This window comes from Fusarium solani (genome assembly GCF_023522795.1).
Source record: "Fusarium solani strain SB1 chromosome Unknown bctg00000004, whole genome shotgun sequence".
Taxonomy (NCBI): Eukaryota; Fungi; Ascomycota; class Sordariomycetes; order Hypocreales; family Nectriaceae; genus Fusarium; species Fusarium solani.
In genome coordinates this window covers 3610676-4092500 of record NW_027072152.1, presented here as the reverse complement: position 1 = coordinate 4092500, position 481825 = coordinate 3610676, and the positions used below count along the sequence as shown (strand labels likewise).

At 51.0% G+C, this 481825-nt stretch overlaps 188 protein-coding genes across 188 annotated transcripts; 87 read left to right on the top strand and 101 right to left on the bottom strand.

Annotated features, from left to right (window-relative positions):
- Positions 1-1471: 1471 nt before the first annotated feature.
- MRS44_008417 (uncharacterized protein) lies at positions 1472-4783 on the bottom strand (the record flags this gene model as incomplete). Its single annotated transcript, XM_046269038.2, has 1 exon — positions 1472-4783. The coding sequence occupies one exon, from the start codon at positions 4781-4783 to the stop codon at positions 1472-1474; it is 3312 nt and encodes a 1103-aa protein (XP_046133551.2).
- A 5902-nt stretch (positions 4784-10685) lies between these two features.
- Positions 10686-12191, bottom strand: MRS44_008416 (uncharacterized protein; the record flags this gene model as incomplete). Its single annotated transcript, XM_065620905.1, has 1 exon — positions 10686-12191. One exon carries the CDS (start codon positions 12189-12191, stop codon positions 10686-10688), a length of 1506 nt encoding a protein of 501 aa, XP_065476977.1.
- Positions 12192-12290: 99 nt separating this feature from the next.
- MRS44_008415 (uncharacterized protein) lies at positions 12291-12895 on the top strand (the record flags this gene model as incomplete). The annotated part of the gene is made up of 2 exons (XM_065620904.1): positions 12291-12623; positions 12710-12895. The coding sequence occupies 2 exons, from the start codon at positions 12291-12293 to the stop codon at positions 12893-12895; spliced, it is 519 nt and encodes a 172-aa protein (XP_065476976.1).
- Positions 12896-25500: 12605 nt separating this feature from the next.
- On the bottom strand, positions 25501-26268 carry MRS44_008414 (uncharacterized protein; the record flags this gene model as incomplete). The annotated part of the gene is made up of 1 exon (XM_046273727.2): positions 25501-26268. One exon carries the CDS (start codon positions 26266-26268, stop codon positions 25501-25503), a length of 768 nt encoding a protein of 255 aa, XP_046133555.2.
- Positions 26269-28172: 1904 nt separating this feature from the next.
- MRS44_008413 (uncharacterized protein) lies at positions 28173-31159 on the top strand (the record flags this gene model as incomplete). Its single annotated transcript, XM_046283481.2, has 7 exons — positions 28173-28824; positions 28887-28958; positions 29667-29728; positions 29847-30344; positions 30409-30725; positions 30780-31053; positions 31115-31159. The coding sequence occupies 7 exons, from the start codon at positions 28173-28175 to the stop codon at positions 31157-31159; spliced, it is 1920 nt and encodes a 639-aa protein (XP_046133557.2).
- Positions 31160-31605: 446 nt separating this feature from the next.
- MRS44_008412 (uncharacterized protein) lies at positions 31606-34260 on the bottom strand (the record flags this gene model as incomplete). The annotated part of the gene is made up of 4 exons (XM_065620903.1): positions 31606-32397; positions 32452-32627; positions 32666-32838; positions 33383-34260. The coding sequence occupies 4 exons, from the start codon at positions 34258-34260 to the stop codon at positions 31606-31608; spliced, it is 2019 nt and encodes a 672-aa protein (XP_065476975.1).
- Positions 34261-34774: 514 nt separating this feature from the next.
- MRS44_008411 (uncharacterized protein) lies at positions 34775-35221 on the top strand (the record flags this gene model as incomplete). The annotated part of the gene is made up of 1 exon (XM_046275840.2): positions 34775-35221. One exon carries the CDS (start codon positions 34775-34777, stop codon positions 35219-35221), a length of 447 nt encoding a protein of 148 aa, XP_046133560.1.
- A 211-nt stretch (positions 35222-35432) lies between these two features.
- On the bottom strand, positions 35433-37809 carry MRS44_008410 (uncharacterized protein; the record flags this gene model as incomplete). The annotated part of the gene is made up of 5 exons (XM_065620902.1): positions 35433-35651; positions 35727-36333; positions 36402-36469; positions 36866-37423; positions 37483-37809. 5 exons carry the CDS (start codon positions 37807-37809, stop codon positions 35433-35435), a joined length of 1779 nt encoding a protein of 592 aa, XP_065476974.1.
- Positions 37810-37884: 75 nt separating this feature from the next.
- MRS44_008409 (uncharacterized protein) lies at positions 37885-40868 on the top strand (the record flags this gene model as incomplete). Its single annotated transcript, XM_065620901.1, has 6 exons — positions 37885-37996; positions 38069-38328; positions 38387-39074; positions 39531-39854; positions 39907-40223; positions 40278-40868. The coding sequence occupies 6 exons, from the start codon at positions 37885-37887 to the stop codon at positions 40866-40868; spliced, it is 2292 nt and encodes a 763-aa protein (XP_065476973.1).
- Positions 40869-40980: 112 nt separating this feature from the next.
- MRS44_008408 (uncharacterized protein) lies at positions 40981-42105 on the bottom strand (the record flags this gene model as incomplete). The annotated part of the gene is made up of 1 exon (XM_046283482.1): positions 40981-42105. One exon carries the CDS (start codon positions 42103-42105, stop codon positions 40981-40983), a length of 1125 nt encoding a protein of 374 aa, XP_046133564.1.
- Positions 42106-42430: 325 nt separating this feature from the next.
- MRS44_008407 (uncharacterized protein) lies at positions 42431-47998 on the top strand (the record flags this gene model as incomplete). Its single annotated transcript, XM_065620900.1, has 12 exons — positions 42431-42448; positions 42513-42811; positions 42879-42971; positions 43043-43154; positions 43280-44306; positions 44360-44424; positions 44480-44538; positions 44957-45225; positions 45462-46453; positions 46522-46671; positions 46729-47820; positions 47942-47998. The coding sequence occupies 12 exons, from the start codon at positions 42431-42433 to the stop codon at positions 47996-47998; spliced, it is 4233 nt and encodes a 1410-aa protein (XP_065476972.1).
- Positions 47999-48249: 251 nt separating this feature from the next.
- Positions 48250-49375, top strand: MRS44_008406 (uncharacterized protein; the record flags this gene model as incomplete). The annotated part of the gene is made up of 2 exons (XM_046269040.2): positions 48250-48775; positions 48828-49375. 2 exons carry the CDS (start codon positions 48250-48252, stop codon positions 49373-49375), a joined length of 1074 nt encoding a protein of 357 aa, XP_046133568.1.
- Positions 49376-49946: 571 nt separating this feature from the next.
- Positions 49947-53927, top strand: MRS44_008405 (uncharacterized protein; the record flags this gene model as incomplete). The annotated part of the gene is made up of 9 exons (XM_065620899.1): positions 49947-50119; positions 50175-50456; positions 50521-50696; positions 50752-51731; positions 52247-52534; positions 52589-52655; positions 52719-52903; positions 52960-53301; positions 53349-53927. 9 exons carry the CDS (start codon positions 49947-49949, stop codon positions 53925-53927), a joined length of 3072 nt encoding a protein of 1023 aa, XP_065476971.1.
- Positions 53928-54396: 469 nt separating this feature from the next.
- MRS44_008404 (uncharacterized protein) lies at positions 54397-56329 on the top strand (the record flags this gene model as incomplete). Its single annotated transcript, XM_065620898.1, has 7 exons — positions 54397-54610; positions 54695-54786; positions 54864-55127; positions 55181-55504; positions 55645-55842; positions 55901-56038; positions 56099-56329. The coding sequence occupies 7 exons, from the start codon at positions 54397-54399 to the stop codon at positions 56327-56329; spliced, it is 1461 nt and encodes a 486-aa protein (XP_065476970.1).
- Positions 56330-56922: 593 nt separating this feature from the next.
- Positions 56923-59276, top strand: MRS44_008403 (uncharacterized protein; the record flags this gene model as incomplete). The annotated part of the gene is made up of 5 exons (XM_046283483.2): positions 56923-57125; positions 57180-57642; positions 57692-57781; positions 57837-58498; positions 58550-59276. 5 exons carry the CDS (start codon positions 56923-56925, stop codon positions 59274-59276), a joined length of 2145 nt encoding a protein of 714 aa, XP_046133571.2.
- Positions 59277-59745: 469 nt separating this feature from the next.
- MRS44_008402 (uncharacterized protein) lies at positions 59746-61389 on the bottom strand (the record flags this gene model as incomplete). Its single annotated transcript, XM_046283484.1, has 1 exon — positions 59746-61389. One exon carries the CDS (start codon positions 61387-61389, stop codon positions 59746-59748), a length of 1644 nt encoding a protein of 547 aa, XP_046133572.1.
- Positions 61390-62013: 624 nt separating this feature from the next.
- On the top strand, positions 62014-63624 carry MRS44_008401 (uncharacterized protein; the record flags this gene model as incomplete). The annotated part of the gene is made up of 4 exons (XM_046283485.2): positions 62014-62310; positions 62373-62987; positions 63045-63100; positions 63156-63624. The coding sequence occupies 4 exons, from the start codon at positions 62014-62016 to the stop codon at positions 63622-63624; spliced, it is 1437 nt and encodes a 478-aa protein (XP_046133573.1).
- Positions 63625-63811: 187 nt separating this feature from the next.
- Positions 63812-65306, bottom strand: MRS44_008400 (uncharacterized protein; the record flags this gene model as incomplete). The annotated part of the gene is made up of 2 exons (XM_046280021.2): positions 63812-65064; positions 65120-65306. The coding sequence occupies 2 exons, from the start codon at positions 65304-65306 to the stop codon at positions 63812-63814; spliced, it is 1440 nt and encodes a 479-aa protein (XP_046133574.1).
- An 896-nt stretch (positions 65307-66202) lies between these two features.
- MRS44_008399 (uncharacterized protein) lies at positions 66203-70946 on the top strand (the record flags this gene model as incomplete). The annotated part of the gene is made up of 11 exons (XM_065620897.1): positions 66203-66263; positions 66336-66400; positions 66453-66523; positions 66575-67745; positions 67807-68015; positions 68799-68851; positions 68898-69491; positions 69541-69591; positions 69645-69756; positions 69821-70019; positions 70071-70946. 11 exons carry the CDS (start codon positions 66203-66205, stop codon positions 70944-70946), a joined length of 3462 nt encoding a protein of 1153 aa, XP_065476969.1.
- A 183-nt stretch (positions 70947-71129) lies between these two features.
- Positions 71130-72235, bottom strand: MRS44_008398 (uncharacterized protein; the record flags this gene model as incomplete). Its single annotated transcript, XM_046283486.2, has 2 exons — positions 71130-72003; positions 72057-72235. 2 exons carry the CDS (start codon positions 72233-72235, stop codon positions 71130-71132), a joined length of 1053 nt encoding a protein of 350 aa, XP_046133577.2.
- A 1719-nt stretch (positions 72236-73954) lies between these two features.
- On the top strand, positions 73955-74728 carry MRS44_008397 (uncharacterized protein; the record flags this gene model as incomplete). Its single annotated transcript, XM_046281023.1, has 1 exon — positions 73955-74728. The coding sequence occupies one exon, from the start codon at positions 73955-73957 to the stop codon at positions 74726-74728; it is 774 nt and encodes a 257-aa protein (XP_046133578.1).
- A 1126-nt stretch (positions 74729-75854) lies between these two features.
- Positions 75855-77537, top strand: MRS44_008396 (uncharacterized protein; the record flags this gene model as incomplete). The annotated part of the gene is made up of 1 exon (XM_046275843.2): positions 75855-77537. The coding sequence occupies one exon, from the start codon at positions 75855-75857 to the stop codon at positions 77535-77537; it is 1683 nt and encodes a 560-aa protein (XP_046133579.1).
- Positions 77538-77585: 48 nt separating this feature from the next.
- Positions 77586-79113, bottom strand: MRS44_008395 (uncharacterized protein; the record flags this gene model as incomplete). Its single annotated transcript, XM_065620896.1, has 4 exons — positions 77586-77902; positions 78257-78426; positions 78491-78703; positions 78758-79113. 4 exons carry the CDS (start codon positions 79111-79113, stop codon positions 77586-77588), a joined length of 1056 nt encoding a protein of 351 aa, XP_065476968.1.
- Positions 79114-79462: 349 nt separating this feature from the next.
- On the bottom strand, positions 79463-80419 carry MRS44_008394 (uncharacterized protein; the record flags this gene model as incomplete). Its single annotated transcript, XM_046284005.2, has 1 exon — positions 79463-80419. The coding sequence occupies one exon, from the start codon at positions 80417-80419 to the stop codon at positions 79463-79465; it is 957 nt and encodes a 318-aa protein (XP_046133581.2).
- A 1496-nt stretch (positions 80420-81915) lies between these two features.
- Positions 81916-82528, bottom strand: MRS44_008393 (uncharacterized protein; the record flags this gene model as incomplete). Its single annotated transcript, XM_046270832.2, has 2 exons — positions 81916-81929; positions 81976-82528. The coding sequence occupies 2 exons, from the start codon at positions 82526-82528 to the stop codon at positions 81916-81918; spliced, it is 567 nt and encodes a 188-aa protein (XP_046133582.2).
- Positions 82529-84843: 2315 nt separating this feature from the next.
- MRS44_008392 (uncharacterized protein) lies at positions 84844-85904 on the top strand (the record flags this gene model as incomplete). The annotated part of the gene is made up of 2 exons (XM_046283487.2): positions 84844-85374; positions 85431-85904. The coding sequence occupies 2 exons, from the start codon at positions 84844-84846 to the stop codon at positions 85902-85904; spliced, it is 1005 nt and encodes a 334-aa protein (XP_046133583.2).
- A 54-nt stretch (positions 85905-85958) lies between these two features.
- On the bottom strand, positions 85959-87039 carry MRS44_008391 (uncharacterized protein; the record flags this gene model as incomplete). Its single annotated transcript, XM_065620895.1, has 2 exons — positions 85959-86591; positions 86968-87039. 2 exons carry the CDS (start codon positions 87037-87039, stop codon positions 85959-85961), a joined length of 705 nt encoding a protein of 234 aa, XP_065476967.1.
- Positions 87040-87205: 166 nt separating this feature from the next.
- On the top strand, positions 87206-88498 carry MRS44_008390 (uncharacterized protein; the record flags this gene model as incomplete). The annotated part of the gene is made up of 3 exons (XM_065620894.1): positions 87206-87267; positions 87329-87921; positions 88008-88498. 3 exons carry the CDS (start codon positions 87206-87208, stop codon positions 88496-88498), a joined length of 1146 nt encoding a protein of 381 aa, XP_065476966.1.
- Positions 88499-88698: 200 nt separating this feature from the next.
- MRS44_008389 (uncharacterized protein) lies at positions 88699-89574 on the bottom strand (the record flags this gene model as incomplete). The annotated part of the gene is made up of 1 exon (XM_065620893.1): positions 88699-89574. The coding sequence occupies one exon, from the start codon at positions 89572-89574 to the stop codon at positions 88699-88701; it is 876 nt and encodes a 291-aa protein (XP_065476965.1).
- Positions 89575-89681: 107 nt separating this feature from the next.
- MRS44_008388 (uncharacterized protein) lies at positions 89682-91287 on the bottom strand (the record flags this gene model as incomplete). Its single annotated transcript, XM_065620892.1, has 3 exons — positions 89682-90455; positions 90501-90929; positions 90979-91287. The coding sequence occupies 3 exons, from the start codon at positions 91285-91287 to the stop codon at positions 89682-89684; spliced, it is 1512 nt and encodes a 503-aa protein (XP_065476964.1).
- Positions 91288-92699: 1412 nt separating this feature from the next.
- MRS44_008387 (uncharacterized protein) lies at positions 92700-93896 on the bottom strand (the record flags this gene model as incomplete). Its single annotated transcript, XM_046275846.2, has 1 exon — positions 92700-93896. The coding sequence occupies one exon, from the start codon at positions 93894-93896 to the stop codon at positions 92700-92702; it is 1197 nt and encodes a 398-aa protein (XP_046133586.1).
- Positions 93897-94275: 379 nt separating this feature from the next.
- Positions 94276-95634, top strand: MRS44_008386 (uncharacterized protein; the record flags this gene model as incomplete). The annotated part of the gene is made up of 1 exon (XM_046275847.2): positions 94276-95634. The coding sequence occupies one exon, from the start codon at positions 94276-94278 to the stop codon at positions 95632-95634; it is 1359 nt and encodes a 452-aa protein (XP_046133587.1).
- Positions 95635-95894: 260 nt separating this feature from the next.
- On the bottom strand, positions 95895-97442 carry MRS44_008385 (uncharacterized protein; the record flags this gene model as incomplete). The annotated part of the gene is made up of 1 exon (XM_046284007.2): positions 95895-97442. One exon carries the CDS (start codon positions 97440-97442, stop codon positions 95895-95897), a length of 1548 nt encoding a protein of 515 aa, XP_046133588.1.
- Positions 97443-98548: 1106 nt separating this feature from the next.
- On the bottom strand, positions 98549-100055 carry MRS44_008384 (uncharacterized protein; the record flags this gene model as incomplete). The annotated part of the gene is made up of 4 exons (XM_065620891.1): positions 98549-99224; positions 99277-99391; positions 99447-99595; positions 99856-100055. 4 exons carry the CDS (start codon positions 100053-100055, stop codon positions 98549-98551), a joined length of 1140 nt encoding a protein of 379 aa, XP_065476963.1.
- A 720-nt stretch (positions 100056-100775) lies between these two features.
- MRS44_008383 (uncharacterized protein) lies at positions 100776-104771 on the top strand (the record flags this gene model as incomplete). The annotated part of the gene is made up of 2 exons (XM_046283489.2): positions 100776-102515; positions 102564-104771. 2 exons carry the CDS (start codon positions 100776-100778, stop codon positions 104769-104771), a joined length of 3948 nt encoding a protein of 1315 aa, XP_046133590.2.
- A 140-nt stretch (positions 104772-104911) lies between these two features.
- Positions 104912-106956, bottom strand: MRS44_008382 (uncharacterized protein; the record flags this gene model as incomplete). Its single annotated transcript, XM_065620890.1, has 3 exons — positions 104912-105284; positions 105341-106568; positions 106629-106956. The coding sequence occupies 3 exons, from the start codon at positions 106954-106956 to the stop codon at positions 104912-104914; spliced, it is 1929 nt and encodes a 642-aa protein (XP_065476962.1).
- Positions 106957-107640: 684 nt separating this feature from the next.
- Positions 107641-109055, bottom strand: MRS44_008381 (uncharacterized protein; the record flags this gene model as incomplete). Its single annotated transcript, XM_046275848.2, has 5 exons — positions 107641-107712; positions 107763-108575; positions 108630-108673; positions 108732-108915; positions 108993-109055. 5 exons carry the CDS (start codon positions 109053-109055, stop codon positions 107641-107643), a joined length of 1176 nt encoding a protein of 391 aa, XP_046133592.1.
- Positions 109056-110563: 1508 nt separating this feature from the next.
- Positions 110564-111496, bottom strand: MRS44_008380 (uncharacterized protein; the record flags this gene model as incomplete). The annotated part of the gene is made up of 1 exon (XM_046275849.2): positions 110564-111496. One exon carries the CDS (start codon positions 111494-111496, stop codon positions 110564-110566), a length of 933 nt encoding a protein of 310 aa, XP_046133593.2.
- Positions 111497-112355: 859 nt separating this feature from the next.
- MRS44_008379 (uncharacterized protein) lies at positions 112356-114104 on the bottom strand (the record flags this gene model as incomplete). Its single annotated transcript, XM_046273728.2, has 1 exon — positions 112356-114104. The coding sequence occupies one exon, from the start codon at positions 114102-114104 to the stop codon at positions 112356-112358; it is 1749 nt and encodes a 582-aa protein (XP_046133594.2).
- Positions 114105-117972: 3868 nt separating this feature from the next.
- Positions 117973-119418, top strand: MRS44_008378 (uncharacterized protein; the record flags this gene model as incomplete). The annotated part of the gene is made up of 1 exon (XM_046269042.2): positions 117973-119418. One exon carries the CDS (start codon positions 117973-117975, stop codon positions 119416-119418), a length of 1446 nt encoding a protein of 481 aa, XP_046133595.1.
- A 6784-nt stretch (positions 119419-126202) lies between these two features.
- On the top strand, positions 126203-126640 carry MRS44_008377 (uncharacterized protein; the record flags this gene model as incomplete). Its single annotated transcript, XM_065620889.1, has 1 exon — positions 126203-126640. The coding sequence occupies one exon, from the start codon at positions 126203-126205 to the stop codon at positions 126638-126640; it is 438 nt and encodes a 145-aa protein (XP_065476961.1).
- A 54-nt stretch (positions 126641-126694) lies between these two features.
- On the top strand, positions 126695-129841 carry MRS44_008376 (uncharacterized protein; the record flags this gene model as incomplete). Its single annotated transcript, XM_046275850.2, has 1 exon — positions 126695-129841. The coding sequence occupies one exon, from the start codon at positions 126695-126697 to the stop codon at positions 129839-129841; it is 3147 nt and encodes a 1048-aa protein (XP_046133597.2).
- A 334-nt stretch (positions 129842-130175) lies between these two features.
- MRS44_008375 (uncharacterized protein) lies at positions 130176-131738 on the bottom strand (the record flags this gene model as incomplete). Its single annotated transcript, XM_046269045.2, has 2 exons — positions 130176-131556; positions 131611-131738. 2 exons carry the CDS (start codon positions 131736-131738, stop codon positions 130176-130178), a joined length of 1509 nt encoding a protein of 502 aa, XP_046133598.1.
- Positions 131739-132174: 436 nt separating this feature from the next.
- MRS44_008374 (uncharacterized protein) lies at positions 132175-133362 on the bottom strand (the record flags this gene model as incomplete). The annotated part of the gene is made up of 4 exons (XM_046269044.2): positions 132175-132438; positions 132492-133033; positions 133084-133289; positions 133346-133362. The coding sequence occupies 4 exons, from the start codon at positions 133360-133362 to the stop codon at positions 132175-132177; spliced, it is 1029 nt and encodes a 342-aa protein (XP_046133599.1).
- A 693-nt stretch (positions 133363-134055) lies between these two features.
- MRS44_008373 (uncharacterized protein) lies at positions 134056-135646 on the bottom strand (the record flags this gene model as incomplete). The annotated part of the gene is made up of 9 exons (XM_065620888.1): positions 134056-134086; positions 134144-134315; positions 134374-134621; positions 134692-134995; positions 135052-135174; positions 135226-135244; positions 135306-135328; positions 135397-135532; positions 135596-135646. The coding sequence occupies 9 exons, from the start codon at positions 135644-135646 to the stop codon at positions 134056-134058; spliced, it is 1107 nt and encodes a 368-aa protein (XP_065476960.1).
- A 752-nt stretch (positions 135647-136398) lies between these two features.
- MRS44_008372 (uncharacterized protein) lies at positions 136399-137508 on the bottom strand (the record flags this gene model as incomplete). The annotated part of the gene is made up of 1 exon (XM_046283490.2): positions 136399-137508. The coding sequence occupies one exon, from the start codon at positions 137506-137508 to the stop codon at positions 136399-136401; it is 1110 nt and encodes a 369-aa protein (XP_046133601.2).
- Positions 137509-138238: 730 nt separating this feature from the next.
- On the top strand, positions 138239-139426 carry MRS44_008371 (uncharacterized protein; the record flags this gene model as incomplete). The annotated part of the gene is made up of 1 exon (XM_046284008.1): positions 138239-139426. The coding sequence occupies one exon, from the start codon at positions 138239-138241 to the stop codon at positions 139424-139426; it is 1188 nt and encodes a 395-aa protein (XP_046133602.1).
- A 684-nt stretch (positions 139427-140110) lies between these two features.
- Positions 140111-142717, top strand: MRS44_008370 (uncharacterized protein; the record flags this gene model as incomplete). The annotated part of the gene is made up of 1 exon (XM_046270844.1): positions 140111-142717. The coding sequence occupies one exon, from the start codon at positions 140111-140113 to the stop codon at positions 142715-142717; it is 2607 nt and encodes an 868-aa protein (XP_046133603.1).
- An 11-nt stretch (positions 142718-142728) lies between these two features.
- On the bottom strand, positions 142729-144832 carry MRS44_008369 (uncharacterized protein; the record flags this gene model as incomplete). The annotated part of the gene is made up of 5 exons (XM_065620887.1): positions 142729-142918; positions 143246-143509; positions 143560-143646; positions 143701-144510; positions 144777-144832. The coding sequence occupies 5 exons, from the start codon at positions 144830-144832 to the stop codon at positions 142729-142731; spliced, it is 1407 nt and encodes a 468-aa protein (XP_065476959.1).
- A 557-nt stretch (positions 144833-145389) lies between these two features.
- MRS44_008368 (uncharacterized protein) lies at positions 145390-146995 on the top strand (the record flags this gene model as incomplete). The annotated part of the gene is made up of 3 exons (XM_046283491.2): positions 145390-145896; positions 145957-146315; positions 146368-146995. 3 exons carry the CDS (start codon positions 145390-145392, stop codon positions 146993-146995), a joined length of 1494 nt encoding a protein of 497 aa, XP_046133605.2.
- A 664-nt stretch (positions 146996-147659) lies between these two features.
- On the top strand, positions 147660-148349 carry MRS44_008367 (uncharacterized protein; the record flags this gene model as incomplete). Its single annotated transcript, XM_046279431.2, has 1 exon — positions 147660-148349. One exon carries the CDS (start codon positions 147660-147662, stop codon positions 148347-148349), a length of 690 nt encoding a protein of 229 aa, XP_046133606.2.
- A 1037-nt stretch (positions 148350-149386) lies between these two features.
- Positions 149387-151648, top strand: MRS44_008366 (uncharacterized protein; the record flags this gene model as incomplete). The annotated part of the gene is made up of 4 exons (XM_065620886.1): positions 149387-149404; positions 149461-149607; positions 149666-150643; positions 150695-151648. 4 exons carry the CDS (start codon positions 149387-149389, stop codon positions 151646-151648), a joined length of 2097 nt encoding a protein of 698 aa, XP_065476958.1.
- A 162-nt stretch (positions 151649-151810) lies between these two features.
- MRS44_008365 (uncharacterized protein) lies at positions 151811-152707 on the bottom strand (the record flags this gene model as incomplete). The annotated part of the gene is made up of 1 exon (XM_046283492.2): positions 151811-152707. One exon carries the CDS (start codon positions 152705-152707, stop codon positions 151811-151813), a length of 897 nt encoding a protein of 298 aa, XP_046133608.1.
- A 1031-nt stretch (positions 152708-153738) lies between these two features.
- Positions 153739-155161, bottom strand: MRS44_008364 (uncharacterized protein; the record flags this gene model as incomplete). The annotated part of the gene is made up of 6 exons (XM_065620885.1): positions 153739-153814; positions 153870-153946; positions 153997-154505; positions 154564-154901; positions 154966-154999; positions 155068-155161. 6 exons carry the CDS (start codon positions 155159-155161, stop codon positions 153739-153741), a joined length of 1128 nt encoding a protein of 375 aa, XP_065476957.1.
- Positions 155162-155822: 661 nt separating this feature from the next.
- On the top strand, positions 155823-157509 carry MRS44_008363 (uncharacterized protein; the record flags this gene model as incomplete). Its single annotated transcript, XM_046283493.2, has 2 exons — positions 155823-156387; positions 156452-157509. The coding sequence occupies 2 exons, from the start codon at positions 155823-155825 to the stop codon at positions 157507-157509; spliced, it is 1623 nt and encodes a 540-aa protein (XP_046133610.1).
- Positions 157510-158627: 1118 nt separating this feature from the next.
- MRS44_008362 (uncharacterized protein) lies at positions 158628-160195 on the top strand (the record flags this gene model as incomplete). The annotated part of the gene is made up of 4 exons (XM_046278463.2): positions 158628-158783; positions 158832-159093; positions 159142-159333; positions 159381-160195. 4 exons carry the CDS (start codon positions 158628-158630, stop codon positions 160193-160195), a joined length of 1425 nt encoding a protein of 474 aa, XP_046133611.2.
- Positions 160196-162318: 2123 nt separating this feature from the next.
- On the bottom strand, positions 162319-164238 carry MRS44_008361 (uncharacterized protein; the record flags this gene model as incomplete). The annotated part of the gene is made up of 4 exons (XM_046273729.1): positions 162319-162710; positions 162761-163059; positions 163110-163590; positions 163644-164238. The coding sequence occupies 4 exons, from the start codon at positions 164236-164238 to the stop codon at positions 162319-162321; spliced, it is 1767 nt and encodes a 588-aa protein (XP_046133612.1).
- A 1580-nt stretch (positions 164239-165818) lies between these two features.
- Positions 165819-166909, bottom strand: MRS44_008360 (uncharacterized protein; the record flags this gene model as incomplete). The annotated part of the gene is made up of 2 exons (XM_046275851.2): positions 165819-166094; positions 166145-166909. 2 exons carry the CDS (start codon positions 166907-166909, stop codon positions 165819-165821), a joined length of 1041 nt encoding a protein of 346 aa, XP_046133613.1.
- Positions 166910-168225: 1316 nt separating this feature from the next.
- On the bottom strand, positions 168226-170327 carry MRS44_008359 (uncharacterized protein; the record flags this gene model as incomplete). Its single annotated transcript, XM_065620884.1, has 2 exons — positions 168226-169157; positions 169220-170327. 2 exons carry the CDS (start codon positions 170325-170327, stop codon positions 168226-168228), a joined length of 2040 nt encoding a protein of 679 aa, XP_065476956.1.
- Positions 170328-171377: 1050 nt separating this feature from the next.
- On the bottom strand, positions 171378-171958 carry MRS44_008358 (uncharacterized protein; the record flags this gene model as incomplete). The annotated part of the gene is made up of 2 exons (XM_046281024.1): positions 171378-171869; positions 171917-171958. 2 exons carry the CDS (start codon positions 171956-171958, stop codon positions 171378-171380), a joined length of 534 nt encoding a protein of 177 aa, XP_046133614.1.
- A 4819-nt stretch (positions 171959-176777) lies between these two features.
- On the top strand, positions 176778-178241 carry MRS44_008357 (uncharacterized protein; the record flags this gene model as incomplete). The annotated part of the gene is made up of 1 exon (XM_065620883.1): positions 176778-178241. The coding sequence occupies one exon, from the start codon at positions 176778-176780 to the stop codon at positions 178239-178241; it is 1464 nt and encodes a 487-aa protein (XP_065476955.1).
- Positions 178242-178795: 554 nt separating this feature from the next.
- On the bottom strand, positions 178796-180575 carry MRS44_008356 (uncharacterized protein; the record flags this gene model as incomplete). The annotated part of the gene is made up of 2 exons (XM_046275852.2): positions 178796-179074; positions 179127-180575. 2 exons carry the CDS (start codon positions 180573-180575, stop codon positions 178796-178798), a joined length of 1728 nt encoding a protein of 575 aa, XP_046133616.1.
- Positions 180576-180632: 57 nt separating this feature from the next.
- Positions 180633-181159, bottom strand: MRS44_008355 (uncharacterized protein; the record flags this gene model as incomplete). Its single annotated transcript, XM_065620882.1, has 2 exons — positions 180633-180819; positions 180948-181159. 2 exons carry the CDS (start codon positions 181157-181159, stop codon positions 180633-180635), a joined length of 399 nt encoding a protein of 132 aa, XP_065476954.1.
- Positions 181160-181925: 766 nt separating this feature from the next.
- Positions 181926-183520, bottom strand: MRS44_008354 (uncharacterized protein; the record flags this gene model as incomplete). Its single annotated transcript, XM_065620881.1, has 4 exons — positions 181926-182282; positions 182694-182727; positions 182778-183390; positions 183445-183520. 4 exons carry the CDS (start codon positions 183518-183520, stop codon positions 181926-181928), a joined length of 1080 nt encoding a protein of 359 aa, XP_065476953.1.
- An 808-nt stretch (positions 183521-184328) lies between these two features.
- MRS44_008353 (uncharacterized protein) lies at positions 184329-185533 on the top strand (the record flags this gene model as incomplete). The annotated part of the gene is made up of 2 exons (XM_065620880.1): positions 184329-184529; positions 184907-185533. The coding sequence occupies 2 exons, from the start codon at positions 184329-184331 to the stop codon at positions 185531-185533; spliced, it is 828 nt and encodes a 275-aa protein (XP_065476952.1).
- A 340-nt stretch (positions 185534-185873) lies between these two features.
- MRS44_008352 (uncharacterized protein) lies at positions 185874-186398 on the bottom strand (the record flags this gene model as incomplete). Its single annotated transcript, XM_046273730.1, has 2 exons — positions 185874-185887; positions 185942-186398. 2 exons carry the CDS (start codon positions 186396-186398, stop codon positions 185874-185876), a joined length of 471 nt encoding a protein of 156 aa, XP_046133619.1.
- Positions 186399-187839: 1441 nt separating this feature from the next.
- MRS44_008351 (uncharacterized protein) lies at positions 187840-188682 on the bottom strand (the record flags this gene model as incomplete). Its single annotated transcript, XM_065620879.1, has 4 exons — positions 187840-188207; positions 188264-188353; positions 188412-188447; positions 188646-188682. The coding sequence occupies 4 exons, from the start codon at positions 188680-188682 to the stop codon at positions 187840-187842; spliced, it is 531 nt and encodes a 176-aa protein (XP_065476951.1).
- Positions 188683-190162: 1480 nt separating this feature from the next.
- MRS44_008350 (uncharacterized protein) lies at positions 190163-191296 on the bottom strand (the record flags this gene model as incomplete). Its single annotated transcript, XM_046275853.2, has 1 exon — positions 190163-191296. The coding sequence occupies one exon, from the start codon at positions 191294-191296 to the stop codon at positions 190163-190165; it is 1134 nt and encodes a 377-aa protein (XP_046133621.1).
- Positions 191297-192128: 832 nt separating this feature from the next.
- On the bottom strand, positions 192129-192642 carry MRS44_008349 (uncharacterized protein; the record flags this gene model as incomplete). Its single annotated transcript, XM_065620878.1, has 3 exons — positions 192129-192191; positions 192244-192421; positions 192536-192642. The coding sequence occupies 3 exons, from the start codon at positions 192640-192642 to the stop codon at positions 192129-192131; spliced, it is 348 nt and encodes a 115-aa protein (XP_065476950.1).
- Positions 192643-193646: 1004 nt separating this feature from the next.
- Positions 193647-196499, top strand: MRS44_008348 (uncharacterized protein; the record flags this gene model as incomplete). Its single annotated transcript, XM_046275855.2, has 1 exon — positions 193647-196499. One exon carries the CDS (start codon positions 193647-193649, stop codon positions 196497-196499), a length of 2853 nt encoding a protein of 950 aa, XP_046133623.1.
- Positions 196500-196772: 273 nt separating this feature from the next.
- On the bottom strand, positions 196773-197447 carry MRS44_008347 (uncharacterized protein; the record flags this gene model as incomplete). Its single annotated transcript, XM_046270850.1, has 1 exon — positions 196773-197447. One exon carries the CDS (start codon positions 197445-197447, stop codon positions 196773-196775), a length of 675 nt encoding a protein of 224 aa, XP_046133624.1.
- Positions 197448-197763: 316 nt separating this feature from the next.
- MRS44_008346 (uncharacterized protein) lies at positions 197764-199187 on the top strand (the record flags this gene model as incomplete). Its single annotated transcript, XM_065620877.1, has 3 exons — positions 197764-198061; positions 198119-198701; positions 198761-199187. The coding sequence occupies 3 exons, from the start codon at positions 197764-197766 to the stop codon at positions 199185-199187; spliced, it is 1308 nt and encodes a 435-aa protein (XP_065476949.1).
- Positions 199188-200680: 1493 nt separating this feature from the next.
- On the bottom strand, positions 200681-202388 carry MRS44_008345 (uncharacterized protein; the record flags this gene model as incomplete). The annotated part of the gene is made up of 4 exons (XM_046283497.2): positions 200681-201134; positions 201183-201698; positions 201750-202027; positions 202083-202388. 4 exons carry the CDS (start codon positions 202386-202388, stop codon positions 200681-200683), a joined length of 1554 nt encoding a protein of 517 aa, XP_046133626.1.
- A 1637-nt stretch (positions 202389-204025) lies between these two features.
- MRS44_008344 (uncharacterized protein) lies at positions 204026-207210 on the top strand (the record flags this gene model as incomplete). The annotated part of the gene is made up of 3 exons (XM_065620876.1): positions 204026-205140; positions 206033-206555; positions 206626-207210. The coding sequence occupies 3 exons, from the start codon at positions 204026-204028 to the stop codon at positions 207208-207210; spliced, it is 2223 nt and encodes a 740-aa protein (XP_065476948.1).
- A 684-nt stretch (positions 207211-207894) lies between these two features.
- Positions 207895-208365, bottom strand: MRS44_008343 (uncharacterized protein; the record flags this gene model as incomplete). The annotated part of the gene is made up of 1 exon (XM_046279432.2): positions 207895-208365. One exon carries the CDS (start codon positions 208363-208365, stop codon positions 207895-207897), a length of 471 nt encoding a protein of 156 aa, XP_046133629.2.
- A 2735-nt stretch (positions 208366-211100) lies between these two features.
- Positions 211101-213071, bottom strand: MRS44_008342 (uncharacterized protein; the record flags this gene model as incomplete). Its single annotated transcript, XM_065620875.1, has 5 exons — positions 211101-211496; positions 211548-211661; positions 211716-211823; positions 211887-211959; positions 212983-213071. 5 exons carry the CDS (start codon positions 213069-213071, stop codon positions 211101-211103), a joined length of 780 nt encoding a protein of 259 aa, XP_065476947.1.
- Positions 213072-213507: 436 nt separating this feature from the next.
- MRS44_008341 (uncharacterized protein) lies at positions 213508-215051 on the bottom strand (the record flags this gene model as incomplete). Its single annotated transcript, XM_046275858.2, has 2 exons — positions 213508-213631; positions 213682-215051. 2 exons carry the CDS (start codon positions 215049-215051, stop codon positions 213508-213510), a joined length of 1494 nt encoding a protein of 497 aa, XP_046133631.1.
- Positions 215052-217275: 2224 nt separating this feature from the next.
- On the top strand, positions 217276-218669 carry MRS44_008340 (uncharacterized protein; the record flags this gene model as incomplete). Its single annotated transcript, XM_065620874.1, has 5 exons — positions 217276-217315; positions 217763-217789; positions 217837-218118; positions 218172-218256; positions 218312-218669. The coding sequence occupies 5 exons, from the start codon at positions 217276-217278 to the stop codon at positions 218667-218669; spliced, it is 792 nt and encodes a 263-aa protein (XP_065476946.1).
- A 511-nt stretch (positions 218670-219180) lies between these two features.
- MRS44_008339 (uncharacterized protein) lies at positions 219181-220669 on the bottom strand (the record flags this gene model as incomplete). Its single annotated transcript, XM_046280022.2, has 3 exons — positions 219181-219941; positions 219996-220296; positions 220346-220669. The coding sequence occupies 3 exons, from the start codon at positions 220667-220669 to the stop codon at positions 219181-219183; spliced, it is 1386 nt and encodes a 461-aa protein (XP_046133633.1).
- An 884-nt stretch (positions 220670-221553) lies between these two features.
- MRS44_008338 (uncharacterized protein) lies at positions 221554-222390 on the top strand (the record flags this gene model as incomplete). The annotated part of the gene is made up of 2 exons (XM_046270878.1): positions 221554-222032; positions 222084-222390. The coding sequence occupies 2 exons, from the start codon at positions 221554-221556 to the stop codon at positions 222388-222390; spliced, it is 786 nt and encodes a 261-aa protein (XP_046133634.1).
- A 4170-nt stretch (positions 222391-226560) lies between these two features.
- On the bottom strand, positions 226561-227632 carry MRS44_008337 (uncharacterized protein; the record flags this gene model as incomplete). The annotated part of the gene is made up of 5 exons (XM_046283499.2): positions 226561-226820; positions 226875-227142; positions 227193-227218; positions 227322-227414; positions 227479-227632. The coding sequence occupies 5 exons, from the start codon at positions 227630-227632 to the stop codon at positions 226561-226563; spliced, it is 801 nt and encodes a 266-aa protein (XP_046133636.1).
- Positions 227633-228362: 730 nt separating this feature from the next.
- Positions 228363-228629, bottom strand: MRS44_008336 (uncharacterized protein; the record flags this gene model as incomplete). Its single annotated transcript, XM_065620873.1, has 1 exon — positions 228363-228629. The coding sequence occupies one exon, from the start codon at positions 228627-228629 to the stop codon at positions 228363-228365; it is 267 nt and encodes an 88-aa protein (XP_065476945.1).
- An 877-nt stretch (positions 228630-229506) lies between these two features.
- MRS44_008335 (uncharacterized protein) lies at positions 229507-230622 on the top strand (the record flags this gene model as incomplete). The annotated part of the gene is made up of 2 exons (XM_046280023.2): positions 229507-229880; positions 229938-230622. The coding sequence occupies 2 exons, from the start codon at positions 229507-229509 to the stop codon at positions 230620-230622; spliced, it is 1059 nt and encodes a 352-aa protein (XP_046133637.2).
- A 566-nt stretch (positions 230623-231188) lies between these two features.
- MRS44_008334 (uncharacterized protein) lies at positions 231189-232651 on the top strand (the record flags this gene model as incomplete). Its single annotated transcript, XM_046278465.2, has 2 exons — positions 231189-232460; positions 232514-232651. The coding sequence occupies 2 exons, from the start codon at positions 231189-231191 to the stop codon at positions 232649-232651; spliced, it is 1410 nt and encodes a 469-aa protein (XP_046133638.2).
- Positions 232652-233250: 599 nt separating this feature from the next.
- On the bottom strand, positions 233251-235260 carry MRS44_008333 (uncharacterized protein; the record flags this gene model as incomplete). The annotated part of the gene is made up of 9 exons (XM_046272692.1): positions 233251-233378; positions 233435-233568; positions 233620-233827; positions 233884-234041; positions 234103-234323; positions 234377-234457; positions 234516-234802; positions 234874-235036; positions 235093-235260. The coding sequence occupies 9 exons, from the start codon at positions 235258-235260 to the stop codon at positions 233251-233253; spliced, it is 1548 nt and encodes a 515-aa protein (XP_046133639.1).
- A 474-nt stretch (positions 235261-235734) lies between these two features.
- MRS44_008332 (uncharacterized protein) lies at positions 235735-236702 on the top strand (the record flags this gene model as incomplete). Its single annotated transcript, XM_065620872.1, has 4 exons — positions 235735-236014; positions 236058-236357; positions 236415-236582; positions 236638-236702. 4 exons carry the CDS (start codon positions 235735-235737, stop codon positions 236700-236702), a joined length of 813 nt encoding a protein of 270 aa, XP_065476944.1.
- A 795-nt stretch (positions 236703-237497) lies between these two features.
- On the top strand, positions 237498-238652 carry MRS44_008331 (uncharacterized protein; the record flags this gene model as incomplete). Its single annotated transcript, XM_046272693.2, has 6 exons — positions 237498-237570; positions 237643-237873; positions 237937-238104; positions 238158-238391; positions 238450-238517; positions 238575-238652. The coding sequence occupies 6 exons, from the start codon at positions 237498-237500 to the stop codon at positions 238650-238652; spliced, it is 852 nt and encodes a 283-aa protein (XP_046133640.2).
- A 227-nt stretch (positions 238653-238879) lies between these two features.
- On the bottom strand, positions 238880-241011 carry MRS44_008330 (uncharacterized protein; the record flags this gene model as incomplete). Its single annotated transcript, XM_065620871.1, has 6 exons — positions 238880-239426; positions 239489-239807; positions 239861-239928; positions 239988-240354; positions 240413-240815; positions 240865-241011. 6 exons carry the CDS (start codon positions 241009-241011, stop codon positions 238880-238882), a joined length of 1851 nt encoding a protein of 616 aa, XP_065476943.1.
- A 693-nt stretch (positions 241012-241704) lies between these two features.
- On the top strand, positions 241705-242457 carry MRS44_008329 (uncharacterized protein; the record flags this gene model as incomplete). The annotated part of the gene is made up of 2 exons (XM_065620870.1): positions 241705-242193; positions 242413-242457. The coding sequence occupies 2 exons, from the start codon at positions 241705-241707 to the stop codon at positions 242455-242457; spliced, it is 534 nt and encodes a 177-aa protein (XP_065476942.1).
- Positions 242458-243117: 660 nt separating this feature from the next.
- On the bottom strand, positions 243118-244852 carry MRS44_008328 (uncharacterized protein; the record flags this gene model as incomplete). The annotated part of the gene is made up of 4 exons (XM_046278467.2): positions 243118-243413; positions 243456-243542; positions 243667-243730; positions 243794-244852. The coding sequence occupies 4 exons, from the start codon at positions 244850-244852 to the stop codon at positions 243118-243120; spliced, it is 1506 nt and encodes a 501-aa protein (XP_046133643.2).
- Positions 244853-245440: 588 nt separating this feature from the next.
- MRS44_008327 (uncharacterized protein) lies at positions 245441-246382 on the bottom strand (the record flags this gene model as incomplete). The annotated part of the gene is made up of 1 exon (XM_046278468.1): positions 245441-246382. The coding sequence occupies one exon, from the start codon at positions 246380-246382 to the stop codon at positions 245441-245443; it is 942 nt and encodes a 313-aa protein (XP_046133644.1).
- Positions 246383-246912: 530 nt separating this feature from the next.
- MRS44_008326 (uncharacterized protein) lies at positions 246913-249057 on the bottom strand (the record flags this gene model as incomplete). The annotated part of the gene is made up of 6 exons (XM_065620869.1): positions 246913-247092; positions 247153-247687; positions 247747-248116; positions 248179-248265; positions 248328-248390; positions 248445-249057. The coding sequence occupies 6 exons, from the start codon at positions 249055-249057 to the stop codon at positions 246913-246915; spliced, it is 1848 nt and encodes a 615-aa protein (XP_065476941.1).
- A 538-nt stretch (positions 249058-249595) lies between these two features.
- MRS44_008325 (uncharacterized protein) lies at positions 249596-250727 on the top strand (the record flags this gene model as incomplete). Its single annotated transcript, XM_046281025.1, has 2 exons — positions 249596-249925; positions 250005-250727. 2 exons carry the CDS (start codon positions 249596-249598, stop codon positions 250725-250727), a joined length of 1053 nt encoding a protein of 350 aa, XP_046133646.1.
- Positions 250728-250774: 47 nt separating this feature from the next.
- MRS44_008324 (uncharacterized protein) lies at positions 250775-253420 on the bottom strand (the record flags this gene model as incomplete). The annotated part of the gene is made up of 4 exons (XM_046269050.2): positions 250775-251410; positions 251990-252137; positions 252192-252301; positions 252353-253420. 4 exons carry the CDS (start codon positions 253418-253420, stop codon positions 250775-250777), a joined length of 1962 nt encoding a protein of 653 aa, XP_046133648.2.
- A 490-nt stretch (positions 253421-253910) lies between these two features.
- On the bottom strand, positions 253911-255074 carry MRS44_008323 (uncharacterized protein; the record flags this gene model as incomplete). Its single annotated transcript, XM_046272694.2, has 1 exon — positions 253911-255074. The coding sequence occupies one exon, from the start codon at positions 255072-255074 to the stop codon at positions 253911-253913; it is 1164 nt and encodes a 387-aa protein (XP_046133649.1).
- Positions 255075-255393: 319 nt separating this feature from the next.
- On the top strand, positions 255394-255819 carry MRS44_008322 (uncharacterized protein; the record flags this gene model as incomplete). Its single annotated transcript, XM_046284009.2, has 1 exon — positions 255394-255819. One exon carries the CDS (start codon positions 255394-255396, stop codon positions 255817-255819), a length of 426 nt encoding a protein of 141 aa, XP_046133650.1.
- A 296-nt stretch (positions 255820-256115) lies between these two features.
- Positions 256116-256976, top strand: MRS44_008321 (uncharacterized protein; the record flags this gene model as incomplete). Its single annotated transcript, XM_046270860.2, has 1 exon — positions 256116-256976. The coding sequence occupies one exon, from the start codon at positions 256116-256118 to the stop codon at positions 256974-256976; it is 861 nt and encodes a 286-aa protein (XP_046133651.2).
- Positions 256977-257379: 403 nt separating this feature from the next.
- Positions 257380-259407, bottom strand: MRS44_008320 (uncharacterized protein; the record flags this gene model as incomplete). Its single annotated transcript, XM_065620868.1, has 9 exons — positions 257380-257548; positions 257618-257855; positions 257926-258067; positions 258174-258402; positions 258459-258555; positions 258608-258691; positions 258742-258901; positions 258952-259191; positions 259258-259407. 9 exons carry the CDS (start codon positions 259405-259407, stop codon positions 257380-257382), a joined length of 1509 nt encoding a protein of 502 aa, XP_065476940.1.
- A 304-nt stretch (positions 259408-259711) lies between these two features.
- On the bottom strand, positions 259712-261183 carry MRS44_008319 (uncharacterized protein; the record flags this gene model as incomplete). The annotated part of the gene is made up of 7 exons (XM_065620867.1): positions 259712-259853; positions 259996-260011; positions 260082-260168; positions 260224-260358; positions 260411-260498; positions 260548-260909; positions 261159-261183. The coding sequence occupies 7 exons, from the start codon at positions 261181-261183 to the stop codon at positions 259712-259714; spliced, it is 855 nt and encodes a 284-aa protein (XP_065476939.1).
- A 256-nt stretch (positions 261184-261439) lies between these two features.
- MRS44_008318 (uncharacterized protein) lies at positions 261440-262322 on the bottom strand (the record flags this gene model as incomplete). Its single annotated transcript, XM_046281027.2, has 2 exons — positions 261440-261863; positions 261922-262322. The coding sequence occupies 2 exons, from the start codon at positions 262320-262322 to the stop codon at positions 261440-261442; spliced, it is 825 nt and encodes a 274-aa protein (XP_046133654.2).
- Positions 262323-263119: 797 nt separating this feature from the next.
- Positions 263120-263776, bottom strand: MRS44_008317 (uncharacterized protein; the record flags this gene model as incomplete). The annotated part of the gene is made up of 2 exons (XM_065620866.1): positions 263120-263318; positions 263373-263776. 2 exons carry the CDS (start codon positions 263774-263776, stop codon positions 263120-263122), a joined length of 603 nt encoding a protein of 200 aa, XP_065476938.1.
- A 968-nt stretch (positions 263777-264744) lies between these two features.
- On the bottom strand, positions 264745-266244 carry MRS44_008316 (uncharacterized protein; the record flags this gene model as incomplete). The annotated part of the gene is made up of 1 exon (XM_046272086.2): positions 264745-266244. The coding sequence occupies one exon, from the start codon at positions 266242-266244 to the stop codon at positions 264745-264747; it is 1500 nt and encodes a 499-aa protein (XP_046133656.2).
- A 720-nt stretch (positions 266245-266964) lies between these two features.
- MRS44_008315 (uncharacterized protein) lies at positions 266965-267755 on the top strand (the record flags this gene model as incomplete). Its single annotated transcript, XM_046284010.2, has 3 exons — positions 266965-267010; positions 267057-267493; positions 267540-267755. The coding sequence occupies 3 exons, from the start codon at positions 266965-266967 to the stop codon at positions 267753-267755; spliced, it is 699 nt and encodes a 232-aa protein (XP_046133657.1).
- Positions 267756-269084: 1329 nt separating this feature from the next.
- On the top strand, positions 269085-271549 carry MRS44_008314 (uncharacterized protein; the record flags this gene model as incomplete). The annotated part of the gene is made up of 4 exons (XM_046269051.2): positions 269085-269757; positions 269808-269934; positions 269986-270264; positions 270856-271549. The coding sequence occupies 4 exons, from the start codon at positions 269085-269087 to the stop codon at positions 271547-271549; spliced, it is 1773 nt and encodes a 590-aa protein (XP_046133658.2).
- Positions 271550-271809: 260 nt separating this feature from the next.
- On the bottom strand, positions 271810-273340 carry MRS44_008313 (uncharacterized protein; the record flags this gene model as incomplete). Its single annotated transcript, XM_065620865.1, has 3 exons — positions 271810-272305; positions 272355-273229; positions 273293-273340. 3 exons carry the CDS (start codon positions 273338-273340, stop codon positions 271810-271812), a joined length of 1419 nt encoding a protein of 472 aa, XP_065476937.1.
- A 1241-nt stretch (positions 273341-274581) lies between these two features.
- MRS44_008312 (uncharacterized protein) lies at positions 274582-276429 on the top strand (the record flags this gene model as incomplete). The annotated part of the gene is made up of 2 exons (XM_046269052.2): positions 274582-274987; positions 275036-276429. 2 exons carry the CDS (start codon positions 274582-274584, stop codon positions 276427-276429), a joined length of 1800 nt encoding a protein of 599 aa, XP_046133661.1.
- A 232-nt stretch (positions 276430-276661) lies between these two features.
- MRS44_008311 (uncharacterized protein) lies at positions 276662-277621 on the bottom strand (the record flags this gene model as incomplete). Its single annotated transcript, XM_046270890.2, has 3 exons — positions 276662-277312; positions 277358-277499; positions 277548-277621. 3 exons carry the CDS (start codon positions 277619-277621, stop codon positions 276662-276664), a joined length of 867 nt encoding a protein of 288 aa, XP_046133662.1.
- A 1702-nt stretch (positions 277622-279323) lies between these two features.
- On the top strand, positions 279324-280879 carry MRS44_008310 (uncharacterized protein; the record flags this gene model as incomplete). Its single annotated transcript, XM_065620864.1, has 3 exons — positions 279324-279759; positions 279810-280791; positions 280849-280879. 3 exons carry the CDS (start codon positions 279324-279326, stop codon positions 280877-280879), a joined length of 1449 nt encoding a protein of 482 aa, XP_065476936.1.
- A 633-nt stretch (positions 280880-281512) lies between these two features.
- On the bottom strand, positions 281513-283310 carry MRS44_008309 (uncharacterized protein; the record flags this gene model as incomplete). Its single annotated transcript, XM_046275861.2, has 4 exons — positions 281513-281561; positions 281610-281733; positions 281785-282975; positions 283277-283310. 4 exons carry the CDS (start codon positions 283308-283310, stop codon positions 281513-281515), a joined length of 1398 nt encoding a protein of 465 aa, XP_046133664.2.
- A 3563-nt stretch (positions 283311-286873) lies between these two features.
- Positions 286874-288253, bottom strand: MRS44_008308 (uncharacterized protein; the record flags this gene model as incomplete). The annotated part of the gene is made up of 1 exon (XM_046269054.2): positions 286874-288253. One exon carries the CDS (start codon positions 288251-288253, stop codon positions 286874-286876), a length of 1380 nt encoding a protein of 459 aa, XP_046133665.2.
- Positions 288254-288521: 268 nt separating this feature from the next.
- On the bottom strand, positions 288522-289079 carry MRS44_008307 (uncharacterized protein; the record flags this gene model as incomplete). Its single annotated transcript, XM_065620863.1, has 1 exon — positions 288522-289079. One exon carries the CDS (start codon positions 289077-289079, stop codon positions 288522-288524), a length of 558 nt encoding a protein of 185 aa, XP_065476935.1.
- A 6267-nt stretch (positions 289080-295346) lies between these two features.
- MRS44_008306 (uncharacterized protein) lies at positions 295347-299017 on the bottom strand (the record flags this gene model as incomplete). Its single annotated transcript, XM_046272695.2, has 6 exons — positions 295347-296561; positions 296610-296829; positions 297355-297788; positions 297840-298426; positions 298479-298592; positions 298639-299017. The coding sequence occupies 6 exons, from the start codon at positions 299015-299017 to the stop codon at positions 295347-295349; spliced, it is 2949 nt and encodes a 982-aa protein (XP_046133667.2).
- A 4589-nt stretch (positions 299018-303606) lies between these two features.
- Positions 303607-304578, top strand: MRS44_008305 (uncharacterized protein; the record flags this gene model as incomplete). The annotated part of the gene is made up of 1 exon (XM_065620862.1): positions 303607-304578. The coding sequence occupies one exon, from the start codon at positions 303607-303609 to the stop codon at positions 304576-304578; it is 972 nt and encodes a 323-aa protein (XP_065476934.1).
- Positions 304579-304949: 371 nt separating this feature from the next.
- MRS44_008304 (uncharacterized protein) lies at positions 304950-305660 on the top strand (the record flags this gene model as incomplete). The annotated part of the gene is made up of 2 exons (XM_065620861.1): positions 304950-304991; positions 305043-305660. 2 exons carry the CDS (start codon positions 304950-304952, stop codon positions 305658-305660), a joined length of 660 nt encoding a protein of 219 aa, XP_065476933.1.
- Positions 305661-305703: 43 nt separating this feature from the next.
- Positions 305704-306563, bottom strand: MRS44_008303 (uncharacterized protein; the record flags this gene model as incomplete). Its single annotated transcript, XM_046270883.2, has 2 exons — positions 305704-306423; positions 306474-306563. The coding sequence occupies 2 exons, from the start codon at positions 306561-306563 to the stop codon at positions 305704-305706; spliced, it is 810 nt and encodes a 269-aa protein (XP_046133670.2).
- A 361-nt stretch (positions 306564-306924) lies between these two features.
- MRS44_008302 (uncharacterized protein) lies at positions 306925-308048 on the bottom strand (the record flags this gene model as incomplete). The annotated part of the gene is made up of 3 exons (XM_046275862.2): positions 306925-307352; positions 307397-307697; positions 307743-308048. 3 exons carry the CDS (start codon positions 308046-308048, stop codon positions 306925-306927), a joined length of 1035 nt encoding a protein of 344 aa, XP_046133671.2.
- Positions 308049-308540: 492 nt separating this feature from the next.
- MRS44_008301 (uncharacterized protein) lies at positions 308541-310076 on the top strand (the record flags this gene model as incomplete). The annotated part of the gene is made up of 1 exon (XM_046275863.2): positions 308541-310076. One exon carries the CDS (start codon positions 308541-308543, stop codon positions 310074-310076), a length of 1536 nt encoding a protein of 511 aa, XP_046133672.2.
- Positions 310077-311038: 962 nt separating this feature from the next.
- MRS44_008300 (uncharacterized protein) lies at positions 311039-311459 on the top strand (the record flags this gene model as incomplete). The annotated part of the gene is made up of 2 exons (XM_046284011.2): positions 311039-311294; positions 311347-311459. The coding sequence occupies 2 exons, from the start codon at positions 311039-311041 to the stop codon at positions 311457-311459; spliced, it is 369 nt and encodes a 122-aa protein (XP_046133673.1).
- A 732-nt stretch (positions 311460-312191) lies between these two features.
- On the bottom strand, positions 312192-314935 carry MRS44_008299 (uncharacterized protein; the record flags this gene model as incomplete). Its single annotated transcript, XM_065620860.1, has 3 exons — positions 312192-312468; positions 312543-314834; positions 314886-314935. 3 exons carry the CDS (start codon positions 314933-314935, stop codon positions 312192-312194), a joined length of 2619 nt encoding a protein of 872 aa, XP_065476932.1.
- A 1934-nt stretch (positions 314936-316869) lies between these two features.
- Positions 316870-317654, bottom strand: MRS44_008298 (uncharacterized protein; the record flags this gene model as incomplete). Its single annotated transcript, XM_046275864.2, has 2 exons — positions 316870-317601; positions 317652-317654. 2 exons carry the CDS (start codon positions 317652-317654, stop codon positions 316870-316872), a joined length of 735 nt encoding a protein of 244 aa, XP_046133675.1.
- Positions 317655-319102: 1448 nt separating this feature from the next.
- Positions 319103-320636, bottom strand: MRS44_008297 (uncharacterized protein; the record flags this gene model as incomplete). The annotated part of the gene is made up of 4 exons (XM_046269057.2): positions 319103-319528; positions 319581-320278; positions 320334-320444; positions 320495-320636. 4 exons carry the CDS (start codon positions 320634-320636, stop codon positions 319103-319105), a joined length of 1377 nt encoding a protein of 458 aa, XP_046133676.1.
- Positions 320637-321262: 626 nt separating this feature from the next.
- Positions 321263-321556, top strand: MRS44_008296 (uncharacterized protein; the record flags this gene model as incomplete). The annotated part of the gene is made up of 1 exon (XM_065620859.1): positions 321263-321556. One exon carries the CDS (start codon positions 321263-321265, stop codon positions 321554-321556), a length of 294 nt encoding a protein of 97 aa, XP_065476931.1.
- Positions 321557-321958: 402 nt separating this feature from the next.
- On the bottom strand, positions 321959-330034 carry MRS44_008295 (uncharacterized protein; the record flags this gene model as incomplete). The annotated part of the gene is made up of 6 exons (XM_046270891.2): positions 321959-321991; positions 322040-322935; positions 322985-326428; positions 326476-326956; positions 327003-327403; positions 327451-330034. 6 exons carry the CDS (start codon positions 330032-330034, stop codon positions 321959-321961), a joined length of 7839 nt encoding a protein of 2612 aa, XP_046133678.2.
- Positions 330035-332424: 2390 nt separating this feature from the next.
- On the top strand, positions 332425-334070 carry MRS44_008294 (uncharacterized protein; the record flags this gene model as incomplete). The annotated part of the gene is made up of 2 exons (XM_046269059.2): positions 332425-332790; positions 332847-334070. The coding sequence occupies 2 exons, from the start codon at positions 332425-332427 to the stop codon at positions 334068-334070; spliced, it is 1590 nt and encodes a 529-aa protein (XP_046133679.2).
- A 694-nt stretch (positions 334071-334764) lies between these two features.
- Positions 334765-336935, top strand: MRS44_008293 (uncharacterized protein; the record flags this gene model as incomplete). The annotated part of the gene is made up of 3 exons (XM_065620858.1): positions 334765-335557; positions 335619-336250; positions 336477-336935. The coding sequence occupies 3 exons, from the start codon at positions 334765-334767 to the stop codon at positions 336933-336935; spliced, it is 1884 nt and encodes a 627-aa protein (XP_065476930.1).
- A 367-nt stretch (positions 336936-337302) lies between these two features.
- MRS44_008292 (uncharacterized protein) lies at positions 337303-339297 on the top strand (the record flags this gene model as incomplete). Its single annotated transcript, XM_065620857.1, has 1 exon — positions 337303-339297. One exon carries the CDS (start codon positions 337303-337305, stop codon positions 339295-339297), a length of 1995 nt encoding a protein of 664 aa, XP_065476929.1.
- A 102-nt stretch (positions 339298-339399) lies between these two features.
- On the bottom strand, positions 339400-341061 carry MRS44_008291 (uncharacterized protein; the record flags this gene model as incomplete). Its single annotated transcript, XM_046278472.2, has 1 exon — positions 339400-341061. The coding sequence occupies one exon, from the start codon at positions 341059-341061 to the stop codon at positions 339400-339402; it is 1662 nt and encodes a 553-aa protein (XP_046133682.2).
- A 1703-nt stretch (positions 341062-342764) lies between these two features.
- On the top strand, positions 342765-344100 carry MRS44_008290 (uncharacterized protein; the record flags this gene model as incomplete). The annotated part of the gene is made up of 5 exons (XM_046279433.2): positions 342765-342938; positions 342994-343098; positions 343148-343527; positions 343582-343649; positions 343715-344100. 5 exons carry the CDS (start codon positions 342765-342767, stop codon positions 344098-344100), a joined length of 1113 nt encoding a protein of 370 aa, XP_046133683.2.
- Positions 344101-344726: 626 nt separating this feature from the next.
- Positions 344727-345056, top strand: MRS44_008289 (uncharacterized protein; the record flags this gene model as incomplete). The annotated part of the gene is made up of 3 exons (XM_046283502.2): positions 344727-344764; positions 344819-344903; positions 344952-345056. 3 exons carry the CDS (start codon positions 344727-344729, stop codon positions 345054-345056), a joined length of 228 nt encoding a protein of 75 aa, XP_046133684.1.
- Positions 345057-345677: 621 nt separating this feature from the next.
- On the top strand, positions 345678-346870 carry MRS44_008288 (uncharacterized protein; the record flags this gene model as incomplete). The annotated part of the gene is made up of 5 exons (XM_046281030.2): positions 345678-346153; positions 346202-346313; positions 346365-346455; positions 346507-346591; positions 346642-346870. The coding sequence occupies 5 exons, from the start codon at positions 345678-345680 to the stop codon at positions 346868-346870; spliced, it is 993 nt and encodes a 330-aa protein (XP_046133685.1).
- A 261-nt stretch (positions 346871-347131) lies between these two features.
- Positions 347132-348498, bottom strand: MRS44_008287 (uncharacterized protein; the record flags this gene model as incomplete). Its single annotated transcript, XM_046275865.2, has 3 exons — positions 347132-347624; positions 347677-348085; positions 348132-348498. The coding sequence occupies 3 exons, from the start codon at positions 348496-348498 to the stop codon at positions 347132-347134; spliced, it is 1269 nt and encodes a 422-aa protein (XP_046133686.2).
- Positions 348499-349846: 1348 nt separating this feature from the next.
- Positions 349847-351148, bottom strand: MRS44_008286 (uncharacterized protein; the record flags this gene model as incomplete). The annotated part of the gene is made up of 3 exons (XM_065620856.1): positions 349847-350968; positions 351008-351026; positions 351102-351148. The coding sequence occupies 3 exons, from the start codon at positions 351146-351148 to the stop codon at positions 349847-349849; spliced, it is 1188 nt and encodes a 395-aa protein (XP_065476928.1).
- A 638-nt stretch (positions 351149-351786) lies between these two features.
- On the top strand, positions 351787-352682 carry MRS44_008285 (uncharacterized protein; the record flags this gene model as incomplete). The annotated part of the gene is made up of 3 exons (XM_065620855.1): positions 351787-351958; positions 352010-352211; positions 352250-352682. The coding sequence occupies 3 exons, from the start codon at positions 351787-351789 to the stop codon at positions 352680-352682; spliced, it is 807 nt and encodes a 268-aa protein (XP_065476927.1).
- Positions 352683-353345: 663 nt separating this feature from the next.
- MRS44_008284 (uncharacterized protein) lies at positions 353346-355016 on the bottom strand (the record flags this gene model as incomplete). The annotated part of the gene is made up of 4 exons (XM_065620854.1): positions 353346-353544; positions 353593-353636; positions 353682-354485; positions 354534-355016. The coding sequence occupies 4 exons, from the start codon at positions 355014-355016 to the stop codon at positions 353346-353348; spliced, it is 1530 nt and encodes a 509-aa protein (XP_065476926.1).
- Positions 355017-355640: 624 nt separating this feature from the next.
- MRS44_008283 (uncharacterized protein) lies at positions 355641-357595 on the top strand (the record flags this gene model as incomplete). The annotated part of the gene is made up of 9 exons (XM_046280026.2): positions 355641-355735; positions 355785-355989; positions 356038-356107; positions 356157-356312; positions 356359-356620; positions 356674-357211; positions 357259-357304; positions 357355-357437; positions 357494-357595. 9 exons carry the CDS (start codon positions 355641-355643, stop codon positions 357593-357595), a joined length of 1557 nt encoding a protein of 518 aa, XP_046133690.2.
- Positions 357596-358892: 1297 nt separating this feature from the next.
- MRS44_008282 (uncharacterized protein) lies at positions 358893-360544 on the top strand (the record flags this gene model as incomplete). Its single annotated transcript, XM_065620853.1, has 4 exons — positions 358893-359273; positions 359365-360197; positions 360278-360428; positions 360482-360544. The coding sequence occupies 4 exons, from the start codon at positions 358893-358895 to the stop codon at positions 360542-360544; spliced, it is 1428 nt and encodes a 475-aa protein (XP_065476925.1).
- Positions 360545-361260: 716 nt separating this feature from the next.
- On the bottom strand, positions 361261-362560 carry MRS44_008281 (uncharacterized protein; the record flags this gene model as incomplete). Its single annotated transcript, XM_065620852.1, has 3 exons — positions 361261-361931; positions 361998-362384; positions 362440-362560. The coding sequence occupies 3 exons, from the start codon at positions 362558-362560 to the stop codon at positions 361261-361263; spliced, it is 1179 nt and encodes a 392-aa protein (XP_065476924.1).
- A 673-nt stretch (positions 362561-363233) lies between these two features.
- Positions 363234-363776, bottom strand: MRS44_008280 (uncharacterized protein; the record flags this gene model as incomplete). Its single annotated transcript, XM_065620851.1, has 1 exon — positions 363234-363776. The coding sequence occupies one exon, from the start codon at positions 363774-363776 to the stop codon at positions 363234-363236; it is 543 nt and encodes a 180-aa protein (XP_065476923.1).
- Positions 363777-364122: 346 nt separating this feature from the next.
- Positions 364123-366873, top strand: MRS44_008279 (uncharacterized protein; the record flags this gene model as incomplete). The annotated part of the gene is made up of 6 exons (XM_065620850.1): positions 364123-364359; positions 364419-365276; positions 365327-365469; positions 365974-366060; positions 366111-366282; positions 366346-366873. The coding sequence occupies 6 exons, from the start codon at positions 364123-364125 to the stop codon at positions 366871-366873; spliced, it is 2025 nt and encodes a 674-aa protein (XP_065476922.1).
- Positions 366874-367662: 789 nt separating this feature from the next.
- MRS44_008278 (uncharacterized protein) lies at positions 367663-369451 on the top strand (the record flags this gene model as incomplete). The annotated part of the gene is made up of 6 exons (XM_065620849.1): positions 367663-367873; positions 367926-368097; positions 368153-368222; positions 368280-368953; positions 369145-369218; positions 369270-369451. 6 exons carry the CDS (start codon positions 367663-367665, stop codon positions 369449-369451), a joined length of 1383 nt encoding a protein of 460 aa, XP_065476921.1.
- Positions 369452-370097: 646 nt separating this feature from the next.
- On the bottom strand, positions 370098-371813 carry MRS44_008277 (uncharacterized protein; the record flags this gene model as incomplete). The annotated part of the gene is made up of 2 exons (XM_046283505.2): positions 370098-371108; positions 371160-371813. The coding sequence occupies 2 exons, from the start codon at positions 371811-371813 to the stop codon at positions 370098-370100; spliced, it is 1665 nt and encodes a 554-aa protein (XP_046133698.2).
- Positions 371814-372993: 1180 nt separating this feature from the next.
- On the top strand, positions 372994-376107 carry MRS44_008276 (uncharacterized protein; the record flags this gene model as incomplete). The annotated part of the gene is made up of 8 exons (XM_065620848.1): positions 372994-373298; positions 374035-374149; positions 374205-374957; positions 375003-375114; positions 375179-375505; positions 375550-375641; positions 375696-375754; positions 375810-376107. 8 exons carry the CDS (start codon positions 372994-372996, stop codon positions 376105-376107), a joined length of 2061 nt encoding a protein of 686 aa, XP_065476920.1.
- A 103-nt stretch (positions 376108-376210) lies between these two features.
- On the bottom strand, positions 376211-377502 carry MRS44_008275 (uncharacterized protein; the record flags this gene model as incomplete). The annotated part of the gene is made up of 5 exons (XM_046284014.2): positions 376211-376396; positions 376451-376821; positions 376905-377114; positions 377163-377297; positions 377355-377502. 5 exons carry the CDS (start codon positions 377500-377502, stop codon positions 376211-376213), a joined length of 1050 nt encoding a protein of 349 aa, XP_046133701.2.
- Positions 377503-378320: 818 nt separating this feature from the next.
- MRS44_008274 (uncharacterized protein) lies at positions 378321-380496 on the top strand (the record flags this gene model as incomplete). The annotated part of the gene is made up of 5 exons (XM_046275868.2): positions 378321-378352; positions 378406-379052; positions 379101-379689; positions 379741-380107; positions 380158-380496. The coding sequence occupies 5 exons, from the start codon at positions 378321-378323 to the stop codon at positions 380494-380496; spliced, it is 1974 nt and encodes a 657-aa protein (XP_046133702.2).
- Positions 380497-380552: 56 nt separating this feature from the next.
- Positions 380553-381962, bottom strand: MRS44_008273 (uncharacterized protein; the record flags this gene model as incomplete). The annotated part of the gene is made up of 1 exon (XM_046275869.2): positions 380553-381962. One exon carries the CDS (start codon positions 381960-381962, stop codon positions 380553-380555), a length of 1410 nt encoding a protein of 469 aa, XP_046133703.1.
- Positions 381963-382432: 470 nt separating this feature from the next.
- On the top strand, positions 382433-383925 carry MRS44_008272 (uncharacterized protein; the record flags this gene model as incomplete). Its single annotated transcript, XM_046269066.2, has 4 exons — positions 382433-382921; positions 382970-383214; positions 383263-383704; positions 383755-383925. 4 exons carry the CDS (start codon positions 382433-382435, stop codon positions 383923-383925), a joined length of 1347 nt encoding a protein of 448 aa, XP_046133704.1.
- Positions 383926-384127: 202 nt separating this feature from the next.
- On the bottom strand, positions 384128-385563 carry MRS44_008271 (uncharacterized protein; the record flags this gene model as incomplete). The annotated part of the gene is made up of 5 exons (XM_065620847.1): positions 384128-384592; positions 384659-384772; positions 384820-385054; positions 385104-385330; positions 385432-385563. The coding sequence occupies 5 exons, from the start codon at positions 385561-385563 to the stop codon at positions 384128-384130; spliced, it is 1173 nt and encodes a 390-aa protein (XP_065476919.1).
- Positions 385564-386788: 1225 nt separating this feature from the next.
- Positions 386789-388696, top strand: MRS44_008270 (uncharacterized protein; the record flags this gene model as incomplete). The annotated part of the gene is made up of 3 exons (XM_046275870.2): positions 386789-386825; positions 386929-387642; positions 387750-388696. 3 exons carry the CDS (start codon positions 386789-386791, stop codon positions 388694-388696), a joined length of 1698 nt encoding a protein of 565 aa, XP_046133706.2.
- Positions 388697-388821: 125 nt separating this feature from the next.
- On the bottom strand, positions 388822-389793 carry MRS44_008269 (uncharacterized protein; the record flags this gene model as incomplete). The annotated part of the gene is made up of 1 exon (XM_065620846.1): positions 388822-389793. The coding sequence occupies one exon, from the start codon at positions 389791-389793 to the stop codon at positions 388822-388824; it is 972 nt and encodes a 323-aa protein (XP_065476918.1).
- A 266-nt stretch (positions 389794-390059) lies between these two features.
- Positions 390060-391134, bottom strand: MRS44_008268 (uncharacterized protein; the record flags this gene model as incomplete). Its single annotated transcript, XM_065620845.1, has 4 exons — positions 390060-390253; positions 390299-390442; positions 390493-390596; positions 390890-391134. The coding sequence occupies 4 exons, from the start codon at positions 391132-391134 to the stop codon at positions 390060-390062; spliced, it is 687 nt and encodes a 228-aa protein (XP_065476917.1).
- Positions 391135-392295: 1161 nt separating this feature from the next.
- On the top strand, positions 392296-394221 carry MRS44_008267 (uncharacterized protein; the record flags this gene model as incomplete). The annotated part of the gene is made up of 8 exons (XM_046275871.2): positions 392296-392312; positions 392372-392441; positions 392501-392581; positions 392630-392986; positions 393046-393295; positions 393345-393520; positions 393591-394027; positions 394086-394221. The coding sequence occupies 8 exons, from the start codon at positions 392296-392298 to the stop codon at positions 394219-394221; spliced, it is 1524 nt and encodes a 507-aa protein (XP_046133708.2).
- A 1265-nt stretch (positions 394222-395486) lies between these two features.
- On the top strand, positions 395487-397208 carry MRS44_008266 (uncharacterized protein; the record flags this gene model as incomplete). The annotated part of the gene is made up of 1 exon (XM_046275872.2): positions 395487-397208. The coding sequence occupies one exon, from the start codon at positions 395487-395489 to the stop codon at positions 397206-397208; it is 1722 nt and encodes a 573-aa protein (XP_046133709.2).
- Positions 397209-397322: 114 nt separating this feature from the next.
- MRS44_008265 (uncharacterized protein) lies at positions 397323-399046 on the bottom strand (the record flags this gene model as incomplete). The annotated part of the gene is made up of 6 exons (XM_046281031.2): positions 397323-397642; positions 397700-397987; positions 398036-398192; positions 398256-398406; positions 398452-398723; positions 398843-399046. The coding sequence occupies 6 exons, from the start codon at positions 399044-399046 to the stop codon at positions 397323-397325; spliced, it is 1392 nt and encodes a 463-aa protein (XP_046133710.2).
- A 596-nt stretch (positions 399047-399642) lies between these two features.
- On the top strand, positions 399643-400478 carry MRS44_008264 (uncharacterized protein; the record flags this gene model as incomplete). Its single annotated transcript, XM_065620844.1, has 2 exons — positions 399643-400157; positions 400208-400478. 2 exons carry the CDS (start codon positions 399643-399645, stop codon positions 400476-400478), a joined length of 786 nt encoding a protein of 261 aa, XP_065476916.1.
- A 541-nt stretch (positions 400479-401019) lies between these two features.
- On the bottom strand, positions 401020-402705 carry MRS44_008263 (uncharacterized protein; the record flags this gene model as incomplete). Its single annotated transcript, XM_065620843.1, has 7 exons — positions 401020-401360; positions 401423-401441; positions 401490-401734; positions 401796-401916; positions 401970-402084; positions 402141-402412; positions 402526-402705. 7 exons carry the CDS (start codon positions 402703-402705, stop codon positions 401020-401022), a joined length of 1293 nt encoding a protein of 430 aa, XP_065476915.1.
- Positions 402706-403340: 635 nt separating this feature from the next.
- MRS44_008262 (uncharacterized protein) lies at positions 403341-407249 on the top strand (the record flags this gene model as incomplete). Its single annotated transcript, XM_046275873.2, has 6 exons — positions 403341-403810; positions 403864-404110; positions 404990-405402; positions 405461-405488; positions 405536-405994; positions 406041-407249. The coding sequence occupies 6 exons, from the start codon at positions 403341-403343 to the stop codon at positions 407247-407249; spliced, it is 2826 nt and encodes a 941-aa protein (XP_046133714.2).
- A 701-nt stretch (positions 407250-407950) lies between these two features.
- On the top strand, positions 407951-408924 carry MRS44_008261 (uncharacterized protein; the record flags this gene model as incomplete). The annotated part of the gene is made up of 2 exons (XM_046281033.1): positions 407951-407975; positions 408023-408924. The coding sequence occupies 2 exons, from the start codon at positions 407951-407953 to the stop codon at positions 408922-408924; spliced, it is 927 nt and encodes a 308-aa protein (XP_046133715.1).
- A 198-nt stretch (positions 408925-409122) lies between these two features.
- MRS44_008260 (uncharacterized protein) lies at positions 409123-411224 on the bottom strand (the record flags this gene model as incomplete). The annotated part of the gene is made up of 3 exons (XM_065620842.1): positions 409123-410721; positions 410771-410903; positions 411082-411224. 3 exons carry the CDS (start codon positions 411222-411224, stop codon positions 409123-409125), a joined length of 1875 nt encoding a protein of 624 aa, XP_065476914.1.
- Positions 411225-412178: 954 nt separating this feature from the next.
- Positions 412179-414618, top strand: MRS44_008259 (uncharacterized protein; the record flags this gene model as incomplete). Its single annotated transcript, XM_065620841.1, has 5 exons — positions 412179-412853; positions 413251-413763; positions 413859-414158; positions 414203-414310; positions 414385-414618. The coding sequence occupies 5 exons, from the start codon at positions 412179-412181 to the stop codon at positions 414616-414618; spliced, it is 1830 nt and encodes a 609-aa protein (XP_065476913.1).
- Positions 414619-417277: 2659 nt separating this feature from the next.
- On the bottom strand, positions 417278-421546 carry MRS44_008258 (uncharacterized protein; the record flags this gene model as incomplete). Its single annotated transcript, XM_065620840.1, has 10 exons — positions 417278-417462; positions 417515-417739; positions 417823-417926; positions 417981-418374; positions 418430-419556; positions 419675-420444; positions 420538-420753; positions 420804-420849; positions 420897-420992; positions 421080-421546. 10 exons carry the CDS (start codon positions 421544-421546, stop codon positions 417278-417280), a joined length of 3630 nt encoding a protein of 1209 aa, XP_065476912.1.
- Positions 421547-421609: 63 nt separating this feature from the next.
- Positions 421610-422137, bottom strand: MRS44_008257 (uncharacterized protein; the record flags this gene model as incomplete). Its single annotated transcript, XM_065620839.1, has 1 exon — positions 421610-422137. One exon carries the CDS (start codon positions 422135-422137, stop codon positions 421610-421612), a length of 528 nt encoding a protein of 175 aa, XP_065476911.1.
- A 365-nt stretch (positions 422138-422502) lies between these two features.
- Positions 422503-424392, top strand: MRS44_008256 (uncharacterized protein; the record flags this gene model as incomplete). The annotated part of the gene is made up of 1 exon (XM_065620838.1): positions 422503-424392. One exon carries the CDS (start codon positions 422503-422505, stop codon positions 424390-424392), a length of 1890 nt encoding a protein of 629 aa, XP_065476910.1.
- A 1371-nt stretch (positions 424393-425763) lies between these two features.
- On the top strand, positions 425764-426120 carry MRS44_008255 (uncharacterized protein; the record flags this gene model as incomplete). The annotated part of the gene is made up of 1 exon (XM_046284015.2): positions 425764-426120. One exon carries the CDS (start codon positions 425764-425766, stop codon positions 426118-426120), a length of 357 nt encoding a protein of 118 aa, XP_046133720.2.
- A 148-nt stretch (positions 426121-426268) lies between these two features.
- Positions 426269-426646, bottom strand: MRS44_008254 (uncharacterized protein; the record flags this gene model as incomplete). Its single annotated transcript, XM_046283509.2, has 1 exon — positions 426269-426646. The coding sequence occupies one exon, from the start codon at positions 426644-426646 to the stop codon at positions 426269-426271; it is 378 nt and encodes a 125-aa protein (XP_046133721.2).
- Positions 426647-427897: 1251 nt separating this feature from the next.
- Positions 427898-428929, top strand: MRS44_008253 (uncharacterized protein; the record flags this gene model as incomplete). The annotated part of the gene is made up of 3 exons (XM_046279434.2): positions 427898-427942; positions 427996-428083; positions 428145-428929. 3 exons carry the CDS (start codon positions 427898-427900, stop codon positions 428927-428929), a joined length of 918 nt encoding a protein of 305 aa, XP_046133722.2.
- A 360-nt stretch (positions 428930-429289) lies between these two features.
- On the top strand, positions 429290-430284 carry MRS44_008252 (uncharacterized protein; the record flags this gene model as incomplete). Its single annotated transcript, XM_065620837.1, has 2 exons — positions 429290-429811; positions 429904-430284. 2 exons carry the CDS (start codon positions 429290-429292, stop codon positions 430282-430284), a joined length of 903 nt encoding a protein of 300 aa, XP_065476909.1.
- A 356-nt stretch (positions 430285-430640) lies between these two features.
- Positions 430641-431682, bottom strand: MRS44_008251 (uncharacterized protein; the record flags this gene model as incomplete). Its single annotated transcript, XM_065620836.1, has 3 exons — positions 430641-430837; positions 430898-431146; positions 431217-431682. 3 exons carry the CDS (start codon positions 431680-431682, stop codon positions 430641-430643), a joined length of 912 nt encoding a protein of 303 aa, XP_065476908.1.
- A 2695-nt stretch (positions 431683-434377) lies between these two features.
- On the bottom strand, positions 434378-435230 carry MRS44_008250 (uncharacterized protein; the record flags this gene model as incomplete). The annotated part of the gene is made up of 3 exons (XM_046269070.2): positions 434378-434684; positions 434734-434933; positions 434985-435230. 3 exons carry the CDS (start codon positions 435228-435230, stop codon positions 434378-434380), a joined length of 753 nt encoding a protein of 250 aa, XP_046133726.1.
- Positions 435231-438852: 3622 nt separating this feature from the next.
- On the top strand, positions 438853-439779 carry MRS44_008249 (uncharacterized protein; the record flags this gene model as incomplete). Its single annotated transcript, XM_065620835.1, has 1 exon — positions 438853-439779. The coding sequence occupies one exon, from the start codon at positions 438853-438855 to the stop codon at positions 439777-439779; it is 927 nt and encodes a 308-aa protein (XP_065476907.1).
- Positions 439780-440418: 639 nt separating this feature from the next.
- Positions 440419-441648, top strand: MRS44_008248 (uncharacterized protein; the record flags this gene model as incomplete). The annotated part of the gene is made up of 7 exons (XM_065620834.1): positions 440419-440577; positions 440625-440703; positions 440755-440895; positions 440947-441060; positions 441108-441208; positions 441270-441315; positions 441353-441648. 7 exons carry the CDS (start codon positions 440419-440421, stop codon positions 441646-441648), a joined length of 936 nt encoding a protein of 311 aa, XP_065476906.1.
- Positions 441649-443975: 2327 nt separating this feature from the next.
- On the top strand, positions 443976-445529 carry MRS44_008247 (uncharacterized protein; the record flags this gene model as incomplete). Its single annotated transcript, XM_065620833.1, has 1 exon — positions 443976-445529. One exon carries the CDS (start codon positions 443976-443978, stop codon positions 445527-445529), a length of 1554 nt encoding a protein of 517 aa, XP_065476905.1.
- Positions 445530-445616: 87 nt separating this feature from the next.
- MRS44_008246 (uncharacterized protein) lies at positions 445617-446434 on the bottom strand (the record flags this gene model as incomplete). The annotated part of the gene is made up of 3 exons (XM_065620832.1): positions 445617-446124; positions 446176-446241; positions 446295-446434. The coding sequence occupies 3 exons, from the start codon at positions 446432-446434 to the stop codon at positions 445617-445619; spliced, it is 714 nt and encodes a 237-aa protein (XP_065476904.1).
- Positions 446435-446968: 534 nt separating this feature from the next.
- MRS44_008245 (uncharacterized protein) lies at positions 446969-447784 on the bottom strand (the record flags this gene model as incomplete). The annotated part of the gene is made up of 2 exons (XM_046278478.2): positions 446969-447065; positions 447117-447784. The coding sequence occupies 2 exons, from the start codon at positions 447782-447784 to the stop codon at positions 446969-446971; spliced, it is 765 nt and encodes a 254-aa protein (XP_046133732.2).
- Positions 447785-451068: 3284 nt separating this feature from the next.
- On the top strand, positions 451069-452942 carry MRS44_008244 (uncharacterized protein; the record flags this gene model as incomplete). The annotated part of the gene is made up of 5 exons (XM_046269071.2): positions 451069-451406; positions 451456-452487; positions 452550-452586; positions 452652-452721; positions 452776-452942. The coding sequence occupies 5 exons, from the start codon at positions 451069-451071 to the stop codon at positions 452940-452942; spliced, it is 1644 nt and encodes a 547-aa protein (XP_046133734.2).
- Positions 452943-453284: 342 nt separating this feature from the next.
- MRS44_008243 (uncharacterized protein) lies at positions 453285-455694 on the bottom strand (the record flags this gene model as incomplete). Its single annotated transcript, XM_065620831.1, has 7 exons — positions 453285-453642; positions 453865-454023; positions 454072-454255; positions 454307-454493; positions 454543-454609; positions 454656-455471; positions 455528-455694. The coding sequence occupies 7 exons, from the start codon at positions 455692-455694 to the stop codon at positions 453285-453287; spliced, it is 1938 nt and encodes a 645-aa protein (XP_065476903.1).
- A 579-nt stretch (positions 455695-456273) lies between these two features.
- Positions 456274-457750, top strand: MRS44_008242 (uncharacterized protein; the record flags this gene model as incomplete). The annotated part of the gene is made up of 3 exons (XM_046283511.2): positions 456274-456463; positions 456516-456613; positions 456662-457750. The coding sequence occupies 3 exons, from the start codon at positions 456274-456276 to the stop codon at positions 457748-457750; spliced, it is 1377 nt and encodes a 458-aa protein (XP_046133736.1).
- Positions 457751-457885: 135 nt separating this feature from the next.
- Positions 457886-459229, bottom strand: MRS44_008241 (uncharacterized protein; the record flags this gene model as incomplete). The annotated part of the gene is made up of 2 exons (XM_065620830.1): positions 457886-458621; positions 458850-459229. 2 exons carry the CDS (start codon positions 459227-459229, stop codon positions 457886-457888), a joined length of 1116 nt encoding a protein of 371 aa, XP_065476902.1.
- Positions 459230-459310: 81 nt separating this feature from the next.
- MRS44_008240 (uncharacterized protein) lies at positions 459311-460018 on the bottom strand (the record flags this gene model as incomplete). Its single annotated transcript, XM_046278479.2, has 2 exons — positions 459311-459544; positions 459599-460018. The coding sequence occupies 2 exons, from the start codon at positions 460016-460018 to the stop codon at positions 459311-459313; spliced, it is 654 nt and encodes a 217-aa protein (XP_046133737.2).
- Positions 460019-460316: 298 nt separating this feature from the next.
- Positions 460317-461369, top strand: MRS44_008239 (uncharacterized protein; the record flags this gene model as incomplete). Its single annotated transcript, XM_046283512.2, has 1 exon — positions 460317-461369. The coding sequence occupies one exon, from the start codon at positions 460317-460319 to the stop codon at positions 461367-461369; it is 1053 nt and encodes a 350-aa protein (XP_046133739.2).
- Positions 461370-461503: 134 nt separating this feature from the next.
- Positions 461504-464091, bottom strand: MRS44_008238 (uncharacterized protein; the record flags this gene model as incomplete). The annotated part of the gene is made up of 4 exons (XM_065620829.1): positions 461504-462890; positions 462951-463227; positions 463370-463888; positions 463959-464091. The coding sequence occupies 4 exons, from the start codon at positions 464089-464091 to the stop codon at positions 461504-461506; spliced, it is 2316 nt and encodes a 771-aa protein (XP_065476901.1).
- A 737-nt stretch (positions 464092-464828) lies between these two features.
- MRS44_008237 (uncharacterized protein) lies at positions 464829-466071 on the bottom strand (the record flags this gene model as incomplete). The annotated part of the gene is made up of 5 exons (XM_046275877.2): positions 464829-465090; positions 465238-465299; positions 465351-465495; positions 465547-465764; positions 465883-466071. The coding sequence occupies 5 exons, from the start codon at positions 466069-466071 to the stop codon at positions 464829-464831; spliced, it is 876 nt and encodes a 291-aa protein (XP_046133741.2).
- Positions 466072-466829: 758 nt separating this feature from the next.
- Positions 466830-468505, bottom strand: MRS44_008236 (uncharacterized protein; the record flags this gene model as incomplete). Its single annotated transcript, XM_046284016.2, has 3 exons — positions 466830-467833; positions 467886-468267; positions 468320-468505. 3 exons carry the CDS (start codon positions 468503-468505, stop codon positions 466830-466832), a joined length of 1572 nt encoding a protein of 523 aa, XP_046133742.2.
- A 1108-nt stretch (positions 468506-469613) lies between these two features.
- On the bottom strand, positions 469614-471028 carry MRS44_008235 (uncharacterized protein; the record flags this gene model as incomplete). The annotated part of the gene is made up of 3 exons (XM_046269073.2): positions 469614-469944; positions 469994-470168; positions 470218-471028. The coding sequence occupies 3 exons, from the start codon at positions 471026-471028 to the stop codon at positions 469614-469616; spliced, it is 1317 nt and encodes a 438-aa protein (XP_046133743.2).
- Positions 471029-472482: 1454 nt separating this feature from the next.
- Positions 472483-474097, top strand: MRS44_008234 (uncharacterized protein; the record flags this gene model as incomplete). The annotated part of the gene is made up of 7 exons (XM_046269074.2): positions 472483-472575; positions 472630-472765; positions 472813-472997; positions 473045-473149; positions 473200-473582; positions 473632-473699; positions 473751-474097. 7 exons carry the CDS (start codon positions 472483-472485, stop codon positions 474095-474097), a joined length of 1317 nt encoding a protein of 438 aa, XP_046133744.2.
- A 1315-nt stretch (positions 474098-475412) lies between these two features.
- MRS44_008233 (uncharacterized protein) lies at positions 475413-476728 on the top strand (the record flags this gene model as incomplete). Its single annotated transcript, XM_046280029.2, has 3 exons — positions 475413-475471; positions 475522-476425; positions 476477-476728. 3 exons carry the CDS (start codon positions 475413-475415, stop codon positions 476726-476728), a joined length of 1215 nt encoding a protein of 404 aa, XP_046133745.2.
- A 22-nt stretch (positions 476729-476750) lies between these two features.
- On the top strand, positions 476751-477548 carry MRS44_008232 (uncharacterized protein; the record flags this gene model as incomplete). The annotated part of the gene is made up of 1 exon (XM_065620828.1): positions 476751-477548. The coding sequence occupies one exon, from the start codon at positions 476751-476753 to the stop codon at positions 477546-477548; it is 798 nt and encodes a 265-aa protein (XP_065476900.1).
- Positions 477549-478981: 1433 nt separating this feature from the next.
- On the top strand, positions 478982-480292 carry MRS44_008231 (uncharacterized protein; the record flags this gene model as incomplete). Its single annotated transcript, XM_046284017.2, has 1 exon — positions 478982-480292. One exon carries the CDS (start codon positions 478982-478984, stop codon positions 480290-480292), a length of 1311 nt encoding a protein of 436 aa, XP_046133747.2.
- Positions 480293-480808: 516 nt separating this feature from the next.
- Positions 480809-481540, top strand: MRS44_008230 (uncharacterized protein; the record flags this gene model as incomplete). Its single annotated transcript, XM_046275879.2, has 1 exon — positions 480809-481540. The coding sequence occupies one exon, from the start codon at positions 480809-480811 to the stop codon at positions 481538-481540; it is 732 nt and encodes a 243-aa protein (XP_046133748.2).
- Between the last annotated feature and the right edge of the window lie 285 nt (positions 481541-481825).

Sequence of the window (481825 nt, the reverse complement as noted above, 5' to 3'; positions counted from 1 at the left end):
TTGCATCGGTGATGAGCGGCTCTCTCGTGAAGAGCGCACCTTTACATACTGCCGCCCGACTGTCATGAACGACCATTTCGATGACCAACATCTGGTCAGACGCGAGCAAGCTGAGCGGAGTGGTGAGAAGATATGTTGCGAGCATCCCAAGTGTCGAGATCTCAAATTCCAACATCTCAACCACTTCCGGCACCACGTTCAGGAAGTCCATGGTGTTATGCTACGGACGTCAGAGCAAGTGAAGCAGAGGCGACAGCGCAAGGTAAGGCGCCGCCAGATGGCCAGGGGAAAGCGCCCACAGTAGGATAGAACCTAGAGATAGAACGGCCAGAGCCAAAGTCTCTTCCTCCATGCCATAGATTCAGTAGAAGCAGCCTGTGCCGGAATAGAATGCATCAAGGAAAGGAGTCAAGGTGTTTTCCATGAGTTTGACCCAAGGTGACAATGGTCGGTATAGGAAGTGAAGTAGTTCACGACAGAGGCCATTGAATTCTGCCAGCCCGTTCTAAAATACCCATTCTCTCTTTGAGCCAACGCCCTGGACACTGGAACGAGAACCTGGATGTCCACGTCGATACTCTACTATCCCAAATCTCCCATGCGCCTATCCCCGGCTTCACGAGGGTGTATCTCCCGCCATCTTTTTTCCAGTAACTCTTCTTGGTAGGCCGGTACCATAAACAATCGCAGCAGAGCGCTGATATTCGCTGCGGCCGCCCGCGCGCATCTAAAGGGGCCAGCCTTCTCAGCAACGAGAGCATTCGATGGCAGAGCGGCGGGGGTAGATATCTGTGCTTCGCCACGGAGGGAATCTTCACGACTAGGAATGAAGAAATCTGGAGGAGACGTCTGCAGGTGAGTGCTAAGCAGAGTTGGTCTATGGGATCGGTGACGTTGGAGAAGAGGTTGAGGGGCGACTCGGATGGAAGACGGACGAGAGGCGGTGATTCGGGGTACTGCGATTAAAAGCTGTTCATCTATTCATTAGATAAGTCGATCTGAGTATGGGAAGCGTGTGCTTACCTCTTGTGGAATGATGAAGTGGACCGGGTCATGCGACGTCATCACTGGCTCTGAGATCGCGGTCGGCACGTTGCGCAGTCAGTCCCTGATGAGTCTGCACTCCAGACCATGGTCCTCAGCGTGAAAATGACGGCGACGGTCTTTACGGAAGAAAGAATCGTCACCGACGCGATTGACTTGCGTGGCTTTGTATGGAGCTGCGTAGTTATTACATACCTCGCATCGGCGCATTGGCGTTCTCCCTATCCAGTGGCCATGGTCGTACCGAGAGCACCCGCCCCCAGGAATGGGTGCTAAAACCACGCAATAAATTTATTGCAAGGCACCCACGCGAAGGCGAAATTGATGGAATTGAATTGATCGCCAGCCTGACACGAACAGACCGACGGCTGACAACCAATTCAAAACGTTTCGTGGTTGTGGGAAACAGAGCAAGTTAATGCTAAGATTAGGAAAAACGTTCAAGCGTATTAGACCCGTTCCGAGCTGCCGCCACGATAATTGCTTCGGTGATCTTGATGTCGTCGCCGCGCCTATCGAGCAGCAGCTCGAGCGTATCAGACCCGTTCCAAGCTGCCGCCACGATAATTGCTTCGCTGATCTTGATGTCGCCGCCGCGCCTATCGAGTAGCAGCTGAAGTGTGCCAGACCCCTTCCGAGCCGCCGCCACGATAATTGCTTCAGTGATCTTGATGTCGTCGCCGCGCCTATCGAGCAGCAGCTGAAGCCTATCAACCCCCTCCCGAACCGCCGCCACGACAATTGCTTCAGTGATCTCGATGTCGTCTCGGCCTCGTTCCACCACTAACTCTATAAGGTTAATGCCACTTTCATGCGCAGTCTCGATAATCCCCTCGGTGATCTTGACTTCCTCTCCTCGTCTATCGATCAGCAGCTCGAGCTTATCACACCCATTCTGAGCTGCCGCCACGACAATTGCTTCAGTGATCTTAATGTCGTCTCGGCCTCGTTCCACCACTAACTCCACAAGGTTGACGCCGCTCCGATTCGCAGTGTCGATAATCTCCTTAGTGATCTTTACTTCCTTTCCTCGTCTATCGAGCAGCAGCCGAAGCGTATCAACCCCGCTCCAAACCGCATCATTGACAATTGCTTCGGTGATCCTTACTTCGCTCCCGCGCCTATCGAGCAGCAGCCGAAGCGTGCTAGACCCATTCCGAGCTGCCGCCATAACAATTGCTTCGGTGATCTCGATATCATCGCCGCGCCTATCGAGCAGCAGCTCGAGCGTATCAGACCCCTTCCGAGTCGCTGCCACGATAATTGCTTCAGTGATCTTAATATCGCCGCCGCGCCTATCGAGCAGCAGCTGAAGCGTGCTAGACCCCTTCTGAGCCGCCGCCATGATAATTGCCTCAGTGATCTCGATATCGTCTCGGCCTCGTTCCACCACCAACTCCACAAGGTTGATGCCACTTTCATGCGCAGTCTTAATAATCCCCTCGGTGATCTTAACTTCCTTTCCTCGTCTATCGAGCAGCAGCCGAAGCGTGTTAACTCCCTTCCCAGCTGCCGCCACGATAATTGCTTCGCTGATCTCGATGTCGTCGCCGCGCCTGTCGAGCAGGAGCCCGAGCCAGTCAGAGCCCTTTCGAACCGCCTCAATGATGAGTGGTTCGGTGATCTCGAGGTCGTCTCGGTTCTGTTCCACCACCGACGCCACAAGGTCGATGCTGTTCTCATGCGAAGCCTCAATGATATCCCGAGTAATTTTCACCTTCTTTCTTCTTTCCATGAAGGATTTCACGGTGACTGTTCTTGGCGAGTTAGTTATATCAAGAACGGGGCCTATAGCAACGTGTTCCAAGGCGGCTTCGTTCATCAAGTAGTCCATCAACGCTGGACTCACGCAGCGGGTGTAAGTAGCGGCAGCTTCTGATAGCCAAACTGTCGTGTTTTGCCGTTGAAGAAACTCTTTAATGCCTTCGATCCGTGTTCCACTCAGTATCATTCGTTCCAAAGCTATACAGGAAAGATTGGGAATTTTTCTTTGCAGGTGTGCAATGTCTCGAACAATGAAGCCATTGTCGGATTGGTCGTCGTTGAATAGGTAAGTTAAAACCTCTCTCACGACGGCCTCTTCGTTTTTTGTGTAATCCGCCGTGATCTTTTCCCTAATCTTCCCGTCTGAGGCTAGGTTCAAGAGCGCATAGAGCCTGTCTCGAGGGTCGCTAGCTTGTCTTCCTCTGAATCTCCACAACAAAGTACAGATATTTTGTTTTTGTGACCACCAAGAAGATCTTCTCGATGGTCCAGGCATAATGTCGATGATCGCTTGACATTGCGCATCTGGCACCACCCCCAAAAGTCTGGGTGCTAGAGCAAAGGTCCCTGCGTTGATCCACCCTTGGGTGCATCCAATCCTGGCCCTCTTGGCTTTGGCTACCTCTTGCAAGATCCACACTCGATCGAACCAGGGCTGGCTCATCAACAACTTGAGTCTAGATTGTTGACTGATGCCATCGCTGTTATGTCCTCCGGGAAGGTACGTTTGCCATCGAGGGTCGTCATATTCCCAATTGCTCCATGCGACCCTGGGAACGCTCTTCTCAAACTGATTGAGTGCCGATATGAGATGACTCAGCTCATACTTGACGTATCCAAGCCAGATGAGAACCCGATTAGCGCGACTGTAAATGCGACCCATGCATCCAACCTGATGTCCACGTTCTCGTATATTGCTCTGATCAATGCAAATGGCATCAATCCAAAGTATCCGATCCTCATTCTTGTACCTTAAATGTTGAAGCGCTTCGGATAGATTCTCAGTGATGAAAAGAACCTGCTCATTCGCTATGACTGTGTCGGTCAAGCGATTATTTCCCCAGCAATATGAGAGGGCTTCGTATTCGATGAGACTATCTTCGTCTAAGTATGCTTGGAAGACGTGACACTTGATTGGACCATCTCCTGCTTCGAGCCTCAGCAAGCGAAAGCCTGGCCGATCCAGGTCGAAAGTTTCGTACTCAAAGTAGCTCGCGATCTTAACTTCAGCAGCCAGTTTTGTAGGGTCAATGAGATGTACCAAGCAGGTAACATATGAGGCGACAATTTTGCAACCCTCATGTGAGGGTAGCTCTTGTTCATCGCCGCAACAACTTGCGATACCAGAAACGACGAGGAACGGGCGAGACTTTATATTCGCTGCAGCAGTATCGAAGCAGAGGATGCCGTCGCCAGCTGCAATACTATCGATGAGTGCTGGATCTTTCAACCTTTTTTCTGAAGACGCAATCATACCGCCGAAAGCCTTGGGTTGGCGTTGAGAAGGGAACTCAGGGAACTCTCTCTGAAACTGATAGTTCAAAGCGGGATTCCCGATAGTGTCCTGGGTTTTGTCGATTGCTTTAGGAGCCGACGACCGGATGTCGTACAGGTCTTCGTTTCCACATTCAGTGGGACATGGAATCCTGGTCGGCCCATCTTGTTGAAGGCGTCGTAGCCAGTCCTTGCGACCATTGTGGCTCCTGAGTTCATTGATAGCCGCCAAAACAGCCTCAGGAAGACGCCGCGATTGCCCGGTCATGAAGAGGCGCTTTTTTTTGGTCGTCTCCTCATCATCGAAAAATACGACACCGGCTTTCATGCCTGATCCAAGTCCAACGACGACATCACCAACTCGGACATTCCCATTTCGCGGCACGGTGGCATCGGCGCTGACCAAGAAGCCTGCTCGTATGCAAGGAAATTCCTGCAGTAGACTATCGATAATGTCTCCGGTAGTGTTTTGTGAAGTCATGTTGTGAGCTATGCTCGCTGCTACAACATTGTGAAGTCCGACCTGGCCAAGTGTGTAGAAAATGTTTGAAGACGCAGAGGTGTAACGATGAAAAATTTCGTCGAAAAAGTGAGTGACTATCATATGATGATCAATTGAGGATAGAATCCAGGCAATGTGATACCGCTGATCGCGGTTCAACTCCATCGTGCAGCGATATTGCAGACTCAGTTCTTCGGTGATCCTAGAAAATGATGGGGAACTCATTCGCGCAAAAGCATGCTTGGTGTTTGGAAATGGTGGTTTTTAAAATGCCGTGAACGGTAAAGCGACAGTAGTAGGAAACTGCCTTGCCGTTAGGCAGAAGTGCAAATTGGGCAGGTATGCATGGCAGCATCAGGGCGTTGGCTGATAACATGCAGTCTGCATAGCCACAAGAATGGAACTGTATAAAGCCGGGGAAGTAGGTAGCTCCACACCTCGCTATTTTAGGGCAATGAGAACGGACGCGAGACAGAATGTGCCTCTGTTGCCTTGTAGGCTTGGGCGGGAGGAGGAGTGTGCATTTTGACAGATTAAGCTTAAAAAAGAAAGAGAGGGAAAAAAGGTTACCGGTTGGCTCATGTGGGCCAAGGCCCAGGCGAGCCAACCTAGCAAGCTAGGTTGGCCACAAAATTGTGATACAGCCACAAAATTATGATACAGGACCCACAGGCCAAATTAGGTATAAAAACGGGAAAAACAGCAAAAACTAAGGCTTTTTAAACCTTAATAATAAGCTAATTAAAAGGTAAAAACTATTATATAAAATATTGTATATGTAGCTTTTTAAATAGAGTTTTTAAAAATAAGGTTTTTACTTTAATATCTTTTTAAGAATTCTTAATATATTTTTAAACTTAATATAAGATTTTATTTTTTTAATATATTTTTTCTTAAAAATAATTAATATAAATATTATTTATAAAATAGCTAATAAAGCTATATTAATAAAGGGACCTTTAAAATATAATTTATAAAATATATTATTATATTATAAATTTAATTTATTTTTATAATATTTTCTTAATTTTAATATTAAGTATTTTATATATTTATATTAAAAGTCTCTTTTTATTTATATATAATTTAATAAATAAAATATCTAAAATTATAAAAAAAGCTTATTATTATATAGTACTAAGTAAAGTACTTAATAGAAATTTTTTAAATAAAAATTAAGCTTTTTATATTTAATTAAAAATATTAATAATAAAAATATTTATAGATTATACTTTTAAATCTATATAATAGCTTATATAATAAGAATAATATAAAATTAAATAATATATATATACTTATAACTATAATCTAATTATTAAAAATATTTTATAATTTTATTTTTATTTTTTATAATTTTTAAAAAATATAATAAATATGTATCTTAATTAAAAACTATTTTAAAAATAATTTATAAAATAATTAATATAGCTTTTTTTATAAAAGATCTTTATTAAGTAGCTTATATTTTAAAATTACTAATTATATTTTTTTATATTTCTATTAATTTTATTTTATATAGAAAATCTTTATTATATACCTTTTTTAATAAAATCTCACTTTTCACATATAAATTTGTATATGTGGGGCCTGTATCACAATTCTGTGGCTATATCACAATTTTGTGGCCAACCTAGCTTGCTAGGTTGGCTCGCCTGGGGCGATAGCCCCACATGAGCCAACGGGTAGTATTTACCTCCGTTCGTGTAATCCAAGTTTGCACCTTAAGCTAGCCGCAACAGGCACATATCCCCATCTCTAGGCTGACCGACATGCGCATCTATCCTTTTGAGCCAGAATACAGTCTCCGCAGGTCTTAGTGGGTAGCCTGTTCTGCACTTGGACCAGCTCTGACGTGCAGCCATCGACAGAGTCCACCAATTTTCGCGACGTTGCAAGCGATTGATTATTCGGGTCATTGAGAAGACGCCGAGCTCCTTGGAGGCATTCGCCTAGGCTGCCCAGCTGACTCTGGAGGCGTGTGATATCGGCCCTAGCGTTTCCGACGGCGGTGGAGTAGTCGGAATAGAGCTTCGCGACCTTCACGGATAGGTCGATGATAGCGATGACGCTTGCGGCGAGGTCTACCGCCTCGGCCATGGTAAGCGATGATATTCTGACGGTAGAGAAGTGCTTTTTGAAGGAGTCGAGCTTTTGAATTAATAGCCCGGGGCGAAAGTGTTAAGGAGGGAGGGGACCTGTCGACAGGTACCATAGCAGATGCCTAACGAGGCTATGGCGGGGTAGAGTCACGCCTGGATTCCTGCCAAGGAGGTAAATGCGCTTTGTGCATTTCGTAATGATCGGTCCGTCATAGCACCTCACTGTACCCGGGAGATAGGTAATAGCTATTAGTAACGAAGGACGAGTATAAGATTAATCTCCACGAGGGCGCTTCGCTTGCTCCTATCTATGTTCGTGGTCAAAGCCCCTTAGCGCTACTAAGGCCTATCCCCAGATTAGTAGGCAAGGAATAGGCTGTTAGCCCTAGCGGACCCTAGCGACTAATTGACCACGAAATCGATAATAGGTGTATCAGCAGGATTAATTGTCTCTTATATTAAGGACTCTTAATACTAGGAGAGCTTAAATAAATGAGACGTATGAGTAAACTATGAAGCGAGGCCGCGATTATCCCCGATGAATGATAACTTGCATAATATAAGACCGGATTCCTAATCCTCGCCTACCCCCTTAATTAAGCTACCCTATTGCCTACCGATATTAGGACCTCCTTATGGACGAGGGTAGTTGCTACTAAGATATTATGCGCAGGATAGGACTATCGGCTTAAGTGGGTATGGTCTGAGTATTAAATATGTTAGCTAGTCGAGTAGTGCTTAAGGGCTGAAGGCACGGAGATAGGAAGGGTCATGAATAGAGCTACTTAGATCTAGGCTTCTTATAGATAATTTAGTTACTTAGGACTAATATATATAGATCTTAGTAATATATCTCGTCTCACTTAGTTAGATATTTCTTAGACTAGGTTTTATTGATAATTTTGATTTATCGCTTTTCTAATACCTAATTTAGGTCCCTGAGGTCGGGCAAGGCCTTAATGAGGTTATTAACCTCTAGCTCCTAAATTAGACCACTAAGTCTAATTTTAGGTTGCTTTCTATTTTTAAAGATATATTTTAATTAGGCTTATTAACTAAGCCACTATGAGGCGAAGGACTAGAAAGTGGTCCTAATAGTTATATCATGGCTAAATACTAGGCTAGCACGTAATAATATCGCTGTAGAAGTGAGCAGGACCTCTATGTCACGACCTATGCGGTAATTACTAGAAAAGATAGGTAGTAGTATATAGCAGAATAATCTCATCACGGAGTAATATACCTCTGATAGAGCGATAGGAGCGATAAGAGCAATGCGACTTATACGCGATGCTCTTAACGCTCCTAATGCTTCTTAGATAGACTACTAGTATATAAGGCCCTGCAACGCCTTAGATAAAACTACTATACTCCTTAGCTTTTAATATAACTTAATTACTTAAGAATACTTCTTAATATTATTAGATATAATTCGCTACCTTATACTTAGTATGCTATACCTTATTATAACTACTAATATAAACTAAATTAGGTTATGGTTTACTACGTTGGGAACTTTAACCGTTATACTATATAGGGTCTGCTAATGCCTTTTTAGAATGAGCTAAGAACTTAAGAAGTCTATTTACTAAAATGTTTAGAAAAATAATTAAGTACTTAATATTAATTTACTAATTATTCTTAATATTCTTCTTAAATATAATATTATAATTTTCTTAGAGTATTTTATGCTTACTATTACTACTATTAAGATAGTCTAAGTAATAACCTTAAAGATATCTTTAATTTATTTATTAATTATATTTATTTGCCTTATTTTAGTTTATTTTCTATCTAATAGGATAATTCCTATGTGCTTACCTTCCTTTACTTGTTTGGAGTCCCTTTCCTATATAATTGCAACTATAGGGATTCTATATAGGCATAAGAAGGATCTGCTGATATGCTAGGCCGCCTTATCTAGGATCTATAGGTCTAAGGCGCTAATAAGCTAGCTTACTTTATATAACTAAGCGTTGCCTAGTAGCCATGTATTAATAATAAAGAGAATCTAGTTATCCTCCTAAGTATCTCATAGGGTTTTACGCTAAGGCTCTTTTAGGGCCTAGTTCTCGGTATATTCTCGATCAGAGAATAGGCTAATCAATAGCGAAGTCTCTCGAGAATTCTAAGTGAATTGATTTATTATCGCCTGCCCTAAACTAACCTCGTTATTATAAATCTTAGCTATATTGGTGGTAGCGAGGCCTTTATGCGGGGAAAAGGTTATTTAGCTTCTTATATAGTAAATGCGATAGAGCTCTATAGGTAAGAGATTATTTTAGAAATAATAGATATTTATTTTTATTAATTATTAAGTATAGCACTATTAAATTTAGACTAAGAGGAGCTATTGTTTTTGTTAGTGTTATAGGTGAGGGCGTGGGATATGAGAAGGTGATATAATTAGTTGACTGCGGGGTAATTAGATGACTAAGGCAAATGGTTATAAATCTTGCTGATGTCTGAAATGATAGCTTTACTCCTTTTTCTTATTGAACCTAGTAGATCTTATGAGGTATATCTGTCTTTAAGAGTAGGAATTGAACCTAGAGGTAAATCTGAGGAGACCTATGCTTTCATTATCCGAAATGGGATTAAATGAGGGCTAAAAGCTATATAATGCACTTATGGGAAGCATAGTCTTAGTTGGGATTTATTATCTTTCTTAAGCGAATTTTATTAATAAAATATCTGAGATAATAATTATTTAATGATTTTAGCTAGCCGCTAGATTAGCTGCCTAGTTTAGTCTAATAATAGCTTTATGATTTGATAATAGCTATATCTTACCGTAATCTAATTAGCTACCTATAGGATAATAGGCCTAGCAATGGCCTTATTACCTAGTAAGTAAACCTTATTTATTATCCTCTGGTTACTTATAGCCTGGGGTAAGGCTAACTTTAGAGGTCTCTGTGTAAGCTATGAGTAGCCCTTGTTTAGGTCATTAAGTCATTAACCCCCTACTAGTAGCCCAGGCCACTGGATGATCCCATTATAGGCTACTAGGTAGCTGCAAGTAGGCTACCGGGCTTACCACCTAGTAAGCAAGCCTTACCTGTCATCCTCTGGCTACTTGTAGCCTGGGGTAAGGCTGACGCCTGAGGTCTCCATGCAAGCTACGAGTAGCCCATAGTCAGATCATTAAATTATCAACTCCCCTATTAGTACAGTGCCGGCCACCTCCAGAGGCCGCCCAGCTTTCTGCGTAAAGTCTTTGAGCACGGACCTTGTCGTGGCTAATGTGGCTTTTGACAGTGCAGAGCGTCACATGTCGGAACTGTGATCATCAACCCCACCTCCTCAAAATGACTGTCGCTGTCACGTGCTGTCATCGGCTGCTTGTGGACGTGGAAAAGCACCGACGGCTGTCATCTTCCCTCCAACACCAGGCACCCAGAATAAGCCCCGACTTCTGAAACGCTGTAAGCGATAATTTTGCAGTATAACAAACACAGGAACAGGCCGCCACAAACACCTGATATATTTTTTCTGAAGTAGTCTATCGTGCCCAAGAGAATTGTGTCGACAGGGGCAATTCACTCTATCATTAGAGTGGGGCACCCAGGTCTCGCCACAACCCCAGTCTCGACATCCCCAAATCCCTCACCCGCGATCAACACCACAACATTCAATCGACGATTTCTCAACGAAATGACAATCAATTTAAATAGTTAAAGCTGAATATTAATATACATAGATTCCTTTTCCATTCGTGTAATTTCCATCGCCTTATCATAAAGATTGGGGCCGTGAGCTTCCTCGTAACGTGAAGCTGCTTATATTGCTTCAAAATGCGCAACTGCAATTTCTGGGATGCGTGCGAAGGTCTTATTAGGGTCGTAGTCGACAGCCTTGCGCCCGGTCGTCTCCTTTGACTTTAACTTCTCCTCGAGGAATGTCATACGGAGCTGTAAGGCTGCAATCATGGTGTTCTTCCTATCGAATTCCCTCGCGTGTGAATTCATGATATCCCGTAGGTCCCGCGGGAAGGTATCACGACTCTGATCGAGGCGTTGAGCTTGCTCTTTCACGTCTTTTCCGCTCTTTGGCGTACGCCAAAGCTCGGTATCACTAACTTTCCTCTTCTTTGGTGTATGCGGCGGCGCCAATGAAGATGGTGGCTCCTCGGCGTCAACAGCTCGGTCCAGAAGCCTCTTCTTATTAAGAGGGAATATTCCTGCGGCCCGGAACCCTGATCGTATATTCCGGCTTGTAAAAGCTTGGTCTGACGCCTGTTTACAAGCTTCAATAAACCGCTGCTTCTGTATTGGGGCCGTGGTGTTGAATGACGCGAAGTCCCTAGTTGCGCGACGAAAATAGGACTTGACAGGCGAGAATAAACCCACATCCAGCGGCTGGGAGATATGTGACGAGTGCGCCGGTAGGTATATGAGTTGAACCTTATTCACCCATGCCATATACATGATTTCAATCGTAATGTGCGTACGGTGGCCGTCTAAGATGAGCATACGCCAAGCCGTCGTGTCCTTCGGTTGGGTCTCCTGGAGGAAGATTTCGGTAAACCACTTCCTGAAGATGACAATGTTCGACCAACCCGTAGGAGAACAGTCAAAGAACCAATTTGGCGTGTTTTCCCCTGGAAACCACTGTCCTTGGAGGTTCGTGCCGGTCAGAATAAGGGCAGGGGTCAACCGTATGCCTGCTGCGCTGATACACTCGAGAATCGTGGCCCAGGTGCGAGAATCATTATCCGTGACAATAGAGTATCTCGTGAGAGTAGATCCACACACTCTGCCGGCCCGGGTCTCCCCTTCTGCAAGCCCGTGTTCGTTAACATTGTAGATATTATCATTCTGAATCCCCAGAGACTGAACAGCATAGGAAACTCGGTCTATGTGTTCTTCGAGCTTTTCTTTCGTCGTGGAATATGTACGGCAGGCCTTAATCGATCGTGATACCTTCATCTTGACGTCCTCGTGGCGGTCTAGGAACCGGTCCACCCAGTTATGTCCAATAGGTTCTTCATCCCCGGCCACACTTACAGCTAACTGTGCGAATCCTTGGATGTGTGCTTTCGAGGGAGCCCGGCCAGTTGCTTCTTCTTGTAAAATCCATCGCACTAGGTCTTCTTCTTGCTCTTCTGACAGTCTTTGGAACGGTTCCATCGCCTTGTGGATATTCGTACATCCTTGAAGCCGACTGCGTAAGGTTGAACGCGGGATGCCGTGGGCTGCAGCTGACGAGTCAACTGTGTCCCATTCAGTCTGCGCAATCGCGCTTTCAATTAGATATTCACGATCTTTATCGATTCGAGAAGACATAATGAAGATTTCATTTAATTTGCTTAAGAATTGATAATATTGTGGTTGATTTCCTTATTCCTTTCTTTGGTGAGGGGTAACATAATACCAATTATCACGATGACGAAAAGGGGGTTGTGGCGAGACCTGGGTGCCCCACTCTACATTTTGGCTATTTCCGTAATAGAAAACCCCAAGAGAATAACCTTTCCTGTCCGACAGTCTATAGCAACTGAGTTTCCTGAGACAGCTGCTGTTCCACTACGACATTCGGCAGGTAGCCAGAGCAAGTCCATTCCTGCCGTCGTCACCCAGGTCTCGTCTCGCAAGCCAAGTCCTGAGACTATTGAAGACTGCGATGGCATGGCAGGCTTTGAGGAAGACATCAGATCGCCAGTCAAAGAAAAGACACCAGCACCTATGACAAAGCCACTATTGTCGGATATAAAAAAAGTACACGCGTATTGAAGTCCAACGAAATGACCTCCTTACATACTCCGGTCTTTGCGTTCCAAATCCATACCGTCTTATCGTTCAAGGCCAATGCCACCAGCGTCGAGTCATACGAGAATACCACTGATAAGACATTAGAGCTATGGCCCTCTAGCACCTATTCGCACTTCCCCGTCTTTACATTCCAGATCCGTACGGTGCTATCGTCAGAGGCCAATACCACTATCATCGAGTCGTGCGAGAATACTACCGAGCGGACCATGGAGCTATAGCCCTCCATCGTCAATAAGCATACATCCCAGTCATCCTTGACCTACGGCCACAATGTCAACCATCCTGGGATATCATTTTCAAACGACTTTCTAATAATGCTCCTTTTTAGTGAAAAAACTAGAGCAGAAGAATAAATCTGCAACGGTGCGTCATTAATCATAGAGAAATTTAACTAGAGGAACCAAACTACATCAGCTAAAAAGTTCAAGAGGCTTAAATCTCCTCGGTTCTAATAAGAGTCAGCAGTGGTCAGACTTTATAGTATGCTAAACACTTACCTCTAGCTAATCTACTAATAACCTAAGTGAGTCAAGACCATCTCTAGCTCGGCCCATTAAGTTTAGCGCCTCGAGCTAATAAAAAAAGTATAGAATTAAGAAATCATAGACTTCATAGCTATCATTCAGCTCAAAATCAACCTTTATCTAATAATATACCTAGTAAAGACAAGCATATTAAAGCTATAGAGGTATATTTTTCTCGAGTTATAGAGCATCTACCATAGATTAACGTATACCTAGGAAAGATAATCTGCATATGTTCTCACGCAAAGCGCCACGCATAAGACGCAAACAATATATTGCTAGGTTCCAATAAGCGAGTTTCTCATCCACCCAAAACTCACTTATCTTCTTTTATACAAGACCGACAAGGTAGTCTCAAAATAATAGATGCAGCAACCGCACGGGCGATATACATATCGGCGGGATGCTTAAAACCGAATAAAGCGCATCTAGTCAATCATCCACTACCTCAAGAGAGACGCTAAGCAATTATAATAGGGCCATTACTAATAGAGTATCTACAAGGGTAATAATACTACCAACGATTCCTCTAAAGTCTTTAACGATCTACTCTCTATCGTCATCAGAGACATCAGTAATTTAGGATCGCAAGACTAATCCATAGGTTAAGTCAAGCTAAGACCTATGACTTCTGTTTCTTTAGTCTAGAACTTCGCGAAGTTGTTTCTAGGGGTTGCCGCGCTTGCGGTTACTAATAAACCGGCAAATAGTCGCCGCAAAAATAAAGAAAGGTACAGCCATCTACATAAGGTCTTGCAGCATTTATTGCCCTAGCCAGTCGAATGGTAGCTTCCGCTTATCCCCCACAGTCAAATTAAAGCTCTCTCGAATTTCTCGAAATTCATTAGCCAGAAAAGCAAATATATCGTGCTCCACAATATGTCGTGGTATCTCATATAGAATTAAGTCTTAGTAGGTGCCGTGGACTTCGCTAAACCCCAGACAAATAGGGAGTTCCGGTCTACTTGTCAAAAAAACTCGCAGGCGAGGCTAATAGAGTTTTATCTTTGACAATGTGACGATCGTGTGTATTCCCAAGGGATAAACCGGTCGTGCTGGGTTTATGTTGGCAGAAAGACTAGTCGCGCTGTGCTTGAACGAAGGGGGTTGTCACGTCTGGTAATGTGCCCAAGGTATTGAGTGTAACCAAGTTGTATTGATAGCTGAGGTAGCTACTACATAGGAAAGTGCAATGAGTGTGTTTTATATACTTGGGGATTTTGCCATAATCACTGGTTCCAAGAGGTTGATCAGAGTGATCGTGTAAGTGATCATAGGTGATCACGAAGTGATCACCGTGATCGTTCGGCTCCCAGGGGTAATCGCGCCCTGATTGGTAGGTAACAGTGGATCCCCCATTGGTCACGTGACGAGTGTTTCGTCAGGTCGTGACAGACAAGACGTTAATCAGCAACCTGATATCGGCATCTCGTTCGCACTCGTCCAGCGCATCAATAACAATGACGACCGATGAGGGGATTATCGGCGCCTTCCCTACTTCCAACAGTGGTCCCTAAACGAGCTTATTAAATTATTCTCTTATGGCTTTTCTAACAATCGCCGGATCGGCATCAAGGGCTTTCTTAATAACGGATGCCACTCCCGGAACATTCCGGGCCAATTGACAGGCCAGGGTTGACACAACCTTAGACAAGTTACCTCGGTCAGTCTCCCCCCTCCTAAAGAAGAAACTAGCACCGAGATCACCTTGCTTAGACCACGATCGAGCGATAGTGCGCGAGATAGTCGACTTTCCAGTTCCCGCCATGCCATTGAGCCAGAATATTATCTTCGAGCCGGGGTGGTCAATCCATATAAATATATCCTAGAGCAACTCGACTCGGGTATTTAGCAAGCATGTCGGGTTATGTTCTTCGGCATAGGAGTCAAATGATACTCCTTCTGCGATAGGCAAACGGTCGAGAGCGATATTATGGTCGACGTTCTAGAGGATTATGCTACATAGAATTAGCATCAGCTTAAGCATCGCCTTAGACTATATCACTCACGTCTAATCAACATTCAGTGCCAACAAAATGGTTTCTCTACAACGCGCAAGGTGTTATATAGTTCCCTCGACGTCTTTGCTTTCGAATGGCCATTTGAGTGCGCGTATACCAAAGCGGCTCATCGTCTTCCGGCCCGTGGAAGGTTCGAGCGCCTGCGCGAGTTTTTCCAGTATCAAAGAGCTATCTTTGATCGCGGAATCCAACTGTCAAAACGCTTCCAGCTCCTGTCCACGAGGCCTTTCGACGAGATCTCAGACCTGCTCTGCGGTAGTCTAAAAGGCCGCAACTTCTTTGCGAAGCCATTCGATATCGTCTTTGGCGTTCTTCACCTCCCGGGAATACTAGAGACAAAGGGAGAACACTTTGGCAGACAAATCAACCACAGCGATAACGCTAGATGCGACGCCGAGCGCTTCCGCCATCAGGTCCGGCTGCCGCAGTCGCTTCCAGGTGTTTTGACGACAAAAGTGGCCTAACCCTCGTGCGGGGTTAACGGGGTTAACGAGGCTCAGTCTTACCAACACACGCTCTTCACGTGACGCAAGCCATCATCAGCGGGCTGCAGTAGCCGCAGCAAGCAGTCACATAATAGTCAGATAAAAAGCCAGAATCCTCAATTCGAAGGATACAAAAGGTGGTAAAAGGAAAGAGTGCCGGTAGGAAATGCTCTATATGATTTTGAATGCTTTTAGATAAGACTAAAAGCAGATATGGGAATGAAGATAGACCACTTCAGGGACGAGAATATTAGGAGCAATGGAACCTCGTCCCGGCTCAACAAGCTAACTAGCCTAGAATGGAATAGTCCATTTTCTTTATTAATAGCTTATCGATACTACCCCTCACAATGAACGCGAGGCGAGACAGAGATAGGTGGGGCTGCCCTTTTTTTAGACTTTCTTTAACCTCTGCCTTCCTTTGACAAGCCCTTCAAAGGCTAAGTACCTATATAATTCACATAGAATGTTCTAGCTACCTATAAATATAAGGTAATGATATGTATCCTCAAGTGCTGCCATCTCATTCCTGTTCTATCGTTCCTATCTACTACTCGGCGTTCTGGATGCCCCAAAGTTATTACTATAGATAGCTAGCTATTAGACTTAACATAGTGGGATTAAGAAGATCTCGACTTTAGTACCCCTTATCTGTCAAGTAATAGCAGCTCGACTACTAGCCCCGCCCGCCTAACCCCGTCCCGGAGCTACCCTAGACCCGGATTGCCACTGCTTTAGTTAGCCGATTAGGATTCTAACGTCGTATACGATAAATTACCTCTTACCTATATTTACTACTTAATCGAGTAGAAGCTCTAGCTACGTAAGGGAAGTCTCATTAAACTCATAAATGACACAGAATGAGACCTTATCTTAGCGCCCGGCGCGTTTTAGGATAGGACTCTCGAGTCCAAGATAGAGGAGCTTTTAAGGAAGAAAACCCCGCGAGGTAAATGCTACTTACTAGAGGAAATGAATATCATCGTGTCCGTCACTGACCGCAGCGAACGGGATCTCACGAAGCGATTCAACGAGTTCAATATTGACTGGCGACTAGTAGAAGGCCAACTAAGCGATTAGAGCCATCTGTTTCAGATGGGTAAAAAGCTGAGGATTGACATGTCCTTCATTTATAAAGAAGAGGCCCAGCAAGGCTCCGCGACGGTGCTACAGGGTAACCGAGGCAGCGCAACAGCCCGACAGCTGGCTGAACGGGATCAGCTGCTGGAGACGCAAGAGATAGAGGGCCGGCCTCGCGTCTGGAATGATGCAAAGAACGGAATGAACCTGAAGCGTAGAATGATGTCTGTTACAGCTCCTCAATCTGGCATTGACGACGATGCAAGCATTGTGATGATCAGCCAAGGTCGGCGGGAGAACTCCATTCCAGTGCTGGACGATGAGGCGGCAGGACAGAGAGGGGAGAGGTAGTGGGCTTGGAGACAGCGCTGCTTGAAGAAAGGGTGAGACGGTAGATACGAATGGGCGGAGCATGGGAAGAAGCAGAGGTCAAAGATACATGTTCACAGGGTTGGAGGAGGTCGATGTCTTATATACAGAGAATCACGTGATGGGCGGTCGGGTTGGTGTGCGGCGAGGGCGCTTTGCCCGTTTGGGCGGTGCCGCTAAACCAGAGGCAGCAGCAGCGCATCTGCGATTACTTAATTTAAATATAAAAATTTTAATATTTTTTAAAAAAGTTTATTTTTTAAATAAAATTAACCTTAAAAAATATTAAATAATAAATATTTTAATATTTCTTTTAAAAACACTCTTAAATTACTTAGGGCCTAACTCTAATATCCCCCCTCTTATAAGCTATAAGAACATTCAGGTTACGCTGGCTATCGCCGTCGGGTTAGGAAATCCTCGGATAGTCACGTGGGCATTAGGCCATGTAAAACGCTTCTTAGCGAAGCATCGCAAAAGCTTCGCTAAGTTAAAGTCTAATAAACGGATATAACCTATCTTATATCTCTAATATCACCCTAATCGTGCTAATCAGGCTTATACCCTTATAATTCTTTAACTTTTACCCTTATGGAAGATTAGCGCATTATTAAGATAAATAGGTTACGCGGGAATACCCCTACTAATTAGTAGCCGATGGCTTAGCGCTATGTCGATGAAAGTAACCTAATAGAGTTATAATAAAAGAGAAAAATAATAATACTACTTACTAGCTTAACTATAGGATTAGGGATCCTAGGTCATATAGATATAGAGGACCTTAAATAGCTAATCCAAGAGAATAGGAGATAATAAGAGACTCTTTTCTAGAGACTCTCCTGATATCTCCGCGTAAGTATAAAGACTACTCCCTAATATAATCTAAGGATATTACTTACTTACTTAGTAAGGAATAATAATAGCAAAGAGGCTATACCCTAGGTGTAATACTATACTAGAGAATACCCTCGCCGAGGCAATGGCGAAGGAGAGTAAGCTTATTATTAATATCCTCCTTAGGTTCCTTATCCTTAGGAAGGTCAAGGAGATTATAAAGGTAAGAGTAATAACGCTATTAATAAGATAAATAAGAATAATAATAAGCAATCTTAGATTACCTACTACGGTAAAACTAGATGCTAATATAACTTATTAAGTAATTAGCGCTTACTTCTTATAAGGATTATAAGAAACTACTATAATATAACTATAAGCACCTAACTAAGTATACTAATATAGTTAAGACTAATAATTAAATTAAAGCTATTAAAGCTAGTAATTAACTAAGGCCTAGTATTATAGCTAAATAATAGATTAAATAGTCTATAACTAAGCTTAGTTATGCGTTCTAGACTAAATAAAGAATATATGCCGCTAGCTTACTAATAGACCTTCCCTCTTAGAAAGAATACCTTATATTTATATAAAGATAATATATTAACCTAGAATTATAAGAATAATAGGCAAGGGACTAGCTTATAGTTATTATATAAGGGAAAAAAGAAATTCCCCTTTAATATTTTATATAATAATATGCCCTCTATAATATATTATTAATAAAGTAAGAAGAGAATAAAGGTATAGCTTATTATTACTTTTATTACCTTATACCTAGGGTTAAGAGAGAGCTTAAGCAAATTAAATAGCCTCTAGAGAGGACTAAGGATATTACTAACGAGGTAGAATATATCTAAAACTAATCCTAAGCTAATAATAAAGCTAAGAGGAAGCATAAATTAGATATTTCTAAACCTTTAGCGAAGAGATATTAGTCCCCTTATTAAGGAGGATATAAGGGAACCTATAAAAGAAGCTCTTCCTTAGGGCTACCCCTAAGAATAAACTTAAAATACTACTAAGGAACTTAGAGCCGCTTAAGTATGCCTATAATAGCAATATATTATATATAAACTAGCGAGAGACTAATAATAATTAGATATTATAGCTATAATTAACTAGGCCATAAAGCCTTAGATTACCTACTAAAGAAATAAAGCGATATAAACTAAACCCCTCTTAAGAGGAGTAATCCCTTAGCGAAGGTTAATTATATCTAAGCTAAAGAATTAAATAACTTAGAAAACTAAAATAAAAGAGGAACTTAACCCTCTATCTATAACTCTTATTAAATAGATACCTATAAGAAAGATAGCCTAAATAAGAGGACTAATTCTTTAAGGGCTTACTGAGGAGGAGCTTAATATACTCCTTGATATAAGATCTAAGATTAATCTAATTAATATAGACCTTATTAAAAAGCTTAGACTTAAGCCTATAATAAACTATGCCGCCCTAGGGTTAGAGTCCTTTAGAGGAGATAAGATAAACCTAGGGAATACTTATTAGCTTATATTCTTTTTTTTAATAATTATAAGAAGCTATAAAAGATATAATAAATATTTATAGGTTTTAATACTAGCTTAAGGAGGCATAATATAATTCTTTTTTATTACTTTATAAGCTAAGAGGGCATTATTATTAATTATATTATTAACTTATAATACTATAAGAAGATTACCCTCGCGGACTTAGAATTCTTTCTCTAAGATATTATTAAAAACTAAGAGGCTACTTATATATTATATATTATGGCTACCCTTATGCCTTAAGAGAAAAATATAGCTATACTTAGCGAGCTATTAGACATAAGGGTAAATAATACTAAAGGGCTCTTACCTAAACTTACAGGTCTAAAAGGGTTTTTTAATAAAAAAGCGGCTAAGAGAATACTACTCTTACTAAAAGTAACCCATAGGATTAACCTCGTTTAAGGGAGTAAGCTACCTTATAGGCTATTATACCCTATAAATGAGGCATAATATATTACCCTTTAGGAATACCTCATAGAGAACTTAGTAAATAGGCGTATTAAGTACTTAGTAAGTAAAGTAAGTGCCTTAATACTCTTTATGCCTAAGAAGGATAAAGAAATATACTTATATATAGATTATTATAAGTTAAATAAGGTTATAATTAAGAATTAATATTTTTTCCTTTTTATTAGAGACCTCTTAGATTAGCTTATTAAAGTAAAATAAATCTCTAAGATTAATATTTATAATATATATTATTAGATAAAGGTTATAAAAGAGGATTAATAAAAGATAGCCTTTTATATAAGATATAAGTATTTCTAATATATAGTTATATTATTTAGGCTTATTAATACCTCTATTATATTTTAAGTATATATTTATTAATTACTCTTTAATATATTAGATATATATTATATATCTTATATAAATAATATCTTAGCTTACTTATAAATAAGAGAGAAATATATTAAATACCTTAGAGAGGTTTTATAATAACTCGCTAAAATATAGCTATATAATAAGCTATCTAAGTATAACTTTTATTAATAAAGTATTAAGTTCCTTAGGTATATTATTACTTAAGAAAAAGTAAAGATAAACCTTATTTAAGTTAAGTTAATATCTAAGTAGTAGGCCTTAACTAGCTTTAGAGATATATAAGTCTTCTTAAGCTTTTATAATTTTTATTAGAAATTTATTATATATTACTTAGCGATAATAAGCCTAATTATATTCTTACTAAAGGGGAATAAAAATAAGAAAAAAAGTAGCGAGTTTACTTAAATAGCTAATATAAAATAAGCCTTTTAATAGCTTAAATAGGCCTTTTATTTTATAATAATTCTCTACTACTAGGACCTATTACTCTTAACTAAGGTAGAAATAAATACCTTGGTAAAGGCTATTTTAGGTATTTTAACCTAATTAATTAATACTTAGTAGTAATTAATTACTTATTAATTATAGAAGTTATAAGACTAAGAGTAATAATAAGCTATAGGATAATAAGAGCTATTAGTAATTATTAAGAGCCTTAAATATTAGTCTTATTACCTATAAGAATTCTTAGAAAAGTTCTTAATCTTAATAGATTATCAAGTACTTATAAGTATTATTAAGGTATTAGCTAAGAACCTATAAGGTAGACTTACCTGCTAGGTCTATTAATTATTTACTTTTAACTTTAATATTAAATATAGGCTAAGGATAAAAAACCCTATAAATAGTCTTTTAAAGAGACTTAATTATATAAAGAGAGAGATTTCTTATAAAGATATCTTACTTATATTAGCTAAGAAGTTAGAGCTTATATATAAATTATTAGAACCTACTTAGCGATATATTACTACGCTTAAAGGTAAAGTAAGTATCTTAGTTATATATATCTATATAGTATAAGTTATAATAAGGGGTCTTCCCCCCCTATAAATATAAGCTAAAGAGTAATACTTATTATATAATATTTACTATTATAACCTAATATTAATAAGTAAAGATAAAAAGAGTAAATGCTTTATAAATCGCTAAGTAGGTAGAGGACTCTTAGTAAGCCTCTAGGGACCTAATTATAACTAGGGTTATTATTCTAGAGTAATATATCCTACGCCTAGTTATAAAAGAGCTTATAAGAGGCGAAATAGCACTTCTCTCTTAGCTTTCTAAAAAATTTAAAGCATTAATTAAAGAATTATAGAGCTAAGACTAATAATACTAAGAGTTTAAGGTAAAGACTTAGAGAACCGCTAGCGAATATAAGGGATATATTATAGACTCCTAAGACTTATTGCGCTATAAAGAAAGACTAATTATCTTAGATTAAGGCACTATTAAGATAGAGATCTTTTATTAATACTATAATAATCTAAGAGTAAGCTATATAGGATTATAAAAGATACTTAACCTTATCTCGAGGAAGTTTTATTAATAAGGCATTATAGAAGATATCTAAGAGTATATTAAGAGCTACTTAACTTACTAAGGTATTAGAGTTCTTAGATATAGGCTTTATAGGAAACTTTAGTCCTTACTGTTATTATTATACCTATTTTAGGAAATTAGCCTTAATTTTATTATTAGGCTATTACTAAGTACTTAAAGTAATAGCGATAATTATAATATAATCCTTATTATTATCTATAAGATAACTAAGTTTATATTATTTATCTTAATTAAAAAGAAGCTTAAGGCTATAAAGCTTATAGCTCTCTTATATAAGTATATTAAAAGCTATTTTAATATACTAAAAGGGATTATTAGTAACTAAGATAAGCTAATTATTAATAAGTTCTAAGTAAACCTTATAAAAAAATAAATAATTTATTACTAATTATTAACCGCATATTACCCTTAGATAACTAATTAAATAAAATATATATATTAAATACTTAAGAAGTATCTAAGAGTATATATAAGAAAGTTACCTAAAAGGTAAGTAATATAACTCTTAGATACTATCTTTACCTATAATAATAATAAATATTTAATTATTAAGGTCTCTTTAATAAAGGTATTATTTAGTTATTACCTATAGTATATAAAATATATCTTAATAAAAATAAAGATAAATATATAAGGTATTACTAGATACTTAATAATACTTAGCTATATATAGGCCTAAGTATAGGAATACTAAAAGAGAGCTTTAAAGTTATAAGTAAAATATTATAACTCTAGGTATAAGCTATAAACCTATTATTAGGGATAAATTATTAAAGTATTAATAAAAAACTAAAGGTTTAAGTACCCTAAACTAGCTCTATAATTTATAAGAGCTAAGGTTCTTAATAAATATAGGGAATAAGCCTATGCCTTAGAGTTACTAGAGAAATACTAATATATATATAATATATTTTATATATTACTTATTAAACTATAAAGTAATTATAAAAGGATTAATAATATTCTATAAGATTAATTAGAGCTTAAAGATAAGCCTAATAAGTAAGAGGTAAAAGAGGTAATTTTATATAAAAAAGTAAGAAATAAAACCTTTTATCTTATTAAATAAAAAGAGTAATTAATAAAATATAATATATAAGAACTTAAAAAATACTTATAAAATATATAAGTAATAATAAAAAAATACCTTAAAACTATAAGAAAAGATTATAAAAAGTAAGATAAGGTATAGCTAAACCTATACTAAAAGCATAATAAAAAAAAACTTATTAACCTAGGTATAAAAAATAAGGATTTAAATATAAAAATATAAATAAAATTAAATTATATTAGGTTATAAACTAAAACTAAAGACTACTCGCTAAAGTATTATAATATAGGCATAAAATAATTAATATAAGGGCTAGGCCTAGAAAGATAAAACTATAAAAGATAAAAAACTAGAGGAAATAATAGCTAAGACTTTAATAATAAAATAAAGAAGCCTTATTATAACTTAAGGGTTATTATAGGTAGAATAATATTTACTAGTAGGCTTAGTAGTATTAATAGCCTTAGGCTTTTTAGCCTTATAGCGCTTATTCTAAGTAATACTTAGCGAGTTATTAGTATCTTTATCCTTGCCTTTATCTTTATCTTTATCCTTATTAAAAGGATAGGCATACTTATAACCACTAGGGGTTAATAAGGGATTAATAGGGCCTCGGAGATAAAGGCATTAGCTAATAAAAGAGATAAGATAAATAAGACCTAGGTTACTATCACTAAAGGCCTAGTTAGTATAGTTATATAAGGCATTAAGAATACTAGTAATCTCATAGGTATTACCTTTAACCTTAATATTAACTCTTAGTATATTCTTATAGTCCTTAAGATAATTAATCGCCTTAAGTAATAGCTAGGTAAGAGTATTATTATAAATATAAAAAGGAGTAGCGATAATAATATAATTAGTTATCTTAAGTAGGGTTATTTTAGCCTTAGCCTATACGCAGAAAGTTAGCTAATACCTAGGCGAAATAGAGAAAAAGAGATATATATTTTAAAGGCAAAGGAGAAATAATATCTCTTAGTTAAATATAAGCTCTTATATCTAGATATAAGATATCTAAAGAGGTATCTTAATACCTTATAATATAGGTTTATAAAGATAATTAATAAGCTTTTACTAAGTATATATTATATCCTTAATAATATAATTAATATGCTAGATCTAAGTGTGCATATAAGTAATAAGATTATTAAGAACCTTATTAATAATAATATAGATATTATTCTAAGAATCCTAAGTAATACCCTAGAGCTTATAGGGAATCTATAAAGTATAAGTAATAGCTTATAGAAGGCAAATAAGAGATAAAAAAATAACTTATAGAGCTATACTTCTTCTTATTATAGGCATAGAGAAAATAATAGTTTAATAAGCTATTAGTAATATAAGGGATCTAAGGATCTTTATTAATATGCTCTAAGTAATATATATAGGGAACCTTATTAATATTTATCTTCTAGAAGTATATATTAGGATTATACTTAAACTTAGAGAATATAGAAGTATAAGTAAAAAAGAGAGATATTATTAAAAGCTCTATAATAATAAGATAAATAAATAAATATAAAAGAGAAAAAAACTAAAAAATCTTTTATAATAACTTAAGAAAGAAGGCAAAAAATAATTATAAAGGCTATAGTAATAGTATTATAATAAGTAAAAGAATTATTATTATAAAAAAAAAAATAAAAAAAAAATTTATTATAAAAAAAAAAACTTTAGTTATAATAATAATAACTATATTTAAGCTACTAATACTAGATAGCTAGTAATACGAAGTAATTACTAACTTAATAGCGACTAGCTAATTATAAAAGAGAATAATATAATCTATAATAAAGATTATAAATATTATAATAAAAAATATAAAAGAAATAATAAATAATTAGCGAGGTATTATAAAAGAGTATTAAGGCCTAAGATTATTAAAAGATAACTAAATTTAGATATTTTTTAATATTAAATAAAGAAGAGGTATAATTAGCTAGATAAGCTTATAGGACTAAGCTCCCTAGAGAGGGGTAATTATAAGAATATTTAGGTTATGCTAGCTATTACTAGCGGGTTAGGAAATCCTCGGATAGTCACGTGGGCATTAAGCTATATAAAACGCTTCTCAGTGAAGTATTATAGAAGCTTCGCTAAGTTAAAGTCTAATAAATAGATATAACTTATCTTGTATCTCTGATATTACCCTAATCGTGCCAATCAGGCCCACACCCTTATATAAGCCCAGATACTGGACTGGGATTCTAAGCTATAGTAAGCTAGGGTGATAGACAATGTTCTTATGAGATATAGAGGCTAAGAGAGAGTGTCCTGTCGCTGCATGAAAGATGCCTAGCAAAAGAACATACAACTATGACTACTGGCCCTAAGAAGAGTCGTACTGGTAATGTCTGGCCAAGGGACCACTTATTGGCTTCTTGAACGACACTCTCTTGTTTGGAAGACATCCTTCCTCCCATCACGCGTATCGTCCCCCAAAGCAGAAGGCCGAAAAGCTAAGGAAGCTGTTCTTGGGTCAGCAGATGGAAACCGTCGACACTTGATCTATGCTTGCTAACCTCTGCAATTGTTATGCGAACAGATCGATGTGAATTCGAAAGACGAGGAACCATGCAGGGACAGGTCTTACAACCAGATATGTCCAGAAATCTTGCCGCAAGCTCGCCCACTTGGACTCGTCAGGTCTCGCCGCGCAGCGTGCCAACTTGGTGATGAATCGTCTAGAGAATGCAGCGATGGGTTCTCTTACACGCCGAGTCAATGCTCCAGATAAAGAAGGCACTAGTTTTAGAAGTCTAAATATGAACACAAGGGCTAGAAAAATCAGAGATATGACCATGCCCTTGAATGTTGTTATCTCGCCGATGCTATAGCATATGTGATACGGCGGACGCTGGTCCTTGTCCTCTGGCGGCCACCACCAAGCTGTTTCGTTGGCCCGACATTCTGATTGACTGCAAATCTCTTTCCAGATCCGCTCGTTTAGGCCAAATGCCAGCTCAAAGTCGAAGGAGCAAATGGCAGGTGAGCCTGGATAGACTGTCGGGGTATCGTCGCGCCAGCGAATGAGGGGGTCTCCCCAGTCAAAGAAACCGACCGGAAGTGTAGCTGCCATGAGCATCACAAGAAACAAGAGCGAGAGAAATATTCGGATGTGCCTCTCCCACACCCTCTCGTGGACGTGTGAGGTTGCAACGAGGCCCGATAGATGGGTGATGCTTGAAAACCAAGCGAGGTAGACCAATATTCTCCAGTGGAATGCGTCAATCCCGCAAGGAAGTGCAATGAACCCGATGATGAGGACACAGATGCCCGTGAGCAACTGGATGTCGGCCATGTTGGTGATGGACTAGGCAGCAGTCAGTAGAATTTAGGAAGCCTGTCGGAAACTTTGCTTGACGTACTGAGGTGAAGCACGCTTCGATAGATCCATCGACTAGAGAACAATAGTGACGTCGCTTCCCCTTTGAAAAGCCCGCAATTCTTCTTCATTGGGAAAGAAACAAGTTGTCAATACGTTTGATTGTGCGTGGGCGGTATGCTTGTTGTGATAGCTGGCCATTCGGCTCCTCGCCAAATGGAAAAGAAGTAGTCTCTGCTGGCGTCACATGATCGATCTCACCATAGCAAACTAGATAGTATACCAAGAGCAGGAGAAAGGCAATATATGCGTTTCAGACGAAGCCGATGACGACCTGAGATGCTCTGTAATTTATCGGCCGCGAATAGGTCAGAGAAGTTACAAACCCTAATGCCTGATATGTCTTTATCCGCCTCCAGCAGGTCAGCTGAAGGCTGCTGACAGTCGTATGGACGGCACTGCCCCGTTATTGGTGAATATTGGTGACGGGCTGAAAGATCTCTGATGGGGTTGCAAGATCTTGACAGGTGACGCAAGCGGGTTATGCTGAGGGTTTCTTTTCAATTCAGCCTTGGGAGTTCTTACGCGTAATGCAACACCTCTCGTCCCCCTTACCGCCATTCCTTCTACTTTGTCCCCTCTTTCTTATTATATGACGATCCACTATGCCCGTCTTAGTCGGACTAATCACAAGTTACGGATCGACCACTCTAGTGCCAGATATAAGACAGGCGCGTCATGAATAGAGAGAGGTAGATATTTCGGCTATGTAAGATCTAGGGCTGAGTTTCGGGTGTTTTACTCTTTATAGTATGTACCAACCTTACTTTCTTGGCCTAGCACCTATCATACGGCATTTATGTTAAGGTTAAAACAACTTTGGCTGATCAAAGCTGAATGTCCGGGGGCACAGTGATACAAAGCTCAGCCACGCGTCAGCCTCGGCAGGATTTCGGACATTTCAACTACAAATCTAACATATGGAATGTGAATGCAGAGACTAGGGCCCGAGAAGAGGACGCCATGGGCCAGAAGAGGCAATTTCCTGCGCTGTCAGGGAAAGATCCAAGGTCGCCTATCTGGGGATATATAGGATAAGTAGGGAACAGGCCCAGCACTCTTCACTCACATCCACCATTTGTTAAGCCGATTACGACGTCCCAAAAGCCTCAAGACCGATCTTGGAGATACCCGACACGAAGCTTGCAATTCCCCTCATCTACATGGCTTCAGCAGCCAGTGCAATTCTGGACTGCTCTCCTGGGTGTCAACATTGCTGCCCCTATAAGTTGTTTAATTCTGCGAAACGTGAGTTCTAGAATCCAATGAATGGCATAAAAATATGATACTGACTTGTCGAAACATTAGGATTCTCACTGGAAGAGATGCTTGGCTTCACTCTTTGTCTCGCGAACCGCGGAGTATGCTCTGAAGCCAGCACGCAGGGCATCCTCGATGCCTTCAAAGAGAGTTCTACCCTGTATGAAGATACAGTAGACATCGAAACAGCTGATGCTGTGGCGGTCTGTACTCTAGAGGCGGAGGGGACTAAGATCATAGGGGATACTTGTGGAGCTTGAGTGAAGGTCTAGATCTATAAGGGTAGCTACTTTCCGATATATATAATGAGTCCTTGTTTGCCAAGCAATTACAGACGGCCGCTAGTCATATTAGGTCTACCGAGATTAATGCTTGCATGCTTAAATTATGATACACAGCATCCTCGTATCATATTAGTGCACCACTCCAGTTGTTTCAGGGGTCAATCGCTTAACTAATGGTATCATGCCCCTGGTCCATTTTTAAGCTAAACCTTTTCATTCTATTTAAGCAGATGGACGTTACCACTCCAGGTCTCTGTCTCATGTCCATTCGTAACCATGATTCTCTACATTCTTTTAAGTACCTTTTCTCTAGTCCTCGCTGGACAACTTCAATTCTCCAATTTCTCTGATGGGACTCTAGCACCATTCTCGTCATGCAATGTAAAAGGCCCATCTAGAGTCGCGGCCAAGGATGGCGTCCTCGATGTTTTCTTCGATGAGAAGCATTATGATGGTACTCGCGATGACCGCGGCGCTGAAATTTGTGTTTTTAGACCTGACACCCGCAGAAACGTGGGCCAGATGGCAAAGGAAGGCTGGCAGGGTTTCAGCGTTTACGTCCCCTCGACATCCGCCTCGACTCCCTTCCCAGGTGATCGAGAGACGATGATTGCGCAGCAATTTTGCCCAGGCAGGTGTTCCTCGTGGTGCGGGGGTCTGCGCATTACGAACAACTCTCTTGTTGCTGAACATCGGCCTGCGTGTGGCGGAGCTCAGACTGGAGTTCTCGTTGAAGATCTCACACGCGACAAGTGGCATGATGTGGTCATTCGCATGCGCGTCTCACGAGAGCAAGATGGGGCTTACGAGGTATGGCTGAATGGAGTCAAGGTTTACAGCAAAATCGGAATCAACGTCGGGTTTGGCACATGGGATGGCGATAAGCTGACCACAAGATGGTACTTCAAAAACGGCATGTACGCCTATGGTGAGTCATTTGTTCAAACATGGGAATCATAGAGGTTTTCCTATAGGCTTACAGATCTCTAGATTATGATCAATACACTGGCTTGACTCGAACACTGCATTTCGCCAACATCGCCTGGTATGAAGCTGATGATGGTGAGACTGACGGATATGAAGTGGTTAAACCAACAGGACGGAAAGGAACGAACCATGTTTGCAGACCATGAGGGAGTCCAACGTTCGACAGCGTTAGGAACGTCTTGGACTGCGATGCTTCCTTTTTATTTTTTGCTTGTGGGCTGTGAATGGATGGATTGTGAGGAGTACCACAACTGAGGATGTGTTGACTGAATTGAGATACTGGCTTCCGCCCATCCTATGTCCCCGTTGTTTTTCTCTTCCTTTTTTAGTTTAATCTTCTTTGATTAGATCTTGTAGTAGGAAAGATATCTTTAGTCTTCTAAAATTATTATTATATTATAATACATAAAATCTTCCTTGGTCACTATAGCTTCGGGACCTGGGCATGAGCGGGTGATCCTCTAATACCTATGTCCTCTTTCAGTCCTCTATTAACTCATTCACTGGTTCTCCATCCTTGCTCAGCTCGGGGCAAATAACCCCACTCTGTTTGGCTCTGTTTTCATGCTTACTCCACGTCAGGTCTAGCTAATGTGGGGAGTGCTCTTTTCGCAGGTGTACATGTGGGGATATGAGTCCCCAAACGAGTGAGGGTTAGTAAAAGCTCCTACAATTAGACACATGACAGCTCTGTGCGTATTGGGAGGTTAAAAAGTAGATAACTCAGGCCGTCACTTGGGGATCGTTGGTTTTGTTCATAGACGCGATCTATACTTAGAAAAGTCTTCAGCTTCCTCACTACACCTAAGCACACCATGTCATCGCCTACTCCTGGCTTCAACGATGTAAGGCAGACCCCAGAACCGACATTCAAGTATTGACCCCCCGAGCTGACCTTAATACGAGGTTATAATTGTCGGTGCAGGGCCATCTGGACTTCTGCTAGCTCTGATGCTCGCGCAGAGTTCAATCCCTGTTACCCTTCTCGATATGAAGAGCGACCTGGACAAGAACCCACGCGCGACGCACTATCCTGCACCTTCGATGCATGAGCTGAACCGAGCTGGCGTCGGTGATGACCTCCGTGAGCGAGGATTTATGCCAGCTGGCGTCACCTGGCGTAAGCTGGATGGCACGCCTATCGTGACTTTGGATGCCGGAAACGTATCTCACGACCCTGACCGCATGGTCTGTCTACCATTGGATCAACTCGGTGAAATTCTCAGGAAGCATCTCCTCAAGCACAAAAATGTCAATGTTCTGTTCAACTACAAGGTCACCGGCATCGGCCAGAACGAGGACAAAGCCTGGGTAGTCGCCGAAACTCCTGATGGTGAGAAGAAGCTCAGCGCCGACTATATCGTTGGCTGTGACGGAGCCAACAGTCAGATCCGCCGTTCGCTCTTCGGTGACTTGGAGTTTCCGGGCAGGACATGGGACGAACAGATTGTGGCAACAAATGTCTGTTTTCCCAACCACGAGTGTTTTAATACACCGGGACCGTTGACGCTGACTATTTCCACAGGTGTACTACGACTTTGCCCAGTTCAGATGGAATGACTCGAATTTTATTGTGCACCCCGAGCATTACTACATGGCCGCCAAGATCACAAAGGATGGGCTATGGCGAGTGAGTTACGGTGAGCTTCCCGGCCTCACATTTGAGCAATTACGGGAGCGCCAGCCTACCAAGTTCAGGGACATGCTGCCCGGTCATCCGAATCCGTCCGACTATAAGCTCGTCAACTTTAGCCCTTACAAGGTCCACCAACGCTTGGCCACGTCTATGCGTCAAGGGCGATTTCTGCTTGCAGCCGATGCCGCGCATCTCTGTAACCCTTTGTAAGACCATTTGTATTCAGACAGTAGAGATCTTGATGCTCACCATTCCAACAGCGGCGGCCTGGGCCTTACTGGAGGGATCGTCGATGTCGGCGGGCTGTATGACTGCCTCCGAGGCATCTACGAGCACAAAGCTGACACCACGATTCTGGATAAATACAACGAGATCAGGAGACAAAAGTGGCTGGATGTCATTGACGTAGTTTCGAGTTCCAACTTGCGCAGGTTGTTCGAGGTGGATCCTGAACGAGCTCTCGAGACGGATGGCTTCTTCCAGATGCTCAAGAAAGCCGAGACTGATCCAGCGTCCTCCCAAGAGCTCCAAAATGTGAGTATTGTCATACTTTTTACTCTATAACAGAATAGCTTGAATACTGACCATGTTGCAGGCGGTCAAAGAAATCCAGCATGATTTCACCCAATACTACAAGTAGGCTTCTTTGCTTTGGCAGAGAAGAATCGAGTTTCCAATACCAATATCTTAGTATAGAACGAAATCAACCACACCGCATTTTTGCAGCAGTCTGGACTAAACTTTACGTGTCATTCAACCAGAGCGGCCTATTGCATTGCCAACTTTCCGCTTCTCTTGTTCTCATAGTGTACCTCTTTTTAGTGTGATTGCCCCATGTGTTTGATTAAGCATGTATCTGTTTCAAGAACAAACCACTATGAGTTAATAGCAAAAGGCGTAACCTCGTTAGTAGGCTTGTTATTATCTCGTGGCAATGAGGTCGGGTGATTTAATAGGCCAGGTAATCCCTAGCTGTGTTAGGATTATGCCACGAGAAATAAACACAGTGCCCCGAGGGCAGATCGAGTCAACCCAGCAAGAGAAATACAGCGATCAACATATTCAAGCTATGGTGCCCAATGCAATCTAGGTAGCCTTATTTAACCACTGGTAAACAACCCTTGCATCTTTCCCAGAGTACCTTTCATCCCCCATTGCCTCGCTGAATGCTTGCTGTGTGGGTTTGTCCAGGATGGTCCTCGCCCCGACACTCTCGGCCAACTTGGTTCCCATGCCCAATACCTTGGCACACAACTCAATCCTGAATCCTCCCTCGTAGTCCCGGCTACTCGGAACGTTGGCTTGAACGCCCGGGACCGGGTTGCTCTTGCTTGTGACCCAACACTGACCGCCGCTGGCATTGATGACATCGGTGAGCGTCTTGGGGTCAAGCCCAGCTTTCACGCCAATGTTGAGCGCCTCGGATGCAGCCAGGGACGTAATGGCGCTAAGATAGTTGTTGATTATCTTGAAAGCTGTGCCCGCACTGACGTCCCCGCACAGAAATATGCCCTCTCGGTTGCCCATGTACCCCAGATACGACTTGACAATGGGAAATACTTCATGTGACAAGGACGGTGGGCAACCCACCATGAAGGTGAGAGTGCCAGCACTGGCCCCCATGGGCCCGCCTGAAACAGGCGCGTCAATGAAGACAAGAGTGTTCGAGAGCTTGGAAGTGGAAACCTCGTGGCACGAAGCTGCGACAGAATGGATGCAGTCGGTCTCGATTGTTCCGCATTCAACTACTATCTTGCGTTCTGGGCTTCGTCCCGAATTCTCTGCAGCTGCCACAGCACCCGCGAGGATGCCAGTTTGAGGGTCCAAATAGACCGACTTAACGGCGCCAGACCCTGGTAGCATGGTGAAAACTGTGTTCTGGAGTCGTCAGAAAATACCTGGTCACTTGAGAAGAGATGAGATATTTCTCACCGCTGCCTTGGCTGCTTCAAAGCCGTTGGAAACTATCTTGACTGTCGCTTTGCCCCTTGCCTCGGCTTTGAATCTATCCAACGCTTCCAGGTTTGTGTCGCAGATGAGGAGGATTTGGTCCGAGCCCAAACCAGCGTGCAGGTTCAGCGCCATTGGGTAGCCCATCACCCCAAGGCCTGAAACCAGGTTAGTTGAATTGGTCTCCATCTCACACCCAGTTTGGGAGGGATCTCTGACCAATGAATGCCACCGTGTCTGATGGTGAAGCAGGCATCTTCTTTGTTGCTCTTGGCTTTGGTGGGTAATGCGGCTTGCTCTCCAGACAGGGTCGAAATGGTAGCTTTGGGAATGGAAGTACGGCGATGTAGAGCCTTGTCAAGACAACCCCTCACACCGAATAGGCGTAATTATAACATCTCAGCACCCATTACCCCACACTCGGTGATGACCTCAACCACGCCAGCGATGGATGTGGGGTATTGCGGGACCCCGCGGTTGGAATTGATCTGATCGGCCTGTAAGATTTCACTAGCCGTATCTTGTATATTCATTACTCAGTTCTTTGACTACATCATTGGTAAAGCACCAGCTATCTGGCTGCATCTTCACGATCGCTCTGGCTTGTTCACTTTCAAGGCCAAAGACTGGTTTGGGGTTTGTACGCCATCAATTAGAAGCTTATGCCCAAGGAATAAATCCAAATATTGGTATAGGAGTAATAAGTAATACTAATCAACTCTTTCAGAGCGTCCCTGGCCAAAACCTGTGTCGATTCTTCTCCCTCCATGCCTTGTCATGCGCCAAGACAACCTCTATCTGCACATTTCCGCCGCCCCTGTCCCCCAAGAAACTGGAGATATTATCCAGGGTCGCCCTCGCGGTCTCGGTGTGCACATGGACACTTCTCATCCCTCCCCTGCCGTCGTCGTACATTGCGATATTCTTTTCCCCGCTCAGGATCCTAGGGTCATGGCAGCAGTCGCCGCCTAGATAGAGGTATCTATCTTCCGAGAGACGGGCAAGAAGGTTCACGTGGCCGTAAAGATGGCCTGGGCTGTCGATGACAAACAGGCTCCCGTCACCGAAGAAGTTGAGGGCGTTTGGAAAGACAGACAGCGGTTGCCACGCCCATTGACTGGCCGATTGGGGCAGATTTGCCACACTCTGGGCGGGTGTGTCGGTGTGCTTTGGGGCGTGGGGAGTGTCATTGTACTCGTTGCTGTGGTGCCTCTTGACTGGTGGGAGTTCAACTGTTCGCAGCCGTGGCAGCTCGTTTTGGTTGAACAGTTCGGCTGGGTAGAGAGGCCCGGCACCGTTCTTTAGAATGTCCAGGGTGCCTGATCCCACGATGAAAGTGGCATTTTTGAAGTCGGATGGCGTGCCGACATGGTCCCAGTGAACGTGGCTAAGAATGACAAAGTCAATATCTTTGCCTGGGTCCAGAAGCTGCTGACCGGAGTTACCGTCCAAGGCTCTACTGTTGGGATCGCCCTTGCGCAGACTGTTAGCACAGTCTGGGTCCGTTATGATGGGCTGTCTCTGAGCCACATGAGCGAGTTGCATCTCTCGATAGCCCGTCAGGTCGCGTTTCACACCCAGGTCAAAGACAATGCGGGTCGTCTTTTGGTCTTTGTCGGTGGTGAGCGACGAGGGCTGATGTTGTATGAGGAACGAGAGTGAAGGCACCGTTGCTCTGAGGTCAGGGTCCGCATCCGTCACGAACAGCGTCTCGGGAAGTGTAATGTGGCCGGCGTCCAAAGCCGAGACCACGATGTAGGCAGGCGTGTCTGAACCTGAGGTGGCAGTCATGGTTGGTTGTGAGATGAGACACGGGATGCAGGTTTCAGTCAATCAGTTTAGAGTATTAACTGGTAAGTCATCCGTTTCGAAAACTGACTCTCGGAAGTCTTCTTTAACAGTGCAACTTGTATGCTTCTTCCAAATGCGGGGTGGACATACCGGGGGGCGTAGATCATGTGGTCGTTAAAGGGGAACTCCAATGTCTCTCCACATTGCGCGGTGCTGCAAGATCCCCCACGATGCCCCACGCCTTCGGTAGTAGATAACCGATGACCGACTTCCTTCAAGTACCAACCTTGGTCTTCACAATGTCCAGCGGCCTTCTTTCATCATTACTACTAGCAAAGACGCAACCGCATCCTCTTCCCATTGCCCTGGCTGTTCTGGTAACTAATATCTCTCTCATTGACCTGTTCATGTCGTATTGACCAATCAGCCGAGATATTATTCCGCTCTCCTCGTTTAAACGACAAAAGAAGCCGCTTTTCGACCGACATTGGACTTGATTTCGTCGCCTGCCACCATGAATCAGAACAGCAAACTCGACGCGCTCCACAAGGAGCTGTTTGAGCAGGGCCTTAAGATGCGCCGCAGCGTCGTCGGCGATGCCTATGTCGATCGCGCCCTCGCCAACGGGTCCACCGAGTTCTCCAAGCCCGGGCAAGAGCTCGTTACAGAGTGGTGCTGGGGATACGCTTGGACACGGCCCGGTCTGGAGAAGGAGCAACGGAGTCTATTGAACATTGGTATGCTTATGGCTCTTAACCGTGGGCCAGAGCTCGCTGTCCACGTTCGTGGAGCGAGGAACAATGGCCTGACAGAGCTTGAGATCCGGGAAGCGATCCTTCACTGCACTACCTACTGCGGTGTCCCGGCTGGCGTGGAGGCTATGAAGATTGCCGAGAGAGTACTCAACGAGATGAGTGAGACGGGCGAGAAGGCAAGGGAGCTTGGGAACAAGGCGGAGTGAAGGTAGAGCCTCCGTATGGTAGCATAAAGAGGTTACTTGATCGTCAGAGCAACGAAGATGTTGAGTCGCAGCATTGCTTTCATACACTGCACCGGGAATGAGAAAAAATGTAACCAGTATTGGGGCCTCGCCTCTTCTGCTAAAGTATTCCCGAATCTCTAATGCACCGAACTCGAGGTTAAATATATGCATCATTTCTACAAGCATCTATTTATTCCGCTTCGGAATCACCCTCTCCAGGGAGCTCCTGCAGTATGGAACCTGCCACATAAGCTGTTTGTAGGCTCAATTGGCTTGCAATTTCCAAGACATGTAGAATATCCTGCGGCGTAGCACCATATCCAAGAGCATTTCTCATGTGTAGTTTAAGCCCGCGGATGTAGAGGTGGGTAGATGAGGCATCGAAAGCACAGTAGATAAGCTCCTTCATCTACACTTGCGTTAGTTTTGATATGCCTTTTCGTCATTACAAGTCTCATTCAGAGACCGATTGTGATGAACTCACCTTGGGTGTTAGGTATCCCTTCCTTTCCTCCTTTCCGTCGTCTAGACTGGCCCATGGTACGCCAGAAAACTCCAAATAAGCCTCGAAGAACTCGGGGTCAAGTCTCAAGAGTTCTTCCCAAGTCTCATGCCAATACCCTCTTTTCTCAGTGAATTCTCTCTTCAGTTGCAGCTGTCTCGCGTCGTATGGCCTGGCGATGTCTTCCAGGAACCTCCCTTCCTCTTTCAGAACCTCTACCAGTACCGGAACCCCAACATTACAGGCATGAATGCCGAGAGTGCTGGTCAGTTCAATGACCTCCATGACCTCGTTCACACTAGCGCCTTCTCTCAATGCAGTCTTGATATGTGTATGGATTCCTGGAGTGTAGAGATGCGTCGCGGCGCTGTCAACGGCAAGTGCAACAAAAGCCTGCTCCTTCGGCGATAGATTGGTTTTCTGACGTGGTACACGAGCCAAGGACAGGCCTGCGCTGAAGAATCTTGGATCTAGCTCAAGGATCGATTTCCAACCAGAATGAAAGGCATCCTGTCCTAGTTCGGTGACGAACTTGGCCTTCAAATTTGCTTCCTGCTGACCAGATGGCATGGTGTCTGGGGTATGGAGCCTTGGCACGATGTTAGATATGGCTGGTGAGGTCTGAGTGTGCAAGAATTAAGAATGCGGGAAGCGTACTGTTCTGGTTTTTGGGGAAGATGATGGGTGATCAGCGCCGAAGAGAGGAGGCCCTTTTCACCAGTACACTACTCAAATTAATTGATAAGCTGATACTTATAATTGGGACAAAGGCAGGTAACCGTCTGGATGTAGAGTGGGGTGTGATTGTTATTCTCTTGCCAAGCAGCTCCATGGGAACGGGCATGGCCACTACTAGGCGTATTAACAGCGTGGGGTTCTAGGCTACCCCACATACTCACAGCGCATTCCACCTGAAGGCTTGGACAGGAAAAGCACGGGTAGAGATGGGCGTGTTCCGTGGATCACGTTGGAGTTGGCTCAGGTGAATTAGACACAACTCTCATATTCTGGATCGTTGGATCTGCAGGGGAAACGTTTCTACCAGATCCTCCAGAAACCCGGCCTGTGGATCAACTCCCCCAAAAACGATGGCTATTCTTGTTCCTGATTTCCCACTCCACATCATGCGCAAAGATAGTCTCAATACCTTTTCTTTCCAGGTCCCTAATCCTCTCCATCGTAGCCTTGGCTTTCTCGAGATCAGCATGGATACAACATGTATGGCCTTGGGCATCCTGCCACTGTCCGACCTCACTTTCGTGACGCATGATGCGGCGATCGTGGCAGGCATCGCCGGCAAGGTAGATCCATTTGGTGTCACTCTCGTTCTCGCGGGTGCGTGCAAGAAGGTTGATGTGTCCGGGAAGGTGACCGGGGGCATCGACGATGTAAAGACTTCCATCCCCAAAGATATCCAGGGTTGAGGGTAGGCTGTCAGACTGGCGCCACGGCCCGCCAAAGTTGATGCCGGATACCTGCGCTTCATCCCGTGCTGTGTAGGACGCCTCTGGATCTGGAAGCTGTATAGTTCGATGCGGATCAAGCAGATCTGGTTCGAAAAAGGAATGACCTCCACGTAGACTTGATGCATTTCCCTGTAGCAAGTCAAGAGATCCATGCCCAACGACGAAGGAGCTGCGGCGAAAGTCGGTCGGCTCGCCGACGTGATCCCAGTGAACCTAGTCTCAAAGTCAGAAAGACATTTAGCCCAAGGGAAGCGGGTGCAGGGCGTGGTTACGTGAGAGTATATGACATAGTCGACATCGTCCGGCGTCAGCCCGCCCATCTTGAGGCTCTTGACAACATCAGGATCCGTTGTCAAGGGCAGCCGGGTGGTGATATGACGGCGGATGGGCTCTGAATAGCGGCTCGGGTCCCGACGGACGCCCAGCTCAAAGACGATACGCGTCATCTTACCAGTCGTGGGAGAAGCATGCTGGATGAGAAAGCACAGCGACGGAACTGTCTTGCGGGCTGTGCTAGATGCTGGGCTCACGAATTGAGTTTCTGGAAGAGTGAAGCGGCCTCCAGAGAGGGCATGAACCTGGACTGTTGAGAGGGCCATGGCAGCCTGATGTGGTTTGTTGACGTTTTGCGTGTTGAAGAGTCAACTACAAGCTGCTCAGACAGCATGTTAGGCATGGAGCACTTCTTCAATGACTCTCTCTCCCCCACATGGAGTGTCGCACCGCCTCCGGACTTTGAAGTCCCGGTTGCTCAACCCCACGCTCGGGGCTCCATCACTACACGCTGTACGTCACTGTTGTCTATCTCGGACCGTGACATATAAAAATTCTAGCTCTGATTTTTTTTTTCCTATCTAGATCAAGCCATTGAACGGGAGTCGGCAGAAGCAAAGATGACCATGGCGTCACTGGTCCAAGACTCACTAGCCACCTCTGTGGGCTTCATCGGCCTTGGTGCAATGGGAAAGCCAATGGTCATCAATCTCGCAAAGAAGTTGCCAAAAGGATCTCAAATTCACGTCTATGATATCGTCATGGCAGTCGTCGACGAGACGGTGGCTCTGTTCCCTGATTCGATCTTCAAATGTGCAAGCGCCAAAGAAGTCGCTGAGAAATGCGTAAGTACAATATGAAGGGTTCGTACTGTTTGCCATGCTGACTGCTTCATTGCGACAGGATGTGATCTTGACTATGCTGCCTGAAGGCGCTCATGTCAGGTCTGCGTACCTCGATCCAGATTCGGGAATTCTCAGCGCATTTTCCATCTCCACAGCCAAACTCCTGATTGACTCTTCCACGATCGATACGAGCACCAATCTATATATAAAGGGGCAGGTGTTGACGAAATCTCCACAAAGTTTGTTCTATGACGCCCCTGTCAGCGGCGGAGTGATTGGGGCCGCCGATGCTTCAATGGCATTCTTCCTCGGCTGCTCCGAGTCGGATCCCAATCTTTCTCGCTTGACTTCACTCCTCTCCACTATGGGCGGCAAGGTAATCCCCTGTGGCGGACCATCTCTGGGCCTCTCAGCGAAGCTTTCCAACAACTATCTATCTGGAGCCATTGCGATCGCCTGTTCCGAGGCAATGGATATGGGCATGCGTGCTGGTGTCGACGCCCATATCCTGGCATCCGTCTTCGGCGCTGGAACGGCTCAAAACACCATCTGTGACAGGTTCAACCCCGTCCCAGGAGTTTGTCCCCAGGCGCCCGCGTCCAATGGATACAACGGAGGGTTTAGAGTACAGTTAATGAAGAAGGATGTTTCATTAGCTGTCAGCATGGCAAGAAGACTGGGCTCAAGAAATGCTTTGGGATCGACCGTCTTGGGAGTGTACACAGCTGCTAGCGAGGCTCCGGATTGTAAGGATCTGGATTGCAGGGTAGTATTCAGGTACTTGGGCGGATCTGGGGAAGGAGCGAAGTGACATGGGGAATTGTACTGACTTGGCAGAAGAATATCAGAGAGATAGATAGACTCGGCAGAAGAGTATTGAGTAGCTGGATAGATTCCACAGACAGAAAACAGAAGTATTGGTACAAAATAAAAGATACGAAAACGCTAGGGGTTAAGAACACTAACGAGCGTTATCCCCAAGCTTGAACTAAACGGCGATTCAACGTATTTACCCCGAGTTCTGAAGGTGGGGGATGTGGAGTGTTCTTGGTAACCCTGATTCGAGGAGAAATAAAGCTTTGGCATGTCCCTAAGGCAGTGAAGCGTTAATGTGCCCATACGAGTTCCATCTCGCGCTACGTCCCTACGCCCGTTGATGCTAATCATCATGACCCACGAGATCAAGCCTGCTCCGTTCCCAGGCCTGGATCTGCCTGCTTCTTCAGCAACAGTGCGAGTCCAGGCAGTTGACACCACGACTCGCATGGTTTGCAACGCCGCAGTCTTCATTCAGCCTCCCATCGCCCACCACTCAACGCTCAATCTCAACACCATGTGTTTTCTACTCGAGCACAAGACGGATCTTGGGTCTGAATATGTTCTGTTTGATTGTGGTTCTCGAAAGGACTTTTGGAATGGCTCACCTCAGACAAACAAGATGATTGCCAGTAACCTTGTGGGGATGCAGGTCGACCACGGTGTGGACGAGATCCTAGCCAGTTCGGGCTTTGATCTGGCGAGTCTTAGTATGACAGATCCCTTCATATGAAACATTGGCTAACATGGCATGTTGCCCAGAGTCAATCGTGTGGAGCCACTGGCATTGGGACCATATTGGAGATGGATCCAAGTTCCCGCCCTCGATCGACATTGTCGTAGGACCAGGCTTCACTGCCGAATTTGCCCCAGGCTGGCCGGAGAAACCAGACAGCCCAGTACTCGCGAGTGACCTAAGGTTGGAGACTTCTACAGAGACTACTCCACCAGCCGCTAACTCTGGACTTGTTGGCAGAGGACATCGAATCCACGAGCCCGAGTTCGACACGTCAGTTGCCGGTTTCACTGCTCATGATTATTTCGGAGACGGTTCTTTCTACCTCCTAGATGTTCCTGGGGTTCGTTTTTGCCTTCAAAACCATGTTTCGGTTCTTGAGCTCACGGCGTGGTAGCATGCTCTTGGACACATTTGTGGGCTCGCAAGAACGACGCCAGATACCTTCATTTTCATGGGAGCTGACGCTTGCCACTTTGCCGGAGCATTCCGGCCAACACCTTATCTGCCGTTACCTGCGAGTATACCAAGCGGCCAGCTGGATTCTTACTATCCAAGCCCTTGCCCTTGCTCCATGTTTACAGCCCATCATCCCGTCGTAAGAACTAGTTCTGAGGAGGACTCCGATGCCTCTCGCACCAGTCCGTTCTACAAGGTCTCTAGGGTCCCTGGGACGGTGTACATACACGGTGACGCCGCACAGGCTAGCATCGATAAACTACGAATCTTAGACGCCCATCCAGGAGTGTTCATCTGCCTCGCCCACGACGCCGTCTTGTTTGAAACGTTGCCTGTATACAACAACGACCCGAATCAAGACATCAATGACTGGAAGACGGCTGGATATAAGGAGAATACAAGGTGGGCATTTCTGAATGAACTTCCAAAGGGTGACAGGCCCGGTCGTCAGGCGCTCGTCCAAGGATTGAGGCGTGGGGACAATGTTATTGTGTGGGACGACGGTAAAGGGTTTGTTGATGTCGAGTGAGACCGGAAGTCTGCCAGATGTTTTGTAGTAATGGAAGCAAATTTCGCACTCAAATATGTATATAGTATGTTTCCATCCAGTCCTCACCGCGAACTTGGGTATTGTTGTTTATTTACAGAGTCATGTCGATGACAAGTTTCCCGCTCACTCCTTGCTCGCTATCCCTTACTAGCTCATTGAGCTGCTCAAAGGGATATGCCTTGACCGAAGCTTTCACGCCACTTTTCACGAAAAATTCCAGCATCTCCCTGAGTTGCGCGTTCCTTCCGACCAAGCTTCCAACCAGCCTGATATCTCGAAAGACCAAGTCATGAGCACTGACGGAGAGCTTCTCTTTCGGAAAGCTAAGTACAATCATCGTACCATGATTTCTCAACAGCTGCATCCCTAGATCAAAAGCCTTCTGCGACTCTGGTAGCAGGTTGATAGTATCGAGACCGATCTCGGTGGGAAGCTTTGTCGATGACTCCTCCCAGATGCCTTTGGTCTCATGCACATTCACGGTGCGTGCATCTGCCACGTGAACCGAGGTCCCAGCAAAGCCCAGGCCGTGTTTGACCTGCTTGAGATGCGCCAATGCTGCATCGTTCGCATCAATGGCCAGGACCCTTTTGCCCAGGCGTGCAGCGAACTGAACACCCAAGTGCCCAAGCCCTCCGCCAGCGCCAAGGATTCCCACCGTACTTGCGCGCTGCACCGCGTCATGATGCAAGGCTGACCAGATAGTAAGACCGGCACACATCAACGGTGCTGCTTGTAGCGGCGAGAGGCCTTCGGGGAGAGGTGCGACTTGACGGCTGTCGACGAGACAGAACTCCTGGAAACCACCATCCTGTGTCAAGCCCAGATTGCCTGCCCGCGGACAGTATGGAGAGTAGCTTATCTCATCAGGGCCTGTATTCTGGCACTCGTAGCACGTCCCGCATGGATGATAGGCTCGACCTGGCACGCCGACGTGAAGGCCGGCAAAGATGCCACGAGTCTTTGGGACGTTTGGCCCGACCTCGAGTACCTGGCCGGCAAATTCGTGGCAACCAATTCGTGGCAAGGTCTGGGATAGTCCACCAGAGGCAAACACGGCATCCGTGTGGCAGTATGAGGCGGCGAGGACTTTGAGCAGTATGTCCTGGCCTTGCGGCGACGAAGGTCGTGAGACGCGCCTCATCCGGTACGGCTCGCCGAACTTCTCGACGACAGCAGCCAGCATGGTCGTCGACGACTCCGGAGGGTGCACCATTGTTTACGCAGGTGCATGCGTAGAGGTAGCTGGTATGAGGAAACGATTGTCTGCGGCGCCCCCTAGAACGGCGGTGATGATGAGCAAGCGTGCAGTTGCAAACGTACTGATGGGCGTCAGCGCGAGATACACCGACTTGCCTCAGTAGATGCTGGCTACCATGACTGGAGCTGATCATTGCACCCAGGGTGATCCCATGACATTACCCCAGAAAGGCCATCTCCATCAGGCAGTCTGTGGAGGAGTGTGGGGTGTCTCCAAGGTCTCATCCACTCTCCACACATTACACTAGACCGCGCTCTCCTCCACATTCCGGCCAACCATCATGCCATTGCTCCTCGCGGTAAGCCTACAAATACGCGCGATGGGATTTCAACTGGATCACCAACTACAACTTCTTTCTTCAGACTGGATCCGCAATCGAAAACCCAAGAATGACGACCCGCACCCCTAAAGACACATACGCTCAGCCCGAGTATGAGGAGGCTCACTTGGCGACATTTGCAGCCCCGAAAGGCTACCCTATTGAGTCCGTGCTGCCCCCCGATGTGAAGAGGGAAACCTTTGAACAGGCCCTGGCCGAGTTTGTCGACGCCGTCGGCAAAGATTATGTCTTCATCGGCGATGCTCTCTCTCACTACATCGATCCCTACGACATTTATATCGATGACAGTGAGAGAAGGAGGATGCCGAGCGCGGCTGTTTGGTAGGTACCCTTGTTGAAAAGCGGCACGTATCGAAACCTAGCAGTACTGACATGCTCCCGCGTCCAGCCCTTCTTCGCTCGAGGAAGCTAAGCAGGCTCTCAAGGTCGCCAATAAATACGGCATCCCGGTCTGGGCTTTTTCCAGAGGCAAGAACCTAGGGTGAGTCTTTTCCTCCTGTTCAACGGTTGAGCCTCAGGCTCCAGGTGCACAGGCTGATGGTTAATGTATAGCTACGGGGGCCCGTCTGCGCGAGTCAATGGGTCCGTCGCCTTTGACCTTCATCGTATGAACCGAGTGCTTGAGGTTAGCGACGACTTCTCCTACGCCGTGGTAGAGCCAGGTGTGAGTTTCAAGGAGTTAGGTGATTATTGCTCCTTGCATGGCAAAAAGGTGTGGCCAAGCACTCCCTCTCTTGGATGGGGAAGCGTAACTGGTAATGTAAGCATCCATTCGAATCTCGTTGATAGCCATGGCTTCTGCGTGCTGACACGGGTCCCTTCTGGCAGACTCTGGACCGTGGTACCGGCTTCGGCTCTCATTCTGCCCATCACCAATCAATTGCCGGGCTTGAGGTGCTGCTCCCTGATGGAGATGTCGTACGTACGGGACAATTCGGCATCACCCGCTCGCCCTCGGCCTTCCTGTCTAAATTTACTTTCGGTCCGTCGATTGAGGGTCTCTTCTTGCAGAGCAACTTGGGCATCGTCACCAAGCTCAGCATCTGGCTGACTCCACAACCGCCTGCTTTCATGGAATGCACGATTGGCGTTCCAGCTTTTGAGGATATTGAGCCACTGGTTGATGTCCTGGGACACCTTCGTCAGACTGGTGTCATTCCTAACCTCGTCTGGGTCATGAGCCTACTTGAGCAGCTTTGCATGTTTGGAAGGAGGTCCGACTATTGGCAAGGCGAAGGCCCTATTCCTCCATGGAAGCTGGAGGAGATTCGCAAGGAGAAGGGTATGAACTACTGGCATGGCCGCTGGGGACTTTACGGTCCGAAGAGGATAATCCAAGCCCAGTTCGAAGAGATCAAGGAGATTGTGGCCAAGAGGGTTCCCCAGGCCACCCTCGTCGGCAACTTCTTCGAGGGTGAGAATGGAGAGCTCCTTGACAACAAGGCTATCCCAAATGACAATGGGAGTCTCTTGGTTGGTATCCCAAGCCTTTGGAGTCTTCCATTGGTAGGCTGGGCGCTGCCACGCGGGGGCGGAGGCAAGGCCGCCCACGGCGACTATGCCCCCATCATCCCTAACTCGGGCAAGATGGTTCTCGAGTGGATACGTGCCTGTAGGCCTCACTATGAAGCAGCTGGAGTCGAGCCGATGGTGGACTTTTTCATGCACGAACGGCACGTGATCATGGTCAACATGTTCACCTTCAACCAAGAAGACCCCGACCATCGAAACAAGATCCACAAGCTTTACCACAACTTCCACGCCGAGAGCAAAAAGCGAGGCTATGGCATGTACCGCGCACACGTCAACCACATGGGTAAGCAGAGCTTTCAACGACAAGTGGCCTTCCTCCTAACGTTGACTACTTAGATCTCATCGCGGGCTTGAGCGATTTCAACAATCATGCCTACAACCGCTTCATCGAGAAGCTCAAGGTAAGCGAGTTCTACAGTGACCTGTATGAAATGAAGACGTGGCTGACTCATCCAGGATGCTGTCGACCCGAACGGTATCCTGTCACCTGGAAAATCCGGGATCTGGCCCGAAAGGTACCGGTATCTGAGGGAAGGTGGAGCAATTCCGGAGAAGCAGGCTAGTCATTTGTAGAGCATCATTTTTATTGAAGCTTAGGTGTATGCTTTAGTTGTGTTTTGGCTGTATTATTTCCATTAAGTTGTGTTGCGGCTTGGTTCCTCGTGGGAGCGATAGAAGCCATAGGCAGCTGAAGCACCTTCTTTAATTGCTACAATAGCGATTATGCCCCAATCTTTTGCCCTGTGCCGTGACCGCTTAGATGCACCGTTACAATAGGTAACTTACGAATCACTCCGTAGTTAGCGGAAATAATATTACTGATCCCTCCGCCCTGTAGCCGTGATAATCACAGGGCGGCCCACCGGCCATTCCTCACTGGGAGTGGCGTCCCTTTTCCCCGCGTTTTTCACCGTCCGGCTGAACACCTCCAAGAATCTGGGGTATTTCCAATGTCCACCACCACCCTGTCCCCCGTTTCTTTTCTATCCTCCTTATCTCAAGATATATTCACCTGCCATCAGCATGGCATCTGACGACCAAGACCCTACCAACCAGCGGCCTAGCTCGTCTCCTCGCCAATACAAGTGTGGCCACTGCCCCAAGGCTTTTAAGCGCAGCGAGCACTGTATCCGGCATGAACGGAGACATACCCTCGAGAAACCATTTTCCTGTCGCTACTGTCGGAAAAGCTACTCGCGCAAGTAAGATTCCTATCTCCCTCTGTACTTGTTTGCCTGCATGAACTTGAGCTTACCTCTCTTGTTTCTTTCTCACCATCATCAGAGATCTCGTCACTCGCCACGAACGCACGTTGCATGCCGACAAATGCACTCGGACGAATCCCCATGCTCCGCCAAAAGCCTTGGTCGCATCGGCTAACGAGGGGACACGGTGCACTGTGCTCAGCATCCTACCATCCGTCGCGATTCATTGTTAGAACCCCTCTCGTCGCTCGACGAGAACGCTTGGATACCGCCAGCATGCCGCCATACCGACCCTTTACCCCCAAGGCCTAGTGGCGTCGATGAGGACGTCGGAAGTCGCTTTGAATCCATCGGCGCGATGAATGGCCCGCAACCTGCTGCCCGTCACCACTCCATGCCAACACCACCCTCCCGGCGCACGTCGACAAGTGAGCCAGTGTGCCGCACCCCCAACGTCTCCCCCTCGGCGAGGTCTCATAACGGCCTTGCAATCGGTTCTCCCAACGGATCGACTGCGCCCGATGTCGGCAGTGAGCCCTCAGACAATCGGAGTGTGAATGGGCAGGATTGCGGACCGCCATATCGAGTCCAGTACCCACGACACCAAGATCCAAAGCAACAAGCCCCAGCAATGCCAGATCCTCTGGTTCTTCAAGACCCCGCAGAGGGCCAGCTAAGCCTGCCTCTGCTTGACTTTGGTCCTCTGCCTGATGACCTCTTCGACGTCGCGGATTTTGACCAAATCGAGATCCCTGACTGGATGGAGTTGTCTTGGACTGCAACACCTGTAATGGGTACGGCTGGAACCTCCAGAGGGCCACATGCCACCTTTCCCGACGAAGCCCTACGTGTCCAAGATGCGCATGGCTCCAGCCCCCGGGACCATCGGGCAATCGCGACACCCACGAATCCGCATGTACCCAAGGAAAGGAATGGCGGCTTGAACGAAGCATTCACTGCCGATGTGCATGTACGCGATTGGATCTGCCAAGATCTGGTGCAACGGCATGTCCCAGAACACCAGCTCGAGGAGATTCCCACGGAAAAACTCTGCCAGGGCTTCCTTTCCAGCTACATGGACTGTTTCCATGGCCACTTCCCTATAATTCACCGGCCAACTTTTACCCCGACAACAACTCCGAGTCCGCTGCTCCTCATCATGTGTAGTATCGGTGCATTGTATCGCCTCGACCGACGGAGGGCAAAAAGCTTGTACGATATCACTGTACGCTCCATCGAACAGGCGCGTTATCCGCTGCGAATATCGGAAGCACTGGCTAACCTGGGATACAGATGACCTCTGCAAGCCACAGTTCAGTGTCTCACGCCGACTACCCAATCTGGTTTGTGCAGACAAAACTGTTATTGACCCTTTTCACCGTTTTAAGCGGTGACGACGAGCTGGTGTCTACAGCTATGGCCGAGAACGGATTTTATACATTGGTACGTTTGGTTCCTATCCTAGTGTCTAGAGGCATTGTCTCATAACAATACTCCCAGGTGTACGAAACGATTCGCCAGTCCCTCAACGATCAAGGTGCGGACCACAGAACACTCTCTTGGCCTGAATGGATCCAGCACGAAACCCGAAAAAGAACCTTGGGTGGAATCTTTATCGTCAGCACCCTCAATATGATCATCTACAATGTCAACCCCGGTTTTCATCCCGCCGAAGACCTGGACTTTGAGGCCTTTGACGATGAAAGCCACTGGAATGCCAAGACAACAAGGGAGTGGTGTGAGCTCCGAACCGCCTGGCATCAACCGGACTATCTGACCATGCGGGAAATGCTCATGGACCTCATTTCCGATGATTCTAGTCGTTTAAAGAACCGATCTCGAGTCTCTCCATTCTCGGCGTGGGTAATCACACACGCCTTTGTAGTCTATACGTGGCATCTATTTCAAGTGGCTCCGCCGACCTCGTCCGCGATTTTAGGTGCCAACGTTACGTCTTTACTGCTTCACTCGGCAATGCAGTCTCTCGCGAGATACCATGAACTACTGGAAGAAAGTGTCGACACAAACCCAGAGGAAGTGACTCACACCGCCAAGCCGTCGCTGATATCGACCTGTCGGGCAATCCTCCCTATCGCATACATCCGACTCTTCGGTTCCGCTATCCGCCTCGATCGCTTGAGCTTGATATCTCGAGACTCGGACTCGGTTGAAGCATCTGTGGCGGTGTTTGCATCGACGAAAATGATAAAGACGCCTTATCTGCTCGATGTTGTACGACGGTCGTTTGATGGTCTAAGAAGGACAGTCAAGATAGGACATTTGCTCATGCGCAAAACGGCAGCATTCCATTGGAGTGTTGAGCATGCCGTTGCGGCTTGGGACTGTGGTATGTGCTCAGAAGACAGCGTTGCATCGCACAAGAGGGCTGACTCTTCCGCTATAGCTCTTTTCGTGACCAAATGGGTACATGCCGTAGAACTTGACGCCTTGAATGACATCCTAACCAGTCCCGCCGAGGCCCAGCTTCTGGACTCAATGAAGCAAGTGCTTGATGAGACAGACTGTAGTTTCAGGGAAGGGTTGTCTCTGGCTGCTGCACTAGCAAGACTATGGAGTTTGAGTCTCCAGGATGTAAGTGAAAGCAAGCCAATGATATATAATGTGAGCTGACAAGAGCAACAAATAGGTTTGGGTATGGGGTATTACTCCCCGAATGGGGACCATCCTGTCAAGCCTGGCTACCACGTACCAGCGAATCAATGATACGAACCGTCACCGCAGCCTTGCGGAGGGTGGTTTATCCCACTAAGAGTTTATAGTTGGCTATGGTTGAACAGGGACGACTTGTCGTTCTGGGGCTTTCTCCTCTCCCGAACCACACGAGGTTCGGATCTCAGTGGAGGAGAAATGCCCTTTGAACACCCCACATGGAAATGCAGACAAGGAGTGTGGGGTACCTGGCATCACTAGATAAGGAGTCTTCAGCCGATAGCATTTGTTGATACCCAAATCTTCTGAACAGTCAGAACCGATCAACTCCTGCAAGCCTAACCGATCAAAATGAGTACATTCGAGTACGTCGGCGGAGCATACCGCGTGCTGTTTGGTAGAGGAACAATTCAGCAGCTCCCCTCGGCGCTCGAAAAGCTGAATGCCAAGGCCGTCATGATTCTTTCCACTCCGCAGCAAGTGGATGAAGCAGGGCGGATCAAAAGTCTTATCGGGCAAGCCGCAGCGGCCGTTTTCAGCGAGGCGACGATGCACACGCCGATCTCCGTGACCGAAAAGGCCGTCCGGGTAGCAAAGGAGAAGATGATAGATAGCATCGTATCCATCGGCGGAGGCAGCACCATCGGCCTGGGCAAAGCCATCAGTGTACGAACCGGCCTGCCGCATCTCTGCGTCCCGACCACCTATGCTGGCAGCGAAATGACTCCGATCCTCGGCGAGACGGACCAGGGGCGCAAGGTTACAAGGCGTGACTCTCGGATCCTTCCCGAGAGTGTTGTCTACGACATTGACCTAACGCGTTCGCTTCCAGTTCGACTTTCTGTCTATAGTGGCATCAATGCAATCGCCCACGCAGGTACGCCCCCCTCACATGAGCCGCAGGAGACAACAGCTAATGCATCACAAAGTTGAGGCCCTCTACGCAAGCAACACAAACCCAATTATCGACCTGATGGCGGTCGAGGGAATCCGCAACCTCGCCAAGGCGCTGCCCGTGTTGCAGGAGGATGACCAGAACGACGATGCACGATATGAGGCTCTTTACGGGGCGTGGCTGTGTGGAATTTGCCTGGGAAGCGTTGACATGGGATTGCACCACAAGTTGTGTCACACTCTGGGCGGCACTTTCAATCTCCCGCATGCCGAAACGCACGTTACGGTCCTTCCACATGCCCTGGCGTTCAACGCTCCGGCCGTGCCGGGGCCAATGGCAAAGATCGCGTCGGCACTACCGGACTCTGGGGGAGATGCCGTCAGGGGAATGATTAGTCTCTATCGGCGACTCAAGATTGACTCAAGCCTGCGGGGGTACGGTATGCCGGAGAGAGGGATCGACAAGGCCGCCGACCTTGTGATGTCGAACCCGTACAAGAACCCGCGGCCACTCGAACGAAGGGCTATCCGCGAGCTGATCCGACGTGCATGGGCGGGTGAGGATGCTCAATATTTTCTATGAAGGGCTCACTTGATTCGTGTGCAAGTCGATAACACGACCAGCACGCAAGTACATTGACGATTTAGTCTATTTAACTCACCCCTCATGTCAAGAATCGCCTAAGTTAGCCGTAGATAGAAATTATTTCCGTGCTAGGCATTTCGTTTAGTTACCTGACTAACACAAGCTCCTCAGTATGATTATGCCTGCCGTCTGCCCGCGCTCCATGCACACAACGGTGCCCTACCCTAGATTCCCGGAAGCCAGCCTCTAATGTGGGGTTCCCCCTGGAACAGAGACAGACCTTAACCGCATGATTCAAATATGGGGTATCCCCACTCTGATACCACGCTAATCCTCATCGAATGTGGGGTAGTCCAGGGTTAGCAGGATGTGTCTGAGTGACGCACGCGAATGTGTGTTTCCGTCGTGACCCCGTGTGTACCTTGCTGTATAGCTGTGGAGGAGTACTTGCTCACACATATTAAGTAGCCTCTCAAGAGAGGGATGCCCATGGCCGCCAGGGTTACGCCTACCTCACCTCAGTCTCTCAACTCCTCATTTCTCTACGCTACTGCAAACGTGACACGCCATGGGTTCTGCGTCAGGAAGATACTATCACCCGGTAATCGGAAATGTCCAAGGCAACGAGGCAGACGGTGTTGTTCAGTTCCTCGGCGTTAAGTATGGCGTTTTAGATCATTGGTTCGACAACGCGAAGCTGCCGTCTTATGATGGCAGTGGCCTCGTTGCCGTAAAGCATGGGTAAAGAACTCAGAACTGTCTTCATGCAAACATGACACTGAAGCCATTACTATAGCCCTCAAGCCATATCAGATCCTGCTGGGGTTGATATCGAACACCTGATCATCCAGAAGGCTCTTCCCAAACCTGAGCCTCCTGGTTGTTCAGGAACGGAATGCCTCAATATGAACATTACTGTGCCCCAGGAAGCTTCCCCCTCGAGCAAATTCCCGGTCATGGTCTTCATTCACGGAGGAGGCTTTTTTACTGGTGCCAACTGGTGGCCCCAGGTCGACACTAAGCAGATTGTCCGACTTTCCACCCAGCAAGGGAAACCCATCATCGCGATAAATATCAAGTAAGGCATCGTCCATACACCTTCCTCATCTTTTTATCCACTGACCGGCTTTACCCACGCACAGCTACCGCCTTGGCATGTCTGGTTTCCTCACATCTCTAGAACTACGCGACGCAGGTTTTCAAAGCAACAACGGACACTATGACCAACGGACAGCCTTGCGATGGATCAAACAGTACATTTCTGGTTTCGGCGGTGATCCTGATCGTGTCACGGTCGCTGGCGAAAGCATAGGCGGACGTGGGTATCCGATCCTGACGTCTTTGACACACGTACTGACTACATTCCGTAATAGTCTCTGCACTACGAGCTTTGAGCCCTGATGAGAAGCTCGCATGGCGTGTTGTTGTGTTAGCTGGCGCACCTCCTCTCATGACCCCACCCCCGCTTGAAACAGCTGAAATTCCGTATCAGCAAGCCCTCAAAGCCCTCGAGGTTGAGGGTGGCTCTCCAGCCGAGCGAATCCAGGCCCTGAAAGATGCATCCCCCGAGTATCTATCTGCAAAGATAGACAAGGGCATAATGTTCACCCCTTGGTGGATAGCAAACTCATACCATTCCAGCCAACGTTCGACGCCATTCTCAACGGGAACCCACCGTGGAAGAACACTTCCTGCGAGGCTGCCTTTGTCGGCTATGCCCCTTTCGACGTATGTGCAAATCATTCCTATGCAAGTTGGATTTCGGCTTACGAAGAAAAACCAGGCCAGCGTCCTTGGAATCATGGGTCTGTTCCAAAGAAAACAGGGGATCGGAGCCGCATTCTCTAACCATGTGCGGTCGAATTTGCCGCACCAGTCCCAGGTGGCAGACAAATTGCTGGAAATCTACAAGATCAGAGACGAAACAAGCGACGACGATGCTTTGTTACGCATCATCCAATTCGCCTCGGACATTGGATACCGCGCAACAGCCCATGCGTTGGCCAAGACATTCCCAGGAGAGTCGTTCCTGTTGCAGTTCTCAGAGCCAAATCCGTGGGAGGGCCCTTTCAAAGGCTACACCACGCACGTACTTGACATTGCATTTCTATTCCAGAACTACAACGAGCATCTGGACAGCCAGCAGAGAGCCTCAGCTGTACAGTTTGCCCAGGACGTCATTCTGTTTATGCATGGCCATGCGCCCTGGGACAACTTTCAGAAAGCCGGCGGCATGGCCATTTACGAGAATGGGACCAAGAAGGTCGCGGAAGGCCGGGACACCCTGACAGAGGAATATGCCAGTATGCTTGAACTAGGGGACATAGTTGGACTGGATTTCTTTGTCAAGTTGGTGGAAGGATTCATGTTTAGGACAGAGTCTTGAATTTTTCCGTACAGCATTCAACTCTTCGCTGCCCGTTTTCGTCGTGGAGGATACTTCTAGTTCAAATCTAGTTTAGCAGCCACGGCCTCATTTCCCTATAGATTTCTTATCAAGAGGTCTGAGAAACACACGAGGAAGACGCTGTTGAGCTCGTGGGAAATTCCCAAACGATGTGGGGTTTGTTTCCACACTAGGTGAGACGAACGAGGGAGGGGGTAGGGAACTCCGATTCCACCCATTCATCGCGATAAATATGGGAATCCCCCCAACTGCTCCATTACTCTCAATTCTTTTCACTCTCGTTCTCCTTCCTTACCTTATCCTTCTCCACTCGATATTGAATGACAGCCTCCATTTACCCCAAATCCTGCAACAATGTCTGTTTCACTTCATCACAAGGATTTACAGTGTACGCTTTCGGGAGTTGAACTCGATTCCCTGGTTCACTTTCGAGGGATTCCGTACGGCACAATCTCACACAGATTCGGTCTGCCGTCTGCGCCAACAAACCTGCCGGACACGATCGACTGTACTCAATATGGGTTGGTCAAATCCTGTGGCCTGAAATCAACGAGCTGGCGGCGCTAACTCTGATTCTGATGACTCAAAGCCCTCGATGTCCACAGGTCCCTGTTGATGTTGGTCATTTACTTCGTATCCCTTCTTATGTCAAGCTCCCGACGGAGCCTGAAGATGAGTTCAACTGTCTCAACCTGGACATCGTGGCGCCCAAGGATCTTGCATCGCCACAGCATAGGCTGCCCGTCATAGTGTGGATTCATGGCATGTCATAACCCCCATCGACAACCGGAATGTGAATGAAGGCTGACATTAGCTCTGAAGGGGGGTCTCAAGCCGTCACTTTTGGAAGCGCTGCATCAGGGCTCTGTGGTTTGTTGCAAAGCATCCCCATCCTGTGTAAGCTAATTGCAGGCCTGCTAACAGCAAACGCAGACTTTTCTGCGATCGTCAAGGACTCTTTGAAGCTAGGTAAACCGATTTTGGCTGTATTCGTTCAATACCGACTTAACATCTTTGGGTTTGGCGATGAGACGAGTGAAGGGAATCTGGGCTTACGCGATCAAGCCCTGGCGCTCGATTGGGTGCGGCGTAACATCTCAGGTTTTGGCGGTGACCCTGTGAGCTATGTTGGACACCATCTATTACTCCATGGTTACTGACGCTGCGCTTGTAGGACTCAATAACTCTGGCAGGTGAAAGTGCCGGAGCTGTGTATAGTCACGCGCATCTCGTGTCTCATGCACCTGCGAAGCAGTTCGTGCTGTCGTCAGGCTCATTGTATTTGTCGCCTCCCCAACCAGTGGAGAAAGCTCAATCTGTTCGTCAAACATTGAGCCGGCATCTTCGTAGCCTTGGAGACTTCGATTTGCGGACCGCTCCCGTTGAGGTCATGATTGAGGCTATAAAGGTGTCCGGGATTCAGTCCTGGTTTCTGGTGGCCGGTGATGTGCTTCAAGACTGGCAGAAAAGCACAGGTAGTTCAGAGAGACTTCTTCTCAGCGATGTCCGAAGTGAGGTGAGTAACTCGGCCCATTACTCTGTAAGTTGGCTAACCTCGGCAAGTCCATCATCTGGAGAGAAGGTATATGGACAACAAGCACCGACCGCATCGACAACGCGTTTAATTTGGCGGGTCAATACGGCAGCGAGCTAAAGAGTCTTTACAATATCCGCGCTGATAGATCATCCTCATGCAGGATCGGGGCCTTGGATTTCATCAACGACTACAAATTCGTTCTCCCAGTGGAAAAGATGACGAAGCAATGGCGTCAAGCACAGAAGCCCGTCTTTCGATGCCTGGTGGACGAGGAGAACCCTTGGCAACCGTCAAATGGAGCTCATCATGGGATCGACCTGGCTTTTCTGTTTGGAGGATTTGATTTGGGCCTGCCGGACGCAGCAAGACGAACAGGGGAACACATGCGCAAAGCGTGGATCGACTTCATCTCCCAACAAGATCCTTGGCCGGCAGACTCATATGCAGCTTTCGGCCCCTTCGGCATGTACCATTCACTTGATGATAAGGACCTGGGCTCGCGGAGAAGAATGCGTCAAGTGGCTTCTCTCAGCCAGCAGGACACGACTGGGTTGGACAGGGTGTTTGCCGCGCTGGCCACAGGCAGCATCAGCCTCCTCAATTAGATGACTGTATCTCTAGATGGTGTCTCTATTAGTCCCCGAGACCTGAAGTAGAAAATTGAAGCAGATGAGAGCCCGGAGCTGTGTGCTCCTACCTCGAGGCATACCCCGTATCTGTAATTATGAAGCTACCTTGCTCCTGCGGCCTGGCAGGCCACCCCAAGACACAGTGCATGATGGAGGCCTTGGAAAACTCCTCGATGTGCCCTAGCCAGTAGCATTAGACCGCTTCACCCCACGTGGAGGTGGTCACACGGTTGACAGTTTCTGGGAAAACTCCCATTCTTAGCTGGCACATTCTATACCTATCACGGTGTTTGGGTTCGTAATTGCGGGGAACCCCACATCTGGATCGAGCTTGATATGTGAACAAGGCTCCCTGACGGCCAGTTGATAACTGACTGATGACCAGCAAGCCCATCCAGCTGTCCAGCCCAGTCACACAACTGTTCCCAGCTGCTAAACCGCAAAGATGATTACCGAATTTATTACACTGCCTCTTTTGGCTATGATTGCCGTTGGGACCCTGCTTGTTATGACTCTGCAATGTTTAGTATCTCCTTTCTTTTCGCCTCTACGGCATGTCCCTGGACCAATGGCCGCGAGGTTTTCTCGATACTGGTACATGAAGCGTGTATCTGAGGGGAGTTTCCACAAACTGAATATTCAACTTCACCGACAACATGGTACGTGTGAAGATGAGCTCAGCTGTTCAACGGCCTGCCAGTGGGAGAGATAAGACGAGCGACAACTAATAACGCCAAACTAAGGCCCAATTGTGAGAATCGCGCCGAATCAGTTCAGCATCGACGACCTAGAGGCGACAAAGGTCATTTACGGCCTTGCCAAGGGTTTTGTAAAAGTGAGAGAAGACATTATCAAACGGCTGGAATGCTTTGTCCTCTCGCACCGAGTCCAATGCTAACTATTCCGCTCAAGTCAGAATGGTACAAGGCATCCGGTGACCCTTTCGCACCACATACGGATTTGTTTACCGACTTGAATCCCACGCGTCATGCCTCAAACCGAAGGCTGGTGGCAAACTTGTACTCGGCGACATCCCTGAGGAATATGGAGGGTGATGTTGACGAATGCATTGATATGCTTGTCATGCGCCTTGATCAACTTGCCAAGTCCAGGCAAGCGTTTGACTTGCAATTCTGGATGCAAAGCTATGCATTTGATGTCATTGGGCAGATCACAGTGAGTGTTTGGAAATACCAGCACCTGATAGCCTTCTGCTGACGGGAGTCAAGTTGGGAAAGAGATTCGGCATACTCGATGAGGGTGCCGATAAAGACGACATCTTTGGCAATCTACATGAGTATCTCAAGTACTGTGCCGTGATTGGGGTTTACAACGAGCTCCACAGATTTCTGTTCTGGCTAATGACCAAGTTTCCAACCAAGGGCCTGGCCGGCATAGGAACATTCACCGTAGAGCAAATCAACATGTCACGAAACCGTCGTAAGAACGACCCTGATTCAAAGACCCGGATGGATTTCTTGTCTAGGACCATGGGGTTGCATGAAGACAACCCTGCCAAATTCCCGCTTGCTGCGGTTCAGTCAACGTGCCTCGTGAACATCGGAGCAGGGTCTGATACAACGTCGATTTCTCTATGTTCCATTCTGTACAACCTGATAACTCACCCAGATGCCCTCGACAAGGCATGCCCCCGTCGGCCCAGGCATTTTGATCTTGACTAACCCAATCATAGCTGCGGGACGAAATTGATCAGAAGTTGGAGGAACTTGGTGACGCGACTCGAATTCCTTTCAAGGACACACAAGCCATGCCGTATCTTCAAGCATGCATCAAGGAAGCCTTGAGGCTCCACCCAGCTACCGGCCTCCCCCTCGCGAGAGTCGTTCCTCAAGGCGGTGCTACCATTAGCGGCACCTACTTCCCCCAGGGTGTACGTGCCACTGGATACCCCAACAGGTCTGGGAAATGAATCGCTGACCGCTGGGTAGACTGTCGTTGGCATCAATACTTGGGTGGCACATAGAAATCCCCAAGTGTTTGGAGAGGACGTGGAGGCTTTCCGGCCAGAGCGATGGCTGGACTCGGACAAGCAGAGGCTCTCGGCAATGGAGTCATGCTGGATGCCGGTGAGTTTCCTCCTCAACACGAACAAACATGACAGGATGGAAAACTGATTGTTGATTTAGTTCGGAGCTGGATCTCGCACCTGCATTGGCAAGAACATTAGCTTGCTGGAGATGAACAAGCTGGTCCCTGTGCTGGTCAGGGAGTTTGACTTTGTCGCCTGCGACCCTAGCAAGGTTACTCACGAGGACTATTGGTTGGTTAAGCAACGAAACATGATGTGCAAGGTATCTCGCAGAGGTCCGCGTGAGATGGACATTGTCACCACCATGGCGAACAAGACATCAACATAAACGCCACTTTTATAGAAAAAGGTCTTTGAACTCGTGCTGAATATTCGTTCTATATGCCGTAACTGTAGCATGTTTATTATGATCAATCGTTGATGCCGGTCACTCCATCGGCCTCGAACCATCTTGTTCATGATGCTAGAAGGCGATGCACGATAAGGGGGTGGAAATCAGACATAGCCGCCACAACTCAAAAGTAGTCCGAGTGAGTCTCTGTGAGAGGAAAACCCATTGTATCCAGTGCCATGTCTCCCAGCACCACGGGTATACCCACCAGCAATTAGTTTCATGATCTGTGGAGGGATCTATTTCCTGTGGTGACTTGGATCGAATGCGGGGTGTCTGACGGGTGCACCCCACATTTGATAATTAACCAGCTTGAGGATCTTGCCGGACTTTGTGGGGAGGATGAACCCCTGTCCCTCCTGGTTAATCCCACCCATGGCTGAGCACCCCCCCTTCCATCGTTGGGGAGACTTACCACCCCAAGCTTTTCCGCGTTGTTCGTATTCAAATCTTTAGAGAGAGCCTCATCTTGTATCGGTAGGACGTGCCTCTGAGACAACACTCGAGTGTGACCGCCTGGCTTCGACCTAATGGATAGTGAAGAGAACAAGCAAAGACGAGGCGAGGACTCCAAGCCCTCGGCAACTCGTCGAAAAAAGGCACCGCGAGCCTGTGCTAGATGCCGCAAGAGAAAGACTCGATGCGACGTTTCATTCGGATGCATGCCGTGTTCGAGTTGTAAGATGAAGGGGTGGGACTGTGTTGTTGTGGGTTCTGCAGCACCTAGAGCCGCGTGAGTCTGGACAAGGGTCCTTTTGAATCTGTTCTAACCCAGATTATGGCCCAGCTGCCAAAACAGGAAACAGGACAATGCCGGCCGAGGAGTTTCAGCACAGCCCGTCCGGCAGCTTTCACCACCGCCCCAAGCCGTCGAGAGTATCTTTCATACGCCCGTGTCACAGGGTACACCAGATGAACTTGCATCACCCACTACGTCCTCGCGCAGTCCCGATTTGGAGGGACCATGCTCAGTACACTACACGTCTTATGACTTTCTCGAGGTGAGTAACAGGGCCAGTCTACGAGTTGCAGACGTCACATACCTTGCATCCCAAGGGTGTTTCAACCTGCCCAGTCGACCGGCTCTGGACATCATCGTTCGACAATACTTCCGTCTGGTCCACCCATTGTTTCCTCTTCTGAATGAGGTCGAGTTCTGCAAGACACTCCAGGGCGGTGTGGTACCAAGTCCATCGGCACCCAAGATTTCACTGCTGCTTTTTCAGTCTTTTCTATTTGCATCGTGCGATGTAAGATAAATACTACTTTGATCAACAAGGCTCAAACCACTGACGAAAGATTTCCAAGTCTACCCCCCTCGGAACCATTCAAAGCATGGGCTTCATAGACTGTAAGCAGGCCAGGTCTTGTTTCTACAGAAAAGCCAAGGTACGTTTCTCAAGGTTACTATACTGTCCTGTGGCACAAATTAACTCTCTCTTAGCTTCTATACGATCTCGACGCCGAGACGTCCTCACTCATTCTCTCACAAGCGGCCCTCCTGCTATCTCGCGGCTCACTATCTTTGACTTTGATTGCAAGTCAAATGGACTCGGTCTGGTTGACCATTGCCATTAACCATGCAGAAATTTCGGGCGCACACCGAAATGAGTCGTCATCCTCGACGCACCACTCTAATCATGAGAATCCACTGAAACGACTTTGGTGGTGCTGCATCATCCAAGACAGGCTGGCCTCGTTATGCCTTGGTCGACGAATGCAGATTGATGGCACACGTTTCGACATTAGCTCTCATCGGCCTTTGGGAATAGCTGACCTGAGGGATGAAATTAACCATGGCCAAGTTTTCAACAGAACTTTGAAAAGCCACTTGATCGGGCTGCTAGAAAAGTTTCTCCATCTCTGCCTAGTGCTGAGCACTGTCTTCCACCTCACACCTGTACAGGCTCAGCCGCTGCCTGGCGATTTCAACAAAACTCTGGCAGAAATCGTTGCTGTCAAGAGTCAACTCCGGGAATGGTACAAAGACATATCTCATAGTCTGCCGCATCTCATCAATCCCCAAGGGGGCTCACCACTCATAAAGGATGAGGGGGACTTTTCAACTATCAACTTGTACTTCAACACAGTAATCATTTACTATTGGTAAGTTCATCCCTCTCAAACATCTATTACGCCGAGTCACTGACGTGATAGTTCTGCTTGGCTCGTTTTATGCCACCACGAGAGGTTATGCCTTGTGACTCAGTGCAACTCTGCTCATCATCCACTATCCGTCTATTTTACCGCAATGACCCGAAACCAGCGGGAGATTGAGGAAGCAACTCTGGCTCTAACAAAATGCTTTGAGAGGCTGGCTCAGCTAGGCGCGGGACGAGTTCTTCCTGGTACCGTCGTCCTATGCGCTGCGATACCCTTGACGCTGCATGCTCTGGACTGCCAAATTTCGACGACCGCCAGTCATTATCAGCTGCAAGGTTCGGATCAAGAGCTCCTACGACAGAATCTGAGCCTGAAATGCCTAGTTCAAATCTTGAAGGCTCATTATTCTCGGTATGATGTCATTGATCTCATCATCAGCATCTTACGACACGAGCTTAGCAATGAAAGGCTGGAGGACTTCTACACCGCCACGAACGAGCTGGTTAGTGATTCCTTCCAATGGAAGAGTCTCTTGAGCCTGGCCCCAAAGATCTATCTTCGATTGGTCTATTCGACAAGTTTATCCCTGAGCAAATCTCGAGTTGCAAAAGATTCAGATTTGCCCCCTACTCTACGGAATTCCGTTCATTCTCGATCCGGCGCTGCGGCAGCCCCCCACCTGAGTCACGGCAGGGATTGGAGTTTCGATGCGGAGTTGGGCATAGATGTTTCACTCGCATTCCTTCCGTCCGATATGCTTTTTCACGCTGGCTCCGTTTGACCATTGGCGGGTAAATTCTGGAAAGTGGCATGCGGACCTACCATTGCAGGATATAATGCAGCTGTAGCAGGAAGCCGGACGGCTAGAATCCTGGAGTTCAGCAGGATAGTTCGTGGTATGTATATCAATAGACCGTTTTTAAGACATTTAAGGGGCAGCTTCACTGTCTGAATTAAAAATGCAGGCAAAATGCACGATTGTGTAGATAAATGTGTTAGACCTAAAATGCGATGAGGACTGGAATTCGTCACATCACGGCATCAAGATACGCGGCTGGGCCACTCGAAACCGCTCCCGGCCTAGACGTCTACGTTTAATGTTGCATTCATTTCTGACCCTGCGTTTACGAGAATCTTGCTGAATTGGTGTGTTCAGGGCATCTTCAATTGAATCTGACTACCAGTGTTGTGTAGACAACACCTAAGTACATGTTCGGTTACCACCCGGCCTCCCAACCGGAATAATACATTTACATATCCGTATGAGTCTTGATGTTGAACTTTTCCATGATGTTATGCCTATGCCAAAACCCTCTGTACTGTTTCCCGAACACATAAACCAATATCGTAGACAACACAAGCCCTAGACTAATCCCACCAAAGGTGAAAAAGGGGGCTCTCGCACCAGCGGATGCAGTCCAATCATTCATGAAGTAGGTGTAACCGTAGAACAAGAAGTTTTTGACCATGACATTTGCGATGAAGATCTCACCGCTCATGCCGCGAAAGGCGTCAATGGTATAGGCTGAACAGGGACCGATGATGAAGGAAGTTCCGCAGAGCATCAGTCCCCACATGAAGGCGACAAGATAAATGCTGCCTTGAGCCGCGGACACAACACCAAAGCCGAAAAGGCCAGCTCCGCAGAGGACACCCAAAGGTGTCGAAGCCAGGCGAAATTCTGGCTCAAAGACCCCCTTATTCCTCTTGGCCATCCAAAGACTCAGGGGGTCCAGCAGCGCACCCACGATGATTGAGCCGATGGCGCCACCGATAAAAGGACCCAGGGACACGTAGCCGACCTCGGCGACGGAGAGCAAGTAAGGAGGTGGTGAGAATAATTGAGCGATCACGTACGCGATAGCAACATAAAAGGATGTCACAGCTCCACCGACAAAGACGGTCCAGAGAGCTACGAGATTTGTGCAAGCCACAAATGGTGAGATGGTGAGCTCAAAGAGGCTCTCGTCGCTGAAGGTGCCGTTGAAGAGCGACAATTCCTGCCAGAAACTCTTCCTTGGTGGGATTGTCGGTACAGACTCAATATTTTCCACTCGGCACGCGTCTTCTCCATCTGGAGCGCGCTTCTCCGTGGCACCCTCCGCGTCCACGTTAATCACATGGTGCCTGGGTTGCGAGGTGCGCACGTAGGAAGTCTCCGGGACAAACAAGAACAGAAGAAGCAGCTGGAATCCAACGCACGCGGCGAGGATGTGGAAAAGATAATGCCAGCCCAGGCTTAGCGTGATCCTGCCCGCAACAACCGAGCTGAGATTCGACACGCAGTTCAGCGTAAACGCCATGACCATGGTCCAAAGACCGCGCTCATGGACAAAGAAAAGATCCCCGATGCTGGTAAATACGAGCGACTCGTACGAGGCGAGAGAAAAGCCTTGCACGATGCGACTAGCAAGGAGGGTGTTGTAGGTCGTACTGGCGGATCCGATGATGGTGCCAACGAGACAGGCCAGAGAGGAAAAGAAGAAGACAGGACGTTTGCCGTACTTTCTAGACAGAGCCGACACGAAGGGACCTGATGCACCTGCGACCAAGAGCTGATATCCCGAGAGGACGGTTATGTCTCCAATCGGCCGATTAAACTGAACGGCGAGGACAGCGAGACTTGCGTTGAGCAACGGTCCTGTGCAGCTGGCGCACAGACAGGAACCAAGGACGAGGATTAAGGAGGCGACGTATTTCTTCCATTGCGGCCAGTTCAAGGGATCGTTTGGATCATCGGAAGGTTGCGGTGTGAGAATGATGTCGCTGTATTTGCCAGTGCCACGCTTCAGTGTTCGGTCGTCGTGGATTCGTTCGGCCTCTTCGGCCCCAAGAACAACAGTCCCAGGCACACTGCCCGTATGGTGATGGGGTTCAAGAATGCCGAGACCCATGGTGCCGATGATTTGGAGATGAATGAGACTAACAGTAGATTGACTGATTCGTGCAGTGATCTCTGGGAGGTCAAGCTACGAGGTAGGGAAAAGGATCGTCACTCTAGAAATCAGGCATGTATTTATACACATCCAGGACTTGGACCATACGTTATAATTCCAGCTCTGGTTGTCTTGCCGTCTCTGATGGCACCGAGGTGACAACCTGCCATCAGATCTAAAAGGGCCTAGACCTAACTAATTTGTGGGGTAAACAAGCCCACTGTCGTTAGGAAAAAGATCATTGACACTAATGCTTTGGGCTTGCTCTTTTGGAGTCGAGGTGTGTATCAGGTAAGATTATAACTATTCAGGAGTTGGTTAGGTTGTCATGAAAGATGACTTCGAGTCCCACGAAGCGAGACGCTGAGTTTGTCACCCCGCATTACTCCACTTCCCAGATCATGACATGATACCTGATAACTACCCCACAACCGCCAGTACCTGGGTCTAGATGTGGGGGATGATTAATGTCATATTAAACCTGCCGTGACCGAGCTGCTAAAAACTTAAAGTTATGCATTACACAGAAAGCACTTTAGTTTGCACAGCCAACTAGCACTCTCGCGTTTATGCTCAAACACGATGGCTAGCCAGGACTTCCAAAAAATCTTTCACTGGGCAGAGACCCAGAAGAACGGTTCTATCCCCTCGTTCGAGACCCGGCCAAACGACCCATACCAGTACCAATCTGGCTTCAATAATAGCTTTGAGTCAGAGGCTGTCCCCGGTACTATCCCAAAGGGCCAGAACAGCCCCCGTGCTATCCGTTTCGGACTGTACGCTGAGCAAATCACCGCCTCGGCCTTTGTCGCCCCACGCCACGTCAACAAGAAGGCCTGGCTATACCGTGCCCGTCCTGCTGTTGCACACCAGGGATTTGTTAGTAGTTGTGTGTAAAGACGTGCTGTTGATCGCGGCTGACTTTTGTCCTCGATGTGCAGACCAACCTGCCTGACAACCCTGACACGGAGTCTAATTTCCTTCCCACCAACCCGAGGGTACACGTTTCTCCTACCCAGTTGGCCTGGAATCCATTTGAAATCCCCAATGGTCAGGACCAAGACTTTGTCGATGGCTTGAAGACGCTTGCTGGGTCGGGAGATCCAACGCTCCGCGAAGGTCTTGCCACGCATGTCTTTCTATGCAATAAGAGCATGGAAAAGAGAGCCTTTGTCAACTCGGACGGCGATTTTCTCATCGTGCCCCAGCAAGGTGCCCTAGATATCCAGACCGAATTTGGCTTCTTATACGTCCAGCCCGGTGAGATCTGCGTTATCCAGCGTGGCCAGAGGTTCAAGGTCAAGGTCGAAGGGCCAACCCGAGGCTATATCCTCGAGATTTGGGGCTCCAACTTTGAATTGCCTGAGCTGGGCCCGCTCGGTGCGAATGGACTTGCTAATGCTCGGGACTTCCTTCACCCCGTTGCTGCCTACGAGGTCACTGAGAATGACCCCTGGGAAATCACCTATAAACTGGGAGGGAAGTTCTTCCAGAGTAGGCAGCGTCACTGTCCGTTCGACGTTATCGCCTGGTCTGGGAATTATGTGCCGTACAAGGTGGGCGGTTGAGTCCTCGGTCATCAGCGTGGCTGCGGTATGCTGACATGTATACAGTACGATCTCACCAAGTTTGTCAACGTTGGGTCAATCTCAGTTGACCATATCGACCCGTAAGTCCCTCTCCATTTGCATGTTGACTATGGCCATGATATGCTGACAAGCTAGCTCGATTTTCTGCGTCTTGACAGCCAAGTCGAGGGATCCGACCGCTCCGCTGGCCGACTTTCTCATCTTCTCGCCCCGATGGGATGTTGCGTCGCATACCTACAGGCCGCCATATTACCACCGCAACTGCGCCTCTGAGCTCATGGGTCTCATCTACGGCGACTATGATGGCCGATCGGACGAATTCCGTCCCGGGAGCGTCTCGTTTGAGTGTGGATTTGTCCCTCACGGCGTCGCCTATGAGCAGTTTGCGGCTGCTTCCAAGGAAGACCCTCCGGTCATGAAGATCTCGGAAGGTTCAGTGGCCTTCATGTTCGAGAGCAGTCGCGCCTTTACCATCACTGACTACGCGTGGAAGAGTGACCAGAAACACGAGCATGACCCGAAAATGTGGGACGATCTGGTCGACAATTTTTCCAAGCATAAGATCGAGGTGGACCAGATCCTGGCTGCAAAGGCTGCTAAATAAGCGTCTCACATATAGACCAGGCAAGGAATGTCAGCTAGAATTCTACTCTTCCGTGACGTCCCCAAAAGAGGCCGCCAGCCACAATGGCAAGAGAGTTAGTTATCAATACAAAACGGCATTAAAATTTGATACCGTATAACACCGTAGCCTAGCTATTTTGACCTTCTGTACCTACCACTGATTCTTACTAGAGCTTCGAGACCTGGCTTTGTCCTGAGGTGAGAGGGATATTCTGCAATGCTCGCCTCCCCCTTGATCCCTCCATCAGCTCATTCACTGGTTTCCCATCCTTGCCCAATGACCTCCATCGCCAAGCCTTTACCGCTGGTCTGTCCATGCCCTTCCCTTCCATGATGTCCACTATCCAACTGCCAATGGTGGGTAGATACTTGAACGCGTGGCCACTGCCTGCCGTAACGACCATGAGGCCTTGGTTGTCGGGAACTCGATCGATGACAAAGTGGTTGTCAAAGGAATCAGTGTACCAACACAATCTCGTCGTCGAGATATCGAGGTCTGCTAGCTCGGGCAGGTACTCGTCCGTGAACTTGCGGATAACCTCGACGGCTTTGGTGGGCACCTTACGGATCTGCTCATCCTCGGTCCATCGCGTGACGGGCACACTGCGTTCACGACCATCCAGCTGTATTCGCGGGTTGGTGTACTTTATTCCCCGGTAGCCGATCTTCAAATGACCTTCCTCATCGACAGGAAATCCGTACAACCCAGCGTCAGGTCCGTCGGCGATCTTGAAGGACCAAGCTGGAAAGTTGATTGGAGAAAAGCGCTGCCTGAGGGTCTCTGGGAGCTTGAAGATGACGACAGAGCCCGCCGTCGCCTCTGCCAACCCGTCTAGTGATGGCACCAAGCTTGGCGTCCAACCGCCACAGGCGACGATAGTCAACGCGGCGCGGTGTGTCTTCCCATCAGCAGTTTGAACACCTGCTATCTTGACACTCCCATCTTGCACAAAAGAGGCCACTTTGCCCGCGACGGGGTCCAAGGTGAAACGGACCCCCAACCGTTTTGCTTTGTGCAGGGCAAATCGACAGGCCTTGTCCGCTAAAGTGATGCCACCAGTGGTATCCATCACGCCAAGTAGCTTGTGCGAAAAAGGGTTCATTCTTGCTGCAAATCCTCTTTCCTTAGCCAAGCGCATGTGATCTTCGTTGCTGTTCACAAGCTGTGTATCGTGATGCCCAGCTTTGTTCATGTTCTCGATGGTTGCCTTCTCAAAGTTAGGCAAAATGTCTGAATCGGTGCACGACAGGTCGCCATTGTTGATCCAGAGATCATCAGTTGAGGACATTCCAGGAGGCACCGCCGAGCCACCACGCCGGAGTTCTTCGGTCCAAGAATTCCATCCCTTGATTGCCTCTAGGCTGAGATCTTGGTATATGGTCTGTGAGCCGTATGCCGAGCGAATGATCTTGTTGATGTCTTTATCATGAACACCAGTTAGTAGTGGCAGATCTTGCGTTGGGATGTAACTTACCAGCAGAAGCAGCATCGCAGCCTTCAAAGTATGAATACAGGGTCTTCTCGTAGGGCTGTTTGTCGAAAATTGCCACATTTGTGTATCCTCGCTCCGCCAAGTGAATGGCAGCGCTTAGACCGAATATTCCGGCACCGACAATGATGATGGGGTCGGTTTTGGCTGGAGGAACTGTGCGGGTGGCCATGTCGAGATACTGATATTGATACTGATAGTGCGGGCTTGGGAAATGATGAGCCAATGGATTCTAGAACGGTTGATGGCGTTGTCTGGGACCGTTATATGCGCCCGCTGTGATGATGAGAGTGTCAACGATGACACATCGGTTGTCGGAACAAGCGTCGTATCGGGTCAGCACATATCGAGAAGATTGACCCGTTGGTGCCGGTCCTCGCCTCGAGAACCTCCTCGGTCGGATCCTTGGATTCCAACACAGGCTCTGAACCCACTGATACCATCATGACCGACTGGAAGCTTCCGTCGAGCCATTAGGAAACCAGCAACCCCGGGTTTCGGAAATAACGCCGGTAGATACCGATGCACGAGGTGGGATAGATCAGGATCCTATTGGACGACCGGAACTTGTTCTGTCCCCAAGACCTTGCATCCACCAATAGGAACTTGATCTCGGATTCGACCGGTGTGCCCCGCCGTGTCCACAGATAAGGTCAACGTCCAGGGTAATTGCCACTCAACCCACGGAGGAAGAATCTCCAGGACCCCCAGCCAGACTTGCTCCGAAACTATCATCGAGCAATCCTCTCACGGCATGACCAACACTCATTCTGCATTCATACCCTGGTTACCCCGCGCATGACGGGCACGCATCTCATGATAGCTTATCTGGACAAGGGGGTTCGAGACTGGGGCAATCCTTGACCACACTTGGACGTCGAGATAGCAACAGACCAAAGCCAGAGCTGAGGTATCGAGCCTCGTCCTAGCGCCCTGTCCCCCGCATCCTGAGCTTGGTGTTCATGCAGGTATTTAAGGTCACAGCCTTCCTCCTGGGCCCCGAGACACAGGACCACTTCGCATAACCGCAATAAGGCCTTTGCGACTTGGAGATATCTCATCTACACGATGCCTGCTGTTGAAGAATATGATGATCCAGCCTGGCCCCCAGGCACGGTTCGGCTCGAAGGTAAGAGCTGTCACTACGTTTCGTCCATCAGTGGACATGACATCTGTTCCACTTGCTGACACTTCGTCGCAGAGGAGGATCGGTCAAATGAGATCATCCTGCAGCCGCAGCCGTCGCGAGACCCAAATGATCCACTTGTTAGTTGTCTAACCTCTTGAAGCATACAAGACACTGACAGCGAAACTCAAGAATTGGTCCAAGCCGCGCAAGTATGCCAACTTTGGCCTCGCCGCCTTCTACGCCTTGATGGTGTTTGCGCTGTAAGTCAAGACAGCCCCCGTGGAACACGAAGAAGCTAACGCCAGCCCCAGAATTGATGTCGCTACACCGACTTGGGGCCCCATGCACGAAGAGCTGGGCTTCAGCTACAATGCCTTGAACAACAGTTACGCCGCTGGTTGTGGCGCCCTCGCCGTCGGAGCCTGTGTCCTCATCCCATTTGCCCTCAAGTACGGTCGACGTCCTGTGTACATCTTTAGCACAGCCATCCAGATGGGAGTTTCCATATGGTCCGCCCGCCAGCAGAATGTGGTGGACCTGATGATGGTCAACATTATCAGCTGCTTCGTGGGCGCCCTGGCTGAGGTTGTGGTTCAGATGACCATTGCAGACGTCTTCTTTGTGAACCAGCGTGGAACCATGAATAGTCTGTACTTCTGGTCGACTAGGATCGGTGCCTCGCTGGCCCCCACGGCGGCAGGATATGCCACTATCTCTCAGGGCTGGCGCTGGGTTTGGTGGTGGGTCGCCATCTTCTTCGGGCTTCTCCTGGTGACCATGATCTTTGGCTACGAAGAGACCAAGTTTGTCCCGCCCGCGATCGACGGCATCAATATCGCTCACGATTCCTATTCTGCTAAGGACGATTCGAAAGACCCCGAGCTGGCTCGTACCACAACGCCAGCCGAGGCCGGTCCCAAGCTGACTGTTGCTTGTATCGACCCTGATATACCCAGAAAAACATACAAGCAGCGTCTTGCACTTACGACTGTATCACCGGGCTCTCTTGGTTCTTTCTTCCGACACTGTTACCAACCATTCCAGATCCTCTTCTCAGTACCGGGTGTCTTCTACATGTCCCTGGTCTACGGCGGCATGATGGTTGCATCCAACGTCATTAGCACAACTGTTTCCAACTGGATGATCCGGGCGCCTTACAACTTTGATGCCGATCAGATTGGGCTGATGAGCCTGGCTCCATTCACCGGGTCGACTCTGGGGACTCTCATCTGCGGCCCTCTGAGCGACTGGCTGATTCTGTTCCTCTCCAAGCGAAACAAGGGTATTTACGAGCCCGAGATGCGACTCTGGGTTATGCTGGCCTTTGCACCATTTGTGCCCGTTGGCATGATCCTGTTCGGCGTTGGACTCAACAGCGGCTGGCCGTGGCCTATTCTGGCTATCGGCTATGGCATGTGCAGCTTCGGCACTGCACCGGCTGGTACTATTGCCCTGACTTACATGACAGACGCCTATACCGAGGTAAGCATATCTTGTCGACGTCTAGTCTGCGCGTGATTGCTAATGTATGTACCTCGATCAGATCGTCGGAGACGCTATGGTCAGCGTGACTTTCACCCGCAACGTGTGCTCTACCATGTTCATCTTTGCCCTCCCACCATGGATCGCGGCTGTTGGACTGCAGAATGTTTACATCACGATGGGTGTTTTGATCACTACCATTCTGTTTGGCAGTGGGCTTTTTATCGCCTTTGGCAAGCGGTTTCGTTTCAAGTTCCGCAAGACCTATCGGTACTTTGCCGCGAGGCAATTTGAACCGCGACTTATGTAGGCTTGGTAATGGGTTGCTGGGAACTTTTTTCAAGGCCCAAGTCTTGGTAAATCATATTATCTCCCTCTTACAAGGGCAGATAAGATATCACCGGTTTGGCCATGTGTATATGTTGCCCCCAAGGAACCATCCATTTAAGATTTCAGACAACCATTGGGCCGTATATGCTTAGTACCTATTCTATACTTGTCCAAAACAATTATTACGTTAATCGAGGTCATGCTGCTATATCCCTGCTGTTTGAGATGGCTTCTTCGTAATATTGGCACTCGCTCATATCGATTCTACGTGTACCTACGCCTCTAAATTGATTACGATCAACAGTTCCATCATCATCCGAAGGTCCCCGTGACGCCGGTTACTGTCCGCCTGGAACCAGGCATCATGTGCTCTGGCATAGGTAGGTATTCGGGGTTTGTTTAATCCGATACCAACCCAGATCATCTTAGCGCATGCTCTTGTCACCTTGCCATCTCCAAACACTTCTTTGAAGGGGGACAGTTACACGGAAAGTTCCCAGCACAAAGATCTTCACTAACTCTCAGCATTGCATCCTCCTAGCCTATACTTCTAGAGGTCTATGATGCTGCCCCATTCTCGCCACAGGCCCCATATTCGGCCCCCTCCCCGACGCAGGGGCCCCAGAGCCCAGACAGCCTGCATAAGCTGTAAGGAGAGAAAGCTAAAGGTAATACACATCCATCAACCAGTTGCCACCTCCCTCTATACTTACCATGCACCAGTGCGATGACCAAGTTCCGTCGTGTGCCAACTGCCAGCGACTCGATCTTGGTGAGTAGGCGAGGGAATCGCCTCGTTTTCTCGCTGACGATGCCCCACAGCTTGCCTTGTCGAAGATCCCTCCACCAAGCGCCAGTTGCCAAGGAACTACCTTGAGACCCTGGAGGAGCGCGTCGAGCTTCTCGAACGCCTCCTGCAACAACAGAGCCAAGTTGGCCAGCCGCAAGCCCCCACCGGACTACAAGCGTCTCGTTCTCGCGACTTCAACCACTTCGGTGCTGTCGCTGGGTCTTATCCAGCAAGGGATCGAGATGAGAATGATGAAGCTACAGATCTGATATCGAAGGCAGGCGTCTTGAGCCTTCACGCCTCGGGGGCGGAACCGCAATATTTTGGGCCTTCGTCCATGTTCTCCTTCTCCCGCGTTATTCATGCTTGTGTTCGACAGACAGTGCAAGAGAAACCATCCAACGAGTTCGACTCCAACCTGGAGGAGATGGATGCATCTGCATTGGCCCCCTGCCGACTCCCGAGTTATGAAGTTGGGTTGGCGCTGAGCAATGCTTATTTCGAAAACGTTCATTTGCAGTACCCTTTTCTTCATGAACCGACTTTCAGGCAATGGGAGAATAACGCTGTGGGGCTTGATTCCATGGTGGCTAGTTCTTCTGAGCTCTTCTTCGTCAACATGGCACGTAGAACCAGTCAAATCTAATGCGAGTAGACTTGGCTAATGATAAACAGGTCTACGCGATAGGAGCCCTTCTAAAGTCCAACAAGAGGTCTTTCCCGCAAGTGAGTTCATCATATCGCGTTGATAATGCAGCTGGCCAACTGTGTCTGCTTAGCAACTCTACATCTCGGCTCTGCTATACATCGATCATGTTCTGGCCAAAAAGAGCCTCGAGTCTATCCAAGCATTGCTTTGCTGTGCCTTGTTCTCAATTCGGTCTTCGATGGGTCCGTCCGTATGGTCAGTTGAGCAATGAGCATCCCACCAACAAAGACTGACGATCCTGTACAGGAATCTCTCGGGCCTTGCGCTGCGTCAGTGCATCGAACTTGGATATCACCGCAATCCTAAGAAGATCAACTTGAAGTCGAACATCCTGCGTCTTGAGCTGCGAAAACGAGTGTTTTGGTGCGCATACCAGATGGACTGTGCCTCTTCCGTCAACCTCGGGCTTCCGCTGAGCCTCCCGATCCAAGAGGTCGACACTGAAGTGAGTCTTGATCATCTACAAGTTTAAAGGTGCTTTATTTATAGTTTATAGTTCCCACTAGATATCGACGACTCATCCATCACCGAGACTGGAGTGAAGGGGCCTCCTCGCCCACCAGGCGGCCCAGTAACTACCATGTCGCACGCTCTGCATCAATTTCGGATCCGATGCATCTGGGCGCGGATCTACGCATCCATATACTCCAATGCTGCCAGCCAAGGTCACAGCGACGAAAGCTACCAGGCACAGGTGCAATCATTGCGAAGGGAGCTCGATGAATGGATGGCGGCAACACCTCCTGAGCCCCAACGGGCTGGCGTTCCCCTGACCGTGTTTGCAAATGCCGAGGATTACAGAGTGACCTACAACGAGACCATCCTGTTTCTCTACCGTGGCCAGCTGACAAACCGCGAGAATGTGCAGGACGAGGTGTTTTTGGAGTGCATGCAGGCTGCCAGTGACATCTGTCAATCATGCAAGCGCCTTTATATCGGGAAGCCCATCAACTATACCTGGTCGACCCTCCACGTCATCTTTCTTGCAGGCTTGACTAACTTACACTGCCTTTGGACTTCACCTGCTGTCCGGCAAGCCGCGAGAATCGACAGCGTCAGCAATTCGTTTACGACCTGCACCATGCTGCTGGCCATCATGGCAGAACGCTGGGAAGGCGCCGCGCCATACCGCGATTTATTCGAGGCGCTGACTTCAAGAGCCATGGCTATGCTGGTTGAGAGGAAGCAGCACGAGCCATTGCCGACTTCGCCTATGGACTCTACCATTCCGAATATGGAGGATCTTACGCAGTGGGCGGCCCAAATAGCTGATGTTGGTATGCCTGATGCTTTTGGCAGCCTCTTGAGTGGCCTCATTGGCGATTACAGCTTAGAGGGACAGGAGTCTAATGATAGTTTGTGGGAATTCTGAGATAAAGGCAGAAGTTATGAACACACTACCTATTGTCGAATCGAACTATCTACCAAGGTTACCTTAACCTACTGGTCCAACAGTTTTGGCGTGCGTAACAGATTAGGACATTGCAAGAATATTTATAAATAATTTACAGGAATTGTATAGACAACAGCCTCAACCTACTCCTCCGTACAGATCTTAGTTCAGCAAATCAGCAATCTGCTTGGTGATGTCATGCAGAGGAAACTGGGTGCGGTTTCCAGCCAGCGTGCCCTTGACCTTGGCATCGCCAAAATACTCAGTCACCGAGTAAATGCTCGACCCAATCTGCAAGCTTGCAACGGTAGAACCTCCAGCAGCGAGATACTTGTTCGCAATACTGCCCACATTCCGAGCCTTGTTCCACTTTCCATCAGCAGAGTGCAGGACGATGGTGCCGTTGGTGTTGTCAGAGACCAGGAGGACAGTGCCATGGTACAAGGGAGGAAGAATCGCTCCATCAAGGCCTTGACCAATTGGGGTTTTCCCAGAGCTCAGCGAAATCTTGGAAGGCTTTCCTTGCTTGTCGCGCTTGTTGAACTTGTACAACTGGCCGTCGACGTTATCAGGAACAATCAGAGAGTCCCCAACTGAGACGGCGCCCGTGAATCCGTGCTTGGTATGATCCGGTGGAGTCGCAAGATACCATGCACTGGCCTGTTTGTTGTCGGCGCTGACCCGGATGATGCTGCTCGGAAAGGTTCCGATGACGAAAGTGTTGCCGTGCTCGTCGTGCTCAATGTCCTGGTAGCCCGAGTACACTCCGTTGGTGATAGCTGTCAAGTTTCGGCGCCAGAGCTCGCGACGTGTCTTGAGATCATACTTGACGAGGAAGTTGTCGCCCGAAATGTCCTGGCCTTCAGTATCGAAAGCGGCTCCGGCGTCAATGACGACGGAGAGCCTGCCGAGGGGATCGACCTTGACGCCGCTGGCGTGGAGAATAGGATCTCCGCTAAGGCCCTTGAATTTGATCGAATCGATAACGGCGTTGACATAGGGATCCCAGACTGCTACCGTGGCGTTGTAGACAGAGCTGGAGAGGCTCGTTAGAATATGACAGATAAGATAGAAAAAGAATGAGCTGACCTGAAGTAGACGGAGCAGCGACTCTCGTCAAAAGCAGCATTCTCGGGGTACAGCTGGAAGCTGTTGATGGTCTTGTCCCCGGAAATGCTGGCGCAGTGGGAGCCGGAGTTGGAGTATCTGCTTGGGAACGCTGTCGCCGCCGATGCAGACAGCAGGAGGAGTGAGGGAGACAGTCTCATCTTGATCGAATTGAATCGTTTTGATATGAATAGGCAAGGAAAGGGAGGTTGTTACTGTGAGTGAAGGTACAGGTCTGAGAAGATGAGGTTCAAATGCTCCTTAAATATCTCGCATCACGACATGAAGGCTTCATTATGTGTCAAGCTCACACACGATTTCAATTGAGTTCGTGGATCTCGGCTCCCACCTCCCAAAGCTAGCTCGATTTGATTACACAATGCAAATCTTGGGTAACAAGGCGCAGTCACGACATTGACGTGCCCAGCGTTTCCGACAAAGTGCCGAGATGACGGCCATCCCACTGGAAAAAGTATATCAGGGCTTGCAAGACGTACGACACCTCGGAAACGACAAGGTGTATACGAGGTGTCCAATGAAAACACTTTTCTCGACAAAAGCTTAGACCTTGTTTACGTGTCGGGAAAGGCTGGCCATTGCTAAGCCGGAGATGTCCAGCTCTAAAGTGGGAGCCGGTGGGATAAAATTTCTTTGTTCCCAACACGCTTGGACCCCCATTATTAGTCAGAAGACTCCTCGATACATTCTGCAGGATAGAGTTAAATGATATCATTCTCTATTCCGCGTTTGGCAATGAGTGCGGTCAAGGTTGTTTAGTTAATACTTTGAGTTCCATTCCCTTGATGCAACTCTTCAGGGCTAAAGGATGTGCCCAGGTAGGAAGAATAAAATGTCCAAATGACATCACTCGGAGACGAAAATCGAGTCTGCCAAACTCATTTCTATTTCTTGACAGAAATATGTGTCATCTTGAATTTGTCTCTTTTTTTGTGACTGTATCATAAACGTATGACTAGGTTGGTTTGCCTAGAGCCATTGTTTTACCACGGGTAACTGAGAGAGGTCACATCTCTTTTGAAACTTAGATAGCCTAACTCCTTCTAATGGTTTCTATAAGCAGTGGATTAAGTTAAATATAATCATATAGGGGATTTTTAACCCGCTTGCTGCATTGATACGGTCACGTAGTTACAAAGCTTTAGGGTGACAGCAAGGCTATTTAATAAACGTAACACTGCAGTACGATAACTATAGCTTATACCCAAGTTTGAATAACACAGCAACGAATTAATAGAGTCTATAAATACTACAAATGACGCCGCGATAGCCTTAAGAGAGGGGAAATAAAGTCAGCACGGACTTAGCTCAGCTTCTTCTGAGCTGGCTGCCTGTCCTATCGCAAGGCATAATAGGCATTGTCTTGACCCTCATCCTGACTCGAGGATCATTTGTAACAAAATAGTGGCCAAGAACTATCAAAGGCCAAAATTCAACGAATTCATGTGTTTATCAGCGTGTTCTTTGATCCTGTGTACGACGGAGAGGTCATTCAAAATTGAGAATTCAACGACTTCATTGCCAGCGAGATAGGCGGGAAATCCATCTCCATCAAGCTGAGCGGAACAACAGAGATGCTGCAGCTCAGTCCCAGGCCTTCTTCCATGAAGAAACCAACTTGTCTGATATGCATGCTTATGAAGTATATTGACCAGTTTGGGGATGGTGGCTGTTTGTTCAAGCCTCGTTCCAGTTCTGGATCTTGGCAGCGTGAAAGCCTTGGACACAGCCTCGTTGGGCTAACTGCCACCACGCAAACAGCCTCTTCAACCTTCTCCATCTCAACTGTACAACCAAACACGAAACTCACCATCCGAAGAGCTCTTATCTCAAAAAAGAGCTCACAGCCCCCTCACACATCAATGGATCCGCTCTCCGTCACGGCGGGATGCGTGGCCCTTCTCGGCAACCTAGCCGGTGCCGGTCTGGCCATCGGCAACTTCATCCAGGGCTACAAAGAGGCTGCCGAAGACTTCGCCACCATCACACGAGAGTTGGTTGAGCTGCGCACGATTGCTTTAACGCTTCAGCGCGACTGCGATAACTCGTCTGCATCGTCTATCCCGGTAGAGCTCCAGCCACAAATTCGCGCTATCTTGCAAAATTGTGATGCCGTGGTCCTCCAGGTTCAGGGCCTTGTCGACAAGTACATGGCCTCGGGCAAGAAGGGTGCTGCCAAATGGGCTCTACGCGGCAGGGAGGATGTCACCAAGCTGCAGGTATCCCTCGAGACTCATCGCAACGCGTTGGGTCTAACGCTGGGGATGATCTCAGTCTCCCTCACGAAAGCTGTCAAGGATGACACGACTGTGATCAAGGAAGGCATGGTGGAGGCGAGAGAGATTGCGGTCCACCTGTTGAAAGGGATCGAGACCCTGCAGAAATTGGAAGGCGATGAACAGGGCGTGGAGAGTTTGGACCTCGGTGGTCGGTTCATGATGTTGGAGAGATATCTCGATGAGATGACCTCGTACGCTGATACAGTCGTTGGAGAGGATCTTTGGGAGGGCTCAGAGACTCGGTCTATTCAAGTGAGCTCAGAAAACAGCCGAACGACCATGATTCCCAACAAATCAGACAACCCGAGGCGAAAGTCGCTCAATCAAACATCGCATCAAAGCCTCTCAGTTCCTTGATGACGAGCGAGAAAGACGACCAACAAGAAAAGCAGCATTCTATTGAGTCGGTGGGGGAAAACCCCGCTTCTGGCAGCAATCTAGGCCAAGCGAGTGTCGAAAACGCCGGGCTAGCAGACCAACCCGAGCCACCCCTGTCGACATTTATTCATCTAGGCGGAGATCCTCCGATAAAACCAGACAAGGTCAAGCGTGGGACCATCTTCGTTTGCAAAAAGGTGACAGTAGTCAGCCCTGTTGTCAGTTTTCCATCGCAACTTTTAGCTCACAAGACACCAACTAACTAGTCGCCCAAGAACTTTTGTCGAGAAGAAATACCCCTCAGTATGATCATCATCCATCAGACTGCTCACAGCTCAAACCAGCTGGACCATTGCTGATTGAACGCTATAGGGCAAAGCATTTGCTCAAAAGATTGAGGCTGCCATGTACATGGAATGCTCGGCGAAGACAGGCGAGGGTGTTGAGGCAGTGTTTACTGAGCCGTTCAAGGTGATGTTTCCAAATAAGGTCAAGAAGAGTTGGCGGAGTAAGCTACTTTCAAGGGCTTAGACTACAGTCAAACGGGGAGGAAGTGTAGGGTGGGATTTCATCAAGACAACTTTTCAAAACGGACAGAAATCGGAAGATGGGCAAGAAATGTTCAATTCAGGTAGATAAATGTGGGAGAAGGTCAGGGCTGGTAACTGGCCCTCTATGCTGTTCACAGTAATTGCTCGTAGCTGAGTTGTGCCTTGCGGGCGCCTGACCTATACCGAGACAAGGATCGATGCATTGCCAAGGATCGCCGGCTCCAGAGCTTGGATAACGTCCACATATGCGTCCCTTGACGTTGCAAGGACCCATTGTGTCGAGGTGCTCACCAACTTGAAAAGCCACACGTCACGTGAATCCCGCTGGCTGACGCTTGTGCTGATCCACCCGTAAAAACCATCCAATCATAAGGGCGTCTGAGTTACTGCGCCACACGTTCCCGACAGCTTCAGTCTGACAGGATTGGGGCAGTGTAGTAGTAAAGATAACCTGAAATAGTAATATCTTTCCTTCTTAAACGTAGCTGGATCTCAAACTGGTTCTTCTTTACCTACACCAACTTTCTTCTATTTTCTCACTATTCATATCCACCATGGCGGTTAAGATTCCTCCCAGCGACCTTATCTTCCCAAACTTGAACGAAGGTCGAGCTGAAATCAGAATCTTGGAAGTTCAGCCTGGGAATCCAGGTTCGTCGATACACTGCAAGTTTCACGTGGCGACATTGGACGAACTGGAACACCCATATGAGACTCTGTCTTATACCTGGGGCGATGAAAACGAAGTAACAAAAGTCACTGTTTGGCTTGACGAGACGCCAGTTCCCGTTGCCAAAAACCTCTTTGACGCATTGAAGAGGCTGCGTATGACTCATGAGCCGAGATATCTTTGGGTCGACGCGCTATGCATCAATCAGGCTGATGATGTGGAAAAGACCTGGCAGGTCAGCATGATGCACCGAATCTATAGCCAATGTCAGCAATGCGCCATCTGGCTGGGGGCCCTGGGAGATGTCGATGTGTTCCATGCTAGAGCCGCTGTGGACACTTTGTGTTGGTTCGCTGGGTCGCGAGGAAAACCTGACTGGATGGATGATGATTCGGCTAGAGATTATGCTGCCAAAGCACTCAAAATTCTCATCAACCTGCCATGGTGGGGTCGGATATGGACGGTCCAAGAAGCTATCCTCCCATCTTCCGCGACAGTGTATTGGGGCCCGTGTGATATCTCATGGGACCTAATGCGTAGGGCGGCAGATAGCTTCTTTGACAATCCCTCCCGGCAAATCCCAGGAGAGTTCTGGGCCCATGGCGGAACTATCGACCTCCAAAGTGCGATGCGGGGACTTCAATTCACAAGCAGAGAGTCTCTCTTTCAAGTTCTGTGGCGCTGGAGATTCCGTCAAGCTACGGATCCAAGGGACAAGGTCTATGGACTTGTTGGTTTTCGGCGTGACACTTCACTGCCTACGGTGAAAACCTGCAATTACAAAATCGATGTCAGAACCTTGTATCAGAGGGTCACGGCTGATCTCATCCGTCTATCAACCGATCTACAGCCATTGATCGGACGAGGAGGCGAAGTGTCTGAAATACCTGGCCTCGCGTCTTGGGCTGTGGATTGGCATGGGGTTCGTGATGACTCAAGACGAAGCACGGTGAACTTTTGGGACCATCATCGACGATGGCATGGGCTTGGCTATACCGCGGATAGAGGATTGCGAGGCGTCGGCCAAGGCTTGAAGGTCAAGGATGATCAGATCCTCTACTTGCACGGCTTGCAGCTTGACCGGATTTGTGTGGTCGAAGACCGTTCCAAAGGCACGTGTGTGGAGGATTACGGATCAGCTGGGTCTCTGTTCCTCACCAGTGGTGGTAGATGGGGGAGGGTAATCACTCAGTTCCAGGAGCAATACCCTGGACAACTTCCAGACAACTGGATGAGTGCATTTCTGGGTCTCATTACTGGCAAGTTGGTCCCTCAAGACCCAAACCATGGGGATGGCATAGATGATTGGATGAAGAACATGGTTCGTCCGCAGGCCGTGTTCATCACCGAGTCAGGGCGTTTCGGGCTAGGTCCGCGGAACATTCAACCAGGACAAGAGGTGTGGGTTCTTGGCGGAAGCAGGTTTCCTGTTGTTTTAAGTCGTCGAGACGGAGGAGTTGACGACGAATGCTTTACCTTTGCTGGCGAATGTTTTGTGTATGGAGTTATGAGAGGCGAGGCGGTAGAAGGACGGAGCAGCGAGCAGAGAGAAATCAAACTGTATTAGAGAGAACGGAGCTGATATATTTATTACCCGCCTTAAATTTCTCTATCTTCATAATCTAATACTTAAAGGTATTAGCATCGTAAAGAAACCTCTCTTAGCACTTGGTGCTGGTATGGCATTATACGCGACGGGGTTGCAGCCGCCATACTCGGGAGCCGCGGCAGCATCAAGAGGGATGATGGCTCCCTCAGAGGCAACAACAGGGATATTGCCCAAAGGCCAGAAGATCTCGAGCTCACGGTCGACGTCGTTGACAAGTCCTGTGAATGCATCGACGTATCGTGAAACGCTTGGAGTGAACCAAGCCCGTACACTAGAGACGGTTGACAACTGATCACCCACTGTGTTAGCATTGGGATATGATGCTATGATGTGTTGGTAATGTGTTCTTTGTTATAGTTAAAGCCCGGCCCTTGATGGGTTAATTGAGCCAGAAGACCGTCTAGGAGAGAATGTCTCGATTACATGGGCTGGACCAGAGGCTCATGCTCCCTAGAGGCCCTGATATTCATGGTATGTAAGTACGGGATCGTCCGGTGCCTGAGCTAGAGGAACCGCGTTATGACGACCCGTGACTCGAGACGACGTTTACTATAGGTAGTTAAGGTATAAATAACTGAATAGCTAGCTTATTTATCACGCATCACCCTTGAACGGCTCCTCAACGTATTTAATCAATACATGATCGCCTTTGACGTGCGATCGCGTATACAATGTACTGGTGTCGTTCCACAAGATAGCCGCCATGAGCCCCTGATCCGCGGCGCCATCCCCAGCGACCGCACATTCACCGCCATCATAACAAGCGCGTGCACCCAGAAATGAAGCAGTGCCCCAGTCCGGCAGTATGTACTGCGGTCCATTGAGATACGTGCCAGCCTCGACAATCCTTTGATGACCACAAGTCAGCTCCGAGCCCGCCCCGAGTTGACACGGGTTAATGTTCCACTCACCACTCTGCTGAGGCTCCCTGGGATGGCCAAGTTGGGCCGCGCCACGTGGTAGGGGCGTCTTGACTATGTTTGTAAGTCTTGCCGGTGTTGAGGTTGGTCAAGGTGGTGGTGCCATGATAACCGTTGTTGGTCGTTTCCACAAGCACATGAATATGATCACCTTCTGAGATGGCGAGCTGGGCTTTGCTGACACTCAACGGGTCGTCTGGGATCCTACAACGAACCGGTTAGTCAAGTTCCGGGGGATGTTACCGAGTCAAACCCTACCATTCATGGAATCCCGTGTACTCGGTCGTCCCGTTAGTCCACACCGACATGATAACGCCGGCCTGCCAGAGTCCTCGAACCTGTGTAGGCGTTGATAGAACACCGTCAAGTCCGATCCAGTAGGACGCTGTGTATTGTTCTACATTCTCACGCGGTTTCTTGGGTATCGATAGATGTGGCATAACAAGGGTAGCCTCGACCATGGTGAAACCGGTGGAATTACTCGATATGTTGAACTTGTCCGCGTACCGAACTGGCCCGGCCCATCCGGAGCCGTAAAGCATTGGGTACTGCGCGTCTTTGGTTGCTGCGCAGGCGCTGCAGAGCAGCAACGCGGCCAATACTTTCACATTCATTGTGTTTATCAGTGATGCGAGGAAAAGAGGGAGAAGCCCAGATGCCAGAGGAAATGTTGTCCAAGGCTACTTATAGTGACGCCGATCATGCCCTGGCGGTGAGTTTGAATACGAGCTTCCCCACTACCAAATCACCCACTTCGGATACACCCTGCCGAGTGCCATGACGATTTATTCCATCCGGAACGGAGTGCGTTTTATTTCCGCCTCAAAGGCTAAACTGAGCCTAAAACACACTACTCCTCTCTTCTAATAATACATAGTACTATTCTATAACTACCCAACGCACCGCCAAGATATCACAAACCCTCAGCATTGCACCAGGTGGTCACATTGTCCAGGAGATTGTTTACACCTCGTCTCGAAAACCCTCGTTTTGACGAGGATCAAAAGCCTCATCGACATCATCTACCTTCCCGTTTATCTCAAAAGGGTTTCTTCCAAGAACCATTTCAAGGATAATACAAAAGGCAGCAAACCCCAGAGCCATTGTTAAAAGTCCAAGCAATTGGGTAACGAGCCAGCCCCAGTCTCCGTTAATAGCAACCCACACTGGAAAACAAATAAATCCGTATATAGCGCCTACCGACATAGGAGTTAAAAGCATAACGCCCAAGACTTTCCAGCCGACAAGGACAGACCGGTAGCGATATGCCAGGGCCGTCGCGAGGAAGACGCCGATAGAGCTAGGCGCCATCCACCACCATGGGAACATGTTCAGAATAATCAGGGGCTGGTTTCCGTAGTAGTGGTAGACGCCCATCGGCAGGAGGATCTCCTCGATAACGAGATCAGACAGCATCATAAACCCTAGAAACCACCACAGATTCTTGGTCGCAGTCTTGTTGACGAGGAGGGCTAGATTCATTTGCATCAATGCGCCGTATCCGAACCAAATGGGAATCCACGGCGGCATTTCGCGACCAACAAGGTGGAAGGAAGCATTATCAGCTGTCCATGGGTAGTATATACAACCCATGACGTCGATGAAGGTCTCCGGGAAGGCAATCATGGCGCCGCTTAGCGGTAGGACCAGGGGCAAGAGGGTGCGCTGCTTTCGGGCATCCCTCGCTCCGAGGAGGACAGCCAAGAGTCCCGTCGCCGTCATCAGAACCATGCAGATGATATTGTTTATCTTTGAGTAGGGGAGACTGGTCGGCGGGATAGGAAGGTCGAAATTGGCGTCGACATCGTAGTCAAGGCTGCCTCGATCAGGCAGGGCGTGCATGTATGCGCCAAGAAACAGCAGTATGATAGCAGTACTTGTCGCAGCAGCGTATGCCAAGGTACGCAATGGAATTGGCATCTTATCGATCAGGTATGCAAGAATCAACGTGTAATAACGTGTATATGAACGATGGGCGTGGCCGTGAAATCTCGACAGGTGGAGGAAACTGAGATGACCTACTTGATGGCCAGGCAGGCTACATCTGTTGAAAAGAATGACAAACCGCTCCCGGAATACTCGGGACGGGGAATTAGACTCTCGAGGCAGTTCGGCGCCGAGAAGCTAATGAGAAAAAGCAAATATAGACTAACATCGGACGACGTGTGTAACGCGGCTTTCCTCGGCCCCGCGGAGAAATAATTAGAAAGTTAGGTTAAGCTAAAAAAAAACATTACCTATAAGCTTATATAGGGCTATTATCCCAGGCGAGCTAGTAATAAGCTAGGTTAGCTATAAAATTATAAGATATTATAAGGTGTTAATTTCTATATTAAAAAGTTTTTATTTTTTATTTTTTAAATTTTAAAAGTTATTTAAAATATTTTTTAAATATAATAATATTAATTAAAGGTATTTATAATAAGTTAGGGGAAAAGCGTGCTAGGCTGTTTTGGGCTATTAAGTAATTTCTTATATATAGAAAAGAGTTAAAGGTGGGCTCGCCTTTGATTATTATCATTACCTTCGTCACGGTTAACAGGAAAGGAGCAGCTTTTGGGCTCTTTCTTAGACCAAATCTTCATTGCTATTAATTGATTAATTGCACTTACTATTTTATCTTGTATTTACCTCACTGAGAAGTGTGTGGGATCTCTTCTAAAACCTCCCTAAAAAAGTTACAAAGGCGTTTTCCTCTGGCTGTGGTTGGGTGTGTTCTGTTTCTCTAATAAATTAGGAAGAATAATACTAACTTATCTCGGGAAGACTTGGTCCTGGGTGCGGGAACAAAGAAAGGACAGTATCCGATCGAGAGGTAGGTTGTATCTTAATAAAATTGCCCTTCACCCCATGATTGTGCTCCAAAGCAACATTAGTTGCTCAACGTCGCCACTGTGGAAGTAGGCCTTTCGCCATTGTGATAAGAACCATCTTCTTTGTCACTTTGCCTGACACTCTGTGACTCTAGGGGGGAGGGTTAAAAAAAGAGCTCATCGCCTCTAGTTATGCGAGATGGGCGTGAGAAATGCGTAGATCTAAATTCATGCGACTGTAATAGCCTATGAATCCCAGATGTGCGCGCCATCCGTAATGCAGTACTTTGCTAGGGAACAGCAAACACACGCGCACACATTCACACACAGGTGGGTGAGAGATATCCACTCCTTGAGAGGGGACTCGGGAACTTGATCTAATGAATTTCTCGCTCTCTTGCGAAACAATATAAAATACTGAGCGTAAATGATCAATTTATAATGAGTAAGAACTATCCCAAAGAAAAACCTCGAGGCGGCTCTTTTCTACTGCTGATAGCAGACGAAGGTGATTGCAAGTTTGAGGCTCCCCCGAGTCTCTAGCCTTTTTGTATGTACAAAGAATTTCTCTGCACAAAGGAAAAGGCTTCTCCCCCAACAACACTACCTCGACGGCTCTATTTAAAAAGGTTGGTCCCTTTGGGTCAATAGGTTCCAACTCACCCTGGCCCTTAAACTGCTCCAAAATGTTGGCCTTCTCCGTCAACATAAACCTGTCCGTCTGGATTCCAATCTTTGCCAATGTCCTCCAGCGTGCAAAGTCCTCAGGGTTCCTCTTATCGCCGCGCGCAGATTCGGCATTATCCCAGTGTCCCTGAGAGAAGCCCAATATGCCGCTAATCGTCTTGCCCTTAATATCATAGACTAGGGAAACAATAGTGCCGGTTTCCTCGAGCCAGTTGATCTGCCAGACCTCACCAGGTCGCACGCATTGGAAGGAGGCGGTTTGGTAGTTTTTGCGGCCGGCCATGGGGCCGCCGTGGATGGCATAGACAACGCGGTCTTCAGAAAAGAACCAGATTTCATAACGCCACTTCTCTGGGTTTCCTTCAGAGTCTCTTGCATCGTAGTCGTAGATGAGATGGGTATCACGTATATCCGTCTCAAAGGAGGGGTCTAGGTCGCCGTTGGTCTGGTAAATTGGGTACGCAATGACATCTTTCAGAAGCGTCACGAAGAGAAATAAGAAAACAAGTTTGAGATTCATAAGATCCATTGTAAGTGTTTGTTTTGTGGATGAATATTGGGATAGAGAGCCAGTTTCTAACGGTTCCGTGACGCCTTTATATATCTCCTCAAGCCTGGTGATGGTCTTGAAAGTCGGACCACCCACAATAGCGCCAACCTTTGGAAAATTCGATTCTCCCGGGCTCAAAGACGTCTGAAATTGACGAGATAGTTGTTGGCGTGACGAGGCGTCTCGAAATGGCCAGGGCCGAAGGTGGAAGAAACTCAAGTTTGCATCGTATGATGCCACACCGCGCAAGAAGAACATCCACAAATCGGCGCACAGCATGGTCAGTCTCGCCATGGAGGAATGCTATCGGCCCGTCAACCCAACAAGCTGGTTTAACTTTGGTTTGAGGCGCTTCTGTTGTCCTATTTGGTTCAATCCATCGTTTATCATGTTCAAGGTTATTATGTTGCCTTTTTTGTCAATGCCCGTGACCGGCCCCTTCAATGCATAGATAACCGTTGCAACAGGGAGTTCAGTCCCTGTGATCGATCATTCGATACCAATGGTCCTACTAATGGCCAGATCATTCCTATTCCCTTTTACAACGGCACATAGCATGGGATAGAATAGAAAGGAGTTTAATAATCAACTATTAACCCTTTTTTCTATATAAAGAAATTATCCTATGGCCCAAAATGGCCTAGCACTACGGTGTTATACGGTATTGGGTTTTGATACGGTTATGTATTAATGACTGTGTTTTTGCTATTGTGGCTGATGGCTTCTTGTCCTCATCGCAGATTAATAATGGCCTAGCACGCCTTTCTCCCAACTCAACACGTGACCTCGCTTCCTTGTCTCGTCACTAACATCCACCACCTCCCTGAGCCACCATTTTTCCTCCCTTTCCTCTTCCCCTCTTTCCTTCATCAATCACCATTCACCATATTCTCACCATATGCTTACAATCTATTACCCCGTGCTTGTGGCATCTGCGGCAAGAAAAAGGGCCTTCTCTGCTGATAAGTAGAAGGACGGAGCAGCGAGCAAAGAGAAATCGAACTGCATCAGAGAGAACGGAGCTAATATATTTATTACCCGTCCAGGAAATGGGAATGCTTCAGTAACCACAAGGGATCGATGCCGTTACGGGAGTGTTGGCCTTGTTGCCAGTTGATCGACCAAAAGTCACACCCGTCCTTCTCAAGGCCTCGGTGGAGAAGGCCGAGATAGGCAGTCATGTACTCTGGATCATCTGGGCGGAATGAAATGGGTTTCTGCGTTAGTATCGTGGCCTAGAACTGCCGCCATCTCCTTGTATTCATCTTCGAATACATGCAGCCCGTCGGCCGGATGGTCGTTGAGCGTAAGGTTGAGTCGTCTCTGCCCTCAAAATGTCCATCGGAGGACGATTCGTAGCTGATCAAGCCTCGGACAGGACAGTGAACCGATACTTCTCTCCTACCACGATTGCTTGTGGGTTAGCAACAGGGCGGCTCGCGAATTGGTACGATCCCATGGTTGAAGAGGCTCCGATCAAAGCCGAAAACGGGTCTTGTGACACTTCAATGTGATGTGTCAAGTGAAGCAGGTTAGCCCATAGGTTAATTAAAGGAGTCATTCCAAAAACGAGTAGCCGCTCTTGCCAAACCGCGGAATAGTAAACCGCTAAGACACGCCAACAATTTACCCACTGCCAGTCTGTCAACGGGGACCACTCACTTAAACTTCTCGCTATTATCCCCACGGGGCGTAGTTTTGACACGACACTATTCCCCACTGCCTGAATTAACCTTTGACGCTAGATGCCAGCTGTTGAGCAGAAACGAGCTGCGGTTGGCTAGAGCAGTCCCGCTCAAGGGGCTCGGCTGTGCGCTGTTGAAACCACGGCATTTGGCGATGCCCTCATTTTCAGAAAAAAAGAGGCATACTACCCTGGCTCCAAAGTCTGCCCTGGCCACAGGAGAGTAGATTGAAGAGGGACAACACGGTATTGTCGGTCCGATAATTCTTCGACCAGGCCTGCTTCTCACAACTTCCTACATGGTGTTATGAGCCAAACCCCTTTGCTGGTGCTTTCATGAGACTCGACAAGAAATCGAGTCAAGAATCTCTGTTGCCGGCCCGATATGGACTCCAGATTGGATCACTCCACGTTTACCTCCACACTTGCCGATCCGGGGTCGCTGTGGAGTGAGAGAGTCTGGGCGCTTCACACGAGATCGTGGGACTCTTGTTATAAAATGGGAACTTGGGGACGAGATGAAGTGTTGGAGGAGACTATCATCACTTAATCGCTTACACTAGAATTCAATTCATCCTTCCTAGCTCAACGTACTTCATTCATCACTGTCATGGACGAGTCCAAAGAAAACTCCAATCACCATGAGGGCGACAACGCCGCCTGGAATAACCCTGCAAATCCAGGCGTTGCTGTTGGCCTGTCCCCAGTCGACGACATGCTCAGGGCAGCCGAGGAGGCGGCCCTGCACGAGAAGGAGATGTCCATCAGGGCAGCCATCAAAGCTTACCCCAAGGCCATCGCCTTCAGCATGATTGTATCGCTTTGCCTGATCATGGAAGGCTACGATACTGCTCTAGTAGATGCCTTCTTCTCCCTTCCACAGTTCCGAGAAAGATTCGGCGAACGCCTTGAGAACGGGGATTATCAAATCACCGCATCGTGGATGTCAGGTCTCAAGACTGGCGTCCAAGTTGGCCAGATTCTGGGACTGATGGCTGCTGGCGTCATAGCCGAGAGATATGGCTACAAAAAGACAATCTTGGGGTCCCTTCTACTGCTTATCGGCTTCATCTTCATCTTTTTCTTTGCCTCACATACTGCCATGCTTTTTGTGGCTGGCGTTTTGTGTGGTGTTCCATGGGTATGATCATACGCCTCTTTCATAAAGAGGCATCGAGCTGACTTTGACAAACGCAGGGAGCTTTCCAGACATTAACGACCACTTATGCGGCTGATGTGACCCCTATTCCATTGCGGCCGGTCCTCACCACCTACGTCAACATGTGCTGGGTGATGGGCCAGCTCCTCAGCTCAGGTGTGTTGCGTGGGCTCATTGACCGCCACGATAATTGGGCGTGGCGGATTCCCTACGCCATCCAGTGGGCGTTCCCACCTCCCATCATCATTGGCGTTCTTCTTGCCCCTGAGAGTCCCACCTGGCTCGTCCGCAAGGGCCGCCTCGACGATGCTAGGAAAGCTCTGAGGCAGCTAGCCAGCGGACGATCCGAGGACGACATCAACAACACAGTGGCCATGCTTGTCTACACAGACCAAATGGAGAAGGAGTCGGTTGAGGGCGTCTCATACTTGGACTGCTTCAGGGGCACAAACCTCCGCCGCACTGAAATCGCGTGCATGGTCTGGGCTGCCCAAGTTCTATGCGGCATCTGATTCGGTGGAAATGTGATTTACTTCCTCCAGCAGGCTGGCTTTAATCCAGCCAGATCATTCGACTTTGGTATTGGCACCCAAGCCCTTGCGCTGGCCGGCACCATAGGCGCCTGGTTTCTCCTCCCTCACGTGGGGCGCCGAAGACTCCATCTCGTCGGTCTCAGCGTTATGCTCACTGTCCTTCTGGCTGTGGGCTTCATGGGCATCCCGGCCCGCATAGATGCCATTGGCTGGGCTTCGGGTGCCTTGATGATGGTCTTCGTCGTCACGTATGATCTCACCGTTGGCCCAGTCTGCTACTGCCTCGTAGCAGAGATTCCGAGCACACGCCTGCGCATCAAGACTGCGGTCTTGGCCCGCAACTCGTACAACATCATCAGCATTGGGGCCAATTTTCTGAATGCGCCCATCCTCAACCCAGGGGCATGGAATCTCCGTGGCAAGGGAGGCTTCATCTGGGCGGGTCCTTGCGCTGTAGTTCTCGCCTGGACCTTTTTCCGCCTGCCAGAAACAAAGGGGCGAGCGATCTCGGAGCTGGATACTCTCTTTGAGAGACGCGTCAGCACAAGGGATTTTGCCAAGACGGAGGTTACCATCTTTGACCAGAGTCAGAATGAGAAACTGGGCGTCGAATAACTGGTCTCTTTGACAAGAGAGTTCAGGGGTTGCTTTGGAAACTGGGGATTTCTGTATAATGTAGCTTTCGTTGTTAGCCAAGTCTACTCGTATCAAGATACAGTATTCCTTTAGAATTACAACGTAATGATTTCTGGACGATGGAATCGAGTGGCGAGCAGTTGTCGGTGACGAGGTCGGTACACTCGTAGAACCACACCGAGTAGCCCAGAAGGGCGTTTCGACAGATACTCTAGGCCGTGTAGCTAACCGAGTCGATCTCAATGCGACATAGGTCATAAAGAATTATCCATCGTTTATACTGGCAGAGCCCTAGTCGTGAGACACAAGGCGTAGGATGATGCGCTTAGCATCGTCGAAGTGGCCCTGTCGGACTGGCTAGTAAGGGGATTCGGATTGTAGCCCTAAAAGGATATCGTATGATTACTGCGGGGAGATCTGGCTCGCGCGCAGGGTCTGCAGGATCTGGTCGAAGAATAGGCTTGTCTTTCTTGGGCATTTGAAAGCTGGTGCTAGGATAGGACCTCTCGCCAAAGGAGGGTGTGACGCACAAGTTTAGGAAGCATTGTCGGGCCGACAACGTGACTTGACCGGCATCGACGGCCCCATCATGGGATCAATGGATCATACCGAGAGCCCGTATCAGTACAGACGGAGAAATACTCATGTTTATCGGCTCCCATCATCTCCAGTCGTACACCCCGCACATCCCCACCGTTCTGAGTGGGTGAGCCTTGGCCAACACTGGTTTAAGTACTCGTCTTGTCCTGTGGAGTGAACTTGCCCAGACATCTATCTCATCGCGAACATCAGCTACCTCCCTGTACCACCATTCTTCCCCATTTTCCTCTCTCCCTCCTTCCTTCATCGATTCCCACTCAACATGTCCTCATCAGATCCTTGCAAGCTGTTGCCCCGCGCTTGTGGCGTCTGCGGCAAGAAAGAAGACCTCCTCCGCTGCTCAGGCTGCCAAGTGGTCTACTACTGTGGGAGACCATCAAAGATATCAACCGAAGTCTTCACGAGGCAGGGTGTTCGAAGTCGAAGGAAGCCCGTGCAATTTTGGAGAAGGAGGGAAAGACTTTGTGTGACTTGGTAGACGACGGATCCGTCCCCGACGATCTCTTTGTGGAGGGCATCGGTTACTTCGGGGCTATCCCCCTGACTGAGCCATACACACTCGCGCGCTATCAACTGGCGAAGACGCTGCTTCTCTGCTTTGGCGGTGCTAGTGGACTCGTCGATGCCGTGCAGACTGCTCTAGATCAGCTCCTGGATATATTTTGGCTCAACCGTGGAGATCGCAAGGACGTCCGATTAGTCGTTCCTGCACTCTTCATCCGTCTCAATAAAGATCAAGAGGCGTATGACTTATTAAGTGGTGTGCAACAACTGGAAACCCGGTCCATTTTGAATGGGATGACTGGACTCATTACGGTTGGGATATTGAGCTGCCCTTCTGCAAAGTCGAGGGTGCCGACGCACTCGAGCCACCTGGAAACTGGGCATCTGAACGCCGGTCTGAAATAAGTCCCATTGTAGCTTTGACAATCATCAAAGTTCAAATCCTGCTCGATCTGCTGGCGGTACTTAACACAACCAGAGCCTTGCAAGGTTCGGTCCCCGAGGAGATCATAGGACTTATCCGCGAGCAACTCGTGGGAGGCACAGTTCAGTCGCGCCCTGAAATACTCAGGGCCGGGGCCGAAGAGATGGCGCGCTGCGTTGAAATGATCAAGGCTCAAATCACAGACCTGTATAACTTGGTCAGCACGTACAATCCCCACGTGTGGCGGTTGATGTTGAATGATCCACACGCCGCCGCTGCCTCGGGACCCTTCTCGTACCCGCTCAATTCAGAGGAGGAGGCCTATTTGGTCATTGGGGAAAGCCTGGCCTCGTGGCTTGAGACGCCTGGGTCGTTTGACATGATGCGATACGTGAGCCAAACGGCATGAAAGGAAGCAGGGAGCCGGGGCGAATATGGGAACGGTGGATCGAGTTAGTCAGATGAAATATTCGTAAATACGGGAAGATACATGGCTGGTCAACTCACTTTCGGAATTTGTGCTAGGTTTGACTGTATGCCCTCGCGCAATCTCTCAAGCAAACACAAATTCTGCATGCAATTGTTTTATTAAGTATCTTTCATTATCTTTCAACTCGCCAGTCTTTTCGGATCCTGCAACCTAGCTAGTTCCAATAGTAACCTGTAGGTATAGACGGTCATGTCGACCTGCCTCAGAGATCTTGAAAACCAGTCTCTACCTTGCTCAGCAATAGCCTTGGCTATTCTTTGTCCCGCTTCCGTTGAAGTGAGATAAGAGACAAGCTCCGGAAGCTCCTCGAGACTTTGACTAACGGGCACGTAGTGAACCCAGGGCATCAAGCGTTCGTCGTGCCATTCGCGGAAGATTGTCTGCTTTAACGGTACTGAGTTTGACGCCAGGAGCTTGTAGTAACGCCCGCTTATTCCGTTTCCGTCCGTGTCGAACACCAGCCGTGATCGAAGTGCCTCGTCCTTGTCTGCCCAAGACTTGGTGTTGAAATAGGTGCTCTGGTCTCTGCAGTACTGTCTTTCACATTGGAAGATCCTGGTGAAGGCAACGTCAAATAACCGACTGTTGAGGAAAGTCGAGTATACACGTCCAAGCATGCCGTTCTTTTGTCTTAGATAAGAATGCGCCTTCTGCTCCAGGTTCTGAGCCAAGGCCACAAATCTCTGCCGCTGATGGTGTCGCCATTCGTCATCGAAGACAAATCCGCCTGTTGTTGAGCCGGCCCAGTACAAGTTGTTCCACTTACACCCCCATTTTACATCGGCCAAGACGTCGTATTGGAACTCTTTTTCGATGTATGCTGGACTAGGAAAGAGAATGTCGCCCATTGTTGAAGGAGCACCTGTCGACAATATCGGCACCAATCCCTCAACGAGGTGAAACGTTTTAGGGCTCATGAGAAAGCCGTGCATATTTTTGTATTCGGGGTGTTGGCATAGGTCCTTCGCCGAGAAGTGGTTTTTGACGAACGGCATGTTGAATGTTTCTACCGCAGGCTCGGGGTAAGAGCTGCCAGTTTTTTTCTGTGAATGGACACAAGAAATGCTGAGCCTTTCCCAGGTCGGCCTCTTCGACATGTCGGTCAAACTAAACTTTGCTGTTGGGTTGGGGGGATCAGAACCCTCGGTTCGTCAAAGTGGTTGATTAGAAACTTGACGTCTGGAAGCTCTCCGGGAAGCTCCCCCAAGAGGGTGTCGAACAGAAGGCTGTAGTGTCTATCGAAAGTCCGATAAGGGTGTTGGCACTTGGTCTTAGCTTCTTTTCCTGAGAAATCGCAGAGCCAAACTTCGCTCCGTGGTGTTCCCTTCACCTTTGCCATCAAATTGAGAACCTCCTGACCACTCAGTTTCCAAAACGGAGAGACCATATCGTAGATCATGTCGTATTCATCAATAATAGGTGATTGATTTGACTCTGCAAACTTGAACCAAGCTTCGAAGCCTGGTGGCGGCTCTTGGTAGTATCGTCGTCGATATTCGTCGCTGGCAGCTTCATAGCTTTTCGATTGGTTTCGGAGAAGATCTTCAAAGCTAGCCGTTGCGTGATGAACTAAAGCTTCAACTGGGTGCACTGATGATGCCCCGGAGCTATCCAGTAAAGTGGGCTGTGCATTTCGAATCGCCCAAACATTGGAAAGGTACGGAAGAAGAGAGGTGAGGAAAAAGCCCCAGAGAATTGATTTGCCCTTCAGTTGCCCAGGAACCAAGTGAATTGTTTGGCAAAGCGCAAGCAATGACACCATAACATGGAATAGAGCTCGCATCTCTGATGATTCTCGAAAAGGGTTGCTCGTGGCTGCGATAGCAAAAGTCCCTATAGTGGTGGCCATCAGCCACGAGGTGTTTTGTGCCTGAAGCTGTCAGGAAGAGGTTACAGGTACTTTAACAGGGGCAATACTAACAAGCTGAATAATAAAGAACCATGATGAAACTTTGGAAAGTCCCAGGAAAAGGACGGAGAAAACAGAACTTGTAAGGAGACCCAATGCAAAGGACTGGATCCCAAGACCCACCACCAAGAGAGCAACCACCCGTGTTGAAACTCTAATTATCGATGCTTCAATATCAACAAGCGGAAGATGGTAAGGGCCATCTTTAGGTCTAGCTGCAAGAGCGCCGTAGAAAATGAGAAGGGCAGCTACGAGAATGCTGGACAACAATGACCTGAAGAGGTCACCATTCGACAAGGAGAGTGTGCCAACGGAAGCAACTAGTGCCATACCCCATCCTGAATTGATCAGAGAGAGGTCCCCAAAGTGAGATGTTGGCAAATTGGGAGGCTTGCATCCGAGATACTTCTGGATTATGAAAAGCAGTGGCGTTAGGGCTGGCTGCATCTTGTCAGTGAGTGGAAACATGATTGCGCAGGGTCCTTCTTACAAAAAAGGTTAGGGAGCTACACTCTGCCCTGTAAAAAGAAGCCCCTGCTATTCCAGCAGCAACAGTCCATTGCAGACCTGATGAAGCCGTCTGAGCTCCCAAATCACCAAAAGGAGTGGACGCGGAGCCTTTTGCAGGGGGCGCGTGTTGGGTGTGCCTGATCAGAACTGGGAGCGTTGCCCAGCAAAGCAGCTCGGAAAACAGCTCCGGACGTCGCGAAGATAGATGCTCTTTTATTATCGAAGAAGCCAACGCAGCGGCCGATAATGCAACAAGAGGGTCAACGGCTCTGAGGACTGATGTCCGCATTTTTGTGACGGGGGTGGTCGACGAGGCTACTCCATCAACGCGGGAGAAAACAATGAAATGAATGCAAGTGAGAAAACCACGTATGCATCGAAATCAGGCTCAGGTTTGAGCGAATAGCACAGCCTCATCGAGATTGCATGATTTTCAGATGCCCACTCTTGTCAGTACCAATTATTTGGCAGCAGGCCAACAGGCCAATAGCCAACATGCATAAGAAACCGAGGCAGCCTAATGTCACTCAGGCTCGTATCCCATTGAAGGAGCGCTCGGTAATCTATGTCCTACTCTTGTACCCAGCACGTGGTCGTTGTTGGCTGGGGAAAGAGCTCATGAAGGATGAATCCTTCGACTCAAGAGCCAACATTCTCGTATTGGACCCTGTCCTGCTGCGTCTCCTCTCGCCCGACCACCCGGCAATCTCGAGCCGAGAACCATCGGGTGATGCGGGACGTCGTAGGTTGCGCGTCTCAGACAATTGTTCCTTGGTCTGGAGGCGCAGCAAGACGGAAGTGATTGGTTTAGAGTACGACGGGACCTTTGTGGCTGGCAAGGGGTCATCCAGTTGAGCCAACGACAGAAGGAGAGGACACACTTGGCTCATTTCTTGGACTCCCTTGGACTCCCTTGGCCTACCGTACTCAAAAGACTCCTTAATGATAATGCGCTTGGCGATTGATTGGCAAGCGGCGCATGCTGCCAGAGTCGGTAAGCTTCGTCTTGGTGATGACGTTTGAGGAATTGAAAAGAAGCAACAAATGATCGACGCGACAGAGCACAGACGCTACCCCAAGAGGCTAGCCTTGCCTGCCAAGCGCTAGCAGAGATGAGCAGCAAGGGCGTTTCCGCGGTATTCCTCCTGTTTGATGCTTCCCACCCTGTACCTGGCGGGTATGATTACCCTCTTAACAGTTTATCGAAGTTATGGTTAAGTTGGATGCTCCACATGCTGTTAAGAAAAGCGGCAAGCCAAGAGCGCGTATGGGGCATACTAGTAACGGTGACGAGTGATGTTTATGGATTTGCCGACACACCAGCGTTTCGTGCAGCCGTTATAGATTAACCTTATTGCTAGGTCACCGACCAGGGGAGGAATTACAGGCATCACCTTCCATGGACAATACTGAAGAATGCTTGTTCCTAGGAAGTAGGTCTGAGGTTTCACCATGAAATTAACACGGTCATCAAATAAAAATATGGAAAGCTAGTGCACATTATCAAACCATGAATTAACAAGCAATCAGCTGTGGGGAGGAGCTGCAAGTGATTAGATCAGTCTCGGAATTATGCAAACGTAGCTGTGAATAAGGGATTTCAAGGGAGAGATTAACAGTAATAAGAAGCCAGTGCCCACAAGATTCGACTTATCTAGACTTGAAAGCGACATGACATGAGAATAATATATAATCTATACCCTAGAGAGCAAAGCGCCTCACCATGACTATGATCTTGAGTACCGTATAAAGGTCAGCAAGAAAAACATGTGAAGGCCTGTCACTGAAAACAAGATCCAGCAAAGAGGCCACGAGATGGTCTCGCTTTTCGCAATATCGTGTACATAGTCCTGGGAAAGGCCTTGCCATGATCCAGGCCGGCAGCCAAGCAACGATCCAAAGCGAGAGAATGACAGCAACTAGGCATACCAACCATCCTATCCAAGTCAGCCATGAAATGTACCATTTTCCATTGGCGCTGTGCCACTCGGAAAACGTCAGGAAGATGAATCCGGGGACGGAAAAGGGATAGAACAAGCTGAGGGCTGCAGGTATCCCTAGTACGACAAAGATCACGACATAGATGGCGCGATAGAATCGCTGTCTGACAAGTCCCTGGTCCACGGCGGGTATCGATTGTTGAATCTCATCAATCAACCTGGCGTAAGATATTATTTCCTGGCTTCTTTCCAAGATCGAACGCGGTGGATTCAAGCGCAGTGCCGCAAGGGAGATGAGCTCGAGCGCGAAGAGCGGAATCGCGTACAATATCACTAGCAGGGTAAGGTCCAGTGATGTTTTGGTGGTGAAGGCTTCCACAACTGCTGTAACGGCCAGTGCAACGTACAGAATTCGAGCTGGTCCAAAGGTTTGCAAGTGATCTAGAACCTCTTGCAAAGACTGACCTCCACCAGATGTGCCTGTTGGCGTAGCCCCCTCATTGTCCCTGTATTCAGGCTTCTCCCACCATGGATCCTCTTTGGAAGTGTAGTGCCGACAAATGAGTACCGCCGTAAATGCTTCCCTCGGGGACCTTTTATATATTATGGCGCTTTGAGCGAGTGCAATGAGAGTGGGGATGAGGTCAAGGAGGCCAATTTCTGGTGCCAGTCTGTAGAACCGGGACCGCTTCTGGCAGACTAGAGACCCGGGCATATGAAGGGCTGAGACCACGGCGATAATAAGGATCATTCGAATAGCTCGAATAGAGGAGACACGCTGATCGCGGCACCTCTCGGCCACTTCGGGCGTTGGGGTGGGAGTCGCATTTGGGGATGCATCCAAGGTAGACGTGGCTGCGAAAGAGGCACCACTCGTAGTGTCCGAAGCTAGGATGGCAATAACGGTAGTGAAAGTGGTGAGTAGGAAGAAGAAAACAAAACCCGGGCTTGTGTTCATTGTGCATCCGCCGGCTGATGTGGTTCTTTTGGGCTAGGGTTCATGGTTTGACGGTCTTAAGAAGACCGCGAGAGAAAGAGCATCGAACGGGCGCTGCAATGATTCCCAACGCGAATATATTTACTTGGAAAACGTATTCTACTTTTCAAGAATTGATATCGCGCAATCAGGCAGAGTCGCCCGGTTTGTGAGGAGAATGAGGCTATGCACGTACACAGCCCCCCAGGCTGAACCACAAGGCACACCCTTATCGATCTCGAGTTTATCAGAAGAGCGGGATCGATTAAGCCGCAGTGAAACTTTTTGAGCTCTTCCTCATCTTGATCTGCATCTTTTAACCCATGCTCTTGATGAAGAGGCTTCCATGATATCATGAGCAATGGAATTCTCTTTCGAGTTCAGTGCCTGGATCATCAACTTTTACTACGCTAGCTGGCTCAACGAGACAAGTTGGGATGAGCCAGAGGACGACTCGCCCAAATTCGATGATTGCGAAACTCCTCTGCTTCTGTCGTCAACCTTGGTTATCTGGCTGGTCCTTGTGCCAGCCCTCGCAAACGCTGCCCAACTCCCTGGATCTATTCTCTACCATGGCCATTCTACCTTTTATCGCCTGTCACCGATTTCGGGTCTAGCTGACTGCTTTGCTACATACACGTTGGTCGGGAAAGCGTTGGCTAAGGGGCATTCCTGGCGGCAATCCACCGCTGGCGCCCTTCTTGTGAGGCAAGGGATAGGACAGAACGACCTTTGGTGGAGGAAATTCAACCTTTCTAGAAAGACACGCATCGAGGGATTTGACTGCACATCGGGTGCCGAAGATGAAGACGAAACTGCCACTCTCGCACCTACAGAGTCATCGGACGACTGGCTCAACCACGACGCTGAGGAATCACATCTCAGATTTGCACTAGCTCGAATCACCGAGCCACTTACCTCTGAGAGAATAGCCGGGTCTATCCTCATGCTTTTCTTGTTTGTTCAAGCCGTCGCCTTTGTTGTGCTGGTTCCCACCATGTCATTCTTGACGGTGTCATCCATACTTGGGTTGGTATATACTGGTTGCCTTGTCATGTTCGAGATCCTGATTTGGAGCATGTCACTCGGCGCATCTAGGCATTCCATTGTCGAAATGCCCTGGGGAAATGCGGTTGAACTTCTCTGTGACTTGGACCCCGGGGATGGCCCATTTTCTTTCGCTCAAGACATGAAGGACAGTCGAGAATTGGTGGACATCGAGCTCGAGTCTTGTCACTCCCAAGACATCGAAGATAGTCGGCATATTGAATACGAGACGCAGAGGACTCCAGACCGGAGCATCACTATCAAGCTGATAGCAGGCCTCTTTGGGGTGGTTGAAGCCTCTGTTTGGATCGTTGTTACCTATGCGGCGTGGAAGGTGAAGCCCTGGCTTTTGTTTCCGGCGGCGGCAACGGCAATCTTGATCAACTTGGGCCTGATGATCGATTGTTTGTTTCCTGGGATCGTGGAAGTACGATTGGGGATGATCCGGCGGTTAGATCGATCTGACCAGGAAACAAACACAGTGGTCCGCGTTGGCTTCGCCGCTCTTCACTGGCTGCTTACGAAAGCCACAATAGCCAACTTCATTGCTGTTGCCTGGCTTGGGCTAATGGTTGCCATATTTACCTTGGAGAAGGCCGGGGGATGGCCTGTAGATGAAGGCAAAGAGTCTACTACGCTGCCACAATGGCTGGTTGGGCTGGCTAGTTCGTGACCTCAGGAAGAGGTTGGACTGATGCAGGCTTCTCTTAAGACGTGATACTGTTGGTTTTGAAATTTGGGCAGGAAGCGGAAGGTTATCGGTGCATTCTGTGTTCAAATATGGGTGAAAATACACGATATTTGTAGCGATCTGTGCTGCTGCGCAGTAACAACCTCTCTTCATAATCTTGATCTATGATTCCATTACTCACACAATATCATCACATAAAATTTGTCATCAATCCAACGGAATTTTCAATTCTGCTCGGTTGCCTACTTGCCCCAGTACCTCCACTTCGCCTGACGATGCAAATTGATATCGCCAGACAGAGTCGCCAGAACCATGCCATACAATCCTCCAATCGGCCATTTGTTCAACCAGGACTCGCTCCACTGCTCAGCGCTTTCCCCCTTGGCCTGGACATTGACCTTTACCTTGTCGTATACCGTGGGCAAAGTCGTGGCAGAATACTTCTCCCTCAGAGCTTGATACCATCCATAGTCATATAGTTTCCAGAACTCATCCTCTTGGTAATATGTGTGGGCATATAGCCACTTGCGGCCACCAAGAGCCGTGAGTTTGTGTTCCAGGTCGCGGTTTTTCGAGATGAATTCGTCAAAGTTCTGAGGTCCCCAGCCCCAGACACCAATGTTCAGCATTGGTTGAGATATTTGGGTCTCAAGAGGGGCCTGCTTCTCCGTGTTGCCCACCGAATCCGAGGCTTTGCGGTTTGTGACTGGATGGAATGTTGGCATGTAGCATCCTTTCAAGGGACACAGCCACAGCGGCCAGATCCCGAGTGAGCGGTCGACCCAGTTGATGAATGTCTCAGCTGTTTCATACGGTAGTGCCAGGTCCTGGACAACAAACTGTGACGAAATGCGGCTGGCGTGGAGGGCGTGATACAGTGTCCGGGTATGCGAGTAGTCGTCCAGAAGCCAACGAAAGAATCTGTTGAACGGGATCGCCTTGAAGTAGGTGTAGCCCTGGCGACCAACCCAGAAGCCACCCCGGTCATAGCGAAAGAGATACTCGGTGAGAGGCACGTACTCTGTCACGGTTGATGACGGAGAGAGATTTCGTGTTTTATCCTGCACGTGAAGATAGAACCATGGATCTCCCGGATGACTGAAGGTTTGCACGGGACACTCTGGAGGCTTGACATCGGTTGCTTGACCTGTGATGACGACGCCGTGATCTTGTGAGTAAACGATGCCGTCAAGGTAGTCAATATCAGAGTTGTCGCATTCCCCCTTGATCTCGGAAATTGCATTGGCAACGCTATCAGCCTTGCGGTATGTCGTCTTGACGAATCTCTTGGCCTCGATAAGCTGCAACTCCATCGCCGTGGTGATGCCAAGTGTCCCAGCAGCGCCGGCAGCACCGTGGAATAGATCTGGTCTTTCCTGCCTCGATGCTTTGACCACATCACCATTTCCAAGGACCATCTCGACGTAGTTGACAGTTTCGTTGAAGAAGCCATAGCGGAACGAACTGCTTTCCCCTGATGTCCCCGAGAACCCGCCCCCCGCGGTGATGCCGGGGAACTCCATGACAACGGGGGGCACAAGGCCGTACGCAATTGTGGCTTCAACTAGGCGATCCATTGGGACATTGGGCTCCACGAGACAAGTATGTCGATTGACGTCTATGGCGAGTACGTTTGACAGCATGCTAATATCAACAATGTTCTGGTTGGACCCATGGCGGGGGCGGGTACTGTTCGAGGAGCCGTGAAACACTCGATATTTCTCTCCGAGCTTGAAGAATTGGCGGACAGCAGTCGCAATGTCCTCGACTGCTTGGTCATGGCGATCCATGGGGAAATATGACTTGCCGACGGATTCTGGTATGCTGAGAGAGAGGGATTTGAGGAATGAAGATCACCTGGAGAGGAAGAGGGGGCTGCCGCATTTCTTTGGAGAGGAGGACGAGTGACAAGACATGATTTTGTTGAGGCGGTGCAACTAGGGAACGTGGTCTCTTTCGGTGCACTACATGCGCGGCGTCACTAGTCGGCCAGGGGATGTGACCAAGTGCCTTTTTTTCCTTGGCCAAGAACTCTAGCTTGTGTTTCCTGACAGCTCTGTACACCAAGCCACAGAGAAGATTTGTATCAAGATGAACAGGATAAGCTGCGATGTGAGTGGGCGGAGAGATAGGCGCAAGTGCGCAGCCGTCTTGTCGACCCCTGATTGGCCGCCTTGCTTCTTCCCCGGTAGAGACGGCGTGAGACAGTCTCAGCCACCTCAACAGTCCGACCGAGACACGTCTTCATACTATTGGGACCGGCCTGAGACTTGAGTCGATCAGGCAAGGGGGGCAAATCTCGCATTGTGTCCTTAAATCGTCGGGGATCGTCTTCCGCTCCACAGGATCGGATCGAAGCTCCGCTGAGGGGCCTTTGCGGTTCAAGCATATACGATGGATCGAAAGCTATGGAGTACAAGCCCTGGGGTGACGTATTTAATATGGGGTGAAGAATCTGCTCGATTGATGCTGCTGCAATCCACTCTGGGGCCAAGACTGGTTGACGCCTGTTGCGGTACTCGATTCCTCGAATCCTGAGACACTTGGATGTTTTCTTGGTGGAGGAAAAGTAATATCTTATCCTTGCATGCCCCAATACTCAAATGAGCGAAGCGCGGTGAGTGGTGACTGGGGGTTATCGTGCCCAGCGGAAGATGGATTTCGTCGTCCGAGAGGGAGTTCGCAGAGCCAGACAACAGAGTCTGCGGATCTCGATGTTTTCACATTCTAGCTACCCAAAGTCATGTAATTGCAGAGCACCCCCAAGGTCCATCCTTGGATAATGACCTCACCTGGCTTGCTATTACTGTTGACTTTGTGGTCAGAATGGCAAAGAACTTGTTTTCAACGCTGTCTTGTCTTGACCGTGTCCAGCACCAAACCTCAAAATTGCTCATCACCAGATTCCCGGGATAAATCGCCACGGAACGCGTCTACAGTACTCTGTCCATGCAGCACCATACTTGACCGAACACCTTTTCTCATCCCGGATACATCGATGGATAAGCAGCATGGTCATCCAGATGGCATAGACCCACACCACAGTTCGAGTGCTTCCAACCAGTGCACATGTGCTGAAGCTGAGAAATAGGTCCCCCACGTAGTTGGCGTGTCGTGACCATCCCCACCAGCCACTGCACAGAAGTAGGCTTTTGTGCTGCTTGCCGTCCGAGGTCTTGAATGAGGCTACTATGTACTCGGCGGGTTTGCCCCAGATGTTGCATTGTCCGGAAGAGCGGCGGAGCTTGTCTTTCTGGTGGTTGACGGAGCGGAAGAGAACATAGCCAGCCAGACCAAGGGCAAAGAAGAAAGCGAGATATGGGGTTGGGGCAGATTTCGGATACAGACCCAAGTATTGCCCTTGGATCGTGTATGTAGTTGGTAAGAAACAGAAGCAGCCCCATGCGAGGTAGAATCCGTAGTGGTCGTGGGCAATGTCGATTGTTCGTAGATACCAAGATTCATTGACGAAAAAGTCAACCACGTATATGGTTTGAAGAATCGTGATGAGAATCAGAGAAGGCTCGATGTACTGTTGTGTCTGGTATTGATATGCCATGTTTGAAAAGTCACTGGAGTTTCACACATCAATAACAGCAATGAAGATTCCCGATATGTGCTTACATCAATGTCCAGGCGATCATTCCTGGTCTACCGTTGCTGAAGAGCTTGAGATCAAAACTATCACCAAGTCGCGGGTTCAGCTCGATGCCCATGTAAAAGTCGTATAGTGAAGATCCTGAAGTTTCACGTTAATATTTGCTAAGCCAGAAATAGCAGATGCAATAACGTACCACTGAACTTTCTGTCTTCTGGATGAGTAGGCATTATGTATGCTTTCGCAAAGGCAAACGTAGAAATGGCATATCCAGCCAAGTTCATAGCCCCAATCAAACTGCTCCAGTTTCGAGGTATGAAGCCAGGATCCAATACACCAACCAAGCTGAAGGCAATGTACAGAACATGGGTGATGATCCACGCAGAAAGGCCATTTATCCGATAAGATAGGAGATATCCAGCCGGGGTCAGCTGCCCTTTGTGCGTGTCGCCTGGGAGGTATCGAAACAACAGGGCCTGCAGCCCAACCCAGCATATGACGGCCAGTACTCCCTTGATGGTTAGTCGCGGGCCGTATTGAATGCAGATGCTCCAAAAGCCTTCCTTCATGACCGCCTCTGAAAGAGGGAGAATGACGCGTCATACTGAGCGAGGGTGATGAAGACGCTTATCGAGGTAAGCGGCGCAAGAAAGCACGGCGATGCCGCAATAAAGGAGCGAATCCAGGACCTGCCAAAGCCAGTGCGACCCCAAGCGTTCCCACTGAGCGATGATGCAGACTTCTTTATCGACATGGTAAGTGTTGTTGCAGAGGCCGAGGTTGGCCTACCCTCTGCGTTTCGCATGGTGAGATCTCTCGTATAACCTTGTTTTGCTCTTGCGGCGGATTTATACGCACGCTCAATGGCTGGGCTTATATGCGCTGCGTCATCGACTGGTAGCTAGCTCCCAAGACCTGTGGTAGACGCTTTGGGGACACGGAATGCAACCAGACTAGCTCGTTTGATAGCGCCAATGTCTCCATGGGCCCTGGGATCCGCTCCCCTGAGACTTGCACCGCCAATACGGGTCAATGGTGATCTACCGACCGAAGCCAGGGCGCTGAGGTTCAATCCGTTCAATGGCTAATCGAAATGGCGCCCCGAGGATAGCTCGGCAAAGCCCCGAGACAATATTCGGTCCGCTTCCAAAGCCACGGATGGTGATGGAGTCTCAGCTCGCCGCGATACGGAACAGCACGGCCAGCTGACTTTCACTACAGTGATCTGGGCGAATAACGATGCGTTGAGGGATGAAAAGAAAGAGTCAACTTGTGTGGCTGGCACGTAGTCTGATTAGGCCGGCAGCCCAGTGGGAATAGTCGATCGAACTATTGACTTAGCGCTGACTGTTGTCTCCCAGCTGGAAAGAGCGGCAGCAGTGGCTTGAAGAACAACATGTGCGTCACGTGGCGGCTGCTCTTTGGACTTGGACCATTGTAAGGGGCACGGAGATGCTGAGAATCTGCCGGTTCTATCTACAGATCCTGTCAAACTCCTGAACGCCTAGGCAACGCGGGGATCAGCATGATCGTGGGCCAAGCTCCCAATGGGAGCCGACTTGCGACCTCTGATACTCCCAAAGATGAGCCCTTTCACTTGGCTGAGAACGGCAAGAAGCCACTCCCGGCTGTTTCAACCAGAGGCGTCTTTTCCAACAGGGTGGAACCCGTCAACGTTCAAGTTCGCCATCTTGGCGTTGAACTCACAACAGAGACCGTTTGGTCTAAGCTACCGAGAAGACTCACGTCGAGGTCAGCCCGCCAGCCGCCGAGAGAGATTCTTCGAAATATCGCAGCCGACTTCCAGCCGGGATCACTGACAGCAATCATTGGGGCCAGTGGATCTGGCAAGACGACTCTCTTAGATGCGCTATCCGACAGGCTCGCAAGTCGAGCACGTATAAGCCAGGGAACTACCACCTTCAACGGCCACCCCAGGGTTCACGATGTCAAGCACGCCTATGTCACGCAGCAAGACGTTCTCCTCCCTACTCTCACTATTCGGGAAACCCTGAGATACGCAGCCGACTTACGCCTCCAGTCCTCTGTGGCAGCACTAGAACGTCGTGAATTGGTCGAAAATGTCATCAACGAGCTGGGCTTACAGAATTGCGCCAGCACTCGGATTGGGAACAGTCAGAAGCGAGGATGCTCCGGTGGAGAGAGGCGCCGCGTCAGCATTGGAGTTCAGCTTCTGGCAAATCCGTCCCTTTTGTTCCTGGATGAGCCTACCACTGGCCTTGATGCTGCCAATGCTTTTCAGCTAGTTACGACGCTCCGGGACATGGCTCACAGAGGACGGACGATCATCATGACGATTCACCAGCCTCGATCTGAGATATGGTCTCTACTGGATAATCTTCTTGTCTTGACTATCGGAGGACTCGTCTTTTCTGGCCCCGTCTCTCAGGCTCTCCCCTGGTTCGAGACCAACGGTTTCCACAAGCCCTCGTTTACCAACCCTGCCGATTTCATCATTGACATATCCTCGATCGACTATCGAAGCCCTCAGCTGGAAGAAGAGAGCACTGCTCGCATCAACACCTTGAAGTCAGCCTGGCTGGTCGAGAGCCAGCGTCGTTTCCCCCAACTAGTCGGCGCCGGATGTCCTCTACTCGAGTCCCCCTCACAACGAAACACGAGCCAGCACAGATCTCAGCTCCAGCAACTTCGGGTTTTAACCAAACGGAGCGTCAAGATCACGTACCGAGATCCTCTGGGTATGGTGGCATTCATCATCGAGGCTGTTATCATGGGCCTTGCGGTTGGGTACATGTTCTATGATCTGGGGCGAGACCAAGTTGGCATTCGGTCCCGTCAAGGGTGTTTGTATGTTGCCGCAAGTCTACAAGGCTACCTGGTGCTTATCTTTGAGACATACCGCATGACTCTTGATATGCCAATATTCGATCGAGAGGCATCAGAACGCTGCGTCAGTCCTGTTGCGTTTGTCTTTTCTCGCAGACTTGCCAGGCTATTGACAGAGGACTTGCCCGTTCCCGTCATATTCTCAGTTTTGATTTACTTCATGACCGGGCTTGATCGTCAAGCTGACAAATTTTTTACCTTCTTTGCCATCTCTCTTCTAAACCACTACATCGCCGTTGTTTGCGCGACGACATGCGTGGTTATCAGCAGAAACTTTGCAACGGCCAGTCTCATTGCAAGTCTGATATATACCCTGCAAAGTCTTGCCTCGGGCATGATCGTGCAGATTGAAACCATTCCCATCTACGTTCGATGGACCCGTTGGATCACCTACATGGTATGTGTGCTACTGCTGCTGAAATTCTTCCTATCCTGACCTTGTCAGTTTTATACCTTCAGCGCCTACGTTGGAAACGAGTTCCAAGGCAGCGTCTATGAATGCCCATTCCGAGACGGCCAGTCCGACCCAAGGTGTACCCGCTACCGTGGTGATTTTGTCATCAAGTCACTCAGCTTTCCACAACACTGGACGGGAATTGCCATTGCCTGCATGGCCGCTTTTGTCATCTTCTTTTTGTCCTTTTCCATCGTTGGCCTGAAATATCTCAAACCAACGTCGATTGCAAATGCTCGTGCCCCTGAGCCACAAAGGGAGGCTTCTCTGAGCTTGGAAATGACGGCTGAGCAACCGATTGCCAACGCTAGACGTCTGCCAATCCAACTCGAGCAGTTTTCTCTAACATTGAGGACTAAGAGTCTGAAGAGATTCAAAGCTGGTCCAACCGAGAAGATCATACTCAAACCCATCAACGCGGAGTTTCAACCCAGTGTGCTCAATGTCATTATTGGACCATCTGGTAGCGGGAAGTCTTCTCTCCTCAACGCCATAGGGCGAAGGCTTCACAACTCGGCGAGCATCACGTATCATCAATCAGGAATAATTAAAGTTGATGGAGTAGAAGTGTCTGATCTGACCTTCAAATCTATTTGCTCTTATCTTCGTCAGGACGATGAACTACTCCTGCCTGCTATGACGATTCGAGAGACTCTTCGCTACGCAGCGCTGCTTCGCCTACCGCGGAGCATGAGTGTCCAAGGCAAACACCAACGCGCGGAGGAGGTTGTTCTCAAGTTGGGACTCAAAGGCTGCGCAGATACTCTCATCGGGGACGAATCGTTTCGAGGCATATCTGCGGGAGAGAAACGGAGAGTCTCTCTGGGTATTCAGATCCTAACTGATCCCCAAGTCCTTCTTGTTGATGAGCCTACGTCAGGCCTAGATGCGTTCACAGCCAATTCTATTGTACAGCTCTTACAGAGTCTCGCAGAGGAAGGCCGGACCATCATCATGGCAATTCACCAGCCTCGCTCGGACCTATATGGACTTTTTGGGAACCTCTTACTACTATCTCACGAAGGATCACCTGCATACTGTGGACCGGCAAAAGATATGCTCGATTACCTTCGTGAGTGTGGCCACGACTGTCCATCACAAACCAACCCTGCGGATTTTGCCCTGGATATCGTGACGGACCTTGTTCAGCATGGCTCGACAGAGGACAGGGCTGGAAGCGGCGAGCGAGTACAAAGACTCATTGAACTCTGGAAACAGCGATCTGTCCTTACACAGCGAGAGCTAGTCGAGAGTGACGGTGGGCACAGTCGTGTTCAAGGGACAAGTCAAGACTGTACCGATTCAACCTCGGAGAATCGCCAATCCCTCGAATCTGGAGCTGAGCTCTCCTCATTCGGACGGAATAGGACGCCACTTCATACATCTCTGCCACTCCTGGTCCGTCGAGCCATAACTAACACTTGTCGACAGCCTCAACTGGTACTTGCCCGTATCATGCAATCCAGCGGTGTCGCCATAATCTTCACGCTTTTCTTCGCACATCTTGGCCACGACTATCTGTCTATACAAACACGCCTGGGCCTCTTCCAGCAGTTGGGCGGATTCTACATCATCGGCATGCTCACCAATGTGGCAATCTATCCCAGTGAGCGGGATGTTGCGTACCGAGAAAGCAGCGATGGCGCATACAGCTTGGACTCGTTCCTGGCCTCCTACACGATTGTCGAGCTACCTTTCGAGGTTATCAACGCTCTGTTTTTCGGGATCCTTGCTGTGTTTGCTATTGGGCTCCCTCGAACAGCAGCCACTTACTTCGTTGCCTCCCTGGCTTGTTTCAGTGGGCTATCATGTGGGGAGAGTCTAGGCATCATGTTCAATACGCTTTTCTCGCACACGGGGTTCGCCATCAACTTGATGGGTGTCATCTTGGCTTTGGCCAATAGCATGGCTGGAATATTGTCACTAGACATGCCGTCATTGTTTGAATATCTGAATTACCTATCCCCCATACGGTATCAGGTGCGTGGTGTGGCCTACTACTCGATGCGAGGCTTGTCATTCGACTGTAACTTTGACAACGACACTTGTCCGATAGCAACTGGTGAGCAAGCTCTGAGGCTGTACAAATTCGACGAGCATCCCCTTGTGGGCGTGGTCGGGATGGGGGCTTGTGTTGTTGTGTACCGGTTACTTGCCTGGGCGTTGTTGGTCGTGGTTAGAAGAAGGGCTACAGGTTGAAATAGATACCCGAAGGATGGAGAATACAGACCAGTAATGATGATCTATGCTGCCCCATATTGGTATTGAAGGGAATACAACCAGAAATTCAATCAAGCAGCCACGTCTAGATCCTTTCTCCTCCAACCAATCGGTCATACCTATATGATCTTAAACGTCGTAGCCTCTCCCTGAAAGATCTCCTTCGCCCATTCCACCGCTCCAGCCTCATTTGCTTGCTCCCACGCCTCATCCGACACCTCGTCCACACTCTCATCTGAAACCGACTCGTCGTGACTGACCCAGCCGCCACTCCACCACGAACGACGCCGCCTCATGATACGGTACCCTGGGATATACCCGACCCTCCGAAATTCCTTGCTCGTGTCAGCCGACAGTCCTGCGACCAGCAGCAAGCCAAAGGGCCCATTGCCATCTGCGCCACAGACCAAGAAGTAAGGGCGTGCAAACTTCTTGCCGAGGCCGTGTACATCCCATAGAATCGCCAGCTCATCATCTGGGCCTAGGAATACCCTTGGATTGCCCCACACGCTGTCCGACAATTCCACCTCGACGAGATGACCCCTGACAAGCAATGTGGGGGGTCTTCTTCGCCTGTAATGACATCCAAGATGGCCAGATCAGAGTCTTTAGCTAATCGCTTGGTATCGTAGGCAGCTTCTCCCGTGAGCGATGCCCAAGACCACGTCGGTGCACCTCCATCCACAATCCTATTACTGGGCCTTCCAGATCGAGGTATGTGCCACATCAGGTCAGCTTTGATGCTGTTTCGCCAGAGACCAAAGACGTATTCATCATCGCTTCTCAGCTTACCAGCCGCGCTCGCCAGTCCTTCGATGGCAGGCAGTCTGTCTGTTGAGAAGGTGAGGTCAAGCTGCGTATATGCCGGTACAATGTCCGACCTCCAGCTGGCCTGAACCTTAGAGGCATCGATGTTCTGGGGGTACAAGAAATGTTTGATGACGCTCGTAGTGCGAAGTGTCCGCAGAGAAGTGGCTGAGCATTCACACTCACAGACGGACCTGCACTCCCAAGCCATCTCGTTGCGGGAGAAGTGCAGGGTCCGCGGTGATAGTAGCCGTTCTTGGAACACCCAGCCCCTGGTCGATAACTTGCTCCGGCCCTTGCCGCCTTTGGTGGTCCAGGTGTGGAATGGGAGCTCCTCTGCCAGGAATCCCCGTGTTCGTATATGAAGGACGCCTTCCTCCAGGTCCTGTGTTTTGAACGGTATGTTAAACCTGGGTGTGGCATCGCGTGATGGAGGATCAAGGAAACCAGATGTGCTGTCAGGCGCAGCATCTGCAAATATGGTGACGTGGGCATTTGCATAGACTTGGGACATTCTGGAAGCCTCGTGTTGCCAGTCCTCGGCGGAGTCTTGAATAATACAGAGCGAATCTATCCAAAGATAAGGAATTCCAAGCACCCTTGCGACCTTGATGGCGTCGACAAAAGTCTTTGGAAGATCGGCCGGCAGGGAAGTGGTATAGTCCTCAACATTAGAGGTGGTGGTCTTGGTTGGAGTGCTTCCTCCCCAGCAGTGACTGAGAGCCGCATAGTATGCTTGCTGGTCAGGTTCAGCTATCACTAGACGGGGAGGAATTTCGTCATCCCCAACTGCTATGACACGAGTTGGGAGCACCGGAACGGTAGCCTTGGTGCAGTTTGCGTGTTTTCCCTCTGCCTTAACGCACATGTCAAGCCACTCACGAGCCAATGCGACACAGCTTGAAGACAGGCCATATTCTGGGATATGAAAACCTCGACCAATTAGATCCCACGGGGCCGGGACATCACCTATACATTTGATCAGTTGTTATCGCCTTGGGACAACGGGGTAATGCGTAGATATCTTACCTTCTAGGGTGTATAGCTGGAGAGTCTTTTCGGTGACTTCATGTGCAACAGGATCAGGGTAAAGATGCACGACCATGGGCCCAGGGTGCTTTGGCGGTTTGTGTTCAATGAGTATTGATTCGTACAGAACATGAGGCTTAGGCGTTTCCTGCTTCAAAGCCGCAGACACAGCTCTCCACAAAAGCGCGCAAGCAGCACAAGCACGAGTCTCGATTGCAGACTTTCGAAGGTCAGAAAGCGCAAGTTTTAAGCCTTTGTCTGCGTATTCCTCTCCAAGGGCCAGCGAATGGCAGGTTGTGCAAGGAGTTGCCGTTGATAGCCCTGCCATTGTGTTGGGGATCGTGTTGATGTGGGAGACGCGTTATGTGTTGATGGATGCTCTTCGCTACTCGTAACCTGGCGTACAGCTCATCCCAGGATAAGGATTGAGTAGTTCAAAGGGCTAGAAGTGCCCGGTTGGCTCCCTGGTTTCTCAGCGTTGAGTCTCGTTCTTGGGTTGAAGTTTCCAAGCGAAGCGGGGTTCAAAGCTGAACATCTGAAGCATCCGGAGAACCCCTGACATCCTTGCATGAACCAATCATAGCGGGTGAGGAACTCCACAAATGCCAGCCCTAATTACAATCCTTGAACCTCGTTGCTTTGCAGTCACGCGCGACTGTGCCGATGACAGTTGCTTCAGCAGTAGTGTGGCTGCAGCCATACCAACCAATCCATGGCCTGTATTTCAAGACATTGGCTTGTCTGCCACTCGTACCTAACATGGCCTCACTTCCTTCATAAAAACCTTCAATGACCATAAACAGAGGCAGAGTGAGCATCACAAAGAGACAACAAGTGAAGGCCAGATTGAAATGTTCCCGGCCGTGTAGAAGCCAGAGTAATAACATCAATTAACAATTACTCATTAAATCTTTCCTCCATAAAAGTGTAAGAATACAGTAAACGGCGATAGCAGGTGACCCGAAAAGTTGTCAATCTACATCTCAGCCCTTAGACTACATCAAGAAAGCGCTTAAAGGAGGCGGAAGACAGCGACAGCAATGCCGGCGGCGGCAAGGAAGCTGGAAACAGAAGCAGAGTTGCCCTGGGGAATGTTAGTTGTTGTATACTTGAGTTGCTAGATGAGACACTTACCATGTTGACAGAGACGACAGTGGGCGCGGGCTCCTCCTCAGTCTCATCGCCACCCGCAGGCTGGCTGGGGGCAGAGCCAGAGGGCTGGGCGGGAACCTGGGAGGGAACGTGGACCTCAGTCTCGTGGGACTCGCCGTTTCCAGCGGGCTTGGTGGGTTGAGGCTGCTCGGGGTTCTGAGTGGTGTGCTTGGTGACGACGGTGATGGCGGTCGAGTTGCAGCCGTGGCAAGTCCAGGGGCCGGTGGGCTGGACGGGCTTGGTGGTGGGCTTCTCCTCGCCCTCGGTGACGGGGCAGATAGTGGTGGAGACGGCAACGGTCTTAGTGGTGACACTGCCGACGGGGCACTTGGTCACTTCGGGAGGGCACTGGGTGACGGTGTGGACCTCGGTGGCGTAGACGGTGCTGGTGGTGAACTTCTGGGTGACGGGGCAGACAGTGGTGGAAATAGCGATGGTCTCGGTGGTGACGCTGCCGACGGGGCACTTGGTCACCTCAGGGGGGCAGCTGGTGATGGTGTAGGTCTCGGTGGCATAGAAGGTGCTGGTGGTCAGCTCAGTGGGCTCAGGGCCGGTGGTCTCGGCGGCAGAGGTCTCGCCCTCGGTCTCGGAAGCGGAGGTCTCCTCAGTACCAGTGGTCTCAGCACCAGTGGTCTCAGCACCGGAAGTCTCCTCGGCAGTAGTCTCAGCAGAGGAGGTCTCGGCGTCGATGGAGGTCTCAGCAGAGGTCTCGGCATCGGTCTCAGTAGGAGTCACCTCGGGCTCAGTGGTAGTGGTGTCGACTCCAGGGCCCTGGCTGGTGGTGGTGGCGGGGCTCTACATCATATATCAGCATTCAAACTCCCTCATACAAGACCATGCTCAACTTACGGTAGGCTGGGTCAGTGGGGGGACGGTGATGGTGTAGCCGAGCTCTATATATCCAGTTAGCTTTACTGGTTGGCAGTCAGACTGAGCTTCTATCAATCTTACCAAGGCAGAGGTCGACACCAAAGGCGATGGCGTTGTTGGCAGTAGCCTCGTCAGGGCAGTCGGAGCGAGCGCACTGGATGAAGTAGTTCTGCATGCTGGACATGTCACAGAAGCAGTAGTACATGTCGGGAAGAGTGCAGTCCAGAGGAGGATGCTCAGTGATGACGTTGGTGAAGCAGTCGACCTGTTGAGAAGCTGCGTTAGCTATTTGCTCATCTGTGTAGTCCCCCAGGCGGAGAGGAGAGCCGGAGTGATGCGTACCGCGCAGAGAGGGAACTGGGCAGCGGCCACAGAGGCCAGGGACAGGAAGGTGAAGGTCTTCATGATGGTCGATTGCTCGGAATTATTGAAACGAGAGAAGCAAAGTAGGCTTAGCGAGTGACTAAAGATGAAGCGTTGGCGACGAGGAGAACAGTCTCTACAAGTCGAGGAAGAGGCCTGCCCTTATACTGCTCACTCGAGTTCAGCTGAAAGGGCCTCATCGCTTTGATCCGATATCCCCCCATCCATCCAAAGAACCCCCTGGTAAGACCCCCATCCTCACTTGTTGGTCCGAGTCACCGAAAACTCATGGCATGGCCGGGCTCGTCTCCACAAATGGTTAATAGCGTGCGTGACAATTTGACGCACCTTGCTCGATCCGTCCAGCCATCCGCCACGACCCCTGACATCTTTTTTATCTGATCATCTGATAATCTGATCCGATGCCCCGCGCATCGCCATCCATTGGCTGCTCCGAGATCAAGCCAGGGTCGAGCGCCCCAAAAGCCTCGTGTAAGAAATTGATCCGTTCAAGCTTGCCCGCTTGGCATGCAGAAGCTGATGTGGAGAGGCCTTGTTTTTCACTCACCGGCACCGGAGTGATAACGACTTTTCTGCACCTGCGCAGCTGGGCCGTTCTGCGTAGGGCCTCGGCATCCCCTGCGGCGTCCCAGGAACGGCTCAACGGTTGGACGATCGCGGCAGGCCCCTGGAGAGTGCACTGGCTGATGACATGGCTCAAAGAGGAAACTCGTTTGTTGCCGAGATTGTCACCCTCTGATGCTCGTAATGAAGAGTTTTGCGAGGTCACTTGTTGATGAATGATATGATTCAACCTTGAGACGTTAGAGGGGAGTCTGGCAGTCACAGCAGGAAGATAGACATGAAAATATTGACAACTTTCAACTTGACGTCAATGCGCCGCCGTTGCCGCAAGCTGCTTTTGCAGCATCGCGAGATAAGATGGAACTACTGATCGCTTGAGAACTTTTATCAGCGTGACAGGCCACCCACCAGAACAAGCGAGTGGGTTGGACGCAGGGGAGATCTCTTTTGGATTGGCTCCCTCGACCAGGGTGGCTTCTGCCAGCTCGCAAGGAGGGTGGCAAACGTTGGCTTTAAACTTGTTTAGCTTTGCCCGAGGATCCGAGGCCCCTCTTTTTGCGGATCTGGAGACTCAGACATGATGTTGTGTTCCTGCAGAAGGCTCAAGAACCATTCACAGCTACCCGGGACGCTCGGATGGAAATGATCAAGACTCATCGAGTTTAAGTTTGTTAAATTAAAGAAAAACGTCGAACCGCCTGCATCACGGCTGAGTCCACTCCTGACATGTTTGCTCAAAATAGTTACACAGACGGCATATCTCCGTATGCTGCCATAGAGTCCATCATCTAGGCGACCTTCTCCCAATATCCCTCACATGCCAAGTTCACCATGTGCTTCAACCCAACCCAACGTATGATGTTACATAGACATCCCAGTGATGGTGCACAGACGCTCAAATGCTGTCACCTCTAATGATCCATCTCGCTTCCCCAGCTGTACGAGCTTGGCTCTTGTCATTGTCTTTATGACAGCTGAGGAGGGTGAGCCTCGAGAAACTCTTCAAGTGTGGAGAGCTTGCCCCGGGCGTTCTCAGCAGCCCACGCGACCAGGCTCTCGGAATCGGGACCAAAGTAGCCAAATTCTTCGTAGTACTGGAATGCCTCGACAAAGATCTCAGTCATGATGGGAACTTGCTTTGCGAATTCATCCGGTGTGATCTGCTCGTATACGACCTTTTGACCCGTCACCTTAGACATGGTCGCGGCAAGCTCCTCAAGGCTGTACAGTCTCGTGGCGGCCGACAGCGTCTTGCCTTGGAACTTTTCCGGCTCAGCCAAGACGGCTCCCACGAATTTGCCCGAGTCTCCGACGGCGTCGATCAAAGGGAGTCTAGTCTGGGGGGACATGTGGGTGGAAACCACCCAGGTCCCATCGGGAGCTTGCCGGGGGGCCCAGAAGGGCTGAGAATGAAAGTTCTCCATAAATGATCCTGGGCGATAAAAGGCGCTCTTTACGGGAAGACTGCGAATGTACTGCTCCGCTTTTGCCTTGGCGTCAAAGGGTGCGATCTTGGTGTATTTGCCGCCAGAGATCTCTGTGACGGATGGTAGAGTGCTGAAGATGATGTATTGGACGCCCTTTTCAACTGCAACATCGGCAATTCTTTTGGCACTGTTGTATTCAACATTGAAGGCGTCAGGCCCGAAAGCCGGCGTGGTCATGGCAAAGACGGTGTGCACACCCGCCAAGGCGGTCTCAAGCGACGCTAGGTCAAAAGCATCGCCCTGGACGACCTCGACCCTCTCGTCGAGCTCCTTGGCCTTGGCCGAGTTGACATCTCGGGTGATGGCACGGACTTTGTATTTTTGAGAGAGTTCTTGGTCGTTGAGCACGTAGTTGATGACTGAGCCGCCCTGTTGGCCAGTAGCGCCAAACACTGCAAGGATCTTGGACATTTTGGTGGTGTCGTAGGGTAAATGACGCAAGAGGATGAAAGGGTTGATTGTTTACGAAGAGCTCTCTACAACTCTCATGGCCGTTATTTAAGAGGTTGAATACACATGGTTCGTCTGACAAATGAATAACGTTATTATAACGTTATTAAGGAGGCTTATTTGTAATCCTCGTCGTCTTTCGTCCGTCCTCCGTCCGCATGGATAATCATTGCAGGATATGGACACTAGCGGGCGCGATAATCAATATTCAACTCACTTTTGTGATGATTAATCCTGCGAGTGGCAAGGTCAGCTCAGTCTAGTCTCACTGCATGGCAATGGATCCATTAGTTTAATGAATCACAGTTTCCATCTCTTTTTGGTGATTCAAGTTATTCTGAATTGGGAATTGCCCTTGTCGTAGAAACAAAGACTCAGATGCTACGGCACAACAACTCAAACTGTCAATCCAGAATCGAAGACTCTGGAAAAGCGCATTTAGCTCGTACCTGACTAGACATACTCGTGGGTTGAAGGCTCAAGACAACTGTAGGCACGACTTCGTCTCTTTGCGGTGGCTGTAGCTAGTAGAGTCTTTAGTTTTATGCGTGTCCTGCCATATTAGGGACAGAGTTAACTTGGTATATTATGAGGAGCCTTGCTGGTCTCGGGCTGTCGTACTTCATTATTATTTGCTGATTTTATCACACCCAAAGCGGGGATCAAAATATCATAATCGAAGTCTCAGTAATTCCAACAATGAAGGCTTTATACTCAAAGCCAAGGGGCTCAATGCACGCAAATCCGTAAGGTTTTATGCCTCATCTGTATTTCATTATAGATAGGACGACGGTGCTATAATAACGACCAATGCATATTATTATTCAAGATCAATCGTTCTCTCCGTAATTGCCAGTGGATTAAGCCTTGTAATAGATTCAATGAACCCGATTCTTCTGAACTCCTCAAACTGGCCCCTCCGTTTCCCGGTTGCCTCTAAAATTAATGCACATTCTGATGGATAGCCACTCTGCTCAGGGGTGTGAGTCCCGTCCCCAATCAGCAGGCATGGGTGGTTCTGCAAACTGATATCCCTCGCGACCGTCGTATCCAGATATGCGCGAGTCGGATCGCGTAGACCATCGGTTGAACTATCTGCCTTTAAAACATTGTCTATAACATCGTGATCCGGATTAGCTCTGAGCCCAATATCGGTGGCGAGGTTAAACTCTATAAAACTGCCGTGTAACCTCAGCTTTGCCCCCGACACTTGCCCTGATGTGTCCGCGCCGTTGTTTTTCAATTTCCAGCTCTTTACTTGAATCTCTGAATCTATCAAGGGGAGGAATGTCACACGTTTTCCCACCGTTGCCCAGGACCATGAAGGTAGAGTATGAACCTTTTGGAAACTCTGGGAGAACGGTTCGGTTACCATCCAACACAAGTCTTGTGGTATAGAGTTCTCCCAAAGCCCTGCAATGTAATTCTCGCCGATGCGGTGTTTCATACTCTCGGCAATGCCGGACAACGCAGATAGCCTATCCGAAGGGTAGGAAAACAGAGTTCCGGCGTAGCCCTCAATGAACGAGCGCCAGCTAGCCTGGATGTTGGAGTCGTCACCTTGGATATATCTCAAGGTAGATATGAACTTGTGATCCCTTCCCCAGACACGCATTACTTTCTCCGTGTGGAGTCCGCTTGGGTCTGCCTCTGTTGCTCGTAGCCGATGGCATTCCCATAGAACACAATGCGGCGTGAAATGTAGGATCCTGGTGGATAGGTATCGCTCCTGAGTTGCCCAAACTCTCTGAAGCAATGGGCTGTATTCTATCTCTTTGTTCCATTCGGGGGCCGTTAGTCGAACCGCAACCTCATTGACGTTTCCATCAGATGATATCTCTTGGTAAACCAAGGGCTCTTTTGGCACTAACAGCCCTGGCCGTGGGAGAAACAATCCCTGGTCAGATGAGCTAGCACCTGTCGCGGCAAGGGTCAAGACAGAGTTTCGATAGTAGTGACCAAAGCGTGCCGCTTCGTGACGCCAATCCTCCTTGTGAGCTTTGTCTCTGGGACCTTTCGCCTGTAAGATGCAAAGGGCATCGACCCATAAGTACTTGATGCCCATCGCCCGAGTGAAGATAATGGCGTCCTGAATCGTCCTGGGTAGCTTGGGCCAAGGGAGCATCCCCATCATGTCTTGGAGGTTTGACTTGGTGGTCTTTGGAAAATCGGTTACAGGGCCCCAGGCATAACTCAGGGTCAAGTACTCAATGCCATTTCCATCATTTTCTGAGGTAATATGCAACCTTGCCGGTTGCCCTTTCTCATCGTTTCCCACGTCGATGAGCCTGGTAGGTATGATCTTTTCCGATTCATGGCCGCCGATGGCTGTGAAATTGGCGCATGTGTCATGGTCTTTGCAACAGATGTCGAGCCAGTTTTTCGCATGTTCGACGATAGCTGCAATACCTTGATCGGAATAGATGCTCTGCTCCGCATGTTCGGTGGACAGGAGGTGGCTTATTGGTTCGGGGGATCCCATCTCAAATGCTCCAGGTAGGGGTAAGCGAGAATACTCCCTTCCAAGCAACAAGTGCGCCCTCGAATTATTTTCGAGGCCAACCAGCATCATGGGCTTGCTATAAGCGGTCACGTGGGCGACTTCGCTATAAACTTTGGGTCTGATTTTGCTCATTTGGCGGAGAAAGTCCTGGTGGAAGTTGCTGACTTCCAATATGACCCGGTGCTCATCGCTGAGTAGCAAGGCGTTACTCCACTGATACAGGCAATACTGACGGGCAATTTGGCAAAGGTAACAGCCAGAATTCGCAGATGAGTTTAGTGAAGAAAAATTCGGTGCGAGGAGGTGTTCAGATGGAGCATCGTATATGGTGGCTTGGAGATAGGCCGAAAGAAATGACTGGCATGTAGAACATATCGGTCCTGACGCGTAGAACATAGCGAGGGCTTAAAGGGGGGTAAAGGAGGCCTCTGCTTGAGATAAATAAGTGAGATTACGAGTCATGGCTTTTGTCTGCTTATATACTTGTGGTGTTGGTTGGAGATGTGCCTGAGGCACCAGCTGCACGTTGACTCAACTTGCAGCCTGTTAGGAATCCCGAATTTGTAAAAGTTCGATTATATTATTTGTTTTGTCTAATCTAGTCTGGCAACAGGGATCCGCTTTGTGTGGCCTTTTGCCGCGTTCTAGTGGTGATAATCGACGTTTTTCAGGTCTGTGTTGGCCTCAAAGGTGAGATCAGAAATCTGAGATTTGATCGCACTCCCACCAGGCGCCACGACAGCCAAGTGATTCGTTACTCTGTAGCCGGTAAAGTACTGAGGCCCATATCACATAATCTTTAACCAAATCTGAGATTGGGGTGATGAAAAGGGTAGGCAAATACGACGTTCAAGCGAACTAGGAACACAGTTAGTCACGCCTCTGCCGCAAAAGCGAAATAATCAGTTTCCTAGCGATGGTCTCTACTAAGCTGAAATGTCAGAAATCACGGATAGACGGCGATTTCCTATTCCTTGAACAAAAACTGGCTTCTCAGCTCTTCTGAGATCCTTCTGCCAGGCAATTTAAGTGAGCGCAGTGATGAGCACACTTACTCCTATGTTCCACACCAATGCCTTTCCACACGATATTACCGGCCCGTAACTGAGATCGTATCGGGCAGATAAGTGCACAACTTTATAACCCATAGGGGAAACAGCACATTCCGAGCATACGTATACGCTCAGAGCCTGACGTCTCATCTCTATTCAGCGGTCCAGTCCAGCTACGATAGTCTTGCCGCTCTTATCCCGCTATCTCATCCGGGTAGTCTCACCAGGCTGCACTATCATGCTGCCCAGTAATAACATACTTACAGTCTACAGCTAACTAGGGAGTCGCACTCTGGTGTCTACACATTGGCTTGATAGCAAGATATAAGTAGTGAGAGACAAAACATCTTTCTAACTTAACTCGACGAGCGACATGAGTGTTTACGGTGTTTTACAGCATTGGGTTTTGATGCTGCTGTGTGTCTCTTCCTGTGGTCTTTGATCATGTGTATGACGGATGCGTTAGTGAAAAAGAAGAAGAGCGACATGAGTCATCCTGCAATTGTAGACCTGTGAAAGGGGCTCGGAAACCCTTCCAGAGGTGAGAAGAGAGAAGCACGCGAAGCACATTCAGAATAAATAATAAACAGGGGAGCTATAATTTCATGTGGTGAACTTAGTATGATTGTATGGGTATTTGTGTTTGTTTCTACATCCTCATTAATCATCGAACCACTTCACATTGGGTCGATTATAGAGGTGTCACTGCATGCAGTTCTCGTTCTCAATAGATGTAACACTATTTAATCAACCGGTGAGAAGTGAATCTCATTCATGATTGAAACCAGATACCAAGATACCCGAGTTAAACTTGCTGTTGAGCTGTCAACATGTTCGTCAATCTTGATACAAATAAACATTTAGGTTAGCAGTCAACAAGCGAAAGCATAGGCGAGCTGCACAAAAGCATAAGGCACAGGCCATCACTACCCTTGAATAAAGCCGAAACAACTACCGAGGCACATTTTACGAGATGAAATTCTTGTGAAAAGCATTGACCAGCCATAACCTCGGTCAGATGACGGTCCGCCAAGTGTTTACCCACGGTGATGAGTTGGGCATGAGTTGGATGATGAGACGAGGTGCTATGAAACTGATCAACGTAGAAGGTGTTCCCGAGAGGTATCCGCACGAGGTGCATTAGTTTCCAGAATGAGAAGGTGGGAAGAGAGAAAGCAATTAGTTAAGGTGCGTTGGACACACGGGCGACCAGATCAAGCAGGGTGATCAAATTGTTTGGTAGAGCTTGAATGTAACATAGCATGACCCTGAAAATCAGATGTAAGGAACAAAAATACACGTCGTTCGACCCGTGGGCGGGTAAGCTTCTCTTTTTTTGCGGATACCCCGTCTCACAGTGGCACCAGCTTCAAGATTTGCGCGCTTGATCTCTGTCATTTTCATAAGCATACGACAGAAAGACAAGATAAAGGGCGCCGATCCCGGAAGACATGAGCGGGTCCGAGATGAAACGAGGAACAAAGAGTCTCTCTTTGTCTAATCCAGGGCCTCGGGTTCGTCCGTGGAAGCATGGAAGAGCACTAGAAGGCGACGTGGAAGCAGCCAAACCCCTGATTTCCCTGACGTCAAAAGCGAGCCTCTTCTCCACTAAAAGCGGCTCCAACGTCGCCTCTCAGGACCACGTGTGGGTTTCTGCTATGTAAGAGAGCCTCACGCCGAGACTTTTGTCTCCATCTTTCTACGTAAAAGAAACTCTTGAAGAAGGCGCGCCAGTTGAGAATTAAGCCGAGAAAGCTCCACATTGTCAGGAAGGTAAACAGCTGATTCTTGGCTGAGGATGAGTGTTTGTTCAGTTCAGTTCTTTTTAACAGAATTTTTTTCTATCGCGTCTTGCTCAAGAACTCCGGTCTGCGCCGCCGAGTCTGTCTCCAAACTTGAACCGGACTCGGCGGACGGCTCCGGCGCCACCGGCCAACACACGGAGGTAACGGCCGTGCATTCCTTAGCCAAGGCTGCAGGATCATTTCAGGCAGGTCAACCTCACCAACGGAACGGCTCTCCACTTTTCGGTGCTCCATCCCGGCGGGTATGCCGGCATCACCGATGTCCAATCGGCCACGGTCCATTCATCGTCAGCGGCCAAGCAAAGCCCCTCGTCTAACTGGCAATTTCGCCTCCGGATCACCCTTTTTTGCATCTTGGCTGCTCAAGCTTCTCCCTCAAGGGACCTGCAATCTCAACACCTCGACCCCAGGATTTCACTCGTCGTAGATGACATTGGAGAATTGCAACTCATCACGTAATTGACACAACATGGAACCTCCAGACTCGCCGTCCCCCACGGGGTTGGGCTCGAAGAGGGAAAAGACGACAGCCACGCCTCCGCAGACGACCCCTCTTCCCACCAGACTACTTTGTCTTTGGTCTCAAATGACCTGATAGCCCAAACTCCGTAATGTCAGTGCCTCCATTGGGTGGCCGACTTCCCAAGAAGGCTGCTTGTTCGCCTGGGGTTCCTGGAGGACACTATGAACTCCTTCCCACAACCCCATTCTCCCACCCGAGTCTCCATCGGACCATCGCGGCCATGTGTGCAGGCATCAAAGCTTCTTACCCGCCCAAAGACCTGCTCCGATCGGAGCTCTTTCGCCTGGGGTATATGACTTTCCAGAAAAAAAAGGGTATATAAATGGAGACCCTTACTCCGCTCATAGAATCTGGTCCACCCGCTAGCCCATCGGACTTGATTTCTTCTCATATTTTCTCCCTCTCCTCCCATTTCTACCTTGCCTTGTGCATAAGTACTTTCTTTTCATCCCAAAGGACCGCATGTTGAGAGGGTAGACTTCAACATCTCCTCCCAAGGCCCCATCCCAGACCTCCTCAGCCCCAGCCGGAACAACACCAATACATCCGCGGTAATGGGTCTCATGAAATTTTCCAAAAAGTCGGCCGAACCGGCTGCGGCGGACGATCAGATTCACGAATCGAGCGCCTCAGACAATGACCAGGTCAAGACTGCCGCCGACTTCCAAGAGGTGCCAGCCGGCGCCGTTGAAAAGGGAAACATCTTCGAACAAGGCGGCAAGAATTACAGAACGCTTGGCCGCTGGGATACCATCCTCATCCTTTTCACAAACCAGCTCGGTCTCGGTATCCTATCTCTCCCGTCAACCATCAAGACCCTGGGCGTCATCCCCGGAATCATCGCCATCATCGGCATCGGCTTCCTCTCATGGTATTCTGCCTTTGAGCTCTTGCAGTTCTATAGCAAGCACCCCAACGTTGTCAGCATCGTCGAGATGACCCGGATCGTCGGAGGTCCTTGGTTCGAGTCTATTGCCGGCGTTGTCATGATGATTCAGGTTGTTTTCATCGTTGCGTCGGCAGTCGTCACTCTATCAGTCGCCCTCAACACGCTCAGTAACCACGGAACTTGCACAGTTGTATTTATTCTGGTTTCTTGCATCTGCTGCTACCTCTTATCTATTCCTCGAACTATGAAGTTCGTCTCCAAGGCCGGTATTCCCAACGCTGTCAGCGTTGTTGGTGCTTGCATGGTCGTCTTGATTAGCCTGGCAGTATCAGGCCCCAACAACAAGCCAGATGATTGGTCCAGGGACATTGTTGTTGTTGGCCATCCTTCCTTCCGTGATGGTCTCAACGCTTGCCTGCGGGTCGTCTTTTCATATGCCGGTACTTTCACCTTTGTCAGCTATATGGCCGAGATGAAGGACCCTGCTCGCGACTTTGGCTTCTCCTTGGCTGTCCTAGAAATCGGCAGCACCGTCTTCTACGTCATCATGGCAGTTGTCTTGTACTGCCTCAGCGCCGAACTCACAACTTCCCCAGTTCTCAGTGCCGCTGCGACTGTTCCGGCCAAGGTTGCGTATGGAATTGTCCTGCCAGCCGTCATTGCTACAGCCATCTCCATCGGCCACACTGGTTGCAAGTATCTCTATGTCGCCGCACTCCGGAAGATGAACGCTCTCAACCAAGTCACCGACAACAGTGTGAAGTCCTGGACCACCTGGGTTATCTCTGTCAGCGCGTTCTGGGTCCTCATCTTCACCATCTCAAACGTCATCCCCATCTTCGACTCCATCCTCTCCATCACCTCCGCCACGACGATCCCGTGGTTTACATATGGCTTTGCAGCCATCTTCTGGTTCTACAGCAACTGGGATGTCAAGTTCTCCAATTGGAGAAAAATTTCCCTCTCCATTGTCAATGTCCTTATTATCTGCGCTACCCTCTTCCTCAATGCAGGTGGATTGTGGGCAGCCATCACAGAGTTGATGGACTTGTTTGATAAGGGAGACGGAATTGGAGGAGTCTTTTCTTGCGGAAACAATGCGATTTTTTAGATTAATAGCCTTGGAGCACAATTTCAATACTTTTATCCCTTCCATTCATCTGATCATCTGAGTGCAACCTTGAAGCTGTCTATACGCGTTCACGTATACAAAGACCATGCCTCTCAATCGTTTCCGTGGCCATAATTTTCCTTTCTCCGCCTATGAGGAACAATCACCAGTTGGTCAATGTCCATTTGTGCTACAAGTTGATTCGTTTTCGAAAAGCCCATCATCGTAGTACATCGTCTGAACAAGCGCATTCATATGGGCTTGTATGTATAACACCCAGTCTAAACACCGTAGCTTTGTTGCTTTTTTCTTTGGTATAGCTTAACCTTACTACACGCCTTAGGTGCCTACTTAACTTTTCAATATAGTGTTTACTACACCAGGTCAAATGTTGCGCACGCGGGTCCTTCACGTAGATAGCTAGGATTGGGGGAGCTGCTTCTACATATAAAATGTTAGTCGGAGAAATGACAGGAGCGGCGCTCTTAAGCTTACCGCCGTATTAGATGCATATTCTGAGATCCATCTTTGTTTATGGCAGGTAGGTAGGTAGCAAGCTCCTCTATTTAGGTTCCGCATAAACTTGACGAAGTACTACCTTTTAACCATTTGCATACCTAAGCAGGCATTGAATCATTTAGTCAAATAAGTCTCCTGCTATACAAGTTCCTACTTGCATGATTTTCTAACGCTCTCGATAATCAAGTCTATCCAGTTGTGGCTGTGCCCATTATCGATGGATCTGGCACTTCTGGCCAAAGGAGTATAACGGCCACAGCCGCAAGGAAAGTGGTAGTTAAAGCATAACGTTAAACGCGCTGAAATCAGATCGTAAAATACTATCACGTCTTACTTGTCGTTCTTAATTTTGTTCAACCTAATTCTACTCATGTTGTCACCTCGAGCACTCTATTGTTCATAGAGCGGGTACAAGGAGGGCAACATAGTTACACTAACCCCATCAGTCGCTGCATTTTCTAACTAATCATTCCGTCAAAACCAGCACGGCTCTGTGCTTCAGACGGTGGGGTGTTAGTGCTGGTCAAGATAAGTGATGGCTATACAAGGCTACCAGTAGCTCGCTCTCAGTCATTAAGCACGCCGCTGAGGTTTAGTCCGGAAAGAATGCGTTAAATTGCAATTCAAGACGTATCTAGCTGAGGTCGCATCTCACGGCTTCATCGGTGCTCTCTTCCTTAATAAAACTTGCTCAAGTGCCCAGGTAGTGAGGGCAGATCACAAATCAAGGCCCCATAGCAATTACAGCCCAGCAAGTGACCTCATGAATGATGACGAATCGCTAACCAGTACGGGAATAGAGTCACCCAGTGGCCTGGGGAAGTTCAGCTGGCTCAGCTCGTGAAGAAATATCCGCAGCACGTCGGTCCGGCCGTGCGAATCTCTTAGGCGAGCGCCACAAGCGGAAAAAGACCACGGCCTAGATGTGGACTCCGTCAAAGCTGTCACCACCGCGGCGGTTAACCTTGTTGGTCTAGACCCGGGCCTCGTCACATGAATGTGATTAGCGGGGGAATTGTCATCGGCCGTCTTTGATCGGAAGCGTCGGCGAACCGCTGGTCTGGCGTTTGACGTGAGAGTCTATTGGATTTGACAGTTGGCCTAGTTCCGCGCCGGCCGCTTGGGAATGGGGCCATGTTTCTGTCAGCATCGAGTCAGCTAGGCACATGTTTGTCTTATTGACAAGTTTAGATTAAGGTTCATGTTATCGCATAGGTATGGAGCATCCCATTGTCTGCCTTGGGTGTTATGTTGTAAAATGTCTAAAGCATCGAGCAAGACGCGCGATGATGTGATTCGAAGCCTCTGGGCGGTGGTTGAGACCATGAAGGCCGAAACAGGGAATCTGGGCAGCACCGGGACAAAGGCGAACTGATAAGCCTCTTTGCATCGAACTACATCCGGACTGGGAGAGAAAGATTGTGTTTCTTCGTTATTGTCGCTTTGTCTGATGACTATTCCCCATGAATTTAGCAAGACGGGGGCCTGGAACTCTTGGCTTTCTTTCAAATTGAAATGGGCAGGTATCCGTGAGAATGACTCTCTGCAGCGGGTTGGACATGCCATCCCTCTGAAACGCTCTCCAGAATGGTGTTGCCAAGTACAGTTTCCATGCTGATAGCAAAGCTCTTGTGTTCACCATGCTTCCTCTCTATTGTAGTTGTCATTCCAGTCTCGGTCGTCTCGTCCGATTGGTCTCTTTGTCTGGTATTCGCGCGGCGGAGCTATGCATATGCAGTCACTAGACGCGACAGTCTATCGAATCATTGTGTGAGAGTCGCAGGCAAACACTGCATCCGTCATTGGCCTCGGAATTTACCAGTGAAAACTGTATCTGGTCATCGTGCTGACAGCCCTTTCACCACTCGGTCTGTTTCGTGTAAGCGCGGTTCGTAAACATAGCGGTTGGTGGCTTTTGTTGTTGTGACATGTATTCGATTCGGGTCGCTTGCTCAAGATGAATGGGGTATATCGAACATGGCTTGTCAGGACTTGCCAATCCTGGAGCCTGCTCTTCGAACAATCAGTAACAGCCTAGACAGTCAGCCCCCTTAACCCGCCATGCCTTTGTTGACTTGCAGGCAATGAATAGCCTTGTTCCTTCAGGCCTGATACTTTCTCTTCCCCATTCAGAAGTGATGCGCGTGTCAGTGGACTCATTCGAACTGCCGAAATGACCCTGTTGCTTGTTTGATCGGTCATTCCCTATCTCATCGAGAGTTGCATGCAGATCAGTCAGCATCAGCACATATTGCAGGAGTTCGAAGCGATATAGATTTGTAGATCGAACCGCAGATGGGTACATCGCCGGTCTTATCAATGCGGGAGCGAGTCATGAAGGAGCTCCGTTGAAGTTGGTGAGACACTAGACATGGCGTCGTTTCGAGTGACGGCGGTGGGTGAATTCGCGGAAACCGAACCGCATCCTATGAATTGCATGGTACAGCGACAAAAGCACAGTTCCACCTTGGCAGCGCAATTGAAACTTGCCAAGGTCTTAATATGATCGAATACGGATTGTTACGACATCACTTGGCCACCCCTACAAGTCTACCAGCACAGCCTGATTGCTCATCCATCTTTGCCATTCCGACATCCAACGCCTACCCTACACACTCACGGCAAGCCACAGGTGGTGAGCGCTGTGTGAGTCAATGTGCAGTAAACTCGGACCCCCTGACATGTGCCTGACTCTAATGCCCCTTTCCCGAGTCAAACGACGCTCCGCGTTCCGGTCCGCCGGATTCGACGAGAGTCTTGTGGCTTTTGTTTGTTAGAAAAACGCTCAGACCATTCTCAATCTTGGTGTGTTGGGGGACGGGAAGTGATGTTGACAAGTTGGAGCCAAAACTTGTTAGCAACATTTTTAGCGTCTTCATAGCTGAAGTCCAAGCGTCCAGACGGGGACAATGGTCAAACGTCTTTTTGGATGATCGATATATCCGAGCCCGGGGGAGGATGGCACTGGCCATGGGGGGCAGAATGGGTGTTGTTATTGAAGCTATTTCGAGGTGGTGATGAATACCACGTCGTGCAAGGATTCTGGCCTCAACACTTTGACAAAGAGGGTACTGAATGGCTCCTGAATTGTTTCGACCAAGAATGCCCTGGCCTCTCAGTGGACAAAATTCACTCTGCCCAGAGCCCGCCTGGCACTAAGGCTTGGATAGAGTTTGTTGGTGATGGCACCCTCCCAGGGTCGAACAGAGCTGGGTTTAATTGATATCCCACCTCGCTGGGTGAATGAGCCAGCCACAGTCAAGTCAGGGCAAATTGAGGGGAGGTGTGAGAGGGCTGAGGACTGTTTGTAACTGGTCGCTCTCCCCGGTACAATGTGGCGTTACGGGCTTTGACATTGCAGATTGCCGTGCCGTGCGGAAGTACGAGGCCGGGCGGCTCGAATCTCGGGTCAGCAGCCATGTTATGCAAGATGTGAGATCCGCACAGATGCAAACTCGACAAAAGGACAGACGGCTCTGTTGCCACGGGGGGCACTGTGCTTTCTTCTTGTGAGAGCCTCCTCTTGTCTCTTTGCTTTTGGTCACGGGGCTGAAGTCCAGATGCTAGAGGCAAACTTTTTTCCGTGTTTGATTGGGCATGGATTGGTGGAGATGCTTGGCGCGAACCAAGGTTTCTGGGGGCATTCCAAGGATGGGAGCATCTTGTTCAGCCTCTTTGCTCAGAAGGCATGCAAGTCTCGGCTGCCAACGTGATGATGGATCACTTTCAGACAATCTGTCAGATATCAGACCCCAGAGGTCAGATATCAAGACATGAACCGTCATCGGCTGGCATCTCAGTATGACATGTGTTCTCCAGCGGACGACTCCCTTACATCAAAACCACCTGGGTGCCTAGCATAGTGGGTGATGCCCAATGTAGGGAGGGAGATGATGGTCGCCTTGCGCGGTAAGAAGGAATGAGAAATTAGACTCGAGATTTTTCTCTTTTTTTGCTTCTTCGTCTTTCCCCAGGACCAGGAATGAAGCAAACACGGCCACCACGGCTGGGACGCCATCTGGCTTGGTGAGAGCTGCCGTTTCCGATGCGGGCACCAACGGGACTACCGAGAGTGAGTACATTGTGTGAATGGATGGATGCAGAAACAAGCTTGGGAACGGTCCCGGTTCCTTGGGAACCTTGGCGGGAATGGAGATGGACGGGTCCATGACAGCTGATTGATCATACGGGACCCAAAAAGCAATTCCTAGAGGTGGGCTACCCGCCTTGTGGCTACAGACTGCTGTGAAGCCTTGTCAAGGTGCCGCCACTGCCGCCTATTTGCGACTGGTCTCTTTTGACGCATCGCCGTCACAATCGCAAACATGTTTTTTCTCCCCTTCTTCTTCACTCTCGTGGCTCGTAGACATGAATGAGCCAACGGGTCTGTGTCGCAAGGGGCACGCCCTCCCTTGACCCCTTTTCCACGCCGGCGATATGTAGTGCAGCGCTAGTGGAAGTGACACTCGGGTTTGGAGCCACACGCGATGCTTAATCCGGAGAAAGTTGTCGAGAGGAGAGGGGGGTCATCCAACCAACAGCCTCGGAGCTTTGGGCTCAGTTCCTGCTGGATTGATGGGGGGTGGGTGGTTTGAACTTGTCTGGGCCTCAGTCGAGAGAACGCCTTGGCCCTTGCATAACCCAGGTTAGCAGCCTATCTCCACGTGGCAGATGGCCTGGTTCGGTCGTGACGGCGGTGGCGACTCAGCGCGACTCTTTTGCTTGGTGGGAGAAATGGGGGCAGAAACTATCTGCCCATTGTCGATTGCCACACCGTAGATGCAGAGATTGCGACGCGCGGGTGATAGCGGAGAGCGGTGGTTGGGCATGAGGAATTGAATGAATGAATGGGCGAGAAAGTAACTGCATGGCTTTGGAGGCTGGTATGCCTTTCAAATTTACCCAAACCCTGAAATTATCGCGCATCATGCAGCAGCGTATCCCGTAGTTTAGATGCGGTGGCTCAGCCCAGTTCAGCCCAGGTGGCTACATACCGGGTTTCCAATTAATTGTGTCTATGGGTCTCTGAAGGGGGGGCGGCAAGGGTTTCTTCATTGAGATACACGAGAGATGGACAGACAGAGGAATAATAGACTGAGGCACGCGGCTGCAAACGCACTGATACAAAAATGATGCCGCACATGAGACATCAGCGCACCGCATCAGCAGGGGGCTGTGAACTCACCACCATCTGCCCGTATTTAGGTACTCGGGGCAAGCAAGGGGACAGGCACACCCAGTTTTTTCCCTCTCGTTCCTCTTTTGTTCTGGCGCCAGGAACGCCCGTCTGGTAGTTAAAAACCCTCTCTAGCGTCCTTCTGTCAAAGAAGAAAAAGTAAAACCTCGAAAATCCCCAGGATCTGGGGGCCGGGCTCTCTGTGAGGGGAGGGAAGGAAAAAGAAAGGAAACCCAGTGCATCGAAATGTCTCACCCAGCCGAGGTCAGAGACTGGACAGTGGCTGACCTACAGTGGGTAAGGTCCTCTACTGGCGGGTCCAATAGTTGCCTTTTAGCAGGCCTTTGATCGTGGAAAACACTGGTGAGGTGATGCAAAAGCTCCGATGCGATGCGTGCTAAAGCGCAGTCCAGATCGCCATGATTAGCTCCCCTCGGGTCCTCCTGGCGCTACCGGCAAGGTTCCCGATCTGGACCAGTCCATTCGTCACTCCAAACGACGCCTCTGGTGCCATGTCTCTGTCGTCCAGCCAGCCATGTCTCTTGTCCCGACGTCTCCTGTCCCGACGTACCGTCTCAGCCGCTGTGAGCGGGAGGAGCTGCGCTGTGCTTGCTGGGCTGGGGGAGCTGTGAGATGGGCTGGGCTGGGCGGGCTGTCTGTCTGGTGGTCCAGTGGTGTGTCACAGCGGTTGTCAGGTTATCCTGGGTTTAGCGTCTGCACCGCGGGCTTTGTCAAGGCTTATGCCGATCTGTGTCGTGCCTTTTCTCTCTGCCTGTCTTCTGCACACCCACAGCCAGAGACGGGTAAAGCCTCGCGTTGCCCCCGTGGGCTCTGGCTGGCTGGCTGGTTGCAGCCCGTCCATGCCCCCTCTCGTCTTGTTTCTCTAGCTCCCTCCTGAAGAGCCAGTCCGAGCGCACTGATGCTGTCCTCTCCTCGTGTATGTAGTATTCGGGCATGATAGGCTTGCCTTGCCGGCTTTGCCTTACCTTGCCTGCCCTGCTTCCTGCAAGTCAATCTTGCTCTAGTCCAGGGTAATTGTCGACATTGTTACTCCGTCTGATATAGATGACGATCGCAACGTCCTATCCCATGCAGGGAAGGAGGCCCGTTCATCTGGTGGACTCCCAAGGTCTCGGCTACGATACACGGACGGCGCCATGCAACTCTCATGACGGATTCAAGGGGCATCCCCGTGTCAAAGCGCCATCTAGCAGGGGCCTCCCTACCTTTCACCCAAGCACGATCGAGTCCGCTGAGTGGGCCCCTGGATCTTGGGGCGTTAGTGTGACTGCGCTACTGAAACTGGGCTGCACAGTCCGGCAGATCCGTAGCGCGCCAGACGACACCCTCCTCCTCATGCCTGTCGTCAGAGCGCAGCGCAGATGTTGCGGCTGGTCAGGCACGGAACGGAGAGCCAAGTTCGAGATGGCACGTCTTCTGGGACCTGAGCGGCCGCGGCCACAGCTCCATAGGGCCTGGGCCGACTCTGGCTTGGGCGCCATAAAGGCAGTTGCTCCCGCGTCCTGAATTCCTCTAAAGAGGGAGCCTCGTCCGTACATCTATCCCGTCTCGTCTTCAATGATGAACTCGCAGCATCTCGCATTGGGAACCGCAGAGAGACAAGAGAGAGTAGATAAGGAATACTCTTTCATCGAAGCCCTTGCTCTTGGACCCCGGGAGTCCTTTTCCTTGGTATCCAAAGAAGCGCTCGGTCTCCCCTCATCCCCCAGCACCCCGTCTCTGCCCGGCTCGTTGACTCGTCCGAGGACTCCTCCTCAACAACAACATCGTCACCTCTTCCCGGGCACGCCCCAGCAGCACCAGACTCTCCTTCAGCAGCAGCAACAGCTCCTCCAGCAACAACAACAGCAGATACACCAGCTGCAGCTACAGCAACAACAGCAGCAGCGCATCTACTCAAGCACCTCGTCGCTGTCACAGCACTCCCAGCTCTACCCTAGCCCGCTGCCTCGATCCCTCACCACCAAGAAGAGCAACGTCATGGCCAACTCAACCAAGGCCCAGACGGCGTGCCTCGAGCTCTGCCACAAGACGACGGCGCTCGGCGACCGCATCTCGGTCCGCATGCTCGAGTATCTGACCATGCTCACCAAGCAGCCTCACGGCCTCGACGTCCTGGCCCACGACTTCCTCGACACGTGCGAAATCCTCTTCTCCATCGAGGCAGGTCTCGGCGAGTGCATCCGCAACCAGCAGACCTTCCCCGGCGATGTCATCTCGGAGCTGAGCAAGAAGTTCCGCGTCACCCAGGCCGACTTCCAGCTCCTAGACCAGATGCTGGGCAAGTTCCTCGAGAACGAGCGCAAGGGCGCCATGGGTCGCATGCGACGTGGATGGGGACGAATCTTTGGTGACAATGATATCGAGAAGATGATCATCGCCCTCGGTCGCACGCGCGAGAGCCTTCGCATGAGCGCCTTGATGTTCCAGTGGAGTCTGGGCAATGAGAAGATTGAGAATGAGCTTGGAATCGGCTACACTGGCCTCGCCGCCGCCCTCGATCGCATGGACACTCGAGCTGGTGTCTCCCGGGCCAAGTCTGAAGGTCATGGATCACAGTACAGGCCTTCATCGGCCTCTCAGCACCGCGGTATTGAAGGCCATAGTGTCATCAGCACCAACCAACCCCCATTGCCTCCTCTGCCTTGGGCCGAGCGCACCTCTTCCATGACCCAGGAGCCTCTCAGCCCTGGCCTTGCCGACCTCCGAGTCTACGGAGGCTCCAACAACATCAACACTGCCAGCTCCATCAGCTCTAACGAACGATATCACTCTGGAACTACCGCGACCTTTGATCGCATGAGCACCTTTGACGAGTCGCATGAGACTCGCTCCCAGCATACCACTCTCTCCGACAGCGAAGCTTCCCTCGAGGAGCTCTCTGGTCTTGACCTCAATGGTGGAACCAAGGTTGTCCGGCTCAAGGCTGATCCCTTCAGCATGCCTCGATGGAACCCTAGGAACACTGCTGGCGCTGATGCCGCCAACCTCAAGTCCGCTCTCATCTCTGCTGTCCGTGGCAAGAACCACAAGCTCATTGAGCAACTTCTGGATCGCGGCGTCTCGCCCAACACTGGACCCGAGCACATGGCTCTCAAGGAAGCCGTCATGAACAGCGACGCCGAGGCTGTCCGTCTTCTTCTGCTCTTCGGCGCTGATCCCAACGGCATTGATCGTGATGGTGTCACTCCTCTCTTCGCCGCCGTCGAGAAGTCCTTCCTCGCTGGCGCCGTTCCTCTTCTCAAGTATGGCGCCGATCCCAACTTCACTCGTGGTCCGGACAATGAGACCGCCATGGCCGCTGCTGCTATCGCCAACAAGGTTAACTTTGCCCACCTTCTCCTCATCTATGGTGGCGACCCCAACCAGCTCACGGCTACCGGTGAGACTCTTCTCATCAGCGCCATCAACAAGAAGACACCCAAGAAGTTCATCGACCTCATCCTCGACTACGGCGCCGACCCCGACGCCAAGAGCAGAGAAGGCAAGACTGCCCTCTTTGAGGCTATCCAGAACTCCAGGGTCGACATCGTCACCAGCCTGCTTGACCACAAGGCCAACCCCAACCTGCCTGGTCCCAAGCACATGCTCTGGCCCGCCACCTACCAGACTGCCTGCTTGCAGGTCCTCCTCTCCCACGGAGCTGACCCCAAGAAGTGCCCTGGTATCATGGAACTCGCTGCCAGTGTCAACAACATCGAGTCCGTCAAGGTCCTCCTCAACGCCAAGGTGGATCCCAACGCGAAGAAGGACAACACATATACGCCTCTCTGCACGTCCATCCGCGACAACCGAAGTGACATCTTCACTCTCCTCCTGGCCAACGGCGCTGACCCCAACATTCCCGCCGCCGAGTACCCGGCCTTCAAGTGTATCACACATAACCGCCTTCACTTCCTCCCTGCTCTTGTCGAGGCTGGCGTCAACCTCAACTCTCCCAAGGGCATTGTCGAGACTGCTGTCAGCGTCAACAACATGGAGGCTCTGAGCTGGCTTCTCGGCCAGGGCATGAGCCCCAACGACAAGAACCCCAAGGGTCACTCCCCTCTCACTACCGCCATCCGAGAGAACAGGATCGAGATGGTCGACCTTCTTTTGACCCGCGGCGCAGACCCCAACGTCCGTGGTCAGGACTGGCCTGTGTGCATGGCCGTCCGCAACCCTCCCATCCTCAAGCGAGTCCTCTCTGTGCTCGCCGAGCCCCGAGCCTTCAAGGGAGTCATGGAGATGGCCGTCGTCGCCAACCAGCTGGATTCCGTCAAGCTGCTCCTCGCCGCCGGCGTCTCGGTCGAGGACAAGAACGGTGGTGTCTTTTCACCGCTCACCTCTGCCATCCGAGAGGATCGCAAGGACATTGTCTACTTCCTCATCAACGAGGGTGGCGCAGACATCAACGCCCCCGGCGAGCATCTCCCCGTGGTCAAGGCCCTGCGAAGATACCGCGGCGACGGTGATATCCTCGAGTTCCTCCTGGAGCACGGCGCCGACCCTAACAAGCTGTACCGTGGCTGGAACGGTGTGATGCAGGCCGTCGAGAACGGCGACGAGGACATCCTCCGCCTGCTCGGCGAGAAGGCTGGCTTTGACCTCGATGTCAAGGACGAGCTTGGTCGAAGCGTGACCGAGATTGCCGCCTCAAGAGGCTGGGACGAGGCCGTCGACATCCTGATGGAGTACGCCGCCAAACCGTCGGAGAAGGCTCACTAGACGATGGACAACGGGTATTGTAAGATGACGAAACTTGTTTCTGGGAAATCACGCACTTTATTGGGTCGAGGTTTTAGGATCTGGAGTCTTTGAGATTGTCTTTTGCGGTTGGTAATGGGACGGTGGTTCAAAGGTCCTGGCTTTTATATCCTCTGTTTAGACAGACAGACGTTTTTCTTTGTATATTCCCCTGTTCGTATAGTAGTCTGGCTTTTCCGGTTTTCTCTCACCAGATACAGTTTTCTATGTCCAATCTACTTATCAAGTTATACACTGCTTCAGAATGGTGATTCAATTGTGTCAATTAGTTGTTTTGAGCTATAATGCTTTTACTTTACAGCTTGGTCCCCATGTTTACATGAACGGCCTTGATCTGTGTGTAGGCTTCGAGACCTGCCTCACCGAGCTCCCTGCCAATACCGCTCTGCTTGACACCTCCGAATGGCACGCGAGGGTCACAGTCCTGACTGCTGTTGATCCAGACCATGCCAGCCTCGATCTCTGCCGCAACCCGATGAGCTTTCTCCAGGTTTGTAGTAAAGGCAGCGGCCCCCAGTCCGTACGTGGTATCGTTGGCAAGCTCAATAGCTTCCTCCTCGGTCTTGAAGGTGGTGATTACCACTACAGGACCAAAGATCTCCTCGCGATAGACGCGCATCGAGGGCTTGACCTCGGTAAAGACTGTCGGGGCAATGAAGAAGCCCTTGTCGGAGTCTCCAACCTTGAGAGGGTGGCCTCCAGCTGCCACGACAGCGCCCTCCTTCTTTCCAATGTCGATGTACTCGAGAACCCTCTCGTATTGGACCTTGGACACCTGAGGACCCTGGTATGTATCCTTATCCCATTGGTTGCCGACTCTGCTCACGACATTGAGAGTGTCGATAAACTTCTTGATGAAGGCGTCGTAGATGGTGTCTTGGACCAGGATTCTCGACGTGGCAGTGCAAATCTGTCCCTGGTTGGACATGATGCCAAAGTGCGACCACTTGACCGCCTGCTCCAGGTCCGCATCGTCAAAGACGAGCAATGGCGACTTACCGCCAGTCTCTAGGGTGATGTTCTTGAGCGTCTTTGCAGCGACGCCCATGATGCTGGCAGCCGTCGCCGTGGAACCGGTAAAGGCGATCTTGTCCACAAGAGGATGTTGCACCAAGGCAGCTCCCGTGTCTCTGCCGAGTCCATTGACGATGTTGACGACTCCCGGGGGGAATCCGGCCTCCTTGATGAGCTCTCCCAGGACGAGGATGCTCAGAGGTGTTTGTTCGGCGGCCTTGAGGACAACAGTATTACCGCAGGCGAGGGCAGGTCCGAGTTTCCACGTAGCCATGGAGAGAGGATAGTTCCAAGGGATGATCTGCGCGACAACGCCGATGGGTTGACGGATTGTGTAGGCGAACTTTTGAGGGTTTGTGCTGATGGTCTGGCCAAACGTCTTGTCGGCCCAGCCAGCGTAATAGCGGATGACGCCGACGGCCTCGACGAGATCGTTCTCCAACGTCTCGATGTATGTCTTGCCATTGTCCCAGGCGTCAATGGTGGCAAAGAGTTCCTTCTTGGACTCGATCAGCTCAGCCAGACGGTACATCAATTGACCGCGGTCAGAAGCAGGAAGCTTCTTCCATGACTCGTGGCGCAAGGCAGCTCTGGCAGTCTTGACGGCCTTGTCGATGTCTTCAGCATCGGCGGCTTGCACAGTGGCAATCACCTCCTCAGTGCTATAGTACCAATGTCAGTAATCGCATTAACAAATTGACGCTGATTGAACATACGCAGGGTCAATGGAAGTAATTGTCTTGCCGCTGGATGAAGCGACAAACTCGTTGCCGATAAACAGGCCAGTGGGCTGAGACCACTTGACTCCATTCGGAGCCGTCAATTCAACACAGGGAGGCGCCATGACGAATAATTACTGCAAAGAGGACAAGGGTTTAGCGATCTGGGGATAACAAGCTTGGGTCTGGGGCTGGCGAAGCTGGTTTCTTGTACCCTTGAGAGCGGCGACCGGAAACAGTATCCGATTGATGATGGAAGCTTCTCCTCTTCTCGAACCGAGTCAAGTTGGTGATGCTGATGACTACAACTCGTTCCCTTTGCGAAACTGGGTCGCGGAAACCTTCTCTTTTTGAAGCAACCTCCGCTCTGAATGGAGCAATCAGATAAGCCAACAGTGAGACGCCAAAACCCCGCCTCACCCTCTCTCCACAGAGGGGCAGAATGACGTGGTGAGTTCTCGGGGCGAAGAGAAGGGCCTCATGACTGAGGGGTTTGCTATCTTTATTCCATACAGAGTAGGTAGAAGGAGATGGCTTCCATTAGGTGGTTATTTTTGCTATCTACAGGCTAGACTGTCGCCTCGCAGCCGCCTCCTCCGCTACCGCTCTCGGGATCTCGGCCTCGATGCCCTCTTCTGTGGGCTTCCATCCCAGCAGCTCAGCGCCGCGACGGGCGTTACTTCTAGCGTTGCTGCCGAACAAGACAGAGCTGTAGGGCAGCACAGTGTCGGCCTCGGGCTGGTGAAGCTCCTCCACTTCAGTGGTCTCCAGAAGGCCCTGGTCCTTTGCCGCTTGGGCGACTCTGTCTGAGATGTCGGCCCACGACTGATGTGAGGGTTAGCATTTGTAGTGCATCTTGCGGGGAACGCGGTACTCACAATCTCTCCAACGCCTGTCAAATAGATGCCATCCTCTCCCCAGATCTTGCTATCGTCATTTCCCTTCGCGCCAGCCTCAGCCAAAACGGTAAACAGCCTCGCAACGTCGGCGACGTGAACGTTTCCCCATCGGCTCAGACCCCGCCCGACTCTCACTGCACGGCCTCTCTCCAGGGCGACCTTGGCCAGCGCGGGGATCTGGTAGCTGCGCTGCTTGATGGGACCTTGACCCTTTCCGTAGATGATGGGAGGCAGAACGAGAGCTGTCTTGACGGAAGGTGTTTGCTTAGCGACATCGAGAATGTAGTTGTCGACCGCCCGCGACTTGTGGGCTTTGAGAAGGTCTCGGATGGATGCGACGCCAGCGAGGTCATCCCAGACGTCATCTGAAGGCTCTCCAGGCTTGAAGGATGGAGACGCCAATTCCTCTACAGCAAGGCCGCTGGCGCCAGAGATTTGAACCCAGTAGCTGGGAGTCTGTCGCTTTTGCAAGCCGCGGTGGATGGCCTGCACACTGCCAATGTGGCTGTTTGATGCGACATCTGCACGCTCTATTAGAGTCATCGCTAGCAATTGGAGTCGTAATACGCACGCACGACCACAGAGGCCTCCGATGCCTCTTTCTCCACCAAGTTACCATCGTTAAGATCGCCAATCACGGTCCGAATCTTGGGATAGGCCTGCGAAATGGTCGCTGCAGACTTGGCATCGCGAACGAGAGCCGTGATGGCGTACTCTGGGTGACCGCGCACCAGCTCGCGGAGGACCTGACCACCAACGTAGCCGGACGCTCCAGTGCTGAGTAGAGTGTCAGTAATATGCATACGTCAGGAAAAGCATGATAGTAGCCTCACAGGAAGATTGAAGACATTTTGATAGTTGTGATGGGCGGATTGAGATGGGTGATGGATTGCTACACTGAGGCTAGGTACTACGGCTCAAGATGGGTTATTTATGTCCTCATGCACCGAATTATTAAGCTGCACATGAGAATTACGACACTGTGGGGAGAATGGCGCTACTTATGCTCCGACTTTTGCTTGCAAATACAGTGTTCGAGACGAAAGAGCAATTGTCCCGCCACTTGCATTGAGAGCCGCGTTTGCTTGCTTAAGCGACTGGGCTCTGTGCCCGTCGCGGAGACCTGCCATTTTAGTGTCGATGAGACGATCCCATCACCAACTGACTCAGCAACCACCGAGTTAGGTGTCGCTAGGATCGCGAAAAGGGATACAGTAGCCGACACTTGCCGTGGTCTTTTAGTTGAGCGTCGGGATATCGGGCTGTATTATTAATGCCATATTGAGCCATCTCTATGACTCCCAGAAAGAGTTCAAGGCCGGGGCAGCTGTCGACAAGGCCGTGTGCGAGAGCAAGGACAATACTAGCGTTTAAACCTGGCGACTGTGGCCCCAGGGAACGGCAAACAAGTGGACCAAGGTATATTCACAACATAGAAAGACACTGGGACCGTATTCACAACATAAAAAGACCCTGGGACTGTAGAGCTCCAGCCTTAACCCGGCCAGTCGCGACCGGTTTGCCCTACACAACTTTATTCCCATCACTCAGGTTTCGTAGCGTATACTGACCAACTGGGACATGATTAGCTCGCTCCTAGATTCCGTGGCTCTTCAGATCTGCAGACTCACATGGGCCAGTATGAGTGGATAGTGTGATCTTTGATATCCTTCCGGACCTCGATGAGAAAAACCTCCAATTCTTCACTCGTCCACCCGAGGCCCCCTTGCCCCTCGGGACGTGTAAATACAGCTAAGCTTATCGCCGCCAAGGCATCCATGGTGTTCTGGTTAGCCCATGTTCCTAATAGTCAATAGTGAGCGACCGCTGGAATATCAAGACTTTATCCTCCGAGTCTTACCGATTTGCTTGTATATCTTGGCCTTGGGCCAACGATTCATCGGCCACTTGCGCTGCACCACGTGAACATCGACAAATCCAGCCGCTTCAAGTTGCTCCTTATACTTCAACGCGCTATCAAGCGGAGAGCCCATGGCAGCAAAGGCGCGTAGAAGCAACGTCGCCCACTTGTAGAGCGGTGAGTCCTCAGATAGTGTGCCGTCATCAGATCGAGGGGGTAGATGATATCCATGATTTCGATCTTGCCGCCTGGGTTGAGGAACCTGGGAACAACAATTAGTTAAACAAGGGAAGGGAATGAGAGGACAATTATTTTTACTCAAAGCTCTGGTTGAAGAACTTGGGCCAGTCTCGGATTGACCCCGTGAGGAAGCGCGAAAAGATAAAGTCAAACTTGGTCGAGTAATCCCAGACGTCTTCGAGATCGTCGACAAAAAAGGAGACATTGGGTGGGACGCTGGAATACATGTCAGCATAGTGTTGGGCATGTCGTGGCTGTGCGGTGCCTACGCCGATGGTTGGATGGGACTTAGATCGACGCCAGTAACCTGAGGCATGATCAGTTGTGAGCTCAATTCTAGCCACTGGATCGTTATTCACTTCGCACTCGGGATGCTCGTCCGCTAAACGCTTATTAGAACATTCGCATGCGTTCTCATCAACCATAATGGGACTGTACCAAAGTCAATAGCCCAGATCCCTGTGCCACAACCGGCATCCAACGCCCGACGGAGCGGCTGAGTCAAGGGAGCAGCATGTAGTCTCCCTTCAAATGTGAGGGCAAACAAGTGATGTTGGATATCTGCGTCGGATAAGCTCGTTACAGGTATTGGCTGGGGCTCAAGCTATGTACCTAGTCGCTCGTTCTCTGTCTGCATCCTGTCAAGTCAGTCACGAAGCTACGGGTAGTCTAGCTGTGTGGGGTAACAAGACCTCGTCGTTTGGGAAGACATAAACTGCATCAGTTCAGTCAGTGAACGTGGCGTCACTTCGGATCTACAAGCGTAAGACTGGGCATCTTTACCACCATCCTTGTATGCATGATATGTCCGGCCATTCTCCTCGCGATACCTCAAAATGCTAGACCGCAGAGACGTGGTGTCACTCACGCCATCCACGCCGAGGGCTGAGTCGCCATCATCAACCGTCACGTTATCGGGCTGCGAGATAGTTCAAGGCGGTCAGAAGACTTGCAAGGCATCCAATCTGTGGTGTATTCCTACATTGTCATCGGCCTCGAGCGGAGGTGTCTCAGGATTCTGCTCTTCGGCCATGGTCAAGAAGCGGGATCGTTCGATGGAACTGTGCCAGCTGTCAAAGCGGGGGAATCCTGGTTCAAGTTTGAGCGAAGCCCGCCGTGGATTAAATAACTCGGCGCTAATACCATAAACAGGGGTCTTGCTTGGGGTTAGCGTGGCTGCCTAGACTAGACTAGGTAATAGTATAAGAAGGCCTTGATTGCTATATACATGCGCCATCAAGGAGAAGAAGTTGATATGAATACCTTTCGGTTCAAGGCTATTGATGATATCTTGACAATAAGAAATACATCTTGATGGTAATAACCTGTGGTTTTACCTCGTGAAGATGGTTGGTTTCCTGGTGCTAGTATCACTAACACTGGAGTTGGTCTCAAGTTGATAGAATTCCATACAAGGATTTTCCTCCTACCCTTAAACGACATAGACCCCGAAAGTGGCCAAGGACGATTCGAAGTTAGGCATGGCTAGTTGCAGGGCCTATCTTTAGATGAATCTCAAACACTCTCGGGATTTAAAACGCTGTTCCCATCATCATGGCTTTTGGTGTGGAACAATCGAGAAAATGAAATGATCTACTGGCCATATTATGTGCTAATACTCACTCATGCGCATTCGTCAAGGTCAGTTATTACCATGGAGATCTTGAAGACATCGAGGGCCGAATAAACCCTTTCAATGCTGATGCTGAAAGTGGCAACAAGAAGTGCTCTAACAGAATTAAACGCAATTACCTAGTAATCACTGCACGCAAAATGGGCATTTGTCTAAACTACGGTACATTCTCCCCAGTGTTTTCCTTCAGCTCCTGGAACTGAAGCTTGTTGCCCCTCAACGAATGTCACCGGAGACGGGCGAGTTCGATTGACCCTCAAGTCAAAGACATCTAGACGCTGATATCCACCAACAACATCGTGATACTGCTTCCCCTCGATGCAATCCTCAACGTCTATATCCGCATAGAGAATTCCTTCGTGTTTTTGAAGGTATTCAGTAGGAACATGCTCCTGCGTCTCCGGGTCCACGGTGAAGCCAGGCAGAAGCGCTCCAGTTGGGTCCAGAAACTGAGTTGCACCACGTTGAGATTGTTCCAGCACCTGAGTGAGATACGAGGAGCCGTCCGAAATAGTCTTTATGGCGTCGTCTCCGAGAACCGCTGAACAGAGAACTCCAAAGCACTTGGCCTCGAAGCAATGAGCGGCAGCACGAGTCCTGTTGGCAGTGACATTGTCATAGTTGGGCTTCTCTGGCGTGCTGTTGGTCAGTTCGCCGTGGGAGGGGGGAGGCGGAACTCGAGTGGGCCAGATAGGTGGCCAGGTAGAGACGTGAATCTGTTCGCCTTGTGCCATCAGAGTATACCGGGCTAGGGGGTTGGTGTTTTCGCCGCAAATCAGATTCCCGATTTTTCCGTAGGGAGTTTCAGCAACTTGTAATCCGTGGCCGTCTCCGGGTGCCCAAGTTAGCTTCTCGAAGAATGTCGGTACAAGCTTCCTATGGTGGACCAAGACCTCCCCTTCGGTTCCAATAAGGATATTCGAGTTATAAAGAGTTGCGCTGCTCGACCGGACTTTTTCCGATAGACCGATGCTGACCATAATACCCAGCTGTTTTGCCGTGGCGCGGATAGCCTGAACTTCGTCGCCGTTGGCGTAGACGGATTCGAGGGCCATACGCTTAAATAGGTCATGATTCTCGGCTGGAGGGCGTAACGAGCTCCAGACGGGAAAGGCAGGAATGTATGTCTCGGGAAAGACAACCAAATCGGCCTTGTTCTTTGCAGCTTGCTCGATCAACTTGATGGCCTTTGCCGTTGTCTGTCGTGCCGACAGAAACACCGGAGCGGCGTGACAGGCGGCGATTCGGATAGAAGGGGACATGGTTATTGTTGTGAATGAATGTTGAACATGTATGGGTTGTCCTGGGAAGGCAATCACTATTACAATGGCCATTTATCTTTTGACCAGACTGTCCGGCAAAAGCGGAAATAACGGGAGGAACGGGGAGAAGCGATGCCGCTGGTCGTCTGCAGCCAGACTTGTCAGCCCATGGCAACAGGTTTCTTAATCTCGGCCATTTTTCTGCCTTCCGATGGTCCAAGACGTGGCTTCAGCTGATCCCAATCCATGGGTGCTCCCCGAGAACCCGACGGCTGTTGATTTCAACTCCGCCAAGGAGGCTCATCAGCCCCTGACTAGTCATGTATGGGACACGCGAGCCGAAGAAAGACGCGACGAGGAAAAGAAAGAAATATGCAAGGCAGTATTACTTGACGTGACAAACAATTCTAGATTTGCTTTGTACCGACACGTTTGACTTCATGCCCTACTACGGTCAGCAGCGGCATGCCTTGCCGCTTACCGCCAGTGGCCCATAGATTCAGAGAGGCCAAGCGGGACTCTTGCCGCGAATCCGCATAGCCCGCCAGCCATCGCTCGGGACAGCGGAGGCTATAAGTACCTTGAGCCGCATACAGTTTCTTCTCTACCAAATTCCAGCTCTTAGAGTCCGACTTTGACTATTCTTCACACCTCCTTGAACCTATTCCCTCAATTGTCCTTGTTTGTCTTGACTCAGTCATTATCTGCCAAGATCTGGACTAGGCGCACGATGACCCCTCAATCGTCCGCCGTCGAGCAGTCGGCGCCACTGGTTGCGCTCGTCAGCTTTGCCAACATGTTTAGCGTGGGGACTGTGTACGCCTTGAGCGCTCTCCAAGCTGAACTGTCCCGACTACTTGACACCAGTCACGATTGGTCCTGCGTGCCCTTCGCATCTGCATGTCTGGGGCTGTCCATCGGAGTGGCTTCATGCGCTGCCGTCATGACCAAAGTCGGGGCCCGCACGACAGCCGCCGCAGGTACGGGTCTCTGGGGCCTAGCGGTGGCTGGCACGGGCATATCCCTAGCTCGTACAGACCTTATGAGTCTGCTCGCTTGCCTGACAGTTGGAGGTATCGGCGTCGGGTGGACTTATCTCGCTGTTGTCGTCTTGGTTGGGCAAGCTTTCCCTCAGCACTGTCGGCTCAGAAGTGCTATAGGTCCTCTGGGTTTCTCATCAGGGTCAGCAGTATGCTTCGCATCGGTCTTGATTTTAGACGCTGAGTCATTGGACGCAGAGAGCCTGGGACGTCTTCTAGAACTGGTCGGCGTTGCGTTCTGTGTCGTTGGTGCGACCACACAAGCTGTGCTCCCAACTGACAAGGAAAGGTGCAAACCAGGCAATGCCGAGAGGTGCCAACCAAAGCCAAGTGCGGTAGCTTTCGAAGACTTCCTATTGTTCTTCAATGCTCTTCCTGGGATGGTGGTCTTTTCAACACTATGGCGCGCAGCATCCTACCACGGACAGGCGTTTGCTGGGGATGCCCTTCGAGTGCTGCCGTGCTTCATGGTTACTCTGGCCCTGGGAGGGTTCATGGCTCCAGTCCTTGCCGCACGACCAGGCCCAAGGCTTACCTTCTTGGCCCTCTTCTACATAAGAGGCGCCTCTCTCCTTGCCTTCTCACAGTGGCCGGGGCTTCTGACAGCTGCGGCTGCCTTATCAGTGGTGCTTTTTGGTCATGGCGCAGGTTTTGGTATTCTTCCTGGTCTGATTAAGGCAAAAGAACCAGAACCAGCCAGGTTCCGGGTTAGATATGGCCGAACGCTTGTGGCATGGGGAGCAGGCGGGATTGTAAGCGTCGTCATCACCAGGTTGTTAGTATCTTCATCTGGCGATGCTAGCTCGGCCAGTTTTGTGACTGGCCTGTTGGTCTTGTCATTTGCAGTATATCTGCAGTCAGCGAATGTCCTCCAGTAGTGCTAGTGACTAGTTATGTCGAAATATTCTTATCAATGCCATCTTGCAAACTTGGCTATTCTGGGTGTCACATTTCTTGATAGACGAATAATACGAGTAGTGCTTATTGTTGAAAAGAAGTGTTGTGAATATCTGGTGAGCTAGACTCTCTGGATGATGCAAGGGAATGTAGTCCTCGATGGCCTAATAGTGGTTTCTCTGGTTCACAGCCGAGGGTGTGATCCAGCCGTGATCCTTTTGCCTAGACCAGCAGTCCATGTCGCCTCTGACACGGTCGAGAACAGCTCGGCCGTAGACCAAAGCCGGACTAGAACTGGAAGTCACTCAAACCAATAGCTAGCGGCTGTCTTCGTGTATCAAAACAACTTGAACGAATCTAACTGTATGACCCACCTACCCTTGGCTCCGGTTCTGCGGAGAGGTTCCGCTGAAGGAGCCATGTACGGAGAGCGGTGACTATCCCGCCGCTCCGCCTGGCAGCCAACTTACTCCTCCACTCTACTGTGCTTTGCCGTGATCGGCACCACGGGCTTGGTACATACGAAGAAGCAGTCTATGTATTTAATCGAGAGACGATGAACTGGCATCTCCAACCTCCATATGCCAAGTCTGCACCCAATTTCTCTACCTCAGACTCATCTAGACACACACGCTTGAACCACCCCTTCCCCCTACTATCCCGACATGGCAATTTCCGAACATACCCAGGCTGATGCAGCCAGGATCAGGAAATTGCTCGAGTCTCTGACGTTGGAGGAAAAATGTACTCTGTTATCTGGAAAGAACATGTGGGAGACGGCAGCGATTGAACGACTCGGCATCAAAAGCCTCAAGACGAGCGACGGTCCAGCCGGCGTGCGCGGTTCCCGATGGACAGACGGAACACACACAACACATATTCCATGCGGAATCTCTCTCGCAGCCACCTTTGACCCGGACCTGGTTCAAAAGGTCGGCACCATCCTAGGATCCGAGGCCAAGAGCAAGGGCGCCCATGTCCTTCTCGCGCCGACCATGAACATCAGCCGCTCTCCATTTGGTGGTCGTAACTTTGAGAACTTTGGCGAGGATCCGTTCCTCACGGGGAACATGGCTACCGCGTACATCCGCGGCGTTCAGAGCATGGGCACTGGGGCTTGCATGAAACACTACGTCGCCAACGATATGGAGACACGCCGGTTCAACATGGACGAGAAGATTGATGAGAGGACACTGCAAGAAATCTACCTCAGGCCCTTTCACATGGCGCTCGAGGCTCAACCTCTGACTGCGATGACGGCTTACCCCAAGGTGAACGGGCATCACGTCGACACAAGCCGATATCTCGTCCATGACATTCTTCGCCAGGAATGGGGATACAAGGGCCTGGTCATGAGCGACTGGGGCGGTCTTAACTCGACGGTCGACAGCATCCGTGCAACGACAGATCTTGAGATGCCGGGTCCTCCGCTTCGATATGGCAAGGCATTGATGGAGGCGGTGCAAATGGGCCAGGTGTCGGAGACCGAGCATGTCGACCCTTCTGTCCAGCGGCTGTTACAGCTGCTCCAGAAGTTCAAGCTTCTGGGCCGAGATGAACAGTGCTCCCGGACCGTGAAATGCAGCGATGTTGAGGCCGAGATCACCGCCAACGAGGCTGAGACAGACACGCCCGAGTTCCGCAGAATCACAAGAGAAGCTGCATCCCAGGGTATTGTTCTCCTCAAAAACGACAACCTGCTCCCTCTTGATCCGCGAGCCATTCGAAAGTTGGCAATCATCGGACCCAACGCAAAGAATCCCACCATCGGTGGAACTGGCAGTGCAATCGTCAACCCGTACTACATCACCACCCCATATGAGTCGATCACGTCTCTCTCCAAAGAGAAAAACCCGGATATGGATATAGTGTACGAGCAAGGCATCTTCACGCGCTTGCAACCACCTTTGATTGGCCACTGCCTCACGAGGCCGGATAGTGGCACTCCGGGTCTCCAGGTAGACTTTTTCGCAGGACAGAGGTTCGAGGGCGACATCGTGGCAACCACTTTCTGGCAAGATTCCCTCGTCTATTTCATGAGCGACGGAGATGTTCCTGCTCCTCTGCGCGGTACCATCTTCAGCTACAGGGCCACCGGACTCCTCCGCCCCAGTGTGACGGGAGTCTATGATTTTAGCTTGTCCAACACGGGCAAGGCGAAGCTCTTCATAGATGGGGATCTCCTGATCGACAATACAGAATGGACCGAGATCAGTGGGAACTTTATGAATTGCGGAAGCGAAGAGTGCTTCTTCAGCAAGGTCTTGGAGGCTGGCAAGACTTACGAGCTGAGGGTTGACAATGTCGTCGTTCCTCCTCCCACTAAGCCACACGACAACACACTCTTCCATAAGATCTCGGGGGTACGGGTTGGTATGCTGTTCAGGCACGACGAGGAAGCCATGTTCAGAAACGCCGTGGGCGCAGCACAGGTTGCAGACGCCGTCATCCTGTTAGTTGGTCATAACAACGACACCGAGAGAGAAGGGTCTGATCGGACATCGCTGTCCCTTCCGCGCCGCACAGATGAGCTTGTCTCGGCTGTATGTGCCGCCAGCAGGAATGTGGTCGTGGTGACCCAGTCCGCCTGCGCTATCAGCATGCCCTGGGTTGATGAAGCTAGTGCCATTGTGCATGCCTGGTACCAAGGGCAAGAGTGTGGAAATGCCATAGCTGATGTCCTATTTGGGCTCGTCAACCCGTCGGGAAAGCTTCCCCTGACTTTCCCCCGCAAGATTGAGGACCATGGCTCCAACAAGTGGTTCCCTGGCGACGCAGTCGCAGACAAGGCCGAGTATGGGGAGGGCATCCTAGTGGGATATCGTTGGTTTGATCAGCAAGACATTCAGCCGCTGTGGCCTTTTGGTTATGGCCTGTCTTACACCACATTTTCCATCACTGACGCAACCATCAAGGGTAAAGTGAGCCGAGATGGCTCATCTAGTGCTGTCGTGCAAGTTACCATCACAAACACTGGAAGTCTACTTGGAAGCGAGGTGGTTCAGCTTTACGTGTCTCCTTCTACACGTATCAGCAGCTCTGGTCTCTCTTCCGCCCCTAGGGCCCTCGCCGGGTTCAGAAAGGTCACTGTAGCCCCGGGGGAGAGCAAGAAGATCGACATTGAGTTGGCAGCCACAGCCTTTTGGTGGTTCGATCCCGCTGCAGAGGGTACAGCCCGCGGTGCGTGGAGGCTTGATGAGGGTACGTACAAGTGTTACGTTGGTGCCAGCTCACGCAACTTCTTCAAGGAGTTGAATGCGATTGTGGAATAGGATTAGCTGGCTCAGCGGCCGAGACATTTGACTCGCACTGTTCGTACGATAGAGAGCATAGTCTCTATGCTGGACTCGGGGAACGACCAATTTTGGAGAATAGATGCCCCTTGCGCTTGTAGTTCCTTGACATCCTGCAGGTCAGGAGCGAGAGCGGGAGAAAAAGAGGCAAATGTGAGAAGCAGAACAACCGCCATGGTACTGGAGAAACGAGTTAGAGAGAATATGAATGGGCAATCGGATATGTACCTACGAGTGAGTAAAGATCTCAAGTGATGCAGATGGTTTTCTCAGGACACCCTGCACGGCTCCTAGATAGCCACGGCAATGATACAAGCACGTCTTGGCGTTCTCCACCATCCTGACATCCGGCGGTGTCTCCCGGAAGGCAAAGCACAGAGTTGGAGCAGGAAAGGTCTATGAATAATATCCCCAGCGGCATGAAAACGCATGAGCAAAATGGAGTCGTCAAGGCAATGCTCATCGTGGTCCAGATTTGGTTTGATGGCGGGAGGAAGCAAATCATACCAGGCGTGAAGTTGACGGTTGAGCTCCTGGCTGATGCCAAACTGAGAGGTCGGGGCACAAGACGATGAATCCATGCTGGTTGTGGCGCCTTGGTAGGTATCGTAGGGCACGTAATGTATCCGGTTTAGCAGACGACGGGACGAGATATTGGCCAGCCAGCGCAGCATTGGGGGCTCGGGCGAGTTACCGAAGCCGGGAAAGGGGAGCTGTTCGACGACATTGTCTATCCCGCTTCTGGGGAAATGGTGTTCGGCGACGATATCACTAACATGCCAATCAGCCACAAGTCTTCAGTCATGGGGCCATAGCCGTACCACTCGAGAATGAAGATAGCCCAACACAGCCGCAGTATCAATTGACCCTTTGCGGATACTTGCGCGTCGTTTAGTAAGCCCAACTTTCTAATCAAAGTGTAAGTAGTTCATCCTGGAATGGAAATGGAGAGGGGGACAAACCGTATCCAATAGTGCTGCACTTCAGTTGATGCCATATGCACCAGCCGCCAGGCCGGCAAAGGTCTGGCCAGGAAGCTATAGTAGATAGCTGCCAAGTATAACGATTGCGGGAGAAGTAAGCTCCCACCAAAGGACTCGAGTCCCACCGTAAGTAGAATGCTGACTGCAGGGGACGAGAAACGGCTGCCCGGTTCCCATGAGGTGGAGCCGTCGTAGTCGGCGTCGGACACGCTACCAAGAGCCAGGACAATGAGCACCACGGCAGTGGCAAGATTAGGGGCAAGACCCTGGGTGAATACATCATCATAGGTGCGCCGGAACTCGTCCTCGTCCAGGATTGGATAGAATCGGTGGACGAGCTTGAAGAACTTGTGCATTAGCTCGTCAGCCTCGTTTCGCGAGACGGCCGGTATCTCGACCTGGTTGAGTGGCTTTGGGGTCAAAGATAGGGAGGCCGGTACACTACGGCCTAGTTCAACATGGAGAAAGATATCTTGCGGATAATCACCGAGGAGGGCTCGGGCTGGAGCCGACCGTAAGAGGCTACCCGTCGTTGTGGAGTGTGATAAGGGGATGGCCATGGTGGTGTTGAGCCCAGCTGAGTTGAGCGGAGTCGGTGCCAGTGACGGAGCCACGTCCGGGGTTTCCGCTGAGCCCAGGCCAAAGTCCTCGCCGAGGATGAAGGGTGTACTGGCGGCGTGTTGGCGGCTCGAGTCCGACTGATCCGCTGTTGAGCCATCTGCCCGTCGTTCTAATGCCTCAAGCCGGCCAAGGATGCCGTTTAACTGATCCAACGGCACGGAAGCGTTCCTGCGGATGTCCTGGGTGAGCAAATCGGCTCGTACAAAGCACAATGTCAGTGTAGATAAACGCACCTTGGGGGTTCGACCTCACGATACTCGCATGAGTTGCCAACCTCCTCGCAGAGGCTACAGGCTGGCCTCCCGCCATCACATTTGCGTTTTCTGCCAAAACACACATTGATCAGTATCTGTAGTGCTTAGACTTTGTCTCCATCGCCACCACGAGGCAGCGGAACATGGAGCATTGCGGCCCGCCATTCCATATCGACTCACCTCTTGCGACAATAGTTGCAAGCCACAGCGGCTCGCCTCCGCTTGGGACTGTGCATGGCCGCTGCTTCTATGTGTGTTTTTCTCGTTTGGCCGAACTGTCGTGACGGAAGAAGCAGCGGGATTGGAGGCGGACAATCCGCAACCTGGGGCAAGCGAAATGTCTTATGCTTGGACAGTCTCGACTGACTAGGTCTGGAATGGTTAGTGGCCATAATTCGAACGAATCAAGTCATTTCCCCTCTCTCCTTCTGTTGACCAATCATGGGTTGCGCGGGTGACAGTAGTCTCAAGTCGTGTCTCCCTGGCGGAAGGGCGGCTTCACCTCCGCGGCCATCAGATTTGTTGCCCTGTCAAAGCTCGTTATCTCAACTACCTTGGTCAACATGATGGACCAACCCCGGATCATGAGGGCAACCAGATTGACTTACCCCAGACTATCATATGTGGGGTAGGCGCTGTGACGGGCTGCTATCAGTCTCGGCCTGGCAGCGCGTAAGGTTGGCGAAGATAACTCTGGTTCAACCTTCTATAACTATCTCCCCTTCTCCTCCCTCTTTTCTAGTCCTCTACATCCAAGACAGCAAGACCAGCAGCCCAGCAACCGACAGGAACCATGACTCCATCCACTCCTATCGAGGCCCCAGATGGACTTCGCAAGCACTTGACGACGGCCCTGGTCATCTCGGTCTGTGTTGTCGACTCCGTGGCCATCGCCTATGATGGTTCTCTCATGGGCTCTCTGAACGTCATGAAGGCGTACCAGAACTACTTTGATCTCACGACTTCAACCACTGCTGTCAACACCTGCGCCACTTTCCTGGGAGCCATCCTGGTCGGACCCTTCACCGGAATGCTCATTGACTGGAAGGGGCGCAAGATTGGGTTGTACGCGGCCTGCATCGTCAACATCCTGGGCGCTGCCATCGCTGGGGGCGCCATCAACATCGCCATGTTCATCGCGGGCCGCATCATCATCGGCATCGGCGTCGGGCTCGGACAGACTGCTGCAAGCACCTATGTTGCCGAGACGACTGCACCTTCGGTTCGCCCGACGGCCCTGGGGTTGTATTTTTCTTGCTGGGCCGTGGGTTCTCTACTTGCTGCTGGGATCTCGTATGGCGTGAGTAGAGAGATAGGCCCAAGACTTTGATTATGCGTGCTAACAAGTGCGGACCTCCAGACCTCTGGCCTCGAACCCTCCAACTGGACATGGCGTATTCCATCTATCCTACAGGCGGTGCCTCCACTTGCAGTCCTCAGTCTCATCCCCTTTGTCCCAGAGTCTCCCCGATGGCTCGCATACCAAGATCGACGAGAAGAAGCGCTAAAGGTCCTGGCAAGAGTCAATGGCGCCGATGAGCAGCACCCACAAGTGCAAACTCAATACAGGGAGGTCATTGACACTCTAGAATACGAGAAGAACGAGGGGAGAAGCGTCAGCATCGCAGATATGCTCAAGAACCGAGCGAACCGCAAGAGACTTCTACTGGCCTTGTCTGTGGCGCCGCTTGCCATGTTGACCGGTTCAAACATCATCACGTAGGAGATGGCCCAATCATACACCCACCATAGTGCTAACGTCAAAGCCTAGTTACTACTTTGGCAGTATGCTCACCCAGGCCGGCCTTGGCGACTCAGTCACACAGCTCAAGGTTAATGTCTGTCTCTCTTCATGGCAGCTGATTGTTGCCGTCTGTGGATCCTTCATGGCCGAGAGACTTGGGCGCCGGTTCCTTGCTCTGTTCAGCTTAGGTCTCTGCTCCATCTTCTTCTACCTGCTAGCAGGTTTGACTGCCAAGTTCGGGACTTCACACAACCTAGCCGGTACTTACGGCACCATAGCTTGTATCTTCCTCTTCCTGGGCGCGTATTCCTTTGGCATCACTCCTCTCACAGCCATGTATGCACCAGAGGTTCTGCCGTACAACATGCGCGCCAACGGAATTGCCATGCAGGGCATCCTGATCAAGTCGTGTGGAGTGCTAGTCACCATGGCCTTCCCTTACATGATGGAGGCTATTGGATGGAAGACGTACATTGTCAACGCGTCGTGGAACATTTTGATGTGGCTTTACATCTACTTCCAGTGGGTTGAGACCAAGGGGCTGACCCTGGAGGAGATTGATGTCTTGTTTGACGGCGAGATGCATGTCCATCAAGACCTGGATTTGGAGGCGGTCAAGAGTGGCGATGTTAAAGCCCTTCATGTTGGTCAATGAGGGTCTTTGGCGCGGGATCTTGCGGCGGTATGGCGGAGGAGTAAATGTGTGTATACAAATCTGAATGGCAACAATAGTTTGGGTATCAAATTAGTATTTTTCTTCCCATGTCGATAGACCTAGGCAACCGTGGACTTCCTTGGCTCTTTGATCTGGTCGTGCAGGATAGGCCGAATTGAATCAATAGGTCGTAATTGTCTCATAATAGGCATCAAGTCACTCAACTATGCAACATTTCATTAAGGACTCAAAGCTAAATCTAAGCTGGCGAGCAAAGGAGCCCTAAAAGTAAACCACGTGTTGCCTACGTTTCATCCTACAATACGTGTCACAGTCCTCATTCGTGATTATTTACATGGGTCTCCATGCCAATCCCTGGGGCAAATGTTGGCTGTGCCGGGCAACGCTGATCCTTTGTTGGTGGCTGAGTTTGTTTTACCTCGCCTCTGCTGATCCAAGGCAGTCACCAAAATACTCCCAATCAAGTGTCTCGTCGAATCTTTATCTGCAGCAAGCCAAGGCTGTGCTCACAACAACCCCAGAATAATCCCTGTCTGGTACGTCACAGAGTTTGGGGTAATCAGCCCTCAGCGTTGCTTTAATAAGACCCTTAGAGACGTCTTCTGAAGTGGATTCACAACATTCACCACGTCAATACTCAATCATGGCATCTCCTCCTCCGTACTATCCCGACAACAATGCGCCAGCCCCAGCTGGAGCCGCACCCCCACAATACGAGAATGTAGCTTCAAGCTCCAGCCAACCGCTTGCGGCTCAAACCGATACCCCGACCTTTCTTATCGATGACTGTGTCGTGCTAGAGCAGTCCCGCAACCGGGTTCACTACGAGCTCGGCAATCCACTCGGAAACCCCACGACAGAACCATGCAGCATCACAAAACACTGCTATCCCTCCAATGGTGAACCTTGCGAGAAGCCGCCTCGCGTGCATCTGTACGATTTCCAAGATACGTGGAGCCAGATGGGGGGCGTCCACCTGGCCATTAACGGAAGGGCCGGCGAAGATCGTGCATACCCGGGGCTCTTTCTCGTCCAGGGTGTAGGCTCGGCCGCGTATCAGGTTGCAGACCACTTCAAGGCGAGCCAGGGGGTCTTGGACCGAATCAAGAATAAGAACCAGATCACTTGGATGGACACCAAGGATCGGGTGGTTGGCGTCGAGTTCAAGCAGAGTCTCAACAAGGACTCTGGCCAGACGTCACCTCCAAGGATCGAGGTCAAGGTCCCGCTGGATGAAAAGGAGCTTGATCTTTTGGTGACTTGCTGGTGTGCCAAGGTGTGGCATGAGGCTGGAAAGCCACCAAAGGAGCCCATGTCGTGGCAGAAGTGTTAGTATCGACTCGTCCCCTGTTTGACCCCATCTGAGGCTAACCGTCACATTTTGCAGTCAAGCGAGTCGCCGGAGAAACTGTAGTGGCTACGGTTGGATCGCAAGCCGGAGCCGGCGGGGTAATCAACCCATGATGGGATTCGAATGTTTCATAGATGTTGTTCATGATGGAGCCTCACATAGGACCGTTCCATCGGGAATGTCAGCCACGCTTCTTTGTGCAGGTAGCAGTGTGGGGGCCTGTATGTGCCGAGCTGAGAACTGATAGATTGCATGAAATTTGATCGATGTCTCCTTTCTCCTGCCCCTTCCCGTAGCGCTCTATGCACAGTCCAGTATGCAGTTGGTATCCCGTGACAAAGATGACATCTCCCCCGCTCGCCTGGAGACACATGGTTACTAGACAGTCAAGCGATTGGCTCATGTTTAACCAGATGGAAAATAGGGCGGAGATGTGTCCATCGAGAACTCTTCTAGCTTAGCAATCGTGTTTGTCAGTGGTGAGTGTCATATAAGGCGGTTCACTGTGGATTCAACAAACAATTACCTTTTCCTTGTTGACAACTGCAAAACCCCAACTAGTCAATAACAGTCAATTAAAACACGACTCATTGCCTCCCCCCTTATCGGCCATAGTTTGAGTGGTGACCCTAGCCCCGGACTTTGACCAAAGGCCGTTGTCGCCCACGCGGACTCCCCGATAAGCCAGCCACTCACGGGCCCACACTAGCTCGCGGAGACATTCCTCTTTGGAAAGTCGCAGTCGTGTGGTTTCAGTGGCCATTCTGCCCCCTCATTCTTCTGGATACAGAAGACCTCAGTTTGCTCCCCCGGATAGTTTCTCTCTTTCGTCTGCAATGCAACAGGGGAACTTGCATCATCCTCGTCTGTCTGCTTCTTTCATACCTACGCAAACGACCCACTTGCCTATCTGGAATTCCCCTTCTGTCGACTCTTTGCTTTGAAGATGCCTAGACAGAGCGGGACCAAGGTCGAGCGTACGCGCACCTTTACTGGATGCCGGACTTGTCGAAGCCGACATGCAAAGTGCGACGAAGGTATCGTCAATCGCATCTCATCCTCATCACGCGACAGTGCTGACTCTCTGCTCTAGCTCAGCCAGAATGCGGCACCTGTCGGAGACTCGGGCTCACATGCGGTGGGTACGGAGCCCGCCTCTTCTGGATCACAGACGATGCAGTCCGACCGGAGCTCCAGCAGAGTCATCGGGGATCCGAATACCGGTATCCACTCTTCTCCGGTAAGTCCTCCGGCCCCGGATATCCCAATGCCGAAACGGAAGCTGATGTTCCGCAGAGGTTGATCGCAGATTGATGAGTGCCGAATTGTCAGACAGCTTGGGCAAGCAGTCTGCCATGGACATCTTGGCCGACATTGACTCTGCATGCGATAAGCTGGCAGGTGGAAACTCGGCCATGATCAAAGGCCCTTTCGGAGTTTTTCAATCAATCGAAGAACCATCACCAGCTGATGTTCTCACATCCTCTCCAGACACCGAAAACTCGAATACAAACACATATCCCGATACCGACAGCTTCATCGAGGAGGTACAGCGACATGACTGGCCAACCCATATTGGAGACGACCTAGATCTGTTTACCGGACCTCTAGATCCGAGTCTTTCTCTCAACCCTGAAGAACCAACAGGTTCAGATCAAGTGCTTTTGCCGGACTCTGCAATGACAAACTTCTTCCTCGATAACTCCATGGGCGTTGAAGGCCTAGCCCTCTTCAGCCCCAACTTTATAACCCAGGCAATGGAAAGTGAAGCAGCTGGCCACGGAGACAGCCAGGTGGACGATCATGGAGACAACGCATTCAACCATTTAGAAAACGAAGTCATGCCTTGTCCCCGGGGACTACCGCAAGCCAACGGAGGCCACTTGGGGCTTCCAGAAGAGGCAGAGCCATTGCTTCGTTACTACAAAAAGCACGTGGCCGGCGAGAGAACGTCCATGCAGGCAAAACGCAAGTCACCATGGGAAATCATATTTTTGCCCTGCGCTCTCGAGACATTCGCCGAGCTCTCGCTCTGGAATGAAGCCTCACATACACGTTCAACCATATTCTATACTCTTCTTGCTCACAGCGCTCTCCAACTGCACCTGTCGAATAAGCCGAGCACGTTTTCTTGCGACTGGAAAGAGATTGGCATACGAAACCACGAGAGAGCTCAACATCACCTCCGCAATGCTCTGCAGCTCGAGATGTTTGGTCCCAAACAGGCGAACTACAAGGAGTTGCTGATGGCAATTCTTGGCATGGCAATGACTTCGGTTTGTTTATTCCCTCCGCTCTATTATCAAATTCGCTAACGAGCTCTGCAGCTACACAACGGCACCCGTGCTTTCCGCGTCTTTCTTCTCGATGCTGAGCGGCTCATTCGACTTCGGGGCCTGATCAACCAAAATCCCTTCAAAACTCGTCTGTTGCATCACATGTACACCCATCTCCGCGTCATTGCAGAGAGCATATCATTGTGTGCCGAGCCCCCTTCCGACACGTTCGACGAGAATAATACTCGTGACCTCACTCATGGCCGGACGTTTCGAATCACCGAAGATGCTCTCAATATCGGTCTTGACCCAGCGCAAGAGAAGACAGATGAAATGGGATACAATGACATTCATCTCGAGATCCAGGGCCGCTGGAGTCATACACTGTTCCCCGTCATCTACGGCATTCCAGAGTCTCTGATGACGCTCCTGTCACAGACAGTCTCCTTGTCCAACGAAAAGGCGCGTCTCGAAAATGTGGCTCGTTGCAACCCAGGAGTTTCAGTAGCCCTGGCGAGACACACAAAGACGCTTGAGAATAGAATATGGGCATGGACTCTGGCGCTTGATCCTCTTGGGCCTCCGAAACCAACTCGTCTAGATCAGGACCTAATGGCTCACCCTCAGGTCCGTTCGATGGCGCTGGCCATACATCAAGCCCTCATCATCTACTTTTACCGTCGGGTGTACGACATGAACGCCATGATCCTCCAAGACCTGGTCAAGAAGACGCTGGACTTCCTCGAGCCTTGCCTAGGCGAGTTGATTGGTGACCAAGACTTTGCCACCAGTCTCGCCTGGCCGGCGTTTGTTGCCGCTTGCGAGGCTGTGTCTCCTGATCTTCAAGAGAGAGCCCTCAAGTGCTTGTCGGTCACCGATGATAAGGGCATATACTTTACGCCCAAGCCGGCAAAGGTGATTGTACCGATGATATGGGATAAGCGAAAAGAGTCGGGGGACTGGACCGCGAGCTGGCAAAGTCTCGTGTCAGATAGCTTGCTATAGAGCTTGTGCAATAGGTAGTTGACGGATTAATGTGCAAGTCATGCCATAATACACTACTTAGGTACTTCGGAAATATCGTGATCAGATTGTGAACATTTATTGAATTCATGTCTATTTTACTTTTTTACTTTAACTATTAAACTTTTTCAACACTAGGCAACTTTACGCAAGAGGCACACCGGCATCCTTCAGCAGACCAGCCAGCTCCGCCCGCTCAGCATCGGGGAGGAGGTGGAAAGGCTTTCGCAGACCACCAGTCTTCCATCCCCGCAGCTCCATACCGGTCTTGACAGCAGGACCGTACTGGTGAGCTTCGAGGAACTTGCAGATGGGGAAGATCTTGGACCAGATCTCGCGTCCCTTCTTGAGGTCGTTCTCGACGGCGAGGGCATTCCACAGCTGCACCGACAGCTCGGGCAGGACGTTGGTGGTACCCCAGACGGATCCCTTGGCGCCGGCGGCAAGGCCGTAAAAGGTGAGGGTGTCCCATCCGTTGAGGGCGGTAATGCTTCCGTGGTGGTGGAAGAGGAGGTCGGTCAGGGCCGGGGCATTTCCGGACGTGTCCTTGAGGTACTTGACGCCCACCTCGGAGAGGCTAGCGATTTCTGAGGGCGTCAAGCTGACGCCACTGGCAGCGGGGATGTTGTAGTACATGATGGGGAGGCCGCTGGCCTTGTGAATCTCGTCAAACATGTCCCGGAGCTGGGCCAGGCTGGGGGCGTCGTAGAAGGGGGGCACCACCATCAGGCTGGCGGCGCCAACCTTGGCGGCATGCTTGGCCAGATCGACAACACCGGCGGTGGTCAGGTCGCCGATGCCAGCGATGACGGGGACGCGGCCGGCAGCCGACTTGATGCACTGCTCGAGGACGGCCTTGCGCTCGTCGACGGTCAGGGCGGTAAACTCTCCGGTGCTGCCGCCAGGGACCAGGCCGTGGACGCCGGCGTCAATCTGACGCTGGATGTGGACGTCGAGGGCAGGGAGGTCAACGGCCCCATCGGCAGTGAATGGGGTGATGAGGGCGACAAGGATGCCGGTGAGTTCCTTCTGGGGGGCCATTTTGAAGTCTTTAAGAAGAGATGACTTGTTGCTGGGATAGAGAGATGAGATGAGAGTGCAACTTGATGATGGTGATGGCGATGAGAATAAAGAACAACTCGTCTGATCAAAGCATTCACATTGTCTATTATATGCGTATCCTCTTCCCTTCTGGAGGATCTCCCTTCTACAAATCCGTATATACCCCGCGTCGTTGGTGTGGAGTGGGAAACTCTGTAAAGGGTCTTGCCTCTTCGAAATAGGTAGGTCTCCACGACGGGGTCGGCGAGGCCTGCCACGCGGCAACCCGCGGGAGCAGCGGCGAGAGAAGCCTTGTTTTTGGGTGTGACTGTGATGATTAGGGAGACCTTCCTGTTCTGGGGGGCGCTTATCAATGTGATAATAATAAGCACGTGGACCGGAGGGCGACCCGTCTGTGCAGGCAATCTTGCCATGGTGTTTGCCATTGTCAGCATCTTGAAAGGATGATCCCGGCCTGTTATCCCGGCTTCCACTGTGGTTCCAGAAGGCGACCCACGGTTCTAGGGGTTCATGTTCCACTGGGTTTCAGGGTCCAGGGTCCAGGGTAGCTCTGGCAGATAAGCTCAGGTTCATTATGTGAATGCTTGATGGCCCTTGATGATGATGCTTGGAAGAAATGGAGTATATTCGGTAGTCTTTTTAGTGGGGATTTAATTTTGTATCGATAACATGGCCAGGTATCGAGCATTGATCATTTGATGTGTGCATGGCTGAAATGAATTGACTTAAGGTCTCTCAGTTACGGTCGCGACGAGGCAATTCAGCAATGTAAATCCTCAAGAAGTCATGGTTAGCAAGTTAAACTCATGGCAAAAAATCTCAAAATACTCTTTTGTAATTATTCGGATATTTAAATCTTCCTGTCAAGACTATCATCATCACATAGTAGACACATTCACAAAATAGCGACGAGACTAAGCCCCAGGATTCGCAGCAATGCAACGCTCAATTATGCTTAGACAATGTCATCAAACAAACTCTATGCTAATCTAACAGACGGTATAAACTTTTTACAACTTGGCCAAAATACCCTCCGAGTTGAGAAACGCGAGATGACTTCTTGAAATGTCCTTGATCGTACGGCATCTAAAAATTGTCAGTCAATTGAACTGAACATCTCGCAAGATCAATGACATCATACCCAGCGAGCGCCATGGCAAGCTTGAACTCGTACATGAGGATCTTGAGAGCGAGCTCTACACCTTCTTGGCCGTTGTACTATGAATTGTCAGTATTCGTCAATCGCTTGCTTGTGAATTGGCACGCACTGCAAGGCCCCAGATGGGGATTCTTCCGACAAAGCAGTGGCTGGCTCCCATGGCGAGCGCCTTGAAGATGTCGGTGCCTCGTCGGATGCCACCATCTACAGCGACAGGAATCTTGCCATTGGCTGCGATGACACATTCTCGAAGCGCGTCGAGGGTCGCAGGGACGCCGTCCAGCTGTCTACCACCGTGGTTCGACACGACGACACCGTCAAGACCGTACTTGATAGCCAGCTGGACATCCTCGGCAGCGTACACGCCCTTGATCCAGAGTTGGAGCTTGGTGTGTTGGCGCAGCCAGGGAATGGCAGTGTCCCAGTCGAGCGACGGGTCAAAGTCATGTTTGCTCTGTGTCAGATCCTCGCTGGATCCGCTGAGCTCACTCTTGCCATCGGAAAGCAGATTGGGCCAGGCCATGTCGTCAGGGAGGACAAAGTTATTGCGGTATTCGTTTAGTCGACGGCCGAGCATGGGGACATCGACAGAGAGGAAGATGGCCTTGTATCCGGAAGCTGTAGCAAGAATTGTTAGACGCGATTGGGATGCGCGCGCAATTGAACTTGTACTCACCTTCAGCGCGTCGCAGCATCTGAAGTGTTGTCTCGCGATCGCGCAAAACACAGAGCTGCATCACATAAGGGTTCCCTGATCCTTGAGCAGCGACATCCTCAAGAGAAGCTGTCGCATATGAAGAGAGACCCATGCAGATGCCGATCTTGGCGGCAGCCCGCGAAGTAGCAATCTCGCCATCGGGATGCGCCAGACGGTGCATCGCAGCCGGACTGAAGCCCAGAGGCAGCGCCGTTTTGCATCCAAAGATTTCGGTCGATATATCGACATTGTCGACGTTGACAAGAATGCGCGGTCGGATCTTGTACCTGTTGTAGGCCTCTTCGTTGTCTCTCAATCTGCAGCATGCCAACGGTAAGCCGTGGCGCAAACACACAAACACGTAGAGTGAGCGAATCATACGTAACCAGATCCATGGCTCCTTCATTGAAGTAGTCTATGGTTACACAGTCAGCATGGGTCCGTTTGGCCTGTTCCTGGCCTGGGGTTGCAGGGTGTAGCTACCCCGATACATCTTGGGGAGCTTCTTGCTGCCAAGGTCCTTGAGGTCCGCAATTGTGTGGACATGGGGATCCCACGAAACGCCTCGGTTAGCCATTGTCAAGGTATGGGAATATCCAAAGGGTATCTTGGTCTTGAAAAGCAGAAAGAGATAGAGATTGGCGACTTGACACTGTCGAAAAGTGACAGCAGCTCGAAGCCAGTCAAATAACTTTCATAGCTGACCAGAAATGACCCGGCCCCCCATACCCCGGCTTGCCCATGTTTGGGGAACATGCCTAAATCGATCAACGAACGCGTCCATGTGATCAATTGGCAAAAGAAAGCCAGCAGTCTGGAAGCCTTATCTCGCCGGCGAGGCCTGCCTGTCTTGGAGGAATGAGGCTAACGGACGGCCGCTTCGGCCGATTCAGACCGCGCCGCTTCGGATCTTTGTAGGAAAGTGACCATCGGCAGCGGGCCAAGGTTTGTGGGGAAATGGGGGACTGCTTGTGCGGAGAACAAGACCGCTAGAGGCCGGTCCGGGCCTCCGACTCCGGATCTTGAGTTTGGACAATCACAAGGTCAGCTCCGGACGTTTTAGAACAATCTCGACGGTTTGACTTGCCTCATTCGACAAACATGGCTCCTGAATTCAAGATGAAGAAAAAGAAGAGGCATTTGGCTTGAGAAACCAAACAATGATAAAGGCATCCGGCTTCACGACTTCTTGCTTCTTCAGACACCAGACAAACTCAACTGTCAACCTCGTCGCAGCCATGAAGTCCGCACGAGCTATTCGACGCATCCCTCGGTCTCTGACACCCCGAGTCACCTCGCGGTCTGCCCATTCCATCTTCAACCGCCCTTCTCCAACTTCCCATGAGCAAATCAAAGACCCCCTCCCCACACACAACTTCATCGGCAACAACTTTACCCCCTCGGCCGCCACAAAGTGGATTGACGTCCATGACCCTGCCACGAACAATGTCGTGACCCGCGTGCCAGAGTCTACAGACGAGGAGCTCCGCGCTGCCGTCAAGGCCGCACAGGATGCCTTTCCTGCCTGGAAGAACACGAGCATTCTGCGTCGCCAGCAAATCATGTTTGAGTTTACACGGCTGATCCGTCAGAACTGGGACCGTCTTGCCTCGTCCATTACTCTGGAGCAGGGCAAGACGTTTGCTGATGCCCGTGGTGATGTCCTTCGAGGCCTGCAGGTTGCAGAGACGGCTTGTGGCATCACTACGCAAATCACTGGAGAGGTTTTGGAAGTTGCTAAGGATATGGAGACTCGTAATGTTCGAGAGCCTCTCGGCGTTGTTGCCGCCATCTGCCCCTTCAGTAAGTCCCAAAACCAACAGACACGCAACATCAGGAGATACAAGCTGACTTTTATGTCTTTAAGATTTCCCTGCCATGATTCCACTGTGGTCCATCCCGATTGCGACCATCACAGGTAACACGCTCGTCCTCAAACCATCGGAACGCGACCCGGGCGCTGCCATGATCCTTGCCGAGATTGCAAAGGAGGCAGGTTTCCCTGAGGGAGTTGTCAACATCATCCACGGAACGCACCGTGCAGTCAACTTCATCATTGATGAGCCCGCCATCAAGGCCATTAGCTTCGTCGGAGGCAATGCCGCTGGAGAGTATATCTACTCCAGGGGCTCAGCCAATGGCAAGCGTGTTCAGGCCAACCTCGGAGCCAAGAACCATGCCGTCGTCCTGCCCGACTGTAATAAGAAGAGCACCATCAATGCCATCACTGGCGCTGCATTTGGTGCCGCTGGTCAACGATGCATGGCCTTGAGCACCGTCGTTCTCGTCGGTCCCGACACCAAGTCGTATGTTGACGACCTCGTCTCAGCAGCCAAGCAGCTCAAGACGGACGGAGGCTTTGAAGACGGTGCCGACCTCGGACCCGTCATTAGTCCAGAGTCCAAGTCGAGGATCGAATCATTGATTGCCTCAGCTGAGGAGGAGGGCGCACAGATTGTTCTCGACGGTCGCGGGTACGCTCCCGACAAGTACCCCTCAGGCAACTTCATCGCCCCAACCATCATCACAGGGGTGACCCCGAGCATGAAGTGCTACACCCAAGAGATCTTTGGACCCGTGCTGCTGGTTCTCGAGGCCCCTACCCTCGAGGCTGCCACAGATCTCATCAACCAGAACGAGTACGGCAACGGAGTAGCCATCTTCACCAACTCGGGCAACAAGGCCGCCTGGTTCCAGAAGAACATTGAAGCCGGTCAGGTCGGAGTCAACGTTCCTATCCCAGTGCCCCTGCCCATGTTCAGCTTCACCGGCAACAAGAAGAGCGTGGCGGGTGGCGGCACGAGCACCTTTTACGGAAAGCCCGGGCTCAACTTTTACACCCAGACAAAGACCATTACGACTCTCTGGAGAGGCGAGGAGGAAGCAGACCACGGAAAGAGCGTCAACATGCCGACGCAGAGCTGAACAAATAGGAAAAAAAGGGGTACCGGGATGGCAGAGGCGTTCGGAGGAGTGGATTTGGGTACAAACCGTTCAAGGCAGTTGGAGCGCAGATCGCGAGACATTTTGACCCGCAAGGAAGCTCAATAGAAGAGTTCCACACATAGACAAAACCAAAAACCAATGCAAACAAGAATACCGTCGCACACCTTATCTTGCCTCTCGTTGGTGCCCTCATCGGGAGCGCTCCCGACGTTGTCAGCCGTAGTCGACGGGGTAATCAAACCGTCTCCCCCTTCGCCTCAGTAACACGACCAAAGACAGTGGAGAACCAGTGGAGACGGTTCCGACGCGGAAGAGTCCCCAACTCGTCAGAGGGTCGGCAAAGCTAACCCCGTTGCCCAGTGGAACTCCAACGTCATACCTCGGACACTGCTACGTGTTTTTGTCTGGGATTCCTATTTTTCTTACGTACTGAGAGCAACATCTCTCTGCTAGCAACGAGCCTGACTCGACTGACGCTCAGCAAGCTTTTGCCAATGCGGACCTCACATCTCCGCATGCTGCCAACAACCCTTGAGCGTTCTCGCCCCATGGAGTTAACCCCCAGCTTTTCTCCTCTCTACCCCATGAGTCCGTCGACTTACCCCATGGGGGAGCAGACGTGCCAATTCCAACCCGTGAAAAAGCGTGCTTTCTCCACCCTCCATCTCAGCATGTACTAACCCCGTAGAGATAAGCTCCGGGCTGTTCGCTATCGCTGATGCCGGTCGAGGGGGGCGAGGTTTTTGGACCAAGGTTTGCAAGGAACCCACTCTCCCGGTCTAAACCCTCTAGGTTGAAATCATGACCCTGCCATAGCCTGTTTCCCTATCGTTTGGCCTGATACGACCCATGGAGGGGGGGCGAGGAAGAGCTAACCTCCAGTGTTTGGCCTGGTCGAATCATTGGCTTGGTCAGAGCGTTGCCGTCAATGTCAATCGCTATAAGTTGAGCCCGCAATCCCCAGATCATCAAGTCTTGTTTGTGGATCAGTCTGTATTCAAGCCTTTCTCTCTTTCTCTCTCTCTTCACCCTCCTTCTCTTGCATCTGTTCCGGTTGCATCTTGTCTTGGCCATATCCCTCTCTCAACTCCGGCGCCATGTCGCAGTACTCGAGCCCTCCCACGGAAAAGGACATGAAGCACGAGCAGGACGTCGAGTTCAACAATGGACTCACAACTGTGCCCTCTCAGGCGGGCGAGGTCCACGACGATGTCTTTGGTGATATCACTGACGAGGGACCCAACTACCGCGCTGTATGTAGATGCCAAGATGGTTGAGCTTCAAAGACTAACACCTCATAGGTCGGTTGGATCGGCACCGTTGCCCTCATGATGAAGACCCAGGTCGGTCTTGGCGTCTTGTCTATCCCCGCCGTTTTCGACGTCCTTGGCATCGTTCCTGGTGTCATCTGCCTTATTATCATCGCCGGCATCACGACTTGGTCTGATTATATGGTTGGAGTTTTCAAGCGTCGCCACACCCAGGTTTACAGCATCGACGATGCTGGTGATTTGATGTTTGGCCGTATTGGCCGTGAGATTCTGGGAATAGCTTTCTGCCTTTGTAAGTGCTCGTGAGAAAGCTGCATGATTCAAACTAACAATGTCAAAGACTGGATCTTCGTCGCCGGTTCTGGTATGCTGGGTATCTCGATCGGTCTGAACGCTGTCTCGACTCATGGCGCATGTACCGCTATATTTGTTGCCGTTGCCGCTATTGTTGGATTCAGTCTCGCGAGTATCCGTACTCTTGGCCGTATTAGCTGGCTTGCTTGGATCGGTCTTGTCTGTATCCTTACAGCCAGTAAGTTTTCCGCGACTCTGCATAGTTTCGTCCCTAACCATGACCAGTCTTCACTGTCACCATCGCCGTTGGTGTTCAGGATCGACCCGCTTCTGCGCCATCAACCGGACACTGGAAGTCTGACTACAAGGTCGTCAACAACCCTTCCTTCACCGAGGCCATTTCGGCTATTTCTTCCCTGGTCTTTGCCTACGCCGGTACCCCTGGTTTCTTCTCCATCGCCTCCGAGATGAAGAACCCAGCCCACTACACTCGCTCCCTGATGATCTGCCAGGCCGGAGTTACCATCACCTACATCGTCATCGGCTGTGTTGTCTACCTTTACTGCGGTTCCTACGTTGCTTCGCCTGCTCTCGGCTCGGCTGGTCCTCTCATCAAGAAGGTCGCCTACGGTCTTGCGCTTCCCGGTCTCATCGCAACCACAACCCTCGTCATCCATTTTGCCGCCAAGTACGCCTTTGTCCGTATCCTTCGAGGCTCCAAGCATCTGGCTTCTAACAGCCCTATCCACTGGGGAACTTGGCTCGGCTGCACCTTTGTCACCTCTATCATTGCCTATGCGATTGCTAGCGGTATCCCTGTTTTCGGTGGCCTCGTCTCCCTCGTCGGTGCCCTCCTCGGTACGCTGATGTCTTTCCAGCCTATGGGCTGCATGTGGCTCTACGACAACTGGGCTCCCGGCCGACGCGATCCCACTCTTCGATGGTATCTCATGGTTGCTTTCAGCGTCTTTGTCATCGTTTCCGGTACTTTCCTGATGATTGGCGGTACCTACGGATCCATTGTTAGCATCATTGATTCTTACAAGGAGTCTGGTGGTTCGTCTGCCTGGTCTTGTGCCGATAACTCCAACTCTGTTTAAGAGGTAGAATGATGTTTTTAGAAAGTAGAGCTAGCGTGGAGCATTTCAAGGGGGGGCATTCTGCATTACACTATATAAATTCATAAAGGATAGATCTCTTTTTGATCCTGATATACACTTGTCTCCTTTCATCAAAACCGTGATACCTTCTCGATTTGCCCTTATGTGTTGGCAACTGTGTTCCTTATTGCTGTGTTTGACACCATTGAGCGAGAAGACCAGCGGGATCGCCATCCAGGACACGTGCGTCGCCTCGTTCATTGATGTTGAACTGCCATGCCAAGTCGTGATATGTCGTATTCGCGTGGCTTCATTCCCTCTCATTTCGATGTAATCCTTAACTCACCCTTCATACTAACAGTTGCTATGCCTCCCCTTCATGAATTCCAACAACCTGGCCATCAATATGTGCGACATTATTTTACGGATCAGTATCCGACAAAACCCCCAATGAGACGTCATGTTTCATGCCTCCCTGAACCGTTGTTTGGAACTTTCCTAAAACGCTCTAGCTCCAAGATACCGGTTTCCATCGGGGTCGGAAGGTCCGATTCGGTACCCACACCTTGTCACGTCACAATCTTCGGCCTTGAGATGTCCGTTTCAAGGTACAAAGTATCCATCCTGACGTCAGTCAGGGCGGGTCGATCAACGGAGAGTAAAACTTTATTTTCAAAACCTCACTAACCGACCCTGGCCAGTCTCTACAAGTTGAGCAAGCCTGGTTTGGACGATCAACAAGAAACTCACGGCCAAGAGAGACAGATTCGAGCACTGAGTGGTGTTGACTTGGCCTAGCTCTACTCATATACCAACAAGACTCAAGCCAAGTGTATTAACCATGTTGTTCTCTATTCTGATGGATAAAAGCCTGGTTGATTGACAGGCTTGTTTTGACCTGAAGTTCGTGCTCGTTCACAAATCATCCCTACAAGAGGTCGAGAGTTATAGTGGTTGAACTTCAAGCTCTTGATATCTGAGTCATCTGATCTGGCAGGATATCTCTGGGTCAAGGCTGTATTGTTTCGTCAATGGTGTATTAGGGAACCTATTGGCTTGACTTTAACGGAATTCTTTGAAATTAACGAGAATTATTCCATTCCGGAGTTTAAATAATATTATCTACCTCCTCTGTTCCTAATTCGTAGATAATGCCTCGAATTAGGGATTCGAACCGAGCATGTACTTGAGGGAAGCTCATGGCCCTGATCTAGATACATCAACTATTATACTATAGAAACCTCATGGCTGTTGATAAGTTCTGTCCCTACGGAGCTGCAAGAGGCGACATGGTGAGCTCGACCGATGACAGAAGTAGCCATGAACCTGTGTGGCTGGCAGCCAAAGTATCATTACTCTTCTCAGGAACAATATCTTCCGACTTGTTCATTTGCTTTGAACATCTTGCTTTCGCACCTTTTTGTATCTTCCTTAGTCACAGACTTGAGCATTTGGAGGATGGTGTTTTGAATAAAAGGCGAAACCCGAGTTGTGACGGCCAACCACTGGTGGACAAGGTCGCTCCATGTCAACCACTCGTAACAATTGTCGTCTTCGAACTCTTCTGCAGTCGAGACTCCCCTGGAGACAAACTGTGCGATTCGACCCTCTTCAGCCACCGGCCTCGCTGCTTATTGAGTAAGATCTGACCACTGCGCTTCGTCCGATGCATCGTTTGAAACGCCGTATTGGAGGAGAGACATTGCCCCAAGGTCCCATATGCACTGCTCATAATTCGCTAAAATAAAGGTCTTATAGGCCGGTGAAAAGTCGTCACTCTATCTAGACTGATATGGCATTCTCTCTATCACCAAGCTCGTACGTGTCATCGCCGGTCAAACGCCAGTAGTCAATGAAAATACGAGATGCCGTGGGTGCAAGCCCATAGAAATGGCCGAGTGCATTATTAATAGTTCATCTACAGTTTGGGCAACTCAAATGCAGGTTTTGGATCAGCTAATCGCACATCGCATTGGTGTCAAGAGTCCTCCTTCTAGGCCAGAGTGGCAACCATGGCAAGATCAGCCCACGAAATTACACACTTTACAGCTAAATTAACCTCTTATTTACGTTGAGTAGGATAAGAGACCAAAACTCTATGTATTTCGGGACTGAGCCACGCCCTAACGAGCATTCTCGATCTCTTCACTAGAGGCCCCAAAGTACTTGTCCAACTCACCCTCCAGCTCCGACCCTTCAATATGACGCATCTCCCTCGCCCTCTTGACTGGATTCACCTTGTCAAAGTGTGCACTGGCAAAGATGATGTCTAGTTCCTCAAGGCTCCGTCCCTTTGGCTCAGGGAAGAACAGCCAGACACATGGAATGATGGCCGCGTTGAACACGGCAAACATGGCATACGTCCTGTATCCGAGATTCGCAAAAGCAGGGGGCGTGATCATGACTATTAGGAAATTTGAAAGCCAGTTAGAACACGTCGATAGTGCGTTGGCTTGGATGCGGATGCGGAGGTTCGTGATCTCGGCGGGATAGAGCCAGGTCATTCCAAGCCAGCCTGGGTGATGTTGTCAGCAGTGTTTTGCTGGAGCGGATGGGTAAGCTTACCGATGGCGAAGAATGAGTTGAATACGAAAAGAAAGACGGTCGCTGTCACGCCATAACGAGTCTCGAGTTGAGGTGCACCATTGTCTGCTGCTGTTCCAGTAGAGACTGTTCCTGCAAGAACTGCCATGGAGGCCATCATTCCGAAGGCACCAAACAGCATGAGCTTGCGTCGGCCAGTGCGTTCAATCAGAGGGAGAGCTACGAGGGAGGCAAGGAAATACTCCGTGCCGTTGAGAGCAGCCAACAAGCGAGACATCTCAGGACCAAAGCCAAGCGAGTTTTCGAAGAGGAATGTTGCACTAAAGTGCGTTAGCCAGAGTTGAAGCACGATAAACATAAATAAACGTACTAGTAAGTGACGAGATTGATTCCACAAATCTGCTGAAAGAACTGGGCGGCAACTCCGAGCATAGTTCGTCGAAAGTTCTGCGAGGGGCCATTGGTGAGGAGTTCCTTATAGCGGAACCCACCTCCTCGGCTCTGCACTTCAAGAGCTTCTTGAATGGCCTTTATTTCTGTGATAACTTCCGGATCATCAACTGGCTTGCCTAGAAGACGAGCAGTTACATCACGCGCTTCATCGACGCGACCCTGCATGGCAAGCCATCGGGGTGAATCGGGCAGGTAGAGTAGTCCAATCATGACAACAATGGTGAAGAATGATTGAAAGGAGACTGGGAATCGCCAGCGAACGGATCCAGACAAAAAGTAGAACCCGTAATCAACCCAGTACGAGATCATAATACCACCCGAGATGAGAGCACCGGATAGCGTGATCAAGAAACCTCGCTGATGGGGTCGAGCACACTCGGACTGCCATGTCGGGATAGCTATACAGAGTCAACAACTGTCAAGGCATGAGAGGGGGTAAGGGGGCGCTTACTCGAAGTGACCATGCCGTTTCCAATGCCACCAACAATTCTCCCGGCAGAGAAGAGACCATACTCATGGGCAGAGGCTTGCATGATTGTTCCGATGATCATAATGAGACTTCCCCAGAACGTAGACGACTTTCGGCCCCATCTTTCACCATAGAAGAGAATAAGGACAGCACCCAAGAAGCATCCAATCTGGTAAACCGCCACCGCTGCTGCCTGAGTGTTGGGATCGCCAGTGCATTGGTTCGGGTCAGGTTGGTTGTTCTCTGGATAGTCAAGCCAGCAGAGGGGGTTTGAGTCATCCCGTGGTGTCATGAGAACTAGGTTCTTTTGGAAGTCATCCAGAGTAAGTAAGGCACTCAAAACACCTTGGTCGTATCCAAACATGAGAAAACCGCACGAGGCAATGATGCCGATGGCCCAGTTGAGCGTAGCACCCTCGAGATGTTTACCGCCGACTTTCCATTCTGGTAGGTCACCGAGTCGAGAGAAGAAACCGGTAAGACCAGATTTATGCTTGGATTTCTCATTGACTTGGCCGTCAACGGACGAGGGAGGGCTGATCCCATTGTCTCTGGGCTGCTCTGGCTTCTCGGACATTGTGGGCACAAGTATAGAGAAGAGTAGGCAGAAGAGGAGATGGATTGGAAAATCTGTCACCGCCGGACCTGGGAGAAGCCGTGTCTTGTACTCGGCCTCGGAGCCGCACAGAACTTCAACATCGTGGGGCAGAATGGGACTGCGGGAGAAAGGATGACTTGGCTGAAGTCATCCTGGACTGCTGACGGGTCGAGCCAAGCAGTCGAATGGCCCAACGACTGCCAAGATATCCACAAATTCTCCATCTAGAAGCCCGAGGAACACACACTGTTGGTTCAGATTGCCATCTTGTAGGCTTCGGAGTGCCTGAAATGTTTGAACCTCGGACCACAAGCTTGGCAATCATCTTGGCCTTAATCCTTTGTGATGAAAAAGCGGCAATTGCGTAGAATTGGTTCTCCACTAAACAGGCAGTAGAACGAATCAATTGTATGATTCGACAAGACACCTGCAATGACTAGGGGTTCAAGTATCATGGTGGTTCATGTGGATAGTACAACCAACGCCGAGACACACAATACGGCGCAACATCGGAATCACGACGACCGGTATGCCCGTCTTGGAAGTCCGAGGCACGTTAAAATCGGGGATCTGGGTTCTCCGATAGAACCTTTGTGCTTGGCGACATGGATAAGCTCCATTGAATGACGTTGGCCAAGTTTAAGCTTAAACTTGTGAGTTGACGATCTTTCTCCACCGAGGCCAGTAATCAAGGCGAGATGCGTCTTGGCAGTTTTCTCACTGCGGTAACAAGAGAGGGATCATCTTAGGACAAGCTATGCCCTTGAATAAAACTCTAGAGTGACCCAGTCTTGCCTCCTCAGCTTAGTTGCTGGCCAATCGTGAACTCGCGTCTATTTGTTTTATTGCATCGTTGCTTACTCTGATTGCTTTCGATTCTCACTTGTGTTGTTCTCATTCTAAATTGTAGGCCTTTGATTCATCTCGAACCGCACAAAGGATGCAGGCCGTAGCCGTAGGCTTTGGAACCATGTCACCTAATCCCTCTGACTCTTGAAGACGCGGGGTGAGATAACCCTCAATGTTGATGATCCTGCTTGGCCCTCCCTCCCATAATCAAGAGTGTCACACACAATGGCAAAGAATGCAGCTTAGACAACACTTTAAGATCTCCTAAGCCTCCAAGCCATACCTCACCCAGCGCTCTGCCTTGAGTGGTAGGCTCCGATACAAGGCCATCGCATTGCAAAATTTTTCTTAAGGCAGAATACTAAGTGATGAAAGTATCGTCACTAACGTGTGTCTTGATTGGTCTGGGCCCATCGTCGTGACCGGCTTAGAGGCCGAGGAGCACTTATGGGATAGTCCAGATCAGGGGCACAGCAAGGTGTTCCAGGCTAATATTAGAACGGGACGTATAAAACCCAGTCTAGGTTGTTCATTTCTTTCACATACCCCTCTGAGGAAAGTTTCTAAGGAAGCAACTCAACATCATTAGTACATACTCAACTGGAAGCATTGATCTAGGATAACTCGAGCTGTTAGGACGTCGTGGCTGCAGAAACTGTCTCAATTACATATCAATTCATTTTCATCATTACTATAAATGCAGCCATATATTAAATCTTCAGAACAGCCTTGCCAAAGTTCTTGCCCTCGAGCATTCCAATAAGTCCATCCGCGGCGCTGTCAATTCCCTCGGTGATGGAGAGCTTGGCCTTGACGCTCCCGTCCGCCAGCCACTTCTGAAGGTTCTCCTGGTGCTCCTTGGCATAAGCCGGGCCAAACTTGGGGTTGAAGACAAGGAAACCCTGCATGGTGATTTGCTTGCTGATGAGTTGCATGAGACCCTTGATTCCGGTCTGTTCGCTGGCAGGGGTGTTGTATGATGAGATCTACAAGCATGTTAGCATATGCAACATTTATTTGGAAGGAAGCCGCTTACCATGCCACAGATGGGAATTCTTCCAAGGACATTCATGCTGTTGAGGGCTGCCTCGAGATGCTCTCCACCGACGTTCTCGAAGTAAATGTCGATGCCGTTGGGTGCAAGTCTGGGAAGAGCCTCCTTGGGACTCTCCTTCTTGTAGTTGAAGCCGGCGTCAAATCCAAGCTCCTTAATGATGAAGTCGAGCTTCTCATCTGAACCAACAGAGCCGATGACGGTCAAGCCCTCCCGCTTGGCCACCTGGCCAACAATCTGACCAACAGCGCCGGCGGCGGAGCTGATGAAGATCGTCTCACCCTTTTGCGGCTGGCCAATCTTGTGGAGACCAGACCAAGCGGTGAGGCCTGGCATTCCAAGAGCTCCCAGGAACAGGCCGAGGTCCAGGTTGTGCGGGTTGTTGATCTTTTTGGCTCTTGCCAGGTCGTCCTTGGGCACGCGCGCATACTGGGCAATGGGCAGATAAGCCACGATGAGGTCACCCTCTGCGAAATCCGGGGTATTGCTCTTGAGGACCTTTGAGACGGTGTCATTTGTGATGGGCTTGTCAATCTCAAAAGCAGGAGAATAAGACTTGATGCTGGCGTCTCGCATCTTGCCTCGCAGATAAGGGTCGAAAGAGGCGTAGAGAATCTCGACAACTAGGCCACCCTCGGGGGCAGCCTCATCAAGATCGATAGGATGATCCTCGATGACGAGGTGCTCCCCAGCCACGGGAAGCCCGGTTGGGATCTTCTTGAAGATAAGGGTCTTGTTCTGGGTCATTTTGGCTGGTGATTGCGATGGTGACTGCTGCTTTTCAGAGTTGAATTGGGGTATCTATGATAAAACAAAGCAACAAACAACGGAGAGCTGCAGGCCTTTTAAAGCAACCAAAGAGTTATGTTGGTGGCGCCAGATGCCGAGGTTCGCTGGAGCTGATTTGTAAGGCCGGTTGCAAAGTCAGTGCATTGCTTGACTTTGACGACCCACACGGCGGTGATACTTCCCAATGCGGTACGAGCAGAAATGACCTCATTGACTTTGATGTTGCCATGTTGGGTAATGATGCGATTTGGACAACTCATCGCGCATGTCTAGCAACATTTTGCAGTATTCGAGAAATCGAATAAGATATATAATGGAGTTTTGAGGTTGTAAGCACAAAGCATGTCAGATTGAGCAAACAGGTATGCGACAGGGGTAATCGCCCAGCCAAGAGATACAGGGCATCAACCCGCTAAATGCAGGTCCAGTTATAGTGGCAGCTACACCGAAAGGATAGTGTCAACCCCAACAAACAAAAAGTGGGTGTGTCGGAGCAGCCGGCACAGTTTGCCTCGGCTCGTAGCGACGATCCCCTGTCCCGCTGTTCAAGTTTACAATTGCCAGAGCTGAATAGGGCCGAGTATCGCCGTTTCTCAGCAAAAATTCTTTGTGGAACTAGGTACATGAAACTTCTAGAAGCACAACCGTCTTCCAGCGGTCTATCTCAATGCCCAAACTGGAAACAGCTCCGAGGACTCTACGACGAAAGAAAGACAATATAAAATCTATGCTGCAAATCTTATCACCGCCAGCAAGACAAAAACGGCACTAGGTAGGCTAGTATTTGTTGAGACACTTATATGTCTTTCTATTATTAAGCATAACGTTAGTATTCATCCATTCAGCTTCCTTTCGGGTGTGTGAATTAATCATCCACCCTCATGCGACTTGTAATTACAGAGGCCTTTGATTTATCATCTACGCATATAATCTACCTTCCAGCTAGAAAAGCCGCCAGTTAATTCCAAACACTCAGTCTGGCACTGTAGATATCTGAACCTCTAAATGATTCAGGAATCCTTTGCCATATCTGCCGAGCGTATGTCACAAGGAGGACCAGTGTGGCTAACAGACCGACCGACCCAGACCGACCCCTCCGGTCTGTCGGTCTGGGTTTGTCGGGGCCCCCGGTCTGTCGGTCTAGGTCTGCCTGGCTTCAGTGGCCCGGTCGGTCTAGGTCTGGCAGTCTGATCACGTACTGCTTAAAAAAAGGGGGGCTTGTCAAATGACTACAAAATGAAACCCTTTTGCTCTTCGTACCCAAGCATTAACTCCTACACTACTAGCCCTCTCATCAACCAGTGCTTTTGGAGTTGATCTGCCTCGACTATATCAGGTGCTAGCCTATTGCGCTCATCCGTGATCATCTTCTTTGTCTGGCTAAACACTCTCTCGCATTCAGCACTCATGCCAGGAATTGAGAACAGATCTAGCGCCATTCGATACAAGACTGGATATTCTAATTGATGTCGGCTCCACCATTCAAGAGGGTTTGCAACGTCTAGATCTTGGGGGTAGATTGGCCGTGCCTGGAACAAGTCAAGCTCGCTAACTGCCTTGGCCTTCTTTCGTTGTGTATGCAATGAGCGGATTGACCTCTTCCCAAATGAACTGTAGTCGTTAACATCAGCTTCGATCTCATCGGGTTCGTCTTCCCAAAGACCCGCTTGGGCTTGAGTTTCAACTTCATCCTGTCGAACGTATTCATCAAATAGGCCACCCACAGCGGACTCCATGTCGCTATACCACTGCGGTCTATTCATCGCGTTTTTCCAGTGCCGCTCAAAGTAGTCAAACCCATAAGATGGGTGAAGCGCTAGCGCTGCTCGGTAGACGGGTGTATGGTCCGTTTTGACGTAATAGTCTTCAAGCTTCGCCCATCCGCAGTCAATTCCTGACTTAAAGTGGGAGGCTTCCTCGAACCGAGTTTCCTCCGCGGCCTGCTTGAATTTGACGAACAAATAGTCCATGGTCTTGAGAGTTTCCCATATGGCACCATGCCCGCCCTCTGCGCCCGGTTTACTGGCGTTGCCCTCCATAGTCTTCGTAAGGATGTAAAACGGCTTCAGGAAGTCGTGGAAACGCTCCAGTTCAGCCCAGTCCGTGGCGTTCAGGAAATCTTTCGTCAAGTCACGGTGAACAGGATCACTTTTGGGCTTTTGCCAGCGAGATTGATAGAGCTCGATGGCGCTGCGCAGTTCGAGTGCTAGGATAAGCCGGTCCTACGTCAGCACAAACGTCCAGTAGAGGCGGATGACGGAAATTTACCGCGTCTGATCATAATGTAAATGGAATTCCAGCGTGTCTTGCCATCAACGACGACCTCCAATGTAAATATCACATCGTCCCCTGCGAGCTCGGTCTGTAAACGCCGCAGCGCCTGTCGTCGCTGGTCCGTCCGACGGATATAGGTAGCAAGGTTGTGGAGCCGACCAATGGCCCCCTTCTTAGCCCAAATATCGAAACTGAATTCATCCGTAGCCCCACGAAGCTCCGCCTCGAATTTAGCGACGTTTGAGCCGAAGATAACAGCCCGGACAACCAGATTGATAATGTGGCCTATGCAGCGTAAGCGACGGCGGCCGACGTCCATCGGGAACCATCTAGCCAGAGCCTCTAGGCAAGTATCGTTGCTTTCGGCGTTATCAAGCATGAAGTATCCAAGCTTTGATCCCATTTCATAGCGATCGATTACCTCCTTGACATACGGAGCCATATTCTCTCCAGAGTGTGGACCAACGAGGCGTGGCAGTCCAAGAAGGACATCCCGCTTTTCGCCCTCGCTGTCAACAAAGTGACCGACAATGCCGATATAGTGGAACCCGTTTGAAGCAGTCCAGAGATCAAAGCTTAGGTGAGTGGAGCTCTTTGCGCCCTGAACAAGATTGAAGATGATCTGTTGTCTGGATTCAAAGGTTTGACGGATCCACGAGCAGACCGTTGTGTGATGCTCAGGAAGCAGCCGACTCGCAAGCTCCCCACCGTTTGCTATCAGCCACCGAAGCCGCTCGCTTGATGCTTGCCGGAAGGTGATATCTTCGAGGATGACCCAATCCACGAAGCGAGATTTCCATGACCTTTCATCGAAGTGGGAGGCCAGCTGAAAGCCTAGGCTAGCCTGTCGCGACAAAGGACGCACAGAAGAGGGCGTTGACGTGGCTGCCAAGGTAAACGGAGTTGTCAAGCTGGGATTGATGCCACCAAATTCTGTGATCTGGTGCTGACGGAGTAGGTGCCTCGCGGCGTGGGCTGTCCCCGATGAGGCGTACAGAGCCGTCGAATAGCTCCTCTTTTCATGGCAGAGTCTGCAAAGCCAGTAACGTACCCCCTTGTGCTCTAAATTTGCACCATGTTGATATATCCATGACTCCTTCATCTTTGTGCCGACGACCCGTCTATGACGAGGTCTCTTTTTGACGCCCACAAGTCTTTTTCCACAGTGCCATATATTCTCCCAATCGATGTTGAATTCACACTGGGAAGCATCGCCTGCCGTGGTCCCCGGGGTGGTATCGGTCGAGGTTGAAGGCAAATAAGACGTAAGAGACTGTGGTATAGACGGCACGGGGCTCGAATTCCTGCTAGAAGATATCATGATGCGGGTATGGATATGGATGCGCACATACAGAACATGAGCGAGAATGTTTGCAATAGTTTGTTCGCAAGTGCCGACGCGCCAGGTGAGTAAACAAAAACCTACCCCTGATTCCTAGGGGCATAGGGGGCCAGTGGCGGCACTGAAACACACTAGCCCATTTCGGCCAACCCAGGCCGACTCAGACCACCCAGTCAGACCGGCCTGTCCGGTCTGACGGTCTGACGAGAATTGGCCGGTCTGTCGGTCTGCGGTCTGTCAGACGGACTCAGACGGTCTGCCAGACGGTCTGTCTGTTAGCCACACTGAGGAGGACGCCGCAGGGATGCAGGTACTCAAGACACGGCGACAATAGACAGCAGAAACAGTGGCAATGGAAAGCGCAGAGGGCATATACAGAGAGTGCTTTGAGGCCTACTTGTGGAGGACAGCACAGTTGTTATCAGTACCAGAGAGGGTTTAATGGAGCCAAGAGAATAATCGAAAAGCCGAGACTTGAAGCATAGAGATGCAGCAACAGGCATGATTATCCTCCGTCACTACCGGGCAAAAGCACTTCTTGTCATACAAAGAGAGCCTGCTGGCATGATACCAAAAGACGCACTTTTAAACATGATATTATAAACTCAGCAGTAAAAAGAATTCGCATTAAGCAATCGCTAAATCTCAGCACTCTATCGTCATCGCGTCTATACAAAATCCAAACACCCACTCCGCTTTTCATACGTGTTCCTCGTCTTTTCCAATAACCCGCTTTTAAAATCCAAATGAAACCCTAAATAATCCCGAGAAGAAATAGATGGTACAACAAAACAACCCTCCTTGCTTCGGTCACTGACCGTACCATGTAGGGGGAGTCGCCCAGTGCCTCAGCATGGTATCAACAGCCGTTCTCCATTCCAACTCGAAGCATGAAGCTAACTGCTCGACATCTTCTTGCGTTGGTAGCGTTTCTCCCCACATCTCTTGTTTTCCCGCCTCCAGGAGGGCATATAGGGGGATTAGTCCGTCATCCCTTATCTTGACGAGGCAGAGCCACGCCGTGTTCCAGCTGCGGTTGCTCTCGGGATCACTCAGCACACGTAGGTGGGCGTCTTGCACAATGTCACCGCAGAATGGATAATTTGGCGTCAATCCGTGAAGTTCGATGAGAAACTGGTTGCTCGTGACATAGTTGGCCCATGCTAGCGTCATGGGCTCCTGGAAAGCGCGGGCATCGTCTTCGTCTTCGCACGAGGCGGCTATTCGCTCGATACGGCGGAGTTCGGTAAGGGTATTGACCTGGTGAGCTGTGAGAGAACGGATGAGCTCTCGCACAGGGGGCTAAAGGGTTAGTCGAGATTGATACGACACAAGAGGGGACGACTTACTCTCTGCCGTCGTGATTTCTTGCTAGAACGATGGGATGACATGGTGAATACGAGAAATATTTGGAGGATATGGTAGTATGTGGCGTTGTGAATAGCGTGCAATGTCCTTGTCTGCTCGTCCCAATATGAATCGAGTGTCAAGAGTCTCAGTCGGTGGGAAGCTTCGTATCCGTTATGTATACTAGCCATCACTGTCCACAATCATGTCGGGTCAAGAATATGGTGTGTGCAACGTATGATGCAGCTCAATATTATGCACCCCAGAAAAGAAAGGACTGAGACATCAATAGAGCCTGTCACCTCCTAAAGTCCAAAAGACATCAAGATGCACGACGTCAAGGCGTTGACAGCCACGCCCGAACCCCGGCAGCTTGCGGGAGCTCAGACCTCTTTCACGAGCAAGATCAAGAGCTGAAGTTCGTGTTGGTGGGATGGGAAGAGTGGAAATACTTTTACGGGGAGGGTCCTGAAGCTGTGATTGGCCTGGTGACGGATGTTGTAATCGGGGTTAGGGACCAAGACCTTGAACAGCCACGATGTCGACAAGGGGATATCAGGGCAGCTTAGATTGCTCAGCCCGGATAGTGGAGGGGTGTCAGGCACGGAGCTTCGGGTAGTGGGTGTTAAGCGCGAAGGCTGCTCCCGGCCTGACTGCATGGAGCTGAGAAGCGCGTATGATGTGAGCTAGACGCGATACACAGACTTACACGGCGTCATCAAGGCTCTGGTAACGTTTCAACTTGAAGCAGAGATACAACAAGGCTGAGCCAGTGAAGCCTCGATGAATTCCAAAGAATAAGAGAGAGTCGGACATTGGGAAACTGCCGAGGTTGAAAAGGGGGTCGCGTGTAGGTTCAGCCAAGCCATGCTAACCACAGGATTCCAGAAATAAACACAACAAATCTAAAGTGGTCCATGATCCCTGATCTCCCAAGGCATACGGGTCAAAACTGGGGAAACGGTTCATGGCAAGAGGTGGTCTCCGGAAATGCCATGCCGAGAAGGGGATAGCCACCCACGATTTCGTCGACAGGGGGAACCAAGGGATCTGAGCCGAAGAAATGTGGACCGAATTCAATGCCATGTGCTCGCTAGAATCAATAGAAACAAAGCTACTGATTGGGCCTGCCGGAATGGTAAGCGGTTGAAGCGCGCGTCACTGAGCTTAGACAACCACCACCACAGCCTCCGCCAGGACCACATCTAATACTCTGGGGCGCTGCACCGCGCGTAAAATAGACGCGCGGTTTGGCATCTGAGCTCGATCGTCATTCAATGTCCAGACGGGATGAATACGAGCCGATGGGCGGCCTCCTGTGGGTGAGCAGCTGCGGCCCTGGCATGCTGACTCGATCAGTTCAGCCCTACATTCAGGTTCACACTTCCTGATGGGGTAAGAGTGGACAGGGGGAAGAAAACAAAAAGATATCATGTATAAGATATCAGCGCCCAAAGATGAAGTGAGCCGAGGGGGTCCCAGGCTAGCTTGATCCATACCCAAGAAGCGGACCGAGCCTTGGTTGACATACCCAATGATGGGCTGAAGAAGGTGGAATGCCTGGGGTCCTATTAAAAGATGCAAGGCGCGGAAAATTAATCAGCGGCGTTGAATCTATTGTTGGATCAGGATGACGGGCTGTGAACGGACGAATGAGTGGCTGTGCGGGCCCTGGCTAACCTTGCGGATGGGGTCCCGTGCAGGGGTTTTGGTTGATGTGATGTGCACGCCATCCCGATTGAGAAATGAGAGAGACGATGATTAACTTTGTCTATCATATTGAATTTCGGTTGTGAATTCGGTTGTTGAAGATGCGTGGGGTGAAGGGACTTGAGAGGAGTGATTCAATTAAGGATTCCAGGGCAACATTCACAGACCAGGCAGTACAGACGCTCCATGTACACAGCCACCATGTTTTGCAGATAATCAAGCCATCTAGAAGCCATTTGGAATCACCGTTCGAAGGCATACCATTCCCAATCGCCAAATATTTTGTATCAAATCGACAGTTGGACGATAAGCCAAATGGTTCGTGCACCAAAACCCCTGAAATTGGCAACTCCACCAGATGACATCGAACCGTAGATGGCGCAGCCCACTCTCTTTCTCTAAAAATAACACCGCGATCTTAACCCTGCTAGAATTCCGGACTCCGACACCTCCGAAGGCCGGGGAATGTTTGACTCTCAAAGAATCATTTAAACGCGATTAAGCGCCGCATTCTGTTTGTCTTGGTCGCACCTCGAATGTGGCACTGACTCTAACAAGACCTGGTGCCGAGGCTGTTACTCGATCGACACGCGATCATGCCTTTCAAGGTAGATGAGCAGCACAAGTCATGAGGTTGTAGTTCGGGCTACTCTTGTTGATCTGAATATTTCCCTTCTTATAAAAACAGAGTATTCGGCATATCAATAAGGAACCATGTCCCGTGCACTCTTGGCATCAAGTTCCATACCACAAACCGCCGCGACGAGCTTACGTCACGCCAACCGTGGTAGAGAAGTTCAAATACAGGTTTTAGATCCCCCTGGCGTGTTGCAAGCTGATATTTAGATCCTGTAGTTAGTTCGTGAAAGCCTTTATCAGCAGTCCAGCTGCCACGGGTGGAGAGACTCTCGATCAGCTGCTAAATGTACGACAGCCTCACCCCCGACGCTCGTGGTTAAGCGATAATCTGATCCAACCCAGCGGGGCTCGGCAGAGGCTCCATCGGCAGCGTGAGGGCCGAAAAGCACGAACGCAATGTCGGCTTGCCAAGGGACCAAGCAGAGGGATGTAAATCCATCTCATGTCAATACCATGGGTGGATGCAGCTGGTCAAACAGCTTCATCTCTGGCAAAGATTGAAACAGTACTCCTGCATCAGCCTCGATCGAAGGAATTCCTGTGTGGATACGACTTACCATGCGTCAGTTATATGAGGACGGCAACCGAGTACCAAGGTTGGTCAATCTGTGAGAACAATACATTAAGACGGGTAGCATGTTGCAGCAAAAAGGGCACTTATTTGACACGATGTTTGCATCAAGATCAATGCTGCAGAAAACCGTAACTGGTTAGATATAACTGACCACGGGACATATCTTATAACAAGTCAGCCGTCAAAGCTTGTTTATACCCAGCCAGCAGTGAGAGATGTCTCCCTACCTCGGTCGCTTCAGCCACTTCGTGTTTTCTCTCATCTAGACCATCAATAAGGGGTTTCTATATATTGCCTTGATGCGTTGAATTCGAGAAGACCACAGCCATTCTTTGTAGCATAGCCTTGTTTGCCTACCTCAGTTGCTTTCAACACCAACTCAATGGTTCACACCATCGAGAAGGTTTTTCTACACATTACTACCATGTGGCCAACCACACAAGTCAAGAATGTCATAGCAACAAGGTTCCCTTCAACTTCAGCCCATGTACACCCAAGTCCTTGAGCCCTAGTCCCGGTTATGTGCCCTCACCCATGTCAACCCCCAGCTTATCAGCCCGAAAACACAATTCCATAGGGCAGAAATGTTTCTCTTACCAACAGTGAAACGTGCTTGTGATGCCCTCCCAACTCTCTGGCCCGGAACTCTTCCGTTGGGTGGAGACCCTGCGAACCCATGCTCCTCGGCATCCCCGGTTACATCCCGCCCCATCGTTTGGATATGGAAACTCTTGACGGCCAGAGCCAAAATCACTGCTTCACTTTTACGTAAAATGGCTCCGTCTTGGCTAAGCCAAGGTCTGGAGAGAAGCGGAGGCCATGGGTTTTTTCCCCTGGGGTAACAGACTTGCCCATGGGGAAATGCGAACGACCCAGGGTCATGGGAGAAAAAGAAATACATCAGTTTTTGTCAGACATGCTTTTTGCGTTTCTTTCAACGGTCGTTGGTTTTGAGTGCATGCAGGTACGCCACACAGAAAGCCTCGCAGATTGAGTTGGTCAAGGATGTGCGAGGCTCAAGCTATCAAAAGGGGACTAAGGATACGGGCCGTCGATCGAAAGCCGCCCGTCTCAAAGGAGCTGCTTGTTTGGGCGTCAGGGAATACAAGACCCTGACCTAGCTGATGCAATGCGCGGTTTTCCTTCATGCTTTCACCCAAAGGCCACATCATCTTGCTCCCTGATAATAACCTGATTGCTTGCCCCTACAACCTGCTTCCCCCTCGAGAGGCGCGCTGGCTTTCCTTTAGATGTTTGTTGACACTGAGGCCTTTGTCTGGCTCGAGCGTTTGTTACGTCAAGGGTGCAATCAACAACGGCCGACACTCAACCTGGATCGACATGGGCTGTACGTATCTCGTCACTGCTTGTTGAGCCTCATGTCTCTTCAATAGCAACCTCATCGATTAAAACTTCCCCCGTGTTCCCAGCATCAGAAATCCGAAAACTCGATACTCTCAAGATCAAATACCCCACAAGCAAAACATGGCCTCCGCAGAGAATGTCCCCACTGCGGGCATGACTGTGGGGAGGTTTTCCATACTCCACGATATCATGGCTTCCTATGAGGAAGGTTTCGCCGGCCCCCAGGAGCAAATGCCCATCGCCAAGGGCGTGGCAATGTCAGACAACGCCAGACCATGTAGTTCGAATAACTCATGGGATTTCTGGTAGAATTTATAGCAGTATAAAAGTGCTCGGGGGACGCCGCTAGTTTGGTTTAGTTCTTTATCATGGTCTCAAACGCCTCGAGTTCCTAGCAAAGCCCTACTTCACTTGTCCACACAAACTGAACTCTATTCTTCGGCTTGATGTGTCACATATTTTCTTTCCGAGCACGCAGTTGCTAAGGGAAAACACCATCAATCTCTCTCAAAAAAAAAAAACCTCCAACAATATCTTGTCAGCCCCCCCTGAACACCAACAGCATGACCGCCACGATGCCTTCCACCCCGAACGAAACCAACAACGCTATCGTCCCCTCCGCGGATAACGACCACATCGACACCAAAAATCAGAGTAGCAATGTCGAAAAGGGCCAGTTGTCTGGGAATGACGAAGTTGACTTCAAGGCCGCCCCTCACGAGGAGGTTGCCAACAACATCTTTGGCGGAGAGGGAGGTGAGGGCTTCCGAAACATGGGACGTTGGGATACACTCTTTGCTCTGGTCACGAACCAGCTGGGTCTTGGAGTCCTCTCCCTGCCGGCATGTCTGAAGACACTTGGTATTGTCCCTGGACTCATCGCCATCGTCTCGATTGGTGTCCTTACTTGGTACTCGGGCATCCTCCTCCACAAGTTCTACTGTCGACACCCTCATGTCGTCAATATGGTTGATATGGTTGCCGTTATGGGAGGTCGCCGCTGGGAAATCGTGGCAGCAGTCGGAATCTTGATCCAGCTCCTCATGACCTGCGCCTCGTCAGCCATCACCCTCTCCGTTATCCTCAACACCATCAGTGAACATGCCATGTGTACCGTTGGATTCATCGGAATCGGTGCCCTAATCATCTGGCTCTTCTGTCTCCCTCGCACCGTCAAATTCGTCTCTCAGAGCGGTGTCCCTTGCTTCCTCAGTATCATCATCGCGTCCCTCATCGTCATCATCAGTCTGGGCGTCAAGAAACCCACCAAAGCCCCCGAAGATTGGAAAGCCGATATTGTGGTTGTGGCTTCACCTGATTTCAAGCAAGTCTTCAACGCCTGCCTCCGAGTCTTTTTCGCCTACGCCGGCAACGTTGCCTATTGCTCCTACATGGCCGAGATGAGAGACCCAGCCCGTGACTTTTCCTTTGGCCTTTCATGGCTATTTGTCGTGTCGATTGCCGTTTACTCTACTGTCGCAATCGCCATCTATTGTCTAGCGGGCGAGTTCACCACGTCGCCTGCACTTGGCTCAGCTCCCATGATCTACGCCAAGGCAGCATATGGCGTGATCATCCCAGCAGTCTTGACTACAGGCCTCGCCAACGGTCATATCGGTATCAAGTACATTTACATTTCTGTTATGCGCAAGTTGAAGGCCACGAACGAGATTACTTCCTCCACACTTAGATCTTGGGTCGTCTGGGTCTCGTCCGCCGCTGTCTTCTGGACCCTGTGCTTCATCCTTTCCAACGCAATCCCCATTTTCGATTCTATCCTCTCCATCAGTTCTTGCACAACTTATGCTTGGACTGCCTGGGGTATCAGCGCCTGCTTCTGGTTCCACATGAATAAGGGTTCATACTTCGTGGACTGGAAGCAGATGGCCTTCTTCGCCCTGAACGTTGGTCTCATCGGGCTCACCCTCTTTATGAATAGCGTCGGGCTGTGGTCGGCCATTTCAGAACTCCTAGATAGTTTCAAGAGTGGTTCAGGAGTCCGAGGCTCCTTTGACTGTGGAAACAACGCCAGTTTCTAAGTCAATCCCAGCCGAGAGTCATCCTGCTGCCGGCACTTGAAGACCTTTGGCAGCAGCCAGAGCTAAAGCCTGATGTTGCCTACGCTTACATTATATCTAGATTATCTCCGTCTCCTTTGTATTTTGCATATAGATCCCCTCGCATATCAATACGTTATTTTTATTGTCATCCTATGTGTCGCAAGGCGGAACATTCAACCCGTAACCACCAAGTTCCCATAGCCACCGCGACACCACCTACTGGCACTACACTACAGGGTCTAATTGTTCAGTACATGCTTAATGATGAATGGATATGCAAATCTGTGGCCTGTGTATGTATTAATCACCTATATCGTAGCAGCGTCTATCATCGAGTAACATGGTCTTGCTGAAGCCGCTTTCACGCGTCGCTTCTTTATCCTGACACCACACCTCATATACTCTTCTTCTCTTTACACCTGGGCATTTTCTCGAGCCCAAAAGAATTTACCCGCCCACGTATATCGTGCCAAATGTAAATAATCTATCCAAGATGCCGACTCAGCTGGAGGGAGAGATTGCTGTCAGGACAATCAAGCTGACTCTGTCTCGGTAGAAGCATCCTCGGAGCCTACCCAATCGTCGCTCTCGAGGCCAGCGCCATGGATGAACAAGGAAGCGATCCAACCGCAGATGGCCAGGCCGCCGAACAGACTCCATGCCAGGGCCTCGCCCTTGGGATGGATGCGAGTTGACAGCGTAAACAGGGCACCAGACACAAAGGGCCCAATGCTGCGACCCAGGGCGGAAAGGGTCTGCGCCAGACCGTTCAGGCTCCCGAGACTCGCGTGTGATGGGGCAGAGTTCGTAATCTATCTGCATGTTAGTCGAATTCACCACAGTCCAACAAAGAAGGCAACTTACCAAGAGCATAACGCTCGATAGGCCACCCACAGCACAGAGGTTCTTGAGGATCAACACCACCCCAAGCTCCAAGTAAAGCCACAGCTTCCCAGACCCAACGCCAAACAGCGGCTTGTCGTCGGCGTACCCAACCCACGGCATCAATACCATGCTGATGCCGAGACCCAAGAGGGCAAGCTGATATGTACCAAGATTTCCCATCTTGGTCTTGAATGGCTGAAACAGGAAAGCTTGGAAGATGATGCTGGCCAGCCCAGCGACACTTAGGCTGACGCCAATATTGCTGGGAAGAAGGTCGCGACCAGCTGGTGGGGGAGTGGCAGCAAAGATGGGGTACAGGCTGTTGAAGGAGATGTTTGAGAGTTGAAAGACGAGATACGTGCACAAGACAAGGATGGTGGTGCCAGTAAGTTCTTTCCACGTAGATCTCGCGGGATCTAACTTAGTGTCTTCGTCGTCGTCATCTTCTGCTTCATCGTCCGAGTCATCAGAGTCGCCCGTGGACAACAGCGGTTGGGTATGCGATCGAGCACGAGGCCAGCGCGCACTCCAAGAGTGACGTCTTGGCGGCGGCTTTCGAGAGGGGAGCCATGACAGGACCTTCTGTACCCAAGCAGGCAGCTCGAAGTTGACCTGGGATTTGTCAAGAGTTTCCTCGAACCAGATCCCAACCACGACGACGCTGCACGCAAGTAGCGCAGCCGCAAGAATGTTCGGCGCCAGATAAGGAAACTCGTTTCCTACCTTGCCGACAAGAATGCCACCCAAGGCAGGCCCAGTAATACTGCCCAGGGAATATATAACGGGCAGGTAGGTAAACGCTCGGCTCTGGTTGGATCGATCGGTGACCTCGCCCAAAACCGTCGGGACGCAGGCAGCATTGCCATTCAACAATCCCATGGCGACATGGACCACCACAATTTGCCAGTACTGCTTGCAGAGTCCAAACACGCAGAAGCAGCACATAAGGGCAAAGGTGCCCATGATCAGGACAGGCTTCCTCCCAATCACGTCCGATGCATATCCCCAGAGGAAATTCGTCGACAGCTGAGCCAATGCGAATGCGCTGGCCAGAATCCCAACATACAGGCCGGCCTCGGCAGGAGGAATCCCCGGCATGGACACCACCATGTCGGGGAGGTATGGAGATATCGAGTTCAGGGCGGTCTGCTCAGCCAGAGACAGGAACGCCAGCAGAAGTAGCTGACGAACAGGCAATGGCGTCTCATCGTTATCGTCTTCGGAGGCGGTAGAACTCGCGTCGGACGGGGGAGAAGGCTGCTCAAGGGGCGTCTTCGGCGGCGTCGTGGGAAAGGTCTGGTAGCGATGAGACTGTCGTCGCATTGCGCTGAGTGTAGGGATCGGCGCGCCAGCGTGGAACGAGCCTGACGAGGTGGTTCGACTGGCGGCGGTGGCTCTTATCGCGGGCGTGGCTCGTGAAGGCGACATGATGGGCAAGGTCAAGAGCCTCTCGAGGCCCTGGGAAAGATTGTCGCAGGGCGTCAGTCAAGCCTCTTCAAGCCTGTCGCCTCGCGCTAGGATCCGGGCACCGGGAACGGCGAAAAGTGGTGACGTAGGGCGGGCAAGATTTACTCGACGGCGGGGCTGACGCGGGCCAGAGAGAGGACAGAGCTTGGACGCGACAAGGGCATTGCCGGAGGAGGGGAGGGGAGAAGGCAAGAGCTGGTCTAGCCTCTAAACCGTCGTTTGAGCGAGAATTGAGCGATTGAGGAGTAAGGATTGCAAGGGGAGGATTGTCGCAGATGCCCGCATTGAAGTGCAGCTGATGCCGGCCGCGTGAGTCGCATTGGGGGTACGTACCTCGAAAGATCTTTGCCGGCGGGTGTGGTCCACTCCGGGCTTGACATCCAATCAGACCCGGGGATTGGCGAGGAACCGGACGGCGCGTTCCGCTCTTCGGGAGAGGCAAAAGCTTGGTTGTTGTGCTTGATCTTGTAGCAGCGAATCGAGCCTTGAAAGGTTGTTTCGACCACGAACAAGCAAATTATTGGGCCAGCCAGTGAGAGGATCATATTTGAATAAAGCTGCAAAACACGGGCAGTTTCATGCCTCATATGAACTGCCCCGGAGCATCATTGAAACGGCAGGTTGGCACGGGCTCTAGGTTAGTTGGTGTTGAGTTGGGGATGATGACCTCTCCGAATTAATGTCATTGTGACCTCTATTGTTATTACAGTTTACGTCACTGCAAACATGATGCTATCATGGATCCATACCAGTTACTAATCTCTTGAGTTTTATCTCTCACAGCAATTAATCATTGGTCAAGGCGACCTTTGAGCTTAGGTCTAATGGCAGGAAGCCTGCTTACCACGCGGGTGTTCCCATGCAAAGGTCAGTGATCTTGACGGAGAACGCAGGATAGCGCTTGAAGAGAAGAGCACAGGCGTACACTTTGTGTATGAAGATAATTATTCATCCTTTCTATTTGCGTGCTCTTGCTCTATTTTACGCTCCGTTCTACTAGGGCTGCGTGATCACTCACATTGCAAATGGTGATAGCCTGGCTGTACCATTCCCCTGTGATCATTGTCCACTCCAGATAGTTTCTCTCAATCTCCCGCCCCAATTCCTTCACCATCACTCTTCCACACGTGGCACTCTTGAAATGAAAAGCACCATTCAAGCGCGCCGCTCCAGGAGACTTCAAACCACTCGTCCATGTCGTCGTCTAATTCGCGTGTGCATAGTTCCATCTTGGCTGTGTAGGAATGCCCATCCTTGGTCTTTTTAAACCCGAGATGAAGGTTTCCAGAGCAATCCACCGAGATAATCGGGTCAAAGACGATCAAGACGCATGTGGCTGAGGGATGCCTTGTTACCGTCTGAGTAGTGTAGGAGCAGTCCGGTGATCATGGTCTCACCCTTCACCGTTTGTCGACTGGGCACCACTTCCACGACGTCCTCGACCGAAGCGCAGGACCAGTGTGGGTTATTGAGAAACTCAGGATCGGCTGGGTGAGACAAAGGAGCCGAGGTGAGGACTGGAGTGGATGGAAAGCCCGGACAGGGAGTGTCAAAACCCAGTTCGCGAATGCAAAATGGTATCAGGCTGTCAAAAAAGAAGAAGGGGAGGCCGAGTTCGTCGGACGGGGAAAACAAGAGGGTCCATTGATACTTGCGTTCGTCTAGGGTCTATGTTTATGGTGTTCAAAGAACAGCAGGCGCCCGCTGTTCATGTCAAATGCCAGGGCCTTCGGATCGGCCGAGGAAAGGTGCCGCCGCAACCAGATGTGGTCGATGGGCTCGTCTTTCTCGGTGGGCATATACATCCAGGCTGCATTCTCGAGGGTGAATTCATAGTAGGAAAGGTCATCGTCGAATCTGCGGTGGGTATGGAGCGCAAGGACGGCAGAATCGCAGCAGATGGACGTCGTGCCGGAATACGGACATCTGGCGCGGCTCTGTGGTTGGGGCGTGGGAGAAGAGGTATCGAAATGGGGAAAATTCGGGGTCTCGCGGGAGGGAGAAAGATGGTAAGCACCTTGTTATTTTGCCTCGACCATAGTAGTCGCGGTACGATAGATATCGCAGCTTAATACCTACCCTTTGAACTCTGTCAGCCACAATGCCATCAACCCTAAGGAGGAACATGTTACATCAATGTGAAAGCACACTGGGTTATCTGACCCATAGACCGAGAATGACTTCCGCCATACGCCGGAGACGTCGCTGACTGTCATGAAGTCGTTCGCCAATATCACCTGTCTGATGCTGGCATGGTCTTCAGCCACGTAGATCACCTCAGGCGGAACCCAGCTATCGTCTGACACTAGCGCATTTCTGATACATTTGAGGTATCGCTGACCCTTAAACGTGGTATAGGTCTCAGTAATTGCGGATGCAACAGAGACATTGGAGATGGCAACCCGATCACCAAGAGATAGCGAGGCGTTCTTTGCTACTGCAAACTCTTGGACGGGATGTCCAGCCACAGCTCTCCTCAGCTCTACCGGCAGTGGCAGATACGTCTCAATCGTTGAAGCTAGTTCGTCTTGGAGCCAGCGACGTCGTGCTCTCTCAAGACGCGGCGATGGCTGGAACACACAGCCTAGGGGTGCGCCATCGACGATTCTCAGGCACGAGGGATGACAACCAACACCTTCTTCAAACGGGTGAGCACACTGGTCAAGTTTGGGACAGGCAGGATGTGCGTTGCCGAGTTGAGCGGCTTCATCATCGTTTGCGATCCTTGTCCACGGGTGGAATGGAAGCGGTCCCGGTTTTTCGTCATCCTCTTTCACTGCGAGCCCGATATTAGTGTCACGGAATATCAGAAGGCTTATTCTATGCTTACCAACGATTATGATGTCTTCACGGTATAATTCAAAATTGCAAAGACCACATCGATCTCTTAGCCTTGGAGTTGGCATCTTGGCTGTCGTGGGGAAGAACGCCACAGAGAGAGGTTCAGCAACAAAAAGAATGGAAACAAACCGACAAGAACCGGGCTCGGAAGATTGTCGCGTCCGAGATTCAGGTCCAGTGACTGGTCTGGGTTCTTTGGTTGCACAGCAAACAGATCAAGCTCGGAGCAAACGAGTTTAAGATGATGCAAGACAGAATCAGAGACTAGGGTACGCCACCAGCAGAGAGTACCTCGCTAGATGCTCAAGCCATACATTTGAGTACATTTATACCTTTGTGCTATTAAAGTTGCTTTGGAGACTTGTTTCTCGATGCATTACGTGTGATCCAGCCTAGCTCTCTCGAAGCGCCATGACACTGGATTCCCATCAGTTGAAGATTGACAGGCCCCATGTAGAAAGATCCCCAAGGAGGCCCATCACGGCCCAGTATCCCGACGATTGTGCTCCCAAGGCAACGTGGCACAGCGATATCCTACGTCTTGAGTTCAGAATTGGGAGGGAGTCTTTGGCACCCAATCGAGAAGGGGTCAACAATATGCGCCGCCCAACAACGTCACAAGCTCAATAGTGATCTCTACATAACATCGATTTGGCAGATCGAAATCATTTCAAGGACGAGAAACGATACATGTAGAAGCGCCAGTCCATGATATCCATAAAGGTGTGTGACTCCCTTTGATCGAGACCAACCTGAGTAATCCTTACTATCTTCCTATGTGCACATTTATCTCCCCAGTTGGCACTCAAAAGAATAGCAGGGAGAACCAAAATCCTCGAAGAGCTGACCCAACCCAACTCACCCGTGAGGATCATGGCCAAATGGGGTCCCAACTCCGCGAATAGCACCTGGGCAGCAGTCAAAGGCTCGACACTGTGGCAGGACTTTACTTCCGATAGGTTGTTCGGGTTCTTCTCTGTCGTGGCCGAGTCTGAAAGGAACATACGGGGCGAACTACATGCCACGCCGACGGACGGGGATGGACAGGTCTTTGATGATGGGCTTGAGCATGCGGTACTCACGTGCATAGATCAAGCTGTTTGTGCCTTGTGCATAAGGCCATGACAAATTGCCAACGCAGGACAGTCATCATCTACTTGGCTCAACCTCTCTACCATTCATTACCCCATCTTCCAATGTTGTCTCCCACTCCTTTTACTTCGCCTGATCTCAAGAATGGCGACCCGCTCCTTTCCTGGAAAGACTTTAAGAGACCAAGACTCAGGCGATTCTCACCGCCGAGCAACTTTCAACTGTAAGAATACCTCGGCGGAGGAGAGGATGGCTTCGTCTTCAAAACCCAAGCTGATGAGCAAACTTTCATGGCCGTGAAAATTGCCAGTCCCATTCTCCGTATAGCCACCTGATTGAAAAATTTACTGTTTGCACAGTTTTATCACAATCGGCAACCTGAACCCATATATGGCATCGGGCGTTATTGGGCCTTTGAAAGAGAGTGCATCAACTGCGCACTCCTTGACATGATCGGTGCTAGCCTCCGACGTGCAAAAACGACAGCAAATCCAATACGCTTGCGTCCAAATCCTACAAAGCACAAACACGCTATCCGCAATCTATTTGCCTTCTCTGATGAAGGGTATGCGAAGAGTCCACCCCCGGAACACTTCGTGCCATTCGAACCCAGCGTAGAGATAAACCGTTGCATTGGCTGGACCGAACTATCAGGACGAGACATCAACGCCGCTCTCAGGCGAGCCTGGGTTCACCAGGACATAGACGACAACCAAACATATTTCGCCATCGTCTACTCCTTTGTCCCCAAAGCAAAACTGAAGGCCGAAACCATCATTTCGCAACTCGAATTTTTCCACATTACCGGGTTCTACAACGTTTCGTCCGACTTCACCAATTGGTTGGGAGCAGGTGTACTTGTCGACTTCTGTGATATCGTCCACCCATTTGCCCAGGAGCTGGAATGGAGTGAACATTGGTATGCAAAGAACCCGAGTATGCTCCATGCTGCAGTTAGATACCAGGCGCAAGAGGGGATTCTCTAGACTCTTGATGCTCTACCGGTTGATATTACTTGATGTTGGTGTTTTCCTGTGCTCGTGTGTCCGACGCTATTTACTTCTGAGCTGCGGAACGTAAATATGAGAATTGTTTAGGTGAGACGAATTAAAATCCAGGAGAAACACTTCTAAAGCTTGTCAAGGTCATATTGTAACGCTATCAATTGTAAAGCTTAGAAATGTAATAAAGGCAGAGATAAGGTTGCTCAAATCAACTCCAGTCTCCATCGTATACTCATGCTTTTGCGTGTTCGTACAGTCATAATACAGATGCATCAAACTAATCCTACACCCCAATAACTCCCAGCTACGCTTAATCAATAGCTTAATATCCGTGACCTAAATCATTCATTGTCAGTCCCGATCTTTGGCAAGTCAACTTAGAATACTCACGTCCGAGGGATCGTCCCATCTTGGACATTTCCTTGGCCTGGTGCTCCTTGACCTTGGCCCTCCTCGAGTCCTCCTTTGCCTCAACCTCGAGCCTCTTGACGTGCTCCCTGGCCTCCCTCACACTCAGTCTCGCCTCCTCTAGTGCGCGGTCCGCCTCTCGCTCCGCCATCTCAGCGTTGCGCACACGCTCGCGGGCTTCGAGGACGGCGGGATCATGCTCGTTTCTGTTTCCGTGGCCAAAGCTTCGAGTGATAAAGTTTCCTCCGCCAGTACCGCGGCGGTGGGGGGAGCGAGAGGAAGATGAGGAGCGGCGGGAGTGGGAGCCTGAGGAGTGACGGGATGCGCGGCGGGGAGAGGGTTCGCGGCGAGAGGAGCCGAAAAGACCGTGCTTGCGAGGGGGCTCTTCCCTGATGGGCTCGGGGGAGGGTTCACGGCGGGAGGATCCAAAGAGAGGCATGTTGATAGTACCGTGTAAGTGGTAAAAGTTGTGTAAGTGGTGGAGATGAGAGGTGGAGTTGGTTGTCGAGAATGTCTTGGAGTGACTTTTAGTTCTTGTGAATGATGAGAAAAGAATGAAGCTTTTTCCAAGAGCTGGGCGGTTCCTTGGCCTTTTTACACTCATCGATCAGACACTCTCGATGCCATCAACCGTAAAGATCACCAACTGTGAAACCTGCTTTTGCCCTGACGTTGAGATAGCCCTTTGTGCTGTGACGTCAACCCAAGCATGTAGGGTAGGCCAGGGTTGTTCCCCAAGGGTCCGCCCAATCATGGCGCGTTGATGACACAATGAGGCGCCGGGGTAGGCATGGGGATAGCGTCACTTGTTTGGGGGATGGGCGATCTTATGACGCACGAGGTGGTGTTGAAGTGAGGTTGTTGACGACATTGCGACTGGGGGTGATGCTTTAAAATCGGTGAGTTGATGGTGTTTATCGTGGGATTAGGGACCAGGACCTTGCACGACGACGACATTGCGAGGTAAAGGTTGCTATTGGTCTGGATCTAGACCCTGGAATACCCTCAGACCTTGAATTATGGCTGCTTGCTTTTCCTGGATGAGTGACACCAGCAACAAGCCTCACCTGGAGACGGCGAAACATTGACAATGAGGTCAGTGCTCCTGCAAGCACTGCACAGCGCTAATTCCATCCATGGTCGTATGTCGCATCTCTCGCACTCGTCGACTGATCATTCACCTTGAACACTTCGGTGAGCATCTCTGTGCATGCCGGAATCACCTTGATCCGCTCCATCGGCATTGCCAACCAAGCATCTCGTGCTCGTCGTAATCAACAACGTGGCTGTGCACCGTGTAGCTCTTGGCCACATCATCGATCTTCTGTACACCCTCATCTCCAGAACCTGGGTAAATCTCATTAAGAATTCGCTAACAAACAGAGAAGAAATGTAGTCAGACATCCAGCTGAGGATGGTGAAACAACAAGAAATGGGCGACATGGAAACAAATGGAATGTCGAGGGTGGCAGTAGAAGCAAAAAAAAAATGTAAATCTCCCAGCATTGCGCGCGTCTTCCAGCCCTGCTTTACTCCTCCTCGTGCTCTCATCTTGCAACCGTGACTCCCAGCAAAAAAAAGAAGAGGCGTAGGAGATAAGAACCGAGGCAGAAACACCAACCGAAAATAACCCTATGTGCATATATGCCGCACTAGATATGTACAGAGAAGACCCCGTTGTGAGGGGGATGAGGATGAGTGAGATGAGTGAGAAACCGGGCCGAACGAAACAATGGATCCCCTGTTCTTTTGGAAATGGTCGGTTGGATGTCGTCGATCGCTCGCTTTCGTAGGTGGTCTGGCTCGTATTCGATATAGATACTCGTCCAGTCTGACGAGCATTTTCGTATAGGTAGGTAGTTGTTGAAAAGCTCGGCCGTTTACATGACGGTGCACTTGCTCTCCTCACGGTCCTTCTTGACGCTCAATGCCACTCGCGCGGCCTCGGTAAAGGCCTCGTTGACGCCCCGGTTCTTCATGGCTGAGCACTCGAGATACCGGAGCGCGTTTATGCGCCGTGCCACCTCGAGGCCTTGGTCGTAGTTGATCATGGGCCGCTTCTCCCTCGGCTCGCCGGACTCGCCCTCCTCCTCCTCGCCTTGTTCTCGGAGATCGCACTTGAGGGCGACCAGGACAAGCTTCACGCCGGGGCAGTTGTCGGCAATCTCGCCCACCCACTTGGACTCGACGTTTTCAAGCGAATCCTTGCTATCGACGGAATAGCAAAGCATAATTAGATCCGTATCGTCTGGGGTGAGTCGAGGTTAGCACGCGACGTGGACGGGCGGTTGACACGTGAGTTACCATAAGAGAGGGATCTTAACCGGTCGAATTCCTCCTGGCCGGCTGTGTCCCAGAGCGAAAGCTCAATGTGCACATTGTCCACAAAGATGTCTAGGCGAAATGTTAGTCTGCGCTTCTCGGTAGCACGGGCGAGTGCATCGTATCGTACCGTGGACGTAGTTCTCGAAGACGGTGGGTTCATAGACTGTTGGGAAATAACTGGCGCGACAAATAAGTCTCTCATCCCGCGATTCTTGACTCCTCAGACATACCCTCTCGTAAAGACATTCAGCAACGAGGTCTTTCCGCATGCACCATCGCCCCTAATCGACGCAGTTCAGGTCAGTGCAAGCCCAATGTCTGGGCTGGGCGGGGGATTCGACGCACAGCAGCACCAGCTTACGCTGGACGGTCTTGGAACCTCCGCAGAGAGAAGGCATCGTGGCGGCTCGGTCAAATCGCGTGTGGTGGAAGAGGGAGATTGGGCAAATTCGAGTGAGGAATCGCGATGGCGATCTTGAGTGATCTCGGTTCGTGCTCCCTTGAAACCCTGCTCACAGGTGGCGCGCTGATCAAGACTCGGGTCAGCAAGGTACGGGATGGTAATCGCATACGACTTGGCGGGTGTCAACGGACGCTGTCGGGGGGGATCGAGCTCGGGAGTCGAGAGTGAAGCTTTTCCGAGAGAAGGTGGTTGTCGCAAACTGGCCAGATGGCACGTCGTCGAGCAGAGAGGGAGAGAGAGTCGTTGGAGAGGATCGATTTCAATCACGGGCGACAAATTGGTAGCGCAAGAGGGCAAATCAAGGACCAGTAGGGGCAGCGAGGACAGACGGGGATTAAGTCGACGGGGCAGGAAATGAGCCGCTGGGGGGCAAAAGAGGGAGCGAGAGAAAAAGATGAAGTCAGAGGCCACACAGTCCCGTCAGTGGAGGGAATGGGATTGCGGCCGAGCAAGGATCCCTTTGCTGTCCATTGCTCGGTGGAGTTCCCCCTCCTGGGCGAGGAATCGGCCATGGGGCACCTGATTGGCTGGCCGCCCAGATTTAGCTTCAATATTGGGACCCAAGCCCGCTGTAACTCCAGCGTCCAGAGTCGGCCTGGAACACGCTCAAGGAGGGCCCGAGCAGCACAGCACTGGAGCCGTCAGGTGCTGCAGAGTCGGGTCTCCCTTGTTCCCCCTGGCACGCCACTCAACGAGGTCCACTATTCCGGCCCTGACCTTTCCCGACGGGCTCTAGCCTCTCAATTAAACCGTTGCTTCTCCCTCGGCGCCGGCCCATGATCGCCCGGACATTGAGGGGTCCGTGACCGTCCTTTGGGGGAGGTCTAATATCGAGGCCAAGATTGGGGAGGAGAAGAGTCTAGATTCATCACCATCCAAGTATGACCCAGGAATTTGGTCGAAACGGCTCCTCCGTCGGTAAGAACGAAAAAAAGACTCGCTTGGTGGAGATGTTCGGAAGCTTCGTGTCAAGTTGTGGTACCTCACCCACCATGTTGGCGATTCAGGTCGGGTCGGGTGGCTTTGTCGCTGAATCGTCATTCAATCGTGGCTTGGCCGCCTTCGTTTATATCCGCGCATCATGTTGCTTGACGTTAGTGCTCCCGTCAACTGATACAGTACAGTACCAAGCGACGGGGCTTTCCACTCGATGCAGTCAGGCTAAGACAATGACTGCCAAGAGCCCGGGTCTCTGGGTTCTGGGTCAGAATAGACGCCATCTTCCGGTGATGCGACACTGTTCAGCCTTTGAAGTCAGGTGGATGAATCATTCATTATTGCATATGCCACTGTTATTGATCAATCTCAACCTCGCGCCACAGCACCAAGGGAGACCTCTATGCTCATAATTACCTCCAACAGAACCAAATATCAAACGCCGAAAGCCATGATTTGCAACCTTGATATATGCCCGCTTAATCGTCGTCTCTCTGATATCCCCGTCGTGCTCCTCCCATCCGCTCTGCCAAGCCCTTGTTTCCTGCTTGCTGATGCAGTCTGTTGACGAACCCACGATCTCCCCCGCGCTCTCTCGCCTTGTCATCGGCTTCTCGGAGCACCCGTTCCCGTTCTTCCAGCGCTGCTAACCGCTTCTCACGGTCTTCGTCAAGCTCTGAGGCTGCCGATTGCATCGCTGCCAACTTGCGCTGGCGCTCCTCCTCCTTGGAGTTGTCATCTTCCTCGTTGTGTCGTGGCTTCCTATCACGTGTCTCGCCGCCGTAGCTGCGTCGCGAGTCTCGTCGTCGATCATCATCGTAGCGCCTGTCATCACGGCTTCGGCGGTGGCGTCGAGAGGCTTCCTCATCCTCTGAATCGTGTCTTCTTCGCGAACGTCGTTCTGGCGAGTGATCATCTCGTTCTCTGCGTCGCCTGTGCCGATCTTCTCGGGAATCGTCGTGTCGTCGTGGGCTTCGTGATCGCGAGTAAGACCGTCTCCGCCTGTGATGTCTGTCCTCTGAGTCGGCACTGCGATGGCGATGTCTCCTGCGGTGTCGCTCGTGTCGTTCCTCTCTCCTCCTAGACTTGTCCTTCTTCTCGTCGTCAACCCCCATGGATGCAAGTAGTTGGCGTCGCTTGATCGGATCGTTCATCATCGCTTCGTACGCAGCTTGCTCTTGTCGCTTGATGGCTAGTAGAGGGTCGTCGCGGATCTTGGCAGCTGTGTCCCGCGCGGTGTTGGCATTTTGCAGTGCCATGAAACTCTCCTCTCCCGCCTGCTTCTCTAGCTTCTTGTGTTCGGTCCCCTTGATGAGGTTGTCGATTCTTCGCTTTCCAAGCAGGTACGCCTCCGTCTCCTCTGTTGTGCCAGTCTGTCCATCGTTGGGGCCTTGATACATCCAGTCGACTCGATCGATGCGCTTCTTGCCTCCGGCGGCCTCGAGCTGTCGCTGAACCTCCTCCTTCGCGCGCTCCTCCTTGATTTCATTGATGCGCTGTTGGGTGCGCTTGCGCTCGGCAAGGGCCTTTTGTTCCTCCTCGTAGACGGCCTGTTGGTTGCGCCTCAGCGCAGGGTGGAAAGACTTTTTCAAGTTGAGATCGCCGCCTCCCATGATGGGCAAATTTGCTGGAATAAGTAGCGGGCAATCTGAGTTGGACGAAAAGCGACAGAGCGACAGAGTATGCGAATGGATGGCGAAAAGGTAGAAGGGTTGATGAAGAGTGTTTGGATTCCTCCCTTAGGCAGTGGGGTGGCAATCAGGTTTGAGTCAGCCTGAGCGTCCCAGCCACACAGAAAAGATCTTATCGCGCTTATCGGGTTGAGTCTTATCGGCTCTTATCTTATTATCGCCCATCTACACCAAGATTTCAAGATGCCCGCAAGTTAGGCAATGTGACGAGATTGAGCACGCCTCGCATCACAAGACAGGAACTTAATGCCGGAGTAGGGCTTTGGGGTCACTTGGCAGGTTCCGAGAGCCTTCTGGAAGACTGAGAAGAATTAGCTCCCCAAGACTGCGTGTCCTCGGTCTAGAGGCTTGGAAGCGTAATCTTGGCCAAGTCTCTCATGGCATTCTGACCATCCGTTTAAGCGATAGCCATGACTGCCAGGTGCATACCTAGAGGCATTCTTATGCTCTTCATACGTCCTGAAGACTGATGAGCTAGTCCCTTCATGGTAAGGGGAGAGGCGTCGCCTCGTCAAGCCCCTCAGAACCATCACCACTCAATCAAATGGCAGGCGAGTCCCGCACCATCAATTTCGTCGTCACGTTGGAGAAGCAGGTATTCCGATCAGCGTTAGATGGTATTGTACAGTCATGTCTCGTCCGGCCCCTGTCGCAGGTTGAGATGTCGTCTTTCCCAAGCCAAGACTCCCGCGATGCCCGCACATAATCATACATTGCTCTCCTCCACGATATTCAATTCCCGCAGACCAGTTCTCTACCAACTGGCTCTCTTCACACCAGGAATGTTGCCAGCCATGGCCTCCATTCGAAAGTTGTACTGCAAGTGTCAGCCTCAGCGTCTGGCGTCGTGGCCTCGGTTCGGCGCGTACCCTGGTCATCTTGAAGTCGCTCAATACACCACGGCCTTGGCCACCCATGATACATCGATTTCGGATCTGAGTCGGTCGGGTATAGCAGTGCATCTGCGTTAACTGGAGCTGGGCCTCGGCGCGGACTCGGGGGGAAGTGTGGTATTGCGGATGATATAACGGAGGGCTTGTCTGAACACTGTGTTAACAAATGGCTCAAAATTGGGGTATGGGGAGGGAAGAGGCCTCGCCGCCCGCTGAAAGGGCCGTGCAAAACGTGAAGGCTTCAGGAGAGTGGGAAGAGTTTGCGCACCTCTCAGTCTCGTGTTGCTCAAACACCTTGCGTTTTGTGTGATCACGCAGGGTTCTGATGTTGACGAAGCAGCCCAGGTCGAGCTTCTTCGCGCGGAACATCGACATGCTGGGCAATTGGGGCGGGCAATGCGGATTGCTGCTGGCTTGGAGATGTTGCGCTCAGGTAAAGCTGGAGTTGAGGCCGATTTTTGGTATTGCCGAAGAAAGCCCGGCCTTCCCCCACTGACAGCTGGGGATGGAGGCGTCACGTGGTTTAAAATCGATCGCGAAAAACCACTGAACTGAACGAGATACGGTACTTTGGGGTGTTTTTTTTTATAATCATGACTTTAGTTCAGGCGGAAATAGAGTAGAGTATTTGCCTCTGAGCAAAGCGAGCTTTCGATCCTCCCTCACGCTTGGATCGTCCGGACTCATGCTTGCTTCCCTGTGATGGTGATTGATTCTCAACATTGTATACAAAAACCAGTCGCTGTTAGATCCAACTTCGCGCGATATACACCAACATTTTTCGTGTGTCTTCACATCCAGATATTTACACAGAGATACAAGATATTATCAGATAATGAACTCATGATTGTTTTCACCGTCCAATGCCCTGTCCCGATCGACAATTGATTGACCGTCCCTGATCTTGTCTCGATGTAGGGTAGTGCCTTATCACGTGCTCATGCAGTGAGCCGCCCTCCGGGCCGTGGTTCCGAAACCGTCCTGAGGATGTGGGGACAACAGGAAGGCGTCAAGGGGCATGGAGACGGGAGGGACACGGTACTTGGATCACCTTATAAAATCGCAGAGGACTAAAGTACCGATTTCCAGTCCAGGGTGGTGCTACACCAATCGTGGGGCCTGCTCTGGCCCCACACCTCTTCACGCACTGAGAGATGGCTTCGGAATGTGACGTGACGCAACACGGGGTGGATTAGATAAAGATAATGCTGATCGAGCCTTGAGACTGAGAGCAAGGGCATCATTCCTTCAAGGTCCTATAAATGACCAGTCTTTCTTTTTTCATCCTTGTAGTAAAACACTGTCTTGGATTCTCCCCGACATCATTGCGGTCTTTCTTGTGATTTCGACGTGTTGAATGAGAGGGGAAACCGCCCACCATGGATCCTAGCAGGGAGAACCTCCTCAAGCCAGGCGGGCGCTCGTCTTTTGACGGGAGCTCCGATGGCTACTCCGACATTGATGCGACAGACTATCTCGACAAGAATCTCGTTCCATTTCAAGAGGCGCCGCCGACTTATGTCCCTCCCCGACGAGTGAAGCCTACTGGTCTCTTCCGCCCATGCCGTGCCTCACCCAAACGATGCTGCTTGACCGTTGTCGGAGTTGTTCTGGCTATCTGGATTGTCATTTCAGCTCTTGGCGCCTTGGCTTGGAAGAAGATCAAAGCACCACCGACTTTTGGACAGTCGCCGCCATGGTACCCAAGCCCCAAGGGTGGCTCGTCCAAGAACTGGGAGAAGAGTTACAGCTTGGCCGCCCAGCTCGTTGGAAAGATGACGTTGGCTGAGAAGGTCAATATCACCACAGGAACAGGATGGAGTATGGGCTTGGCTGTGGGAAACACAGGCGCCGCGGTCCATGCCGGATTTCCTTCTCTGGCGCTGCAGGATGGCCCTCTGGGAATCCGCTTTGCCGACAACGCGACAGCTTGGCCTGCTGGTGTTACTGTTGGAGCTACGTGGAACAGGGAGCTGATGTATGAGCGCGGCAAGGCTCATGCATTGGAAGCAAAGGGAAAGGGCGTCAATGTCATTTTGGGCCCTGCTATCGGCCCCCTCGGAAAGATGCCCGCCGGTGGACGCAACTGGGAGGGATTTGGCCCTGACCCCTACCTACAAGGCATTGCCGGTGCACAAACCATTCAAGGTATCCAAGACCAAGGCATCATGGCCACGATCAAGCACTTTGTCGGCAACGAGCAGGAGCATTTCCGTCAGTCTTGGGAGTGGGGTCTCCCCAATTCCATGTCATCCAACATTGACGACCGGACTTTGCACGAGCTCTACGCTTGGCCATTTGCGGATGCCGTAAAGGCTGGAGTCGCGAGCGTCATGTGCTCGTACAACATGGTTAACAACTCATACGCTTGCCAGAACTCGAAGCTGCTCAACGGCATCCTCAAGGACGAGATGGGCTTCCAGGGATTCGTCATGTCCGACTGGCTGGCCCAACGATCTGGCGTGGCGAGTGCCTTGGCTGGGTTGGACATGTCGATGCCTGGAGACGGATTGAAATGGCAGGATGGCGATTCCCTATGGGGTCCTCGCCTTACTCAGGCTGTTCTCAATGGATCTTTGCCGGTGGATCGACTGAATGACATGGCACTCCGAATTGTTGCTTCTTTCTATCAGCTCGGGCAGGACAAGCACGAGAACAAGGGCCCCAACTTCTCGTCGTGGACCTACGACAAGATGGGGATCCTGGCCCAAGGGAGCCCTTCGCCTCAAGAAAAGCAAGTGGTCAACCAGTTTGTCAATGTCCAAGATAACCACGCCGAACTCGCTCGACAGATTGCCATCGAGGGAACTGTCCTGCTCAAGAACGACGGAGTTCTTCCTCTGACTCGCGATGGGGCCTTGAACAGCACCGAGTCTGACAAGGGACCTGGAAAGATCAAGATTGGGATTTTCGGCGAGGATGCTGGCCCTGGAAAAGGACCCAACAGCTGCCCCGACCGAGGGTGCAATGATGGCACGCTGGGCTCTGGCTGGGGCAGCGGCGCAGCCGATTTCCCGTTCTTGATCACTCCGATTGAGGCTCTACGAAGAGAGTTCAACAAGGACAAGGTTGAGGTGAGCGGGTTCCTGTCGAACAAGGTCAAGGATTCCAAGAAGGCAACGGAACAGGACGTTTGCTTGGTGTTTGCCAACTCGGACTCGGGTGAAGGATACCTCGGCTGGAACGGCGTGCACGGCGATCGAAACGATCTATTCCTGCAGAAGGGAGGCGACGCACTCGTCACCGAGGTTGCCAATCACTGTGGTGGCGGAACTGGCACGACGATTGTGGTGATTCATGCCGTTGGTCCTGTCGTCGTGGAGAAATGGATCAACCACCCGCGAATCAAGGGCCTGTTGGCAGCCAACCTGCCCGGCGAGGAGAGCGGGAATGCCATCGCAAGTATCATTTTTGGCGACGAGAGTCCCAGCGGAAAGCTCCCGTACACCATCGGCAAGACCCTTGCGGACTACGGCGAGGGTGGCCAGGTGCTGTATCTGCCCAACGGAGTCGTTCCGCAGCAGGACTTTAGCGAGGGTCTGTACATTGACTACCGACACTTTGACAAGCACGACATCGAGCCTCGATACGAGTTTGGCTTTGGACTTTCGTACACTTCCTTTGAGTACAAGGACCTCAAGGTCAACCGGGATGTAGCTGTCTCTCACCTCCCAGCTTTGCGACCATCGCAGCCCAGCGCAGAGCCTCCAAAACTGGGCGACAAGATTCCTGATGTTAAGGAGGGCCTTTGGCCAAAGGGTATTCGTAGACTTGAGAAATGGATCTATCCATACATCGAGTCAGCGGACGACATCAAGCTTGGCGACTACCCCTACCCGGACGGCTATCATGTCGAGCAGCCTCCCTCACCAGCCGGAGGCGAAGAAGGTGGCAACCCTGATCTCTGGACACCTGTGGTGACAGTCTCTGTGGTCGTCACCAATAGCGGCTCTGTCGATGGCAAGGCGGTACCGCAGCTTTACCTGTCGTACCCCGACAGTTCCAAGGTCGACCACCCCGTCCGTGTTCTGCGCGGTTTCGACAAGGTGTTTTTGAAGAAGGGAGAGAGTAAGACGGTCGAGTTCAAGCTCACCAGGAGGGACTTGAGTTACTGGGACGTGGCGGAGCAGAACTGGCGGGTGACGGGCGGCGGAGAATTCACTGTTGCTGTGGGAGAAAGCTCGCGGGATTTGAAGTTGACGGGGACTTTTTCTGTCGAAGAGTCATCTTAGTCACTCGGGTTCATCGAGAGAGGAGACTGGCTTTGAGGGAGCTGCCGTGGCGCTTGATAGATCTGGGTCCGAGATGATTGTGTTTATGGCTAGGTTGCGTACATGATATCTGCACACAAATGTTTGACATTGCAATCGTTCTTTGTTCTTCCATCTTTCTCATGCTTCCACGAACAACCCACCAGCGGAAAAAAACGCTAATCCGCCATTCTCCTTTGTTCCCCATGATACCTAGCCACTGCCGACCCTCCCGTTACAATTACCATAGCCTTGCTAGTGCTTCCTCATGTGTTCTGGCGGAGCGGGAATCTTGGGAACAAAGCTCTTTAGTTCAGAGAGTCGGAACCCGCCGTCTGCCTCGTTGATCTCCTTGACAGCTGGACGAGGAACCAGGCGGCTCCAGTCGACATCACTCAAGGCAGCGCCGTTGATATAGCAAGGGGGCGAAAACATGATGCCGGGGACCGTTCCACTCACAGAAGCCCCCTTGGCGCATTCGTAGGCTGCGATGGCGCTCGTTCCGTTGTCGACGTCGAAGACGACGCCGCCGTTGGGGAGGGGGAGGGGCGCGCAGGTATTGTTTACCCCAGGCTTGTCCTTGTTGATGACGGTGAAACCAGTGGTAGTTCCATCAGGATGCTGGAGAGCCTTGAGCCGTAGGTCCTCGTCGTCTTTGAGGAAAGGTTCGTGAGATTCGATCGGACGGCTAAGTTGAGGAGGGAGAGGATGGCCAGCGTAGGCTTGTTCCTGGGGATCACGGCTTGGTTTTGGTCGAGAAGGATAAGGCTGAGTAGTGTAGGACGCGACAGAAGCTCGACGAGGAGCTGATGAGGGGATAGCGGTTCCTTGAGGGTGAGGGGAGTAGGGGTAGATGTTTGGGTCTGACACTCGACTCCTGCGGGAGCGACCGCTTCCCTTGGGCTTTCGGAACGAATCACGCCTCGTCATGACGGACCGTTTTCCTGGAAAGAATGAGCTATGATGGAGAGAAAGGCACTTGAGCGTTTGCACGGCCTGTCATGGTCGGTAGGTCTTCATCATGGTGGAGGGGGCATCTGCTCGCTTCGGTTCTGCCAGTGGCCGGCACTGTCAACGCCTTCACCACGTAAACAAATGCATGAGTTGCTCGTAGCAACTGCGGCCCAAAACAGTATTGTTGAGTTTTCTTTGAACTGTTTTTATCTCATCTTCAGGAGCGCGCGCAAGTTGAGCATTCTTCCAACACCACTGTCATCACCCACCCACCCACGCACCCGTCTCCATCATGCCCATCCTTTCCGACAAGGCCGGGGTCCCCCCTCACTACAACTTCGACTCACTCGCCCATCCCGGCGAAAGGTTTCCTGTTCCATGGATTGGCAACGAGCCCGACGCTAGCAAGCGCCGAGAGTACATCAGGGCCTACTGCGAGTGGATGAGCCCCAACGAGATGCACCGCTACGGCGAGCTGCGCAACTACGCTGACAGGGCGATCACACTGGCGTTGAAGAAGGCTCAGTGGAAGGAGGTTCCAGGCAAATTCTTTGCGTACATGAGTGACATGATCACTTGGAAATGCTTTTGTACGTAGTCCTTTGGACTCAAGTCGTCTCAATTACTGATCTTTGTGCGCGTCACAGTTGAGCGATCTCGTCCCAATGAGCCTGAGTGGCCGTGGAAGAAACGCCTTCGCCCTGAACCATCTGATGTGGTCATGTCCCGTTGCTACGACAGACTTCGACGGGAGGACGACTCTGCCCTGGAGCCTCCCCAACCTGTTCCCGCGCCCGTCCCTGAGCTTGTTCTTGAGCCTGTTGCCGAGCCCGAGCCTGCTGCCCGACCTTTCCTTGAGGTGTCTGTACCCGAGCTACTTTCCCCTCGAAGCACTCTCTTGACCCGAAAAAAAGAGTTGGAAGTGCTCTACAACGGGATTGACGACATCAGGAACACGTCAGGCCTGACCGTCCCGTTCAAAGCGGCCCAGGTCTTTGACAGAGTCCAGGGACATCTCCTCAAGGAGATGAACGAGTGTGGAGTAACCTACACCGAGAAGAGATTCACGACACCTCCTCTGAACCCAGTCCCACTGGATGATTTCGAGCTTGATCAACTCAAGCATAACAAGGCACGGAAGAAGCACCAGGAGTCGACGCTCAATCTCCTTTCCCCCCGAAGGACCTACGCAGCACGCGAAAGGAGAACAGGGTGCATCGTAATAGATCGGTGAGCGCTGGCGCCGAGAGCAGCCTTTTCGTTGCGGACGATGAAAACACAAACACAAGTCACATGCAACCCCTCGGTCTCAAGCGCCTTCGTCCCGACACGCCCACGCCAGAGCCCAATGCCGTCCCGGGGCAAGAGTGCCATCCCATGGCTGGCTTCATGAAGACTCTTTACGCCCTTTCCAAGCACTTGCGTCTTGATGTGGATGGTGAGGTCGGAATCATGACGTTGATCGGCCTCTTGATGCCTGACCGCGCGGACGGAGCTCAGTCCAGACGGCTTCATGACCTGGTTAACCGGGACACAGAGTGGATCTGCTTCAAGACGCTGCTCGAGAAGGATCTTACTGGTTGTTCGACTGAGGAGCTTGAACGCACTGGGTGTGTCAAACATGACGGGAACTGCCACAACTTCCTCAGACTCGTCTCGCTTGGGCATCGGAGCCGAGAGATGCACTTCAAGACTATCCGCCACGAGTCCAACTAGTCTCCCCGTCGCCAGAACCCTTTAGTGATTTGACGCTGTCGCCTGGGACCTTTAGGCATCTGGTGCCGTTTTGAGCTCGATCTCCTGAGACCATTCTTTGCTCTCCAGTGGCACTCCAACACTCCACCTCCGTTTATGCAGTACCATCACGATGCCTTACACCTTTTTGTATCTCACTTGAGAATGCCGAACACTGAGTTTTACTTTCTTTTCATGTATTTCGATGTGGATTGGATGTTTGAGCATGGTTGAGGGTTAGGCGTCATGGTCTTTGCGAGGGTTGGGTTGAGTTGATGATTGACGACATGATCGGCTTTGCATGTATGAGAACTGGGGTAATGGGGGATCAGGGCATAGCTTGCTTCTTAGTAGATGTATAAGACTCTGTATGACCTTCTTAAACGCTTTGACTGTACTGCTGTGTTGTATGTAGTGTTGAATGGCGAACGCCGGGATCGAGGCTCCATTCGTCAGGGTCACCCTCGCCGCGGGCTCCTTACATAGCTGATTCACTCACATCGTACACAAGCCTGTGAGTGAGAGTAAGAAAGACATGTCTCTGATCGTCAACGGCGCCGAATCATCTACTCACTGGCTTTGTTCTCCAACGAATCAGTGCATGGGCGACTTCACAGTTGAGGAGGGCTTGGACAACTACTTAGTCATGGGCTGGCGCACGCTTTTAATGGCCGAGAGGTATAAAAGAGATCAAAAGTCTAGAGTGTTTGCTTCTATACAATCTACATCCTACAATACTTCGACAGACACCCGATCTCACTCTGCTCACTCACTAAGTAGGCAACTCTAACAGCATAGCGACTTGGCAAGCAGTGTTGCAGCGAAAGCACAATCTCGTATATCACCAAGGATCAGTTCGACCAGATTACTCAAGATGCCCTCCGAGACTACCAATCAAGTCCGTAGGGATCACACACGCTGGGAATGCACCCGCACGACTTCAACGGGTACCTGTGGAATGGTCAATGACATGACCCGGAGTACATGCGAAGCCCCGACCTGCGACTCTCAGCGCCAAGCCGGCGATTTCGCGCTCAACAATTCTAGTGAACAGATTGGCAAACTTTCCTCAGTAGACAATCAAGGGACAGAGCATTGGATGTACTACGAGAGGCTCGTAAATGGTACTCATTGAGTTGATCGGTATAATTAGAAGCAGGCTCGGCTGGATATAGAGGCAATGGGAAAGACGGCCAAGTCTTTGGTTCAAGCCAAGAGGGTGCGCACCCTTTGGCGATGGCCGATGGTGGCCTTGCCCTGTAGGCAAGATGCTTAACAGAAAATAGAGGAAGCTAGTCCCCGTTATATAAACAGACGCACACGATGAACCCATCGGAAACGAACGTATATGTAAATCTCGTCGTACTCATTAAATCGCTAGGACTCGAGGAGTACCCAACATTGACCGTCTTAAAGCGATCTCTAAATATGCTAGACCCGCTCCATCTATATGCATCGTACACAATATAAACAACTCAGTAGACGTAGCGGAAGCTCAGGTTCTCCTTGTCCGTAAGATCCTCCCAAGCGCGCGCCGTGGCGTCGACACTTGCCTCGGCAATGCCCGCGGCGGCCATCTCGTCGCGGCGACGGTTCTCACGGCGCAGGTGCCATCGTAGAGCGAGGATGACGATGACCAGAAGACTGTAGCAGCCCAGGTGGGTGGCGAAGGCGATGAAGTAGCGGGGGCCGTCGTGAGAGAGGAAAACTTGGGGGCCGATGGCGTTACCGGCGGCCCAGATGATGAAGTTGAATGCGACAACGACTGTCTTCTTGGTCTGACCGGCGGTGTTTCGCGAGATCATGGAGAGACCGAGAGTCTGGGCAGACCAGAAGGAGAGGGTGATGTAGTAGCAGATGAGGAGACCGACGTGCTGGGAAAAGGTCCGGTTGGGGATAGTCATGAGGAGGATGGTGCCGACGAAGGACCTGCGGCTGTCAGTATAGTTCACTAAGGCTAACGAGGGATAGACTCACGGGACACAGAAACCAAGCATAACCAGAAGGTTCTGATTGGTCTTCTTGACAAGCCAAGCCGATGACAGCAGCACAATGATGATGTAGAAGCCCAAGACCATGGCAAGGAGCTGAGTCTCAAGGGTGCTGAAACCGAAGCTCTTGATGATGATGTTGGCAAAGGCACCGAGACCAGACGTAGGGATGGTGGTGCACAGAGAAATGAGTGCGTAGCCGTAGGTCTGGGGGTCCTTGAGACCCTCGAGGAACTGCTCCTTCTTGAACTTTTTGTTCTGGATACCCGTCTGGTTGTCGCGGACGCGCTCAACCATCTCGTGCTTCTCCTGCTCGGTCCAGCACTTGGCGCGCATGGGAGAGTCGGGCATCCACCAGAGAACGAAGAAGCCAAAGATGACCGAGATGACACCGTACGAGAGGAAAAGCCACTGCCATGACCTGAGGGGGCCGCTCTTGATGAGGGAGAAGCAGTAGGCGAGGAGGCCACCGACGATCTGCTGGGCTCCGTTCATCATGTACCTATTGCGGCTGGTTAGCTCTTGAGCGGTTCATGTTCTTCGGGGGGCTCACCAGTAAGTGACACGAGAGGCCTGCTCCTCACGACGGTACCAGATGGCAGACAGGATGACGAAGCATGGCTGGCATGCCGACTCAAAGATACCCAGGAAAGTTCGCACAATGACCAGGCTGGTGAAATTCTTGCAGGCAGCATGACAGGCAAGAGTAGCACCCCAGGCGACGATGCAGAAGCTCAGGTATTTGGCAATGGGAACGCGGGAGATGAGCCAATTCTGGGGATATTCGACGACGAGGATCGCGAGGTAGATACATGTAGTGAGCCATGAGAACTATTAAAGCCAATTGTCAGCGTTGTTCAAGACGGGGTCGATCGGGATAACCTACATTTTGGCTGATGGTCCCATCTGGGTTCTCCAGGCCAGTGTCGGCCGTGAGACCCATGATGGAGGCAAACGAGAGAGTGCCCTTGTCAATGGCCTGTAGGAAGTAGGTGCAGATCATGACGAGAAGGACTCGCTTGTCAATCATCTTTCGCAGCTGGGCGCTACGCTCGGGGTTGATGTCGATACGGACATCCGAGACATACTGGGCAAGCTCCTTGTCAACTCGCTCAGAGTGCTGAGTGGGCTTCTCAAGGTCTTCGACCTCGTCGAGGGACTGCTTGCGCTGGACTTGGTCGGCGGACTCCATAATGTGACAAGAAGGGGGGCAATGTGAGGGGAGGGCTTGGTGGTTGTCTTGGCCTTGGGGAAATTCCTTGGCCAAGAGATGGGTTGTAGAGCTTTTTTATCTGTTCAAGAGTCGGACTGACGGGTTTTACAATCCTGGGGTCTGGGGGAGAGGAGGCGAGCGAATGGGCTTCCCCAGGTGCCACTCCGTCTGACTCGGTGCGGAGATGGCTTGGGCTTCCCCATCTCCCCCAGACGCCCCAGTCTTGGGTCTCCAGACGAGCGAGACTGCTAAAGCCCAGAGAGGGTTAGGCAGAGGAGGGTCCCACGGGGCGAGTCGTGCCTCGCTTGGGTTTGGACCGAATGCCCGAATGGCTCTCTGGCATGCTCGGTTATGCGGCAGAGTCTGCTTGAGGTTTGACCCCAACTCTTTCATCTCCAACTGTTCATGCTGGTTGGCTTGAAGATGTGGTTCTCAGGAGAGGAGGGTCCACTGAATTGGGACCGAAAAGTGAAAAGGACCAGGATCTCCGCTTGAGGGATAATACCAGTGGTCTGTGGACGGGGAAAGGTGAGCTGTGTGGGTTGGAGAGAGCGGAATGCAACCCTGCGTGTCAGGGGGAGGCTCGATCATCATCATCATCAGACGTGGCATGATTTGTGAAAAAGGGAAAGCCGTGCTTCTGAGGGCGTTTTGTTCTGGAAAGGATTTCGGTGCATGGTGGCGAGTTGGCATGGGTACTCCAATGCTGATGCCTGGGTGCTTTTGTGTTCCCCTGTCGAGAAATTGGAGAAGTGAAGTGTCGGCACGAGTTACTCCGCATCGTCTGTGTCTGTCTGTCATGGCGTGTCCGTCATGAGTTGACGCTGGAGGGAGGAGTAGGGTAGTCTCTGTATGTGATTGCTTAAGGCCATTACGAAGCCCATCAATCGACAAAGAGAATAAGGTTACGGCTCTGTGGATTATGTACCAGTATTGAGAATGGCAGTCCCACAGTCAAACATTAGCGCCAAGTCTTCTCTCTTTGTCTCGTTGCAAACAATTGCCGATCCAGCATCCAGCTTCGGAAACCTCGGTCCTTTCTTTCACCATGTTTCCCCCAACTCGTTATGGCTTCATCATAGCTCTTTACCATTCCCCTTCTCGGACGCTCACCTCGGCCTGCCTGAGTCTCCGCCCCCATCTCAAGGCGCCCCCACCCCCACAGAACCAAGTTTCTTTCCAAAGTGCGGAGAGGGTGTGGAGTGACGTTCCCAGCCTCTCATAGGACGGCGTGACTTGACCGAAGCTCACAGCTCGGTCTGCTTCGGACCGAAGTTGTGGGTTGATGGGTCTTCGCGGGGAAGCTCAGATGGCCACTCAGAGTCCAAATGACATGAGAGAGTGGGAGCCGTTGGCGCGGCTGTGGGCATCCTGGTCGACTTGCCTCACTATTAAGATGCTTACCGCCTTCCCCCGTGTTGATCCCGTTGTTCCCATGTTTCGTTCCATTGTTGAGTGACCAGGCGAGTGATTGGGAAAAAAAAGCGCTCGGTCAACACAACATCACGCACAGGATTATTACGGAGAGATAGAGGCTCTCACCGTATTATCGCGCCATACTCTACCAGGCTCCCTCTCTCTACTTTACCCCTCTTCACACACTCCCCCATCACATCATGCCTTCCCACATGCACGGTGTCGCGGCGGAAGACGTCCACAAGCAGATCCGTCTTCTCATCCATGAGCTCGTCAACATCAAAGACACAACCGGAGAGTTCTTGCTAAAACTCGACGATGGCCGCATCATCGACACCAAGGGCTGGAACGACTGGGAGTGGACGCACGGCATCGGTCTGTACGGCATTTGGAAGTACTACGAGATGACGGGAGAGGACGAGTGGCTCAAGATCATCGAGGACTGGTTCCAGGCCCGCTTCAAGGAGGGCCACAAAGGCAAGAACATCAACACCATGGCTGTCTTCCTGACCCTGGCCTACGTCTATGAGAAGACGGGTAACCCGACATACCTGCCCTGGCTCGATAGCTGGGCCGAGTGGGCATACCACGACCTCCCACGCACCAGATACGGCGGCATGCAGCACATTACCTACCTTGAGGTCAACGACCAGCAGCTCTGGGATGACACCCTCATGATGACGGTGATGCCGCTGGCAAAGATTGGTCTGGTCCTCAATAGGCCGCATTACGTCGCCGAGGCCAAGAAGCAGTTCCTTCTTCACATCCAGTACCTGTTTGACACAAAGACGGGACTTTTCTTCCATGGCTGGACTTTCAAGGACGGTGGTCACAATTTTGCCGATGCACGATGGGCACGCGGTAACAGCTGGGTCACCATTGTCATCCCCGAGTTCTTGGAGCTCGTCGGACTCAAGACCGACGATCCTCTCGGCTCGCACCTCATCAACACCCTCGAGAGCCAGTGTGAGGCTCTCGCCAAGCTGCAGGCCCCTAACGGCTTGTGGCGCACACTCCTGGACATCTCAGAGGAGGAGGGCTCGTACGTCGAGGCCAGCGCTACTGCGGGTTTTGCATACGGCATGCTCAAGGCCGAGCGACGGCGGTACGTGGGCAAGCAGTACTCTGAGGTGGCAGTCAAGGCGATCAAGGCTGTGCTGGAAAACATTAGCCCGGAGGGAGAGTTGCTCAACACGTCATTTGGCACGGGTATGGGCCATGACTTGCAGCATTATAAGGATATCCCACGGACGAGCATGCCGTACGGACAGGCCATGGCTATGATGGCGCTGGTTGAGTTCTTGCGGGTGTTTGTGTAAGGTAGTTTTGACGATTTGACGATGTGATGATGGGTTGGCAGCTGAGCTGGACCGCATAGACGGATAGGCTCTGGATGGGATAGCTTATGTAGAAGCATCTTGAAGTGTTCGAGATGCCGGTCACAATGGAACATGTTTGGCGTTTAACCTATTTAAGCACATCTCTCTTGATGCCTGCATTGTCTTTGTTTTTAACAAAGGCCCAGACTATTAAATTACTTTAACTTCACCTGGGACAACTCCCAGCCTGAGTGTGTTTGCTCAGGAGGTGCTAAACAAGAATGGAGCTCGTATAGAATTTCCTAACAAAGGGACCTGGCCCAGGCGAGTTTACACTATTCTCGTTATGCTTTCATAGAGTTGTAATGGTAAGAAGCCTCTGTCGAGCCACCCCTCTTGGTGTTAAGTTGGTGTTTATCTTCAGGTTCTTTAAGACAGGGTGCTTGAATCTGCAAAGCTTGCTGGTAAATATGTATTTTGCTAGCAACCTTACGAGAGGCAGCTCGTCACAGATATATCCTATTTAATTCAGACATGATGATCTGAGAGGAATCGGCTGCCTAGGCGGATCGAGATAATGCTACGATGGCTGTGCACCATGACGCGGCCACTGGGGCGTGGTCATGTGTAATATTAATTCTTGATACTAACCTGTCACGTACGTGCTTCGTATGTAATTGTCATACGTACTTTAAGTGTGGCGCAGGCGATCCTTCTGCACAAGATGGACCAATGCGTGAGATCTGATCAACACGAGAGACCGTCGCTAAGAGAGCTATCTTGTATAACTAGCCGTCCGAGGCTGCGTCCAAAAGGTCAGATTCCTCAAGTACAGCCAAATTCACCCAGAAATGCATCTCCTCACAGTGTCTCTACTCTTTGGGGCAGCCCGTGCTCTCCTTGTACCCCCCCTCCAGGCTCTTACGATGTCGCTGTCAAGCACATTGAGCTCATCGACCCGAGCCGTATAGACCCCTTTGCGCCCGAGGTCAACACCAAGCGCCGCATCATGGCGTCGGTATATCTCCCCATCGACGCTCATTACAGATGCAAGGCCCAAGTGGTGCCATACATGCCGCCTCTGACGGCGAGGGTCTTTGAAAAGGTGGGCGAGTCCTTGGGCGTGCCGCAGGGCTTGTTTGGAGATTTTGAAATGGAGTTCTGTGATATTGAGACGCTTAATTTGGACGGGGGCCACAAGGAGAGAAAGAAGTTTCCTGTGACGGTGTTCTCGCCGGGGTTCCAGGGCACGAGGTTTGTATATGGCGCGCTGGCGAGGTCGTTGGCTAGTCTGGGGTATATCGTTGTGACGCTCGACCATACGTATGAAACCTCTGTCGTTGAGTTCCCTGACGGGAGTGCTGCATATGCAACCTTGGGCAATGAGACGTTAACTCTCAAGCAGCTGGAAGTAAGTCCATGCCCAGCCTGAAGCAATCGTTGTCAGCAGACAAATGAGTATAACAGACTAACATGACCAGGTCCGTACGGCCGACGCATCTTTCCTCATATCCCAGCTCTCCAACACGACCGTCACAAACTCCATTTTTGCCAACTTCCCAGGCACCTTTAATCCTCACAAGGTCGTCGTCTACGGACACTCTTTTGGCGGAGCCACAGCCGCCGCTACCGCGCAGCACGACCCAAATGTCATCGGAGGGCTTAACTTTGACGGCTCAATCTACGGACCCGTGAACCAGGAGGGCTTTAAAGATAAGCCATTTATTCTGGTTGGGAGGAACTATTCAGCACCTGTGCCTGAGTGGGATAGCTTCTACAACAAGGTCGACGCTGCCAAGATGGAACTGGCGGTGAGGGATACGCAGCACTACGCCTTTATGGACCTGCCGTTGCTGCTGACGGTGTACCAGGTTCCGCCTGAGCTGCAGCCCACAGTGGACGAGGTGTTTGGAAGGTTGAATGGAAGGAAGGTCGAAAAGGTGGTAAATGAGGTCATGGTTGGATTGTTGAAGCTGCTGTTTGAGAACAAAACAAAGCCGCTTAAGAATGTGGACAGGAACCCCGATATTGATATTTTGCGAAGCAATCTACCTATGGGCAAGTAGATTGTGGAAGATATAGTTGACTTATAGGGATATGAAAGAAGTTTTAATAATTACTGTTAAACATTTGGCCTTTACTCGTTGTCTTCTTTGTGTTCCACATAGGTATTGAAAGACTGTTGTGGATGTTTGATTTCTTAAACTGGAAACACTGGGAAAACATGTTCCCGGATAGCCCACAGCGTATCCAAGGTCACGGTAGCGCCCCGGATGTCTCTGACCTCTAACGAGGGAATCACAGACACAAAGAAAAGTTCACTCACTCAAGTACAAGTTATACCAATAACAGGCGAGGATCAAGTAGACGTCAAACATTTTATTTATGTTCCAATCCAAGACAGCCCAAGGACCGTCGTAAGTATACTGCGGCTATATCTTACTATGTAAAAGAATGTCTCGAAGAGAATATTTTTTGATCACCGTTAAGCAACCAGTCTGCCATCCATAGCTGGGATTCTCACCACTGCAAGGGCAGTGGGTATGAGTCGGCATAAAGGATGGAAGCAAGAATAAAAACAGGGGGTAGAAAAGGCAAAGCAGCAAGGCAGATTCAAAAAGGACCGTGGTGTTGGAATCCATCCATCCCGGCGCATCGAAACCCAGCACTTCTACCCTTAGGGCAAACATTCAAAGTGCTGAGCTCACCCAATTCTCATGGGTGAAAGTCATTAGTAGCCTTATGACATGTTAGCAACTCTCATGTATCAAAGAAGCTGTGAGTTTCTTACCTCCGTCCTTGTCCTTGTCGCCACCGTAGCCGGGGTTGCCATAGCCAGGGTTGCCATAGCCGGGCTTGTGGTGGGTCTTGCGAGGATGCGCGGTCACGGTCTTTGTGACGGTGATGGTCTTGGTCTCGGTCTTGGTGACGGCGGGCTGCGTCACAGTGACAGTCTTGTGCTTGTACACGGTCACTGGAGGCTGGGTGACGGTGACGGTCTTGGTGACCGGGGGCTTGTGCTTGTAGATCGTTTTGGTCTTGGTGACGGCGGGCTGAGTCACTGTCACGGTCTTGGTCTTAGGAGGTTGGGGGTAGTTTTTCGTGACAGTGACGGTGGCCGTCACGGTCTTGGTGTTTCCATAGCCATAGCCGTAGTCGCCAGGGGCGGCTAGGGCCAGTGGTGCGGAGAGAAGAGGCAGGAGGAGAGTGAAGACCTTCATTTTGTGGGATGAAGCGAAAGGCTTGGATGTGTGAGGTAAAGAGTGGTTTGTTGAAAAGATTGGTGTGTGAGGATGAGTCTGAGAGTTGAAGTTGAGGGAGAGGATAAGAGGATACTTATAGAGAAACTCTTGCTTGTTCTCTCTATACCTCTTGGAGATGTTTACCAGCCAGAAGTAATGACGAGATAAGAAGGCTGGAAGATGCATCCAGACCTCAGCCGCACGTTGCTCACAGAGTCTTGACTGTTGGCCACGCTTCACCCACGTAAAACCCGGGCGATGATCATCCCAGTCAGGTTACACATGCTCGACCCAATACCCACCCACGGGGCAAATAAGGCTTCTCCAAGCTCAGCCATAAGCTCGTATCTGCTTGAGAGCCCGTGTTGATGCAGGACGGCAACCTGTTTTGCTGCAGGACGGGAGCAGGCTGGCAACCACTATTGATGCAGGACGGCAAGCCAACACTCGGTGACAACACACACCGTTTTGGAAAGCCGTTGGGATTCAGTTTATATTCAGGGCTACCTTGATGATAGGGTAGCTTGAAATGCACCTCGCAAGTAGATGTGGTTAGGGGTGCTAGCACTTTCAGCTGAGATGTGCCTGAACTCGGCTGACGAGCCGATTGCGTGATATCGTAGTGTCGCAACATTGACGTCGGGACATGTTTTTCTTACTTTTCTGCTCACATTGAGCCTCGGAATCAGTGTGCCAATAGAGATATGGTTTAACCGGTCTGTTATTAGTGTGTTTAATGGTCTTTCTATGTGCGTGAGAGAGAAGTGGACTGGTCAACGACTGAACACCGAGCATTATTTTATGCCATGTTGTTCAAGGATCACCGCACAAGAACAGGCTCCGGAACCTAAATTGATCACCATTCACAGTCTCCCAGTCCGTCACTTCACCTGACAGCCGTGTTTCCCAAACCGCTCGCCTCGCAGACGCTGTCAGCTTCCACGAGGATCACGTTTTGCGGGGAGTCCAGAGCCTCATGGACAGGGGTACCAAGACAACACGGCAAATAACCCAAAAAGAGGCATTTTATGCAGATCCTCTGCCACATTTTTGACCGGCAATTGGGCTCCCCGTCTGTGCCGCTGCAGGTCGAGACTTGGGTCCTGCGGGGGCCTCAAAAAGTTATGCAGTCGTGGAGGCAACGGAAATTGCGCAATCGCCGGGGCACACCCATCAGGGCAGATCAGCCCAGCTGAAAGAGGCCAGGCACAGGATGATTGCATACATTATTGAAGCATCATGACTTTATGCTGCTTAACCGACCTGACCGTGAGATGGTATCGTGGCCGGTCTGACTGCGTTTGAGCCAGCCTTTGGCTATGATCTCAGATGCGGTCTTGATTGCAAATCGGGTGGCGTTACGAGTAATCAAAAATAGCCTGCCTTGTTGTCCACAGCAGGTTTGTCTGTCACAGCTGAGCCATTTCTTGTACTGCTGTGTTGCCCGTATTAACAAGGCCGAGAAGGCCGTTGTGCAACGTCGACGTTGGGCCCGACCAGCACGCAATGCCCTCTGCCGCCTCCCAGCTTCTGACTGGCCGAGTGTTTACGGTGGAGGCGCAAGTCTCTCCCCCGCGGATCTAATGATAGGGTTCTGATGACCGCTACTATTCTGATCCTCGGAGCCAACGGCTGATTTTACCGTGTCGATCCATATGCCGACCCGTCTTGCCCCTGGCCCGGTTTTTGAAACTTTTGAGACGGTTGGGTCCTCTAGTGCTTATTCTGGTCGCGTCATAATGCAGGGACTGATGCCGTGGTCTCGAGATTGACCAACCGATAGGGGCATCTTATCTCCTCTGCTGCCCACCGACTTTCGATTGGGTGAGACCGGCAGCTCTCGAGAACCTACCAACCCTGCCGTCTCCGGACAGCTGGATCAGCGAGGAGATTCTCTTATGGGGCCACTCAACAAAAGTAACACACGGCTCGCGTTGCCATCCTGGACATGTCAGCTCTCGCAAACATGTCCGCCATGGTCAATGCCAGGACCAGCTGTTCAGTCGAGTGCATGATTCCTGGTCCATGTTTCTTTGAAACAAATGAATGGGCCACCTGATTCCCACCGATCCCTCCTGATGCTGACGTCAACGAGGTATTTCTGGCCACTGGTGCACCTAGGTTGGGTGCTGTTGGTTGTTGGCCATTTAAGCTTCAGTTGGATTATTCGTCGGCTGGTTGTTGATTAGAGATCAACTCGGTTCAATTGAGTTCTGGACAAGAGGTCTGCTCGTCAATGGCACATTGCCTTTGTCAACGAGCCTGCTTCCTTTCTCAGAGTCGTAGAGACTGTTGGCCGTAGTGGCAAAGATCACATGTTTAAATATGACAGCGCCGTGAGATTGATGTCGTGAAACACCATGATCCATGACACATGGGCAGTTTAAGATAGATGGGATAGTACTGTACGTTCCAAGTGTCGGGCCATGGTATCGGGGCATTGGTCCGCTTCCGCGAATCCTATAAATAGCATTTTAAAAAGGTTGACTTACTCACCGAACATATACTATTAAGGCTAGACCTGAGATTAGATAAGAAGAGGTAGTTTTGTTATCAAGTATCTAAGATTACAGAGAAGAGAAGAGATATTCCTCAACAGGCCCTTTAGACAACGTCTTCCAGGCTTTTCAGTAACAAAAGAGAGAACGACGGTCCTAAACTATGTGAACCTTTCAACCCATAGCCCTAACTACCCGAGACCTTCGCCTTACCCTCTAACACTTATCAACGGTGACAATGACATTGTGGTTGAGGCTGCTAAACTGCTGGCCCCAAACCACCCAGTCATCAATGGGCCGACATCCGCAGTCATAGCACACGGGGTGCCCGAACCAGCACGTGGCCTTGACATGGCGCTCGCACTTATAGACGGCAATCTGAGCCAGGTTGGCGAGGTCGTTGCACTTCTCGCCAACGTGGTAGTTGTTGTCGTTGCACCACCAGATGCCCGCGTTGTTGGAGCACGAGATGCGCACGCAAGATCGAGCGTTGACACCGCAGGTCCGGCTGCCGATGGAGCGGAGGTAACCGATTTCACGGGCAATCTGGTCACGATTCGCTTCGCCTCCGCCCCAGTAGCCGATCTTGCCGGCGCGGCAGAAGTGGTGAGTCTGGAGATGGAGGTTAGCAGGTCAGCGGTAGAGGAACCAAGTCAACCTTACCGCATGAGCGCGAGCCTCGAGGACCAGGTCTCGCTTGGTCTCTTCGGGTTCTACATTTTCAACATCGTCTAGCTCAAAGTCTGGGTTTGCTTCCTTGATCTGCGCAATAACAGTCTATGAAATTACAGGTTAGATTTGTGCAAATCGAGAATGGGCTGTCATAGCTACCTCTGCTGTTCCCTTCAGGGTGACGTTCTTTCCGCCTTTCTCCAAAGGACCAATAACTTCAAGCTCACCCGAGAGGTCATATCCCTCAGGGATGCTCCTAGGAACGTTCTTGAAATCAAGTCAAATCAGCATTGGGACGTGTCGTGTCTATTGAGGTGGGATCTAACTCACCACGGCCACGGCCGAAACCAGGGAAGAAGGATGGCAAGGCAAGCCTTCATGTTGCGGGTCTTCAAGTATCCGACTGTTGAGTGTGTAGATGAATGATGGTGCTGATGTGTGAAACTGTCAAACCAGGACGGTCATCATGCTCTTTATAGATGGAGTCTGGCTCGTCGTCTTGTGGTTAATACCATACCATATGGTCAACCAAAGCCGAGTCTCTTTGATTTTAGCCTTGTTTCAATGTTCTAGGAAGGTAGTATCTGGTAAAGACTTGAAGCATTCTTAAGTCTTCCCGTGATAGGTTCAATTACGCTGCAGGCTGGGATCGAGGCTGGGTGCACTCCCAGGAATCTGAACTGGCCAAGCGTGCCACCATACACAGTGTTCTACTAGCGTGCCTCTACCAAGGTTGAGAATCCTTCGGGTGGCACGTATTTTATCTTTCTTTTATCGTATGGTTCTTTCAAGTCTTTGCATTGCACCCGCTAGGTAACGTGTGATACAGGAGTGTTGCCAAGTCACGCAGACAGAGTTCAAGAGCAAGAACTCAACATCAGGATTGAAACGTCTCGCATTCAGACCAATGAGAAACCCAAGTGCATAATCAATAGAGCGATCTCGAAATTAAGTGTCCCGGCTTGGTATCTGGCACTACCTCCAGGACCCCTGCCTCGGCTCTACCCGTGGGATGATCAAAAGCGGGATGAGGGCCCAGGGTGGAGATTCATCATGAAGAATGGATTGAATCGAGACGCCACTGAAATCTGATATAACCACCTTTTGCAATGTTTAACGTACGGTCTCGCTGCCATCCCAACTTGCCAAGGCGCCGAAATACCGCATTTCGCCTGATGACAGGACGCAACAGCCTCAAACAGGAAGCTTAAGACACATCGGCTAAAGGAAACCTTCAGAGGCGTTCCTTAGGCGAGGTTCCATAACAATGTTGCATTTGGGGACTTGGCATTTTGGCCACCCCCTGCTCCTGATTTAAGCTGTGCCACGCGGATCACCATATCCATTTGCTCAACTCGCATCCTGACCAATACGAGGCTCGTTTGACAGAGACAACAGGGTCCTGTGCCTACCGCTCGGATCATACCGACGGCTTTGCGGGAAAGGCAGCAACTTTTCGGCGAATTTCATGTCGGAGAACTTGGCGGTGAAGAGGGGTTTGCGACGGCTCAACATCGTGCTATTGCATCGAGGGGAGACTATCTCCTGATGATAGATCTTGGAGGATGCACCAAAAACTGATCTCTGCCAGATTTGCTTGGGAATGTTGAGTTGTACGTGGCAGATAACCTGATCACCGTTGGTATTTAGTAATGAGCAAATGGTGAGCAGCGTGAAGATCATGAGAGGTCTAGCATAACACAAAACCTAAGATAGATTATTGTTATGCTATTAAGAACCCGGTGATAGCGACAACATTTTGGAAAGTTTCTTCTAGAGAGGCTATCCCTCATAGTATGACAGTAGACACGTGTATAAATGAGGGCTGGTGTTCCAGTATAGCAGGCTACTTAATCGTTATTATTAAGGGCAAGTAGACCCCTTTTGTCTATTCATACTATGCTTTTTAAACTCGTAATACATGCCTGATATATTATAAAGCACTCGCTTCTTAAAGACGGGGGTTATAAACAGTGTTGATGCCGCCGGTGACAATAGTCTTAAGGACCATGTAGTCATCAACTCCGTACTTGCTGCCTTCGCGACCCATGCCAGAGTGCTTAACACCTCCGAAACTGCAACTGGTTAGCATTTGCCGAGGATGCGCTAGAGACGGTAAACTTACGGTGCTGCCCAGTCGGCAATGACACCTGTGTTGATGGCAACCATGCCGAATTCCAACCTCTCTTGCACGCGGTGCGATCGGGCCAGGTTGGTGGTCATGAGGTATGAAGCCAAGCCGACCTCAGACTTGTTCGCTCGGGCAATGACCTCGTCCTCGGTCTTGAACTTTGTCAGGGCCGCAAGAGGACCAAATGTCTCCTCGTAGGTGACGGCCATGGTGTCATTTACATCGCCGAGGATGGTGGGCTGGAAGAAGTTCTTGCCAAGGTCGGGTAACCGCTGTCCACCGAGGAGGACGGTGGCATTCTTGCCAATGGCATCCTTGACGTGCTCCTCGACCTTTTCGACACTCGTGGTCATGGGGCCGTGAGTGACGGAGGCGTCAGTTCCGTTGCCAACCTTGAACTTGCTCACTTCCTCCACCAGTCGCTTGGCGAACTGGCCATAGATCCCTTCTTGCACGTAGATTCGGTTGGCGCACACGCACGTTTGGCCAGAGACCTTGAACTTGGCGATGACAGCGCTGGCAACGGCCGTCTCGAGGTCGGCGTCGTCAAAGACGATAAAGGGGGCGTTGCCGCCTAGCTCAAGGCTCAGCTTCTTGAGGGTATCGGCTGACTGCTTCATCAAGATCTTTCCGACTCGAGTGGAACCGGTGAAGGAGATCTTCTTCACCGTGTCAGACTCGCAGAGGGCAAGGCCAAGCTTGGGGGTATTATTGAGGGCGGTGACGATGTTGAGAACACCCTTGGGGACGCCGGCGCGCTCGGCGAGGACGGCGAGGAGGTTTCCAGAGTAGGGAGTGACGCCGTCCGTCTTTACAACGACTGTGCAACCAGCGGCGAGGGCGGCAGCGATCTTGCGGGCGGCCATGGCCATGGGAAAGTTCCAGGGCGTGATCAAGCCGCAGACGCCCACGGGCTGCTTGAGGATCTGGATTCTGGCGTTGGGTTGGGCATGAGGAACGACATCGCCGTAGAGTCGCGGAGCCTCCTCGGCGAACCACTCAAAGAAGCCAGCAGAGAAGAGAGCCTCGCCCTCAGCATCAGGCTTGGCCTTGCCGTTCTCGGCGGTGATGACCTTCCCAATGTCAACCTTGTTCTCGGTGATGAGGTCGGCGAGCTTGCGCAGGATGCGACCACGCTGGCGGCCTGATTGGGCTCGCCATAGAGGGAAGGCATCTGAGGCGGCCTGAATGGCCTTGTTGAGATCGTCAACGGTAGACTCGGGCGCGGTGCCAATGACTTGGTCGGTAGCTGGGTTGCGGACCTCAAAGGTCTGGCCAGAGGCGGACGCGACCCATTCGCCGTTGATGTAGGACTTGTCAGCGATGAGGCTGGCGTCGTTGAGAGTGGAAGCGATGGAAGTCATGGTGAAATCGAGAGAGTATTAAGGATGGGTCGGTGTCGATGGAGAGTTTCGGCTTGGAGATGGTGATGAAGCGAAGCGGGTTGGAGCTTGATATAGCACCAGCCTGTGGCGACGATGGGAGGGTTCGTTCGGTCTTGACGTCTCTATCTCCGGTTCTTGGCGAGAGAGTATCTTGGAGAAGCTGGTCGTTTCAATCGCCACGGGATATTGCCCGTTGAATGCCGGCGTCCCGATATCTGGCGTACAGCATCAAGGTGAATGTAAGCTGTCGGTCTTGGAAGCCGAGCAACAAAGCTAATTAGAGTAGAAGCTCTCTTCCTTTTGTGTGGGGATGTTGCGGGGGAAGAAACGATGACGGATGCAGTCGAAATGGAATTCGCCAATGAGACACCCACGTCATGAACCGCTCTCTCATTCGTTAGTCTGACAGTCACTGGCTTTACCCCGCGTGTGGTTGGAGGCTCGGCTTCTGAAGCCGAGATGCTCTCCTCGTTTGGCTAGGGCGGGGCTAGGGAGGATTCCAGAGAATCGCCAGTTGCTCAAGTGACATGGAGGGTCTGTTATCATGGACGTGGGGGTCTTGAAAGAGCAGCCAAGACAAAGCAACGGTTTGCTGATGGGTTTGTGGTGCCCACATCTGCCTGATCTCGGGTATGCACATGGAGCTGGCTATGCAGGTCTCACACTCCGATCCCTGCCCCGGTGCTGGCTCTCATTCTTTTTGCCCGCTGTAGGTAGCCAAGAGCGAGGCTCTCCGTCCGTATTCCCGTCAAAGGGCTGTGGCTGTGAAGTGGCTCATATTCCCCTGTGCCGGTCACCTCCTAGACGATGAATGAGGCGCCGTAGTCCGAAAGAAATCCAGCCAGGTTATGCAAGGAACAGCCGTTTTGACTTGTGCTATCGTATGACCAGTAGGTACACTAACATATGGATCCTAGACACTCTCCCCTATATTTACTTCACGACCCTTTAGCAGCTCTGGCAATGCCTCGTCCCCTTCGTGTGTGTTGAGAGTAGGGACATCAACGGGGGATTGCTCCTCGGAACACCAACCAGCGCATCGCATCAAGAATCAGGAAAGAGGGCCGAGAAGCAGTCAGCCGCTAAATCGATTGTACATCGGCCTACCGACTTTGACGAGAACGAATCCACAATCAGCCATGAACAGGAGCGAGTTAAGCCGGACATCTCTATCGCAACACGAATATATAACCATTTACCTCCCAATGACGAGCATGCCACGATTATGAGACACGATTCCATCCCTTGCTACACCTTCTTTAACTCAACCAACGAAAGCCGACATGGTACAGCGACCATGACGAAACGTGACTGGTGGACGCGAGGCCGAATATCAAACGTGTGCACTTGAAGTGCCTTGAGCGTCGATTCAACAACGAGTTTAAACACCCCTCTCGATAATACGCCGTGACCTCGAGTGCAACTCTTCTATTTTTTAAACGTCCCTCTTTTTCATTTCGAAACTGACAACTCCCTATCATACCGACAAGGAATCTCGATCCACCGATGCTTATACTTCTGGTTTGATTTGAGGGACATGGAGTTGCCACAAGACATACTGGCCAGTATGTAAGAGACTATGTTCCTACCAAAGAGCTTCCAAGCGGGAGATGGGAGTCTGTGAGATGCTATCTCAATGACCCGGTATGTGGTGGCACGCTCAAGAGCACATGGCAGAGCTACCAGTTCTAGATCAGAAGCCGAACCAGTGTGGGCTGCACAAGCTCGAAAATCTGGAGACCCGAGGGGAAATATGCAACTTGGAGAAACAGAATCTCCGCTTATGAGTGGTAGTTGTTCCTCGATATAGTTCAAAATATCGCAAAACCCATCTTTTGCCTTGCAACAATGTCCTTGTTGAACCAGCTGGCTCAACCTTGAGCGCAGCTTACTTGTCGTGTCCAACTCGTCGTTGGATCTCTTTGGCAATAACAACAGGGGAAACTTCTCGTCAGTAGATGAGACTTATATGATTTGCATCTCCAATTATCTGCCATGTTGAAACATACCGTCGTCGCCCGGAGATGCTTCTTTAATCCCCCCCGCACCTTATCGGGTGGGGGAAGCGAGGATCAGATCCACCCTCGGGTCCGATGCCGAATCGTAGTGGAAATATTACTTGATGGACTGGCGTCGCTCTCATTTCTATCTCCGTATTTGGATTACCCCCCAATTCTGACGACACGTCTCTCCACAGCCGCCAATGACTCGAGCGCCGAGAAAATATGTCCCCAAGGTCAAAGGTGAGGGATATGTCTAGTATTGCAACAAGAAGCTGACATTGTGGGCGCCAGGATGTTATGAATGCTCGCAGCGCCGGATCAACTGCGATAGAGGGGAACCCGAGTGCGCCAAATGCGTTTCAAAGGGGTTTGCCTGTAGCGGAATCGGACCTAGGTATAGATTTCGGAACGGTCTGGCCGCGAAGCGAAAGGGGGTCCCTTTGAGAAATCGCCTCGCCCGCTCTTCCGATCATCATGGTTTCCCCCTAGATTCCGAGCATCCCGATGACGGGAGACGGGGACAAACAAGCGTTCCTCAGCTACCGCTACCTTCCGTGCCGATCACTGAGGAACGAGTGAATGGCAATCGCAATCAACTCGTCCGGTGTGATGTTGTCACTGGGCCGAAACAGAGCGTCACCCAACACACCTCACTATCAGTGCTCCCCTGCTTGAATCATATCGCAGCATGGCAGAGATTACTACTCAAGCACTGTAAGTACTTGTTGCATGACCGATGAACTTGGCTGACGGCGATCAAGTCTCGGACCACATCGCCCCAGAGATGGTAGTTATTGATGACCGCAACAACGGCTGGCGGAGCCTGGTTCTCCCTTTGGCATGTATGGATGAGCTCGTCATGAGCTCTGTAATGGCAGTCTCGGCTTTTCATTTATCGGAAAGAGCCGAAAGCCACCCTCTTGTCAGCGCCGGTATGCTATACTCGAAAGCCATCTTCAATCTCCAGAAGCGACAAGACTTGCACCACTACGATATCCACACAAGGTATCGCATCATCGTTTCCATAATTGTTCTGCTTCTCGGTATGATGGTGAATGGAAGCTCAGATTTTCCAATAATGTTTCGGATGTTGCAGTCTGCTCTAGACATGGTGGGGGAGAGAATGTGCTTGCAGCCGGTAGCAAGGTCATTGCCGACTTTTCAGCATCACAGATTCGCAAGTAAGAGGCCAGGCATTTCTTCACTAGCAAACGCAGTTCTAACAAGCCTCAACAGAATGCGTGTCTACGCGTCGCCGTTTATTAGCCAAGATGAAGGCGTCAGCGCTGTCGCAACACAAATCAGGCAAAGCTGGGCAGATCAGCAACTCTACTTCCAGTCATACCCAGCCCACTCTCGGGCTCTCGGTCTGATATCAAAACTCAGAGATCAGGCCTTTCAGATCTACTTGAACAGGGCATCTTCAGTCGAAGCTGGTGTTACGGCTCCCGCCGATCTGATATCAACGTTTAAGCAGATGCTTGAGTCATTTCCCGAGGCTCTTCCGGCGAGCATGTACTGGTCTGGCCCATCTTCATTGCCGCTTCGGAAAGTCATGATCCAGGTCACCAACAATTCTTTATACGGCTCTTAGAGAAGCAGTTTCGCCGGAATGGGTTTATGAATATTCTCAAAGCGTTGGAGTCGTTGAGGAGGATCTGGGCTCGAGGGACAGATGAGAACTGGACGGCATTACTTCCAAAGCAGCCGGTATTGGTTATGTAGTGTTTAGCTAGTGCCTGAGAAGGAACCTATCACGAGTTATGAACGATGAACCTTGTTTCTCTAGCAAGACTCTATGCATTGCTCTCTGAGAACTGTCAAGCCAAGTTAGACCGGCCTTGGCATCTCTGGAATGGGCGATCTAAATATCATAAATCTAACATGCAGGTTTGTCTATGATGAAGTGCATCAAAGCGCCAGTGGTAAATGCAGGGATGCTTCCAACCGAGACGCCCAGGGACGTCCTCGCTCAGATGTTGAATATACCGCGACAAGTCTCACTTTCGACTAATATGCAGACCAAGCTTTGTCATAAAACCAAGGCTAATCATTCAAGGCTAACTAACAACTAAACTCGACATCATTAAACTTTTACACTTGCTTTACAGCCTGGACTTGGGAGGCTGCTGCTCCAGGGCCTCGATAACCTCCTTAGCGCCAACCTCGCCTGACGCGAGAGCCCCCTCCAGGTATCCCTTCCAGTGCTTAGCATGCTCAGTACCCACAAAGTGAATGTTTCCAATGGGTTTTCCATAAATGTCAGCGTACTCTGTGAGGTGGCCAATCTTGGTGACGGGAGCCAGAGCGCCACGGCTGAACTGCTCGTGTTGCCAGACCTGCTCGACAAACTCCATAGGCCTATAAGCCACGGAGTCGGGCCCCACGTTGAAGGCCCGGGCGATCTGGTCGAGGATGAGCTTGCGGCGCTCGTGCGGGTACTTGGACGCCCACTCTTCACCTGTCTTGCCGTTGACGAAGCAGGTGAAGCCGTACAGGCCAACGTCGTCAAAAGAAGTATCTCGGACGACGCAAGCGGGGCCCTGGTAGTCCATGAAGAAGCCGTTGTAGCCGAGGTCTCGCCACCAGGGCTTCTCGTAGAAGACGATGGCCTTGTTGTAGTGGCCAAGCTTGGTGTTGTTGTAGACCTCTTGGGCGCGCTGGGGCAAGGGAGGAGAGAAGTTGAGCTCCTTCAGCATGGCTGAGGGCATCGAGATGATGAGCTTCTTGGCCTTGAAGGCTTTACCGGTGGTTGTTGTCACGATCACATGGGACTTGTTGTCCTGGATGGAGGCGACGGGCTCATTGAGGTGGATATTGGCGTGACCGACAAGGTTGGCAATGCCCTTGGCGATAGACTGGGTACCTGAGGCATGTTGGCAGCTGTCAAATGTGAAAAGGGTCATGTAGTGAAACTTACCAGACTTGATTCGCATGTAGTTACCGCCAGTCACATCGTCGGCACGGATGGCGAGAAGGCCATGGTTGGTCCGGCAGTACTCGATGAACCAGGCGGCAGACTCTTCAGTAGACTCGAGACCGTGCATGACACGGACCCAAAGGTTGACCATGGCCAGAGTCTTGGGGCGTGCACCAAGGTTGCGGACGTACTGGTCCAGGCTCACCTGGTCATCTTCCTTACGGAAGCCGTTAGGCTTGAGAGACTCGGCCTGGATGTGGTCACGGATCATCTCAAGGTTCTTCTTGTCCTCGGGGCTGAACTGTCGACGGTGTAAGTGGCTTGACCAACACCTTCTTCATAACACGTACTTCGGGAGTAATTCCATGGGGAAACTCGATCCTCTTGCCATCCTCAAGGACCATGACAGCCGTCTCGCCAAGACGCTGCTTGAAGATCTGGCCGGTGAGGCCGAACCTCTCAATGTAGGACCAGATCCGAGGCTGCAACTGGTCGTTGACCCAGGCGGCTCCTAGATCCGCGTTCCCCTTGCCATTGGCCAGCGGAACCGTCCAGCTCTTACCTCCCACGCGGTCCCGGGCCTCAACGACGGCGACTGATAGGCCGGCCTTTTGGGCGGAGAGAGCAGCTTGGAGGCCACTGAAGCCGGCACCAACCACGACTACATCAAACATTGTGGAGATGGATGGGTTTTCGGTTTTTGGTATGGTCTTGAAGGTTGTAGATGTGAGTGATGAGGATAAAGAAAGGAATTAAATATTTGAAATCGCTCTATGTTGCTTTTATAACTGTTTTCCCCTCTGTTGAAGCAGTGGCAGGGCAGGCCTCCGCGTTGCGGTCACGACCATCAACTATTCCAGAATAGGAAATTTTAATGAGAGCCTCAGATTCAATGATGCTCGGTCTTGGCCCGCCACTTGCAGGTCACCTGACGGTCCTCCACTGCCCAAGCCCGGCAAAGAACGGCAGATATGAGACCGCCTTCGGTCCTTGTTTAGCTCTCGGGAGTCCCTCTGAAGCCGATAGTGGACAACTTGCATTATAGTAGCTGGAAAGGTTAGCTTGTGCGTACCCCGCCGTGGGGAAGCTTACGGGGCCGGAGGAGGAGGCTTTAGCACACTGGATCTCGGCTTCTAGAGTAGAGAAGATCCGAGGGTGCGTCTGAGAGTCGGGGTCCGTGGCCGGTAGACGGTGTAAGCCGTTGTCGGTCGGCGAGGTGACAGAATGGACAAGCAGAGTTTAGCGGAAGAGGTACTTGTCGTTTTATCTCAACCCTCCACGGCTTGCATCCGTCGGCTCACATCCGTCCTGTACAAGTTGCGCAAAGACGTGATGGATCCCGTAGAGAGGTATCGCGAATATAATATGGATATGAGCGTTGCTAGAGGGGATATAAAAACGAAATCCCACTGAGTGCCATCGAGAATTGCCTTACCGAGTCAGTTCAACGCATTCTCGTGTCTTTTCCTCATAAAACCAAGCTTGCACCAACTTGAAGCTATTCCCAAGTACCAAGACACCAATCAACATCCCCCAAATAAGAGCTTCCCCGTGCGTAATGGCTTCCACCACCGACTACGAGCAGATTGCCGAGTCCCTGAGACAGGCACGCCTCAACAAGGCCCCCATCCCCGCACCCTCAGAGACATTCCCCAAGCTCGACGTCAAGGGTGCCATCGAGGTCCAGAAGATCACTGTGCGCACCGCTGTCGAAAAGGATGGCGACCGCCTGGTCGGCTACAAGCTCGGAAACATCGCCAAGGTGATGCAGGACGCCTTTGGGCTTGAGCACCCAGACTACGGTTACCTGCTTGGCAGCCTGTTCCACCATGAGGGGCAGCCCCTACTGCTAGACAACTTCATCAAACCCTTTGTGGAGCTTGAGCCTGCTTTTGTTCTCAAGAAGGACCTCAAGGGACCTAATGTGACGGTGGCGGATGTCATCAATGCTGTCGACTACGCCATCCCTGCTGTTGAGATTATCGACTCGCGCGTCAAGAACTGGACCATTACCCTTGAAGATACCCTGGCTGACAAGTACGTAACCCACTGGCCCATCGCTTGAGATCAATGCTGACTGAACCCAAGTGGCTCCACGGGCAGAATAATTCTTGGTGGCACACCTCGACGGCTGACAGATCTGAGCCTTGGCGATATGAACGGTTATCTGTACCACAACGGCAAGGAGATCATGAACGGAAACACCAGAAACATTCTTGGCAACCCCCTGGCCGCCGTGGCTTGGCTTGTCAACCGCATCTCCGAGTTTGACATCGGCCTCGAGGCCGGCCAGGTTATCATGCCCGGCAGCTGCTTGCGGGCCATGCCCATGGACAAGGGTCACTACAAGTGCGAATATCAGGGCTGGGGTGCCGTGGAGTTTGAGGTTGTCTGATACGGGATAGATCTATAGATTAGAGGTGCATTTTTTGACATGTCATTCAAAAGAGAAAAAGCAAGTTTTGTTAAACCAAGTTAAGACAAGTTTGAAGCTGGCGTTATCAGGTGAACAGAATCCTTCCAGCGAAGAGGGTCTGATACAAGGCTCTCAACGAATGGCATCTCGATATTGATCGCTTCAACAATCAGAGCTCGTCTCCGTTGCATTGGACGAATTGCTGCTTCCCCATCGCTATCACAACATTGATAACTCCCCCCTCACAAGAAATGGATAAAAATTCCAACCAATGCAAACCGAGAATTGTGCATTCCAAGTGTTGGCCCACTGCAGCTAGTCCAAGTGGATGACATCTAGAAGGGAAATTTGATAACAGCATCGTCCAATCGGGAGGGCATAGTTCCCGATCCCTGCAAGTTGAGATACCGGGGGCGTTGCCGATCCCTGTTAGTTCTACTCCCGGCCTCTTGACACGTCGTGGCCTTGTGACCCCGACCTTTTTTTTGCTGCTTTGACCTCATGTAAGGTTTGTCAAGTGTTTTCCCAAAAGGTATGGGTCGTGGCGAACGCCATGTGAGGGGAAGGCGGGAATAAGTCAGGCTACACATGAGGCGTCATCTGGCTGATCCTGATAGAGTTTTTGCGTTCCTGGGCTTGGGATCAGCTCGCACGAAAGAATAGCTGATAATGAAGACGGATGCATCATCCAGTCCTATGTCTTATCTCTCAATATCCTCTGTGCCAACGCGCAGAGATGTTTTCCACATCAACAATCTCACCCCGAGTCACAACTCCGCTTCTAACTCGGCCTCGTTTAACCCATCCAACCCGTTCGTCTACCCCGCAATCCCCAAATCCTCTATCCTCTGTCATGGCCCGGAGATCTCTAGAAGACCGCTTGCAGACGGTGCCCCCCACCAAAAGAGTTAGGTCCTGCACTCCATCCCATCGTGGAGGGTGAAAGCTTGCCCCGGATTCCCGGTAACGGAGCAGCCAGGCCAATCATGATCTCTGTCTTGTAGTCATTAATAAGCACCTGCTGCTTTTTTCCCCCATGGCTTGTGCGGGGTCTGTGGGACCCTCTTGTCCGTAGCGAAACCGTTCCTTTTCTATGGCCTGCAAGATATCGTGATCTCAAATCCCGGTTCGCTCTCGCGACTTTCCGGATGATTCGTTCTGCCCTGTCGCATATTTACATGAGAGCCTCGCTCGGAGCGTGTCGACGACAGGTTTTGCGAGTCTGATCAAGGTTGCCATGGCGGCAGATACGCAGAGCGAGTCTCGCAAATCCAGAAGGACAGCCAACGCGTGAGAAACACCTCCTTATCTGATGACGTGTTTTTGATGTCTGACCTCTCTACAGATGCGTCGCTTGTCGCCAAAGCAAGATAAAATGCTCAGGAGATGACCCTTGTCAGAACTGCCAGCGGCGTTCTGTCCAGTGTCGCTTCACGGAGGGGGCGCCAAGGTTATGGTGTCTGAGAAGTCTGTCACCCCTTCGACTCTCACGGCCCTCATCTGGACGCTGACCAGGGCTGCAGATATCTTCAAGAACTACAAAAGCAGGTAGAGGAGCATCGACGGTCACCCTCCAGCACCACCTTTGACTCACAGAAGCAACCGGGAGACGCGCCTTATCACTCATCTCCAACCGCCCAGGCAGCGTCTGCTCCTCCCCAGTACCGCTCCCCTCTCGATATCCCCACGATCCAGACACAGACCTCTCTTCCCTACTGCTCTCCCCCGTATCCCAGTCCCAGCTCGCCGACCAGTTCTCGCCGGGGCTTAAGCGCACCAGCGACGTGGCGTTTGGGCCCAACGGCGGCGTTAATGGTGAGTGCAGGGTCGATACTGCTCTTGCTTCTCCTGCACTCACGGCTGAGGGCACCCAACAACATGCCGCTCCCTCTGACCCTGCTCAAGTGCCAGCCTTCCAGCCGACCGACTCTCCGCTCAGCATCTGGCCGAGTGCTTTCACAATACCCTCCAAGATCATCAAGAACACACGCAAGAACAGACGCACCTGGAGTGAGTGCCCTGTTCTGCTAGCTGACACGAGACTGACTTGACTGTGATAGTATGGCTGGCTCCTTGGTCCACGTGGTCCTTTACCCTCCGCCTCATGCTCATGCTGGGCGACAAGCTACAGCCTGGAGCGCAAATGATCCCTCCACAACTCGTTGAGAATGACATCTACACCATCTCTTGGAACGCGCAGTCGCCTCATGACCTGCCCGACATTAGCGGCCTCCCATCTCTCGACCACGCCATCTACCTCTTCTACACCTTCAAGTTCCACCTCGGCCAGACGTACAGATTATTTGACGAGGTCGAGTTTGAGAACCAGATCCGCGAGTTCTACGCCAATGCCCAGCAAAAGGCCGTCGAGAACCGCCTCTGGTATGTCAAGTTCCTGTTGATACTGGCCTTTGGCACGGCCTTTCACACGTCACAGCCGACGCTGAACAACGAGCCTCCGGGGTCCAAGTTCTTTGTGCGGGCAATGGGTCTGATGCCAGATCATACGGCTCTCTGGAAGGATAGTCTGTTGGCCATCGAGGTCTTGGCTATGGCTGGTCTTTACCTGTACTCGATCGATGAGAGGGAGTCAGCCCATGTATATGTGAGTAGTGATACATTTAGCTCTTGGCACAAAACACTAATACCCGGCAGCTTGGCCAAGCCATACGGATTGCGCAATTAGAAGGGCTTCATACGCAGTTACCAGAGAGCGAGCTGGATTCCCAAACACTCACCTCGTGTCGCGATCTCTGGTGGACGTTGTATATCATGGACCGGCACTTTTCGTCATCTCTAGGGATTCCAATGTCGGTGCAGGACAGCGACATAACCACGACGGTTAACCCTCCAAATATTGGCTCCCAAGGGGACAGTGCTCGCAGTCTACAGGTAAACTTGTCCCATTTACTATCAGTTATCCTCACCAGTAAGCCCATGTCTTCTAGCATTTGTCTGTTGCCCAACTAACACTCTAAAGCACTATACAAACCTGAGAAGACGCCACTTGTCACATTTCTCGAGCAAACAAGAGCTATTCTACATACCTTGGCGCATCATGCTCAAGAGATTGAAAAGATTATTACTCTCAAGTTCCAAAACTCTGTCGACACAATGCCCCGCGGGACACGTTATATCACATTACTGTACCATCAGGTGAGTTGATGATGGTTCCGGAGAGATCATGTGCGGTTCTAACCTGTCTGTAGTGTGTCATAGTTGCAACGCGGCCTCTTCTCTTGTCGGTTCTGAAAGAGAGACTCGACATGCTGGGACATCCGGGCGACGAGAATTGGGAGAGTTTTCTCAGTCAGACAGCGGCGGTAATTTCCACAGGCATCAAGTCAGCCGTCAAGACCCTGCAGATCTTGACAACCGAATACAGCCTTCTTGGTTTGTGGTCCATCCTTCATCACCAAGGCTCAAATGCTTACAAATATCTTAGAGGTCTTTCTACCGTACGACCTCGAGTTCACTTTTGGGGCGGCCCTCCATCTGAACATGGCCACGGCCCTCTTCCCTGGCGTCGCCGATGACCAGGGCTGCCGACAGCTCGGCCACCAGATCCTGGATAACATGATCTCTCGGGGAAACCGAGTCGCGGCGGTTCGAAAGCAGGAGCTGGTCTATCTTGAAGTCCAATGCCAGGAACTCATCGCCCAAGTCCAACAGCAAGGTCTTCAGACACTCTCCCTCGCCGCACCTGATGAGACGGCTTCAGAACTTGCTCGAAAGGCAGACGAGGAGCAGCAGCAGAGGCTGCTCTCTGCAGAGACAGATGCGAGTGCGGCCTTGAGTATGGCCCCAGACTCGATCAATCCCATGCATTGCGTGCATCCTCACTTGACCAGCAACATGGAGTTTCTCGATAATATTGGCATCTCGTCAGAGGATTTCTTGACGATTGTTCAACAAATAGGGGATCCAGATACTATGCCGGAGAACATGTTGACTCTTGAATGAGTGTAAAAAGTATGGAGTTGCGGAGTTGACAGTCTATAAAGGTTAGATAGGTGGTTATCTGGTGCAGTTGCTTTGTACACGATTTATCTTGTAACAATATTATGGATGAAGGTTTAGGTCAAGTAAGACCTGCAATTGTTCCAAATCTTTCTAATTGCTCAACGCTCGCTGATCTGATCCTTTTCATCACCAGGTTCCCTTGCCAGCTTGCTCGCCCTTTGCTGAAGTCACCTCTCCATTGACGGCAGCTTGAAGAGCCGTGTAATCAGTAGCAGCCACTAACATGTCATAGCCTTGGGCAGCAAACTCCCTCGCCTGCTGCGCGTCTTTGCAGTAGATTCCGCACTTCTTGCCGGCCCTCCTCGTTGCTGCTAGGATGCGAGCAAGGGCCTCCTTTAGTTCGGGTCCCATTATACCTTTCTGGATAGGATAGCCGATGTTGTTTCCTGAATGGGTTAAAATACCCGGAAAAGACAGAAATGATAAGGGGCCAAACTAACCGAGATCGAACGGACCAATAAAGAGCGCGTCGATTCCGTCCACAGCCGCAATCTCCTCGACTGACTCAAATGCCTCGCGGGTCTCGATCTGAATGATGGTCACGAGGGCGTCATTGGCTTGGTAAAGATACTCGGTTAGAGTGGGGTTGGGGTTGAATCTCTCGAGCGCGATGAGCGAGCCAAAGCCTCGCCGCCCCAGGGGAGGGAACTTGGCGTCCAGCACCAGCTGCTTGGCCTCTTCCACTGTGCGCACCAGGGGCACGATGATCTGGTCTGGTAAGCACTAGGAAGCCTCCGGTAACAGCGTGGACGACTTACACCATGAGCACCGCTGTCCAAGGCCCCTGGAGGAAGATTTGGAGTCAGTCACGGACGGGCTTCAGCCACAGCATGAGTAAACCCTGCTCGTGCGGGGAGGAAAGGGAAGGCAAGGATATGGAAACTCACGCTTCACCATCCATCCTTGCATGTCTGCCAGCCTCACAAGCGGTGACACTCCCAGCGCGGCAACTGCAGGAACCGCGTCATGCATGGCACCATCTACCGGCGTCATCTCATCAGTTTAATCCCATCAAGTGACCCATCCCTGCCAGAATAGGCGTACCGTCAATGATACCGTGCTCGCAGTCGATCAACACCCAGTCCACGCCGGAACGTGCCAAGAGCCGCGAGACGTTAGCCCCAGGGAGCATCTGCCACGCGCCAAACGTTTGCTTCCCCTCTAAAAAGGAGGACTTGAGCCTGTTGGATGCTTGCATACTGAATCGAGATCTAGGGTGGTGATATGACGTTGAAAGATGAAGTTGTTGTGCAACAGGGGGAGAATCAAGGCAAAGGGGGAGCAGTCTATACGTCCCAGCATATGTTGATCCGTCTTATGGCTACAGTAGCTTATATCTAGATTGACGCTTTTGCTATTGAGCAAAAACATACCAGAACGGGCGGCAGCCGGACGGAGAGGCTTGCCGATCGGATATGAGCCGAACTTTTGAATGTGAGGTAGCCTCACATCCCGTGATCAACGTGGGAAAAGCCGACAACTCAGTCCATCTAGGTGCGGGCCCGGAATCTTAGGAAAGTCTTTCAAGTTCCCGAAGAAGGCCGTTAACAGCTCGTTTCTGGCATTCTTGTCGATTTACAAGGTTGCCCCGCAAAGGCTGGTAATGGATCGCGAAAGCCGATGCAAGTTGTGTGCATGTGCAGGACACTAACAAGGGCCGCGGGACTCCAACTCCATTTGCGAGTTCAGTTTAAACTGAATTATTATTTGCTATTTTCCTTGCCCCCGCTATCATCCCACTCGTTTGCGAAATGCACGTCTGTCAAGATGCGGAGATGCTCTAAATCCAGACTATAATAACATAATGCTCCTGTCCCAGCAACCAGATGCAGTCTTAATCAACAACTTTTGTAAATCGTGAAATCTTCATGAGATAAGAAGTATTATCTCTGTCCCGAGTTTATCCATATCCTCAGCGTTGATCCGGGTTACTTGGTAGCAACCTTGCGCAGGTCAGAGTACGCAGGCTGGGAAAGAGTCGTCTCCCAGGAAACACCAGCTTGTCCAGCCTTGAAAGAGGTCTCAAAGTCTGACGGTTTTGCGTCTAGTGTGGCGGCCGAAGAGAGGACTGGGTTGGTGAATGGAGTAGACAAAACTGGGGGGCTTTTCCGAGACTCCCCTGAAGCTCTCCTCTCCTTCAAAGAGGCAAAAAGGTTCTTGCAGAGGTGAGAAGAGAGGGTGTAAGTGGGTGACATTGTGGCCGTGTCGATGATTTTTGTGGATGGTTGACTTCCAAGTAAAAAGGTTGGTATCTTGATAAAAGACGGAATTATGAAGATCTGTTGTTTCGGGCAAAGACCGAGTGTCGTGGTTGTTGATAAGGAAGGCGATGGCAGAGATTTAGAGATAGCTGGCTGATCAGTGATAATGCCGTGCCTGTCCCTGATTAAAAATAGCGGTTGATCTGTCACATGGTGGCTTGAGGTACGGGATGGACACGCCGCCTTCTAGAACCAATTATCTAACATGATGGTAAAACCCGAGCGCCATGGCACTAGCATGCCATCACGAGGTCAATATCCCCATGCATGGAACGGCTGGACTTGCCAACATGTCGTGGCACCCGGGGACTCGTATGCTCGGCATTATCGGGTCCGCCACATCCACCCCTCGGATTCGGATCCGAAGGGCGTTGTGGTAGAGTTTTGTAGACTCTGATAGGCTTAGCTCACGCCTCGGGAGCTAGACCCGAGAGCACAAAGAGGAAAGGGAGTATACGGTCCTACCGAGAGGAACCGTTTATCTATCAATGTCTTGTGTTCGGATTCCCTAGGCTGCACTGCGGGGGTTTAGATCGATAACCTCGACGTGGGGTAAAGGAGAAGCCCGTATGCGCAAGTTGCGTCGGCTAGCTGTTCACGAGGATAGAGAAAACGTCTCTCCCACCTTAGAACGCCATCACATTAGGTATATAAGAAGTCAGAGTTTAGCCTTGGAATCTAGTTCTCTAAATCACACAGACAAGCCTCTTCATCACAGCTTTAAAGCTTCTTAATATCCTCTCTTCTTTAAGAATCGAGCACCCTGCTCCGTGCTACCTCCTCTTCCTTATCTCACACACCACCAATCACAATGCCTGCTCTCATTAACGTTGCCCCCGAGGTCAAGAAGGCCCCCAAGCCCATTGCCTCCAAGACCAAGCGAGCTACTCGTCCCAGCAACCCAGTCCCCCAATTCCTTATCGACGAGGCCGCCAAGACTGTCCGGGAACCCTTCAATGCTAAGAAGCACCTCAACTACCAGGCGCCCAAGCGCATCTATACAATGGCCGAGATCGGCCTCGAGGGCCAGGGTATTGCTCCCAACGCTGTCTGCGAGCCTTTTCAACTCTTCACCCCCGAGGCCATCGAGCAGATGCGTGCCGAGATATTTAGCGACGAGGTTATGCGTGAGTGCCAGTACACTTCTGGCTTCATTAAGAACATGGTCCGTGGCATGGGTCCCGAGTAAGTCCTGATCTGGATTCTGCATATGCATGCATCCACGTGCTGACCATGTCATAGCCGAGCCCCCTTCACCTACGCCGCCTGGAAGTCCCCCGAAGTCCTTGCCAGGGTCTCCGCTATTGCCGGCACTGAGCTGATCCCTGCTATTGACTTTGACATTGGCAACGTCAACATTTCCATCAACGACGCTGGCGAGAACAGTGTCGAGCACCCCGACGTGAAGGACATGGCTAAGAAGCAGTCTGACACCTCCGCCGTGGCCTGGCACTACGACTCTTACCCCTTCGTTGTTGTCACCATGCTTTCCAACTGCGAAGGCATGGTCGGTGGCGAGACTGCCTTGCGGCTCCCCGACGGCAGCTCCAAGATGGTCCGCGGTCCCGTCCAGGGAACTGCTGTTGTCATGCAGGGCCGTTACATCGAGCATCAAGCCCTTAAGGCCTTTGGCGGCCGTGAGCGCATCGCCATGGTCACTTCCTTCCGCGCCAAGAACCCTCTCACCAAGGATGAGACTGTCCTGACCGGTGTCCGTGGTATCTCTGATCTCTCCGCCCTCTACCACCAGTACACTGAGTACCGACTCGAGATCCTTGAGGAGCGCATCCGTCATTTCCAAAAGCAGGAGCGCAACCGCGAGATCGCCAAACGCCCTTACAACATCCCCGATGCCCGCAGATGGATTCTGGAGCAGAAGGAGTTCCTCGAGGACATGCTCGAGGAGATTTACGAGGTTGAGGAATAAGGGAGGAAAAGAAGTAAAAGTAATTATAGTTACATAATATATTTAAAAAGACTAGGGCTATAGCTAATCTCAGGCGAACCACTCAAGTGTTAAGAGGCGTTCTGGCCACGGCCGTTTTCCGCGGATAAGTTCCGAATAGACACCATTGTTTAAACACGTTACCTATTCAACATCTTGTTTAAATATAAAGAAATGCAATGCAGCGTTCCTGTCTGAAAGTAATTGTACAGTATTTATTCAATCTAACATCTTTGAGAAGCTCCCTAGGGTTGGTCCGATATTGCTATTCTTACTTGAAACTCAACAACAGTCCAACACAATGGCTTTGACAATAACTTGTGCACGGTCACAAAGATTTGCACGATATACGCCAAATGTGAGTAGCCTTTTTGCCTTTTGAATCATTGTTTTCTTTTTTTGCTCCGGAAGTTACCGATTCTATGTGTTGAGCCTCACAACTAATTCCCACTTGGACAAACACATTTTTCAGAAGATCATTCTCCATCACCGTTTATCGCAATGGAATCAACAAAGTCATCCCATCGGCTGCGGAAGCCCTGAGGGATATGAAACCGGACACAACTCTTCTCTGCGGCGGTTTTGGCCTGTGCGGTGTTCCAGATTCACTTATCAATGAAGTTCTCAATAAGCCTGATGTCAACGGTTTAACGGCTGTTTCTAACAACGCTGGAACTGATGACTTTGGTCTTGGGAAGCTTTTGAAGAGTAGGCAAGTGCGCAAGATGATTGCTTCTTACATCGGAGAAAACAAGACATTCGAGAAGATGTATCTTGCGGGGGATATCGAACTGGAACTTACGCCCCAGGGAACCCTCGCAGAACGTTGTGCCGCTGGAGGAAAGGGAATTCCGGCGTTCTATACGCCTGCTGGCGCTGGAACTGTTGTTCAAAACGGGGACCTCCCCTCCCGGAACAAGGCATTAGGGTCCTCAGGCAACGCCCAGTTCCCTGACCCTAAAGATGTCATGGTGTTCAATGGCAAGCCCTATCTTCTTGAACGGAGTATCGAGGGAGATTATGCCTTTGTGAAAGCTTTCAAGGCAGATAAGCTAGGAAATTGTCAGTTCCGCCTTGCAGCCCAGAACTTCAACGGCCCAATGGGCCGTAACGCCAAAATGACTATTGTCGAAGCCGAGCACATCGTTGAGCCAGGAGAGATTCCCTTAGAGTCAATTCATTTACCAGGCATCTACGTCAAGAAAGTCATTCAGAGCACGGCAGAGAAATCGATTGAGAAGTTCACGTGGGCAGAGCAAGATACCAAGGCCCTCGGACAGGGCGACGTGGCCACAAAACGAGAACGAATTGTTCGCCGAGCTGCCAAAGAGTTCAAGGATGGCATGTACGCCAATCTTGGAATCGGCATGCCTATGCTAGCAGCCTCATTCGTCGGCCCCGAAGTCGATGTTCAACTCCAATCTGAGAATGGCATCCTTGGTCTTGGGCCATACCCTTCCAAGGACAAGAACGAGGCTGATGCTGATCTCATCAACGCGGGCAAGGAGACGGTCACGTTGAAGCCGGGAGCGTCCGTCTTTAGCAGCGACGAAAGTTTCGGCATGATCAGGAGTGGTCGTATCGACCTTACCATCTTGGGTGCCATGCAAGTCAGTGCCACAGGTGACTTGGCCAACTGGATGCTGCCCGGCAAGGTCAAGGGTTTTGGCGGTGCGATGGACCTTGTCAGTAACCCGAGCAAGACAAAGGTCATTGTCACCATGGAGCATACCGACAAGAAGGGAAATCCCAAGATCTTGAACCAATGTTCTTTTCCTCTCACAGGCCGGGCGTGTGTGTCGCGCATCATCACTGAGTTGGTAAGTGGTGGAGATGAACCTCAACTCTTGAGTATCAAGCTAATTCTCAGTAGGCGGTTTTCGACGTAGACTTTGCATCGGGATTGACACTTGTTGAAATTGCCGATGATGTTACTATTGATGAGGTCAGGGCAAAGACTGAAGCTCCTTTTACGGTTGCTGATCCAGTCCTGCCCATGTCAGGGGTGTAAGAAGGAAATTTCTATGGAGAGGGTTTAGTGCAAAGTTCTTTCCGAGTCTGATAAACAATGCGTTCTTGTTGGCCAAGTGTACTATCGCAACCTCATAACCATGTTTTTCAATATGAACATCATGTCCGGTTTCTCCTTCATAACGCACTGCAATTCACTGTCACATCGTCATTCGCGGTTGATGAAACGTAGCATTTCAAAGAATACCACGATTATGATGTGGCTTCATTTGCTCTGCACGGTCAAGTGATGCTTTCAACTAGCTGACTCTGGTGGTCACCGATCGGTCATACTCCTCGGATGCTCCCTGCGGCCAATTGTTGGACTTAACTGCATTAAGATCGTGATCAAACCAAGATTCAATGCAACCGAGCCCAAAGAGAATGCATAGTTAGTTCTATCTGGGGCAGTTCCTAGCCGGTCAAGTCAATAGACTTACGATTAAAGTCATAATACAAATTTCAAAACTGATGAATGGTTCCTGAAGTGTCCGGTGTAGCACCTAATCATGTGCTGTTTGGATTGTCCCATAGAACTATCTACCAAATGTCCAAAAGAGAAAAAGGGTATTTGCCAGGTTACGGTAACCATGTATTGATTTACAGAACATATCGGAAGTCCTTGTTCTCAAATTCAGTCTGATCCCTCATTCCAGCTTCGTTACTCCTCTCCTTGTTAGGAGGTCCATATGTCTTGTTTCGGTGCCTGTTGATAAGGAACATGTATACTGGAAATTCAGGTATTAGTCCTATGTTGACTTCCTGAAAAAGAGATGAAACTTACCTAGGAGACCAAGATGGCAGCAGAACTTGATGGCGTAGCCAACCAGAAGTCCAATTGTGGCACCGGTGAAATGGGGGGCCTGGGATTTCTTCACGACGAAAGGACCGGCAAAGTTGCCCCAGCAATAGGCCGTGCTGATATGCTGCGTTAGTGGAGTTTGGTCAGGCCTATTATGGGGTACCTACAAGACCAAGGCGCTGGCGAGAGAGCGGTGGGTATATCCAGCCATGTTGGAGGAGATGGTAGTCAGGGACACGGTGAAGCCGACCGACTGCGTGTTGACCAGCCAGAAACAGACAAGCCGGCCCCAGGTATTTTCTCGAGGAAGATAGGCCATGCACGCCGCAGAAACGGTGCAGATCATGTTAGCAGCCGTGGCAGTGAGCAGACGCGCTTTTCGTCCTGTTAGAAGGTGGACCACAACAGGGCACTGAGGGGGCTGAACTGACAGTTTGGGACATTGAGAATGATGCTTCCACCGATGAAGAGACCAATGATCTGGATAGCATCTCCGACTGACTTCAACTGTGTAGTTTTGGTAGTGCTGAAGCCCATGTCTCGGATGATGATGGTCGAGAAGGAGTTGACAACACCGTTGGGAATGGCACTGCAAGATGAACAAGGTTAGTTGACAGACCATAAGTGCCAGTATAAGCGTCTTGACCTACGCAGCAAAGACCGAGACAAAGATGAGCAGGGTCTTGGGGTCAGTGAAGCCAAGGACAACCTGGCTGTTGTCGAAAGCCTTGTTCTTGATACCTGTTTCGTTGGCTGCGACTCTCTTGACTGCAATCAAGCGCTCGCGATGGTTGAGGAACCTGGCGTTTGAGGGAGAATCGGGGAGCAGGAACCAGATGACAAAAGCCCAGAGACATGTAGCCCCGCCGAGCTGGAAAGTGTCAGTCTTGATGTACTGGTGCTTCTTGTTTACGTGAGACCTACAATGAAGAAGATGAGCTCCCAACGCTCAGGCTTGAGGTTAACAGGTAGCTTGGAAACGCCCATAGAAATGTATGAGCCAACCTGGTGAACAAATGTCAGTGTCACCGCTCTGACGACGCCAAGGCTGTATGCAGCTTACGATACCACCCCAACCCAGCGATGAATACCAGATACATTGGCGAAGTGGGATCTCTCGTCTGGTGTACCAAAAGCCAGTCATCAGTGTCAAACCGGGTGTGACAGCAGCTTCAAAGATACCCATGATGAAGCGCACACCCAGCGCGCTAGAGTAGTCTCGGCTCTGAGTCATGAGGATGACCATGAGACCCCAGAAGAAGACACTAATGGCCATAACTTTCTGCGCGGGAAAGCGACCAATCAGCCATCCACAGGGGTACTGTCCGAAGAAGTAACCGGCATAGACCACTGTAGCATTCGCATCAGCAAGATGCTATCGACAAAAGGCACGAATGGGCGTGTTCGAGGAGGAGACTGACTTGCAGAGAGGTAATTGAACTGGTTTCCCTTGAGCCCCAGGGCCTCCTGGTATCCAAAGAGGTTGGCGTAGTTGAGAGAGGTCTTGTCCATGAACTGAAGCGCTTGGGTGACGAGAAACATGGGAAGGATGACGAGATCGAGTTTCCATCGCAGTTTCTTGGCCTATAATTGTGTTAGCCAGAGCGATTGAGGTGCCAGGGGAGGAATGGACAACGCACCTCGACATCTGAAAACTCAAGATCACGAGCCTCAAGGTACTCATTATAACCGACGGCATTCTCCCTATCATTCTTGTCCAGGTCCCTTTGACCGCCCTTGAGCTCCGAGTCCTCAATGGCATGGACGCTGGGAGGAGACTCGGGGATGGGCTTAGGAACGTCCGTCATTGTTGCCGATGGTCTTGCTGTACTCGAAGTAGAAGAGAGATTGGGTTAACACTTCTGAGAACGGGCTGCTCAAGTGAGAGTCGGGGTACTATTTAACAAGTGCATGGCCGCACGGTAAAAGCACTTTCAAATCCTGGGGTAGCTAGCATCTCCTCCGCCTTTACCCCATGGGGCTGGCGTGTCTCCGCACCACCATTGACCAATCAAGAGGTAATCAAACGACTCATGAATCGCTGGAGCATCCCCACGGCGAGTTTCCGCGGCTGCAAACCGAGAAGTGAATGTTGTGAGTCTTGTCTGTGGGCGACAGCCGCCTCTAATCCAACACCGAGGGTTATTTAGTTGATAACAGGTAACTCGTACGATTTTGAACACAAACCCGAACAAAACCCAACTTGGCTAAGAATAACTATTAGTTACGTCTTTGACCGTTGACCCCTCGTCGTACCTAGTTCTAATTCATTTCATCACATCATGGGCCAATCAGGTTCGCAACAGTCTAGCACCGAGACCTACCTGGCCAAGCCCAGCGGGAGCTGCTGTCTCAAAGGGACCATTCATGAGGGCGAGTCCAGAGGCACTTGGCAGACCATCGCAGATGTCGAAACCTACGTTTCGAGACCGAAACCGGACAAGGTCAATGGACACATACTCCTCTACTTTCCGGACGTATGGGGCATGTTCCCCAATGGCCTGTTGGTCATGGATGCCTTTGCCGATGCAGGCTACTTGGTCCTAGGCCTCGACTACTTCCGTGGGGCTAGTTCACACCTTGTGCACAGTTTAAAATGTTCAAGTGACTAACGCTACGCTACAGGACCCCGTTTGGAAGCATCGCAAAGACCGCCATACACACAATCCGGACTTTGACTACGAGGCCTGGAAGCGCAAGCACACAGCCTTTGCTGATGCCGCGGTTCCGAAATGGGTCGACGCCGTTAAGAAGAGCTACGGCGCGAGCACGACCAAGTTTGCCTGTGTTGGCTACTGCTTCGGGGCGCCTTATGTGTGCAACGAACTGAAGGGCGATACAGTGACGGTCGGGGCTTTTGCTCACCCGGCGTTCCTCAAGGAACATCATTTCCATGATCTAAAAAGTAAGTGGCTACACCTTCAGGATCACAGGGGCGACAGGGTTCACTGACTATGCACAGAGCCTCTGTTTCTCTCCTGCTCAGAGGTCGACCACACGTTTGACGTCGCCTCGCGACGTCGAGCACTGGACATCCTACAGTCTAACAAGAAGGTCTTTCACTACCAGGTATTTTCCGGTGTCGAGCATGGATTTGCTCTAAGAGGTGATCCAAAGGATCTTTACCAACGTGAGTCTTGTTACCCCTAGAGTGTGTTGTGCTGAGTTGCGCTAATAAGCCATAGGGTGGGTGAAGGAGCAGAGCCTTGCGGGCATTGTGGCGTGGTTTGATTACTGGTTATCCCAATAGATGTCACTAGACAAATAGACAAATACTAGACTTTAAAATAGATTTGTACGTAGCGAACCGTGCTCCCAACTAAAGTGCCACATTGTTAGGTATTCATCTTATCTGTGTCAATGTCTTACGTAGATATGCGTGTATATCAATGGTGGCGTCTAGGGCCCATGCGCTATCTGAGTATTTATTCACAATGCATTCAATCTATCCTCTGACAGACCTGCAACTATGTAGACCGATAATCAATCCTGCCAGTCCCTAATGAACAGATGTTGCCCTTATTCAAGATCGATATAAACATTCAAGTTCACCACATTACAGACGGTATCAAGGTAAAAGGCTACATGAGCCATAAAAACATGGACGTTAAAAAGGATAAAGCATTTCAAAGCCTGCGTGGGCGTGCTAAGAAGGGGCATCGCCATTGCGATGCAGCGATAGTAACACCATGCAACAAATCTAACTAGAGCTTAGTAATCTTAGCATGAGATTCTGGGGGAAGCTGAATGGAGACGTTTAATTTTCTCCCACATTGCGAGTTTCGCAACCCTTCCTTTTCCTGACTCGACACTCAAAGGAGCAGGGTTGTTCGGCCATTGTCCGCGCCGAGTCCCCGGAGTCTTGACCAGCAGAGTCTGGCAATTCGCCGCGGTGATGGACGATGTGGGATCATCGGCCTAGTGATAAAATTATTTATTCAGTGATAATTGATCACCAAGCATTTATCAACCAATCTTGGCAATTACCAGCGTTAGAAACTCGAGTAAACCTCTCAAGACAAACTTCCTCTGCACCCACATCATAATGACTCCCCCTCGAGCCTTCGACTTCACTGGAGATGTGGCCATCGTTACTGGTGCAGGTTCCCGCATGGATGGTCAGTCTACCGACGTTACGGCGCCTACACCATCTTTTCTCTCGTTCCTAGTAGACTAACCCCCTGGTAAAGGCGAGATTGGCAACGGCCGTGCGGCTGCCATCCTCCTTGCACGTCACGGTGCCAAGGTCGTCCTCGTAGACTACAACGTGGACTGGGCCAAGGAGACAAAACGAATGATTGATGAGGAGGGCGGTATCTCCGAGGTTGTCCAAGCCGATGTGACGAAAGAAGAATCATGCAAGAATGCTATTGACAAGACTGTCGAACTGTGGGGGGCTGTTCACATTCTTGTCAACATTGGTACGTCAGATGACATCCATGATTACAGCCATGAACACCTCCTGACACTGACAATACAAACAGTCGGCGTAGGCGGCGCAATGGGTGACGCCACAACAATCAACCTGGATGCTTGGGACAGGGACTTTCGAATCAACGTCACTAGCATGGTCATGATGAGCCGATATGCCATTCCCGAGATGAGAAAGCAGGGTCGAGGATCCATCGTCAACATGTCATCTGTGAGCGGATGTAAGCATCTTTCCACCATACACAACAAGCTAGCCCGGCTAAAACATACTTAGTGCTCGGTGGAAACCCCAGCTTGCTCTACCCAACAACAAAGGGTGCCATCATCCAGATGACACGTGCCATGGCTGCCCATCATGGCCGTGAGAACATTCGCGTCAACTGTGTTGCGCCCGGAATGGTGTACACCCCCATGACAAGAGGACGTGGAATGACAGATGAGATGAGACAGGCTAGAATTAACCAGAATCTGATGAAGAAGGAGGGTACTGGTTGGGATGTTGGCTACGGTAAGCAAGCTCAAGATATGCATGTCTCAGATACACAAAGCTGACATTGGGATGATAGCCATTTTGTTCCTGGCCAGTAAGGAGGCTGGTTGGATCACGGGTCTCATCATGCCTGTCGATGGAGGAGTAGGTCCCCCTGAGCTGCCAAATCTTTATCTGTGAACCACTAACAACCTCTCACAGACCACGGCTGGCAAGGCCGATAGACCAGCTCTCAAGGCTGACACATTAGCCGAAGCAAACACAGGTATTCAGAACTGATGCCCATGTAATGGATAGATACGTTTGAAGCATTACCGTAAAATAACCACAATAAGGGACTTGGAATAAAAGATGATTTGTACAAGTCAACTACAAATCCTGACAACAGAGCTTGACTAAGAATATCCTTGACAAAATGTTCCTTGCTTGCGCTCCTCGTTCGAGTCTCACTCTCCGCTGTGGTAGAGACGCACGCCTCGATGTGTCAGACAGGGCACTTGACGGAATTATGGTGCGTGTCTCATCATTCCATCCACATCAATTTGTAGCTCAGGATAACAGTCCAGAGACGCCATGGCATCCATGCTCATACCGTTGAGGTACGCGTCCATGTCAAAATCGTTTGGGCTTGCAGGATCAAGATATGGGAACGCCGGGATGTAACTGTTGATTATGGCTGAGACGGCATTATCAGACAAGGCCTGATCGGGCGGTGCTCGCTGAGCAGGAGTTCGCTTGAGGCCTTTAATGATGATGTGCAGACTACGCTCCAGGAGCGGACATTTTGCCATGCCTCGGTTGAGGGCCCTCAGAAATGTCTGCATGGTTGGATGTGTTGCGCCGTCATTAATCTTGGCATCTTCGAGAACAGCTGATGCACCTGTGTAGATGCAGTAGCCCATGAGGTAGGTGATATTCTCGAAGCCAAAGATCGACTCGAGCATCAGGAGCAGCTTCTCCATACTCTGGGCTGCGCTCATGCATACTTGGTAGTAAGCTGGAGCGGACCAAAACGGCCGATGCGCCAGAATGACAGAGGTGAAGTACAGCAGGCTTTTCACAAGTGTCAGCAACATGTGCGCTAGAATGGGGCAATGCCGAGAGAGGACACCTACTTCTGGGAGATGATGTGTGGGGGTGGGCATATAGTTGGTAAGTATTCTGGGTTATATCGTAGGTGCGCAGGAGACTCGTTCCGCCAAGTATCCAAGCGAGCCTTGATGTCGTTCAGGGACGACTCGGTGATGGCCCTGCTTCGCTTCGAATAAAGCTGGACTATGATGTCGTTGATGATGGCTGAGAGTTTACAAGAGTTTTCAAAGCATGAGACAGCATGGCTTTTCATAATTGGGTACTGGCTGGGTGCCAGTCGAGTCAAAGGTGAAGTATCTTCGTAGTAAGGTGACCAAACTTCAGACTCTGCCGAGTCATCCACTATACAGAAGGTCAGTACACAGACGCTATAGAATCTGCTGCAGAGTGTCTACTAAAGTCAATGGGGCTCTGCGGTAGCTCCGTAACTGCAGGGAGTCTCCCCGTGTAGAGACTGATGGCTCTGCAAAGAAGTCCACATTAGCAAATGTTGGTTTCGTTCCGTGAGCGAGATGAACTCACTTGTCCCAGAAATAACAGCTCCAAAACAACCTCTTTCGAATTTCCAAATCTACGGGATCGAAGCCCTTGAGATCGGCAATATCGGGGCCATTATGCTGCAGGCCAAGATCTGCCGACATCCGAAAGGCCATTCCGCTATACAGCCACGCCTGTGAGATGGCTCCTTGCGCCAGTTCCCGGGCACTCAACTGGAGAAGGGCTTGTATGGTGGGGATAGAGCTGGGCTTTTGTATCTCGTCGCCGAGAAGCAATCGAACACGAGAGAATAGGAGTTGCGCGTGGTTGATGTCGTGGTATTTGGAGGCATGAGCACATAAAACGAGGAGAAGAAGCTCGGAGTAGTAGCGGCCGCCAGTTGTCATGTCACCTGAATGCGACAATAGTTAGTCATGGACGTGGTAGCTTTTATGAAGAAAAGTACGTACGCATGAATGCTGGCCTGTACACCCACATGAACATAGGAGCAACCCAGGTCCAGTGCAGATGAAGCAGCCTCGCAATAACCTGACGAGATAGACCAAGTTGAAGGGCCGCATTTCCCAGGGCAAACTCCTCCCAGATGGTAGATTCTCGAGCGCGTGATACCAAATATGCCCTTACGTCGGTCCTCTTGGACCCGTCGCCACGGCTCAGCGAGTTTGTGGATGGCGAGGCGAGGCCCAGAGGTTCATGCACAGCAGATGTCGGGCCGTAGTAACAGATCTTGCCGTGCTCATCCACGCTGAGATCGATGGCCAATGAGTCTTGAGGGGTGCTGTCGATGGCTTCAGTTGGGTGAGTAGGATCTGGTAGGTCTCGAATGGCCCTGTTGTGTCGTGGGTGACGTATCTGGCACAGCCGGTTCCATTTCATGTCTCGGGGGCAACGGTGCCGTTACAGAAAGGTCTTTGGTCGTGAACGACGAAGCTGGAGCTAGGGCTACTCTCTCGGCAACAGATGCTCTCGTGTGCTGACGATTAACCGATGGGTCGACTTCTTGGAGTCTTTCAATCGTCTCCTCAGCCTCCTGTAGCTTCCGCGCCATGGCGACAACCTGGGAGAGTGGTGGAGGTTTGTCGTAGCGACATTCCACATGGTAGATTTCGCATGTTTTACAGGTTGGTTGACTACCTTCACATCGGACCTGATGGATATCGTGGGACGAGTCAGCAACAATCATCCATATCAACAAAATTCATGATTAGATAAGGCCGGTGGATAAGTGTTACCTTCTTGGCACGACAATTAGCACAGGTCAAGCCTCGATATTTGCGGGACAGACGCGGTTTCTTGGAGCGGTTGGTGGACGCAGGGCCAAGTGCCTGTGCCTCTGATGCTGGTCCACCATTGGTCTCCATTGTTCAGGGACAAGATATGACTGTATCTGTAATCAAGCAGATCTCCAGATAAGCTTGGATCACTTGGAGGAAACGAAAAGATGCCGACGGGGAAATCCGAATCTTGGGAATGTCGCCAACGGCAGGTCGCAGTCTGAACGCGGCGAAACAAGAGACCTTGGTGCTTGCCATGATTGGCTCGGTCAATCTCCGCGCGGCGCATTTCCGCGGCGAATGCGGGGAATGCGGACCAAGGGTCAAACAGGCGAAGAGTGTTGACTTGATGAACAAGGTCGGGAGAAACTATGTAGTAATTGTTTAATATTGATATTAATAACACTTCCCATGTCTAAAACCGACTTCTGTTTCCTCTCATGGACCTGACAAACAGAAAAACCGCCATGAGAGTTCCTTACATCTCCAACCCTCCACCAACCTCTTCCCCTGAAGAGGAGGCCATTGTCGCCGCCATTGAGGCCCGTCGTCACCCTCGTCCTATTCAGCCACTGGACTTGGCACTACTGCATTCCCCTCATGTTGCCGCCGGCTGGAACACGTTTGTAGGCGCCATCCGGACAAAGACTTTGCTAGCTGATGACCTGCGTGAGCTCGCCATCTGTCGCATCGCCGTTGTCAATAGAGCTTGGTATGAGTGGATGCACCATGCCCCGCTGGCTGTCAACAGCGGTGTCACTTCAGAGTCGATGAATGAGATTCTGAAGGAGGCGAGCTTGCTTCGCAGTGAAAGGCCACATGGCTTTACTGAGAAGCAATGGGCTGTTTGTGTTGTGGCGGACGAGATGACGAGGAATGTGCAAGTTGCTGATGAGACCTTTGCCTGGCTCAAGTCTTTTGCCAGTCATCAAGAAGTGGTAGAAGTTGTGGCGACGGTATGTAGAGTCTCTGAGCAACACTTCTCTGAGAGAAGCTTACGGTATTTCATTCAGGTTGCATGTTACAACTGTGTGAGCCGGTTTCTTGTGGCTTTGGATGGTGAGTCTTTCAATTTCTCCCTTGCGTCTTATGCTTGTCTATCATGATGCCCTCGAGACTAAGAATACTTCAATGCAGTGGGAGAAAGAAATAATACTCTTCCAACACCGTTATAGAGAGCAACATATGAGGACCCCAAGCTAGGAATAAACGGTCAATGAATGTAAAAGTACCCCCGAGTCTGCAGTAAACTGTGTTTGCAAAAGCGGGCCTTGACCTTCACGGAAGCCGCTGTTTCGCAACCCAGGCTGTGTTTCTAAATGCTTTCTGGACCAGAGATATGAGTTAATGCCTAACATGTAGAAGTAGCTCACTTTTACTTGGCTCGCGCTATTGCAAGGGGGAAATGTACAAGTCTGGATCCAATGAGGAGTGGCTGCACATGTAGGCAATACTTCTAATATAAGAGTCGATAGAGCGTGGATGTAGTTGTGGTCGCACTTAGTAGAGAACGAATTCTTGTCGCACAATCAACATACAATGAAGCAAACAGCCTTTGGACTAATAAGATCAGGCACAGAAACTTCAACTGTCTCCGTTCTTGGCCAAATCCCATCACGCAGCGGGAATTGAACGGACTAAGCTCCTGGCGCGTCAAGCTGGCCTTGTTTTGCTGCTGTGTAACTTTCCTCGCCACGCACTGCTCCAAGTTCTAAACTAAATAGGTTTAGACATGCCATAGCCTCAATGCAGCTCAGAGTCGCTTTGCAAGAATCTTAGTCGAGCCAGGTCGCTTCGTAAGGTGTGCTGTTGTCAGGATAGTGCAGTGAAGCCACCAGATCGAGGCTGTAGTTCGACGGGGTCCAACCAAGAATGAACATTCAGCCCTCAGAGATATCGCTGAGATACAGGTAGTCCGTGATACCGTCCGGGTTGCTGTTCGTCTCATCTTGCCAGGGAGCGACTCGCAGACCACCAGCAGATCCGAGAGTAACTGGCGCCTCGTAGAATGAGACAGCATTCTCCTGCTTGAGATAGCCAGCGTCATCCAGAGCAAAGGCGGCGACGTATCCGTTTGCCTCGGTGTTATTCCAGCTGCGAGTGCTCGTGAAGAGATACTTGCCATCGCGTGACATCGGGACTGTGTTGCCGCGGAAGGTATAGACGCCCCTCATATCTGTAATCTCTGGTTAAATGGTGCTCAACTGTAGATTTTGACATGATGGCTCGCCATCAGGAATAGCACTGCCTCTTTGGACGTGCTCAAGGTGAGTTTCAAGAATGTCGTATACATCAAGCCATTGGCCTAGACAGATTAGTAAGAATGGTCGCATGAATCCACATGTCTCTGCTCACTGTGCTCGGTCATCTAACACGAATCGAATCAGTGTCTGTCATCGATATAGCTTTCCATGGTTGGGGTCACTTACCACGTAGAGAAGTCTTCCATCTTTGCTGGGAAAAGAGTTTCGCGGCCCATCGCCTTCGGTAGGGCTAAGATTAATCGACAGAGGTGTAGCAGTGCCCTAGAGCAATAGCACCTCGGTTCGGATTAACCCTGTTATCCAGGTATGCCTTCTCGAGTTCTAGTTTCCTGAGACAATAGATTGCTTGACTCGCGAAGGCTTCATTGATTTCCCATCTGTGGATATCCTTCTGTGTCACACCAACGCTCTCGAGCAGCCTTGGGATCGCAATTGCTGGTCCGACGCCCATCTCATCTGGCGAACAACCAACCGTGACTGCAGAAACAAATTTTCCCATGATGTTGCTGCTTAAATCACCCTCTTCTGCGGCACTGCGCCTCATGAGAAGTGTTGCAGCGGCGCCATCTGAGACTTGAGATGAGTTTCCAGCGGTTGAGGTGCCGTCGGCTTTGAAGGCTGGCTTCAACTTTGCCAAACCTTCCAAGCTAGCCTGCGGGCGGATTCCATCGTCTGTGTCCACAGCCACATCTCCAGATCCAGTAGGACTGCTCCTCACAACAGGGACAATCTCAGCCAAGAAGAGACCCGATGACCTCGCTTTTGCTGCCTTCAAATGGCTGTTGACTGAAAAAAGATCCTGATCGTGCCGCGAGATCCCATACCGCTCTGCCACGTTCTCAGAGGTGATACCCATAGGAAGAATGCAATCAAGCGCGTCCTTTGCGGGTGATTCCTTGAGAGCTGGCCAGAGATCAATAGGAATAGCTCGACTGCCGTAATTACGCGTCATGCTTTCCATGCCCGCCCCAATTCCTACCGAGATGGTTCCAGTTCGGATCTGAGAGGCGATAGATGAGATTGCTTCGAGGGAGGAGGAACATGCGCGGTTGACAGTATAGAGAGATGTCGTCGATGGGTAGCCAACATGGTTCATGGCCATGCGCGCCGCCTTGGATCCTCCAAGCTCAGACAGTACTACACCGACTGCGACGTCTTCTATGACAGAAGGTTGGAGACTAGGTAGCTTCTCGACTGTGGCTCGTAGCACAGACGCTAGGAGCTTTTCGGGGAAAGCATTCTTCAGTGGTCCGCGATTTGAACGACATATGGGAGTGCGTAATGAAGATAAAATGACAATGTCGCTGGGCGCCTTGGCCAGTATTGAAGCAATTCCTCTTGGTGGAAACATAGTTGCTGGGATATGATAGGATGGCTGAGGTTGGGCAGTGCAGTGGTATCGTCACTGCCCGATGTCGCGGGAAATTCATCCTTGAGCCACAATTACGAACAGCCTTATCTTAAAAAGTCCCCTCCTCAGGATGTCCCTGCGTCATCTTGTCAGCCAGTGCTGGTTGCAGTTCACCGGTGAGATTCCACGGCCAAATTCCGCGGCTGCCTATGCCGGGACAGTTGAATTTGGACCTTTTGCAAGTTCTAATGCAATAGCATTCAAAGGAAGTATAGTCTGATACCTGGAGCTTGAATCAATGCGTCAATCAAAACATGGGTATAGCCGAAGAGCCGGGTGACTACAGACAACCTGGCCTTGATATAACCTCTGTAAATTCATCAGCCTGCATTGTTCTCATAAATAGGCAACCTTTGCAGCAGTTTTGCATTCTGTCAGTCTAACAGTAAGCAGCAGACATTTCAGATTGATAACTTGACTTTCATTGGACCTGGCTTATTATTCTACTGCTCATCCAAGTTGATCAGCTTCGACCCTGACTAGGTAGCCCACGTTGCTGTTCGTGCATGTATGTGACTACAAAAACCTTCAAGCGGACTTGGTCTTGTTCACTCCCCAAAGATCCAAGGCATTATCCCTGAAGAGTCTCTCTCTCAGCCATTGCTTTCCCTCAGTCAGATCCAGCAGATGAGACACCCAAGGCCTAACATCCAGCCCTTCAAACCGAGTATGGGGCCAGTCAGACCCGAATACCACTCGCTTAGGCGCTTGCTCAAAAAGTTCTAGAGTCACAGGGTCAAGATCCTCCCAGATGTCTGAGTCAACGTGACTGAGACGATACGCGCCCGAGATCTTTACCCATGTCGTTCCTGTTTTCAAGAGTCGCACCAGAGATTCGAACCCTTTGATGTCGTAAGGGTTGATGGGGTCAGATGATTTCGGCAGAATAGGATCGCCGTAGTGGTCGAAGACGACACGCACGCCTAGACTGGGCAGAAAGTCTTCGAGCTCGACGATGCGCTCCATTTTGGTGTAAAGCTGAAGAACCCAGTCAAAAGGCTTGATAAGCTCGACGTACTTTTCAATCTGATCCCTCAGCTCATCGATTGGCGTGTCATCACCATAAGTCACGAGATTGACACGCACGGCGCGAACACCCTCGTAGTTCCACCTGCGAATGTGCTCATGTGAGGTGGTATTTGGGTCGAATAACGCAAGCCCCAATGCGCGTTCATTTCCCACAGCACGGATGGAATCCAACAGCAACGTCAGATCATAGCCGTGTGTTGCCGTCTGGACGAAAAAGACATGATCGCAGCCAATGCTGTTCTCGAAGATGACATTGTCCCAGAGATTATAAACGGATGGCTTGTAGGGAATGTTTTCAACTGGCGGGTAGCGCACTGGATTCATGATGTGAAGATGCGAGTCCCAAGCGCCAGCGGGCATTCGAGGGTCAGCACCGCACGAGATGTTGGTCGCCCTCTTGACGATGGAGAGTGGTGGCGAAGGTGGGATTGATGGGCTCATGGCTGCAGCCTCGGTGATAGTAAAGTATTGGAAGAGGAGATGAATGAGCCAAGGATATTACGCTTTCATGGTACGCAATACAGATATCAGAGATGGTTTACCTGAAGGACCTTGAAAGGATAGGGGTGTAATATATGTCTCACCCACGGACCCAAAGAGCAAAATAGGATCAATTCCTCATTCACCAACAATCCGAGTGTACCGATCGAAGGATTAGGTACTGTTCTCGTTGGCCCGCGTGGTAGTTGGGGGTCATTTATCATGTTCTACATGGGGTTCGGATGCACCTGGCGTGATGAGGACGCACCGCGGGGAATGCCCGAAACATGAAGCATATACAGCCCGACATTTGCGATATGAGACTATAATGAGAGCACTAAATTACTAATAAAATCCACTCCTCAAAACCTGGAGCTGGATATTCCCATCACGGCGACTGTCCGCGGACTTTGGCCGCGGCTGAGATAACGCGGTCCACTTGGTAAGTTTCTTGCAAAGGAGTCCGATACATTCCATATTAATTATTTCCATTACTCAATCGTCCACGGACTATCAGACTTACGCAAGTAAGGTGTCAGGCCTTCAAAGCTATGGTCATACTCAGCCTTAATCCTACCATTCCCGAGAAACGTCCATAGATTACTGTCTAGGTAATCAATATCATAGTGCTCCCACCTTGGATCCTTCAAAGTCTTGAGGAAATGCACTGACTGAGAGAGTTGTTAGCATCCATGTATAATCGACCTTTGCCCAGGGGCATCATCACTCACTGATCCTCCCCACACGCGAACCTTTCCGTCGGCGGTATTGTCCTTGTACCAGCTGCGACACGGCGCAGAAAAAACACTCGTTTCATGCCAGGCGTCAATGTACTCGTTGAGCTGGTCAACGACCCTCTCCCGTACATCCAGTGCTTTGATGCGGTCGCTCTGCATCTTTTTGACAGCGAGGACCACATAGTCAAGTTCTGTTTCGAAACACGGGAGAACGGTGCCATTGGCGAGGTTTCCACGGGGACCGTTCATGACGAAGTAATTGGGAAAGCCGGGGGCTCCTATTCCCAAGTAGCACTTCGGTTCAGGGCTCCAGGCATTCTGGATGCTGATGCCGTTTCTGCCAATGAGAGGGAAATGAGGGGTCCATGCCATGTCGTATCCAGTTGCACAGATAATGACATCTACCTCGTAGGACGCGCCGTCTCGAGTGACGAGTCCTGCACCCGTAACCGAGGTGATTTCCGAAAAATGGCATTGTACGTTGGGCTCGATAAGCGCCTCAAGGTATCCGTCTCCCGGGGTAAGCCGCCTGAGAAGGTGTGAGCCGTGTTTCCACAGTGATAGTTCGACTAGGTGAGAATAGCATACCTGCAGCCGACTGGCCATGACGGGATGAGTTTCTGAGTCAGGACAGGGTCGTTCTTGAGCCTCCGATTCATCTCAGCCACCATGTACTTGTGCGCCATCTCAGACGCTTCGCTGCCTTTGTAAAAGATGGCAAATCCCTCATTGATGGCATACTCGATTCTCTTGCGATAGTTGAGTAAATACTCAGGATCATTGGCCAGCTTCTGAATTTCCTGAGGAGTATAGAAGTACTGTCCAATGGATGGATGAACGGCCTCCTTGTCTTGGATGAACTCACCCTCCTTTTCAGAGGTCAATTCAACAGGAACGCGCGGCATGGGGGCCGTGATCCAAGTGGTGCCCCTCATGAAGCACTCGACTTTTGAAGCGACTGGATAAGAATGGTTAGCAAGGCAAAAGCACATGGTAGCTCCCCGTCCAGGGTTCTCTCACCTTTCTGGACCTGTGGGATGATCTGAATGGCGGAGGATCCATTGCCAAGCACAGCAACACGCTTGTTAGCGTAGTCAACAGAGTCTTCTCGGGTTGTTTAGCGACATTGAGCTTTGGACATGACGTTCATTCTGGTGGAGGGCACTTACGGTCCCAGTCTGCGGAGTGTATCAGAGAACCTTGGAAAGAATGAAGGCCTTCGATATCGGGCCCTGGGTAATTGCTTAGCGCGGTCGAAACAGGATCCAAAGGTGAAGCCAGCTTACATCTGTACTTGTTCAAAAGCCCAGAGCCATTCACGAGGACGTGGCACCAATCGGTAAAAATCTGACCATCATGCTCAACCTCGACTGCCCACTGTCCCTTCTCTTCGTGCCAAGTCGCAGACAGAACCCTGTGCTTCACTTTGATGTACTTGCGAAGCTGGTACTTTTCGCAAAAGTTAACAAAGTAGTCCTGGATCTCAGGCGAATAGGCATAGTACGACTTCCAGAAGGGGTTCGGCTCGAAAGTGTACGTGTAGATGTGAGCAGGGACGTCGCAAGCGCATCCAGGATATCGGTTTTGCAGCCATGTGCCTCCGACCTCGTCGTTCTTTTCGTAGCACACCAGCTCGTAATTGGCAAGCTGTCGCTCAAACTTGTAAGCTGCACATAAGCCCGTCGCGCCGGCTCCGACGTGGATGATGCGCATCTTCCTGGGCTGGGAATGCCATTGCTGTCGAAGCTGGAATGTTGATGCTTCGGCATTTCCCACTTGGCTTGACAGCCTAATCTTTTCAGGAGGCAAAGTCGTCGAAGCCTCTCTCTGGTTGAGGGAAGCCGCAGGGGGCTGCGCCAAGGTTTCTGACGCGCCGGAAGGTTGACTATCAAGTGTCATGTTGTCAAAGCTCGGTTGCGTGAACTGTTTGCCGCAGCAATAGGACTTGGACACAGAACTTGGTTCAGTGACCGCAACTATGCAACTAGCGGAAAGCCGAATCGTAAAACAAATAACTCGGGCGTTTGTAACAAGACTGTGTGATGAATCCAGAGCTGTTGTGCATGTCTGTTGTCTCACATTAGAGCCCAATCATGAAAGGTTTTTGGGTATTTATTCTCTCGTTATGAGCGCCTTCATGAATCTCTCCAAGACGAGTCAAAGCCAAATTGTCAGCTGAATGCCAGTATCGGAGAAGGGTTGCCCAGGGAGTTGTCAGCGGGGCGGAGTCAGTCTGGCGGAGTCAGCTTGACGGAGTCAAGCTTCTCAACGAAGCTTTCCCACCTTTCCAGCTGGTAGAGCCACAGAGGCGAGTTGCATTTTCAGTCTCTCATCATACCCAGTCTCTTGCGTTTGCATGTAGAGTTGATCACTAAAAATCCTCCTATCACTTCGCCCGCGGACAGCACTACCACACCATCCTTTCTGGACATCAAACATGACGATGCATCAGGATTCTATCAGCTCGCCCAAGATTACCAATGGCCCAGGCCACAGCACGCCATACGCGTGCTACCTCCATGCCATGGCCTGGGTTTTACGGAGAGCTGTCGCATACATGACTGGCAGCGGCGAACTCTTCGACAAGCTCACAACAGTTACGACTCCCGGCCTAGGTGAGGGCAGGGTCAACATCTCGGTCTGCATTCCTCGCCTTGAGGGCACCACTCAAAGCTTGCATCCCCTCGTCTTGGTCGCTGAGGGAGGTGGCTTCATTTTGGGTCAACCTTCTGATGGAGAACACATCGACAGGTCACTGTGCGACAAGGTTTGTTTACTTGCTGATACCACCGCGGTTGAGCGATTTCGTTCACAACCAAATCAGTGCTAATTGAGATCGGGGTCAGGTGGGGGCAGTCATCATATCGGTCGACTACGCCAAGGCGCCGCGATACCCTTATCCGCACGCACTGCTCCAGCTCTATGAAGTTCTCAAATGGGCTCTGAGCCCGACCACCAAGGAAGCACTTAACGTCACCATTGACCCATCACGAGTCGCGATCATGGGAAACTCTGCCGGTGGTAACCTAACGGCCAGTCTGTCGTTGCTTCTGTCGTTCACTTCCGGGCCATGCGCTGAGTTCCGGAGTGCACTCCCCTCGAATTTCCACCAAGTCCTCCAGGTTCTAATCTACCCGAGCGTCGACCTCAACCGCAGCTATGACGAACGTCTGGGTGATTGTGACCAAGAGACTCAAGCTTCAAGCTTGCCCTCGTGGGCAGCGACAACGATGGAGGCATCATACCTGCCTCCCTATATCGACAAGTCTCAAGTGTTTGTCTCGCCATTGATGGCTGAGGGTTCTCTGCTTAGATCTCTTCAACCTCCTTCGGCGATTGTGATGGTTGCAGGGAAGGATTGTTTGAAATTGGAAGCTGAGAAGTATGTTGAAAACCTCAAGATGGCTGGCGTCAGTGTGACCAAGCACGAATATCCTGCAGCGATTCACGGATTCAGTCATTACAAAGAGAATAACAAGGGCTTCCGGAAGGAGGACGTGGAGGACTGCTGGGAACACATAGCCCACGCTCTTCAAGTGAGCTTCTGCACAGACAAGGCTTCGGCTTGATGATGAACGCCAACTTTGTTCGAGATAACAGTTTTCCCATCCCAGCGTCAAGCATACTCAAGGTGGAAGATGTGAGACTCGGCTCCGTCAGCAGCATACACTCCGTCTTTCTGAGCATCCTCTTCCTTCTCATACCCTAACAGTGAGCACCACCATGTGTCCTGGTCAACGTCGACAGAATACCCCCCTCTAACCTGCTTTGCGCTGCCTTTACCACTAGCTAGCTCTTTAGCACGCTGTTTCTGTTTTCCTTCCTCACCATCATCCCAGACCGCGACCCTGACAACTGACAGGTCGCGATCAAGCATTCCCTCGCCACCAAAGTCATAGTGCATCACCAACGGCCGTCCCGGTTGGAAAAGCGTAGAGATGGCGTCGATGACAGGCGGGAAACCCTGTGTCTTCCAGAACTCCCAGTGGTCTTGAATCTTGTCCCAGTCGAGCATCCATACAAAGGTAGCCGGGTCATTGGTTGAGAAGCCCCATGAGATTTTGCGGATCCCACGCGCATGGGGCGATCCAGGCTTGCATTGAGCGACGGCGTTCGCCTGAAATTTGGCCGTGACAGCGGCATGATCGTTTGCGAACTCGGGGAGAAGCTTGAAGATACAAATTTCGGTGAGAGGCCTGTTTTTGGCACTTTCATCCGTGCGAGCATCGAGCTGCGCCGCGAGGGCAGTCATCTGCTCAATAGTAGCCATTGGGGAAAGGAGTCAATGGATTATAGAAGTAGAGGGAAGAAAGTAGCTCTCGCTTTGAGCTTGCTAGTGGACCTGAAGAGTCAAGAACGCAAAGTGAAGAGGAAGTCATCAATTTCTGCAGCTCGATTATGTCTAGTTCTAATACCCTGCGCGTCGACTGTGTTGGGTAGCTCCCCTGGCTTGTAAGCGAGAATAAGACGAGTCAGAACTCCTGACATAGCTCCTCGGCCCCGCCTTTGTCATTTCGTCACATGTCACATACTACCGTCAGTTTCAAGTAAGTACGGCACCTGAAGGTGTGGCTAGCATTCAAAGCAAGCCAGAGCTCATCAGTGTGCGCTCAACGTAGTCAGGCGGCTCTGCTTGAATAGACTGGCAAACCCGTGCACAAGTGCTTCAGAAGGTGGTTGAGAAGTTCTTTCGTATATCGTAAACCCGAGCTGACATTGGCAATGATGTTATTGTCTAACCTAACCCGCAATTTTCAAATTGCTTATGCTTCCCTTTGAAGCTCTTGTCCACTTTCCAAAACTCCAATTTACACGACTGATGTTCAATGACTGCAAAAACATCCGTGCTACCAATAAGCTCCCCCGTGACGCTCGCTCCCGGAACCCAGTTTCTGCTCATGTGTAGCATCAGCTCCATTCCTATGTACTCAGGATCGGTGCTGGCCGAGTCTCGAATCAATGCCCGCCGGATGTCAGGCCTATAGATGCTCATGAGTAATCACACAGATGATTTGACATGAAGTGGAACCTACCAAGCAAACATCCCAATGCATGGCCGATGTGGAATGCGTCTTTCCAGGTCTGTAGGTCTCATAAACTCGGGGATTCGGAAGAAATCCACACGAGTCCCAAGAACATACCACTAACACTAGTAAGTACAAGACTCACCTAGAGGGGCTACCGTGTAACATACCCTTAGGAGGACATACTGAATCCAGAATATCGATAGCAAAAGATGGAGTGGCATTGGGCCATACGAACAAATGTGGTGATAGAGGCGAGATGCGAGGACGTCGGTTGACTGAGCGGACAGGACATTCCTCAAACTCGGTTCCTCGACTGGAAACAGGCCGCACCGATATTGGAGCCGGGCTTCGTTGACCATCTTCATTATGATGCTATCCCACGCGCCCATATCGTTAGAGACTTTAGGCATCGAGAGGTGCACTGGTAGGCTGTTCCATGAGCTGGTGTGAGCTCGCTGTTCGGCAGCCAAGGGGCTAGGTCTGATGATGGAGGCTGGCAACACGTCCAGGCTGACAGCTGTCCCGTCTAAAATGCTTGCAATGCAACGCTCCATGCTATCTTGACGACCGTCCACCTCAAGCGTGGGCATGTCAGCAGCAGCCTTGTCGACTTGAGCCAGGTCAACCTCGTCCACGGATGCGACTGGAAAGCAATCCGAGAGATCAAAGAAGTCCAACTCCCGAGTCGGGACAGGATCGGGTATTTCCAACACAGCGGCACACGGTGTTCGGTGGGGACCCTGATCGAGAGAAGACAACGGCGGATCGCACAGAGCTTGTGGTTGTTCCGCAAATGTCGAAATGATGTCGTCCGGAGGAGGGGTCTGTTGCACCGTCAGGGGCGCACAGGGCCCATCAGCGCCTTCATGGCGCTCACTTTCCAGATCAGCGTCCTTGGAGTCTAGTTTCTGCTCGCTCACGGAGCTAGCAAGGCCGGCGATGCGTAGAATCGTAGCCTCGAGTTGCTTGCATCTAGCCCGGAGTCTTTCTTGTTCCTCTAGCAATGTACTAACTTGACCGTTGTTGGACTGGGCAAGGCTGGCCTTCAAGGTCTCGATCGTGCCCTCGAGTTGGCGGATGTAGGTTCGCTGACGCTCACGGTGCTGTCGTTGGGATTTGCGATCGGTGGCACGTTTTCTTGCTCGGCGGAGTTCATCCTGGAGTGGTTCTTGGACTTCTGGTGCACTGTCGAGGTCGCCATTGCTGGTGCTGGCTGAGACGTTCTGCGGTGCCATGGGAGCTGTCTATGAGGTCTGGGCGACGCAAGCAGGACCGCGCAGGGGGAAAATGGCATGGGAAGACGATCACCACGTACCCTTTCACGGTTGGCTAAATACTGTAACACTACATGGCGCTCGGCCATGATGGATGCGGGGAAAACCTGGGGTATGGGGTCAGTGGCTGCGGATGTGCCTCGCCTAATCGAACCGTCGTCGGTCCCATGCCGAATCAAACCTGTTACATACGGGAGGCTGGCTCGGGTTCTCTTAGAATACGAAGAACGAGGGAGCTCGTAATTGACGCCGGGACCACGGAAGATCCATCCGCACGAGATCCCCGCCAATCACCCCGTTGAATCTTCTTACTGGCACTCAAGGCCACTATGTTGGCGTTGGGATATGATGGTATGATGTATTGATATTATGTTTTTTGATAGACCTAGTTAAAGCCCAGCCCTAAATGGGATAACTACGCCAGAAGATAACTAGAGGGGCACTCTCGCAATCAACAATCACCACCAAAGCCATTGGCAACTCTCTCGGCAACAATCTGCCTAATCGCCCTAACAATGGGCTCGAAAGTCCTCTCGGGCTCCCTAACAGAAGGCGTGTCCATATTATTATGACAGATTGCCACTGCAATCCCGTCTCGAAGGTCCGCCCAGGCAATCGAGCCCCCTGCTCCAGGGCTGTATACAATATCCTGGTGGTCGCCCACCAAAGGATCCGAGGCCCCGGCCTCACCACCGAGCCAGAACCCCGCTGCCCCGAACCAGACTGGAATTGGAAGTACCTTGTCCGGATCAGACGCACCCTTTCGGGGGCGCACTAGGCCAGCCGCTCGCTCAGGCGTCATTAGACGGACGCCATCCAGGGCGCCACCCTCGGCAATGAGGGCAAAGATGCGTGCAACGCTCTTGGCGGTCGTGATGGCACCTGCACCTGGATCTACCGCCTGCTGAATTGCGCGTTGGTTGTGCACCTTGCCCGAGGGAAACACGCCAGCAGGGTTAACGCCGTATGTATCGTCCATTCCAAAGCTGTCCCCTCCGTACAGCGTGGCAACCCGGTCAAGATCGTCGTCTGCTACCCCGAGATGAAAATCCGAGATTCCCAAGGGTCTGCAGATCTCCTCCTCCACAAACACGTTGAATGGCCTATGCCTCGGGTCTGTTCGCCGCACAATCTCTCCCACGATCCATCCCCAGACAAGCACGTGGTAAGCATTATGCTTCCCAGGCTCGAAGATGGGCTCTTGCTCAGCGATGCGTGCAATCATCCAGTCCCAGTCCGCCATCTGCGCAGGCGTTGTCGCTGGCATCTGTGGGATTCCCGCGCGATGCGAGAGGACGTCCTCTACCGTGATGGATTCCTTTCCATGGGCGGCAAACTCTGGCCAGTAGCGACTGACGGGCGCGTCGGTGGTCAGGAGGCCCCGCTCGGCCTGGATGTGGACAGCCAGGGCTGTAATGCCCTTGGTGACAGAGAAGACTGGGAAAAGAGTGTTGGCATCAACTGGTCGCTTGGTGTCCGTGTTCATGATGCCGGCAGTAGCATCCGCAATCAGCTCGCCGCGGTGGTAAGCAGCGACTGAGATGCCAATCTCGCCGAGCTCCAGGGAGCGTTCCAGGGCTTGCTGGATGAGGGCTTGGTGACTGGACTTCTCCATACTTAATCTGTCGGCGGTTGTCTTCTGGTGATTAAAGTGTTGTACTGAACCATTACTCTACTCGTATCACACCGGCGAACTCGAGCCATTTCATGAGGAATATCTAGAACTACCCCTCTTTCACTGACAAGTCTGGACTGACTCACCCCCCTGTCTACTGACTCCCAAACGACTTGAGCGCTTTCCCGGGCATGAGATTACCTTGCCTTCAGTCGTCTCAGTCACTTCTATTTTGTTCCTCTCCCCTTCATCTTATGACAACTCTCATTCCAAGTGAGCTCACGCTTTGTTCCAGAACCTACTACCTCTTCTCTTCACAATGGCTTTTACAGTTATCCTCTTCGCATATCGCAAGCCAGGGATGACGCCTGCAGCTTTCCGTGCTCACTATGAAAACATTCACGTACCGCTCATGAAAGAGCTTGGCGGCAGCCTCTTCCCCGTGAGCCATACGCGACGATACATCTCTCAGGTCCAAGTTGGTTCTGAGGATGAGGCTCAGCGGTACCTACCTGAAGTAATGAGCGGTTCACCATCCGACCTCAGCTACGATGCAATCACGGAGATGTCCTTTGACAGCAAGGAAGCTTTCGTGAAATTTTCCGAACTGCTAGCTGAACCTCACATCGCGCCCAAGGTTGCGGAAGATTGTGCTGCGTTTCTGGATGTCTCGCGAGTCCCATTGGTCGTGGTTATCGGGGAGAGGTGCGAGACTCGCCGTGACTCCTGTGTTTCTGGAGGATAAGAGCCTAGCTTAACTAAGGCGCTGCGATGGTGGCTTCCGGATGGCAACGAAACCCTACATCTGTATTAGGCTTGGTGCGAGGAGTCTTCTTTCATGCTTCACGAGGGGCTGCTTGTTCGGGACAGGGGAAAGCGAGTCAGCTCAGCTTTGTCAGGTGCCGGTGGGTGGGGGCTGTCTTGTCATTGAGTAACAATGCCACGGTTAGAGTATCCTGTGTTTGCATAAATCTTCATCTGCTGCTTCTCTCTGCTGTCTCTGCAAACCGGGCTTTTACCCTCTGAGATCAAGCTGTGGACATGAATATCACCAACTCCGAAAAGAAGCTGGCCGGCGGCGTAGCCGTCATCACTGGCGCTGGTGCTGGCATCGGGTCTGCTTTCGCCCTTCGCGCTGCTGAACTAGGCATGACTGTCGTCGTGACTGATGTCTCTGCACCGCGCGCCGAGGCTGTGGCCCAATCTATCAGAGAAAAGGGTGGCAAGGCTGAACACAAGGCCGTCGATGTCTCGGTGTCGTCGGAACTCGAGGCACTGGCAGAAGATGTTTTCGCTCGCCATGGCAACGTCCGTTTACTCATCAATAACGCTGGCATCGAAACCCTCGGCTTCTCATGGGAGATTCCTGCCTCACGCTGGGACGCCACTCTCGACATAAACGTCAAGGGCGTCATTAATGGAGTCAGAGCTTTTGCTCAACGCATGATCGACCAAGGCGAGGAGTGCTGGATCGCCAACCTTGCAAGCATTGGGGCCTTTAGTGTATTCCCAACCCAAACCGCCTACATTGTCACCAAGCACGCGGTTCAGGCTTTCTCTGAGGGCCTTTTTCTGGAAATGCAGCTCAAGCAAACCTCGGTTAACGTGTGCTCGGTTATCCCAGGTATGCTCAAGACGAGCATCTTTGACGCTGAGCCCGGGGCGGGAGAGCCCGCCAGTGCTAAAAGCTATCGACAAATGATGCATTCGGCGATGCACACTTATGGCATGGATCTCAACGAGGGGGTTAAAGTTATGATGCGTCATATCGCTGAGGGCAAGTTCTGGGTTTCGTCGCAACCGGAGATGACGGCCCAGGCGGTTGGACGACGCGTGGAGTTCCTGAAGGATCAACAAGATCCAACGATCGCTGAGGATTCGAAGTATTTGTTGGGACTTTGAGATAGTAGTACTACTACGATTCCAGTGGCTTTGAAATCGAGTTGTCAGTAGGCGTGAGATTGATCACGTTATTCTCAGTGACGCCTCCACCGTGCACAATATCAAGTAATGTGTTCTTAGTTATAGTTGAAGCCCGGCCCTCGATGGGATAACTGAGGCAGAAGGCCGTGCACAATATCAAAGAACACAATAATAGACACTGACAGTATCAAAACCCAATGCTGTAAAACACTGTATGAGATGAATCATAATATTTGAAAATGGAATAGGCGTCAATAAGCATTCTGGGTGCGCCTCGCCAGGTGGCTGAACTACTTGTCCTCCATTTACCAGCGTGCTTGTTTGGTCCTTGACTGCTGGTGAGGCATATGCAATTCTGATTTACCCAACAAATATTGTTCACTCAACCACTCCAGACTTTGAATAGCACTTCCAACGTTGTGTCTGGGATGGCCATGGTTCCAAGGAACCAGGGCTGCGGTGACGTCCCGGGAGCCAGCTTGAGGTCATACTTGAGCAGCAAAATGGCAAAAAGGATCTTCATCTCATGAACTGCCAAGAACCGTCCTGGGCTAAACCATTTAGGACATGATTAGCAAACAGACCTCCATTGAAGACGATTATTGGGTGAAGGAGCCTACCAAGGATGCCTTCCGTGGCCGAAGAGGAAATAGTTGGTGGTGGTGGCGACGGGAGTCTTTTCCTTGGTACCAGAATACTCTGGACGACAGAAGCGAAAGCCATCAAAAACATCCGGGTCCTTGTATACTTCCGGATCACGATGCAAGATCAGACTCGGAGCGCCCACCTTTGCACCAGGCGGGATGACAGTGCCATCTGAGAATCTGAACTCCTGTCGAGCATTTCGCTGCAGTGCCACTACGAAGAGAGACTGTTAGTCGAGGCATCCTTGACACTGGCAGCATTCGGTCAGGATGGCAAGACTCACTCAGACCAGCAATGTTGAAGCGGCCAGATTCTCTCAGGAAGCTTTCCAGTTTGGGAAGCCTCTGGAGTGTGCCATATGTGAGTTCGCCGTCCTCAAGATTCTCAATCACCTCTCGCCGTAGTGGCTCGAGGTACTTCTCGTGCTGTGCGGCAAGGGTATAGAGGGCGGCTGTCACGGTCTCAAAGCAAAGGAAGGTCAGTGTCATTCTCCATCTGCTTAAGCAGAAGCGTCATGTCAAAGTTGCCTACCATGGTTGTGGTATGAATCGACGCAACGTTTAGCGCCATAACCCTCTCAGCGATCATGGGACCGTTTCTTTCGACTGGGGGAGCCGCGTCAACCAGCCACTGGACGAGGTCTTCAGGCTTGTTGCCATTCTCATCTAGCTTTCCTTCCAGTCGGTCTTCAATGTACCTCCGGAGGAACTTGTAGCCGTTTCGTCGATGCTTCATGACCGGAAGGAACTGCACCAAGATTCTGAAGCCGGTGTGAGCATTGTGAGGCCAAGTACCCGGAAGGGAAGTGAGGCGTACGGTTTGATCCAATCTGGAAAAATACGAAGGACCTCGGCGGATATGACCACAGCTTGGGCATAATCAGCAGCATTTTGTAGGAACTCCTCATTCCGACCTAGGCATACATAAGCGTTACTTTCAGACATCATTATGGGCCTGTGACCTACAGAACTCGGTTCCAACATAAATCCGGTTGCTGATTCTTCCGATTGTCAGAGCAATTGCCTGATACAAGGCGATCGGCGTATATTCTAGAGGTAGCTTTGATAAGCGTGAGCCCAGGACGACACGCTGTGCTTACCTGGAGGAGAGCCAATGTATTGGTCAATTGCCAGTGTTGCTTCTTCCAGCATCATCGGCGTCTTGGTGGGAATGCCCTTAGTTATCGGCCCGCGAACAACGCTTGTGTGGTATGTCCTGTGACCGACGCCATATCCCATGGTCAGAGGTATTTGCTGTTGCTGTATGGAGACTGGTTAGCCGTGGGTTTCGAATTCACGAGTGAGCATACATCATTTGCACCGTCCTGCATGTTCAAAACCGTGTCTGCAGCCTTGATGTATTCGGCCACCTTGTGCCGGTCTGTGACGAGGACATACTCTCCCTGGATCGTAGCGATGCGAAAGAGCCCGTTTTTCGATTTTCTCTGGCTTTCGCGTACAAAGTCAACAGGGTTTTGCATGAATTTAATTGCTGCGATCCACGGGCCGACAAAGGGGATGGGCAGGAACCCACGCGATAGCACCTTGGGCTAAGAGGGTCGATGTCAGTCTACCAATTGTGCGAATAATTGTTTCTGTGGCCATGGGAGACATACAGTCCTCTTGTAGTACCCAATCCTATTAAGGATGAGATAGACGGTCAATACGACCATAATTGCCTGCAAGGTTGACACCGAGTCGGCGCGAGAGATAATCCAAGAAGCAAGGGGCAAAGCCCCTGCCTCGCTGGTGAGATTGGTTACCATTGTCGTTGCTAATATCGGTCGGCAGAGTTAAAAAGCAGTGTAGTAGCAAAGCGGATGTGCAGAGCAATTGAAAGAGCGAGGGTATATAATCAGAGGGATATGTCCGAAATATGGAGGTAGATGGAGTTGCGCGATGTCAGCTTGCTTGACTCAGCGCGATACCCGGGCCCAACACTGTTGTCCAAGGCCTTGGTTCTTTTCGTGATAAAATCAATGTTTTATAGCATGTAATAGCTATTCTAATTTAGCATTAAGTAAGAAGAAGCTTAATAGATTAAAACTTCAATGCTAGTCGAATTGTAAGTTAATCGTGTCCCAAACCCATCTCCTTCTCCTCTCCTCTCGCTCCCAGTCGGGTGTCCAGTGGAGCCATGGTGCCATGTAATACATCCGGTCCCTCACATCCCCCTTCGGCGTTGACATAAGTCTCAGCATCCTTTCCATACCTCAAGAGTGTTAAGTGGCATTCGTACCAATCAGCGCAAAATCGGCTATTTGCCAATCCATACGGAATCTGCATCATCTGATACGGCGTTTTGAAAAGGATGTGTGTTCAGCCAGTTCTCTGCAGTCTCCTTTTGGGCATACTCGGCATAGAACTCATCTAATGATCGATTCAGTTCTATGAAAGTATGAGCCCCGTGATTCGATAAGATAGACCGGAAGCGTTAAACCTTTGAGCAGCATGCCACGGGATGGTTGGAGCGAGAACCTGGAAATGCACTCGTTGACAAGAATGAGATGGCTGGGAATGGGCGTTCCTATGCAATTTGCGTCAGGTCCTACGGCGATGACCGTACAGCAAGTTGTTCATACCCTTAGAGACAGTATAGATAAAAAGCTTCTCAAATTGACTGCCCTCGTCTTCGCGATCAAGAACTTCGTCAAAGTATCTGTGCACAAGCTCCTGCATCATGAAGGTATTTAGAAACATGACTGCGCCGTTCGAAACTATCAACAGGTTCAGCACTCGTCTGTTGACGGGGCAGACCAATTCACCAACCAGATCTCGCGTCGACGGCCGGATATACGAGGCCATTCTTCTCCACAGTCACCCCTTCATCATAGAGGTCGTTCAGCCGGTCGTCGCTCTCTTTGTGGTCGAACAAGGTCGAGGTGGGACGCGGGGAATAGTAGTACAAGGTAGCAGGGAAAGAGGAGTAAATCGCTTTCGCTGAAAATTGCCGTCCAAGTAACAAGTGCGGTTGTCGGTGGGAGAAGACGAAGCTGCGAAGACGCCCAATGACGGCGAAAGGGTGACCTCAATCCCTCCAGAACGCCCTCGTTCATCGCCTTAGAATCGTCAAGTGTTGCCCCAACAATGTCTTCCACCTCCTGTCTCACTTCGCCCTTGCCCCACCATATCTTCCGGGCCCGAATGCCGAGGATAAACGGGGTAGATCCATCAAAGCTTGAGGCGAGGCTCTCCTCGTTCTCGTACGAGGCGGGCGCGCCGGCAGTGGATGTTGAAGTCGGAGCATAGATGGAAAGACGGTTGGGGGCTGAAAGTAGCCATGGTGGTTTTGATGCATGAAAAGAAACGGACTAGGTTATCTATTGTGACATGGTGTTAGGAGGGAAACGCTGTTAACAGTGGAAGACTGGGCATGCTTTAGGTAGGCATCACATCCCTTGGGCACCCGAGCTTATGCAGCTGTCTCAAAAGCAATGCAGACAAGCCATTGCTAAGGGGTACCTCAATTTCTGTGGTTAATCCATACAAACAGCTGTACTCTTTAACCAGCACATACAGGGATTCAGCGGTTGATTGTCCATGGGACGAAACGGATCGAGAATCTAAACCAAATCAAATTGTCCTATCTCTTATATAATGCTCGAGTCTCAACAAACTCAACCAGAGTCACATCATCAGCTAGAATTATCATCCACTAGATCTCCTACACAGAGTCTCGGTATAATCGGCCCTCGAGCTAGGGTGTGGCCAGGAGAACTAGGAAGGAGTGTGTAAATGGGCTGAGACGCCCTATGAGGCTCTGAATTATCACCGACGCGATGTGTGTTGGTTTGAATCTTATCCATATAGCTCGGGGGGGCTCGATGACGCCGAAGCAGCCTTTGTATTTGGCATGTGTGTCTGTTCCTGCACCGGTGACCTCGGGGTAAGGCTTGGAGTGGCCTGGTTGCCGCTTCGACGACGACCGAGTATGCGCAATCCAAAAACTCCCAGAACAATCAGGCCGATGGCACCGACACCGCCAACTACGCCTCCCACTATCGCGCCGACGGGAGGGCCGGGATCTGGCCCATCGGTTGGACCAGATATAGTCTCGACCGGCTTTCCGTCGACTAGAACTACCGTGGAGAATTCCCGTTCCTCGAAGCTTTGTGTAGTTTTGAATTCGACGTCAGATGACACTATTGTGGAGTGACACGTATAAGCGATGATGCCGCTGCCGAAACGTAACCGGAGACAATATGGAGCCACGGATGAAGTGCTGTGAATAGAGGTGTCAGCCAAGTCAGTAAAACTATTTCCTGAACTTTCCAACTTACCAGGAATAGGTGAGCTTGTTTGTGCGGCACTTGGAGTCGCATAGCTTTGTATTAAAGTACGCCGAACTATCAAGACAGGTTTTGCGAAGGCTGGTCCAGCCGCAGAAGACGCGGGCATGCTGTGCCAACTCCCATGTACAGCGCCGCCCTCCCTCGCATACCAAGGCCGGGTCGTCCAGATCGTCATATCCGCAGGTGGCATCAGGCGCAACCGTGATGGTGAGAGTGCCCGAACGCACCTCAGCAAAGTCAGACACGGCCTGTCGAACCTCGAGTCTCTGCAGGGAAGGGTTGGTGTCCCGTAGGCCACTGGTTGATGTAGCTGCGGGTGGTGCTAGGGCAGTTGTGTTTCCAACTAGGATGATAAACACGGCTGTCGTCAAAGTAGCAATGAAACGCATTGTGAAGCTTGCGGCAAGACTGGTGGTAAGGTTGGATCACAGGGAGACTTCTGCGTCGCCAGCGGGGCAGACTCGCTTTGACTAAATACCCTTCGCAGTGACTACATACTACGTAAATCCTGCTGTGGCTTCGCCCAGCTGAAAGCCATTACACTTTGATAGACGAGTAATATTCTATATAACCCGCCATCTGTAGGTATTCTCAGATCGCCACTCGAGATAGCGAATCAAAGGGTTCTTGTAAGTCATGCCAAGCCTCATACTGAGTCTGGATGCATCTGTCATCAGCCAAACTCTTGGCTATACGCCCTCCTTGCCCACAGCCTGCAAGTATTCCTGTGCTTTGGGCTACCCCGCCCCTTTCAGCCCCTTCATTTATCTGTCTAGGCACTCTTGCAGCAAGTATAGGGAAGAAGATGGTGCTGTCGAGCACTCCAGGTGTACTGTGGTGTGTGCTCGACTGTTTGGATCCTACAATAATGCAGGAGTTCTTTGTTATAGTTGAAGCCCGTCCCTTGATGGGATAACTAGGCCAATAGATAGCAGGAGCGATATCAAGGTTTGTGGGAACCTTGCGAGGCAAGTAGTTGATTACTTCCACGGCCGCGCATCAGTGTCACCATCACCGATTCGTATTCATAAACAGATTTCCATTAATCATTAGAGCATCCTCAAATTTAGATCTTAATCAGAAACATGTGCATCCAGAGCTGTCTCTTTGTCTGCATTTCCGGCCCAACTCGATATGCAAACCACCTGTCAATCGCCAGGCACTTATCTCAGCCAGGTATTTCCGTCTATTTGTTTCTACCCTCTTCTGCACAATACGGATCAAAGGGCGTCAAAGGCCGAATGAACTGGCCGAATCTTTCAGGAAGGTCATCATGCCACACATCCAGAGGCTGGCCCATGATATCATTCCCGTAGCCCACTTGCCGGTAATAAGCCATGACACGCGTAGCTCTCCCTACCGCTATTCGCTGCTGGATCTCGGCCCTAGATCCAGATTTAGTTTCAGATGGTTGAAAATTCAAGGGTATTATTGCTCACTGGTAGACTGTCTCTGCGGAGAGAAGACTGACGAGGCTGTTCCGGCTTAGAGGCAGATGGCGCGATCTGTGGACAGCTTCAGCTCGCCATCTGATGCTTGGAATACTGTGTGTATAGGTCGAAGACTGCACCCAGGGCCGTGATCTATCGAGGTCTGTGTTCATGCAGTGGCGAAAGTCACTCTGATGGACATGTACTCTATCCCATGAGATGCCGCCAGTGCTCAGCAGGAGAGGCAGGTCCCGGAAGAAAATACTAACATCGACTGACCAGTGCGAACAACTAGCGTGCCCAGGGTCAGTATATGCTCGTAGTCTAAGCACCCATCCCCACTCAGTTGTCCAGTCGTGTTCAGGGCCGACAGAGATCTCCCGCTCTTCAATCTCCAGTGGCCTGCCGCCCATCGTGAGTTGGGGACCTAGAGAAACAGTGAATGCGTCAAGATGCTGTCTAAAACGACGTCCTGGCCGTAGTCGATCTAGCCACGCGTTGCAATATGCCTTTACTGTTGACGTCGAGGTTCTACTCAGTAGAGAAGTCCTCGACAGTTCGCTACAGCTCCACAAAGGTAATGCTGCAGCGACGGAACTTTTTCTCCTTCGTATCCAATTCCGCAAGACCTTGTTTTGAGAGCGTTGTTCGAAGCTCAAGTCAGACTCATTAGATAGCTCCATGCAGTTTGAGTAGTTGTACGCAGACGTAGCTGGCATCTTCTCCAACATCCGATATTTGGGTGGCGCTTCAGCACCAGCTGAATGGGACGGGTTCATGCTCTCGACGATACGATGCATTATCACAGCCTACGCCCTAGAATGTAAAAGAGATGGTTGTTCCTCGGGCTTTTTTGTTGAATTGTAAGGCTCTTCTTGCGATGCGATGAATGAGTGGTATGTATGTGCTTGTCCGTCTGGGGCATCGATAGAAAGAGGAACAAAAGAAGTCAGAAGAAGATGCAAGAAACTATAATGAGAGAAAATTGGGTTTGTCAATTTAGCTTCATGCTTGCAGGTGTATGGCTGCTTGTCGAAAAGCTTGAAGGATAGTCCGTGATAGTTACCTACCCGGCAGCATTGCATGCTCCCCTAAAGGTAATCCACTGAGGATGGTAAAAGTTAATTAAAGAGCTTTAAAGTGTTGCCTTTAATTAGCAAACAATTTAAGGTCTTTTATTGTATTTTATGCAGATTTACCCATCATTTTTGAGAGCAGTTACTCAAACCTCCTCACTATTCTGTTATCTCGTGACTTTTATGCTTGACAGTCCACCACCTCCTATTAATCTATAGACTTGGGTTGTCAACTACCCAATTATAATACCGGGGCGTCTTTCTCTGTTGAATAAATGTTATCACCAGTTGAGCAGGTCCAAGGATTACTCCCTCTCAACCCTGTCAACGCCAATATTTGTATCAATGTTCTCCTCTCCTACAACCTCCGCCATGGCATCCCACATGACAGCAGGAATCGTCCACCCAGACGCCTTAATTCCGCCATAAGCATCGAATCTCCATCTTCTCATCTCGACTTTATCCGCCTTGATAATCCTCTGCGCAAAGTCGGGAAGAGCAACAAGTCTTGGGTCCTCCCCTCCAGCGCCGCCACAGTAACTAAGCCGCATCGACGCCAACGCGGCCGAGAATCTCATCTCTGCGAATCCAAGGCAAGATGAGGAGTTCGAGTTGGCTACAGCTTGTGCGAATGAAGTTACCAGAGGAGTAAAGGCCTCGGGGTTTGGTACTTCCCGTATCTGCTTGGACGGTCGGCCCTGATTCGCCGTGGCTTCTGCTCTCCTTGGAAGTCGGTCCTCGATATCCGAGTTTTCCGAGTCGATATCCGGCAGAGTATCACCTTGATCATCTAAATTAGAACTGAATTCTGACTCTACGTCGTGTTCCTCTTCTTCCTCGGATCCAGAGTAGACGTCGAGCAGCCACCCTCCATCCGGCGTTGTCATGGACATGTCGACAAACACAGACCTCACCGAGGGACCAAAGCGTCTAAAGGCGCGATGTGATATACACCAATTCCCCCAAAGGAAAAGAGAAACAAGTGTCGGAAGCTCGCAGATCCTCTGCACCCCAAGACTGAGACGGTCCTCTTCATCATCTGGGACGAGTATCGCCTCTTCATTCCGTGGGTCAGGATCCCAGAGAAGGATGGTCACTGTGGCCAGACAATTGTACAGAGGCTGCAGTAGTGCTCCGGCGAGCGCGACTTTGAACTCTTTTCGCAGAGTGGGCATGCGACGCGGCGGCATGTACAAGTCCCAGATGGTGTGCTCGAGGCATGGAAGGGCTTTCGCCATGACACAGATGGCATCGGGATGAAGTCTCCGACCGCTGCTATGCCTTGTGTTGTAGTCAAAGTCTTGTATATCAAGGAATGATATGCATGAGGCCGGCGGAAGGCCGCCAGGCGGAAGGACACTCGTCTCGATGCTAATGTACTTGAACAGGTTCCTCTGCTGCTTCACTCTGATGTTTCCTGTCCGCAATATCGGGTCATCAGAAGGCGAAGTAGTCGTCAAAGTCAACTTGACATCTCGTCCTTCCCAACAGCTCAATCGCGTAAATAATGCAGTAATTGCCTCTGTAAAAACGCGCGAATTCTCCGCAGCCTCTCTACTGCTCTGGAACTTGTTCCGCAGGCGCTTATCGCTGACAACCGGGAGGACGACATCATAGCGAACAGTCTTGACTAAACCTCGAACTGTCTCGTCTAAAAAGACGTCGTCAAACTGTCTCAGAGACTCGGGGTGGCTGTTGAGTTTGACTGTGTTGAAGGAGCGCGTCTCGACGCGACTGAGGACGGCTCTCGAGAGTCTGCCCACGGCAACCGAGGCGACAAAGTCGAGAGTTTCCGAAGAGGACATTGTGAGAACCAGACCGAGCTTTTAGCTATCGCATGTCAACTCGGGAAGGTGCTTCGGTGTCTCAGTCAAGCCCTGCCAAAGATATCCACAGAACGCGTCAAAGTGGCGCCAAAACTCCGACTCTCAAGACCCTTCAAGGATGACTCTCAAGATATCCAAGCTCTCAGACGCGTTCAGACAAGGTCTTGGACTAATTGCGGTAGACAAAGCCATACCGCTTCTAATCTCGATCCGCACTCCCACAGGGCGGCGCAGCAGCCCACATCGCGGGAGCCCATTCTTCAAGCGAATCCCAAGACCCCAAAAATAGTGGTAGCAAGGGTTGACGCCCATGTCGAGTAATCTTGTTGTTCGCCATAGATCCGGCTACGGCGGATAACCAGTAAAGCAAGTAGTTACAACTTCAGCTGACAAACAGACAAGAGTTGAAGGTGCTCTTCAACTTCACAATCATCTGCTAGATATGACGCAATTCGTCTCCTTCACCTCCCATCTTCGGGTGCCACAGCCGATACAGGTGGACCACCCTATCATGACCCTGCATTCTCGATGGTGCAATCAAAGACGTGCCCATTGCGACAGCCCGACTGACCCGGTTGAATTAATAATGCTGTCCCCACGGCGAGGTCTATTTATGTGTGGAGTTGTGCCATCTTTAGACGTCTACCCCAGATTGATAAACCCAGTTTTGATCAGTGATCAGTCATACAACCAGCAAACATGGCCCAGGCGGATATTATCCTTTACACCAACCACCGGTGCCCCTGTAAGAGCTCACACTACCTGGTCGGGACATGTACTGACGAACCCAGTCGCCCACAGGGCTCACATCACCCTCGCGGAACTCGGCCTCTCCTACAAGGAAGAGATCATTGACCTAGACACCCCGAGGACCCCCGAGTACCTCAAGGTCAACCCCCGCGGCCTGGTGCCCTCCATCTCCTACAACGGAGAGATCATCACCGAGTCCGCCATCGTCGCCCAGTTCCTAGCCGACACCTACCCGTCCGACTTCCTGCCTGCGTCATCGGACCCCAAGGGTGCTCTCACCCGGGCAAGGATCAACTTCTTTACGGATGCCTGGTCTACCAAGGTTCAGTCGCATATCTTCAAGCTCACCTACTCTGCGTCTGTTGTGAGCGAGGAGGTGGTCAAAGACGCCACCGCCAGCATCGTCAAGGAGATTGAGCCTCTCCTCTCCAACGCCGCGCCCTTCTTCAACGGCAGCGACAAGCTCACATTCGCCGAGGTGAGTCTCCTCATCCCCACGTGTACCTTAGCTAACAAAGCAACAGGCGATCGTCGCACCCTTTGTCATCCGCTTCTTCACCCTGAGCAAGCACGGCCTCGTCCCCGCTAGCTTCATCGAGGCCCTCGAGAAGGAGGCTCCCAACTTTTACAAGTGGGCTCAGGCTGTGAACAAGCACCCGAGTGTGCTGTCCATCTACAACGAGGATGTGATTGTCGATGGTACCAAGAAGCGGATTGCCAAGCTCAAGGCTCAGGCTTGAGTGACCTCAGCATGAGTGAAGTGGGAAGGCGATGATACGCAGACAGGATGATGATATCACGGCAGTTCAGAATATGAAGTTACGAACATTTGTCAATCTTATGAAGAACATTTGTTAATATTATGAAGTGCATTTCTCAATTTTATGATGACATTGTAACATCCACTGAGTAGTATTGGCGGTCGCGGCAGCTGGATCCCATCAACACCATGAACAAACATCCAGCCAGTGTTAGCAGAACATTGAGTCACTTTATCCTCCAGTAACAAATCTCACCATTCCCAATTTCCAGCCATCATATCCTCTATGCTGCAAGGTACAATGCACCGTCCGCAACCACTTACTCGCAGCCACGAGTCATATCGTGTCCTCGCAAACATCTACTCCCCATCACCCGACTCGACCTGCTGTAGCACTGGGATCCTCAGCTCCTTCGTCTTCTGGTGCAACAGATATCAATGCATCTCAGGACCATGCCGACCACGTGGGCCAATCTCTCCGACGAAACTCAATGGAAGGGACTCAAGCAAAGCAAAGCAATCAACCCATTTGTGTCTCCTTTAAACACCCCTGTAACAGAGCTCCAAGGGTAGACACAAATACCCACACAGCCCCTGTGCCAAGCAACACTTGGCTCTGCACCACTATTTAATACTACCAATCAACTTACCCCTGCCCAGAGAGCCAAGCGTCCCAAGTGGAGAAGACCCCTTGTCGTTAATCCCGCTCGATTTCCCTGTTCCCTTGACAAAATCCAGGGAACATCAACGACTAATTTTAAACCTAACAGACGCGCGGCTCAGAAACCAGTGGCGCGTCTTTGAATCTCTAATCCGTCGAGAGATCCTGTCAAGAAACCATGTAACACCCCGGCAAGCCTCTCCCGCTTGACCTTGGCAAAGTCTCCAAGTGGAGTTTAATGGTGACACACCGTCCGACGGTGGTTGATCTTGGCGGGTCAGGGAGGCGAACGAAAAACCCTTGAAATTGCAGGGCCTCATGGACCTCCAAGAGCCGTTCCAGAGTTGGAGATGGCCTCCTGAGTTTCCCCAGCACGGTCCCTCTTCTCCTTTCCTGCTTCTTCCTTCTTCTGTCTCTTGTTTCTTTCCTTTCTGTCCTACATTTCTACTCTCCTGTTTGCTCTCTGACGCGTCTCAGTCGACGAGTTTCTTCTTTTTACTTTCTGTCGTTGTTTGTTTGCTCTTCATTGTCACTCCTTACTCTTGAGCGTTTCAGTCTAGCTCGTCCACTCCTTAACCGCGACAGACATTTATTCACTCCTTTCCCCGATTGTCATGCAATAGATCCTCTTCGAAACTGACACCCAAAATGTTCTCCCGCTTCCTCCTCCCGGCCGCCGCCATCATCGGCCTCGCGGCCGCCCAGACTACGTCCGAGTGCAACCCCCTGAACCAGACCGACTGCGATCCCAACCCTGCCTTTGGCACGACGCACCGCTGGGACTTCAACAGCACGCCCTCTGCCGACCTTTGGGAGACCATTGTCGGCGATGTCCCCTACGACAAGGACCACGGCGCCGTCTTCTCCGTCAAGAAGCAGGGCGACTCCCCCACCATCCGCACAAACTTTTACTTCTTCTTTGGCCGCACCGAGCTCCATATGAAGGCTGCTCCCGGAAAGGGCATCATCAGCTCCATGATGTGGCTGAGCGATGACCTTGATGAGGTTGACTGGGAGCTTCTGGGTGCTAATGATACACACGCCTCGACAAATTACTATGGCAAGGGTGTTGAGGACTTTACCCAGGCGGGATGGCATTACATGAAGGACGGCATGCAGGAGGACTACCACAACTATACCACTACCTGGACAAAGGACCAGCTGAACTGGTATATCGACGGCGAGGTTGTGCGAACCCTCAACTATGCGGATGCCAAGGGTGGAGAGGCGTATCCTCAGACCCCGATGAGGCTGAGCATTGGTATCTGGGCTGCTGGAGATCCTACCATGCCTGAGGGAACCCGTGAATGGGCTGGTGGTGGTAAGTGACTCGACTTGACTAATAACAAGCATCATGCTGACCAGGCGCAGATACCGAGTACGACAAGGGCCCTTACAGCATGTACGTCAAGTCTGTTCTCGTGGAAGATGCCAGCACCGGCAAGGAATACGTCTACGGCGACAAGTCCGGCAGCTATAAGAGCATCGAGATTGTCAAGTAAGACCCCAACTCCCAACACACACAAACCTTCATCCTAACCATATCCAGGGGCAACTCGACCGCCTACGAGAACCTCCACAAGAAGCCCAAAGAGGCAGAAAAGACGACCGGCGAAAAGTGGGAGGCCCTTCCCACGGGCACCAAGACAGCCGTGTACGGCGGAGGCGTCGCCGTCGCAGCGGTCGGCGTCAGCGCCCTCGCCTTCTACTGGCTCCGACAGCGCCGCGCGGGCGCGAGCGAGGCCAAGGCCGCCGAGGTGGCTGAGCAGGAGAGGACGGACCTCATGTCTTACCGGGCGGGAGAGGACACGACGAACCAGGGTCACGAGTACAGCGCGGCCCGCTGGCAGAAGCTTTCCACTTGATAACAAGTATGGATGCTACGGTGGAAAGTTTTGAGAACAAACCACGCAAAGCATTTACACTTGTTGTCAATCCCTCTTGGGGCAATTTTCTTGATTTCTTTTATTTAATCTGGCATTTCAGGGTATATACAACACACAGGAACAATCATCACAATCATCGGAAGCACAATTTTTTTTTAGCTAGGCGTTGCAAACAGATAAACTCGTAGGCGTTAGAAATAGAAACCGAAATCTCACTTTACACTCTGAAACAATCCAATGGGAGTCTTGGGACCAAGTGGCAACGAAAAGAATATTCTAGACTTTCCAATGTCAAGAAGGATTCGGCGCCAGTGTCAAAAAATGTCAATTTTGTCAGCGCAAGGGCGCGTTTGTCGTCCGGGTATTAACACAGTTACTTGGGTTAAAGCCGTCTCCGTTGTCGGGGCTAAAAAAAAGTTGAAAAGATTTAATTGAGGATAACCCAGACAGATTGACCTCGAAAAGAACCAATCTGTATCAATTCAACTCAGCTTTACATTGTTCATACTCATCTTTTATCCTTAATCTCATAGCAAGCGTTCAAGTTCATCAAGCATATCACCATCAACCTCAGGGGCCACCACATACTCATCCACCTCAGCCCTCTCACCACCTAGACACTCAACACCAAATCTCACATCTCACATCCATCATGTCTCTCACCTTCCGCCCCGCTACCCCCGCCGACATCCCCCAGTCCTCTCCCTCGTCCGCTCCGCCTACCGCGGCGACTCGTCCCGCGCCGGCTGGACCACCGAGGCCGATCTTGTCGCCGACGACCGCATCTCGGCCGAGTCCCTCCACGCCAAGATCACCGACCCCAACGGCGCCGTCATGCTCGCCTTTTCCACTTCTACCTCCGGCACTTCCACCCCTCAGTCTGACTCTGACGCGGATCGAGACCCCAGCCTCGTCGCTTGCTGTGAGGTTGGTCGCCGTGACGGAGACCACGCCTACTTTGGCCTCTTTGCCGTATCACCCGAACTACAGGCCGCCGGTATTGGTAGACAAGTTCTCCAGCGTGCTGAAGAGCACGCCAAGAAGGAATGGGGTTCACGGATTATGAACATGTGGGTTATCTGGAAGCGTGAAGAGCTCATCGCCTGGTATGTCCGAAGAGGATATCGCATTACCGGTGAGAAAGCGCCCTTCCCTTATGACCAGCTTGTCAATGGCAACGCGCTCAGGGACGATCTGTACTTTGAGATCTTGGAAAAGGAGTTGTAACGTGCGGGACACATCATGACAACTATAGAACCAAGTTAGACAAGACGAATAGACAGGGCAACCACTTATCACATTAGATGAAAAGAGCCTCATCGACTCAATCTGAAAAACATCACTGTCGCTTGACACCAGACATGAACGTGAAATCATCATGGGCTATCTCGGTCCTTCGCGAACCCTTATATACACTTTTAGACATCTCCCAAATTCCAATCGCTTTGCATACAATTTTCCTTTCTCTTTGGGTATATTTGACCAATTTACTGGCCCTCAACCTGCTTGAGGATGCCCTCGAGGTTGATGCTCTTGGGTCGCTCAATGGGCAGACCCAGAGCTCGGTCCCAAACCAGCTGGGCAAGAGGTCCAAGACCTCGGGACACACCGAAGGTGGCGGTGTAGTAGAGGGTCTCGTGGAAGCCGTAGTGGTGGAACAGGACACCGGAGCTGCTGTCAACGTTGGGGTAGGGGTTCTTGGTCTTGCCGTGCTTCTTGAGCACCTCAGGGGCGATCTGGCTGTTCTTCTGCACAAGCTGGAAGACGGGGTCCTGAGCAATCTCAGGGCGAGCGGCAGCATAGTCCATGAGAGCCTCGAATCGAGGATCGGGCTTTCGGAGGACAGCATGGCCGTAACCGGGAACGACACGGCCCGAGTTGAGGGTGGACCAGAGGTAGTCGTTGACATCCTGCTCAGTGTACTTGGCAGGGATGGCCTCCTTCATCTGGAGGATCCATCGGAGCACCTCCTGGGCGGCGAGACTGTTGCAGAGGTTAGTAATGTGTCAATTGACATGGCAGTAAAACTTACCCGTGGAGGGGACCAGCAAGACCCTGAAGACCGGCACTGTAGGACAGGAAGGGGTCGGACAGAGCACTGCCAACCAGGTGAGTGGCGTGAGCAGAGACGTTACCACCCTCGTGGTCACCGTGGAGAGCAAGGTAGAGACGGAGGAGATCCTGGAAGTTCTCGTTCTCCTTGCCACCCTTGCCAAGCATGGCAGCAAAGTTGTAAGACCAATCCTGCTCGAGGTCAACCTCGGCGGGGAGAGCACCACCGCCACGGTAGGAGTTCTGGTAGATCTTGGCAGCAATGGTGGGCAGCTTGGCCAGGAGGGAGATGCAGTCATCAAAGGTAGGCTCCCAGTAGTCGGCCTTGTTCAGACCCTGCTCGTAGGCCTTGGCGAACTTGGACTCGTAGTTAAGAGCAGACACAGCCATGGCGAATTGAGTCATGGGGTGGAGGTCCTTGGGGAAGTTGTCGAGCATCTTGGCGACAAACTCGGGGATCTGAGCCTTCTCAGCGAGCTCGCGGGAGAAGACACGGATCTGGTTGGTCGAGGGGACCTGACCAGTGAGGAGCAGCCAGAACATGGCCTCGGGAAGCATCTCGGTGCCAGTCTTGCCCTTGGGGAGCTCCTTCTGGCAGTCCTTGATGGTACGGCCGTGGAAGCGGATACCCTCGTTGGCGTCGAGGACGGAACCCTCCCAGACCATGGCCTTGAGGCCACGCATGCCACCAAGGGTGTTCTCGACCTTGACCTCGCCGATGGTCTTGTTGGCATGGGCCTTGACCTTCTTCAGGAGCTCTCGCTTGGCGGGGATGGCCTCGCGGAGAGTGGCCTTGAGGTCGGGCTCAGCAGTGGCATAGCCGCGGGCGCCGACAAAGGCGGCACGGGTGAGGGGCTGTGAGAGAGAGGTTGTAAGTCCGAGTTCAAACAATCACATGTAGATCTGTACAAGACGTACCTTGAGCGAGCCAAGAGCCCGGCGAGAAGTCGTCAAATTGAGGGCCATTGTGAGATTGTGCGAGAGGAGATGAATTGGGAGAAGAGAAGGGAGAAGGACGAGGAGAAAGGTGAGGTAGGGCAGGTATGCATTGGAACTGAACTTGGGCCGCGGCTTCCCTGCTATAAACGAATTGAAGCGGCAATGGGGACTTGCCTGGAGGGCAGGTGGGGGTCCGAGCAGTGTGCGTCTGGGGTAAGCCGGGCAGAATAGCGGGGGAGGAACTGCAGCTGGGTGGTTGCTCTATTTTGTCATGCGGGGTTGGGTCAGTGCTGTCTGTGCTTTTTTTTGGGTGCGTCATGGTTGGCTGGCGGCGTGCGGAGAAGGGAGACTTACAGCCGGTGAGAATTGTTATCAGGGTGATTGAATGACGAGATTGCGAGTGAAGAATATGTTTTGAAGCATATAAAGAGAGTGCAAATAATACATTAAACACCTAATTCAAGTATCAATTCCTCTTCCCCTTCTTCAAACCTCTCTCACCTCCCCCCGGACAACAGGCACCCAGCCATCCAATCTCCCACGGGTATACCAAGCCTCGACAACCGAGGACAACCGCCACGAACCGGCTGCTGAATGCCACGGCTCAAACACACAACATCCACGGTGTCCCAAGCCAATCACGTTCTTTTACTCAAACCGCCGTAGCTCCGTCATTGGTCAATTCGTCGTCTCGTCGGCAATGTCCCTCGTCCTTAACCAAGGCTCTGCTGACATGAACACGTTGAGAGTCAAGTACCGAGCGAAGCGTGAACCCCAAGGGCAGGGAGCCCTTTTTTTGTCTAGTTCACCTCGTACGATCCTGGGGAATTGGAGACATTCTCTCGGCTACGGAGCTCGTGTTCGGCGACCGACGGTCATCGAAGTTGGCTCAGTGTTTGTTCATTTCTTACCTTGGATGACTTTCAGCTGTGTAAGCTAGGCTCACAGATCATGGATCCGGTATCGCAGGCCAATACATGTAGATAACAATTCCTCAAAACTATTACCGAAAAATGATAGCCAGTGGCATGTTCTACCGCTTTAATAGGTTATTGTCGTGCGATACCGCTTCCATGGTGTTGTGGTTTACACAGCTTGTTGGAGCTATCACGGACCACGGCCATTATTCATCAGCCGAGCTCCATCGCTAATCCCAGCCCACCTTTTGCATCTATAACCCTTCTCTACACCACCACACCCTCCTCCTCTTCCTCCCTTTCTTGACACACCCTGTCGGATTTCTGGAAGTTGAAGATTGATCCCTCAAGATGATGCGCAGAATATCCAGTCGAGCTCCTCGGCAATTGCTCTCTGTCGCCTCCAAGCCCCGAGGTCCCGCCCTCTTCCTCGCCGCCCGCGCCCTGTCCACCTCATCCGTCGCTAGAATGCCCCTCCACAGCAGCCACGCGACTCAGCCCGCCGATGCCTTCCAGCTTCTCCCCGAGTCGCAAAAGGTTGGCGAGGCTGAGGACCGTCTGTACGAGGCTACCGTCAAGGAGATCGAGGCCTGGTGGGCGTCGCCTCGTTATGAGGGCATCAAGCGTCCCTACAGCGCTGCTGATGTCGCCTCCAAGCGCGGCACGCAAAAGATTCAATATCCTAGCTCTGTCATGGCTCAGAAGCTCTTCAACCTCATCCAAGAGCGCCAGGCCAAGGGCGAGCCCATCCACACCAGTAAGCACTTCGTCCATACCCAGACATACCCAGACTAACACCAGACAGTGGGCGCTATCGATCCCGTCCAGATGACCCAGCAGGCTCCTCACCAAGAGGTTCTCTACATCTCCGGCTGGGCCTGCTCCTCCCTCCTCACCTCGACCAACGAAGTTTCACCCGACTTTGGCGACTACCCCTACAACACCGTCCCCAACCAGGTCCAGCGCCTGGCCAAGGCCCAGAACATGCACGACCGCAAGCAGTGGGATCTCCGTCGCAAGATGACCCCCGAGGAGCGCGCAAAGACTCCCTACACTGACTACCTCCGTCCCATCGTCGCCGACGGTGATACTGGTCACGGTGGTCTCTCTGCTGTTCTCAAGCTTGCCAAGCTGTTTGCTGAGAACGGTGCCGCTGCTGTTCACTTTGAGGATCAGCTCCACGGCGGTAAGAAGTGTGGTCACTTGGCTGGAAAGGTTCTTGTCCCCGTCGGCGAGCACATCAACCGTCTTGTCGCCGCCCGTTTCCAGTGGGACGTCATGGGCTGCGAGAACCTCGTCATTGCCCGAACCGACTCCGAGTCCGGCAAGCTCCTCTCCTCGGCCATCGACGTCCGCGACCACGAGTTCATCCTCGGTGTCGCTGACCCCTCGATCGAGCCCCTCGCCGAGACCATCCAGGCCATGGAGGCCGACGGTGCTGTCGGTGCCGAGATTGATGCTTTCGAGGCCAACTGGGTCAAGAGCACAAAGCTCATCACCTTTGACGAGGCTGCCGTCGCGCACATGCAGAAAGAGGGTGTTGCCCAAGCCCAGATCGACGAGTACCTTGCCGAGACGGCCAAGGACCGCGACATGGGTATCTCTCGCCGTCGCCACCTTGCCGACAAGTACACTAAGACCCCTGTCTACTTCAACTGGGACGTCCCGCGCACCCGCGAGGGCTTCTACCACTACCGCGCCGGCATGGAGGCCGCCACCAAGCGTGCGCTCGCCTTCAGCCCCTACGCCGACCTCCTCTGGGTTGAGACTGGCGACCCCAACGTTGAGGTGGCCGCCAAGCTCGGCCGTACCGTCCGCGAGGTGAACCCCGGCAAGGGTCTCGTGTACAACCTGTCTCCCTCGTTCAACTGGATGGCCCACGGTTTCACTGATGAGACGCTCAAGTCGTTCATCTGGGACATTGCTCGCGAGGGCTTCGTGCTGCAGCTCATCTCCCTGGCTGGTCTTCACTCCAACGCGACCATCACGACAGAGCTGGCTCGCAACTTTAAGACGGAAGGTATGAAGGCGTACGTTGATCTTGTGCAGCGTCGTGAGAAGGATCTCAAGTGTGATGTCTTGACACACCAGAAGTGGAGCGGTGCCAGCTACATCGATGGCATCCTGGGAGCTATCCAGAGCGGCAGCTCTAGCAGCAAGAGCATGGGCGAGGGTAACACTGAGGGACAGTTCCATTAGAGTATCGGGTGAAGGATGTATAGGGTGAAGAGACGGAAAAGCATGGGTCGGAGTTGGGGCTGATTTTGTATATATCACTTGGTACCATGTGAATGCTACGAGGTTATGAGCAGGCAGTGTCTTCATGCATGTTTTCACTATACTCGACGTATTTTAAAGTCATTACATTCAATCTCATGCTATTCGTTACTAGTTCCCTCACTTTTGACCCATCTCATCGACTGCCACCCGCTTACAGAGAGTCCTTGAGGGCGTTGTTCTGAGGAGGAGGGGCGGCAGGGCCCTCAGCAGTGACATAGGCCTTGGTCATGCCACCATCAACAGCAAAGTCGTGACCATTGACAAAGCTCGACTCGTCACTAGCCAGGAAGACAACAGCATGCGCCTGCTCAACAGCCTCACCGAACCGACCCATGGGGAAGTGAACCTCTCGCCTGTGACGCTTCTCCTTGTCATCACCGAGCCAATCCTGCAGCAGAGGCGTGTTGAGCGGCGCAGGGCAGAGGTTGTTAAACCTGTATCCCTCCCTGGCGTGAACCATGGCGAGCTCACGGGTGAGAGCGAGGACAGCACCCTTGCTGGCGGTGTAGGCCAGCTGAGGGGTGGCAGCACCGACGAGTGCGACGACAGAGGCCGTGTTGATGATGCTGGCCTTTGTCTTTTGGTGGCGGCGGAGCGAGAGCACGGCGTGCTTGCAGCCGAACCAGACGCCCTTGACGTTGATGTTGTGAGTCAGGTCCCAGATGTTCTCGGGTGTGTTGACGGCGTCGTCGTCCTGGGCGTGCATGATGCCGGCATTGTTGAACATGACATCAATACCGCCCCAAGAGTCGAGAGTTTCAACCATGGCCTTGACCTCAGCCTCCTTGGAGACGTCGCATTTCTAAAGAGTCAGTGGTGCTTGGGTACAAAGTGGTGAGAGGCTTACAAAGATCTCGACGCGGGGAGCGTTGGGGACGAGCTGCTTGACCTTGGCAGCAGCCTTTTCAAGAGCAGGCTGAGAAATATCAGACAAGAGAACGGAAGCACCCTCCTTGGCAAAGAGGATGGACGTCTCAAGGCCAATGCCACTAGACATATGTCAGCTATGAAGGGAGCTGAAGAGTCAAGACACCTACCCGGCAGCACCGGTGATGATGGCGTTCTTGCCGGCAAGGCGGCCACGGGTCTGAGAGTCTGTGACGGCAGGCATTTTTGAAGTAAAGTGAAGAGTAGAGTAAAAACTTGGGATGAAAAGAAGGCGGTGATGGACCGGGTTATTAAAGAAATTGGTGTTGTGATACAAGCAGCTGTGAGGGGCAGCACGAAAAGTGGCGGGGTCGGAGGGGGTGTCTTATCAAAGAAAGCTCGATAAGGATAGAAGACAAGGAAAAGAAAGTCAGTTGATGACCCTAGATATAGACGAGAAGAAGAGAGGGAGAGGAACAAAAAAGCAACAACAGGTCGTCTGATATTCGCTACGCTGTTCGTTTCCCCGTCAAGTGAGGGGCATTCGATTTCCGACAACGGGGCTGTTCTTCCACGAGGCCCATATCGTTGGCTAATGTTAGGCCCCTCATCGCGGCTATTGTTGACCATCTCTCCCGTACAGTGACGTCTCATACTGTATGGATCGTGACGGGAGCTTATCAGCAGTGCCATGCGGTGGGGGGATAGCAGAGACGTTGGCCGATGTAAGCGCGGTAAGCTGTCATTGCCGTAGCGTGGGATTGGCTTTGTGAGCTATCCGATACTGTGCTGTAGAGCAGACTACCTAACCAGTAATGAGAGCTTCTTGGATGATCACAGTGTTCTCGACGTCGCTCAATGAAGCTTCTATCGACATCGTCAGATCCAGGGTCCAGATCTCATGCAGCATCCCTGCAAAACCCGATGTCGGCACTGGGTCACGAGACGAACTTGATCCAGAACAAAATGTCCCAATCATTCATTAGCGGTGTCCCTCGTGCACACACTGTAAGACCGCGCGGCTACAGAACAACCCCAAGATCCCGCGATAATAGATTCCCCAGGTTTGAATTGCTTCTTTTTGAGATACAGCCGCCATTAGCTCCATTGAAGCCATGTGATCGCGGCTCCTGTCAAAGAGGCTCTGTGTGCCGGTCGGTCCGAGCTTTTTGGGGTGAAGTGTGAGTGCCGATGCGGGGTGACGATGATGGTTCAGCGCGGCAATACTAAATGAAGCCATCCTGGTCGCGTGGCATTTCTGGACCTTCTGCGGGATGAACGTGCCAGATCTCAGGCCATGACGCGATCTTCGCATTCCCTGTGCAACTGTTGGTTCTACAAGCAATTGACATCTATGTAACCCTCTTTCTGCGCATCACAGTAAATATCCAACCTCGTTAATACCTGTTTAACCATCGTGACCGAATCAAGCCTCACAATCTATACCCGTCAAGTCCTAGGGCGGCACGCGCACCGAGGAGCCGTGGTCCCCCACATTGCCGCTCTTGACGTCACTGAAGCCTTATCGGTCACTCTCTGCTTATCGTAGCCGCGCTGTGCTTCACATGGATCCTAAACTTGATTCATCCAGCTGAGATACCTACCCCTCCCCGTCCCGTGTTCCTCATCTTCTCTCTTTTGTCCTCTTTTATCGCGGCTTCGATTTGTTGAGCTCCATCTTGTTGCTCTTCCCGCTTTCCCGCCCTCAACTCCACCTCAACCGCGCGCTCCTCCACAGAGAGCTTCAGCTTGAGCTTTGAGCTTCGGCTCCACGACTTACTTCTCTCGAACCGACATCCCAGCCTTTTAACAACTCAACTTGAATCTCCATCATTTTAACTACTTTAAAACAGTCGCCTTATCCTCCTCAGTATCCAAACCTCACTCTATCCTCCCCAAACCACACATACACATCTCCAGAGCTCCAAGCTCATCAACCAACCAAAATGGCCTCCGAACTCTTCCCCGACACCATAACCCCCGAAACCCTCCCCCAACTCCTCCAATCCGACGCCATGGTAAAAGTCGCCGGCGTAGACGTCGACGGCATCCTCCGCGGCAAGCTCGTCTCCAAGAAGAAGTTCCTCTCCATCGCAGAGGCCGGCTTCGGTTTCTGCTCAGTCATCTTTGGATGGGACATGCATGACAAGACGTACATCCGCGAGCTCAAGATCTCCAACGCTGAAAATGGCTATCATGATTTGCTTGCTGTGCCGGATTTGTCTACTTTTAGGAGGATTCCTTGGGAGGATAATGTTCCCTTCTTTCTGGTTGATTTCCTTGATCCCGATACCAAGAAGCCTATTTGCGCTTGTCCGCGCGGTTTGATCAAGACACAACTCGACAAGCTTAAGAGCCACGGTTACGGTGCAATGGCAGGCGGTTAGTCTCCCATCACACACTCTGTACTCCCATCAACTAACAAACATCAGCCGAATATGAATTCTACCAGTTCAAGAACCCCGACCCCACAACATCCTCCCCAGCCGCCTACCTCCAAGAGAACCCCCCACACCAGCTCCCCGCCCTGACCGAGGGCATGTTTGGCTACTCCCTAACTCGCCCCGTGCACAACCAAGAGTACTACTACGACGTCTTCAAGACGTGCGCCAAGTTCTCGTGCGACATTGAAGGCTGGCACACAGAGTCCGGCCCCGGCGTTTTCGAGGCTGCCCTCGAGTTTGGAGAGATCTCGCAGATGGCTGATCGTGCTGCGCTGTTCAAGTACGTCGTCAAGAGTGTTAGCACAAAGTATGGTATCACGCCTTGCTTCATGGCGAAGCCCAAGCAGGGGCTTCCTGGAAACAGCGGCCACATGCACGTTTCCCTCGTCGACAAGACTGGCAAGAATCTCCTCGCCCGCGACACACTCGACGAGAACGCGAAGTGGAAGGACATCGCCGGCCTTTCCGACCTCGGCCGTCACTTTCTCGCCGGCATCCTCGTCGGTCTCCCAGACATAATGCCCCTCCTCGCCCCGACAATCAACTCGTACAAGCGCCTAGTCGAAAACTTCTGGGCACCCGTGACCGTCTCTTGGGGTCTTGAGCACCGCGCAGCCTCAATCCGCCTCATCACCCCCCCAACCTCCAAACCTTCAGCCACGCGGTTCGAAGTCCGAGTCCCCGGTGCCGACACGAACCCTCACTTTGTGCTCGCCGCGGTTCTCGGCTGCGGCTGGCGCGGTGTCGAGAAGAAGCTCGAGATCCCCACCCCGCCGCTCGCCATGGGTCAAGACGTCGGTGGCGAGGCGGACAATGGCGAGAGGCTTGCCAAGAGTCTCAAGGAGGCTACGGCGCGCTTCATGGCCAAGGGCAGCATCGCGAGGGAAGTGTTTGGAGATGACTTTGTGGAGCATTTCGGTGGCACAAGAGAGCACGAGATTCGTCTGTATGACGAAGCTGTAACGGATTGGTAAGTCAAACCCCTCCCAAAACCCCCCCATTACACTCTCAACTAACATGATTGCAGGGAAATGAAGCGCTACATTGAAACGGTCTAGTTAACCGGTGCATGGAGTTGTCATTGTTTATTGTATTGTCGATTTAGAGCGTATTTGTTGGGTACATGTCTGTACCATGAGCCATGCTTGAAACGAATTGAGATGAATTCAATCATCGGGAGCCATCCTGGGAACCGAAAGATACCCAAGAATAGCTTATATTGTTGTTCAAGAGCAGCCGTTATTGTCTTGTTAGACCGTTGCAATCCATCACTTGAAGTGCTTTCTTGATTGTAATTCGAAACGCTTTAACCCCGAGCTATCTACTCAAAGAAGTGATCTCGCGATCCCCTCGTTGTAATACCCATCATGCCCATATCCATATCATATCCAGAGACTCCAAGGTCGGTATCCATCCTGATAGATGCCTCTCCAGTATACATCAAACCCTTCCCGTACTGTACATCCAATCAGCAAGTAGACTCCTGTTCCCGCTTACAACCAGTGTCTGGATATCCGTGTCTCATCCAAGACGATATGCAGTAACAATACCCAAGAACACCTCCCAATGGCCATATATGCCTCGCGCATACAAGTACACCCGTCTCTTCCTCTAATACGCCCCATGAATAAAGCCACAATGCCTCAACGCCGCCTGGGCCAGAAACTCCGTTGAATCCTTAATCCTTGCCATCATTCGTCCTCGCTATCGTCAAACGGTTTTCGCGCCGTAATAAAAGTCCTGCTCCAAGTCAATACTGGTTCTCGAGCTTTGTCAAGCTCAACTTACACCTTGGCATAACTGCGCAGCATTGGATCCTGGACTTCCATCTTGACGCGATCCAGTAGCGCCCTCGTATCGTTCTCTTTCCACCCACACATGCCAAACAGCATCATTGTCCAGTTTTCAAGGCCTGCTACCATATTAGTATCCTGAAATTCGCATTGCCAATAATGGCACATACCCGAGTCAATCATCTCGCCCAAAACCTCGCCCTTCTTTCGGTATACGGGATCCGTCCCCCAGCTCTTCACAGGTAGCCAGTCGACACGCTCCCGGATAGCCTCAGCGCCCAAATCGGCTAGCCACTCGGGCACTCTTGGCACAGGGTCAAAGTCAAGGCCCATCTTCATGCACATTCCAACAAAGGTCATCTCGAATTCGAGGCAGGCGGCGCCAATCTCTGGCTTCTCGCCGGCCATGAGATTTGGAAGATCGGCCTGCTCTGGGTCGACGTCGAAGAAGCGCGGACGGATCTCGGTAAACTCGAGCTGACCTCCAGGTTTGAGATGGGCGTAAGCTGAGGCCAGAAGAGCGCCCCAGTCGCGGACACCGCCACCCACGAGATTCCTCATATGAATAAAGTCGTACGTGGGTGAAGGCCAGGGATCTGTGGCGTCGGCAATCTCAAAGGTGACATTGGGCGGGACGTCCTTGGGTAATAGGGCGCTGCTGAGGTCAATGCCGAGTATTTCTACCTGAGGGTAACGCTGCGCCATGTCGCATGCCCACAAGCCGCTGCCGGCGCCAATGTCGAGAATGCGAAGAGGGTTTTCGACAGTGTGTTGATCGAAAGGTAGGCGAGTAGCGACGAGGTGGCCGTCTAAGCACAGCTTGAACAGTCCATGCTGCAGGGCCATGCGATGCGCCTCGGAAGCATCATTAGGTGTGAATAGCTGACCAGAGCCGTGGTAGGTGTGCCCGTATGCGTGAATCGGGGGAAGCGAGTCTTGGGAGATGGTCGAATAGTTGGAGCTGGTATCGCTAATGTCGGCGTCGTCTTCGGCGGGGCTCATATCGTCGTCAATCTGCAGGCGGTCGATCTCGGGCCACTTGTCGCTAGACTTTGGTAGATCATTTATGGGAGCAGCAGACGGCGCTTTCGTGTGGGGATGTTCTGGACCAAGACCGGCCATTGTCGCGAGACTAGGGTGCGACGATCGGCAAGGGGAATGAATTGGTGCGCGATGAGGTCGGGGTCGTGTTCGCGATACGAGTAGGGAGCTGTATACGTTGGAGTCGTAGTCGGAAAAGTCGTATTCGTCGTCAGTCGCAAGATCGTGAGGTGTCAGCAGAAGAAGGAGGAGCAAGTATTCGGAGCATGTGCGGGATCGGTCGTGATTAATAGTGGGCGCCCATCCATGGCCATGAGGACCTAAGAGGAAAGGCAAGGAAAAGAAAGAAGCACAAGAAAAGAGGGGATGAGGAGGAGAAAAGAGAAGAGAAGTAAAGATGGAGGAGAGGAGACAATTATTGAAAGCGGGAACTGGAACTGGAACTGGAACTGGAACTGGACCTCAATGAAAGCTGGAGAGTGGAGGACGGAGCCGAGTGGAGGTTGTAAGGTCCAGGATGGTCGATGCAGCGCAGTCTCTGTCCGTGGCCGCGCAGCCTCTCCCGCTTGTTGCTTGCCAGCTAATACCTTGGTACCGAGTATCGCAACAATTACCAAGAACCGAAAGGCGGCCTGACATCGGCACTTGCACCCATGTTTGCGCGCCTCAGCCCGTCGCCTTCGCCGTCGCCGCGAGCCAGAGAGACTCCAAGAAACTCAGTGCTTCGCAAGCCCCGACACATTTGACAGGCCCCACCTTTTTCTTTTTCTTTGGGCTTTCTATCTGTCTGTTCCCTAATGCGGCGACGGGAGACGTTGGTCTGCAGTGTCTTGTGTACCCGGGCTGTCACATTGCTAGACAGTGTTGAAAAGTACTCGATACATAAGTGACTGCTCCCCTTCGGAGCCGACGTGACGCATCAAGTTGGAGTCGTAGATGTTAGGAACGCGTTCATGAGCCGCACCTTGGGTCTACTCTGGTGCATCTCGGGATGACGCACTACGAGATCCATGACATGGAGTAGGCTACTACGTATGTCTACGTCGTGCATACTCTTTAGGGAACAACAATTCAAATCATACACGACGACATCATCACAACTCAATTCAATGCCACCCCTGGACTCTTCTAGACTTTTAACGCCCTGAAGAGCCTGGACCAGGCCCAGCCCCATCTCAATCTGCGACCAACAGCAAATCATCGCTACTCGCTCGCTCGCCCTGTCATTTTTCTCTTTCTCCAAGGATGGCCCGGTAGTTGCAGTGTCTCGCCCTAAAACATCCCATCCTGATCCGCATAGCACGGCCTTGATTCCTACTGGCTCGTGTCAAATCTTGTCAAGTCAAAGCTTTCAATGCTACCCCAACCCACCATTTCCAATATTGAATAGGTACCTACTGTAATTAAGCACATGTCACCGAGAAAGCCCTCGCGATGGCCGAAGATAGCTTCATTAATCCGGATCAACAAGATTGCAGCCCAACCTCTCCTCATCTGCTGGCCGCTAGTCAAATCTCTCCTCCCCGCCTTCGGTGGAACCTTGAATGGCTGCTGCTCAAAGAGCGCGTGGCCCCCTTGTTCATCTTGGGGTTCTAGACCCAATGGTGGACCTCGCTTCACCTGGGCAAGCTTTGAGTGATGGCGTGACCTGGCATGCCGCCCTCACCTTGGCTGTGTATGCCCCAGCAAATCATGTATCAGCACTGGTTGGTTCATCTTGATTTAATCATCACCGTCGCGTTTCGCCAACCCATGATTCGTGCGCGGTTTCTGCCTCTTTCGCTAAATATCCCCATTGGCTCTTGTTCCCCGACATCATCAGTTGCGGCATCGCCAGGTCTTGGATTAATTAACACGGCTCGGCGCGGGGCGGCGGCACGGCTCGATAGAAGCAGTCATGTGAATCCTCCTAGTAATTGACTCGTCATGTTAATCATGGTCCCCTTGGATCGAGTCAACTCCTTCTCTCGGTCACTCACCCCGATAACCGCCCAATGCACATCATCCTCTTAATAGATACGGCGTCGGTCGCCTTGTTGGGCAGCCGCCGACATGGAATCGACTCCCTCGAGCACACACCTGCTTGGAATTATCGCCAACCGCATACGCCTTAATTAATACGCGACGTCTTTGTCTGGACTGCGCCGCTCAGTCACAGATAACGTTGCAGAGAAGACGGCACGACAACCCTCCGCTACGTGCCCTATCCGCCGGCTTCTTTTGTCCCGCGTCCGGTTTGTCTCTATTGGCTCTCGGTTGGGCTCGGCCTTGGGATCATCATGACGGTTCGGACGTGACATTCGTGACAGGTCGTTGCTCCACCCGGTCCTTGTCAGTTACGGGGTCGGATAATACGAGATTAAGTTACCCAAGTGGGAGTTGTATCAAACACGGCAGATGAGCCACACGCACCTCTAAACTGGCACTGGCAGGGAGGAACGAAACTCACGTTTCAAAATCCCCGAATATTGTCGAGTTGGACGTCATTGTGTAACACGAGACATTGGACTTGACAGATCCTCAGCTATCCGGGACAGCAAGATGGTCGAAAGAGTTGCCACAAGACGTCTTCAAACGTCTCTTGTGAGCTCGGTTTGGACCTTCTGAGATCAAATTGACCTCTGTATAACTCATATATGTACTAACAGAGGCTGGTCAGTTGTGTCAATCTTCCCAGACTGACGTACCTGCTGAACGCCAAAGAGGCTATTCCCATATCTGAGTTCATGCCCTGGCTTCAACTAACAATTCAAGTGTTTCGCAAGCCACCTTATCAAGCACGAATGAGGTATTCATGTATAATGCCAGCAAGTCTTGCTGCGTGAGCCTTTCCATCCACCATACAGTCTGGGATAATCCTCGAAACTGCCGAGGCAGCGGAAGTCGACCGACACCTACGCATCAAGTTCCACGGCAATTCGCCCAGGCGTCCACCATGCATCTATCCTGCACTATACCACGCCATCAACACATAAACCTCACTCTCGCGCATCAACACATCCCGATTCTTTCCAGCCTCAGCCCACCTCCACCTTGAGCCTCATCTCAGGCTAACCTTGACTTGCCGGGATCCTCTCACTTTATATCTACATGAAAATGGGGCCCTTCTGTTTACGCCCGTCTCACCCAGCCTGACTTGCACTTCCTCTTGCATCTCACTGCATAGATACGAGACTTCTTGGACCCACGGCCCTGTACCGGGACTCTGGCTGAGACCAAGACATGCATGTCCATGTGTAATGTGTAACCAAAGAGCCAAGACCTCATAACCACTGCCAAGAATATCTATCTTGGACACGTCAAAAGGGGATAGACTGAACATGAGACAGAAAGCTGAGATAGTACCATGTTTATGCACACCAAGATCCCTGATATGAATGTAGAATAGAGTAAAGGAAAACGCCGATGCTATGTCGCGGCCCATGGCCAACAAGTTCAAGGTCAAGAAGTGAGGCCTTGACCAAAAAAAGGTAAACTAAGGTAGTAAGTAGTAAGTAGTAGTGTAGTGTAATAGCAGTCAACACATGACCACCAGAAAATAGCTTCGACAAGTACCGACCCAATGGATCAAAGTCCATAACCGTTGCCAGAGACTAAAAAGTCCCTTTGAATGAATGCCCTTTTGTCTTGCGTGTTGAAACCCGGCCCAGAAAAGGCCCACGATCACCGCCCAGCCCATAAACAAACCAATGCAGACCAAACCCATGCCTCCCAGTAATATCCAATCCAATCAAACTCATCCAAGACATTCCTCCTCTTGCTTGCGTATCCATCATGACTTTGCGTGGTATCCCATAAGAATCCCCAACTCCATCAAAGATGAGCACCCATCCTACTTCATTCTCTCCCTCAACACGATGAGCATGCATACAAAAGGAACTCGCTGCCTCCCATCTTGCCCGGTCTGCTGATCAATGCAGAAAGAATAACAAGATTTTCGATAAGCATCGCTAGCCTGCCCAACCGTCCCGCGAATGATCCATTTCACCCAACCTCTCCAAACTCCTGGGGTTATAACGAAACTGCCTCCCCGTCCTCGTCTGCTTTCCCAGTATCTGTAGCTCTGGCTCAAAGGCCTCTTGGCTGTGGCCCAGCCATTTGTTCTCATAAGCACATCGTCATAAGTCGTCTTCATGCGTAGCGTCGAGTTTTGGTGAATTGGCGCGTCTGGCGCTCCCATGCTTAGTGGTCTTGTGCTTCGACCCTTCCTCCCTAGTGCTAGGCAGAGTCCTTCTTCTTGCGTTTTCCTCCAACTCTGCCGTCGGTATGTTCGTCATCAGGACTCCATTCTTCTGGGTGAAAATCAGGATTTCCGTAGTGCGCTCGATTCCATACACTATTCTTGAAAGTATTCGTTGTCACCTGGAACGTCGGTTCAGGGAAGTTGTTCTTGCTCTCTTCATACTCAAGCTGAACCGGGCTGAATCGTATGTGGTAACCAGAACTCGGCGGCGGCATTAGGGAGCTCTGTGGGCCTAGTCCTGATGTTGCGACCATTGGAGGACTGGGACCCATAGCTGAACTGCCAGACAAGGATGCGGGAGGCGTCGGAGGTTGAGGAGACGCCATGATGGTAGGAGGGGGCGGCGGCGCGGCTTGCGGGGTCGAGACTGGCAGTGTTTCAGGGAACGATGGCATCCACGGGCTCTGCTGCACCGGTGAGAAAGGCTCAGCTACCGTACTGGCTGGGGGAGGTGGCGCCAAAGATCCAAGTCCTCCATATGTAGGGCCTGAGTTGAGACCCGGGATCATAGCCAGTGAGTCAAAGTTGAGCGTAGCAAATTGGCCGAGATCTGTTTGAGTCGCCGTGATGTCGGTGTTGTGCGTGAAACCACTCACGCGGTTAACTTGCATCGTGATAGGCGCAACAGGAACTGGTGGATCTCGGTACAGGATGTCATAGTGGTTAGGTCGGAAGAGCAGGTAGATGATGGGACCAAGGGTGGCGGGATCTTGGCCGTTGGCCTCGTCGGGGAAACGGTATCGGTTGACCTGGGTGCCCGGGCTGCGATCGAGGTACGCTATCTCAAGGACTTGGCCGGCGGGCTTGAGGAGGGTGTTGACGAGGGCGATGATGCCAAGATGCTCGATCTCGTGGTCCGGAATTTCGACGAACTGAGCGCAATAGGCTGGAATGCCGATGCCATCATTTACAAAGGCCTCGTATGTCGCGGCATTGCCCTTGAGGTAGGTAGCGGCGAGAAGCCGAAGGTAGTAGATCATGCCATTGGCGGAGCTGGGGTCGTTCCACTTCTCTTGCACCAACATGTGTGCCATCGTGGGGTCGTTGATGCTCTGAGCGACTTGGCGCAGAAGCCCAATCAACTCATCGGCCCAGTCCTCAAAGTAAGAGTAACCCCCAACAGTCGACAACATATGACCCATACTCAAAAGTCGGGCGGCTTCGCCCTCAATCTTGGCCTGATCGCCTGAGTCGACTAGCTTCTCAAAGTAGCTGAATCCAAGTGCTGAAGGCGAAGTGAGACGGTTAGCCAAAATCCGATATGTCACTTGTTGCTGAGACACAAACAGCGGCAGGCAAAGCAAGGGGTGGCTGCTGAAGAAGCGGAGGTGGAGGAATGCGCTCGTGCCAGACATGTTTGGGAGCCGCGGGACGGGAAACGGGAGCGATTTTGACTTACCTCGCCAGCCACAGTTACCATCTCCTTGGATAGGTCGAAAGTGGGAGTATGTCTGGGGAAGGGTCTGCGGCATCATTTGAGGTCAGTCTCGAGGGCGACTAGGAAGGTTTCGTGGAACACACAATTGTCTTGTCGACATAGACCGGATCGGCTTTGGCGTATTCGTGGGTAATAATGTCGCTCGAGATTTTGTTGCCAACCTTGAGCCCCTGCGAAACCGGAGGTTAGCGATAATGACGCGACGGAGCTGCGATGGAGCTCCATCGAATGCGACTCGCCTCAAGAACAGGCTGGTAATCCTTAGCAGCAGCCTGCTGAGCGGCCATGTCGTGCTGGCCTTGATCCTCCATCTTGGGAACGACGACTGCGGGCGGGGCAGAGTAGGGTTGTTGTTGCGGATGCGGCGGCTGTTGGTGCTGCTGATGGCGGTGTTGAAGCCGGCGCTGCTGGTGCTGATAGTGTCGCAGCGAACGACCGTCTCGGGTCGCGGGGTTCGGCGGGGGAGAGGGGTTCGAGATAGAAGCTTGCGAGGAAAAGGGCGAGGAAGCTGGGGGAGATGTCGAGGACGAGAGTTGCTGTCGGGGGATCTGGTGAATCAGATGCGACTGAGGCTGTGGCTGTTGGTGCTGCTGCTGCTGCTGCTGCATCGGCGGTGGTGAAGCGTAGAGAAGTCCAGGACCTCCGCCTCCGGCTGACACGGGAAAGGCGAAGTCCAGTTCGGGAGCTAGGCCATAGGACGCGAAGCAGGAGGAGGCGAAGGGTGTGGGTTGAGGCTGGAACATGCCTCGTGAAGGGGGAGGAGGAGGAGGAGAGAGGAAAGAGGGTAAGGTGGAGGGAGATCCAAGACTCCAGGGGAGGAGCAACCAAAAAGACTGGATGGAGGAAGATTCGCGGAAAGTGCGCAAGGCGCTGGAAACCTCAATGGAACTGGAAGCGGGCGTTGGGGAAGGAGGAATAGGCGTGGTTTTAGGTGCTGAGCGTGGCAGAAGACGGCGGACGGGCCACCTGTCGAACGCTGGCAATGCCCTGTCCAAAGGTCCTGGCCTGGTACTCTGGTGCCCTGTCGCGCCCTGTCACGACCTGTGGATCAGTGGACGGACACCGACGTCCTCGGGTGCTGGCCGGGCTCAGATGCTCCCCTCGATGGGGCGCCGGGGGGTCACTGCAGGGATTGAGGCAGGGGTGAGCACAGGGGCTAGGGATTTTAGGACAGAGGATGGAGGAGGCGGACAGCGGGTGGCCAGCGGGTGGACAGCGGGTGCGATGGTCTAGCGGGTGGTCCTAGTGATGGGAGAGCCAAGCTAGGAGTCAGATGGAGGCGTGGGAGCTCTTGGGAGCGTGGGAGCTTGTGAGCTAGCGGGAGAGCACCCCAGCAAGTCTCCAGCACCCACCAGCAGATAAAGCCCTCGGCCCTTGCGGCGCGCGGCGGGGATTGCGGCAAAAGATTGGAAAAGCACACCCGGCGACGATGGACGGGTGAAGTTGTGGAGATTGATGAGGGAGAAGGTGAACGTGTGTGCTCGGACGTTTTTGACGGACCTGAAGGGAAAAAGAAACAAAAGGCCAGGCGCTAGGAGAAAATCCCCGGGAGTTTATGCCAATGCGACGCAAGTTGGACTTGTCAACAAGCTCCGGGAGCTCCAGGCAAGCTCTCGCTGGGCTGGCTGTAATGGGTGAAGAAAGAGGCGGCGGCTAGCACGGCCGACGGAGATGGTTAATGGCGGGAATGAGAGACAGAAGATGGTGGGTAGCACAAGAAAGAAGCTAAGAGGGAAGAGGCTTGGGGGGAGCAAGAGGTTTGAAGGCGACCGATCAAGGCGACCGACTCTTTGGTGGTACAAGAAGGGGAGCCCTCTTTTTCTTTCAACAACGCAGCAACTGGGCACAGGATGCACGCCCCAATGTACAAAGCAGGGCCTGTGAGTGGACGATGGGCTTCACCTCCGACAGACACAAGCTGGGCACGCACAACAGCAACAGCCCAAGGCCAAGGGTGAGAGGCACAGTTTAGCCAAGGGTTGCGTGGTTGCGTCGGGGATCCACTCGAGATGAGCACCCGGGAGCCAAGAGCACGAGGTCCAGTCAAAAGTGCCGTCGGCAACGGGGATTGGTGGAGGATTGCAGGCCTTGGGGATCATGAAGGGGGGACCGAGGGTGAGCGATGACGATCTCCCGCTGACGATGGGATGGCCCTGCCGCTGCGACACGATTTTCGATTCGATCGACGAGGATCCAACAGGGCGCGAGGCACGCGCAGGTTGCGGGCGATTGATGGATGGGTGAAAGATGCGTCGCATGCGCATGTGCGAGTGATTTGCTCCTAGGTTGACGGACTTGACAGGTGTAGCGCTGGTTCCGCTCGCGCCAGCGACAAGAAGGGGAATCAATTCGCAGGACGGCCAAGAAGTGGATTGTGCAAGGTGCAGTTGCAGGTGCAGGCAGGACAGGACAGGGCAGGGCAAGGCAGTGCGTGGGAACCAAAAGATGACGATGATCTTGCCGTGATCTGTTTGATGGATGGCGGTCGAGTCGACAGACGGTGCAACAAGGATGAAGAGTAAAGGAGTGAAAGAAGAGGAGGAGGAGGAGCAAACTATAAGACACAAGAGATATAGATAGGGGGGACGGCACTTGGCAAAGCGTCAAACCTGAGATAGAATGCTGTATCTACCCGCCCCAGGAAATAACCAGGCCTTCAAGATTCTCCTCTGTTGCGGCGTCTTGCCGTCCGTTTGTCGGGTGTGACAAGTCGGCGTGTGGGGAAAAGAGATAAAGTACCTGCTAACTAACCTCCTCCACCGTGTTACATACATCCATCCCATGGATAGGTACATTTACCTGCCCTTACCAGACACAGAAGGCAAGCCAAGGCCAAATTAATTAAAAGCTGCCTGCCCCCATGGGATCATGCGTAGGCAGTTTGAAGGGGGATGATACGAGACGACGGGATGTTGGTGACGTGAAATGGGATGGCTCGAGCTCTGGGCTGTCAAACAGAAAAAAAGATAAAACGGCGGCGGCGGAGCCAGACAAAAGATTCCGGGTACTGTGTATCCGTCCAATCGAGATGAAACCTCAGAGGCAAAAAAAAATGCGGAAGACGGCCCGTCGACGGGACTCTCCCTAAAGCTTCCCGCGTCCGTCAGACGGGATTGCCTGCCCGGTCTCGTCTTGACAGCAGACAAGTTTCGAAAGTTTGTTACAAGGTGTACACCTGTCAAAGTGAGGCGTCTTTGACTTTTCTCTTGCGTCTACTCTAGCGCTTTCTTCAACGGACGTAGTCGCCCGAGTAATGCATTTTGCGGTGACCATGGACCTTTTTTGTTGAATCTGCTTGACAGCGCAAATGGATACACCCCTGTTCATTGAAGGTATCGTGAGTGGACAAATCACGGGACACTGGAGGGGGCATCCTGTATCAAAAAAGTTTGTATGATGAGATGATGATTGCTGTGTCCATGGTCCAGGTGCCGTCGAGATGCATCCGTCAAGCGGTGATGGTGGTGAGCACGTCCCCCTCTCATCAACCTCCGCTGCAGCTCCAACTGTCTCTCCAGGGGCACTCCCAGTCCGGTTTCTGCAACCCCAGGGCGGTTGGGTATTGGTTGGGCTTGGTCCCAACTGATTGGCAAAAAAGAGAGAGGCAGGCATGGTGAGAAGCACTGTGACACCACACACACCCCAACCCAGGCGCTCGGTTATTGGAGGGCCGCGATCCGATGCGCTCACGGAGCAACGTGGGCAGCGGGCGAATCCATGTGATTTCTCAAATGTGACTCTACTAAGCAAGAGACAGAGACAGAGAAAGACAAAAGCGCTTGGCCCTGGGTTAGGGTCCATCGAGTGATGAAGTGTGGGCGGATCTTGAGGGGCACGCACACGCAGCAGGGTGTCTAGTGTCGATGGACAGCCGTGACGACTCTTGTGTGGATGACGGACCATGATGGAACCAGCTGTCAAACGACGCTGAGCCGCGACAGTGGGAATAATAATAAACAATAACAAGTCAAAGGCTCCGCAGAGGAAGAGTTTTTGAGGAGAAAACACGGCAGCAGCCGTATTCGTACCCTCTTTTTTTCGACGGGAAAGATCCGAGCCTGTATGTGCGAGGAGTATGTGTCAAGCGACGCCATACAAACCATTCTCATTCTCATTTTCTCTCTTTCTTACGCAAATACAGCAAAGACACAAAAAAGGTGACCCCCATCTTGATCACAAAAAGGGGGCAGAGAGACACAAAGGAAGCATCAAAAGCTCACTCCACTTGGTCCCCATCTCGTCACACTCACTCATCCTCAGCTCACTTTATCCAAAGTTTTAACCCATCTTGTATCCGTACCTAGTCTGATCCGCTCCCGACCCCCCATGGCCTCCCACCTCGTGGCACACGTCGATCCCCCAAGCTAGTGAATAAAATTTCCCGTCCCCATCTTGAAAATCATTTTTCTTTTCTTTTGCACTCAATCCTCGGCGTGGGAGAGGCTCCGCCGCCCTCTTTTTTTAACGGGCGTCGATAACGAGAGAGTCCCAAAACTCGGTGACGACTCCACCGCCTCTCCACTGGATTTCCATGGGGGTGTCGCGATATTTGGGGGAGACAAGAGACAATAAAGGAGAGAAAAAGAAAGTTTAGAACCCTTCCCGCAGGTCCCTCCGGTTTGTTTGAAGCCTTTTGAGAAGGATATCCCGGCTATTCGCAAAAAAAATGAGTCCCCAGCAAAAACAAAACCATGATGGCAGTCCACGCACTAAAACAAAGGTGCATCAGAATGGCATGTCAAAAGCCTTGCTTGATCAATGCGCACCGTGAACAAGAAAGCAAGTGCCCAGATACAAAGTCTCCTTGATTGGTTCTCTCTCTTGCAACGACACGCGCTGCTGAGACATGGGTTGCCCCGTCTGCAGGTGAGCTCACACACCACCACGCACACCCCTCCTTGATCTTCACCACCGCGTGCCTTTTGTCTCACCCTCGAAGCATCTCTGGTTCGTCCAGGGGTGGAAAAGGGCAGATGGATACTTTCTGCATGAAAGCTACTGCCATATCAAAAGGTGCCGTATCAGAGCAAACATATCAACTACAATCTTTCTTGCCTCTTCTTCTTTTCTCATCTCTCGCCCGCCTGCATGAAGCAGCAGCATAAAAAAACAAGGGCTGACGGGGAGAGATTCCTGCAACCTTTGCTGCAGATACAAACACACATGACAGCCTGCTTTACATCACCCTCCTTGCATCACAGAGGAAAAAAGAGACCAGTATCGTGCATCATCCATCATCCATCTCTCACAATCGTGACAAGGACAAAGTGGAGTTTGCAACGGTCCGACGTAGCGTGGTCAGTTAATATCTGACGCATGAGACAAATGCCCATCCAGACGGGTCCCTTCATCAAGGAGGCCTACCTGCTTTCCCCTCATACCGAGGCATCTTTTTCCTTTCCCCTCCCCGCAGGATCTCTACTCATGAATCCTTTCGGTGGGACCCCTCACCCCTAGCAAGGCGCTGCTGTATGCTGTCAAGCAACACCATCATTGCAGATACACTATCAAACACATTATGCTTGCTGCGCCCAAAAAAAAAATGACATGTCAACTTTTTCTCACTCTCCCCGCCTGATGTTGCACAAAGACTGGCGCCTCTTCACCTTTGCTCGGTGTACCTTTTGTTAGACCCCGCCGCATCTGTCCTCCCCCAGAGGCTTCGGCGTTTCCCTCCTGTGCGAGTTGATTTCTGACGTCTCTCCATCTTGACGTGGTATTCTATACTAGACTCGATCACTCTCGTATCTTAACGTGTTCGTGTTGTGCTGTCATCCATCTAGATGTGTTGGCTAGACAGAGATGTGTTGGTTGGACTTGTAAGCCGCCAGTTTGTGACTAACGCAACTCCAACGCATCTCGCAACATGTCTTCACCTCGAGGTACATGGGCAAACAAACTTTCCATCCAGGCACAGCCGTCTTTCATCTCAAGCCGCTCCCGACGGCTACCCGCGACACATCATACCCGGGCACGCGCCCTAGATCCCCTCAACGACTCCTCCTCTGTGATGGATGCTGCATCACCCTCAGCCGTCCCTGTCAAAGCGCAATCATGGACAAACCCGCTGGACCCAAAACTCAGACATGCTCCATGAGTTCATGTTTGTTGCACCTCTAGCACCTCTCTGTCCCGTGTCTCGTCGGTCTCGATCTATCTACAGCCAGCCTCCGGGCTGCACGAGATGTCTTCCACCACGTCCCGATTCGTCACCGGAAGCAAACAAATCTTGATCCCGCCGCCCTTGCTGACGATCAGAAGAGCCCAAGCCGGGGGCCCGCAAACCGGGAATCTCTCTTGTGTGTGTGTCTCCCTCGCAGCCCCAAGTACCCGTCTTGTGTAACGCGATGATGCCGCGGGGGCTTGGCATCTTTCAGCCGGTAGTTACCAGTCAGAATGGGCATTGGGAGGGCTGGATGAGGTGGTGCAAACGCCGCAGCCAGGAGGATCGCGAGGAGCAGGGGTAGACAAGGCAGCGTAGTATTCAACATCTGCAACAGTTCAAGTGGCGAGTTGTCATCGCGGTGACCGAGCATGGACCCCAGCATGTTCAAGTCTATGTCTCTTTGAAATGCTAGATACGTTACTCTAGACTCGTCTCGCTACACTACACACGACATGGGATCAAGCCCGAATACGGCGTCACTTCGGCCCTGGTCCCTTCTGCACACAAGCCCAGCTTCTTCGTCTTCTACTACCGTCATATTGCTCGCTAACCACTGGCTGCCCAACCATGCTGGTAGCCGGTGGCGGCCACGAATGAGCACATAGCACCGTTGCCAGTGCCTCGTACCATGCGAGATGCCGTCGACGCATCCCCAACACGGATGCACCCACAGGATACAACCCACGATCCTGCTTCTCGATCCAGTCAAGCCGGGCCAGAACGGGTATTCTGCAAACAGACACGAAATAGGTAGATCAAACGTTTCCTCGCTGTCGCAGGTACTGCCGGGGTCACGTCGACGGTGCCGCAGTAGATCTGTTGTTTGTCTATCCCTGTGCTTCCCTCAGGCCCATGCCGGAACACCAGGTCCCTTACCCTTCTTCCGGTGTTGGCCACCACCTCTGCCGGCCCCCTTTCCTATCTGGATACCTGAGATATCCACCCCCTGATCCTCACCTGCTGATTGCTCGATGTTACGGAACCCATCGCCGTCCCGGAAAATGGCCCCAAAGAGGTCACCAATCGACGATGTAAGCCCTTGCAGAGCCTTGATGCGCTCCGAGTCGGCATCAGAGGTGATTTCGAGGAGCCCCTTTTCCTGGTTCACCCTTCCATTGATCTTGCCATCGATGATGAGGAATCCTAGAATGTCCTGAACCTCGGGCTCCGAGATCTTGAGCTGCTTTGCGATCCACGCGAGCTTCATACGTGTGTAAGGAGCAATCAGCTTGACCACGCCCTTTGTCCGCATGTTGCGCGTAACCTCGTCAATGTTCTCGGCGATGAACGAGTCGTCCAGGATGTCTTGGTTACGCTGCAAGACCTTTTCGTATGTGTGAACATCGTCCCGTTGGTAAGCGTCAACCAGCTCCGTCATGGCCGAGATTCGAGGGTCGGTCTTGTAGGGCTTGGTCTCTTGAGAGTCGAACGGATTGATGTTAGACTTCATAAGCATGGTTGTTAAGAGCAAGTACTTGAGAACCTGGATTCTCTGGAGCGAGCCCGCCTCGTCGTAGTTTCGGAATGATTCGAAAAAGTCGCTCTGAGCTTCCTTCCAGTTCTCCTCGCTCATGTGCATCTTTCCACCGCACTCTCGAATGATGCCCATGATTCTAGGATGGGGAACGGCCGACTTGACCTTGAGAGCCCGCTGATACAGGGCTTTGAGCTGCTTGTTGTTCTTGGTCTCGGCAAACATCTGAATCTCCAGGGCGTAGATCTCGAGCGAGTATGTGCCTTTGCTGGGGTCGTCGGTTCCGTCTTCTCGTTGACAGGTCTTGTGGAGTTCTCGGAGTTTCTTAGCCACGGCGGAGTATTCCTTTCGGTCGAGAAGCAGCTTCGCTAGCTTGATGTTGGTCTTGAGCCATAGCCGCTCATTGTTGGTGCTCTGGAAGCTCTGAAGGGTGAGCGAGTAGAACTGCTCCATGCTTCTGACAGCCTCGGGGCCGTCGGAGCCCTTTTCGATATAGTCGAGCATGTTGTTGATGGACTTTTCCGAGTAGTTTCGGGTGACGGCCGACTTGACGTATGTGAGGAGCTCTGCGTAGTGCTCAGCAGCCTGTGGCAGTCAGTATGCGCCCTAGTCCGAGATGGCGGAATAGCGCACCTTGTCGTATTGCCCTAGCTTAAACTCCAGCTTTATAGCCTGCTTCAAACCTTTGAAGCCCCATTCTCCCTTTTCCTCTTCTAATGGCGGGATCCCCAGAAACTCGGTGACGGCGTCCTCAGGGTCTGACAGCTTGAGCTGCTTGGCGTTGTAGTACTTGTTCTCGATATCGACATCGCCTGAATCGTCGTCGTCGTCTTCCTCGTACTCAAAGTCATACCTAGATCCGGTCAGTCAAGCACCGGGCTTGCGCGGCTGGGTAAACGTGCTGCTCCTCGTCCGACTCTTGCATAAAATCCTCGTCGTCGGACATGATGACGGTAGTTCGGGGGGTCGAGGAGCGATCCGGAAGGTATTCGGATTAATGAGACAGGGAAGTAGGTCTGTAAGCAGGCTGTTTGCGCTGATGCGGCGCAGAGAAGATTGGTGTATCGAGGTCGAATGATGGATGTTGGTTGTCTGGAGCTGAGGTGGAGCAGGCAGCCGCGGGGTGGATGTGGAGGCTTATCGATAAGGCGCTAACGTGCGCCATGGCCCAACACCACAAAGAGGGATCTTGAACCTTTAATTGAACGCTATAAAATATTTAATTAATACGTATATCCTATCTTTCCGTATATCTAATCTCTCTTTGTGTATTACCAAGCTCCCCATGTTTAAATATTTAGACTCTCAGTCACTGTGGGCTTGAGCCACGCCATGAGGCACTCTCACGGTAAACATCATCACACAGACTCCAACCGACAGCCCTGTTATGGCCAGGAACGGCAGCCCCATCCAAGCGCCACCCAGGTCCATGCCACGGCTAAACAGCCAACTCGTAGCCGGAGCAGCCACAAGTCCCATGATCATCTCAATGAGAGTAATGGTGGTGTTGAGCGTCGCGATTGTGTGCGGTTCCACCACGGCATTGAGAACGGCCCTGCAGAGAGCGTTGAAACCATGGCCGAAGCTTGTAATGACGAGAGATATGATGAAGAGCCATGGACCTCCTGAGAAAGCCATGAGTAGCCCACCAAAAGACACGAACACCAACGAGATGCGCGCCAGAACGAGATCTCTGTTCACGGGACGTGATCTAAAGCGAGAGGTCCCATTGAGCAAGTGTGATGCGATGGGGAGAACAACAAGCAGGCATATCACAGTCGAGAGGACGCCCACTGTGGAGATATATGTAGCCTAGATGACGGTGAGTATTGAGCATGGGATCTGACTTGATGGAGCACTCACTGTAGACCACTCCCAGTTGAAGCGCTTGGTCATGTACTGAAGCAAGATGCCGTTATACGCAACCCTGATCGGCAGATAGGTTGCGACTGTGAGTATGAGCATTATAACGGTCTTGGACGCAAAGATGAATCGCCGCACGTGCTGCATGTCGTTCTTGACCGTAAACCAGGCTTGCTTCAGGACGCTGTGCTTGCTCAAAGAGACCCCATGTCCGTGTTCCTCGGGTTCAGCATCATCCTCGTGTCCAGGACCATGTCGTCGACGATTATCAGCCTTTTGTCGGAACCGCAGAGTTTCCGGGATGAGCAGAACCGATAGGGTACCTGCAATGAGGAAGCCAAGGCCTATCCACATGGACAGCCATGGGTCATAGTTGAGCAGCCAAGCCGAGATGGGGTTAACCATGACGTTGAAGAGCAAGCTGGCGGCAAAGAGACGAAAGAAGACGCCAGTTCGTTCAGCGGTGGGCACAACGTCGGCTACAATGGTCCAGACCATGGCGCCGGCCATTGGACCTCCGCCTCCGATGAGGAAGAAGAGACTTCCGGGGATAATAGCCCAGATGGAAAAGACATCTGGGAAATACACTGTAAAATGTTAGAGGCGGTAATCGATAGCTTGTTGATGAGGTGTACTCACAAACCATCATGACCCATGCTGTCTGCAGCAAGTCGCCAAGGAGTGATAGGAACAAGACGGGCCGCCTTCCATATTTATCAGCTATGATTCCGAATGGAAATTGCGGCAAGATGGCTATTTCTTGTTAGCACTGTTCCACAAGTGTGGTATTTTCACTCACGAACTGCCATCCCAAAGGCCAGATGCCACCCCCGAACCATCGCCAGCGTCTTCTGAACATGATTATCCTTGCAACGTTGATCCTTTATCTGCAAAACATGGTCCGGATAATACCCCCGACATATAATGTCCTCTATAATCTTTTGCTGCGGTGGATCTGTGATGAACTCGCTCACTTCAACAATAAACAGCGAGACAAGACACATGAGCAAGACGCGTCGCTGAAACCCTTTGGAGGGAACGAGGTCGCGGGGCAAGTCGTTGGAGAGGAGCGGTGATCCTTCTGACGGAGCTACGTCATTGTCATATCCGCTGTTGCTCTCGACATCAGCGTCAGCCGAGAGGTCGTCGTCCCTTGATTGCTCAGCTCGTGAAGACATGGCTGAGTGCGAGCGGTGGAGGTTGAGAGTTGTGAGAAGTGGGTATCAAAGCATTATATGTTGGTTTCAGCTTTGGTATTAAATCATGACGATACGAGAAGCGTAGGATGAGCGCGTCGTCGTCGTTATCGAGGAACTTTTGCTAGGCCTCATTGGTTGGTGGAAACCGACTGGGGTGTAGCTTGCATTGTCTCAAAAGAGAATAAACGCGCAATCAGGGCGACGCATTCCATCACGACAAGCTGACGATTACTCCATGCAAGTAACCTTCCTTTTGATAGAGTCACAGTGTTGGCTAGTTCTGATTGGAAAGGCCCTTTGTTTTACGGCCCAAGATGGTTGAGATGTTGTTGCGAATTGCTGACCACATTGAGGATGACGACGCGATGACTGCCTGTCTTGATTGACTCTTGGTTAAGGGCCTGAATTCATCATCAACCAAGTCACAACGGGAAGGTCTTTAAAGCTTGCCGGAATGAAGCCATCTCCACTCGGTCCAATCCCGGGACTTGACCTCGCCGGCGTCCTTCGGCCGCCTCTGCCGGGCATACGTGTGCTTGCAATTCACTATGCCCAACACGCACGTCACATCTCGCAGCCGAAGCCTGTCAAACTGAAGAACGATCAGACTTGGCCCGAGATGTAACCCTGCCGCCACAGTCTTAATAACAGGATGCTTCACTGCATTTTTAACCCACGCGCAGAACTTATCCGAATATCCATATCATTGAGGCATGGACGTTAAGAATTAAAACACCAGTCCTGGACATAACTTGAAGGTATTTTTACACTGCAGCATGGGTTTTACGATCATTCAACCGCATGACATTGTCACTTCTCGATCAAGAGCAGAATGCCGTCTCACATGCGACAAGCAATTCGTTGATCTCCCGGTAACCCAATTGATGAAGATTGGCATCTCGTGCTCAAGCGACTCTTGAAAGAGTCCACAAACAAACCCTTGAGATGTTGGATGAGCTGGCCTTTGATCATGCCGGCACCGGCACCTGGGTCAAGGAACAAACGAGACACCAGTGCAAGTATGTTAGCTTATTACCTTCTAAAGATGATCAATAGAGTATACGAAGGATAAATAAAAGCGCTCTAAGATAGTACTTTTATTATAATATATCTTTATTAGTTTTATTATCTTTTATAAATTTTCTTCAATATGATTGAGAAGACTCAGGTGATCCTTTGAGGAGCTCTGGCGTCTCATTTATTTCTCGACGGGGGTGGCCAGCTCCCTTCAGTCACCATCACCAGGCATCCATGTGCTTGCAATTCACCATTTAACACTCACGTCGCATCCCGCAGCTGGGGGCCGGCAATCTGCAAAACGATTGGATTCGGCCTTCACTGCATTTTTAACCCACGTCGGGAAGGGAACGTAAGTACCCAGACAAAGAATCCTCTTTGAAGACTTCACTGCATTTTTAGCCATCGTCGAAAATATATTTTCCAGAGAGCCCGCTGACTGGACCTTCAGGTACCTGCTAGATTGGCTGGCACTTTACTCTGTCGTTGTCCTCAAGCCACCCTCGGATCTATGAGGCGATCATGGCATCGTCCTCCAAGACTCTCCGATTAGCCATGAGTCTCCAAGAGATGAGTTGGAAATATCATAGCCGTAACGCAACCTACAACTAAAGATTAAAGAAAGGCTTCAATAACACAAGAACAAGCCAAAAGGCCCGCAGCCGCCACAAATTATACCATGGTGGCCTCATGAGGTATCCTTCAAGAGATAGTTTGCAAGAGCCAATGCCGCGTGCTTCACTGCACTGCAGTCTTGACCCTCATCAAAACGGAATGTAATGAGGTACCCAAGCGACTAACGACTCGTCTAGGAACGCCTTCACTGCGTTTTTAACCCTCATCAAGAACGTACTACGTGAATAGGCACCCAGGTAGTCCTGCTCCCCGTCCCACCCGCTCCGTTCCACTGCATTTTTAACACACTCCGAGAACCTACACAACGTGGCGTTCCAGCGCGCCAAGGATTGAAAGACGAGTCAACGTCTGCAGTCATTATAAACAAGCCCGAGAATTCTACCGCCTATACGTTGACCGCGTCGAAATCCTTCAGGTCGACGGAGCCTCTCTGAATGGCATCTCAACGTAGGTCTATGTGACGAGCAATCTGTTGATACCTCCGGTCACCTGACAGATGAAGGTTCATATCTCGTGTTCAAGCGAGTATTCAAAGACTTCACTGACTGATCCCTTCGATGTTGGATGGACTAGCCCTAGGCTATGCCGACGTCTTCCTGTCATCCTCAGAATTAGTGAGCCGATTGAGGAACTGACTGGCAGGCCAATAGAGAAACTGGCAAGCCGATGCCGGCCCTCTCGAGGCGCCAGGTTCACTTCATTTTTAACCCACGCTGGGAGCCTTAAGTGTCAGGCGCGCCAAGAATTAAAGCACCAGTTACTGTTTCTTGTAATTGTAAACAACTCCGAAAGGTCTGTCAACCATACGTCGACCGCTCTGAGATTGTTCTAGCTCGACTGGGTCTTTTAGAATGGCATCCCAAAGCCGAACTATGCGACGAGCAAACCATCGACACCTCTGGTCACCTAAAAGCCGCAGGTCGGCAGAGCGGCTATATCTATGCCTATGATTCATCGCCATTTTTCATCTTAGTACAGCACTTGTAGTGCTGGGTCTCCATTGTCTATGCAGTGTTGGTCGAGTAGCCTCATCACTGGGCGAGATCAACTCGTGGCGCCCAAGTGAATGCTGCCACCAACTGGAAGGTCCCCTCCGCAGCAACAGCTGCGAGATGCTCGAGAACTATATCGAGGTGGTCTTGTGTAGCCTTACTGGCTTTCAACTACGCTATGGCTCTACTAGTCCTGGCTGTCTCGTCAAGTTGTTTGCCGTTTGGACTCGTGCCTTGCACGAGTGGTGATGTCCTCTGTACACTCAAGGCACTCTCTTAGTGCAGGACGTTAGGTTGCCGGTAGCCTTTATATACGAACGGCAAGAAATGCAGTCCCACATGTTTCTGTTCAGTAGTATTCCCGGGTCCTTCGTTTGTCTCCTGATAGGCGGCCGAAGCGCTAGGTATCGCCTTAGCCTGATGTGAAGTTGGCGCTGGGTTTGCAAGCCAGAAGACACTTCTCGTAGTCAAGCAACCACGATTGGCGCGGGTGATTCTATTACTATTCTGCTAATCGCCATAGACGTTGCTAATCAATACACGCAAGATCTTGACCGACTTAGGTAACAGATCACAGCCAAGCTCACGCCAAGCGGAAAGCCATCCGAAACTCTGACCGTCCCGATTACTGTCAACCCGGGTTTGTACGCTAGGTAGTCATGTTGAGATTTGGCGGTAGAATCCGCTTCGAAGCTATCTATGATGTGCAAAGGCAGTACACTTGATTTAACAGTAACTTTTGGGAAACAACCTGCAGGCCGATCTCATCCAAGCATGCAAGTTCCAGGTGTGCCTTCTTGACAGCTCAAGTAACATATACTATCAATATTTCTCATTCGAGTGGATGCCATTTTCTCTCAATGACCCCCACTGCTGGCCCAAGTCAGATGTCTGAGCCTCTTTAACGATGTGTGCCGTTGCGGATTAATAATGCCCGCTCTCTCTCTTCCCTTAGCACCAGCTGGATCGGCCTTCGCACTCCATGGGACTCCGTACGGAACATCCGGCGATATCTCATCCTCAAATTAAAGTCATGAGGCCATGGTAAGTCTCAAAAGACTGCCATATAGCCCGAAACAAACTCTAGGCATCAGAAATACGAACCAAATGCCCTACAAGGCTGACCGATGATTCGCGACGGCATTGAAGGATTCCAGCAGTCTTAGATTTATAATGTCAAAGCCTTTATCCAAATCCTTCAGAGTCTAGCCGAATCAATAGCCTGAGCTCAGCCTTAAAAGAGTCCTTTATTTGGAACCTCATTCGTCTCGTGTCAGCAAGCGTCGATCCCACCGGACGACGAATACCACCTTCTTTAAGTATCCGACGGACTTCAACACAAGTCTTCCAATCATACCCTTGACCCGGGGGCAGAAACTAATACCTCGCCACGGACTCTCCTGTCAATGTGGGACTGCTTATGGCACGACACTTTTGAGAAGCAATGCCACCTTCTAGTTTCTCACGAATCCTTCAAAAACAGGCAGAAACACCAACCAATCCTTGTCTAGCCTCAGCTTCAAGCCAGCGTTTCGGAAGGTAATGGGCCCTCCCGCTCACCCCCTGCCCATCTCATGATCCGATCCCCGAACACCCTGGCGCTCGAGACGTTTATGTGTCCGAGCCGCCCTATCACAGGGCCGTCTGAGCTCCCCGTGTGCCCCTTTGCCGTGGGTGTTCATCTCTAGTGCTGGTCCGTGGGCGGGAGTCTTGCATGATGTACTCCGTAGGTTGACCGTTTTGTCGATCATGACTGACAAGCCTTGTCCATGTTTCTAATTGAGGGTGGAAACATGAAGGATTGAGGCTAATTAGAAAGGACGACGAGGTATGCCCTACTGGCCTTGATGATAGCATATAAGACCGACAGTCCGACCATGATGCCCTCACTCTAGCTATAGATCACCAAGCAAATCATCCATCATGTCTTCCCCCAAGTCCCTCCTCCTCGCAGCCCTCCCCATTGCCCTCGCAAGCTGCAATGGCGCCCGGGCAGCCACAGTCGACGACTCCCAATGCGACTGCTATGTAGCCGACAACAGATACTATTCCGGCCACATGTTCTGGGACTTTCGCTCTCTGTCCCAATACGCCAAGGTCCCTGCTCTGATCCAGACCCAGCAGGGAAACGCCAACGCAGACTTTTCCAGCTCCTTTTTTAACTGGGAGTCTGACTTTGGTCAGACTTGGGGCCTGCAGAATTGGGATAATGGAAACTCGGAGTTCCCGATGCAAAACTCTTATAACAACATTTACATTGAGAAGAATACCGACAGCTCGCCTGCTAGTGATACCTTCATGACGATGCGGACCGCTCGTCACAAGGGATTCCAGTCTGCGGCAGAGTTCGAGTCCATCAACAAGTATCACTACGCTTCCATGCGCATGTACGCTCGCACCAAGGGTTCTCCCGGTGCCTGTACAGCCATGTTCACCTACCTCGGCGGCGAAAAGCTAGCCGACGTGCAAGAGGCAGACATTGAAGTCCTGACTTCAGACCCCAAGGGTCTCATCCACTACACGAACCAACCTTCCTACACGGAGGAAGGCGAGGAAGTCGTGGGAGCCAGCAAGGCCGTCACGATGCCCGACGGCGTCAAGTGGACAGACTGGGCTGCGCACCGAATGGACTGGACACCCAAGGAGACGGTCTGGAAGGTTAATGGCAAGCAGACGTGGGTGAACTCTTTCCAGGTACCACGCGATCCGGCGCAGTTCAGTTTCAATGCTTGGAGCGATGGCGGTGACTGGACTGGTACCATGGCCGAGGGCGGCGTGGCTTATCAGCAGATTCAGTGGATTGAGATTCTGCACGGTCAGGCCGATAAGGCTACTTGCAAGAGGGTTTGCAGTGTTGATTCAGGCAGCGAAGTTGGAAAACCTGTGCGTGTTTAGGATGATATCAGATAAGATCAAGAGTTGGTTCATTGTATATATCACCTGCCGCTCATGAGTTGTCTCTTCTCTCAGCACCTCAATTGCCACGTACCACAACCTCATTGAGTGCCTCATTTACACCGCCAGTTGTTCAACCCTCAATCAAGTCCAATCATTCTTCCAAACCAATGCGTACTTGCTCTTGATCTTCACCGTCATATCCAATCATCTTTGACGCGGTAGACAAACTGACCGAGACATGGGCCAAGTGCGAGTTTCAGGGTAGCCTTGTGTGACCGGACCCCTCACCGAAGTTCGGCGGGGCCAGTTTTTAGGTGTGTTTATCATGACGGGTTCTCACACTGAAAGAAACAAACACACACAAAACAATGTCTATTTCTGATTCTAAAGTTGTCTCAACAGGGCCTCTGGTAAGATTATACCCTCTTTGACTTCTGTCTCAGTATACTAACTCGGCTCAGCCAGAGGAAGAGGCCCGCTGGATCAAACTCTCCAAGTACGTACTCATCTCAAACATCTCCGAACTCGCTGACCTCTTAAGAATCACATACACAGACCCAAAGAACGTGGCCAGAACGTGGGAATCTGCTGAGCGCCGCACCCGTCCCAAGGACGCAGACATCGATGGTGTCGGCATCGTCGCCATCCTCGACAAGCCCACCGGCCAAGAGATCATCCTCCAGAAGCAGTACCGCCCTCCCATCGACATGGTTGCGATTGAAGTCCCCGCAGGTCTCATCGACGAGGGTGAAACAGTCGAGCAATGCGCCGTGCGTGAGCTCAGAGAGGAGACTGGATATGTCGGAGAGGTTACGGAGACGTCGCCCATGATGTTCAACGATCCTGGCTTTTGCAACACCAACCTTCGCATGGTCCACGTGAGCATCGACATGTCGCTTCCCGAAAACCAGAATCTCAAGCCCGAGCTTGAGGAGAACGAGTTCATCGAGGTGTTTACTGTCAAGTTGGCCGATCTATGGGAGGAGTGCAAGAAGCTCGAGGCAGAGGGCTACGCCATTGACGCCCGCGTGGGAACTCTGGCCGAGGGGGTCCTCCTAGCTCAACGATTCAAGCTATAAATCAGAAATGTTATGACACTAGAAAAAAAGGATAGACAAAATGTTACACCTTCTTCTCCTGGCGAAGTCCCTGCCAGAGAGCAAGCGCCGCCAGACACTTTGCATCACGAGCACCCTCCCTCCAAGCATCCTTCATAGGCACAACCTTGAGCGTGATCTTTTCACCGTGAGACCTCAACCCCGTTAGGCGTCCACTCCATTCCTTCAGCTGCTCACGGGGAATCCTGCGCTCATGGCTGAAGATGGTGATGTGCTCATCGCAACCTCCCGCGCTGGGAAACATGGCATTCGCAAGACCTTCTGTGTTGTCTCCGTTGGGAATTGCCAGGTCGCTTAGGGAGGTTAGTTCGTCCTCGTGGATGGTTACGCCGAGCTCTTCTTGTATCTCCTGCGCAGCAGCACCCTTGAAACTCCCCATATCATCCACCATTCCCGCCGGCAACTCTACAAACCCGAGACTCCCAGCCGGAACACGAGGCTGAACCGTCAGAACGACATACCGCTCATCCGACTCTAGCGATACATCATCTGGGACGAGCATAAAGAGCATGGCGACGCTAGGCCCTCGAAGAAGCGCAGCAGCTGGTAATGTCTCACCGGCGCCGTTGGAGACTGTGGCTGTGAGCTTGACGAAGCCTACTCTTGGGCCGAAGAGGTCGTAGGATTGGATGGTGATGGAGCGCAGGGCGTAGGGGTCTTTGTGGAAGGGATGGGACGCGTCGGATTGGAGACGCAGTGAGTTTGTCAAGGTATCAATCCAGTTCTAGACACATTAGCTATAACACTAGAAGAGTGAAAATTGGGGTTATTTACGTTGAAAGGCCTGAATGAGTTGAGCTGCTCCTGCGAAAGCCCCTCAGGCAGAGTGAGCGGAATATTATGAGACTTGACCGTAGTCGACATTGTGTGGAGGAAGAACGAAAACAGCGAAAATATCGCTCGATTGCGGTCGATGAGGCGAGACGGTGAAGATGTAGGTCTCGAGTTTCTGAATGCGCCTGCGATCAATCTCATTTCCCGATATCTCTCCTCCGACAAGAATCTCTTATAATATCAAGGGCAGTGAATAAAGTTGAGGCTGATAGATGTTGTGGAGAGAGGGTTTTGGAGTTCATGACGTAAGGAGAGACATGCATATTTACAAGCCACTTAAACAACACAAACATGCTGGACTAGAAACTCAAGTGGATGCCTATGTGAATCGATAGAGACGTTAATCATAAGTCAGAGCAGTGCTAATACTTCAAACCCTCGCCCGTCCAAGCTAAACCGCCCAGTAAACATCAATGCGAACCTTCTGAACATGATTCGCCCACCCCCCAAACCTCGCCTTTGCCCAGACAGTGATGACATCTCCCAGCTTCAGATCCTTGACGAACCACCCGTCGCCCGTCTCCTTGCCTCTGCCCTCGTCGAGGGCGAGCTTCTCAGCCGCCTCTGTATCAGGCTGGATGTCGTCCGTCCACGACCAAGTCACTACGTGGTCTTGCCATTGCCGATGCGCCGTCAGGTTGCCCTTGATGGTCCATTTATCCTGGCGGAACAAGGGGTGCGAGTACTTGAACTTGCTCTCGTCGTTTTCTTCCTCAGGTACGATGGAGGGGTAGAGAGGGCGTAATCCGCAGACTGGTAGTGGTGATTCCTTGGAGGATGATGACTTGAACCGAACATCGTAGGTACATGATGGATCGCCTAAACTTGTTAGTAGAGCTAATTTACTTCTCGTCGCAACTTACAAGTCTGCTCCGCATCGAATCTCTCTAGCCCAGCCTCAAACCAAGTCCAAGACCCATGGTATGTGTGGTGATCCTCCCTCTCGCCACCCCACCCTTGATCTTTACTGCGTATCGAAAAGACCACCTTGCGCACGGGATGCAGTAGCTTCGGGGTGGGATAGTCGGCGAGCTTGGCAAAGTACGAAGGGTCGTGCTCTTTTCCTAGAGGGCTCGGTTTGGCCTCGTTTGTATCGTACGCCAACACCTCTGCGAGATCCTTCTTGCCCTCGATTCCTGTGAGACCTACAGGGAACGAGCGAAGCTATCCACGGTCAGCGTAAGCTCAGGTATGTCCCTGCTCACTCACCAAAAACCTGTTTTCACTGGCACTTGCACCATTCACTCGCAAAGGAGACTGGTGCTCAGCCATATAGTCGATCTCATTACTCGAATGCGCCCAGTACTCTGCAAAGTCAAAGATGACATCAACAACACTGGGCGGCAGCTTCTTGCCCTTTGTGAGCATGATACGTGTAACGACCACGTCGATGGGAGTGAGATCAAAGGGCTCATTGCCGCGTGTCCCTTCCGAATCGTCATTGCCGCCAAGGAACAAGTTGTTCACGGCGCCGGTTATGTTCTGGATGGCATCTTGGGAGGTGATGTGAGCCATGATGAAGTAGGTGATGATAAAGAGCCCGATGTAGAGGAGCATGTATATTTGGAGAGTTTTGCGCTTACGCAGGAGAAGAAGATGCTAATGTTGAAGAGGTAGAGTAGGAATTCAGAAAAATGCTACTTTACCCACGTTGAATCAAGGTGACGCGTTGCATTTTCAGTGATTGCATGCATGTGCATCGAGGCAACAGCTTTCATTAACAAGTTGAGAGGGAGCCTGTGACGGAGAGGGGCTGACGTCACGTCAGATACCACTCAAGTCCAACACGTGCTATCTTATCGATTAAACACCATCTTTTTCTTATCGGTCACGTGAAATCGCGCCATCCACGCCGTCGTGTAAGTCATCCCTGCCCCCCGCGCATCGGAGCGGAAACGGGCTCCATCAACCAAAAGCGTCCGTCTCAATTGCATTACAAACCCACCTTGCGTCGATGGAGCTCTCTCAGACTTTAATTCTTCTCCTCTACACTGAATACTACCCGCCATGAGGTCTTGCCGGTCCCTCGCGGCGTCGAGCCGCCAGCTCAGAACCGCACTGGCTGCCCCTGGAGGCTCTCTGCGGCCAGTTGTACTCGAAGCGCAACGAGGTTTTGCGCATCTCGGATCTCGCCAGCTTCACTGCTCGAGTGCCCGGAAGTCGGGGGTTGCTTCTAACCCGGCCATGTCGTTTCCTTGTCTCGACGCTTTGGAAACTCGATCTGCCAAGCTTAGCAACGACGACTCCAGCGATACCGAACCCTCGTACACGTCCGGAGCCACTCTCAACTACCTCTGCAAGGAGCCCCTCCTGCTCGACTGGGGTGGTATCCTTCTCGAGTTCAACATTGCCTACGAGACCTGGGGTGAGCTCAACGCCGACAAGTCGAATGTCATACTCCTCCATACTGGCCTTTCGGCCTCCTCCCACGCTCACTCGACAGAGGCAAACCCGAAGCCCGGCTGGTGGGAAAAGTTTATTGGACCTGGAGGCCCTCTCGACACAAACAAGTACCATGTCATTTGCACAAACGTCATTGGCGGCTGCAATGGCTCAACAGGGCCAAGCAGTATAGACCCAGGCAATGGCGAACGATATGCGACTCGATTCCCTATCCTTACCATGGGCGACATGGTCCGCGCTCAGTTCCGCCTTCTCGATTACCTTGGCGTCGATAAGCTGTATGCCTCAGTAGGCTCGTCTATGGGTGGCATGCAGTCTCTCGCCGCGGGTGTCCTCTTCCCCTCGCGAGTTGGTCGCATTGTGTCTATTAGTGGATGCGCTCGGTCACACCCTTACAGTATCGCCATGCGACACACTCAGCGACAGGTGCTCATGATGGACCCCAACTGGAACCGAGGCTTCTACTACGGCAAGGTTCCTCCTCACGCCGGTATGAAGCTTGCCCGTGAGATTGCCACTGTTACATACCGATCGGGCCCTGAGTGGGAAATGCGCTTTGGTCGTCGTCGCGCCGACTCGAGTAAACCGCCGGCTCTGTGCCCCGATTTCCTCATCGAGACGTACCTCGACCACGCCGGTGAGAAGTGGTGTCTAAACTACGACCCCAACAGTCTGCTATACGTCAGCAAGGCCATGGATCTATTCGACCTTGGCATCGAGAACCAGCGAGCCACACGTGACCGTCGAGCCGAACGTGAGAAGCAGGTTGCCTCGGGCGAAGCCTCAACCCTCTCGTCAGACGCCTGCAGTCTTACCCTTCCCGCGCAGCCATACGAGGAACAACCCAACTCACACCCCGACCCTTCAGACGAAACTGCCGTTCCCGGCTCCCGACCTCCGGAGGACTTGATCCATGGCCTAGCGCCCCTACGCGATATTCCAACACTGGTTATGGGTGTCGCGAGCGATATTCTGTTTCCAGCTTGGCAGCAGCGCGAAGTGGCAGAGGCGGTTCGGCTGGCGGGTAACAGGAACGTCACACATATGGAGTTGAGCGAGGAGATGAGCATGTTTGGGCATGACACATTCTTGCTGGATTTGAAGCATATTGGCGGTAACTTGCGCATGTTTTTGGATTAGGCGGCCTTGCATAGTTGAGCATCTGGCCAAGTGCCAGACGCCATGAACAAGTCATGTTGATGAAGTAAAATGTATGAAGCGATGACGATTACAGCTTGTGTATACTACAATAAAAAGGTTGACGACAAGATGAGTGCCAAGTCCATGCTGGGTGAGCTGACTGCCGCAGAACCTCACTCCAGCTCGTCCTCGTGAAAGCTCAAGGGATGAGTTGATGCGTCGGGCTGTGGATCGAGGCCTTCAGTACCTAATCCAGACAAAGCCCAACATCGTCGTGCCTGTATCGCCCGCGACTCCAAGACCAAAGCAAGAAAACCAAAGCGATGATCCGTAAACGGGCATGCCGAAGATGTATGCGACAATGCTCAGCCTCAGTCCACTGTAAGATTGATACCATCAATACGGATGTCGGTCCAAAGACCCTGTGACCCCCGCAAGGACTGCCCTGCATAACACAGGAGCGTCGATCACAGCGCCTCCCGCATCATATGCCCGACATTTAAACAGATGTATGTATACTACGTAGCAACTCATCATCTGCATCAATCGTATCGCGCACCAAGGGTCCTCATAGGGCAAGTATCTAAAAATAACTAAAGGCTTCTAGACTCTTGTCGATCCGGGGCAGAAGAGGATCCACATGCAGCTGTGTCGACCCATCCAATAGATGTAAGCGCAGGCCTCGTGTAGAGCATTCTCTCGTCAGGCTGTTTTGAGACATTGGAAGAGAGTATGCAACGTTGTTTGAGGCTGTTGGTGATCATGGGAGAGAGGATCTGGGGAGGATACGAGATGGGAAGAGTAGATATCCTTGACAAGAAGAGAATGTGTCTACTATAAAGGACATGGCATGGCCGCTCTTGTTCCATCTCATCATCACTCAACACTACAACAACACAGCTCACAAAGACTACTTCACTCACACCTCCATCACCAACCTACAACCACCACCAACAATCAACATGAAGTTCACCACCATCCTCGCCGCCGCCGCCCTCACCCTCACCGTCTCAGCCAAGTCCCCCCTTCCGCCACCCCGCCCCCTCCTCGAAGGCACCGTAAACTCGGACCGGGACTGCAAGAAACCAATCACAAAGTGGACCATTGACGAGAACGCCCACGACCGCTGCGTCGTCTTTGACGAGGAGCTCGAGGGTGTCGAGGACTATGCTGTCAAGTCTCTCAGGGTTGATGCTCTCAACAACGACAAGTGTGGGCGTGAGTACTCCCCTCTGTGAAAGTGAAAACAGTTTATTAATTGTCGTGATAGTCTGGGTCTACAGTGATCATGGATGCCACATGGCTGCTCGCAGGGTTGAGCCCAAGACTTGTGTGGTTGCCGACCGTTGGGGATGGCGATCTTATGCCATCTTCTGCCTCTAGAGGATGGCAGAGTAGCTGGGTGTACGGAGTAGAGCAGCTGGCAAGGGGGTTGGTTTTCTTTGTGGGCGACTCAGAATGATAATACTAGACGCGATGTTTTATGCGGCATACACGACTTAGATTAGACTTGCTTTTAGTACTTGGACACTCCTTTCGTATTATATACACTCATCTTGTACATACTCCAAGAGTTTCATCACTATTCCAACTACCCATCTTCTTGGGCTAACAAAGGTATACATGAGAGACTTCAAGCTTGTGACACCCTGTAACTGGCAACACCTCTACAACTAGAATACTTGCCAAGGGTAGACTCCAGGCAATGTATACCAAGAGCCTCAAGGAAGGAGGTGGTGAAAGGTAGCCAAGTCACAATTAACACTCAGCGGCTCATTCAACAACAAACTTCAATGCTGCCAAGTATGGACAGGTCTTGCATAAAGTCATATGTATAATCCAGCTCGGTAAATATGATCCAAAGCTCCGGATATCCAACCCTTAAACATTATCCACTAGTCATGTCCCAAACGATTGGCCAGGATATATACAAGAAATATAATAAAGTAAAAAAGAAAGGCTCAGACAGAGGGGAACGGGGGTATGTAATGGTAAATCTATAAACGAACGACACGCCATATCCACAAAGGGAAAGATGTTTTGGTGACAAATCATGTACGAAAAGAAGAAGAGACGGACGATGTATATGCAAATGTGTCATGAGGGCGTGGCAAGCTAGATGAAGCCCGGGTTGAACTCGTCCACGACAGGGTTGGGTGTCCGCACTCTGCCTGACTCTGGTCCGACACCTAAGGTCGTCGTCGGGACCTTGATGGGAGCTGGTCTTGGAGGCGCCCGCTTGGCCTCGACGCGCGTAGCGCTTTGGTCTCGGGGTGGTACAAAGTCGACCATGACGGGCGAGATGAGTGGCCTAGTGAGATTCGGCTCGGGTGCGCTGTGGTAGTTGCCGTCTGCGGCCATGTCGAAGCTGCGGGCAAGATTCTCACTCGAGCTGGAGATGGACTTTTGCAGCGATGGGAAAGACGGCGAGGGCAGGCTCGGGGGGTAGGCGAGATGGGAGAGGACGTATACTGCCCTCCAAAGCGAGGACTCAACGACTCATCGGTCGCCTGCGCAGGAGACTGAAGAGGGAAGTCGGTATGGAAGGGCGAGAGAGGAAGAGGCATAGCCGAGCGGTGAGGGTTGGCTCCGCCAAAGTCGTCCCAGCTGGGGAGAGCGTAGCCGTGGCCCTCGGCTGAATCCTTGTGCTGCGACTCAGGTGTAGGAGAGGCTTCAGCTCGAGGAGGAGGATACATGGGGCGTTGGCGGCGCTGCTTCCTTGGACCTCGGCCAAATGTGCTTTCAGGACTAGTAGGCTCCATACCAGGTGGCTTGCGGCCACGGGGAAGACCCTTTGACATGGGAAAATCACCCTCGATGGGAGCTCGCGTGGAGAAGGGGCTTGCAGTTCGAGGTGGTTCTGGGGCCGCACGGGGTGAACTCTCGGAGCGCAAGTAGTTGCCCTCATCAGGGGGTGGGCCATAGGGACTTCGAGGGCCTCCACCAAGGACAGGAACTGTGGCAGAGCGGTCGACAAGTGGAGGAGGAACGCGGAGAGGTCGGCGAGCTTGAGGGTCTGAGTCAACTCGGGGGCGGAAACCGCGCGGTGGAGGGTCGAGAGGGCGAGACATGTAGCCTGGCTGTGTGGCCGAGGTGCTAGTCGAGGTGTCAGCCGAGGTGCCAGCTGGACTCGGAGGTGTGTTTGGTTGGATGTTCATCTGAGGCGGCGGAGGAAGAGGAGCAGTAGGAGATCGATATGGTGATGGGAGTGGTCGCGTCGGAGGAGAAGAGTTGGGAGGTTGATATGGCATATACTGCCTTGGAGGTAGCTGAGCAGAGTGAGGAGGTTGCAGAGTCGCGGCTGGATCAGGGAACTTGAACGATGACTGGTCAAATGCTTTGCGAGATTGATCTGAGAGTTGTCGATAGTGCATCGAGTCCGGGGGAAGTGTGGGAGACGGCTGTGGAGACTGATTCTGAAGTTGAGGAGGCTGCGAAAGAGGTGAAGGTTGGGGAGATCGCGAGGGTGAGAGGGGCCGTGAGACCTGAAGAGACTGAGGAATCTGGCCAGGCTGGAGAGCCTTTGAAGGTTGGAGCTGCTGAGATGGCTTGTGCTGAGGGGGTTGAGGAGTCTGGATGCGTGGTGTATCCTCAGCAGTTGACACAGTCGACAGAGGAGAAGTCGCATCGCTCGTGTTGCGCGCCCTGGTCGATCCCGTCTCACTCAAACTCAGGCTCGGACTCGACTGCATCGTTCTCAGAGGGCTCGCGGTCCTCGCCGTACCAAACGCCCTCGGCTTGACTGTCGTATCAGTCGGGCTCACCGAGGTCTCACTCGTAGGCGTCTCCAAGCTCCTATTTCCAACACTTCCTCTCCTAACAGTCTCTCCAAAGTCGAAACCCGAAAAGTTGCCCGCCAATCCCTCCACCATCGGCTTAGCAGCCTCACGAGCCCGAAGCTCGTCAACTTCCATGGCAAAACTCTGTCGGCGAGGGGTGTGGAACGTCAGGGTGTCGCGCTTAGCCTGAACGTTGCGAATCACGGGTGCCTCCCAGATATCCTCACTGGAGCGTGCAACCGAGGCAGCAGGGCTAGGAAGAGCCATAGGGCCGGCCACATCGACGTTGCGAAGTCCACTAGGGGCGGGTACGTTGCGGCGACTGCTCGAAGGTCGGTTGGTTTCTTGACTGGCGGGTGAAAACGGTCGCTCAGCGTTGACGATTGACGGTGGCGGAGAGGGATACCCGTTGGTGGCCTGCTCCTTGCTGTGGTCCTTCGAAGCATCATCCCCCAGACCAAACTCGAACTGCTCAAAGGTACTCTTGCTGTCGTCCATAGGCGTCCCAGGTATACTGCTAACCGAATCCTTTCCAAAGTGCACATTAAAGGGGTTATCCGATACGTCCCTCCTCGAAGTCGCGGTGCCTGGTCGTGTAGGCGTGCCAGGTCTATTCGCCGTAGGACCACCACCCCCTATGGGACCCGGCGCAACAAGACTCGTGGAACTTCCGTTGGCGAAGCGCGTGTTGAGATTAACGTCGGATGAGTGGAATCGAGGGTTGCCCATGGCGGGAGCTCGAGGAGCGCTGAGGTCGACCATGGAGGAAGCACCTCCAGCGGCCGCCGGGGCATTCATGTAGGGGGCGCGATGCCATTGTAAATCGCGGTTGGAGGAGGATGTGTCGGGGCGGGCGCCGGGGGTGCTTGGGAGCGGCAAGTTGCTGGCTGTGAGTTGATGAACATCCTTGGGTGTGAGGTCTGATTGATCGGTTCGATGCAGGTGCTGAATCTGTTTTGTGGTGGCCTTGGTCTTGTCGCTGTCCAAGGTGTCAGAGCGGAAGGAAGGTGTAACGAGTGGTGGTGCTTACTGTGACTTTTTCCTATCGCCTCCAAGCTTGAGGCCAAAAAAGGACACCATCTCGAGTGGGCGGGAAAGAATCTATGTCGTTCATGAGCCTCAGATTCTGTGAATATCCCCCAGAGAAATCATGCTTGTTCAAGGTAAGGTTGTCTCCTTGTCCTGCAAGTTCTCTTTCTAGAAGGCCGTTGCCCAGAGACTTACCGTTAAGGGTCCGGCTCAACGGGGGGTGGGAGGGCCCACGAGGCGCAAGATGGGTAAACCAAGTGGGCTAATTTAAATGGTATAATTTTAGAATGGGAACCCGTCAGGTACGGTGTCGAGCCGTGGACAAATAAGATGAAGAGGATATCCAATGTTGGATAAAGTCTTCGCTCTTTAACTTGATTCTCTTGTAGAGATCATTGCTCGTCCAGTCGAGACCAAGAAGTCAAAAAAGGAGTATGTGGTTGTTGAAAAGGCTCAAATGACGGGAGAGCAAGGTCGAGTTGGCGATAGATGGAGCTGAGGCTGAACTAGACCAGGTTCACAATTCAGGGGCTCGGAATGGCGCCGTCGCGGGGTTGAAAAAGAGCGCCAAAGCAGAGGAATTTGCAGAAAAGAAGCAAAGGGAGTCCAAGCTTGATCAAGTAGAGACAGATAGTTTCCCAAGAAAGAGAGAGTAAAAAAAGACACTGCCACAGACAGCCAACAAAGCCCGCTCTTCTATCTTGGGAATTCGTGCGTGAGACGAGACGGAACCTGAAAGGAGTGAGATGGTGCACTGCGCCTCGAAAAAGTTGAAAGAAGACCACGCGAAGGATGACGATGCATAGGAGGGAAAGAGAGGGAAAGAAAGAGGTCCCATTCTAAGGTCCCATTCTTTTCCCTTTCCCGCCCGAGGGCCAAGACATCAAGTGACGATCTTGGGGGTGAGATTGGATGAGAGAAATTGAACCAGCGGCGGGCAACGCCTTGTCCACGTTATACCCTTGTCGCGACGCCAATGCAAATGCCTTGCTCTGCATGGTGGATTATCATGGGATGGGAATTCTGTGGGTTTTGAAGAAATGCCGTCTCTTGCAGCTCGGCTTTTTATGTGAAGCCATTCACCTCACTCAGCACCAACACAATGGTGTAACTCTCACATATCCATCATTGCAGTTCATCTGCTCAAAAGACTCCAAAACAAAAGACAATGCCTGAGACCACCCGTCAGACGTCCCCCCTCTCTAGACCCATCCAAAACGGGAAGCTGTCCTCAGGGGTCTAGCGCCCAACGCGGTCGACAGGGGTCTAAACATGCATCTCTCCTCTTCCCTTTTCCTTTTCTTCGCTCCCGTCCCAAGGGGCTATAACGATCGTCACCCCGAGCTGAAACTCTTTCCCCTCGTAGGCGACCCTGAAACACGGCATGGGGGATCCTTCTCTGCCGATAAAAGGAAAAGAGAAGACTTGCAAAGAGTTCAAGACAGATCACCATCTTGACTAATGGACACGCCCTTAGAGCGCGCGTGAAACGAAACATAAACGGCTCCCATTGTTAATCAATTTACCCATCATCAACTCGATCCATGACCCCTGCGGACTTGCCCGTTCATGCAATGACAGCCCGGGGAACGCGGGCGCCGTCCTGGCCTATACTCACCGTACTATACCCAGGGAGGGTCGTTAGCCTTGCGAGGACCGAATATTTGGTGGCCATAATTAGTATCGTCACGCTCTGAGTTGTCGACATCTCGCATATCTTTTAACCCCCTTACCTACGTAATGTTACCTCCACCTTCGTTTTTGAACTACCAGCCCAGTCCCGTGAAACCGTTGCGCCTTTGAATACATACAGCTAGTAGTGTTACCGTCCGAAACGCCAAATCGTGACTAGAAACGTCCCCATCAAACATCTGCCATAGATAGAACAGGCCATTTGAAGGTCGCTCAACCAAAACCCTAACAATCAACTCTTGATTCAAGAGTCGTCTTCAGAGTTGCCCACCCGGCTTCACACCCACAGCTGATCACAGCTGATCCAGCAACTTCCTTCTCCTCCGATCAATCAACTCCTCCTGCACCTCCTCCAACGTCGGCAGCTCCCACGTCACCCCATCCCCTCCGTCACCCGGCAGAGGCTCCCACCCGTCGGGCACGTCTCGGCTCCCCGTCTCTAGCATGTGCTCCACCGCCTGCCTCTCCTTCTCAGCCTCGTACTCCAACATCTCGTCGTCCTCCTCGTCAGGCGCGTATCCGTAGTAGGCCGCGTCCACGTTGCGCCGCAGCTCGCTCCTCTCCTCCAGAGGCTTCTCGTCTTGTCCTTTGGTGCGTGCTGCTTCGAATAGTTCCTTGACGCCTGGGAGTTCTCTTGCGCGGCCAAAGTACTTGTATCCCTTGCCACCACCAGGTATCTCCCTACCCTGCTCGTCGTATATCTTTCCTCCACCGCGCATGTAATTCGGCCCTCCTAAATTGCGTATCTGCACCTCCCACATGTGTTTCTCGCGCATGAGCTTGTTGATCTCGTCGTTGAGGTCGCGGATCTGGTAGTCGCTGAGGATGGGATCCTGGATGCGCGACATCTTGCGCGAGATCTCCTTTAGGACCTGGCCGCGCCACTTCTCGCATGCTGGGATGGCCTCGACTTCGGTGATGAGCTTGGGGCGGCGGGTGCGGCCGGCGTCAATGATGCCTAGGTCTGCTGCTTGGGCTTCGCGGAAGCGAAACAGCATCGACTGCGCTTTTTCCGAGTTTCGAGCCTGGAAGAGTTAGCCAAGATAAGCATATGAAAGTCTAGTAGAGTACATACCATCTTGACGAGTACGCTGTGCGAGTAATAGAGATTGACAGAGTAAACGGCTTCTAGTGACAGCAAGCCAGATGTTGTCGCGCCCAAGTTTTCCCAGCCTCGTTGGACTGAAGAGGGTCCAGGTCTCAGAAGCCCAGCAAAAAGTGGCGCTCAGCCACAATCGAGCAGCCACAGCTTGGCGCTGTCAGCCTTATCCCAAGTCTACGCGACCAAACGCGACTTCGACTCTGATTCACTGACCTTCAACTTCACTTTTTCATCACTTCTTTTGGACCATGAATCACAGTCGTTTACATTTAACAATAGACCTGTTTTTATTTACCCGAAATGTACTGATTGCGTGCACGTTTTTTCCGCCTACAAAAGCCAGCTTCTCCGACCGCATTCTCGCCTTCTTTTCTTTCCTCCTCATGACCAGCAAAGGCGACGTTCCGACAGCCACTTCACCATCCCTCTCCTGACTTCACCCGCCCGCTCGCGCACACTCACTCGGGCACTACACAGTCGACTCCCCAATTGTCAGCACCCTCGATGCCTACAGGCATTGCAACACCCACCCCTCCGTGCATCACCTCCCCTCCCCTTCGCTGCACTCTTCCCCTCCGGGCATGGCCCGACCCGAGCTGACTCTATCGCCTTGCGATACCGCCAGCGGCTGCAGTGATGAAGACGTTCACAAGAGCTTGGTATATCTTTCGCTTGGTCGGATCTTCTCAAAGAACCACTCGCGAAAAGATACATGACCCAAATTCAAGAACAGAGATCTGAGCAAGCCTTCCAACTTTCTCCTCCCCTCTCTTCTCCTTTCGCACCCCTTCACTCACCCAAACAGGACTTTCCACAGCCGCAATGACCGACACTCTTCACCAAGAAGCTGTTCTCACACGCGACACCCGTTCTGGGCTTGCGGAGACGCACATGTTTTGCACTATAGTTTTCAATCGGAGCAGGCTTGTCCTGCTTTTGCGGTAGGGAAGAGGTGCGGGAGTAGGAGGAGGGGATGGAGAGTTGAGATACAAACTATTTTGCCCGGTGATGATTGAACGACCAAAAAGCCAAATTTGCAGGCAGCAGCGGCGTACATGTTTTACATGTTTGGCGTTATTCACTGTCCACAGCCGCGCGTTGTCAGTGAGAACCCAAGAGAGCTAATCTGAGGGCATCATGGTTGTATCTTGACATTTTCATAGGTAGTGTGCATGTCTTTGATAGTTGAAACTGCTTGGTGCTCATCTTGAGGCCCGTGAATACTCGTAGACGCCTTAGAAGAGAGCTCTAGCTGCTCGACGGTATGAGTACACTGGAGTCCATAGTCGACAAATGCATTCTATATTCATCCCATTTTTGTTCCTACTCTACACACGCAACTGACCCACGACTCCTGATCATGGCGTTGCTATAATAAGAAAAACATTGTACATTGCATTCCCTTCTCCCATTCACTGCTCCATCTATTGCGTCTTCTTGCCCTTTTCCAAAGTGGCCACAGGCTGGCTGTACATCCAGATGACGCTGAACGCCAGGAAGCCAGTGACGGTGGCTCCAATACCCGTCAGCCAGGGCCAGGCGCCCGAGATGACGTAGCTGCGCGGCCACTCGTCGTGGGCCATGTGTCGCACGCTGACGGTGTTCTTCTCCTCGACGTTGGTGAGGAAGGGTCGCTTGTAGTTGACCTTGAAGTTGAAGATGCCGTGCTGGTCGGGCAGCGTAAAGTTGGTGCTGAAGACGGTGGCGTGCTCGTCGACGTGCGTGGCCTTGAGGTCCAGGCGGTGGAAGGGAGACAGCATGGAGAACTCGAGCTGGAGCGAGTCGCCAGGGGGGAGCTCAAAGGGCATCCAGCTGCGCCAGGCATACTCGGAGACGGAGATACTGTAGGTCTGTTGCACGTTAGCCATCAGTTCAGATATCAGTCAATTCCACCAGACTTACCACATCGTTCTTGACTCGGTAGATTTCAGGGTTGGTCTCGTTGTCGCCCACGAGGTGGTGCTCAATCTTGTTGACCCGCAACACACCAAGCTCCTTGAAGGTCCAACCCGCCAAGCTGGTGATGAACTCGCGGTTGCTGGGGTACAGCGCCTTGCCGCCCTTTCGGGAGACCTTGGTGTCAAAGGTCTTGTCCTGGAGCATCTCGGCGGAGCCAATGATGGTGAAGCGCGCCGAGTTGCGAGCCTGCATCGTCGAGACCAGCGCAAGCTGCTTGCCAGCCGCGAACAGCTCATCAGGGTCAACAGTCTCGGCCTGCTCCTTGGGGTTGTAGCTGTAGGCAGTGGGAGGAGCGCGGAGGATGGGTGTAAGGAGAGGTCCGGAGCCCAGGGTGTGTCCAACAGCGTTGGAAACAGCAAGCAGCGCGCCAGGAATCTCAAAGTAGTCCTTCAGACCAGGTCGGACGTTTCGGGGAGCGTCCAGAACCAGGACATCGTGGGACTCGGCGGCCGAGATGGTGTCAAAGTTGAAGTGGTCGACAATCTTGCCGGTGCGCTCGACGGGCAGCGCAATGTCGAGCTCGGCGAGGACGGAGACGAGAGATGTAGGAACGGCGTGGGTCGAGGACATGGTCAGGAGGATGTTTCCGCCGGCGTTGATGAAGTCGAGGATGATATTGGGGGTCAGGTTGGGGCCGAGGCCTGCGCCCAAGTCAGCATATTCGCTTCCCGTGAGACCCAAGGTATCATCACGAACCCTTGACCTTGGTGGGGAGGAAGAGGAGGTGATCATAGTTCCTCTCGCCGAGACGGAACAAGCTCAGGGCGCTGTTCTTGGGAGACTCATATGTAATCTGATATCCTCGCTCTGCGCCAGTCAGCAAAAGACATGATAGGTGATCGAATGGGACGGTGTACCGTTGAGGTCGGCAAAAAAGGTGGAATACGCCTCCTTCTCCTCGACGGCATCCAACACGACCAGCAGTCGATTGCCAGCCGTGCCCGCGGCCGAAACCAGGGCCGCGAACAAAAGGAGCACGAGGCTCAAAAGCGACCGCATCTTGGATTATGACAGGATTGTCTTGATTATTTCGTCCTCGTCTCTCTTGGTGCAAAAGACGCGACAAGGTTGAGAGGGACGTGGACAGCTTGCGCTTTCGGGGGGAGCTTCCAATGCAGCAGGCGCAGTGAGCTTGCGTTTAGGGATACGTAGCCTTGGTGAGCTCTAACAGTGGGGGGTGACGCGGCGCTAGTCCTCTTGAGGTAGTGCTTTTGAAGGTTGAAATATCAATTGTCGCTGATTTTGAGGCATTGAAGAGCTTAAACACTCCAAAACGCCGTGTACTTGCAATTTTATGTCATAAATACACTCTAGATGTGTTTTAGATATCATTTCGCATCAGGATTGCCCGTAGAGAGCCAATTCACAAGCGCATGCACCTACACTCGAGCCGTTTTATATCCTCATCAGGCTTAGCCATCCGCCTCTTGGCATCTCCCCAGCTCCAAAATAATCCGACACCCGCGGCTTGGTTTTTCCGCTCCTGCGATTGGACCGAGCCCAATCGAGCGACCCTCCTCCATGATCCTCATCACCAGTCAGCAGCAATAACCTCACGTCAATTGAGTACGAACGCCCCTTCTCTCGCCTCTGACGCCTACTGACTTCCTGTCTAGTCGCCCATCATGTCTGCCGCTCCCCTCTTCTGGTCGACCCCCCTCAAGTACTGCCGCTGGGCAGCCCGCGAGCGTCCCGCCCTCTTCTGGTCCGTCATTATCGGCGCCGCCGGTCCCATCTCCATGCCCATCGTGCCTCCGATCCGATACTACTTTGGCGACATTGATGCGCCTCCGGTTCCCGTCACCTATCCTAGTGCGTTGATCCCCTTCCAGGTGGTACCATGGACTCTTGCTAACCGAGGCCAAAATACAGTCCCCTCTGGTCCCCGGAAACAGCTTACCGGCTACGACGACGAGTAATCCTACCGAATCGACGAAAGAAAAGGAGGAATCATGACGCTCGAGAGAAGGGAAGAGACACAACATTGTACAAACTACGGCGTTTGACCAGCGCGGAGGAATCATAGAGGAAATGGAGAGGACTACCCCAGGTCCCCATCCAGCAATTGACGCTCCAATTCGATTTTCACCACGTTTGCTACAAAGTTTTCTTTCGTGCCCAGGGAATTTCGCTATTCATATGCGCCCACTTGCGCGAGGTTTCCATGTCTAACATGCTAGGAGGGGTGCAAGAAACCGGGGGAAACGCCGCCGGCAATGTAAAAAGGAAGAACAAGACAAAGATATCCATCAGTCGTGTTGCTACAATGAGCTTTTGCGGCGATTGATCCGCACTGATGTTCGACTAGGGAGGGCCAGACTCTATCTATCCCGACTCATAAAGTTCCACTCATACTAGGAGTTGTTAGTCTTTGAGACGCACAGGGGAGAGGGTAAACTTACAACCCGGCCGTCATCATCACCTGTGTATACACACGTCGGCATAGGAGTAATACACGTCACGCCTGCCTCCGTGTTTGCTCCTTTGTCGTTTTTATAGTCCACATGATCAAGCTTTCTGAGGAGCTCCAGCGTCCATCGACTACCGACGATGCTACGACGCCACACATTGACACGGCCTCGCTTGTGTCCTGTAAAAACGAGGTAGTTGTCGAGCCACTCATTCCCAGCGCCTTCGTAGAAAGCACATGAGTGGATGTAGTCGTCTTGATCAAAGCAAACGTTCTGCTCTAGAAGGAGTGTGCCGTTGAGGGTGTACAGGAGCACGTTTGGTCCAGAGCAGAGAAGGATCTCGCCAGAGATGTCGTTGATGCGGGCACACTCGACAGGACGCACCAGCGGCAGCTTTCGGATAAACGAGAGACGGTTGAGATCCCACAGGAATGCTTGCCCATCCGCAGAGACCGTCAGGAAGGTACTGAACGCCTTGCTTACCGCAATCGTGGTGACGGGCGACTTGTGTCCAAATAGACTCGATCTTGGCAGCAGCTCCACGGGTTTACCCGGTGCCGTCTGAAGCGCATAGACAGAAACGACGCAGTCCTCACCAGCGGTGATGAGGGTCTTTGAGTCGGCAAAGCAGGCGCACGAGATCTGCCCAATGTGGAGGTTCTCAAACAGGCCAGCCGGCTTTCGTGCGTTAGCGGGGCGGCCATAGTCAGGGATGTAGTGGCGAGTTACCTTTCGGTTGTCGCTGAAGAAGAAGCGAATGCTATTATCGGCGTATCCCCATTCCAGGAACTTGTCATAGGGTGGGAAGTTGAGGCGGAAAGGAGAAGCGCACAATAAGCGGTCCAGCTTTGGAGCGTAGATTAGGGAGGCTACACGCTCATGGCTTTCTGTTGGGGGTCAGCTATGTCTTGAAGGTTAGGGGACAGGATTACATACCAAGAAGTGGGTTGGAGAGGCATCCAAGAGAGAAGACACCTGTGTCGAGTCGTCGAATGGGACATCGTACATGCTCCCGGGCGGGATGAGGCCTTACGAACACTTGATGCGGTGTCTGTCCAAAGTTGTGAATCACACCAGCAAGGATGGCTCTCTCCTTTGCGTCCGTGATACTGTCCAGGTCGGTTGCGCCGCGGTACGACAGATGATGGAAGACGTTGAGATTCTCCACGGCAGCTTCTCCTCGTTGCTTGTACCCGAAGACGAGATCGATCCACTTGTGCAGATTCTCGCTAACATACGGACTCTCCAACGCCTCTCGATGCTTGGCGATGAAGATTCTTGGGTCACCCTTGGCCCAGGGAGGAAGTTCGACATGATCAACCTTGGCGCCGTTGCTCTCTCGGTTACCAAAGTTGTATCCGTTGACATTGGTCAGGAACTCGGGCAGACAAAAGAACTCGGGAATGAGCTCTCTCACGTCAGCCTTGTTCCTGCAAGATGCCGATTTCCATGCCTCGGGAATTGACTGGAAGAGTCGATCAGCGTGATCGAAGCTGCCTCCCTGGAGTAGGATGTAAGACTGGACAAAAGGTGGCAATCGAATCAAGTATGACGAGACGATCATGGCTGAAGAGTAGTGAGTGCCATAATGGAAAGGAATCTCTCCAATCTCGGCCAGGGCATTGTAGCTTTCAACGAAACCACCCACTCGCTGCGGTGTCTGAGCACCCATCGGCTTAGACAGATCACGGAACGTGTTGGGATCCTCCAGATCAAGGTCCTCACTGGTGTAGTCTGCCAAGATCCATGGGAATACCGGGTACTGGGTGAGATCGTTAAAGGTCCTGCCAGCCATGGTGTTGACCATCATGAGGTAATGAAAGTTGGAGATCTCGCCCCTCTGCCATCTCTTCAGGATCGGGTTCCAGGGCGTCGAGTTGAAGAATGTGCCAAACTTGGACCCGAAGCCTTGAGGAGACTCGTCAACGACCTTCAACGACTCCAATCGCCAAGCATCCTCAGGGTTCGGTAGTGTATTAGCACCGCTCGTGTGAGGGGCTTTGTTGAGCATCTTGACGAACAGGTCATCTCGAACCACCGGGTTGATGGTAGTCAACAGATAACTGCGGCCATCCGTAAAGAACACCTCGATCGCAACATCTCGGAACAGGAAGCGTCGTTTTGAAATGCTGATCACATCGTGCCAGCGCCAGTGCCTTGACTCTTGCTCCTTGTTGCCAGCATTCTGTCGCTTCTCTGACGTCTTCGAGTCCGTCACGATCTGAGAGAACGGGTCACGCTCTTCCGGGGGAGCTTGCCAGACGTTGACAATGTCGCCGTTGGCACACTGGAACACGTTGTCCATCATGTAGAGGGCGTCCTTTCCTATGATCAGGATACCTTCGCACGCATCAAGACCGATGATGCGAGAAATGTTGTACGCCGACTGAACTTGGTCGCCGTGTTCCAGCCGCCTCATGACCTTGCGGTTCTTGTCTTCAAAGCCTTCATCTCCCTCGTTGGGATCATTGGGGTCATCCACAAGCTCAAAGTCGTCTTCAGGAGCAACACCAGAGTTGGGCTGCTCCGTCTGGTCGGCCGTAGACTCAGGCTCCTCTGTGAACTGGGGAGGTTCGTTGTTGCCTTCCAGAGCACTTGGTGGGCCAGAACGTGTGGGTGTCACAGCAGATGCCGAGATGGAGGGCACCGGGCTTGCTGACGTGTTGAGCCGCAGTGTCTGCAGGACTTCGCTTGTCTTTCTCTTTGGCTGGTACTCATCCGGCTTCATCGCATAGTCCGGAAGAACCCTGAGTCGCATCCGGTTTCGCCCTTCAGTTCGGTCGAGCTTCCATTTTGGCGGCGTTGCTTCGCTGAACACAGCACCAGGTCGCCTCAGATCTCGTTCCATCTTCTTGTATGCTGCACTCAAAAACACCAAGTCATCTTGCTGATCCTGCATGATCCGATGGTACTTGAAGTACTCAGAATTGTAGATGCTCTTCATCCAGGCGCTGTTGCCAATGTCGTGGCTGAGCAAGACCTTGTCCCTGGTGATGCCCTCAACGTGCCACAGCCTAAGCTTCTCCTTACGTTTTGTGATGCGGCTTTTGGCCGTCTCGGCTGTGCGGGCGTTCTCGGCACTAACAAAGTCTTCCCATGTTTTAGACATTCCGCCAAAGAAGAGGACATCCAGGGACGGTCGATGCTTGTCAACCCACTCAACAAAAGATTCATCATCCACTCCAGTGAGTTTCTGAAAGTCCTTGGAGAGTTGTTTCTGGTCCGGTGATATGCACGAACGGATCAAGGCTGCAGACTCTTCTGGCTTCTGAACCAAGATGATGCGTAGAAAGTTGGCTGCCGCAACGCGGAGTGGCATCTTGTCGCCGATAAGCTTTGTGTAAAGCTGGTACCAGAAAAGCTTGAGAAAGTCATCATCCGAAGAAAAGCAGCCGAGAATTGACATTTGCCAGTACGCCATCTTGTCCATGAACTGCTTGGCTTCAACCACCGTGGTATCTGGGCTGTCAAGGTCCGATAGCCTGAGAAGAATGATCCTGAGTAGACAGCTCCTAACCGTAGTAACGGCCTGGCTGCAAAGGCGAACACTTTTGAGGGTAGCAATATCAGGGCGCTGCAGGAATTCCAGCAGCATGCCGATAAAGTCAATCATGGTCTCGGCCCCATTCATGAACCAGCCTTCAAAGATGGCTTCCGACATGTGGAGGCAAAATCTTGACAGATTGGTCAGAATTCTAGGTTCGCAGATGGCTTTCTGGTTCAGTTGGACATTGTTTGTCAGCTGGGTGATCACATTCCTCAGAATGAAAGATTCAAAGTAAGCTTGGTGCTCACGGAAACCCGGAGGCACTTTGGTGAACAGACCAAAGCCTGGGAAGTCTTTGCGCGAGAGAAGTTGATCCATAAAGACGTTGACGACCAGATCAATAATTCCATCCAAGATATCGCTGCTCGGCTTCTTCTTGGGCGTCGACCTTGTCGGCGGCACTGCTGGGTTCAAGCGAGCAGGGCTGGGGCCAACGGGCGATTTGTGTGCTGTGAGGAGGATGAAGGACGATGCTCTCCTGAGGGGGGTGCCTTTAGGGGGCGTTGACTGGGGTGACGGAATGGGGTCAACGCTTGTTGTTCGCACAATAGGCGTAGCATGCGAACCACTCCCACCAATAGGGCGAATAATGACGTCGGTTCCTTCAAAAGTGAGAGCAGCATCTCCCGAGTTCAATTCAGTCTCTGGTGTGACTCCATCGGCGCTGACAACAACTGGATAGAGTGCAGCGAGCAACAGTCTCACCCATTCCGAGGTCAGAGCAAAATCTCTAAACTCAGTCGAGCGCTCATGAAGATCCAATAGGAAGCGAATGACTGTATGGAGAACCCCGGCGTAGCTCGCCACTCGTTCGCTATCTTTCGAGAAGTTTACTGGAACTATGTCAGTCGGACTCAGTCCAAGTCAGAACTGTACCTACATCGAGTTTCAAGGGCGGTAGCAAGATCCATAGAGTCCGCTCGTGGTCGCAACTCCTTGGCAGAGGCAAACTTCTTGAGTGTATGGGCCGGGGCAGTATGCGTCGCTGGAGAGTCAGGATCGTCTTGATATCTCGTAACATCCTTCAATCCATGCTGCAGCATTGCTGTGATGACAGACAAGGATTCTGGGTAGACAACCTTGCGCTTGCCAAATGTTTCCAGGAGGTTGAAAAAGTCAAAGTTCTTGTCAAAGTCGATCTCGGCAACGTCGTAGCCAAATAGAATGCAGAAGCAGATGGGCCAGATGGTCGGCAGATCCCAGAACCGCTTCAGTCGATTTGACATGATGGTGAACCCTCCAGACTTGCCGGCGAATTTCGACGTGTAGTTTGTTCCATGGATCACGAGCAGTCGTGCCAGAATCTTGCAGCCATGGGCCACAACTTCTGGGTCATCCTCTGCCAGCAGATACAATAGCCACTACCAACGTTAGAAGAGCCATGCATCAGGAGACATGACATCTCACCTTGTTCGTAACTGTGCGGGCAAATTTCTTGATGTGAGATGTGTTCGCCTTGTCGCACAGTATGCGTGAGTACATGCTCAAGACCTTGACGCCCAGCTGCTTCTTAGTCAGAAACTTGAGGCCAGAAGGCGAAGCCCCAGACAGGCTGGCATCCGTCGGTGTCCGCGTTCGCCGAGGAGCCGGAGTGCTGGACCTGGAGATCGACGAAAGGGGCCGCGGGCTTCGTGGCAGCGACGAAGCTGGTGAATGAAAGGCGTATGTGATGAAAAGCGACAAGGACCTCATGACTTCCTGGCTAAAGTTTGACGTTACAAGAACCTCAAATGCACCCATGAAATGGGAAATGGTATCATCCGACACTACTTCACCCTTCATTGCATCTAGCAGTCTCTTGACAATTCCTAGAATCTGTTAGACCTGCTACATCCACTTCCACATGACAACTTACTCATCCTAATTAACCTCCGGCTATTGAACTCATGGTATTTACTCTTAACAGCGAACGTAACGAACTGTTTATAGTAAAGCTCCTGAATGCGCGGCGCTGACTTGCGCCAGATGTCCAGGTCGATAAGGAGGATACGGTAAGCCAACGGGTTGATGATGAATGACTCCATGGGCTCTGCGTGGTTGTATCCAACGAAATCAAGAATCAGGCTCAGAAGCTGGAATGCCAATCGGTCGCGGTCTTCACTGGAGACTTGAAGCCGGGTGACGGCAGAATCACCAATACTGCCACCGTGCCCCAGCTTCACACGGATGAGCATGGCCAAGATGCCATACCCGTTGTCCTTTTCGATGGCTTCACTGTTCCTCCAATTCTGGCGAATGCAGAAGAAGAGCATTTCAGCTGCCCTAACTGTCTCCTCAATGGTAGAGGCTCTCTCAAAGAGTTTGAGCGCCAGTGGTGTGAAACCAGCTAGGCGCCACAGGTTCTCGTCAAGGTATGAAGGGACGGCGACGATGGGGTTGCCTCGGAATGATAGCAGTCCCTGAACTCGGAAGAGTGAGTCTGGGAGGCTTGGGACCGCGCAGTTGATAGCCAGAGGCGCGCCCTCTTGATTCGATGCTCGGAATAGGTTGCGAGAGCAGTTCCTTGGCAACGATCGCAAGAGTCCAGTGTCATAGAACTGCACGTTTTCTGGGAATGTAGCTGAGGGCAGGATACTCAGCAGAATCTTGGACTCTGGGAGTAGTGAGCCAGCTTTATCGCGCACAGCTCTGATGATGTCCGAGTGCTCGCCCTTTCCTGGATGCGCGATCTCATTGCGCAGGCCTAGAGTAGCCGATGCCTCGTAGGTTTGAAAGCCTCCCAGGCTATCCTGAAAGTTGCCCTGGTACCGTGGCCCAAGGCCATAGTGGACCGCTAGGAAATCGTCGCTCAAGACGTCCTCAAACAGATGCGCCGAGGCAAGTGACCACCGTGAGAAGACAAGGCCAGGCCCTACTTGATTCGAAAGATCCTTAGGTGTGCCAACAAAGGCCTGTACCGGGTTCGTCTTGTTCTGGGACGAGTTGAAAGAAGCGAAGCTCTCATTCGTTCCGTTAGACAGGGGTGGCATATGAGGGTAGTTGCAACGAATCTGCTCTGAAAACTCGCCATTGACATAGAGGGACGCTTTGCTAGCAGTCATGGTCTTGGGTCGACGATGAACAATAGCGATATGGTACCATCGCTTCTCCTTGAACGAAACGGTCTTGAAGCGCACGCTAGGCTTATTGGAGGTGACGGAAGTTTGAAGGATAAAGTTGTGGGTATCTCTCTCAAGGTACATGAGCAAGAAGCATGCTTGTGTTGAGTCGAAGACGCCAAAGATGGTGGTGTGTGCGGTGGGATCAAAGCTGTCTACCCGAATCCATGCTGTGAAAGTGTATCCTGCACTTGACTGGGGCGGAAACGAGCGGCCGAGACTAGATAACTCGAGGGATGAATGACCGTGTAAAGAAAGATCAAACTGGAAGAATGGGGGCCCTGAGTGCTTGGATGTCATCTGCAAGCAGAATTCTGACGCCTCAGATCCAGGTGTCGAGAGTAAGAATTGGGTGTCAGCAGGTTCGTTAACGCCCAGGAACATGAGCATCTTGCAAATGGCCAGAACCTTTTCCCGTTCAGGGGGACTCAGTGCCGAATCAGGATTGAAGGCGACTCGGAGGAACTGAGAGAGGGCGCCAGTCGAATGCACTGCAGCCCGGTTATAAATGGAGACGGAGATGATGCAGTGAATCGTCTCCAGGACAAGCAGAGAGGCCGGATTCGCAAGGCCATCCTTCATCCGCGGAATGGCTGTCCAGAAGCTGACGACTGCTCTAAGAATCTCAGGGTGCTGTATTATTGTCTTGGCATTCACAACCTCCCGCACCCCAGGTGCGATATTCTCGACTGACTTGGTCAAGACCAGATCCCACTGCTCTTCCACACTATCGTCGTCGTTTGGGGGTGGGTTATCGCCATCAGGCCGAAGTGATTTGGCGATAGACTGACAAAGGAGATCAAGAGCGTCGTCGTCGAGGGAGAAGGATAAGAGCTTGCCAAATACATGGCAACTTATCCACGCATCAGGTTCTGCTCCACCGAGGCCTATGCTGGCGATGACCTGCTCCAGGGCTTCCCAACCGCCTCCCTCAACTCTGTATCGGAAAAATCGTCGGTTGCCTGAATGCCCACGCAAGGTTGCTGAGAGAACGTTCAAGGAGTCTCCCAGCAGCTTGAACAGAGCAAGCATATCCGCATCGCTTCGTTTATCGGGGTTGTAGTAGCCTGAAAAGGCACGGAGTAGGTTGAGGATGTGCTGGAAGCCGTCGGCATGGCGGAAATCGTTCTGGTGCACCGACGAGGCCGTCGCGGTGATGTGCTGGCTGATGTGTCGTAGTTTCTTTAATAGGGGCGGAATCTCCGGGAATCCGTTATCTTGGTGGAGGGTCGTGTCGAGGGTGAGCGCGTCGAGCAGGCCCTTCAATATCTCAAAGGACTTGGTGTTTGGTGGGTTTGAGACCGAGGTCGAAGACCGGTATCTTCTCGGTATGGAGGCCATTTTAACGGTCGCAATGCAATCACGGGTTCATTCCAGAAACCGCCCTCCCCGAGCCCTTCAAGGGTCCAGGCTGTTATCATCCGCTGTCGGCATCGAAAGGTGAGATCTGGGGGCCTGTAGGGGCGGCCGCGGGGTGCATGAAGCTGTGAATGGAAGATCGCCGCACGCCACAGCCACGAGTTGACGAGTAGTAATTTCGTAGATACGGAGGATAGGAAGCACTGGGCGTCGGAGAACAGGCACAGAGACTGGCAATGAGCGAGCGTGTCTCGAAACAACTGGTACAACTGGAGCCTGCACTACCTGTGCTCGATAACTCGTTACGGAGGTCAGCCTTGGAGGTGTGGCTTGTGTTGTGGCGAAGCGAGCCCCTCCTGAGGCTTCGCTGCCTGGCATCCATTTGGGAGGGATCGTCCGAGCTGCGTCAGCTCGACTCAAGGAGCTTGGGTGACATGCACACCTGACCAAGCTTCCGTCCCTCCGTCAGAGGACGACAAAGACGGAGGGAATGTAGAGAAAGTTATTGCCAGGAGAGTTTAAGGGTCGCGATTCTATTTCAACTGCAATGCAATGTGAATTTATCAAGTTGATCTGTCTGGAGTTGTTGTGGCTCAATGACGTCGTTGTGAAGCGATGTTCTTTAGGGTAGATGACAGTCAAGGAATGAAGCGGACGAAGGATTCCAGGAGTTCGGGTCATTCGGTGGAATACCGAGTAGTTACAGAGTAATGTTTATTCCAAGTGATGATGGTAAGATGACTATGTGTTTTCTTCTTGATAAATCTTGATGGACATTCATCTGAGTTCCTCTGAGCACAAGTTGTTGAGGTGCTGCCTCGGATCAAAGTCGGGGTCGAGCAAGCTATGGTGGAGCTCAACACGGGATTGCTCTTCCATCAACAGGTACGCGATCCGGGATCTTCCATTGACACTGCCTAGTGGACAATGCCTATCCTGATAAATCAGGTCGTATCAACCAAGAGTGGTTGAGTGCAGCCTCGCGCTTGGCCCGATGCCTGGAATGACCTACAAGCGCCGGTTGATGGCGTTATCTGACGAGATAACCATGGTTATTGAGTTGCTTCAAAGTGGAGAGCTAAGGGAGCTATCGCCGAGACCAGCCTCAGCTGCCAGGCACAGCACAAGCACGGCAAGTGCCCTGCACCTGTCCATCAGGCCCGGAGGCTTTGATGCGGAAAAACAAAGACAATGCTGACCTGCTGAATCATGACGTCTTTTCGGCCTCGGATTGTCTTTCCAAGGAATCGTATCTTCGAGGCAAAACCGCCCTTAACCCCGGGAACGGACTGGGATGGACGAGACCGGCCGGGGTCTGAGGCGCTGCTTGGCTTGGGATGGCGGCGCTTGAGACACAGGCTTGCAACAGGAGGCACGTGCCAGGGACGTCGTCTGACTCGATGGATCAGGCGGATTAGGTCAGTGGGGGCCAATCGGAGCCAGGGCGCTCCCCGCATTCTGCTTGAGGAACACTTTGTTCTGGCAGCGCAGTGCGCAAACTGGAAGGTACCTTACCTTGTTGAAGCTTGCCTTCCCGGGGTGGGGTGCGGGCAGGATACCTGGGGGGTGTAGGCCACAGCACAGTGAATGCGGCGACTCGTAGCCATGATGCACTGTATCGGCCGTGCTGTCTCGGCTCTGTTAGCTCGGCCCCCTTCTGCCGAAGACGAATACTGTACCCTTCCAGGATGGCTTGATTCCAAGGCTGACAAACACGGACTGGATGTCCGTGGAGATGAGACAATCAGCCTCGCAAGCGGAAGCAGTGACTCTTTGACAGAGAGTTGAGCTGATGATTTCTGCTGTCCTGGATCTATCTTTCACTGCAACCGATGGCTTCTCGCCTTGCATGCGCATCTGTCGCATCTCCAAAGTGCCTGAGTCGCGACCCGGCTCGGCCATCTTACGCTCCGTGCAAGCTTCACTCTCTGCACGGACTGTCATGGGAGCTCACAAGTACCTTGGCTCCAGCAGGTGCCGTTATCGCATTGCCCCAGCGACGACTGAGCAACCGCATTGGCCGGCAGAACTGAAGCTAAACCGTATCAGGAGCTCAGCCACCGCTGATATCAACCACCCTAGCGACTGATGCGTCACACCCTCCTCGGCCGCCCCAGGCCCGCTGAGGCAACACCGGAGCTGTCGCACGCTGGTGGTGCTTATCTACCCCAGGTGCTGCTCGCCATCGCTTCTTCTTCCTTCATCATCCTCATCCGTATTCCATCTCCTTCCCAACCTTTGCTGCACCGGTTCTACCTGATCCATCACCACAGAGGGTCAGGACATCGGCTCGTTTTTTCCCTTTCTCGTCCTTGCGTCGCGCGCAGAACAACTTCAGCTTTAGCCGCCTCGTCTCTTGCGGTTTCGTCATCATGAGAACCGCCCTCACTCTCTCCCTGGCGGCTGTCGCCAACGCTGCCTCTTTCAGCGTCGGTACCATCCATGACAGGGCCGCTCCCATCCTCAGCTCCATCGAGGCCGAGACCATTCCGGACTCGTACATCATCAAGTTCAAGGACCACGTTGATGAGACCGCTGCGTCTGATCATCACACCTGGATCCAGAACATCCACAGCCATGGCGAGCAGGAGCGCCTTGAGCTGCGAAAGCGCTCCACTCCCTTCACAGACAAGACCTTTGCTGGTCTGAAGCACACTTTCAACATTGGCAAGGGCTTCAAGGGCTACGCCGGCCACTTTGACGAGTCAGTCATTGAGCAGGTCCGGAATCACCCCGACGTAAGTTAATGGCCCACTATATCCCTCAGCAGACATCAAGCTAACAGCCCACTCAGATCGAGTTTATCGAGCGAGACACCCTCGTCCACACCATGATCCCCGTCCAGAACAAGGACGCCGTCACTGAGGACACGTGCGACGATGGCAAGACCGAGAGGCAGGCTCCTTGGGGTCTTGCTCGTATCTCTCACCGTGATACTCTCAACTTTGGTACCTTCAACAAGTACCTCTACTCCGCTGATGGTGGCGAGGGTGTCGATGCCTACATCGTCGACACCGGCACCAACATCGACCACGTCGACTTTGAGGGTCGCGCCCACTGGGGTAAGACTGTCCCTGCCGGCGATGCCGATGAGGATGGCAACGGTCACGGCACTCACTGCTCCGGTACCGTCGCTGGTAAGAAGTACGGTGTTGCCAAGAAGGCCAATGTCTACGCCGTCAAGGTTCTCCGATCCAACGGCTCTGGCTCCATGTCCGATGTCGTCAAGGGTGTCGAGTTCGCTGCTACCAGCCATCTTGAGCAGCAGCAGAAGGCCAAGGACGGTAAGCGAAAGGGCTTCAAGGGCTCCGTCGCCAACATGTCTCTTGGTGGTGGCAAGACCCAGGCTCTCGATGCCGCTGTCAACGCCGCTGTCCGCACTGGTGTTCACTTTGCCGTCGCTGCTGGCAACGACAACGCCGATGCTTGCAACTACTCTCCCGCCGCTGCCACTGAGCCCGTCACTGTCGGTGCCTCTGCTCTTGATGACAGCCGTGCTTACTTCTCCAACTACGGCAAGTGCACTGACATCTTCGCCCCCGGCCTGAACATCCAGTCCACCTGGATTGGCTCCAAGTACGCCATCAACACCATCTCTGGTACCTCCATGGCCTCTCCCCACATTGCTGGTCTCCTCGCCTACTACCTGTCCCTCCAGCCCGCTGAGGACTCTGAGTACGCTATGGCCTCTATCACCCCCAAGAAGCTCAAGGAGAACCTCATCTCCATTGCCACCGAGAACGCTCTGTCCGACATTCCTTCTGACACCCCCAACCTGCTCGCCTGGAATGGTGGTGGCTGCAGCGACTACAAGAAGATCGTCGAGGCCGGTAGCTACAAGGTCAACAAGGCTTCTCCTTCTCCCGCCAAGCAGATCAAGGATGCCGTCGAGCAGGAGATTGGCGTCGTCTCCGGCAAGGTCAAGGAGTTTGGCTCCAAGGCCGAGAAGTTCTCCAAGAAGATCCACGACCTCGTTGATGAGGAGGTTGAGCAGTTCCTCAAGGAAATTAACATCTAAGAACTTCTTGATTTAGTGCTTTGGTTATGCATTTTGCTGGGAATACGGATGGCTATTCGGTGCTGGATTGTTTTGTTTTGCGTCCTGATCTTCGCGTGGCTGGACGACCGATGGGGCCGCCTCATTCACGACGCCGTGCACCAGTTCTTGCTCGCCGGCCAGTGGATGCGAGCGGCCTGGGCTCATAGTTTGGCCTCGCGCATGTTGATAAGAATACAATTTTTTTTTTTTGCGATTTCGTTGAACTGTGAAATTTTTTGCCTCCCACACGTGCGTATTGGTTGTATTCCGCTCTCTCTGAATTTGTTGATTTGAAGAAACTTTCAGGACGAGCAACTTTCACCTGCTCACGCGGCTCTTTTGACTTTAATATGAGTAAGGTATTGAAAGTTCGTATCAACTCAATGTCCTACAACTTAGAACCTTGAATATCAAGGTTGCTCGTCCCGAGTCACACGTGTGCAGCCATGATGTCTTTGACAAGCATATCGGAGAATTATCATGGGTACTTGCATGTCATGACCATTTAGCTTCTTACAAACCTTGATGATTTAACCTTCTAGCAGCATGATACCGAACGTTGGCATAAAGCCAAGGCTTGCTCAATCCAAATATAAAACGCGTCGTCGCACTGCCCTTACCCCGGTTGCTGATGCTTCTATCGCCAACAACTATTGGCAGTACCGGACACACTATGACGAACAACGGACAATCGTTTGTATCCTGGCATCGGCTTCCACGGGAAATACAGCTGGATATCCTGTCCCTTCTGTCCCGTGTCAACCAGCTTGCTAAATGCGCCGCCGTCTGTCGAGACTGGCAAGAATATTTCGAAAACATTCTCTTTCGAAAGATCACCGTTCACCAGAGAGATCTTGCCCGACTTGGCGAGATTAGACCTTGTCGCACGGAGCGGATTCGACATCTCTGGTTACGCATCGAACTCCTCCCCTACGACTGTCTAAGATGTCATAATTTTGGTCGCCAAGATCATACAAAGAACGGCCCCATCTTTCAAGAAGCCCTCCGTAAACTGTTAAGCGTCCTCCACAGTTGGAAGGGACGTAATCCATCGCACCCAAATAGCGGGTTGACCTTGGAACTCAGCGTTCACTCTCCCAGTGATTCACAACACGAGTTCCAGAACTTTTCTTTCGACGATGATGACGACAATGGCAAAGAAGCCGATGTCTGCACCATTGACGATCCGAAGCACGGCTGGGTCGGCGGACGGCGCAACTTCCAGCCAACAGCATGGGGTGTGACCGAGGTCTTTGGTGGTGTTTTTGGGACTCTCAACATTATCCCACCAGGGTTTCACTGGCCTGCACCGGTTGTCAAACATCTCCTTGTTCGTCGGCAGACGCGCCGTAGGTTTGGATACACGACGTTGCGGCATCTCATGAATTGTCTCCCTGGGCTAGAAGCCATTAGCCTGGAATTCTGGCGAACGGATTTTCGATGGCAACAAGATGCTTGGGATCAAGGTATTTAACGCAGTACACACTTACGCACACTGGAGAGTACCAATTGCTGACACGAACTTAGGCTTCCTCAAGCTTGGGCGGCTCCATCTACCCAAGCACGTCAAACGGCTCGCTTTCTTTGAGGACTTTGATGAGGATATAGACTCCATGTTCGCTGGACCGAGCTTTGTCGGTGCAGAGTTTGTCAGAACTCCTAACCGAGCTCTTGGGGCCAGCCTGGCAGCATTGCAGAACCAGCAGAGCCTGTGTGTGTCCTTCATAGTCGACGCGTGCGACTTCTTTGAGGCGCTCCGTCACCGTCGACGTGACGGAGCATGGCGAAATCTCACCCACTTCTCCATGACTTCGATACTCCTCCAATCACAGACGCCCGCGTCGAAAGTTCAACAGCTTCTGATGATGGCAGCATTTGCTGCCTGTCGCTTTCCCAGCTTGGAGGCGATGGAGCTGTGGTATGGCAGGCGAGGAGAGGCGTGCCTGTTTCGTTTTAGTAGAAATCATGACGGCACCTTCAAGATCTTCCGTACTGGTACATGGGAACTGCCACTACCTCCTGCTGTTATGGAAGCATGGAACCGACTTTCCGAATTGCGTGGAGGGAAAGGATTGATGGCGAGTGACCCCAAGCGAATTGACCGTGAACTCATACAGTCTCATGGCGATGCTATTCACCACTTGGGGCTCGTTTCGGATGTTCTTCATCCTGTATCGTTGCGGCAGATCAGGAGAGAGGCACAAAGCTATGGCCCAAGCTGGAGATAATTCATAAATAGCTGAAGACTTTCAGGGATCATACTTGATACACTAAGATCATTAATGTGTCTCACTTCCTTCCTGTCTGTAGTGCAGTGTCATGTGGTAGCGACTTCTTCTCGTTCATGGAGTTGCTTCCCAAACGTCTAGAAACATTGTGACGCAGGAACATGGGAGGAGATTCCCAGAAATAAAAGTCCATTCTTTGGCCGAGTTGAAACTTGATCCCATCACCATCACCATCACCACCGCCGCCGCCGCTCCCGCTCCCGCTCCCGCTCCAGCTCCAGCAGCAGCAACAACAGCAACAACCGCCGCCGCCGCCCCCCTCGCCGCCCCCCGCCCCCCTCCCCCCATGACGCCGCCCACCCCCGGGCTCCCCCATCCAGTCTTCGCGTGGCTGGACGACCGATGGAGCCGCCTCATTCACGAGGCCGTGCACCAGTTCTGGCTCGCCGGCCAGTGGATGCGAGCGGCCTCCGACGCCGCTACCCGGGGCACCCCGGGCGAGACCGCCGCCATGGCGGAGTACGGCCGGGCCCTCGATCATGAGGGCATGTGCCGGGAGGCTGTCCGGCTGCTCATCCGTGAGCAGGTCCGGCTCCGCGCCTGGGCGAGGCTCTGACTGTAAGTGATTCACTGACTGCTTTGGAAGTGATTCACTGACTGACTGCTCCAAGTCCCAGTCGAGCCTCAATATACTTATCCTATCGTGACGCCGCCATCCCTGGTAAGTTCTTCCCTCCTCTGCACATGTCCTCGTGTTAGTCTCATGTTTAGACTACATGTTGGTCTCATGTTTAGACCTCATTTGTGTTGACTCTTTGCTTAGCCGCCCCTCTGGAGTGATGACCAGAGGGGGCCTGCCACCTCAAGTTTTGCTGCCGGTAAGTACCTTCCGTTTGCACTTCTTCCTCTTCCTGCCTGCCTACTTAAGCACCTCTCCTCCCGTGAATCACCATCTCCAAACTCTCCATCTCCAAACACCGGAGATGTTTCGCCTCAATAGCTCTCGAAACAGGAGCCGTCGCCCACTGAGTCGCAGCGAGTCTAACAGTTCCATGGTGCAGAACTCCATCCATGCTCTCGAATCGATCGATCCCGCCGCCGCCGAGCGAGACGCCAACATCGCCGCCCTGTTGTCCTACCACCGGGCTCAAGAACGGCCCAGCAGTGAGATGATAGTTGCTCCTCGGGACCCTGCGAGCCTTTTACCCGACAGCAGCAATGGCGCTGCCAGTATGGCCAGGCAGAGCCTGGAGCGGAGCACCAGTGTCATCAACCGCCAGGGCACTGCAACAAGCATTCGTTTCGCTGGGCCTGCCTCTCGACCACGAAGAAACTTGGCCCTGAGGGCAAGCGAAGGCCGAGATTCTCCTACGAAAGCGACCTCACGGATCAATGTGTTTGGCACAAGCACCAGGCCATCGTCGACCATGTCTTTTCACGCAGACCGGCCCGCCCACTACTCCCTTACACGACGTTATCTCGAGTCTTCGCAGTCACACGACGCATGCTACAGCCCCGAAGAAGATGCCTCTTCGATGCCCTTTTCCTTCAGAGAAATCCGAAAGACTCGATCGATGCTTACGTCTTCCCGGGCAACAACTGCGAACGCTTCCAGCTACTCCATGCCTGCAAAGGACCACCCGCCACCCACTCACTCGCTCTACAAGACCCCAAACAATGAGAACGAACCTCCGAAAAGCGCGACATCCGATGCAACGGGGCTTAGAGCCTCGAATTCCATGAGATTTCTGAAGAACCGCCGGGGTATGGCAGCCTCAAGACCAAACAGCCGCGCCGAGAACGATGTTGTCGTGCGACTTGCGAGGGAAATGTATCGCGAGCAGATGGAGGAGCAGGAAAGGCTTCAGGCTCAGCCATCCGCTTCGGTTCCGTCGAGAAACAGACGCAGCGAAGGATCTACTGGGCTCCGAAAGTCTCTTCGAAATAGCAGCAACAGCAGCACTGTGCTGTCCTCCGCATTCTCCGCCAACGGCACTTCCGTATCCACGCAATCTGGGCTTCGAAAGGCAGCCCGAAAGGTTTCAAACAGCTTACGATCGAAGTTGAAGGGAATTTTCGCCAGAGGGGAGAGTGCTGCTGGATCAGAGAAGCACGAAGGGGGCCAGGACACTGATGGTAACGATTCGGACGGAAACACCTGCCTTCACGCCAGCAACGATGATGGAACCGGGGAAGCTTCCATGTTTCGTATCTCTTCGCATATCCCTTCGCTGCATGATATACCCTCGAATCAGCAGCTCAGATCCAGAAAAGGGAGCGTTGAGAGCATCGAAAGCGGCGAGCAACATGTTTCCGACGACAGGTCTCGTGTCACTAGCTGGACAAACTCAGTTACAAGCACGGTCTCCAGCATGGGGATGCTTGGCGAGTGGGAGCGGCAACGCCTATCTGTCATCAAGGAGAATGGTGCACACATCTCTTCTTCCTCTCTGGGCTCAACCGGACTCGAAGGGCATGGGGCTGGAAGTCAAGAAACCTGGTCTGGTGCCGAAATCGACAGCGAACGCGTATATTCAGCCCTCATGAAGAGGCTTGGAGAAACCAGCACAGGATCAGATCAGGATACACAGTTGGGTGACGCTGAAAGTGTGTACTCATGTGCGACGGAGGATGCGAGACCAAGCATTACCAGACAAGGAACTTCAGGCCCTGTCGAGGGAGCTGCAACACGCATAGTCGGCGGACTTCCCTCTTGCCGACTGGTCCCACACCAGCGCGATGCATCCACAGCAAGCTCAGTCGAATGGAAGACATGGCTTAGTTCCAAGGCCTCGAAGCTTGAAGGTCCCTCGACACCTACAAAAGCCGATACTTACGGGCAGAACACTGGTGTTCTTCCCCCGTTGGGTCATGTCAGAGAGGGAGCTGAAGTTGGATCCCCACCGAGATTCTACTCCCAAAGGACGATGGACTTGGTAGCTCACCAGCTGCATTCTTGTAATATGATGGAGGATTAAGCAGTCGATACTCAGAGGCAAGGCAAGGCAAGGCAATGGCACTGTACATATATACTTAGGGCACGGATGATTCGAAGTAATGAGAACCGACTTGATTATGAACTATTCTTGAGGTTTTGGACATACGTGGACCTCCCAATACTCTGCTAGGTCCTCAGGGAAGCTCTTCCTTCTCTCGTCACTCACCCACTTGCCATATTGCTCATGCGTCACGTCTTCTTTCAGAATCCCCTTCCTCTCACCTGTCTTTGTATAGTCGAGAAAGTCTATTGTCACCTTGACGTACTCTCCTAAAGCCTTGCGCACATCTGCTGTCGCTCGTGTGGCAAAGTTCAGGAGAAGCGGTTGCAGAAGCGGTGCATCAGTTACGCTGGGATGTGCTGTCCCCATGCTGGTGAAGAACCACGCAGTGCCAACCTTGTCGCGAACGCCACGGACGAGGCCAAGAACGGTATCAAAGTGTGGGCGTCCGAAGAAGATACTGTGAGTTTTGGACCATGAATTGGAGTGGACGACGAGGAGTGGCACTGGGACTTCGGTGTTGAGCTGGCCGCTGGACTTGCCTGGGTCGAGGGCGATGCCGCCGATGGCTGGGTTGGCGACGGTGGTATTTGCCGTCTTGAGGGCTTGGAGGGCGCCTGTTGCGCCGTAGGAATGGCCGTTTATGGTGAGGTGGTGGAAATCTAGGCGTTCTGCCCATGCTGCCAGGGCGTGGCCTTCTTCGCGCGAGTTGGACTTGAAGACTTCCCAGCCGTTGCCGGCGTTGACGAACTGTAGGATACGGATGGTCTCGAGGATCTCTTGGGTGCGGAATGCGAGCTGCTCATGCTTGAGAATGGTGTCATTCATGGGAGGGTCGGATATGAGATCGCGCTCTCTGTAGAGAATGACTTCTCTTTCCTTCTTGTCCTTGACCTTGACGAGAGACCCGGGACAGCTGCCATCACGGTGTTCGAGCGCAGCGACAATGTGGCCACGGCTGGCGAGCTCACCGAGATAGTGGGTGTAGTCAGTCCGCGAGCTGACGCTGCCGTGGGAGAAGATCATGACGGGAAACTTTTCGCCGTCGGCGTCGGTGCCCTCGATGTTGGAGCCGAGAATGGGTACGTCGACCCTCGCGGGGATCTTGATGCTCCCGACCAGGAGCCAAAGGGCAAACGTGAAGATGGGTCGCATGATGAAGTTGTCGACGCCCGCGGCTCGGGCATATCCTTGTGCCGTGAGGCTCAGCGGCCGAGGGACCCATGGGTGGAGGGACTGCTTGGATCGCGCGCCCTTGACGGCTGGGTAGTACAGGGTGAAGAGGACACTCTCTAGTTCAAAGGCTGGTTCCCTGGATCCTTTGAGTACGGTCTCTGAGATGCGCTTTGGCTTATCAAGCGGTATCTCGAGATCGATGGCGCCGACGTGATGCGGACCCGAATATGCCGGTAGAGCCGAAGAGAAGAATGGCTGCCATGTGACGAAGCAGTACAGCACGTAGACGCCAACAACGGAGCAGAGAACGTAACGCCAGGTGAAGCGAGGGCGCAAGATGTCCTTGGCCTTCTCCCACAGACGCTGGACAACGGGTGACGACGTCCACCGGGACCACCAACGGGACGGCCGGGGGTCGAGCCACCGCGGCTTCGGGGCGGGGGCTGCAGCTGCAGCGTCGGGCATGATTAGCGGAAGGTCCGGGTCCGAGAGATCGTCCTCCTCGTCCTCTGTATCTTCGCCGAGAGGGTTTAGTTCTAGATCTGGCTGGCTGTTGGGCTGGGCCATTTTCGGAGAGGGAAGTCGTGGGTTTTATGAGGTGAGGTTTGGATGAGGGAAAGCTGGGGGATTTCCTGATGGAGAACGTGGTGATGACGCAACGGAGGCTGTGCCAGGGCATGGACGTCGCCACATTCGTGAGCGAGGTTGTAAAGTGTCTATCTTGATGGGCTACTGATTCAATGATGCTTTATTTGATGGGATGTTCGATTTTATTGATGTGAATACCTGTTTGTAGCGATTTATTCTGCTCTGTGTTTGTGAGGCACGCCTCGTGAGGGAACATGTGACTGGAGTCATTCACTGCGGCTGCGTCACAGGTCGAGCAGAACGACCCGGACCTTTCGGACTCACATCAGCGTGATATTTTGAGGATATGAGACTCTGATATCAAGAGAATGACATAGCAAACAATGAATGAAGAATGAACACAAAGAATGGGGTTGAGCGGCTACCGCAGACAGTGCGATGAGCCGAAAACCACAAACACCGTCTGTTTGCGACGATCGCTATCTGATAAACTCTACCCGACGGCTTTACTGGTACGGAAATTCCCGCCAACTTTCCCGTTCTTGTCTTGTTGGCGTGGAGAGGTTGATGGCGCTATCGTTTGTGGGTGAAAACATTGAAATGACTCGAATCCTTGAATCGCAAAGTCTGGGGCTTTAGAGCAAAAAGCTGAACAATGGGTTCTTATCAAAGCATCAAAAAGGATCTGGATCACTTCTCTTCAGTGGCTTTTGGCCGAGTGGTGGGCATGTCTCAGCGCCATCTTAGAGAAACATGAGTATTCACCACTGACATGCTTGACGCTGAAATTCTAGCAGCTTTTGCCCTCTCGTTATCCCTTTACTCATATAAATAAGATTTCTCCTTGGCCTCGTTTGGAACAGCCTGCTGCCTTGGCAAACATGACGCTCCGCGATACCGGCGCGCGGACTGTTGATCCCGAGGCTGGAAACGGCGTGCATGAGGTGGCGGCGCCGTGGCTTCGGATTCGCAGCGGAACGCGGAAGCCTGGGGATAAACATTCGATTTGGGATCGAGACTCTGGGTGTTGAAATTGCTCATCTGCGAGAGGGTCAAGTTGTTGAGGCAGGATGTATTCTGATGTTGGAGTTCTGGGTTGTTGGCTGACGATGTTTGGAGATGTCACGAAAGTGCCTACGTAACTTGGACCTCGAGAGTTTGTTAGATTGCAAGCCAATCGTGCGAGTCAACTTGTCAGGATGCTGCATGTCCGTTCACCAAGCAGCTGGATCGTGTTCCTGCTTCTACCTAGTGCTGATCCCTCCCGGGCTCCCTTGAACCACGACAGTTCGCTTCTTACCAAGCCCCGTTTCAGAATAGTCACTGGTCTGAAGCCTCACCAAGGCTCGAACGCGATGGGCGTCGGGCGCTGGCGTGGTTCTCCTCGGCTGGCGTTTCTGGTCGGGTGACGCTAGCGTCTGGCAGGTTCCTCCCCGGTTGCTCAAGTTAGAAGCGATTGACCGTCTCGTGCAGGCTTGGGGCTGAACTAGAGGGAGACTAGGCGATGCTTTAACGCGGGGAAGAGACTCGAGGGCGGTGACAAGTCTGGGAAGAGGTGTGCATGGAGGTCAAGTGGCAATATTGATAAAGGGAATTGGGTCGATACTCGAGGGGAAACTGCGTTGTTTTCAATTTGAACGGATTTTTGTTCGGTAATTCCTCATTGAATGAGCTGAGCCGCCATGGCAGTTGATCCTGATGCGACAACGATTACACCCGAGGGACTGGGACTTGTCCTCCTTACAGTCGCTCTCTTCTACACGCCTCCTTCTGCAATGGTAGTGATTGCGAGATCCGCTATCAGAATTAGGCAAGGCATCTTTGGGATGGACGACGGGCTCATGCTGACTGGCTGGGTGAGTAATACTGAGCGAGTTCATTCGTTCAATAGCATGCTGATGCGGATGGTAGATTTTGTTCATCTGCGTTGTTGGTGTGGTATCGAAAGGAACATACGTCGGCATTGGCGCCCCAGATGAGCGACTGAACGATAATATGCAACGAGACGGCCGGATGGTGAGTACTCTCAGCATGAACAGGGAACTGGCTGACTCTGAGTTGATAGTACATCTGGCTGTTTCAAACTTTCTACTGCAGCTCTTTGATCTTTATCAAAGGCTCCATCTGCGTCACCCTCCTTCGAATCGCTATCGAAAAGACGCATCGCATCATCGTCTGGGTGACACTCGTAGCCTCGGTTATCTCAACCCTCATCGTCATCATTGGACTGCTTACTATGTGTCGCCCCATCTCAGCAAACTGGGACAAGAATGCGGGACAGTGTTCACCGCCTATTGTCATTACGAGCTTGAGCTATCTCGTATCTGCTGCGGCGGTGCTTACTGATTGGGTGTGTGCGATATTGCCTGGATTCATGTTGTACAAGACCCAGATGAAGAGGGCGACTAAGATATCCATCAGCATTATTCTTGGTCTTGGTGTTTTGTAAGATTGATTTTCGTCCGCTGTGTTTGAGGTTGCTGATACTGACTCTGACAGGGCGTCTATTGCTACTATAGTACGACTACCGTACATTGCCTTTTATGCTCAGCCCGAGAACTATCTACGTATGTTCATGTTCACATGGTTTTCTTCACGGCCGGCTTTATTTAGACGACTGACTTTTTATCAGATAATGTCGGAAACATCGTCCTGTGGTCCGTCTTTGAATCAGGAACGGGAATCATTGCCGGCTCACTACCCTCATTACGACAACTAGTAAAGAACTGGATCACATTTGATACTACGCATGGACACTCGCCAGCTCAAGTAACACCATACAACGACACAAGAAGGGCGTCAATGAGGACCAACACCAGGGCCTTGGCCGGACGTCAGCACATGCACAACAGCGTCGTATCAAGTATAGTTGCGGATCGAGATTGGGAGCAACTGGATGATAATTCATCAAACCATAAGATCTTTGTCAAGGTTGATGTGGAGATGAGGTCGTTGGAAAGGCCGGCGACGGCTGCTAGGTCTGATAGATCGTTGGGGGAGCTTAGATTGCCGGCATAGCGTAGACCTGGAGTTGGATAATGAGATTATTGGTTTCATCATACTTCTCCAGAAACTGTTGTTAGGAAATTGGCGTCATCTTGTTCCGCCTGGTGGACTTGCTTGCGCAGGGGTAAAAGTGATATCCCGACTCGATGACGACATGGCGTAATTAACTGAAACCGTTCAAAACTTCACGCATCGAGATCGACCGATGCACTCATTTCCTCGGATAATCACTGAATAATGAGCGCTATCATCGAATTGATCGCCGTGAGGCTGTTTCGATGATGACGCTGACGGACAAGCCTTGTCTTGGACTGCGGTTGAGCGGTGACCATGGGTGTCATTATCACCTTTCATGAGCACGGTCTTCGTCGCAAAGTCGAACTAGAGCGAGGGAATTCTGCCAAAGGACGTCATCCCGTATTATGGCGAGCATCTGTCGCTTGCATTGGAACTAGTCAGGGCGTCAGAGTCATCGACGTCATCAAAATGCACAATAACGTCTTTGCATATGCTTCGATGAGCTCCATAGCAGATCAATAAGTATTTATATGGGGAGAGACTCAGGCTATTTGTCGAGATCGTACCTAAACAACACCTTCGATCAACTGCAACAAGCCATTCACATACAAACCGTCAACATGACTGAGAACACCAACCCTGGTAACTTTGCCAACCGGTGAGTCTTGTCAACCTTGTCGCAATTTCCCAATCGTGTAGCTAACTCACCCAGACCCAAGGAGGAGGTTCAAGAGATTGCGTCCAAGGGTGGAAAGGCCTCGACTGGCGGATTTGCCAGCATGGACCCCGACAAGCTGGTTCGTAAACACCGAGATGATGTGAAGAGTATGTGCTGACATTACCAGCGCGAGGTTGCTTCTGAGGGAGGAAAGGCTTCATCAGGTTCGTTTGAGCCTGGTAGTGAGAAGGCCAAGGAGGCTGGACGCAAGGGTGGTCTGAAGTCGTCGTAATGTATATAATTCAAATCATAGACGAGCTCATTGCCAACAAGCGGAACTGAAATTAATCCATCTCATACACTGCTATCTATATTTGTGAACCTATCCAAACCGAAACCTGTGCATCTCCAGGTGAATTTATGCTCAATCAGCAGTAACTCAAGACTCAAGTACTCTAACGTTGATATGAATCAACTGAAGCCTAGGCGGTAAGTGACTGCAAAGTCCTGGGAAATGCCGCTTATCGTGATAAAGCTGGCTGTCAAAGTTAATCTTTCCAACCCCTCAGCCTCATGCCACGATGGTGCAATATTGGCGTCAGTCTGAACTGGAGCCTTGTCGTGTTCTGCCCTTATCCAGTACGGTAATGACCTGTGTCTACGTAGATGGCGCTTGTCGGATGAATAGCTCCGTCCTGCAAAGGGACCACAATGTCACCTCGTACGCATTTCGTGAAGGAATGACGCTCGGCATATTTTCAATACCACGTTGTAGCTAGATCAAACTGCTGTGAAGAGGAGCCGCTGACGTAGTAAAGTTGGGCTATAATACAACCGCCTGCCAGATTTTTCGGGTTTACTCGCGAGGAACACTTGCAACACTATCTCGACTGGAATCAGAGACGAACAAAACATGTCGTCGTCGCGAAAAGTGTGTGTCACAGCTGCTGATGGAAACACGGGTTTCCTAATAGCCGAGTTGATCCTCAAACATCGAGACTTTTCCAGAAAGGTCTCCGGCGTCGTCGGTCTAGCCCTCGATCCCGACTCAGACCATGCAAAGGAACTGAAGGAGCTGGGAGCCACCATCGTCCGCCATGAACCCGGCCGTCTCCGAGTTATGATCAAAGCTCTCAAGGAAACAGGCTGTGATACTATCTGCCTTGTTCCGCCGGCTCATGAGCACAAGATTGAGATTTGCGAGGAGTTGGCGAGGGCGGCGAAGAAGGCGGATATTCCGAATGTTTGCTTGATTAGTTCTGCAGGATGTGATTATGCAGAGAGAGATAAGCAGCCTCGGCTGAGGGAGTTTATCGATCTGGAGAGTTTGGTGCTCGAAGCCAAGGGAGATCCGAGCACGTCAACTGGAACCTCTGCTTGTGTTATCCGGTAGGCTGTCTATATGCTCTTGGGGTCGAGCCGCTACTGACTTTCTAGGGCTGGATTCTATGCAGAGAACTTGCTTCTCTACGCCCCGCAGGCTAAGCAGGAGGGAATCCTTCCACTGCCTATTGGCGAAAAGCACAAGTTTGCCCCTGTGGCACTGGGCGTAGGTCCAAGTCCTTTCCAGACTGGAGAACATGCTAATTGCTCTTGTTAGGACGTGGCCCATGTTGCTGCCCATGTGCTCACAGGTAAGGGAAAACATGGGTTCGACGACAAACATCGAGGCCAGATGATGGTAGTGACTGGTAAGTTGCGTTGTTGACTTTCAGTTGTTCATGCTCACAGACGACCCCTAGGACCGACCCTCTGTGCAGGAAAAGAGCTGGCAGCAGCAGCAAGCAAAGCCCTCGGAACCGAGTTGCAGTTTGAGCACATCGCCCAGTAAGTACTGAAGTCTATGCTGCAAGATGCGATCTAACTTCAAGTTACAGAGCGGAAGCAAAAAAGGTTCTCAAGGCGCAGTCGGACATTGATCAGTCCGAGCAGCAATACATTCTCGAGTACTATAGTCTTGTTCGTGAGGGGAAAACCAACTACGTCGCCACCACTGCGTTTCACGACGTGACGGGGGAGCATCCCACAGAGGCAGAGAACTTTTTCCAGATGTATCAGTCTGAGATGCGACCGAAGAAGAAGGCCAAGCATGAGCACAAAGGATGAAGGGAGAGGAAAATTTTGGAGTACAACGTATGGAGAGCCGTATTTGTTGGAATGGGTGCAAGGGAGGTTAAGGGCTCTCTATTGAGGATTTTGGTGTTTTGACGTTTGTCTTATCAGAAGCGTCTGGTATGACATGAAATTCATGAATCATGATCGAATTATGTACAAGTAACGAGTTCTAATTCCCAGCTTCCTCTGTTCAGATTCAAACTGGTTTTCCCATCATGCTGCGCCGGGCCCACCTCATGAACCGTAAATTATTTACATGATCAAGATGGGAGTGTCGGTGCTGACAATCTCAGTCCATCTCCGCGTGCCCTGCATAGACCAGATAGTCTTGAGTGCTTGCAACGCAACAGGGATACTACCAAAACCCGTGACCTGGTAAAGCGACTTTAGCCGTCCAGAGAAGAACTCTCGATGCTCTGGAAGAGTGCTCTCAGCGGCTGCGATGAAATATGTCCAAACCAGAGCGTGAGCGCCTTTGGTGCTACAGTCTAGCCCGATGACTTTTTGTCGCATCTGTTCTATCAAGTGGATGGACTCGTCCTGACTGAGTGAGGATTCGGCACGTCTTCGGTATATCCCGCAGGCGTCGTGGATGGCCGATCTCATGAGCTCCATGTTGGCGTAGTGTTCTGAATCTGGGCCGAGATCTGGATATGACATGAAGTCGAGGTAGTCGTCGGCTGGGCTAGCGAGAATATTGAGTCCTTTTCTCTCATCTGAGAGGGGAAACCCGAAGAGTTGGAACCTGCTTGATGGTCAGTTATGCTTGGCTTAACTTTGGAAGGGAAAGGGATTACATCTTGATCTGCTGCAAGAAAAACTCCCTGAGGCTCCGTGGAAGTGCGGCAATGGATTCCGGAGACTGGGCGAGACAGTTTAGCATCTCTAAAAGATAGGTGTAGTTGTCGGCGCCTGTGATGGTTTCGCCAACGAGAAGGACTAAGATTGTCGCTAGAGTATATGGGTTAAATAGTTGCTCCGGAGTGAGCTTAAAAGAATCCCTGCGGAGCTTTGTAACGATGGCGTGATGACCTGCTTCGGCTGCGGGCCGAAGTCCTGGGGCTTTCTGTGCTAGATGGAAAGCGGATACGACAGAGACCGCTCGTTCAAGAACTTCGTCTTGGCAGGCGAGGGGGAGGATGATGTCTCGATAGCCGTTGCTGAAGATGTCTAGCACAACCATGGCTGGGGCTACGGTGCTCGCGACTGAATAGGTTAGCCAACAGTCGTTTGACAACAATTGGAAACATACAGTGACTGAAGAGCATCCTCGTGTGGGGACGAGATGATTCATCCGGTGCAGGACGAAGAGGCGTTTGATATGCATAAGGAACCATGACGCTACATCTTTCAGATGGCGTGTCTGACACTTCGCCTATTTCGGACACACTGTCATCAGTGCTTGAAGACGCCGAAGATGGCACAGCTTCTGGGCTGCTAGTAGAAGACTTCTCAGACTCTTGAGATCTCCTAACGCGTCCCTTCTTGACACGTTGTCCAGCATCAACCCAGCGATAACTTTTCTCAGGTTGATTGAAAACGATGCTGCTCTGAGATGCGCTAGGCCTCGATACGAGGTTCAGCGTTTGAGTGCCTGGCGTCCTGGGGTTCACGACCATGTGGCTGCTGAAGCGGCAGCGGAGACCCTGGCCGGAGCAGGAGATGCCCTTCTTCTGACACTTGAGGCATTCTGGCTCTGTCTTGTCGCACTTGAGGCGCCGCTTGCAGCATTCATAGCATCCTTGGAGATGTCAGCATGGGAGGGTTTTATAACGCGTTGGATGGCGGCTACCATTGTTTCTTTTAGCCAACGACATCTGCAGGGGGGATTCAGGAGAGAGCAGAGCCACGTCTCTATGGTGTCCTCAAAGGGGCAGGGTTCAAGCAGGTCAAGGCATGGGTTGGAGGCTCGTGTTCTTTGCTTTTGACGAGGTTGTTGTCGGTTATTGTATTGGCTCATGCCGAGAGCTGAGGGTGGGGATTTTTTTTGCCCCCGTGACGACCGACCAACCTCGAATCTTCATTCGTGGGGTTCGTGATTGGTAGATTGGTTGACAGCCTGGAGGGCGCTAGAGCCCGATATGGGCATCTCAACCGGGGTTGCCGGCGAGTATCGAGGTTGCTGACGGTCCTTTGTAGAGTTACGTGTGCATTAACTGGATTAAGATAATTAATTGCTAGAATATGGGCTTGTGAAGATTGGTGCTGACGGCTTTACTCAACAGGGATGGTGTTGAAGAGTCACGACCGAAATCAATACCGAGTTTGCAGGTGGAAATGCATGTGATTGTCAACCACTTTCCTAGTAACGTTGCAGTCTTTTAATAGAGTCAAGTGCCGAGGATCTATGAAACTGCCCTTCGGAACTAGAATAGTATTATCCAGAGGCGTTTCAGCTGGAGCATTCGACCCCATATGCCAAGACCCTTGGTTCAGCTTGCTGGGTTAACCATTGTTTACACCCCTGACCTACGCCATACACATCCGTTGACAGTTCTAAGCCTGCGTGGTTGTAGTCTATCTGTGGGGGCTTTTTCTCAATTCTAGAAAACATGTGGTTCTGTTGCCACGCAATGTTCTATCTGAAACAGCATCTCAGACATGCGTCCTGGTCTGTAAAGCCGTTGCAGATGCGGGCCGCTCCAGACCCAGTAGCTGTGCCACCTGCAGCTTCATCTCCCACCTTGACGTTTGGGCACACACGGTGGCAACACAAAGTGACTATATCAAGCGCGAGAGTCGAGAAATAAACGAGACATCAGAATATCAAGATGGTTAATCACCTAGCTCCCCTCAAGCATAATAATTAGCTAAAGATATATAATACTAAGGTAAAGCGTTTAAGCTTCTTTACCTATTCTTATTATACTCTATTCCTTATCTTTAGGGGAGGAGAAACTGAAGGGTTATATTGGTGTCTCTCTTTCATCGACCTGGCTGCCAAAGTATCGCTTTTTGTAAAGGGTGCTATTCGAGGTCTTTCATTATAGCTGATCGTGGGTATTCAAGCCACTCATGCCACTCTGACCCGAGATACTCCTCGATGAGACCTAATATGTACACTCCAGCATCGCCAACCTGCCACATGCTTCTTCCATAATGTAACAACAAAGCGTAATAGCTCAGTAGGATTAGAACCTCGGGCCTCCTGATTGCCAGCAGGTTCGTGACCTCTGGCGGTGCAAGCATCGTCCATGTGAATATCATCCTAAACCTGTTTGCACCATCAGGAAAGGCGTCGAATCCGAGTTGTAGGTAGTTGATTGCTGTTTGACAGGCTTCCCTCTCCTCCTGGCTTAGACCTTGTGCCTTTTCTATCAGCTCCTTGATGCGCTGGCAGTGATTACCCCTCGGGGGTTGTGAAGTGTTTCCGGAGCTCCATGAAAGAATCGGTTCCAGTTCCGACTCCAACAGTAATGGCCACGCAGCTTGAACAATAGTATAGATACTACGGTTCATCTCTATGCACTGCACGTAATGAGTCAAGAAGCCTTCCAACCCCCCCGGTTCCCGTTTGCACAGTGAGTCGGCCAGAAGGTGATGACCAAGAGCCACTGAGAAGAGGAGGATTGCCACGCAATTGGAACGGTTCACCTCTGGTCTGGTAGTATTGAAGAGGGACAAGGCGCGGGTCTGGAGGGTGACGGCTTGGTGGAGGTAGTGAGGAGTGCGATCTGGATTGAGAAAAGCAAGATGGCGGGCTGAAAAGGCGAGAAGCTGATAAAGCAGATATGGAGCTTCTAGACCTGCCTTAAGAGCAATGGGGAGCGTTGAGAAGGTGTCTTGGAGGTCATCACCGAGGTTGAACACGCCCTTGTCGACTGTTAAGTGGATGAGAAGCTCCATGTGCTCTAGGTTGATGTCGGCATCGAAGGTTGGTACTGGGGGAGTGGCGTCGGGTACTGGGGTGACGCCAGATGATGAACTGCGACTATCGACCGGACTTTTGGGTCGCGCATCTTGGGAAGAGCTCAAGGGGTTCTGGGTTGGTACTTGTGATGTGAAGCTGCAGTTACGACCAGATACTGTGCAGAGACGACATGCCGGACGAGTTTCATCGCACTGATTCGTCAAAAAGATGTGAGTTAGCTATGGAGGGTATAGGTTGCATCGTTAAAGAGCAAGTACCTTGACGTGCCGTTGCTTGCTGTAGCTCAACGTTAGTACATGCTCAGGGATAAAGCCGGGTACATGGATTCAAGCCACAGGGTTAGAGACTCACCACTCTGTGCAACCTCTACGGGACTTTTTATGGCTACGTCGGAGCATCTGGTAGGACAAGAGGTGAAGGGTGGTCGGACGGCGGAAACGCGCGGGGACAACTCTCCTGCGCAATGCGTGACTAGGCCAAGATCCACAAAGCTGGATGTTTATACGAGAGGCAAAAGGAAGAAGGACGCGTGGGTAGAGACATTAGGGGTGAAGAAGCTTACTTGCTCGTGGAAAGACGCATCATCACGTCGGAAGGGAACTTGGTCGCTAATCTGTCAGAGGAGCTGTACCCCTGTCCAAGCCATCAGGAGCTAAGCCCAAAAAGGTAGATGATCGGGGTGATCCCTTGTAAATCTGATTAGCTAACACGCGTGTTCGTCTTTTTTTACCGTCTACCCTGGATGATGCTTGGATTTCCAGGTTGAGTGGCAGGGCATTTCAAAGAACACGCGTGTCAGCAACCGAGATGGGAGTAAGACTATTGGCTGATCGTATAGGAAAGAAAGGCATGGGCTGAGATCGTGGAGGTTATAAGGGATGTTGCTGTCCCTGTTCACCCTTTTTTGTTCTTCACGTCGATAGCACGCCATTATATCTTGTCCAAGTCAACCATATCCGATACATCGAGTCACTACCCGTTCGAAACGCTCAAAGATCGAACTGCAACGCTACCAAGTATCAGCTCCCCTCTGAGCATGCCGACTCTACAAAAGTACAAGGGCCTTGTGTACCTGTGGCAATATGTGCCCAGTCTCCCAGGCTCCGTAATATTCACCGTCCTCTTCACCATCGTCACTGTGGCACATGGATGGAAAATGTTTCAAACGAGACTATGGTTCTGCATGCCATTCTTTATTGGCGGCATATGTGAGTTTACGATGGACTCTAACTATTCCGCTGGCTGACGCCATGTCTCAGGCGAAGTGCTTGGGTACATCTTTCGAGCAGCAGCTTGGAATGCCACTGAATCATTGATCTTCTACATCATGCAGGCCATCTTCCTGCTCATACCGCCCGTCTTCTTCGCCGCAACGCTGTACATGGTCTACTCTCGTCTTGTCAGAGCCCTCCAAGGTGAAGAGCTCTCACTCATCTCCCCCGTTGGACGACCATCATATTCGTCATTGGCGACCTAGCCACCCTCAACGTCCAATCTAGCGGTGCAGGCATGCTAGCCGATGATGAGAGGGCCGCGACTGGCAATACAATCGTCATTGCTGGGTTGCTCCTCCAGGTTTTTCTGTTCATTGGCTTCATGATCTGTTGTCTTGTCTTTCACCTGCGGTACAAGGCTCATCTGACCGACAACTTCGCCGTCAGTGATGTTCCATGGAAGTCGTGTCTACACATGCTGTACTGGACGTCGATGATGGTCTTGGTGCGGAACGTGTTTCGGGTGATCGAGTACATTATGGACAAAGAAGGATATCTCCAGCAGCACGAGTGGCCAACGTTTGTCTTTGACTCAGTGTTGATGTTCTTCGTCATGGTTGCTTTTTACATCTGGTATCCTAGCAACCTCCAACCCAAATCGAGAGAGTCTATGGTGGAGCTCATGTCGAACGAGGGCGGTAATTCTCCCGAGCACTAAAACATGATTGGGCTGGTCTGATTCTTTTCTTTAATCGAACAAACTCTGGATTTTACAGGTACTTGTTGGCCCCAAGGGTTATAATACGGTGGCGTAGGGAGGTTGAAGGCTACATTGGCGAGTCTGGTGATTGAGTTGGGCCCGTATCTTGATTCGTTTTCTTTCCTGCTTTTCTTATGTCTCTCTTTCTTTTGTTGGCATTTATACATCTTATCCTGAATAGAAGTAATACGGAATACCCGGCATCTACGGTAGCGAAATATACAAATTTGGCTGGAGTCTTTCTCGGACGGGAGCGTGAAAGACCCGTCCCGAGATGAGTGATTTCTGGGCTTAAAATTAACTGCTGGATGACTCAGGGCTAATATTGGGTTTTTTGTTATAGTTGAAACCCAGCCCTTGATAGGATAACTGCACCAGAAGATAGATAGAGTCAGGGTTAAACCAGGGGAGGTTGTTCGAATGGAAAAACTTGTGTAGATTGATAATGATATAAATGTCGTCGACTCCATATCCACGGCGGAATATAACGGCCAACCCGACCTTTTACCAAGAAAGATATGCTAGAGCTCTGCAAAACGCACGATAGTTCTATAAATACTTTTTGTGTACAAGAAAGAGATCCCAACTGGTCACTTCAAACCAAGAAAAGACAAGACAGTCTCACGCCAACTTGGGCTTCGCCGGTGACTCGACTAGATCCCTTCGAACTGACATGGCCGCGCGAGTTCCTTCCTCAATCGCACCATCGATGAAGCTTCGCCAGCCGAGAGCCCAGTCTGAACTTGCAAAGTAAATGTTGCCTTGCTGGGCTCGCATGTCTGAGAGGTGGTTGGAAAGGAGGCCGGGGGCGGAGAAGAACCTGAGAAGTGTTAGTCAAGGTCAATGTTCAAGAGGCAAGGTTGCTTACCAGGCGCCCTTTGCAAACTCGTCTCTGGACCAATTGTGGAACACCTGAAGAAGTTAGATGAGCTACTATATCTGTTGGGTTCGACTTACTATGCGCTGGATATCCATGGGAACCAACCCTTGAAGGGCCTTCTTGGTCTCGTCAATGTTATCTTCAGGGTGAAAGTGCTGATGCGTTCCACCAAAAGCAACGATATGGGTGTTACCAGCTGGAGTGGTTCCATCACCAAGAGCGTAGTAGAGATTGTTATGAGGGTAGCTGATGCCAGTGTAGGAACGCAAATCTTTCTCGCGAATCTCGGCGTGAACCTTGATACACTGGTTGACATGTCCAATGTCCGCAGCCGTCTTCTTTCCCCTGAGCAAAGGAGGATCAAATGTGACGGCGTTCAAGACGTTGAGGGGCATGGCGCTGATCAGCTTCTTGGCTCGGTAGGACTGGCCTCCCCGAGTGGTTACTGTCACGCCGTCCTTTGTGGTCTTGACGCTGGCAATAGGAGAGTTGAAGGAGTAAGTCAAGTTACCACTGGCCAGTGCCTCACGGAAGAATCGGATTGCAAAGCTTGATTGACCACCGCGGAACTTGTACTTTACCAGATACCGGATGCAGCCGTCGTACGAGTACTCGCAGAGAGCCCACCAGTGCAGGAACTCGAACAGACTGGTTGTCTCGAGGGTACCGCCGCTGCAGAGCAGAACAAATGCTTCAACACCGATGCGCTCGTTGGGTGTTAGGGAGTCTTTGATCTCGTTGATACGGTCCGCGACGGAGACCTTGTCGTATTGGAGGGCTTCGGGTGTGAAGGCGGCAGAGTGGGGATAGGGGATGACTCGTCTGCCTAGGTCGCCGTCGACGTTGACCAACTTGCGGAGACCAGAGTCCATGATGGCGTCCTGTGATGGTGAGGAACTGATGGTAGGCTAGGGCAAGACTGTACTGACCTCTTCTTCGTGACTAAACTGCTGGGTGCCATCAGGGCCAGCCAGGAAGTATTGGTTGACACCTCTTGTAAAGTCGTACGAGATTTCGAGCTCATCCTGCATCTGGTACCGGAGAATCTCTCTCCAGATGTTGGGCTGGCCCCAGTAGACCCATGTGCCGCCCATCTCGAATGGGTATCCGCCCATGTTGGATGACCATGAGCGGCCGCCGATGCGATCGCGTCCTTCGAGGAGGAGGACCTTGAGGCCTGTAGAGGATAGTGTTAGTAGACAGCCATAACAATGGAGAAAGGGAGACTTGCCAGATACAGAGGTGTCTCGAGAGGCTGTGAGTCCGCAGTATCCTGCACCAACAACAATTACATCAAAGACGTCTGGTGATGCATTGTTGAGGTTGGTCGGAGGTTGAATGGCACCGATGCAGGGAACACCAGGCTTGAGGCCCTGCTCCTGCGTCCAAGAAAAGCCATCTCTGGAAGACATGTTGAAAGAGTATACAATCTTAATTTGCGAGTGATTGGAATCCTGAAGAGCCGAAAGCCATTCACGGGGAAAGGGAGCCATTATGTACCCATTGCAACCGCCACGGACCGCTCAGAAAAACCAATCAAAAAGGTCACAATCAACATCCTGCTGATACCAGATTTCCCTTCAAGGAAATTCTTCGAGCGCCTGTATCTCGGGAGTTGATATCATCAAGATCACGACCCCTACCTTCCATGCGGACCTCTCGCAAAATTACCTCTTTGGGGTCGTCGTTTATCCATCAAAAGGACGCTACTGCACCCCGCGTTTTGACACCGTCAACCGGGAATGCGGAGATTCTCGCAAAATTACCAGAAGCGGTAAACGTCCCTCGTTATCGGAGCGCCACCTTGTCAAGCTAGACCTTGTGGCGATGCGATATCTTTGATAGAGAACTACTTTCAACCTCCTCATCTTGTCTTGGGACCTGATTGTGCCGCTGGCCGAGACGGTCCGAACTGTCCGAGGATCAACGAGGGGGTCTTTGACACACGTTGCTTGTGTGACGGCTGGAGGAAGATAAATGGACGGCTTGTTCCCGTGCCAAAAGCTCTTTGACACATCTGACAACTTCCATCAAAAATGTCTGAATCGACTCTATCGAACCCCCATGAGGGCCACCTGCAGCCTCGACTGTCGAGGCTGACCATGGTGGCCATGGCCTTTGCCATCCTCAAGTAAGGACTCCTCTCTAGACAGAAGATTCGATGACTGACCGGTGTGTAGTACTTGGATTGCCCTCGCTGGATCCATCGGTCTCGTCCTCCCCTCGGGCGGTGCTGTATCCCTCGTCTACGGCTTCATCTTTTGCGTCCTCTGCAACTTTGCCCTCACCGCGAGCCTTGGAGAAATGGCAGCCATCTGGCCAACGGCTGGTGGACAATATCATTTTGTATTTGCCTTGTGCACTGAGAAATGGAGGCGGGTTATGGTATGAAAATATACATCCCTGCCTGATCTAGTTGCTGACATGCGGTAGAGCTTCTGGGTCGGCTGGATTAACATTGGCGGCTGGCTTGTCGTCGTCACCGTCCAGGGCTTCTTTGCTGGTACGTGTACTCTATGCCGGTGTCGGATATATGCTAACTTGGGACTTAGCCCAGTTTATCTGTGCCGCTGCCGTCGTTGCCTCCAACGACAAGTTTGTCGTAACCCAATGGAGCACCTACCTGATCTTCCTAGCCATCCTCACCTTTGCGACCATCGCCAACATTTTTGGTAACAGAATTCTCGGTCGATGGAACGACGCAGCACGTAAGTCTCCTATTGCATTTTGACAGTTCCCATCTGACTTGAGCAGTCTTCTGGTCCGTCTTGGGCGTCATCATCATTGGCATCGTCCTTCTCGCTATGTCCAAGAAGAGCGATGCATCCTTTGTGTTTACAAACTTTGATAACCAGACTGGCTGGTCTGATGGCATGGCATGGATCCTTGGCCTGCTTCAGTCGGCTCTGTCACTTATTGGCTTTGATGTTGTGCTGCACATGGCTGAGGAGATGCCAAACCCTGCCAGAGATGCACCTCGAGCAATGGTATACGCTATTGCAGTTGGTGGAGTTACGTGAGTCTTCCAAACAACTCTTCGCTATGAATCTCTGCTAACCGGTGCAACAGTGGAGGTGCCTTTATCCTCATCATGCTCTTTTGTCTCCCTGATATTGCCGCAATCTCCGCATCAGCCACCGGCATGCCCATCGTCGAGATGATCCTCCTGGCAACAAAGAATCGAGCAGCAACCACTATCTTGACCCTCATGCTAGCCGTTTGCTTCATCAACGGTACAAACGCAAGCACCACGAGCGCAAGCCGACTCCTCTTTGCCATGGCTCGTGACAAGGGCATCATCTTTCCAGATTACTTTGCCCACATTCAACCTGGTCTGAATGTCCCGATCCGAGCAATCATGCTCTGCTACCTTTTTAACGTTGCGTTTGGTCTTTTGTACTTAGGTCCTAGTGTGGCCTTTGGAGCCTACATCTCGTCGTGCACGATCTTGCTCAACGTTTCTTATGCGTTCCCTGTCATTACTCTGCTTATCCGGGGTCGGGGAATTCTAAAGGGGCATCAGAATGCAGACACACCTTTCAAGCTAGGAAGATGGGGACACGCGGTTAACTGGCTTGCTTGCATTTTCGTCGTCGTCACCTCTATTGTAAGTCAAACCCACCCCGTTTATCTCAGCTATCTAACCTCGACCAGTTCTTTTGCTTTCCGACGGCTATTCCAGTTTCGGGAAACACAATGAGTAAGTGTCGCCGATGGAGTGTTCGTGTATGTTGTGCTAACGCACCCTAGATTACGTGTGTGTCGTTATTGGCATCTTGGTGGTCCTCATTGCCCTCTACTGGCTATTCTACGGTCATCGCTTCGAGGGACCGGTAAGTACATCATGCTCATGTAAATTAAATATTGCAATCCTGACTCTTTGTGATAGAAATTCGACGTTATTCTGGGGGAACAGGCAGAGAGCATCATAGCTAACTCTCGCCGGCGGACGGATGACAAGGAGAAGGGCGTTATCGACCACAGTGGTTGAGAGGAGGGAGTGAACGGGGTGAAATTGATCTAGGCACAAACCCAAATTGACTTTAATTACATGATTTCTGGTGTGATTCTCGTAGAAACTTGCAACTGTCCCTCAACCTATTCTGCTTGTTACCAAACCACGGTGGTGAACTACTGACTTCGTGGTCCGGCCGGCTTGGGGTGGGGTTACAGAGATTGGATCAGCCTGAAAGCCTTTGTCTCCCTTGCCAAACTCAAGGCGCTCTCTGCTTTTTAATACTGCAACATTCTGGTACAAACAGGCACTGATGTTGGCTGATTGTTTTAATCATCCCAGACGGGTGCAGCGGTGTGTGAACTTAGTCCATTGTGCAATGAAGCGCAGAGCGCTAACTATAAAGGGCGGATTGTGGATAAAACCACTGCCCGAGTTGGTGTAGCGGAAACATCATGTTTGGCACGCAGTTCAAAAAGCATAAAACTGTGCCCTGAATAAGGGGGTCAGGGAGCTAGGTTCGACTCCTAGACTTGGGGCTTCTTTTTTCTCACTCTGAGCGATTTGCTTAGTGCATTGTGATTTCGTTCATTTTGCCAATGCTGCACGATGTCTTGTCGTTTGCGCACGTACTGGAAATCCCGTCCCGGGAAACAGACTAGCCGTATAAGGGAGTTTATGGGTCAATTTGCTGCCCGAGGTGGTGTAGCGGTAACATCCTGCGGTGACACGCAGTTTGCCAAAGTCAAACTGTGCCCTGACTCTGGGGTCCGGGGAGCTAGGTTCGACTCCTAGGCTTGGGTCTCTTTTTTGCAATCTTTACTTTCAATCAATGATTTAATTCTTCTGCTGTTGTCGCGCAAGTCTGCCTCTCTCACTTGTGATTGAGGCGTGACACGGGCTAACCGTATACAGTATTTCGTGGGTCCACGTACAGCCTGCCTGAGATGTTTTCGTATTCTTGTTCGAATCCCATTCTCGGCAGTTTTGCTCACTGTTTCCTCTGTCTCTCCCCTTCGTTTTGGCGTATAAGTATTTTTAGTCGCATGATCCATCAAGTTGTCCCCATAGGCCTACATGACTTGGGGCAATAAGAATGGTGACTGGCGGGATGAGAAGCCCCATGAGAGACAGAAACATTGGGCAATCACAGCTTCCTTCCTTTGCACTTAGACGTGAACCCCAGTCCTTTCACCGCCCTGGTTCGCTAGCTTACTCATCCAGCGATAGCGATGCAAAATGAATCGAACGGATGATGCTGACAGTCTGACCACTTGTAAAAATTGTTCTTGGTGTGCTCTCAAAAGGGCAAAAAGCTGCGACGTACACTCCAATGGAGTCTCTATATGGAAGCTTTCGAGCTCTGCCGCTCTCCATCTCGATTCCTCTTACCATCGGCCTCGTCGTTGTCATCGCCATTGTCCGCAATGTGATTGGGCAGCTGTACTTCCCCGACCGGAACCGACCGCCCGTCGTCTTTCACATATTTCCGTTCATTGGCAGCAGTGTTCAGTATGGCATTGATCCATACAAGTTCTTTTTTGACTGCAAAGCCAAGTATGGGGATTGCTTCACCTTCATCCTGCTCGGGAAGCCGACTACCGTCTTTCTCGGACAGAAAGGGAATGAGTTCATCCTCAATGGCAAGCATGCTGATTTGAACGCCGAGGAGGTGTATGGAAAGCTCACGACGCCTGTGTTTGGCAAGGAAGTGGTATATGATTGTTCTAATGCGAGGTTCATGGATCAGAAAAGAGTATGCAATCACCCAACCCATTTCTTGTCCTCGCCTGACCATCCTTTAGCTTCTGAAACTTGGCCTGACCACAGAAGCGTTGCGTGCTTATATCCCCAAGTTTGTCAAGGAAGTTGAAGACTATGTCAACACCTCGCCCTACTTCAAAGGAGAAACTGGGCAAGTCAACATCACCGAGGTCATGGCTGAAATCACCATCTACACGGCTTCTGGGTCATTGCTGGGCAACGAGGTCCGCTCCATGTTCGATAGCACATTTGCTCTTCTCTACCGCCACCTTGACGATGGATTCCAGCCCATCAATTTCGTCATGCCTTGGCTTCCTCTGCCGCAGAATCGACGTCGCGACCACGCCCGTAATGTCATGGAAGGATTGTTTGCCAACATTATTCGACAGCGTCGCGAACAAGGGAACCAGGGTGATGAGACCGACATGATCTGGACCCTTATGGATGCGCAGTACAAGGATGGCACAGTTCTCCCGGACATACATGTCGCACGACTATTGATCGCTATTCTTATGGGCGGCCAGCACAACACAGCAGCAAGTGGCGCATGGCTCTTCCTCAACCTCGCCCATAAGCCGCATCTGGTCGAGGAAATGTACCAAGAGCAGCTCGAGGTTCTTGGCTCGCCACCAGCACCGCTGACTTGGGAAAACGTGCAGAAGCTAACACTCAATGGTCAAGTCATCAAGGAAACTCTACGTCTACACAGCCCCATCCACTCAATCATGCGCGAAGTCAAATCCCCTATGCCTGTACCAGGCACCGAATGGGTTGTTCCTCCATCTCACACCTTGCTCGCATCTCCCGGTACTCTCGCACGATCTGAAGACTTCTTTCCCGGCCCCTGGAATGGGATCCACATCGCTGGGACAAGGTTGACCCCCTCGAGAAGCCGGTGGATGATTCGCAAAAGGTTGATTACGGGTTTGGCATGATGAGCAAGGCAGTGAGCAGCCCGTATCTACCCTTTGGCGCTGGAAGACATCGATGCGTTGGCGAGCACTATGCGTATGCGCAACTCGGTGCCATCGTCGCCACCTTTGTGAGACTGCTTCACATCGAACAAGTTGACCCTAAGGCGCCGATCCCGGCAACAGATTATTCAGTGAGTTCTGAAGTATCCTCTCATATACTCTGTGCGCTAATGGTCGTCCACAGTCAATGTTCTCCCGACCGATGAATCCTGCGATTATTAAATGGCGTCATCGCAAGCCCGAGTAGAGAACCTGTGGGATATCCGATCAAAATGAACCGGGCATGCTGAGGACAATAGTGGCCCAGGTACTGGGTGGGCCGTGAGGGGATCACGTTGAGGGATTGTGGTGATCTGGTCTAATCGGAATTGAGCCACTCGAAGGTGACTTAGATAGACTAAATGTAAAAGATGACGCGGGATATAGAGTGCAAGCGCATCAACACACGGAAGGTTATTATTGATCAAGTTCAACCGATCGTGGCAGGATGTCCGAGTCTGCTAATGTGTGATTTCTCAGTGCACTACTCCCACCAGGTCTCTCGATGTGAGGATTTGTAGTAGAAAGCTTGAAGACATGCTCAGGCAGATATTAAATCGTTTAATTGACAGGCTCGGCTCGCCTTGGAGTGTCGTCAACAGTTGTAAAGGTAACTATCTATGGCTCTGTCTTCTGGCTTAGTTATTCCTTCAAGGGCCGGGCTTCAACTATAACAAAGAACACAATATCAACACTTCATAGCATCATATGCCAATTCCTATAGAGGTTACTATAAAGTGCCTTTGTTATATGTATGCCCCCTTTGAAGTTAAGTCTCCAAATTTATTATTATTCTTATTATCTGCAATGATGACAAGAAGCCATCGGCCACAACAGCAAAAGACACATTTATCAAATCTCCAAATCTATGCCTGTCGCAGTAACTATATCCTCACTACCTAGACTGGTCTATTATCGTCCTATTTATGGTGACGATGTCCTATTGTTGGGCGTTCCGTCCACTTCATGCGTCTGCGGCTGCGCGTCAACCTCATACGGCAATGGATGTGCGTCCGACCTAGCCCAACCTTGAGACTCGAGCCCAGTTGGGAGTTCAACCCTGTGACTCTCAGCTGCATCTGTAGAGTAAGGCTGGGGGCTGATGGGCGGTGGAATGCTTTGTACTTGGTTCACTGGACTCTGTGCTGGACTCGGCAGCTCGGATGCCCTCTTTGCAGTTGCATCATCTGAGAAATTCACCTGGAGGACGGAAACATCGTTCTGCAGGTCGTTTTTGGGGGTTTCTTTGGCGTTGGGGCGACTCCATCCGATGGCTGGTCGTGGAAAAGAACTAATGGTGTCCCTGAAGCTCTTCTTCGGCCCCGACTCTTGGTTATCTAGCCGGGGATGCCGTCTTCCCATGCGGAAACCGATTATCAGGGCGCAGGCAATCAGAGCGATGCCAGCGAGGGCTCCGACCACCGCGCCGGCAATAACACCTGAGCTAGGCCCACCCTTTGCTATTAGACTTAGCCTCGTATCATCGGTTTGGCTTGCTGAATCGCTATCATCTGTTGAGGTTGCAGAGAAAACCGTGGCTCCTGGGAACGTTGGTTGAGGATCGGGAACTGTGACTGTGATCGGTTCGTCGGACCCTGCAAGGAGATCAGCTCAAAGATCCAAAGCTAGAGAAAGCCATGCCCTTGACGCCGTGCACCTACAATCCGATGGGCGCTCCATAAAATATCTAGACATGGGCTCTCTGGTATTGCAGTAAATATGATACGCGCGCGATGATATAAACCCTTTGCTGTAGGACGTATAGATGGTCGCTGTGACGCAAGAGCCTGTGGGACTAGGAATGCTGTCAGACATGGAGTTCTCGCCGGTTAGGGGTAGATATTCAAGACGGTACCAGATATAAGATCCATATGGGTTAGCACCATCTGATGTCCACCCGGTGTAGTAAATGGTGCTTCCACGGCATGATGTGTGAACTTGATGATATCCATCTCCGCCGATGTCGCAGAAACCATACGTTTTCTCATCATCACTGTACGTAGTAGATGAGATATAAGTCTCGGAGGTATCACAACGCAGTGTGCGATCTAATATGCTTGTGTTAATGAGGTTCAAATGTTCTAGGGAAGAGGTGTGTCGTACAGGTGGAGCCGTCTTCGGCATAAGCAATCTCTTCACCGTCACTCGCCTGCGCTGTCGTCGTTAATATCAAGGCCTGAAAGGCCAGAACCATGAAGGGAACAATCCTGCACCAGCGATCCATGGTGGTGAGGACCTGAGAATTGTGATTTCCAGGAGAAGCGCGCGTGGACCCCGGCAAAACTGGGCTTTTAGAGCTTCCCTCTTCTCCCTGCCAAGCACGTTTATGCCTGACAATAACGCCGTGGCTTTAATATGGCGTGCTGAGGATGGCAGGTTTAATTCAGCTGAGTCTTTCGGGTTGGCCAAGTTGATTGGAGAGGCGGCCTTGGCAGGCAATTTTGCATTCGCAACGCAGCCTGATTTTACTCTCTGCTGCACAAGAGAACCGCGTGACCCAATAGCAGCAGCCAATTTGAGAACCAGGCTCGCGAATATGGCTGTCAGTTGAGTAATTACTTCTGCATTCAGCGGTGAGCACATAACCCGGCCCCGTTCTATCCCAAGCCGGGCGTCAGGGAAGTCATTTTCGGCCTGGGCAACTTTAGTTTATTCAGACGACAGATGTCACCCATTATCATGTGAGACTTGTTTATAAAGAAGAGGTAGACGAGGCTCTGAACATGCAGGCTCTCTGTCTCAACTCAGTTATCATTACTACCCGGGAGATACCTTTGATCCAGTGCAGAGTGTCACGAATGGAATGGAATGAGACCCTTAAGATACTCCCGTAACCCGGGATCACACGCGTACACGTACGTCCCCCGGATGCCACGCGTCATGAGCACAGCATAGATCTACGTGATGAACCGCAGAAGGCCATCGTCCGAGTAGGTCTTGTCGAGGGCCGGGTTATTTTCCTTGCCCTTCTTGTCAAAGAACGAGTCGCGATCGACCAAGAGACGTCGCCGCGTGGGGTCGAACCGCATGTCCAGGCCTATAATGACTCCGATGTAGTTTAGATCGTAGCCTTGCACTGTGTGAATCGATCCCACCTCCTCGGGGGCGTTTCTGAACGAGATCCAGTCGGCGGATGTGCTGTTCCAGCGGAGCTGCGTATCGCCGATCACGATGATACTGCTGGTGCCGTTTTTGAGATCAGCGAGGAGCCCCTTGACAATCTCCTCTACCAAAGCTGCTTGATCGTCTGTCAATGCCTTGGACGGCGACAATTTGAACAGGTAGCTGCTTTCAATATCATCAAAGATGACGTGGATATTCTTGAGATGCTGTTTTGCGGATGATTGGCCAGTGCAATTTGCGATTCTGGGCATAGGCACGCACGCGGCGGCCTGCCACAAGCGCTGGAACGCCCCCCCGGGATATGACTGCTGGCCCATCTCCCTGGCCAACCGGGTCGAGCCCTACAGTGCCTAACTAGCAATCTACTAAAGTTGGACGTCTTGATTAGTAGGCCAAGTTTGGCAAGTTGCGTGTCTGCCCTGATGGCTGATGCAAACGAGGCAAGTGGAAACGCTGATGGTGTGCATAGGTAATGTGGATCCGAGGGTTTAGTTTGTCACTTGCAAGCAGAAGCGCTCCCACTTTTACACCCGACCAGGCTCGAGGCAAAGGGCAAGTCTGTACGCCTGCCCAAACGTCATTTAAGGATCTAGCTGTCTCTCTCAGTGAAAATTGATGTTCTGCATTCTGGAGCTTTGAGCAACTGAAACATAAACCTCCATCATGTCTCGACTGTGTCTGCCATCGGAGCAAGAGCTGAAGCTCAACCAGCCCGTCCCCTTCTCGGTGCAGTTTGACAAGGATCTTGTTAAGACGACTCGACAGAAACTTGACTTGGCTCGCTATCCATCTGAACAGAGTGACTTTGGACCCAATGACTGGTCTCAGGGTGCCAAGGTCGCCCAAGTGCAGCGGCTCGCTCGGTACTGGAGAGACGAGTGTAGCTGGGAGAAGCAGGAGGTGGGTATTGACCGACGGTAATTCTTGGACGAATTGGCTGACCTTTTCCTCGCTACCAGAAATTCATAAACGACGTGTTCAATCACTATCTGGTCAAGATCCAAGTGCCAGGGTATGGACCCTTGGTTCTGCACTTTACGCATGCAAAGTCGACAAGCCCGAGTGCTATTCCGCTACTATTCTCCCATGGTTGGCCAGGATCTTTCATGGAAGCCTCCAAAGTCGTCGGCCGCCTCAGCGACCCGGAAAAGCCAACCGATCCGTCCTTTCACGTCGTTGCGCCGTCGATCCCCGGGTTTGGCTTCTCACCAGCCCCAGCCAAGTCGGGAGTTGGCCCCGAGATTACAGCTCGCGCCTTCAAGATTTTGATGACGGATGTGCTTGGGTATAAGTGGTTTGTTACGCAGGGGGGCGACTTTGGATCCTTCATCACGAGATCTGTGGCGATCCAGTTCCCAGAGGTTGTGCGTGCTCAGCATCTCAACATGTTCCCTGTGCCGCCCCCAACCCTTTGGTCAGCTCCACTGGCCTATCTCCGCTGGTGTCTGTCTGGAGTCCTATACTCTGACTTCGAACACGAGGCGTTGCGCGTCAGGAAAAACTTTGAGCTGGATCAGAGTGGATATCTGGAGCAGCAGAGAACAAGACCTCAGACGCTTGGCTTTGCTCTGGGTGATTCACCCGTTGGTTTGCTGGCCTGGTTCGTCGAAAAGTTTCACGACTGGGGCCACGTTTCTGAAGCTTTCGACCCCGAGACCATCATTACGCTTGTGGTGATGCACTGGATCCAAGGGGCAACGCCAGGTCTGCGCTTCTACCGCGAAGCCTTTGGGTCGCGACGAGAGGCCGAGAGGACATTTGAGACGTACGTCGGTTGCCCTACCGGCGTGAGCATGTATGCGAAAGAGCAGCTCCATGTGAGTAGACCCCAAGATGTGTGTCCCTGGATCGCGCTGACTGTTTATAGTGTCCAAAGGATTGGGCACAGCAGGCTGCCAACATTCAGTATTGGAGGGAATATGGAACTGGGGGCCATTTCTCGTCCCTCGAGTGCCCCGACCTTTTTGTTCAAGACATGAGAACGTTTTTCTCTTCAGACTCGGTCAAGAGGTCAATCAAGAAGATGAAGCCATAGTACCTAGATTAAGATGGACCATTTTACTGAACTACATCCATTTCATGTGCCTGGGCTATCGAGAATGGTGTCAAGTAGCTTCACAGTTAGACCTGAACGTCGCTGCAGTAGATATACGTGATGAGTTTCTATCACGTCTTATCATTACTAGCTGGCGCTTCCGATTGCCGTTTGCGCTTTCGGGCCTTTTTGGCACGACGAGGGAGGTGTAAGCGCCGGCCGGGAGTCACCGTCGGCATCATCACGGCGCGGTCATTGCAGGCGGCGAGCCTGTGGGTAAGGATGACAAATGCTTGGCTTGCTCGTATTCAAAACCCTCATTTTTGATATTGGCTTGATTCATTTTCCAATCGAGTTCTTTGCTCCTTTGACAGACATTTCGATCATGATGGATTCTTTAAGAGGACAGACTGCCTTCATCGTTCGTCGTCATTTCGCCATGTTCTACTACCACGACCGTCTGCTAATCGTCCGACTAGACTGGAGCTTCTATGGGCATTGGCGAAGCTACAGCCAAGCTTCTGGCTGAGCATGGCGTCAACATTGCTCTGGTATCCCGCAGCAAGGTGAGCGGAAACATGACTCGTTGACATTTTTGTTCGCACGCGCTCAACAGCATCTGTCGCTTCAAGGATAAACTTGAGAACGTGCGAAACGAAATTACTGCCAAATCTCCCGACGTCAAGGTTTCCGTCTACCCAGTCGATATCCAGGATCAAAACCAGGTCGAAAATGCTGTCAAGGCAGCCATCTCTGATCTTGGTCAGATTGATATTCTTATCAACAATGTCAGTTACCATCTATCCCTTGGGAAACACGCTTGATAAGTCCAGTGCTAAAGACAATGGAAGGCTGGCCTCGCCCTCGGCGCCCCTGCTAGGTTTTGGGAACTCCCCATTGATCAAGTTGCCCAGATGTCAGGCACAAACATCAATGGCGTCATGTTTACCACGCACGCAGTGCTAAACCTTTCCATGTGGCCGAGAAAGAAGGGGACCATTCTTAATGTGTCTTCTGTAACTGGACTAGAGTGTCCACCGTTCAACGGAGAGGCAGTTTATCATGCCTCGAAAGCCTTCCTTGAGGGCTTTACTAATAGCCTCCGCATGGAAACGGCAGGCTCTGATATACGTGTCTTGACATTACGACCTGGCTGCGTGGACACGCACTTTCATCTCCAGAGGGTCAAGTATGACCAAGGTGCCATGGATGAGTTCTTTGAGGGATATGAGCCGCTTGCTGCTGAAGACCTTGCGCAGACGGTGCTGTACATGTTGAGCCTGCCGAGCCGCATATCTATCAAGGCACTTGATTGCGTGCCCACGGCACAGCGTTCTCTGACGCGATTTGACCGGGAATGGAATTCTCGTCAAGAATGATTCCACGTTGCTCACGTAGCAAATACACTGGCATCTGGGGCTGTACATTTCATTCTCCAACGTGATTGACTGTAACACCGCACACCGTAAAAAGTTGACCTACCAGGGAAGTTGCCAATAGTAACCCGCTGTCAAAGGCCAGCTAGTGAAGCTGATTATGACTAACCTATCTCTGGTGCTGATGTGCATCTCCCTATTATTGATCTTGGGTCGAATACGACGCTCGAAGTGGAGCATCACGGCGTGTGATGTGAGGAATATTGGCAAGTAAGGCTACGAGAAATTCACCCAGGTCGTTTAAAGCCAGGGGAGGCTCACACTTCTCTTTTTAGCTTACGCATAGCCGACCACACTTTATCGTGAGATTTTTACTGAAGCATAAACGCCTAGAGTCATCTTGTTACTACAATTTTGAGAATAGCCTTGGCACAAGACACTGGCAACCCGAAGCGCTCACGAGGCGCCCTAGCGCTGCTCTAGCAAGATCTTGGCACGATTCACCTGTGTTCGGCATCTGCATACGCGAGACCTGGGACAAGCTCGATTCTGGGGTAGATTAGCTCGCAGCCACATGGAGACCCCACGGGGACGGCGAGGGTTAATGCTACCGTTCGGCGCAAGTCAGAGCTGTCGACAACTTGGTCCGAGCCACAGCGCCATTTGTATATAACCTCGTCATGCATGGTCTTTGATGGCAAAAGAAAGCATCACTCATCTCTCACACGCATCTTGACATTCATTAATCGTCGACCAATCCACCTCTACACATCCTTTTTCCACCCCTTCACCATGCGCTCTTGGCTCGGCAGGGGCAAAAGCCTCCAATTCGGCATCACCGTCTGCTGTCTCGCCGCCTTCGTCCTCTTTGGCTACGAGCAGGGCGTCTTTGGGCCCATCTTGCAGAACGAGGACTGGCTTGAGCTCTTCAACAGACCCAGTGACTCGCAGACTGGCATCATTGTCGCCTGCTATAACCTGGGATGTATGGTTGGTTGTGTTGGTGAGTCATGGTGACTGCGAGGAGCCCGGGTTCGTGACTGACGTCCTGATAGTTGCTTTCGTTGTGGGTGAAAAGACTGGCAGACGTCGTGCCATCTGGATAGCCATGGCCTTTGTCGTGGTTGGCACTACGCTACAGACGACTTCATTCCATGTGGCACATCTCGTTGTTGGTAGAATCATCACCGGAATGGGCACTGGGCTGAAGACTGCGACTGTTCCCATGTAAGAGGACACCGATATTTGTTCTCTACGACCTTGATCTGACATTGAACCATAGGTACCAGTCTGAGCTCTGTACACCCACGTCTCGTGGCCGTCTCGTGAGCGCCGAAGTCCTGTTTGTTGGTGTACGTCATGATACCTTGCCAAACCTTTGCGTCAGGCCCATACTAATACTTCACCAGGTCGGCATCGTTTTTGCATACTGGTTCAACTTTGGCATGAGTTTCGTGGGCGGCCCAATCGCCTGGCGCCTGCCCATTGCCCTGCAAGCTCTCTTTGCAATTCTCGTCATCATCTTGGTCTTCGCCCTACCAGAATCTCCGCGCTGGCTCTTCAACCATGGCCGCGAAGCTGAAGCCATCGAAACACTGTGTGCCGTCTACGACATGCAGCCCACCGACGAGTTTATCCAGTGTGAGCGAACAGCGATCCTCCAAGCCATCGAGGCTGAGACCGGAGGCACCATCTTCAAGCGGGATAAGAACCGAACGGGCTACCGCGTCTTCCTCGCCTGGCTAATCCAGCTTGTAAATCAGGTCAGTGGTATCAACATGGTCGTATATTATATCCCAACTGTCCTGGAAGAGAACGTGGGTATGACGGTTCAGAGGAGCCAGATCATCGGTGGCTGCATTCAGATGATGTTCATGTTTGGCAGCATCTTGCCTTCTCTGGCTCTGGACCGCATGGGACGGCGAAAGACAATGCTGTGGGGCTGCTTCGGCCTCGGAACCTGCATGCTTTTCATCTCTGCTTTGTTATCTCAGTCGGATGGAGGTAAGACGGATCGAGGTCTATCCTTTGCGTCTGCGTCGGTGGCATTCTTCTTTCTTTATCAGCTCATCTTTGGCATGTCGTAAGTTCTTCCTTCTGCATCACCGGGCTTGGTCACCAATAATTAACTGTTTAGGGTCAACTGTGTCCCCTGGGTCTACGTCCCTGAACTTCTCCCCTCGAGGCTCGAACCAAAGGCTCAGCCATCGGCATAAGCAGTAACTGGCTTTGGAATTTCACAGTAGTCCTTATCACGCCCGTGATAGTGCGAAGACTTCAGTGGAAGGCCTATCTGATCTTCATGGCAACCAACTATGCCTTTATCCCCATGATTTACTTCCTCTTCCGTATGTCCCGACGTTCCATGACTGCGAGAGTTTGCTGACTTTTGGGACTAGCCGAGACAAGCAACTTGAGACTTGAAGACATTGATCAGATCTTTTCGACTGGCGGTGACCCTGTAAAGGTGGCCAGGAAGATCAAGGCTGATGCTCGAACCGGTACCGCCCTGGATGCTGAGGTGGGAAACGAGTCCAAGGACGCTGGGGAGATTGAGACGGTGGAGAAGGCAAAGGTTTAGCATCGGAACCCAGACATCTCACGCTGTTCAAGTGAAGCATCATTATGGCAGGATCCTTGGTTGAGCAAGCCTGTGTAAGATACTCCGCACACGAGGCGCTGTTGTACCCGTAAGACCAATGAGGGCATCATAGGGGTTAGGTAGTTACAAGAATGAACCAGTGGCATGAGATTTTAGGAGCCTTTCTTTTGTTTAGTGTAGGCAATATACCCATTCGACACCATTTTTATTACAAGTGAGGGTTGGTAAATTTAGCTCCAGCAGGACCTCCAACTGCTCATCGCACATGCATCAACTTTTGGGAGCTGGGAAAGAATGATTGAATAGTACTTGGACATAGATGAGTCGAAAATGAAAGTGACATAAGAGGTAATGGAGGTAGTTGCGGTGTTTTGTAGCATTGGACTTTGATGCTGCCATGTGTTTATTAGCGTGTTCTTTGATTGTGTGTACGGCAGAGAAGTCAATGAAAAACAAGAATAAGAGGTGGTGGCATCACTTGGGAACTGCGTATGGAGCTGTTTCGTCAAGCATCTTATTTTATGTCCAAGGTCAGGAGCCAGTAGATAAAATGCCATGATAGCATACTTTTTAAGAATAGATAGTTACATTGCGTCTATCGTACCGATGATGACTACACCACGTCCTACCCAGACCGTAACAGTGATTCAGCGCTTTGCAAAAGTTCTTTGACAAGCTTCAGAGAGTTGTCAACATCCTTGGCGCACCCCACTGCAACAGAGCCCAACCCGACAGCTAGCAGCGTGCTCAAGACAACTTTGGAACTCGAGCCCCCAGGGGTTTCAACCCTACGGACTTCAAAATCAGACCAGCGTGGGAATATCGTGCGCAACCAGTACAGGAACATGGGGTCTGGGTAGATGAAGGTGTTCTTCTTCGTCTTGGGATCCATCCACCAGCTCTGGCAGCCACTGTTGAAGACAAGGTTCTTGAGCTTCTTATGCACCCAGGCTAGATCGCGACGCTGGGCTTCGGGCTTGACCATGATGGAGGCCGCAGGGTGCCGGCCGGTGAGTACATGTCGCAATAGGCGGCAGCTGTAGTTGATCTGGCACTCGGAGTGGAAGATGACCGAGTGTTGACCCGTGGCGGCGTTCGGCCCGTAGAGGATGAAGAAGTTGGGGAAGCCCGTGACAACTGTACCCTTGTAGGCTTCAGCACCGCCTGAGGCGTCCCAAACCTCGTGGAGGTCTTGACCGTTCTCGCCCTTGACGCGGATTGGGTGAAGCCACTTCTGGGTCGTGAAGCCAGTGGCAAAGATGATGGCGTCTGCCTGGTACTCGGCACCGCTCTCCGTCTCGACGTGGTGTGGGCCGATCTTAGTGACCCGGTCCTTGGCCAAGAGCATGTTTGGTGAGTGCAGGGCGGCCAGATAGGTTGCCGTGTTGACCCTGCGCTTGCAGCCAGGCTCGTAGTCAGGCCTCAGGACTTGTCGATACTGCGGCGGAGCATCATTCTCGATGTACGAGTTGGTGGCGTCACGGATCTTTTGTCTCATGCGGGCGCCGTCCTTGGTCATGAGGAAAGAGTAAAAGACTTTCTCAAGGTCCCAGGCGAGGAGGATGCGGTACATGCGAGCCGCGAGTGGGACATACTTCATGGTGAGCTTGAAGGTGTTTGAGTAGGTTGGGTTTCCCTAGAAACTGTGTTAGCTTGGACTTGTCGTGAGCCGATAAAGTATACATACTCTCTTTGTCCACCAGTGAGCACTCTTGACCAGTTGAGTCACTTTCCCCTTGGGACCAACGTCCTTGACAAGCTCGGGAACAAACTGGGTTGCAGAGGCGCCGTTGCCCAAGACCACTATGTTCTTGTTCTTGACCTCGATGGAATCATCCCATCGAGCACTGTGAAACATTTTGCCCTGGAAGGACTCGGCGCCCTCAAGCTCGGGGATGTAAGGGCGGTCCAGGGTTCCAACCGCGCTCACGACAACTGGCGCCTCCTTGACGAATTGCTCACCAGTCTGCGTGTCCTCAAAAGTGCACACCCACAGCGAACGCGCAGCGTCCCAGACCAGATCCAAGCACATGGCGTTGAACCGACAATGGGGCAGAATGTCGAATTTTTCAGCAACAGACATGAAGTACTCGTGGAGCTCATCACGGCCAGGATACGTAGTCGTCCAGTCGGGGTTCAAGGCGAAACTGTACGAGTAGAAGTGGCTGGGGATGTCGCAGGCGCACGCGGGATAGCGGTTGTGCCACCAGGTGCCGCCAATGTTGTCCGACTTTTCGTAGATGGTGAAGTTGGCGTGTCCAAGGAAGCGCTTGAGCTGGACGGCCATGCCCAGGCCTGAGACGCCAGCGCCAATGATGATGACCTCTTTCGACGGGGCCATGTTGTAGGTTGAGATTTTGCCGTTGGAGAGATGAGGTTGTCTACACTTTCGGAGCCCTTTTACGTTGGCGATATGGTCCTTTTATAGAATCCCTGTGCATCTTGAATGTCCCGCCTGATGGCTAGGACGCAATCCAGGATTTCCCCGGGGAAGAAGGCCCATGCTCTCGATTGATCTGGGGAAAGTTGGCTATCATGACCTCAGCGTCTGCACTTTCCAGCGAAAAAGCGCATAGCCAAGCCCGTCTGCGGTAATTCCGCCTCTCCATATTGACAGACCAAATTTTCCAAGTTTCATATCCGCCGTGCTTGGCATGGCGATGGCTAATGCAGACGAGGCAAGCGGAAACGCTCATGGGGCGCAGGATGGATCCGAGCGTTCAGCCACTTGCAAGTAGAAGCGCTCTCACTTTTACCCAGCTGGCCATGAGGTAAAAGGTAAGTCTCTATATTGACTAGCCGAAACGTCATTTAAGACTTTTGGTGTCTTTCCAACTTTGAATCGGCGTTTTATATTCTCGAGTTCTTGAGCAACTAAAAAGAAAACATCTCTATCTTGTCTCAAATGTGTCTGCCATCTATTATAACACCACCTAACTGGCAGACAAAACTCAGCCACGGCAAAATCTGTTTCCGTTTCTAGAACCGCTCTAAGCTAAGTTGGTGCTGGGGGGACCAGAGAGAACTTAGGTTGAGGCGGTGAGCTTGGCCTGAGGTGCATGCGTAGGCCCCAGCCACTTTCGAGCATACCGGTACTCGGATACTCCTTAAAGGGTCTCTACATCTCGCTTGTGTGAACCGCTCTCTCGACAGGCCTGAGGCGGAATACACTACCCCGTGAACAAGGTGGAACATGAGCAGTGCTCTTTAAGTGGACATGGAGGCTCTAGAAGCTCATACGACAGTGATCCCAGGACTCGCACAGGCTACGAATAACCGAACGCCACGTAAAGGACTGTCCCACAGAACATTCTCGCAATTCGAGATGCAACCATATACTCTTGAATGGCAGCCGAACCGCGTTGCCGCATACTACTTCCTTTTTGACGTTCATCATCATTTCAAACTCGACCAGGGGCTAACCTAGGTTTAATTGTAAAGTCATGGCCTGCAAAGACCACGTTTAAAACAGCGCGCTTACAAGTATAATGACACAGGCTCGCACCAACTGGTTTTTTACAATGGTTAACAAGGAAGTCCACGACGCACTCGCGGCCTTTGTCGCCGAGCGAGACTGGGCGCAGTTCCACACGCCCGAGAACCTCGCCAAGAGCGTCTCCATCGAAGCAGCCGAACTCCTCGAGTGCTACCAATGGAATGCCGAAGCCGACCCCAAGCGCGTCCGTGAAGAGCTCGCCGACGTCTTGACCTACTGTCTCCTCCTCGCCGACCGGATCGGAGTGGACCCGGCGCAGATCGTGTTGGAGAAGCTCGAAGTGACGAAAAAGAAGTACCCTGTTGACAAGGCGCGAGGTAGCAGCAAGAAGTATGACCAACTTGAGGATCGCTCGGCTTGACTTGCCCAAGAATGCCGTCATGCCGTGGAGGGTGAGGGACATCTACGCTGGGGAGTCACTTAATGGTGGTGCATGTCACGAGTCAGCTGGGCATGTGGAAGCGCTGGACAAGTGGGGACGGCAAGAGGAGACGCCCAGTCTAGACTTGTCTAGGCTCTCTATTATCACCTCGTCATATCACAGACCTCTCCCCGCAAGCGAAATTCCATCTCTGTCTAGCACGGGGTCGCTCGTGCAGTTACCCGAAACAAGCCAATTCAGGTGGAGCAACCCAAAAAGAGAAGAAGCAGAAGGGAAAAACTGTAAATTCTAACCGCTCCTCGAGCATTCGACTCCTCACCCAAACCTGGCCAACCTTGACTGTCTTGCCAATGCCTGACCAAGCCGAGACCCATGGATCCATCAGCTCGCCAGAGGTAGTAGTCTCTAGAGAGCGAAAGAGGAGGAAGCATTGCCGTTCTCGAGCAGGCTGGTGTGTACAATTGCTGTGCTCGGGCCTGGGTGACAGATAACTGACTTGCAGAACAAGCCTCCCTTGTCGTAGACGGAGACGCAGATGTGAGTCGGAATCATGCCAGTACTCCCCGTCCACAAGTTCTGACAGCCAGGACGTGCAGGTGACGGGGGCCGTCCCACCTGTCGGGAATGCCACATACGAAACGATCAATGCTTTTGGGGCCTCAAGGTCTCTTTCCATCCGTCCAGGTCGCTCCAGCTCTCTTCGGAACATATCGCTGCCCTCGTGGCTGTCGATAGGGAAAGGCGAGAGGCTCGAACCGACGCGACCGAAGCTGCTGAACCCGCTTCCTCAACGCTCGTTGTGAGTCTCACTCTGCTACAAAGGTACTATTTATTAACATGCCTTACTTTCTAAGATTATAGATGATACGGATGACATTGTTCAGACTTACAGAAGAGACGATGCTCAGTCACTCGATGATGATTCTGACTGTCGTGCCGAACAAGATGCTGGCTCCGAGCACTTCCAGGGCGCCTCAGGCCTCATACCAGGAGCCACACAGCCTTACCTAGACTATCCAGACAATGGAGGAGGTGAGATTTACGTCGAGGAATCGGGGCACGATAGCTTCAACGACGACGCTGCTGCTCCGGCGGAAGCTCTTCACCCCTTCGATGTCACGCATACCTCAGAGCTTCCCTCGGAAATTTTCAGAATTCCCTTCATATCTGATCTTTTCTTACATGGCTCTTCCATTGCTCCCTTCTCCCTCGGACAAGCTTTCTCCCGCGGTGCACCCCCTGAGCCTGAACCTCGGTTCCCCATCTCGCAGCGGATGAAGGCTGACCTCATCTCCAATTACATAAGGGAGACTGCCACGTGGTGTGAGACGACGGACTCTGACATGCACTTTTCTGCGCGAAGCGTTCATCGCATGATGGAGTCTACGCCCTTTGCTGCTGCGGCCATGTCTCTGGCTTCCCGTCAGCTTGACAGCTTGCGGGGACGCCCTAGACAAGTCACGCTCGAGCTGTATCAGTACACTGTTCGTCTTCTTCTCAGCCATGATCCTGCTGTTGATGGGTCATCCATCTTGGCAACGTGCACCTTGCTTTGTGTCTACGAGATGATGGCATCAACGGTGGCCGAGTGGCGGCGTCACCTTCAGGTGAGTGGCTAGACACTGGCTTGACGGTCTATTTATCGTGCAAAGGCTGACATGGCGATGTACTTGAAGGGATGTGCTGGTCTATTGCGGATGCGGAAGTGGAACGGTAACAGTGCAGGCATAGTCAAGACATGTTTCTGGGCATTTGCAAGGATAGGTCTGCCGTCCCATGGACTCACGATGCGGATCCAGGAAACATCTACTGACATTAGACTGAGCAGACGTGTGGGCTGCATTCATCTTGAACCAGACAACACTCATCCCCACCGACTCGTGGGTTGAAGAGGACTCGCTTGCAGTAGTTGCTGCCAGAGGCAACACGGATGACTACTGTAACTTTGCCATCCTCATATTTGCAAGAATCATCAATCTCCTTAACGCAAGCGGTGACTCGTCGTCAGCCGAGTTGAGGGAAAAGGCACAGGCGTCGTGGGAAGAGCTTCAACAGTGGAGGCGCTGGCGTCAACAGAGTGCTAAGCCGCTGATGAGAGTGGATGCGGGAAGCAAGAATCCTTTTCCAACCATCGTCTTTGCATCATCTGCATCGAGTAAGTCATTCACCGTGTGAGTTTCAAGGCTGATTGGGAGGTAGTATGTGGGAATACCTTCTACCATACTGGCTCAATTCTCCTGCTGCAGAGCGGATTGGTTCCGGTCACTTCTTCAGTCGATGAAAAACGGGTGGTAAGATACGAAACAGTTCTATTTAAAGGTGAATGAAGAGTTAACCATCTCTAGCGCGATCCTGTATGGCATGCTCGTGAACTTGGAGGCATCTCTATCAGCAACCCATCACAGTACGTCGCAGCCCCTGGTTTGTTCCCAGTCACTGACCTAGACCTCGAAACTAAGTGCCAACTGGGTAAACCATCTTCAACCATTGTATATTGCTGGGAGAGTTTTCGGCCCCATTGGCGAAGCCCCTTGTTCTGCCCAGCATCAAGGTGGCCGTATCCACCCCCCAGTTGGAGCCACCCCATCGTCTGTGGGTGAATCAACAGACGACGGGGATGGGATGTCAGAGACTGGTGATTTCCCCGCGGAAAAGATGGCGCTTTTGAAGCATCTCGCCAAAATTGAAAGGGAGACGGGGTGGAAGACGTCGGATCGGGCAAGAGAGTTGAGGATCCTTTGGGCTTTGGAGAATTGATGATTGGTTGTAGAATGGTGTGTAGACGTCCAGTGTCGATTTATCTCCATAAAACACCTCGCCTCCCAGCCTCAAGCCGATCTTCTACATTGTTCCAGCCGGCCTACAGCTTGTAGACAAGTTTGTAGTTCGAGATGATGCCTTGACGATACTCCTGGAATCCCTCAGACACCCCATCCAGACCGTTTTCACAAATCTTGGGTGTGTTGGGCTTGATCTCGCCAGATGACAGGAGATCCGGTAACTTCTGAAACCACTCAGAAGCCAACCTGTGGTCTGCCTCGTTGGGCTATCAAAGTTATTAGTCTCTCAAGTTCTGCAAGCTTGGCACAAGACGACTCACGGGCCAGTAAAAGGTTCCGTAACGGTGTTCCTTTAGGAAGACTGTCCAGACGAGAACGTCTGTTACCTTGATGTCCTTGGACACATCTTGTGTGTTTGCTTTGCCAGGGCGGACTGTGCAGAGGACACCATTGGGGTGGCTGATGGCTTGAGAAGACGTTCCGGAAGAAGTGTCATTCCCAATGGTATCAAACACATAGCGGAGCTGAGGGACTGCCCCTCGAACCTTGTCGACTACTTGCGGATCCCGGTAGTCAAAGACATGTTTCGCTCCATAAGACTTGACGAGGCCGTGATGTTTTGGGCTGCAAGTCGTGATGACTTCTAACCCATGCAACCTAGCGATTTGGGTGGCGTAGAGGCCGACGCTTGCTAGAGGTGGTATTAGCTGCTGGTGGAAGCGCCAAGCACCATCTGGATGCTGGCTAGAAGAATGAGCACAAAAGAGGACTCACAGCTACCACCCCAAATGAGAACCGCGGTGTTTTCGGCGGCACTGGCGTCGATGGCTAGACAGTCCTCAGAGAACAAACTGAGCAAGGCAGTAGCCGATGCAAGGGGCAGTGTGGCAGCCTCTGCCGGGGCCAGGCCTGGAGGAACCGGGAAGCAAATCCGCGAATCTGCAAGAGTATACTCGCTGTAACCTCCAAGCCCCTTGGTTTCGCCTAACTCGGGTCAGTCTTGGGCCCACGGAGAACTGCAACAAGACACACCTCCCCAGATCAGACCAGCAACCATGGTCCCTTTGGTGATTCCAGTCACGTTGGTCCCTGTTTCCTCAACCACGCCAACAAAGTCGCATCCGAGAACAGCACCGTCACCGAAAGCATTGCCGTCAAAGGACTGGACTGTGCAAGACCGGGTCAATCAACTGCAAGACATGCATATCAACAGGGACACTGTACCATCTGTCGGGTTCTGGGCTACATGAGATACTTTGACCAGAAGCTGGTGATCTCCAGGCTTGGGCGTAGGAAGTGACTCTTTGACGAGTCTTGGAGTGTTGTTGGAGGTCTTGACAACCAACGCATCCATTCGGGCAGGGGGAGACATTGCGTAGGTAGAATGTAAAGGTTTGACGACTTGGCTTGAGAGGAACAAAAGCAGACAAAGATGAATGCGATGCTTGATAAGGTTATCCTGCCTTTGCATTAAATACCTGTGTTTGCTTATAAAGCCGGCCACCGAAGTATGTTCAAGGGAACATGTAAACGCTGTGCCATGGCCCATGGCAAGTCTAAGCGCCCCTGGTTTAAGGTGGGTGACGTACCTAGATGGTTCCTACCTACTTTTAGCGGTTCTCTGTAGGGTAGGTAATCTGGCCGTTCTTAAACGATCATCTACTCTAATGTCTAAGAGCCTCCATTCAAACTGGTTCAACAAGGTGATATCAAGATGATCATGATATCTGCTTAACTCTAGGGTAAGCCATGCAACCATAAAGCCTTAACAGTCCTGCCACTAAAGACCGCCCATGACAGGCGCTAATTGTTAGGGGACTAACACTCGGGTTAATCCTTAAAGGCAATTTGGGTTTCCTTGGGCGACTAACTATCGCATTATTGAGATTTGTTACTAGAATCTGTTTAACGTAAAAACTGTCGCGATCAGTAGCAATTCTATCCTGTATGTAATTTTATCGATGACAACCTCACTCGCATCTGCGGTCCACCAAAGAGAGGATCAATCGGCCGATTTGTTAAAATGTCCGATGTTAGACGCGTCGCAAAGGCGCGACTGACTAGTCCGACATCCGCGACGTCCGTGATGGAGTTTTGGTGTCTGAATTTTTCAAACTAAGCTCCGGCTTTCGGAACTCGGATCTGACACAACAAAAAAAGTTTCCCTCCTTCAAAGCCGAAGCCGTAACGATGCGCTCCAGTCTATCATGCGACCATTGCCGGTGAGTCCCGCGTCATGGGCCCAGACGAGATCTAACAGATACGCGGCGTGAAGAAAGGCCAAGATCAAGTGTGTCAATGAGGGGACTGCGCCTTGTCAGAAGTGTCTGAAGCTGGGGAACTCGGAGTGCGAGCTTTCTCGGCCGCAGGCTAGATCGGCAAAGAAGATTGCTGCGAGGGCTCAGAGGGCGACACCGGAGCTTACTCCGAGAGCGGATCATGTTTCGACGGTTGCGAGTACGCCCGATGTTACGCGACAGGATCCCATCAGACCGCCGAGGCCGAGTCCTTCCTTGTCGAGGAGGACGGTCTCGAGCTGGGGACAGGAACCTGTTGATGAGCATCTCGCGAGATTACCGATAGGTGTCGTTCTCAAAGCTCTCAACATTTTCACAGCCAAGTTCCCCGAGCTGAGGATACTGCAGCCTTCGGCGTTTGTCAAAGAATTCCAGTCTGGCCGATCAAGAGAGAGCAAGGTACTTCTGGCGACTATCCTTGCAATAACAAGGAAGCAATCATCGATATGCAACGGAGAATGGCTTCATCGGTTACGCAGTAGCGACTGCTACGCGTCATACGCCTGGAGTGTCCTCTCGAATCTCATTCTCCTACCGCCAAATGTTCAGGTCGTTCAGGCGCTTCTCATCTTGACGCTCTACGAGTGGGGTGTACGAGAGTTTCATAAAGCATGGATGCACTGCGGTAGGTATTCCGAGGCTCTTCTATGATCATGGTACTGATATCATACAGGCATGGCTATCCGCATCATGCAGTCCCTGCACAGCTCCCGTATCTCCCCCCACGCTCTCGACATCTCGCAGAACAACGACATGGACGAGCTCGCCGTAGTTGTCGAGACTCGGACGTACTGGGCCTGCTTCATCATGGACTGCACCATCAACTCTGGGACCTACAACCCACGCATGCTCCCCATGCCCGAGATGCAAAAGCTCAAGGTCCCTCGACCGCCAAACTTTTTCGACTTTGCTTTTGGATCTGACGGAGCTTCGCTGAGCCAAAACTTGACGGCTAACCACTCTGATCCGTCTGGTAACTTGGATCTCGCGCAGAGCTTCGAGACGATTGTTCTTGGGTTTGACATTTACGCTCAAGCCATGGCGTTCGTCTTCAATAACGGCCGGTGTGCACCTGGAATGTGCGCACCAGAGAATTGCCCCTGGGTACCAGGCTCGCTCTGGTCAAACTGCAGAAACCGACTCGAAGAGTGGAGGAGGAGCCAGCATCACAGGTTGCATTATCCACGTCACAGCGTTGCCGTTCACATGACTTTGGGACATGGAGAATCTTTCATATATTTGAACATGCTGTACTATCTAAGGTGAGCAGCTGACCGTGGCTTGATGCTGCCTTGACTGACAACATCGAACAGTACCATCATGCTTCACCGCGAATACTTCCCTTTCTTACCAACCGCCGAATCCACACCCCAAGGTCCCATACATCCTCCTCTCCTCGAGGCAGAAGCCCCGCCAGGATGGTGGGAGGACAGCGCCAAAGAATTGTATGGAGCAGCTGAACAGATTACATGCCTGCTGCAAGAGGCCTCCGAATGCGGCATACCTCTTATGACGCCCTTTTCCGGCTTCTGCGCCTTTACCGCGTGCTTTCTCAACTTGTACATCTTCAGGTTTCCGAAGATGAACCTTGGTAGAAGTCCGAGAGCCGAGCAGTTGATGAACTGGGGTTTGGAATACTTGGAGGAGTTTCAGAATGCCTGGGAGTTGGCTGGTGGCTGGGTACGTGCACCTTTGAGCCTCGAGTTTGGTGCTCGAACTAACGTTGGCAGATTAAAACCATTCAAAACTCGTCGCTCTTATACAAGAGCGCCACCGAGGATAGCGGGCGGTTTCGGGGAAGATCGAGAGCCGACTTTGAGACTCTGCACCAATCCATCCACGAGTACCGCATCGTAGATCGATCTGACTTGCATTTACAGCAGATTCGTCGCGCGGATAGAAACTCTTCAAGAGACATTGAAAATGACGACAGAGTAGGGAGAGAACATGCTCAAGTTCCCATGGGCTTGAACCCGACGGGCAACCCTGCTTTTCTGGACCCTTTTCCGAACTGGTGGTCAATGTTGCAGGAGGTGGAATTCGCCGAGATTAGCAGCATGATGAATTGAAATGAATGCATTATTCTCGCTAATTATGTCAATCTAACTGTTTGCTTCTATGCATTTTACAGGTGATTCCTCTCCGCTTCTAGTACAGCCTCCTTCAACACTCTACAAATGTGACTGATCTGTTCCTCTGAAACCGTGAAAGGCGGTGCAATCAGAATGTGATCTCCCCTGACACCATCAACAGTACCAGCACCAGGGTACAGTGCAACACCCTTCTCGAAAGCCAGTTGCTGCACAAGAGGGCCAAACTTGATATCAGGCCTAAATGACTCCTTGGTGGATTGATCCTTGACAAACTCGACTCCCCAGAAGAGCCCTCGTCCTCGAATATCTCCCACGGACCTGCACTCGCTGAGTTCAGCACGCAGAGCTCTTTCGAGGACAGCTCCCATCTTGGCACATCGGGACACTAGGTCTTCCCGCTTGACAATCTTCTGCACTGCCAATGCGGCAGCACATGAAATGGGATGTGCCTGGTATGTGTGACCGTGGTTGAAAGCAGCCGAGCCCCGTCTCAGAACGTCGACGACCTTCTTGTGGATCAGAACACCAGCAATAGTGGCATAACCGCCTCCAAGACCCTTGGCGATTGTCATGATATCTGGCACAACTCCCTCCTGCTCAAAAGCAAAGAACGTTCCAGTACGTCCGACTCCACACATGACTTCGTCAAGAATCAGGATGATGCCGTACTTGTCGCAGAGAGCTCTGACGCCCTTGAGGTAGCCCGCAGGAGCCGTGACGCAACCTGCGGTCGCGCCGACCATGGTCTCTGCGATGAAGGCGGCAACGTTCAGAGGGCCAACTCGCAGAAACTCTTCTTCGAGCTCTGTGAGTAGTCTTGCTGTAAAGTCTGCTTCGCTCTCGGACTCATGCTTGTATTGGTACGCATACGCGGGAGAGACGTGCGAAACGTTGGGATACATGAATCCTTGGTAGGGAGTCTTGCGAGCCAGGACTGTCGAGACTGACATGGTGGCCATTGTGTTTCCGTGGTAACATTGCCGTCTTGAGATGATGTGAACTCTCTTTGATTCGCCATTCTCAAAGTGGTACTGTCGTGCAAGCTTCAAAGCTGACTCGACAGCTTCACTTCCACTGCCAACGAAGAAGGCCTTCTCAAGGCCATGAGGGTTGCCCTCAAGGATGAGATTGGCAAGCTCTTCAGCAGGAGCAGTTGTGTAAGCCTGCGTATGGACGTAGCTGACTTTTCGGGCTTGGTCGGTGATAGCCTGGATGACTTCCTCGTTGCCGTGGCCGATGAGGGCGACTGCTGCGCCTCCACAGGCATCGATGACAGTCTGTCCGCTGGCAAGTTTAAGCTCAATACCAGATGCCGATTCGACCATGTAGGGATGTTGGATGAGTGAACGATGCATCAAGCATCCTTCTTTGCTCATTGGCTTGACGGGGGTTTGGTGCGAAGGGACCTCTGAGACGAGATCATCGTTTCTTGAAGGAGCCATGATTATGAACTTGACTAGAAGAAATTTGACTTGCAGCAAAGATAAAAGGTAATGATTGACTTGTCTTGATCAAAACGGCGAGAAGTTGTCTTGTTAGACTGGTATCTTTATAAGTCACCAAAGCCGAAACCCGATGGCCCGTCGGGAATGGTTCTCCCGACGACCCGGTTGATCTCGATATGGGGCTGTCAGGAGACGAACTAACAGTAAAATCCTTCCATTTTCTCCACTGATATCGCCAAAATCATGATCTAGAAGCCTCGGATTAGATGTCATTGTCAAAGCCGACGCCGACGGCCCGAGACAGGGAGGATTTGATCGGAGAGTCTGACTGAATTGCTATTTGTACGGTCATCTTTCTCCTGTTTCTTCGTGTTCCAACTCGAGACAGTAAACAAGACTCTCTCTTCTCTTTCCGCTTTGTTTCTTACCTTTCCGGGTGTCTTGTTATCCCCCAAAGTTATCTTAGAATGACTGTTCGGACAGAACCTCCAGTCGCCGACTGGCCCGGCTCGTCGGCCTCCTCAGACACCGAAAAGGGCAACGAAACCGACCGCTCACAAACCGAATCTTCATCCCCTCCTACACCAAAAACTGTAGAGATCGAGTTTGACAACCCGAGAGGATGGATCCCCGTCGCAGCAGCAGCTTGCTCACTGTTTGTCTACCTCGGCGTGATTTACTCCTGGGGTATCATGCAAGTGAGACTCGTCGAGACGACATCGTCTAGTCTAACGACTTTAACGTTTGTTGGGTCTTTGGGTACATCTTTCATGATCTCTCTTAGTGTCTTGTCGGGTATAGCAGTTCGCAAGCTGGGATACCAAAAGACGGCACTATCAGGGGCCGTTTTAATGGGCCTTGGAGAGTTTCTCGCAAGTTGGACTACGAAACATGTCGGAGCTCTGTTTGTATTTCATGGGGTTATTTTTGGCATCGGAGGAGGACTGTGCATCTTTGTGAGTCTACGCGATACCTGTTTGATACACACCTAACACTTGTTTTAGTCGTGTTCTACTGCGCCTCTCCGATGGTTCAAAAAGTACCGAGGTCTCGCAATGGGTATCGTTTTCGGTGGAGGAAGTCTCGGAGCCGCCGTAATGAGCATTGCAACGAATCTCCTCGTTAGAAACCTCGACGTCGCGTGGACGTTTCGCATCTTGGGCTTCATGCTATGGGGAGTCTGCATCCCTGCATCCTACTTTATCCAACAACCCAAGGGTTCAGCGAGCGCCAACTTGAAACTTCAATGGTAAGTCAACATGTCTTGGAAAAAGTTTATTCTCTAAATTGGTCTCAGGTATCGCTTCAAGGAGCCGAGGTTCCTACTCATCGTGGTGGGGACGGCAATCTCGTGCTTCCCGCTCTTTATTCCGCCGTACTTTATTCCCATCTTTTCCAGATCTATGGGGTACTCTAACCAGATAGCCATCGTCATCTTAGCGGCCTGGAATCTCGCTTCTACGGTGGGCCGTGTGTTGGGCGGATACACTGCCGATGTGCTGCTCGGGCCTCTCAATAGCTTGGTGCTCTGCCTGCTGTTCATTGGCCTGAGCTCCCTCGTTGTCTGGCCATTGGCCTCCACAGTTGGCATCTTCTCCGTGTTTTTGATCTTCAACGGCATCGGATGCGGCGCCTTCTTTAGTCTGGTCCCTCCCATGGTCGGGGCCACGATGGGGGCCGAGAACACCCTGGGCATCCTCCCCATCCTGTGGACGACTTGGTTCTGCGGCTTCTTCTTTGTAAGTTGGCCACTGCTTTTCGTGAAACATGTGCTAAACGGTTTCTCTAGGGTACGCCTATCGCATCTGGAATCTATTCACTAGCCGGAGATAGCCGTGACCAAGGGGTCGAGGAGTTTCGTCCTGCCGCGTACTACGCTGGAGCCATGTCCCTTGTCGGGTTATTTTTTATCCTGTACATTCGCTTCACTCAAACGAAGCGTCTCCTAGTCCGTATTTAGAAGGTTCCATCTGTTTGCGGCGATAATATTACATTATGGGTATCCTTGCGCGGCGTGAGCATCCCATCCACAACCCGAGTCACCGACCCGTGGTCTCTGCGCTACATGTCTATATACGTTATTTTATACTTTTCTACCCACTCCATAACGGATCGCATTGATCTTCCCCGTTATCGATACACTGAGTATGGGGTTCCCGGGTTTAATACTGCTGGGGCGTTCTAGCCGAGGCTTTGAAACCCCAGTCGTTCGCCGGGCCCCTCGGACCATCCCTTGCCTCCACTGCGGACGCGGCCTCCGACTGGATGCTGATCTCTTGCGCAATAATGATACCACCGTTTCCATCCTTGTTGGTAGACCTGCCATCGCTGTCTTCGGGCAAGATGTGCTCGTCGCTGCCCCAAGCCGTAGGTTGAGGAACAGATAGTGGATGCGTTCGCGTCTGCGTCTTTCGGGTACCGAATCGACTTCCGCCCATCTCGCTGCTTCGAAGCTGGTGACTCTCGCCGTTGGACTTTGTCTGTCGACTGAAAAGGACGCTCAGACCAATCATGCTGGCACCCTTTCGGATCAGGGGTTGGATGATCGGCAGGTTCGTTACGATGATGGCGACAAAGGTTTCTCGACATGCCCAAGCGCTGCCCGACACAGCTCCTTCAGGACCCGACTAGATGGAACGAACAGTTAATAAGATGACATGCATTGAGGCATGGGGATGGTGGGTTGGGCTTACTGAGAGAATGGTCACTGCTCGGATTGTGCCAGCCATCATGATGAAGAGAGCACCGCTGAATAAAAGCATAAGAGTAAGTCTGCGTCGCAAGCTGATATTCACACCCCAGAGAAGCTAGTCGAGTCAGCACAAGGAACAGGGTTCAGATGGGAAAAACTGACAGGCAGTGGGATCGAGAGCAGATAGATGTCAGTCAAGATGTTGGGGATAACCACGACCAAGACGTAGGCGGGCGAGTTTGTCGGTCTGCACAGAGTCCCCGGGTCTGGGGTGACCTGCCAGAAGTGGTGGAATGGTTGACATGAGAGGAGGATCGTGAGAGCGACGGCCGCGTAGGTGACTGCGAGGATAACGTATGCGAGCTTCACACGGGTCTTGAGGTGAGCGAGACCAGATCTACCCAAGTTAACCACTGTCCATTGCGTTTTCGATTTGTAGAGCATACGTGAGTCGGCCGTAAAAGGCAGTGACGCAGAACTTGAGGCTCCAGAGGATGCAGGCGTAAAACGACCAGCCGATAACCTGGATCTTGGAGCCCCAGACGCGATTGTAGTGTTCCCGAGAGTTTGGATCGATGTTGGCTCTCTCGGCGTCCGTCATGTAGCTATTAGTGAGCCCTTGGAATTTGGCGCCGACTAGATACGCCGCTACTGTCTCTGCTGTGAAGACGAGCTGTACACCAAAAATGAGGATCGTCAGTGTCTGTTTCTGCAGGCTGCATTCCTTCTGTTGGTTCACGAACCAACAGGTGGGTTTCACTTGGCACTACTCACCCCAGTAAAGGGCATCAGGTAATCGTCGAGCTGCCATGCGGCCGGTCCAACTTGGCGCCATCGCACACCGACTCGGACGCCGATGGTGATTAGGCCGATGGAGAGGAGGACGAACTGCTCTTCGATGCCCATGACGACATGCTCTTGCGCTTCGTTGAAGGATTTAGGAAGCGACCCGAGGGATTGGAACGAAGAGGGGAGAAAAAGAAATAAGGAGGGACTGAATTGGAGAAAAAAGATGTGTGGATTGTCTGGAATAAATCGGGAGCATATCTTGGTGTGCATGCGCCCTCAGATTTTAGCTTAATGGGAACATTCCAACTCGTTTCAACACGTCTTTTCGCCTCTCTAACAAAAACCAAGCAAACCCCTGCCTCAACCGTCAATGTTCCATCCGTCCTTTTGTCGACTCTTCCCTGCGCGGTGATAACACGGACACGCTGGGTGGTGGGCGGCTGCGGCTCCGCTGCTCACTTTTCTTCAGCACACGAACACTGCAACACGACGCTAGGGAAGAACAAAGAGAAAGGCTAGACAGGCCCCCTGCAGATCATGACCCCGTTTCCCCCTCATGGCGCAAACCATCTAGATAAGGAGAAGATCATCGCGTTATGAAATTCCGGCAGATGCGGCATAAAGGGGCAATCCCCCCTCCCCCCGTGCCCCCTAAAACCCCTACGGCCCGCGGGATCTGCGGAGTCGTCCGAGGGGTAAACCGCATTCGGAACGAGTGGGGAATAGGCCACAAGGGCAAGCCATGCTGCTGCCAAGGTCTTGTTTGGACTGAGCTTGGGGCTTCAGCTGGGGTTTAAGCCAGGGCTCCAGTTGACGGCGAGCAATGAAAGGTCTGTCCGCGACTGGGCAAGCTACGAAGACCGGATCCAGCCAGAGAAGCCAAGAAGGTCAGCGAGTCAGTGGGGAACGTTGGAGAGGGATCAACCCTGTAGACGTCTCGGAAGCCTACCGGGGTTGCATCAGTTCCCACGTGTGGAGAGTGTTCACTGTTGGTTCTGCCTCTCTCTCGCTGTGCAAAGCTTCTTCTGCTATTGACACCGAGCACGTTTTGTACGCGATTCAGGTTACATAGGTCATGGAAGGAAAAAGCTCCTTCCGAGGTTGCATTACACGCCAATGACGAGGACAGCCCGGGCTAAGTAAGACCGAACGGCGAGAGAGGAAAGTGTCTTATCACGGCCTTCTTAATTCTCCCCTCCCCCTCTTCCAATGCGATCTGCACGGTGACTGTTGGGAATCATTCCTTTTTCTCTCTAATATCCTGGATCCTAGCCGAGGTTGCTGTTACACACAAACTTTTGCACTGACTCGTCCTTTTGCCTGATCAGAAAGGATAAGCACAATGGCGTCGTCAACTTATGATTTTATCATCGTCGGAGGTATGTCATAATCCGCATCCCGCCCAGCGCATGACTCGCACCTCGCCTCTCCACCCATGTCTCTTAGGAAAGACCCGTTAACGCGTTCCGTCTCCGCGCACAGGTGGCCCTGCCGGAAGCGCCGTCGCCGCCGGCCTTGCCCGTTCCGCCAAGAAGCCCAGCGTCCTCCTCCTCGAGGCCGGAGGTTCCAACGAGGATCGCAACCTGAGGGTGGATGGCCAGCGGTGGATTACGTTTATGAACCAGGAGCTCAACTATGGCTACAAGACGGCGCCGCAGGAGCACTGTGATAACCGCGAGCTGGATTACTCGCGGGGTAAGGGTCTAGGCGGCTCTAGCGCCATCAACTTTGGCGTCTACACGGTCGGTGCCCGTGATGACTACGAGGAGTGGGCGCGTGTCGTTGGTGACGACGCGTACCGTTGGGATAAGATCCAGCCTCGCTTCAAGGCACTCGAGACGTTCCACGGTGACCTCCCTGCTGGCATCGATTCCAAGTATGCCGCCCCCAAGGCCGACGACCACGGCAGCTCTGGTAAGCTGCACGTTGGCTACGCCAGCGAGTGGGAGAAGGACCTCCCTCCTGTGCTGGATCTCTTCGAGAAGGCTGGTTTCCCTCTCAACCCCGACCACAACTCAGGCAACCCTCTTGGCATGTCGGTCTTGATCAACTCTAGCAACAAGGGACTTAGGTCAACGTCCAATGATTTGTTGACTCCTGTGCCGGAGAATCTGACGATTGTTACGTCGTCCCCTGTTCAAAAGGTTATCCTTGAGGGTACCAAGGCTGTTGGTGTTGAGGCCAACGGCAAGCAATGTGAGTTTCATTTCATATTTGATTTAGGGGTGTGCCTGCTCTTCATCTTGAATCCATCAAGATGATGATGAAGAACGCATCCTCATACATGTACTGACATTATCTAGACTTCGCCTCAAAGGAGGTCATCCTCTCCGCCGGCTCCCTAGACACCCCCAAGATCCTTATGCACTCTGGCATCGGCCCCAAGGACCAGCTAGAAAAGTTCAACCTCCCCGTCGTCAAGGATGTGCCACGCATCGGCCAGGGTCTCCGAGACCACATGTTCTGCCCCCTCGTCTACACCCGCAAGGAGGGCGACACAGACCGCGCGCCCTTCTACGGAGACGAAAAGATCATGGAGGAGGCCCTCGAGCAGTGGAAGCGCGACGGCACTGGTCCTTGGACAAAGTTTGCCTGCGAGGTCGGCATTGGCTGGTTCAAGCTCGACAAGCTGGTGCAGTCTGAAGAGTTCAAGGCTTTGCCTGCTGAGGAGCAAAGTTTCCTGAACAAGGAGACGGTGCCTCACTACGAGATCCTGACACACTTTCCCATCCACTGGTTCATTCCCGACTTTCCTAAGTCGGCCCTCAACTACTCATGTATCCTCGTCTTTTACTACAACGCTCAGAGCCGTGGAGAGGTTACGCTGCAGTCGGCCGATCCCAACGTGCCTCTCAAGTTCGACCCCAAGTTCCTCTCCACGCCGTTTGATCGTCGTGCAGCTATCGAGGCTCTCCGCGATGCTTTCCGCCTTGCCAAGTCAGACGGATACGCCAAGGATAACGTGGAGACGCTTGCAGGTCCCAAGGGCGATTCTGATGAGGACCTCCTTGCTCACTGGCGACAGACCATCTCTTCGAGCTGGCACATGACCGGAACGACAAAGATGGGCAAGCCTGGCGATGCAGATGCAGTTGTTGATAACGACTTCAAGCTTATTGGCTTTGAGAACTTGCGGGTTGCGGATATGGGTGTCGTGCCCATCATAGCCAGCTGCCACATTCAGGCCGTCGCCTATGTCACTGGCGTTACTTGCGCTGAAAAGTTGATTGCCGAGTACGATCTGGCGTGAGGTTAAGCACCGGGAATTAAAAGCAAACAATCCGATAACCTTTTATGATGAAGGACAAATAGTTAACTCTGACGAAGTACTCGTTGCATCTAGAGCATATCAATACAAATATGTAAAAGCAGCAATCAATTTTCTCCAGCTCTGTCCATGTATGTCTTTACAAACAAGGGACGACACTCTACCTCTCCCAAATAGACAAGGTCACCTGGCTCTCCCGCCTCGAGAATCGCGTCTCTCTCGGCTGGGTCCATCTCTTCCCAGTACTCGCTGTCGAAACACCTAGGCTCGATCCTGTATCCCCAATAGTCCCCAAACTCATGATCGTCCCAGTGAAAGTCGTTTGCAGAAAACGAGATTCTTTCGATTGGCTCGCAATGATGGTACCATACTTGAATGAAATTCATGCCCCCGTCAAATGCGTCCGGGTCTTCGTAGTCAAAGAGGTTAATCTCCACTTCGATATGCAACTCATCCCAGTTGTCTAACAACCTCTGTATAGGTTCCATCCACGCTGTCGGATACATGGACCATTCACCTTCCCAAAGAACAAACTTGACCGTCCGTACGGCAGGGAGGTGTTGTTTCATCCAGAGGAGTTCATGCACCACTCTTCTCGGGAAATCGGCTCCTGCTTCACTATCTCTCCAGAAGTCGCCGTCGTATTTCTTTATCCCATTTCTGTCAAATGAGTTGTCGGGATAGCGAGCCTCCTTCGTCTGCACAATCTCGACAATGATTTTGTCTGTCCGCATCCTCATCCTGTGTGTGGTGTTGTTTATGAGTTGCGCAAACGTTCTGTTGCTGATGACGTATTCGCTGGGTTCTTGAAACGGGATAACTATGGCGTGGTTTTTGTAGAGACGATTTTGGAGTTCTTCCGTTATCATCCAGTGAACATAAAGCAGAGGACATGATTTTGGGGTGTATGCTGTCTTGGCAGTGTATAGGTTGCTATATTCGACAAGTTCCAGGACGAGGTCATAAATCATTTCCCTGATTTCTCTGGAGAGACGAAAGAAACCTGGAAGCAGAGTCGTCGTGACTGAGACAAGCGATGGCAATCGTTCGTCCATCGAATATTGACACTCTGGAATCATGGATAGACAATGAAAAGCATGAATGCAGTCAACAGAAGAAATGGTGAGATTTGAAAATATGGTTAATTTACGCCTCAGCTGTCACATCAAGATGAAACACATCAAAGGGTTGGCTGCCTAAAATGGAGTCGCCAACAGCTGATGCCAAGAGGGGCACAGCACCAACAAGCGAAGTGAACAATCTCACGGTCCTCAACCAATATTCAAAGACAAGAGGAGCCAACACTCACGGCGGGAAAATTTTGACAGTCATGCCATCTTTTACTCTAATCTTGCGGGAAATCCTCGTACAGCCAGGGGTCGTCCAACAGCTCTTTTGCAGTGCTCCTCTCTTCAGGGCGCCATGTCAACATCCTCTTCACAAAATGGATGAACCTTGTCTTTTCTTCGCCACTCATGCAGTTGATAGACCATTTCAAGGTAAAATTAGCAGGGATTCTACTGGGGTCTTTGAGGTCACCTAAACACATTAGCAAAAAGACTTTCTCGAAAGTAACCGACTCACCGTTTTTCTGGTGGAACATGGAGGTTCTTTGACCCTTGGACTGAAGATGCTTCTGTGGTAGTGGGTTGTCGAATTCATCCTGGGCATCTCGATCAAAGATGGCCGGGTCTTCGATTTTCGCCATGATATTGTCGGGCTTAAGGTCTGGTCTAATAATCAGTATGTGTTTTAGTCGGATTGCGAAAGAAGATTACCTGTATGGATTATGTGACACTCCGTGTGGAGGTAATCAAGAGCATGCAAGATCATTTGTACCAAGATCTTGAGGATATCCGGAGGAATGACGTTGTTGATATATCTTCTACGGTAGAGCCATAGAGGCTCACGAAGAGCTTCCAAGCCAAGTCACACGTGGCTTCCTGATGTTCCGTTGATTAAGAAAGACTCGGAAAGCTTCTTGACGAAATGCCGGCCTTTGTGGTTAGGATTCACGCGAGAAATGTGATTCATGATGCCAACCTTGTTTTTAGGCGGAACTCGTCGCGAAGCAAGGCTGCTTGCATTGACCTTGACGGCGACATACTTGTCTTCCAATCATCGCCAACTACCGAGGCTTAGATTGTGTCATGGTGGGCTGTTGGGGGGACTAACCGGTTAAGATCTCGAGCAAGCCATACAGTTGAATTGGCGCCGTAGCTCAGTTTCGTCGCAATTTGATATCTGCCGTTCAGAATTTGTCCTAGGTGCGCAGGGGAGAAACGACCAGCGTCGTAGTTGGGCGTCTTTTCCTCCTCAATGGGTATGGCAGGGTCAAGTCGCGGGGCCAAGACGGGTGATTTCGGCCATGGCTGCCGGTAGAGCGCTGCAAGATATCGAGCTTTCATCATCCTGCACATGGCGGGACATGGTTGATTGCTGAAGGTGGCTGGGATGCTCGAACGAAAATGAGGCGTGAAGGGGTGCACGTGACACCGCACACGTGATCTCAGTGACCTGTGGCCAAATACCTTCTTCACGCGTTGGGTTGTTTGCTGCCTCGCAATAACAAAAAAACAAGGAAACATTATTAAATCTTTTGTTGAAGTTAGACTTTCTCCAGATCTGTCACGTTGATGCACTCTTTCATTGGTGTTGCTATGATGACAATCACACCATTCCCTCAATCAAGGGGGAAATCAACCATGATAGCTCAAAAGAGAGCAACTCACAGGACTGCGTTCAAGCCTGATGCAGTCCAAAACGATACTATATATTAAAATCTTACTCTCGTATAGTACTCGTCGACTCTGCATCTGAATTTCAATTCATTTCTCTATATAGATTCAGGCCGGTTTTGACCTCTGCACAGGTGGGAGCTTCTTTGGCTAACCAACCAGCCCTGGTTTACCCTAAACTGTGATTCTGCTAACCTTGATAAGTCTGATATTCTTTTTCTCGATAAACAGCTTTAAGCGGAGGGACTGCCTAAGAAAATGAAGGGAGAAATTACTCACAAATGCCTGCGGGGCTGTGGAGTAGAAGCGATAAGCTGGACAGGAACATGACTCCGGGACAAGTCCAAACTGAAACCATTAGTTTCGAGTCACCGTACGTAGCTGAAACATGATCGAGTTATTGGATACAATATTGCGAGTCTGGTATCTAAATGACGTCGAATCAAGGGTTTAAAATGAGGTTGCGATAAATATAACAACAACGGGAGGCTCAGCCACACTGGCAAATTACAGGAACGCAGCTCGCTAAGCCAGACTTCTAAAAATGGGTATAGGTCTCACCAACTTGTCTTATTGATCTACAGACAGTTGAGGCATGGTGATAGCATGTCGACATTCACCTGCCATATGAGGCAATGTGAGTGATTGCCAACTCGCTGCCATTGGAGGATTGGGATGATGAGGAATCTCTTAATCTTAACAATTGCTGCATCTCAAAATAGTCGAACCCCTCCATGCTTAAATTGAGTGGTCAATTCATCAATAAAAGACGAGTTCCCCCCAGGATAGCTTGCTCTGGTTTCTAACGATACTACAAGCGAACACTGCTGATCACGCCATACCATGTCTCACAACGAAATGTGCGTATTTACGTGGAGAATCTTTCTGGGCATGATGTGGAATACTAACAGATATCAAGTCAAGTCGACGTCCTGGTCATTGGAGCCGGACCAACTGGTCTCGGTGCTGCCAAGCGCCTCCAGCATTTGGTATTTGAACCCGTGTTAGACACGAAACTCTGGAGTGGTGAGCTAACATTTCTTCGTAGAACAATGCATCTTGGCTAATCGTTGACTCCAACGAAACCCCGGGTGGTCTCGCTTCTACCGATACCACTCCCGAAGGCTTTGTGAGATTCCTTCACACCCCCAAGCCAGTTTGAAGCTCACATGTGCAGTTGTTCGATGTTGGTGGACACGTCATCTTCTCCCACTACAAATACTTTGATGACTGCCTCAACGAGGCCCTGCCAAACTCTGACGACTGGTACGAGCACCAGCGCATCTCGTATGTCCGATACCAGGACCTCTGGGTCCCGTATCCCTTCCAGAACAACATTGCGGTCCTTCCCAAGGAGGAGCAGGCCAGATGCCTTGGTAGTCTGATCGATGCTGCTCTTGAAGCCCGTGGGAGGGCTCCGTCTGATAAGCCGCGCAACTTTGATGAGTGGAACATCAGAAACGTTGGAGAGCGCTTGAACGAGATCTTTATGCGTCCTTACAACTTTAAAGTCTGGGCCATCCCCACGACCGAGGTATACTCCATTGCCAAAGGCCATGTTTCACTTAGTGCTGACATGTTTCCCTTCACCAGATGAACGCTACTTGGGTTGGAGAGAGAGTTGCTGCTCCCAACCTCAAGCTACTCACCACCAACGCCATTCTCGGCAAAGTAGCTGGCGGCTGGGGCCCCAATGCGACTTTTCGCTTCCCTGCCAAGGGAGGTACTGGCGGTATCTGGACTGCCGTCGCCGACACCCTTGACAAGGAAAAGACCCGATTCGGTGATCACGGTGCGGTGGTGAAGGTAGATGCTGGCTCGAAGACAGCCCACCTCAAAGACGGTATGCTTTGTCCATGACCCAGAAATTCTCGCTGATTACCTTTGTCTAGGAACCATTGTTAAGTATGGGGCTCTCATCTCTACCATGGCGATCGATCACTTGGCCGAGACAATGGGCGATGAAAAGCTTCAGCAGCTGGCAAAGCGTCTCTACTACTCTTCTACAAACGTCATCGGTATTGGCGTTCGTGGAGAGCGTCCTGAGCGCATCGGTGATAAATGCTGGGTAAGCCACTTCTTCACATTTCCATCCAAGCTTGGCTTTGTTGGATAGTAAATGGACTAACGCAGTGCAGCTGTACTTCCCCGAAGATAACTGCCCCTTTTACCGAGCCACCATCTTTTCCAATTACTCTCCGTTCAACCAGCCCAGTGAAGAAGTCAAACTTCCTACCAAGCAGCTGGCGAACGGGGAAGTGCCTGCCTCATCCGAGCCTACGTCTGGCCCCTACTGGTCCATCATGCTCGAGGTCTCCGAGTCCTCACGCAAGCCTGTCAACCAGGAGACTCTGCTCGAGGAAACCATCAAGGGTCTCATCAACACAGACCTGTTGAAGCCGGAAGACGAGATTGTGAGCACGTACATTCGACGTTTCGATCATGGATATCCTACCCCTACTCTTGCGCGGGATGGCGCGTTGGCAGAAGTCCAGCCTTACCTCTACGGCAAGAACATTCTCTCTCGTGGTCGGTTTGGGGCTTGGAAGTACGAAGTTGGAAACCAAGACCACAGGTAAGTTGATTCATTTCAAAACTTTCCAACAAGCGAATTCTAACACTACCTGTTCTAGCTTCATGCAAGGAGTCGAGAGCGTCGATCACATTCTCTCTGGCAGCGTGGAGCTTACAGTGTCATACCCGGACTTTGTCAACACCCGTGCCAACACCGAACGTCGCCTTGCGGGACTGCAAGGAATTCAGATCTAGGTTTCGGACAACTATGAAGAGTTGTGAGGGGATGAGAAGATGCAAAAATGATGGACTTTATTTCTTACCCTTGCCACCAGCCTGGCTTAGGGGTGCTTTTCTGCTTCTGTTTCTACTGCACATTATTGGGCTATTCTTTAAATATTGACACATAAGTAATACAGCCAGTCGAGATTTTGGAAACATTTATTCTCTTGATTTCCTTTCTTGGTCACATCAAAACACCTTGCATCGCCTAAGTCTGGTAACGGGAAACTATTCCGATTCTTTCCACACGATACGGAGTCTATCCCACGTGCTAGCTAAGACCTGTGCATACTACTCCCCCTACACATTAAGCCTTGAACATGACACCTCGCGCCAAGCTCATCTCCCCACTCCTCGAGTAACTTCAGATAAGCCCTAGGCTTTCTTGGGTTTGTGCTCAAGCGAACATGGCTCGATAGAGATCATGAAAGGAAATCATGTGGTCTGATAACGATGGTAGGTGTAGAAGCGTCGTCTTTTAGGTTTCTTTCGGGTGTTTGATGAGACTCGCAAGTCTATGATGATGCCTATTCTTGTGCCCTTTGCGTTCCTTGATCTGAGACTTGCTACCTTTTCCATCGCGGCAAGCCAAGCAAGAGTATCACATGGAGATTCTAAATTAAAAGAGGACCTTGAGCGTACATCGGCCGAGCCGGCCGATCTTCCAGAGGCCTCATCCCGACCATGATCCCAAGAGTGGTGCCCTGAGATCACCAAGCGATACGATAATGGTAAGACTGTCCCACATATGATAACGAGACTGCGGGAAGTATCGCTTATACGGTGGGACTTGGGCATGGCTTTCTCTATCGCGTTGCATTTCCCCATGTTGTGACGTAGCCGCCAAGGCCTGACGGCTTACAAGATAGGACAGCTAAAAGGCTAGTGACCTGACAAGAGTGAATCCTACTGTCACCTACCAAAAAAGGCATATGGAAGCCCATGTGCGACTGGTGATTTCAAAAGTTCCCGAAGAGGGACGAGCGGGGAACCCTGCCACAACTTTGTAGAGATACGGCGTGTTAAGCCGACATGAATCTACGGACGTCGCTCCCGACAAAAAACACGGTTTACGGTGCCGATATAGAGCAAATTCATGGTATCACGCTTGAGTGGACTCTGATATAAGTTGAAGCTAGTCCCGAAGGTTGTGGCTGAAGCTAAATAACCTCATCACCACCTTTATCAGATAAAAACCTAACTCTTTCTTAACCTCGCCTGAGATCAATTATACTAAAATGGCTTTGGCAGCTCTAGGAGGTCATGCCGCAAGCTCATGGGCATCACTGGGGATAGCTCTTACCAGTGACTCCCTCAACATGTCCATGGCCGACCACGTCATCCGTGTCCAAGCGGATCTCGGCGAACTGGGAGAATTCTATAATATTGATATTGCTTCTCGACGATACGAAGCTCTAGAGAACTACTACGAGAATGAGCTGGAACTCCTCACCAAGATCGATTTTGACGGACTTGACCAGGAGGGCAAGGTGGACTACATCATGCTCCGGACCTTTCACACTCGGCAACTGAACAACTTGGATCTTCAAAAGGCCTCACAAGAGAAATTTTATCCTCTTTTGCCTTTTGCAGATGATCTGATAGGACTTCTTGAGGCCCGTCAAGATGTTGAGCCGATGAAAGCTAAGGAGACTGCCAAGACCCTCAACGACATTACAAAGTCCATCTCGGAAGTTCAAACAAAGGTTGAGGATAGAAAATTCAATGTTACCGAGACGACGGGCTATCTTGCTTCAAAGGCTATCAAAGGCCTTCTTGAGCATTTTGCAGAATGGTTCACATTTTACTCAACTTACGATCCCTTGTTCGACTTTTGGGTCACGACGCCCTGGCAAACTGCAAACTCTACGCTGGGCGCATACCTGACCGTTGTGGAGACGAAATTGGCCGGCATGAACCAAAAGGATGGAAAAGACGCCATCATCGGAGAACCCATCGGCCGCAAGGGTTTGGAAGTCGAGCTGGAGGCTGAAATGATCCCGTACACGCCCGAGGAGCTCATCGAGATTGGCAATCAAGAGTTTGAGTGGTGCGAGAAGGAGATGATCAAGCAGTCCGAGGCTATGGGATACGGCAAAGACTGGAAGAAAGCTCTAGACCACGTCAAGAACGACTATATGGACCCTGGCAAGCAGACTGAGCTGGTGCGCGAGCTGGTTGTTGAGGGAAGCCTATTCGTCACTGAGCGCGACCTTGTCACTGTTCCCCCGCTGGCCAACTCAACCTGGCGCATGTCCATGATCGAAGCGGAGCGTCAAAAGGTGTCTCCCTTCTTCCTCGGCGGACCAACCATCCAAGTGTCGTACCCGGTAGTGTCGATGGAACATGACCTGAAGCTCATGGTGATGCGGGGGAACAATAAGCACTTTGCCCGTGCTACGGCGTTCCACGAGATGTTCCCAGGACATCGCTTGCAGTTGTACATGGCGGACAGATATAACTCTCACAGGCGATACATTTTTGACACGCCCTTCTTCGTCGAGGGCTGGGCTCTATACTGGGAGATGCTCTTCTACGCCAGGGATGACTTTCACCATTCGCCAGAGGGTAGAATCGGAGCTCTCTGGTGGCGGATGCACCGCTGTCTGCGCATCATCTTCTCTCTCAAGTTCCACCTCGGAGAGATGACAGCACAGGAAGCAGTGGACCTCTTAGTTGATAGGATCGCCCACGAGAGGAGCAACGCCGAAGGCGAGGTGAGACGATCAGTCGAGGGAAGCTACTCGCCGCTCTACCAGGCTGGGTACATGCTGGGCGCTCTCCAGCTGTGGAAGCTGAGGGAGATGGTGGTGGACACCAAGGAGGTCTCGGAGAAGGAGTATCACGACGCCATCTTGAAGACGGGGATGCTGCCTATTGAGATGGTCAAGGCCTTGATCACTGGCGATGAGCTGTCACGGGACTTCAAGCCTGAGTGGAAGTTCTATGACTTTGATTAAGAAGATACTCAAGACTATGACTAGGAGATTCGCTCTGAGTAAAATGTGAAAAGAAAGAAATCCGTTCTAAGAAGCCCATGCAGCCAAACTAGTGCAATTGGTGATCCAAGCCGTTCATTCCTCAGCCTCATCCTCGATCGGGTCAACCATGGTGAATTGGCTGAGGCCTGCATCTTTCCGCACCTGATCCCGCTTACTCTCGAATGCCAGGTACTGGGTACGGAATTCAATCAAAGCCGCGAGGACCAGGCCCTCGTCAAGGCGTTGGAACGGAAGCCGTTCCACGTCCACCCCAAGGTCCTTGAGAATGTCATTCCGCTCGGCAATGCTTAGCTGATCCAGCCGAACCTTTAACATCTGCTTGCAAAACTGCGCGGCAAGAGCAAGTTGAGCCTTCTGCAGGTGTTGGCCGAAGTCCCCCATGGCCTTTCCTACTGGGCATGCAAGTCAGTGCAGCTCCCACGATCTGGGTTTTGAGGAGTTTCACTTACAGTCTTTGACTGCGGACTGCTTCCGGGACCTCCAGTAGTATTCAAAAGTCCCCTTCAGAGCCCCAAGCGAAATAAAACCGAACAAAAGTGGATTGGTGCCGGCGATATAGGATACCAATCCAGCTCCAATTAGAGAACTGATCATGTTGTCGGCTTTTGATGAACTGTTGCCATGTACCTGGAGGAGAAGCTTTGTGAGTTTGGCAATGTACATCTGGTACTTTGAGAAGTGAGCCGAAGCACGCTGCATATAGACAAGGTTGTCCAGCAGATCCTGGTTACTAAGAGCTGGTGAAGAGTTAGTTGAACGCCACAAACATGGCCAGGTTGACTCACCTCGTCCCGCGGTCAAGCTCTCAATGCAGCCGTGGATTTGGGTAGAAAGAAACTCAACATGCCAAAAAGACACCAAAGATTGGTCCCAAAGCTCTTCATTCTCCTTAGTTTCGATCTCGCTGACGACGGGCCCGTCTTTTAAAGAGTCCTTGCGCCACTTCAAACAGGCGAGGATTAGTTAGAGGACAGATATGCCCACCGGCAGAGTATAAACACATACCTCGGATAGGAAGCCTTTGTCCATCGAGTTCTCGACGGCCTTGCAACACTTTTTGATGTCCTTGGCGGAAGGGTTGTTCCCAAGGTGGACCTGCACGTACAACTTCAAAAGGCCAAGAGTACGGGCCGGAACTTCCACGCCAAGGCGAGCCCTACAGAACATCAGAGGCGCGATCCCGACAAGGTATATGACTTACAGCTCAGCTTCGATGCTCTGGGTTGTGTTAGGGCACCTCTTGGCGCATGCATGGCTTTGAACGTCCAGAGATTGGAGCGCTCTGAAGTGTGTGAATCCCCGACGTATATCGTCCGAAGTGATGCTTCCGATCGGATACATGTTTACGTAGAGTGGCTCACTCTCTCGATTCTTGAACAGGTCGTCGACGTGGAACTTGGCGGTGCCCAGGAAGATCTCGCGAAGGCTTGCCGAGGCAAGTGGTAGATCGTTGTATGTACATTGGAGGTCAACCTAGAAGCAGCGCGAATAGTACATTAGCATGTTATGGAAGCTGGTAATGAAAGCCCTGAAGATGTCTATCCAAGTGGCATGGGAGTGAATACGTCTGAGCCTTGTTGATTGATACTCACCTCGATGGGGACAAATTCATTCCCATAGCTGCCGTTCTCCAGTCGGGCGGCCTTCACCCTCCAGCCATGAGAGGAACAAAAGCGAAGGATAAAGGCCAAATCTTGATTGTCTGCGTAGCTTTGACGGTGCTCACTTCTATGCCAGATCTGGCACCGGACTGTGAGCAGTTGAGGGCGGGTGGGGTTGGAGAAAAGTCCTGTCATGGCGGTTTTGGTTGGGAGCAAGGAAAGAGATTGAGGATCGCTAGAGAAGAGAGGCGGTTGTCCCTTTATCAACATAGAGAGTCCGGCCAAGACCGTCCAGAACGGCGGTGGACCTGGCCAGCTCAAAGTGCAGCCCCAAAACCGGCCACGGTCAACTTTGCTCGGTGAGGCTACCGAAAACGCGACAACGAAGAAGGTGACGCTTTAGTGTGGATCGTCCTGCCTGCCACAGCTGGGTATCGCCAAGCAACAAGCACGGTGATGGAGACTGACGGGTGAGGACCGTTTGCACGGCCAAGCACCCCTGTCATTAATCAAACAGGGTTAGACGCAATCAGACCCGGGCTGAGCCCCTACGTAGTACAGTACTTGAAATTATTGGCTGCGGTGTGTAGGCATCAAATGAGCTTTATCCGATGAATCGCGGTGGTGGCTGAGTGATGCATGGCCGGGGGAGGAACAAAGAAACCTGAGATGGCCGTCAGAAACTCAGGTACCCCAACTCCTCTCCCTTCCATCTTTCACTTGAGAAATCATCCTTGACTTTCTAGAACATGAAACGGACGAGCTTCTAAGGCTGACTGATTATAGGCAAGATGGAACGAGATACCCCCCTTTTGCCTGAGTGTCAGGGAGACGACGCGGGAGCCAGGGCTCAGCGAGACAGAGACTCCAACACGGAACCCTCCACAACCAAGGAACCATTCTTCTGGTGGAACCCTCCGGAAGGCCCTGATGGATTCATTGTGGTCACAGGGTCCGGGCTATGGATGGAGTTCCATGTCAATCTAACCGGTGCAAAGCGCTGGCTGAAGAAATATTTGGAGCACATGAACAACATCAGAACGGCCACGTCCTGCGCCTCTGCACCCCTAGACGAGCTCCAAGTCACCAATGCGGTTCGGCTCTTCCCGCGGCGTCAAGAGCCAGTATCCAGCGTTCCCTCTTCGACACCCACCCAAGGCGTCGACATCGACCGAGAAAGAAACATGATGAAGAATTATGCAGACTTGGCCCTCTTGGAGCTTCACCAGATGGGCGAGATTCTTGATGTCATCGAGATGCTTCCTAAGCGCTCTGAGCCCATGGTCTCGACCGCTGCGGTGCTGTGGTATGTCTGGGTGTTTCGTTTATAGGCCGGTCTGGCTAACTCGTTGTTAGGACAGTCGCGTGTTTCATCTCAGCGGCGACAATCCCTTTCCAGCCTGTGGCCCAGCACGCGGTGGCAGGCGTTGGGATCGGTGCCATCGAGCTCCTTAAACGCCCTCTTTGTAGGGTGTTTCAAAGGTATAATCTCGCCTGTGTCCATCAGCAGGTGCGAGATCTCCTGCGAGCTCTGGAGGATAAGAGAATCAGCGAGAAGAATAAGAAGGATCTCGACTCGTGGCACCTGTGGGCTCGCTGGTGGATATTTGTCAAGTCTGACGTCTAAAGAATGGACTGTTCTTCCTTTGGCTTGCTACTGTTTTTCGTGTTTGACTGCATTGGCTTTTCTCTTTTCTCATGGAATCTACTTGTGATCATGAAGTGTGCATTGGACCGAGACTACCTTATCATGACTGACAGGGTCCCAGCCGCTCAGAGTGCCGAAGCAACTCCATACCCGGCGCTCAGGCGTCTTCGTACTCGCAAGGCAATGCGATCTTGTTGTCTCTACAACTTTTCTTTCATGAGAGCATTAATGATTAGAATGGCCAGGCTCTTGATCGCCTGCAATTAGTCGTCCCAGGATATCAAGGTCGAGCAAAAGTTCCACGACCTTGATCTGGTGTTCGTGCTGATAACGTAAGGAAAGACTTTTATGTAAACCGCTCTATGAAACCCGATTAAAGAGATACATGTTCTAGGAGGTCCCATTCCAAGAGGCCAGCTCTAGGAAACCCAGTTGTGGTCAATGCCGCCCCGGTGCGACCTTGCCAACACAGCAACACAATCTTCCACCAAGATTCCAACCTTGACGCCCAATCTCAATCCTATCGACAGTCCATGGGCTCGCCTCCGTCAGGGCTAGCTGAGGTCATCTTCGCCTCCAGGAACTCTTTCAAGCCGGCATCTTTCCTGATGCTATCTCGCATCTTGTCAAGGTCCTGGTACGAGCGTAGTAATTCTTTCAGACACTTCAGGGCAAACTTGTAAGAATACTCTTCACCTTTGAGGTGCGCGAAATCGACGCCAAGATCCTTCAGTAGCTCTGTGCCCTTGCGCTGCGCCAGCAAAGGGAAAGACATTTTGAAAGCCTGGTGGGAAAAAATGATGGCAAGTGCAAACTGAGCCTTCCGCAGGGCGATGTCGAAGTTGGAGATGGCATCGCTGACTGTCAAATGGAAGCAAAAAGGTCAGTGTAGGTGCATCTTTCATGAGCGAAAATGGGCATACAGTTTTCGGCATTCTTCCTCTTTCCGAAAAAGAACTCGGCAAGATAAACCACTCCCTAGAAAATGACTCCAGAAGTAGCGAAGGTGGTCGTAGGATCAGCAGAACCGTAAAGATTGCTGATGGCAGTCCCAAGAATGAGGGATGCAGCTGCCCCGAGGGTTGCCTTCATGGGTCGGTATTTCTCGGCGTGGGCCTCATGGCGGCTCATGAGATCCCGGATGAACGCTTCGGAGTGTTTCTGATATCCCGAAAACTGAAAAATCGTTTCTTGAATCTGAACGAGATTTTCGTAGAGGATGCCGGCACTGACACCTAGGGAGGTAGATCTTCGTTAGCTCCAACACCGTGCACTATGAGTTCCTGGAACACTCACCCTCTTCACCAGACAAGCCATCGATGCAGCTCTTGAGGCTCTTGGAGAATCGGTGGACGTGCTCGAGTTCGAGCAAGGATCTGTTCCATGCTTCCACTGCTTCCTTGGACGCTGTACCCTCCTGCCCCTCCCGTGTTAGAGTCGTTACAAGCCAACGTCAGGTCAAAATCTCACATAAAAAGAGGATGGTTTGTCGGGGATACTGTCTTTGAGAGCAGTAAAGTCGGCGGTGGTGAGCATCTTGTTCAACTCAACTACACCGCTGGGTATCTCCACGGCGATTGACAACCTGAAGGTGATTTAGCTGTCGAACAAAGACAAAGAAAAGGGGTTTGCGGATCTCACGTTTCGACCGCCAAGGTGTGGTTCACGGAAGGATAGCCCTTGACGTATCCGTGACTCTGCATAGCCAATGGCCGTAGCGGCTTGGCAAGCGGGAACGTGGACTTGATCTCTTCCGAGACTGACTCATCGACCGGGTACATGTTGGCGACGAAGGCCGTGGAATTGAATATCGTATCCACGTGTGTTTCGACGACGAAAATGAAGAAGCGGCCCAGCTGGGCTGCGGCTTGCGCTAAATTGCAACGGGAGGTTGACTGGTACTTGAAGTCGACCTAAAAGGATCCAGAACACAAGAAATTAGTTGGATCAGAAGACAGAGAGTAGGTGGAGGATGAGGTCACACGTATACGATTCAGGCACACGGCCTCGGATATCCGCAACTCACCTCAACGGGAACAAACCGATCGCCCCAACGACTCTTGGTCAACACTTGAGGCGACTGTATATCCCATGGTCCTATACGAAAGTTCCGCCGCAGGATGTTGGCAAGGTCCTCGTTCGCGGGGGCGTCCTCCAAGCTGTTATCGTGCCAGATCTGGCAGCGAATGGTGGGCCGGGGAGGCATATTCGCAACGTCCATGCAGGCCATGGCAAAGAGTTCGCCAGGTAGGCGTGATGATTATGAAAAGTCCAGACGAAGATGCAAGCGGCGACATGAAGCGAGGAGAGCGGGAGCTTTAATAACGTTGGGTTCGGTCGACGATGGAGCTGGCCGAACCAGCTGCCGGGCATATCGCCCCTGGATGTGCATCGTTATGGGCTGCCGCTTCATGAAACTAGGTAGAAAATGGCAGATAGAATGACAGCTGGTGAGCTTTGTTCTTCAGAGCTGTTTCTGACAGCCACAACTGAGCGTCTTCTTCATCTTGGGACCATGGTTGTAGAGTGATGTTGCCGTAACGGAACCAGGTCGCCCATGTCTCTGTTCGAACAGCAGACGCGACAGCGCAGAGCCGGGGGCTAGCACCAGTCCAGATGATAGGCTAGGGCGCTTAATCGTAAGAGGGACGTGCGCATTATCCAATAAATTGTTGTGGTGGCTGAGCGCGCCTGGCCATCCGTTCTGTCGTATGGGCGAACAAAGAAAAGGCTGAGGTCTCCCATTCAGGGTCTTTGGTGTCCCCTCTTCGAACCTCTCACCCAAAACACACATTTCTTCTCTCACCACCGAAAGCGCTTCCTTATCAATTCAGAGGCCACATGGAACAAGATCTCCCGCTCCAGCCTGGCCAGGACCTTGGTGTCGCCGAGGAGGTTGACCGACAGGTTAACGCCCCCGGGAGGCTGGTCCCCGAAGGTAGCGAAAACCCCATCTTCATCGACCGCCGTCGTCTGTGGAGCTACTTCTTTGGCTATTCCATGTCTGTACGAAGAGATCTGGAGGAGTATCTAGACATCCTAGACGCGATTCAGGAAACCTCCTCCTCCGGCTTTGCTATTACCGACGCATCCCAGAGCAACCGCCTTGTTAGATTCATCCGCTCCAGGCTCAGGTGGTTCCGAGGCAAGCCAGTGGTCAGAAACCCCGATGTCAAACCAGACAGGATGATGCTCAAGATCAACAAAGACGTGGCCGTCAGCAATCTTGGCCACATGCTTGACATTCTGGACATTGCCAAGCTGCTCCCCAAACCCTCAAGGCCACCATTCTCGCTCCCTTGGGCACTATGGTAAGTCCGCATACGCTATCAATAGACGGTTGGGCTCCACTCACGCTAGGTAGGATAGTCGGATGCTCTGCCTTGTTGGCTGTGACTTCTCAAGCGTTTGTTGCCAATCTCTTGAGGCATGGGGCGCTTCTGGGCGCCATGAACCTCCTGGAGCCCATATTTTGGGACACTTTTCTTGACTACAACCTGAACTGCCTTGGAAAGGAGTTGCAGGGTCTGAAGAGAGAATTTGAGAATGGGACAATCACAGAGAAGAACCGCAAGGCCATGGACTCGTGGCATATGGAGATTCGCTCGCATGTTCGCTAATGTATCTTGCCCGCAGAAGCCGTGTAGTCTTTGAATATATCCTGTGCCGTATTTCTCTACTTTTCGGGCATGTCGGCCAGACTGGGGTGTGTTTTGGGGGTTTGGCTTGATTCGTGAACATGGGCAAGGCACATTCACTTGTTACCGTTTCGACTCAGCAAACTAGCAAGGCTTAGTGGGTCTTTCACCCCCTGCAAGCTTCTAATTTCACTTTTATGATTTGTTATCCCGCAGAAGAGGCTCTTGCTGATGGCACTGGGTTTAATCGCAGGTCCAGAGACCAATGACGGAGTCTGAACCAGGGTCGTGTGTCAATTTGCTGAGTCGGGACGGTATTGACAGCCAGCGCCCCCCACTCCCTCTCCGGTTTCAAATGAATACGACAAAAGCAAACATTCTAGGACTCTCTAGCGACTCATCCGTCTCACTCCAGGCGCAGGACAGGAAAGGCAGTGCTTGGATCACGGCGTCCTGTCAATTTTGCCCCCTGGCTTTTTTGAGCGGTCTTGTCAGCTTGAACGGCCCCGGCACAATTTTAGATACTACCTAACAGACCTTGTTATGAGATTATTGAGAAACCTTGGATCGTCTTAGCCTACCGAATAATCACGGAGCTGGGAGAGTGGCAGGTGCATCAACCGCCCATTCCCTTTCGCGATTTGATGGTCTTGCCTTCATGGCGATACCTAAATTGTTAGTCGGGCTATAGTAAAACCCGCTCAGGCATCGTCAGCAAATAAGTGGGGCCGCCCGGACATTAGAAACACCCGAGACAACATTCCCCCAGCAAGCCCAGCTTCGCCAAGACATATACCTGCCATTCCCTAAAGACGTGGACAAACTCCCGAGCCGCGTTACTCTACGCCCAAGAGTACCGGCCATAGCCATGTCAACGACGGCGCTCGAACCGGAGCCGAGTCTCCCCCGGCCAAAGTCTCAGCGCATCCTCGCCTGCATCCTCTGCCAGCAGCGCAAGGTCAAGTGCGACCGCCGCTTTCCCTGTGCAAACTGCGTCAGACACCAGGTCCAATGCGTCCCGGCGACGCAGACCCGCCCCGGAGGAGGAGGTTTCCCGAGCGGGAGCTGCTGGACAGGCTCCGGAAGTACGAGGACCTTCTCCGGCAGAACAAGGTCAAGTTCGAGCCGCTTCACAAGGATCCAGGCTCTGGAGAGCAGGAGTCCCCTGGAGGCAGCTATGGTTCGGATCATGAGCAGCCAGAAGCTGCGGGAGTGGATACGCCATCTCCTTCGACCACGAAGTCTGAGAGTACATACGAAGCCAAGTATGTCTGTTACTTGTCTTGACTACCCCGGTTTATTTTCATCACTGATTCCATCTAGAAACATTTGGCACGCCATGGCCCAAGGGGTAGGTTTGTTCCAACACCTGAGGCTCTACTGATACTCATAAAATAGTCCCGAGACCCAACTCACGATGTGCGAGAGGTCATCTTCCGAAACGCCTGGGATCAGACCTTCAGCAACGACGATAACATCCTCTTTGGCTCACGCCAATCATCAGTCGACCTTTCTACTCTCCACCCGGAACCTGTCCACATCTTCAGACTGTGGCAGGCTTACCTCGACAACGTCAACCCGTTGCTCAAGGTTACTCACACCCCAAGCCTGCAGGGCCGCATCATCGAAGCCGCTAGTAACCTGAAAAACGTTAGCCCGGCCATGGAAGCGCTCATGTTTGGTATATACTGCATGGCAACCTTGAGTCTCGCTCCCGAAGACTGCCAAGCTCACTTCCAACTGTCAAAGCAGAATCTGTTGACCAAGTTCCAGTTTGGCTGCCAGCAGGCTCTTCTGAACAGCGCCTTCTTGAGGACTGAAGACCGAGACTGTTTGACAGCTCTGTTCCTCTACCTGGTCCGTTTGCCGACTGAAGATGATAATACACGCTGACTTGGTGTAGCATTCAAGCCGCTCTGGCGCTCATCCCCGATCCGTCTCCACGATACTAGCGCTCGCAATACGTGTCGCCGAGCGAATGGGTATCCAAACGGAAGCCATCAATGCAAAATACGCCGTCCTCGAAGCTGAAATGCGCCGGAGACTCTGGTGGTCGCTCATGCTCTTCGATGCCCGCATGAGCGGCTTGAGTGGCCACAAGCCCATGATACTGGCCCCGACATGGGACTGCGCTATCCCCCTCAACGTAAGCGACTCTGATCTACGCGAAGAGACGAAGGAACCACCGCCAGCTCGGACGGGAGTCAGTGAGGCTCTCTTTGCTGTGGTACGGAGCGAGCTCGGCCAGTTCATTCGCCATACTCGTTTTCACCTCGACTTTACAAACCCAGCTCTCAAGCCCATCGCCAAGGAGCTTCCGGACGGCGGGAACCTGGACGCCCTGGAGAGGGTGGTTGAGGAGAAGTATCTCAAATTTTGTGGCCCGGAGAATGCGCTTCAGTACATGACGATATGGACCATGAGAGCGCAACTGTCCAACTGCCGCCTACTGGAGAATTACTCAAGACACCTCGACCCGGTCGACAACCAAGATGGAGGAGCAGGCACTCCCGCCATTTCACACGCCCTACGGTGGCTCGAGTGCGATACAAAGCTCGCGAGTTCGCCCCTCACAAAGGGATACGTCTGGTTCATCCAGCTATACTTTCCATTCCCTGCCTATATCCGCATCGCCCAAGACTTGAAAGCTCATCCTCTCGGCAGTGAGGCCGAGCGCGCCTGGGAGGTCATGAGCGACAACTATGATGCTCGCTTTGGCATTGAAGTTGGAGTGCACAATCCCGTCTTTATCCCTTTTAGCAACTTTATCCTCCATGCCTGGGGGATGTCTGAGGAAGCTTCCAAGCAATCGGGGCAGCCGATGAATCTACCCAGGATTATCACTCGCATAAGGCAGACCTTGGCGGCGATGAATCAGAATGCCAACAGTGAGCCAGACACTGCGAGCATGGACGATGAGGGCTTGTCCATGCACGCACCAGCGGGGTTTGGAGGCCCTAGTATGCTGTTTGGTATGGGACCAGGTGGCTACGTGGGAGCCAACATGAGCATGTACAATAATATGCGTGGGCAGCCCCCGTTTGCGGTTGATGCGCATCACTTTGATTGGACTTCGATGGACTGGAGTCTTGGGGGACGGCAAGGTTGGTAAAGCAGCTCAAGGATTTAAATGCGCGGCATGGAATAGAAGAGTCATTCGAAGCAGAGCACTTGACGTTTGTCGTGCAGAGACAGAGAGCTGGACGTGGGAGTAAGAATACGGATTGTAAAGACGATATTGGAAGGGAACCTAAGGTGGTCTCTAGGGTAAATGACGAAGCGTTTGCTCGGAGATGAAGAATGATGGGTCCAACACTTGATGATTACTGCCAATTTTGTGTGTGTTCGTACCATAATGCACGCTCTTCTTGTATCGGTCTTCAAGACCTACTTGAAATCCTCCCCTTTTCTGCGTTGCAATTCCCATTTTCAGTAGCCTCTTCCCAAGCCACGTGTTGCCCATTTCTTCTTCAAGCCGTCATGGAACAAATAAGTGAGATCAAACTTTGTTACGCTTTAGGACTAGCATCTCCTCGAATGCCGGCACTTGATTTGCTTGAATCTTATTTGCCACCCGGATCTCCTGGTCTGCCAACTCCGCTTCTCACCAACCTCTCAGCGCACGTTCTGCAAGACAGTTATGCCTATTCGGTGCTAAGTCATCCTGGGGCGGCCCGTAGATACCCAGCTTGCTGACAATTCCGTCTTGGCGTCGTCAACGAAGTCTATGATGGCGCAAGGGGCATAAAACCCACCTAGCCGCCAGTGGATTAAAAATCCCGCATCACTTGCATCCTTTCCCTGTGATTCAGTATGGGAAGCATCCAGCAGGAGAAAGGTATGTTTCGTTAAAGAACAGAGAGAGTTACCGCTGATCATTGCTAGTTTGGGCCACTCTGGTCACAAACCTGAACTATCTCCCCGGTGTTTTGACACTGGAGTACTGTCTGCGTCGTGTTGGGACAGAATATCCATTCGTCGTCCTTTACACAGAAGCCTTCCCCGATGTTGGTCGTGAGGCGCTTAAGAGCAGGGGCATTGCCATGGCAAAGGTCCCTGAACTCGCCCCCTCAAATCCCCAAGATTACGGCAACGATGCTCGCTTCAGAGACACCTGGACAAAACTCGCCGTCTTTTCACTGACGGACTTCGAGCGCATTGTCCTTCTTGACTCGGATATGCTGGTACTTCGGAATATGGACGAATTGATGAATCTTCACCTCGACCACCCGTCGGTGAGCGCAGATCCGAGCGCCAGCAAACGAGTCTTTGCATCCAGTCACGCCTGCGTCTGTAACCCTCTCAAGAGGTCACATTATCCTGCCGACTGGGTCCCTGAGAACTGTGCCTTTAGCTCTCAGCACCACGATGCAGACTCGGCCCAGCATAGTGGTGCCAGTGCCTCTTCTGGCTTGGGCAAGCTAAACAGTGGCCTACTGGTTGTCAACCCATCTGAAACCCTGTACAACGACATCGTCTCACGCATCGATTCTCACGGCACTGAATACCAATTCCCCGACCAGGATCTTCTGGCGGACCTATACCGTGAGCGATGGGTGCCTCTTCCTTATGTCTATAACGCACTCAAGACTATGCGTGAAAGCCACGTGCACGGCGAGATTTGGCGGGACGATAAAGTCAAGAACGTACACTATATCCTTAGCCCCAAGCCTTGGGATGAGCTGGATCATAATGGAAATTGGCGGGGCGAGAAGGAGATTCACAAGTGGTGGGTTGATGCGAATAATGAAAGACTTGCAGCTGAAAGAAAAGTTGGTATCGCATGAGATAGAGATCGACAATAGAAGTACAACAGTCTGTTCTACAATGGCACAGCATGGCCCAAGTAAATCTTTTGGCATAATATCAAATGCTTGGTGATTTGGAGCCTGGATGAATGCTATCGAAGCTGCCATTGGGTGTCTATCCAACCAATAAATGGCAATTCGAAATGCCATGATGCCTGTAATTCACTACAAGAAATATCATATATCATCGAATGCCAATAATTCGTCCCACTGCCAAGTCCCATCCGCTGGAACATCAAACATGTCAGCCTCAAGCCCTTCGAGGGAAAGATCCAAAAAGGAATTGGTAGGCTCCATCCCAAACATGTTCTGCACACTTTCAGCCTGGAGCACAGATTCGATAGGTGGAGGCACAGCATTTGGAGCATGCCCCGTGCGCTGCGGATCTATCTTCTGCATCTCCCGGACGTAACGAGCCTTGGCCATGAGCCTGTTGATAGGTCTCCACAGGTTGCCTTTCTTGCCGCGCTCCTTCATGTTCCAGCGATCGTGGACGAGGTTGACCAGCTCCCAGGCCCGATCACACTCTGGAGACGGTGGACGGGAGCAGATCTCTGAGAGGACGAGTGCCACCGCCTGCCACTGGATATGTGTTTTGGAGTGCCAGGTCCAATGGGCAATAGCTTTACTCGTGAGGATCTTGACCGACATCTCAAGGACTTCGATCGAGGTTGAAAAGAGCTCATCACGGAGACTCGGGTCGGAATTTCTCTTGTCTCGCGCTGGATAGTGAACGACAAGCCACCACCTCGCCAGAATGAGCCGCGTGACTATTGAAACGAGGAACAGGAACGGGACTGAAGTATCGCAGTATCGTAGATAGCCTTCTTCCAACCGCTTTCTGAGAAGAGATGGCTCTGCCTCACGGTCTGCGGCTGACATGCCACTTTCAGATGAGCCCGGGGCTCGCATGCTCGGGGGTGCGTAGGCTACTTTCCACCCAGACTGAAGGGCCTCGCATCGCACCAGGCAGAAAGTCATTTCTGTAGCGCCTTCGTGCTCTGGTGGGGGGTCTTTCATCTGAGCATTGATGTCGCAGTCATTGATATTGAGTGGAGGCTTTGTGTCGAAAGAAGACCCGCGAGCAACAGGCTCGTAGCCGTGAAACTCGGATGATCGTATGTCTATGAGGCAGATGTGCCACCATAAACGCCGACGGAGCTCAACCTCGAGTGGCTTGAGTCCAAAGACGGCGCCATCGCGATGGAGGCCCATGGCCTGAGCAATGTGAAATGCGAGAGATGTCAGCGACCAGGTTGTGCGCGACTCATCTTCATTCCGCAGCGCAGAAAGGAAGAGCACGACTGCCTGCAAGAGGGTCATGCTCTGCGTGCAGAGAAAGTTTGCTCGAGCCATGGCCTGTTCAAACGCAAAGCGATGCTTGTCTAGTGCGCTTGTGCGAGTGAGACCGGTGACACTCACGCATTGGTCTTCGTCCATGCTGATGACAGCCGAATAGTAAATGGCGAATAACAAACCTTCAGTGTTTCTATCGAGAGAGTCCGAGACGACAGCATCCCAGTACATGCGCCTTGTGGTCGGCATGTGAAACAAGTGTACCAGCGGCACCACGTTTTCACTAAACAGTCTGAAGAGGGTGACTGACTGCGGGAGTGGAGGGTGAAACGGCTTGAGAGAGTGGGAGAGGGATCGGAATCCGAGTAGGGCGCCGCTGGTCCCTGGTGATGGGCCTGTTGTTGACTCGGCAACTTCTGTAGGAGGATAGTCGTCGTCTTCAGATACAGACTCGTGTAACATGTCGCGAAGCTCTTCGATCTGAGATGTCATGTAAATAGCCGCTACCTAACTTGATTGGGCCTCATACCTCGTTTCCCAGGTTTGTCCAGAGGATATTGCTAACATAGTAGCTCCTGGTGTCGTCAATCATAAGACGACCGAGTTGGTTCTCAATCGGAGAATCAACACCGGCATTGCTTGAGCGAGGAGCCCGGCTTGATCTAACGAGGGTGACGGAGCCGAATTCGTAGTATCAACAGCTTCTTTTGGACTATTCAGGTCTCGCTCCTTTTTGAGGCTGGTGATAGTCGCCTCCAGCTTGTGTAAGCGATCTAGGAGCAGGCCATCCAAGTGGGTGCGGGGTTTCTTGGCGGCTCTACCCCGACCGGTCGGGAAGACGCATTCCAGTTTGGACCGGACACAGTGGCAGCATGGATGTTGGCGATCGCATTTGATCTTTCGCTGGCGACAGTGGATGCAGCTTCGAGGACGGGCTGAAGATGCTGGGATGTGACTATCGGCTGGGCTTGGAAGGTCCGCATTTGAGTCCGGTGTGGCCTTGCAAGAGGCTGCTGCTGCTGCTGATGAAGCCATTGGGTAGGACATGTAGGGTATCAGGCAAATAAGGGTACCTTAAGGGAAAGCAGTGTATGAGTTAAGATCCCCAATATGTAAAGGGTTTCACTCTGGCCGCTGTTGGCTCGGCCGCATAAGCTTATGCGAAGCCGAGGCCGAAAAGGGGATGACGTCATCAGTTCAATCACCTTGACTACATGCTTCTTAACCCAGAACGCCAGGGTAACAGCTGATCTCTATCTTTCATTATCCATTTCTGTGCCATCAGCTCTCAGCTCAGCCCCGTCACCCTGCCCTGAAAATCATGCCAACTCCAAGCGGGAGGAAGTCTTGGGTGTTTGCTACCGACCTAATAAGAGGCTAGAGGGCATCCCGTATGGGGCTGGTCTTACATCGTGTGGTGTTTTCGGTTGAAAAATGGTCCAGCCAACCTCGTCGAAGGGTGACATGACGGCGTAAAGACCAAGAATCCGCATCATGGTCAGTCGAATTTCTAGGGCTACGAATCAAGTTGGTAAAATTTGGCGCTAGTCTCCTGCTGCGGATGGCCTCAGCCTCACTTTTCTTTAACCATAGAACGTGGTTTGAGCTGGACCTCATGATCAAAACGCACTTTGGAATTTCCTGGAGGTAGTGTGATTCATTCGCACGCAGTGTCAGCATGGGGTAACGAGGCGACAAGGCAGCTTTCTCACAGCTGATTTAGCCGCGATATCCTGAAAGTCCAAGCCAATAGAGCAGACTTGCTGCCCAACGAGTTATGCACGCACTCCGCCATGCAACCTTTCCACATAGATGGATCACGAGCACGAGAACCGCTTATCTCCGACAGAAAAGAGTGAAAGACAGGTGACAGCACCAGTCGACTTGGCAGTTGCCACGTTGCCGTGAAACCCTACCTCTGCTGAATAGGGCGAGGAATGCTCGCTCTAGGATATCCCATCAACAGGTTGATAAAGCCATCTACGCGACACACCCATGTTCTTTGTCTTCAAATTAACCTACAATTTCTGCACACCAACACTGAGTGGGAGCATCCCGACTTGATTCGATTCTTACTTAAGCAAGTGTTCGACAACACCGAAAAATGTGGTTCGTATATCTTGATTGACCTGCGAGATATGATGATGCCAGAGCCTGCTGCACAAACTCGAAGCCAAAAGAGGAAGAAAAAAAAGAATAAAAAGCGAAAGAATCCCAAAAGGGATAGGCGTCAAAAACACAATCCGGCTATAGGCCGTGAGAGAAACAGGACTTTCTGGGATGCGGACTTTGACCCTAATCTGGTTGTGGGCTGGCAGTATGAAAACAAGCCTTTCCTGCAAGTGTGGAAAGACAGCGGATCAGAGCTTAGCTTGATTCGCTTCTTTATGACTGAGTCTGGAGCCGCAAACCGACTCATGCCCGAGGTAGAACTAGTTGCGGGCTTTTGCCCCGACAAAACGCTGAGTGAACTCGAGCATGACAGCTCATCCGTCCCACAAGCAACTATTGCTCTTCTCGATGACCGAACGAACGACGGGACGAACTCAATTTCTCGGGGCTACCTTGGCCCTCTCAACGCGCATAAATTGTACCTAGAGCTGAAAAAAGATGTAAAGCTACCCCGTCGAGGTTCCGCCGTGTGGTGCGGTTGCTAACATCACCCAGCGATTCCATTTCGAAAAAGCCAAATCAGCAAGGAACAATTATAGTGCCACCTCTCAAAATCAACCACCAGCACACCGACTGAACGCTGATCGCCGCTTACTGTCAGCTCAGCTCGTCATTTTTGATTTCGAATGTGTCTTGCTAACCTTCTAAGGTTCATCACGGACCTAGATCGCTGGTCGATGATGGCTCTTGTTTCAACCCTCTCGATCCACCAGGCAAGGGCCTTGAGGGACAGCCTTTATCGACATCTGGCGTTTAGGGGTTTTCTTGGTTCCACGTATCCAGTAAGGACCTCAATTCTGCTTTGCCTTCCATTGGATGAACCTGACGCCCACTCAGCCCAGTGGCTTCTCAACTTTTCAGCTAGCCTTTGACCTTCCCTACTGCGCCTTCAGAGTCGCACCCTGCTACAGTCCACCTCACGATCCCCGGAAGCGAAAGTCAGCAGCCAGTGACGCTCTCAGAAACATCACGGATTTGTCGTTCCTTGTGAGGAGGCCAAAGGGGCCCGTCCCTCCCACCACGAAAGCATATCTGTGTGAGGCCCAAACAACCGTTCTAATCAGCGGGTCAGACCCTTGGAGGTGGGTGGGGTACTGCTTTGTCGATACCTACTTTGAAAGTGAAGACAAGAGGGAAAGCGTTGACGCCTATGACGAGGAGGTGGAAATCGATGACGAGTCACACGTGCTCTTCCGACCTGATCCTTTCACCACCGCGGAATCGGACGCAAATCTCCCTATTTTGAATCCTCGGGAGTACTTTCTAATTGTGTTGGAGTCGCGGCTACGACAGGCGAGAGATGAATGGCACACCCTCGCAACACACATGGGAGACATTATCAATGAATACGTAAGATGTTCCCTAGACTTGCATTCTGTTCACTTGTCTCTCATATAGATATGCATCCATTTCACCTCAAACAAGTCACTAATAAAAGGTATTAGATCAATACCTGCCCCATCACAATGACGGACCCCCCTTCTCCCCCTCCCGATGACCCCCTTGCCGTGAGGCAATCCCGCGGTTGGGCAGTCCGTACCAAAAGGCTTCTGCGCCCCCTGATCCAGAAGCTGGCAGCCACCATCAACCAGTTGGATTCCTTAAAGTCAGATGAGACTTTCGTAACACTTGCAGGACGCGCACCTCGATTCATTTCTGAAATCGGCAACCATACCAAACGACTACGAGGATCATTGGAAGATCTCGAGAATCTCTGCAAAGCTTGTGACGACTACAATGATGATGTAAGATGGAAATCTCACTACTGGATACCCTAGCAAACTGATAGGCTGCCACACAGCTATCATTCTACCTTAATCATGAAGGGAGTCGTGACGCCAAGACCCAAGCCCAAATGGCTAGTTTTGCCCAGAATATGACTTTCCTTATTGTGGGTGTAAGTACAGGACAGCTTTCATAAGATAGTGACATATCACCGGTGCTTTACATCGTCTGATTCACCATCCCTAGCTTCTCTCGCCCATTGCAGTAGCAGCTGGCGTACTGTCAATGCACCAACAGGCCATTCCTGCGCCCCTTGGACCAAATGCCAGGTCATTCTTTGGCCTGATCATCATTCTCATGGCTGCAGTGTGGTCGACTATTGGTATCCTGGTTCATTGGAAGCGAATTTCGCAGGGTATAACCCAATTCTTCAAGGCTATGTTGACGGATGACATAGACTTGGAAAGACAGCAAGAATGAAAATGTATGAGGCTGGGTCGAGATAGTGAGAATAATAAAAACAATAACGCCAACCAAAGTCCCCCAAAATCATTTTTTTTGGTTGATATATTTTTAGAGATGAGAAAAAACTTGCAAAGAGTGTTGGGGCTGTGGTAGCTTTGGGTACGAGGGGCCTGGATGCCGAGGGTAGGGAGCTAGGGAAAAGGGTGATGGTAGGCTCTGATGAACATATTTTAGGAGTAGTTGTGGCTTCAGTGAAACCGAATGAAGGAGTAGCGAGGATCTGGTGGGTTGAGTACATGAGTAGATAAAGTCTGAGTAACGGTAGCTCATGGCGTCGTACGAAGTGCTTGAGCTCCTTGGATGCCCCTAGGTCCTGTGATGCTGCGAGAAACGCGTTGCCGCCCAGGATGGCCAACTCGATGTAGTGGATAGCCTCGAGCAGGGCCCGCTGCTCATAAAGCCTCGTTATCATGTCGATACAATAAATAGAGAGCAATTTTGTATTACTTCGAATGCGGTGCTTCTTTTGTTTGAAGAGGGTAGGAGGGAGAGGGCCGGTCCCTATACTCCGCGGCGGCAGCGTCATATGAGCCTGACTGATTAATTGCTTTTTTTTTTTTTTTTTTGCGGGCATTGTGTTGAGGTATTGCTGTAATCTTTTGAACGTGGAAAGAAATAGTTGTCATACGGCCACTGCGTTAGCAGTGGGATATGATGCTGTGATGTGTTGATGTTGTGTTTTTTGATATACTTGAAGCCTGGCCCTCGATGAGATAACTAAGCCAGACGACCGTGGTCTGGGTAAAGAAGATGGATTCATCATCTCACTCTTTGACCACGATCTTCTCAGTCTTGCAGTAGCTACACCTTTCCAGGCCACAACCAGGGCAATTGCTCACAGAGACGCGCATACCTCCCGCGAGGCAGGTACAGCACGTCCATATAAAGACGGTTCGCCTCTTTCTCGCCTACCCCAGTGTCAGTCGAGAGGAATAAGTAGCGTGTGCATTGCACATACACGCTCGGAGAAAGGTATTGTCCAAGATTCGGTGAGATCCGCCACCTCATCAATCTCTGGGCAAAGCATTGTGGTATAGAGTCCGTCAAGAAGGGCGAAAGAGGGATGAACAAAAAGATTGGTGAACTACTCCGTACTGCTTGTCTGATTCTCTCGGGATGGGTTTATGGCGCTAGCCGGGAAATTAAAGAAAACAGGGGTCGTTGTCCTGAATTGTGACTGTCGTTAAATTGTATCAGTTAGTGACAACTGTGTCTTGTGGCTGATGGCTTCTTGTCATCATTGCAGACAATAATAGTCATTTAGCGACAAACGATGGATCAAGACGAAAAACCATAAGTTACATAGTAAGTCAGGGGGGTTTCGAACCCCTCCTGCTCCGTGAGCTCCCGTGGTCAGCAGATTAAACCTCGATGTTTTGTTCCTCTGATCGAGGCCAATCGGTGCACCACCTTATGTTGACTCCAGAGACCAGGGGCGTCACTGGGGTTCGGAATAACCCCTGACTTAACTTAGAGGTCTGCTTCAAAAGACACCCTCTTGGGACTGGGGCTGAGCGCTCGGTTCAAGGGAGGCTGGACTCACAGTCTCAGCTCGCTCCACCTGGCCAATGTCTGAGGATATAAGGGGATGCAACGAGCTCACCTAGCCAGTGAGGTTTATTTTTGGTCGTTTATGCCGTACTCTGTCTAGAAGAAATTAAGAAGTCTCGCATCACATTCCTCTCCGACTCACCTTTCTCGACTGAGTGACTTTTGTACTATGTCTTGATTCAAGTGTAATACCAGACAAATCACATCAGCAGTGACGCATAACTTGTCGAGCTACTGGGCGGATACTTCAGCTACTTCTCAAGGGGGGGGGAGGGTGCAAAATAAGCCCGAACTTGAGCGCAGAGTCTTTCGCCCATGTTGCGGCGCGAGGCTCTCGCAGTGGCTGTCGCGTTATATTGGCCTAAAAGGGGAGTTTGTGTCGTGTAACACCATTGAAAGGCGGTGTGATAATAGTTAATGCGTTGTGTGGCACATAGATAAGCGAGATCAGATTAGATTTGACTGGTCTAGACGTATGTAAGCGCCGCGGACCAGCTCTTGAAATCCGATTAGCTAGGCTTCGACCTAAATTATGGGTCTTTCATTGTTGATAAATCTGGCGTATTTATTAGACGTAGAAGAACAAGGCTCTTTTAGGCTTTGCTTATCCAGCACACACTCTGGTGTAACGAGCACACACTCTGGTGTAACGAGCACACACTTTGTACCCAACCAAATGGACTAACTGATTTGATTGGCTGTGGGTGATAAAGTGTGTGCTGATTACACCAGAGTGTGTGCTAGATAAGCAGACCCATAGGAAAACTATATTTGCCTTTACCTGATGCTGCCTATGAGTTATCCACCTGTCCATATTGTTGCTCCGTCATTATCTATCAGATCAGGCCTCACTAGCACCACAAGGCGATAGAGCAAGCGCAGTATGTAATGGAGGATAGTGACGAGATGCAGAGGAAGTCTCTAGTATGAGGACCGGTACTTTACCTCCCCTGGCGGAAAGATGAGCAGCTGAGTAACAGAAAGCCTTATGTAAAAGCTGGCTAGACCTTTGGATGTACAGGATCTCATCTAGTACACATGGCATTTATCAGCCCGCTGCCACTCATTCATCTAGCTTCTCAAGAAATTCCCTCTCATTCTCTCCAAAAAAGACATCCCACAACGCCGAAAACCTTGCTTCTAATCCATCACACTCCTCTTCAGTCCAGATGCGCCCAGTTCGGGTCCACTCAACTGTCTCATTGGTATGAGGCACAGAATGCTTATAGTTGAGAGTCTTGTACGGATCTAACAGCAGCGATTAGTTAGATTTAGGGCTGAATCTTGATAGGAGACTTACATAGCCCTGGGGGCAGGTTGAGGCTCTCGTAGAATCGGGGATCGTCCTTCGTCATCCGCTTCTCAAACCAACCGCGGAACTGCTCGAAGCCTTCCATGGCTAGAGAAGATACACGGACAAAGTAGAATCTGAGGAAGAAGTTGTTGTATCGCCAGGCGAGTTGAACCACAGGGAGGGGGATTAGCCTTGCACCTGGGCTGCATGTGTCAGCGACTTCGATAACTCCTAGTGAGGTTAGCACTGGGTACTTGAAGGTCGTGATTGAACTGATGGAGCAAGACTCTTGGGAAAGGTCTTAGGGGGCTTACCATCTAGATCCATTTCTGGTGCTCCAAGGCCAAGCCTTTCTGTCGCCACTCGCATAAAGAGGCCAGTCTTGACAAAGTCCACCTTGTAGATGAGCAGCCGTGCCCTGGTTCTCGGTGGTCAGCACACACCCACAATCATTTGCATTGTCTTAACTCACGCTACCATAGTGCCCTGCAACTCCCAGTTGTGCAGAGCCCCATTCTCCCTCAAGAACTTGTAACACTCCAATGCAGCCTTCTTCGTCGATCTGGTAGCGAGCTTGTTGCCCTCAGGACTAAGTGCCGGAAGGGCCTTTTCTCTGACGCCTAGTGACGCAGAGTCCAGGACAGTGTTTCCCTCTTCAATAAGGTTCCATGGTACTGGCTTCCCAGGGCAGTTACGCTGGACGTGGTCTTTGATCATCTGGAGAGCCGTTTTGTTGGACCAGTAGGCGGCAACGTGAAGAACAGTGCTTTGTGTTTTAGAGCGGGTAAAGATGGTATCATAGTCGGGATACTTCTGCAATATCATCCTTGTGATCTGATGGCAAGGAAGATCGTAGGAATTCCGCGCTGTGATGCCGTTAGCACCTCTTTTCTTGCCAGACATTGTTGTTGAATAACTTACAGCCTGAGAACCCTTGGACTACCAAAGAAAGCAACGTCCTCCCCTCAGAGTCACAGACATACTCCGGTGCTGGATCCAAGTCCAGCAAGTACTGCACATGCTCAATCGGTGTGAGACCGTCAGCAGCAGCAGCCGAAACCATGTATCCGGCAAGCGTCATCCACTTGTCGCCATCTCCTCCCATCTTGTAATCGTGTTGAAGACCGTTCTTGACGCGAAGAGACTCTGCAAGCTGCCTCTCATCATCGTATCCTTCGAGAAGTAGCAGGGCAAAAAGCGTGTGACCAGAATTGTCTTGACTCTCCAGAATCTCCTTAATGCTCTTGCCTCCCCGTTTCTCAAGTGGCAACTCCTCCAAGAGCTTGATCAACTCTGGAAGTACAACCGGAAAGTAGTGAGCTGCCACTTGAAGGGCATTTCGACCTTGTATGTCCTTAGCAAGAAGATTTGCTCCATGTCGTATCAAACATCGCATAGCTTCGATGCTTCGTCGTTCAATGGCAATCTGCAGAAATGTTCGTGATAATCCTTCAAGTGGAGCATCAACCTTTGTGTCAGGAAAGACATTGAAAAGCGCCTCGATGAAAAATCCTCGAGCCTTGTGAATCGACATTGCCAAGCAAGTGTCTGCGACCCGTTCATCCTCTGCTCGTTGCTCATCTACAATGTTGCGCATGTCTTTATCTGCAAGGAGGGAGATTGTGGCTTTAAGTTTGTTCATATAGCCACGCCCCGCAGTCGCCATGTAGTAGAACCGAGTTCTTGTTGTCAAGGCGGAGAAGGCCTGTACTTTGGCTTGACTGAGTTGGCGACGTGCGGATAGGCCGGCAATGGAGATGAAGGACTCTGCTGCTGACATCATCTCGAGTATCAAGTCAACATCGAGCACCTGGGCAGCTAGGGTAATCGGAGTCACAAATCCAAAGTACCCATCCCACTCTTTTACCTGTCTTGTTGGATCCGCGCCGTACTCGAGGAGAAGTCTCGCAGCTGCTCCTTCAGAGTAGTCCCAGCCAGAGAATGAAGCGTGAAGCGGTGTCAGTCCATTCTTCATGGTGCAGTTGATATCGATGTCTGCAGAAAAAGCAATATCCAGGATCTCTTCGCAGTGTTTGCGATCGGAAAACCTGTGCAACGAATGAAGGATGGTTGCTCCGTGTAGTTTCTTGAATAGTAGCATCCGCCCCATGCTCGACCAGCCACTTGGCCATTATGAAGTAACCGCAGTGGCAAGCGAGCAGTAACGGAGTCCAGCAGTAGGTGTTCCCGTGTGCGTTGATAGAGGCTCCAAGTTCGAGGACAAGAATCTTGACCATTTCAAGATCGTCCTTGACAACAGCAACTTGCAGCAACGTGAAGCCATAGTCACTGCATGCTTCAAGACAACAGAGCCTGGCAACTTCTGCTATAAAGTCCAGCCTCTTTGAAGGATCAAGTTTGTCAGGGCCGCCCATCTTGAAAGTCGTCAACTGGTCAAAGTCAAACTCTGGCTGTCCAGACTTTGGCTCGGCTCTTAAGTACAACGGGGTATTGTTGACGGGAAACACCGTGTTGAGGGTCCTTCTATTGGTGGTCAACCACTTTTCGTACTCTTCAGGCCATCTCTTAGACCAGATCTTTCCAAGAACGGCGCGGTGCTCAATCTGCCTTGGAACAGGGTGATCAAAAACAGTTGCCTGTACACCGCTAAATGTCGTCGTCCCGTAAGTCTTGATCGTTGCCAGCAAGTCTTCTCGGGTGTCCTCAGGTAAAGAAGCCTCGCAGGCATCGAAGACATTCAGAATCAACGAGACAGCCTCTGGGCTCTTCATCACGGCTGACGTTGTGAGATATTTGAGACCTCCCTCGATTGACGGGTCAACAACCTGGCCGTTGAAATACGCACCAGCCAGATGGAATGGCGCGGCCGGATCCTCGATGTAGTCGGAGTCACACGTTGCCTTGAGATCCTCGATTACTTCCTTTCGTGCCACACGGGGCATCAAAGCAGCGGTCAAAGTGTGTTCAAATGCAAACTAGAAAGAATCAGCCGCAATTCAACCACAAGATGATAGGTCAACTCACATCGGGTGTCTTCAAGATGGCTCGGTCAAAAACTTCCTGCATACGATCAAAAAGTCTTGACTCTCCTTAAAGTCGTCATCAGTCTTCCAAGCCTTCCTAAACTTTCGGACCTTTGCTGGTTTCAGGCTGTGGCCCTGGAATGCGTTTGCCAGAGTTTCTTCGAACTCGGGGTTACCGATCTGAATGGAAATGACTTCGTCACGCATTCTGCGGAGGTCGAGGAGTATTTGCGGCATATTGGGATCTTCTTCAGTCTCCCCCTTCAAACGTTCGTTAACATGACACAATAGTCTGGGTCGGACTTGCCTACCTGTGCCGACTTTGAATGCTTCTTCTCAAGCGCTTGTAGAGCATCACTAGGTATGTTAACTCGGGACTTGGAATAGCAAGATCAGCCACTCACTGATAGCTCTCGCCCGCCTCACGAAGATCTGGGAACCACTCCAGGGGTATCGCCGGTTTGCCCTTTCCAAGTTGTATCATGCCCAGAAACAGATAGCTTTGAATCGCAGATAGTGACACTCTGTCAGCTTGCGAGGGTACGCATGTCCCTGAGAGGAAGACTTGTATGTACTCCTCCTAATACTCGTCAAGCGAGGCTTTACTCTTGATATTCTTCATCACCGTTGCAACAGCCGCATCCGGATGTTCCTTCAGCCTCGACTTGATGTCAGAAACCTCATCTGGTGTGATCCCCTCAAAGGGCAAGCTTCCATTCATGAAAATGCTAACAGCAAGCAATCCGAGAGAGTAAATATCGGTCTTGTGAAGATTCTCCAACTCGATGGTCTCCTCAGCATCAAGCTCAGGCGCGATCCAAGGGTAGCTACCGATCCTCGCTTGAAACAACCTTTCTGACTTGTAGTCGTCGATGATGACTGCGTATCCAAAGTCACAAAGCTTCGCCCGAACTGATGCTATGCCGATCTTGCCAGACAGTTCCTGCTGCTCTTGGCTGAAGCCGTTGCTGAAGACGAGGACGTTTGTTGGCTTTAGGTCGGCGTGTACGATGCCTTGGGAGTGAAGGAACTGAAGACCTCGCCCGATCTCCATGATTATGGCGAGCTGATTCGTGAAGTCAATGTCTACAGCAGATAGATACTCCGCTAGAGTGCCTTAGTTTGCGGCTTCGAGTAGAACTTGAGGCCAGAATCGTCCGAGGCTAGGAGACTCGCTCCACGAAACAGCCAGCATGGATACGATAAACTCGCACTGCCGAATCCTCTCATCAGACAGAATCCGTATCTCATTGATAGCGGCAACCAGTTGTCGAGAATCATCACTCGCAAATCCCTGCGCTGTGACAATCTTCTTGGTAACATGGCGACGAAACTTGTTCCCCGACTTGGCCTCATTAAACAACTTTTGCACCCGCTGCGAAGGATTGAGAAAATCTTCCTCGGGATTCAACTTCATCTCCTCGGAAGAAGCAAAAACGGCAAACGAGGCGCCAGCGCCCGCTGCGAGCGTGTTCATGCTTGCAATGACATTGTTGTTGGCGCTGAGGATGGGCACATCTAAAGCGATAGCGACAGCGAGGAACTCGGCTTGGCCTTTGACGGCGAAAGTCTTGTCTGGGCGATTAACGAGTTCTGTTGCTGAGGGCGCTGCAGTGTAAATGGAAAGGGATTGGAAATCTGCCATGGCAGCGACGATGGACAAAGAGCCTTGTTCGCTAGGTAAATGCCTCAGCCTGGGCTTCAAGATAATAAGTATAAGGAGAACACCGGATGCAAACTGGGCTGAAACCAGGAACATGTCTCAAGCTACAGCCACGGCGTCTGCTGCTGTATGCCTAATCACTTTGTGACCCAATCAGATCAAAATGCAAGCGTATCGCTGTTATTTTCAGCTCAACATTGAGGGGTATCGGGTGCGGCATCAATATCCGGGTCTAGACTCGTCAGCCTAAGCTTGGTATTCGTAATCAGGGCCTCACTATTTGAGTGCTACGTGGTACGCCTAATCTGCATTTTACATCTTGCGTCTGTAAAATCTGCCTAGCAAACATGTCGGGCCTGGAGAACCCCTCCTTCATCATTGGCCTTGGTGGGCTTGTCGCCGTGTTCGAGAAGGGCTTCGAGGTATGGCGCACCATTCGCGAGGCTCACGACTTTGGAGATGATGTCGCCGATTGGATGTGCAAACTTGAGATGGAATTCTTTCGCTTCCAGACTTGGTGGACGGCTTTGGAGCATCTCGCACTCCGACCAGGTCATCCACCGTCAGTTCGAAGAGTGCCGTCGCGAACATCAGCACTCCAAGTCACGCTAGACAAGCAGTTCGGACAGCCCATCACAGATGCTGCAGTCAACATTCTCAAGCTCCTAGAGAAAATTGAAGAGGTTCTTAAGCGAAATGGAATCTTGACGATTTTCCAGGCTCAACCGCCAGAGCCGAGACAAACGCTCGACCTGTCAGAAGAGACATCAAAGTCAAGAACGCGACTCAAGAAATTCGCCGACGACCTCTTGAAGCATACACCTTGGGTCACACGGATAAAGCACAACGCAAGCCCTTGGAAAAACAACGACAAGTCTATCCTTGACGGTTCACTCGAATCCATGATCTACTGGAACAATGCGCTCTACAGCATCCTACCGCAGAACCTCCGGGACAGCATTTTGGAGCTAGGCATCGCGGGCTACGCATTAGATACTTCGGAAAACATTGGAGACATTTCAAGACTATCGAGTAACCGCAACACGGTCCTCAGCCAGAGCGCCAAGTTCATCAGGCTTCGTCAACGATTCAAGGATGGGGCAACTACCGATGCAGACCTGGATGCTATCCTGACAAAAATGGAGCGCAAGATGAATCACTTTAAGGGAATCGATGCAACCAAGGTCCTTGCAGGCCGTCAGTATTCCATCGCCCACTATTCCCCCAATGATGAAGGTCAACCTCGTCGAGTCATGATCGAATGGATACCGTTTCCTCAAGGCGACTACGACGTCTACAAACTTTCCCGCACGCGCATGTCGCAGATATCGTACTCCCTACAACAGATTGGAGAGCTTTCACATCTTCAGGTCCTCCCATCTCTTGGGTTCATTGAGTACGGCAGCGCAAAGGTCTTTGGCTTGGTGTCGGCGTTGCCGACAAGCGCCACATCCTCAACCACCATTGTCACTCTTTACGACATACTACCCGGAAGCCAGCGACCAGGTGTAAATGAAAGGTCATCTTCTAGCCGACGAAGCGTCAACTATCCTCTACCAAGTTTGAATCAGCGCTTCGAGCTCGCCACTACGTTGGTTACGGGCTTTTACGCCTTTCTACTGACACGGTGGCATCACGAGCGCTTCAATTCCTTGCACATAGCCTTTCTTCTAAATGAAACAACCGGGGCGATAAATCCTTCATCATCCGAGATCAAAACTCTCGATCTTGGAGCACCAATCATCGGCGGCTTTGCCATCTCCCGTCCCGATTCTCCAACTGAACTGTCCATCTCGGCGCCAGTCGAAGACTTTGAGGCTGTGTACCTACCCCCCGATGTCCGACAACGTCTCAAGTCTCGACCTAAAGCGCCAAACTCAAACCCAGAGCCACAGGCACGCTATCAAAGGGTCCATGACATTTACGCTCTGGGGCTTTTACTCGTCGAGATCGGCTTCTGGCGACCGCTCGCTCGTGTGGCAGAGTCAGGTTCCGGCGGAAAGGTCAAGGCTAGCAACTTGTCAGCAAAGGAGTTCAAGGACGCGATAGTCAAAAAGTGCAGATCCGATCTGGCTTTCTGGATGGGAGAAACGTATAAGGATGTGACCCTGAGGTGCTTACTCGCAGGAGAGGAGGGTGGCGTGCAGGCAGCGGATGGGACTGGAGGGTTAAACAATTTCTACTGGGATGTTGGAATTGGTCTGATGAAGAGTGAGAATTGTGTAGGGCAAGTATGAAGTTGGGAAGGGAGAGTTGCATACCTATACGAGAGGGCACCCATGCTTCTGACACTCTTTGGCGCTATTGGAAGAGAACTGTGGACATCATGAGAATGATAGGCGAGGAATGGTAGACCTGCCCTTAATGGACTTGACAGTCAATTTTCAGGCTGCGACATGAATATGTATGAGAAACAATGGAAATTACGAGCAAGCCAAACACATTTAACTCGTAAGCGTAGGCAGAAGCGAGCTGCTCATCTGCATCCTCGGATCAAAACCGGGGCCGGTCTCCCCGAGTGACCGACACATTGGATCAACAGTGGAGCGATGGGGTCTAGGGCTGAACAACTCAGCCTCAAGACCTGGATCGTGCACAAAATACGGAGGTTGGCCACCAACGTTATATCATCGTGTAGACGAGGTGGTTGGAAGGACAGGCTCTGAATGACGGCAGCTTTCTGCACGTGGGACGGCCTTACCGACGTCTCGACGAAGCAAAACGCGCCGACATCATAACGCATATGCTTAAAATAGTGCCAAGAGCCAAGGAATCTCGCCGAGACTATTGAACCATGTGCCCACTGCCGAGCACGAGATCTCTTGTTTTATCTGATGTCACCGACCGAGGGAACTTTTTACGCCTGCGCCCTTGCAAAACCACCCAATGGCATCAGGCCCACGTTCCAGAACACAGACGTGAGACGTTACGTTGAATCGCAGCAATCCTTTGCATTGCTCCGGCCAACAGGTCAAACCCTGGCCTGATTTGCGGAGAGGATCTGCAAACCCCTGTCAGTGAAGTTCTAGACCTAAACTTCAAGCATCCCTTGGCAGGGGACGTTTTTCGTAAAGAAGGCTTGTTTCCGCTGGGACCAACAGAAAGTGGAACGATCAGGAGGCTATTATTGGCTCCGCCGTGTACGTTACGAAGGGCGCGTCTGGTGGAGCGATGAAGGTGACAGACTGGATGGCTCTGACTTGTGATGGTTGGTATGGGCTAAATTTAGACCGACAGAAGGTCCCGAGGTTTTGGGCAGACGATTGACGAGAGCCTCGATTTGACCGAGTAGAAAAGGCATGAGAGTCCCTGCAGATTCACGACTTTTTCATCATCACACTCATCTCAAGCAATCTACTACTTAATCTCTACCTCTGCACTCGCTCTACATAATCCACTTGCTTTTCCACTCGTTACCACGATCAGCTGAAGCTCCATCAACAACTCGACCTTCATCAGCAACAACAACAAAACAACCGCATCCACCACCACAAGAGCACCAACACCCTCAAATTACCTCACAATAATCACCATGCATTTCACCGCATTCGTCGCCGCCACCGCCGCCCTCGCCTCCACTGCGACAGCAAGCTTCCTCCCCGGACGCCATGGAGATGCTCAAGCGCACAATGGTCCCCAACCACGTCTCAGCCAAGGTCGTCGCCGTCAACGGCTTCGGCAAGGACCAAACCAAGCACACCATTCTCGTACCCCTCGGCCGTCTCACACACGTCAGCCGGACGCAAATCACCGAGCTAAGGGTCGAGGGTGTCGACCACGTTGCCGAAGCGCCCAAGCCGGCCGAGGACAACATCGTGTGTCAACGATATCTCAACCAGTATGCCTCCAGGATTGGTAGCGAGCAGTTTACCAAGAAGGAGCCTGCTCATATCTCCACAAACCCTGTCGACTTTGGCTGGATTCTGTGCTATGTCACCAATGAGCAGTGGAACTCGGAGTTATGAGAGGGCTAAATGACTGGTTTTTGGAGTTGAGAATAATCAGACCTACTTTACATGTCTTCGGGATGAGCCTTTCGAGCCTTTTAGAATAGCGATATATGCCTAATGAACACGCAAGTAACTACTCTTAAACTTCTTCCGTCATGTCTTCTCAAAAATCTTGACGTTCCGTTAGATCGCAGAGCATGGCAGCACTCAACGCGAATAATCCACCACAAAGTATGATGGATGCTTGGTACACATCTGGTCCCTCATTCTTCAACATGTGTCGTGAGTAGTCGATCAAAGCTACGACAGCAGGCTGGGCAAAGGTAGCTGGCAACACCATCATCAACCAAAAGATAGCAAGGGCAGAACCAACCCCAATGACCCCTACTACCGGAGTAGCAACCGGCGCAATGACACAGAGAATGGTTCCACCAAACGCACCTTGCATGATGGAGAAGATGGCGAGAACCGCAAATGATCCAGCGGGGAGCCAAATGACCAGACAACTGAGCGCAGCCAGGATATTAGCGGCGACGGCCATGTTCAATCATCCCGCCATATCGAGAGCCTGTCCAACGAGTGGTCGGCCGAGGACCTGTCCCGCAGCAAGAATTGATTGTAGCGCAGCACCTTGCCGCTGTGAAAGCCCCAGCCCGTCCGTCGCATACGATGCATTAGAGTAGAGGGCGATAAAGTAGCCCATCACTAGCTCAACAATTAGAAAAGCCCAGACTTCATACCCAAAGATCTCGTACCGCCAAATGCACCCCAAGGTCCAGACCCAAAAGGAATTCTTGCGCCAAAGCCAGCGGAGTTGAAGGGGCTCTGTCTTGGCCTTCACCTTCTTGCCCTTGCCCTTCAGGAGCGCAATTGATGGGACCAACACAACGACAGATATGTAGCCATTTAGAAGAAGCGTGTATCTCACTCCAATACTTTCCAAATCGGCGCGAGTTGTATTGGCAAAGATCCGACGTCCAAATCCCGAACCGCATGTGACAATACCCAAGAGTCGGACGTCAGTTGAGGAGGGTTGCTGATCAGATCATCCACTGACTTGGGCTAGACTGAGACGCTCCTCAAACCAAAGCGGTAAAATTGGCTGAGACGGTACCTGAGTCTTTACGAGTTGCTAGTCGGTATTCGGACTCGTATTCTGCAGTGGTCGTTTACCGTGTACGCACCGGACCGAGACCTAACTCTAGGTTAGCCGATCCGCAGCTCAGACATTCGAGGTTTCGACTTATCCAAGCCAAACAAAAGTCCTTAGAAAAACAGAAATGCTCCGTCGCCTGGGGTAGAAAGAGATAACTATTGAACATGAATAATCTTTAGAAGTTAAAACTTCTATGTCAAGAGTTCTAGCAACATGATTTGAGCCGTGGATGCTTGGGTTGACAGAGCGGATGCCCGATTGACACATGCTTGATAGTAGGCACCTCAGGGAATTACGCAGAGCCTACCTAGTGAAAACCAGTTTCACGGGGCAGTATTTACAGTTTTCACCTTTATCCGAGTTCTATTCAGAAGATCCTTGATCAAGGTGACGCGAGTTCTCACCATGATTCACTTTTAGGCATCATCAACCTCCCCTGACTCTCACCATCCCCTGTCACAAGCCAGGCCCAAATTGGCTTAGTTTTGTCAGCAGTCTGCATCCGCCCAAATTCCCCGATCAAAGCAAAGTGCGTCAGCAGCCATTTAAAACATACACCATTCACTCAACTATCACCATCATACTCACTCTTTTCAGCAAGCGGACACATTATTCCCCAAGACAGCAGCTGTAGCCATGGCTTCATTTCAGACTTTTCGACTTGTGCCGATGCGCGAAGAGGTACGAACCCTGGCACGGCTCCACTGTCACGGAGGCTAACCATGTCCGTTCAGGTCCTTGGCGAGAAGGATGAATGGGCGGGTCTAACTGATGCCAAAGAGAGGAGAAAGCGGCAGAATAGAATCAATAAGAGAGCGGCTCGTAAGTAAATCGACTTGTCTTTCCTTTCTTAGTGCCCGTTGCTGACAGCTTGTGCATCTAGGGCGGCGCCAGCGACTCACCGAAGCAAAAGAGCACCAAGACCGTCTTGAGCCAGGGAATGGCAGCGGACCTTGCAAAGTGGCTGTAAATACAGTTACTGCTCCCTCTCCGTCCGTTGTATACTTTCCTCTCACCCGGGACTCCCAACTCCTCCACGTCATCGCCTTCAATGTCTCCCGTGCGATCCTCACAAACTACTTCATATTATCCATCATCCCCCTAGAGACCACAAGGTTCTGCTCTGTTTGCCGTGTGTTCACCTTACCTGCTCCCGAAACCGAGGTCGAAGTTACTCTACCGGCGTCTCTGATGCCGACACCACTCCAAGAGCAGATCCCCCATCCTGGATGGGTGGATCTCCTTCCTTCCCCAAAACTACGGGATAACCTGATCCTTGCGCTTCAAGAGTATGATATCGATGAGGATGCTTTCATGTTGGATTTAGTTGGAGAGGCCTTCGAGAGCCTTTGTCTAACTAGTGAAGAAGTTGAAGAGCAATCCGCCCTGGTTGACCCCAAGGGCAGCGACACTGAGCGTCAACCAGCCCCAGTTGCAATAACAACGGGCGAATGTGATACTATTACAACTGAAAACTTGACAAATTCTTGGATCGGAGAGTCTGGTATTATATCTTGGTCAGATCCTTGGGAGATTTCTGGTTGGGAAGTTACCGAGTCATTTGCAAAGAAATGGGGGTTTCTCTTAATAGGATGTGAAGACGTTGTCAACGCGGCAAACTTGTGGAGAGAGGCTCGAGGCGAGAATCCCTTGAGTGTCAAGATTTAGCGTATTACGTGCACAATAGAGAGAGTAATCCTTAATTTCTCCAAATCTCGACTCCTCGACCAAACCATGGGTGATTTGTAACCGCTGTCATCTTGCTCTCTGGTATCTGCGGGTGGTTAACCGTAAGAGGAAATAGGAGCTGACACCTCTCGCGAGCCATGTTCAAAATCACCAGTCGAGCATAACTCCGTCAAGTCCGACAACGTTGCGTCATAATTGACATCTCACCTTGTAAAGTGAACATATAAAGCACCGTTGAGAACCTTGTAAAGATATTTTGCTTCATATCCAATTCAGACTCACTCGTTCTCCCGTCACCCAGCCCCGAAAACCGCATTTGGATCATCTCCAAGCGCAAAAATGACATCGACAACCTCCAGATACGCGGCTGCACACCTCAAACCCAACGGTCCTGGCGATGCACGACCTACCGCCCTGCAAATTGTCAAAGATGAGCAGAGAGAAGGATCTCTGGCCGATAAAGTGGTCCTCATTACCGGCTGCTCATCTGGACTCGGCATCGAAACGGCACGGGCCATGAAGGCCACAGGTGCAACCATCTTCGTTACCGCACGCAACCTGGAAAAGGCTAGGACTGCACTCGAAGACGTTCTTGATCATATTCAAGTTCATCTTCTTAAACTTGATCTCGAGTCTTTCGAGAGTGTTCGCGCCTGTGTCGCCGAGCTCAAAGCCAAGACCAACAAGCTCAACATCTTGATCGAGAATGCCGGAATACGTCACGTCCCCGAGGGAAGAACCAAGGACGGTTTCGAGCTCCATTGGGGCACCAACCATCTCTCACACTTTCTTCTGTTTGAACTCTTGAGACCCATGCTCTTAGAATCATCAACACCTGATTTCCAGTCACGTGCTGTCATTGTTTCGTCGACTGCGCACAGAAACGCCCCCATGGACTTTAGCGATCTCAACTGGGAGAACCGAAAATACGATCCTTTTTAGCATACGGACAGAGTAAGCTAGCCAACGTCTACACCGCCAGCGAGATCGAACGTCGCTACGGGGCACAGGGCCTACACGCCTGGAGTGTGCACCCTGGAGGCATCAGAACAGGTCTCCAGAAGCCCAATCTACACGATGCTCTGATCTTCTTCAAATCCGGGGTTATGGCTACGCTCAAGTCTATGATGAGCCCGGAGCAGGGCGCTTCCACGTCGGTCTGGGCGGCCGTTAGCCGGGAGCTTGAAGGTCGAGGGGGAAAGTACCTGGAACGGAACCGCATTAGTGAGCCGAGGAAAGGTGAGAGTGTGATTGAGGCTGGTCATGCCGAGTGGGCGTACGATGAGGAGAAGGCAAAGAGGTTGTACGACATTTCTCTAACTTCAGTGCAATAGATGACACCTTTGATGAGTGTCTGAGTCTTATACGTTTGTTCTGGTACGGGTGCTAGTTTGTAAGGTTGTTTCGGCAGATAGATATGTTTGGAGAGTGATATTGCAGCTTCCGTTAATCGTAAGCCTCTGATGAAATCCCGGGTCTGATTCGACACCTCGTTTGACTAGCGACATGATGACTGCGTATAAAGTACGAACTCGACATTTGGTCAAAGTTGCTAATGATTGGCCCACTTGACAATATTCAGTAACCCTTCATACGTGTTTGCCTCTCTGTGGCCTTTTCTCATTGAAGCCTTCATGTGATGGCCCATTGACCCTCTTGAATCTAGCCATGTATAACCCGTCTAGAAAACCTACACAATAGGTAGGTTCTTACTCTCCGATAGTCCTTCAACCCCAACAGTCAATAAGTTGGGATTCTCGTCCAACTGCTTCCTGAAAGCCTCTCCCTTAAGTTCGTTTACATCCCAATTGGCCCAGATGAACCGGCCGTGCAAGAATTCTGCCTGTGGGCTGGCAGACCAGACTATAAAATGGGCTGGAAGGTCCACTACTGAGACGTCAGCATTTAAATAGACATACTCTGATGGGGATAGGGCTCGAGACTCACCATCGTCACATTTATACGTCGACTCGGTGGCACCAGATTCCCTCATGCCCTCAGTCCAGACTGCACCAGGGTGAACAATCGAGACCTGAAGCTCCTCTGGCTTGAAAGCCCGGGCAAATTGCTGGAGGATCAGGGTGCCTGCGCTCTTGGAGGGTCCGTACGACGGACGGTCCTTTACCAGGTTCCATAGGTAAATTGCGAGAGTTGAAACCCCGACTACAACCTGTGAGGCATCAAGCGCCATATTAGCTATTGCACATCGGTTAGCCGGTAGGAATTTATACCTTTCTTCCGCCTGCTCCCTTCCCTTCCTGCTTACAGAGACGTTCCGTGAAATCCAGGTTGGTGCGGAAATTCAAGTCAAAGTCCTTGAGGATGTTATCTCTGCCGATCTCAATCAGAGGTTTAATAGCGCCAACAGCGGCGGCGTTCAAGACCAGCACATCCACGACAATTCTGTCATCTCGAAGGCGGGCCCAAAGCGAAGCGGACGACTCCAAGTTGGATACATCACACACACGGCCCTCGGCAACGGTGGGCGACCCGAGCGAGGCCGCCTCTCTCACAAGCTCGGCAACCGCTGAATCAAGCTTCTCAGCGCGTCGGCCTAGAATGATGACCCTCTTGGCTGAGGCGGCAACGAATGCTTTGGCTGTGGCAAGTCCAATGCCGTCACTCCCTCCCGTGATAAGGATGGTTCTCCCTTCTTGGCTCACTTCTGGGAGTTTGGGGGAGATCTCCGGGTAGGGCTCCTTGTGGTATTTGCTAAGACCAGTGAAGACCATGTTGATGTCTCGTAGTTGTGATGAATAAGTGAGGCTAATGTAAAGATACTCTTGGAGGGAATGTTTATTGATGTTGATATATCATATGGCTGGACTTCTTTTATAACTTGCAATATCTCCGTTGTAGCCTTTAGATGATGTTTGCGCAGCCTCAAACTGTTGCTAGTAGTGTTGGTATCACGCAATACATCTTCAACTCTCATCATTCCCGTATCTAGACGCTTTAATTTGTCATCGGCGGAGTTCTTTATAAGCTCAAGGGTTCAAGTCCGCTTCTTGCAACCTCTCTTTGTCACTGATGCCCATTCATAGGATAGGGGGTGGTAAACTCAGGTACTCCCAACGTTGATCCCTGCAACAGTTGAGAAGAGCGCTAGTATGGCACGTTCCGGAGATATCGGCTTTCTACAACTCTCGCTCTCGCTATCGCTCTCGCAGCCAAGACAATATGACGTTACGTGTTAATATTGCTATCCATGAAACCGTGTTATTTGCTACTGTAGAGAACGGCCTCCTTTAGAGGCATCATTGAAGACATTCAATTCTCCGCAACATATGTGAAGTCCAAACCATCTGAAAGAGCACGCAAAAGACTACTGGTGAAGTAAGACCTCACCTCGTCTCAAACCCCGCGCTCAGGCTGCTGAGTGTAGCTCTTAAATGAACTAGGGCAAGCTTGGATATCTCCAGCTTGTATAGGAACTGACATCTCTGTTCCAGTGGCCTTAACAGGACTTCGAGTTAGCTTGCTACAAGAAGTGGGCAACTTGGGCCACCGTAAATAACTGGAGGTGAACTGTATAACTATCTACTTCTCAACAACCGAACCCTGAAGCCGGGCCGACTAGCCAGACCACACCCTGTAGGGGAAGGCTGCCGGAGTCTTCCAAGCACCCGAGACCCGCTTTTTAAAGTATCAAGGCTTCCTTAATTCGTGCTTGCGGAGTTTGGCGTTGCCCTCCGCAAAGCCCTCATAACGTTAGATGACAAATGCCCATTGTGTGTCGATGTAACTACGGTAAGTACATTTAGATGCTGCCCAGCCATTCATCAGATATCTCCAATAGAGGCCATTGTTGTAGTTGTTTTTGTTATTATCGATGATGACTGCAAGAGCCAATGAGCCAGTAGCCTCACCAAAATGACCAGAACAATGAAGGTTACAATACTTGGTGCAACGTGTCAAACTGGCACCGTAGTCGTCCACAGTCTTCTCAACTCCATTGAGCCGAGATACGTATCTCTATGGACATGAAGCCTATGATGGCAGCCTTAGGAAGTCAAAATAACTAACTAGGTCACGGTGTTTTGGAAGGAGAATATCAACGACGAAGCATCGCCGCTTTGTGGATGGTAGCTCATGCCTCCCTCCCTCAAGCGAGGCTCAGGTGGTGCTCACCCTAAACTCAGGTGACCGTGAGACACTCTGATCTGATCGCCGATAAGCTTTCCCCACACAGACAACAGCTGAGGAGTCGAGGCAGGGATCTTTTGTTCCGACGTCTTACCCCTGTCATAAGCACATCATCACCTTCCACATTCGATGACGTCCGAAAGATAGTCAAACGTTTAAATGCTACTTAAATAGACATCATATCACGCCTAATTCTGAAAGCTTCAAGTCAAGGCTGGCAAATACCAATGCATCTTTTCTCGAAATATTGCATAGTGCTCATCACTATCGCGGCTTGTGCCTCACTTGTTCTATTCCGTTCAGCTTTCTCCATGATGGCCGACCGAAAGGTAAGAGGATTCTACACAAGCAAAAACCCGCTTTTGAGGGTTGCTGACAAAAGAGTTTCAAGTCAATCACTTATACATTTGAGCTGATGGACGACTACAAAGAATCTAATCAGACGGTGACGGAGTACGATGTGCGATATTTTTGACGTCTGATAGTCAGGCTAATTCTCAATCCAGCATCGTCAAGGAAGATACTGGTGCAGAGCATTGGAAGAGCACTCGCACCATGATCCCTACATGCTATCCCCCGTAGGTGCCAGAATTTTCAGAACCAAGAGCCAGTGCTGACACGGTTTGGTTTTAGCCCTATGACCCTACCGGCCATCGAGAAGCTTAAGGACATCAAAGGCGTGGTTGTGGAAGATCTGCCAGAAGAGTTGTGAAAAGATACAAACAATGAGACAACTTAGTGGATGGTTATCAGGCATTGCTTCGGTATATAGGAATTTATTAGCAGTCACGACATAGTTGGAAACATCACTCTTTTTGTAATTGATATTACTCGTTGTCCTTATATAATTTGATGTCCCAAGATTCATAGAATAGTGGACAAGATTGACCAGGAGATGCTTGATCAATCAGACTTACTGATATTTCTTTTTGTAGATATGGGGTCACGTATACGGAAGCGAACTGGAGAATGGTGTCTCTTATACCGTTGATGAGTTCGGGATATGGAAGAAGGCTTGCACAGCACTTTTTCAGGTGTAGTTCTGCCATCACGATATCGATAATCATGGTACTCGAGAAGAAATCTTCCACTAACAATGTTATTGAGAATCTAGTCGCTCGAGTTGCCAGTTCATGGCCAACCGGGACTTGGATCTTGACTATCAACTAAACTCTCAAACACTCTCAGCATTCCTACTCCACCTTATGTCACCATCTCGACTAGAATCTCTGACCAGTAAAGTGCCGAGGCCAAAATGTGTAAACCACTCCAGCGAGGAATTTACAGCTGGCCGTCAATGTAAGAGCGGAGCGTACCAACTCGGGCATAAACACCGGAGTAGTTGGGCTGAGCACAACCCTCACCCCAAGAAACAATGCCAATGACAGTGTTGGAAGTGTCGACAATGGGACCACCGCTGTCGCCCTGGCAAGAGTCCTTACCACCCGCAGCAAGACCAGCGCAGAACATGTTGGTGGTAATGGCAGAAGTGCCATACTGGGATCGGCAAGTGGTGCGAGAGACAATAGGGATAGTAACCTTCCTCAAAGCGACGGGGGAGGTGGAAGAGCCCTGAGAGGTGACACCCCTATATTCCAAGTTAGTCCTGAACCGAGGACATGTTTAGATCTACTCACCAGCCTGCAACTGTGGCATCAGAGCCGGCAGCAGGGTCGGAGCCCGAGGCAGCCAGGCGACCGTAAGAGATAGTGGAGCTAGTCGAGATGGGAGTAGACAGCTTCAAGATGGAAACATCGTTGTTCAAGGTCGAGCTACTGAAGCTAGGATGGATCCTGATGGAAGAAACGGAAGATGTAACACCACCCGAGTTGCGGTTCTGTCAATAGTAAATACATGTGTTGGATTCTTCATGTCTCAGAGAACATACCAGACTTCCAGCGCGGACCTGGAAGGCGCTAGCAGAGCGACCAGAAGTGCAGTGGGCAGCCGTCATGACGGTGTTGGCGTTGAGGAGGGTACCTCCGCACCAAGGGCCGCCATTGTAAGAGATGCTGACGATGAAGGGGAAGTCACCAGCGCTGGCAGCCGTTCCGCCGACGATCATGGGTCGGTCTTGAGGCCGGGCGGCAACAAGAGGCGCAACAAGTGCGACGATGGCAGCGAACTTGACCATGGTGAAGAGCAGGCAGAGGATTCCAAGAGTAGAGAGTTGAAGAGTGAAGAGAGATTGTTGTTGGAGTTGAAAGACTGTTAGAACGGTGATTCTTCATCCTTTTATATGTCGAGATGAACCTCTTGATGGTTCGTCTCAACTATGTCCGGTTCCATACCTGCCTCTCTGGCTGTGATTCCGCGATAAGCTTGCTTGGTGATATCTTGAGAGTATGCAAATAGGTGTACCTGCCTTTCTGGTACTGAACTCCGTTCTCCGTCGTCTAGTTCGGCAGTTGGAAAAAGCATCTTAACCTTGTAATCCTCCCGCGCAAGTGATCGACATAGATGGCGCTTGGCAGCAAGGGTCAATATCCCGATGAGGCAAGTCGATAACTTGGTCGACCATTAAGAATGTGGAGATGCGCGGCGGATCGAGTGATCCGGCAATGATTAGGAACAGAGAATTGATAAGAAAAGAGTAGAAATGCAAGGAAAAGATCACTACTGGGCGTATTTCTCACTTGTTATTTCACTGTCTTTGACAACGTATCAAACTTGCTGCCCTTGTTGCCCTTGTAGAGAATTTCGGGAATTAGATAAACCCGGACGGCCTATCGCCAAGAGCAAGGCACTTCTGCACTACTACTCTAGGCGGGGTGCATTACTTTAATCCGGTCATGCGCCTTGGCCCAATATTCTGAAACTGGCAGCTTGACAGGATCTTTTGTAACTTGCACCACGCAATACCAACCCGGAGATAACGAACGCATGAGGTCGCATAGGATAGACCTCTTTGGCCCTGTGAGATCTTTAAATCGCTCACGCCGAGATCAAAATGCAGACTATACGGAACATCTACCTTCCAAAGATAGCAGCCAGCGCCGTCTTATCTTTTTACCCCATGACTGAACACGATATTCCCCTCGAACGATGCGGCGAGTTCTCTGCTTCTAATTGGAAGTGCCAAGTTAATAACTCAGGCGCTAATTTTACGGATGAATGTTCTAAACAGGTTCTACGCGAGATTCAATCTGGAAGGTAGACTTAGTCCGATTCATGATAATCTCAAGTCTATCAAGGTTGCTTTACGATTTATGCATAACCCTAATGTTGAATGAGTGTGATAGGGTAGAATGCCTGAGATGTGTCCTACAGGTGCGGCTTGAGACTGTTGATTTAGGCAACAGGATAGAGACGCAATTTAACTCAATCATTACCGCTGAAGATATAACTATGGATGTTTATGAGCGGACGTTCTAATCTGGGTTGGGAACAAATGAAGTTGCGACAACATAGGTAGGACAAAAAGCTTTTTGGCTTGCTCCGCTGCTAATGCATCAATGCCTATGTTGTTTACTATTCTGGCTGGCGGTCTCTTGTCGTCATTGCAGATAATAACAAAGAGGAATAAGAATAAATCTGAAGCCAAAGGCTGCACTCTAACCTGGTATTCTTTAGGAAGTGACGGCCTTGGTCAGACCCTATTCGTTGCAAAAGCTAGCAGTACGTGACTTGGAAAAGAAAGCAATCAACATCGTTGGCGCTGACTTGAGCGACTCGAAGAATGAGGCTGTCAATGTTCTCAACGGTCACGAGGTTGTCACCTCTACTATCTATGGACCTCACGTCTTGGGTGAAACCCGTCTTATAAATACCTCCAAGGCGGCGGGAGTAAGACGATATCTGGTTTGTTTCTTCGCCACTGTTTTTCTATAAGATAGTCTCGTGCTTCGAGATACGGTAAGATTTGGATCCCTTCTGGGGTTCTTATTATTATCGCAGATAATAATAATATAGTAAGATTTCTATTACGAAATGTATGACAACAGTCGCTGAGACTAGCTTCTCCATAGAAACAAGACATACTCAAGCATATTAAGAAACTATACTTGCCTTATACCGCTGTGTATACTGACTGGTGGTATTAAGTTAACCTGCCATGTCTCCCTTATGGTCGGATCGACTACGGTCTTCTGGTTCAGTTGCCCCATCAAGAGCCTGGCTTCAACTATAATAAAGAACACATTGTCAACAGTCGGATCGACTACGCGGTTACAAATACTGCGGATAGTATCATCGAGGTGGGCAGTTAGCCCTATGCTCTGACTGATCTGCAGGATGCTGGGACTTGTGTTAATCGAATCATCAATTACAAGCGCACTCTTGATCGTCTCGTTTTAGCCGACAATAAAGAACTCACATTCCGCCAAATATTAGACATTCTGGAAAGTCTCGGCGGGGAACTAAACAAAAGGAACAATATATCAAATATCCAGGCAGCAGGAAGACTAAAGGAAAAGGGCACTATATTAGCATTAGGATATAATACTATCATATATTGGTATTATTTTCTTTGTTATAGTTGAAGCGTGGCCCTTGATGGGATAGCCAAGCTGACAAGCCGATAGATAGTATCAAATATCACCACATCCAAATTGTCTATCACATATTAACTGAGTCGAAGGTCTCTCAACAGTCTCTACAGGGGTGCTTCTAAGCTGAAGGCCAAAACCTCGAGCCTGGACTCCCTTGATTTCGTAACGCTATCTCAATATGAGTAGTGAACTCTTGCGCCATTGATGGAGATTACACGGTTGAAGATGCCCGATATCTTGAATAAATCACCAGCAAAGAACTGTATCCTGATTTTAGCAAAAGAAACTTTCAAGCATTTGTGCAAGAAGCCCTTGGCGGCAAGGGAAAAGGGTTCACGAGCATCTCCATCACCTGGCTGGTAAACGGCCCAAGCCAACTGAGTTATAGGCATAGAGCCACGGGGCGAAGGCTCTTTCTGACGCCGTGTTAAGTGTGCATTGACTAGCTCATTGATTAATTCATTGAATTCTACTCCGCTGTGGCTGTCAATATGAGCTGCCTTTTCTAAATACGGCTGCTGGCTGAGAGTTGAGTTATCCTGAAAGTGTAAAATGGTGGAAGGTGATCACGGGAGCAAATTGTCCAATACCGACATGTCTCATTTGTTTTTCTTCTCCTCGTTTGATCGGCGGGCCTGGTTACGATGCTGGGAATATGTGTGTTCAGAGATACGATCGGCTCAGGCTCACAGCTCTATTGGTGAGGAGTTGAATGATTCATCGATATCACAATCACTTTCATTCATAGAATCCGTCAAAGGTCGAACAATTCCAGCAGCGCATGGCTGAGGTAAGGCATATATGGCTGTGGTGTAAGAAGAGAGACGGCTTGAGAAGATATTCGAATGTTAAGTACCATATTACGTGTTCAGCCAGTCCTCGAGAAGTGCCAAGTGGGCCTTTGGGTTAAAGATGAGTCAACATCAACATCTTAGGCGACATCTCCATTCCTCCACCGTTTCTACACCGGCGTTGATCGATACACTCCCTGTTAGCCCATAGCCGCGGTCGACGGGCGGAGTTTACGGGCGGAGCTAAGATCATAAGTTGCGGAGTTTTGCTCCTTGACGTGGAGACAATAACGTTATACACTGTTAGTATCTGCAAGTACCCGTTGCCAAGCAACTTAAAATGACAGCTCGAGGCTCAAATCTCCGCGGAGTATTTAATCATACTACACACGTCTTTCGTCTTGAGCCTTTTTGATCCCAGACACAAACTTTCCAATCCTTTCAGTCTCGCACACAAGATTTCTCAACACACAAGATGCTTGTTCTCATCGCCGGTATTACAGGCAGCCTTGGGCAGCGGCTAGCCTCGAATGCCCTCTCGCGAGGTTTATCTGTTCGAGGACTTGGTCGAGATGCGTCAAAACTTCAGCCGAGTCTATCCAAAGATCTTGAGTCGTTTGTCACCAGCACCAGCTGCTACGACCTCGGTGCACTTGACCAAGCCGTCCAGGGCGTCGACGGAATCATTTGCTGCTACGCGCCCAACCCGATCCTTAACCTCGACGGCGCTCTGCTACTTCTTCGCGCTGCCGAGAAGGCTGGAGTGAAGGTGTTTGTCGCCCCGTCGTGGAACAACGACTGGACCAAGCTCAAGTTCGGAGATTTTACGCACTACGACACACACATCGCCTTTGAGCAGCACGCTGCCGTGACGAGCTCCATTCGACCTGTCTACTTGTTCACGGGTGCCTTTTCCGATCTTCTCCTGACCAATTATGGCCCCGGGTCATTTACCCTGGACGACCAGGGCAAGGCCACTCTTCAATACTGGGCAGATGGGAACACTCGTAAGACATCGTGGTCATCCCAAGATGATGTCGCCGCCTGGACTATTGAGATTTTCCTCAACGGGGAGGGTGTCCAAGAGGGCAAGGGCGGATTCTTCCGATTTCGCTCTGGGGAGGTTAGCATGGAAGAGCTTGCGGATGCATATAGCCGCGTTTCTGGCCGGGAAATCGAGGTCAAGTGCGTGGGAAGCTTGGAGGATCTTGAGAATGACTTGGCCCGTCTCCGCCTCGAACATGGGAGAGCTAAACACTGGGAGTATTCAAAGCAAGTTGTGGCGCTCCTTGATCTCAAAGGGAGCTGGAAACTTGATGCAAATGAACTGACCATTTTGGATCATATCAAGAAGCCAAGGACCTTGGAGGATTGTCTAAAGGAGCATCTGAAGTTGGCATGATGGCATTTTGTACTTTAGGGCTACCAAAGAAGGACTTTTGGCAAGCCACCCGAAATAGAGACTCTGAAGTTGACTTGCTGTAAAGTTCCATCTGTATGCCCACTGCACTTGTATATTCTCTTGAGCCTCTAGAATAAAAAGAATTGTGATAGCTCATCTATGAATCCCTGTGGGCTTCCGCCATAAGAGACTCCAAGCCCTTCTTAGCTTTCTAACCCACTTTAGCGGTGCCTTCTGGCAAGTGCGCACTTCATGCGGAGTGAGTACACCTGGCCATGCAGCGAGACCTTGGCTTCTGCTATTTTGATCTGTGTAGTCGCTTCGGAATCGGACTTAAGCTAATACCAGGAGTGGAAAGCTGTGCACCCCGAGACCCCGAGCTTCTACCCAGCCAGGCACAATCCACCGATGAACTCTTGGCCCAGATGGCCTTAGTGTGGTTGGAAAAGAAGCTTAATTTTGACTATTTCTGGAGTCATGGATTTAAAGCTCTTAAGTCCATTACTCACGCAACAATGGAGCCAGGTTGGGCAATACCACCTTCGAGGCAGACAGCCACTAACGTGTATATAACCAACCCTTCTCCAGCCGAGGATGAAGCTTCAGTAGACTCAAACCCATACTCTCAAGATCTTCGACATGGTCAAGGAACTCCCTTTCGCTGATATCAAAGTCCCTTCCCCCGGCTTTGGTGCCATGGGCATCAACTTCGGCTTGGGCAACAATCTCACCTTCGATCAGGCTGAGCCGGTGCTTCTCAAAGCTGTTGAACTAGGGTGCACCTTTTGGGATACCGCCGTAAGTATGATGCAAGCATCGTGACCGTCACTCTGACTCGTGAACAGGTAGTATACCAGGCTGGTATCAATGAGAAGCTCCTGGGTGATTTCATTAGGAAGCATAACGTTCGAGAGAAGATCTTCAGTATGTGTTATCTTTTTGAAGCGCAAAAAGATAGCTGACCATGGCGAATAGTTGCTTCCAAGTGTGGTGTTGACATCTTTGGTGATGGAAGTATCACGAACAAGGCCACCCACATCAAGGAGTATATCGAAGGCACTATCGAGAGGCTCGGATTTCCTCCAGACCTTTACTATCTGCACCGAATCGATCCTAGTGAGTAAAGAGTTTCAGTGAAGGAAAGCCGTCTAAATTATAACCCATCAGATACCCCATTGGAGGAATCAATCCCCGCTCTTGACGAGATTCGTAGAGCTGGTAAGACCAAGTATATTGGTTTATCTGAATGCTCCGCGGCGACCCTCCGCAAGGCCAATTCGAGTATGTATCCATAATAAAGGACTAGCCACATCTGACCGTCCGACCAGTTGCCAAGATCGACGCCATCCAGGCAGAGTATTCTGCTTTCGAGACTGTCCACGAGACAAATGGGCTTATTGATACGGCCAAGGAGTTGGGAGTTGCTTTTGTAGCCTATGGCCCATTGGGGCATGGCTGGCTCGCCGATGACTTCCCATACAACACTCCAGATGACTTTGCGCCAGATGACTATCGACGAACTTGCAAGTCCCCCAAGTAGGTGTGTCGAATCACACTAACAAGTATTCTGTAGTTCCCAAGTTTCAAGGCGACAACTTCTACAAGAATAAAGCCATTGTCGACGAACTCAAGAAACTGGCCTCTCGAAAGAGCGCTACTGTGACCCAAATCGCACTTGCTTGGGTTGCCGCGCAAGGCATGATTGCGATTCCGGGCACGACAAAGCCGAAGCGGATGGAGGAGAATTTCGCTTCAAGAGACATTGAGTTTACTGATGAAGAGTTGAAGGAGATGAGGCGGATTATTGACACGACTAAGCCGCATGGAAATAGATGCAGCGAGCGGGACGAGGCTACTGTTGGACATTAGAGTAGTAGCTGGCCGCCGGGTTGTATCCCTGCATCACGTCTGCTTGTCGCTTTTTACTATCTGCTAGCTTGGTCTTCTGGTTCAGTTATCTTAACGAGGGCCGGGCTTCAACTATAACAAAGAACACATTATTCGCTTTTTACTACCTCCCCCTAAAGGCGGGCGAGGATGGAAGGTGCAGGACACCTTTCTACTTGGGGTATGATGAAGGTGGATTCTCATCGCAGGCAGGATCTCGGCAGAGAAAGTGAGCGGACATCGGAAAGACCATCACCCTAGCTCCTCATTGACAAGATAGTCGCTGTCAACATCCTTCTAGCGACGGTTTGGAGTGGGATGTTCCCAAGAACGGTCAGCCGTGGTAGATCTACAATACTGAAGCTACCGTACTCTACATAGGCTTCTCGAAGGCCTACTTATAACTACTTCCGCATCGTGAGCATTATAGAGCCCCCAATGCCCCCCTTTTTATTGCCATTATTCTTAATATCGTCTCAAAAAGAGTCATGGGCCATGGTAGCAAAAAACATAGTTTCATAGAGATATTAAACCAGATGTCACAAAATGCCTTTACCTCATTAAAAGACGATGGCTTTGTCTTGCTGATACCGAGTGGACATGAAAAAGGACAAGACGCAACGCACTGTGTGCCGTATCTGAGCGATTGCCCTACCTAAGCATATATTACGTGGATGAACGTGATGCAACAAGTCAAGTCGCGAGGTCTTTTAACAACTGAGCTATGAGGCACTCCATGAAGACGATGAAGGTCGATTACAAAGGCCAGAATTAAGATGGAAAGCCTGAGCCTTGAGTGGGCAAAATTTTATTATAAGCACTCAAGTTGTTTAACCTCGTAGCATACCTAAAGGGCACATCAAGGCAAGCCACTCAGAGATACGGTTTTACAAACAATTAAGCCATCATGCCCAATGCCTTTTATTATATCTATAAATATAATTATACATATAGTAAATAATGGTATATAATTCATATCTTAAAGTACTTTAATATATACAATAAAGTAATGTACTTCTTTTTATACCTTCTTTAAAAACAGAACTGGTAAAATTTCACTCTTTACCTAGGTAGCTAGCATATCGAATCAATACTACCTTAGCCACTGAGGGAGCCGCATCACGGGCAAGCCTCGGCTCCTCCACCGATCGCGTCGTGGCTTCTGATGGATTGAGCTGCTGATGGATTGAGGATCTTTCCCCACAGGGCAAAGAGAGTCTTGAATCAAAATTGATTAAGCCTATCATCGTTCAAAAAGGGATTGAAGACGAGTCATGGTGGGCTGTTTCATTAAACAAATACGAATATACCAACAAAGGTACTCGTACTTGTGTGTTGGCTGCGCCACCAACAGGTGTTTGTGAAGGATAAGGAGAATGCGCAGATCATTCTATACCTGGTCGCGTTGTTGATTAGAAGAAAAATCCTTTGATGTGAAACAATGTCGGTACATTGCGGCTACGACAATGCGTATGTTCCCCAGCTTTGTTGCTTCAAACAAGGAATATGGCTGCAAACACCAGAACCATCAAAAATCTTGGCATGATTCCCCTTGCAGCTACCTCTGCGGCCCGTTTCACCAGCCTCAAACCGTCAGAGCGCATCACTCCTTTATAATCCTACACGCTACACGAGGAGGACCAACGTGCATATTCTGACGGGTAAGCGGCATTTTTAGTTCCATGTCGCAAAAGAAGCCATGGACGCAGAGTTGCGTCATCTGAGTCATCAAACAGCTCGCTATACGAGCGAGCGAACAGCAGTCGAGGGCAGCTGGATCGACGGCAAGTGCCTCAATCGGAAAGTGGAAAACTCGACCGACATGAGACGCGACGACATGAAACATTCGTCTAGAGATTGTGCCATTTGACGTGTTGGGGCTTTATCAAGGGTCCCGGGTCGTGATGTGGGTGGGAGATCCCGGCGACGGGGCTTGCGTAATGTAATACGAAAGGAGGGACACGGACCCCAAATCTTGGATAAGAGGATTTTGACTAAAAACAACAAGAGGAATGCATTTCTTTGTTTCTTCATCTTTTGTTAAAAATTCTGGAAAAATGATCGTCGTCGTGAATGGCGGCTGTTGAGTTGCGGAGACATTGACTCAGACCGCCGTTCGTTTTCTCAAGCAGCCATCTTTTACGCATTCCCTTTGAAACACTTCTTTTAAGGTCGCCAAGACCCTTGGCGCCGGCTTTGGATCGCCTTTAGGCGCACGAGCGATTTCGTCCATAATGGTACCTCCAACGACAATAGCGACGCATTCTCAAGCATAACGCATTCATTATTTCCGATTTTCTCATCTTATCATGTTTCTACCACTCGAAGAAAGCAAGAGCGCCGCATGGGCTCACGTCCTGGCCTCTCGACGACATCTCGTCAAAATAACCGCCCTCCTCATCACCACCATATTTGCCCTATCACTATGGATATTTTCTTCAGACCTCTCATATACATATCAGAGAATCACAGCGCCAAAATTCAAACCTGAAACTTCTAGCTCCAGCAATGCGTCAACGAGTACCTACGCCTACGACGCAGAAACGCCACAATTCACCGGCCCAACGTCTCAGGTCGCCGACTTCTGGAGTCGATTATCCAACGAACTTTACAAGGCTCAGCCCAAGGGTGATGAGATTGTGTCACCGAGACCCCTTGATCCGGAGCAATTCAGCCCCCACGGTTCCAAGGCCCAAATCGACATTGATGTCCTCAAGTTGCCTGACGAACAGTTCGAGTCGTTAAAGCAGACTCACCACGATTACGTCCAAAGTCTTCGATATCTCGCCCCCGATTTACCGTTTGTCCGCGACACTCGTGGCGTGGTCATCACCGCAAGTGGCGCCAACTTTGGTATCGCAGCCACGGCTGTGCTGATGCTGCGTCATGTTGGTTCAAAGCTCCCTGTACAACTTTTCCTGGACTCGGCTAGCGAGTACGAGCGCAAGTTGTGCAACACTTCACTTGCATCGTTGGACGTACAATGCCTCAACATGGATGACTTCTTGCACGTGCCAAAGTCTGCCAACTACACCACGCCGCATTTCGAAAAGTTCGAGTTCAAGGCCTTTGCCCTCATCTTCTCCAGCTTCCAGAATATCCTATTCCTGGACTCGGACGCTTTTCCCATTCGAAAACCCGATTATCTCTTCGATGTTGAACCTTACAAGAGCCATGGTCTGGTAACATGGCCCGACTTTTGGCTACCTACGATATCGCCTCTCTTTTATGAGATTGCAGAGGCACAGATGCCCAACAGGACCATGAAATCACGAGCCTCTGAGTCTGGAATCATGCTGTACGATAAGGCACGGCATGCCGACAGCCTCTTATTGGCAGCTTACTACAACTTTTACGGAAAGTACTACTACCAGCTTCACTCACAGGGCGCCTGGGGATCGGGTGATAAGGAGACGTTCACGCAGGGGGCCGTTGTGCTTGGGAATCCTTTCTGGCAGGTCAAGAAAAACGCGATGATGCTTACACCAGGAGAAATCCACTATGGCAGCGGGATATGGCAGGCAGATCCCGAGCTTGATTGGAAGAGCTACCAGAAGAAAACTGGGAAACGGGAAATACCCATCACAACAACCATGTTCGCACATCTGAACAGAGTAAAGTTTGACACAAGAAGACTAAACAGCTTACTGGACGAGTTGACATCCGAAACGAAAGAGGGGGAGAAGGAAGAGTGGTCAAGGATATGGGGCCCAGACTACAATTCGGTAGTGAAAAAGGCGGGCTATGACCTGGAAAAGGTCATCTGGGAGGAGGCCATCAAGGCCACTTGTGAGCACTCTCTGTTGGATGAGTGTGAGAGGATCCGAAACTATTACGATACGGTGTTTGGGCAAGATGCCTGATTTGAACCTGGAAATACCCATGGCTATATAAAGCCAACAATGTTATTACTATGTTATATGTATTATATCCAATGTCAACGAAAACATTCATGACAGTCCTGCTAGTCTCAGGAAGGCTGGGTTCTTGAGAACCCTCATGCCGCCCTTCAGTGTTGTGATATCACTCCCTCCCTCGTCCAACTGCCTATCCCACCTTCCCATTGCCATTTCAACTAAGAACTTTCCAAGAGGCTCCGTCGGAGCGTCAAGCGATGGGAAGGCCATCCGAACCGGAGGGCCCAGAACAGTTCTGGCACTGTTATGGAAGAAGCCTTGATCAGGGACGTATGGCTTTATGGCAGCATGGTCCCTTTCACTGACGACACCTGGTCCAACAGCCTCTGTTATGAGACGAGGGTAGGAACTGCGCATCTCGGAGAGCAAAAGCTCAGTTTCGCCCTTGACGCGGGCGTATCGGTTCGTGAATGGCCCAGGATTCTGTGTTGAGCTTTGTCCAGAGACAAAGATGAAGCGGAAAGGTTCGTCGTTGGGTGCAAGGTCGGCGAAGGCTTTGGCACCAGCCAAGGCGTAGTCTTTTGTGATCTTGATGTATTCGCTATAGAATTGTCAGTGAGCATGGTCAATTATCCTCAAAAAGAGGACTTACTCCTTGGAGACCTTGGTTTGACTAACGCCAAGAGCCCACACAGCACCATTAGCACCCTGCAGCTGGCTAAGCACGTTGCGCCCGTATTGTAAGAAGTCGGTGTGAATGATGACGTTGACTCTCGGGTCTTGAGCATTTCGGCCATGGCGACGGGTCTTCGGCTGAGGATTGAGATCTTGGTGATGTCCTTCATCTTGAGCATGGCGTCGAGTACACCAGACCCGATCAGGCCGGTGGCTCCAGTGAGGATGAGATGCATGTTGGATGGGTCGGAACAGGACTGAAAGATGCATTGAACTTTTTTAAAGACAGAGAAGTGGTATTTATATTTTGTAATTGAGAAATAAACCATCATTTGCCTACGTATTTTGTCCGTAGTCATTTTTGCCCTGTTCAAGTTGTGTCGCGCGTCCCTGTCAGCAGTTTTTGCCCGTTTCAGACATGGCGCGTCAGCAACAAGGAGGGCTAATGTTACCGCGGTGCTCACGAGCTTCGACTCGCGGCCGTAGACGTACACCTAAGCGGGTGCCTTCAAGTTCTTCCACAAGGTTCCACAAGGGGCCAATTAGGAGCCCGCTGTCTGGCGGTTTAAGGGTAACATTCTCAGGGCGTGTACCCTGTCTGTGCCGGAGCGGCCTATCACCATCACATGCCAAGTTGAGATAGTGTAGTTGAAATTGAAGGTCATGTTCACTACGAGAGGGGTCCTTAAATCTTCAAAACTTTTGTCATTTCAAAGGTCTCCATCACAGCTAGATTTCTTAGAAAGAGTGTCTCGCTCGAATCCAACACATCAATCTACCTTCTTCAACGGCTTCTCGGGCTCCTTACTGGGCTTCTCAACCCGATGGCTCACCAATCCGACGAATCTCAACGAGTCAATAACGGAGCTGTAACTGTTAGCAACGATCAAGCTTAATAGATTCTTGCCATATACTCACTTGTCAAACTCGGATGCCCAACGATCAAAGGCCAACAGCGAAAGAGTTGTGCCCATGTAGATGGCGATACCATGGGGATAGGTTCCTTCGTATATACCCATGAGAATACCGCCAATCAAGCCGAGCGAGTATCCTTGCCCGTAGGTATCTATACCGGCGAATTTGCTTGACCATTTAATGAGGAATCGCACCCAGACGAAGCTGGCAAGCATCTTGATGCTTGCCCGATGCCACTCTGTCGATCCCAAGTACACAGCAAGACCCGAAGCAAGTACACGCATGAAGGCCATGCTTTGAAACGACCCCCGGCTCAATTCGAGAGTCAGTTTGGGTATGAACCGCATTCTCTCAGTCATGATGAGGCTTGTAATGGTCTGTACGACACAGAGGAAGAGATCGATGTTATTCGCTTTCGGATCGTGGCCGAGGTGCCATGACTTGACGTGGAAGAGGACGACTTCGATGATCGAGACGATAGCGTGGACGATGAGGAGGGAACGATGGTAGTGGTGTGCCTTTACGTAGGCTTTGGAGTTCATCATGCGTAGCATATGAGGCATCCAATAGGCAAAGATGCAAAAGGTGTAGATGTGATCGAGAGGGAACTCATTGTACTTGTTGAAAAGAGGCCACTCAGTGCCATTGGAGGTGGTATTGGTGCTATCCATTGTGTCTGAAAGTTGAGGCACTTGATCCAAGTTTACTACCAAGTCTTGGACTCTCGAGTCCTTTTGTACTTATTCAACATCTCGCAAAAAAGGATACAAGCGGCGCTTCCATTTGCATCAACCGTGATTTACATCTGTCAGCTTACACAGTACGCCTGTGATTGGTGGCGACGGCGTATGGTGGCTTACCACCATGCGGTTGAGATCCCGGCAAGAGCGCCAAGTATACCTTGATTGGGTAATTCGCATCAACTCCCCAAGTCGGGTGCGTATTCGATGCTGTGCCGTTCATCCGACGTATCCGTTGAAACCTCTCCACGTCGACATCTTCTCGCCCGGGGCAGTGTTTGGGATAATTATGTCCTTTCTGAGCGAGTAAGCCGTTATCACGGCGCAAAGAAACCCGAGGTGGTCTGATCTAGTTTTCTGACTATTGCTCCATGTCATCTCCAAGCATAGCAATGGCATGATGGACGGGCAGTCCTGGCCCAGGGAGGACAGCGCCAAGTTGAAGGTGCACGGTTTAGTGGGCACTGTCTTAGATCTCCGGGGCTATGGCCTGTGAACCGTTCGTCTAATGGCCCCCTGCCGGGTCGATTGTTGGTTCCTCGCAACAGCTTACCCATTTCCGGCTTGGTCCGTCGAGTGTCTTGTCAGATGGGCAATGGTACACTACCACGGATCCAGATAGAATGAAACCTCAGAGAGGAGGGAATACGGTGGGAAAATGGTTTGTTCTCAATGTCAGACACCCAATTGCCTGATTACATCTGAGGAGTCTGATGAGTGATGAGGTTAAGGGGGTGGTGTAGGGTGAAGGCCAACACTACTTAATGACTGAGCTGACAGCACAGCCATCCAACTCTCTAACTAGCTCTTCTACCAAGGGCTAAAGCGTCGTGGCACGAGTATCTTTAACTGACTCAGTAAACCCTGATATCCTTTTTACTTTGGAACCTGAGATCATCCGCCGTGGGCAGTGCACTGCTAGTCGACTTGGGGCTTACTATATATCTTCTTCGCTCATCGTTTCTGACATGCAATATGAGCCGGATGGAACGGATAGTCATAACAGTCGCCTCGCTCTTGACATAAAAACGTGCATTTTACATAGTGACATCAGAGCTCCATCTAAGAACTTGAATTTCACAAGGCTATTCGTAACACATCTGTTAGTTGTTTGATCCCCTCTACTAGATATAAGAAGCAGTTAGTGCTAAAAAGGAGACTCGCTTCTTTTGTAATTGTTATGATGAACTCACATGACATCTTCCTCTTGTTCGAAAGAGCGGGGATCTATGTGCGGGGGTTGGAGGGGAATCTTAGCTCCTGCAAGCCAGACGAGGCATAAACTTCACCGACTCTCTGGATACTGGCTCCTCCGGGGAAAGCCATTAGCTTCATAGGCCTTATTATTCTTATTCTACTCTATAGTTTTGTTGACATGGGCGAAGGAGATAGGTCAGCATTGGCAGACGGCCAAAAACTTGTCCTGTTCTTGTGAGCACCTGTCGGTTCATCTAACAACCTGTTCTAACAGTTGCAGTGATATTGATAATTGCTTATACTCTCGAGGCAAGTTGATATCTCATACACAATGTGTCCCCGGCCACTGATCACCGTGCGTAGATCTTGGGGTACAAGACTTGTTACCTGCGCTGATGAACGCCTACTTCGAGAAACATCTCAGCCTTCCTAAGGACGAAGCCGCCCGACTCCAAAGAGAATACTCACGCCAGTACGGCCAAGCACTTCAAGGTCTGGTGCGCCATCACCAGATCGATCCTCTAGACTACAACGCCCAGGTCGACGACGCTCTTCCGCTGGAGGACTTGATCAAGCCAAACCCGCTACTACGACAGTTACTCGAAAGTATTGACAGGTCCAAGGTTAAACTGTGGCTTCTAACGAATGCATACATCAACCATGCCACGCGGGTTATTCGGTTGCTAGGGGTTGATGACCTCTTTGAAGGGCTGACTTATTGTGACTACGGGCAAGTCCCGCTAGTCTGTAAGCCACATGGAGACATGTTTCGAAAGGCCATGAAGGAAGCAGGTGTATCAGAGGTTGAGAATTGCTATTTCATCGGTGAGCATGGTGTGCAACTTGTGGGAGTGCCGCTGACCCGGTGTCCAGATGATTCGCACAGCAACTGTTCCGGGGCGCAAAAGGCTGGCTGGACAGCTATTCATTACTTAGAAAAGGGCTTACTAGAGCCATCTGAACCTGCTGGGCAATACTGTATTTGGAATTTGGAACAACTGAGAGACGTATTGCCACAGTTCTTCAAGGCACTCAATTGAACCAGCCGGACAGTCGGTAGGGGATATTGATAGAACAATTAGACCGCGGAAGCGCATGGACAATGTCGGAAACACTCTCCAGCAAGAATTTGTTATCAGTTATCACCCACTTGCTCGGCGAAGTGAGTCAATTGCCACTCCACTCTTGTCCATCACCAGAAGTCACCTCGGCGTCTTGAGTGCCCCCTGCACAGTCTAACCAGAAGGAGCTGCCTCCATGGGGATGTTAAAACCTCGCGTTCCCTAAGTCCGACGCGGTTGCTCAAGAAGCGACACGTGAGATCAAGATAATTACTGCTCGACGGTACGATGATGGTGTTTCGTTGAATGTATTGGCCGTCAATTCCTTTTCCGAGGACAAATTGCCGTGTGCAAGGCCCTTGGAGCTCGGCGGTATCGCTGGTATCATCCTCTGCAAGGGCCTGGAACTTGTCAACAAATATCCACAAGCGCGGAATTAGACCGCGAAAGAGACTCAATTGTGATGCCCAAGACACTCGAGTTCATGGCTGCCAGTTCTCGAGCCTCCTGAGGAATCAAGATGTGCCATTTGGCCGGTTCAATGATAGACAGTACTCAGTCATCGGACACTTCCCAGTTACATCTTACCAGCTGTCACCCTCAACACACCTTCAAGTCAATCCGCATCTTGAAATGTCCCAAATCCTGACGAATCATCATTTAAAAGACCCTGGTCGATTCCATTCCCAGCACGTCATATGGATCCTTTACCCAAGACGCCTCGGCTTTTTCGCTTCGCCTTTGCCCCCGCGCTATCTCCGAAAAGAGAAGATAATCACCGTGGACGACTCCATTACAAATCCTTTCTCTCGTTCTTCGACGAACGCCGAGGACGAGATATATACTTATTGGGGTCGGCCTGGAGCCAGGGAGAGGATGCTTTGATACTCGAGTCAATTCGTTCAGTGGTCAACCTTTTGCGCTATTCTTAGCACGTTGAATCCAGCCAGCACCAACATGACCACTCAAGAAAAGCCTGCCCTGGGTGGGCAAGGGGAGTCACCGCAATACGGAGACGAAAAACACCACCATTCAATTGAACCAGAGCAACCGTCACACGCCATGTTCAGAAATTCGACAAAATCAGACGATGACCCAAGCGGTCTTGAAAACGGAACCCCAGCCGACTTTAGTGAAGAGACCACCGAGGCCGGAAATGAAGATGACTCTGGCCCCGATTGCACCTCTTTTGAAGTCTCTTGGGATGGAGAAAAGGATCCCATGAACCCGAGAAACATGTCCGTGTTTCACAAGTGGGTTATCGTCACGATTGTGTGCACATCAAGTCTTTGCGTGTAAGTACTGTGAGACATGGTTGCAGACAATGATTAACATTTCATCAAGGACGTGCGCCAGCTCTATTTACACGGCAACATACGCTCAGATGAATGCCGAGTTTCATGTTTCCAACATTGTCGCTACGCTTGGCCTATCAACCTTTGTCATGGGCATTGCTCTTGGTCCTCTGCTGACAAGTCCGCTGAGCGAGTACTATGGACGACGACCTATCTACCTTGTGTCCTGGGCCATGTTCACCATCTGGACCATCCCATCAGCTGTCGCACAAAATATCGAGACCATGATCATTGTCCGATTCTTTGCCGGTTTTGCAGGCAGCACATTTCTGTCTGTTGCTGGAGGAACTGTGGGAGACGTTTTCTTACGCAGTGAGATCCAAAAGCCCATGAGTCTTGTCTCACTGGCACCCTTCATCGGGCCTGCCATTGGCCCTGCCATCGGTGGCTTCATCAACTACAACACAGACTGGAGATGGACTTGGTACGTCATGATCATTTGGGCTGTTGTCCTTATGCTTTCCATCATCTTCTTTGCCCCCGAGACATACCATCCTATTCTGCTGCGAGCAAAGGCACGAAAGTTGAGAAAAGAGACTGGAAACGAGGCCTACCGGGCACCTATGGAAAACACGACCAAGTCCATCAGGGCAACACTCAAGCTGTCCCTCCTACGACCGTTCCAGCTGCTTTTCCTCGAACCGATGTGTCTCTGCCTGGACCTCTACTCTGCCATCCTGCTTGGCATCCTCTACCTATTCTTCGGCGCCTTCCCCTTGGTTTTCCGAACAAACCACGACATGAACCTCTGGCAAGCCGGCCTCACCTGGCTGGGTATCATGGTTGGACTTCTTATTGCAGCCGGCAGCACCCCAATCTGGGCCAACATTCGTGCCAAACTTTTGAAGCAGCACGAGAAAGAGACAGGGCAGATTGGAGGCAGCGAGCCCGAGTTTCGACTCCCTCCTGCCATCTTGGGCGCTATACTCATCCCGTGTGGTCTGTTCTGGTTCGCTTGGACGACGTACTCTAGTATTCACTGGATTGTGCCCATCATTGGCTCCGCCGTATTTGGTTGCGGGTGAGTTGAGCCCCTATCCACCTTCGCGTTGAGAGCTTTCACTAACCTCTGGGTCTACGCAGAACATTGCTTGTCTTCACAGGAATCTTTACCTTTCTCGTGAGTTTAGCCCTCTTTTTAAGCCAGTCATTCGAAAGATACTTGACACTAACCTTGATGTAAAGGTCGACGCCTATCCGAAGTACGCCGCCTCTGCCCTTGCTGCTAACAGCTTTGCGCGATGTTCCTTCGCTGGTATGTCCTCAGAACACCACTCTCTCATTATTCAGTCTGCTAACTTCTATTCAGCCGCATTTCCCCTCTTCGGCATCCAAATGTACGAGAAGCTCGGATTCCAGTGGGCTTCAAGTCTGCTGGCCTTCCTGACTCTTGCAATGGCGCCTTTCCCGTACCTGTTCTTCAAGCACGGCAAGGCTCTACGGGCAAAGAGCAAGTTTGCTGTTGAGACGCTGTGATCTGCACCAACAATGCAACGGAATGGCGTGTAATAGATTAGAGAGATTGTCTGGGGATATACACAAAATGCATAGACTGGGCGCTGATGTCTTGATCTAATGTTTCCAAGATGGCTGGAACGAGAACAAGGCACTCGCGTGGAACATTGAGGCAGTAATGGATTAGATGGCCGGACAAAAAGTGGTTTTATAGATTAATATTAGACATGTTGCACTATTTTAACAATAATCTCGGGAATCATCTACTATTGAAAGACGGTTGGCGACCCAAGACCAGATTCCAGTTGTCAACCTGGGTGTGGCAGTAGGGACCGAGATTGCATCACGATAAACCCGGCCGCTCTACAAGCCCATTGTATCTGCGGGTGCAACTCCAAAAGGCGCAGGAAGCAAGGGACCAAGACCATGCTGTAGAAGCAAGTCAACGTCAATCGAGTTATCAAGACATCCAGCCCAGAAAGAGTCATAGGCTAGCGGATCAGTAACCTGCGGCATGAAATCGACTGCCTGCTGATCCCGAAACTGAGCTCTGTTGTTCACGGCCGTTGGCATGGTTGATTCGGCTCCCTCGGGTCGACCCGAGGCGGTCATGTTATCGTTGAGGTGATGTCCTCGTGACTCGGCGTCACTGTTCGCGATCCGAGAGGTAACGTTGACGATTGCTCCTCCGGCAACGGCAGAGTCCTGTCCTGTGAGCCTCCTGAACAGATTGACAAAGAATCTCATGATCCAGAGTCCCACTGGCCATGGCTTTGCTAGTTCGCTTAATGCAAGTATGCACTGCCTTGACTTGTTGCCTGCTAATTGTCTTCGTATGGGATCCTTTCGGCAGATGACGATTGTGTGAATCGAGAGCGCTCCAAACACGGCGGGAACACTCAAGGGTCAGCGAATACTCGCGCTTGGGGGAGGTTGGTCTTACAGATGCATTTGCCCATATCTGATGGTACCAGAGGCTAGCATATCCTCAGCCATACGGGTGATGGAGTCGGCTGCCATCCGAGCCCGGACGTCTCTCTCAGCTTCTTCTGGTGAAAGGTTCTCAATTACTTTAGGGCGAAAGAGAAGGATGTAGTAGTTTCTGCGCCACTGTTAGACGGGCCAACTCAAGGCTTGTTTCGAGGCTTACTGATAGGCCATTTGTAGGTTGCTGGCCCAGAACGATGCGCCCAGGGACTCATCAGGAGGCATTTCTCGGAGACATTTTGGTAGCTGGGAATGCCACTGCTCGAGTCTTTCGACGAGATTCTTGGCTTTGTAGCATTCCAACGCTGGACGGCGAGGGCTGAACTCGCCGATGACAATGTCGCCGACTGGTGATCATGGTCAGCCACGGAAGCTCAGATCCATATTCTCATACTCACGTATTACTGCCAGATTACTCATCTCTATGAAATACGAAATGTGGTAGTCTTTTTGGGCGGGTATTAGCTCCTCATTGTAGCACTCGTCAAAGCGCAGGTCATCCTCAGTGAGAGGCTCAATGTCGCAGTCCTCATCTCGGATACGGCACGGCCGCCCTAGACAAGCCGCAGTATGCCGGTCCCGAGACTGGTCATGTTAGGTCGTAAAGCATTCAAGCAGGTCAGCAATGACGTACATAAATCGACCACCATATTCGTCTCCAGAGCGATCGCGTTTCTTGACTAAACTCTGACCGGGCCATACTAGAACCAAGTTAGTATATACGACACATAGGAGAAGTTAACTCACGAGCGATGCATGTTGATAGACTGTGCAAAAGTTGTCGCGCAGCCTAACCAATACCATGAATCCTTCTGATCATCAGGTCCATTCCACCAGAACCCCATCAGTGACAGCGCGGAAGCGATATTACTACGATCCGTCTCATGGTCGACATCATATAGGGTCTTCGCACGGAGGTAGTATGTCTTTCTTGCAGCCGCACGATCCGTGAATCCCGCATCCTGGATCAGATTGTCGTCGCAGAGTGTGACCGCGATGAGGAAGACGGCCTGAAGAAGCAGAGGAGATGCTTGTCCGAGTTTGTACTGCTCGATAAAGACCCGTCGATTCAAGACCGGAAATGCGGGATGCATTATGTTGAAAAATGCAGATATCAATCGATCAGCTATGTGTCGCGGCGGCATTATTAAAGCTTCTTGTAAACTGGTCACCTCTACTTGTGGCCTGTTTGGAAGTACTGCGCGGTCGGCGATTGAGGCGGGAATAGGGTAGTGAACCTTGACAGGCTCGGCGACTCCACCCCTGGGACTGCATATCATCTCAATGATGTAGGACAAACTGTTAGAGTCACCAAGACAATATGATCGGACATTTGTCTGAGTTTGGGTTTGCTGAGAGAGATTGGGTTGTGGGAAAGCAGCGCTGGTGTCTTCATCTTGGGGTTGTGGCGCGTCTTGACCATTTGGACTGGAGATGCTGTTTGGTGTGTTGAGAGCAATGTCAGGGGAAGATTGGACCACATCGGTGGACGGCTCTCGGGTTTCTCGGAGCCGGCGAGAAACACGACGGTCTTTTGCTTGACCACGACTCTGCCGTGTATATCTGGCTCAGGTATCAGCTCGAGCACGTCGCAACTATGTACTGTCTGGTCTACATACTTGCCGCGTCTCGATTCTATTAGCTCGCAAGTCGTGTTGCGTGTCCGGCAATGCCAGCACGGCTGACCGTCGCCGGCGTCGCATTTCACCCGCCGGGCGTGGCAGGCTTTGCAGGCGACGCGAGTCCGGCGAGGAAGCGGACTCGGGTTCTCAGCTGATTCACTCATGACGACTGACGATGGGTGCACTGCAAGCAGGGCCGCAAAAGACGATGAGATCTCTGTTGATGGTGACGCAAGTCGGCGAGGTGAAACAGCGTGAAGGGTGGAGAAGATTTGCCAAGACGCGTAAGTCAAGATACCTCGGGTTCTTACTGAGTCTGCTTATTCATCGGCTTCTTGGTGTCATTCATTCCCCCTGTTCAATTTCTCCAATAGTGGGGGGGAAATTGACTTGATGATGCGTGCATCCCCCCATCTTTGTCCTCTTCATTCTTGAGACCATGTTCTACTTAATTGAGTGGATGCCCCTGATGGAAGCCTTCGACCGTCAATCCTGGATCTACACAGCATTAGCTACGTAATACGACGTCTGTAGTTCATCTCGGCAGCAATTCTCATGTAACACTACACATCTCCACTTGTCAAATGTCAGACCAAGGGCGCGCGCGGTGGAGTCCGACGTCGGGCAAAAACGACAAGAGGCTGAAGGTTAAAAGCAGCGTAAAAAAAAAAGTAGAGATTTAAAAGAAGAGCGAAATCTCAATTGAACACGTCGAGACAATTGAGGTTTTGTCAATTACCACCATGGGTCAAACTTCAGTTGAACTTCAGCCTGTCCAGGAGACGGCCCGTGAAGATGGGTACGGCTCTTCCACTTCACAAGGTGAAGCTCTCACTGGTGGAACCGAGTTTCAGTCGTTGCCGCCGGTAGATCGAGGAAAGGAAGCATGGCTCTTCCTGGCAGCCTCATTCATGGTTGAGGCTCTAACCTGGGGTAAGATAATCACACATACACCCCAATTGGCTTCCATCACTGACTGTCAAAGGCTTCCCATTTGCATTTGGTGTCTTCCAGGACTACTACAGCACCAATGCTCCCTTCAAAGGGTCGTCTGCCATCGCCGTCATCGGTACTTGCGCCATGGTAAGCCAATGCCCTTTGCACAAGTACCTCTCAACCTAACATCCCCAGGGAATCATGTATCTCGGCATCCCCTTCGTCATGGGCATCCAGAGACTCTTCCCCCAGTACAGTCGCTGGTCTCCGGTTATCGGCCTCTTCATCATGTGCATTGCCCTGGCCTTGAGCTCCTTCTCCCAGAACACGACACACCTCATCCTCACCCAAGGAGTTCTTTATGCCATTGGCGGCTCAATCTCATACTGCCCATGCATCCTGTACATGGATGAGTGGTTCGCCAAGCGCAAGGGCTTTGCCTTTGGCGTCATGTGGTCGGGTACAGGACTCGCTGGGTTTGCTCTGCCGCTGCTGTTTGAACATTTCCTGCACAAATATGGCTTCCGTACAACTCTGAGGATTTGGTCGCTGGCCCTGTTCATCTTGACCCTGCCGCTTGCATTCTTCATCAAGCCTCGCCTCCCTCATTCAGCCACGAAGCACATCAACCCTCTCAAGCTGAGCTTCGCACTGAGCCGAAACTTCATGTTCCATCAATTTGCCAATGTTGCCCAAGCGCTTGGCTTCTTCCTCCCTGGCATTTACCTTCCGTCTTACGCCAGAGCCACACTGGATGCCGGCACATTCCCTTCGGCTCTGACCGTGCTGCTCATCAACGTCGCCTCGGTCTTTGGATGTGTCGCCATGGGAGCTCTGACTGACCGTCTACACGTCACCGACTGCTTCATGATTTCTGCAGCCGGCGCGACGCTGAGCACATTTTTCCTGTGGGGTTTCTCGACCAACATGCCCGTGCTGTACGTCTACTGCATCATCTACGGCTTCTTCGCAGGCTCCTACACCTCTGCATGGCCTGGCATCATGCGCATGGTCACCGCCGGACCCTCAAACGACAGTGGTGACCGTGCTACTAGTGGGAGTTCGTTCGACCCGGCTATGGTCCTGGGTGTGCTCTCTGCTGGCCGTGGTATCGGAAACGTTGCTTCCGGACCGCTGAGTGAAGCCTTGATCAAGGGCATGCCATGGCAGGGACAGGCTGCAGCTGGGTACGGAACGGGATACGGCACCCTGATTGTCTTTACAGGGGCGACGGCATTGGCTGGAGGTGCGACGTTTTTGTTCCGAAGAGTCGGCTGGATGTGATCGGTTATATGGTCAAAATGGATGCCCGCCTTGGGGCTCAAAACTGTTATGAGTGCGATTATAAAATGATCCACTGTTTCACTCTGCCCTTCATTGCAAATTGTGCCGATTAAAACTTGAATGAGAAGAAGAAGGCTATCCCAAAGGCGCGATATTCATTTCCGCCATGTAGTCCCTCAATTGCTGTAGTCCTGCCACCACATCCTCCAAGAACCGCCTCTGTAGATCCTCGTTATCCATGTCCGTCTCTCCCAGTCCAAAGTCGCACCCGAGACACTTCTTGATAATTTTTGGGTACGTTAAGCCTAGTTGATTGACCAGCTGGCCCGCCAGTTTCTCGGCGGTCTTGTAGTCGGATAGCTCTCCATGGGTTGCTGTCACGGCCTGCTTTAGCTCGTGCCACGGCCGTGCGTAACAAATCTCGAGCATCAGGATTCCAAAGTTGAATAGTAGTTCGTTGCGAGCCTCTAAAAAGCGGACTGTGCGGTGGAGTGTGATGCCTTCGCTCGAGGACGCATCTGCTTGAGGCTGGGGCAGACTTTTCCCTTGCTTGTTCTTGAACCGTGTCATAAAGTAGGGCCCTTGAAGCTGGATGGGGGTGGATTTTGATCTGTCGGGACCGAAGTATCGTACGTTCTGCCCCATATCGCCCGAGGCCAGCCAGGGCGTAGAGTAGAACTGCATAATACCCTCAGCCACGTTGCCAGCAAGCTCAACCAGTATTCGCCGAGGCAGAGAACGAAGCACAGGCTCTTCGGCAATCCACTTGATGATGTCTGAAACTGCCCGCGACTCGCCAATTTCTCTAGGGAAGGCTGCTGGAACACAGAACCACTCGGCGTGAGGGCCGTTCCAGGAGCCGAGAAAAGATCTGTTATTGCAGCATGCCACGCTATTATACGTCCTCTTGCAGACATCGTCGATATTCGACAAGTCTGTTGAGAACGAGGCGATCTTCTAGCTCAGTTAACCCATCAAGGGCCGGGCTTCAACTATAATAAAGAACACATTGTCAACACATCATAGCATCATGACCCAATGCTAACTTGAGAACGAGGCACTTGGCTGGGTAGATTGATCACCGAGGTGTAAATCAGACAGGGATTGCCCGAGGCCTGGTAGCTGCGGTGTTGGTGTGACATCGATGAACACCGAAGGCTTTGTCTTCTCCCTCTGAAAGCGGTCGAGGAATTTCTGGGCTGTGGACTTCCCGCCAGCAGAGACTTGCATCTGGAGCCGATCCGCGTTCGGTTCGAGCACTTTCGTCAGCCGTTGGATGCTCGTACTGTCACCCACACCTTGCTCAAGCTCTTCGTCATCTGAATCACAGGCTTGTTGAATCTCGAGATGAAGTGGCCCTTTTGAGGAGGAGGAGAATATTTCATCATGGGTGACGGCGAGCTCGCAGGTGACGTAGCGAGAGCGTGTGACCTCGGTCTTCCAATTTTCCTTCTTATGATCATATTCAATGATCCGCATATCGAAAAAGTGATACTGATGGGTGCTGCAATTCCATCGACCCTGGAGGGTCGCGTACAGGGCCTTGGAGGCGTAGCAGACTCAATGGTATGGTTGCAGGATGTTGAGGCTTTTGGCGGGTCTACGCATTGAAAGTCTGCTCTCGTTGCTCTCTTTGGAGATCTGCTGTAGGCGCTTGACAATCTGATCCGTAATCAGGGTGGAATCTCGGTTAAGTTCATCAAGGTCTGAGATGGCTTCTTTCATCTTTGGCTTGCCTAGCGCAAGCTTAAATCTCGCCTTGGCATGCTTCAGCCATTTCGACGGTCTGATGTTCTACTCTACTGTCAGTTACTATTCATTCATGCATTGATTGCTGAAGGAACACACATCGTCGCTTCCACCAAGCTCGGTCCGGAGGTCATCAAACTGAGAGCAGAGCACCTGAAGACTGTCGTGTATCTGCTCTACAGTCTGAGTACACGATACAAAAGACTCGTCTAGAGCATCTATCCGATTCCGATACACTAATGCCATGGCCAGATTCAGCCTGGGCGTCGCCGATGTGGGATTCCTGATGACCTCATGGACGCCTTCCTGATCCCTCGTGATGGCCGTGAGGAGGTTGATGGCGTTGTTACGGAAAAGGATCCGCTGTGAGCCCAGTCTTGCGTCAAGTACGGAAACCTCTCGCGAATACTTCTTGACAGCAGAGAAGAACTGAAAGACTCTCTCGTAGCGGTCGTAGACCTCGATTGCGATGGGGACTGAGCCGAGGACGGCGCCCACAATTAACTCGACTCCGCTCATACTGGAAGCTTGCCTCTCTGACTGAAGCACCGAGGATTGTCGCAGCGATCTGGTTTGGACTTTGCAAAGCAGTTTTGGTATTGAGAAATCAGGCCATGATTCAAACCCCTCTTTCAGCTGCTCCTGCAAGCTTTCCCATCATTCAATCCGCTTCATAGGTGGTAAGCAAGGCTTGTATCACCTCACATATCCATTGTTATCCCCGCATCTGACGATGTTGGGAGTGGTTAGATATGTCGCATACAAAGTTCTGTGCCTTTCTGGTCCATCCATGAACCCGGTTGGGTCATACTTCGCCATGTCGACGCCCTTTCTCCATCGTCAGGATATCGAGAGCTGGGTCTCTGGAACTGCGGCCCCGATAGGCAGCACAGGCTTTCTGGCCGAGCTCTCTACAACCTTTGTCAGAGCCATAGCCTCCCTCAGGGCAGTTCTTTTTGGATCTCAAGATGAAGCATGTCGAATGTGTCAAAATGAACTCGAGCGTTTTACGCTATGGTGCCAGGGTCTTGGTGTCACGGATGGCCGCCTTGACCAGACCTTGTTGCATTCAAAGGAGCTTCGTCACCAGGTTTTGTCACTTTTTCTTCATCTCGGGACTGCTGTTCTCCAAGTCACACCACATGTCTCGGCTAAGCTATCCCAGCTTCCGCTTCATGAATGCGACCACCTCAGGAACCTGTTGCATGGAGTCAAGGCCATGCTCGGAGAGTCGAACTCCATACAGGATGAGAGGCCTGATACTCCATCAGGATCTGATACGTCTGATTACGGCCTGGTAGAGACATTGGAGGAAGTTTCCGCCTACATTGATTGTCTTCTCGATCTCGCACCGGCTCTGGATAACCCAGCCTTGGGTTTCCAGACGGACAATCCAGAGGAGGTCCCTTTAGATGCGAAGGAATCGATTACTGTCTCCTGCAAGGAGGCTTTGATCTACTGTCGCAAGATTCGAGACCGATTTGATGGACTGCCTAAATATCTTGTGGAGCGTCTTGCCGAAGCCAACGTTGGCGGCGCAGCCAATATACGCAAGATGCGATGTCAGGCCACCGAGAAGGAAACGCTAGCCAATGACGACACCAACGAGAGTCTATTCTCTGGGCGACGTCCTCAGATCACGGAAACCATAAATTCTTCTGTACCTCATCCATCCGTCTTCTCGTCGACACTTGCCTCGTCCTCGAAGTGGCTTGCTCCCCTCGCCTCAGACTTTGCTAGACTCGACGACAACGCATCTGAAGCTACGTTTGCATCTTTCTCCACTACCGGATCTTCAATAGACATGGGCCGACCTCGCGTTCCACCCATGCCCGATGTGCAAGAGAACGGGTTTGACTGCATAGTTTGATTTAGTATCCCAAGGTGAACAAAGACCCACAATGACCACTTGGGAAGAGGCCTCTTAATAGAGCTGAATACTTTCTTTCTTAACCGTAATATATTGTCTACTTATCCTTTATAGCCTCTCGTCTACATACGCTCTTATAACTGAAGCGTGCCTGACAAAGGCAGATCTCGACTACTTCGCCCAACAGAAACAACATAATCGCCCTGCCGGAGCAGCCACTCCTGTGCTACCACATCCCAGATACTCAGGTCCTTCCGAGTGAGATTGAAGGTCACATTCGTTGTCTCCCCCACTTTAAGCAGCGGCTTCTCAAATCCACGAAGCTGTCGCACGGGGACATCACTACCGGGGATCCCGATGTACAGCTGCGCAACTTCCTTGCCGTCCATCTCACCGGCATTGGTGACATCAGCTGACACGGACGCTACCACGTCCCACAGGTCTGCTCGTCCGCCCTGGATAACAGCTCCGGTGGGATATGCCCCGTAGGATGAAGCTGACTTGGAGATCCGGAGGTTGGCGTACTCGAACCTCGTGTAGCTCAGTCCAAAACCAAATTCAAACCGGGGCGTGATGTTCTTGGCGTCAAAGTGTCGGTAGTCGATGTATACACCTTCAGTAAAGTTGGATTGAGGAAAGTGCTGAAACCTATTGGGCGCAAGCGTCAAGTCCGGCTTCAGCAGAGATCCGTAATGCGTCTCATTGCGGGCAACGGTGTACGGGAGGCGACCCGACGGGTTCTCGTCACCATAGAGCAGGGACACAAGGGCGTTGCCACTTTCCTGACCAGGAAGATGCGCAAAGATGACAGCGGTGACGTTGGGGTGGTCGAGAAATCCATCTACCAGTCGCGTGCCCGCGTTATGGAGGACCACAATCGTGTTTGCACACTTGTCAGCCACGTTCCTAATGAGGCTGTCGGTGTATTCGTCATATAATGCAGGCCTGTCGAAGCCTTCGGAAGCCCACGCATTGCCTGCTACGATGCAAGCGTCAGACGTCGGGTTAACCATGGGATCCCAGCTCTCCAAGTCCCAGAAGAGGGCGGTGCCGTCCCTTTGAGCCCGAGACACTAAGGCATCGAAGGGCGAACTGAAGAGACTTAAGGCGTTGGCCCCTGAGCCGCCACCAGAGATCAGAGTTCCGTTTGGTGCAATGGCACCGTATGAGAGGCTCAGGTTGCCGAGGAAACCAGTATTGATCTCGGTGAGGTTGGCGGCCTGGGCCCCGATAGCCCAGGACGAAAACATGGAGTCGGTGGGTTCTGGATTGTTCTTGTCGGGTGCTTTGAGAGAATACCCAAACAGGGAGACCAACCGCATATCTGACTTGAGTGGCAGTGCGTGGTTTGTGTTCTTGACGAGGACATGGCCCTCGACAGCGCCCATTGACAATGTTGGCTTTGCACTCGCATTTCGAGCATCAACAACCAAATGGGGTTTCCAGAGATCTTTGGCCATCCCATAGCCGGGAGTGGGAAAGTCCTGGTCCTGCTTTAGCTGGTACCAGCTTGCCAGGATTCTAAATACGTAGGTATGTCAGAAATGAGTCCATTGCTGCCGCATCAACCAACAAACATACCTGGTGACCATGTTGTCTAGCTGCGACTCGGTCACAGAGCCATTATTCACGCCGTTAGTCAGGTTGGCTCCCCACAGTATCGAGCTTGGCATTGCAACATCTAGACCGGCCAGTGCCGAAGCCATGCCGGACATCTGGGCACCCCAGTCCGTGACAACGAATCCCTGGAAGCCCATCTCACCTTTGAGGTGGCCATTCAGGAGCTTCGAGTTGTCGCAGGCATACGAATTGTTCAGCCTGTTGTAGGAGCACATGATATTGGCAACTCCCGCATGAACTGCGTCAGAAAAAGGCCTGTGTCGCAAAAATTCGACAGAAATTAGCCTTGTTCCCAAGTCATGGTGTTTCTGGGCCCTACCATAGGTACAACTCATGCAACGTCCTGTCATCAACGTTTGAGGACACCGATTCCGACCCACTGACACTTGCAGGAAGTCTATGCGTTTCTTGCTCTTGAGCAACGAAATGCTTTGCACTTGCCATAACTCCGGCTGTCTGAATACCGTCGATGGTCTCGTGGACAAGCTTGCCAGATAGATAAGGGTCGTTGGAGAAGCCTTCCCAGTTACGCCCACCCTCGACCACACGGCCCAGGGGGCCGATAACTGGACCGAGCAGGAGGTTAATCCCCTTGACTTTGGCTTCGGAGCCCATGTAGTAGCCCCTGTGGTAGCTCAAGTCTTTGTTCCAGCTAGCACCGACGTGGATTCCTGATGGCCATGAGTTCACGTAGTCTGTATTCCGGACGCCGTTCCCGGCGTCAGCGAGGCACAATCCAGGGAACCCAAGACGAGGAATGGCCGGAATGACACCAGAACAGCCTGTGTCTGTGGACACACCCGAGGTCAAGTTCACCTTCTCTTGCAGCGTCATCCTGGACACAAGGTCCTTGGCCCTTGCTACGGCTGCAGCCCATGGTCCAGTTTCCTGCTGCTCAGCTGTTGAAACACATCAGATTTCCTGACCACCAGAATGGGATGTCGTAGACGACAGGATAGAAAAACTTACGTGTAGGGAATACAGGCGGGGATAGGCCATAGAAGTATGTGTCACTCGTGATGACATCCTGTGTATCTTGTGCTAGAAGACTCTGAGAGAGTAAACTCCAAATTAGGAGCCAAGGTCCAAGCGTAGGAATCATTGCGAGAGATCCGATAGACAGTGGATGAGATGCTTGAATGTTGCCATTGTCTCTGCTGGAGAACCGGAACGAATTTATATCTGCCCCCTCCCTCCCTCCCCTCTCTACTACCGGGCCGTTAGACGGTCAGGATGGACATGAGCTCACGAGACAATTTTCATCATGGACCTGATGACCAACAACAGAATGCCAGGGTGGGTTAGGATTGCCACAATGGCAAAACTTGCACGACTCTTTGCATCCCACAAATCGTACAACGGATCATCAAGTCACCTGCTAGCAAGTATTAGGCATCTTTGCCGGTCAAGCAACTATAAACCACGCAAGCTTGTGGAGAAGGAAAACCACTTTTTGAACACTATCAACCCTTGCAACCCGCACACTCGGGTCATAACTATCCCCGCGCTCCCTCACACGATCCCCGCACTACCTCGCAGATGACATATGCAACACTGGGGTCTTTTAAATGACAGTGTCTATAGAGTAACATCTGGGGAGAGGAGTGGTTCCGTCTGTCGGTAAAGAGTCGGTAAGAGAGAGACTATTCGGGCCGTCTTTGCTTTAGCCCAACCGTAAATGCGGGGGATCATGCCGTTGTTAATTGCCGAGCAAACTTGACAAGGAGACAAATAAGGAGAAAGCTCCTGTCTGGGAAACTATTACCGGAAATAGCGGCCCCAATTCGGCAGAACTATCCCAGTGCTATCCGTCTCCCCATCCTGCCCAAACCCCAGGCTTCAATGCGTCGCCCATTCAAGGGTAGCTACATCCTCATACTCGATACCTTCGATCCAGACGCGGGCAATATCCAGAGTGCTGCTCATGTTGACCAAGGGGTCGCTGTTGAGAAGCATCAGGTCGGCACGCTTGCCCGAGGCAATGACACCGCGGTCGTTTAGGTTGTGCAACTTGGCCGGCAGACTAGTAGCGGCCTTCAGGACTTCCATGTTGGTCAGGCCGGCTTCGATCAGGTTGGTTAGCTTCTCATGGGTCTTTTTGCTATGAGGCATATTAAAGAGGTCTGGAACAAAGCCGACAGATTCGTGTCCACAATGATGGGGATACCGGCGGCGTGAAGCCGTTTGACATTCTCAGCAAACACCGAGCAGGTCTAGTTGGTCTTGGTGGTGCCCTGCAAGTACTCACGTGCGGCCGGGTTCACTACCAATTCCCCGGCGAACGGTAAGGGTGGGGATGCTGAATTGGCCCTAGCGCTTTATCTGGTTGATCAACTTGTGGGAGAGGATGGAGTCTCTAACTGTATGCTGGATACTATCTACTGTTGATTGGACGGCTTGCTTATATGGGATGGGCCAACTAGCATGGGCAGTAGCTGGGATTCCGTTGAGATGAGAGGACTCGACGGCGGCGGATATTATCTCGACCGTGGGGCCGTTCACCTCGCTAATGATCTTCATAAGGTCTGAGCCGTTGCCCATAGCCCACTAGACAGACTGTCGGGCCTGAGAGGTGTTGTTCACCAGCATCGACTTATTGATCGGGGTTGTCCTGGCATGATCGCTGTTAGGAGCAATCAAGGGAACCCCAGCAGTGATCACATCGGTCAGACCGACTTGTGCCTTGAAGATGTCGCAGGCAGTGAAGCTGAGATAATTGAGGTTGAAGGAGGTTGTAACGCCATATCTGCTGAGTTCTTCCATGTGCTCTATCGACTGGATATGGGTATGGCTTTCGATGAAGCCGGGCATCAGGAAGCGACCTTGACAGTCAATCACTTCATCTGGGCGAGAAGCATCGGTCCAATAACGCCCCCGTCAATGGCAAAATGACCGGCCAGGCGAACTTTGTGCCGTCAATGGTCTTGGCGTTGATGAGCAACGTCTTCTTGGTCGACGGCTCCGGCACAGGAATGCGCCTGGTGAGGTTGTCACCTCGTGGATCTAAGTCCCCATGAATGCCACATGTCTGGGCAGACTGCAGTACAGCAAGAGCGAATGCGGCGGTGGTTTGGTAACGCATGGTTAAAACAAAAGCAGAGGTGATAAATAGACTTGTACGGAAGAGGTAGAGAAGTAAGAGACAGTTGAGGCTGATTTCAGACACGGGTGAGCATGGATGAGCACGGGGAGACAACGACTGAGGCATGCCTGAGCTGGGCCTAAGCCATTTATTTTAAAAGCAGCGGCGTTAGAGGTCGGGATTCACATGCCATAACAGACGCAAAGGCCGTTCAACTACCACCTTTAAATGCCACTATAATATTCGCAAACAATTACCAAGTCCGCCACTATGCCTTATTAGACCAATATGTCGTCGAGTTGACCTTTATGTAAGAATTATTAAATAGGGGCTTCTAAGGATAAGGATATAGAATCTGCTACTAAGTCGAGTTATCTAGCATTTTTATAATAACGGGTATATACTCTGGCTTTATGCTATCCTTAACCTAGCAGTGCCTTCTAGCAAGCTCGCACTTTATGGGGAGTAAACACATCTAATATTCAGTGAGGCCCTTTCTATGTAGGGGCGACGTTGCCTCAATTCTCCCAGCACCCCATATCATAGATCTCATCATGCGTGGACACCAAGTCGGCAATGAGGAATTCTAGTTCTCCTCTAGATGACAGCTCGTGATGATCTAGAGGCCTCAAGATGGGAAGGCTTCAAAAACTCAGCAGCTACAATTTCTGTACATGACAGCCTTCTCTGCAAGTTAGAGGTAGGTCTCGTCTTTAATACGATAGATGTATAGAGTGAATGGAGATGTGTATCGATGCTCACACCATGGCCGAGTCTCCCTTGCAAGGTCCAGGCATATCTCCCTTCCTTCGAATCATCAACTTGCCTTTGATTGGCGGTGTGGGAAGATGCCCAAGACTCACAAAGCCTGGTCTGTTGTGCACCTGCTTCAAATCATAATGAACAGCCATGTATGCCAAAAACAACTTCGTCTCAACCGCAGCAAAATATCGACCAGGACAAGCGTGTCTTCCAAACCCAAAGGGAAGATAGTCTTCGCTAGGCGAGACTAAGAGGTGTGCCTCCTTCTTGTCCTCGCAAACCGTGCCGTTCTCATGTGGACGCGAGAAGCGAAAAGCGTCAAAGGTATACGCATTTGGATAGATGTCTTCGTCGTGATGTATTCCCCACGCCGAAACGCTAACGCGAGAACCTTGGGGAAGCTTGAGATTATGCTCATCAAGCGAAACCCCACCGGAGGCCATGACCTGTACTGAAAGGGCCTTGATGGCCGTGTGAAGTCGAAGAGTCTCTTTGACGGCGCTGTCTGCGCGTCCGAGACTGTTGACACTAGCCTGATCGACTTCTGTCGAGAATGCCCGGCGCCCTTCCTCTGCAAGAGCCTCCCAGGTCTGTTCTGGGTCGTCGGTTGCGCAGAGGTTGAAGAGTGCGTGTGTCATGGTGAGGGTAGTTGATTCCAGGGCAGCAAATACAGTCGCAAAGGCACGGCAGGCGATCCGATCCTCCAAGCCTTCCTCGGGCTCTTTCTTTCGTAGAGCTTCCTCAATGTGCCAAGTCATGACATCCTCTCGCGGGAGGCTCTTGGATTCTTGGGCTACATCGTTCCTCACTGCCTCGATTCGCTCCTTGACGTATGGTCCCAAGGTCTTGAGCGCTCTGCGCATATAAATGTGGTTGAAGACTGATGTCAGGCGGGAGATGAAGGGGTGCATGAAGGGAGGGAAGAGGGAGATTGCTATGGCGCTGGGCAAGACACTGCTGGAGAAGTTTGACAGATTATCAACCAGTTCCTTATCGTTGCCTGTGGTTGGAAGTCAGCAAATTTACCTTTCAGGGGGAAGACAGTCACCCACATAGTGTATCGCCCATGACGAGACGAGCAGTAACCCTTGAAATCACCTCTCTCACCAGAAGAAACACCTGCACCTCCTTCCACTGCGTATCCAGTCCGAACGTTTCATCGATCCGAGAGGCCAGTTCTCTCATGATCTGCGGAATCAACTTGGGCAGATGTCTGTTCATTTGAACGCGGAGAACGTCGTAGACGGCAAAGTCCTTCCCAACGGACGAGTTGAGGAAGGCATATTTGGCGGCAACAATTTCGTGCTGAATGGGAGTCGGACTCAGCACCTTGTCGGTTTGAGAAGTCGCCCATCGGATGAGGTTGCGAGGGATGAGGATCTCAGGTCGACTGAAAGGTAAAGTAATGGCGCAGAGGGTACCATTCTTGCTGTACTGTGAATACGGTTAGCGAGAGGTTCTTGCGAGCCAATCGGGATGAGATTACCTTTTGATAACCCTTGTTAATAGCTGGCGGGGTATTAAGAATGCCATCAAGCTGGGAGAACAGATACGGAGTAAACTTGGATCTGTATGCCCAAGGGACTTGCTTTGGAACCTTGGAGAGGTGGCTAAAGACGGTATGAAGTCGCCAGATGACGACGGCCGCCGCCAAAATCCAGAGCGAGTACATGGCTAGAGGAGAGGCTGTCGTGTTCATGCAAAGGTTTCACTCGACAAAGTTGGCCGAAGCAACAGCTTTGTATCCCGCCAACGGGTAAATGATTAGAAATACCCGACATGCGACAGATGCATTTCACTGGTCCTTTTTGCATGGTCTCCATTCTCATTGTTGGTTACACCATTGCCGAGGCAATGATTGGACATGCCGGCCAAGGTGCCAGCTCCCGTCAAGTGCCATGATTGGACGCTCAAAACATGAGCTGTCGACTTTCTCGCGAAAGGGTTGTCCCGATGGAGTTAAGCCTAACTCGGCAACTGCCGCGTAACGATTGAGATAGGCTATCTCGTGTGAAGAGGAGTAATTCGTCCGATTTGCGGCATTTACCACCCTTTTCGATCATGGTATGGGGACTGTTGGTTGATGGCATCGGAGATGGGTTGCAGGACGGGCAGGTGGTGGCTTGGCGTTATTGATGCAATGCGGAGCCGACGGGCAGTGGGGAACTTCCGATGAGTAAGGAAAGCCAAGATAAGATAGAGGGCTAAGATCATGAACTTGTTGTGAAGAAGAGATCGTGTTGAGGAATGTGCTTTTTGCTGTAATATTTGGCAATGTTTACTAGTGCAAGAATCAGACAAGTGAGTCAGTTAGCTGCAGGGTAGGGTGACATGGTGATGACATGAAAGGTTCACAAACACAGTGATAGACCCACGTAAGGGGTCCTAGAGAGCAATAAGTTTCCGAATTCTGGGGTGCCATGGGGTCTCTGATAGCCTTGAGCCAGGCTCAAGGTCCCTGGTCTGGGTAGTGCTCATTGAACATTGTTATCGAGTTTCATGCTGGCTTTAGACAGGGAATCCATAACCAAACCGAGCAGCAGAGTTGTCAAGACATCCCAGCATCAAGATTCAATGCCGTAAAGCACTATCGGTCAACTTTACTTGCAGTAGTAGGGGTTGAAGTCCATGAATAAAAATGAGCTCAGGCATGCCTGAGTCGTGTCTTCGAGTAATGGTATTAGGCTTGTCTTGATTATTTCTATAATAGCGGCTCGCATCTAGGACCAGTTTCAAAAGCGCAGCAACATGCTGGCGGAGAAAGACGAAAAGAATACAGGTTACAGAACAGAAGCACCAAGCTTGGCACCAGGGAACTGAACCTGAATACCCTCCTCGAAACTCTTGCCACCAACAGTAAGATCCTTGAAAGCCGGGCACGTAAGATCCAGGATGGCTGCCCCAAGAGTATCGGTGACAAGTTTGAGCGGGACCTCGATGATCTTGAAAAGGGTGGACAGCGAGTTTGGCGCCACGGTTTTGACAATCTCAAAGACGAAGCAGAGCAAGTTGTTGCCCTCGAGCAGCTTTGTGAGGTTCAAGACACCACCGGTCAGATCGCTGAGGTCGACTCCGGCATAGCTGTTGACCTCTCCCAAGTTGCCTCCGATACTACGACCTATTAGTCTGATATTCGTTTCATGAAGTCTTGGATACATACCTGGCCAGCTCAGGGTACTTGGCAGCCAAGGCGAGGACATCGAGGTTAAGGTGCACCAAGCTGTAGTCAACAGGTCGACGGTACCAGTTCTCGGGGATCCTCTCATATCCTCGCTTGTAAGTAAGTTTGTCACCTTCACCCTCAATAGCAAAGAAGCTCTTTAGGACCTCCTTGTCTATAGAAAGTCAGCGATGAATACTTTTATCCCGCAACGATGCACCTACTCAGGAAGCCGGAAGGGTTCTCGGAAGAGTGGTTCGCAAACATGCGGCAAGCAAACAGATAACCAGCATTGCGAGCAATCATGCCAGTGAACGGCCCATAGTAAAAGTTGGGGTTCGTCGCCACGCTCTCGTGGAAGCGGATGTAAGCTCGCTCAGCGAAAACGTCAAAGTTGTAGTCACCCTCCCCAGAGGACATCTCGTAGAAGTCCTTGAATTGCTGAAGAACCAGGGTGGAAGCATCTCCAGTGACGTAGAGGTCGGCTCGAGTGTTGGACGAGTCGCCTTCGATGATGTTGTGTGAGCCGGTGAGACCTCGAGGTGTACCCAGGAGTCCGGCGAGGTTTCCAAGGAGGTTCTGAGCGCCGCTGGCAGTGTCGCCGATGGAAAAGCCAGGGTTGAGGGACAGAGGGTTTCCGACGAATACGGTGCCCATCACCGACAAGATAGATGACAGTTCCAAGCCCATACCAAACACCTTGTTGATGGCTCCAGTCACCTCAGTCAGACTGGTGACTCCCTTTCGGTTGATGTAACCATGGTTGGCCAACGCATTCAGGCCAGGGCAAGGGCCTCGCTGGGCGCCCCTGGAATAGTCGGGTGGGATGAACTTGTGGCCGCCGCTGACATCGATAGGCTTCGTCAAGGGATCGAACAGCAACCTCTTCTCATGCGCCTCATGGAAAACGCCTTCAACCTTGTCGGAAAGCCTCGACGACACAATGTCACCAATGGGTCCATTCATGTACGAAGGAAAGCCATTGACACCGACGCCAAGAAACGGCAGAACAGAAAGAAAGGATTGGCACTTCATGGTAAAGTCAAAAAATGAGTGTAGAAAGTGAGTATTAAAGAGTGACGTTGGAAGAACGGCAGTTTCACAGCAGCATGCCGACCCTATGAAACAGCAAAGGATTAGAAATCGAAACAAGCTTCTTGGTCGATGCTTTTTACCAGGCACCCTTTCTGACAGATGCGTGCCGAGGCTCTGGTCGCCGATATTGAGATCAGCCTTGGGTGCTGTTCCCTGGTTGCCGGTAATACCGTCTACTCGGAACTACGTAATGATAGCCAGCACACAGAATAATAAGGATACGCACATGGCCCCCTGAGTTGGGCGTAGAATCCTTCCCATCTCTCGAGGAAAGGATCGTCAGAGCCAAGAATCAAGATCGTCAAAACGCGTCGTCCCTAATTGGTTATTATCAATTCATTATTCAGGGTCTCACCCAGTCCGTGCAGGGGACTGCACTAAGAGGAGGTCGTTTAGTAGCTTGAAACACTACTCCGGGGAACCTTGGGAATCCTTGACTAGTTAGCCCTGTGCAAAAACGAACGGCTTTCCAGAATTAGCAAGGTTCGCTTAAAATGAGGAATAGTAGCAAAAATCCACATTCAATGAACCCCCCTTTAGAGTTTGGACGGTCTCGTTCACGGCATTGAAGAATAATGTTACCGCGGGCTCTTGTGCAAGCCCGTAGAGTCCGAATGAGACGATTGCCCACTGATCGGCTTGTAAAGTTGAGAGTCGCAAAAGTGTATTTGACGGGAAGGACGGATATCTTTACTTGCCGTACGGGCACTATCAACGGGAGGCTGGGGATGTCATGCTTGAACTCCTCCCGGACAGGGACCGGCCCCTGCATGACGCAGAGGCGAAGCCTCCTTTGGATCCGGTGCCATGGCTGAATGTCATCAAGGTCGATCCCTGCAGCCAACGAGTCGTTCGTCAGATTACCTGTCATAGCCAAGCCACAAGTTTTGTTTTCTCAGTTGAGCGATAGCAATCTATCGGCGAACTCAAGTGGGCATGTCCCTCTCGAACGGGTCGCCAATCTCCTAGAACCGTAGAAATGCAACTCTGCCTACTCAATTCCAGTAAGGCTAGGTGGTCTGTTCCCAAAGACCCGGCTGGTCCGTTTCACAATGGCACTCGCTAGCAGTCGTCAGCCATTCTTCCACGAGTCTACAAGGCCCGTTTCTATCGCCGCAATTCGCAGAGTTCATGCTTGCCGATACGTAATGGATAAGCGGCCTCACTCCGGACCCAGCCTATCGCTGATGAAACGGTGGGCAGTTCAGGCACCAGGGATCTTCTCTGCCCTGGCTCGGTAGATCGAGCACGTCTTGGCTTGAATCCTTCGGTAGATGGAGCGGGTCCTCAATCAGTCTCAAACAGGTATTCATATCACCGTCGCTGCTAAACGGGACCCCCTTCGTCTTTTTTCTTCTTGTCTGCGGTGTTCTTTGTTGAATGACCAGGGAAAGATGAAGTTCTTTGCGTTTGCCGCCTTGATCCTGGCTGTGTCCCAGGCTGGCGTGTGGGCTGCCACCACCCCAGAAGAGCCTCCCACATGTGGCGTAAGTATTTCGTGTGTTGGTTGTGTTGGTTACCTGTGAGCTGACGTCGCGTAGTTGCTATGCATTCAACAGGAGACGCTCAAGTCGACTTGCGAGTTGACCAACGTCACTTGTATCTGCACCAACGTCGAGTTGAACGAAAAGATTTCTCTATGCGTGCACGCCAACTGCACAGTTAGAGAGTCACTTTGTAAGTTTCGTCACTGATTACTGATGCATTTGCTAACAATGCTCAAGTGGTCCAGAGCTACTCCAAGCACACGTGCAACGCGCCGTCGAGAGACCGCACAGCCCTAGTATGGATCTTAGGAATCGTCTTTCTCGTCATCGGCCTCGTCGGATTCGGCCTGAGAGTTATGGCCAGAGTTTTCGTGCGAGCCCAGACTTGGGGAGCTGATGACTGGGTGATGCTTCTTGCAGTGGTATGTCGTCCTTTGGTGCTTGTTAATTGCATACTAACTCGTTACAGCTCATGATGATACCCCTCAACGCCATATCCATACCTATCTCCAGAGTTGGTCTGGGTAAAGATATTTGGAATGTGCACCCCGACGACATTACTGATTTCCTCTACGTGAGTTCTTTGGTAATTTCAATGATTCAGACACCTAATAAAGGACATAGTTCTTCTTCTGGGATGAACTTCTCTACCTCGGAGTTCTCCCCGTCACAAAAATCTCCATCTTACTCTTCTACCTCAAGGTGTTCCCAGGCAAAAACATCCGATTAGGCTGTTGGATTCTCATTGGCCTCAATGTGGCATACTTTATCGCGTTTGAGCTCGTCTCAATCTTCCAATGCACTCCCATCGAAGGTGCCTGGAGGGCCTGGGACAAGGAGTTTCCTGCCAAATGCAACAACATCAACATGCAGGGCTGGATGGCGGCCATCCTCAACATTGTTCTTGACGTGGCTACACTATGCCTGCCGCTTTGGGAGCTCTACAAGCTTTCCCTCTCGCGGAAGAAGAAGATTCAGATTATGCTCATGTTTAGCGTTGGATTCTTGTATGCCCCCATCTCCATGAGTCTTGTTCCCCATTGCTAATATCTCCAGCGTCACCATCGTCAGTATTGTCCGACTACAGTCACTGGCAAGTTATGCCACAACAAGCAACGTAACGCGTGAGTTCCCCCAAACCTTCAACTCCAGCTTCAAATAACTGACAGAAACAGAGGACTACGTTGAAATCGGCTACTGGAGCACCATTGAAGTCCCAGTCAGCATCCTCTGCGCGTGTATGCCCGCCATCCGCTCCCTCTTCTCTCTCGTCTTCCCTAAAGTCTTTGGCACCACGGCCAGAAGCAAGTCAGAATACGCCAACATCTCGGAAGGCAAGCAGGCATCGAGTTCACAGAAGAGCACGTCCAAGGCCTTGTCGCAGGGTCAAGGCGTGAGGATTTCTAAAAATCCAAACGAGACATCTGCGATGGAGCTGACCGACATGAGGTTTGACTATCACCATCACCATGGGCGTCATTCGTCGGAGAAGCTGCCAGTGACTCCTCGTGAGCCAGTGTGAATGAAATTCAGGCTAAAATTTCTTTACTTTCAGCGTTCGTTACCATAGACTAGATAGAGAGGATCTCCTCACCCTTCCAATAACACCAGTAGCCTATACTTCACTCTCCTCGCGATCCCACGTAATCTGACTGTATGTCGCTAATTTCTCGTATTCTTCCATTTTGGCACAGCGTCAGCAAGGCTTTCAACCCTGCCCCAGCACTTGCTCAAAAACAGCCAAGATCATCCGGGGAACATGATGCCCGGCCTTTAGCTCAATCTCCCTGGCTCTTCCCCGCTTGAACTTTACATTCGCCGAAGTTCATGCGTCGCGGAGTGTTTTCTTGTTCAGGCTCGGAGGAGTCCAAGTCGAGTATAGTACGGGGTTGTGGAGCGTGAAGCCGTTGCACTACTAGCCTTGCAAGGGCCAGGGATCTCCCTTTCTGGGTGACATCTAGACTCCATTCGTCTCCTCTTTGGGCTGGGCAAGCTTTGTGCCTACCCCGTTTGCATACCCATTAACTTGCTCAGAGAGGTTTCACTTCATTTTGGCTGTCATGACGATCGACTGTAATACAACTTGGTTCGGGGCTGAGAGTCACGTCCGCAACCGATAAGGGGAGGTCGGTCAACAACACATGTGGCTTGCTCATGGACGAGGTGTCTCAAGCCCCATTTACGCAAACTTTGAAGATAACAGAATGAAACCGGCATCTCTGAAAGTTCAAACCCGCAAACGGTTACCCACAAGTTATTCAACGGCCTAGCCTTGTGACCCAGCAGCGTAAGCTATGGCCCACAGACGCTCCGCCTCCAATGCACATCACCCACTTCGACAGCAACAGTCTTCACTGCCCAAGAGCCTTCAATCTCCCCCCTGGATCCATGCTTGACAACCCAGGGGCTGAAAATGACAAGAGAGGAAAAATCAAGGCTGCCGTTTCTTCCGTTCTCGGCCGGAAGTTAGCCACCACCTTCCGACGAGTCGTACGTGGCTGACGATCAGCTATACTAATTATTCAAGCCCGGATTCGTGAAACGTGCCCTGGGAGGTCGGCACTTGAAAGCCTCCCACAAAGTCACCTGCTGTTAGCGTCCTGCGGTGGCTTTACCTTAAAGACCGCTCTGGAACTAGCGCTGTACCACCCGCTGCCGATATCTTGAAGCTGCTTGCCTGCTTTTTTACCTTTTTGTTGTTTTCTTGGCTCAGGCTTGGTTTGTTTTAGCTGGCTTGAGGTCATCACATCCATGTTTTGAGATCTTTTCTTTCATTCATCCTACCTACTACTGGTCACTCCTTTCTTTGCACATGAGTTTAAGCTTCCGCGTTGAAAATGCGCACCTCATTCGTTCTCACACTCGTTTCACTCTTGGCCGACTCGGCCTCATCCATGTCAGCACTGCTCATCTTAGAGAGAAAACATTATACTGACTATTACACAGTGCCGTTCCCTGGAAGACATCATCAAATCAGCCTCGACATGATCCCTTCATCGGAAAGCGTGACACAACGTCCACCGACTACGACTATGTCGTCGTCGGCTCCGGCGCAGGAGGAGGTCCCGTAGCCGCCAACCTCGCCATCGCCGGCTACAAAGTCCTCCTAATCGATGCAGGCGGCGACTCTGGCGACGCCTGGGAGGAAAAGATCCCGGCTCTGCACCTCATGTCGACCGAGTTCGAGGACACCCGGTGGAACTACTATGTCAACCACTACCCCGATGCCAAGCAGCAGAAGCGGGACTCCAAGATGACGTACGAGAAGCCGGATGGGAGTCTTTACGTTGGTCTTGATCCCCCGGCTGAGGCTAAGCCTCTTGGTGTTTTGTATCCTCGTGCTGGAACGCTGGGTGGATGCTCACGCCACAATGCTCTCATTTCTATCTATGCTCATGATAGTGACTGGAGCAACATTGCTAGTCTCACTGGCGATGACTCCTGGAACCCGACCAACATGCGATCGTACTTCAAGAAGTTGGAGAAGAACATGTACCTGCCCAGCAGCATCATCGGTCATGGCTTCAAGGGCTGGCTTGGTCTGTCGCTTACATCTCTTTCTCTTGTCGTGGAAGATCAGAAGCTCCTCTCCCTGATCATCGCTGCTGGCTCCGCCATGGGTAAGAGCCTTGTTGGCTTTCTTCTCAACACCGTTGCTGGACTTGGTCAGGTCTTGCTTCGAGATATCAACGCCCCTGGCCAAACGAGCAAGACTGGACTCTATCAGGTTCCTTTGTCGATGACTAACTCCGTGCGTGGCGGCCCCAGGGATTTCATCCTCAACACCGCCAATGCTGTCAACTCTGATGGTTCGCGCAAGTACCACCTCGATATCAAGCTCGACACACTCGTAAGTGCCGACACTTCATGAGAATTGATGCTTTTACTTATAGAATAATAGGTCACCAAGATCACATTCGACAAGACTGGCTCCAAGCCTCGCGCCACAGGTGTCGACTTCTTGGAAGGCTCTAGCCTGTATCGCGCCGACCCTCGCTCCACCTCGGCCAAGTCCAGCGGATCTGGCAGCGTCAAGGCCAAGCGTGAAGTCATTGTCTCCGCTGGCTCTTTCAACACTCCCCAGCTCCTCAAGCTCAGCGGTATCGGACCCAAGAAGGAGCTTGACTCTTTTCGACATCCCCGTGCTTGTTGATCTTCCTGGTGTCGGAACCAACATGCAGGACCGATACGAAGCTACCGTCATTGGCAAGACCACCAGCGACTTTGTTATCACGTCCAAGTGCACCTTCTTGGAGACAATGCCCGATCCCTGCCTCGAGCAGTACAAGAAGGGCATCGAGCCTATCACCAAGGGTGTTTACGCCACAAATGGTATCGCTATCGCTGTCGTTCTCAAGTCCTCCGTCGCCGAAAAGGAGCCCGACCTTCTCATCTCTGGTGCCCCAGCCAAGTTCAAGGGATACTTCCCCGGCTACGCCTCCGACTCTCTCGCCGATGCACAGCACTGGGCTTGGATCATCCTCAAGGCTCACAGCCGCAACAACGCAGGCACAGTCACCTTGAAGTCCACTGACCCCAGAGATATGCCCATCATCAACTTCAACTACTACGACACAGGTGTCAACAGCAACGGAGAAGGCGACAAGGATCTCCAGGCCACATACGAGGGCTTCGAATTCTCTCGACGAGCCTTTGACAGCCTCATCCCTCTTGATGGAAGCTTTCCCGAGGTTTGGCCCGGAAACAACGTCACAAGTGAGGCGGATGCCAAGCAGTTCCTCAAGGATGAGGCTTGGGGTCACCACGCTTCTTGCACCTGCCCTATCGGTCCTGATAGTGACCCCATGGCTGTTCTCGACTCCGAGTTCAAGGTTCGTGGCGTTGATGGCCTGCGAGTTGTCGATGCTAGTGTCTTCCCCAAGATTCCTGGTTTCTACATTGCGCTGCCTCTGTATGTTGTTGCCGAGAAGGCCAGCGATGTGATTGTCAAGGCAGCCAAGGCCTCTGCTTAAGCTCTCGATATATGTTGGGATTCCGGCAAGGCGGCAATGTCTCCATGTATTCTTAATTACTTTCTGCCATGCATGTAAAGCTGTGCATTTAGCGAGGATATTTAATTGATACCATCATGTTACTTTCTTATGCGTGTCATCGCATGAATCCTTGTTAGACACTCATTCCTTCGCTCGTCATCCCGCTCATGCGCGATGCCAATCTACCCAGGGTGTCTGCTTGATCTGCAACTATTCCTTTATCTCGTTCTTACGAAAGACACCTGCGCCATTGTCAATCTTGCACGTTTCTGGTTGAGTTCAAGGCATGTGACAAACCTGGTATCTGTGGCATCCATTCAACGCGATTTTTGCAAAAGAACTCTCCCTTTGGGGGAAATTGTTCTGGTTCATCAAATGTACCCCATATGATGTAACGGAACTTGTTTGCCGCTTGTTCCTGTCCTTTGTTCAGTTGACGTAGGGTTGCAGTGCCAGATCTAATCACTCACGCCGTACTCGCAGATGAACACGCCACAAGTCTCGCAAAACTCTCGTGTTACACCGTTGTTTTGCTTAAATACCTTTGGTTTTCCATGACTGTACTCAAATCCCTCGACAGGCACCTAACTATGCAGTCAGCCTTGCTCTCTTATGGTTGTTAATTCTGACCTTGGTCGTTAATCCGAAATTCGTGCCGAATGCTCTCCGGCAACTGTGACAGTGGCAAAGGGAAGTCCGGGCTTCGCCAGGAGAGGATAGTGAAACGGTGTATTGAAGATTCCCGCAGACACATTTTCCTTTGTAGCTAGGCATGTTGAATGTTTGTTTGTTACGAAGCAACGGAGAGGTCTACAATATGAGGCTTGCGGTTAGGTGAGATACTTCTGAAGAGGGTGTGACAAAGATACCGTAGTAGGAGCCTGAGTTTTTTTTTTGGGTTGTTTTTTCAGGAAACATTAGAAAGAGCTTTGTTGTTTTGGAGAAGATTTTATGCATGTTCAAATGCTGACGTCAATGAAAGTCTCCCGGAAAATTACGTCGTCATCACGTCTCGAGGACACTTTCTGGACCAAGACCCCAATCTCGGAGGCCCCGTCTCCATTGCCGGTTTTTAATTTAGAAACTCGCCTGCCATTCTTTATCGTCTAGAGATAAATTCTAAGCAGCTAATCCTGGAGCAGTTTGAAAATGGATACTGCACCCTTCGTCAATGTCCTTTGTTAATAATAAAGAGATCTCAGCCCTGGGCCGAACAACTACATTTTTGAGTTTCCACTCTGTTCATAGACACTTGATTCCGTTACCAGCGCTTTCAAGTGGACAAAGACATTTCCCCCGAAGCACGAGCTCGTTCAGACGTATAAATTCAGTTTTCTCTGATAGCAGTCCTGTTCTTTTCGAATTAATCACAACTCACCAGTACAACTTACGACTACCTAAAGATCACAAAAATGGCTTTGGATTCACTGCCAACCGAGCTTCAATGCTCATTCATCCGCCTCCTAGACCCTATTGGTCTGATATCGCTCAGCCAAACAAGCCAGCACTTCCGTCTCCTTATCAAACCTACGACGGGGCACTTTGTCGAACGTCTTTTGCAGATGGAGACTCTTGAGGAGTACGGAGGACCAATACCCTTCCTCGCACTTTATCTGGTCCACCCTGACCCTCTCCCAGACGAGTGTAACGACGTTTGCTGGGCCTGTACCAGCTGCCGTCGTCTTCTTGTTCGACAGTGTTTCGGAAACATCTCTATTCAGCAGCCGGCCTACCAGAAACTCATGCGAGACTCTCCGCTGTATAATGCGCCAACGACTTGGGAGCCAGTGGCAGATATGGTTCACAAGCCTACGATTGAGGAGGACGTGTTCATAGGCTCTCATCGACAGAACCGAAGATCTCTCGAGTGTCAATACCGCAGAGGCGAGCTGGGGCCAACCAGTCACGAGGCAGATGGGACTGCAAGGGTACCTGTTCAAGACAACCGCAGGCTCCTATTCTATTCAGAACTGGACAGGTACTTCCCAGGGCTTTCCGACTTTCTGGGCCGTCAGATCCCGAAAGCGCTAGAAACCATGGATCTTAACAATGGCAGATCCCAAAGCAGCGCAACACGACCAATCTCCTGGGAAATGTGGATGGTGCGTTGCCCCGGGTGCACTCGTTGGAAAGAACTGCGAAACTTTCGTGTTCAAGTCCATCACCTAGTTCCAATCCGACACTCTGAACGAGACTATTTCCCATGTTTGTGGGACAATCTAGAATTCCGCGGAAAGGTGGAGGCTCCCTTGAAGGGTGCTTGCTGCAATGCCTGCTTTGCCAAGGCCAATGGGCGCCTCGAGCTAGGCCACGCACTCGGCAGCTGGTTCAGAGCTTTGATAGACAGGTCGCTTCAGGAGGTCTCTTCAAAGCTAAAGAAGCATGCGCGTACCTTCGAATGGAACACGGTGTTCCCGGAAATGGGGAAACTTTGGCAGCATTTGCGAGAGGTTGAAGCGGCAATGTCTTGCTTCGACATAACATACAAAGTCCTAAATGAGAGAGACATTGCAGATTTGAAGACCTATCGCGAATATGCTTTAGGCGTGCGGGATCAAATGTATAAGGACGAGATATCGCCGACAGAGAGAGACTCGTCGGAACTGGGATGGCGAGATCTGGGCGCTTGGGCAGGGGGCCATAAGCTATGCGAGGATATCTTGGAGGAATTGAAGACGTGCAGGAAGTTATCCGAGGAGATCCCAGAGGCTTTCGCAGCGTAGGCACTCGATAGAGATGAGTCGACCCGGGACCATGAAGTTGAAGCAGCCGTTTCGCGGGAGATATGGCGCTTTCCGTTGCATAGGCGTTAAATCCGTATCGACGAAATAAATAGACCCAAGTCAGTCGGTAGTGGTCCTGGCTTGGCCTTATTTTGTAAGAGAAGTGCCCCAATCAACGTGCATGATAGTAAAATATGGTTCGATGTTTTGTTGTGAGACATGGACAGATATCAAAAGTAGCATTGCTCAGATAGCTTCGTTTAAACGTAGTGGTTGGGAATGCCCTCGTGGCGAGCGCCACAAAAGCACCGCCCCAGGGCGCAGCAATGATCAACAAGCCCCACCCCTGTACTTGGGTAAGAACACGTTGACGACGCATCAGGCAGCCACCTCGCTCAGATGCTATAATAATACATGGGAAGCCGTCTATGTATAGATCCATCAAATAGCCATTCCACATTGTGGCAGTACTCTATCATCTATCGTTGTTTATCTCATTTGATTCAATCATTCAGAATGGGCTCCAGCAACTCCTCACTCCCTCATATCCACCTCCTCTGCATGGAAGAGCGCTACATCGATGCCTTCGAAGCTGCACGTGTAGCCAGGAAACTCCCTGCCTCATTCTCAATTGAGATTCACGACTACGCTCTATCTCAACTCCCCTCATCTGTCCAGTTCGACACGATCGTGTCTCCAGCAAACTCATACGGGCGGCTAGATGGAGCATTCGACGATGCTATTTCCCGCGCCTTTGCACCTCGAGATGATTACCATGCCCTCACAGGCGTTGCTCAAGCAAAACTCTACGAGCAATGGCGTGGTTTTGCACCTCCAGGCACTTGCACCCTAGTCCGCATCCCGGACGAATTCCACTCTCGGTCACGAAATGTCTGGGGCACAAAGCGTGTTGCTCTCTGCCCAACCATGCGCATGCCCGCAGACGCCAACTGGGACCGTGAAGTTGTCTACGAATGCATCTGGAGTTTTCTCTGTGCCGTCGACAACCACAACCGGGACATAAGAGCTGGCAAAGCTCCTGAAAGAGAAGAAGAGATTCGCAGCATTCTCATGACGCCGTTGGCAACTGGCGTGGGGCGCTTGAGTCCTGAGAGATGGGCAGCTCAGGCTGTTTTGGCCATGAAGCACTTCACGGAAGCGTCAGAGAACCCTGAGAAATGGAGTTCACTTGGATGGGCTGAGTTGGGAAAGAGCTGTGTCGAGACGCAGCTGACTTGGAATCTATAATCATTCGAGATTCATCGTTATCCAGATATCCAGATAGGCAGACAGAAACAGGGACCGCACCAATTAGCATTAATAAGAACAGCCCATTGCTTTGACCCGTTACCTCTTTAATTATCCCTCTATCCACAATGGGTTGGGTTGTTTTTCTTCCTATAGTTACGATTGCGATTTGCATGAAGCTTTCTTAAATAATGCAGGATTGGGCTTGATATAAGCTAAATAGGTACTTAGACCTATTTTCTTTTCTCTTCTATCCAATTCTATGATGGCAGTTGGTTAAATCGA